The 576,716-nt window shown below is 38.9% G+C and overlaps 2 protein-coding genes and 1 long non-coding RNA gene across 4 annotated transcripts in view; 2 read left to right on the top strand and 1 right to left on the bottom strand.

The window, feature by feature from the left end:
* Positions 1–17,104, top strand: part of LBR (lamin B receptor) — a 25,358-nt gene extending 8,254 nt beyond the window's left edge. For both annotated transcript variants that reach the window (XM_023632705.2, XM_005607983.4), the window contains exons 4-14: positions 1,187–1,270; positions 1,516–1,708; positions 2,752–2,948; positions 4,557–4,611; positions 6,567–6,758; positions 7,678–7,781; positions 8,718–8,843; positions 12,226–12,394; positions 14,142–14,222; positions 14,316–14,438; positions 15,183–17,104. In XM_023632705.2, the coding sequence (XP_023488473.1) occupies positions 1,187–1,270; positions 1,516–1,708; positions 2,752–2,948; positions 4,557–4,611; positions 6,567–6,758; positions 7,678–7,781; positions 8,718–8,843; positions 12,226–12,394; positions 14,142–14,222; positions 14,316–14,438; positions 15,183–15,343 (1,485 nt within the window). In that variant the 3' untranslated portion in view covers positions 15,344–17,104. The remainder of the gene's footprint in view (positions 1–1,186; positions 1,271–1,515; positions 1,709–2,751; positions 2,949–4,556; positions 4,612–6,566; positions 6,759–7,677; positions 7,782–8,717; positions 8,844–12,225; positions 12,395–14,141; positions 14,223–14,315; positions 14,439–15,182) is intronic.
* A 1,856-nt stretch (positions 17,105–18,960) lies between these two features.
* Positions 18,961–435,961, bottom strand: DNAH14 (dynein axonemal heavy chain 14). Its single transcript, XM_023632738.2, has 87 exons — positions 435,708–435,961; positions 413,342–413,453; positions 408,272–408,435; positions 390,853–391,002; positions 379,304–379,434; positions 376,647–376,799; positions 375,387–375,499; positions 372,310–372,372; positions 367,347–367,491; positions 363,909–364,040; positions 353,191–353,441; positions 348,661–348,790; positions 333,718–334,003; positions 333,092–333,137; positions 332,897–332,994; positions 320,033–320,199; positions 318,949–319,293; positions 298,155–298,496; positions 293,232–293,601; positions 291,493–291,683; positions 287,896–288,141; positions 281,632–281,753; positions 272,599–272,770; positions 269,111–269,215; positions 268,904–269,022; positions 268,015–268,089; positions 261,569–261,656; positions 258,048–258,301; positions 235,211–235,442; positions 234,218–234,271; positions 232,283–232,428; positions 230,883–230,951; positions 230,073–230,259; positions 228,980–229,056; positions 223,630–223,801; positions 216,888–216,977; positions 209,961–210,095; positions 199,471–199,628; positions 197,619–197,655; positions 195,577–195,664; positions 193,974–194,182; positions 192,968–193,220; positions 179,202–179,286; positions 176,341–176,570; positions 170,188–170,304; positions 151,679–151,837; positions 150,507–150,639; positions 148,954–149,015; positions 147,780–147,964; positions 145,594–145,722; positions 144,016–144,153; positions 142,878–143,045; positions 141,765–141,935; positions 137,442–137,609; positions 136,297–136,389; positions 122,566–122,763; positions 119,989–120,150; positions 117,687–117,878; positions 116,304–116,485; positions 111,505–111,613; positions 110,841–110,966; positions 107,527–107,621; positions 103,889–104,048; positions 99,455–99,586; positions 98,981–99,076; positions 93,239–93,379; positions 91,657–91,872; positions 86,700–86,930; positions 86,307–86,428; positions 84,201–84,445; positions 77,377–77,798; positions 77,099–77,297; positions 68,215–68,430; positions 66,000–66,085; positions 61,694–61,850; positions 60,063–60,273; positions 57,832–57,934; positions 53,258–53,485; positions 44,015–44,212; positions 42,793–42,992; positions 39,698–39,858; positions 38,481–38,677; positions 33,642–33,754; positions 32,567–32,706; positions 29,475–29,638; positions 19,680–19,826; positions 18,961–19,287 (listed from the first exon to the last, which is right to left on the bottom strand). Exons 2-87 carry the CDS (start codon positions 413,416–413,418, stop codon positions 19,072–19,074), a joined length of 13,845 nt encoding a protein of 4,614 aa, XP_023488506.2. The 5' UTR covers positions 413,419–413,453; positions 435,708–435,961; the 3' UTR covers positions 18,961–19,071.
* LOC111771349 (uncharacterized) lies at positions 232,779–301,248 on the top strand. The gene is made up of 3 exons (XR_002805150.2): positions 232,779–233,417; positions 263,829–263,920; positions 295,748–301,248. It is a non-coding gene; the product is annotated as an uncharacterized lncRNA (long non-coding RNA).
* Positions 435,962–576,716: the final 140,755 nt, after the last annotated feature.

Below are 576,716 nucleotides of genomic sequence, written 5' to 3' on the forward strand. Positions count from 1 at the left end.
ACTGCTATTCACAGAGTTTTCATGGCCAGTTTTTTCAAAGTGAGTGGCCAGGTCCTTCTTCCTAGTTTGTCTTAGTCTAGAAGCTCCGCTGAAACCTGTCCAGCGTGGGTCATCCTGCTGGTGTTTGAAATCTTGGTGGCATAGCTTTCAGCATCACAACAACACAGCTGCCACAGTATGACAACCGACAGATGGGTGCGGTGGTTCCCTACAGGAAATGAACTCAGGCCACGGCGGTGAGAGCGCTGAATCTTAACCACTGGACCACCAGGGCTGGCAGTAATACTCCATACGTACCCAGGATTTCTTAATTTCCCATTATTGGCTATTTTCAGGTGGTGAATGTCATTTCCTCTCTCTCTTTTTTTCTTATGCTGAGGAAGTTTTGCCATGGGCTAACATCTGTTGCCAATCTTCCTCTTTTTTTGCTTGAGGAAGACATGCCCTGAGCTAACTCTGTGCCGGTGTTCCTCTGTTTTGTATGTGGGTCACTGCCACAGCATGGCTGATGAGTAGTATAGGTCTGCACCCAGGATCTGAACCCTTGAACCCAGGCTGCTGAAGCAGAATGTGCCAAACTTAAGCACGAGGCCACAGGGCGGGGAGGAGGCCCTTTTCCTCTTTTTTTTTTTGTATGAGGAAGATTGGCCCTGAGCTAACTCTGTGCCAGTGTTCCTCTGTTTTGTATGTGGGATGCTGCCACAGCTTGGCTGATGAGTGGTGTGTAGGTTGTCGCCTGGGATCCAAACCTGCAGACCCCGGGCTGCTGGAGTGGAGCACGCAAACTTCACCACCACACCACTGGGCCGGCCCCTTTTCCTCTCTTTTTTTAACCAATTAATGAACTAGTTTACCAATTTTTACTTATCTACCTCTCATAGCAAATATTATTAGAACATCTGTTATTGAACGATGAAGTGATAACAGTCTAATTTTGTTTAAAAGATGAAAGATCTTATGTAGAAATATGTACCATAAGATCCTATCTTTTGAGGATTTGGACACTTTACTCAATTTTATCCTGTTTCATTTTTAACAAAAGTAGGCTGAAATTCTTCAAAATTAAGGCTGTGAACATCTTTGGTTTGTTTTATTGCTTGATTTCACGATAGTAAATTTTACCATCATCTCCCTTTTTAATAAATTACGATTCTTATAGTTCAGTGTTTTATGTTCTTCAATTTAGAAGCCATTTGGAAACAGCATCAGCAGATACAATGGGGAGCCGGAGCATCTGGAGAGGAACGACATCCCGCTCAAGAGCACGCAGGTGTGAAGGGTGCATTGTCACCTCGGGGATTTCTTCCTTTGTTAAAGCGACTTTCTCTAGAGAAGCACCTGGAAAACCATACTGACTTCTTGCAATCTTTTCTAAAGTTCTGTCCTTAAATTAAGACTGAGTGTAATTGAACAAATTTATTCTTATTAGTGTACAGCTGTATTAAGATGCTAATGTGATAGCGTTAATGGTAGTTATTGACTACACATATTTAATACTTTTTCTTGTTTAATTAGGAAAAATTTCATTTGCCACAAGAAAGTAGCTATGTATCTACACAGTATAGCCTTCGTCCCAGAAGAGAAGAGATCAAATTAACAGAAATCGATTCTAAGGAAGAAAAAATAGTTACAAAAGCCCCTCCATTGGCGAGAACTGGTGAGGTGACAGGCACACGGACGAAGGACTGGGAGTTCGGAGGAGCACCTGGTAGGCGGCAGACCGCGGCTGGGGCGGCGGGGCGAGTGCTGTCGCTGTGGGGTGACCAGGAAGGGCTTTTCCCTGCGGAAACCTGCAGCGGGCCCCGTGGGGGCCTGAGGAGGAGCCTTCCACAGAAGGAACAGCAGGTGTGAAGGCCTGAGCGGGGAGTGTTTTGAGGATTTTCATAGAGTAGAAAGGGTGCTCTCATGGCTATGTTTAAGACTTTTAGCAATCTGTTAGTCGGTTTTGAGCAAAGAAGTGTGAAGAAGCGAGAAAGGAAGGTTGGTGTGAAGTTGCATTTGGGAGGACGGTGAAGGGTTAGGGACAGGGCGCTCTGCTGACGCTCAGACCTGAGGGGCAGGGCCTGGCTCGGCAGTAGCCGTGGGAAGAAGCCGCATGCACGTGGTGGGGTCCTGGTGTGACCCTGCCTTCTGGGCAGCTGATGATCAGGGTCAGGGACCTGAAGTGCTCAGAGGCTCCGAGTTATTAAGTGAGTGGGACTGTTGAAATCTTATGTGGTAGTAAAAGAAAACACTTCTTGGCCAAATGGTTAAAAGTCCTGCATGGCTTCCTTGCCTTGTGTTTTGTAAATTATAACCATTGGCTAGCTGGTGTCCAGCATCACTTAAAATCTGTGCCCAAGTTACACGACTGTGATGTTATTTTAATTGTTAGAAACTGAGGGATATAAAGATTTTTGTTTTCTAAGATCAGGCTGAGATGTTTGAGATGTTCTGATCTTCAGTTTGCTGGAGTTTCCACATGTCTGCTCCCACAGTCGTGGGATGTTAAACGTTTCAGAGCTTGGTTTCCGAGGTGGAGTGTAGCTGCTCAGTGCTGGACATCAGCTGTGTCACTACTGTCATGCCTGTGGTTGCTTGGCCACTGGACGTGACAGGTGGAGATTAGGACTTTTTGTTGGGATGTCAGACAGTGGTTTCAAACAGCTAGCCAGACTGCAGCACTGACCTTAAAAAAGCCCAGATGATTCTTGAAAAAGATAAATAGACTGGATTGGATCTTGAGCCTCGAATGTCCACTCGTTGTCGCAGGTGCATTTCTCATCATGCTCGGCCTGCCTCCCTTCCTCTTCCTGTTGCTGTTGATGTGTCAACAGAGGGAGCCCAGTCTTCTGAACTTCCCGCCTCCTCTGCCAGCCTTGCGTGACTTGTGGGAAACCAGAGTGTTCGGGGTCTACCTCCTCTGGTTTCTTCTGCAGACTCTGTTCCACTTGCTGCCAGTTGGGAAGGTACGTTTTTGTTGGTAGGGCAGAGTATTATGGGATTTCCTCCCCTCTCTCGCATGTTTATGTAAAGAGGTTTACAGGAGTTTTGAGGTTGAAAGCCGTCTTTGCTCATAACTGCTCAACTCACTTTGTTAAGCCTCTCCTTTTGGATCCGGTAACGCTTGTTGATTAAGAAGAACTTTGAAAACCTGTTTGAGGTTCCTTGTGTAACTTTCCAAACCAAATAGAAAAGAATAAGCTGTTTTGCAAAATAGCTTGACCAATGGTAGAGGCTGCTGAAAAAAATTCCCCTCAGTAGATGTTATTTCAGATGCCCGATTTTAAATGATCAATTAATTGATAAGCTACTGAGCTCAATGGACTTTAGTTTGTATCTTTTACTTTTTTTATTATGGTGAGTTTCTAAATTTCATCTCTTTCAGAAATTTGTTGTCGGAGGCATTTATGCTCTTTTCCAACTCATGCAATGTCTTTAAAATTTGTCCTCGTTGCTAAGTGTAGTTTTTTCTTCTTTTAGTAGAATGCTTTACTTGGATAGGTTTAAAGGAACACGAGATTCCCTAAGCAATAAATGATGCATTTAAAGATCTTATTCTTAGGGCTTTGCAAGTTCACCATCTGTCTGTAAACTGAAGGATCAGTTTTCCTAGGAGTGGCGAATGCCAGTGACCGGCGGATAGGGCCACAGACTTTCAACACTGTGGAGTCTCGCCACGACATTATTGCCCTAGTGAGGTGCACCCTCAGGCGTTAGTATGATGTGGCTGTGCAGTAAAAATCACAGACACACATTAACTGAGGTAGAGCTGGTGCAAACTAGGTAAGATTTATTAAGAAAAGCAGTTCTGATGGTTAAAATTTTCATATACATATGTACACACATATATATAGTCACAAACTAAAACCCAACACAGAGTTTGTTAGATACTTTTAGTAGATAAGGATCTTTTGAAATTAGCTTGTGGGGTTTTGCTAATCCTGTGATCTCAAATGAGTATTACATTTCTCCTGGGTTTCCTTTCGTAGCTAATGAAGGGTAGTTTATAGTTTAGCCCAAGGCAAATGACACCATATTAATATTTTACAGTTTAAAGTGAATAGCAACATTTCTGAATAGTTATTTTGGGGAGGAAGATGTGGCTGCCGTTGGGCAGGAGGACTTTTTACCTTAACTCGTCCGGTCCGGGCGTGTGTTTCCGGAACCCCTCTCTGTGGGGTGTGTGTGAGTGGTCCAGATGGTTGGATTTTGTAAGGTAGGAAGTCACTGCAGGTTTTTGAGCTAGTGGTCAGCTGGATGCAGAGGTTTGTAAAGCACACTGAGTCTTGCGGTGGCACGTGGGGTGGTGGGGGCAGGGTGGCTATGGCAGTAGTCACGCTACCCTGAGAAATGGTGACTAGATTTACGTTTAAGATGAATTCCTGAAGGTGGAGTTGCTTCATCAAAGGGTTTGCCATGAAGGGTTTTGAAACTTGTTACTAAATTTCTCTACTAAAAGGTGATCTTCCTCCTTGGGCATGTTGAAGTTTGCGTGATCTTAGAAGACATTGATAGGATGGTAAAGTGTTATACTTTTTAAAATTTTAAATTAAAAAAATCTTTTTTCTTTTAAGGTTGTAGAAGGAATGCCTCTTGCTGATGGAAGAAGACTCAAGTATAGATTAAATGGTGATTTTTATTTTTTAAGACTCAAATTGATGACTTGATGACTTAAGCGTTTGAGTGTTGTACTTTTTAAACTGTCCAAGCCGTAGAATAGTAAATTCTCTCTCAGTAGTCCGAAGGGCATGCAGATAAGCTGCTCACACGTGCGTCCAGCCTGTAAAAATGGTGCATGTAAAGTCACAGAGCCCTCAGTCCCTCTTCGTCCAGTTGTGTTTTCTCAGTAGCATTTATCATTAATGGAAATAACTTTCTTTGTCTGTGTGGACTGTTTTCCTTTGCTTGGGAATTACATTATAAATTTTCATTCTTGACCTTTTATCCTATCACTTCTTACCTCTCTGACTTTGGATACTTTTTTTTGGTGACTTATCAGCATCCACTCTCTCTGAAGTCACTGCTGAGTTCTAAAAGGGAAGCCAGCAGTATCTTAGGTGCCCTCTGCCTTTTGTGCTGGGCTTCAGGGCCTGACCTATGCGGGGTGCGTCACACTCGTTTGTTGTACTGTCAGATACTTTGTTCCCTTTTACCAGATCCCTTGCCACTGGAACCAGATTTAGAATCAGTCTCTCTCTCTTTCTCTGTCTGTCTCGTCTCTACTCCAGCGAGGCTGAGTCTGGGTTTTCTCTGTGTCTTCTGGGCTGTTGACATCCGTGTTTGGTGGCCTTCCCTAGGGGCCGATGTCCTTCTTTGCTCAGTGGTCTTGATTTCTGTCTCCGCTTCCCTCTGAGGGGCTGGCACACCCAGAGGCTGAGCACGGTGCCGAGACTCGAAGCTGTCGGAGCAAGTGGGCGAGGCTGGACTGGTCGCTTGATCCTTCTTTCTGAAATTTGCTCCTCTGAGTACTCGGTTCTAGTATTATGAGATTTTACCATTATAAACCAAGGACATTCCTGAGACAACTTGAATGGTGATTTTTAATTCACAAAGGTAGAGAGCAAGAAACTGCTTTATCTGCCCTTCTTTTTCTTTAATATCCATAAATTTTATGAGAGTTAAATGAATGTTAAAAAGATAAGTTGAAAGTTACTCTTTGGAGTAAACCTGATATGTGGAAGATGTGTAATAAAGTAGAGATGACCATTTTACTTAACAGAAGTTTTGACTTTAGAATTCTTGTGTAAATAACAGCCATCTCTTTTCTGTGTTTGACTGTTTACCTGAAGATCATTTCACGTCTTAGTCAGAACACGGCTCCTGTAGGCACTCACCACCTGAGAACAGAACTGTCTCTCTAGCTGAAAGGAAGAGCAGAGTCCTTGCGGCCTCTCTCTGCTGGGTCGACCTCAGCGGGCCTGGCTCCGAGCGCGGGTCCCTCTTGTAGCGCGTCCCAGGGTGCTTTTAAATGTGGAATTTCCTGTGACCATCCCTGGGCCCAGCAGCCCCCACCTGACATCCCCTCACCTGGATGCCTGCAGTCCCTGCCCGGCCTCGGGGGCATTCACATGGTGGCCTCTCCTTTGAGGGTCTTGAGATCTGTATTCTGGGTGGTAGAATCTGACCAGGATCTTTTGAAACCATTATTGATAAGTTATTTCAAGTAAAAATATTTATAATTTTTTAACTACCAAGATTGCCCTAAAGACTTGGAAGTGTGTGTTTGGTCCAGCTCTGCTAACAATTAGCCATTTGACTTTGGGCCTGAGGGTGTGGATTATGTGAATTGTGGGGTTCTGTTTAGCTTTTGAATAGTGAATTTCTGTGCACTGCTTTTTAGCTTTCTCTTAATTAAAAGCAGGCAATAACTGTTCACCATGAAGATGGAACATTTGAAAAACTGTTTGAGAGAGATGGTATCTTTATTGAAGATTACCCCTCATGGGCATTGCTGGTTGTTGTTTTTGTGTGTATTTAGCCTGAAATAGAAATTAAGATTTAAAAAAATAACACTGTGTTATTTCCTAATGGTGTAAGTCTCATGTGAACCCTGGTCAACACTAACTTTTTGCCTCTTTCTTAAGGATTCTGCGCCTTCATCCTGACGTCGGCCGTCGTCGGAGCGTCTGTCTTCTGGGGTGTAGAGCTGTATTACGTGTACAGGCACTTCCTGCAGTTCGCACTGGCCGCCACTGTTTTCTCTGTGGCCCTGAGTGTTTATCTCTCTGTGCGGGCCCGGAAGGCGCCCCGGGAGGAGCTGTCCCCTGCCAGCTCTGGTGAGCCGAGTGAAGTGCGCTGTCGTGGCTGCCAGCTCCAGCACATTGCTTTCTCCCAGCTTTAGTTTATGAGAGATGAGAAGAAATAAGGAAAAATAAAAAGATGAAGAAAAAATGTAAAGGAAGATTTAAAGGAAGAAAATTGATTTGATTTTTTCTTCCTACCTTCCATTTCTCTTCCTTTTTCAGTCACTGGATGACAGTAAGACATTTTAGTAACTTAAGTAACATTTTAGTAATGTTGGTAGCATTACAATTTATGACAAATATTTTTTTTCTAAAGATTGGCCCTCAGCTAACATCTGTTGCCAATCTTTTTATTTTTCTTCTTCTCCCCAAAGCCCGCCAGTACTTAGTTGTATATTCTAGTTGTAGGTTCCTCTGGTTGTGGCATGTGGGATGCCGCTTCATTGTGGCCTAATGAGTGCTGCCATGTCCGTGCCCGGCATCTGAAGTGGAGCGCATGGACTTAACCACTTGGCCACGGGGCTGACCCCTATGACAAATATTTTTTGTCCCAAATAGTAAACTCCTTTAACAAAAACACAATAGCAAAGTAACAGAGATTGCAAATTAGTTGATTCTGACCTAAAGTATTTAAACATTTAACAAAATTAAGCTGCTTATTTTAAAAAATTGTGAGTCTACATTATAAACCTCTAAGTTCCCTTAAAGTCAGGGCGTCTGGCCCCGTGAGCCCCATATCTGGTAGCATCATGGATGCTTCCAGATGGCTGGCGTCCCCAGCACCTCTGTCCTCATTGGTCCCTCTTACTTTCACTGCCACGCCTCCCCTCACTGGCTGTCTGCCTGGCTCCTGGAGGCAACTGAATTGTGACCAGGTGGTAGACAACAGTGCATGTTAAAGCCTTATAATTGGGTTGGAATCCTGTTGGGATAAGAACTTTTCCCTCCTCAGGAAACGCCATCTATGATTTCTTCATTGGCCGCGAATTAAATCCTCGGATTGGGACTTTTGATCTCAAATACTTTTGTGAATTGCGCCCTGGATTGATTGGATGGGTATGTCTTTTTTTCCCTTTAATTTCAGTTCAGTAGTACAAATGCGATTTGCATTGAGAAAGAATTGTCGACAATTTTAAAGTAAGCTGTGGGTGGTATAGTTTTAGGAATGGTTACAGCTTTCCACAAATCTGTGTACTTAAAATATTTTCTTACTGTAAGTATCGTCCAGAAGGTTAAGATTTCCTGTTACAGGTTATTAAACACTAAAAGCATTTGTTTTATTTTAATTATGTCAGTTTATATTTATGTAGGAAAGTGACAGGGTAGATGAATTCATGTGAGAAAAAATGTATTTGTCTCCCCTTTAAAAAAAAGTATTGGACCTAATTTTAGACTTGTAGTAGGGTTGCAAAAATAGAGGAAAGAGTTCCGTTATGTCCCTCATCCCACTTCCCCCAGTGTTCACGTCTGGCATAACCATAGTATCATTATCCAGAACAGCAAATTAACATTGCTACAGTAGTAACGAAATCCACACACCTTGTTGGAGTTTCACCCGTTTTTCTACTGTGGCCTTTTTCTATTCCAGCATCCTCCACAGGCTTCCACATGCATTTGGTTGTTGTTTTGCTTTAGTCCCCTCTAGTCTGTAATAGCTGCTTAGTCTTTCCTTGTCTCTCATGACCTTGACGCTTGAGGAGTACGGTCAGTTACTGTGTAAGAGGGTCCTTTAATCTGGCTTAGTCCAGTCTTTTCTCATGACTGGAGTGATGATGCATTTTTGGCAAGAATATCAGAGAAATGATGTGATGTCCTTCTCAGGCGTCATATCAACGGATCCATGATGTTGAAATGTCTTATTACTGATCTTACCGATTGCTGATGGAAGGTGGTGTCTGCAACCTTCTCAGCTGTGAAGGTACCGTCCTCCCCTGGGTAGTTGCTCTGTACCTGGGGAGGTTACTCAGACTGTTCTTGCCCCCTTTATTGCAGGTGGTTGTTAACTTGGTGATGCTTTTGGCTGAGATGAAGTTACAGAATCGTGCCACTCCATCCTTAGCAATGATTTTGGTTAACAGTTTCCAGCTCTTATATGTGGTGGACGCTCTCTGGAATGAGGTAAATAATTTTAGGAGCAGAGGCCGTGGAGGCAGATGGCTTTGAGGGTGGGTGAGTGACCCTACCTCTCACAGCCTCGGCTTCTTACACAGAGTGAGGGGAGTACAATGGCCTCCGGGGCTCGTGAGGACTAGATGAGGGGTCAGTCCGTGGGGTGCTGGAGCTGACATGCAGGGAGCGCTAACAGACGGTGAGTGTCAGTGAATTTGGTGATACTTCCGTCTATATCAGCTGCTCTTTTAGATACTAGATAGTTAACGTCTGTAGATCTTAGCTTTGTGGGTGGACTGATTCATATAAATAAAATTTCTTTATTATATCACATGAAAATGGATGGACAGATTGTCATTGAAATAGGATAGTGATTTTTAGATTGTCAAGCAGCTGGTTCTTAAATAATGGGAGAGATGTTTTATTGTTGATATTTCAAAATATGAAGAATAGCTCTAATCAGGTGGATATAAAATCAGAAATCATGACACACTGAGGAAACCAGTTTCGATGAAGCTGAGTCCCTGACAGGTGGCTTTTCTCACACGTTGGTGAGTCAGCAGAGTGTCCTGCTCCTGGAACACTGGTGAACGTTTTGCTAATTGTCTGGCTCAATTAAACATATTCTTTTTAAAAACAATTTCTTCCTCAGGCCTATTTTGTAACTATTGTATCATATTTACTGCTATCTTTGAAATCATCTCCTCCAAATTCCACGTTGAGTCTTTCAATTTTAACAACAAAATTGGCAACCCTACCTTGTAATGCTCCAGAACAAAGTTTCCTGACAGTCTGGTGACGTTTTGAGAGAAGGTCCCTCTCCTTTGAGTCTGAGCTGGGTTTTTTGTTGTTGTTTTTATTGAGGTAACATTGGTTTATAACGTTATATAAATTTCAGGTGTATATCATTATATTTCGGTTTCTGCATAGACTATATATAATGTTTACACCCAAAGTCTAATTACCATCCCTTGTTGTACACGTGTGCTGGGCGTTTTTGAAAACTGCATTATTTGGTCATCAATACCTTACCCTCCCCACCTCTCACTGAGACTGGTCCTAATTTGGGCCTTGCGTGTAGGGCCATAGAGGGTATTCTGTTAAAAGGACTTTGAAATCTTGGTGTCAATATTTTGGTAGTATTCCTTTTTGGGAGGATTAGGACCTTTTGAGGTAAACAGACCTCAGAGTCAACTGGAGTAGAGAGTCTGGGTGAGGGTTGATTAGAGGAGTTTAGTTGACAATGGGGTGGGGAACTTGAATCCCAGGGGGCAGTGCAGCTGAGTGTCTGAGGAGCTGCTCCAGCCCCGTGGATCTGATGCCGTTTGTAGACCTTTAATGAAGCGGTGTCCGCTCACACATCTGAGCGTCATCTTCCTCGAGGACAGCAGGAGAAATGGAGTACCCTTCGTGTAAGGGAGGCAGGGACCGGGGTGGAGTCATGTCTACTCAGAATTAAACATGTTTTTGAAATTTTAAAAAACCCAATTCTTGTAAATGCACTTAGTATTGGCAGTGTAGGTCTTTCTGCTGTGATGCAATAATCTCCTAAGTAGCAGGTGGGTTACGTTGTGCAAGCCAAAGGGTCTTTCACTGTTGCTTCATCACCCCAGAGATTTCTTTTTTGGTGAGGAAGATTCCCTCTGAGCTAATATCTGTGCCAGTCTTTCTCTATTTTGTGTGTGGGTCCCCACCACAACACAGCTTGAGGAGTGGTGTAGGTCCGTGTCCAAGATCTGAACCCGCCAACCCAGGCCGCCGAAGTGGAGTGTGCTGACTTCACTCACTGCGCCACGGGCTGGCCCCTCAGATTTTTTTTAACTTCCTTTCTGGTAGCTTTTTGAGTATTAGTAATTCTTCCTTCTAGTTTTTTCCTTCCAACTTTCTGTCATGTAGTGATAGTCACTTTTTAAGTAGCTTAGAAATTCATATTTTCTAGAGATTTGGCCAAACATTGACTTCTGTTAAAGAACTGAAAATGTTTCCTTCTTAAGGCAATTTTAAGAAAATCCCAAGGGGAGCGGATTGGAGTCTGGAAGTTATTTTCTCTGTGTGTTATCAGCATCTCAGCCAGATCATAGTAAGCTACTCGAGAAACAGACTTTGTTTTATGATTTTCTTCAGCATCTGGCACCTGCTGGGCACTTAGCAGATGCTTGATACCTTTCCTGTTAGGTTGGTTGATAGAAATGCCTCCTTGGGGAATGTGCCACACCTAAGAAACAGAGACTAGGAATTTCGATATAAATGCCCCTTCCTCTGAGCCTCTGCTGGGGCGTCCCGTGGAGCCGTCCTATGGAGCCGTGCGGGTCCGCAGAGCCCGCATGCCTAAGAACAGGCGCTCTTGGCTGGAGAGGGAGCTGAGGGCCCAAAGTTGGTGACACCCATTTTTGTGTTCCATAGTCTTTTTGCGTGCTTTCTAGAAAAAACTGCTCTTTGGAGGTATCACCCTTTTCCTTTGACCTAGAGCGCCAATTCTAGGCGCAGAGCCGGGACTGGCTAGTTTCACGGCCGGGTGGGAGGAGGCAGTGTGGACGTACCTGCCGGCCAGGCCTGCAGGGGCTTGGCCGCGGCAGCCTTTCCACGGTCCAGAGTCTGGTGTGCAGGCGTCCGGGTTGGAGGGGGTCTGGCTCCTTGCTCTTGCTCACCACACCCCCGAGAGCGCTCTCATTTTATTAACTCTGTGTGAAGTGAAGCTGGCAGTGTCCCGTGTTGCCGGGAGCTTATTTTCTTGTGTGGACAATCTGTGAAAAGCCAGATTTGGATCCGAAATTAGAGCGGTGCACGAAGAATTGGAACAGGTGGCTGGTGCTCTTATGACCCCTTCACCAGAAGCACTCTGAGTACCCACCCCGTGGCAGGGTGGTGTGATGGGCAGTGTGATGAGCAGTGTGCTAGGCGCCGGGGTGGCATGTGGAGCAGTGGCCCCCGCTTTTCTCTCCTAGTCTGGTGGGGACAGGGTGACTTTGACAGCTATGGCACAGTCGCACATTGGCTTCAGCCTATAGGCAGGTGGTCGAGTCTGAGAGGTCCCTCGTCTGATGGGAGGGGTCAGGAAGGCAGCTCCGGGGAGGCATAAGCTGAGGGTGGAGAAGGGCATCCGGGCACAGGGAGCAGCCTGGGCAGAGGCACGGAGGTGGGGAGGCACTCAGAGATCTGCTGTCTGGGGGTCACAGAGTGACTGGAGCTGAAGTCAGTCGAATGACTTAGTGTCAGCCACACGCCCAGGGGACCAGAATACCCTCCCCTGCTTTAAAAAAATTTTGGTTGGTGTACCCTCCCCTGGCCTTTATGAATCTGACTGTAAACTGGTGCTTCACTTGAATACTTTAAACATAGAAGCCTTTCTCCTCCAAACGTCTTCTTCGGTCTTCCCCCCGTACCCTTACAGGAAGCGGTGTTGACGACCATGGACATCATCCACGACGGATTCGGGTTCATGCTGGCCTTTGGAGACTTAGTGTGGGTTCCCTTTGTCTACAGCTTGCAAGCCTTTTATCTAGTCGGGCATCCAAATGAAGTGTCGTGGCCGGTGGCTTCTCTGATTATTGCTCTGAAACGTGAGTCTCTGTGTTACACGTTATGACTGGGTCTGCTGTGCTCGGTGGCGCCTTCCAGATTGCCATCATTAGCTCAAGTTTGGAGTAATTTGTGATGGATGAGAGATAAAGAGATTCTTGCATCTTACAAAGGCAAGGGATGCTTCATATCTAGGTTCTTTAGTAGTTTTCTAGGTTCTTTAGTAGTTTTATAAAAGGTAATTTTAAACATCATTCTGTTTTTAAATTTAATAAACTTAATTTAAATTAAGAAATTAATTTTAAGCTTAATTGTTTTAGTAATGATTAATTTTTTTCTGTTGAGGGCCTGCTTTTCCTGGGAGGCACCTTAAAAAGTAGGAAGATTGGTCTTGCCTTCACAGGGCTTACGTTCTAACAGGAGAAACAAGACGCTCAGACACGGGTGGGAGGCGTGAGAGGGAGCCCGTGAGAGGGACGTACAGAGCAAACGGGGGGAGCTTCCACTTCTCTGGGGAATGTTACTGTAAATTTAGTGGAGCATACAGTGTTCGACCTGAATTCCAGTGAGTAAACATGGGACGGGGGTAGAGAGGCCAGGCAGAGGGAGTGGCTCAGGTGGAGTGGGGGGCGTGGGAGCTGCGTTCGGGAAGGAGCGAGGAGGACCGTGTCGGGGAGCCAGGCCCATTGGGGGCCCTCACAGCTTAGCTCAGGACGGCTTTGCTTCGTCGCACCAGTCATTACACCTCCGCCAGAGGGAGGGCAGGGGGATTGGCAGTGAACTTCAAATGCAGCTAGTTTTGCTACACTAATTAGTATCCGTGAGAGAAGAAGTTCCAGCTGTTGGTTACAATTAAGATTTCATTTCATCGATGGTTTGGTTATCTGTGCAACCATGCCCGTGTGTCATTCAAGACAGTGTATGTATATTTTACAGTTCAGCTAAAAAAGAATTCTTACTACTTTATTGAAGACTGACAATGTAATAGTTAACAGTAATATGTCTGGGCCTATTAACTATGACATTTTGAATTTGAAATAAAGCTGCCAACTTGTAGGTTTGTAGTGGGATTCAGCTTATATTTGTGTGTAAGAGGTTCCAGTCCTGATGCTAAGCTGCACTGTTATTAATAAAGCCTTCGTGCTGCGCCAGTAGGTATCATCAGTAGCAGAGGAGACATCCCGTATTCTTGATTATACTGAGCTCTAGTGTGGATTGTGTTGCACTGTGGGCTGTGTTAGATTTCACTCACCGATGTAGCTCTGTTTGTTAGCTGTGCCTTCAAGGTCTTCATTCCCCAAGTGGCTGGGGAAGACACTGTGAGAGTGAGATCTCAGGATAGCTATCATCTTTTGACATTCCAAGATGGAGAGATTTTAAATTGCTCTTAAGAAATCAAACTATTCTCTGCTTTGTTTTTTTTTAAAATTTTATTTATCTGTCTTTTGAGGAAGATTAGTCCTGAGCTAACATCTGCTGGCAATCCTCCTCTTTTTGCTTGAGGAAGATTGGCCCTGAGCTAACATCTGTGCCAATCTTTCTCTACTTTATGTGGGACGCCGCCTTAGCATGGCCTGATGAGTGGTGCCATTTCCGTGCCCAGAATCCGAACTGGTGAACCCCGGGCCGCCAAAGTGGAGTGTGCAAACCTAACTGCTGTGCTACCGGGCTGGCCCCTACTTTGGACATTTCTTCAGAGCACAGAAATAATTTCTAAGTGAAATTACAAGTGCTTTTAAACGTTAGATTATATCTAAATTAACATTTGAAATTTTTAAAAAATTACAGTTTGTGGCTATGTAATCTTCCGATGTGCAAATTCTCAGAAAAATGCGTTCCGGAAAAATCCCACTGATCCAAAGCTTGCACGTAAGTATTGGTTCATATTTATATTATTTACATTACATGAAGATTTTCTGTCTGTCTAGAGGTCATTAAAAATGTGTTTTTATTTTTACCTAGATTTGAAAACCATTCATACTTCCACGGGTAAGAGTCTGCTCGTCTCGGGATGGTGGGGCTTTGTCCGCCACCCCAATTACCTGGGCGATCTTGTCATGGCGCTGGCCTGGTCCCTGCCGTGCGGTAAGCATTTAAGGGGAGTGCTAGTTTGGCTCTGTCTCTGGCCCCCAGGCTGTATGCATCCTTTGCGGGGACAGCGTGGCTGAGTCAGTGTGGGCCCGGGACTTACCCGTTAAGAGGCCGGCCTGCCCGCGGCAGGAGCTGCCCCCGCTCTGGACGCCGCTCTCGCACAGGCAGCGTCCATCATCCAGCTTCGCAGGGGAGCTAGGAACTCATAGAGCCTCAACTTGTACTCGAAACTTCTAAAAGCAAAGTTTTAGTTTTAAACTGTGCCTGATAGCTTTTCTTCTAAGCACTGCAGATGGAAATTAATTTACCTTTTGATTCGGGACTCAGAGTACATAAATTCTGAAACACTTCGATTGTTAGGAAGAAGACCAGATGGTTCTATTTTGTGTGGAAGGAGCGTGGTGTGGCCCAGCTGGCAGTGGCAATGGTGGTGGTTCTTCACTGATGGCCTAAGGGGGGAAAGGGAGAGATTTGCCTTAAATATGAGGGCAGATGTTCTGATGATGATGAATTGTCAGAATGGATTAACTGCTCTTCTCTGAGTAGCTTTTAATTCAAATACTACCTTCTGCTACATACAGATAGGATTTTATGAAGCAGTTTAGTTGATTTCTCCATTATTGGGAAAAATGAAGTAATCTTATGGGTCATTTTTGGAGGATTTGGGGAAAGGCAGGGAAAACTTAATATTGTATAGTGGTAAAAGTGCCTAATGGAATTTACTCTTGTGGTCCCCAGGCTTTAATCACATTCTGCCCTATTTCTATGTGATCTACTTCACCTTGCTGCTGATCCACCGAGAGGCCCGAGACGAGCACCAGTGCAGGAAGAAGTACGGGCTGGCCTGGGAGAAGTACTGCCGGCGCGTGCCCTACCGCATCTTTCCGCACATTTACTAGCTCCGCCCCAGCCCGGCGTCCAACTGCTCCTGCACTTCTGGCTTCCATTTGCAAAAACAAGAAAAAAAAATCCCAAACGAGCCTTCTGTTGTTGCACTGACAGGATCTTTAAGTTTCCTTTTCTTTTTGAATTAGGACTGTAGAACCACATAGTCAGTCTTTTAGTAAAGCCATGTTTATTTTTATTAAATCATAGCAATTAACATGAAAAATATAAAGAAGTTAGAATTTGTGTTCTAATAGGAAGTTTTCAGTCCTTTAAAATCTGCAAACAGAAAACAGTCTTATAAATGCACTGAAAAGAATACTATTGTTGTTTATGGTTTTTGATTACTTTTCCAATTTTGATTTTTTTGTTTTCTCAGTTGGCTTTTACATTTAAAGTACATTTGTTTTATTGCAGTAAGAGAATAGAATTTTCATTTGTTTCCCCTTAAATTACTTACTAGTGATGTGATTTGAAAGTAAAAACTGGTCCTGCATTAAATGCTCTGTGTGAAGGGGAGGATGAAGGATTCTTAGCAGACACTGTTGAGGGGAGACCACTAGCAGTCGTTTGTTTAACTTCAGCTTCTAAATCTATGTTTGAAACTGTAAATACGTAGCTTTTATGTAATATATGGTGACTTCAGATTTTTCTGTACAGTATTTTGAATGTGAAATAATTGTCAGGACTAAGTATCTTTTTAACAAAAACATTTGCAGTATTTTAAATTAAGTTTTGTAAAGTAATACATGTGAATTAAAAATTTTGAAACAATTAGAATTCACTTAATATTGTATAAAAGATGCTTTTAAAACATAGGAAGGGTGTTTTTTTAATCCAAAGTGTGTGAATTTGGCTTTGCTACCTCAATTGCAGGTGTTTGTTTGCCTTTTATAAACTGTTGCAAATAGAAAAAATAGAATAAATATATATTTTTGGAGTAACATCTTTATTTAAACATTTTTACACAGACTGATGTTTGAAAATTTGCCATTTCAGGCTAATATTTTTGTATGTTTTTGACTTTTTTAATTAACCTGTGTTTTTGCTACTGTTTAGCTCATGCAGTTTATACTGTGTTTTGTATATGCTTTATATTTGCAAAACTCTCTTCCCTTTGAACGAGTGTGTTGTTCATCTTTAGAAGTCTGTTCATCCAAAAACAATTTAAGGGAATAGCTTAAAATCATTTTTCTCTTTTAGTTTAGTTGATGTGCATAAGGTAGCTGTAGCTGTTAAATTCTACTTAGGTTGATAGAGAGTCTCATTATTACTTGTCCTATGATGGAACAGTGGCAAATTCACTTTGTATTCAAAGTTGAATTGTGTGTGGGTTTTCAATGACACATTTTGTGCATGAGCCATGGAGATGCGCAGTGTTCATTCGCTGTGCTGCAGTTTGAAGTGTCTGTAGCGTCACGTGTGTTCTCTGATCATGAACTTGGTTTACTGTAGCATTCTGTATCTGGAACCTTGGAATGTGGTTTTGGTGAAACTGTGTTTTATCAGTTCTGATGTACAGAAGCAGTGTTTTTATGATGCTTTTCTCCTGCCATATCCTGTACTAGATTCAGCAAGGAAGCTTTGGGGAGGAAGAAGGACACTGAATTCTTTCCTAGTAATGCAAAAAGAGCCTGTTAGCAGCACAGGTCTGCAATTTCTGGATATCAACTGTCATTTGTTTTTAATTTTGTTTTTGTCATGTTTATGTGACAAGTTTTATAATGAAGTTTTGGGTTGGAAATAAAGTTGAAAATAAAAAGATGGTGCCTGGATCACTTTGGAGCCTCATTCTTTTTTTCGCCTGTAACTCTGGGATAACTGGGGCCAAAACAGGAGGCCTTAGATGACCACCCTCACCCAACACTTGGTTTTCTCTTAGGATCATTTGTTTGGGATCCTCCTGGACACAGGGAATCCGAGGGCGAACCCGGAGCCTGCCAACCGCTGCTTGAGTCAAGGCTCTCGGTAGTCAGAGCTGGAATGGGTGAGTTGAGGGTCCAAATCACAGATAATGGCTGTGTATTTAACATTTGATGTTTGAGAAAATAGAGAAATGATCAGAACTATCGTAGATTCAGTAAGACTTTCAGATGGATTTGTATTAATCACAAAAGCATCTGTACATTTGACAGTATGTGTGACAGCACTTGTGTGTCAGCGAGATGAGGTCGGACACTCATGTCTGCATCGCTTCCCAGAGTGACCGGCAGCGCAGGGTGGGTGTGTCAGAATATGCCCCGACACAAGCAGGTTAAAATATCACATCGTGTGATTCTTAGCTGGATCTTTACTTTTGTACTGTTGGGAGGAAAGGCTTGGTGTGCTGGCATTCTCCATAATCAGGGACTGTTGTAGTAAGTCATGGGGAAACCTAAAACTGTTAGCAAATGAATTGGAACAAATAGGATCCCACCTTGTGTCTTTTGTTAAAATCCTGTACTTTATCATGTTCTTACTGATTCCTCAATGACAGGGACCAGGTCTTTATAATTCTTTTCTATAGTGCAGTGTGCAATTAGGCTCTTAGTGTATGTGGTTTTTTTTATGTTACTTTTAGACAGTACAATTTCTTAGACATAAAATTAAGTAGATGTGGGGGCCTGCCTGGGGGCATTGTGGTTAAGTTCGCACACTCTGCTTCAGCAGCCCAGGGTTTGCAGGTTCAGATCCCTGGTGTGGACCTGCACACCACTCAAGCCATGCTGTGGTGGTGTCCCATATATAAAATAGAGGAGGACTGGCACAGATGTTAGCTCAGGGCCAGTCTTCCTCAGCAAAAAGAGGAAGATTGGCAACGGATGTTAGCTCAGGGCCAGTCTTCCTCACACACACACACAAAAGTCCGTGTTAATATTTTGTTCATGGCTGTTATACGATCTAGTTCTGGGTATGAGCCCCCCCCCCACCCCCCAGAGAGAATGGAGTGTTGATTTTCATTGGTGGACACATGGGATGTGTTTTCTGCCATTGGGCCCATTGCCAAGATAAAGTGACAATGACTGTGGCTTTGAATCCTAGTTCTGTTCCCTCTCAGCGATGTGACCTTGGGCAGGTAACTTGGTCTCTCGGAGCACCAGTTTCCTCCTGTATAACGTCTGGCTTATAGACCACATAGTACATAGATGGTCTGAGGATGTTACGGGAGTTCTTAGTGCTCAACATAGTGCTCAGTAGTGAAAATCCTCCCTACAGAAACATTTTGATATTAATCCAGTTTGCTGAGTTCTCAGGATTGGTTGTTAGGTGGGAAGAGAAGTTCTTGTGAAGTCAGCAAGACTGCATTTCTCTAAGGGGAGAGGACCCTCAGCTGTCTCAGAAGTCTCCAGTCAGGCCAGCTGTGTCATGTTCTCTGTTTGCTCAGAGCAGCTGGAGAAAGTTCCGAAGACCTGCTCTTCACGTGTGTATTTGATGGGTGTGACTGCAGAAGTCAGTGATTGGGGTCAGAAAGTTCATAAAAACATGGCCTGCACCTGGCCAGGCGCAGTGGTTTCACTGCTGTGTGTGTCCCAGGACAGCGGTCACCTGAGCTGGGGCCCAGCGCCAGACAGTGCTTAGAATAAAAAGCAGCCGGAAGGTTCTGTGCGCGTGGCAGTGTGCACGGACAGGTGGAAGAAGGAGACTGCACCTGTCAGATCTGGCTGGACACACACATGTTTTTATGAAGGGTGTGGACTACACGTGAATGTCTTGAAAGGTAAATCTGATTAGAGTCAAAAATTAAATGGTTTGGGCTGGAAGTTTATTTTTCGTTCTCCTCACACAGCAGTGCGACCTGCATTGTGATCCAGTGACTAGGAGGTTTCCTTGTGGATAAGTACACTGATGTGAAAAAGTTTGAGGGTGAGCCAGTAGTTGTCAAAATTCTTGACCTCTCAGGTGTCTGATAAACTGGACATTCAAAAGTATAGAGTTCTGAGTCAGTCTGGTCAGAAGCATCTGGTCGTTCAGTAGAAATCTTAAAAAGAAAAATCCAATAGTCAAATTGCATAGTTCAAACCAGTACCTCACATTTTCTATATGCTAGATTTGGGGGATTTGTTACGAATTAAATACATTTAAGGTTAGGTGGTTATGTAACTGCATATGGAAATTATGCCTGGAGAATTTTAATGAGTAATTATCAAGGCTTTATAGTACATACTCTTGAGAAACAACATTGGATGCAGGTATAGCATATTTTTAGACTTTAGCAACATTTTGGGCTATTTTCACTGTTGTTTGCTGTCTGAAGTATATGAGCAAATTTCCCTGGTGAAATCACAGGGAATGGGGACTAGAAGAATGGTTCATATCACCGAGGGAAAGCTTGGAGGTGTAAGATGTCGTGATAAACATTTGGGTGGTTACCTTTGTTGGCAAGAAGTATATTTCAGGAAAATCACAGCACATCTCATGGGGCAGCGATTCTTCTAGTATTTTTTCTTCATGATTCCACCTCGCCCCCTCAATGAATAAACCAAAAACACGAACTCCAGTGTCGGGGGGGTCTGTGCCCTAAAGTCAAGGAAAGGCAGTGTCAGTGGGTTCCTGGGCAGGATGCTCCATCTGGAGCTCAGGCCCGGAGGGGGTGGCTTCCCAAGGTCTAAGGCGAGAACTTCGTCCTGCAGCTTGTAGGCTTTGGTCTATAGATGATGAGCCTGAAATGGAAGTACTTCCAACACCTCAAAACTCCAAATTTCTAGCAGTATATTCCTTAGCCCAGAAGAGAGCAAGAATAATCACAAAAGGAGTCAAAATACACTGCGCTCAGATTTTGTCACCTGCTTCTACCATTGTGGCTACAACTATACATGTAGGCTCTGGAAATTTAAAAAGTCTAAGAAGGGTTCCATATCATGTCTTTGAATGATACGAAAAAGGCTAAGTGAATTTCTGATAAGTTTTGTGAAGTAGAAAATGTAGTTGCCAGCAGTTCCCACTCCGGTGACTCCAGCTGTGCCTGGGGTGGGCCTGGAAAGCAGTGTGCAGCCCCGCACGTATGTGGAGGGCTGGGTGGCCCTGCACGAGGCCCCCAGGAGGGCTGTGGCTTCTCTGACTGGGCAGGTCCCTGGGAGAAGGATGGGCACAGCTGTCTGAGCCCACCCTCCAGGCAGCCTGGTCCTTGGGGCCCTGGGCTAGCGCGTTTGCCCGTGAGCTGCAACGTGGAACGGCTGAGCTGCAGTGTGGAGCAGCAGAGCTGTGCTCACCAACACTTGCTGAGCTCTGCACTCTGGGAACTCGTCTGTACCTGGAGGTGCAACCTGAACTCATATAAAGCACCTGGTATTTTGACTTATTCTTATAAGAATAAATGAGACTGACTCAGTCTTATAAAAGACTGACTGGGATTGCTTTGTATAATAACTCTTGCTTCTCTTTGACTTTTATGTAAATCCAAAGTTCCATATGCTGCATTTGCTCTGGGATTGTCCTTTCATGTAAGTCTTGGAAGAAGTCAATCTAAGGCATTTGACAATGTGGCTTCCATTTATACTTGACTACGGTGTACAGCAGTCTTTCCTCCCAAAACTCACATTTTAGGTAATTCGTAAACAGCTCATCTTGGAGACATTTAACTCTCCAAAGAGTCACTCAGAATAAATGTAAGGACTCTTACTTCACTTAACCTGAAGCAGATCCTTGGTATACAGCAGAATAACCGAGAACATCTGATGGGAGGTTGAAGACAAAAGTCAAAGCTGGGAGGTCAGCACATACCCCCTTCTCTTCCCCTGTGCAGCCTGGGAAAAGGCCCCAGCGAACACCTGCTTCTCTGTAGCCTCTGCCGGGCCAACAGGCCGTGTCGGAAGAGGTTACAATGGGCCGTAGAGTCAACTTCACTTGGGTCAAAGCTTATGATCTGAGCTCTGTGATCTGGAGAAGGCCCTTCCCCCTCTTTGAACTTTAGTTTCCTGATCTATAAAATGAGGGTAATTTTTGAGGATTAAATCATGCAGATAAAGAGCTTAGCATAGTGTCTGGCACACAGTAGGTGCTCAGAAATGTTGACCAATAAGCATCAGGGCCGTGATTACTGAGAGACTGATTTTCTGGAGGGCAAGAGCCTGATTCTGTTTGTCTCTGAACTTCCAACACCCAGCACGGTTCTGGACACACATAGATTTTTTCTGGTGTACAAGACAATGACTGAATATATGTATATATTGTAAAATCATCCCCACAACAAGTATAGCTAACATTCGTCACCATACATAGTTACAATTTCTTTTCTTATGATGAGAACTTTTAAGATCTACTCTCTTAGCAACTTTCAACTATAGAACACAGTATTATTAACAATAGTCACCATGCTGTACATTACATCCCCAGGGCTTTTATAACTGAAAGTTGGGGCCTTTTGACCCCCTTCACCCATTTTGCTCACCCTCTACCTCCTGCCTCTGGCGACCACCAATCTGGGCTCTGTATCTATGAGGTTTTGTTTTGTTTTGTTTTTTAGATTCCACTTATAAGTGAGATCATGCAGTATTTGTCTTTCTCTGACTTATTTCACTTAGCATAATGCCCTCAAGTTCCATCCTTGTTGTCACAAATGGCAGCATTTTCTCCTTTTTTATGGCTGGATAATATTCCATTATATATTAGAAAGTAGATACTAAGAGTTCCCATCACAAGGCAAAAAACTTTTTTTTTCTTTATTTCTATATGAGATGATGGATATTAACCAAAATTATTGTGGTAATCATTTCACAATATATGTGAGCCAAATTATTATGCTGTACACCTTAAACTTATACAGTGCTTTATGTCAGTTATATCTCAATAAAACTGGAAACAATATTCCATTGTGTGTGTGTATATAAATATATAAATATATATTCCCCCCCCCCCCCCCCACATCTTCATCCATTCATCCATCGATGGGCACTTGGGTTGCTTCCATGTCTTGGCTACTGTGAATAATGCTGCAGTGAACACGAGGGTGCAGGTACCTTTTTGGGTTACTGTTTTCTTCAGATAAATACCCAGAAGTGGGATTCCTGGATCATACAGTAGTTCTATTTTTAATTTTTTGAGGAACCTTTATATTGTTTTCCATAGTGGCTGCACCAACTTACACTCCCACCAACAGTGTGTACAAAGGTTCCCTTTCTCAACATCCTCCCCAACACTTATTTCATGTCTTTTTGATAATAGCCATTCTAACCGTGATATCTCACTGTGGTTTTGATTTGCATTTCCCTAATAATTAGTGATGTGGAGCATCTTTTCATGTACCTGTTGGCCATCTGTATGTATTCTTTCAAAAAATGTCTATTTAGATCCTCTGCCTTTGTGTGTGTGTGTGTGTGTGTGTGTGTGTGTGTGTGTGTGTGTGTGTATGTGTGTGAGGAAGATTGGCCCTGAGCTAACATCTGTTGTCAATCTTCCTCTTTTTGCTTGAGGAAGATTGTCACTGAGCTAACATCTGTGCCAGTCTTCCTCTATTTTGTGTGTAGGATGCCGCTGTAGGGTGGCTTGATGAGCAGTGTGTAGGTCCACACCCAGGATCTGACCCTGTGAACCCTGGGCTGCGGAAGCACAGTGTGTGAACTTAACCGCTGCACCACTGGGCCAGCCTCCTCTGCCCATTTTTCAATCAGATTGTTTGTTTTTTTTTGCTATTGAGTTGTATGAGTCAAACACATATTTTTAAGTGAATAAATTAATAAACAATTGAATAAATTTCAAGTTTAAAACACACCTGAAATTTAAGTTTCTTCCACTTCAGCATCCTTGCCAAATCATCACTTAATTTCTCCTAAACACCCAGTGACAGGGAATTCCCCATCCACAAAAGGACATTCCATCATCACTGGTGATTTAGCCCAAGTGAGTGCCCTCTCTGCTGAATGAGTCTTTCCCTTGGAGCTCCCACTCCTTGGAGTTGTACTACTAGTAGAGTTAGAGTCTGGTTCTTCATGTGCCCCGTCTTGAAATATTTCTTTTCTCCTCAGAGTCATCAATAGAATAAATTTCCCCAGTTCCATCCTTCTCCCAATATGGTTTCCGACCCTCAGTGATCTGGATGTTCTCTGAGTCATCTCCAAGTGCAGTCTGATGAGTGCTGAGCAGAGGACCAGCACGGACCGAGAGGCCAGACCATGCATGAGTGCTGGCCTCCTCCCCCAGATCCCAGGAGACAGAATGGGCATTTTAAAAAGAATAATTCATAACAGCACTGGAAAACAGGAAGTATTCCCCAGGGATCAGAAATTATGAGACTCCCTAAAAGATGGAAGACAGATTGATTAAGGAAACCACAGTCAATAATATGCACGGTAAAAAGCAAAACAACAACAAACTGCACACACAACAACAAAAAGTCCACAGGCTAATCTCATGTACGTATATTGATGGAAAAATCTAAAATACATTTACATTTAAGAAATATTAATAAAGTAAGAATATACCTTATAACAAAATAAACTCCAGACAGATCTATCTGTTCAATCCACCATATTAAGATGACAAAGGATAAAAACTATCTCATTATAGCAATAGGTGCAGAAAAAGCATTTAATATACTCAATACCTATTTATGATAAAAAAAAAAAACCTCAGCAAACTTGAAATAGGAGGAAATTTTCTTCATCTACAAAAAACCTATAACTGCCAGAACATGATGAAATAGTAAACACTGTTCTCTGAGTTTTAGGAAGAAGACAAAGATTACTATTATCAACTCTTCCACTGAACATTGTACCAGAAATAAATTAATGTTCTAAATAATAAAACTAAATAAATGTTGAGTTAAATTTATGCTATAGAAATTTTAAAAGATCTAAATAAATATTCATGATTGAAAGTCTCAATATTGTTAAGAAGTCAATTTTCCAAAAATTAAGACAACTTTAAAGAAAAACAGCAAAGTTGAAGGACTTTATACTACCAGATAATGATTATTATATGCTACAGTAATTAAAAGAGTGTGGTGCTGGCACAAAGATAGACAAATAAATCAATGAAACAAAACTGAGACTCTAGAAACAGGCCCAGCATGTACAATTACTTGATTGATGACAGAGATGAAGTAGGATGAGGATGGCCATTCAATAAAAAAGAAATGGTGCTAAGTCAGTTGGATACTCATACGGAAAAAAACAACCTTTGACCCAACCTCACTGCACTCAAACTCAATTCTATGTGGATCATAGACCTAAATGTGAAAGGCAAAGCAATATAGCTTCTGGAAGATAACGTAAGAGAATATTTTCATGACCTTGGGATAGGCAAAGATTTCTTTAAAAGAACACAAAAAATCACTAACACCAGAAGAAAAGATGGATTCACTGAATTTCATTAAAACAAAGAAAAGAGTCACCATTAAGAAAGTAAAAAGGAAAGCCATATACTGGGAGAAGATACCTCCAGTATACATATCAATATCTGACAAAGGACTTATATCCAGAATATATAAAGAACTCCTATAAATCAATAAGAAAAAAACAGCCCAATGAAAAAAGTGGGCAAAAGACTCAAACAGGAATTTCACAACAGAGGATGTTCAGATGTCAATAAGCATATTAAATGGTGCTCGACTTCATTAGTCATCAAAGAAATGCAAATTAAAACCATAAAGAGATACCAATATATACCCATCAGAATGACTAAAATTAAAAAACTAATGATACCAAAGTGCTGGCAGGATGTGGAACAATCATACATGACTGGTGGGTCTGTAGATTGGTATGACCACTTTGGAAAACTATCTGGCAGTATTTACGCCAAAGCTAATCATAGAACTCTCCATTAAATTCCCCCCATTAAACTCCCAGGTATATAGCCAAGAGAAATGAGTATTTATGTCCATCAAAAGACATATACAATAATATTAAAGTAGTTGTAATAATAACAGTGCCAAATAGAAAACAACCCAAATGTCCATCTGTTGGAGTATAGATAAGATAAACTATGGTATATTAACACAACAGAGTACTACAGAGCAACCAAAAAGCACAATTACTATATACAAAATAGGGATGACTCTCACAGATTTAGTGTTAAGCAAAAAAAGCCAGATCCAAAATAGTATATCCTGAATAATCCCTTCATAGGAAGTTCAAGATAGGAAAAGCAGTCGAGGATGATAAAAGCCAGAATAGTGGTTACCCTTGAGGGGGCGTTAACTAGGAGGGCACGTGAGGGAGCCTTCTGGGGTGCTGACGACAGTTGTTTAGGGCTTGATCTGAGTGGTTGAGTGGAGTACTTAAGATTTGTGTCCTTTATTCCATGTGTGTTATACCTCAGTGGAAGTAAACAAAAAGAAGCTAGTAAGAGAGTAATAAAATAAACCCAAAGAAAGCAGAAGGAAGGAACTAAAAAGGTAAACAGAAAGTAAAGAAAGGACAGCAAGCAGACAGAAAACACCATTAGTGTTAATTAATAAAGGCAAAATTTGGTGTATTTGAAAAAGTAAATGTAATAGACAAACTTAGCCAGTTTAAATTAGAAAAAAAATTAGAAATGAATAAAAGGATGTGTAATAAAGACTTTGGCTGGCCTTTGTCCCTGGTTCCTGGGAAGTGACCTCTAAACCCTTGGAATTTGTTATTGGTGGTGGGCTCTTGGGACCACCCCTGAAGGTTTATGCTAATGAGGTGACTCATAGTGGTGTCCAGATAGTTTATGCTAATGAGACGACTCAGGATAGGGGCTGCCTATGCCGGAAAGAGCAAGCATTAGATCAGAGGGTTGGGACAGTGAGCCAAGTGATATCAGCCTAAGCTCTGGGGATGGGAGAAGACTGGAGATTGTTCACCCATGTGGGCGATGATTCAATCAAAAACTCTGAACACTGAAGCTTGGGTGAGCTTCCTGGGTTGGTAATACGTCATACACACATTGCTACACATCCTCGCCAGCAGGGTAACACAGCCCTGAGGACACAGATGCTTTGTGCTTGGAGCCCTCCCAGTGCTAGACTCTGCGCTGTGTATCTCTTCCTTTGGCTGGTTCTGATTTGTATCCTTTTGCTATAATAAAACTCTGATTGTAACTACAGTGCTTTCCTGAAGTTCTCTGAGTCTTTCTAGCAAATTATTAAACCTGAGGGAGGTTTTGGGAGACCCCCAAACTTGCAGGTAGTGTCAGAACTGTGCCCTTAGCCTCAAGTTTGGCTAACCCCAGGTAGAGGGCTAACTACAAAGAGTAAGCTGTAGGGCTTTAAAAGTCCTATTCACAATAGTAACATTTATAAAACACTTAGAAAAACAATCTAACAATGATTTTCTAAGACCACCGTGAAGAAAACAAAACTTACTAAAGGACATACATGACCTGAATAAATGGAAAGATGAACCATGTTTCTATACGGAAAAACTCAATATTAAAAAGATAGCAACTCTTCCCCCACATTTATATGTAAATGTACTGCAAACTGATCAAAATCCCAACAGTTGTTTAAAAAAATGAAATGTGATAGGCATATTCTCAAATTCATCTAGAAGAGAAAGTGTGCAAAAGTCAAGATAGTTTTTAAAAGGAACAATGAGTTTATGGATTGGAAGACAACACTGATATCAATACTGCCTAAAGATCTACAGATTCAATGCAATACCTATCAAAATCCCAATGACATGTTTTGTAGAAATCTATCCTAAAATTTATATGGAATCTCAAGGACAACTGAATAAACAAAACAATCTCGAAGAACAAAGTTTGAGGTCTTACACTTCCTGATTTCAAAGCTTATTACAAATTTGTTTTGTTAATCAAAACAGTGTGTATTTGGCATAAAGACAGACATATAGAATAATGGAACAGAACAGAGAGCCCAGAAATAAACAAACATATATGCTTAAATGATTTACAAGGGTGCCAAGATATTCAATGGGGAAAGAACAGTCTCTTCAACGAATGGTGTTGGAGAAATTGGATATCAACCATTACTTTACACTGTACACAAAAATTAACCCCAAATGGATCAAAGACCTAAACTTAAGAGCTAAAACTATAAAACTCAGAAGAAAACACAGGGGAAAAGCTTTATGACATTGGATGTGTTAATGATTTCCCGGATATGACACCAAATGCACAGACAACGAAAGAAAAAATAGGTAAATTGGGATACATCAAAAACTTTTGGACATCAAAGGATACTATCAACAGAATGAAGAGGCAACACACCAGTTGGGAGAAACTATTTGCAAATAATACATCTGATAAGGGATTAACATCCAGAATACATAAGGAACTCCTGCAATTCAACAACAACAAAATCCTGTTTAGGAAATGCGTAAAGGACTTGAACAGACATTGATCCAAAGTAGATATACAAATGGCCAATAAGCACATGAAAAGGTGTTCAATATCAATAGCCATTAGAGAAATGTAAATCAAAACCACAAGATACCACTTCACATCCATTGAGATGGCTACTATCAAAAACCAGAAAAATAAACAAGTATTGGTGAGGATGTGGAGAAATCAGAACCCTTGTGCACTGTTGATGGGAATTAAAATGGTGCAGGCACTATGGAAAATAGAATGCCATTTCTTTAACAAATTTAACAGAATTGCCATATGATCCAAGAATTTCACTCCTAGATATATAACCAAAAGAAGTGAAAGCAGGGACTCAAACAGATATTTGTATAGCCATGTTCATAGCAGCACTGTTCACAATTGCCAAAAGATGGAAACAGCACAAGTGTCCACTGACATGAATGGATGAACACAATGTGGTGTTACAGACTGAATGTTTGTGTCACCAGCCAAAGTCGTATGTTGAAGTCCTATCACCAAGTGTGGCTGTATACAGAGATGGGGCCTCTAACGAACTAATTAAGGTTAAGTGAAGTCATATGGGTGGGGTCCTGATCTGATAGGACAGCGTCCTCACAAGAGGAGGCCTGAGAGCTCTCTCTCTCCATGCACACCGAGGAAAGGCCAGTGAGGAGAGAGCAGAAGGTGGCTGCCTGGAAGCAGGAAGAGTGCTCTCAGCTGGCGCCCTCATCTCAGATTTCCATCCTCCAGAATTATTAGAAAATAAATTTCTGCCGTTTAGGCCATCCCGTTGGTGGTGTTTTGTTATGGCAGCCTGAGCTAAGACGTGGTATATACAGACAATGAAATATTATTCAGTCTTAAAAACGAAGGAAATCCTGTCGCATGCTACCCCATAGAAGAACCCTGGAGAAATCATGCTATGTTAAATAAGCCAGTCACAAAAGGACAAATACTATGATTCCATTCACGTCAGGTTCCTATAGTAGTGAGGTTCATAGAGATGAATAGTAGAGCGCTGGTTGGGATGGCTGGAATGGGGAGTAAGTGTTTAATGGGGACAGAGTTTCAGTTTGGGAAGATGCAAGAGTTCTGGAGACGGATGATGGTGATGGTTGCACAACACTGTGAATGTGCTTAATGTCACTGAACTATACACTTAAAAATAGTTCAAATGGTAAATGTTATGTTATGTATATTTTGCCATAATAAAAAATGGAAAAAAGTAATAAAACAAAAAGTTGATTTAAAAAAAAGGAAAAATGAGGACTGACTTGCTCTACCAAGTGTCCACACATAACTTTAAAACCTCTTGAGCTGTGGGGCGCTGGTCCTGGAGTAGAAACATAGATTCCTAGAACAGATTGGAATGCAGTGAACAACAGCGGCCCTTCAAATCAGGGGGCAATGGGGGGAGAGTGACAGCCCTGGGGTGTGCCCCCACCGCAGCTGCCTCCTCAGGTCATTCTCCGCGCCTTTGCTGAGGGCCCCGAGGGTCACTGCAGTCTTGTGGCGGGGTGGGTTCTGCTGGGAACCTGGCTGAGCTCTGGAATGAGCGCGTCCCTGGTGGCAGGCAGCCGAGCTGTGAGCAGCCATGAGGAGGTGTGCCCCACTGATTTGAAATATCACCTTTAATCCTGATCTCAGCAGCATTCAGTCTTCATTTATAACGGGGGATAGTTATAAAGTTCATTTATTGTATTTATTTAAATCTTTTATTCCTTGAATTTATTTATAATTCTATCTGCTACAGAAAGAGTGGGAGAGATGAAGTTTGGTGGCATTTGGACTTGAAGGGGGACTGTGCCTTGTCTATGCTGCCTGTCTGGTCCCTGGCACGTGGCAAGTGCTGAACAAGTTTGTTGAAGGAATGACTGACTGACAGAGGGAAAGAATGAATGATGGCTCTTTCCAAGCTTGTAAGTGCTCCAGTACCTTAAAGGCTCTCCTGACTATGCTGAGCTTCTTCTGGACGCTGGTGGAGAACTCCTCATCTTCCACGTCAGTGGCGTCAGAGCTCACATGGTGGGTAAAGCTGAGGGCGTCTATCGAGATTCCTTGGGACCTTCCATGGTCTTGAAGCACAGCAGCGAGGAAGGCTTTGGAGAAAACACACACCGACAAGTTCCTAGTGATCTCAGGGATTCAGGGCTGTGCACTTCCCAAAGTTTCTTGGGGTTAGGAACACGGATGTCTCACGGGGAGGGAAGAGTGGAGAAGAAAGGGAGTCAGGAAACGCAAGAGCTGGGCGGTAGGAGAGCGGAGATCCAGCCGCCTCACTGGGGCCTTGGTGATGTTGCTCTGGCCAGCCGGGTGAGCCTCCTGGGGAATGTGGGCTGCTTTTGGAGGTCCATTGCCCCTCCTGTACTCATTCTGGGTGTAGAGGGGCTATAAACTCTGGCACTGTATCTACTTCTGACCCAGTTTTGGCTGATCAGAGTACCTCAGACTCCTGGCAACAAAATGGGTCCCAGGGGCAGTACAAGGCTCAAGTGTGTCAGAGTCTTTCTCAGGAAATGACATGGACATTCGGGAAAGGAAGTCTCTTTTCTCCTCTGGAGTTGTTAAGCTGTTTGTGGCCATTTTTTCCCTTGCTTGCATGGAGAAAGGCCATGTGTAGCAGGAAAAAAAATGAGACCAAGATAGAGTGAAAACAGCTAAGATATGAGGAGGCAGGCTGAGAGTGACACAGAAGACAGTGGACTACCTGGATTCAGCCATGCCTGAACCCGGAACCCCTTGACTTCCTTTCCATTTATATGAGCCTAGAACTTGCCCTATTTTGCTTAAGCAAGTTTGGATTGTGTTCTGTATCTTGATACCAAGATACCTAACACAAATCTTAATTGCTCTTCTTGCCACCAGCTCCTCTTTCCCTTGTGGAATCCATTCTGCATAAATTGTCAGTTTAGTAGCTTCGTCCCACTTCTTGATCATGTAATGCCCCTGCCCAGAATCTACCACACCAGTGCTCACAGACTGAATTTTAGTCTCCTTTCCTGGGCAGTTAAAACCCTGCCCTATTGGCATGTCATGCCTACTCTGCTGCTATATGAAATATCCAGAGGACAATGCACCTGACTTGAGGTCTTTGCTCATGCCATCTGCCTTGGATGGTCTTTCCTAGATTTCCCTATAATTCTTCAAAGCCCGAGGAGCCGGCTCTACAGGCCCACCCAGGCAGAAGTGACCCTGCCCTCCTCTGTGCACCTGTCAGACAGTTGCAGGCTCCAGGAGACAAGACCTGGGTTTGACCACCTTTGTGCCTGTGGTGGCAGCCGTCACACTGTGGCTTTGTCTGAAGTGCCCAGTGACTGCTGACCATGGTCTCTGTCTAGCCCAGACATCTCTCCTGAGCTCCAGCCCCGTATAACCAACTGCTTGCCAGACGTGGTGTTTGTATTCTCCGAACAGCTCAAACTTGACAAGACTATCATTTTATTCCTCATCAGCGTGCTCCTCTCCCTGTGTTCCCTGTTTCAGTAATGACAGCAGCATCCACCCATCTGTCCAAGCCACGAAGCTGTGAGTCATGTTTACCCCTTCCTCCCTCCCAGCCCATCCTCTCAAACATGGAGTCCAGTTGGTTCTGCTTCCTAAACATCCTTCTAGTCTTCTACCCCACTACCATTGTCCTACTCCAGGTCACACCAGCTCTTGCCTAGAGAACAAAGCAGACTCCAGCCTTGTGCTTTTCCAATCTGCCCCTGCCCTTCTTCTGTGTTGCAGCCATCAGATCATGACGTCCCTTGCCTGAAACATGCCAGTGGTCCCCACTGCCGCTGGATGGAGTAGACTCCCTTAGTGCGTTTATCCAGCCCCTGGGAGCCTGCCCATGCCTATCTTCCCAGCTTTACCCTATGCCATCCTCTCTTTGTGAGTCTTTCACTCCGACCATAATGAACATTTGGTTTCTGTAATGTGCTTTTTTCTCTCTCACCTCTGGGCCTTTGAATGGTATTCTCTCTAATAAGGATGCTATTTCCAGGTTAGTGCAGAGGTCAGTTGTAAATTTTCAAGTCAGACAGGCTAAGTTCAAATCTTGGTTCAGTCACTTACTAGCTGTGTGACTTTGGGCAGATTACTTAACTTTTCTGTGCCAAGGATTTCCTATTTGAAAATAGGGATAGTAATAGTAAGAAGTCTAAGAGATTGTAGTCCTTAGAACACAGCCTGGCACCCAGTAAGGTCTATGTAAGGGTGTGAATTGTTCTCTTTTTCTGCCCCCTCTGGATAACACTTACCTGGTAGCATGCTTCAAGACTCATCTTAGAAGTTATTTCCTTGGTGCCCTTCCCTGACCCTTAGTTTAGGTCCCTCTGTTTTATGCTCCAAAAGTATTCATTCATTCATTCTTCAAATATTTATCCAGAGCTTTTGAGGTGCTGAGGGCTCTCAGGTGCTGGACACAACAGGGCGTGGAACCAGCCTGCTCCTGCCCGCACGGAGCTCACAGCCTCGGGCCGCCCTTTACGATTCCTGTGACACCCCCAACTGCACATCGTTGTAACACCTTCTGGTTGGATGTCTGTCTTTCCTGATGGGCATTTGTGCTGAGCAGGTGGGGCCCAGGACCCAGCTAACACTCATTCATTAATTCGTGTTAAATCAATAGATGAATGGAAATGGCTGAAGCGCAGAATAACGCCTTTGGGTAGGTGCCCATCTCCAGGAGTCCCCTCAAAATGTAGTGGCCTTTGGGAGGGAGCTGGTGTTGGCCTTTGACATCACAGAATCAATGGCCTAGAGATGAGCAAGTGAGACACTCGCCACGGTGCAGGCGAGGTCTGACAAGGATGGTCTATTTTGGTGTGTGAGGAGCTAGGGGGAGGGAGGGAGGTGGGGTGGGGAGGGAGAAGAGAGACCGTTCTGGTGCATGTGAGAGCCCTGGTACCTGTAGGGGTGCAGGGGCTGTCTTTTGGGCCTCTCATCCTAAAGGGGAGGGAGAAAGGGAGAGTGGTGGTGGAGGGACTGGGTCCAAACTTGCCTGGGCCAGGTGTGGGGCTGGTCCTGCTTCTCATGCTCACCTTGTGGAAAGAAGAAAGCTGGGAGCCAGTATCTTGCAGGAAATCCTTCAAGGAGATCACTCTTCTGATCAGCAGAGTCTTTGCGTTTTTGGCTAGATGATGGAACATGCTGCTTCCAAGTTGAGATAAATTTCATATACCTATTGGGAGGCAGACCACAGGTCAGGGTGGTTAAGGGCATAATAACTGCACGCTCTCCCAAGATCAGAGCAACTTCCTCCAGCCCCTTCTAGGTCCCTCCTTTCCTTTTCATCGCAAGCTCTCCCCACTCAGGACCCTTGTCCTGTGCCTTAATGGAAGCCAGCTATGGCTTTAAACCTCATGAGACCACACAGCGCTGGAAGGCCATGGATTTGGGTAACAAGGGATGTTGTTACTATGGCGGGAGTCCTGGCTGGGCCTTGCGGAGTCTTGTGGTTTGTTTTTGAGTTACTGACCTCTCTAAAGGTATATAGTAACACTCGCTTATAGTGAAATGGTACAAAGGCAGTTGGCACAGACTTTGGAACCAGATTTTCTGGGTTCAAATCTCAATGCTTCCACCTTCTAGTTGTGCAAGCTTGGGCAAGTTACTTCCTATCTTTGTGCCTCAGTTTCTCCGTCTCTAGAATGAGGCTGATGATGAGTGATAGCAGGTACTTCCCATCACAGGTTACTATAGCGTTAAGTGAGTGACAGAAACACACTGGGGCACTCAGCAAGTGGCAGCCACCCTCGAGCTTTTCAAATTATTTTGTATTATGTTTTAAACACATTTAAAAATTGCATGTAGCTAATTCTTATTTCTTTTCATATTTCCCCCTGCTAGTTTCATGAGACACAGCGTAGAATAATGGAAAGAGAAATGTACTAGGTTCTGGTTCTGTCTGTCTTTCAGAGTCAAGTGAGCTTGGACGAGATTCTCAGCTTCTAGCTCTCCCTTTCCTCATCCTAAACGGAAGCTAAGAATCCTTCTCTAGCTTAATTCACATGTTGTTGTGAGAACCCAAAGAGGCCAAGCATGTGAGACTACGTTGTAAGTGGTTAGGCTCTAAGAAAAAGTCAGGGAGAAAGGTGAAGCGGCTTTCATCCATACCGATGATGCAGTGCAGTGTAAGCCATTTTGGCCCAGGTGTTGAAGAAATTCAGTCGCTGGATGAGATCATTGACCCAGGAACTCAGGGGCTTGCATGACTTGTAGGCGTGTCTCTGTGGGGATTAGAGACAGGCACATCGCTGTCATTAGATTTGTCTTTAAAGTGTACATTCAATGGTTTTTAGCATATTCATTGAGTTGTACAACTGTCACCACAATCAAGTTTAGAACATTCTCATCACTTCAAAACAAAACTCGCCACTCCCTTTAGCGTTCACTTCCCAAATCCCTGTCATACTCAGCCCTAGGCAAACTCGAATCTGCTTTCTGTCTTTATGGATTTGCCTATTCTGGATGTTTCATGTAAATGGAATGATATAATATGTGGTCTTTTGTGCCTTCTTTCACTTAGCATAATGTTTTCAAGGTTCATCCATGTTGTTGCACACACCAGTACTTCACTGTTTTTGATGGCCCAATAACATTCCATTGTATAATGTGTTTGTGTATCTATATATTTATATATCTACCACATTTTGTTTGTCCATTCATCAGAAATATTTTAGTTGTTTTCATTTTTTGGCTATTATGAATAATGCAGCTATGAACATTCATGACAAGTTTTTTTGTGGACATATGCTTTAATTTCTCTTGGGTATATACTTGGGAGTGAAACTGCTGGGTCAAACGGTAACTCTATGTTATTTTTTTGAGGAACTTACAGACTGTTCTCCAAAGTGGCTACAGCATGCTGCATTCCTATAAGTAACATATGAGGGTTCCAATTTCTCCATATCCTTGCAATGTTTGTTATTATCTGTCTTTTTGATTCTATCCATCCTAGTGGGTGTGAAATTGTATCTCATTGTGGTTTTGATTAGCATATCCCTGGTGACGAATGATGTTGAGCACCTTTTCACATGTCTATATAAGTTTTTAATTTGGTATAGTATTCAGGGTTTTGGGAAGAGCTGGCGCAGACTATAAAGGGAGAATTTAACTTCTGGAGCAAAGGTTTTTGTGTCCAATCTCATGCTTATCTTTTAAACAATCCTTGTTAATTTCCTACTCTGTACTTCCAGAACTTCATGGCTGATTTTATTCATGTTCTAAGAAATTTTGTTTTTACAAATTGATTTTCTGCTTAAGGCCATGATCCAGCAATCATTTCATCTTTTTGTTTTGTTTTTATTTTTTAATTTAAAAATGTCATTCAATTTTGTTCTGTTTATAAAAGCAATATATTCTCATTGTGGAAATATGAAAATATAGAAAAGTATAAGGCAGAAATAGAAGTCACTCATAATTCTATCACTCAGAGGAAATCTGTTATTTTTGTATATTTTCCTCCAGTTCTCTCTCTCTCTATATATATACACACACACACACATACACACAGAGTTGGTTCTCCTTATTTGCGGTAGTTATGTTCTGTAAAGTTGTCATGAACACTGCATCAGTGAATACTGAACCATTGTTCCTGCTCATATTTTTGTCAACCAATCAACACATTATCTTGCGTAGTGTGTGTTTGTGTTTAAAGACATCTTATCTGTTTATTGTTGATTCATTAACATTGAACTCATGGCCAACAGCTCTATAGTTCATGAGTGAACAAAGCTTATCCATTTTCTCCATAAGGCACTTCACAGAATTCTTGTGCATAGGAATACTAGACAACATTTCAGCATTATGTTTGGGAGCCATTTTAAACAGTGAAATGACCAAGAAAAAGCAGAAAAATGTAAAAAAGCTGGCACTAAATAGACAGTGAAAAGAACACTTGTCTACACTAGGAGGGCTGGAACAAGAGGGCGGAGTGTCACCTGCTTTGATCTCAGCTAGGAATGTGCACAGAGGGGGACTCAAATTTTTCACCACTTGCACACGTGTGCGAATGGCCACAAAAGCACTGTGACTGTAGATTTGGGGTTACAAAAAAATTTTTCTGGTAGGCAAATTCACAAAAATGTAATCCACAAATAATGAGGATTGACTCTGTGTGTGTGTGTGTGTGTGTGTGTGTGTGTGTGTGTAGCTTCATTGTTATTTATGAGCATCATCCTCATGATGCTTGTAGCTGTAGCTCATTAACTTTCTCTACTGTATAGTCTATTGGATGAATATACCATATATTTATCCATTCTATTGTGAATGACACAACTGAGTTGTTTTCAGTACTGTACCATTTTAAACAATGATCTGAATATTTTTATACATGTCTCTTGATACCCATGTGCAAGGGTTTACATACTTATTATATAGCTGAGATCATACTGTATATGCAATTTGAATGTTTAAAAAGTTCTTTATTCACAAAACAATATAATGAGCATTTCTCCCTCCTCTACTACTGTGGAAGGTATTCGATTTATTTCAGTTGTTTTAGTGGTTACTCTAAAAATTATAGCATGCATACTTAATTTGTCAAAGACTAAAGGTCAATATTAATTTTAACCTCCTCCTTGATAATACAAGACCCAAAGTTTCCATATACTCCCCGACCCTGGCTTAGATGTTATTGTTGATTGTTTTTATTCTCAGTCTTTCCATTTCAAATTGTTAAACATTCTATCCTTCTTTATCGTGGACATTAGTATTGATGTATTTTTGTCAGAATTTATTCACTACCTCATTTACCACTTTTTCCCTCTTCATTCCTTCTCTCATTTCAGAGCTTCCATTTCTTATCTTTCCTTCTGCCTGAAGTACATCATTTAGAGTTTCCATTAGCATTTGCTAAGCCTGAATTCTCTGTTTTTTCTCTTTTTGGTCTGTTTTATTTCATCCTCATTTTTGAAACGAAAGTTTTATATACACAGTTTTGGTTTAACAGTTCATTTCTTTAAACATAGTGAAGATACCATTTCCACTCCCTTGAAAGTTACCTTTTTTCCCCCAGCTGCCCTTAAGGTTTTTCTTAGATTTTCTGCAGTTTTATTAAGATGTGTCTATGAGTAAGTTAAAAATTTTTTTTTATCTTGCTTGGGATTTACTGAATTTCTGACATCTATCAGTTCTGGAAAATTCTCAGATCTTATCCCTTTAATTATTACCTCTGCTTTATCCTCTCCTCTCCCTCTGAACTTCAATTAAACTTATGTTGGACCTTCTGACTTTTCCCTCCGTGAATCTTAACAGCTCTTTCTTGAGTTTCCATTCTTTTGTCTCTTTGGGCTACCTTCTGAATACATTCTTCTGATCTATTCTCTGGTTTACTAATTCTCTTTTCAGCTACGTCCAATCTCTTGCCAAAGCTGTCCACGGAGTTTTAAAATTTATTTAATGTATTTCTCATTTCTGGATTCTTATTCAAATCTGCTCTGTCATTTTTAATAATTTCTTGTTCCCTGAAAAATATGTGGCTTGTTTAAATCTCTTTATTCCTTTAAACATAGTAAGTATTTTGTTGTAATCTATGTCTGATAATTCACATATCTGACATTTTTGGGTCAGTTTGTACTATTGTTATTTCTGATGCAGTTCTCACTCATGGTGCCTTGTTTTTGTGTATGCTTGGCTATTTTTAACTGATTGCTCATTCTCCTTGCAAAATATTTGTGAGATTCCCTGAGGCTCAGAAGGAAAGTTTCTTCTCCCAGAGAGACTTTGTCATCGCTTTTCCAAGCGTACTTTACACTAAATCTGGGCTGCAAATCCTTTAAAGGGGGACTTTGTAGTTTACCATGGCTCAGGAACAGGTTTTCTTTTCTCCCCTCTTCCCCCTACCTCACGTTCTTTTTTGTGCAAAGGCAACTCTCTCTTGCAGACCCCTGGGGGGGTGGTTGAGGCTTACTTCTGGCTCACCTTTCATATGAGCGTGTGTATGTGTGTTATTTCTCAGACACCTCTTGGGGTGGGCCTTGGGATTGGCTTTTTCCCCTCCCCCACAAAAAACCCCAAAACTGAACCGCCCTTTTGTTAGGATTAGCAAATACTCTCAGGGAAAAACAATTGGTGTGCTCCCTTTATATTTTCTTGCTTTGAGTTTTGGCCTGTTAATTCTTCACTACATTTCAGCTCTTTGATGCATTTGGTACTATTAAAAGTTTTCAATCAGGCAGTTCTAGTTGCTTTCATGGAGAAGTTGGTCCTATTAAGCTACCTTGCCATTACTGGAAAAAGAAGCTCATACTTTCTTTGGAAACATTTGAAATTTTATACTATTTAAAAATCATGAATATGACAAAAAAATCAAAATAGTACAATCAGATACAATGACACATAAAATGTAACATCAAAGCCTGTTTCCCCACAAAGACCCTCAAGTCTCCCTCATAAGGTAACTATTGTTAACAGTTGTTGGTGCGTTTTCTTCCAAAAGTTTAATTTGGATTTCTTGAATCTAAAGAATACAGGTGTTTTTATAAGCACATATATGCATGACAACCACATATGTTTTATATAAGTGTATATATATATATGTATATGTATATGTTTTTATGATCTTTAAAAATGATGTATTTTTCTAAAACTTTAAAAAAAATTTAACATCTTAGAGATCTTTCCATGTCAGCACATACCTCACTATTTAGATATATCATAATTTTCCAACCAGATTCCTATCAATACATATTCAAGCTGTTTTCAGCTTTGTGCAATTATAAACAGTTGTGTGATAAACACCTCTTAGATAAATTTATTTAAGAGGCATTCCCAAATTGCCCCCTAGAGGTTTTATTAATATATTCTCACACCAAAAGTATGTCAGCAAATTTCAATGCTTAGCTAATGTTTCATTGTGTGCACACACCATGGTAAACTTATCCTGTCCCAGGAACTGGTACATTTATTTCAATCAAGCAAGTAAATAATAAATAGGAAAGAATAATTGCTTACCTGCCACAATGTAGGCACTCTGGTATTAAGAAAAGAATCATAGATTTCCTCCAATTCTTGGGTGAGGATGATCTCTCCTTTTATAGCAAGCTGAAGATCTTTCAAGGATTTATGTATAACAAACAATAACTTATCAAATCGTTCAATTTCTAGGCTCAAAAAAGTTAGCATGGCACTATGGACAAGGGGATCATAGCCTAGGTTAAAAAAAGAGACAAAATTATTATATCCTTCAGATAAAATGAGGCTTTACATGGAGAAATATAGGCTTTGGAAATTAAAGGAATTTCATGTGTCTAGACCAGGGATCAAAGCGCATTTTCTGCAAAAGGCCAGTTAGTAAATATTTTAGGCTTTGTGGGCCATACTGTCTCTGTCACACCTACCCAGCTCTCCCACTGCAGTGTGAATGCAGCCATAGATAATATGGAAATAAATAAGCATGGCTGTATTCCAATACAGCTTTATTTGTGGGCACTCAAATTTGAATTTCATATAATATTTATGTGTCACAAACTACTATTCTTATTTTGATTTTTTCAACCATTAAAAGAGTAAAAACATTTTAGTTTGCAGGCTGTCCCAAAACAGACAATGGGCTGGATTTGGCCCGCAAGTCCGAGTTTGCCAACTGTTGATCTAAACTCAACAATAGTACTGTTTTGATAGACTACTGCCCAACATTTGGTTCCAAAATAAATCTTTTTTAAAGGGTTAAAATATGAGTGTTGAAAATTTAACTGGACAATTTACCACAGTCCAATACTTCAGCCCCTCAGAGCTGGGCCTGGAACCAACTCCGGACAACCAGGTTTGCTTGTCTCCTCTGGGCCTGCCCTCCCTCCCCTTAGTTCCTCAGGTCAAGACGTCTCCCATCAGAGGGCCCATCTAAACCTCATTGCCCAAAATGCTGTTCCAGAAGGCAGAGAGGCAAAAAGAAAAGAGAACTAGAAGCTCTTTAGAGTCTCTTCTCCTTTCTGGTTTGCTACAATTATTATTTCTGCACATTTAGTCTTGGGGCCATGTGCCCACTCCCCCAAGCCCTACTGTATCACTTTCTTCTCTGATCCCCATCTCCCAACTTGGAGACAGAAAGGAGTAGTAGAGATTTAGCTTTTGTCTCATCTCAGCCTTTCACCTCTGTGGATCCTCTGTGTGCCAGAGTCCATTCCTGAGGAGGCGGAGGTGAGGGAAAGAAGCTGAGGTCCCATGCTTACCTTTGAGACCTTTATAAAGTGACTCCCATGTGGGGCTTGACATGATGCTCTTCAAGGTGCTTGGAGTTCCAGCACATTTTTCTTTCTCCACAGACAGTGGCAGCCGCTTTAGCATGTCAGATAAAATTTTCATCACCAGTTCGTCATTACTCTGCTCACGACTGCAAAAGAAATCAAGAGAAGAATGAGATACAGATCTGTCTAATCTAGGGGGTCCTCTGTTTAGGGCCATCTGGAGGTAAACACAGCTTCACAGAGTCACAAAACCATGATACAGAGACCGTGGAGACTTATAGAGACCAACAAGTTCATTTCATCTTACAGATAAGAAAACTGACCAACTCACTTTAGACATTTGCAAGGAAACAAGTATTTTTAAAGTTTTCTTCATAAAATATTCATCATCAGAAAGCATCTGCACTAAAGCTGGTGCTCCAGCACTCAAGCTGGAGGAGCTCTTTGTGATCCTTTTAAAGTCGAGGACAGCAGGGCTCAGAGTGGTGACAGGTGCTCCCTAAACAGTCAGTGGACAGTAGGGAGTGCCACACTCCTCTTCTGAGTTCCCTCTCTGTTACTCTACATACTGGTGGGGACTGGTTTTTCAATAAATGTTCCAGGTTGCACACAGCCAAATGGATGTCATCCTTCAAAGTAAGTGATAATCTGGAAGCTACAGCTATGGATTTAGTTCAGAGCCAGTTTACAACTCACATGAAGTCATATGTTTCCTTGCTTTGTTGTCACACTTTGTTTTCAGTGGAATTCATCCAAGGTGGCTTCAACTGATTCAAAAGATTGAAGGATTCCAAAAGTCAAACATCTTCAAAGGGCAAAGATTTGCTACCACTGAGGACAGTAGTTGAATGTGATAGATCTCTCAAGTCAAGTCTCACAGACAAGTTTCTAATACGTTTTGAGCAAAGCCAGCATAACTGCAATAATCATAGCCCCCCAAAATGACCAAAGGGACATTAATAAAGATATTTGGTAGGCTTATTAAAAGCATTCCCTTATAATAATCTCATCTCTTACTGGTGTATTTGTTGAATGCTGAAAGTACAGAATTAATCTTTAGAATTGTAGGGCCTGCAAGAAATTCAACCTGATATTCTGGGGACATACTGGAGAATTTCCGATTAAGTACTCTTCTCTCTCTATGTGTACAGCTTTCTTTCTCTGTCACAGATAGGATATATTCATTCTGTCAGTGAAGTGAGAGTTCAGTTCTCTTTATTTTGTGTCAGTGGAATGACTGTAGAAGATATGACTAAATAGTCACCCAAAGCTATAGCGAGAATCCAATCAGATGCCATTTTAACATGAGTTGCATGGTCCAAAGAGACAGGAAGACTATGAGAGAACACAGGATTCCAGTGGGTTCAGAGGTTTTAGAGGTAGATGGAAAAAAGTATACATATATCCTAAGAGCCAAAGAAATGTAAAATCCTATCTATGAGTACACAGAACTATTAAATAACATATAATTGGAATCCAGGGATGTGGGCAATGTGACCATTACCTCACAGAGTTATGGATTTATTATTATCTTAATGACAACTACAAACAGGGTTCAAGGCATCCTCTGAGTGTTGCCAACAAGAATCAATTCATTTTTTGGTTAAAATCTCTGTTTTGTTTAGTTTATTTGCTTGTTTTTTTTCAACCTTAAGCAAACTGAGAAGGCAAACTAAAAAATCAAGCAAAGTGATAAAATTGGTAACTGGTAAGCATCTTTCAACTCTGGGAAGATTTAGAATTAGGTATAGAGAGAATTGATAGAACCCAAATCATAGTAAAAATATTTTTGTGTTGAGGAATCTATTTATGTTGGCATTTTAAATATTTGTAATTTTAAGACAAGTGAAGTTCTTAAAACCTTAGAGGTCAGCCTTGTGACTCCAATTTAAAAGAGATAATTGAGAAAGTGGTTTAAATTTATGGCTTTAAGTTGAAATCCAGCTAAACTGATATAACACTGGAAACTATAAGAGAATTTAAGATTCATCATATTTATTTGTTTAATTATTAGATTTCTAAGAATTATTGAAAGAATTGAGGTTTGGCAGTCAGAAAATTGAAGTATATTACATTTATAATAATATTAATATACTTGAAAGTGTTTAATTAAGTTTTTAAATGGAACCAAACACTATTCAAAGACCTTTTAAAGTGATTGTTAAAATTTGTTAGACTTACAAATTGAAAAATTAGATTTCTAAACTGAACTTAAATGCATGAGGAACTTGTATTCTTAGAACAGCCCTGTTAGATAGGTACTATTATTATCTCTGATCTGAAGGTGGTGAACCTGAGACAGAAAGACTTAATTGACTCCCCCAAGTTCACAAAGTCAAGTGATGGAGCTGGGATTTGAACCCAGGCATAGCAAGGAAGGCAGAGATGCAGAGAGGCCTGTGTGTCATCAATTTCCTGAGCAGAGAGGAATGAGCACCCTTGGAGATGTTTAGAAATAGCAGGAACACAGTTTCTAGGCAGGGCGGGGGCGGGGGAGAGTAGGATTATCCTTTTGGCAATCAAGCCATTGAGGGCTTAAGCCATGTAGTTCTGGCCTTAACAAACATGATTTCATTTTATGGTCACAGGCTGAGGAGGCCTGAGATTTTGGGTTCCATGTGTTACACCATTTAAACCTCACAATATCCCTGACTTGTCCCTAATCTCATTGATGGACAAGTAGGATAAGGCTATTGAGGCAGTGCGACCTTGGATACAGAGCTAATAAGAGAGATAATCAACACAGACCTCTAAGAGCAGGGCTAGCTCCTCTTGACCACACTGTCCTCTTGCTTATTATGATGGTCATTGTTTCCTGTCCTATAGAAGTAAACATGACATTTCACATCTAAACAAATTTGGTTTAAAAATACTACTCACCAGGTACAATTCAAGCACTTACTCAACAAAGATTTAATGAGTACCTACTATATGTTTGGTAATTATGTATGTGTGTGTATGCTTGTTTCTGTGTCATTTGGAGAATTTAGTTTAGTATTTTTCTATAAGTTGTATACTATATCTCTTCAAATGAATAGTGAATAATTTTCAGCCAGTAACTTTCCCTAGTGAGCTCCTACCTGATCATGAGGTCGGTAGTGGTAATTCTCGGTTGCATGGCAATGAGACTGTCAATGAACTTCTGGCCCTGGACCTCCCTGCAGGCCCTCGTGGCCTCAGGGTGCAATCCTAAGAGCTCAGGAGGGTCTTCGTCAGGTAAGGACTGGATAATGTGTATGTAATCCTTTATGCTGGCAGATTCTGGCACTGGATGACATATCTGAAAATTCAAAAACGGTCAGTTTTTGCCTAGTGAGATATCTACTTTTGGTAGTGCATGAAGACAATATTTCCCCATGAAACTTTATACAGAAGGCTCTTCTTATTCGTAGGTGGCATACTCTAGACAATTCCAACGAAAGCTACATCTGAGACCCTTGTATTATAAAGTGCAGTCGCACGATACCCTCGTATAACTTTCTCGTTGGGAAAAGAGAGAAAGAGAGGAAAAAAACCCACACAACTGCTGGTGTCTAAACCTCCACAAAGGTGGAGGCTTGGATAGAGGCTAGACACTAAGCAGAGACAGGACGAGAGAAGAGGCAGAGTTTCATCTTCTTGAGTGCTTGGGGCAGGGGTAAAATTCTTGAATCCCAGCTCTCCTTCCTAGCTGTATGTGCTTGCAGGCTGAGAACCTCAGTTTCCTCATCTGTAAAGTGGGAATAACGTCTGTTTCACAAGGTTGTTTTGAGCATTAAATGAGAAAGATAGATAAATTCACTAGCATGGGATAGTCCATCAATAAATGTTAACTTGCTTCTGCTTCCTTGTGCTTTCTATTTTGTACTCTAGTTTCCCAGAGGGCATGAACCATTTTTTTATCATTCTTTTTACTTACTGTCCAACATAAGGCTGTATTTAATAGAGTAGACTACAGGTTAGAGTGTGGAGGTAGGACTTGGCAGTTTTGATGGGTGGGAATTTCTCACCATAGGAGATATGAATGGAAGATGAGAAGGAAGACAATGCCATCTGGGTGATGTTTATAAGTTGGGTAGGGGCCTGGTATAATGGAGAGAACAGAGGTCATCTCCAGGTTGTCTGTGGAGGGCCTTGAGAGGATGGATGGATAAATGAAATGGTAACGAACAGAGTAATAGTAACTTACTTTTGTAACACTGAAAGTTAATAAAAGCCATTGAAAGTGAACATTAGAATTTATTTAAATATAGATTTTAAATAATGCAGCAATATTTAGTTAAAAATAATCAAGTAATGGAAGAAAATAAATTCCTTCCTTACCTCATCATTAGAGAAACTGAAGTCCTCTCTCAGCACTTCAGGATTACAAAAGTTGTGGAGAAGGGTGTTTAAACATCGCCTGTCCCAGTGATCAGTCACGTGGCCACCGTAAACCACTTCCCCAATCAGGTAGTGCAATGCCGGCCACGGGACATCGGACTGTGCGTTCAGGACATCTTTCAACACCTTTATGGCAACCTTTAGAAAATCCACTAGTTATTATTTCAGTTTGTGTTTTCAGCTTATGTGGATATTTTAACATAAAATCAACAACTCTCAAACAGCTACATATATTTCCTCTTTAAAAATATATGGAAATAGCAAGAGGAATAAAAATATTAGGATATACATTTTTGTCCATTAATTCTTTTTTTAAAAAGTATTTCTTTTACTTTTTGAGAAGGAGTCTTTTTTCTGGTGAGGACGATTGGCCCTGAGCTAACATCTGTTGCCAATCTTCCTCTTTTTTTTCTTTCTCTCCCCAAAGCCCCAGTACATAGTTGTATATGCTAGTTCTAAGTCCTTCTAGTTCTTCTATGTGGGATGCCATCACAGCATGGCTTGATGACCAGTGTGCAGGTCTGCGCCCAGGATCTGAACCGGGGAACCCAAGGCCGCTGAAGCAGAGCACCCGGATTTAACTGCTATGCTACTGGGCTGGCCCCTGTCCATTAATTCTTTTTTGTTGTTGTTGAACAAACATTGAACTACTTAATTATTATTATTATTTTTGAATAGCCAAAAGAACCACACGGTACTGAATTAAGAAGGTACAAAAGGATAAACAAAGGCAAATAAGTTTTCTCATACCCTCCACTCTAGCCATCAGATCCCCTCCCTCAGGCCACCACTGTTAGCAATTTCATGGGTACCCTCACACAGATATTCTATGTAACTATACGCACATAAATTGATTTCATTTGTCCTTTTCTCCTTCTACATCTTCCTTCTTCTCTTCCTCTCTCCCTCTCTTCCTTTCTATTCTCCTTCTGTCCTTTGACTATTTCTCATGTCCCTCTGCCTCCCTCTCTTCCATCTTTTTTTCTCTGTTTTCCTGTCTTCCTTTCTTCTAAAAATGCTAGATTAGCATACGCACTGTCCTGCAATGGCTCTCATTGTTCAATGGCTGTAACAATTCATATTTCTGCTAAGAGTGTGTGAAAGGATTCTTTGTCACCGTTCTCTCATCCTTGCCATAGAAAGAGGTGCTGGTTTATTTAACTTTTGCCAGTCTGATAGGTAGTACTTTGTTGTTAGTTTAATTTGTATTTCACCCGGTACTGGTTATTTTGAGCATCTTTTTTTATGTCTATTGGTCAAGATTTAATCTTCTGTACATTATCTATTTTTCCTTTGGATTATTGGTCTTTTCCTTGTTAATACGTAAGAGCTTTTTGTGTATTATAGATAGTAACTTTTGTCAGTCATTTGCATTGCAAATATTATCCTAAATCTGTGATTTGTCTATTGACTATTTTGTCACCATCTGCCATACAAAAGTTTTTATAATCAAATATGCCTATCTTTTCTTCTGTGGTTCTGGGTTTCCAATTTTGGTGAAGTTGTCTCCAACTCTAGGATGTATATGTAATCTCCTAGATTTAGTTTTAAAGGTTTCTATTGTTTTATAATACCTTTAAATTTTACTCCATTCTGGAATTTATTTTTGCATATAGTATAAGATAAAGAGCCAAAGTAATTTTCTTCCAGCTGGATGGCCAGTTGTGCAAGAATCATTGACTTTTTAAAAAAATACCTCTTTACTGAGTTAAAATACTTTCTATGTCAAATATTAAAATTTCATATAAACTCAGATCAATTTCTGCATTCTCCATTATGTCCCACTGATTCATTGTCTACTTCTGCCAAATAATACTGATTATAGCACAGTGATTTTTAGTATGTTTTGATACCTGGTGAAGGAAGATTCCTGCAGTATTTTTATTTTTTGAACGTTTCTAGCTTATTCTTCAGCATCTCTTCTTCCACATGCATTTTATCAATTTCAAAATCTCCCTAACAGGATTCTAATTGGAATTGCATTAAATTTGATTAGTAATTTTGGAAGAATTGGTAGTTTATGAGATGGGAAGTCTTCCCATCTAAGAACACAGAATGTATTTATTTAGAGAAGGCAGGATTAAAAAAAGGAATCAGACTGCCACTTATCAGTGTAACTTGGGCAAGTTTCTTAAGTGTCCTGTGCCTTTATTTCCCTATATATAAAATGAGGATAATTAGTGAATTTATCTCATAAGATTGTTGTGAGAATTAAATAATTCACATAAAGCAATCAGAACATTTTAAGATCTCAACAAATGTCATTCTTCTTTTTTCCTCCTAATTTATAATGTTCTTTATCTAAGATACATACATTTCTTGTTAAATTTGTTCCTGAATATTTAAAATGTTTTTATCATGATTGTGAACATACTATGTTTTCCTCCTTTCATTTCTAGGTGTTTATTGCTGGGAAGAGTTTTTGGGTTTTACATATTTATAGTTTTATCCAGCTACTTTACCAAATTCTCTGTTTCTAGTAGGTTTTTTAAAAACTAGTCTTTTAGGTTTTTTAGATATACAATTATATCTTATAGTTTTTTTCTCTCTTTCACAGCATTAATACAGATTACATAATTTTCTTATCTGATTGCATTTAGCAGAACTTTGAAGGCAATGTTGAATGATGATAGGCATCCCTGTCTGATTCTTGCTTTTATTTGAAACCATTTCAGTGTTTGGCTATTTAGAATGATATACACTGTCGTTTTTTGGTAGTCTTTTTCATATTTAAGTACCTCCTTTTAATCCTAGATTTTAGAGTTCTTATCAGGAATGGCGCCTGAAGTCATAAGAAAAGCCTTTTCTACATCTATTGATATGATCATATAAATTAAGATTATAGATTTCCAGATATTGAGCCATTCTTGCATTCTTGGAATAAACCCTACTTCATCAGTGTATTATTCTTTTGATTCATTGCTGAAACATATTAACAGTTTATACAGAATTTTTACATCAAATCCTAAGTGAAATTAGCCTATAGTTCTTATGTATATTTTCTTTATAGGTATTCATATTAAAATTATGTTGTTTTCATAAAATGAATCAGGGAGATTGCTATCTTTTTCTAAGGTCTAGAATAGTTTAAATAACATTAATACGTTTGTTTTTTAAAGGTCAGAGTGAACTAAGCTATGAAACTATTTCATTCTGCTATTATTTGCAATATCTCTTATGACAATTGGTCTACTCAAAATTTCCATTTCTTTCTGAGTTGATTTTGATAATTCTTATTTTCTGGGAAATCATCAGCTTCATCTAGATTTTCAAACTTTGTCTTATCAAAACCCAATTTTTGGATTTATTTTTCTTTTCTATTACTTTTTTGTATATTATTTCATTCAAATTACAAATTATATTTATTCTTTCTTTTAGTTCCTTTTGTTTTTTTCTAATATCTTAAGATGAATATTAATTTCCTCCATTTCTTCTTCAATAATGAAGGTATTTAAGGCCATAGAGTTTTAAAAAATTTTTCTGAGCATAGTTTTGTACTGTCACATCATTTTTGGTATGAAGTAGTCTCATGTCCATTGTGCTTGAGATATTTTGTGATTTCCCTTTTAACATCCTCTTTGATAAAAGGCTTATCTAAAGGCATGTTTCTTAATTTCCAATTTAATACATTTTTTGGGGTCAAATTTATTAGATTATGATCAGAAAATGTGACCCATAAAATCATTAAAGATTTTTCTTTGTGGCCACGTTCATGAGTTTTGGAACAGTTCCTTAGATATATGAAAAGGTATGTGCTGTCTGCTGGAGGGATGTTAGCTCTATATACATCTGTTAATCAAGTTTGTTGATTATATTATTGTATTCTGTCTTATTTTTGCTTATTAAAGCTATCTAATTCTGAAAGAGGTTTTTAAAAATTGTCCACAATAATTACATATGAATATACATGTATGTAACGTATATGTTCATGTATATGAATGTGTCTCTCTATACATACATATATGTATTTTTTGCTACAGTAAGCTATTGTTTGATAACACAGAGACCATACAGCGTCATGGCTGAAAGCACAGCTTCTAGAAACTCTGAGCTAGACTGCCTGTGTTTGAATCGTGTCTGTTCTGCTTACTAATTAGGCAAATACTTAACTTTCTGTATTTGAACTGTAAAATGAGGATAATACTCCCTTCTTTATTGGTTGTTGTGAGCCTTAAGTTAATTAATCCATAAAACATTTAAAACCATGCCTGAGAGGAAGTACTCTATAAAAGTTAACTATTTTCATGACTGTTATATCTTCATAAAGTGTTTCTATTTCTACTATTTGGTGCTTTTTGAGGTTAACTTCCATCTTGTCTGCTATTAATATTTCCATTTCTGCTTTTTTTTGCTGTTCCTATTTTCTTGGCAGTTGGAAGCTTCCTTCACGAGTTTGTCTTTTTCTTATAACTTGCATATGTCTCAGTGAGAGACTGCAGTCCATTTATATTGCATATGATGCCTGATAATATTGCTTTCGTACGACTTTATGTTATTTCTTTTACTTTGTTGTTTCTCTCCCTCCCTCTTATTTTTGATCAAATTGTCATTTCTTTTTTCTTTTTATTCCTTGTTAATTTAAACATTATAGGGTTCCCATTACAGGTTTCCCTTCCTTTCCTTGAATTCATATTGAAATAACATTTCTTTTTTCAAGTGAAAAGAAGACATCAAATATTTCCTCACCGAAGTGTTCCAGTTTCCGCATTTCCTTCTCTGTCCTCCCTAACTTTGGGACCAGCAATAAGGTGGCAGGTTCAGAAAACCTCTGCTTCCTGACCTTCCTCACACGAAAACTCAGACGGCTTTTCCTCTCCGCCCCTCACCTACACGTCCCCTCCACTCCAACTCCCAGGTTTTGTTGAAATACGTTAGCATTTTTAGCTTAAGACCATTCTGGGAATTTTTCTTGTAGTGAGACTCTCCCTTTAGATAATCTATATTCAGCAGTTAGACTACTCACCTCGACAGTTTATTATCCTCCATTTAGATTTAACAGTTCACTGCAACGCTTAACAATAAACTGCTCACCGCAGTTTCCATTTCTTTTCATTTTTCTTTCCTTTGGGTCTCTGTTCTGATATATTTATGCATAGTTACAGATATTACTGAAGCATTTTCCACAGATAGACAACATGAATTATACATGATTAAATCCTTGCTGATATGCAAATATCCCTCTTTGACTCTCACGGGGTGAATGACATCTTGGCTGGGAACAAGATCCCTAGACTAGTCTTCTCTCAGCTTCTCTGGATGTTATTCCACTATCTCCCAGCCAGTGATGTAGAAGACAAGTCTAATGTCATTATTTTCTCTTATAACTTGTCCCAGAAGCTTGGATTTCAGGAATTTTCTAGCTTATGTCCAAATTATGTCTTTACAATCACTGAGTTAGTCAGCCTGAATCAGTGAGATTTTCAATTTGCAAACTCAAATCTGTCATCAGTTCAGGGAAAATAAACTAGCTTTCCTCTTAGTTTGTTTTTCTCCATCTATTCCAGTTTCTCCTTAGGAATTCATATCATTTTTATTCCAGTTTCTCCTTAGGAATTCATATCATTTGAATATTAGGTTACCCTTCAAATATCTGCTTAATTTTTGCCTCATGATTTCCATCTTTTTGTAATTTTCTTCCTATGCTTGGGTTACTCCTTCTATTTGATTTTTCCAGCCCTTAACTCAAGTTTCAACCACGACCATTCTTTCCTTCAGTTCATCTATCTCATTTTTTTTTAGTTCAAAAATCATGGTGTGTGTTTACAGCTCCATTTTGCTGACTACAGAGCATGGAGCCTACGCACTAGTTAACTCCTCTGGCCACACACGTGGAATGAACCAGGCCAGAGCACAACGATACCTGCCCTTTTTCTTTTGTGACAATGAATAATCTTTGGAGATTATATAAAAAATGGAGCTGTTAAGAAAAAAAGTAAAACTCCAAACTTTGGAAATAGGCAAAAGGAGGACCACATATCTTCTTGATGTCATATTGGAACATCAGCTGATATGCTCATTCAAGGATTATGGACCCCTCCAGGAACATCTACTTTTGTTTTGACCTACTGTTCCTATTGATTACAGCACTTTAAAACTCTGTCAGAGTGGATGCTAACTTATAGAAAACTGATAGCCCTGTATATGGTTCTTTCTGATGACAATGCAAATGAATTTTGTCATGTAGAAATACAAATGGTTCTGGCTCATAAAGAAAATTGCAACTCAAAGGTTACAATGTTATTGCCTGTGGGGCATTTACCAGTTTTGTGTGTAACTTAGCAGTCATATTTCATGACTATTTCTTTCAGTTACTATAAATGCTTCTGCTGTCTTATACTTTTAAAAATCAGTTTTACCAATCTGTTGGTTCTTCCATCAGTGAGCTAAAACAATCTTTGATATGTGCTCACTTAAAAAAATCCAGTGTGTGAATGGTGTATGTGAATGAGCTTTTAGGTCCTGACAGGCTCTTATCATTTGCTGTTCTATTTCTTGTGTTCTTTCTCTCTTTGGCCACTGGATTTCGTTAGATAAGTTATTTTTCTTGGTCTTGTCTCTGGGGCTCAGGTCCAGGTTTGGGGGAGCTTTCAGTGGCGCTCGCCCTGCATCTGGTGGAAGATAATTGATGTTTAGTCCTATGGACTAGCAGATAGCACGGGTCAGATGCCAGGCCCCAGAGGAAACTCTCTCCAGTCGCATGACAAGGAGCTAGCTGGGACTGGAACTCCCCCTAGTGGGAGGAGCTGTGTCCAAACTCAACTTCCCACTGAGCGGGAAGTTTCCATTTCCTTAATGAGAGGGGCTGAGCATAAATCCAATTTCCCACAAAGTTCCAAGGGGTTAGCAGTTGGAATTTCTAGACAGCTTCCTGAACACCAGGCACCCAAACTCAGACAGTTCAGCGCCGAGGTGGTCCGTTTCTCTCCCATTGGCAAGGCTGCTCTCACAATTGCCACATAAAAAGGGACAATAAGTGGGGGAACCTCTCCTAGAGAACAGTGCCATGATGTACCCACCGCTTCTGGCTTAAGCAGCCCTCTCTGCAAAAGGCCAAAAGGGCAGCAGCATCCATGGATTCCAGCCTGCACCAGGTGACGCTGCTGGTATTCACCCAAGCTCTGTGCACGACCAGGTACCTTCTAACTCCTGACCTTCCATAATCCCACCATTCGTTTCCCTTGCAGACAGTTTAGTGTACATTTAAATATATAGTATAAACATGTCTGCAGAAATGGGATCATTCGATGCATACTCTGCCATATCCCAGCTTTATCAATCAATCCTATAACGGTGATTATCTCTTTCTACATCAATAACAATAGGAATTTTTTAAAGGCTTTTGATATATATTACCAAGTTGCCTTCCGGAAAGTTAATAACAATTTGATTCCCACAGCAGTATAAGATAGTGCCTGCTTCTCTGCATTTTTGTTTCTTTGTTTATTTCAGCCACTGTGGTAGTGAACGCCGGCATCTCACTGAGGTTTTAATGAGCATTTCCTTGATTGCTATGTTAGTCGGGGCTTTCCAGAAAAACAGAACCAATAGGATGTATATACATATAGGAAGAGATTTATTATAAGAACTTGGTTCATGCAATTATGGAGGCTGACAAATCCCAAGATCTGTAGTTGGCGGGGGGGGGGGGGGGCTCGGGGGAGCTGATGGTGTAGCTCCCATCTGAAGGCCAGCAGGCTCGAGACCCAGGAAGAGCAGATGTTTCAGTTCAGGTCTGAAGGCAGGAAAAAACCAATGTCCCAGCTCCAAGGCAGTCAGGCAGGAGGGTTTCCCTTTTTGTTCTATTCAGTCCTTCAACTGACTGGCTGAGGCCCACACACATTTAGGGAGAACAATCTGCTTTACTCAGTCTACTGATTTAAATATGAATCTCCTGCCACAACTAAAAGGACCCACAACTATAGTATACAACCATGTACCGGGTGGATTTGGGGAGAAAGAAAAAAAATATGAATCTCATCCAGAAACACCCCCTTAGACACACTCAGAATAATGTTTGCCCATATGTCCGAGGACCTTGTGGCCCAGCAAGTTGAAATAGAAAATTAACCATCACAATTACTGATGAAGTTGAACAAATTTTCATACTCTTATTGCCTTTTTGTATGTATATTGTGAACTGCCAATCCATGTCCTTTGCCTATTGGGGTGTTTTTTTCTTTCCCTTATTAATTTATAAGAAATCTTCACATAATGAGCATATTAACCGTTTGTCTAATATAGGGTGCAGACATTTCCCCCCAATATATGGTTTGCCTTTTGACTAAGCTTTGGGTAAGGTTTGGACAGAAGTGTGCTTGAGCTCGTGGTCCTGGACAGGGACCCCGAGTGCAGTGCTTTAGGTGACCATCTGGTTAGGCGCAGAAGCAGATTCTCTGACAGTCGAGCTGGCAGTGAGTGTGACAGCCTCCTGTGAAAACTGAAGAGACCGATGAAGCCATGGAAGACAGGGAGGGGCCCATCTCGGGTGGGTCTAGGCGACAGACACCCGGAGGCAGAACCAAGATTTTCCTCAGAAAGGTTTTTGGTATCTGCTCTAAGGGTGACCAAGGCAGTGTCCTGTGCTGGAAGCACAAGTGCAAGGAGGCTAACCAGGGAAAGATTTAAGGAAGAGCTCCTACACAGCTACTGTGCGATAACGAAAACACACTGCAATGGTAAGCACAAACAGAAGGTTCTGTATAGAGAATGGTAAAGAAAGACTATTAAGCTAAACTCCACCCGCCCCCACCTTGGGTCTCTTGCTTTAAATGAACAAGTGAAAACAACAAACACTTTGCAGTGGCTCATGGGTGTCAGGCACTGTCCTCCGGCTTTACCTGCAACGGCCTGGCTTTTATAGAGCCCTTCCGAGCAAGTGCCGGCATTTGCCCTCCCTGCCCCTACCCTGCTTTTTTTGGCCAAGGAAACTAAGACCCAGAGAGGTTAATGAGTTTACCCAGCAGATTAAAAACTTGTACAGCTATCAGTGGTGGAGCCGTAATTTGGAAAAACTGGCTTCAGGGTCCATGCTTTGAAACATCAGCTGTTACTGCCTAGTTACAGAGTTCATTTTCTTACCACCGTGAAAAACACTTCGTATTTGTGCAGAAACATAGTAGGCTCTCGGTTTGTACCTAATTGTTATTTGTCTATTGCTATTGTTTATTTTAAGACTTCACTTACCTCCAAGTCTGAAGAACTAAATTTATAAGCAATATTCCAGCCGAATATTCCACAGTTGTTTCTTTCGTTGATCAGAGTATTGAAAAAACATAAGCTGAATAGAAGTTTTTTCCACCATGGTCCACAGTCAGGCGTTTCAAATATTTCTTCCGTTACCTCTCCAATCCCACCATATCCAAATGTCTGGAGTAAGTTACTCTTCAATCCCTGGGGATTTTCCATGGAAATCTTTAAAACAGATTTGAGTCAGAACAGCACGTGAGAACAGATGCAGGACTAGGACTGGGGCTCTTCCTTGCAGAGCGTGGGGAAGAGAACCAGCTCAGAATGTAGTTGTTTTCAAGATTTGGCGGCAATCGAAACTCTTGTGTGATTCTTTTCCCTTTTGAAAGCTTCTGTAGCAGGACTGTACCCGATTTCCTGTTGCTCCAGTTCACTGCTCATCGAGAGCACTCCTGCTTGCTCTAGTGTAGAGTGCTGGGAGCACAGCATTTTAGAAAGTTGACCACGAAGGGTGACCGTGGTCCAGGTGCTGAGGGGCAGCTGAGTGGCTAACAGACTCAGGGCTGCATGGCCTCAGCCGCAGAGGCGGGGCGGGGCGGGGGGGCCAAACCATAGAAACGGAGAACAAACGGAACCAAGAAAACTATCAGGCATCTTTGATATTAGAAAGGAGAACAATTAATTTGGTGTTTTACTAAATTGTTTTGCTTGCATTAAAAATCCCTTTGGTTGACTTCTTAACCAGGATAATTGAAGTGAGGAGGGACAGGAGGTGAAGTGGGGACAGAATCTATTAGAGAGTTTTTTATGCTGAGGAAGATTTGCCCTGAGCTAACATCCATGCCAATTTTCCTCTATTTTTTAGGATGTGGGCTGCCAGCACAGCATGGCCACCAGCAGAGGAGTGCAGGTCCGCGCCACTGACACGGAGCAGGCTGAACTTAACCACTAACCCACTGGGGCTGGGCTTGGAGGGCTTTTTTGAGAGTGTGGCTTTTAAGTCTGAAACTGTGAAGGATCTGAAACGTTCTCTGATTAGCACAGTTTACATATACATACATACATGTGCATATGTATGTATATGTTCGTGTATATCATACATAAGAATTGTGTGGATATGTATATATGATATGCGTAGATATGCATATATGATACGTGTGTGTGTGTATGTGAACATGAGATTTCTGGATCAAAGATCAGACTATTTATCCAGAGCAGTTTATGGTGGTTCTCCATGCTCTGATTCCCCAAAGGGCAACATAGTGGGAGCCAGACATATCCTGTGTGTGTATAGTGGGGTGTGTACCATAGGAGGGGACTCAGATGGTGAAACATGGAGCTTATATAGAATGGCTGGCCTAAGCCCTGTGGCCAAGTGGTTAAGTTCTTGCGCTCCACTTCGGTGGCCCAGGGTTTCACAGGTTCGGATCCTGGGCGCGGACATGGCACCGCTCATCAAGCCATGCTGAGGTGGCATCCCACATGCCACAACTAGAAGGACCCACAACTAAAAATAGACAACTATGTACCGGGGGGCTTTGGGGAGAAAAAGGAAAAAATAAAATCTTTAAAAAAGAAAAAAGAATGGCTAGCCTAGTAGCCCCGCCAGAATGTAAACAAATCCTCTCTGGGGAGAGAGAAGGAGGTCTCCACAGGTTTTTCCACTCCTGGAGTGTAAGCAAATGGCTCTGAGTTTTACTGCCCTCAGGATGAAAGCAAGTGGCTCCAGGGGATTGAAGAGAAGCTTCCCTGGGTCTCTCGCTCTTAGAATGTGAGCCAGTGGCTCTGAGAAGTGCTCGAGAGGAGATATCCTCTATCTTGCAAGGTCTGTTTACCTTTCAAATGTCCTGTAATGCAGGTTCCCCACAATCTGTGCTCAGAGACCCCTGGCTGTGCAGAAATGAGAAAACATCACAGAGCATTGTTCCTGACTGTTACGACTGACTTCTCTGAGAACTCCTGCTCATGTCTCTAGAAGCAGACATGTGTCTGCCCCCGGAAGGAACTCTCTCTGAAGGGGACGAGAGACAGAAAGGGAGACAGAGCGTGAGGGAGAGAGATAGGGAGAGAGAAAATGTGTGTGTATAATCAGTATTGCCTTGGGAAGAAAGTTGCTAACATCTAGAATGAAACTTTATTTTTTTAATTTCAAAAGCAAGTTCATGCCATGTTTGTGGTTTTCCTTTCCCTTCTCTTTCTGTCCATTTTTTTTTTTAATGTGGGATGATAATGTTTGGGTCATATTTGTAAGGAAGTGATTTACTCACTCTGGCAATTGATTCTGTTAAAAATCTGAACCGATTTTTTTGCAGGGGAGTGGTTTGCCTTTTATTCAAAAAATGTTTTCTAATATACTCCAAAGCAAAGAGAGTCATAATTAACTCCATGTACCCACCACTCACCTTCAACAATGGTCAATATTTTGACAATATTGCAAAATCCTGTTTTTAATATTAACTTGTGCTTAGTTGAGCATAAAAAATGCTGTAGCCAACCTATGAGAGCTCTGTGATACCCTTGAGTGCATTATTTTGTCTATTTCCCTGTCATCTTTCAAGTCTGTGCAAATGTCCCCTCCTTGATGAAGACTCTCCTGCCTGTCTCCCTCTGTCATCCTACTGACCACATGGTATCGTGTAAAGGAAACTCTTGTTTACAGTTCTCATTCCTCCACTAGTCTGTGAGCTCCTTGAAGTAAGAACTTGGACATATACTGTTAAAATATCTTTCTTATTATATAATTAATACATACTTCTTGTAAGAATTTTAGAAAAACAAAAATAAAAAATATGAAACAAAAATATTAACAAATATATTATAAAATATTTTTGAAATCTTTAAAAATAAATAATAACATGTCACCTAGACATAACTACACATAATATTTGGTTATATTTCATTCTATATAATGTTTTTCTTCTTTTTGTTTTCTTTTATAAAATTTATCACATTATTCGTTCTGCTTTGCATTCTGCTTTTTACCGTAGTCATTTCATGTTCTCAAATCATTAAATATTCCTTTAGAATTTGATTTATAGTAGCAGCATCCTATTTCATTATATAAATATACCATAATTTCTTTGGCTTTTTCCTAGAAGTGGGTCACTTAATTAAATTGTATGAAACTTTAAAAGAATCTCTCTATATTGCAAAATTACCTTCCTTTCTGCATTAATATCTTTCTAATATTACTTTATCAGCAATATGTGAGAGTAGTTATTTCACTGTACCCTTAACATCACTAATTATAACATAATATTTAATCTTCACCAATTTGATGGACTATCAAAGGTATCTCATTGTTTTGATTTGCATTTTTCTGATATCTAGAGGCTGAATTTTTATTTTTTCATATGTTTATTGACCTTTTGTGTCCTTAGCCCATTTTTCTTATGGGGTGTTAGTGCTTTTCTTAATTATTTGTAGTTGCTCTTATTTACATATTAAGAAAATTATCATCTCTATCTGTGTAGATAATGATATATGAAAAATCTCATAAAGTTTTATGTATGTACTAATTAGAACGACGTTAAAAAATGCTTACACTGATGGAGACTTAGAGCAATGGACCTACTTAAGATGAAATGTTCCTTGAAGCTCTGTCTCTGTCCCTCCCTGTCACCCTTCACTCCCCTGCCCCCAGCACCTCCCCCTCCCAAGTCCCCACTCCTGCCAAAGATAAAAGGCTGTTTGAGATCATAATCTGCTCCAGGAGGTAAGTGGAGTATTTTGAGCCTCAGGCTAAGAGCTGTGGATTTCTCCAATCCACGTTCTGTTTTCTCCAGGAGCAGGATTGTTGGGAAGTGATTCAGAACTGTCAGCTTGGTAAATCTGCACAGAAGACTGGGAAGAGCTGGGGAGCTGTGTGACAGGGAGAAGTTTGTTCCCAGGAGTCAATCGGGTTTATTCTCAAACTGGATTGGGACTCCATCCAATCAGGAACGTGCCCCATCCACCTGATTTGCTCTGTCGTCACCCTGATTCTGTGGAAGTTGGATGGGCATGTGCTTTCACGTCTGGGCACGGCATTCTGCCTGTGCCAGTGGTTAGTTTTCTTTGCTATTAGGACTCCATCTTTTGGTCAGCTGGACACTTGTTTAACAGGATTGACCAAGTCTTAGTATTTGTTCAGACCCAATGGTGAAGATGAGAAGTCACAGGTAATCCTTAATTAGGACATTTTAGTCAATAGTTTCCACCTGCTTTCTGCCAGACCGTTTCCAGAGAATTAATAATGAACTGTGAAATGGGTAGGGGGAGCAGAGACAGAAAAAGCTACAGAAGCAAAGGGCAAGGAAAGGACACAAATTCTACATTCTGTTTTATAACAGTTGGGAGCCTAAGCATCCTTGTTTGAGAAAACAAATGTCTAAACTGTGAACCATTTGAAAGCAGTGATCTTGTCTACTCCTTTAGCATCCTTCCTGGTCCACAGGATAGGGCTGAGCACAGAGCAGAAATTTAACATACTAAAATTAGCAATCTCCAATTAATTCAGAGCTATGAATGCAAGATGATTTACATTCAGTGTTCCTCAGTCAATATTAAAATCTGTTATTCTTTGTTCTTACCTTGAAACTCTTTTGAACAATAGGAACTGGGAAAGAACTGTCTGATTTTGAGCTTAACCAGAGCCTAAACTCAGGGTCTATTTTCACATCTGGACTACTAAATCTGAAAAATACAAAATTTATAAGTATTTTAATGTGAAAAGTTTAAACCAAACCAACATGTTCTAAGAATCATAGTATTTCAATGTTTAAAGTGACCTTAGAAATCATTTTAATAATCAAAAGTCTTATTAGACTACTGTAAGAACTTTCATGTTGCACAAGAATTTGCACAAGACCCATTAATTCCCATTTAAAAAAAGTAGTTTTCCCTCCCTTAAGTATAAAAGTGATATATACTCATTGTAAAAAATCTGGAAGCAAATTATAAATTAAGAATAAAACGAAGAGTTCCACTGGTCAAATCTGGGACAGTTGAACATCAAAATAAATGATGATAGAACATATTATAATCCATTCACTAAAATAGGAATCTATGAGTCCATAGTGATATAAATAAACAAATGGATAAATAAATAGAGAAGGAAAGGCTCTTCCTTATAGTAGAACATCATTTAATTAATTTAGAAGGAATTATGATAGGGTGACAGTCAAGCTTTAAAGGCTTGATTTGATAAAGAAGTATGAATTTCTCTTAATCATACACTGATTATATAGAATGTATTTTATATACCATTAATTACTCTTACTGAGATTTTGAAATTCTGTTCTGAAGAACATTTCTCTAATTTCCTTTTTAAAATGATACATTGTTATCTACCATTCTACTGTTTCTATCTTAATACACTTTCTTTTTTTTTGGTGAGGAAGATTTGCCCTGAGCTAACATCTGTGCCAATCTTCTATTTTGCAGGTGGGACACCACCAAAGCACGGCTTGATGAGAGGTGTGTAGGTCCATGCCTGGGATCCGAATCCATGAATCCTGGGTCACTGAAGTGGAATGTGCGAACTTAACCACTACACCACCCAGCCAGCCCCCTTAATACACTTTTTGAAGGCTGATACAATGTATGTCTAGTCCGGGCTGTGTCCTTGTCTCTAGAATGATTTCTGGCAAATAATAGGTGCCCTATAAATATTTTTTAGGTGAATCATGAATGAAAGACCTGGTAGATAATATTGTGTCATCTTCAAAAGTTTACATCTATTGAAAGCATATAACTTAGTAATTTTCTTTTTCTGACTCTCTTAAGTGATGAATGTGAAAAAGAGAAATTAGCAAATAGGTTTTAAACTGCTAGAAGAAAAACAGTCTGAGAACAGAATAACTGATATTAGCGAAGTTTTCAGTAATTTAATCAGGCAGTTGCATTTTGGTGTTATAGTCTCCTTGCAGATGCTCACAACATAAAAGCAGGAAGAAGAGAGACCCTCATCTAAGCACACTTTATAGTATAATATCGGCCATACACAGTAAAACAGACAGAAATGCAAGGCTGGAGAAAAAATTATGGTGCAATTGGTTAAAACATTGCGAATTCTTCACTCAAAGTTATAGCAACTTCCAAATACCTCCAATGAAAACAAGAAGGTTAAACCTCTGGAAACTTCTGCCTGAGTGAGCAAGCATTTTGGGAGATACAGCCGAGAAAAGTGGGTTGAGCTAGAGAAAGTTCAATCATCACTGAAAGTCTGGGTGTGAGGTATTATATTCAGCTGTTTGGAATCATAGAGAATACAGTCACATGTCACATAATGACGTTTCTGTCAACGATGGACCGCATATACGACCACGGCCCCATAAGATTAGTACTATATAGCCTAGGTGTGTGGTAGGCTCTACCACCTAGGTTTGTGTAAGTACACTCTATGATGATCACATGACAAGGAAATTGCCGAACAGTGCATTTCTCAGAACATATCCCCGTTGTTAAGGGATGTGTGACTGTGTTAAAAACTAGGTCACAGACCTATCCATCTGTATGTGTGTGTAGTTTGCATGTGTATCTACTGAGAGTGAGAGTTTGAGGAGGAGAGAGAAAGTGGTAAACAAGATGGAAAGTAAAAACTAAAGAGGCCTTTTTGTCTAATAAGAACTCATACATTCTTTTCATAGTCTTCAAGTTCTTAGAGAAAAGAGAATCCAAATAAGATAGCTTAAGTTTCCTCTAAAAGGCCTGACACATTATTTTATCATTATTTAAGTACAGTATACATTGCTATTTCCAGTTCTACTTCATTGTTTGGATAATTAATCTGACCCCTTACAAATAAGTGTAAAATTCTTACGATTCTACAATAGTGCAGAGCCTTGGCATAAACGATGCTGCCAGATGGCAGTTCTGGAGGAAGACCCATCGTTCTGTTTTGGTTAGGGCCTTAACAATGAGGTCCTCTGCTTTAGCTGCCTGGCCATGACCCAAAGAAATCATGGCCACATGACGTGTTGTTCCTTTTAGCTCCTGTGCAAATTTCAGGAGGGTATTGGTGAGGTCAATCCCTGTATGGCAATGTGGAGAGAGACATACAATTGTAAACTCATTTAATTCCTTCTTAAAAAATACAATCTAGCATTTATTGAGTGGTGGTGGGAGAAGGTGTAGACACAGTGGAAAAACTACAGTCTTCCAAATTAGAACCCAGAGTTCAAATTTTGGCTCTGCCACCTCCCTACCAGGTGACCTAGGTTTTTTAACATATGGGGATGATAATATCTACCTGTAGCAGCAACTGCTGATTATCTACCCCAATGTCTACTTGTCCTTTCCTCCTGTGTAGCTGAACCCCAGTGTTACTTGAGATGGCCATGTACCCAGCTAAAATACTTCATTTTTAGCCTTTCCTGCAGCCAGGTATGGGCATTGAAGTCTTGTGAATAGGCTTGGGCAGCAAAGTTGGTTAACTTGTGTAATCGTTCCTTTCTTCCATTGCGTTGTTTAGAACACAGATGTGATGCATAGAGCCCTAGCTGCCATCCTGGCTGAGTCTTCGAGAGATGGACAGTACCTATTGTGAGTGTGTCAGGCATATAGCCAGCTGCGTTACAAGCAAAAGTTCCCATGAGAAAGTCTCCACGTGGAGGCATTTTGAACAAGGATTTTGCCTAATAGAATCAAAGTTTGAAAATGGTAAATTCTAAAGACATATTTGATTTGGAGACGATGAAGAACAGAAGATAAATGAAGAAAATATTTTGCCTTGGAGAAAATATTTTACTTAGGGTCTGTAAAGCAAAGATAAGAAAAAGGAAAAGAAAAATTTGGAGTTTTGAGGAATACAAGGCCTGGATCAGCAGGACCAAGTTTTGATAGTTTATTTTATTATATATATATATATATATATATATATATATATATATATATATATATATATTCAGGAATCAATGTTAATTAAAACAGTTAATAAACACAAGGGCTATCCCAACTTTCAGATCAATAATACATGTTTGAGAGGTATTTTCTGCGCAGAAAACTAGCACGGATAAATTTTTGCATATTTGTGAATCTGGGAAACATTTTTCCTCTTTGTTCTTTTATAGTTTTAGAAAGTTTCATTCTTAATATAGTTTAAACTTTTCTCTTTTTGAGGAGGATTGGCCCTGAGCTAACATCTGTGCCCATCTTCCTCTACTTTATACGGGGGATGCCTGCCACAGCATGGCGTGCCAAGTGGTGCACAGGTCTGTGCCCAGGATCTGAAACGGCGAACCCTGGGCCACAGAAGCTGAGTGCGCAAATTTAACTGCTGCGCCACGGGGCCTGCTCCAATATACTTTAAACTTTTAATCACTCCCCTTCTCAAAATATTTAAATAAGACTAGGGAAACATTTCAAACATAGAAACACCTGACACAGAACCCACTTCTCTACATCTTTTGACAAATATCGTACTGTCATCTTAACTGTTGACGAGTAGCTCACCATTGGCATGCACAAGCATCAGTGGAGTTCTGGCACAGGATTCTTTATACGATTCTCTCAAATTAACTCCGGTTCTGCAAATATATTCACTTCCCATTTTTTCAGCTGTAAACTTTCTCACTGAATTCTTTAAACATTCTGGCCTGAGAATTTTTATCTAAAAAAAAAATATGACAGTTAAGGTAACTTTAAAAACCAATCAAGGGACTATTCCCTATGGGAAAATGAAGCAAAACTGAGAAATATTCCTTATTTAGGGTGTCAGAGTTGGAGGGCGTTCCTTGTGTTTGGAGAGTTTAATGGGAGACGGCCTACGTGTGGCGGGGAAACTGCCGCCACTGCTCTTGACCCTAATATGGCCCTTCCTGGATGCGAGGGCCGCTTGTGCCTCCATCTCTTTCACATTCTGGGATCTCGCTTTGGATGTAAAAATCCAAATGGTCCCCGATTCTGCAGAAAGAGATCTTTCCCCTGGATTTCTTCCTGTTGTGTTGTACATGTCTAGAGCAAGAAAACCCCATGGTGTTTGGGAGATGAAAACTTAGGATAGCACAACTGGATGAGTACTAACTCCTCCATTAATAAAATGAAAATGAATAGCACGATACTTGTGGGTTTAAGCAAACTGAGTACATATCTGAAAAGAACTCTAGAGGTACTAAAAGATACTGGAAAACAGTATAAACAAAGTAAGTAGAGGTTCAGGACCTACTGGAAATCATTGCAAATTTCAGAAGAAAGACCTTTTACTTGACAACTGTTTTATACAAATCACTTATGTGCTATTTCTTTATAGAGTGATCATGAATTCTGTCCTGAGCATTTCAGCATCAGAGACTCCATCATTAAGGCAAAGCCAAAACTGTATGTGTCTGTGGATCTGTGCAGATGTACTAGGTTGAACCATGGGAAATTGCCATTTTTACAGGTTAAGAACTGTCAAATATTGGTTATTTTACATGTTTAACATAATATGTTAAATCATTATGTCAAATTCTGCTTTTTTGTTTTACTTTTTGGAAAAATTAATCTTAAATTTTTGTTTTAATTACATGCATCATTTATTTTTAAAAAATGAAAATTGGCAGCACACAAAGACTCTGGGGTCTAGCACCAGAGTTCACCCAGTATATCCAATTAATGAAAGTGTTAGAACCAGCCAAGTGAAACGAGAGATTAGGTGTGGTCCCCTGACACCGTCACTGCTGAGAATCTGTGCTCCCAAACGTGATCATGATCCTTTGTCACCATCATGCTGCTAGGTCCTCCTTTACTTTATTGTTCAATCAAGCATTTATTAAATGTCTCCACTGCTGTAATTTTTAATCCAAGGACTTTTTCTCTTTTTATTTTGAGGGGTGGGAGAGAAAGGGAAGATCAAAGAAATGGAGATCTATTGAATTCAATTTTACTAGCTCTTTTCTGAGCAGCTACAAATAGTTGTGAAATTTTTCTCATGTCCATATCCCCTCCTCATCATCTTTCTTTCCTTCTTTTCTGTCCAACAAGTTACAGCAATGGAGAGAGGTGAATAAACTAGGCAAAGTCCTTGCCCTCATGCAGCTCCATGATGTTATCCTTCTCCAGGGTGAATCTTCTAATATATTCTAAATCTCTTATGCGGCAATCTCAATTTCTGACTCTTATAGGTCAGACCCAGTTTCAAATATTCTAACGTGGTTTCCTTAAATGTACACTCAACACTTCATCAGATCATGTCTCCTGACTGTGGCTTTGGAAAATACAATCACTATACTCATGGAGTTTCTAGTTCATAAACTAAAATCACCTGGAGCTTAGTGGAGGAAGGTAATGTAGCATGGGCTTTAAAATCCAGTTAATTTTGTTTTTGAGATAATACATGCTTGCTACATAAAATTCAAACAATACAAAAAGGTATAAATTGAAAAATGAAGGTCCTACTTCCTAGACAACCACTGTTTTTTCTTGTGGCTCCTTATAGATATTTTTACGCACATGCAAGCATCTCTCTATCTACCTCCTTTTTTTCCACAAATGGAGCCGTGCAATACAGATTGTTCAGGATTTTGCATTTGTCAGTTACTATAGCTTAAATATAGTTTTGTCATGACTATGTCAATAATCGACACGTAGAGTAGGCTGTCAATCTGTCTATAGTTGCCAGGTGGAGAACATAAATTAGAGAAGTATGTTGGATAGAAGAAAAATAATTCTCCTGTGTAAGAAAAACAAAGAGACAACTATGATGCTAACGGCAACTAATTTCAACTTCAGTGTCAGGACGTAATAGGGAGCAGCGAAGACTGCAGTGCTCTGGTCCAAAGGGGCAGATGCTCCTCTGCTCTAGCTACTGCTCCTGAGGATTGTGGGCTCAGTATTGCCCGATCTTCTAATTTCATTTTTTGGATAAAAGCTGGAAATCTGGATTTTTATGTGAAATCTCTCAATTTGCAAATTTTGGCTCAAAAGAAAAAAAAACCTAAACAAAACAAAAAACAAACTTGTACACCAATGTTCATAGCAGCATTATTCACAATAGCCAAAAGGTGAAAGCAACCCATGGGTCCTGGAACAGATGAATGGATAAGCAAAATGTGGTGTACACACACACACACACACACACACACACACACACACATATACACACAATGGAATATTATACAGCCTTAAAAAGGAAGGAAATTCTGACACATGGTACAACATGGATGAACTTTGAAACCATTATGCTAAGTGAAATAAGCCAGACACAAAAAGATAAATATTGCAACTTTCACTCATATAAGGTACCTAGAGGAGTCAAATTCATAGAGACAGAAAATGGGATGGTGGTTGCCAGGGTCTAGTGTGAGGAGGGAACGGGGAGTTACTGTTTAGTAGGTACACAGTTACCGTTTGGAATGATGCGAAATTTCTGGAAATGGATAGTGGTGATTGCACAGCACTGTGAATGTACTTAATGCCACTGAATTTTTACACCTAAATAGGGTTGAAAGGGATTAATATGAGGATAAAATGAAATAATTCATGTATATTTTGCCACAACAGAAAAAACAGAAAGGAAATCAACTCACTTTAAGATATAAGTGTACACAGAATGCTATTTTACAGTACATAGGATGATATTTTAGTTATCTTATTTGAAGACTTCGGAGTTTGTAAGAAAGATCGCCTTGGTTCAAACCCATTTGTTTAGTGATAAATTGCACTTGAAATGTTGGGGGAAAAAAACAAAACTGCAGGTCAAATAAAACATGCCTATAAGCCAGATGCAGGTTTTTTTTTTTTGTAATTTCTAACCATTTTATTTTTAAATAAACTTTAAGGCAGAATCAGAAGACGGGCTCCTGGCTGTCCTGGCCGGTGTCCGCAGAAGTTAGCGTGGGGAGGAGAGCGAGAGCAGGGATTTCCCCTCACAAAACTAGAGGGCACGTGTGAAAATAAGGAGATTTTTCGAGGTGAGAAGGATGAATTTAGGATGATCTACTTTGGGAAAGGATGATGCAGTGTTGCTGCAAGGAGCACAGATTTTAGAGTCCAGCTGTCTGAGTCTCAGTCCTGGCTCTATCACGCAGTTTCTAAGCCTTGGCTCCCTATTCGGTAAAAGGGAAAACCATCGTGCCTACTTCCTAAGATCACCATGAGGATTAAATGAAATGATGTATGTAAAATGCTAAGCTTCTGATGTTCTAAGGGTGTCATAAATGACACTCATTCACATCCCTAACCCACCGACCCCTGCAGCCAGATTCTGAAGCAACCGAGAAACAGGAGTCAGGCGTAATAGCACCTTTATTAACCAGAAAGCCCACAGTGGCAGACGTGGTTTAGGGGTGTGTGCTTCTGATACTGGGCCCTAGAATTTGAGAGACTTACTCGTCCGTCATGAGCAGCGCTGAACAGCTGCTGGCTTCTCCCTAAAGAGCCAGGGTCTGCTCCTGCACAGTTTAAGGCATTGAGAAGCAGAGCAGAAACTATGCCTTTTGCAGGTAGGCAGATCCCAAAAGGGCCAGAGGAGAAGGGGCTGAGCCATGCACTCTGAATTAGTCTCTCAGATTTACCCATCTCACACATCCTCCCTCCTCTCTAGGGAGGAGCGAATAAAGGGCAGAGAGATGCCAGGAATCTTACTCTAATTGGACTCCCTCCACATAAAAGAAACATTGAGATGGAGTGTACGTGCTTCCCTCTAGCATTACTGTTTACTAAATGTTAGCTTGTAAAATCCATATATTTTGCCATAAAAATGTAAATTTGAAGGGTTTAAGTTACTGATAAAGTTCTCAAAACATTTAGAATATCAATATTTTCTCATAGCACTTCTTACCAAAATAAGTCTTTGAAATGGAGTGAGTTTCTCCCAGGGAAAATTTATAGGACTGCTAATTTCTTCATTTTCATTCAAAAGTTCAGCTAGATACAATTTAGAGAAAGAAACTGAGATTAACAATCAAATACTTTGGATCACTAAAAGATACCACAATGAGAATTTTTGTTATAAAATTGTGAAGTTTTTTTTAAACATAGCTGACTTCCTTTAAAGAGAGCTTTATTTCTGTAGGATTTGCGGCATCACTAATGATCCTTAATATTGCAAAAGAGGCAGACGCTCAGGTAGATTTACGGTTCCTCTTGGCTGTAGCGAAGTGGTCAATGAACAGTGCCATCACAAGACGATGGACTGCTGAAGGGAAAAAGAGAAGCCAGGGCCACAGCCAACACTTTATAACCTGCCCCTGCTTACGTGATGTTTTGTGATGAATATAAACTAATAATTCTAGAGGCTAGAGATTTCTAGTCATAATCTACCTGTGACAGATAAAGGAAATGAGAATCAAGTGGAAATGCAACAAGATTCTCAAATTTTTGAAAAACTGAATATTATGCCCTTATATGTTTTAATACCATCTCTCTTACTACTGCAACAGCATCCTACCGGATCACACTCTCTTGCAAGGTGGGAGCCTTCTAGTTTTTGTTTCCAGCTCTCTCAGATACGGCTATCATTTCTAAAAACCTTATATTTCTATGTATTTCCCCAGTGTCTAACTTCAAATACAACTTAGATTATAGAAACTGCTTTTTTGAACATAGCTAAGATAGGTTTGTTGATCTCAAAAAAAACTCATGATACATGAAAATCGTTACAATTTACGGTTGTAAATTTGGGGTTATTTGCAAAATAAAAAGATCTTCACTTTACCAAAAGGGTTAGTAAAGAGTTTCTTTAAATAAAACATATGGATTTTTATCTTATAATATAATAAACGATGAATCCAAGATAGATTCGTGACAAACACAACAAAATAAAACATTAATGACCCAGAGAGAAAATGGTAGGGGAGGAGAACTTCTTAACCAGAACTGAAAATCCAGAAGTTAGAAAAGAAAAAAAAATAGACCTAATTGACTATATAAACATTTAAACAGTGTACGGTACAGGTACTATAAACAAATTCAACAAACAATGTCAGATTTCGAAAAATATTTGAATGAATAGGTTACTATCTTTAATAAAACAAAAAGTTAATTATCTATGACACTAGGAAGATTCTTACAGATGGACAAAAAAGAGATAAACAATCTAGTAGAAAAATGGGCAAAGGACATGAATAGGCAAATCTGAATGGTCAACAAACATCTGAGAAGGAACTTAAACCTGGCAGTAGTTGGGGAAATTCAAATTAAAGTACTTTAAACTTCTCAGATTGGCAAAAGCTAAAAAAAAATCAATACCCCTCTTGGAAAAGGGACACTTACATATTGCTGGTGGAAATATAAATTATCAAGGACTTTTAAGAAAAGTAACCTGGCAGCAACTACTAACACAAAAACAATATACTTTTGATTAGCAATTCCACTTCTGGCTATAATCTCATAGAAATAGAAGTAAAGAAAACATGTTTAAGGATGTTTGTGTTATTGTATAACATAATTGTATAGTGTGGCAAAAATCTGGAAGCAAAATGGAGAAAAATGTGGAAGGAAACAAATTAGGTCGTATCCTGAATGGGGTGATGTGGGTGGAAATGGCAGGGAAAATTGAGGGGGGGAGTTCAAAGTGGAAAAACGAAAAGGAAAAGATGTACTAAAACTAGCTGGGTGTTTAAAGTAAGTTATATTTCCTACGTAATTTTTAAAACACATATCTGTTATATGAAACAATATATAAAATGCATTGTCTGTTATATAAAATATATGCATCTGTTGGATGTGTAGCCTTCTTCAGATTCAAGGTTCAAAACTAGTGTGGTGTAATGAAACTAGTTTGGTATATTTCTTCTCTCTGAATTTTTGACTTTTCATCAGAATTTCTCACCAGCAACAATAATGTTCATAATAATCATTTCACAAGATTGTCGTGAGCATTACATTAAATAACACGAGATGTGCTTACAACATAGTTATGTTCCTCCCTTCACTCTTTCACAATATAAGATATTGAAGTACATTTATAAGTTGATAATCTACATACACATATATGTAATTAAACTAGATTAAAATATTGAATGCTTTCTTACTTTCCTCTGGTGATGTCTTACCTTCTTCCAATGAAGCATTTTCTGAAGAGAAAGCTATGCTCATTAGAAAATATACATCCTCACTATTATTAAAAGCATTCCATTGTGATACATTTGATAAAAGGGATTTGCATAGAAGAGAAAATGGTTCTAGTTCACTGCTGACATATTGGCACTCTTTCCACCTGGAATCTGACAACCACTGAAGATGTCGATTTCTATAGATTTCATATATGTCTAACAGAAAAGAAAAAATGACCACATTAGAAGACATATATCCTGGGGGCTGGCCTGGTGGCATGGTGGTTAAGTTTGCACACTCTGCTTCGGCAGCCCAGGGTTCACCAGTTTGGATCCTGGGCATGGACCTACCCAGCGCTCATCAAGCCATGCTGAAGTGGCATCCCACATAGAAGGACTAGAAAGACCTACAACTAGGATATACAACTATGTACTGGGGTTTTGGGGAGGAAAAAAAAAAAAGGAAGATTGGCAACAGATGTTAGCTCAGGGCCAATCTTCCTCACTAAAAAACAAAAAAAAGCAGGATACTACTGTAGACAAGAGAGGCTCAATTCTGCTGAGGAGCTTGGAGAAAAAAAAGAAGTGCTATATCTTTTACCTTTTAGTTACTCATTAATAGTAGATGCTTAACAAATTTGTTGTTGGGAAAAGCCATTTTATATAAAAATTAATTACATAAAAGGTAATTTTTTATTGTGGTAAAAGCACATATAAAATTTACTATCTTAACCATTTTAAGAGTGCTGTTCAGTAGTGTTAAGTATATTCATATTGTTGTGAAACAGATCTCCAGAACTTTCTCTGCAAATCTAAAACTTTGTACCTATTAAACAACCCTTCCCTCCCACCTCCCCAGCCCCTGGTAATCACCATTCTACTTTCTGTTTCTATGAAGTTGACTTCTTTAGATACCTTATGTAAGTGGAATCATACAGTATTTGTCTTTCTGTGACTGGCTTATTTCACTTAGCATAATGTCCTCAGGGTTCATCCACGTTGTAGCATGTGACAGAATTTCCTTCCTTTTGGAGGTTGAATAATATTCCATTGTATGTACATACTACATTTTATTTATCCATTCATCCATCCATCAATGGACATTTGAGTTGCTTCTACCTGTGGCTATTGTGAATAGTGCTGATATGAACATAAGTGTGAAAATATCTTTCTGAGACCCTGCTTTCAATTCTTTTGGATATATAGTAAGATGTGGGATTGTTTTTAGCTTTTTGAGGAGCCTCCATACCGTTGCACCATTTTACAATCCCACCAACAGTGCACAAGGGTTCCAATATCTCCACATCCTTGACAGCACTTGTTATTTTTTTTTTTTTTGATAGTAGCCATCCTAATGGGTGTGAGATGATATCTCACCATGGTTTTGATTTGCATTTCCTAGCGATTAGTGATGCTGAACATCTTTTCATATGCTTGTTGGCGATTTGTACAACATCTTTGAAGAAATATCTATTCAAGTCGTTGCCTATTTTTAAGTTGGGTTATTTGATTTTTTGTTGTTGAGTTGTAGGAGTTCTTTATATATTCCATATGTTAACTCCTTATAAGATATATGATTTGAAATATTTTCTTCCTTTCCATAGATTGCCTTTTTACTCTGTTGACTGTGTCCTTTGATGCACAAAAGTTTTTAAGTGTGATGTAGTCCCATTTGTCTATTTTTGCTTTTGTTGCCTATGCACTGGTGTCCAAGAAATCATTGTCAAATCCAATGTTACAAAGTTCTTTTGTTATGTTTACTTCTAGGAGTTTTATAGTTTTAGGTCTTATGTTTAGGTCTTGAATCCATTTTGAGTTGATTTTTGTATTTGGTATAAGATAAGCGTCCAATTTCATTTTTTTTGCATGTGGATACCCAGTTTTCCCAGCACCATTTGTTGAAGAGACTGTCCTTTCCCCAGTGAGTAGTCTTCAAATCCTTGTCCAAGATCTTTTGACCATATACATGTGGGTTAATTTCTGGGCTCTATATTCTGTTCCATGGGTCTGTCAGTCATTATGCAAGTACCAAACTGCTTTGATCACTGTAGATTTATAATATAGCTTGAAACCAGGAAGTGAGATGCCTGTATCTTTGTTCTTTTTCAAAATTGTTTTGGCTATTTGAAGTCTCTTGAGAGTCCATGTGAATTTTAGAAAGAATTTTTTTATTTCTGAAAAAAATGTGATTTTGACAGGGATTGCATTGAATTGTAGATTGCTTTGGGTTAGTATGGACATACTAACAATATTAAGTCTGCCAATCCATGAACATAAGATGTTTTCCATTTATTTGTGTCTTCTTTAATTTCTTTCAGCAATGTTTTGTAGTTTTCAGTGTACAAGTCTTTCACCTCCTTGGTTAGGTTTATTCCTAAGTATTTTATTCTTTTTGATGCTATTGTAAATGGGATTGTTTTCTTAATTTCCTTTTCATACTATTTGTTGTTAGTGTATGAAAATGCAAGTGACTTTCGTATGTTGGTTTTGTATTTTGCAACTTTGCTGAATTTGTTTACTAGTTCTAACAGTGTTTTTGTGGACTTTTTAGGGTTTTCTACATATAAGATCATGTCATCTGTGAACAGAGATAATTTAACTTCTTCCTTTCCAATTTGGATGCCTTTTCTTTCTTTTTATTGTCTAATGCTCTGACTAGAATTTCCATGTTAAACAGAAGTGGTGAGAGCAGGAGGCATCTTTGCCTTGTTCCTGGTCTTAGAGAAAAGCTTTCAGTTTTTCACCACTGAGTATGATGTTAGCTGTGGGCTTTTCATAAAAGACTTTTATTATGTTGAGATGGTTTCCTTCTCTTCCCAACTTTTTGAGTGTTTCTGTCATGTAAGAATGTTGAATCTTATCAAATGCTTTTTCTGCATCAGTTAAGATGATCATGTGGTTTTGTCCTTCATTCTGTTAATGTGGTTATTACACTGATTGATTTTTTTATGTTGAATAAGTCTTGCACCCCAGAAATAAATTGCACTTGGTCATGGTGTATAAATTTTTTAATGTGCTCTTGAATTTGGTTTGCTGTATTTTGTTGAGGATTTTTGCATCTATAGCCATCAAGGATATTGGTCTCTAGTTTTCTTATAGTATCTTTGTCTGGCTTTGGTATCAGGGTAATGCTGGTCTCATAGAATGAGCTTGGAAGTGTTCCCTCCTCTTCAAAGTTTTTGAAGAGTTTCAGGAGAAATTGTGTTTATTCTTCTTTAATGTTTGGTAGAATTTTTCAGTGCAGGCATCTGGTCCAGGACGTTTCTTTGCTGGCAGATTTTTGATTACCGACTCAATCTCCTTACTTGTTATAAGTCTGTTCAAATTTTCTATTTCTTCATGATTCAGTCTTGGTGGATTGTATGTTTCTATTTATTCTAGGTAATTCAACTTGTTGATATATAATTGTAGTAGTCTCCCATGATCCTCTGTATTTCTGTGGCATCAGTTTTAATGTCCCTCTTTCATTTCTGATTTTAGTTATTTGAGTCTTCTCTCTCAATCTAGCTAAGAGTTTATCAATTTGTTGATCTTTTCAAAAAGCCAACTCCTAGTTTTGCTGAGTTTTTAAAATTTTTTATTCTCTATTTTGTTTATTTCTCCTCTAATCTTTATTATTTGCTTCCTTCTGCTAGCTTTATGTTTAGTTTGTTCTTCTTTCTCTAGTTCTTTGAGCTATGGAGTTGTTTATTTGATATCTGCTTTTTAATGCACGTATTTATAGCTATAAACTTCTTAGTATTGCTTTTGCTGTATTCTGTAAGTTTTGTTATGCTGTGTTTTCACTTTTACATGTCTCAACATATTTTATAATTTCCCTTATGATGTCTCCTTTGACCAACTGATTGTTTAAGAGTATGTTGTTTAATTTCCACATATTTTTGGATTTTTCATGTGTTACTGGTGTCTAATTTCATTCCATTGTGGTTAGAAAAGATGCTTTATATGATTTCAATCTTCTTGAATTTGTTAAGACTTGTTTTGTGGCCTAACATGTGGTCTATACCAGAGAATGTTCCATGTTCACTTGAGCAGAATGTATCAGGAGTGTTGCTGTTGTTGGGTGGAGTGTTCTGTGTATGTGAGTTAGGTCCAGTTGCTCTATAGTGTTGTTCAAGTCCTCTATTTCCTTACTGATCTTGTGTCTGGTTGTTCTATCCATTATTGAAAGTGGGGTATTGCAGTCTCTCAGTATTACTGTGTGGCTGTCTATTTCTCCCTTCAATTCTGTCAAAGTTTGCTTCATATAATTAGGAGCTCTGAGGTTTGGTGCATAAAAATTTATAATTGTTATATCTTCTTGATGAATTGACCCTTTTATCATTATATAATGTCCATCTTTGTCTCTTGTAAGTTTTTCACTTAAACTTATTTTTCCTGATATCAGCATAGCCACTTCGACTCTCTTTTGGTTACCATTTTCTTGGAATATCTTTTCCATCCTTTCACTTTCAGCCCACATGTGTCCTTAAGTCTAAAGTGAGTCTCTTGTAGAGATTACATAGTTGGGTCTTGTTTTTTTATCCATTAAGCCAACCTATGTCTTTTGATCATGGAATTTAATCCATTTACATTTAATTATTGATAGGGAAGAACTCACTATTTCCATTTTTAAATTGTTTCCTGTATGTCTTGTAGCTTTTATGTCCCTCCTTTTGTATCTTACTGCCTTCCTTTGTATTTCATTGATTTTTTGTAGTGATATTCATTGATTCTCTTCTTGTTTCCTTTTGTGTATATTTGATAGATTTTATTTTATTAGTCAGGGTTCTCCAGAAAAACAGAACTAGTAGGATATATATACATATATACAAGGAGATTTATTATAGGAATTTGCTCACATGATTATGGGGGCTGAGAAATCCCATGATCTGCCATCTGCAAGCTGGAGAACCAGGAATGCTAGTGGTGTCAATCAGTCTAAGTCCAAAGGCCTGAGAATGAGGGGAGACAATGGTGTGAGTCCTGGATTGAGTCCAGAGATCTGCAAACTAGGAGTGCTGATGTCTGAGGGCAGGAGAGATGAAGCTCAAACAAAGAAAAAATTTCATCCTTCTTCAGCCATTTTGTTCTAGTTAGGCTCTGAATGGGTTGGATGATGTCCATCTGCATTGGTGAGAGCGATTTCCAATTCAAATGCTAATCTCTTCTGAACACACGCTGACAGACACACTCAGAAACAATGTTTTACCAGCTATCTAGGTATCCCTTATCCCAGTCAAATTGACACACAAAATTAACCATGACAGCTACCATTGCAATTACAGAAAATATCTTAAAATTATAGCATTCTATTTTAAAGTGATAAGAATTTAACTTTAATCATATCCCAAAACTCTATTCCTTTACAGTTCCCCCCAACACTTTGTTATTGATGTCACAAACTACATCTTTATATATGGTATACCTACTAACATAGCTTTATAGTTTTTAAAAAATGTTTTGTCACTTAAATTCTATGCACCAAAATTACAATAGTATAGGTTGCTATATTTTAAAATTTATTTACTTTTACCATAGAAGCATCTATTTTCATATGGCTTTACGTTGCTGTCTATTATCTTTCTGTTTCAACTTGAAGGACTTCCTTTAGCTACTGTTGAGCAGGTCTAGTGGTAATGAACTCCGTCAAGTTCTGTTTATCTGGGAAAGTCTTAACTTCCCCTTCATTTTTGAAGGATAGTTTTGCTGGATATAGCGTTCTTGGTTGACAGTTCTTTTTCTTTCAGCACTTTGAATACGTTATCCCACTCCCTTCTGGCTTGAAAAGTTTCTGCCAAGAAATTCGCTTATAATCTTATGGTAGCTCTGTTGTATGTGATAAATCAATTTTCTTTTGCTGCTTTCAAGATTCTCTCTGTCTTTGACTCTACACAGTTCAATTACCATGTATCTCAGTGTGGTTCTCTTTGGACTTATCTTTGTTGGAGTTCTTTGAGCTTCTTGAATCTGCATGTCCATTTCTTTCCTCAGATTTGGGAAGTTTTCAGCCATTATTTTTTCAAATCAGCTCTTGCCCCTTCTCTCTCTCTTCTCTTTCTAAGATTCCCTAATGCATACATTGGTTTGTTTAGTAGTGTTCCATAAATCCCTAAGGCTCTCTTTGCTTTTCCTCATTTTTTTTTTTTGCTCCTCTGAGCCAATGATTTCAAATGACTTGTCTTCAAGTTCACTGATTCTTTCTTCTGCCTGATCAAGTCTGATGTTAAATCCCTCTAATGAATTTTTCAGTTCAATTATTGTATTTTTCAACTCCAGAATTTGTTTCATTCTTTTAAAATAGTTTTTTGTTGATATTTTATTTTGTTCATGTGTTGTTTTCCTGATTTCATTTAGTTGTCTATCTGTGCTCTTTTTTCAGTTTATTGAGCATCTTTACAACAGTTATTTTAAGTTCTTTATCAGGGAGATTATAGAGCTGCAGTTCTTTAAGGTTGGTTTCTGAAGTTTTATTTTGTTCCTTTTATTGGGCTATATTTCTCTGTTTCTTTGCATGCCTTGTAATTTTTTGCGGGGATTGGGCATTTGAAAAAACAAACACCTGTCCCAGTCTTTGCATACTGGCTTTGTTCAGGGGAGAACCTTCACCAATTAGCCTGGATGTAGGTCTAGAACCTGTCAAGCCTTTTCTTATCTCTTGCTTCCCCTGTGTCTGTCTGTGGAACTGTAGCTCTCATATGCTGCTTGCCTGTTTTCAGTGGTTTCCAAACTATGGTGTCAGTCCTGTTGGTGTTCCCAGTCAGAACAGCCCCTAGAGAAGCCAGAATGTTGGATACATGGTCCATAATTTTGTGCCATCCTGAGGGAGATGCCCTATTATGAGGGGTCTACTTTTGGTTGCTCTGTGCTATGACACCAACAGGCATGTCAAATAACATAAAATTTCCTATCCCTTTTGCAGGAATCTCTTCTTGGTTTTACAATGGCCTTGGTGCTGCAGCTTCTCAACAGCCCTCTAGAGTTCTCAAAGAGATATTGTGGTCTGTATATTGTTGTTAACTTGGTGTCTCTGTGAGGGCAGGAGATTATGTAACTTTCTAGCCTGCCATCTTGCTGATGTCACTCTTCTCCTCGCTAAAAGTAAAAGGTAACTTTTAAAGGAGATTAAGTTTTGAAAATTGTAATATTTTATTAAAAATAGAATCCTGGTAAAGGTTAAGACTCTTTTTTATTCATCATAGTGTTTACTGTTCAGTGTAAGAAAAAACTGGGAACCACTTAAGTCTCTAAGTTAAGACAGTGACTAAATAAATTTTGATAAGTTCAAAAATTGTAATGTGCAGATATTAAAGAGTCTAAGTACAATTATTGACATAGAAAGCTATTTTTGACATATCAATTTGAAAAAAGCAAGCATAAGCACAGCAAATCACCTTTTCTTTTAAAGAATATACATATAAATATTCATATATGAATATGACTATATGTTCAGAAGATATATATAGAGAGAGTAACAACAGTTGGAAGAAGAAACAAAAATATTAATAGTGGTTATCTCTGGATGGTGGAATTACAGAAGATTTATTTTCTTCTTTTTGCTTATCTGTAGGTTCTACTGGCTTTTATAGTAAACATATTGCTTGTATAATAAAAAAATGGAAGCTGTTAAATTTTGTTCTTGTTTCTTAAAGTACACTGGGGATTTTCTAGTGATTCCAAATGCAGCAGACATTTCTTGGGTTGGCTGCCTCTTTTGCTGCATGACTTTGTTTCTTGGTCATAGGTGAGTGGTTCAGGAATAGACTCCTGACTGGGGCTGTGACACTCAGATTCTCCCTCCTGGAAATATGGAGTCTAGACCTGTGAAGCAGAGTCTGAGAACTGTGAGAAGCTGAGTTATGTTAATAGTAGTCACTAGTTCTTCTCACATTAGTGCTTGGTTGTTCACATTTTCCTTGGGTTTTTCTGAGATACCTCAGAATCCTTCTAAGAATTTTGATAGTTTTTGGTTTAAGCTATTGAGTGATTGTTTGGGTTTTTTTGCAAGCAAAAGAACCTTAATAAATTTATAAAACCATTCATCGATTCAACGGTCATTTACCAAACATCTATTGTATACCAGGCTTTGGTACAAGTGAAAGCAAACAAAAAACAAAATAAGACAAAACTATCCAAAAGTCTGGTATCCTCCATAGCAACTTTTTTCATGTATTCATTCTGACTTCTAGTCTTTGCTAATAGTCTCAGAACATCTGACAAAGGCTACTCCAAATCACCACTTTTTCCTCCTCAGTGAGAAGTCAGACCTTTAACTTTATATTTTTTGTGACTTAAAATTACAACACAGCACAACAACGTGAATGTACTTAATGCCACTGAACTGTACACTTAAAAATGGTTAAGATGGTAAATTCTATGTTATGTGTATTTTACCACAATTTAAAAAATAAATATATTAAAAAATTTACAGCACAGGAGCATTTGAAAAGATCCAATACTTAAATGATTTTGCCAATTCTTTTTGGATAAGAATGGTTTTTGTGGTTCAAATTTTCCAGGAATTTTCATAAGAAACTGAGGGTGACTGTAGTTAGTTAGGAGGGGCAAAGTTTAACTCATGATGGTATTTAATTAACGTGTGTGTGTTTGTGTGGCATCCCTAATAACTAGTATTAGGTATTCTGCTTTGTAGTTTAGTATTATAATAACCATGGCAATTGTCATTTATTTATTCATTCATTCAAAAATTATTGCATACCAGTTATATGCTCAACAGTGTAGGGGATACAATGATGAATGAGACATCACACTTGACCTCAAGCTGCTTTTAGTTTAATCAGTATAGAAGCATTGACTTGGAGCATCTTAGAAATCTTTAAGTATTTTTCAGGGAAACACGTTTTTAATGGGTTTTACTAAATCCAGAGCAATCACTTTTACTTACTATTAAGTCTAGGCTGAGGCACTACACCCTTAGTATTTATCAGCATGCCAGAATATAAGAAGATGTTCCATTCTTCATCTGGTAGGGACCCAATGTCATCCTGCATCAGATTTCCATTAGCATTATTTTGCATGATTGTAGTACAAAGCCAAAAGGAGAAGCAAAGTTTATGTTGATTAAGTAGGGCTGAAGAGACCACCTATGGGGAAAATATAACTGTTACACTAACCTGTCTAGATTAAATAAGTATGCAAAATTCATATTAAAGAATGTCTCACCTTAAAAATATTTCTTGTCAACACATCTACTGAATTTTTAAGATGCCTCTCTAAGGGACTTTTCTCACTGTCTAACTCGGATTCTTCTGAGGGATTTATAATTTCATGAACGTTTTTGAGAGACATTTTTTCCCTTTTTAAACTGTGTTCTTCTTGTGCTTTGCTTTTGGAAACTACCGATGAAACAAAAACTTGACGAAACCAGTCTAGGGAGAACTGGTACGTGTAATTGATTTCTGTAAGACTGGCCACTAGAAAGTAGAGAAGCGCACCTCGAGTAGCAATGGGAAGATAGTTTGTACGTGTTGCTTGAATTTCACTTTCTGTTGCTTCTCTTGCTTTGATGCGTTTTGAAATTTCATTTGAAGTCATTTTGGATCTTCTTAAGATGTCTACAATTTCCTCATCATCTAATACACATTCTAAAGACAAAGAAAAAATTAATTTAAATAGAAAGCATTGGAATATTAAATGGCAGTTTCCTCACTCTGTACTTTTCATGTAAAGAGTTTCTACTTTTGGTCTTTTGTTGGTTTTATTTTGGAGATGGGCTCTTAAATCAAGACAGGTCAAATTTCTACTAAGTTTGATTAACAGCATGCATGCTCCCTTTCCCACTCCCTCATCTCTTCTTTATATTACTTTAGTGTTTGTGGATTCTACTTTTATTATAGGCACAGAATAAGTAGCTGCTCCATTGCAAGGAATACATTTCCACTGTGACCCACTATACATATAGAAAATGAAAATAAAATTTCCAGAAAAGAACAAGTAAACCATTATTTCATGTGATGCACTTTGATATTTTCTATTGTATTCTATTTTATTAAGCAAATAAAGTTGATAATGACCAATGAAATTGATTTCTCATTCCACTAATAGGTTGAAACTTATCTTTTGAAAAAGCACTGTTCTAGAAACACAGATAATAATTCTATCCCGTTCAAATATTTGTGACACCTCTCATATTTCCATTATAAACTCTATTTTATAGACTAAACATTCCCATTTTCCTCAAGTGCTTTTTAAAAAAAATGATATGATTTATAGATTGCTCACTACCCTTGATGCTTATCTCTGGACACACTTTAGTTTGAAAAGAGCCCTCTTAAAATGTGGTATCCAGAACTAAACACAGCTTGATATGGCCATTGCAAAGAATTATGGGATTATTACATTCTATGATCTGGATACCATATTCTTATTGATGTAGGTGAAGCTTTCTAAGTAATGTCTGAACTTAAGCTGTGGGCCATCTCTCATAATCCCCCCCACTACCAGACCATTTCCTACAGTGGGTGGGGAGTCACATCAAAGATGAAATATTTACAAAGAAGTAGTAAGGATGACCTAGTTTATTAAAACTTGGAAAGAAGGGGGGAAAGTATGTACAGAATCAAGGAGTCTTTATTTAGCTTTTTTCAAGAACAGCTTTTTTTTTTGAGGACGATTAGCCCCGAGCTAACATCTGCTGCCAATCCTCCTCTTTTTTGCTGAGGAAAACTGGCCCTGAGCTAACACTTGTGCTCATCTCCCTCTACTTTATATGTGGGACACCTACCACAGCATGGCTTGACAAGCTGTGCATAGGTCTGCACCGATTAACCCTTGGCGGCTGAAGCAGAATGTGCGAACTTAACCGCTGTGCCACTGGGCTGCCCCCAGGGACAATTTTTATTAAAACTACTGTGAGTAAAAGGTTACAGTCTTTTAAAAATATTCCTGACTCTAATGTGAGGAACAAGTGGTAGGGAATAAACATCAAAGGCACAAGAACTGCATATAGTGCACTGATGTGTGTATTGCAAATAACTTTTCTTTTGTCTCATTAAATCTATCTTTTGTCCAATTTAGGCAAAGGTTTTAGCAAAATATGACACTTGGCATATACTGGTTCATAAAATGGGGGAGGCTGTGCTTCTGAATCTTGTTAGATCAATTGTGTCACCTTCTATGTACATTACATAATACCTAAATGTCCTGGTTTTGCTCCTTAAGAAGTTACCAACTGATGATCCCAATCTCACAAGAGAAACAGATAAGGGAACCCTGTCGGTGTAACTAGTCTTGTCATTAATGGAAGCAGAGCTTAGTCATGTGTTACAAAGAAACCACTCATTAGGTGTAACTAAAATAGAAAAGGAATAGTCAGATCCTTTCAGGCATAAACATGTGTTTAAAATTTCATAGTAAAAAAATATCTAAGTGAGGATTTGCCCATATTTCTAACATAAGATATAATAAACTTTCAAATTTGAGTTCTTTTTTTTTAATAAATATAGTTGCAAAAATTGAGTTACAGACTTTCCTTTAAAAAAAAATTCTCCTCTTAATACACATCTCTTTCTGGAGGTCAAGACAACGGTATACTGAGAGAGCAACACTCAGGAAGATGTCTGAGAAGAAAGGCACGCCCTCCTCACTACTTTACCCACTTCAAAATTTATTTTAGTTTGAGGTTTTAATCACAAAATGTAAAGTCTTGTAAGATCTTAAAATAATCGTTTCACAAAACCAAGGCAGCTTCATGCTAAAAAACACTAGTTTCTTGTCAAAGGTTAGGAACCTGCTGAACTAGTGTTTTCTGCCTGTCTGCACAGGTCTTAGAGAGGCGACAATTGAACTCCTCATCACAGCCATTCTTCCTTTGGCCACAGGTCTCAGAGCAAAGTGTGTTAGTTGCAGCGCTGTCGGGAAAGGAATGTCAGTGTAAAGGTGGACACCAAGCGGTGGGAGCCACATTCTTTTGGCGGGAGGGTTCGCAGCCATAATGTGGGCAAAGCTTAGATTCATCACTGCACTTTAATAACTGGCAGTCCTGTCCTTGCTCCCAGGAGGTCCAAGGCAGCACTGTCAACACAGTTCTGGTTCCGGATGGCCTTCAGGAATTGCCCTCCACTAGGTGGTCAGGCCTCTTGGTGGCGCCTATAGGTGGCGGCCAGAAGAAGAGGGTGAGCGTGGACCGAGGCTGTGGAGGCACTGCCAACTGCATAGCACTGGGCCTCACGCGCCCCTTCCCTGAGAAAGGACCAGGGTCGACACACGGTAAACATCATTTCGAGTATCTTTCTACACATACGTGCAGACAGAAGGGTGGGTAGATGGACTGGTAAATGGATAGAACTTTTTATGAGAAATGCATCCTACTACAAAGGCTATGTTTTAATGACGTAAATTTATCATTACTGGAATTAATAAAAAGAAAAACAATCTATAGGATTGCTGAATCTCAGATAAATGTTTCTTGATGTTAACAGATAATAATTCCTAAAACATCATTCTAAGGATATGAGAAAAGATTATGAAAGCAATTAAAGAATTAAATCTTTATTTTTTTAAATGAAGGTACACATTTTAATTTTGAGTAGCATGGATTAACTTCTCTGCATGAAATATTAGGTGATTGCACTCAGACTTCTACTTTTCGAATGATTGCTTATTTGGTGAGATTTCGTTATCAAGTAGTTTTTAAAAAAAATTAATTCCCTGGGTTCTTTCATGTTTGAATATGATTGCCTTTGCCTTCACACTTGAAAATAATTAGTTGTGTGTAATATGGTTGGCTCACTTTTGTTTGTCTGGATTTTATTTAAACTTCTCATAGCCAATCTCATGTTCTGTCAAATGCCTGAAGAATTTTGTTATTCTAGAAGTTCAACAACATAACTGTGATAAACCTTAGTGTTGATTGATCTGTATCTGTCCTGTTACATACCTTGTCAATCTGCAAATCCAGATCTTCCTTCAGTTCAAGAAACTTTTCTTTTATCTTTTAATACACTTTCCGTTTCATTTTTTGGGTCTCTTTCAGGGATGTAAATTTCCTTTATATCACTATTTCTTTTTTAAAAATTTATTCAATATATAAAACAGGAATGATTTATTTATTGAATAAAGAGTTATTCCAAATAAAAAGAAAAGTCTAATAAAAAATGGACAAAGGATATATACAAACAGCACTCTTACAAATGACTCATAAGTATAAATGATTGCACTCATTTAAAAAATGCAAGTTAAAACAACTGGTTACCGTTTTCAACTATCAAATTGGCAAAGACAAAAAATTAAATGATGTACAGCCTCTTTAGAAGGCAGTTTGTGCAGTAGCTATGAAAATTTAATAATGCTAATACTCGCTGACCTGTCAATTCCACAGCTAGAAATTTCTCCTATAGATAGACTCATTTGTAAAGAATAGATATTTCAGGCATGTTCATTTTAGCTTTTTTTTATTGTGGTAAAAAAAATCATAACATGAGATCTACATTCTTAAATTTTTTAGTGTGTAATAGAGCATAGCTAACTCTAAGCACAATGTTGTAGGGCAGATCTCTAGAAGTTTTTCATCTTGCATGACTGAGATCTTATTCAATAACAACTCCCCATTTCCTGCTCCTGTCAGCCCCAGGCAACAACCATTCTACTTTTTATTTCAATGATTCTGAGTACTTTAGATACCTCATACATGCGGAATTACACAGTATTTGTCCTTCTGAGACAGGCTTATTTCACTTAGCATAATGTCCTCAAGGTTCATCCACGTTATATATATATGACAGGATTTCTTTCTTTTTTATGGCTGAATATTATTCCATTGTATGTACATAGCATATTTTGTCAATTCACCCACTGATAAATGTTTAGGCTGTTTCTACCTCTTGGCTATTGTGAATAATGCTGCAATGAATATGGCAGTGCAAATACCTCTTTGAATCCTGACTTGAATTATTTTATTTATTCTTTTACCAGAGTTACTAAGATATAACTGGGTGGCTTAAACAACAAAAATTTATTTTCTCACAACTCTGAAGACTGGCTGTCCAAGATCAAGGCGTCAGCAGGACTGCTTTCTGGTGATACCTTTCTCCTTAGCTTGCAGCTGGCCAGCTCCTCCCTGTGTGTCCTCATATAGCCTTCTCTGTGTGCAGGCATCCCTGGTGTCTCTTCTCCTTCTTAAAAGGACGCTAACCTTTTGGATTATGGCCCACCACCCTTGCAACCTCATATAACCTTGATTACTTCTTTAAAATGCCCTCTCTCCAAATAGAGTCACGCTGGGGGCCAAGGCTTCAACATTTTGAGGGGACACAATTTGGTTCACAACAGCTTCTCTCCAAATTGTAGGGTATTAATAAGAATGCTCAAGATTAAAAAGATTTTTTTTTTAGTCACTATTACTCCTGGGAAGTGGCTACTTCATACTCTTTCAAAACTTTCTCTCTCTTTCCTTAAAAATATTATATTCTCGGGGCCAGCCCTGAGGACTAGTGGTTAAGTGCAGTGCTCTCCGCTTTGGTGGCTGTGGTTCGGTTCCTGGGTACGGACCTACACCACTCATCAGTGGCCATGCTCTGGCGGCGACCCACATACAAAATAGAGGAGACTGGCACAGATGTTAACTCAGGGCTAATCTTCCTCAGCAAAAACAAAAAACATCTATTCCATCTGTGTGTTCCTGAATTATATCCTTGTACAATAAGATGGTAATCTAGTGAGTAGATGGATTTCCTGAGTTCTGTGAGCCGTTCTAGCAGATTAATCAAACTCAAGGAGAGGGTTGCTGGAACTGCCAATCTGTAGCCTATCTGTCAGAAGCACTGGTAACAACCTGTGCTTTGGATTGGTGGTTGAAGTAGGGGGAGAGAGCAGTCTTGTAGGACTGAAGTCTTAACCTGTGGAATCTGATGTTATCTCGGGGTGGATAGTGTCCGAATTGAGCTGGTCTTGCATTACTGTCAGCCTGGAGGCAACACCCTCCTCCTCTGTTGAAACTGGGTATTCAGAACCCCTTTTAGGAGCAGATTTATCAGTGTGCCCCAGGAATTTATCACGCTTTATATTTAGTTGTTTGAAATTATATTGTTTAAATTTAAAGATTATAGGATTATAGGATTATACAGGATATATATGTCACTGGATTGTGTCTTTTTATACTTTAGTTATTAATACTTGGGGAAAACTGAATCTTTGGTCTCTATACTCTAACTTGATACATATAACAGATGTCAGATACCTGAAGTATAGAGTGAAGAGGGAACTAACCAGTCTTCTATAAAATTTTTCTTACAACTTATACTGATTATATGGTGGCAAGTATCCTACGACTTAAAGAGCTAAAGCAGAGATAGGAACTGAGGAACATCAAAATTCACAATGTTTTCATTATAGAAATGGGGTGGGTGATCAGTTATCTGGTGGAAATGAAGATCTAGTATTTTTGGTAACAATTCAGAATATGGTCCTGATGGGAGTAAATAAAAAGCAATAAAACTAATAAGAAAAGTTAATATACTGAAGTATATGAGGAAGCCTTTTTGGTTTAAAACTGATTTGGCCTCAACTTGTTTTTCCAGAATGGCCTGACTTGCGGCCTGTCAAGCATGCACTGTATACCTGCTTTAAACATTAAACAGTATGCCAAAGCAAAGAATGTTGCCTTTAAAGATAGGGATGTCACCTCTCTCCATATCGACATTTCTTTGACGATAAGCATTCTTTCCCAGAATCCAGGGTCAGATTGACCTGCTGTGGATGCAGCAAAACATCTTGTGACTGTAGTAAAAGAGGAGTATTCCTGTCATGTTTGATGTATGTTCTGAAATGGCATATACCCATGCTCTACCCTTCGCTTCTCCAGACGGCTTTCTCCCCTGGATAGTGCTTCCAAGCTATAGTCCTCAGACTGGCTCACATACTAAATTCGCCCCATTTTTAATCTTTTGATTGATTATTGGTTACTTGAGTCAACAGTCCTTCTAACTTCTATTCTGTCCTTCACAAAAGTATGCAAAGGTCTCCTAATATCACGAAGTATTTTAACTTACCTTGTGCGTTCTGCAGTAAATTTAATGTTTTTTCCTCCAGTTCTCCAAGAGTCATAGCATCAAGGGAAATACTCTCCAATAATTGGAAACGTTGATTTTCTAAATGAGGAATTTCATGAGTTAATACAGTAGATAAGAGTTGATCTTGCAAACTTTGGAAAGTTACCGTGAAGTTGATCATAGTAACAAAGTTATAAACTGACGGAAGAAAATGAGGGTTGTCTATTTCTGTAGATACGTATAACCTAAAACATGAGAAAGGCACCAGTTATTCAAAGGATGTACAGAGGGAAAAAATGAAGCTAATTTATTTAATAATGCAAAAAATAGTTCTCCTGGAAGTAAAGTTAATTTTTAGTATTATTCAGCCTTGTACACAAAGTAGGCTCTCAATTTACACTATGTGAATACATTTGCTGTTTATGACTTTAAAAAGCACAACCATAAATTATGTCTATACTATATATCATCTAAGCATAAGGTCAGACTAAAGAAAAATGCTAAATAGTAGGAGTTTTGACCTGTCATTAGATCATTGTAAAGACTATGGTTTTATCCTGAGTAAGACACCAATGGAGGAATTTGAGTGGAGGAGAGCCATGATCTTCTTTAAAACAGGACCACTCTAGCTGCTATTCTGAGAATAGCCTGTGCAGGAGGAGGAGGTGGAAAGAAGGAAGCTGAGAGACTGGTTAAAATGTGAGAGATGATGGTGGTGTGGAGCAGGTTATTACCAGAGGGAGTGGTCGGGGGGGTCAGATTCTGAATCTTGTTTCAGTCTTCACAGCAACCCAATAAAGCAGGGACAAGTCCTCGTTCTACTTCATAGAGGGTGAAATTGAGGCTTAGCGAGGTTAGATAAGTTGCCTATATCATATGGCCAAAAAATGACAGGGTGGGGCTCTGTCGCCAGTCTGCCCTCCAAAACCCTTTCCTCCACCACCTCCCCAAACACACAGTTCAAACATGGTCACCAGGTTGTCAATTCGGAAAAATGTTACTTCATTAATTTCTCTAGAGTTGTTGCTTAATTCCATGAGAAAGAAAGAATGGGTTAACAGGGTGTTTTCCAAAGTGTATTCTGTACAACGCTATTTTCTGGAGAGGGTTTGTTAAATAAAGGAGTTTTAAGTCCTGGTAGCAAAGAGTCCTGTTTAACTTTGTTTAACTCAGTGCTTTAAAAACATACAGGATCCCTTTTTTGAGTGACACCTATTAAATCCCTAGACATGTTGTTCTGAGGAACATACTTTTGAAAATGTTTTATTAACAGAAGGAAGGAGACTGGAAGAGAGAATTGTAAGGAGTAAAAATTTGGCAGCCGTGCCCAGGGAAAAGGACTCACTGACCGACAGATTTATGTGTGAGGACCACTCGCTAAGGAGTCAGTCTGTCAGTCCCTGTAAAGAAGTTAAACGCACCAGGCTACAGACCATTAAAATCATCTTCGAATTCCCCTTGCTGATTACCCGCTCAGCTAGCAATCTCCTGATTGTGAACCGAAGGAGAGAGTGCACATGACCGACAATGCAAATGTCTCATTCTCTTGGGAATTATATTTTTGAGGTCATTAAATTTGACTGTGTCACGGTGCCCTGTGAAGTTGGCTGGTGGGAATCGGATTCCCGGAGGCCCATTACTGCTTGGAACACGGATACAATGTTTTTATCTACCTAGGTAAAAGCTCTATCTTTGCACTCTAGATATCAAATACAGATTTTGTTTCTTAAAGAAGCAGAAGCTTTTTCTGCTCAAGTAAAATGTTAGGCAAACAGATCAAATGGAGCTCCTCTGGATCAAGTAGGGCCAGGCTTCCTGCTTGTTGCCCCTCCTCGCAGCTTCTGAAGACTCCTCCTGGAGCCCACAGGTTTTATCGGGCACAGTCGGAAAAGGACTGGTTTGGAATGACTTGATAAATAAGATTCTGTTCTCTACTCCCTACACTGATGAGTACGACTGGAAACACAAAAACGAAGAGAACATTCGAAATGCAGTCTCACTTTTTTCTCCAGGAGAAGCTTATCAGGACTGAAATACAGGGCCTTAAATATTATTTGTTTTGAAAAATATAAACAGTTGACTCAATTTAACTTTGAGAGACATTACCTAAATTTGGAATTGTACTCAATCTCAGAATCATCAACCCTGATGAAATATTGTCCTCTTTTCTGATAGATGTCCTTCTTCAAAATTGCCTTTAAACTTGGAGCTAATGTTTCAGGGAGATTCTGAAAAATCCAATAGACATTAATAAAAAATTCATTTTATAAAAAATAAATCCATTGAAAAGACACAGCATTTAAAAAATATAAATCTTGGTAATATCTGGACACCAGTAAAAGATGGAGCTGAGAGAACTGAACATGGAAAACTGTATTTATTTATTTATTCCCCTGACAAAGTTACCTGTGATTTAAAGCTCTTAGTCTTTATGCTCAGTGAATACAATACATGTGTCAGTGGCATGGAATTAGGAATTAAGACATTTTGTCCAAATACCTGCAAGAGAACACTCCCTCCTGTTTTCATAGCATTTTCAATTTTTTTGATGTAATTGCTATCCTCAGTGGAGAGCTCCTGCAGCCTAGATCCTTCCATCTGACGGATCCAGTGGTGCGTTTGCTTATGTGGGTCAATCAGCAGTGGCCACTGAAGGCTGTTCTTGATCAAGATGGCATTCTCTGTTGAGTACTGATCGGGAGGCAGCCCCTGAGAACGCCATTGGCGGATCTGGAATGAAATCATTAGTGCTTTCACTGTTTCATAAACTTCTTCACATCTTTAATATACTGCAGGATACTAAAGAATCCTGCAGGATCACTGCCTTTAGAAGATCAAATAATCTTTAAAAGAACGAAGGAAATGAACAATTTTAAACAACTGGGATACAAAATTTTGGGTAAAGTGAGTAATTATTCACTAAATTCCACTTTTCTGTTCATCAGTAAGAATGAATGCCCATCACAACAAAGATGCTATAGGAGACAGATAAGGAATATAAGATAGAATTACTGTTGCTAAGGATCTTACACTCCAATGCATATGTGAAACATGCAATAATAAAAAATTACATCGATATAAGAGGAGCTACTTTATTGCACACCTACCACCTGCCAAGCACATAATGCATTATCTCGTTAAATTACTATCACAACCCTCATTTCTCAGAAGGAGAAATTGAGGTTAAAAGAGGTTAGGAATTTGCCTATGGTCACAGTGTCAGAATGAGAGGAGACCTAGGGTTGAACTGAGAAGCTGACTCCAAGACTGACACACTTTTGATCCATACGTGGCCTCTGCCTGTTGCTCTGATTTCATGCCAGTCTCAGCACGTTGGAAGAAAAAAGCCAAGAAGGCCCCCGCAGATCAGACAAAGTCTAGGATGCCAGGGAACCTTCCACTGAAAGACAGCAGGAGCCTCCCCGGGAGAAGCCAAGGATACTTTTTAGTTTTGAAAGGGAAGAAAAAGTTTCTTGTTTAGGCCTTTGAAGAATTGCATGCTTTTGAATTCTACATAAAAGGAAATATGAAAGATTATGAGGAATCCTGAAAACTACAAGTATTTCCATCGCTTGGAGTATAGACTGCATTTGAATACAGGCAAAGAAGGAAAGAGTAAAGGTTGGTGTGGTGAGAGAGAAACTTCCAATAGCAAATCAGAGTTTCTATTTTAAGAAATGAACCATTCTCCTGACTTTCATGCTTTTCTTTATCGTTTTGTTGAAGTATGTATTCCTAAACACTGAAGTTTAGTTTTGATAATTTTTGAACTTTAGATAAGTGAAATCTTATAGCATATCCTCTTTTCTGTGTAGCTTCATCCATGTTGTTTGACAGCTGTATTTATTCATTTTCATTGCTGTAGAGGATTCCACTTTATGAATATACCTAGATTTATTTACCCATTTTACTATTGAGGGCACTTGAATTGTTTCAAGTTTTTGGCTATTATGAATAATGCTACAATGGACATTTTTTAATATTCTATTGATCAACTTATGTATGCATCTCCTTTGGGTAAAAACCTAGGAGTGGAATGTTGGGTCATAAGGTAAGTGTATTTTTAATACTTGTAGCTAAAATCAGTTTCCTAAAATGATTATAGCATTTTATATCCTCACCAGCAATTTATGAGAGTTTCTGTTACCCTAGATCCTTACTAACTCTTGATATTGTCAGTCTTTTAAATTTTGGTCATTTTGGCAGATGAGTTCTCTTATTTTAGATTTAATTTTCATTCCCCTAATGAATGAAGTTAGGCATCTTTCATATGTTTATTGGCTATTTAGATAGTCTCTTTTGTGAACTGCCTATTCAAGGCTCTTGCCCATTTATTTACTGGGTTGTATGTCTTTTTTTTTTTTTTTTTAAAGATTTTTTATTTTTCCCTTTTTCTCCCCAAAGCCCCCCAGTACATAGTTGTATATTCTTCGTTGTGGGTCCTTCTAGTTGTGGTATGTGGGACGCTGCCTCAGTGTGATTTGATGAGCAGTGCCATGTCCGCACCCAGGATTCGAACCAACGAAACACTGGGCCACCTGCAGCGGAGCGCGCGAACTTAACCACTCGGCCACGGGGCCAGCCCCTTTTTTTTCTTTTAAGATTTTATGTATGTCTTTTGCTTATTGATTTGTAGTAGTTCTTTTCATATTCTGGATAGGGCCTTTTGTTGAATATATGTATTACAAATATCCTCTCCTATTCTTTGACTTATCTTTATATCCTCTCTATGGTATCTTGATGAACAGAAGGTCTAAATTTTAATGAAATTCAATTGATCAACTTTTTCCTTTATGGTTAGTTCCACTTAAGAAATCTTTTCTTAACCTAGGGTCATGAACATATTCTTCTAAATTATGCTTTATTAATTTGCCTTTCACATTTGGGTTCACTATTCAACTGTAATTGAATTTTTATGTATGGTGTGAAGTAATAGTCAAATTTCTTCTTTTTCTTTACAATGGATATGCAACTACCCAGCACTATTATTGAAAAGACTGTCTATTCCTCAGTGCACTGCAGTATCCCCTTTGTCATAAATCAATTGTCCATGTATGTGTGGGTCTGTTTCTGGTTCTCACTTCTGCTCCATTGGTGTAGTTGTTCAGCCTTGCATTGGTACACACATGAATAAACAATACCATTGTACTAATTATTGTGGCTTTAAAGTCAATCTTGATATTTGATATAGCAAGTCCTTCTACCTAGTTCTTCATCAACAATGTCTTGGACATTTTGGCTCTTTGCCTTTTCTTATAACCTTTAGAATCAGCTTGTCAAGTTAGACATATGCACAAGTTAGTCACACATGCACACACACATACACACCCCTACCTGTTGGAATGTTGACTGGGATTACAATGGATCTACAGAGCAATTTGGAAAGAACTGGCAACTCCAGAATATTGAGTCTTCCAATTCATGAACATGGCATAACTCTTCATTTATTTAGGTTTCTTAAAATTTATCTCAATAATATTTTATAGTTTTATTTCTATAAGTTTTACACAAGCTTTTGATAGATTCATTTTGATGCTATCATAAATGGTATCTAAAAACATTGTGGACCGTGTTTGTTACTGGTGTAGAGAAATACAATTGGTTTTTGTATATTGACTTTAATCCAAGAAACTTTGCTAAACTTTTATTAATTCTTATATCTACAGATTCTCTTGTATTTTTTAGGTATATAATATATAACCTGCAAAAACTTATATTGTTTGTTTCGTCTTTTCCAATCCCAATATCTTTTATTTCTTTGTCTTGCCTTACTGCACCGTCTAGGATCTCCACTACACTGTTAAATACAAGTGGAGATAGTGGATATCCTTTTGTCATGTTCCCAATCTCCAAGGAAAAATTTTCACCAACGCTTCATTTTTTTCAATTCTGACTTTTTATTTGACCTGTGGTTAGGTTAGGACTCTATTTCCTAATTTCCAGAAATATGAGCATTTTCAAAAAAACTTTTAATACTGACTTCTAGCATAATTGCATTTTGGTCAGATACATACTATGTGATTTAAGTCCTTTGACATTTGTTGAAACTTTATTTGTGGTCCATTACATGACCAATTTTGGCAATGTTCTATATGTGCTTGCACAGAATGTGTAAGCTGCAGATGTAGACTGCAGTGTCCTATATATGCCCATTAAATTCATTTGTTGATCACACTAGTCAAATCTTCTTTATTCTTACTGATTTTTGTGTTCTTTTTCTATGAGTTACAGAAAGAAGTGTGTTAAAATCTCTCACTAAGATTATAGATTTGTCCATTCTTTCTGTAGTTCCTTTAATGTTTGCTTTTATATTATTTGAGATCATGTTATTAGGTACAAACAAATTTAGAACTGTTAACGTATTCTTGGAGAATTAAACCAATTCTTATTATAACGTAAGCTGATTTAATTCTAGTAATCCTTTTTTGCCTTAATGTCTATTTTGTCCTCTTTTTGGTAATCTATGGTAAATTTCCTCCCAATTTTTAACTGTCAGTCTTTCTTTATATTTTAGATGTGTTCTTTCTAAATAACATATGGTTTCTGTTTTGTGCTTTGATTTATATTTTTACATAGTCTTACAATCTTAATGTTTTCTTTTATATATATATATTTTGCTGAGGAAGATTAGCCCTGAGCTAACATCTGTGCCAATCTTCCTCTATTTTGTATGTGGGTCACTGCCACAGCATGGCTCATGAGTGGTGTAGGTCTGCACCTGGGATCCAAACCTGTGAACCTGGGCCACCGAAGCAGAGCACGCCGAACTTAACCACTGTGCCACGGGGCTGGCCCCACAGTCTTAACCTTTTAACTGGACCATTTAGTCCATTTACATAGAATGTCGTCACTGATATATTTATGTTTAAATTGGTTATTAGCATTATGAGAATGAAAAGCCAGTATTTGCTCCTGAGACTTGGTAGGTTTGATGGTCAGTTTGAGTTGAGTTATCAGCAGGGGAACTAATCTAAAATTACTCTCTGGGAATGAAAAAAAAAAAGGTTTTTTTTTTTTTTTTTTATCCTCTCAACATCAGCATAGAACTTACATAGATAGATAACAAATATTTATTGATAAATTGATAAATGTGAGGTCTATATTTTTGGCTGTTTCTAAGAATACTACCTGTGGTTTAATAAGTTCACCAACTTTATTAATGAGAGGGGTTTTGGAGAGAGAAAGTGGCTAGATTTATTAGGACAGGGTAGTAGGATTGCAACGAGAAAAAAGAATATTTTGTGACTTTTGCCCAGAGGATGAGAAACAGGAGATGTAACTAATTGAGTCATTAGAACCGTAATTTAAAAAAATTGTAAGGCCTAGAACAAACTTCAGTATTTTCATTTATCAAAATAATTTTGGGAAAAGATCCAAGCCAAAAACATGCGCACACATCCAAAATCCAAATCAACAATAACAGTCACTTAACTGGATAACAGAAATATGTTACTACCTCATGTTTTTGTGCCATGACTTCAATTAAAGAAAAGTTAGAAGACAAAGAAATATTGTTTTCAGTGCAAAGATTCTCCCATTTATTCACAATCAACTGGCGAAATTCTGCTGTGAACACTCCACTGTAGGCAATGCATGCTGCTGAAATAAGTATGTCACCCCAAATTCCTTCCAACTTGCTGTCTATTTGATTGATTGCTTCTTGCCATCGAGTCTAAATGTTAAAATAAAAATGAGTTATTGATATTGGATATAAAATATACTATTATGAGACATTTTAGATATTAATGTTCTCCAAGTTGGAGCTATCATTGCTATTACTTTTATTCTTTTCCTGCTGTAGTTGTATCAAAATTAATAATGGATAATATTAAAAAACTTACTGATTTCTGAGGGTAACATGAGTCCTATTCTTGGATTTGTCAATAGTGTCATATTTGCTAAGACTGATAGATAGCCATTTCAAATCCTTTGTGTAATAAAGAAGGATAATTTAAAAAATATCAATTCATTATAGTATATTATTAATGGCATTCAATAATAACAATGACCAATACTTATTGAATCCTTAGATATCTAACAGACACTTTACTTTGAAAATCTCATTTGATGCTTTCAATATCCTGTTAAGTAAAAGCCATTGACTTCATTTTAAAAAGAGGAAGTTGAACTTTAGAGAATTTAAGCAACTTGCTCAAATTTGCAAAGTTTTTGAGGGGTGTAGCTGAGATCTGAACCCATATTCCTTGGCTGTATGGCCTCCTTCTACAATTATGTATGTGCTTGATTGGTCAATAAATAAAGCATATTGACTGAGCACGAACCCTCTCTTCTGGAAGCTTCAAATCTGGGATAGTGCTGATGTCTATTGCCTCTCAACATATACTTGGCTCTCAAAGACATCAATCATATTTTGAAGGCTGTCATCTTTCTCTAATTGGTCTGATTTCATAACTTCTTTCTCTTTGTCCTATTGGAGTCTTCATGATATGTATTTATTTAGACAATTAAACTAAATTAAAATTATCTTGAGAATTTCGTAACATCCTTTGAGCTAGCTAAGGTATGACTAAACCAAGATTCTAGTCAGCCCTCTAGGGATTCAAGTATAGAGAAGGCAGATGAATTAGAAGACAGAGAAAAAGATGAGATAGAAGAGGTCAGAAGATTCACAGAACAAAATAAAATTTTCTTTTTCCTTCTTAATGACATCTCCTCTCTTCCAGCTCCACCTATGTTTTATACATTCAGTTTGGGTTGTTCCTGTGCTGGAAAAGGAAAACTCACAACACCCTGACAGGTTTACTTTGGGCCTCATTAGACAAAAGTGTGCTGATGTCTTAGGAACAAGAGAAAATAATTTCTGACCTTTGTGGTCTCTTACCTCTGTTTTAAGACTATTTGACCATTACTCCTTTGTTTTTATCTGAACAGGACTGTCTACAGATCTCAGCAAGAAATTGGATAGTAAGATAGTTTTAGAAAGTATATAATATAGCCTTCAGTGAAAATAACCTCTTGGGGTGTGTCAAGCCCAGTAGAAATTAAGGAAGGAGATACAAAACCAAAGAAAGTCATGCCTTCTCATCTTCCAGGGCAGTGAGTAAAATAGATGCACACTGCAAGCGCCTGGTGGCCAGCTTTCTTCGATTTGCTAATAGTTCTTTTTCAGCAACAATATCTTTGTAGGCTGCCTGCAAATACAGCAGATGTTCTTCAATCTGAAAGACAGTGAATTTGTTATGGAGACAAAATCTTACTCTTATTTTTCCTCAAGAGTTTTTCTGTCATTTATATAAATATAGTATGTAACCATTTCACTTTCCCAACCTGGAAAATCTTCCTGGAAAGATGGATTATATTACCAACAAAAATGTACACTGTAGTAATAAAATGAATGATTCCTTAGAGACTGAAGTTTTCTGAGGAAGATTAGCCCTGAGCTAACATCTCCTTTCAAGCCTCCTCTTTTTGCTGAGGAAGGCTGGCCCTGAGCTAACATCTGTGCCCATCTTCATCTACTTTATATGTGGGATGCCTGCCACAGCATGGCTCGCCAAGCAGTGCCATGTCTGCACCAGGGATCTGAGCCGGCGAACCCTGGGCCGCCAAAGTGGAACGTGCACACTTAACCACTGTACCACCGGGCTGTCCCCTGAAGTTTGTTTTCTAAAATGCTAGCTTCCTCTATAGGCTTTCTTACAATCTTAGCATTTGAAGATTCATCATTTTCTGGTTTATTTTTCACACAGAAAATTTTATATCATATCCAGGTTCTTTCTCTAAGAGAAATTTTCCATCCCAGATACGCTGACCAGCCCAGAGGAACTAAGGAGTTTTTGAAGGTAGGCTCCTGAACAACCCTCCTCCTGTGGACAAGTCTACAGCTACGCACTGAGCAATTTCCTCTGAAAGAAATTCAGAAACTAGCTGAGCGGCTCCTTCACATTGGGTGAAGGAGAAAATATTCATGTCAAAATGGGTAGGAAAGGCTGAGACACACTCTCACCAAAAACCCAACCCTCAGCACAGCGAGATCCAAACAGGAGGGAACTACCATCTCTCAGCTTCTTCCCCAGGAGCACAGGGTTTGGACCTTACATCTAGAGTCCCAACTTTTAAGACTTCCACCTGAGGGATGGGCCTCCAAAACACCTGGCTCTGCAAGCTGACAGTCACCAGACTAGAGCAAACACAGTTTTTAATTGGCTATCCCCCCAGGGCTCAGTGCAGCGAGAGGAGATAGAAATGCCCATCTCCCTGTGTTTGCCTGAAAGAGGCCTATTTGAAAGAGGCTCCTTGGAGAATGGGGAGCCTGCAGATATCATCTTGGCATTCTCCCTGTCGCCCACTCCAGATCATCAATCCCCCTGGAAGAAGCTTGTGCACACAGTTGGTACTCCGGCTTTGTGGCTGCTACCCAGGGGAAGCATCTCTTGATTACCTGGCTCTGGTGGCCAGCCAGGCTTGTGTTCTTCAGTTCCACAGGAATGTAGCAAACAAAGAAATAGTTCTTAATGGGCTATCCTTTCAGGGCTCAGTGCAGAGGCAGCAGACAGAAACATCCATCTCCAGTTGTTCCCTGAGAGAGGTCTTTTTGCATACTTTAAAAGTTGTTGCCTGTGGGTCCAGCTTCCAGTCACCCTGCATCTGGGTGCTGACTGGTCTTTGGGACACTGACAGGTCTTGGCACACCCTCAACCTCTGGGAGCCACTAAGTACAAAGAAGGCTGCTCGGACAATCACAACAGTCTGAGAGACAACTAGGAGCTCAGGTTGAGCTGAAAGATAAGGTGCATCTCCTACATAAAACCACTCTGTCAAGACAGGGGGAAACAGGTTTCTATCAAACGTGTAGAAACCAACACAGAGAGTCAAGGAAAATGAAGAAACAGAAGATTATGTTTCAAACAACAATTACGATAAATAATTTCAATTTCAATCTATAACTGACCTGAAAAGTAAAACTATAGTCTACTATCCCTGACGAATATAGATGCAAAAATTCTCAACAAAATATTAGCAAATGAATTCAAGAACACATTAAAAGGATTATATACCATAACCAAGTGGGGTTTATCCCTGGGATGCAAGGATGGTTCAACTTACACAAATCAATAAATGTATTATATACATTAACAGAATGAATGATAAAAATCACATGATCATCACAATAGATCCAGAAAAAGCTTTTGACAGAATGTAACATCCTTTCATGACAAAACCCCTCAACAGACTGGGTCTAGAAGGAACAAACCTCAACATAATAAGGGCCATATACTACAGACCCACAGCTAACATAGTCAACAGTGAAAAATGGCAAGCTTGCCCTCTAAGATCAGGAACAAGATAAGGGTGCACACTTTCACCACTCTTATTCAATATATTACTGCAAGTCCTAGCTAGAGCAGTTAGGCAAGGCAAAGAAATAAAAGGCAATCAAAATGGAAAGCAATAAGTACAACTGTTGGTATTTGCAGATGGTATGACTTTGTATACAGAAAATTCCAAAGATTCAACCAAAAAACTGTTGGAACTAATCAACGATTTCAGTAAAGTTACAGGATATAAAATCAATACACAGAAATCAGTTACATTTCTATACACTAATAAAAACGGTATGGTACTGGCATAAAATAGACATACAGACCAAAGTAACAGAATAGAGAGCCCATAATTAAACCCCCTTCTATACAGTCACTAATATTTGACAAGGGAGTCAAGAGCACCCCATGGGGAAAGGATAGTCTCTTCAACAAACGGTGTTGACGTCCAAAATATATAAAGAACTCATACAACTTAGCAACAAAAACCAAACTATCTGATTAAAAAATGGGCAGAGGAACGAAATAGATATTTTTCCAAATAAGACATACAAAGGACCAACAGGTATATGAAAAGATGCTCAACATCACTAATGACCAGGGAAATGCAAATCAAAGAAAACCACAATGAGCTATCACCTCACACCTGTTAGAACAGCTATCATCAAGAAGACAAGAGATAACAAATTTTTTGGTTCCATACAAATTTTGGGATTGTTTGTTCTATTTCTGTGAAAAATGCTATCGGAATTTTGATAGGTATTGCATTCAATCTGTAGATTGCTTCGGGCAGTATGGACATTTTAACAATATTGATTCTCCCAATCCATGAGCACGAATACCTTTCCATTTATTTGTGTCTTCTTCCGTTTCTTTAATCAATGTCTTATATTTTTCAGAGTACAAGTCTTTCATCTCCTTGGTTAAATTTATTCCTAGGTATTTTATTCTTTTTGATTTAACTGTAAATGAGATTGTTTCCTTTTTCTGATAGTTTGTTGTTGGTGTATAGAAAGGCAACTGATTTTCACATATTGATTTGGATCCTGCAACTTTACAGGATTTGTTTATTAGTTCTAACAGTGTTTTGGAGGAATCTTTAGGAATCTAGGCTAAACGTTCACTAATTTTGATGATGTTTTCAAAGAACCAACTTCTGGTTTCACAGATTTTTCTCTATTGTTTTTTGATTCTCCATTTTGTTTATCTCCACAGTAATCTTTATTATTTCTTTCCTTCTGCTAGTTTTAGGCTTAGATTGCTCTTATTTTTCTAGTTCCTTAAAGTTTAAAGTTAGGTTATTGATTTGAGACCTTTCTTCCTTTTAAATGTAGGCATTTATCTATACATTTCCCTCTGACCACTGGTTTTGCTACATGCCATAAGTTTTGGTATGTTATGTTTTTGTTTTCGTTTGTCTCTAAGTATTTTCTAATTCACTTTGTGATTTCTTCTTTGGCCCATTGATTGTTTAAGCATTTGTTGTTTAATTTCCGCTTTCCTCTGTTATTGATTTCAAACTTCATTCTGTGTGGTCAGATTGGATACTTTACAATGACATCCATCTTTAAAATCTATTTAGACTTGTTTTGTGGTCTAATACATGATCTATGCTGGAGCATGTCCCATGTGCACTTGAGAAGAAGGTGTATTCTGCTGCTGGTGGAGTATTCTCTATGTGTCTGTTAGGTCTAGTTGGTTTATTGTGTTGTTCAGTTCTTTATTTCCTCATCTTCTGTCTGGTTGTTCTATCTGTGATATCTTCTTAAATCCATGATTTTTCGCTTGTTTAGGCTTTCAAGGTTTTTTTTTTTTTAAGTTGACTTTTAGTGACTAAGAACTTTCTGGAAAACCAGGCACATCATTCAGGTTTTCAAATTTATTTACATAGAGTTTCTAGTAATTACTGCAAGAAAGAATGAATGCTTTCATTAAAAATTATTTGTTCTTGAACTCCTGTTTACTAAGTTGTATAATGTCTATTTTTTTTCTCTAAGTTCTGAGGCAAACTTTCTCCTTTCCTGGGCCAATTCCATTCATTAACTTGTGTGGGGGACAGAAATAGGGCTGATAGTCCATGATATACACTGATGCAGATACAGCAGTTGTTAAAATATTGAAATATTTTGTAGTGGTTGCTAAATGATCCTGCCCCATGCCCAGGAGAGCACTTCCACCCTACACCCCCCACCCTGGCCCTATACCCTTTCTTTAATCTAAGCTGTTGGCCTCCAGGAGCTCCTACTCCATGACAAGTGTCCATTCTGATTCATTGGTGCCTCTGCCACACTGGTTGCTAGGTATTTTCAATACTACTCTTGGGTAGAAAGATGTTATAGTGTAGTAGTTAAGCACATAGGTTAGAGTTACAGTTAAATAGACCTGGGTTAGAATGTGGGCACCACCACTTAGAGGTTCAAGATCTTGAGCAAATTTACCAAATCATTCAAATTTAGTTTTCTCATTTGTAAACATCTACTTCTGAAAGTTGATTTGAGGAGTAAATGAGAAAATGTATATAAAACTTAGCATAGTACCTGGAACATAGTACATGCTCAATAAATGTTAGCTATTATCTGCACATATATAAATAAAACTATATAGATACATCATAAGCTGCAATAAAACATTAGCAATAAGATGACATATCAACCTCAAATATATTCAGTTCAAATTTGTTGTTAATTTCCTTCAAAAATGTTCAATCCTTTTTATATATCTGAGTTTGCAAGAAATGCCTGTAGGGTCAGGCAGGTAACATAAATGCTTGAAGTGAGTTGAGGGCTTACTATAACCAGGTGAGAGTGCTAGCCCAGGGTTACCAGATCTTCTGAATTTTCAAGAGAAGATAGAAATTCAGATTTTAAATAAAATCTCAAGATTTTAAAATGTGATAACTACATCAAAATGTAAGGAGTAGGGAGAAAGATTTTCTAGGCCAAACAAAAGATGTCAATGGGCTGAACTTGCCTGCTAGATTGCTGTCACTGAAGTAAATCACTTTACCCATTCTCAAAAGCAATGTGAGCTACATAGCTGACAGGGATCGATGATTTCAATTCTAGTTCTAGTTCTCAAAATGATACTCTATTTTAATTTGAAACCAAGATCTTTAAGGAATAACCATGTCTTTACAAAGCAACAGAGAGTAATTGATATAAACAGGTTAAGCACAGTTTTTTAAGAACACAAATTGATACTAAGTCTTTGGCAGATTGAAGTTACAAAGAGCTCCTGGGAGAAATTTGGTGAAATGATAAACTAGTATATTATTGACATAATAATTAACATTATTGAGTGTTTTATTATGTGGCAGGCACTAAGATCTTTACATATAATATCTATATTATTTACTTAATCACAATTAATCTCTTCACTACCTTTGTTATTATCCCCATTTTATCTTAAACTGATAAACTCTACTGAAATAACTTTTTCCTGATATTTTTGTCTAAACATAAAGATGTTGAGAGTTTAACAAGTAAAAACATTTCTTACCAGCTGTAAACCTCTTTGTTTCTCGGCCAACCTTTGTCGTGCGATTTTTAGGATGTTTTGAGCTTCAGTTACTCGGATTTGTTTAGGGCCCACCACCTTAACAAGAATGGCACAACTGTGAAGTGTTGGAAAAGTCACGTTCACTGTTAAAAATGTCACTTAAGTTTGAAAGACATTTATAGGTGCCAATTCTTAAACTTTCCTAGAATTATATGTACAAAAGGGATATAAAGTAGTTTAATATGTTGAAACAGATTAAAACAAACAAAACAACAGCATATTTGCCATAAATAAAAGAATTTGACAGGAGCACCTGTTATCTGTGTGAAGTAACATAATATATTTGATTAAAGTGTTTTTCATTACGTATTCTTTCCACAGAAGTTCATTTGAGCAATGTTAAATACAAATTATTTCTGGGACTAAGATGTGTCACTTCCAAATTGTTACAATATTTACAAGGAAAAAGCATACCTTCTGTACTTCATGGTAGTTATTCAAAGCTATAATCCACTGGCACATAGAGCAACAAGCAACAGAAACTAGAGCAATCTTGTTTGGGTTGAAATCAGGTAAGATTAAAATTTTTTTCAGCTTCATGAAAACCTAGAGAGAATACAGTTCATGCATTATATGAGAAAGAAATGTTCTTGATCTGAAGTTTTCCCCAATCTACAGCACAATGAAATTTTACTTCATATAAGAAATACTCAACTACTTTTCAACAGTAGAATCAAAGACACATACCTGGGTAAAAAAGGGCTCTAGTATCAGTAATTTTTTTAAAAGGAAAAGAAAAACCTCTATTATAAACATCTTGTTATTGCTATTGTTGTTACAGTAGCTTTGCTATAGTTTTTTAAAAGGAACTCCATTTGAAAACAAAAATAAAATAGGTTAGCTTTCTCCAGCTTTGCGGAATTTGGTGTACAAGGAGGTCTGAAGTCTCCTTCTTGAGCATCTTAAGTGTGAGGTGACTAGAAATACCATCCTCCACCTTCTCCCCTCAAGAGGCATACCAGCAGGGCACAGTCGCTATGCAAAAGCCTGTCTAGGCAATGATGGTGGTATAGCCTGGGGCACACTGGGGCTCACTGAGGACGTTCTCTAGCTTAGTTGTGTCACACGCCCATAGGTCGGTCTCATTTAAATGGTACAACCTAATTTAGGGTTAAATATGTAGTATTTCCCATCTATTTTTGGGAGTTATAATCAGAATGAAATCCTCAGACTAAGATTCCTTTTCCCTTCCTTTCCAACCAGGCATTTTCTCTCTTGCCTGGAAGGACAGACCCCTTTTGCTGAATAACTTAGATGGCAGGTGATCTAGTCTCAATTTATTATTGATGTTCTTATTATCATTTAAAATACTGTTAGGCTTTTAGTCATTTCTTTAGATGAGCTATTAATTATTTTAAGCTTGAAACATCTATTTAAACAAAATCACAGGGAATCATTTTTGCTAAGAATGCTTCAGAGAGTGAGTAATTATTGCATTAATTCATGAATAATATGAATATCAACAATAACATACTGCTAAAAAAATTCACCTTGTTCATATATTACCCTATACTTCCTAATAGCACAGATCATCATTGTAACTAATTAACTAACTGTGTCCTAGCTATTTAACGTCTGTCTCCCCTATTATAGTGTAAGTTTCATAACATAAAGGAACGAGTTGGTCTTGTAAACTATCACAATGTCTCTTACAAGGAAGATACTCCATAAGTATTTATTGAATGAATTAATGGGTATTCACCCCTTCAGCCATTTATATGCCTTTAAATCTGTCTGCCCCTGAACTTAGCTCTTAGCTCAGCAACTATGTAATATCCCCATCAGGATAGTCTTCTAGCCTGTACACATTATCTATTTACAGAGCCACTCCTCCATTTTTAGGCATTTGTTATGGCAGCAACCATTTCCTGGTACCAAAACCTGTATTAGTCTGCTGTGGCCGTTGTAACAAGTTACCACAAACTGGATGACTTAAACAACAGCAACTTATTCCCTCACAGCTCTGGAGGCCAAAAATCTGAAATCAAGGTATAGGTAGGGCAGTGCTCCTTTTGGGGGCTCCAGGGGAAAATCTGTCCCTTGCCTCTTCCAGCTTCTGGTGGCTACAGGCATTACTTGGCTTGTGGCAACATCAGTGGCATTTGGCCTTTCCATCTACTTCTGTCTACACTGTCTTGGTAGAGGCCTTTGTAACCTCTTGCCTATCCTGCTATACCCCTTTCGTCTTCCTACAAGACTCACCTGTCCAGCATGGCCTGCCCCACTCTACCGGTGCCCTGAACTCCACTGCTTGCTCAAGACTTTGGCCCTGCCCTCACCCTCCTTGAAGTCCTACAGCGAAACTACATTCCGAATTAAATCTGCTTCAGTGAAACCCTTCACTAGGTATCCAGGCTACCTTATTTTCTTTAATTTTTTTCTGTGTTCCAAACTGTACTCATCTCCTCCCACATAAATTAATATCTGTAAAGTGCTCAGAACTGTGTCTGGGACATATTGTTATATGAATATTTGTTATACAGATAAAAATAAATATCAAAGATTTGGTTTAAGATGGTGACATAGGAGGATCCTGAACTTACCTCCTCCCATGGACACACTGAATCTACAGCTACATATGGAACAATTATCTCTGAAAGAAACTCCAAACCACCTTAGTGACCCCTATACATTGGGCAAACAAGAAAAAACTTACATCGAATTGGGTAGGAGAGGCTGAGATACAGTCTCACCATAAACCCCACTCCCAGTGTGGTGACCCACAATTAGGAGGGAACTCACAAGCCAGAGGTTCGCCCTGAGGAGTGAAGGGTTTGAACCCTATATCCGGCACCCCAACTTTTAAGACCTGCACCTGAGAAAAGAGCCCCCAAAACACCTAGCTTTGAAAGCCAACAGAGCTTGCATTCATGAGACCCACAAGGTTATGGCAATCTGGAAAACATTCCTTAAAGGGCTCATGCAGACACCCGCCCCAGGGCCCAGCGCAGCCGCAGCTCAATGAAAAGTGCCTTGTCTTTTGGTGAGAGAGGCCTATTTGCTTGTCTTAAAGCTTCAGCCTGAGGTGCAGGCTTCTAATTTAACATACCTCAAGGAACAAAAAAGAAAAGAACAAATGGAGGCTAAAGTCAGTAGAAGGAAGGAAATAACGAAGATCAGAGCATAAATAAGTGAAATAGAAACTAAAAAGACCAATACAAAAGATCAATGAAACTAGGAGCTGGATTTTTGAATAGATAAACAAAATTGAAAAACCTGTAGCTAGCCTCACCAAGAAAAAGAGAGAGGACTCACATATAAAATCAGAAACAAAAAAGGAGACGTTACAACTGATACCACAGGAATACAAAGGGTCATAAGAGACTATTAGGAACAATTACATGCCAACAAATTGGACAACCTAAAAGAAATGGATACATTCCTAGAAACATACAAACCTACCAAGACTGAATCATGAAGAAACAGAAGATCTGAACGACTGATTACTAGTAAGGAGATAATCAGTAACCAAAATCCTCCCAACAAAGAGAAGTCCAGGCTTCACTGGTGGATTCTACCAAACATATAAAGAAGAACTAATGCCAATTTTCCCCAAACTCTTAATTTTTTCAAAATTATAGATGGATAGAAGAAGAATAACACTTCCAAAGAATAGAAGAAGAAAGAACACTTCCAAACTTGTTTTATGAGGCCAGCATTACCCTGATATCAAAACCACACAAGGATACCACAAGAAAACAAAATTACAGGCAAATATCCTTCATGAACATAGATGCAAAAATCCTCAACAAAATAGTAGCAAACTAAATTTAACAATACATTAAAAGGATTATACACCATAATCAAGTGGGACTTATTCCCAGGATGCAAGGATGGTTTAACACTCACAAATTAATCAGTGTCATACACCACATTAACAAAATGAAAAATAAAAAAAAGTGATCATCTTAATAGATGCAGAAGCAGCATTTGACAAAATTCAACATCCATTATCATAAAAACTCTCAACAAACTGGGTATAGAGGGAATATATCTCAATATAACAAAGGCCATATATGACAAGCCTACAGCTAACATCATACTCAATGGTGAGAAGCTGAAAGCTTTCCTCTAACATCAGGAACAAGACAAGGATGCCCACCCTCATCACTTTTATTCAACATAGTATTAGAAGTCATATCCAAAACAATTAGAAAAAGAAATTAAAGGCATGCAAATTGGGAAGGAAGAAGTCAAACTGTCACTATTTGCAGATGCAGGTGGTCAAAAGGTACAAAATTCCAGTTATAAAACAAATAAGTCATGGGGATGTAATGTACAGCATGGTGACTATAGTTAATAATGCATGTATTTTATATTTGAAAGTCATTAAGAGAGTAGATCTTAAAAGTTATCACCACAAGAAAAAAATTGTAACTATGTGTGGGATGGATGTTAACTAGACTTATTGTGGTGATCATTTCACAATATATACAAATATTGAATCATTATGTTGTACACCTAAAATTAATATATGTCGTATGTCATATGTCAATTATATTTCAATAAAAAAAATCTCAGACAACTTTATCCACTCATCACACTTCCATAACATAATATAATCCATCCAGAAAGACTTTTTCCCATGATTGGCCTTCTCTCCATTTTCAGTATTTAAAGAGATTCTGAGGCATGACATTTTCTGATTTCAGTGGTATGTTGTTTTCCCTTGACACTTTCAGGAAATTTATTATGTTGGGATACGCAGCTTGCTCTCTTATCTTTTAACTTTCAGCATTGTCTTCCAATTCTAATAGAGAATTCCAATTTCAATATTTCTATTTGACTTCTACAGATTATAAATACAGAATTAATCAATTATGCATTAATTAGGGATCAACTTTTTACCTTCTCAGGTATGCTGTCCTTGTCAAGGTTAATCAATTTTTTTAGGAAACCAGTTTCTGAAAGAAGTAACTTTGCTGTAGCCCAGTTAGGTTTCTTTTGCAGAATAATACAAACTGCATTCATGACAGTCAGTACAAGGAAGGGAGGCCGTGCATATACTCTGTAATAGATGGTGGAAACTGAATCAACTTCGCAATTGAAATCAAAAGCACCCTGTAAACTATCTCAAAAAACAATATACCCAGATTTTTAACAAGCATTTTGATAAGGAGAACTATTTGCCAACATACAGCTATTTCATTTTTTGGGTATCTTTAAAAATTTGGCTGTCATTAATATATGGGTATTTCTGCTTTAGGAAGATGAAACGCATAAAACTTCAATATGTAGAACATCTGAGTTAGAGTTTAATTCTTTTTATTATAAAAGTATTTGCTGCAGAGTTCTTTAAAGTAGGAACTCTCCTATTTCATCCTAGTGTTGATGTACTGATGACTACTTGACAGAGACACTGTATGTATGTGGGAGGGGGTAGGTGGGGTCAGCCCTATTCTTGTGACTTAAGGGGTGCTGCAAGATGCAACTCCCTTAAACACATCCTCTGACTTTTCTTAATCCTGATACAAAATTTCTATCCTAAAGATCACTGATACACCACAGGAGGGGTGGGAGGGTAGATGGGAAGTTCTCTCTCAAGTTATTAACAATGGATTACTGGAACATTGGAAGCTGCCTCTTAGCTGTATCCTAATCAGCTGAGATGCCACTGCACCACCAATGAGAAGTTGACATTTTGGAAAGCCAGAGGTCAGAATAACATTCACAAGAAGTAAGTTTCAATGAAAAGCCACAAGGGTGGTGGTTGCTGTGAAACAGCATTTGGGACTTGGAGCAAAAGGGACAGATCCATCGAGGGTAATGAGTCTCTCCCAAATGAAACTCATATAGACTTCCCGAAAGAAGGAAGGCAACAAAGCCAACTTTACATGCACAACATTATCTACAAGGGTCACCAAGAAGGTCCTCATGCCTTAAATTTCATCATTATGGTTCATTCATTTGGATTAATCTTTGTTTCTTTAATAGTCTACTCTTGAAATGCAGATTTTTTTAGGAGGACTAAATAATTAAACCATTAACACCTTACTTAGAATTAATTTATTAGGTTGCTTTTCTGAGATTATCAATCTGGCTTTTTTGAAATAATGAGAAAGACAATAATGAACCAAGATGGGTGATAGGCTCCATAGAGGAGAAATGAGAGCTCCAAAAACTAACTTTTCCTCAATTTTGCCCAGGTTTGACTCTTTTTAAAGCAAACTTGATGGGAATATAGCTAAATTAAGTTGAAATGTATTATCTATGAAATTTTAAATGTAAATTAAAGGGAAAATAGATTTTAATTGACTATAGTTAAATCTATGAGCCACTTTCCAGAAACAAATATTTGATTCAAAGTGAGACCTAGCTACACTGGAAGTCTGCTTTGAAGCCCTCCATTACTACACAGAAGTACTCTGTCTTGGACTCTTACTGGTTTAATTCAATCTGCATTTTCTACTGCCTTCTTCCTTCTTCTAGTGGCTAATGTTGCAAATTGGCAAAGGCTTGTACTGTCATGGGGCAATCATTTGCATTTTGATGATGGAAATAGCATCCAGGAAAGAGAATGGACTAAACTGTAACTGCTAGATGTCTCTGCTGCATGTCCCAAGAATAGCAACAAAGATCATATTACAGGGCATCTCATTTTTTTGGCATTTTAACGTGAAGTGAAATGCACAGTAGTAATCACAAGGGAGAATCTTTTAAAATAACCAACAACAAGGCATATGCAAGGAACTCAAGGCCAAGGCTAGTTTTCTTTTGCTGTTGTAGTACTAGGACAGGAGGAAGGGCCTGTTTGATCAGAGGAAACTTAGCACTAAATTAACTTTTATTGAGAACTTGCCTTATGCCCGACTCTAGTCTAAGCACCTTACATGCTTTAGCTCATCCAATGCCCTCAACATCTGTTATCCCTGCTGCACAAAAGGGAAGCTGAGGTACAGAGAGGCTGTACAACTAGAAAGTGGCAGTTTCAGGATTCCAACCCAGGAAGTTTGGTATCAGAGCCCAAGTGCTTAACCACTGTAATACACTGCTCGTCAGAAATTCGGCTTGCAGGAACTTGAGCTGTTCTCTCTCTCTCAGGAATATCTGCAGAGAAAAGCTAAGACAATACAACTTCTGGAACAGAGTCATGAGGTATGGGAGGGGGTCTATATTGGGAAGCGCTGGGCCTGCTGTTTCTCCGATGTCATCTCCTGCACTCCCTCTTGCTCACTGAGCTCCCACCCATGCTGGTCTTTTGCAGTTCCTGGAACTCATCAAGTACATTTCTGCCTCATGACTTTCGTGTTTTCCATGCTTCTGCTTAGAAAACTCTTCCTCTAGATACTTTCCTAGCTTACATCCAAACTTCATTCAGTTCTCTGCCTCACTGTCAGCTCATTAGAGAGGCCTTCCCCAACAGTTGACTACTGTAGTGACCTCAGCACCTAGAGTGGGGCCTGGAATTTAGTGTGCACTCAATATATCTGCTGAATGAATGAATAAATGAAAGCATAAGAATGAATACACATGAATGAGGTAAAAAGGAAAAAGAAGTCAAGAATTAGTTCTCTTCCTCTTGCTTGTCTCTCTCTGTGCATTTATTTTTCAACTTCAGGTGGAGTAACTTCAGCATTGTGATATGCTCTGCTCTTCTCCATAAAAATACATCGAGTTTTAAAAAAAGCACTTTTGTCACTTTCTATTCTTATCCCCAGAGTTAATAATCTGTTATAAATATTACAGTAAATTTGTTTCATATTTCTGCACCATTCATTGAAATACTACTTTCCATAAATAATGGAAAACAACACATTCCAAGATGTGACAGGCAAATTCCCATTGTTTGCTGAGTTGGAGAGCTTGAGTTAAGTATTATCTCACCCAAAGATTCCAATTAGAACTACCAGATTAAGATCTTTGTACCTTAAAGTATTTCATTTCTTCTCCTATTTTCTTAGGAATTTCTCTTCCGTCGCTTTTCCTCACACTGGGACGGCTGGCTTTGGGAAAGGGCACAAGGGAAGTGCTGCCCCTAGTGACACCTTGTGGCAGTGGCCAACACTGCAGTATCAGCTGTGTGTGCGTTCAAACAGATCTGAAACGCACTACAGCTAAACTGCCGTTAGCAGCAGTGCTGTCAATATTGTCCTCTTACTTTTGGAACCACAGGTCAGGGGTTTATATAATCACCGTGGTTTTTCTTTCTAGTCTAGGTAATACAGTATTTTATCAATTCTAAGATTCACATTTTTACACCTCCAAGATTGGGATTCAGTTTAAAACCAACGGCACTTCATACAGTTTACTTGGCAGTATTTTTTCTTTCTTGAGGGTACATGAAATACTGATATGCCCTACAGTTGATGGCATCATAACATCAATAAGATATAGTATTTAACACACAATGAAAATTTTAAAGTAACCAAGATGGGTAAAAATGACAATCTAAAAATGTATGAATATTGACTTAGTAACTTTTATCATGTATTTATGTTTAGTTTTGAGCTTTTCCAACTTAAAAGGAACTTAGGTAAATCACTCACCTTAACTCAGAGACATCAGCTTTATCCAGGGCATTCAGAGCCATGATTGCCTTCTTTAAAGCTGGCAGTACACTTTCTAGTTCATTGGCAGTTTTCTGAAATAAAGTTATAAGCCCCCAAATACATATGAATGAATACAGTTGCATATTTTAAAATCTTATATTTTGAACCGGAAAGTATAATTTGACATTTTTACAATGTCCATAAGTTATGCAACGTGCATGACGTAGGTGTATACACACATGTTTATACTGTAGGAAATGTGTGTTATAGTCCTAAATATCATGTATTAGGCAATCTCTGATGAGAAGATATTTGTGAGAAGCAAAAACACTGTGTGGTTTCTGCCTTCTCTATCAGACGCAGTGTAGTAGTAACAATGCCGCTTTGAGGAGTGGTCCAGTAAAAGGTGGAATTGCTGTGAAGCGAATGAAGCTTAGGCTTAGCACCCTCCCTTGCACAGGCCCATTCCAAGGTCCTGGAAGGGGCTCTACCAATCGGTTTGTAGGGTTATATGTTTTTGTTAGACTTGCAGAAGTCAGACATTTCACCTGCGATCATCAGTTCAGACCAATTTCTCTTTACATTTTGACTCACTCTGTCAGGGTTCCTATCACGTCAGGTGGTGCTGGAATGGCTGTGCAGACTTTTGGGATATGGCTAAGGGGCTGAGTTGGGAATTACATTTATATTGCTCACAGCCACTTCTCTGTATAGTTAAGTGATTGCAAACTATCTCAAATAGGCATCACTTCTAAAAAGACGTCTGTTGTCCACTGTTCCAACTTTCCTGGTGATACGACATTCAGGTGCAGGGTGCAACATTATTTTCGTATTGTAATAGGAACTTGTACTATCGTGCCTGGCAAGCACCAGAAGTACGTGGGTAAAGGAGGGGAAACAGCATTTGCAAAGTATGGATGCAGAATCTGGTCTGTTTATTAGATATACAAAATTGTAAGTAGTGGGTTAGAGTCTCTTTGACACCTACTCAAAATGGAAGCTCACTCCTTCGTGAGTACACTTAGTAACGTGGCATATACTATTCTAAACCTACCATACATTTTTCCTTTTTTTGATAGGAGTTACGCAAAAAGAATTCATCAGAATTCCTGGGTTTTTAGGTAATAATTACTGTATTTGGAAAGATGAAATAATTGAGAAATTACAGATTCCTTATATAGATATATGTGAAAGAGACCTTATTTATAATTTTTAATTTTTATATACAAATAAATAATTAAGACAAAAATTTGGGGAATGTTAAACAGTGATTGAGTGTTGAAATCAATAAAGATTATTTTGATATTGAGAAGCAAAGTGTAATGAAAAGTTTCAGATCATACCAAAGCAATAATTTATTAAGAGAAAAAAATAAATTTAGGATAGAAGTAATGATCTGGCTTTTGGTCTGTTTAATAATCCAATTAATGAAGAAGAATGCATCATATGATCACATTGGAAAAATTCAAAATTCTGGTTAAGTTTGTAAGAAATATTGACGTTAGTAAAAGTTTAAATATCAGAAAACACCTCTATAATGAAGATATTGGCAGAAAACTGGCTAGTGAATGTTCTCAATTCAAATAGTATTTAAAATTAATCACTGCACATGGAATCTTGAAATGCCATTGCTGCTTATACCAAATTTGACAGCAATACTAAAAATGTCCATGACATTATCACTGATGAGTTATGAACTTGAAACTTTTCTAAACTATCAAAATGAAGAACATTGTGATTAACTATGCTAAAGATTCCATAGGTAATGATATTACAAAATGATTATCATAGGACAACTAATTGCAGAGTATACAGTGAAAAAAATGTAGAAAAAATATTACAGGGTGTGTAAGGCAGTTAATTACTAAACATTATTGTGCTATTTTTCTAGATTCTGTGATGTCTGTAATAATTGTCAGCTTTTAAAAATTTATATTTTATTTGGTTTCTTTACTTATTCTAAATAAATATTCACCTTCATGTCTAACGGTGAACTAATAATTTTGCATTCTTTTGAAAAAAATATGGCCTCAAAATTTTATAAGCTTCATTCAGGTCCTATAAAACCTGGATGTGCCTCTGAAGCCAGATTACCCCTTGTGGTATAGCAAAAAAACCCTCATTAATTCCTCTATATCCATTTTCTTTTGGCCTAAAAAGTTGAAGACTGAAATTAAGCTGTACTCATATTTAACATATTTGTTAACAGCCTTCATGCGGTTGGCCCACAGAGGTCATGGGTTGCTCACACTGACACTCATGTGGCACCCTGAGGGAAGGGGGAAGCTCCACAAGTTAGAAGGGTTGGCAGTGGTGGCTTCCCCATTTCCTAAACACCCAGCACATTAGAAGCCCTGCAGCTTACTTGTGTGCAAGTGAGGGGATTTACCTATTAGCTTATCTAGTTTGAAGTAAATTAGACACCGCAGATAACAGAAGTCCAAGTGAACGATGGGAAGAAGGCAGGCTGACCCTTCTCCTATCCCTGGTGTGAACTCTTCTTCAGCCACATTAAAACGTGAAACAACAATGATCTGATCTCACGTGACAAAAAGCCAGCCAAAAAATTCTGAAATTACCAAAAGGACTGTTGAAATATGTTTTCACATTCACTATTGTTCATGATAAACCTTCCCCTGGGCATTTCTTGTCCTTTGGGATACTAGCTAATGATAGTCACTCACGTATATAATTTATAAATAAATAATTACACATTTATTGGGGGTTTAGGCTTATACACATATTTTTAATTGGTGGAGATGCTTGATTAAACGTTCGTACATGGAAGATAGATGAAACTCCACTCTCCATCTCTGAGCAGGAGTGGCTGCTGATCAGACTAGGGTTGAGTATTTGTTAATTTGCTACGCCAGGCTGATTCCTGTTGGCAGGGGAATTGGCCAGTTTAAAAAGAGGATTATTTAGTCAATGAGAGAAATGACACACACCAAAGACAGTCTCAAGAGCTGCTTCATTTCCCGCAGGTGTTCCTCTTGGAGGCCACGTGCACTTTTGATATGGCGTAAATGAGCTTCTGTTCACTGTAACCAGAAGAACCAGCCTGTCTCTTCCTAGGATTGTGGGTTTCTCACGAACAGGAACCCTGTTGTCTTTGTACTCCTTGTTTTCATTTAATAGTGTCCTACATGTCATAGGCACTTAATAAATGTTTGTTTAAATAAAAATTAAAAGTATCCAAAGTTGGAAAACTATATATTTAAGAGCAGTCAGCCTGACCTTTACATTTTGGAGTCAGGGAATAATTTTATAAATCTCAAAATTATTTTTATTGATTATATTTTTAATTTTACCTGAGCATAATCTTCCACAATTCTTACTTCTTCTGCCATAATTTCTTCATCCTGTTTAACAAGCACCTGAACTTTCTCAACCACTTGTGAAACTTTCTGTAGTTTTTCTACTAGGATTTCTTTTTCCTAATGAACCAAAGAATTCTTCTTAGCACGAAATTTAAGGGATATGATATCTCTTTTTATTAAAGAGAAATTCAAATAGCTTATTTCTTATTACAAAATTTATCAAAATCAAGTTGAAATATATATTTTTAATAGACTAATAAGGATGACTACATTAAATATCACTTCACACAATACACATAAAGAATGATAAGTATGAGTTTTGGAATACTCGGCAGACAGCAAGTTACCACAGCACATTTCAGATGGATTTAACTAATAACTATGGAATTTTTCTATGTGAGCTTTTACAATTAGCTATATACCTATTATCACATTTAATTATAAGATATAATGATGTTTCTAAATTGCTATTATTGTTGTTATTACTTTCCTCATTTTACCAATAAGAAAACTGAGACTAAGAGAGGTTACACAGCTGCATGGTAACAAAGCGGGGATTCTAATCCATATTTGTCAAGAATCAGAGCCTTTGCTTTCAAACACTGTTCTATATTAAACTATAAAATCTTTAAAAGAGATTTCAAAGCAAACACACCTTTGTTATTTGTTCTATTTGAGGGCCAAGAATCAAGAGCTCCTCCTGCATATCTGTAACTAGAGTAGTTGCTTCCAGGATCTTGGATAGACCCATAGAAAAACGATTCCTGAAGGCAAAAAAGTATTAAGAAGGTAGAAGATATGACAAAATATTAGCAAAGCAGGACATACTGTGAACATTAGTTGGAAGACAACATGGTGAAGATATCAATTCTCCCCAAATTGATATTTAGTTTTAATGCAGTTCCTATCGAAAATGCAGTACGACTTTTTTGTAGATATGGACAAGCTTACTGTAAAATTTATATGGAAAGGTAAATGAACTAAGATAATTAAAATAACTTTGAAAAAGAAGAATAGAGTGGGTAGAATCACTCTACCTGATTGTACAGTGACAGTAATCAAGATTATGTGGTATTGGCAGAGGGACAGACATGTAGATCAATGGAACAGAACAGGGAACCCAGAAATTAACCCACACAAGTACAGTTAACTGATAACCCACACAAGTACAGTTAACTGATTTTTGACAAAGGTGCAAAAGCAACAGAGGAAGGAAAATTTTTTCCACAAATGGTGTTGGGGCAGTTGGTTATACAAAATGAACCCTGACCTACATCTCACGCCTTAGGCAAAAAATAACTCAAAATGGACCACAGAATTAAACGTAAAAGGTAAAACTATAATACTTTTAGGAGAAAACATAAGAGTAAGTCTTTGGGATCCAGGGCTTGGTGAAGAGTTCTTAGACATGACAAGGGAAGCACAATCCATAAAGGAAAAAAATGGATAAATTGGACTTCATAAAAATTAAAGCCACTTTCTCTCTGAAAGACCCTGTTAAGAGGTTGAAAAGAAAAGCCACCAACTAGAACAAAATATTTGTAATCCACATATCTGACAGGACTCATGTTTAGAATATATAAAGAACTCTCAAAACTCAACAATAAAAAAGTTGAACTCATTTAGAAAATGTGCAAAGGATACGAAGAGATAAAAAGGATATATGGATGGCAAATAAGCACATGAAAAGATGTTCAACATAATTAGCCATTAGAAAAGTGCAAATTAAGATCACAATGCTATATAATTATGCACTTATTAGAATAGTTAAGATAAAAAATAGTGACAATACCAAACACTTGCAAGGATGCAGAAAAGCTGGATCTTTCATACACTGGTGAGAATGTAAAATGGTACAGCTACTTTGAATAACAATTTGGTATTTTCTTAAAAAACTGAACATATACTTATGATTTGACCTAACAATCACACCCCTGGCATTCACCCTAGAGAAATGAAAATTTACATGTACACAAAAACCTGTACACAAATGTTTATAGCAGCTCCATTTATAATCACTCCAAATTGGAAACAGCCCAAATTCCTTCAATGGATGAACAGACAAACTATGGTACATCCATACCATGGAATACTATAGAGCAATAAAAAGGAAGAAACTGTTGATACATGCAACAGCTTGGATAAATTTCAAAGGCATTATGCTGAGTAGTAAAGCAATTGCACTTCCTCTATGTAAGGGTTAAAATTGTAGAGATGGAGAACAGATTAGTGGTGGCAAGATTTGAAATGGGAGGAGGAAAGGAGTGGGAGGAGGAAAGGAGTGGGAGGAGGAAAGGAGTGGGCGTGACTATGAAGGGGTAGCACGAGGGACATCTTTGAGGTGATGGAAAAGTTCTGTATCTTGATTGACATTGTGATTACACAAATCTATACATAGGATAAAATAGAGTAGAACTATATACACACATTGTACCAATGCCGATTTCCTGGTTTTCATATTGTACTATAGTTATGTAAAATGTAACCACTGGGAGAAATTGAGTAAAAGGTACACTGGATCTCTCTGTACTATTTTTGTAACTTCCTGTGAATCTAACTATTCCAAAATAAAAAGATTTATTTTTTAAAAAGCTATAAGATAAAGTTGAAAAATTTCCATTTACCTATTTGCTAGAATAAAAAATTTAAAATATACAGTTTCTATGGAATAAAATAAAGTAAATATTTTAAAATCAGAAGACTACTGATATTAGTCAACAAAATTTTAGTCCTAACTCTACCAAGAGAGGTAACAAGCATTATGGAGCATTTTTTGAAAAATGGAGGGGCCACCCCCATGGCCTGGTGGTTGAGTTTGGCATGTTCTGCTTCAGCAGATCACAGGTTCAGATCCCAGGTGTGGCCTACCCTATTCATCAGCCATGCTGTGGTGGCGACCCACATACAAAATAGAGAAAGACCGGCATAGATGTTAGCTCAGGGCTAATCTTCCTCAAGCAAAAAAAGAGGAAGATTGGCAATGGATGTTAGCTTAGGGCGAATCTTCCTTAGGAAAACAAAAAAGGGAAGATATGGTCTCTACTTCTTGGGCTTTCATAATCTAAAAGAACATTCTCACCCATGCCTTTTAAATCGTCAATTACATAGATACTCTCAGTATTTGATTTTTTGATCTAACTAGGACAGGTCCTCAAAAACTTCTCATCTGGATTACTATAATAGCTTTTATTCTTGTATCTCTCCAATTTGTACCCCATTCTAATACTTGAGTAAACTTCCTAAAATACAAGTCTATTTATATTACTCACCTATTTAAACAGTTATTATTTGTTGCATATAGGTTAGACACTGTGCTTAGCATTTAATCTGTAAATATATCATCCCCAAGAAGGGGGTGCAATTAAAACTAAAATGGACTTGTAAAGGAAAAACTGAAAAAGATAACTGGACAAGTGAAGCTCAGCTCCCAGTGGAGCACACACTCAACACAGGCTATTTGGGCTTTAAAGGTGATAATTCCTCAGAAGGGTATCTCCCATTTAAACAACATTTAATTATAAGTTTTGGGGTGGGGAGAGGTGTGGATTGGCTGTAAGAGACCCAAATCACATAATTAACCCTTCCCACTTTTTTTTCTCCCATGTCTACCTGTGGGAAACTGGGCTACTGGAATTTGTGAGCAGCAAAGAAGGGCTGGGGAGTGGGGACCTATAGCCCAGTGCTTCTTTTACCACCTAGCTATACTTGACAGATATGAGCAGTTATGAACACTGATGATAACGCTCATGCATATAGTCACAACTCTTAAGGTGGTCCTGGTATGACCCACACATCAGGGGCTGGGAGATGTTCTAGGATAGTATAATGTATACAAGGAAGAAACTACCTAGGAATGTGTGTGGGTATATGGTGTGGGTAAGACATGGGGAACACTGGAAAAAGGGTGAAGTGATTGTGACAGGCACTGATCACACTAATCACATGGCTGTGAATGCAAAGCAGCAATCCTGGGTGGTGGGAAGGGGACACTTTAGAAACCCGGGGGTGGGAGGTGGGAGGAGAATCCACTAATCTCTCCTGACTCTTGCCTACAGGGCATCTGGCCACTTTACCCAGACTGCTGCCACCACCCTCAATTTAACCACTCACCAACAAAAATCTTAACCTAAGGACTCTCAGAAACCTTCCAGTGCTGCTAACTCCAGGAGTGATCAGCCTTTACTTAAAACAACAGAATGGGATTAACTCCCTGAACTAATATGATTCCTTTTAGACTTACTGTATTCACAGATTACACCAACTGATATAAATTTAACTGATGTGGAATCTGCCATGTCCCACCTGACCTGTTAACAAAAATTTAATAAAATTAGACCCTGACCCTACATTAGCAAAATGCTGCTGTTGGGGTTGCTACTACTATTTATGTAAATGTCAGGCCTATACTTGTCAGCCACACACAAAGTAGTCTAAACTTTCTAGCATGAGTGGTGAAGAAGAATTTCATTGCCTTGGGCTTCCTGCTAGCCATTTGAGGCAGAGTATGTTTGACTGCCAACGCCTCTTGATGCACCTGTATTAATAACGTTTTTAACTGGCTTGGCTCCAGATAGGGAGCCTGGCTGTGGTCTATCCTCCAAGGGAAGTCATAGTATGGCTACTCTCATCCAATGTTGCCTAAGGTAAATAGAAAGGATTTGATCCAAGCCCCTATTAGTACAATTAATTAGGGTATTGGATAGGTTGGCCTATTATTTCTAGCTGGAGACTTGGCAGGTCTGAGGATGGAGTTGTAGAGAATGGCTCTCCCATGGCACCCTGGCAACATTTCATGTCTCCACATAGATCATGTAGGCAAAGTTCACTACAACTGATTTTAGTCCTGGCAAAACACCTTGTGATCCTCCTAGAACATGAGAGCGTGGGATGCTTCTGAGCAGACGCCACAAGGCCACTTGTCATTCACTTCCCTATCTTCCTGGGAGACTCATGAGACTGTCTCCTGGGTTTTGATTAGGTATGAGACTTTCTGCCTCCTGGTTTCTCCCCTGTCTTCCTAGGTGCAGCTGGAGGCTGTAAAACTGCTTAGCTGCAGCATGACATGAGCTCCTCAGCAACACGGTGTCCCACCATCTGTGTTGCAGTCATCCGGCTCCTTTTATTTGGGTGTAGTCTCATGGGATCAGGGGCATGGGGAGTAGTGTACCTGTGGCCACTCCTGCTTTCATTGCTGTGTAATTCACAGACTGCCTGACTCTAACCATCACTGCCTTTTCAGTGGCTGAGTCTGTTGGCCTTGCAGGGACAGAGGCAGCCTTTGAATGCCCACAGGGGAGACAGCCAACTTACCTCTTTTAAGGTAGTCTGCAGCTTTTACCTTTTTCCTCCACTGAAAAGGCAGATCTGGGCTCACTCTTTTGCATTTGTGTCTCTTTTTACAAACAGAAGAACCGACGTAAAATATATGTTTCTGATTTGGTCTCAAAGCCTTACCTCTGTGTTTGCATTTCCTTCTCTCGTGACCTTAAAATGTGAGCAAATGTATCCATGAATCGCAAGAAGCTACTGGGAGTGATATAAAAATGCCTTCTGGTGTTTCCAAAGTATTTTATGCTCAAGTCTTTTACACTTTTGTGGATTTGCACACATGTTGGGGCAAGTTTTTCTTTTAAGTTCTGAAAAATAATAATTTTTAAGAATTAAGAGAAAGCAATCCAAATATAGATCAAAAAAAGAGAAAACTGAACATTGTGAATAACTTGAAATAGTTTATCATTTCTGAGATGTGGAGATAGAAAAAGGCCCTGGATGGATGAGACCAAGAATATATGAGTCTTAATGGTTGGGATGGTATTAGGGTGGAAAGGCAACAATATGGACAATGACTAATATCATGCCAGACTCATTCTACTAGGCTTTATCCTTATTTCTGTTACAGACATCCAAGGATTTAGGGCACCGTTGTCAGTGGCCAAGGTTTATGGTGCTTCCTTTGTCTCTCATCTTCCTTTCTTAAAGTAGGCTATCAATAGCAAGACCCTCAACTTCCCTGAGTAAAACAAAGCTGCAAAAATGTAAGAACTCAAAGGATATATAGATACACAGGTGGGCAAAACTGGAGTAGAAAGAGTATCCCCTTTGCTTAGATTTGGAGAGAATTCTGACTTAGACATAACCCAGTCCTGGTTACCCCTCTCCAGTCCACCAAGCCTAGCCAATCACCCGGTTACTTTTAACCTAGCTGCATTTTCTTCCTGGTTCCACTCTGTCTCTACTGTTTTTGGCCATTGCTTTCCTCGAACACGTGGACAAGTAAGATCACAAGGCTCCTTCTAGGTCCCACATTAAGTTTCAGGCCTCTATGCATTTACAACTTCTTTTGTCAGCACCCCACAGGATCTTCAGTTGAATCAGTCTAGGAAAGATTCTTACTTACTTGTGACTCATAAATTCTAAACTAATTTTGTATGTGACTTGTGCTCTCATTTCTCTGTAGTTTTGCTGTTGCAGCCAAGCCAGAGAAATTTACAAAAAATACGCAGAAGGTTGCAGCATCCTTACCATAGGCTCTGGTATGCAAAATGGAGGTTGTTTTCCTTCATGGAAATCTGCTGTTCACCATGGGATCAGAATAGTGAAGAGACCCAGGCACTGAGGAATTTGGGCATCTTTGAAATAGGGTTAATCAGGGGTAAAAAAGATGGGGAATTGATAAAAGAGTCAAAACAAACACTTGACTTATTTCATAATTTTGCCTAGAGCTGCCTATTTTTGCCCACCTAGGGTTCGTTGCTATTCAGAGACAGGATACTGTCAGATTCTGTTAATAAATTGAAACCTTCCCTTTTATTAGTTTCTTAAAGAGGTTATATTTACCTCTCTGTTTTCTAAATCCACCTTTTCTTTTAAGAAAGAGTTGGCTACAATAAAGAGAGCTTCTTCTGGCCAATTCTCATACCAGTCGATTGTGCAGGCACTAATCATAGAAGGATATACTCTACAATTTTGGCGGAGGTTAGGTCCTGCAGGACTCATGGTCATAAAAATATGAAGATTTTTATATATTCTCTGAAAATTAATGAAAATACAAGTTGTTAAAAGGTAATCCACTGCTTTGAAAAAATATTATATTGAAAATTATATTTAAAACTTGTTTCAGTTCTTTCCTTAATGGGTGGAATAGAGGCTCATCAACTGGACATTGAGTGCCCGCCATAAGCAGAGCCCTTCCAAGGGAAACTACCAGTCCCACAGTGCTCTTCTGAGCAAAGCAGCCAGGTTCTGTTCTATGTGCCCCCACTGTCTTGGCTTCAGCTGAATGGACTGTGAAGGGGAGGCAGTGAACTCCAGAACATCTCTTGTTTAAAACAACTCTTTTGAGGGGGTCTGGTGCTAGAGTTCTGTTCAGTAGGGGACCTCATATCAGATGGTGATGGGTCTGACAATTTAACTGTTTCCTCTGGGGTGGTGTGCATTTAAGACCCACAGAAGCTCAAAGTGAGAAACAGTCAGATGAATTAAAGCTTTCTGAAAGACACAGAGAGAAACAAAGATCAATGTTATGGCTAGAGCATCAGGGAGATATTAATAAACTCTTACAGTTGAAGCATTACAGCTAAGCAACATTAGATCCTGTACAATTTTGCAGGTCCTAGGCAAAGTGCTAGTTTCTATGAAGTGTGCCTGCATCCTTTCCTCCCATAACACCTGGCTGTGCTGCTGCTGTTCTGGCTTCATGGAAGGACTGGGCATGGGGCACAGATTGCTTCCCTATCTCCATGTGACATTTTACAATAAAACCACATTACTGAAAGCAGCTAATGTTCCTTTTAACTCAAAAAGTTCCATTTGTACAAAGTGATAATATCTTTGAGTATCAAGTAACCTATTTTGCCAAGTAAGTGTGGTAAAGCTGAAAGAAGACGAAAGTGTAAGATTTCCCCTGCTTTTTGTCTTTAAAAAAATTTCCAAGAGCAAATTAAACTGCTCAGTGCAAAATTCATAAGATACAGAAATGTTTAAATTAAAAATGAAATCAACTTTCTTTGCTTTACCCATCACCAAATTCCTACTTGAAGATATCCAATGTTAACAGTTGAAAGTGTGCCTTCACTATTTATTATTATTGTCAAACATTTTTGGGAGTATGGTGTATATACATATACATATATGTATATATACATATATATATTCCTGGTGTTCCTGGTTTATTTTTTATTTCTAGAGTGCACTGTTCTCCACATTCCAAATAAGAATTTCATTGTTCTTCCTTACCACTCACAATCTATTGGTTAAACCAACAACAAGGCACTAGAGTGCCACAAGTTATCAGGATAACTTCTATCCTTCTTTCTACCATGGCATTTTAAAATATAACTCAATCCAAGTATCCTTTCATATGATATTGTTCTCTCTCAATTGTGGATTCCATTTCTGGAATCTTTTACATCTTCTTCTTGTGCCAGATCACTAAGTATCTCTTGAGGAATGGAGCTTGGCCCAGTTCAATTTTCAAATAACTCCATGATAAGCAGAAAGTGGCACCAGAAATAAGCTGACCTGTGGTACTTTCCCAGCGAACATTTTGGTTTGGGGAATCATTTCTATCTGTTCACTAAGCCGTTGGTCAGTCATCATGCCTTAAAGACCCAGAAAGTCTAGTTCACTGGTCTAGTCTATATGTCTCACCAAACTGGTCCTTTCATAGCTACTCAACTGCTGAGTTCATTCTGAATATCACCTGCTCTATCTGGCTGATTTCTTTCTGTACCCACACTTCCTGGCCAATTCTAGGGCTATTCAAAGGGATGAAAGAAATCTTGTTTCTTGCCTTTCCAGACTCGTTATCAACATGACTGAAATGAAAACCACATTGGCCAGGAAGGGATCTCAGTGCAAGAAATAATATTGGGATCTTATTTCTCTCGTCTTTGCCTCTAGCTGCTATTGTTTTTTTAAGCCCTTGATAGCCAGTCAGGCCCCTATCTTTTTCAATCTTTGGCCTGCCTAAGAGAATGGTGTGTCTGTGCATAGGGATGACAGCCATTATTGAAGCTTGACAAACTCATTTAAAGAACTAAAGAAATTATCCAATTTGAAAATCATATACAGAATTATAAACATAGTCTACTTTTAATTTAACATGACAATTTTATAGAGCCAATTCACAAATAAGTACCTTTTGGAAGAATGAAAGTAAAGATTGCCTATTATCAATATAACCAGACTGTTCAGCCAGAGATCTAATCCTTAGTGCAATAGAATCCAGTTCCTCATTTTCAAACAAGTCAGGCATTTTTCCCAAATTGAGGATGCCGTTCAAATCTTCTAAAAACGACTCCTTCAGTGAAACATATATTTAATTAGGAATGAGTAAATTATTTATATATTCTATCCTAAACACATAAAATTGAGAAAGCAATAGTGTTTAAGGAGCATTAAGGTTAATTTTTTTAAATACTAAACTTCTCTCAATTCAAATCCATTAAAGATATTTTTTTTCTGACTTAAAATAAGCTTTATTGATCTGTTCATTCAATGAAATATTAGAGAACATATATTTGGTACTGACAGTATGCCAAACACCTGTGTCATGCACTGGGGCAAGAGGTATGGAGGGGTGGACACAGTGATGAGTTGAGCGGGGTCTCTGCTTCAAGGACTTTATAGAAGACTTCAGTCCATCTACTTTTGTGTTTGAATACTACACAAACTAGGAATAACATGGGTGAAAAATTATTTTAATTTAACCAAGTTCATCTCTATCGAAGGTTCCGAATCAAATGGGAAAGGTAACAGAGGAGAAAGAAGAGTGAAAGAAACTCTACCAGAGGAGTTATTATAAAAAAGCATGAACATTTTGGTTTTGAGAATAAATCCAAGCTTTCTTTAAAAAAAAAGAAAGAAGCATTATTAACATTATGTGCGCCTCAGGATACTCCTCAGATGCTCACAGGTTTCTGGTATTTCAGCCCAGGTGGCGAAGGGCAGGGAGCTAGTGGGCAGTCTCCAGTAGAGGCCAACAGAGGTGACATGGGGCTAACTGCTTTCCTGTCACCCAGACATGATGGAGAACCACCAAACACACTTAATAAACACACTGACTGTTACTCACTTGTCGAGAGTTCAGCTAAGGTACTCCACAGCATTGCTCCCTCAGCATCCATTTTGTTTGGCCAAGCGACCTGTGGGGGTCCTTAAACCGACACCAGCCCCTCACGCAAGCGCATGCCCCAGATAACAGCCCACAGAGTCACAGCCAATCTAAGTTGCTGGTATGACTTCCCCAACAGCCCTTGTGATCACAGTCTCCCTGCCTCCCAGGGCCTGTATGCTTTATGTGTCCTTTAGATGAGACCCCGTGGGGCTTACCCAAACCCCGCTCTTAGGGTTTGAATTCACCAACCCAGCTCTAGCCTGGGAAACCCAAAGCACTCCAGCCACGTGCCCTAATAAAGGCATGTGCCCCAGGTCCTGCCTTTCTCTGTGTGTACCCTGCCTTGACTGTCCTCATGTGGCCCCTGGAAGCGTGCTGTGTACTTCCTCCAGGGGGACCTATGAGTAATAAACTTCTCTATTTCAAATTCACTTGTAGTCTTTTGTGGAAACATATTTCACCATCTGGGACCCTGTGCTCCACTTAACAAATGTTAATTTAACAAAATCATAACACTATTTTTTTGATTCACATGGAAAGCAATAATGTAGCCAGAAGAAACCTGGAAAGTGTGGAAGGGAGTCCAATGAGCTTGAAGTCCTTAACAACATGGGAATAGAGGAGCCATGTTCATATCAGCTCTGACTTGACAGTCTTTTCTAAAAAATGATTTATTAAATTAGAGCACTAGGCTCCTGGCATGGGAGAAACTACATATTCTGAAGTCCAGAAAGAAAGCATCTGGTAGAAACCTCAACCAGATCAATAGAGCACGATATTTAAATTTTGGCAGGGGAGAATATATAGCAGAAAAACTGGATATTATGGAGTCCTGCAGACATGACATGGCACTTGGATTTACTCTTAAAATATGACATGAAAGAAAAACACAACTCTAGAGAGAGGGGTCCAGTTTTAGGAGAAAAAACAAGATGAGAGTCTGAAACAATACTAATAACTATACATTTCTGAATCATAGATAACAAACAATGTTCCCTTGACACTTTGCCACAAAGAAGTAAATCCCATCTGAAATAGTACTCCTAATTATGTTTTGGCTGTAGAAGTGTATAACTTATGCAAAACAATAGATTTTTTAAAAGGTGGGTGATTAATATTTTTTGTTTGTATATAAATGAAGTATATCCTGTAAGGAAAGTCATAAACTACATGGGAAATTCGAGGGATAGAGGAGAGAACCAGAAGCCTCAGCGCTGTGAGAGCACACTGGATTACATGGTCAGAGAGGGGATACAGATGGTAGCGTTTTTTTAAAAACACAGATTACAAAACTAGTTCAGATAGAAGATGGATGACTTCAGTTACATAGATAAATTGCTTTCAATTTGTCAATTAAAATGAAAATTATAAAGATATAGAGAATGCTTTTGTTGTAATGCTTGTGCAAAATTATCTACAGCATGATTACAAACATATAAACTCTATGGGTTATGACTGGATAAGGACAGAGAATAATGAAAAGAATTGATAGGATAGGTTAATAGGACTATAGATAAATATTTTCTTTTCAAATGTTAAATTTTGGGGGGCTACTTAAATATCAAACATTAGCAAATAATAAAGACAAAAAGCACTTACCTGATCTGGGTTTAAATTCATAACTATCAAAACAGTGGGGATCCCTTCTAATCCTGCTTGAATAAACACCTTTTTAAAGTCTTCTTTGAATTCTGTGTAGGCATAATTGTGAGACGTAGGCACTCGGTATAGTCTGTTTTCTGTCAAGTAACAGGCCAAGGTTGTACAAGTTTCTTTTCCACATCCATCTGTTCCAATCTTTGGAAGAAAAAAATCCAACAGGTAATTCCTATATATGTTCTGGAAATCTATCAATATATAGTTTTTTATTTATATGTGCTAGAAATTTACAGCAAAAATATCTTAGACTATTTTTATAATCTTTTTGTAAGATATATTAAACATAATTAAAGTATTTTATCAAAGCGTTATAAGGCACTCATACACATTCAAAATTTTCATCTTTTCTCTTTACATCCTCTTGAAATATATAAGTTCACTGGAAAGATAACATAATCTGGCAGAACAGCAAAGGTAGGCTTATAAATCATCATTACGCCACTGTCAATATTTCATTCTTCATTTATAAGAATTTAGATAGGTCTTTTCCTATTTATTTTGAGCAATAAACACTTAATAAGAGCTCTTTGGTAGTGATGACAGAGCTTTACCTTTTTTAACAGCCTTATTGAGGTATACTTTGAAGACTATACCTGTTTTAAGTGTACAAGTCAATAATTTTTAGTAAATTTACTAAGTCATGCAACCATCACTACAATCCATTTTTAGAAGATTTCCAGCACCCAAGATGCCTCAAGCCCGTTTGCAGTTAATCCTCATTCCAACCTGCAGTCCCAGGCAACTATTAATATGCTTTCTGTCTCTATATATTTGCCTTTTTTGGACATTTCCTATAAAAGGAATTACACAATACCAAGTCTTTTGTGTATGACTTTCCACTTACCATGATGGTGTTGAGGTGCTTTCACGTTGTGTGTATCATTCCCTTTATCGCTGAGCAGTATTCTATTGTATGGATATACCACATTTTGTTTATTCAACTCCTGATGGACATTTGGATTGTTTCCACCTCCTGGCTATTATACTAATGCTGCTATGAACATTTGCGTACAAGTCTTTGAGTGGCCATTTGTTTTACTTTCTTTTGTGTAGATACATAAGAATGGAATTGCTCAGTTATAGAGTAAATATATGTTAAACTTTATAAAGAATGGGCAAATTGTTTTCCAAAGTAGTTGTACTATTTTACATTCACATCAGTAATGTGTGAAAATTCCAGTTTATCTACATCCTTGTCAACACTTGTTATTGAGCACCTTTTTGATGACAGTCATTTAAGTGGGTGTGTAGTGGTATCGCAGTGTGGTTTTAATTTTCATTTCCCCAGTGATTAATGATGCTGAGTATCTTTTCATGGGTTTATTAGCCATTCATGTATCTTCTTTGGTGAAATATCTATCTAAATCTTTTGCCCATTTAAAAAAATAAACATTTTATTTTAGAAGAGTTTTTGATTTACAATAAAATTGCCAAGATAGTAAAAGACGATTTTTATATACCCCACATCCAGATTCCTCTATTTAGTATGATACATTTATTACCATTAATGAAACAATGTTGGTATGTTATTAAGTAAAGTCCATACTTCATTCAGATTTCCTTAGTTTTTATCTAATGTGCTTTTTCTGTTCCAGGATTCCATCCAAGATACCACATTACACTTAGTTGTCACTTTGGCTCCTCTTGACTGTGACAGTTTCAGATTCTCTTTGTTTTTGATGACCTTGACAGTTGCAAAGAGTACTGGTCAGGCAGTTTGTAAAATGTTCCTCAGTTGGGATTTTCTTAGTGACTAGGGTTATGTGTTTTTGGGAGAAAGGCCACAGTGATAAAGTGCTATTTTCATGATGCTGACCTTGCTCACCCAGAGGAGACAGTGTTCGTCAGTTTCTCTATTGTAAAGTTGCTCTTTTTATCCCCCTTTCCATACTGTACTTGGGAGAAAGTCGCTAATAGTAGCTCACAGTTAAGGAGTTATGCTCCAACTCCTTGAGGGCAAAGTATCTACATAACATTATTTGGAATTCTTCTTTATGGGAAATTTGTCTATTTTTCTCCATTTATTTATTTATTCAATAATTTATTAATATTTATGGACTCATGGATATTTACTATATACTTTGGGTTATAATCCCATACTACTTTATTTATTTGGTTGTTTCGGGTATGGCCATGGGGAGCTCTTTTAGTTGGCTCCTGTGTCCCTTTGACCTACTCTCATCATTTTGATTTTTTTTTTTTAACACTTCCTTTCTGGTGCTACAAGATAATCCATGTTCACACAGTAGGTTTTTTGTGCCAGCCTTATAATAAGCCATTTTTTCCAAGGAGCCCTGGTTCCTTTTATTGAAGAATGGTATTAGAAACCAAGATATGGGTGCTAGGTGTGCTCATTACTACTGGGGTATCACTGTTTCTAGGCCCTCTCAGCAGACACAGCAAGGAAATTTGTTTGCATGCTAACCCTGCATATACACATTTCTATAAATATTTCTATATGTAACCATCTATATTAAACTAAACATAAGTTCAACTGATGTCTTCAACTCTAATCTATTACTATACAGGTCATTCTAGCCTCTTCCCCTTGTTTATCTATAACATCCCACTCCAACAGTGAGAAAACTGGCTCTCATCATCTGCCATCCTTTACTTAATGATCCAGTTGCAGTACATATGTATAGCGGTATCAGAATGGTTGACCTGACTCCCATAGGAACTACTTTATTAACTAGAGTACAGTGCTTACGTACACTTTCTTTTGCCTTTAAGCTTAGAGACTCCACTCATTTCCAAAGTTCCTTAGGTGAGTGCCTTTTCCTCCCACTCTCTTCAGTGAGGTTGTGTCATACATTGGCAACACAATTTGATTTTTTTCACATTCTGTATTCCATCCTGGGATCCCTGGACCTCCTAAATGATTTTTAAAAATCTGCATACATTAAGGTTCACTCTTTGTGCTGTAAAGTTCTGTGGGTTTTGACAAATGTATAGTGCCACATATTCATCATACAGAACCATACAGAATAGTTTTGTCACCCTAAAAATCTTTTGTGTTTCACCTTCGTTTCTCCCTCCAAACGCTTGGCAACTACTAATCTTTTTACCATCTCCATAGTTTTGCCTTTTCCAGAATGTCATATAGTTGGAATCATACAGTATGTAGTCTTTCCAGGCTGTCTTTTTTCACTTAACAATATGCCTTAAAGACTTGTCTATGTCTTTTTATGACTTCATATCTCATTTCTTTTTATCTCTGCATAATATCCCAGTGTACCACAGTTTGTTTATCTATTCACATATTGAAGGACATTTTGGTTGCTTCCAGTTTTTGGCAATTATGAATAAAGTTGCTATAATCATTTATGTGCAGATTTTTGTGAGGACATAAGTTTTCAAATACGTTAGGTAAATATGTAAGAGCACAATTGCTAGGCTTAAGACTATGTTTAGCTTTTGTAAGAAGCTGCCAAACTGTCTTCCACCGTGACTGTGCTATTTTGCATTCCCACCAAAAATGAATGAGAGTTCCTGTTGCTCTGTATACCTGTAGCAATTCTCATTGTCAGTTTTTTGGATTTTGGTCACTTTAATTGGTGTGCAGTGGTATCTCATTGTTGTTTTCGCTAATGTCAAATTATATAGAGCATTGTTTCATATGCTTTTGTGAGGTGTCTATTTTTAATTGGGCGGTTTGTCCTTAGGATTTCCTATAAAAAGAATCATGTGAAATATGAATAAAGACAGTTTTACTTATTCTTTTTCCAACCTGGATGCCTTTTTTTCTTTTTCTTGATTAATTGCACTGGCTAGAACCTCCAGAATAGTGTTAAATAGATATTGTGAGAGAACGTTCTTACTTTGTTCCCATTCTTAGGGAAAAAACATGTAGGTTTTCACCATTAAGCATGAGGTTAACTACAAGTTTTTCATAGATTCCCTTTTTTAGGTTGATGAAGTTCTCTTCTACTCCTTTTTGCTGAGTTTTTTTAAAATCATAAACAGTGTTCAATTTTATCAAACACTTTTTCTGCATCTATCAAGATGATCATGCATTTTTTGCCTTTTACTCTATTAATATAGTGTATTATATTAATGGATTTTGGATGTTAAACCAAACATGTATTACTGGGATAAATCTCACTGGTTATGGTGTATAATGCCTATATGTTGTTGCATTTGATTTGCTAACATTGGGTTCAAAATTTTTATAACTATGTTCACAAGGGATATTGGTCTGTAGTTTTCTTTTATCATGATGTCTTTGTCTAGTTTCAGTATGAAGAGTGATACTGGCCGCACTGGGAAATATTCCCTCTTCTATTTTCTGGAAGAGTTTGTTAACGATTGCTTTAATTCATCATTGTTATCATTATAACATGTCTTTTCCCCCTCAGAATACTTTTTTTAACTGAGAGTATATTTTGTCTGATATTAGTATACCCACTCCAATTCTCTTATGGTAACTGTTTGCATGAATTATCTTTCTCCATCTTTTTATTTTCAACCACTTTGTGTCTTTGAATCTAAAATGTGACTCTTCTTGACAGCATATAGTTGGATTTTGTTCCTTTTAAAATCCAGTCCTACAATTTCTGCCTTTTTATTGGAACATTTAGAGCATTTATATTTAATGTGGTGATTGATTTATGTCTGCCATATTGCTTTTTTCTACTTGTCTCATTTCTTTTTTCTTTTTGTTTCTCCTTTACTATATTCTTTTGTGTTAAATCAATGTTTTCTAGAACTCTAGTTTAATTCCTTTGTTGTTTCTATTATGGATTTTTGAGTTATTTTTTTGATGGTTCCTTTAGGAATTACAGTGTAACTTTAATTTATCAATCTACTCCAGATTAATATTAACTTAATTCCAGTAAAATATAAAAAGTTTGCTCCGATACTGCTCCATTTCCTCCCTCCTTTTTTGCACTATTTATTACTATATATACTAAATCTTTATGTTATCAGGCTAACAATAGTTTTATTATTATTGTTTTATGCAACTGTCTTTTAAAGCAGTTAAGAGAAAAAAAGAAAAATATACTTATACTGTCTGTGGTAGGCAGAATAATATCCTTGACACTCCACCCCTAAATATGTCCATGTTGTGGGCCCTGGAACCTGTGAATATATTACCTTATATGGCAAAAGAGACATTACCAATGTGATTAAGGATCTTGAAATGGGGAGATTATTTTGGATTATCTGGTTGGATCCAATCTAATCATATAAGTCCTTAAAAAGCAGGGAATCTTTCCTGGCTGTGATCAGAGAGACAGAGAGGGAGAGAGAGAGAGATGTGTGATGACTGATGAAGAATTAGTGAGATGCCATGTTGCCGGATTTGAAGATGGAGAAAGGGGGTCATGAGCCAAGGGCTGGAGGCAGCCTCTAGAATCTGGAAAATGCATGGAAACAGATCCTCCCTTAGAGCCTCCAGAAAGGACGGCCCACACCTTCAGTTTTAGCCCAGTGACATCCATGTCATACTTTGGACATGCAAAAGGATAAAATAAATTTGTGTTGTTTAAGTTGCCATACTTGTGGTAAGTTGTTTCACAGGCAGTGGAAAATTAATACACTGTCTTTTTAAAACTTCAATTGCTTTTTATTAGAGAAACAGAGAGATTCACTGTAGAAAAAGTAGGAAAATAAAGAGACATTAAAAGGAAAAAATGTAAATAATATCTCCACCTAGAGATAGCATTATCTGTGATTTTTTCGAGCATACGAACAGAAGAATTTTAAACAAAAAAAGAAATCATTGTGTGCATAATGTTTTGCCACTTGCTTTTTTTTTGAGGAAGATTAGCCCTGAGCTAACATCTGCCGCCAATCCTCCTCTTTTTTCTGAGGAAGTTTGGCCCTGAGCTAACATCTGTGTCCATCTTCCTCTATTTTGTATGTGGGACACCTGCCACAGCATGGCTTGATGAATGGTGTGTAGGTCTGTGCCCAGGATCTGAACTGGCAAACCCTGGGCAGCCAAAGTGGAGTACGTGAACTTAACCGCTGTGCCACCAGGCAGGCCCTGCCACTTGCTTTTTCACTTAAGAATATGTCTATTGCTGCATAACAAATTACTTAGAGCAACAAATACCTATCTTCTCACACGGTCTGAGGGTCAGGAACCCCCAGGAATGGTGTAGCTGGTGGTTCTGGCTCAGGGTACCTCATGAGATTACAGTCACTACACCAGCCAGGGCTGCAGTCATCTGAAGGCTTGACTGGTATGGAAGGATCTGCTTTCAAGACGATGTACTCCAGTCAACATGGTTGTTGACTGGAAATCTCAGTTCCTCACCACATGGACTTTTTTCCAACATGGCAGCTGGCTTTCTCCAGAGTAAGTGATCCAGAAGACAGGAGGAGCAAGTCAGAAGCCACATTGTCTTTTTCTTTTTTTAGACAGCTTTTTGAGATTTACCATACAATTCACCCATGTAAAGTATACAATTCAATGTTTTATAGTATATTCATAGGGTTGTGCGAGCATCACCACTGTCTAGTTCCAGAACTTTTTCAGCACTCCAAACAGAAAGCAATCACTCCCCATTCCCTCCTCCTCCCACCCCCTGGCAATCACTAACCTACCTTCTGTCTTTATAAATTTACTCATTCTGCACATTTCATATAAACGGAATCATAAAATACGTGGCATTTGTGTCTGGCCTCTTTCACTTAGCATTAAGTTTTCAACGGTCATCCATGCTGTAGCATGTTGAATAATATTCCACTGTATGGATAACGTTTTGTTTATCCATTCATCAGTTGATGAATGTTGGGTTGTTTCCATTTTTAGCTAATATGAATAATTCTGGTATGAACATGTACAAGTTTTTGTGTGGACATTTGTTCTCTTGGGTATATACTTAGGAGAGGAATTTCTGGGTTATATGGTAACTCTATGTTTAACATTTTGAGAAACTGCCTGACTGTTTTCCAAAGAGGCTGCACCATTTTAGCATCAGCAGTGTATGAGGGTTCCAGTTTTTCCACATCCTTCCAACGCTTGTTAACTGTCTTTTTTATTATCGCCATCCTCGTGGGTGTGAAGCAGTAACTCACTGCATGTTTCTTTTTTATTTTTTTTTTAAAATTTTATTTTTTCCCTTTTTCTCCCCAAAGCCCCCCGGTACATAGTTGTATATTCTTCTTGGTGGGTCCTTCTAGTTGTGGCATGTGGGACGCCGCCCCAGCGTGGTCCGACGAGCAGTGCCATGTCCGCGCCCAGGATCCGAACCAACGGAACACTGGGCCGCCTGCAGCAGAGCGCGCGAACTTAACCACTCGGCCACGGGGCCAGCCCCTGCATGTTTCTTTTTATCCCACAAAGATCCAGGCTTGAACTCCCTCTATTCTTTTTTTTTTGAGTTAAACTATATGTATTTTTTAAAAAAGATGGATACCTGAGGTAACACCTGTTGCCAATCTTCTTTTTTTCCTTCTTCTTCTTCTCTCCAAAGCCCTTGGGTACATAGTTGTATATTCTAGTTGTGAGTGCTTCTAGTTATGTTATGTGGGCTGCCGCCTCAGCATGACCTGATGAACCATGCCATGTCCGCACCCAGGATCCGAACTGGTGAAACCCTGGGCCACCAAGGCAGAGTGCGCAAACATAACTACTCGGCCACGGGGCCAGCTCTACATGTATTTTTATTTTTTTGAGATGTACAACAGTGATTTGACATCTATTTACATTACAAAATGATCGTCCTGATAAGACTAGCAACCATCTGTCATTATACAAAGTTATGACAATATTGTTGACTATATTCCCTATGCTGTATATCACATCCCCATGGCTTATTTATTTATGACCGGAAGTTTGTACCTCTTATCCATTTCACCTATTTCACCTTTCCCCACAGCCCCAACACCTGTAGCAACCACCAATTTGTTTTCTGTATCTATGAGTCTGTTTCTGTTTTGTTTCATTTGTTTGTTTTTTTAGATTCCACATACAAGTGAAATCATCTTCTTTCTCTGGCTTATTTCACTTAGCATAATACCCTCTATGTCCATCCAAGTTGCTGCAAATGTGAGGATTTTGTTCTTTTTTTAGGCTTGAGTAATATTCCACCATATATATATATATATATATATATATATATACACCACATCTTCTTTATCCATTCATCACCAATGGACACTTAGATTGCTTTTATATCTTGTCTATTGTAAATAACGCTGCAAAGAACATAGGGGTGCACATATCTTTTTGAATTACTGTCTTGCTTTTCTTCAGATAAATACCCAGAAGTGGTATTGCTGGATTATATGGTAGTTCTATTTTTAATTTTTTGAGGAACTGTTATACTGTTTTCCATAGTGATTGCCCAATTTACATTCCCACCAACAGTGCACAAAGGTTCCATTTTCTCCACATTCTTACCAACACTTGGTATTTGTCATCTTTTTGATAATAGTCATTCTGACAAGTGTGAGGTGATGTCTCATGGTGGTTCTGGTTTGCACTTCCCTGATGATTAGTGATGCTGAACACCTTTTCATATACTTGTTGGCCATCCATGTGTCTTCTTTGGAAAAATGTCTATTCAGGTCCTCTGCCCATTTTTTAATCATATTATTATTTTTTTTAAATATTGAGTTGTAAGAGTTCTTTTATATACTTTAGGTATTAACATCTTATTGAATATATAATTTGCAAATATATTCTCCCATTCAATAGGTTGCCTTTTTGTTTTGTTGATAGTTTCCTTCATTGTGCAAAAGCTTTTTAGTTTGACATAGTCCCATTTATTGTCTTTGCCTGAGCAGACATATCTAAAAAATATTGCTAAGACCGATGTCAAAGAGTTTACTGCCTACGTCTTCTTCTAGGAGTTTTATGGTTTCAGATCTTACATTTAATTCTTTAATCCATTTTGAGGTTATTTTTTTATATGGTGTAAGAAAGTGGTCCGGTTTCATTCTTTTGCATGTATCTGTCCAGTTTTCCCAACACCATTTATTGAAGAGACTATCTTTTCCCCATTGTGTATTTTTGTCTCCTTTGTCATAGGTTAACTGACCATTTAGGCATAGGTTTATTTCTGGGCTCTCTATTCTGTTCCATTGATCTGTGTGTCTGTTTTCATGCCAGTACCATACTGTTTGGATTACATATAGCGTTGTAGCATAGTTTGAAATCAGGGAGCATGATACCTCTAGCTTTGTTCTTTTTTCTCAAGATTGCTTTCACTATTCAGGGTCTTTTGTGGTTCCATACAAATTTTAGGATTATTTGTTCTAGTTCTGTGAAAAATGCCATTGGTATTTTAATAGGGATTACATTAAATCTATAGATTGCTTTGGGTAGTATGGATTCTTTAACAATATTAATTATTCCAATCCATTAGCATGGTATGCCTTTCCATTTATTTGTGTCGTTTTTAATTTCTTTCATCAATGTCTTATAGTGTTCAGTGTATAGGTCTTTCACCTCCTTGGTTAAATTTATTCCTAGGTATTTCATTCTTTTTGCTGTAATTGTAAACGGGATTGTTTTCTTATTTTCTCTTTCTGATAGTTCATTGTTAGTGTGTAGAAATGAAATTGATTTTTTTTTTTAAAGATTGGCCCTGAGTTAACATCTGTTGCCAATCTCTTTTTGTTTTCTTCTTCTCCCCAAAGCCCCCCAGTACATAGTTGTATATTCTAGTTGTAGGTCCTTCTAGTTGTGCTATGTGGGATGCTACTTCAGCATGGCCTGGTGAGCAGTGTTAGGTGTGTGCCCAGGAGCCAAACCAGCAAAATCCCAGGCCACCAAACTTAACCACTGGGCCATGGGGCCAGCCCCTGATTTCTGTACATTTATTTTGTATCCTGCAACTTTACTGAATTCATTTATTAGCTTTAACAGTTTTTTGGTGGAATCTTTAGGGTTTTCTATATATAGCATGTCATCTGCAAATAGTGACAGTTTTACTTCTTCCTTCCCAATTTGTATGCTTTTATTTCTTTTTCTTGTCTGATTGCTGTAGCTAGGACTTCCAATGCTATGTTGAATAAGAGTGGTGAGAGTGGGCATCCTTGTCTTGTTCCTGACCTTAGAGGAAAAGCTTTTAGTATTTCACTATTAAATATAATGTTAGCTGTTAATATATTGTTTTTTATATTTAATTATGTAATTAGTCTTACTGGTACTCTTTATTCTACATGTGGATTCAAGTTACCATCTGATGTCAGTCTCTCTTAGCCTGAAATATTTCCTTTAGTATTTCTTATAAGGTAGCAACACATGCTTTGTCTTTGTTTACCTGAGAATGTCTTTATTTTACCTTCATTTTTTGAGGGATAGTTTTACTAAATATAGAAATATTGACAGGGGCCGGTCCAGTGGCTGAGTGGTTAAGTTTGTGTGCTTTGCTTCAGTGGCCCGGGGTTTTGCTGGTTCGGATCTTGGGTGTGGACATGCTGTTGCTCATTAGGCCACGGTGAGGTGGCGTTCCACATGCCACAGCTGGAAGGACCCACAACTAAAATATACAACCATGTACTTGGGGGATTTGGGAAGAAAAAGCAGGAAAAAAAAAAAAAAAGAAGATTGGCAACAGTTGTAAGCTCAGGTGCCAATCTTTAAAAAAAAAAAAGAGAGAGAGAGAGAAATATTGACTTTTTTTTCTTTCATCACTTTGAATACATCAGCCCACTGCTTTCTTATCTCCATTTTGTCTGATGATGTCAGCTGTTAATTTTATTGAGATTTCCCAATACATGATAAGTTGTTTTTCTCTTGCTGCCTTTATGGTTTTCTCTTTGTCTTTGAATAGTTTGCCTATGATGTGACTAGGTGTGGATCTACCTGTGTTTATCAATTTGAAATTTCTTGAACTATCATTGAACTTCTTAGATGTAAAGACGAATGTCTTGGACATTATTTCTGCAAAATTTTTTCTGCACTTTTCTATTTCTCCTTTCTTTCTGAGATTCCCATTATGCATATTTTGGTACATTTTGTACACTTGATGGTGTCGCACAGATCTTTAAGGTTTTGGTTTTTCCTGTCATTCATTTTTGTTTCCCTTCTTCAGACTGGATAATTTTTCTCGATCTATCTTCAAGTGCATGAATTCTTTCTTCTGCCAGTTTTAATTTGATGTTCATCCCCTCTAGTGAATTTTTCACCTCATTTATTATACTTTTCAACTCCAGAAATTAAATTTTGTAAAATAATTTCTCTTTTTATCTCTATTTAATGAGTCAGAGAGTCACATACTTTCTTTAATTCTTTAAATATGGCTTCCTTTAGTTCTTTGAATATATTATAAAAGTTGCTTTGAAGTCTTTGTCTGTCATGCACAACATCTGAATTCCCTTCATGATAGTTTGTATTGACTGCTTTTTTCCCATGTGTAGAGTTCACACTTTCCTATCTCTTTTCATGTTCTGTGATTTTTTTGTGTGTGTGTGGAAACTGAACATCTACCTAATGGATTTACCTGCAACCATCTTTTAAACCAGTGCCTTAAACTGACATACTAGTTTGCTTATTCTCTTGCTCTGGTAGTTCAACACTACAATCCAGTGGAACTAAGTAATATTTACTTTTAAAAAGTCATGTATAAATTCCTTTTTATTTCCTTATCTATTCAACTAATAATCTCATTTGAACTGACTGATCTAGATTATGATCATTTGCTTCATTTTAAAGATTTGTTTTAAATGTTCTTTAGCAAGCCACTCTTCTCCCTCCAGCTGCTTCTCCCTGCCCAAGCTCCATACTCCAGGTCAGCTTCCAGTCATACTATTGTTTTCCAAAGTCGAACTCCAGTTTTAGCTTGACCCAGGGTAAAGATCTATCTATGATGTTTATTTGGGCAAAACAGTCATAGGATCAGAGATGAAGCAGGGACTTTCCATGTTTTACTTTGTATTTTTAATAGGGGCTCTGAAAGGACAGATATGTTCATGAGAAAACATCTGTAGAGAAATTATTAAGGCAAGTTTCTAGTTGAATGTTAAGCTTTAATAAAATTGCTCTGAGGGGCCGGCCCCATGGCTGAGTGGTTAAGTTTGTGCGCTCTGCTTTGGCGGCCCAGGGTTTTGCCAGTTCACACATGTCACAACTAGAAGAACCCACAACTAAAAGATACAATTATGTACTGGGGGATTTGGGGAGAAAAAAAGCAGAAAAAAAAAGAAGATTGGCAACAGTTGTTAGCTCAGGTGGCAATCTCTAAAAAAAAATTGCTCTGAACGCATTCTCAGAAATTTTAGAATTGAGAACTTGTTGTAAACTTACTTGTTATTAGAAAAGAAAGACTCACTTTGTGGTGAGTTTATACCCTTTGGGAATAGAAAAATAATGTTACTAATTGAAATAAGACAAAGAAAAATCATAGCTCTGATAGAGTTTATGTTCTAAATGTGGAGACAGATAATAAATAAATGAAAAATTAATAGGTAAGATCAGATACTGCTAAGGACTAGGAAGAAAAATAAGGCAAAGTAAAGAGATAAAGTGACAGGGACTGAGAGGAGGGAAAGGGGCATGCTATTTTAGCAAGGAGAGCAGAGAAGGCTTCTGCAGTAGTCCAGGTAGAGATGATAGTGGCTTGAATAGGGCAGTGGCAGTTGAGATGTAGAGAAGTGGGCAGATTTGAAATACATTTTGGAAATTGTATTTCCAGGACTTACTGGTGGATGGAATGCGGGGCGTGACAGAAAAGTGTCAAGAGTGAGGGGCTCCCAGACCTCTGGTTAGAGCAGAATATGTGGTGGTGCCGTTCTGGGCTAGGAAAGGTTAGATAAGGAATAGTTTTGGCGGTGGCAAGACTTGCTTTTGTATTTTTTCCCCTTAATTCTTTTTTTTTCTGCTTTATCTCCCTAAATCCCCCTGGTACATAGTTGTATACATTAGTTGCACATCCTTCTAGTTGTGTCATGTGGGACACCGCCTCAACGTGGCCTGACGAACAGTGCCACGTCTGTCCCCAGGATCTGAACCGGCGAAACCCCGGCCCAGCGCAGCAGAGTGTGCGGACTTAACTGCTCGGCCACGGGGCTGGCCCCTCCCTTTAATTCTACTTTCCAATTTTTAATTCCTTTTAATTAGTCTTGTACATGTCTGTTTAAATAAAATACTGTTTAAATAATGCTCTACTTATTTTGAATGCAAAAAAAGCACTTTCTGGAAAAAAGTGGTGTGAACTAAGTAAATAGTTATAAAGTATACAATAACTAAATAATAGTCATTAAATAATAACAAAATAGTCATAAATAATGTGATTCACATAATTGGCTAAATATGTTGGATTTTATTTAGCCTTCTGAAAGCTTTTCTCTATTCAAGATATTTGGGGATTTTCCAAAGATTTAATTGCCATTTGTTTTCATGAGAAGTAAAACTTTGTGCAAAGACTCACATTTCTAAATCAACATTCAACTAAGTGTACTATTTTCAAAGTCCAGATCCACCTGCACAGATACTGCATTAATGCTGAGGATATGCTAGAGATGGTGCCAGACCCATCACTTTTATTCACATCAAATGCCTTCTGAAAACAAATACCATTTTTTTGTGTTGATGAATTTCTTATGCAAATTCTAGAAAGGCCAAGGATCTTGTCCTGTGACTCAATGACTGCAAGCATTCATAAATGAAAAGCTGGATAAATAAAACTTTTGTCAGCAAAGTAGATTTCATTGGATTTCCTTAATTTTTATTTCACAAACTTAAAAACATTTGAAAAATTTAAATCTTACCAGTAACATGTGACTCCCTGGTTGTCGAAGGACCCTCGTAGCTCTTGTGATGTGTTCTATGGCTTCCTTAAAGAACACCATGGAATGAGAAGTCTAGCAAAGGAGATGGGACAAATAAACTGATTACAGGCACAGAAAAATCTAATGTTTATTGTGGTTTTACATACAAGGATACAGGAGTGAGAATTATTATTCTAGTAATCCAGTAATCTAGACCCAGTAAACTGGTTTACATTTATGGAAAATAAATCTGCACAATGAGGATTGTTCCTATGCCAATATTCTGGTGAGCAGGGTTAAGGGGGTCATAGGCTTGAGAGAAGAGAATGAAGAGGAGAGCAACGGCATCTAGGGTGCTTTTCTATTGCTCTGTCTTGGGGTAGAACAAGTGGTGGGAGGAAGAGTCTTAGGAAATTGTTTTATGGCATCCGTGATTTTGTGGGTGTCTCTGTTCCAACACACCTCTGCCCACAACATCAATGGGAAAGATATAAAAGAGTCACATCCATTTTGTCGCTCCTTGTTGCTACTCTGGATCCTGTTGCCACACTCTCTCTTGCAATTCTTTATTTTTTTTAAAGATTGGCACCTGAGCTAACAACTGTTGCCAATCTTCTTTTTTTTTCCTGATTATTCTCCGTAAATCCCCTCAGTACATAGTTGCATATTTTAGTTGTGGGTCCTTCTAGTTGTGGCATGTGGGATGCTGCCTCAGCATGGCCTGATGAGCAGTGCCATGTCGGCGCCCAGGATCCAAACTGGTGAAACCCTGGGCCACTGAAGTGGAGCACGCAAACTCAACCACTTGGCCATGGGGTCAGCCCCTCTCTTGCAATTCTTAATTCCACTAACTCTAATCATTCAACTCCCTACAGCCTCAGCTGTGCTGCTTGTTTTTAAAATTATACGTTGTTAAATGAGACAAAATAAGATGAAACAATAAAAAATTGTATTTCTAATGGTTTGTTTTAAAATCTGAGGGCACGCTTTTTTCCTGATCTCTCTCTCAAACACATACACACCTTAAAATATTTGATTTGATATACATGTATATGTATATACATATATATGTGTGCATGTATAAATATATATATATATACATATACAGTACTCCTTATATTTTTATATATAGTATACATCTTTACCTCCAAAGATGTTGAATTCAACTTCATTTGGAATTCATTAAGTACACTGGCAAGTTTACTATAGTCATCAGTATTCTGATAGATCTTTTTTCTATGAGATTTGTTTATATCCAAGAAATCCACAAATACAGTTGCATCATTCATCAGTTTTTCTTTGGTCCATTGAATCTATTGTAAGATGATAATTTAATAGTATCTGTTAATAGCACATTTCTACTTGTTATCAAAACTAATGCAATATATCCGTATCAGAGAAGCTCTTGGGATAATAGATCTAGGCCTCAGGGGTTCTTAACCTTTTTTATGCCATGGGCCCCTTTTGGCAGTGAAACCTGTGGACCCCTTCTCAGAATACTATTTTAAAATGCATATAATAAAATACAAGAATTACAAAGGAAACCAAACATTGAAATACAGTTCTATCTAAAGACTCTTTGAGGGTCTATGGGCCCCAGGTTAAAAACCTCTGCTGTGGGAATAATATCTTGAGGTCTCACCAACAATCTGAAACAAAGAATCTTCCCTTAATCAATTGTTAATTACCACCATAGATCCGCAAGCTTCTTCACCTGCTTTCCTGGTTCACTTGGCAAACCCTTGCCTAGCTTTTACACAAGGTCATGGACTATCTCCTCTTTGAAGTCTGACCATTTCCCTCTCCCCTAAAACCAGGTACAGAAAATTACTCTTTCTTCCTTTGTTCCACCAATGTGGCATGTACACAGGTATGTCACAGCACTTACAGAAATGTATTGCACCTGTCAGGTTGTAAGGTACGTGGAGGCAGGGCCCACACTAGTTCCATGTAGGCCCTAGCACTTAGCTCACTTGGTGTCGGGTACTGGAAATTCCTAACAGGCACTCAGAAGGTGTTTAGCAACTGGCTAAAGGAAGGTTGAGGGTCAGTATAACATGATGGTTAAGAGAATATCTGGAGTCAGATATCCTGGCTTTGAATAATGACTCCACCATTTAACTAGCTATGTAACATTGGGCAAGTTCCTAGCCTCTCTCTGCCTCAGTTTCTTCATCTATAAAGTGAGGCTAATAACGGGCTAACGACATCCCTACCTGGAACGGATGTTATGGAGATTAAAATAAGTAATGATATGTAAAGCTTTTAAAAACAGTGCCTGGAATATTCTAAGTGGTAACTATTATTAGAGTTATCAGATTATTTTTTTAAAAGCTAACCAGCCAACCAATTGATTAAATGGTATTGTATAAACCAACATTCTTAAAGGAGTAATTTACATCCTTATATCCTTAAGGAAGGCTTGGTTAATATGTCTCTAGTTTGGGTTTTGTAGCTGTTCTTGTTGCCATAGGCTGACTTCTGCCAGAGCAAGACCTGTTTCCGTAAGTATTTGCCTGCTCATTTTCTATGCCTCTACATCTATTCCTTCATCTAGCAAAGTCTTAAGACCAAATTGCAGGTGGCATTTATAGGAAGGGAGTTTAGGGATTTCTCCTGGGACAGGAATTAGCTTTCCTTACACAGTTATTTTAGCAAAGTCTCTGCATTCCTTCCTTCCTTCATTCACCTCAGATAGATTGATCCAGCACTAATTGGGAGAAAAGGAGAATGTTAAATTCTGGAGATTTAGGTAGGGATTTAAAAAAAAAGACTTTGTGTGGAACTGATAGGTTAGGGAGAGAGATAGGCAATTACATTATAATTCTATGACAGGAAAAGCCCTTAGTCCTATAAGAATATAAAGAAAGAACAATTAACCTGAAAACGTGTGGTGTTGATCAGAAAACGCCACCAAGAGAGAAGAGGCATGAGCTGAATCCTGAAGGAGGCCAGGAGTGAGCTGGGAAGTGACCCATAGGTGAAAAGGAGAGGCAATAGAGACTGTGCTGCGTTCTGGCTAGAACCTGGGGGTGAGATGCTCAGATTCCTAACACAGATGGAGGCGTGGGTGGTAATGCCAGTCACTGAGGTAGGGAACACCAGGGCATGGCGTCTGGGGGACAGAGAAAGTGCAGTGGACACAGACTTGGAACGGTTTTGCAAGTCGAGTAAGAAGTGCCCAGAGTAACAAAAGACTGATTTAGAAGTCAAACCCAGGTCTAACTCTAGATTTCAGGCCTTTTCTGCCAAACCACTGCTGTATTTGAAATGTAGATATAAGGTCTAGTTCTTTTCAATATTATGATAGCTTTCATTTATTGAGCACTTCCTATATGTCAGAAACTATTCTGAACACTACACAAATTAGTGCCATTAATTCTGACCACAAGTCCTATGAGGTAGATACAATTAATACTCTTTCTTTAGAGGTGAGGAAACTGAGACAGAGGAGTCACTTGCCCAAGGTTCCACAGCTCAAAAATGGAGGGGCTGGGCTTTGAATGTGGGCAGAGCCTGTGTCTGTAACCTCTATAATCAACTGCTTCTCAGGCTGTTAGGGAAGAACAGCAAGAACAATAGAAGAGTGGAGGAGAGAGTCTAGCGTCTGTGTGAAAGGAACTAGGTACAAGAGGGGTCTGAAGCATCACCAAAGAGTAGCCCTAAGGAGGGAAATGAAGAAGGGCACATAGAGACCTGAGAGATGCTAGACAAGTGAGTGGAGGGGGTGGCGGGTGTGGAGATGGAAAAAGAATTGCTCCTGTGCACTTAATGGAAAGATTATTTTACCAGATGTCAAAAAAAAAATTGGAGGATAGAAGTGATATGGATAAACATGAATAATTATATCAAGAAGAGTCTGGGCTGAAAAGCAGAAAACTTGAATTAAAAGAAAGTAATGATGGGCGTGTCCAGAAAAAACTTAAAAGCCTGCCTGAATTTGTGACTTATCTAAAAAACATATATGTATACATATACAAATACATATATATTATATATACAGACATAGATTTACACATATGTATATACATTGTATTCTGAGTTTATATGTGTGTATCTCTATGTATAAAGTTTGTATTCCCAAATTCTCTCTCACTGTTGTAAATATAGTTTTACCTTTGAATTTATTTTACTTCCTGGACTGCTATGAATAGGGTGAGAGAAAGTGGCACCACCAAAGGCGAGAGAAAAGAAAAGAAGAGTCACCTTTGAAATTCCAGAGGAATTCTCTTGAGAAGAGTTAGCAAAGATGTATAGTAATGGAATGCAGCTTACTGCTCCATTTAATTACAACCCTTTTAGTGTGAATCAGTATACTGAAGCGCTTTCCTTTGTGACCTGGACTAAAGAGGCACCATGAAAACTAAATTTCAAAGGGCTTGTGGGGTAGCAGAATTTGCCAACCCAAAATTTATCTCTTTGGCTTGATTTTTTTTTAATCTTTCTTTTTCTTTTTTTAAAGACTTTATTTTTCCTTTTTCTCCCCAAAGCCCCCAACTACATAGTTGCATATTTTTAGCTGTGGGTCCTTCTAGTTGTGGCATGTGGGATGCTGCCTCAGCATGGCTTGATGAGCGGTGCCATGTCCGCGTCCAAGATCCAAACTGGAGAAACCCTGGGCTGCCAAAGCAGAGTGCACAAACTTAACCACTTGGCCACAGGGCTGGCCATGGCTTGATTATTTTTAAGAACAAGACTCAGGAAGAAACTTTGACCTTCCCCCTAACTGCCTAAAAGAACTTAAGACAGAAGGCCTGTTTCAGGAAGGAACTATAGATAACTATAGTATCATATGAATGAAGTGTGGTAGACAGGGAGGAACCTAGCAAGGCCCATTTGATCAAAATCCTCCCCATGTCCCATTGTCTTTGCAAGGCATGGCAAACACTTGTCTACCAAACAGTTGCTTTCTGTCTCCATGTGAATTGCCTTCCTCCCCTTTGAAGTCCCAAACCACTACCCCCAACATCTTCCTCTGTCTTTTAGCTGAAGATGGTATTTAAGGTGGTAGCTTTGGCGACTTTGGTGAGTTACTCAGTTTTCCTGGGTTTCTCCCATGTATACATTATTAAACTTGTTTTATTTTCTCCTGTTATTCTGTTTCATGTCAATTTAATTCTTAGACCAGCCAGAAGAACCTAGAAGGGTAAAGGAATATTTCTTCCTCCTCTACAGACTAGAGAGGAATGAAAGATCTTGTTGAGGTATCAAGAGAGTATACACTTCTGCTAGTCTTGGAGAAAAATTAGCAGTTTTGAGGCTCCTAAGAGGGCAAACGCATGAGCAAAGGCATCAAGACCTTACCATTTCCAACATATCAAATCCATACTTATTCATTTTTCATATATATTCATGGAATTGTTAATGAAGTTTTTTTCATTAATATTATAGAAACGTTTGAGGACTTTTATAAAACAACACTTTTGTCCAAGACACCATTTAAAATAGTTTTTAAAATCTAAGTTTACCTGAAAATAATTCTCAATTTCCTTTGAAAGAAACTGATAGAAAAGCCCTTTTTCAGTCTGTTCAATTAAGCGATCATGAAACACTCGGGTGGCTTCATGAACAAAGAAGAGAGCAGCCATCTCTTTGGAGTTAATAACAGCCTTGTCAGCTTGCAGCAATCCGAGGAGAAGCTATTATGGATTTAAAAATAACATTTTTTTTAAACATTAGTAGGGTAGTATGTGAAGTAAAAGCTCATTTTGGCAGGTTTATGTTTCCATAAAACTGGAAGCAATTATCCAAGGTATTGTCAATTTCTCCAAGTGATAATCTGGATTTTTGATGAGATGGGCAAATTATAAGTCAGGGAAAACTGGCATAACATCACCCTTAGAGGCAGAGGGTTTAAGGATTCCTCAGCCATGTCTAGTGAAGGCCGTGTTGGATGGGAAGCCATGAGTCCTGACTATGGTGCTGACATGGAGGCAATGGGGTGGTGGTGATACAGAGATGCTTCTTAAAGTTAATATGTTCTAAGATTCTTAATTTGGATTAAAAAAACCTTATAACCTATTTCAAACATTGTATATGCTATTTTGGGATAAAGTCCTGATAGCAAGGAAAGACCAAATTCAAAAATTGGTTTTTTTTAGCATTTTGATTCTGAAAATTATTTGACCAAGGGTGTGACTAAATCAGCACTGTTGGTAACATTCTTGGGTGTAAAAAGCAAGACTCGTGAAAATTCAAGCATGCTTGTGAAATGCATACATGCTGTCATTTTCTGAGAGCCATAATAAAATCACAGAAATAAAGCAAAACCAAAGTCTATGTTAAAACTTTGTCATTTCTTTCCCTGCTGAGGATCTTAGCCAATATTCTAACAGTCTTAGTGGTTTCATCATTGAATTCCCTGCATGGAATTTTTTAAACTGGCTCATGGGATAAGCTATTAAAAAATAGCAACCTAAATTTCTCTTTTTTTTCTCTGTTAACAATTTAATGTTGACAGTGTCAATGAGTAGGGAAATGAAGAGACACAGAGGGAGAGAAAGAGGAAGTCAATTTAGTAAAATTACATTTCTTCAACTTAAATTTTAAAACCAACCTGGAGAATGAATTGTAAAACAAACCTTAAAGACATCTCGAAGATTAAACATATAGTGACATTTCGTTGGAGTTGGTAACATGCTCTGACATACTTGATAGTATATAGCGAGAGAGCAAGATATTATTTGATCCTTACTTTTCTGAACATCAGATGTGAAGTTATTAATGGAGAAATACATTCCCAAATGAGCCTTTAAAAAGAAATTTTATGATTTAGTTTGCCAAAAATTTTAGGCACAGACTATTTCTAGTTTATTCCTACTGAAAAGGAGATGTGTGTACTATAATGGAGGATTAATTTTGTTCAAAATGCTAATAAAAGAATACATTAATCAGATGGCAGACTAGTACCAAGACACTCTGGGTGTTGCAAACTGGGGAAAATTCTAATTGCTCCTAGTTTGTTGAATGATGTAGAAGTATGTGTTACATGTTCTCTGGGGACAATTTATGCCCCACCTGTGTGTATACCAGGTGTGCTGAGAATTCTTCCATGTCCTCACTCCCCAGTAGATGTTACAAGAAGAAATATAAAGTGATAGAACTATTAGCTCAGTTTGGATTGGTATATGTATATATATTCTTCTACGTCAGGTTTTCTTTGAGGTGTGGATTATTGATCACCTGTAGAATTACCAAGTGCTTTTTGAAAAATGGATTTTAGAAATTTATCTTTAAATTTTATGTTATAAAGAAGAAAAACACAATTAATTTTAAAGAATTTAATAATCTTGCATAAGATTTTTCTAATTAGATTTCAAGTTGAGCCATTTTCCTAATAAGATATTTCAGAATTTTTTTCTCTCAATATTTTTTATTCTGTCAGGAAAAGAAAAGAACAAATTAATACTAGCAAAAATCTGGTGTGCTTGTTAATAATGTAGATTCCTGGGCTCCATCCCAGATATTCTGGATCAGCATCTCTGAGAACAAAGTCTTGGGATCTGCATTTTAAACATGTATTAAACATGCCCCACTAATTATGTTTTTGTTATTTAGAGACAAGTTATAACAATAGGTCAGAAATTATGGGGGGAGGGCTTAAATCCATCCCCTTAGGAGAATTTTCCTTCAATATTAGTGGTTTTAAGTTCTAACATTTTCCCTCATACTATGGAATTAAATTTTTTTTTTTGGTAGAAAATGAGCTCGATGCATTACCTGGAAAATAGTACGTAAGGCACTTTGTGGAGGATGAGGCAATACCAGAATGGAAAAATGTTTGAGGAGACGTGGGCTAATATTCCTCCCACCAACTGGAGGAACACAAGCTGCAACTAGAGAGAGATCTTGAATATTCTGTGGGAAGAGCAAAAAGGAAGAGTAACTAAATATATCTGTAGAAAGAGAAATATATACCCATTTCCCAGCTCCAAATGGATGTAGGATTTTAAAATGTTTATGAAAAAGATTAAGATTATTATTTACTGCAAAATAAAAATTATGAGGGTAATAGAATCTATTTTCTTAGAAGTAACCCATCCTAAAATGTAATTTCAAGACATGTTACTTCCGAGAGACTTTCTAAATGTCATCAGGAAATAGCCTACTTAAAAAAAAAAGCAATCATCGGAAAATAAGCAATATGTTATTGAGGCTAGCAATGAGGATTCTGGTGATAAGTGAGAAATCAGGAGAAGAGCCTGGTGAATGTCTTTCCAGAAAAACCAGGATTGGCTTGGGGTGAGAAGATGCTTGACTGTTTACATAATAATGGCCATTTGCCATATTACAACTGCACAGAATTGTATAGGTAGGTGGAGGAATCATATGATAACCTAGTCTACTCACAATTGGGCTGCTTTTAACAACTTTGTTCCTGCCTATGCCCACGTCCACGAAAACCGACATCCCTTAAAAGGCCTGTCTTAGTATTTTCTTGACAGTTCGAGGAACTTCTTCAGGTTGTGCATTCCAGACCCATTTCTTGCTTTCTCTTTTTGCCTAGTCTCCTGGATTCTCCCTGGGTAGGCTGCATCTGGATTCTTCTCTCTGCCTTGGGTTGATGGTTGGTTCCACTCACCAGCCAGTGTGTGTTATCTAGGATCCTGGGCCCAAATTTGTCTGAGACTTGAAACTGTCTGTAATGCAACCACCTAATTTTACAGATGAGGATCCAAGGCCCAGAAAGTTTAAGTGATAAAGTCAGTTCTGAATACTGGACTTGTGATTTTCAGAGAAGAAATCAACCAGGAGAAAAATGCATTTATTTTTCAAAAAGCTTAAGCCATTCTGATTTGGTTCAATGTAACAAAAATAATTGCAGAGAAATACCTCTCTGGGAATTTTTTTGACTTTGCAATGCTCCTGAAAATCCTTGCTTTATGTTCTTGAAAATAACGATGCAGAGCAGTCTTACATAGAGATTAAAGATGTATTTGTTAGGCCACATTTCACTAGCTTTTCCTATATGCATTAACTGTTCATGCATTGAAAAATTTGATTAACTATTGATGTGTTAACAATAGTGAGCATTATTTGACTCAGAAACTAAACCTATGACACACTTGAAATTTTTACTAAGATCTAATCCTACTAAAAGTAGAATTTCTGTGAATCCAGGGACCTGTGCTAAATTGCAAAGATGTAATTGACATGGTCAAATTAGGGTCTCAACTTTGCTCTACATGTCCATCTGAATAGATTTTAAATTTCTCACTTAATTCATTCAACATTGTTTAAATATTTATCATTAAGTAACAATATTTAATGTGAACAAAATCTTAGTATATACTGTACCTTCCATGCAATTTTTTGAGGATCATAAACTCCTCCCAAATCTAATAATTGTCTGATTAATTCCAGGGGTGGCTGTGCTCCATACATATCTGATTCTGGCATATTCAGATCATCAATGAATATTACAATCTTAAGGAAGACAAAAAATATTAAAATATATTGATTAGTACTGCCTTTCTTTAAATTACAAATTAGGAATATTAATTATGCTATGGCATAAGAACAAAATTATATGTAATGATATGTCTGTTTTTTTCTTAAAAAGTAGCAGACCAAATTCTATTTTGAAGATACTATTTTAGAAAACAGTAAGTTTTCAAAATAGTAGAAACTCTACTTACTATAGACCCACAATAATTACATCTAATAATAGTTAGAATGTACTTGATGCTGCATAAAGTAATCTAATTGTGGCTATTACAAAGGAACGTGGTTATTATTTATTCAAAATTTACATATTGAGTGCCTACTATTGCAAGGCACTGTTTTAGGTATTTATTTTATATGTACCCTGGATAAGGAATAAGATTGTCATCTGGAACTAGACTTTTAAAATTCTGTTGCAAATGCTGTTGACATGAACAATTAGCAGAAAATTCAGACATTTACAATTTTTAAAATTGTATTGCTTTCCACCTCAGAAAATATTATGCATTGAAGTGCACTGATTGTAATCTCTGTGTGTATTAGCCCTTTTAGATTGTATTTATTTTTGTAAAACAAGTAAAAATTTTTTTAAAAACCCCAGGGGGCTGGACCCGTGGCCGAGTGGTTAAGTTCGAGCACTCCGCTACGGCGGCTCAGGGTTTCTCTGGTTTGGATCCTGGGCACGGACATGATACCACTTGTCAGGCCACGTTGAGGTGGTGGCCCATGTGCCACAACTAGAAGGACCCACAACTAGAATATACAACTATGTACTGGGGGGATTTGGGGAGAAAAAGCAGAAAGAAAAAAAAAAAGAAGATTGGCAACAGTTGTTAGCTCAGGTGCCAATCTTTAAAAAAAAACCCAAATAGCCATTTATTTTGAATTACCTAACTACCTAATTTTTAACTGTCAATATCATTTTTTTTTAGTAAGACACTCAATTGCCCCTCTTTTGCATCATAAACTGATGATTATAGACAGACTGGTTTGACTGAAATTTCTCTTTCTTGCATTTTTCATTCGTGTAATTAGATTGACCAATTATTATTCTTTTCAAAATCCCTAAAATGTACCCAATTAGGCAAAGACCCACCAAGTTTATCCAAATCTTCAGTTAAAATCAAGGAAATGTGAAGCAAACCACTAAAAGCTCTTGAAATTGACACCCCAGGGGTTAAACCCAGAGGCACCTAAGGAACCCATGTAATTTTCTTATTAATGAATCCTGCAACTCTCTTGACCCTGAGCTTATTTTTCATTTTTTTTGAGGAAGATTAGCCTTGAGCTAACATTCACTGCCAATCCTCCTCTTTTTGCTGAGGAAGATTGGCTCTGAGTTAACATCTGTGCCCATCTCCCTCTACTTTATACGTGTGACACCTGCTACAGCATGGCTTGATAAGTGGTGTGTAGGTCTGCGCCCAGGGCTGCTGAAGCAGAACGTGCGAACTTAACCACTACGCCACAGGGCAGGACCCTACCCTCAGCTTATTTCATGTTACTGATTTGGACTCACTGGTTATAAATTTCAATTGTGACCAAGTGTCTAGTTCAACAAACGGACAGTTAATGTGCCAGGCAGACACAGGGTAAGAATAAGGAACGTGCATCACCAGTTCAAGAAAGCAGTTCTTGGAGTTATAACAAGGCTATTCTCTTGATACCTTTCCCTGAGGCTGTGGATACCACAAGTTTCTCTTCCTCTTATAGTCCCAAGCCATGGTCACAGGAAGAAAATGTGGTAAAATATACAGTAACAAAACAATTGGCATCTAACTCATTTTCCAGTGTTCTGATTTGCTGATGTTTAATCCAGATACCAGTAGATTCTTTTGGTTTTAGTAATTCTGAATCAGTATAATTCATCATGTTGGAAACTGAATTATATTGATTTGAAAGCCAAAGTTTCCATTATAAACTATATTTTCTAGTAATGTTCAGGAGTTTATGTTACACATCTTTTTTATTAGTATTAATTAAAATAAATCACTTTATCACTTAAGCAGATCAGTCAACAAGTCCTGGAGGTGTTTCACCTTGTTGTTTTTTGGTGCTCCAAGAGTGTCTTTACTTCTCCTTACTAACTTTTTAAGGATCATCTCCTTGGCTTTGGCAGCTGTCATACTGACGCTAAAATTTATTGTAGAGACTGTAACTCCTTTATAACCATTTTTAAAAGAACTTTCTTCAGTTCTAACTTCTGGCTTTTTAGTAGTCTTATCTAGGATGCCAAATATGGAAAGAAAAGTTTAGAACACTTTAAGAATATTTTTGCTTTAAAGTATTAAGAAATGTGAAAATTACATCGTTTTACTATATTGTTGTCATTTTCAAGAACTTACTCTGAGGACAATTCAGTGAGAGAAAGAATACCAACTTTGAAATGTTTACAAATATTTCCTTACTTTACATGGTGAACAGTGTCTCTGCAACCATAGCCAACGCAACAGTATGAAAACTCAGTGAACCATCCATTCATTTATGCACAATAGACACATATAACGTTTTATGCTTTAAAATATTTAGATTTGCAATATGCTATATTTATAATGAAATTACACATGAAAGATCTAAAAGCAGCATGCAGGTGTGGCCACCAAAGGTATCGGAATTAGGATGCATGCCTTGGGTGAGGATCATCCAGAACGGTTATTTGGGATGGTGCTGTAGCAAACGTAAAAGTAAAAACAAAAACAAAACCCCTTCTGGCAGGAATCTTGTGGTCAGGCTCCCTTTCCCTTTCTACAGCTATCTCTGGGCCACCCAATCTCTTCTTCAGAAGTGGAGTTACTGCTCCCAAGACTACGAAGTCAGAATTTTCAAGGATGAGGCTCCTGAAACTCCACGTGTGTTTCTGTCGTAGAGACTGATTTGAGAAGGTCTACAGAAGCATAACTTTTGTATTACAGTATTTCTAAAAGCATTAAAGAATAATACAGACAGACATCGCCTTCAGTTACTTCTAGACTTAGTCTAAGGTTCTGCTGATAAGCCAGAGTATGTGCTTCCTGGTAAGCAGATCTCACACTCCTCCACTATCACCATTCCAGCTTTGGAGTGGGGCAGAACAGGCTGAGAGGGTAGAGAATATTTTTCAGGGCATGTTATTTTAAACTATCAATTGAAATTTTCATTCTGAGATTTCTGACAGTATGAAATGACTTGCATATGGCTGAGATAGGAAGGTCTGGAAACTACTGTAATACCTACCTTGACTTCCAGTTGCTGTCTTATGAGTTTCAGAAAGCAAGATGCTGATATTTTGCTTCAGGCTGTTGGAATAAAATGTTTGAAGGGTTCAAAAGTAGCCGTATGAAGAAAATATAATGAAAGTATCAATGTGTGGTTGATTTTACTTCTATCTCCTACAAGGAAGCAAAGTTTTTTTTCCTGTTCACATTTTTACAGATAAAACTAATGTCACCGTTAGGCCTGATACCCAAATTTAACAAAATATGAACTTACTCTAAAAAACAAACTGGGCAAATTCCTAGGATATCAGCCTATTGGGTATCTTCAGGGAAAGTAAGCCATTAACTCACTTGTCCCTTTATAAAATGCATTCTGCCTTATGGATCACTCAACAAAAACCCTATTTACCTTTATTTTGGTCTTGTCTTCAGGTGTTTCTTTCTCTAACATTATCTTCCTTTATTGTTAAAATCCACTTCAGTTTAAACATTGAACATACAGTAAAATATATTTTTTCAGACTCCATTATTCATGATTATAATAATTTAGATAAGAAATGACTCATTGTATTAAATACTTCAAAAATTATTTCTCTAACTCTTAAGGCCTTATTTAAGTGTAGTAGGATTCTACTCCAAAATCATTAGTGTAAGATGTAGACGATGGTGGCTTAGACTAAAAGTGGCATTGAAAAAAGCAAGGTAGAGGAATTCAAGATGTATTGTGAAGACAGAGCAGACTTGACTAGTACAAGACTGGTTGTGGGGCAGGGGAAAATGAGGACCCAGTTGGGAGGAGTCAGATGGGCCATTAGAGGTGGGCCGGTCAACACAAAGTGGGCCATTCAAGGATGACTCCTAGATTTCAGGCTTGAATGACTGAGTCTCATTTATTGCAATGAAAACCACTGGAAGAAGAATAGGTTTGGAACAGAAATTAAGAGTTATGTTTTGACTATGTTAATGTTGAGATGTTCACAAGATATCCAAGTATATACATGACATAGGCAGTTGGCTATGAGTCTAATGATTAGAGCAAAGGGCCTGATATGGGCCTCTCCACAGTACTATCTTCCTACTCGATTCAGACAGCAGCAAGCTTCTCTAATCTTTTAATTAGAATTAGAATTAACTTTAAAAACTTGCACTTTTTATTTGCACAATTTAGATTTCTTTTTAATTTTTTTTTCCTTCAGGAAAAGACAGAATGACAAAGTTCTTTACAAAGAATGTTTTTACATCTGATAAGAAGAAAATATTTCTAGTGCAAGAGAACCAATTATACGCAACACTTTACTTGTATGTTTTAGGTGCATTTTTCCAGGAAGGAAAATAGTTTATAGCTGTACTTCGTTATGTTAAACAAAAATTAAGATTTTAAATTTAGTTATATTTAAAATAAATGTAAGAATTTCTCATTTAAAGGCATTAATCTAGTTGTTACTACTTTGGAAAAGTAAAGACTTTCTTCTTAACTCCTCATTCTCATTTTTACATAACAAGTTTGCATTTATATTTTAAAGCAAACATTTCTTTTATCAGACAAATCAAATTGAGTTTAATATATACAACCTTGATTTTTTAATTTCATGATATAATAGGACTTCTCCTAAAATCGACCCATGTTTCACATTAAATGCTCCTGCGCCCTCTAACTTCTCAAGTATTTGATTCATGGCAGTGGTTTTCCCAACACCAGAGTCTCCTAAGGGAAAAAAAAAATACATTGTTAGAATTATATGCAAGAAAATGAACAGATGCTAACGTATTAAAATGAACCAATAACATTTTCTTTCACTTGAAAATTTCATTGAAAGTATGTTTTTACTATTCCCTTTTTCACAAATGTGGTTAAGGGTGGGTAAACTAGGGAGTTAACATGAAAACCTCTCAAATTATTTGAATTATTTACATCTCTTACAAAAGGATAGATTAGGAGTTAACTGTTATTTTTATTTAATGTTCACTTAAGCCCATCACAAATCTTTTTGTTTTATAGCACATCAGAACTACTACATGAAGTTAATTTCCCTGAACAATTTTGCCATTTCTCTGGGGGAGAAATTTGATGATAAACTCCTTATTGCAGCTGAACAGGAAGTCATGAATTTGCAATTCATCAACTATTAAGTAAAAATAAGAATTTTCTTAGACCAAACCGGAGGCAAGTTATGGGTTATCTGAGAGTTCCAACTTCATTTTGCCTGAATACTTTGAGTATGGAACTTGGAGGGATACTATTGCCTCCAGTTAGAGGAAACACAACTTAGAGAGCGGGAAAAGGTAAGTGAAGGGGTTGCAATAAAAGTCAGCAGAGGGCAGGAGCTATATCAAATTAGTCCTTTGATAATGGTAAAAGACTGAAAAATTTTAACATTGGGTTGAGGAATTATGTGTGTAAATTTTTTCTAACCAGGCAATTTCTTTTAATTTTTTCCTTGCATGCGGTTATGTAAGTCAGTCTACAGGCTACAGAGGCCATACATATATTAATCCAACAGTTCTACTCCTGGAATTTGTTTTAAAGGTAAGGAAAAGATGAAAAAGATTTATAATGCCCAGTATTGGCAAACACTGGGGAAATGGGCATTCATATACTGTTGGTAAGAATATATATTGATATAGTCACTAAAGCTTTTCAGGGCATATTTTTTTTCCCACTTATAAAGTAAAATGGTTAGACTAAATAATTACTAAACCTCTTCCTAATTCTGAAATTCTCCTTCTTTAAATATTTTTAATACCTGTGAGAAGTACAGGGCAGGAACTCTTTAAAAGGAGGCTGATGAGAAACGAAAGGGACATTGTGTCTCTGGTAGCAGTAGGATTAATGTTCTCTCCATATTCTGTTATCTTCAAGAGGTTTTCACCTGATCCTTGAGGATCAGCCAGTATTGAAGTTCCTAAGTTAAAATTTAAAAAAAAGTTTCAGATGACCTATAAATAAAATATTAACCTAATCTTTTAGGTACTAAATACTTTTTGGGAAAGTCTGTACATCATAAAGCAATTTAAACATATATAGATAAGCCAAAATTGTTGCAAGTGCCTGGGGGGTCTCTGCTGATCTTAGAAACTGTCTCTTTCACACTCTCACCTGGTGAACTCACCACACATTCCTAAATCCACTCTATGCAAACTCTGACTTTCCTTCTGCCAAACCTACTATCTGCCCTCATACCAACGCAAGCGTCTCCTCCACTTTCCCTCCAGCAAAAATGAAGACAGGCGCTCTCTGCCAAAGCCTCCTACAGTCCTTTCTCAAGAACTTCACTTCTTTGGTAATCTTTCTCCCCACCACTATCTGTCTCTTCCTTTCTCTTGAAATTTTCCATTGTACAAACATATATGTGCTAGTATCTCTTTTTATTGGTTAAACCATGTGAAACTGACATTTTTATTAAGTAAAAACCAGTCAAATTTTATATGACATAAAACACACTCACACACAACCCCCAAAACTAAATAAATTTCCCTTAATCCCACAGCTTCCAATAAATACTACCCCAATTTTTTCCCTTATTACACAGCCAAAACTCTCAAAAGGGTTAAATACAACATAATATCACTTCTTCACCTTTTATTCACTCTTTTTTTAAATTAAAAATTACCTGAATAGCTAATACGTTCACATAGTACACAATTCAAAAATACATAAAGGTATGCAATGAACAGTTAGTTTCTTTCTCATACCTATATCCTAGTCACCAGGTTCCAATACCGTGCATACTGTTCTGCAATTATTTTAAACTCACTGCGTTTTAGAGATCCTTATATACCAGTAAAGACTTTATTCTGCTTAATATTATTCCATTTAATGAATGTACCATAAATTTTTTACCAATGCTCCAGTGATGGATATTTGTGGTGTTTCCACCCTTTCGCTACTATAAATAAAGCTGAGTTTCTGTAATATACATATGTCATTTTGCACATATGTGGAATAATTTCTTCTAAGTAGAGTTGCTGGGTCTCTTTAAACTGGCATATGATTTATAATTTTGATAAATATTGACAAATTGTCCTCTAATCTTTGAAAGTCTTTGACTCCTCACACCCTTACCAAAGGTATCAAACTTTTTGATCCTTGTCAGTGTTATAGGTGAAAAATTGTATCTAATTCTAGTTTAGTTTGCAGTTCTCATATTATGAGTCAATTCTTCTCATATTTCAGAGCCATTTCTTTTTATGTGAACTATTTATTCATAGTCTTTATTTTTTCATAGAATAGGCAACTGGTCTTTTACTTTGATTTGTCGAAGCTAGTTCTATATTAAAGAAAGTAGCTTTTTGTGATATGACTTTACTTATTACCGGTTTTATGTTTCAATTATGTTCTCCTCTTGGCTTGTAGGATTTGTGTCATATTTAGAATGTCTTCCCCATTCCAATATTATTTCAAAATTCTCAATTTTTAAAAATACTTTTATGTTTTTTTAAAAAGCATTTTATTTTTTTGATTCTCTTGTTAGCTGGTTGAACTAATACCATTTGTTGACTAATCTACTCCCCAAGTGATCTGAAATGCCACCTTTGTTATTTGCCAAGTTCCTGGATGTGTTTGTCTTTACTGTCTGACATACTCTTTTTCATTGATCTTTCTGTTTTTTATGTCTCAGTACTACCGTTATTACATTTGGTTAAGCTAGTCTGTCCTAATTATTTCCTGGCTATTCTCACCTGTTTAACTTTTCTATATGGAATTTAGAATCAGGTTCTCTAGTCCCCACCCACCTATTTTTATTTTATTTATATATATTTTGTTTATACATTTTGTTTATATATTTTGTTTATATTTTATATTTATTTTTATATTATATTTATATTTTGTTTATATATGTTTATTGGGATCATCTTTATGGATTAATTTAGGAAGAATGAATATCTTTATGACGTTGGATCTTATAAGAAAACATAGCAGGCTTTTTTATTAGTATATCATAAGAGTGTTTTCTTCATATTGGTTTTGCATATTTCTTGTTAAGCTTAGTCTTAAGTATTTCATCTTTTATTCTTTGTTTCTTTTCCACTATTATAAATGAGATCTTTTCTTTCATTTTTATCTTGTAACTGGTTATTGTTTGTATGTACTGATAAATAAATGACAAGCAGTAGGATATTGGAATATACGAAGAAGCCATTTGGTGTAAAACTAATTTGTCCTGAACTTGTTTTTTCCAAAAGGGCCTTGTGTGGCCATCGAGCATGCATTGCACATCTGCTTTAAGTATTTACTATGTCCCAAAGACAAGAACAATGCTCTTAAAGATAAAGATGTAACTTCCCCCACATTTGCATTTCCTTAAGGATAAGTATCTCTCCCTAAACTAAGGATTGATTGCTGATCTGCTGCGCTCACCTTGTGACCACCCACCTTGAGACTGCCGACCTGCTGTGTTCACTGAATTGCTGTGCTGGCAAAGCAGTCTTGTGACTGTTATAAAAGGTCCATTCCAATCATACGTGATACATGCTCTTTGACAGTGTGCAGTAACCACTCTGTACATCCCCATGTCTTTGGAGTGTTCTCTTCCTTTGTGAAAGGACTCTCCTGGGCTATACAGTCTTCAGGGTTGGCTCATAATAAACTCACACCAATTTTGATTTATAGATTGTTTATGGATTATTTGTGTTGACGATATGAAGAATATTGATTTCCATATGTTATTCTGTATTTAGAGATATAACTAAATTCTCTAATTGTTCATAATAGTTTTTAAGTTGATCTTTGAGTTTTCCAGATATTTTATTATAACATCTGCAAATAATGAAAATTTAACCACCTCTTTTCAAAATTTTGTATCTCTAATTTTTTCTCCTTTCTAATTACATTGACTAGTATCTATAGAACATTAAATTAAAATGCTGAATTTTAATGGTAATGCTTCAAATATTTCCCCATTAAGTAAGATTCTGTTGTTGTTGTTGAGTTCTTAACTTCTAATAATATTTTCATTTCTAGAAAGTATATTTGGTTCATTTTCAAATGGGCTATATCACTTTTTTATAGTTTCCCATTCTTTTTAGGTATTTTCAAGCTTACTTTTTATTTCTTTAAGCATAGTGAGCGTGTCTATTTTAGAATATACACCTAATAATTCCAATCATTCAAGTTTTGTTAATTTGTGGCTGTAATCTTGCTTCTGCTAATTATCTTTAGCTGATTAACAAATTTGAAAATTTTTTTAGAGATAATATAAGGTTTAAGATACCAGTCTCATTCTATAGAAAGTATATCTGTTGATTTCTTACTGGATGCTTGGAGACTAATCAGGGATTACCTTAACTCCAATTTAAGACTTGAGCTCCCCTAAATCACTCAGGATAGTGTACCTTGGCTCAGATTATATGTACCTAGACATGTAAAGCTGGCTTAATCTAGTCCATCTTTACACAGAGGGTGTAGATCTTCATTATCCCAGATTGCATTATATGTATATGTGCATGTGAGAAAGAGTGGAGGGAAGAGAGCTTTGACTTTTGTCCTCCTTGGCCCTTGAATAGCCAAATTAAATGATTCAATGACTTGACTTATTTTATCAAATTTACATGTAATTTGCGTTCCAGTTCAAGATGGTGACATAAGAGGCTCCTGAACTCAACTATCCTATAGACACACCAAATTTACAGCTACATATGGAATAATCCTTGTGAAAGAAATCCAGAAACTAGTTGGGTGACTCATATACATTGGGCGAATGAGAAAAAACCCACATCAAAACAGGTTGCTGATATCTCCCTGGAAGGAGATTGTGCACACGTCTGGTGCCTGGCTTCTGCAGCTGCTGCCCAGAGGACACATCCCTTGACAGCCTGACTCTGGTGGCCAGAGGGGCTTGTGTTCACAGGTTCAATGGGTCTGTAGCAAATAAGGAAACAGTTTTTAACCTGCCATCCCCCCAGGGCTCAATGCAGAGGCAGCAGACAAGAAAGAGACAACAAAGAGCTAGGGTCAGCCAATGTTTCCTCTCCTATGTGAGACCACTCCTTCAAGACTAAGAGAAGTGTCTCTTTTATCTAATGCATAGAAACCAACGCAGAGAGTAAAGGAAAAATGAGCATCAGGGGAACATGTTCCCAATGAAAGAACAAGATAAAACAGCAGAAACATACCTTAATGAAAGGGAGATAAGTGATTTACCTGATAAAGAGTTCAAAATAACGGTCATAAAGATGCTCACCAAGGTCAGAAGAACAATGTGAGAATTTCAACAGAGATAGAAAATACCAAACAGAAATCACAGAGCTGAAGAATGCAATAATTGAACTGAAAAATTCAATAGAGGGATTCAACAGAAGACTAGATGAAGTGAAAGGAAGGATCAGCAAACTCAAAGATAGGGTAGAGGACTTCATCTGATCAGAGCAGTAAAAAGAAAAAAGAATGAAAAAGAGTAAAGATAGCTTAAGACTTAAGGGACACCATCAAGTAAAACAATATTCACATCATAGGGGTACCAGGAGAGGAAGATAGAGAAAAAGGGGACAGAAAGCTATTTCAAAGAAACAGTAGTTAAAACTTTCCTAACCTGGAGAAGTAAGCATATGTCCAGATCTAAGAATCCCAGAAGGATTCAAATGAGATGAATCCAAAGAACCCACATGAAGACACATTATAATTAAATTGTCAATAATTAAAGACAAGGAAAGAATCTTAAAAGCAGCAAGAGAAAAACAACTTGTTATGTACAAGGGAATCCTCATAAGATCATCACAGGTTTTTCAGCAGAAACTTTGCAGGCCAGAAGAGAGTGGCACAAAATATTCAAAGTGCTGAAAGAAAAAACTGCCAACCAAGTATACTCTACCTAGCAATACTGCAGAATTGAAGGAGAGGCAAAGAATTCTCCAGAAAAGCAAAAGCCAAAGGAATTCATCACCACTAGACCAGCCTTACAAGAAATGTTAAAGAGACTTCTTCAAGTTGAAGAGAAAGGGTGCTAATTAGTAACAGGAAAATACATGAAAGAATAAATCTTACCAGTAAAGGTAAATAAAGAGTTAAATTCAGAATACTCTGATGTTGTAATAGTGGTGGGTAAATCATTTATAAATCTAGTATGAAGGTTAAAAGACAAAAGTAGGAGGGAACATGTCAGCAGCATGGCAGAGTGAGTTGTTCCCTTTGTCTTTCCCCTCTAAGTTCAACTAAATGGACATCCATTAACCAAGAGAGGATTCGCTACACAGCACAACAGGACACCTGAGGGATCCATGTAGCTGAAGGTGGGTGGACTGGACCCCTGGTAAGCGGTGGAACTAGTGGAGTGGCCAATTTCTGGTGGCAGTAATCCAGGGTGCAGATCCTCATTGCAGCCAGCATGACTGTGAGTGGAGGTGAGGGCAGCTGGCTCATGCACATATGCTTGTGGAGTGGTAGTAGCCTGGCCTGCAGGAGAGCCCACTGTGCCATGGTGGCCCCACTTGTGCAAACGCTTCCTGCCAAGTGGTGGCACTCAGACCACATGAAGGTGGTCTGGCCTGAGTGGCAGCTCCACCTATGTGAGCATGACCTGCCTGCTGAGCACAGGGGTCCAGCCTGCACAAAAGTGCCCTGCTGAGTGGCTGTGGCCCAATCTGCACAAATGCAGAGCAGCCTACCAGCACAACTACAAACAGATGGGGCAGGAACAGAAAAAACAGCCCCTGTCCCCCACCAACGATGGCACAGGAAATCTGTGATCAGAAGCAACAGGAACCACAGCAAAACTGGTGACCTAGCCCTCAGGGTGGCAACCTTGACACCAGCTTCACCAACCTTGACACCAGCTCCACCAGCAGCAGGGGTTGTTACATGTCCCTGGGTTCCCAGGCCCCTGCCAGCAATAGTAACTCCTGTGAACCCAGTGCCCTTGGCAGTGGTGCAACCAGCACCCCAAGACAACCTGGGAATAGCAGCACAGGTCATGCACTGGACAGGAGCATCTGAACCCATGGAGAGCCAGTGGAGGAACACAAGACCCAGGTGACCAGAACCAAAGTAAACCAAAGACCAGAACCAAACCTGTACTCAGATAAGAAAAGGTGATTACTACCACAGATGCGTTGGCAGAGGATCAACTCATTAAACACCATGAAAAACTACAGTAACATTGCAGAACAGAAGGAAAATGACAATTCTCCAGAAACCAAACCTGAAGTCACAGAAGACTACAATATAACTGACAGAGAATTCAAAATAGCTATCATAGAGGAACTTAACAAGTTACAAGACAATTCAGAAAGTTCAATGAGCTCAGGAATAAAATTAATGAATAGAAGGAATACTTCACTACAGAGACTGAAGCTTTAAATAAAATCAAACAGAAATTCTGGATATGAAGAACACAATTAATGAGATAAAAAATAATGGAGAAAGCATAACAAATAGAGTAGACCCTACAGAACGGAGAATTAGTGACCTCAAAGATAGAAAGCCAGAAATGCTACAGGTGGAGGAGGAGAGAGAAATAAGATTTTTTAAAAATGAAGAAATTCTTTGAGAAATATCAGACTCAACAGGGAAAAGTAACATACAGATTGTAGGTATCCCAGACAGAGAACAGAGGGAGAAAGGAGCAGAGAATTTGTTCAAAGAAATAAGAGTTGAGAACTTAGCAAACCTGGGGAAGAAACTGTCCTTACAAGTACATTAAGTCAGTAGAACTCCTAATTACATAAATGCAAAAAGACCTTCTCCAAGGCATATCATATTAAAACTGTCAAAAGTCAATGACAATAAAAAATATTAAAGGCAGCAAAAGAGAAGAAAATAACCTACAAAAGAACCCCTATCAGGCTTTCAGTGGATTTCTCAACAGAAACTTTCAGATATGATGGTGAAAGAAAAGCTTTCCCAAATAAACAAAAGCTGAGGGAGTTCATTGTCACTAGACCTCCCATACAAGAAATGATGAAAGAAGCCCTCCTACCTGAGGCAAAAAGGCAAAGGTTTACAAAGCTTTGAGCAAGCAGATAAAAGATAGACAAAATCAGAAAATTGTAGCTCTCTATCAGAACAGATTAGCAAATAATTATAATATAAAAGATAAAGGAAACAAAAGCATCAAAAATAACTAAACACTAAACAATTTAGTAACAAACTCATAACACAAAAAAGAATAATTTGTGACAACAAAAACATAGAAGGAGAAGAGGAGAGGGATGGAATCTGCTTAGACTAATGGAGATAAAACACAATAAGAAAATGGACCATCTCATCTATGAGATCTTTTAAACAAACCTCATGGTAACCAGAAAACCAAAAATTAGAGCAGAGTCAAAAATCATAAATAAAGAGAAAATTGAGAAAACCATCACAGAAAACCACCAAACTGAAATGGCAGTCAGAAATACAAGGGAAAAGAAACAATGGGAATATAGAACAACCGGAAAACAAGAGACAAAATGGCAGTATTAAGCTCTCATATATCAATAATCACTCTAAATGTAAATGGACTGAGTTCACCAATCAAAAGACACAGAGTGGCTGGATGGACTTAAAAAGACCCAACACTATGCTGCCTCCAGTAAACACATCTCAACTCTAAAGACAAACATAGGCTCAAAGTGAAGGTATCGAAGATGATACTCCAAGCAAAAGGCAAGAAAAAGAAAGTAGGTGTAGCCATACTTATATCAAACAAAGCAGACTTGAAGAGAAAAAAGATAAAAAAGGGGCAGGCCCCATGGCCAAGTGGTTATGTTCATGTGCTCCACTTTGGTGGCCCAGGGTTTCACCGGTTTGGATCTTGGGTGCAGACATGGCACTGCTCATCAGGCCATGTTGAGGTGGCATCCACATGCCACAACTAGAAGGACTGACAACCAAAAAAATATACTATATACTATATTTTGTATATATATTGGGGGGGTTTTGGGAGAAAAAGCATGAAAAAAAATATTGGCAACAGTTGTTACTCAGGTGCCAATCTTAAAAAAAAGATAAGAGACAAATAGGGGCAGTATATAATGATAAAAAGGACATTCCACCAAAAAGACATGACACTTATTAGTATATATGCACTTAACATATTAACAAACCTAAAGGGAGAAATTGACAGCAACACAATAATAGATGACCCCAATACCTTACTTATGTCAATGGATAGATCATCCAGACAAAAAGTCAATAAGGAAACAGTGGTCTTAAATGAAACACTAGACCAGTGGGACTTAATAGATATACATAGAACATTCCATCTAAAAATGGCAGAATACACATTCTTCTCAAGTGCACATGTAACATTCTTAAAGACCATATGTTGGGAAACAAGGCAAGACTCAATAAGTTTAAGAAGACTGAAATCATATCAAGCATCTTTTCTGACCACATGCTATGAAACCAGAAATCAACCACAAGAAAATAGCTAGGAAGGTCACAAATATGTGGAGACTAAACAACATGCTACTGAACAACCATTGGATCAATGAAGAAATCAAAGGAAAAATTAAAAAAAAAAAAGGACAAATTAAAATGAAAATACAACATACCAACTCTTACAGGATGCAGCGAAAGCAGTACTAAGAGGGAAATTCATAGAAATACAGGCCTACCTGAAGAAACAAGAAAAATCTCAAATAAACAAGCTTACCCTATACCTGAAAGAGCTATAAAAATAAGAACAAAGCCCAAAGTCAGTATAAGGAGGAAATAATAAAAATCAGAGCAGAAATAAATGAAATAGAGCCCTTAAAAAACAGTAGGAAGGATTAATGTAACTAAGAGCTGGTTCTTTGAGAAGATAAACAAAACTGACAACCCTTAGTCAGACTCATTACGAAAAAGAGAGAGAAGACTCAAATAAATAAAATTAGAAACGAAAGAGGAGAAATTACAAGGGATAGCACAGAAAGACAAAGGATTATAAAAGAATACTATGAGAAGCTGTATGCCAACAAATTGGACAACCTAGAAGAAATGGATAAATTCTTAGAATCATACAACCTCCCAAAACTGAATTAAGAAGAGACAGAGAATCTGAATAGATCAATCACAAGTAAAGAGAATGAAATGGTAACCAAAAGCCTCCCAAAAAATGAAAGTCCAGGACCAGATGGCTTTTCTGGTGAATTCTATCAAACATTAAAAGAAGATTGAATACCTATCCTTCTCAAACTATTCTGAAAAATTGAAGAAGTCAATTTTGCTTCCTAACTCATTCTATGAGGCCAACATTACCCTGATAACAAAACCAGACAAGGAAAACACAGAAAAGAAAATTACAGGCCAATATTGTTGATGAACATAGATGCAAAAATTCTTAACAAAATATTAGCAAATTGAATACAGCAACACATGAAAAGGATCATACACAATGATCAAGTGGGATTTATTACAGGGATGCAGGATGGTTCAACATCTGCAAATCAATGTGATACACCACATTAACAAAATGAGGAATAAAATCACATGACCATCTCAATAGATGCAGAAAAAGCATTTGACAAGATCCAACATCCACTTATGATAAAAACTCTCAATAAAATGGGTATAGAAGGAAAGTACCTCAACATAATAAAGGCCATATATGACAAACCCACAGCCAACATCATAATCAATGGGGAAAAACTGAAAGCCATCCCTCTGGGAATAGGAACAAGATAAGGGTGCCTACTCTTATTCAACATAGTAGTGGAGGGTATTCCCAGAGCAATTGGGCAAGAAAAAGAAATAAAAGGGATCCAAATTGGAAATGAAGAAGTAACTCTCACTGTTTGCAGATGACATGATTCTATATGTAGAAAACCCAAAGAGTCCACCAGAAAACTATAATCAACAACTACAGCAAAGTTGCAGGGTACAAAATCAACATACCAAAAATCAATTGTATTTCTATACACTAATAACAAGCCAGCAGAAAGAGAAGTCAAGAATACAATCCCATCTATAGTGACAACACAAAGAATAAAATATATAGGAATAAATTTAACCAAGGAGGTAAAAGACCTATACAATGAAAACTGTAAGACATTATTGAAAGAAATCGAGGAAGACATAAAGAAATGGAAAGATACTGCATGCTCATGGATTGGAGGAATGAACAGTTAAAATGTCCATACTACCTAAAGCAATCTACAGATTCAATGCAATCCAAATCAGAATCCCAATGACATTCTTCATGGAAATAGAACAAAGAATCCTAAAATTTATATGGAACAACAAAAGACCCCAGATAGCCAATGCAATCCTGAGAAAAAAGAACAAAGCTGGAGGTATCACAATACCTGACTTCAAAATATACTACCAAGATATAAAATCAAAACAGCATAGTAGTAGCACAAAAACAGACACAGAGATAATGGAACAGAATTGAAAGCACAGAAATAAAACCATACAACTATGAACAGCTAATCTTTGACAAAGGAGTCAAGAACATACCATGGAGAAAGGAAAGTGACTTCAATAAATTGTGTTGGGAAAGTGGACAGCCACATGCAAAAGAATGAAAGTAGACCATTATCTTTCACCATACACAAAAATTAACTCAGAATGGATCAAAGACTTCAATGTAAGACCTGAAACCATAAAACTTCTAGAAAAAAATATAGGCAGTACACTCTTTGACATTGGTCTTAGCAGTATCTTTTTGAATACCATGTCCATTCAGGCAAGGGAAACAAAATAAAAAATAAACAAATGGGATACATCAGGTTAAAAAGCTTCTGCGAGGCAAAGGAAAGCATGAACAAAACGAAAAGACAACCCACCAACTGGGAGAAAATATTTGCAAGTCATATATCTGACAAGTGGTTAATCTCAAAAATATATAAATAACTCATACAACTCAACAACAAACAAACAACCTGATCAAAAAATGGGCAGAGGATATGAACAGACATTTTTCCAAAGAAGATATACAGATGCCCAATAAACAGATGAAAAGATGTTCAACATCACTAATCATCATGAAAATGCAAATCAAAACTACAATGAGATTTCACCTTACACCCATCATCCACAATTAATAATACAAGAAATAACAAATGTTTGAGAGGATATGGACAAAAGGCAACCCTCATACACTGCTGCTGGGAATGCAAACTGGTACAGCCACTATGGAAAACACTATGGAGATTTCTCAAAAAATTAAAAAGAGAAATACCATATAATCCAGCTATCCCACTACTGGGTATCCAAGAACATGAAATCAACAATTCAAAGAGATTTATGCATCCCTATGCTATCTCAGTATTATTCACAATAGCCAAGACATGGAAGAAACTCAAGTGCCCATCAACAAATGAATGGATAAAGATGTGGTATAGATATACAATGGAATACTACTCAGCCATAAGAAAGACAAAATCATGCCACTTGTGACAACATGGATGGACCTTGAGGGTATTATGCTAACCAAAATAAGCTAGACAGAGAAAGACAAATACCATATGATTTCACTCATGTGTGGAAGGTAAACAAACAAATGGATAAGGAGAAGAGATTAGTTATTACCAGAGGGGAAGAGGTTGGGGGAGGATGAAAAGGGTAAAAGGGCACACAGTATGGTGATTGATAAAAACTAAGTGGTGAACACGATGCAGTCTATACAGAAACTGATATATAACAATGCACACCTGAAATTTCTACAATATTATAAGTCAATATGACCTCAACAAAGTAATTTTTAAAAAGTAGTAAAAATATTATAACTACAATACTTTATTAATGGATATACAGATAAAAAAGATGTATATTGTGATATCAAAAACATAAAACATGGAAGAGAGAGTAAAAATGTAGAGCTTTAGTATGCATTTGAATTTAAATTGTTATTAGCTTAAAATAGACTCTTACAAATATAAGACGTTTTATATAAGCCTTACGGTAACAATAAAGCAAAAACCTATAATAGATACACAAAAGAGAAAGAGAAAGGAATCTAAGCATACCACTACAGAAAAGCACCAAGTGACAAAGGAAGAGAGCAAGAGAAGAAGGAATGAAGGAATGAAAAAACAGCCAGAAAATAATTAACAAAATGGCAATAAGTACATACCTACCAATAATCACTTTAAATGTAAATGGAATATATTCTTTAGTCAAAAGACACAGTGTAGTTGAATGGCTGAAAAAACAAGACCCAACTATATACTGCCTACGAGAGACTCTCTTCAGCTTCAAGGACATAAACAGACTGAAAGTGAAGGAATGGAAAAAGATATCCCATGTGAATGGAAACCAAAATAAATCAGGGGTAGTTATATCAGACAAAACAGACTTTAAGCCAAAGGCTGTAATAAGAGACAAAGATTTCATTACATAATGATAAAGAAGTCAATCCAACAAGAGGATATAATATTTGTAAATATTTATGCACTCAACACAGGACCACCTAAATGTAAAGCAAACATTAACAGACCTGAAAGGAGAAGTAGATAGCAATGCAATAACAGTAAGGGACTGCAAAACCCCACTTTCAACAACGTATAGATCACCTAGACAGAGAATCAACAAGGAAACAGGGTACTTAAACTACTAATTGCACCAGATGGACCTAACAGACATTCAGAGAACATTCCACTCAAAAGCATAAGAATACACATTGTTCTCAAGCACAGATAGAACATTCTCCAAGACAGATCATATGTTAGGTCACAATAAAAGTTAATAAATTTAAGGAGATTGAAATCATATCAACTACAATGGTATGAAACCAGAAATCAATTATAGGAAGAAAACTGGAAAATTCACAAATATGTGGAGATTAAACAACATGCTACTGAACAATCAATGGGTCAAAGAAGAAATCAAAACATAAATCAAAAAATGTCTTGTGAAAACAGGACTATAAAATACCAAAACCTATGGGATGGAGTAAAAGCAGTCCTAAGAGGCCAGTTCATAGCAATGAAAGCCAACATTAAAAAATAAGATCTTTAAAGTTCTCATCACAAGAAAAAAAATTGTAACTACGTGTGGCAATGAATGTTAACTAGACTTGTTATAGTGATCATTTCACAATATATACAAATATCAAATAATTATGTTGTACACCTGAAACTAATATAATGTAATGTGAATTACATCTCAACTGAAAAAAGGGAAAGAAAGAAGAAAGATCTCAAATAAACAACCTAAATTTACACCTCAAGGAACTATAATAAGAACAAATTGAGCCCAAAGTCAGGAGAAGGAAGGAAATAACAAAGATCAGAAAAGAAAAAATGAAATAGCGACTAAAAACACAGTAGAAAAGAACGATGAACCTAAGAGCTGGTTCTTTGAAAAAATAAACAAAATAGAAAGATTCTAGATTTATCAAGAAAAAGAGAGAGAGGACTCAAATAAAATTAGAAATGGAAAAGGGACATTACAACTGATACCAAAAAAATATAACAGATCATAAGAGACTACTCTGAACAATTATATGCCAACAAATTGGACAATCTAGAAGAAATGGATAAATTCGTAGAAACATACAACCTAACAACACTGAATCATGAAGTAATAGAAAATTTGAACTGACCAATAATGAATAAGGAGATTAAATCAGTAATCAAAAACTTCCTAACAAACAGAAGTATAGACCAGATGGCCTCACCAGTGAATTCTAACAAACATTTAAAGAAGAATTAATGCCAATCCTCCCTAAACTCTTCCAAAACACAGAAGAGGAAGGACCACTTCCAAACTCGTTTCATGAGGCCAGCACTACCCTAATACCAAATCCAGGCAAGGATACTACAAAAAAAGAAAATTCAAGCCAATATCCCTGGTGAATATAATGCAAAATCTCCAACAAAATATTAGCAAACCAAATTCAATGGTATATTAAAAGGATCATACACCACAATCAAGTGGGATTTATTCCAGGGAGGTAAGGCTGTTTCACACCTGCCAATCAATCAGTGTGACACATCACATTAATGATGTGAAGGATAAAAGTCATACAGTCATCTCAATAGAAGCAGAAAAAGCATTTGACAAAATTCAACACACTTTCCTGACAAAAACTTTCACAAACTGGGTATAGCGGGAATGTACCTAACTATAATCAAAGCCATATAACAAGCTTACAGCTAACACCATACTCAATGGTAAAAAGCTAAAAGTTTTTCTTCTAAGATCAGGAACAAAACAAGGATGACCGAACTCACTACTTTTATTCAACACAGACTTGGAAGTCCTAGTCAGAGCAATTAGGCAAAAAAAAAAAAATTAAAAGGCATCCAAATTGGAAAAGAAGTGAAACTGTCACTATTGCAGATAATATGATATTAAATATAGACAACCCTAAAGATACCACCAAAAAACTATTAGAAGTAATTAACAAATTCAGTAAAGTTGCAGGATACAAAATCAATATACAAAAATTAGTTGCATTTCTATATACTAACAATGAACTATCTGAAAATAAATTAAGAAAATCCCCATTTACAATTGTATCAAAAAGAATAAAATACCTAGGAACAAATTTTACCATGGAGGTGAAAGATCTATACACTAAACATCATAAGACAATAAATGGAAAGATATTCCAACTCATAGATTGGGAGAATTAATATTGTTAAAATGTCCACACTGCCATCTACAGACTCAGTGCAATCCTTCTCAAAACTCCAATGGCATTTTTTACAGAAATAGAACAAACAATCCCCAAATTTGTATGGAACAACAAAAGACTCCAAACAGCCAAAGCAATCTTCAGAAAGAAAAACAAAGCCAGAGGCATCACATTTCCTGATTTCAAACTGCATTGTAAGTTATATTAATGAAAACAATACATTACTGGCATAAAAACAGACACATAGGTCAATGGAACAGAATCAAAAGCCCAGAAATAATCCCACACATATATGGCCAATTAATTTATGACAAAAGAGCCAAGAATATACAATGAGGAAAGGATATTCTCTTCAATAAATGGCGTTGGAAAAACTAGACAGTAACATGGAAAAGCATGAAACTTGGCTTCCATCTTAACGCTTACACAGAAATTAACTAAAAATTGGTTTAAAGACTTGACTATCTGACCTTAAACCACAAAACTCCTAGAAGAAAATATAAGGGGTAAGCTCCTTAACATCACTCTTAGCACTGAGTTTTTTGGATTTGACACCAAAAGCAAAGGCAACAAAAGCAACACCTCAATCTTGATCTTTGCCGTTGAGCTGGCTTCTGTCCAGCAGAGAGTGTTGCCTTGCCACCAATCCAATCGTTTTAGATGGCCTCAGAGTAGCCTCCATTAAATTGGGATAATGGTGGAAAATGGACTGAGTATAGAAAAAGAACAGAGCAGTCAGAACTATGCCTAGACAAATGCCTTTGGATGTCAATATTTGCATACATAATTGATTGGTGAGTGATGTGTAGGTTCATGCCCAGAATCTGAACCTGCGAACCCCTGGCCACTGAAGCAGAGTGCGTGATTTAACCACTCCGCTACCAGCCAGCTCCCCTAGATGAATCTTCCATCAATAGACAGGAAAGAATGGATAATCGATTGACAAGAAGCAGTGTGTGACACACAGGGTATTAACATAAGAGGTATATGGAAAGAAAAGGGAGGGTTAACTTGCTACAATATCGCAAAATTAAGTCATATTATTATTAACTAACTTTCCCATCATTTTCCTTTATATTGATCAAGGTCCTATTTTTCCATCTTGTTACTGAAGAAGGAAACATTTACTGTATGTTTCCATATATCCCCATACAAGGAACAGGAGATTCATTAGAACATTGCTTTAGTAATTTGTCTCAAATAAATATTTATTGAATATTAATAAATGTTTCATGAACTTCAAAATACATCCCCTGATGACAATAGATTGAGTACTTTTTTTAAACAAAAAAATGTTTTTGAGGAAAAATATCTTAATCATAAAACATAATTTTGTTTTTGGTGAGGAAGATTGGCCCTAAGCTAACATCCAGGCCAATCTTCCTCTACTTCCTATGTGAGATGCTGCCATAGCATGGCTTGATGAGCGGTGTGTGGGTCCTCACTTGAGATCCTAACTCCCTAGGCCTGAAGCAAAGTCGGTGAGCTTAACCACTAGACACCAGGCTGACCTGATAAAAGGTGATTTTTGAAGCATGTCTAGGATGCCCAAAAAAATCTATCATAATGTAGTTTACCATGGAAAAAAATCATATTGATATCCTAAATGTTATAAATTTATGATGTTATATTTCATAATTTGATTATATTATAATTCATACACAATAAAATTTAATTTACATATAAGAAATTAATTCCTTATATTTTAATACATAATTGTACATCTAATGCCATGTATATAATATTACGCACAATAAATGTATACATGCTCTGCTGGGGTCAAGATACAGACTTGCCCCCGCCAAGTTGGCACCAGCTGGCACAGAACTGGGGCGCGCTCTGCTTGCACGGAGCAAGGCGCGGGATGCCCTGGTGTACAACCCCAACCTCCTGGATGACCTGCAGTGGTCCTGTGGCAAGCACGAGCGGGTGGGTCCTCATCTTTGCGTTGGCCAACGACCACGGTGATGGAGGATGTGAGGCCCTCTGACCTCAAGGACACAAATGAGACCTTCCAGAAGAAGTTCCCACACATCAAACTGACACTGAGCAAAATTAAAAGTGTACAACAGGAGATGGAGAACCTCTCTGAAGAGCGCAGCCCGGAGCTTGTGACCGCCTGCACGGCCCACGTGTACTTTGAGAAGCTCATCCCGCAGGGCAAGCTCAACCAGCAGAACTGAAGCTGCGCGCCTGCGCGTGTGCGCTGCCCCCGCCATCAGCAATGACCTCCGCAAGGACTAAGGCAAGCAACTCATCACCGAGTGAGAAGTTTTTGATTTCACAGATGGGATCTAATTGGGTTTACTTGCTGTCTTCTCAAGAACCAGGCATAATCTCGTTAGAGACGCCTCCCGCGGCGGTTCTAGCCAGGCTGGCCCCTGCTCAGCCCCTGGCGCTCTAAATCGACGGCCGCACTTCCGTGGGCCCACGGGGGTGTTTCCAGGCGCTGAAGCACGTCCCCCGCTGGCCTCTGCTGTTGCACCCACCCGGCAGAGCTGTGCCTGCCCTTCTTTTCTTTACATCCTTGCTTCTTACAGGGACATTGTTTTCATTCCAAAGCGCCTCACATTGCCAATGGTATTTCTGAGAATCTTCTTGGATTCTCATATGAACAAAATGTTGGCTTTTGTTATTGATTCATTCTTTTTTTTTTTTTTTCCCATGTGCCTAAGACTGGTCTGGCACCAGGAGCTTTGATTTGCATTGCGTAGTGGTGAATCAAAAATGATATTGTGATATTTAGATTCCTGTTCTAGGTTTGAAAGGTTTGAAAGCTCGGGAGGGTTTTGGTTTCTTCTAAGCCCTTTGCCTACAATTAGGGTAAGTTGGGACGTAATATCTTAGATTTGGAGAAAATACCTCCCATTTCCCTTAGGAGTGGGACACTAAGATACTGAGTTATGTGCACTGATATTCAGTTATGCTTTTTCTATATAGTAATAAAAGCTAAAAAAGAATGACCCAGTGTTAGCACTGACATATGATACACAATTCAGAGGTTTTAAATAAGTATGATCAGCCAATAATATTTACTGTGAACAATATTATACAGTAGAACCTTGGTATTTCCAACTGAAATTAGAACTTTCTGGATGTTTCATGATTCTGATATCTCTGGTTATTTTCTGTCAAAAACTCTTCTAACCAAACTTCGATATTCTTTGATGAGAGAAACTGACCTCAAAGCAGTTCAATTCAATTTGCATTTATTGAATTTCTTATATTTGCAAGAAATCTACATGAGGTTTGATCATTAAGTTACTGCCTTAAACTTCAACCAAGCTCTCAAAGTACAATTTTCTGTATATTTTTTTCCTACAACTAGAAGCAGAAGATTGAGAATACAAACAATTTAGCATATATGGATATTTATCAAACTATGATTATTCTTTTTTAATTAGCAGTTTCCTTTACAATCAAGTGTAGTTCCTATATATGTTTTTCCTGTCTTAGAAGAGGCCCTCTCCCTTTTCTCCTTTCATTAATCACAGCTAATTAAAATAAAAAGTATTTGTTAGTAAGACTGTCAATGAATTAGTTTTACAATGTACAATTGACTCCATCAAATACATTCCAACTTTCTCAGAAAGCAATATTCAAAGGTTATTTTGTTAAAGGCATGTTTTGTAAACAGAGATCTAAACTGGTCCCTGCACAAACTTGGACTACATCAGTCTTCAAAGTTGCTGACATAACTCCTTTATATATAAAGTGTTCCCAATATTTTAGAAAAGTTAGAATATGAGTCTTATAATTAGTCTCACCTCTTTGAATTAGTGTTTGAATGCCAGGAAGTAATTCTGACCACGGCATGAATTCACATTGCTGTACATCCACAAAATACCCAAAGATAGAGCGCTCGCCAGTTGGTAGGGCGATGCCTGCATTTGGAAACGATAAATAAATCAATCCAAGTAAGAAAGGGATTCATTTACGGAATGTTTCAGTAATGATATGATATCTGAAAGATCTGATTGTTGAACCAGAAGTAGTAACTATTCACCAAAGGTATATACAAATATATAAAACAGGCCTATTTTTTTTCTTCTTCTAATCTTTAATTATATAAAAGCAAAGTTTTATTAACTTTTTGTCTTTTTTATATCCAGAAAGTAAGGTGAATCATGATCTGATATCCTTTGGAATCTTACCCAGAAGTTCTGCTTATTACCATGTGTTGGATATTATTAAATGCCAGTAATATTCTGGTTGTGGTCAAACCAATACATTAGAGAACTCTGATACTTATTTGCAAATCATATTTACTTTTCCATCATAAAAGTAATAAATTTTGCTAATAGATTCTGGAAAATACAGAATCATAAAAGAATTTAGCCATGGTTTCACCATACAAAGATACCAGGGTTAATATTTAATATATTTCTTTGAATCATTTATAAAACTTTTACATACAGTAAAATTTACTTTTTTGGGTTATACGGTTCTGTAAGTTTTATATCATATGCATGTATTCTTGTGACCACTGTGACAGGGGACAGAACACTTTTAAAACCCAAAGAATTCCCTAGTGCTGCCCCTTTCGTATTGAGACTATTCTGCCAATCTTAACCCCTCCCAATCACTGATCTGTTCTCTATTTTTATATTTTGCTTATTCCAGAATGCCACATAAATGGAATCATACAGTATGTAACTTTTTGAAACTGAGTTCTTTCACTTAGCATAGTATCTTTAAGATTCATCCATATTACTCATCATCATTCATCAATAATTCATTTCTTTTTATTGCCAAATAGTATTCCATTCGTGTACCACAGTTTATTTATCCAGAGATCATACAGTAGTTGTCTTTCTCAGTCTGACTTATTTCACTTAACATAATGCCCTCAAGGTCCATCCTGTTGTCACAAATGGCAGGATTTCCTTCCTTTTTATGGCTGAATAATATTCCATTGCATATATATACACCACATTTTCTTTATCCATTTATCTGTTGATGAACACTTAGGTTGCTTCCATGTCTTGGCTATTGTGAATAATCCTGCAATGAACGTGGGGATGCAGGTGTCTCTTTGAGATAACATTTTCATTTCCTTTGGATATATACCCAGAAGTGGGATTGCTGGATGACATGGTAGTTCTAGTTCTAGTTTTTTGAGGAACCTCCATACTGCTTTCCATTATGGCTGTAATAATTTATATTCCCACCAACAGTGTAGCAGGGTTCTTTTTTCTCCACATCCTTGTTAACATTTATCTCTTGTCATTCTGATAAAAGCCATAATGAGATATAACTTCACACTCACTAGAATGGCTGTAATAAATAAGACAGACAATGACAAATGCTGGTGAGGATTTGGAGAAACAAAACCCTCATATATTGTTGATGGGAATGTAAAATGGTGCAGCCACTTTGGAAAATAGCTTGGCAGATCTTCAAAAATTAAACATAAACTACCAGATGACCCAGCAATTCCAGTCCTAGATATCCACCCAAGAGAAATGGAAATATATGTCCACAGAAAGACTTGCACATGAATGTTCATAATAACATTACTCATAATAGCCCCAAACTGGAAACAACCTAAATGTCTGTCAACTGATAAATGGATAGACAAAAATGGTATATCCATAGAATGAAATACTATTAAGCAATAAAAAGGAATTAACTACTAATAGAAGGTATATTATGGATAAGTCTCAAAAATATTATGCTAAGTGAAAGAAGCCAGACACAGTGGACCATATACTGCATGAGTCCATTTACTAAAATGCCTATTACAGCTAAATTTATAAACAGAGAAAGTAGATTAGTAGTTGCCTGGGAATGGAAGGGGGAATGGGGATTAACTGGAAATGGCAGGGATCATATTGAGAAAGATGAAAATGTTCTAAAATTGATGTGTGGTAAAGGTTGTACCGCTCAGTAAAGCTATAAAAATCACTGAGTTATAGGGGCTGGCCCTGTGGCCGAGTGGTTAAGTTCACGTGCTCCGCTGCAGGTGGCCCAGTGTTTCGTTGGTTCGAATCCTGGGCGCGGACATGGCACTGCTCATCAAACCACTCTGAGGCAGCATCCCACATGCCACAACTAGAAGGACCCACAACGAAGAATATACAACTATGCACCCGGGGGCTTTGGGGAGAAAAAGGAAAAAAATAAATCTTAAAAAAAAAAAATCACTGAGTTATACACTTGAAATGGGTGACTTTTATGATATGTAAAATATACCTTAATAAAGCCCTGTCTTCTCAGTTTAGCAAGACCAGTAACCTCTGTTTAGGTCCTCCCTCCCCACCCCCCCGGGGCCATGGTCTGGAAAGTTCCTCCAGGTAGATAGTTGGGGCAATCATATGGTTCATCTCATTTGCTACCCCTTGGGCAAGGCCATGGTTTATTATTGTCCTTTCCAAGTAAATGAGAATGCTTCTGATTCTCCTTCTTGATAGGAATTGAAAAGAATGCATTCACCAGATTAATGACACATACTTAGTGTCAGTGATTGAGCTGACCTGCTCTAGTAAAATACTAGCTGATGTAATTGAGACTACTACTTGTATAAGTTTATTATAATCCACGGTCACCCCTTGATTCATCTTTTTTATCTAAAAGAACTAAGTTGGTGAATTAAACAGGGACATGATGGGTAAATCACACCTGCATTCTTGAAGTCTTCGAGGGTGTCACTGATATCTACCATTCCACCCAGGATATAGCATTGGTTTTGATTTACTATCTTGGCTGCCGGTGGGGATAGTTTCAGGGGCTTCCACTTGGCTTCCCCTTCCACATGGATCTTAGTCCACAGGTCAGGAAATTAAGGTGAAAGCTTTTGCCGGCTGCTAAGTATATCCATCCTGATTATGCATTTAGGTGCTGGGGAAATGAACACTGGGTGGAGTTGAACTGTGACATGGAGCTGTACCAGGATTTTACTCACCTTTCCTCCATAAGCCTTTACTCTAACAAGGGGCCATGATGGTCTTTTGGTTCTACTGGTATAACCATTAGCTCAAATACTGTATCCAATTATCCTTGAAAGATCTGGAATCCCCTCTTTCCCAGTTATAGTCATTCTGATAAATAACTGTAGTTCCCTCGTTGCTCTGTCATTGCAGGTCCTTCCTCAAGTGGAAGTGCCTTTGTCTCACTGAGATCTGAGTTCCAGGGGCACTCATTGCTACTTGGGGGTCACTGCTTCTAGGATCTCTCAGCAGAGAGCTAAGAAATATATCTACATATACTGACCCATATATACACACATCTATATTTATTTCTGTGTCTATCTGTGTATAAAGAAAAGAAAGCATGAGTTCAGCTTAATACCTTTGTATAAGTTTCCTGTCGCTGCTGTGACAAATTACCATAAACCTAGGGGGCTTAGAAGAACACAATTTATTCTCTTATAGTTCTGGAAGTCAGAAGTCCAAAATGTTTTCAGTGGACTAAAATCAAAGTGTTGGCAGGATTGCATTCCTTCTGAATGCTCTCAAAGAGAATTCTTTTCGTTGCCTTTTCCAGCTTTTTCCAGTGTTGAGTGGTCACATGTATTCCTTGGCCCCTTCCATCTTCAAAACCAGCAACTGCACAATTGCAGTACTTCAACCTCTGCTTCCATCGTCTCATCTCCTTCTTTGACTCTTCTGCCTCCCTCTTCTATCATTAAGGACTCATGTGATTAGGTCAGACCCACCCAGATAATCCAGGATAATCTCCCCATCTCAAGATCCTTAATCACATCTTTAAAATCCCTTTTGCTATGAGATAACATATTCACAGATTCCAAAGATTAAGATGGGGGAATCTCTGGGGAGCCATTATTCTGCTTATCACAATACAGCAAAAGAGGGTTCATTGTAATATATGTCCTTTGCTTTCCTTCTCTGTTGTTTTTCTCTTGCAATTAAGAACTAGTTCGTGAGGAAACAGTTTCAGACTATGGAACTAACCTGCTCCTCATCAAAATTTTGCCCTAAATTTAGCATCCATTGATATTCTTGCCTGATCTAATCTTTAACTATGATGGCTGCAATGGATATCCTTTCTGTAGAATGGAACTGTTATCCTAAACTTTATATTATTCTTACAGATAATTTTTTCAAATTTAATAATCAGTTAAAGGTAACTAGCAGGAACAAGATAACAGCCACAAATTAACAAGACTTGAATGATTGGAATTATCAAGTGCATATTCTAAGACAGCCATACTTACTATGTTTAAAGAAATAAAAGTTAGCTTGAAAATACCTAAAAGGAACGAGAAACTAAAAAAGTGACACAACCAATTTGAAAAGGAACTAAACAGACCTTCTAGAAATACAATAGAAGTTAAGAGCCCAACAACCACAAAACCAGGATCATACTTAATGGGGAAACTCTTGAAGCATTAGCATTTATAATGTCAAAAACAAAACTAAAGAAAAAAAGATGATATACTTAAGACCAAACTTTATAAATATGCAAAATCAATATGAATAAAACTTGAAAACTTTTTTTTTCCTAGGTTTAATTCCTTCTTTCATGGTGCCCAGAGTAGAGTTGATCTAGACTATTGAAGTTTTCATTTAAATGACTACATTTTTCATTTCCAGAATTCCAATTGGTTTTTTTTTATAGCCATATGTTCTTTTTTCATTTCTACTTGTTTTTGCTTCATAATTGCTTATTTATTTTAAAATGGATGCCATTTCTTCATTTATCTTTTTGAGAACCCTAAACATATTTCTATTAGAATCTGTTAGGCTACAATAATTTCATCTGGAATGAGTTAACATTATGATGGGTGATTGTTGGTCTACTTTCTTAGTATTAGTTTCTTTCTGCATTTTAAAGTTTTTGTTCACAAGATGATTATGAGTGGAAGGTTTTTTTCCCTTTTTTCCCTTTTTTTCTCTTTCTTGTTTCTAGTCTGATGGTTTTATAGTTTTATGACTACTACCACCAGTCTCTTGTTTTCTTCCTACATCTCTGTCCTAAGCTAGTTTTTATATTGGTATTTCAGATGACAGAACAAAATTTCATATTCATTGTTTTAAAATAATCTAACCTAATGAGTAATTTATTAGTTTTTCTTTAGGTTTACAGGGAGAAGATAGAATAAAGTTGGAGGTATTTCTGCCTGACAAATAAATCGAGGCAGCTTATTTATCTTTAGGAGTTAACAACATCAAATTGAATTACTAAGTTCAAAGAGAAATTACCATGCAATACTTTGATATTAAAAATTAATTTCCATAGGAAAAACTTTGTGATCCAGATGTCTTAAGTGGAACTTTTACAAATAACCTCGAAAAGATACTTTAAGAGTTACATCAGACAAACTAGTAGGATTTGTATTTTTGTTAATATTTTTAGCTCTCATCTTTATTTAACAAAGTTCTTATAAATACATTCATGTTCAATATTTTGTTTCTTTTTGGTACCTGCGTCAATGATCTCTTAATCTCTTCAAAGTTCCTTTAACAGTAACAGCTAATTGGGAAAGTTTACTGTTTCAAAGTAATAGGACAGTTTCCGCTTCTAAGAACTGATTCAAAAACACAAACACTAAATAAATCTAAGGCTTTATAAAATAATTTGGAAAATATTATTTTTTCAAAAACAAAATGTGGGACTGTAATATGCTTCTTCTACAGAAGTTCCTGCTACATGATAATATAATACAAATCCAGCTATATAGCCGATGGGCTGAGCTCACGGTTTCACAGCTTTATCTTTGTTCTTCTGCTTTACTTGAGTTACAGCTTCTTGTAGCAATAAGAATCAGTCAGGAATCTGATTTTCCTCAGCCTCTTTTCATTGGAGCAAGGGTGTTGGAGTGTACCTATTAACCCACTTTTACCTTTAATCTTAACATTTTAAAAGATGGACCTAATCAATATAAGCCCAATTATAAAGAGTTTCTAATTAGTATTCTAAAGTAAGCATAATTATGATGTTTTCCCTCCAGAACTTACCTACTTGTGAGTTGCTTTCAAATAATTCATGAACAAGGTTGTCAAAATCATAGGTTACTCTTGCAGGAGAATCAGGCTCAAGACCTGAATACAACAGTATGTCATCTTCATGTTCATCTTCACGTTTTAAACCTCCTCCAAATGCCCACGTAAATGCAAATATGAAAAGCTTCTGAATCATTATTTTTAATTTATCAGGATTTTTCTCCAGATACCATGTATTTTCAGCCCTGGGATAGATATGTGTGGAAAGGTGAAGGTTAAAATTTTTAGAAAGCAGTTCAGTAATTTATTTCAATATCATGTCAAAGTTTCTTTACTAAAAATTATAAAACGGTTAAGTGTGGACATAAAAGTTTTAGAGTTAATGTATAATTTTCTTTTGATAACTCATGTAAATTATAACTGCTACTATTTTTATTTTTAAAGCACCATATGTATAAGAGATTTGTAGTCAACCTTTATTTCATTTATTTAGTACATATGATTCAATTTTATTTTAGGTCAATTTATTAGTGAGTTTACCTATCTTTTGGGAGAGGATCTGATAATTCTCCATTTTATGTAGAAAGACACAAGTGAATAGTCATTCACTCTGTACTCCTCTCAACCAAGTTCTAGAGGTCGATTGAGTTCACCCTGGCTAAAGCCAGGCAGTGTGAATTTGGGGAGAATCTTCTGCAGTGTGGGTCAACCCAAGTCATCCTGGGCTGTGGGACCCTGAAATTCTATAGTGGTAGGGCTGATGGTGATGAAGCTGAACAAAATTTTGGGACTGCTTTCAAGACATTTTGAAGAGTTCAGGATTTAGCATCATCATAAAATTATTTTTAAATTATGAAAATCCTAAAAATATATCACTGAACTGAAATTTATCATCAATCATTAATGTACAGTGCACGTGGACAATTCTATTTGAAATTTCCAGTCATGTGTAATAGTTCATTCAGCAATATTTATTGAATTCACACTATATATCAGTTACTCTGAACAAAATAAACATGATCTTTTATTTCCAGGACAAGAAAATGAATACTGAACCATGATAAGTGTAAAAAATAAGGAGTCAAGCACACCATGATGAATAGTAGTAGAAATAACTAATTTAGACTGTGGGATTCAAGGCACATCTCTCTGAAGAACCAACAGCTAAAGTGAGACCTGAAGAATGAGTGAGATTTGGCAAAATGCAGGAGGAAGAGCATTTGAGCAGAAAGAATACATGTGCCAAGACCATAAGGTCAAAGGATCAGGGCTAGTTTGAGGAACTGAAAAAGAAAACCCACTGTCATTGAAGCACATATACTGAGTGGAAGTGATCAGGAGTTGAGTCTGGAGAGGTGGGCAGGGTTTTTTTAAGTTGTATCAAGCTGTTTTTTCCTTCCACTCTGAGTGTGATGGGAAGTCATTAAATGGCTATAAAAAGAAACACGCTAATTTATGTTTAAAAAAATCAAACTCTTGCATATAAATACCAGGAGACATGTACAAGCATATTAATCAAAGTAGTATTTGTAATACCACAATTTGAAAACAACCTATATGTTTATCAATGGATAAATAAATTGTGACATATTTATATAATGGACTCTTAGTAGTGAACATGAATGAAGAACCCCTACATGCACAGTGGATTAATCATAGGGACATAACCTTGAACAAAAAATTCAAGTCACAGAAGAACACAGAGAGTGACTCCATTTAAGCGTGAAAACATAAAAAGTTGAAAAATACAGTCGTGCATTGCTTCACGTAGGGGACGTTCTGAGAAATGTGTCGTTAGACAATTTTGCTGTTGTGTGAACAGGATAAAGTGTAATTATACAAACCTAGATGGTATACCCTACTACACACCTAGGCTATATGGTACTATTCTTGTGGGACCACTGTCATATATGCAATTAGTAATTTACCAAAAAATTGTTATGCAGCACATAAACTGTATATTGTTTGGGAATATATTAATAAACACAAAAGTTATCTCAGATGATAGGGTGGCATAAGATCTAGATAGGTATACAGGGGACTTCAAAGATAAATTAATGTTTTTTCTATAACTGATTGGTGTGTATATGGATGTTTGTGTATTGTTATTTATATCTTACACATATTTTATAAGTATTCTTTTATGGATACTTTCTATTTAATAAAAATTAAAAATAATATATAGTTGTCATGTTAAGAATGGATTGGAAGAACTGGGGAAACCAATCAGTAGGCTATTGCAACAGTACAGGCAAGAAATAACAAAGGTTTGGGCTAAGATGCTGACAATCAAGATGCAGATAAGTGAGTGAATTTGATGGCAGAGTAGACAGGTTGAGTAAAAACCATATTTAGAATGTTCTATCATTTAAAAGAATGTTAAATGGGACTCATAATGAGTAACTTTCCTGTCTTACAAAATGGGAGTGGAATTGTAGAGCTAGTGATTTCTATAGCTATAATTTATTGAACACTTAATATGCACCAAGCACTATTCTAGATGCTTAGCAATCACATTATTATTCCAGTTTTATAAATGAGAAAATCAAAGCTCAAAAATATTTAGTTACTGGTTAAACATTTCTTAGCTCTTCAATGGCAGATTCATGAAATAAATTCATGTCAATTTTATTCCTTTCTCAAATATGTACAGAGTCTGGACAAATAAATTCATGATATTCATGTAACTTAGCATCAAAATCTGGTGATCTTGTGTTAGACATACAAGGGCTCTATCTAGGCTGAAATAAATTTAAGTGGATTTTGATATTATGAGGTCATAAAAGTATTTGTTTATTGACAGGTAATCCTGTGCCTATTTGAGTGTTTGGCACCTTGTGTGTACTAAAACACGTCTGTTGAATGAATGTAGTTACCTCTTTTCCACATTCTTGAATTTGACAGAAACTTTTGACTGTGGAGAATTTGTCTCCTCAACTGATATATCTTTCAAATCTTCACCTTAAAAAGGAAAGAGTATTTTTCCACAATTAACAACAGACCTAAAATTTAGCTGGTTAACTAGTGAAGTTTAACCATTAACATTGTTTAGTTCATGTACTGTCATAGGAAAACATCTTTGTTTCACATACAGTATCTTAGAGTTATCTTATCAGATCAAAGTGGGAGTTACTTTTTTAAGAAAATAGGGATGAAGAATGTACCTGCAATTGTCTGAATCGATTCTTATTTATTTGAGGTGTAAATATGCATACTTTTGTTCTTCATTCTATTCTGGCAACTTTTTTGTAGGTTTGCTTGTTCCAAAATGAAAACATTCAAGTAACTACCTCTAAATATGGTGTATATTACAAACTAAACAATAAGTGGGTCCTAATAAAGTGAAGCATTAAAAAAGAAAGCTGAGGGCCGCCTCGTGGCCAAGTGGTTAAGTTCGTGCTCTCCTTCGGCAGCCCAGGGTTTCGCAGGTTTGGATCCTGGGCGCGAACATGGCACTGCTTGTTAGGCCATGCTGAAGCAGCGTCCCACACAGTACAACCAGAGGCACTCACAACTAGAATAAACAACTAGGTACGGGGGGCTTTGGGGAAAAGGAGAAGGGAAAAGGAAAAAAAGAAGAAGACTGACAACAGATGTTACCTCAGATGCCAATCTTTAAAAAGAAAGCTGTATGCTTTGCTACACAAAATTCATCAAAATAAATATCAAACAGGTACACTTGAGGCAGATGGTAGCTGTCTCCCTCCTACCCCGTCACCTGCCTTTTTGTCCAAGTCATCCATTCCACAGAGGAACACAAAAAGTGAATGACTGATTATTCATTCTTCCTTTTAGCTTATTTTTTTTCTTTTACATTGTTTGTTTTCTCTATATTAAAATAACAGAGGCTTCTTGTAGAATATTTAGAAATATAGAAAAGTATACAGAAGAAAATAGCAATCATCCATAATTCCACTACCCATAGATAACAACTATTAAATGTTGATGCATTTCATGATGGTCTTTTCCATAAATATATAATATTTAAATATTAAATATGTAATATTTAAAAATTCTAATTCTTAAAAATTTAAAAATTCTTTAAGAGTTATTTCAGACAAACTAGTAGGATTTGTATTTTTGTTAATATTTTTAGCTCTCATCTTTATTTAACAAAGTTCTTCTAAATACATTCATGTTCAATATTTTGTTTCTTTTTGGTACCTGCATCAATGATCTCTTAATCTCTTCAAAGTTCCTTTAACAGTAACAGCTAATTGGGAAAGTTTACTGTTTCAAAGTATTACGACAGTTTCTACTTCTTAGAACTGATTCAAAAACACAAATACAAAATAAATCTAAGGCTTTATAAAATAATTTGGAAAATATTATTTTTTCAAAAACAAAATGTGGGACTGTAATATGCTTCTTCTACAGAAGTTCCTGCTACGTGATATATATAATACAAATCCAGCTATATAGCCGATGGGCTGAGCTCACAGTTTCACAGCTTTATCTTTGTTCTTCTGCTTTACTTGAGTTACAGCTTCTTGTAGCAATAAGAATCAATCAGGCTAGAAAATGCAGATAAAACTCAAGGACACAGAGCTTAATTAAGTTTTAAGAGAAATCTTTTAAAAAATAAGAAAAACTGTCGATACAAGTGCCTTCAAGACACTCAGCCAACCATTATATCTTGTTAGCTAAAGAGATTAGTAAGTATATACACATTACTATAAAAGTTATGTTTATTCTTACTCTGTTTATCATAAAAAGTTGAGTTTTTAGATAATTCTGTCTGCTTAGATGGGCAAAGTGATTTCCTATAATAGCAGAAATTTTTGTTTTAAACTTTCCAAGGACTGTAGACTCTATTTGTTTTAGGAACCTACAGTTGTTGAAATGCTGTAGAAAATTGTATCTGTTACTTAAAGATCTACACTAAATTTGACACAGGAGATTCTTTGACCAACAATATTATGATAATTAATCCACTATTTGTGATTTCATCTTTATTTTATAACTTCATTAGTATGTAAGTTGCCTGACTTCACTGGAAAATGAGAGGGTACTGGCTTTCTCCTTTTGGGCCTGTTTATATCAAACCTGTTTCTCTGATGGTTTTACTTCCAAAAAGCAACAGAAATGTGACTTTTTCTCTATCAGTCTATTTTATTCCCTGCCATATCCATAGTGCCTAGAATGGTGCCTGGCACATAGAAAGTGATCAATATTTATTGAATGAAGTAATTCAGTCCTAAACATTTAAAGAACTTGTAACATGATCTCCTCTTTGACCCAAGGATTACTTACGATGACGTTGTTAATGTCTAATCTTTATGGTTTTTTCCCCTTTTAGGTATATTCTTATTGTTGATTTACTATTAATGGACTGGAGTCAGAAAACATGGCCTGTATAATATTGTTGAAATATTCTGAAGCATCTCTTGAGGCCTAAAATGTGGTTAATGTTTGTAATTGCCCTATGTATCTTTAAAAGACTATTATTCATAGATTCAGTAAAATTTCTATCTTTATCTATTAAAGTTCATCGAACATATTTTAACTATACATGTCTTTAAAAACTTTTCTGGACTATTACTTTCTGTAAGAGAAGTGCCCTCTGGTTCTGCTTATGTTTGACCCTGAATGTTCCATTGGCAGGTCTAACAGAACCCAGATTGTGATAGGCTTCTGGGTGCCCTGTCACTTAGTGTTCCATGACTAATCACTCCATCTCTATTAGGGCCTAGTAGCATGGGATTTTTTTTTTTGTTTTACTGTGATAAACTACAAGAAACAGAAAATTTACAATTTCAACCTGTTATGAAAGCTCTCATCCCACAGGCCAAGGATCAAATGTGGTGGAAGTACTAAGTATGTCAAACTCAATTATATATTTGGGGATCAGGAAAATAACAACTGGGTGGGGGTGGATCCCAGTGGACTCCAGTAAACTGAACCTTGGTCAGGATTCTACATTCTATTTATTAAGGAGCCCTCATACACCTGCACTCTAATGGAAGGGGAGCATGAAGATGGTTAGGTTTCTGGATATCAATATCAATCAGACCCTGTGTCCAACAGTTCTGAAAACGTTTGAGTATTCCCCTCTTCCTAGTGTAAGTTACCCAAGTAAATGGCTGCAGTTTCCTTTGTAGAAGGAACAGTGTAATTATTCCTGTAAATGCTTTCCATGATGTTGCAGAGGGCCCCAGCTTCCTGTTTATTCAGTGAGCTCTGGGCCTGAAAGCTGGCTCAGGTCTGGAAATGGACAAGGGATCATGAGGCAACTTTTTATTGAGGCAACTACTTTCAATCTCCTAGTCATTCATCCTTGACTTCTCTCATGACCCAAGCTGATGGTACGTAATTGGATGCCCAGATATTTTGCCTCCAGGGATGCTATATTCTATTAACCATCTTAATAACTCTCCGAGAATCATCCCTGCCCCCCATCCCCCTACTAGGCAACATTCTGCTGGTTTCTAGAGGTTAAGGGCCATCATTGGATGTTTGTTGTTTCAGGGTCCCACATCTCCATCACTATCAGCAAGCCTGGTTCAGTAATGGTCTCCCCTACTGTCAGCTCTGGTCTACAGAGAGCCACCATTGAACTTATTAGTAATGTGTGTATTGGAGTGTTGAGAGGAGTCTGAGGGTTCAATACTTGGGGTATTATTTGCTCAGATGCCTCTACCCTAAGTGTACGGTTGGTCATTTAAACTTTCTGGAGCTTGGCCCCTCTAATTACCAAGTCCTGGTCTTGATCTTTCACTGACCTCCAGCTGCAGTACTTCCTGCAGAATTTCTTTGTATGCTACCCAGGAGGCCTTCTGGGAGGAGCTGCTAAAATATCTATGATCCTTGATTTGCTTATTTAACACTGTAGTTCTTCTGTCTGTTTCTTTATATATTTCTCTCTCTCTCTTAATCTAGAATATATATCTCCAATATATTCTTAATCCATCATAATCTCTTTTTATTGCTTAAAATGATTGTCAAGCTAAAATAAAATTTTGGCTGATATTTAAGTTGACAACTTGGCTTTCTTTTGGTTCATGTTTTACATTGTGCATCTTTTTTCTACCCCCTTATTTCAGCCATTCCATGTCCATTTTATTAAATAACAACTTTATTGAGATATAAGTCATGTATTATAGAACTCATCTTTTTAAAGTGCACAACTCAGTAGTTTTTATTATATTCATAGTTGTGCAGACACCACCACTATCTAATTTTAGAACATTTTCATCACTGCAAGAAGAAATTCCATAACCATTAGCAGTAATTCCCATTTCCTTCTTCCCCCAACCCCTAGCAAGCAAAAATCTTTCTATTTCTATAGATTTGCTTCTTCTGGACATTTCATGTAAATGGAGTCATACAATATGTAATCTTTTGTGACTGGCTTCTTTCACTTAGCATAATGTTTTGAAGATTCATCCATGTTGTGCATGAACCAGCACTTCATTCATTTTTATGGCCCAATAATATACCATTATATGGATATACCATATTTTGTTTATCCATTTATCAGTTAACAGACATTTAGGTTGTTTCTCCATCTTTCGGCTATTACAAATAATGGTGCTATAATCATTTGTGTCCAACATTTTGCATGCACATGTTTTCATTTCTCTTGGGTATATCTTTTAGGAGTGGAATTGCTGGGTCACATGGTAACTATATTTAACATTACAGGAACTGCCAAACTATTTACCAAAGTGGCTACTCCATTTGTTTCCCTTTGCTTTGATGATGATGCTTGTAGAGAAAAAAATCAAATCAGTTTCTATCTTTTAAATGGAGGTGTTTAACTCATTTATATTTATTGTAATTATTGTTGAAATTGAATTGATTTTCTGGTCTTTTGGTTGTTGTTCAAATTCTACCTTTTATTGTAAAGATCAAATACTCATTTGCATGTTAGAAAGCTATGCATGCTATTATCATTCTGAGACTTACCTCCAATATATTCAGATCCATACTTATGTTTATTTTTAACCCATCACTTTTTAAACTTATTTTTCCTCAAACAATGCAAGTAATAATTCTCACTCAGCTTTCTTTGAACTATGACCTCCTTTCTTCCCTCCATCTCCATTTTATGTTGGAATTGTCAAAAATTTTGTCCAAAATTTTGTTCTGGATTTTTTTTTTTTAAAGATTTTATTTTTTTTTCCTTTTTCTCCCCAAAGCCCCCCAGTAGATAGCTGTATATTCTTTGTTGTGGGTCCTTCTAGTTGTGGCATGTGGGACACTGCCTCAGCATGGTTTGATGAGCAGTGCCATGTCCGCACCCAGGATTCGAGCCAGTGAAACACTGGGCCGCCTGCAGTGGAGCGTGCAAACCCAACCACTCGGCCACGGGGCCAGCCCCTGTTCTGGATTTTTATGCATATACTTTTGAGAAGTGTTCTTTGCTTACTTTGATGGTTTTAAGTTTTACTAAATTATTTAATCACACTTAACTTCCATATCTCACATAATCCTCCTTGATTTATTTTTTGCAGTACTGAAATGCTTCCTCCAAAAGTATCTTTTGTGTAAACATTTTCAGGCTTCATATATGTGAGAATATGTTTCATTTACCTCCCCCATTTATGTGATATGTTAGCCACATATAAAACACTTTGAAGACACTACTTCATTTTCTTTTTTTATTTTAATTGATTTCACAACAGTTTACATCAATGTGAGATATCAGTTGTATATTATTTCTTGACCATCACCACATAAGTGCTCCCCTTCACCCCCTGTGCCCACCCCCCACCCCTCTGTCCCTGGTAACCACTGAACTGTTTTCTTTGTCCATGTGTTTGTTTATATTCCGCATATCAGTGAAATCATCTAGTGTTTGTCTTTCTCAGTCTGGCTTATTTTGCTTAGTGTAATTCCCTCCAGGTGCTTCTATGTTGTCACAAATGGGATGAATTTGTCTATTTTTACGGCTGAGTAGTATTCCATTGTGTATATATACCACATCTTCTTTATCCAATCATCAGTCAATGGGCACTTGGATTGTTACCATGTCTTGGCTATTGTGAATAGTGCTGCAACGAACATAAAGGTAGATGTGTTACTTACGATTGTTGATTTCATATTGTTTAGGTAGATACCAAGTAGTGAGATACCTGGGTCAGATGGTAGTTCTATTTTTAGTTTTTTGAGGAATCTCCATACTGTTTTCCATAGAGGCTGCACCAGTTTGCATTCCTACCAGCAGTGTATGAGGGTTCCCTTCTCTCCATACCCTCTCCAACATTTGTTTAGTTTCAGTGATTACAGCCATTTTAACAGGCGTAAGGTGGGATCTTAGTGTAGTTTTGATTTGCATTTCCCTGATGATTAGTGATGTTGAACATCTTTTCATGTGTTTATTGGCCATCCGTATACCTTCTTTGGAAAAATGTCTGCTCATATCCTCTGCCCATCTTTTGATCAGGCTGTTTGTTTTTTTATTGTTCAGTTGTGTGAGCTCCTTATATAATATGGAGATTAACCCCTTGTCAGATATATTATTTGCAAATATTTTCTCCCAATTGGTGGGTTGTCTCTTTGTTTTGATTCTAGTTTCTTTTGCTTTGCAGAAGCTCCTTAGTCTGATGAGCTCCCACTTGTTTATTTTTTTCTTTTGTTTCCCTTGTCTGAGAAGACATGGTATTTGAAAAGATCCTTTTTAGTTCGATGGCAAAGAGTGTACTACCAATATTATCTTCCAGGAGTTTTATGGTTTCAGGACTTATCTTCAAGTCTTTGATCCATCTTGAGTTTATTTTTGTGTGTGGTGTGAGATAATGGTCACATTCTTGTGCATGTGGCTGTCCAGTTTTCCCAACACCATTTATTGAAGAGAGTATCTTTTCTCCATTGTATGTTATTGGCATCTTTCTCAAAGATTAGCTGTCTGTAGATGTGTGGTTTTATTTCTGGGCTTTCAGTTGTGTTCCATTGATCTGTGTGCCTGTTTTTATACCAGTACCATGCCATTTTGATCACTATGGCTTTGTAGTACATTTTGAAGTCAGGGATTGTGATACTTCCAGCTTTGTTCTTTTTTCTCAGGATTGCCTTAGCAATTCGGGGCCTTCGGTTGCCCCAGATGAATTTTAGGATTCTTTGCTCTTTTTCCATAAAGAATGTCATTGGGATTCTGACTGGGATTGCACTGAGTCTGTAGATTGCTTTGGGTAGTATGGACATTTTAACTATGTTTATTCTTCCAATCCATGTGCATAGAATCTCTTTCCATATGTCATTATAAATTTCTTTCAGTAATGTCTTATAGTTTTCATTGTATAAGTCCTTCACCTCCTTGGTTGAATTTATTCCTAGGTACTTTATTCTTTTAGTTGTGAATGTAAATGGAATTTTATTCTTGAGTTCTCTTTCTGTAAGTTCTTTATTGTAATATAGAAAAGCAACTTATTTTTGTAAGTTGATTTTGTACCCTGCAACTTTACTGTAGTTGTTAATTATTTCTATTAGTTTCCTGATGGATTCTTTGGGGTTTTCTATATATAAGATCATGTCATTTGCCAACAGAGAGTGTTTCTCTTTGTCACTCCCTATTTGGATTCCTTTTATTCCCTTCTCTGGCCTAATTGCTCTGGCCAAACCCTCCAGTACTATGCTGAAAAAGAGTGGTCATAGTGGGCATCCTTGTCTTGTTCCTGTTCTCAGGCAGACGGTGTTCAGTTTTTGCCCACTGAGTATGATGTTGGCTGTGAGTTTGTCATATATGGCCTTTATTATGTTGAAGTAATTTACTTCTATCCCAATTATGTTAAGAGTTTTTATCATGAATGGCTGTTGGATCTTGTCAAATGCTTCCTCTGCATCTATTGAGATGATCATGTGGTTTTTATTCCTCAATTTGTTGATGTGGGGTATCACGTTGATTGATTTGCGGATGTTGAACCATCCCTATGTCCCTGGTATGAATCCCACTTGATCATAACATATGATCCTTTTGATGTATTGCTGAATTCAGGTCGCCAAAATTTTGTTGAGGATTTTTGCATCTATGTTCATCAGCGATATTGGCCTGTAGTTTTCCTTTTTTGTGTTGTCCTTGACAGGCTTTGATCAGAGTGATGTCAGCCTCATAGAATGTGTTAGGAAGTGTTCCATCTTCCCTAATTTTTTGGAACAGCTTGAGCAGGATAGGTATTAAATCCCCCCTGAAAGTTTGGTAGAATTCCCCAGGGAAGCCATCTGGTCCTGAGGTTTCATTCTTTGGGATGATTTTGATTACTGTTTCAATCTCTTTCCTTGTGATTGGTCTACTCATATTGTCTGTTTCTTCTTGATTCAGTGCTGGAGGTTGTAAGAGTCTAAGAATTTATCCATTTCTTCTAGATTATCCATTTTATTGGCATATAGTTTTTCATAGTATTCTCTTATAATCCATTGTATTTCTGTGGAGTCTGTTGTTATTTCTCCTCTTTCATTTCTGATTTTGTTTATTTGAGCTTTCTCCCTTTTTTGCTTTGCAAATCTGGCTAGGGGTTTGTCAATTTCATTTATCTTCTCAAAGAACCAGCTCTTTGTTTCACTGATCCTTTCTACTGCCTTTTTTGTTTCAATAGCATTTATTTCTGCTCTGACTTTTACTATTTCTCTCCTTCTCCTGAGTTAGGGCTTTGTTTGTTCTTTTTTAAATTCAGTTAGGTGTAATTTGAGTTTGCTTATTTGGAATTTTTCTTCTTTCTTAAGGTGTGCCTGTATCGCGATGAATTTCCCTCTTAATATGGCTTATGCTGCATCCCATACGAGTTGGTATGGTATGTTATCATTTTCATTTGTCTCCAGATATTTTTTGATTTCTCCTTTAATTTCTTCAATGATCCATTGCTTGTTCAATAGCATGTTGTTTAGTCTCCACATCTTTGTCCCTTTCTCAGCTTTTTTCCTTGTAATTAATTTCTAGCTTTATAGCATTGTGATCCGAAAAGATGCTTGTTATTATTTCAATTTTCTTAAATTTGTTGAGGCTTGCCCAACATATGGTCTATCCTTGAGAATGTTCCATGTGCACTTGAAAAGAATGTGTATTCTGCTGCTTTTGGCTGGAGTGTTCTATATATGTCTATTAAGTCCAGCTGGTTTAACTTTTCATTTAATTCCACTGTTTCCTTGTTGATTTTCTGTCTGTATGATCTATCCATTGACGTGAGTGGAGTGTTGATGTCCCCTACTATTATTGTGTTATTATTAATATCTTCTTTTAGGTTTTTTAATAGTTGCTTTATGAACTTTGGTGTGCCTGTGTTGGTTGCATAGATATTTATGAGTGTTTTTTCTTCTTGATGGAGTGTCCCTTTGATTATTATATACTGCCCCTCTTTGTCTCTCTTTACTTGTCTCATCTTAAAGTCTACTTGAAGCGTTGCAATACCTGCTTTCTTTTGTTTGCATTAGCTTGGAGTATCGTCTTCCACCCCTTCACTCTGAGCCTGTGTTTGTCACTGGACCTGAGGTGTGTTTCCCGGAGGCAGCATATTGTTGGGTCTTGTTCCATCTTGTCACTCTGTGTCTTTTTATTGGAGAATTCAATCTATTTACATCTAGGGTGATTATTGATGTATGAGGGCTTAATGCTGTCATTTTATCACTCATTTTCCAGTTTTCCTGCATTTCCTTTGTTTCTTGTCCTGTGTGTTTTGATCTACCCATTGAATTATGTAGTTTTTTTATGATGTGTTTCTTTGTTTTCTCCTTATTTATTCTTTGTGTCTCTGTTCTGCTTTTTTGTTTAGTGGTTATTCTGAGGTTTGTATTCAGAATCCCATGTATAAGATAGTCCATTTTCTGACGGCATCTTATTTCCTTAGTCTAAACCAATTCAGTCCCTTTCCTCCTCCCCTTTTAAGTTGTTTTTCTCATATCTTATTACATCTTGTGTTGTGAGTGTGTGGTTAAAATGACAGGATTATCTTTGTTTTTGGAGTTTTCCTTCCCTTTAGCTTAATGCTATACTTAAGTATTTGCTATCCTATTCTGATTCTGTTTACCTATTTATCTCCTTACTCTGTGTGTTGTGACATATTTCTCCCTTTTTTCCAGGTATGAGAGCCTTCTTGAGGATTTCGTGTGTGTGTGTGGGAAGCAGGGGGGGGGGGGGAGAGGGGGGGTTTCGTGGCTATGAAGTCCCTTAGCTTTTGTTTGTCTGGGAAAGTTTTTATTTCTCCCTCATATCTGAAGGACATTTTTGCTGGATAGGGTATTCTTGGCTGAAGATTTTTTATCTTTTAAAGATTTCAATAAGTCATTCCATTCTCTCCTCGCTTGTAAGGTTTCTGCAGAGAAATCCGGGGAAAGCCTGATAGGGGTTACTTTGCAGGTTATTTTCTCCTGCCTTGCTGCCCTTAGTATTCTTTCTTTGTCATTCATTCTTGCCAGTTTTACTACTATATGCCTTGCAGTAGGTCTTTTTACATTGACAAATCTAGGAGATCTGGAAACCTCTTCCACACAGATTTCCCTCTCTTTCCCTAGGTTTGGGAAGTTCTCTGCCATTATTTCTTTGAACACACTTTCTGCTCCATTCTCCTTCTCTGTTCCTTCTTGAATATCTATAATTCTTATGTTGCAATTCCTCATTGAGTCGGATATTTCTCAGAGACTTTCTTCATTTCTTTTTGGCCTTAGTTCTCTCTCCTCCTCTGTCTGGAGTATTTCAACATGTCTATCTTCGATTATGCTGATAAGCTCCTCTATGATGTCCACTTGAGTGTTCAGGGAATCCGTATTTTGTTTTATCTCTTCCATTGTGTCTCTCATCTCTAATATTTCTGATTGATTTTTCTTTATAGTTTCAATCTCTTTTGTGAATTAGCTCATGAACTTGTTGAATTGTTTCTCTACAATCTCTTTTACCTCTTTGAGTTTTTTGATGATAGCTATTTTGAATTCATTGTCATTTAGATTCAGGACTGAATTCTGAGTGCCTGTCATTTTCTCACTGGTCTGGAGATTTGATGTATTGTCTGACATTGTTAGAGGAGGTAGGTCAGGTTTTATGCCTTCTGATATTATTTGGTTGCAGTTACCACCTATCGGACACTGGGTGTGGGTTGGGAGCCACATATTCTGAGCCCTCCACCTTCAGCCGTGATCCCAGGCAGTGGAGCCACACTGGGAAGGTGGCAGGAGGGTCAGTCTCTCCTGGGTGCTCTCCAGGCTTACCTGCTCTGCTCTTGCTATCTGCTCTCCTGGGGTGTTGGCTTGATGAGGTCACCCCCTGTGAAAGCTTTTGCCTTGTTACAAGACTTCCCTCTAGGCTGCAAGGGCCCTAGGGAGTCCTTGGTGATCCCGCAAATGAGCATCCCCTCCCCCCGTTCCTTCCCTCATGGAGCCTCTCACGGCTGCAGATTGCAGTCTTTAGGGGAGGGAGCAAAGCTCTCTCTTACCCAATTCCAGATCCTCTGAGGAGGGGCTCCAGCCTCTCCACCCTTTGTCATGTGGCTGTGTGTCTCTCTGACGTTTTTTGTGTTGTAGGATGTCCTCTGTTGGAGTGTGGATGCCCCTTTTTGTTGTATGTTGTAGGGGAGAGAGTCCTGGGCAAGTTCACTCTGCCATGATGCTGACGTCACTCCACTACTTCATTTTCTTGTTGAATTGGTATTGCTATTGAGAAATCTTGTGTTAATCTGTTATTATTCTGTTGGCTTTTTCTCTCTGGAATTTCTTAGAATCTTCTTTTAATCTTAGATATTCTTAAATCACAATAAATTGTTTCTTTGCTGAGAAACCCCATGCCTGAGGCTCAGATGCACAAAGCCTGCTTTAGAATGAGGCTGAAGCAGGAGAATCTGGAAATCTTCCCTGCTCCTACCATGAGTGTTGCACCAAGTAACAACAGTGATCTATTGCCAGGGAAAATACAGGAGCACAGAGAATTTGAAGTCCGGTGCACTGAGGTAAATATGATAACAATAAAAGCTAAATCTTGGTCAATACTGACTCAACCCTCACCATCATTAACTCAACAATCTGCCAGAAGAGAAGGTGTGCCTATTTCCAGGTATAAATATGATATATCTGTCTCTACTGTTCCCTTACACACAATATCTGACATTCAATCAAAAATTATGAGACACACAAATAAACAAAAAAATAAGAGTCCTGTTTGCCAAGAGATAAATCAGTCAATAGAACAGATGCAGAGATGGCCGAGATGTTGGAAATTTAAAATAGCTATGATCACACATTAAAGGATCTAATGAAAAAGGCAGAAATTATTAATGAAGAGAGAGAATTTCAGCAGAGAAAGGAAAACTATAAAAAAGGAGTCAAATGGAAATGCTAGAAATAAAAACCACAATAATAGAAATGAGAATTCTTTCAAAGGGCTTATACAGTAGACTACATGCAGCAGAGGAAAGAATCAGTGAACTGGAATTTAAATCAACAAAAATTATCTAAACTTAAACACAAAGAGACAAAGAATTTTAAAAAAGAGAAAGAAAAACTCACAAACCAAAAAGAACAAAGCATCTAAGAGCTGTGGGACAATATATCAATACAATATTTCTAGGTGTGGGTTTTTACTTTTCTATCCTGTTTAATATTCAGGAATCCTTTTCAATCTTAGGTCTTATGTTTTCTCTAATTCTATGAACTCCTTGGTAATTATTCTTGAAATATTTCTTTTTTTGTTTATTTTTAAAATTTCTGGCAATTCTGTTACACGGATGCTAACCTTTCAACTTTTATTCATCTTTCAACTATATACATACACTCATGTATATATGTATATATTATATAAATATATTTAAATATACGTAATATTTAATCTCTTTAGCACTTCCCGATGTATTCTTAGAGAGTTCTTTGACTATTCTGGCTCTCATTGATTTGCTATTCAGCTAACCAAGCCAGCATTCAACCCATTTATTATGTTCTTTATTTTAACCATTAATTTTTTTGAGTCCTAACCTCCATTTCTATCTTTTAACTACTTCTTGCTTTGTTTCCAGTACTCCTATTTCCCTGGCTTGCACTTCTGCTGAATTTAGAAATGTGCATCTTGGGAGAGAGTGGACAGTCTTGAAGGGAGAAGTTGTGTTCAACAATCTGTATCTACTCTGTCACTGCTTATTTTCAAGTATGGGCTCTCTCTCTTAATCATTCAGCCTCTGTGATGTAAAGGGAGCTGTCAGTAGGAGGAAATACATTTTTACCTGCTTCCTAACCTAGTCAGGCTTCACTGCCAACATGTTTTGTTGCTGCCTCTGCTGTGCTGTGATGTGCTAATTGGCAAAGCGAAGGACAATGGCTCATTCAGAGCCATGAGAAGAAGGGGAAACGGCAAAAGTAAATATTCTCCCCTTCTTTATCTCTGATTCATGGTATCCAGCTTTCTTCTGCTCAGGGTTTCTGTTTCCCCCAACTGGGACCTTAACCATCTTGTCACACCAGGTATTTCTCACAATTTCTACTAGTCTGATGGATCCAAAACTGAGTTTTGGAGAGAGACTTGGGAGTCTATGTTAAGTTGCTATGTCCTCAGGAACCAGATAGTACCAGAGTCTAAATACAGGCATTTTGACTCCAGAGGCCATGCTTTCAGCTATTATGCTATACTGTTTTCTGAACATTTTGATCTCTCTAAAATCCAATAGAAAATAAATAATTGGCATTGACTAGCTAAGATATAGCATCATTAATATAACATGGGGGGGGGGGAACTCACGTTGTTCAAGGTCTATCTTTTTATCCATGAATTCAAAGAAAGCATCAAGAATTCTACAGAGAGTTACGATGATTGTTATGTCCTGTACAGGAAATGGCTGAAATTTCTGATGCTTCTTTATAAACTGTAGTCCATTTGTGACACTATTTTTAATCATGAATTCAAGACAATCCACTCCTGATTGACCAATAATTTTTGAAGTTTTCAAAAGCCACGACTTAACATAAGGTTCCCATCCCAGATCAACAGGATCCTGCCAATAAAAAACATAAGATAATTTTATGTAAATAAATAAAAATACAATGTTCACCTAATTTCTTACTATTTCTTTACTTTACCACTGACCCTGCCAAATACAATTTAGAATTGTCACTCATTAAAGGGCAAGCAATCAAAACCCTTCTCTGAAATGATTTGTGATTTTTAACCATGGTCTTATAAGACAACAAGCACTTGGAGGATTATGTGTAGGGAGGTGTGTGAGGCTATGTGTATGTGGTGAGGGGAACTGCTTACCCAGAAAGTCAGCACTATACTTAGCTTTATTTATTACATTGAGTTAAGTATATTAGAACACAGGGCTAATCATGACTAATAATTAATTTCATGTACAGAAAAAATTTATTCTTTGTTGTGTCTTCTACTTCCTTACCACTGTCTTGGTCAGGTGTTTCACACGTCCTAAGAGTTATAGAGCAGGTGTGAAAAGGCTTCAGGGCAATCTTCCCTCTTTTGGAAAAATAATTCATACCAGCAGCCTAAGTTGTCACAGTTGTGGAAAACCCTGACATTCCAACTACTGAGTAGTATTAATACCAGTAGTAATTACGTTCATGTTCACTTCTGGGTCAGGAGGCTTTAGGGGACATAAAACTTCTTAACTACTGGGATTACCCTGCTGGATCCAGAAGTAACAATAAAACAAATGTAAAAAACGCTGTAGCTAATGACTAGTTATTATCCTAAATAATACTTTTTTTTAAGAAATTTGTTTTTGGAAACTTACCATATAGACCATTGCACATCGGCTGACAGTAGCAGGACTGGCGTGAGAGAGACTGTCAACTTCAAAAATCACTCTTATGTTATCAGTTAAAGGTATTCTCTCACTGTTTGCTAGGCACAACGTTCTAGTGTCATCTAGCATAGAGTTTAGATTTTCTACCCAAAATGTATCCACTGGACCATCCAAAATAATCCACTGCCAATCAAAGTCTGGAGAGAAAAATATTTTTAATGTAACAGAGAATAATCTCAGTCTTCTTTCATTGTAATCTTGCAAATTTTCTATTTTATTTAGAAAATAATTTCTAATTAAGATAAAAATTATATCCTAGAAAACACTAGAGTCAATGTGTTTATATGCATTCTCTAATATCTATTAAATACGAATAAATATTCAGACCATATACTTAATATGCTTGAAACGTTGCTTTGATATTTTTAAATTGCTAAGTTATATAATTAGCCCTTAAAATTTGGATAAAAGATCCATGAATTTATTTTTTCAAGAATAATATTGTTTGTGAATTTCCCCCTTCTACCTAGGAATAGTTTTTGGATATGCTGATTCCAGGAAATAGGAAAGGAAAATAGATGCCCTTTGAAGAAGGAATCAAATAGACAGCTTTTACAGTATTCCACACTATGAACTCATTTGCTTCTTTTTCCACACTCTACACACCACCACCTGGCTCCACAGTTTTAGAAAATCTATTGGTCAGGATCGGGGGGAGGGTATGAATGGGTCCCTGTGGAGATAGAAAATAGTCAACCACCTGAAGGACATTAAGATATCTCAGAAAAACAGGTGAGTAGAGCTAGGATCCAGATAGCCACTACTGCTAAGATGAGCTCTGATGGGCTGAAATACCTCCCCTGGGGATTATCTTAAAACTCTATTATTAAGGAAACTTGTTATGCCCAATAACTGTACTCTCCCAAACTGAATACCAAAAAGTGACACACAAAAATTCAGGAATTCTAAGAAAGTAGAAGTAACTGCAGAAGTCTCTTTCAAAGTCTGTAACATAAATGTACTACTGGTGCATGTGCTGATATGAGGTTGAATCTGGAATAGTGGAAGCAATGGTCGGGGCTCCTGAAGTAGACTGCCAGCTCTTTTGGAGCAGGGACCTCGTTATATACACTCGCTGTCCCCCTGGCACATAGTAAAGTGGCATATAATGGGTGTGCAGTTCGTTACAGATGAATATGCTTGGGTTGTATGATCTGGCCTGGAAATGCATGGATTGTCTGGAGTCCCACTTCAGAGGCAATACCATTGTAGGTTGCCACTGCTGCTTCTCACACAATATTATTCCTACCTTTGACATCTACTTGGTTCTTCTGAGATATTAATGGTCATTTATAAACTAAAAGGGCTATGTAAGCCCTCATATTTATATAACATAATTACATTTGTATATACCGTAATAGAACATGTGGTAATACTATATAAATTTTACATAAACATGTGAGGAAAAAATAGTACAAGAACAAAATATCACTAATTAAAAATGTTTTAAAGATAGAAATGAAGCTCATATTGACTCAGTTTGTCTTCTATGTTAATTAACATCTTTATTGAATTTAATAATAATACTTACTCTGAATTTCTGGATTTTTAATATCTTTTTCCATCTCCTCAAAATTATCATCAATATCGGCTGTATCAGAGGAGTCAAATTTGAAAACCTAAAATATGTAATCAGTAATGTTTAAATTTTTATTTGATCACACTTTCCAACTCAAATGGAGCAAATGTCAATATGCTTTCTTGAGTGATAAAAGCATGAAAGGCAGAAGGTTCCATAGATGAAAACATCAACACACAACCAGCACAGTATAACGTAACTGAGTTGTGAAACAAGTCATTTTCTTTTACAAAATCCTTCTATTTTAGTTTTTTCCCCATAAAGATAGCACATACTTGTTGTATAATATTCAAATAATACAGCAGAGCACAAGAAGAAAGCGAAAGGTCTCTGAATTTCCACCATCTACAAAAAACCAGTGTTGACATTGTGGTGCATAGTTTTTCCTGGACCTTCCTTCATGATACAGTTTTAAAATTTGAGGGTACACAAGAATTACCTGCAGGGTTTGTTAAATTGCAGATTCTAACACCTCATCCGTGGAGATTCTGATTGAATAGGTTTAGGGATGGAGCCAGGAATTTCCATTTTTAATAGGCTCCCCAGGTGATTCTAATCCAGGTTGTTGTCACATGAATCTCATAAATTCTGATCTATGCATATAGTTAACTCGTTATTATCTGGGGGCCTTAATTATTTATCTCCCTGACAGGGCTGCATAATATATCATCAGCTGACTGGCACTGGTTTCCTTTACCAGCAGGAATGGGGGGAAGGAGAGCAAACACTAGGGCTGTGCTGGGGGCACAGTGCGGGCTCTGAAGAGAGAGACCACACATGGGTCTGAGCACCACGTTTCAATCAGGCCCAGCAAGGCAACGAACAGCAATCAGCCTCCCATCAGGAAGACAGAAAAGTCCAAGGCTATTTCCAATTATTCTTCTTATTACAAAAGTCTACAATTTCCATCCCTGTACATAAATCATTATGCTCTACTGCATTTCTTTGTTTTTATTATTTTATTTTAATTTTTTTTCTCTCCAAAGACCCCTGGTACATAGTTGTATATTCTTCGTTGTGGGTCCTTCTAGTTGTGGCATGTGGGATGCTGCCTCAGAGTGGTTTCATGAGCAGTCCCATTCCGTGCCCAGGATTCAAACCAACGAAACACCGGGCCACCTGCAGCGGAGTGTGTGAACTTAACCACTTGGCCACGGGGCCAGCCCCATGCTCTACTGCATTTCTTTCTCTAGATAGATTTTTTAAAACTACGGGATTGTGGGTCAAACATTATTTGCATTTTAATCTTTAATGAATTCTACTGGATTTCTTTCTGAAAGTTTGTGGCAGTAATCCTTCCACAACAAAATGTAAAAATGTCTCTTTCTCCATATCTTTCTTAACACTGAACGTTTTAGCTATTGACATTCTTAAGTTTTGAAATAATTTTTATTTTTTTGACTAATACTTAGGCTGAGCATCTTTTCATACGTCTACTGGCAACTTTTTTCTGTCAATTTTCTTTTCGTAGCCTTTCCTCATTTCCTTATTTAGCTGTTTAGTCATTTCTTATTCATGTTTGAAGCTCTTTTTTTATATTAGGGATATTAACTCATTGCCTATAATACATGTTGTAAATACTTTATTCCAGACTGGTTTGCTTTAATGTTTGTTGCAATTATTTAAAAAATATTTTCTTATTTATATTTATAGTCAAATCTTTTTATCTTTTTATTTATGATTTTGGGGTTCCCCATCTTAGTTAAGGACTCCCTAACTCTGAAGATATGTCCCTAAATATTATTATATTTTTATAATTTTATTTTTACATTTAGATTGTTAATTCATCTGGAATTTTATTTCTCTGTAGGAAGTGAGATAAGCGTCTTTCTGTTCACACATAGGAAAATAGCAAATTATATAAACAGTGGATTTAATAAAGAAAGCTTTTCCTGTTGATTAGAAATATCACTTTAGTTGTATATTAAATTCCTAGAAATGTTTGAATATGTTTCTGGACTCTATTTGGTTCCACTTCTGTGTTAGTAACTTACAGTGGTTTTTTTTCCAGGTTTTGAGTGCTTTTTTTTCCTGAAATATAATTGACATGTAACATTAGTTCCAGATATACAAAATAATGATTCAATTTTTTATACATTGTGAAATGATCACCTCAATAAGTCTAGTTAACATCATCACTACACATAGTTACAAATTTTTTTCTTGTGATGAGAACTTTTAAGATCTACTCTCTTAGAAACTTTAAAATATACAGTACAGTATTATTAACTATAGTCACCATGTTGTATTGTACCTTACTACTTTGATTATATATGGATTTGTTCTAAAATTAATTTAGAACCTTCTAGAACTCTAAAGTATTATGGTTTTCTGCCAAGATTTTCTTTGAACTCTTGGAACATTTATACTTCTGAATTAACTTTAAAATAATTTCACCCAATGGAAAAAAATTGGATTTTGTTCAGAAAGACATTGTATACAAACATTAATTTGGTAGGGATTGGCATTTTTAGGATGGAAGTCTTTCCATACAGGAATACAGAGTATCTTCCATTTATTCAAGTTTTGTCAATTGTGTAAGTTTTCTTGCCTCTCTCCCCTACCCCTCATAGGACAAGTTCTTTTTTTTTTTTTTTTTCACATTTATTTCAATGTATTTTTATAGGTTTTTGCCACTGTTAGCAGAATTTTTCCTATTTCCATTTCTAACTGGTGGTCATTAGTAGAAAGAATTTCATCACAGCCACTTTACCACATTCCTTCTCTATCAGTTGCTAAGAAAGATGTAATAAAATTTCTCACTAGATATGGATTTGTCAATTTCTCTTTGAAATTCTGTCAACTTTTTCTCTATACACTTGCACATTATGTCATAGGCACATAGTAGTTTAGAACTGCCATCATTTTTGACACCAATACCACACTGTCTTACTCTACTTTTACAATAACTTACATTTGGTAGGCTTCACCACCCAAATTCTTCCCCTTTTTTTAAATTCAGGAATGTCATGGACCTTGATTCTTCCATACGAATTTTAGAATCAGTTTGTTAAGGTCTTAAAAAACACCTCACTTTCTCTATTTAAAAACTTATTACAAAGCTCCAGTGATCAAGTGAGGTATCTGCATAAGCATAGACGACTGAACTGAGAGTCTAGAAATGAATTCTTACATTTATGATTAGTTGATTTTTGACAAGAGTGACAAGACAATTCAATGGGGGAAGGAACAGTCTTTTCAACAAATAGTGCTGAACAATTGGATATCCACATGAAAAAGAATAAAATGGGATTCCTTCCTTACACCATACACAAAAATTAACTCAAAATAGACCAAAAACCTAAATATAAAAGCAGAAACTATAAAACTCTTAAAATAAAACACAGGAGAAAGCCTTTGTGACCTTGAGTTATACAAAGCTCTCTTAAGAGAGAATACTAAAAGAACAAGTGACACAAGAAAAATTAGATTAGACTTCATCAAAGTTAAAAACTTTTGTGTTTCAAAGGATACCATCAAGAAAGTGAAAAGACAAACTAAAGAATGGGAGAAAATATTTGCAAATCATATATTTGATATGAGACTTTTGTCCAGAATATATTTAAAAACCCTTAAAACTCAATAATTATAAGATAAATAACTCAATTAAAAAAAGAGTAAAGGATCTGAATAGACATTTCTCCAAAGAAGATATATGAATGACCAATAACCACAAGAAAAGATGCTCAAAATCATTAGCCATTAGGAAAATGCAAATAATAATAGGTGTTTGTGAGGATGTGGAGAAAATGGAATGGTACAACCCTCTTTAACCATATTAAACTTACATTAGATAAACCTGAGATTCTTGACTTTAGTCCAACAACACTATCTTTCTTTGAGTACCTTGCAGTGTCAAAGCATACATAATTTCGAATTGTTGCTGATAATAATCCATCAGTCCATTCCATAGTATTAGGATCCAGTTGTCCATATAGTTCACTAGGAGTGATGCACTTTGGATTTAAAACACAAATATCTACTTTTCCTTTTCTTCCTGGAATCTAAGAAAAATCCAGTGTGGTTTTTAAAGACATTAACTATGGTACAATTATTTATTTATTTTTGCATTTTTATTACCAAATAATTTTTGGAGAGGTCTTTCATTTCAAAGAAAGATTCTCTATACAGGTAGCAATTTGCAAGAAACAGTAAAAATGGACTTATAAAAATCATTATTTTAAAAAGTTCTATTACAAATGATAGCCCTGGGGAAAAAATTCCACTGTGCTTCATCCAGGAACACAATGTATGAGCTGGGATGTGGCGTGTCTGGTGCCAGGGTTGGATATAGAGGTGAAGGGGAGTAGGATATAGTTTTAAGCTTCAGGTCAGAATTAGCACTCAGGCAGACCTATTTGCAACATTCTTGTCTGGGGGCTGCCTAAAGAACTGGTGTCTGTTCCACTCAACTTGGATCTCAGGCAAGAAAAGTGGCAGGCACTTCTGGTGAAAGCTGTGGGACCCACAGAAACCTAAGTCAAGAGATCATGGATGGAGACATACAACAGACAATATATGGCCTAGGGAGAAGCTAGGGTAGGAAACTTTGGGAAATTAAGACATTCAAATGCAGCTGTGTATTGTGAAAGTCACACACAGGCCCAGTCAAGATACATGCACAGAAAAGACCTGAGAAGACCTTAAACTTTCATCTCAGGCTGATCCTTAGGCTCAGAGAAGTCCCAGATAATCAGTGAAGAACTACTTCACACAGCACAGGTCTGTGTGCACTACTACAGCACAGAGCAGGTCTGTAAAGACTAAGAAGGGTGGCTGTTTTTAAAAATGCCCAATTTTCAACAAAAAAACAAGGCACACAAAGAGACATGAAAACAAAGTCCATTCAAAGGAACAAAATAAACTGACAGAAGCCATCTCTGAGGAAACATTGGACATAATAGATAAAATTCTTTAAACTAACTGTCTTAAATATGCTCAAAGAGGTGAAGGAAATCATGGCCAAAGAACTAAAGGAAATGAGGAAAATGATATGAGAACAAGAAGAGAATATAAATAAAGAGATAGAAATTATGAAAAGGAACCAAATAGAAGCTGAAAATACAATAGCTGAAATGAAAAATTCAACAGTAAATTTGAGAAGACCCAAAAAATAATCAGCAAATTTGAAGACAGGACTATTGAAATCACCCAGCGTGAGGAGCATCCATAAAACAACTCTTAATAAATTTTAAAATACTGAAATCATACAAAGTACCTTCTCAACCACAAGAAAATGAAACTAGAAATCAGTAACAGAAGAAAAATTGGAAAATTTGCAAATACATAAAAATTAAACAGTACACTCTTAAACAACCAATAGGTCACAGGAGAAAAAGCTTGAGAACTGAGATGAATGAAAATGAAAGCACAACATATCAAAGCTTATGGGATGCAGTGAAAGTAGTGCAAAAAGCAAAAATTACGGCTATAAACATCCACGTTAAAAAAGAAGAAAAATCTAAAATCAATAATCTAATTTTATGTCATCAGGAACTAGAAAAAGAAGAGCAAACCGAACCCGTAGCCAGAAAAAGGAAAGAAATAATAATGATTAGAGAAGAGACAAACAAAATAGAGGGTAGAAAAACAAAAGACAGAACCATTAAGACCAAAGGTTGGTTGTTGGAAAAGATCAACAAAATTGACAAACTTTTAGCCAGATTGACTAAGAAAAAAATTAAAAAGATACAAATAAATAATATCAGAAACAAAAGTATGGACATTACTATTGCCTTACAGAAATTAAAAATATTATAAGAAAACACTCCGAACAATTGTATGCCAACAAATTATATAACCTAGATGAAACAGACAAATTCCTAGAAACACCAAAATTACCAAAACTGACTCAAGAAAAATGGAAAATCTCAAAAGATCTATAACAAGAGGTTGAATCAGTAATCGAAAACCTCCAACAAAGAAAAGTCCAAACCCAGATGGTAGATGAATTCTACCAAACATTTAAAGAAGAATTAACACCAATATTACTTAAATTCTTAATCAAAAATGGAAAAGGAAGGAATACTTCCTAATACATTCTATGAGGCCAGCATTATCCTGATACCAAACCCAAAGATACAACAAGAAAAGTAAACTACAGACCAATATCCCTTATGACTATAGATGCAAAATCCTCGAAAAAGTGCTAGGAAACTGAATCCAACAGCACATTTAAAGGACTATAAACCATGACCAAGTGAGATTTATCCCAGGAATGCAAGAGTGGTAAGCATAACAAAATCAATCAATGTAATACATCACATGAAAAGAACAAAGGAAATAAGCCACATGATCATATCAAGAGAGGGAGAAAAAGTATCTGATAAAATTTCACACTATTTCATGATAAAAACACTAGGCAAACTAGCAATAGAAGGAAACTTCCTTAACATGTTAAGTGGTATTTATGAAAAACTGACAGATAAGATCATATTCAATGGTGAAAGACTGAAAGTTTTCCCCCTAAAATCAGGAACAAAGCAATGATTCTTGCTTTCATCATTGCTAGTAAACACTGTACTGAAAGTCCAAGCCTGGCTATTAGGTGAGAAAAGAAATAATAAGCATCCAAATTTTAAAGGAAGAAGTAAAATTATCTCTGTTTAAATATGACATGATTCCATATATAGAAAATCCCAAACAATCCAGAAAACAACTACTTGAACTAATAAGTGAATCAGCACATTTGCCGGGTACAAGATCAACACACAAAAATCAGTTGTGTTTTGATATAGCAGCAACGAACAATCCAAAAATGAAATTAAGAAAGCAATTCCATTTATAATGGCATCCAAAAAACAAAATGCTTTGGAATAAATTTAACCAAGTAAGAGAAAGACTTGTATACTAAAAACTATAAAAAAGAAAAAAAATTCTTGCTTGATGAAAGAAATTAAAGATCTAAAAATGGAAAGACACCCCATATTCATGGATTGCAAAACTTAGTATTCTTAAGATGGTAATATTCCCTAAAGTGATCTACATATTCAGTGTACCCCTATCAATATTCCAATGGCCTTTTTTGCAGAAATGGCAAAGCCAACGCTCAAATTCATATGGAATGCAAGGGGCCTCAAATAACCAAAACAATACTCAAAAAGAAAAACAAAGTTGGAGGACTCACATTTCCTAATTTCAAAACTTACTATAAAACTATAATAATCAAATTACATATATCCTGGCATAAGGATACACATATAGAACAATGGAATACAACTGAGAGTCCAGAAATAAACATAAACATCTATGGCCAATTGATTTTCAACAAAAACATCAAGACCATTCAGTGAGGAAAAGAATAATAGTCTCTTTAACAAATGTTGCCAGGACAACTGGATATCCACATGCAAGAGCATGAAGCTGGACCCCTACTTCACTCCATGGAAAAAAAAAAAACTAGCTCAAAATGGACGAACGACTTAAATATAAGAACTAAAGCTATACAACTATAAGAAGAAAGCATAGGAGTAAATCTCCATGACCTTGAATTTGTCAATGGATTCTTAGATTTGACACCAAAAGCACAAGGAACAAACGAAAAAATAGTAAATTGGACTTTATAAAAATTAATGACTTTGGCACATCAAAGTACATTATCAAGAAAGTGAAAAGGCAACTCAGAATAGGAAAAAATATTTTCAAGTCATATATTTGACAAGGATTCTGTATCCAGAATATATAAAGAACTCTTCCAATGCAACAACAAAAAGACGAACAATCCAATTTAAAAAAGAACAAAATATATAAATAGACATTTCTCCAAAGAAGATATACATATGGCCAATAAGCACATGAAAAGGTATTCAACATTCATTAGTCATTAAGAAAACGCAGATAAAAACCACTGTGAGATACCACTTCACTAGAATGGAAAAAAAAATAACAAGTACATGAAGAAATAAAAAGCCTCATACACTGCTCTTGGTAATTTAAAATGGTGCAGATTCCTTGGAGAACAGTTTGGTGCTAACTCAAAAAGTTAAACACAGAATTACCATATGACCCAGCAACTGTACACCTAGGTATATATCCAAAAGAAATAAAAACATAAGTCCACATAAAAACTTATAAACAAATATTTATAGTGGCATTATTCATAAGGGCTAAAAGAGGGAAACAACCCAAATATCCATCAAGGGATGAATGAAAAGATAAATAAATTGTGATGATGGATAAACAAATATTCCCTATAATGGAATATTATTCAGCTATAAAATGATACATACTACAACTTTGATGAACCTCATAAACATATGCTAAATGAAAGGAGCCAGACACAAGAGGTTACATGTTCTGATTCCCTTTATATGAAACATCCTGAATAGGCAAACCTATAGAGACAGAAAGCCAATCAGTGGTTTCCAGGGAATGAAGAGAGAAGGTAATGGGGAATGATTTCTTAATTGGTGGGGAGGTGTTCTCCTGGGGTGATGAAAAAGTTGTGAAACTAGAAAAAGGTAGTGATTGCACAATATTATGAATGCACTAAATGCCACTGAATTGTACACCTTTAAATGGTTAATTATATGATATGTGAATTTCACCTTGCGGTACATGGTTAAATTATACCCTACCACAGACCAATCCCATTCCTGGGTAGACATTTTCAAAGGAGACAAATGTGAATAAGGGCACATAGAAAAACATTAGAGAGCATTCCTATGAAGAAGAAAGAAAAGAAGTGAAGATTAGGAAATAAACTAAGTTGAAATAACTAAAATAAAATAAAGGGAAGGTCTTGAAGAGACCAACTAGGACAAAGTCATGAACTAAGGAGGAAGATCAAAACAATTCCATTACCTAAGGTTCTGCCACCAGCCTAAACATATTTATTATAATTATATTTAAAAAACTAAAAATTTAAAAATATTAAATATGAGTCATTAAATAAATTATAGTATAGTCATATACATAGAATACAATCATTGAAATGATATTATGAGAAGTCTTTACTGATATGGGATTAATTCTCAGCATATACAATTAGGGGAAAATGTGAACATTAGAAAAATTGAGATTATTTATACACTGTACTATCTCAATTATTTCAAAATATATTTAGTGTAGAAAAAATAATCAAAGTACATATGGCACAATGTTCAGACAGAGAAAAGGATAGAGAACTGCCACATGAATGATTTTGAAGTAGGATATTGCACACTAACTGACAAAAATCCAAATAACTGAGAGCCTGACTTTCTAAGCTTTTTGGAATACATTACCAACAATGAATCTAAATAAGATAGTTGAAATACACACTGTTTATTGGAGTCTACCTTTATATTGAATAAATATATATCATATAGATTGCTTTATATACGTAGGTCATTATATATGAACCTCATGGTAATCACAAACCAGAAACCTATAATACATACACAAAAAATTGAGAGAAAGGAATCCAAACATAATACGAAAGAAAGCCATCAAACCAAAAGGGAAGAGAGCAAGAGAAGAAAAAAGGAACAGAGAAGAACTACTAAAACACCCAGAAAAAAACAGTAACAAAATGGCAATAAGTACATTCTTATTAATAGCTACTTTAAATGTCAATGAACTAAATGCTACAATCAAAAGGCATAGGGTGGCCGACTGGATAAAAAACTAGACCCACATATATGCTGCATACAAGAGACACACTTCAGATCTAAAGACACAAACTTTTCTGAAAGTGAAGGGATGGCAAAAGATACTCTACGCAAATGGCAATGAAAAGAAAGCTGAGGTAGCAATACTTAGACAAAATAGACTTTAAAACAAAAACAGTAACAGGAGACAAAGAAGGGCACTACATAATGATAAAGGGAACAACCCAACAAAGAGAATATAACACTTGTAAATATCTATGCTCCCAACATAGGAACACCTAAATATATAAAGCAACTGTTAACAGACCTAAAGGGAGAAATTGACAGCAACACAATAATATCAGGGGACTTTAACACTCCACTTACACCAATGGATAGATCGTGCCAATAGAAGATCAATAAAGAAACATTGGCCTTAAATGACACATTAGACCAGACGGACTTAGGAGACATATACAGAACATTCCATCCAAAAACCACAGAATACATATTCTTTTCAAATGCACATGGAACATTCTCCAGAACTGATCACATATTAGGCCAAAAAACAAGTCTCAATAAATTTAACAAGACTGAAATAATACCAAGTCTCTTTTCTGACCACAAAGGTATAAAACTAGAAATCAACTACAGGAAGAAAATCAGAAAAGCCACAAAAACGTGGAGATTAAACAAAATGCTACTGAAAAAGGATAAGGTCATTGAAGAAAGCAAAGGAGAAATAAAAAAAATACCTGAAGACAAATGAAAATGAAAACACAACATGCCAAAATTTATGGGATACAGCAAAAGCAGTTCTAAGAGGGGAGTTTATAGCATTACAGGCCTACCTCAACAAACAAGGAAAATCTCAAACAATCTAACAGTGCATCTAAAGGAACTGGAAAAAGAAGAACAAACAAAGCCCAAAATCAGTAGAAGGAAGGAAATCATTAAAAATCAGAGGAGAAAGAAATGAAATAGAGACTAAAAAAAAAAAATAGGAAAAATTAATGAAACCAAGAGCTGGTTCTTTGAAAAGATAAGCAAAATTGACAAACGTTTAGCTAGATTCACCAAGAAAGAAAGAGAGAAGGCTCAAATAAATAAAATCAGAAATGAAAGAGGAGAAATTATAACAGACACCTCAGAAATACAAAAGATTATAAGAGAATACTATGAAAAGCTATATGTCAACAAATTGGATAATCTAGATGAAATGGATAAATTCTTAGAATCATACAACCTTCCAAAACTGAATCAAGAAGAAATAGAGAATTTGAATAGGCCAATCACCAGTAAGATCAAAACAGTAATCAAAAACCTCCCAAAAAATAAGAGTCCAGGACCAGACAGCTTCCCTGGGGAATTCTACCAAACATTCAAAGAAGACTTAATATCTACACTTCTCAAACTCTTCCAAAAATTGAAGAGTAGGGGAAGCTTCTTAACTCATTCTATGAAGCCAAAGTTACCTTAATACCAAAACCAGAGAAGGTTAACACACAAAAAAGGAAAATCACAGGCCAACATTACTGACGAACATCGAGGCAAAAATTCCTAAACAAAATACTAGCAAATCAAATACAACAATACATTAAAAAGATCATACACCATGACCAAGTGGGATTTATCCCAGGGATGCAGAGATGGTTCAACATCTGCAAATCAATCAACATGATACACCACATTAACAAAATGAAGAATAAAAATCACATGATCATCTCAATAGATGCAGAGAAAGCATTTGACAAGATACAGCATCTGTTTATGATAAAAACTCTGAAAAAATGGGTATAGAAGGAAAGTGCCTCAACATAATAAAGGTCATATATGACAAACTCACAGCTAATATCATTCTCAATGGAGAAAACCTGAAAGCTATCCCTCTAAGAACAGGAACCAGAAAAGGATGCCCACTTTCACCACTCTTATTTAACGTAGTATTGGAAGTCCTAGCCAGAACAATCAGGCAAGAAAAAGAAATAAAAGGATTGAAATTGGAAAGGAAGAAGTGAAACCTGTCACTATTTGCAGATGACATGATTTTGTATACAGAAAACCCTAAAGAATCTACCAAAAAACTTTTAGAAATAATAAATGCATATAGTCAAGTTGCAGGATACAAAATCAACATACAAAAATCAATTGTGTTTCTATACACTAAAAAAAAAGTAGCAGAAAGAGAAATTAAGAATACAATCTCATTTACATTTGCAACAAAAAGAATAAAATACCTAGGAATAAACTTAATCATAGAGGTGAAAGATCTGTACAGTGAAAACTATAAAACACTGTTGCAAGAAATTGAAGAAGACACAAAGAAATGGAAAGATATTCTGTGCTCTTGGATTGGAATACTTAACATTGTTAAAATGTCCACACTTCCTAAAGCAATCTACAGATTTAATGCAATCGCTATCAAAATTCCAATGACATTTTTCACAGAAATAGAACAAAGAACCCTAAAATTAATATGGAACAACAAAAGACCCCAAATAGCCAAAGGAATCCTGAGAAAAAAGAAGAAAGCTGGAGGTAACACACTTCCTGACTGCAAATATACTATAAAGCTAGAGTAACCAAAACAGCATGGTACTGGCACAAAAACAGACACACAGATCAATAGAACAGAATCGAGAGCCCAGAAATAAACCTACATCTATGGACAGCTAATTTTTGACCAAGGAGTCAAGAACATACACCGGGAAAAGGAAAGTCTCTTCAATAAATGGTGTTGGGAAAACTGGACAGCCACATGCAAAACAATGAAAGTAGACCATTATCTTACACCATGCACAAAAATTAACTCAAAATAGATTAAAGACTTGACTGTAAGACCTGAAACCATGAAACTTCTAGAAGAAAACATAGGCAGTGCACTCTTTGACATCAGTCTTAGTATCATATTTTCAAGCACCATGTCTGATTGGGCAAAGGAAACAATAGAAAAAATAAACAAATCGGACTACATCATGCTAAAAGCCTTCACAACAAAGGAAACCATCAACAAAATGAAAAGGCAACCTAACAAGTGGGAGAAAATATTTGCAAACCATATATCTATAAGGGGTTAATCTCCAAAATATATAAAGAACACACACATCTCAACAACAAAAAAACTAACAACCCAATTAAAAAATGGGCAAAAGATATGAATAGACATTTCTCCAAAGAAGATATGCAGATGGCCAACAGGCACATGAAAGGATGTTCAACATCATTAACTATCAGGGAAATGCAAATCAAAACTACAATGAGATATCTCCTCATGCCTGTCAGAATGACTATAATTAACAAGACAGGCAACAACAAGTGTTGGAGAGGCTGTGGAGAGAAGGAAATTCTCACACAGTGCTAGTGGGAGCACAAACTGGTGCCACAGCTATAGAAAACAGTATGGACATTCCTTAAAAAATTAAGAATAGAACAACCATAGCATCCAGCTACTCCACTGCTGTGTATTTATCCAAAGAACACGAAAACACGAATGCATAAAGATACATGCACCCCTATGTTCACTGCAGGAGTATTCACAATAGCTAAGAGTTGGAAGCAACCTAGATGTCCATCAAGGGACGAATGGATAAAGAAGATGCGGTATATATAAACAATGGAATACTACTCGGCCATAAGAAAACGATGAAATCCAGCCATTTGTGACAACATGGATGGACTTTGAGGGTATTATGCTAAGTGAAATAAGTCAGAGAGAGAAAGTCAAATACCGTATGATCTCACTCATAAGTAGAACATACAAACAACAACAAACAATCACACAGAGACAGAGATTGGCTTGGTGGTTACCAGAGGGGAAGGGAGGAGAGAGGAGGATGGAAGGGGTGATTAGGTACATGTGTGTGGTGATGGATGGTACTTAGTCTTTGTGTGGTGAACATGATGTAATCTACACAGAAATAGAAATATAATGATGTATACTTGAAATTTATATAATGTTATAAACCAATCTTACTGAAATAAAAAAATACATATTATAAAAAAAGGTATTCTAGGATTTCAAGGACAATTTAACATTATTCAATCTATCAACATAGTTTATCACATTAACCAATTAAAATATAAAAAATAAATCTACACATAATTCAAAATATACTACAATGTATGTCTGAAAATTATACAATGTTATAATCCAATGTTATTGAAATAAAAACTAAAATACAAAAATAAATAAAAAATAAATATATATTTCTTATCTGAAAAAATATATAAAAAATAGATGCTGAAAAATCATTTCACAAATTCTAGGAGTCAAAAACCAAAGAATAATGAGAACAGAAGAAAAATTCTAGAGTATGATGAATATTTATCATGGACCATGAGAAAACATCATATTAAATGCAGAAATATTAACTACATCCCAGATAAAGTAAGGAAAAAGATATTATAGTTAACATTGCCTTGGAGGGTTAATCAGTGCAATAAAATAAGCATACAAATATTAGAAAAGAGAGAAAATTATAGTCATTTAAATATGATTCAAATACCTAAAAAAACCTTCCTGGTCCATTAAGTAAGGTGACTAAATACAAGATAAATATAAAGTTCAATAGTTTTATTTTACACTAAAATTACCAATTTGAGATTCAAACAAAAACAAATCCCACTCAATACAATGATTTCTAACTATAAAATTCCTAGCAATAACTTTAACAAGAACATGTTTTGTAAAGAGAATATAAAATGTTACTGAGGTATAAAATAAGATCTGAACAAATAGAGAAACATTTTATTTAGTAGAACATTTACCTGTGAAATAGATTCCCTTTGTTCAATTGATACAACATCTTCAACAGGTAATAGTACTAATGTTCTTTCTAAAATTCTTCTAACTGTCGTCTTTCCTCCACCTGTTGGGCCCACTAACATCACACCAACACGAGCCTAAAACAAATTTGCAGATTTATCGTTTATTTCTGGTTTACTGATGGTTCAGTTAAGTTGAAACTTGAAGGTTCTTATTTACAAATACATCTATCTATATCCATTGACCATTCCTTCAAATTACTGTTCAATCTGTTGTAATCTCGTTTCTGTTTTTATTGACTAGGCTAATGTTAAAATCACCAGAAATCTCCTAATTTTAATGTCAAAGAAGAAGTTTCAATTCTTGATATTTAACAGTTTATCTCACTTCCCAATTCTCCTTTATTCCTGCACCTTTCTCTACAATTGGCTTTTGTAACACAATTTATCTGGGCTTTCCTCTCTTCTTTCTCTTTCTTGTGTTCTGATTGTCCTTTCCATGTTAGTCTTCCCTAATTCATCCTTGTCTCTGTCTCTGTCTCTCTCCTACTTTATCCCTATCCAATGTCATCAATCTGAATATCTTTAACTACGACCTAAATCCTAATGACTCCCTAATGTATACATTTTTCCCAGTCTTTGGTTCTAAGTGCCGGAATGAATTTCAATAGTCTACTAAATATTTCCATCTGGATGTCTCATGTGATTTTCAAAGTCAACATAATCTAATCTATACCTTCTCCTTGAACTTGTTGCTTCTCTTATTTCTCTAATCTGGTTAATAAAACCACTATGTACCAATTGTCCAAATTAGAATACTTGCCTTTTTCATCCCTCCTCACTTACAAAACTTTTGCTTGATTACATCTTCTCTCCATCCTAACTATAATGGACTTAAAGTTTGCACTCCCCTAACATTCAAATGTTGAAGCCCTAACACCTAATGTGATGGTATTGCAGGTGGGGCCTTTGGTAAGTAATTAGGTTTAGATGAGGGTAAGCCCCCATGATGGGATTAGTGTCCCTATAAGAAGAGGAAGAGAGACTAGAACTTGCTTTCTCTCCATTATGTGAGGACACAGTGAGAAGGTCACTGTCTGCAAGCCAGGAAGAGTGCTCTCCCCAGGAACCAAATCTGCCAGCACTTTGATGTTGGATTTTCCAGCATCCAGAACTGTGAGAATTAATGTCTGTTGCTTAAGCCACTCAGTCTATGGTATTTTGTTATAGCGGCCCAAATGGACTAAGACAAGCGGGTAAAGTGTCAGATGATAAAGCTCTTAAAAAGTGTCAGAATGGGCCCTCAACATCTCTTCTGGACTATTGTAATAGCATTAAAGAAATTATTATTTTTAGTTTGTATCATGTAAGTACCTTAAAATTCAAATACAGATAAAGCTAAAATATCTTCTCACTTCCATTCCAATCTGTGTACCTTGGTGGAAGCCTTGCGATTCTCTGCTCTGATAGTCCCATTCTATAACCGGCAGGGTAGAGGGTCCAAAAAGCCTTGCTTGTCAAATGAAAAGTGTATATTTAAGAAGGCAGCTAACCTGGCCCCAGTGGCATCATAGCTTTACCTGAAAGAGTGGCAGCTATCCCTCTTGGAGCAACTTTATCTCCCACGTCACCTCCCAAAGCAAAGCTGCTGGCTCAATGGAGCTCTTAATTCACAACGATTCCCATAAATGCCTTGGTCTGGTCTACTGATGATTCAGCTAAGCTAAAATCTGAAGGCTCTTGCTGTTGAGCCTCAGAGCCAGCTATGCAGAACCAAGAGCAGACTTGTTGATTCTGCTCACTGGAAAGAACTTTGATTCTTGGGCTTTGGCAGTGGCCTAGCTATTTGGCCTGCCACTTCGAAAACTAGAGACTAGAAGATTAAAGATAATCCTCTTTGGGGCTGTGAACTATAGAAACAAGTGGTGGCTGCTGATCAAACTATCTGAGTCACTCACGGGCCCATGGTAAGGACCCATTCTTTGATGAGATTACCCAGAATCAAGCTGCTGATTGAGCCTGTCCTTCCCAGATTGCCATGATTGCTGTCTGCATACAAGATTGTACTGGATATGGCAACATGTTCACCATCATAGACCGCACAAAGAAAAGGATTGTGTGTTTCTGATGCAGGGGCTACTACTGCATTCCAGACTTATGACTCCTGCCAAAAGTTGAGAGAGTTGTCTCACAGTAGGGGAAGCCACATTGCCCAGGGCATGAATGACCCACATATACTCTTGGCAAGGTGCTATATCAGATCTTTGATCTCCTTTTTCGGAGCTATCAGTGTTGCTGCACTGAAATTGACACTTTCAAGTTATGGCGTTGCTCTTCCAGTACAACCAGCTAACTCCAGCCACACCATTATGTCTCTTGAAACTAATTTGTGTCATGTGTTTGGATTTCTGGACCATTTGCAGTCTGACAATCGTGTATCTTTTACTGATTTTTGCACTAAAAGTTGTTGAGCCCACTCAACAATGGGCTGATGGTCAAGGTGTTTTATGGACCTTCCACACTCCCTACCATCCATAGGCATCTGGTATTATTGAGCATTCAAACAGCCTTCTCAAAAGTTGACTCAAAAAGATTTCTCATTCCATCTCCCATATCTTTTCTTTGTCCACATACCTTACCAAGGAAGTTTGGTCATTGAATGTGGGTGTCCCCAGAAAGGGATCATTTCCTTTCATCTGCTTCCTGGGTAATTATCAGCATGAAAGAGATAAGGGATTACATAGGCCTATTTTGAAAATTTAGGATTTAGTCCTGACCATTCCAGGGCATGGTGTTTCTTTCTTTCCCCTAATCACAACCCCAGGCCACCTTGATTGGTACACATTGCAAAATGGGGCCTATGGGATTCAAATTTAATTCTGGTTCAGTTACCTGGATTCTCTGGGATTGACACAGTCTTAGATCATAAGGATAATGACTGCTTGATTGAGTACACTGCCTGCTGAGTCCTTCTACAGTGGCCCATGCAGGCCAAAGTAGGAGACATAACAGTTCTAAATTTTATAAAAATGCCCTTGTCCCTCTTGCATCTAGGTCTTCAGGATGAAAGGTATAGGTGCAAATAGGGGATGTTCGGAAAATAATTATGATTGAAATGACAGAAAGAGGATATACCAATTTTGTGGCAGTGCAAATACAGCAAAAACCTAGACACCTGGGGAGGAAACATCTTAGACCATGGAATATGGGGGAAGGGAGGGGTATGGAAGATCTTTCATCTTTCAGAACTCTCTCTTTAACCTTTAAAGGAAAATGCCCTGACATAGCTATCCCAAACAACTGCAGGAGCCTTTAATAGAACTGACTGCTGGGACTGCCATCCCCTACCAAATGGGACTGACCACGATTTAATTGTTACTCCCCTTAACCTTACTAAGAAGTCTATCAGAAACAGAAGGGGGTGACTTCAGCCACCGCACATCCTAGGCAAAACACCTGTCAACACTTCAAGAAGTCTTGGATATCTTCCCCGCACCTACTGCCATTGCTCAGTCACTCCATGAGGCAGACAAATATCATCTGGTTGATGGTATGGCAAATAGGTAAGATCAGACTGACTGTCCTCAAGTGGTCACTCCAAAATAAAGAACTAGACTTAACTATTAGAACTGAACTGAGAGCCCATATTAGAGGCACTGTCAACCTGTGTCTTCCTGCCCCCTCGAACTGATGTAGGTCCCATTTAGTGAACCCAACAACTATAAAAAACACTTTCTTTCCAAGGGTACCATGTGCACCCTTAGGATTGTACTTCCTATGTAGAAGCCACACATTAAGTTGCCTCCCTCACTAAAACAATGTGCTTTGCACCTTAGAGGTGGTTATAAAAGTGTTAAAAATCCAGTGTTTAAGGAAACATCACTTTGACCCTGGAAGGCTTTCAAATCAGTCTCAACTCACTGGCCAGGGTTGTTATGGATGACAGAACTACACTAGACACTTCCTCCTTGTGGGCCAAGACAAAGTCTATGCAATTGAGAATTAACCTTGCTGTATTTGGATTAATGCTTTAGACCAAGAGGAACAGACAATACAGAAGCTTAAGAAGAAATACACCTGGCTTTCTAAGGTAGATTCTGTTGGCTTACGGAATTTGCTTAGCTGTTTGGGTCCGGGACCTTGGACGGGCATGGTTGAGATCAACATTTTAGGTCTGTCCCATCCTACTGTTTATAGTCCTTTTGATAGAAGCCTTTATTAAATGCTTTATGAGATAATCTGGATGGATTTGGTACCAGCTCCTGTTAGTCACTTTGTAATCAAAGTGATCAACAGAGTGGCATACTCATGGGAAAATTCACATAAGCCAAGACAGTGTATAAATGAGGCATGAATATTGTTGGGAGACAATTCTTTATAGGTCTCTGACATTTCTACATGCCTCTGAGCAGAGGCATTGAAAGCTTTATTTAGAACTATCTTTTCAGAAATGTTTGTACAGCACACAGTTTTAGAAGACAGAGACAGTATCTCCTATTAGGATGGAGGATAGATTTATTTGCTGTCCAGAATAAAAGAGAGATAATGTCTCCATAAGCAAAGCCTAGGAATACTTCCTGGTAATCTCTTTCTAAGGCTGGAGGGTCCCTAAGCTTGGTGTTCTTCTCCTGTGAAACAATTTACCAAGTGTGCAGGTGTCACCTGACCCTGTATTGCCCTGTGAGAATTAAGTCTTGGGGAAACTGCTGTGAGTAGTAAACTTTCTGACCCAGGAGTCTAGTGTTTTCTGCCACTGTGAAAGTGTGGCAGGCTAACCTGTTAGCTTACAAGCAGAGTGAAATCTTGACAAATATATGCATAGAGGAAAAGATATAATATCATAAAATGAAAATTCTCACCATAATTAGTAATTCAATTCTATCTCAATCAAAATCCAAACAGTATTTTTTTAGTAGAAGTCAACAGGCTAATTATCCAAGAATTTTGAAAATAACAAAGACGGAAGATTATGATGGAGTTCAGGACACACTATCCCAAAATATGGCACCTTGGCATACTTAATACATTAAACTGAAGGAGGTTTTTTTTAATGGCAGAAGCAAGAAGGTCACTGTGACCTCCTCATCTCACTACTCTTCCCTTAAACAGGTCATAAAACTCCCATGTGAAAGGTACCCTCCCAGTACTAGAAGGAAACACATTCTTACCACCAGAGACCAGGAATGTGGGGCTGAGAAGGCTGTATAAACAAAACTTGTTAAACTAACCCTTCTCTTTCTAGTTACTTCCTTACCATTTAGAAACCCCTAGCCCAAACCCCTCTGTTTTATCAATTCTTCACAAATTTATTGTTTCGTTGTCTAAAAGATTTAAAAGCTCCTTGTCCTGGTCACTTCTTTGGGTCATTGTTCTCTTGTGAAAGCTCCTAGGTACATGTTAAAATTCAATACAATGTGTATGCTTTTCTCCTGTTAATCTGTCTTCGTCAGTGAAATTTTCAGACCCAGCCAGGTACCCTAAGAGGGTCAAGGATAACTTCTTCCTGCCTTACAACTGGCATCATCAGATATAAAGACCCATTATAAAGCTATGGTAATTAAGACTGTGTGTCGTTGTCATAAAGAGAGAGAAAGAGACCAAAAGAATAAAATATAGAAGAAATTAATAAAGAAACTCCCCCATTAGATATGAAAATGTGGTATATGACAAAAATAGCAAATCAGTGAGGAAAATTCTTGGAAAAATTGGTTATCCATATAGAGAAAAACAGATCCCTGCTTGATACTTTGAAGAAAAATAAATTCCAGACAACTTAAAAACTGGAAACACAAACATCTAAAACTTTTAGAAAGAAATTATAGAAAATATCTATAGGATAGAAAAGATTTCTAAAAACAGGACACAAAAAAATAAACCATAAAAAAAAGATCGATAGAATTTACTTCATTAACAATGTCTCCTCCACAACTGAACACCATCAATATTTCTAAAAACCTAAGACTTAGAGAATTTATTTGCAATGCATGTAAGCAATAAAGAAATTACGATAGAAAAATACATAATGAAAAGTCATATTATGTTTACTAAGAAAAAGACAAACAACCCAATTGGAAAAAATGAGTACATTACATAATCTGGCAATTCATAGAGAATTCAAACGGATAATAAACATAAATGGATGTACAATTTTACTAGTAATCAGAGAAATGCACAGTCTGATGCTTTTCCAAATGGTTTATTCACGGAGAAGGGAAATTCAAAGAAGGCATAGCAATGGAACGCAGAACGTTTTGCACTACATTTGTAGGATTTTTTACAATTATGTATTAAGGAGATGAAGGTGAAAAAAATTACAGACAGTCCCTGACTTAACGATTTTTCGACTATGATGGTGCAAAAGCAATATGCATTCAGTAGAAACTGTGCTTCGAACTCTGAATTTTGATCTTTTCCTAGGCTAGTGATATATGGTACACTACTCTCTCATGATGCTGCCGCAGCTCCAGTAAACCACGCGATCAAGAGGGTAAACAACCAATACACTGACAATCATTCTGTTTTCACTTTCAGTATAGGATTGAATAAATTACATGAGATATACAACACTTCATTATAAAACAGGCTTTGTGTAAGATGACTTTGCCCACCTGTAGGCTAATGTAAGTGTTCTGAGTACGATTAAGGTAGGCTGGGCTAAGCTATGATGTTTGGTAGGTTAGGTGCATTCAATGTATTTCCAACTTAAGACTGGTTTATCAGGACATAACCCCATCGTAAGGAAGACGTGAATTAGTTGAGAGTTAAAGTGAGGGGTCAAATAACAAATTTAGGTAAATGATTAATCAATAAGCCACTTTACTTAGAAAAACATTATAATAGCTCTCTTTTATTATTATTGTGTTTTTCTCTTTGATCATACCTATTAAAACACAGGAGCAAAGAATTGCTAATATGCCGTTCTACATTTACCTGAAGTTGATTGTAAAACTGTATGATTTTCTCTTTCTGGGTTGGCCATTGTTGTAAGCCCAATTGTCCTGTTGCAATAAATATTGCTTTCTGAAAAAAAAACACTAATTTAAAATATATTGCAAATTAAACCTTTAATATGTAATCCTACAAAATCTAAGAATGAAAACTACTACTTACCCCTCAAAATACAATACACACAAAATTTTATGTTCACAGACCTCCAGTAGCAAATTCATAGACCGTCCTCCAATTTAAGAACTCATGCTTTTAGATGTATTTAAGAACTAGCTGTTCCCATAGCACAATTGTCTAATTATCTTACACTGAAAGAATAAAAGATTCTATATCAATGTGTAACTAATCACCATCAAGGTAGGTTTTCAATTTTATAATGATTATTCTAACGTTTCAATGTTAAGCATATTCTAAGATAGTAAGTGAAATTTACAAAATTGAAGACTTGATGTGGTTATACATTAGAACATCTCAGGAAGTAGCTACAGCTTGGAAAGACACAATATTTTAACACAGGAATTATAAGGGCAGCCATACTTCCTTCTAAAGTGGGGTTTATTTCAGTGTGGATACAACTGATAACTATGCCTACAGAAAACGTGGGATTTGTCCTTTTTCTCACCATCCTCTCCCATTCCATTTCTCACTTCTTACATTCCTATAATGAAACAAAGAAACAGCTGAAAGAGACTAAAAACTCAGCAGGACTGTACAAATGGAGAAAAAGTAGCTCCCAAACCATGGCTAACTGGAGGTAGGAAATTAGCTGAGAGGACTTTTCGAAAAGCAAGCTCTTTTAAATGGAGTTGATGAGACTGCCCACTTAATGCCTGCACTTCGAGCAGTTTTAGATATACAGGCTAGGAATTCTTTGCTGTTAATAATACAAGCCTAGATATCTTCCTGAATACAAGCAAGAAGTCCACAGGTGTGGAATAAGGACAGACAGCATGGGAGACACAGAAGGTCAGCAGAACTGAGATAATCAAAGAAGAGAGATTCAGATAGGTTGTCCCACCTGGCTAAGGATTTTCACAAGCTCCTTACCTTGCAAGGTTTTGAAATAAAATCATAATCCTAATGTAAAGTATTGTAAGGTATGACTGTATATAACGTTCCTTGGATTCAATTGGATGATAAACTATCTGTAGCTCTTATTCTGTGATATGGTTTCAATACTTCTCAGCTAATCCTTTGGTTTCTCTGAGTTAATGACCCTCACACACATTGGACATTGTTAGAGACAGAAATGTAAATAAGTTGGATAGATTCCAACTGCCTATTTCACGCAATTCAGATGCTTGCATCTCAAATGAACAAGCAGCATAAACAGCACATCTACAGAATATTTCTTTAATAACATATATTCCTACAGGAGTATGTTATACATGACTGGTCATTGTGTAAGCCATCAAAGATACACCATTAAATAAAAGACTGGATTATTCCAAATTTAATATTAAAATCATAACTTTAAGTTATGATCTTCGGATCATTTCTATGAGCCACATATTACAATTTGGTAAGATTTTTTAAAACAGTTGACAGCTTGCATAGTTACCAATGGGAAAATTATACAAAGGGGGAAGTAGCTGAATAAACTGATATGCTTATGAAGAAAACTCTTCTATAAGCTCAGACTGCTATAAACTGACTTGTAAAACTGATGAAAAGATAAATATATAATGAAGTTCAAAAGTAAAACCATTAATGTGCATGTAGAAATGTTATTAGAACGGCAATGCCATTTGTTTCAGCTGTGACTTGAAAAATGTTAAAGGTAACACTGGAAGCAGTTAAAACATATAATTGGAGAAAGGAGAGCAGGGGATTTGTAGACACTGCCTGGGAGGGATAGAAGGATGCTTACATAAGACAGAGAAAGCAAAACTTGTCAAATGACAATTTATTTCTTTTCTTTCTGGCAAAGGGAAAATCCTCAAAATGTAAATGTAAATCTTCAAAATGTATGCAATAGCTTTGACATAAATATCCACTGTATTTCTCCTGGAAATCACACAGAGCAAAAAGGAAAAAAAAATCAAATTGCATTTTCATTAAAATAAGGAAACAAAGAAAATATACAAAACCTAAAACACACGTAAGTGATTTGAAAATAGCCACGCTTAATATTTAGCTTCAAGTTTGGACTTGCAAATTGTTGGTCTAGAAAAATCCCACTCATTTAATCATGTGAAACAAAGACTCTGACAGTATAAGTCTTTCTTGTCAGTTTAGAGAACCAAAAATAAAAGATTACACATTAAAAGGGCTAACAGAATACCAAAAGTCATAACAAAAGAATTTATAGTGAGACTAAGACTATCGAAGACAAAGTGAAAATTTTAAAAGCTTCTGGAGAGAAACAGCAGATATACTACAAAGGAACAAATATTACTGACCTTCTCAAGAGTGACCCTGGAGCAAGAGGAAAATGGAATAATATTTTTAATGTATTAAATATTTTAATGTATTAAATGAAAAGAACTTTAAACTTAGAATTTTATATCCAGCCAAACTGTCATTCAAATATGAGAACATACCAGAAATGGTCTCATGTATTAAAGTTCTCAAAAGTTTTGCCATGCAAAAACGTATTCTGAAAACACTGTTGGGGGAAGTACTCGGAAAGAGGAATAAACTGAAGTCTTCAAGAGGTAGGGAGAGAAAGTTTGATAAAATATTTTATTAATTTACAGTGTTCTAAAGTCACATGTGTGTGCATGCACCTGTGTCTATGTGTGTCTAAAAAAGCTAGGAAAAGAAAAAGGAAAAAATATTCCCATAACAACCAGGAACTAAAATTCTACACACCACCAACATAATAGGAGTGAGAGTATGGGGAAGACCAAAGAGTATCAAAGGGTATGCTACAGTACATGTCTTGAAAGGGAAAAGACGCAGACATTGAAAAATTTCATAAATAAATAGGAACTAGTAATGATGAATGTCAGTCTTCAGGTAACAGAAGCACCATATAGAACAAACACAAAATAAACAATGAAGAAAACTCACTCTACCCAACACAGAGTAGGAAAAGAGAGAAAACAATGAAGCAAAAAGAAATTAAGTAGATAATATAACAAATGCATTTTAAGATAACAGAATCTATAATGCATATAAAAAGCTAAAATCAAGAAATACTGGGTAAAAATAGATTGTATTACAAGAAAACAAAGTCTACCAATATATCTCCTACAAGACTTATAGTTCAAACAGAGAGACACAGAAAGTCTGAAAAACAAAAGAATGGAAAAAGAAATTCTGAGGATATGAATCTCACACCAAAAAGTTGGACAACAATCTTAATATGTGACTAAATAGATCCTAAGGCAAGACAGAACATATGGGCCAAAGAGGGATATAGTATAGCGGTAAAAGAATAAGAGATATAAACATATATATACAACTTATAACTTCAACTTACATACAGCAACAATTGACAGTAGCGCAGGGAAAATAGATATATCAACAGCTGTAGTTAAGATCTTAATAACACCCCTTTCAGAAACTGATGGAACAATGGAAAACAAGCAGAGCTATCAAAATTCTGAAAAATTAATAGACTGTGTATATTACTTTATATCCAAGCAGCACAGAATACACATTATTTTACAGCACACATGAAGCACTTACAAAAAACCCACTCATTAGGTGACAGGAAACTTCAATAAAAGTTATCTCAAAAGGATAAATATATAAATTACAGCATATAGTCTTCAATCAAAACCAACTATAAATGAAGATTAATAATAAAAAGGATAATTTAAAATCTCATATTTGGTAACAAAATAACTTTGCTATAAAAAGAAATCATAAATTAAGAAATATTTATAACTGAACGTCAAAACACTACATGTCAAAATTTATGCTTTATGATTTAACCTATAGTGCCCTCATTTTTCTTGTCTACTGTTTTTTGACTTGAATTTCACTTTGTTTGTTAAGACTGTTACTCTATATTGTGTTTGTCTTGCAAACTTTTAGACATTCTTTTATTTTCAAATTTTACGAATTCTGCAAAGTGGAATTCAAGCCAAAAAAGAGTACACAAGAAAAACAAGGACACCATATGTTAAAGGGTAGAATTCATAATGATGACTTATTATTAAGATTTATGTACCAAACAACATAATAACAACTATTAGAAAGCAGAAATTATAAGAGTAGACATAAATGTACTTATAGGAGACATCACTTCACTTCTCTCAGTCCAAGGTAAATCAAGTAAACTAGAATAAAGTATGGCTATAGGAGACCTACGTAACTTAATCAGTAAGATAAACAAAATGGTGTTCGGAGTTTAGCTAAGCCACTCGATGGCTTTGCTGCCTGGGCATCCATTACGTTCGGCCAAATGGCCTCCAGGGGGCCTTAAACTGACACTAGGCCCGCACGCAAGTGCACGCCCCAGATAACAGCCCACAGAGTAAAAAGCACATGTACGTTCCTGATGTGACTTCCCCAAGAGCCCTTGTGATCAATAGTCTCCCCTGCCTCCCAGGGCCTTCCCCTTGTGTGCCCCTTAGATAAGACCCCTTTGGAACTTACCAAAACTCTGCTCTTTTTGGTTTGAATTGACCAATTCAGGCTTACCCTGGGAATCCCAAATCACTCCATCTATGTGCTCCAATAAAGGCATGTGACCCTGGTGCTGCCTGTCTCTCTGCCTGCACCCTGCCTTGACCTCCCATGTGGCTCCTGGAGGCAGGTGCAGTGTACTTGCTCCAGGACCTGTGAGTAACAACCTCCTCTAGTTTAATTTCTCTTGTAGTCTTTCGTTGAACTGTGGTTCACCATCTGGCACCCTGTGCTTCACTTAACAAATGTTAATTTAACAAAGTCATAACAAATGCAGATAAATGGAACTCCATGTCTTGTATTTTCAGTTGATAAGAGTTATACCCTCTTTTCATGTGTATATGGAAGATTCATAAAAATTACCTATATCTTAAGCCATAAAAATGTAAATTAAATTCCTAAGGATAAATAATAAAGACAACAGTCTCTGATCATAATGCAATAAGACTACAAATTAATAACAAAAACAGAAAATAAAAAGGTCTCTTACCTGGAAATTAAAAACGTGAAAAACCTCTGTCTTAAAAGAACACTTAGGAAAAAAAGGAAGTACTAACTACTGAATTTCTGGAAAACAATGATTACAAAAAACCTACACATCTGAACTTACAGCATATGCAACTAAAGCAGTGCTTAGAGAAAGTTTTATAACTTATAATTCTCATACACTTATATGAGTAAGTAAAAGGAAATAAACTAAATGAACTAGACATCTTATTCAAGAAGCTGGACAAAGAATAACAATATAAAACCCAGAGGAATAAGGAAAGATATTAAAAAATATTAATATGGATATTAAAGAGTTGGAAATAGAAAAAGATGTATTAAATAAATAAAAGGCTTGTTCTTTGAGAAAAAATAACAGATAAACTTCTAGGTAAAACGAAGAAAACTCAAATTAAGAACATAAAGAAAGACTGGAAAAATAACCTCAGAAACAGGAAATTGAAAGAATTATAAGGTAGTGGCTTGTTCAAATCCATACTAATACATTTTAAAACTTGAATGAAATGAGAATATTGCCTAATTTAACAAAATTGACCCTGGAAGAGATACAAACTCTAAATAAACTAGAACTGTGAAAGAGCTGCCCTGTCATAAAATTCCTGGTCCAGATGGTTTTCAAGGGAAATTCTTCCAAATCTTCCTACATCACCTAATGAATGTCTTTTTTTGGTAACTGCTTCATGTGTGCTCAAAAATAATATGTATTCTGTGCTTGTTGGGTATAAACTTACATACATAGCCTATTAATTGTATTTAAAGAACAGATAATTATGAAGCTGTTTAAACTATACTTTCTAAAGTAAATATAAAACAGTGTTTTAAAAATTGGGTAGGGTCCTAGGGAAAGGAATCAATAGGTTTAATGGCCTGACACCTGATAAAGGCCTAGGAAGAGCCAGAAAACAGGGAGAAATTCAGAATGCAAACAAGATGGAGGAGAGGAATGGATGGAGGAAGGAAAAAGGATAGGATATATTGGAAAGATAACCTAGTCTGGCTAGATTGTAAAAGGCATTACATGCCAAGATAATTAATTTGGGTCTTGTACTATGGGCAACACTGATCCAATAGTGGCTTTGTTGATGTGTTCAAACATATGTCTTAGAAAAGCAACACTGGTGGCCATATGGCAACATACTAGAATGCAGAGTGACAGGAGGCTATAAATAGTAACAAGAGATCTCACTAGACTAAGGCAACGACTGTAAAGTTGTACATATAAGATAAAAAGTAAAGGGCTCTACAATTATGTAATTTTAATATCACAAAATATTTACATTTTAAAGTCTTTTTTCAAATTCTGATCTAATTGGATTCTCAAAGCACTTGTTTAAAATAGGAAGAGTAGACATTATCATTCCCATTTGAAAGATGAGAAAATTGAGGAACAAAATATGTAACAGCCTTCCCTGCCTAAAGGCACACAGTTCATTCTTCTTTCCATCAGGCCATGATGCAATGAAAGCTCTTTTTGTTCCCCCAAGGGAAAAATCTATCTCCAAGTATTGTAATCCCCTCAATTATAAATAGAGTATTTCAGGGAGAAACGTAACACTTTAAATCCACATCTAGTTTCTTACGTTAATTGATATTCTACATCTAAATCATTTGTGATGATTTTTAAAGGTCTTATTACCTCCAATGCAATTTGATTTACTTTTGAAACTGTTGCTCCAGGAAAAACATCTCCTATAATCTTTTCAAAAAGTGGCACATCTTCAGGAAGAAATTTTGATAAACTAGCTTCTCTCACAGTTTCAATAATGATCAGAGTTTCATCTGTTTCAGAAAGATTGTCACTGGTGTTACTTTAATGGTAGAAGAAAACAAACATAAAGAACAAGTTAGCAAGTATGCTTTGCTGACATTAAAGACAATTAATATTCTTTTTCAGTTGTGGCCATCTCAATATCCTTTCCTCCTCTCCCTCACTGCAAAGCAGCTATGTGGTTAGGGTGAGGTTAATCTGGCCCCCAGCTCCAGGGATGGGCCCTGACTGGTCTAGAACAATCAGGGTGATGCCATTCCCCAGTCACTAACTCAGGGATGGGTACTGGATCAGTAAGGTTTTTTAGTTCCAAACAACAGAAACGAAGTCAGGCTAATACAAAATGAAAAATTGCATAATGATTTATTATAAATCTCTAGGAGAGAAGAAGCCTTGCAGGCCATGCAGCTGGGAACCATGGCCAAAATTGCGCTACAGAACTAGTCCTGTGAAGACATGACTGCCACCATCAATAGGTCCACAGAGCAGGGCCTGTTGCACCAATACCACTGATGCTGGCACTAGAACTCCAGCTGCCCCTGCTATTTCTGGTCACTGGCTACTGCTACTGCCACTGCTCTCACTCTTGCCAGAATGGACTCTGTGTATATCCTATTTCCTTTTTCACTAGCTTCAGGTTCAGACTCTAGGGGACTTATCTCTGATTTGCCAAGGTCGTACACCCAAGCCATAGTTACAAGGGAGTTTGAGAAAGCAAGTATGTGGCATAACAAATAGTTATTAAAGGAATACAACTCTAGTCAATCAGTGTGTGGCAGTCACTTGGACACAGGGGTTCAGTGGTAGACAAACGACATGTCCATTTAGAGTGCTTTGGGATTTCAGGTCAATGGTATGGATAGCTCCAGTTATTATTAGAAGGCATCTGCCACCAAAAAGGAAGCCAGCCCAAAGATGATAAGCCAGTACACGGAGGGCTGCAGTGCTGAGAATACCTCAGAAAAATAAAACTGAAACCCTAATCAAAGTAGTCATACCCTGATCACCTCCAGATATTCTGATTGGGTGAAACAGCAAATTCTCCCTACTGTTTAGCAAACTTCAGTTTTCTGTTAATTGTAACAAAAGCCTCCTGATATAACGTTATCATACAGTATACTTATTGCCCCATAGTAACAATCCTTCATATATTAAACACTTCAGCATACATTTTTATATAGTAAACGTAATCAAAAGGGTGAAACAGTAGCTACATGTGGTACGATAGGATTTTAGCGATGGAAAGAAAGGAAAGTTTTCCCTGCAAAAGTGTCCCTCCCGTCCTCTTGTCTCCTGATGTCTGAAATTCTTCATTAGGATAGTGATGCTTTTTAAGTCTTTGGTTTATAAGAAAAACAGCTAACAGCTAACATTTATTGAGTACTTTTTTAGGCACTTTGCTTAATTCTTTAAGTTATTTCATTAATCTTTTCAACAATCTAAGAAGTAGGAAGAGTGATACTCAGAAAAATTAAATAACATGCCCAATGTCATATAGCCGGTAAGTGTCTGAACTAGGACTCAATGAGGTCTCTCTGACTTTCAGGCCATTCTTATAATCACTCCACTATTACGATAGGAGCCCCATACTGGGATGGTATTGATATCAGTCATTTACGTTTCCCTGTGAATACGTCTTTGAGTCTTTCTGCTGAGGATGTTTTGGTAGAGAGAGGGCAAGAGTCCACTTGAAGTCAAAGTGAGGGGGCCACCCAGAGAGAGAAAGGGTCCCAGATTTCACTGCTGGGATTCTAGGGAATATCCTTGACTTTTTCACATTTTTTCCCCAACATAGATCTTGCTTTACATTACGGGAAGATGAAAAAGAAAAAAATAGGGATGACAAGTATGTCTGGTTGGGGATTAAGTATTAGATATAGATAGAGATAATAGCTTATATAAAATAATATAATATTGTTAACATACCTTGTTATCAGATATAAAGATAACACTTCACTAAAATTCTACAAAAGAAAAATTTGGGGGATGGCATCTGAGATCACCATGGGGTCTACCTTTTACAATTTAAGGAAAAAAAAGAAAGTTCTAATGTCAACTAAAATTCAAGAAAAGGATAGCTAAATGTAACCTTTTTTTACCCATTATGATTGCCATCATGATACCAGTTCTTTGAAATTACTAGTTAAGATTTACTTTGTGAACCAGTACTGTGGTAAGTTTTATAAATGTTTCAAGTGTATACTTGAAGAGATGTTAATTCTTGAGTTGCTGACAAAGCAAATCTTTCCTACCAAGGGGATCCTAAGACTCCAGATGTTGGATAGTTTATTTTCTAAACAAAAGGGAAGATTTGGAAAATTCCTTTAAGGGAAAGACAGAAGGCTGCCTGTGGTAGGCAGAAAAAAATGCCCCTACAAGATATATTCACTTCCTAATCCCAGGAAGCTGTGAATATTATCTGATACGGCAAAAGACATAATTGAGTTAAAAATCTTGAGAGTAGTTTATCCTTGAGCATCCAGATCTAAATGCAGTCACATGTTCCTAACAAGTGAGAGGCGGAGAGACACAGACATGCAGAGGACAAGGTGGTGTGAAGATGAAGGCAGAGATCAGAGTGATGTGACCTTAAGCCAAGGAATGGTGGCAACCACCAGAAGCTGGAAGGGGAAAGGAATGGAATCTCTCTAAGCGCCTCTGGAGGGAGAGTGGCTCTACCCACAACCTTGATTTCAGACTCCTGGCTTGAGGTACCATGAGCAAATACATTTCTGTTGTTTTAAGACATCAAGTTTGTAGTAAATTGTTATGGCAGCCCTACAGAACTGTCTTTTACTATTTTTTAAATGTAAACATCTTGAAATTCCACTTGTGGGTTAGAGTTAGGCTCCATCAACATGATCTAGAAAGAGAAGGCAGAAAAAAGGGAAGGTTGAATTACATGCATAAAGAAATGAAAGACATTTGTAGTATTCTTACGTGCCTCAGAGACAGTCAGAAGCCTTAAGAAGAATGGGGTAGAGTAGAAGGAGAGGAAGGGACAGAGAAGGAATGAGGAAAGAGGCAAAAAGAATTAAAATTTTGGGTGGCAGGAAGGGCTAACGGACTTTGTAAAAGCAGAATTGTCTAATACTAATTTTTAAATGGTTTGCTGTGCTTCATCTGATAAAAGAATCCCCCAAATTACTTCACAATATAGTCAACTCCACACAAGCACAGCGTTTACGTGGTGCTTTGGGGGAATCAAAGAAGTGGGGCTGTCACACGTGTGCAAGCACAGAGACAGGAGATGGACTGAGTACACCGGGAACACGAACTCCGATCCAGGGCGCCTGTGAGAACTTTCAGTTTTCTGTGATTTGAAGAAAACTAACCAGGGACTTCGGAAGGAGAACAGTACCACTTTCACTGAAATATTTATTCATACAAAGAACTAGGTGACTATAAGAAAGACTGGAGGACCCAAGGACATCAGGGAGCTGATGTTTGGTACTATTTATTTTTAATTTCTTAAAATTATAAAACTGAAAAAAAGACACCTATTTACATGGTATCAATATTAGGTCATTTTGCAATATATGCCTCACTTCTTTTATTTTTATTTTTGGGAAATAAAATACTAATTACACTAGAGCTAAAGCCCTTTCTCTTACTCTTTTCCCCTCTTATGCAACATTTTGTACTTTTTACAACATATAGATATAATATTTACTGTTTAAAAAATTCACATAAATGGCATATTGACATACCCTTTTGCAACATATCCACCATGTTTCCTCATTTAAATTTTAACAGGTAATACATGAATACAGCCCAAATCAAACCAATAGAAATAGGCATACCCCTTACCAATAACGAAAAAGAATGCCTGCTTCTCTATAGCCTCACCAACAAAGCTGCACCCAACTTTGATATTTTTGCCCACAAAGTAAGTGAAAAACAGTATTTCAGTTTAATTTTAAGGTGTATTTCTCTCATTTTTGAGGAGGGTTGAGTGTATTTTCATAACCTTAAAGGACTTTTATGTTTCTTCTTTTTTTTTTTAATATTTTTTTTCCTATGTTTCTTTTTCTGAGAACCATCTGTTGATGTCCTTTGCCCATTTTCTATATGATATTTTTTCCCCCCAATTTTCTAGGAAATCTTTATACATCATGAGGGTGAGCTATTCACATGAGTCACAACTATCTTTTTTCCTAGTTTGTCATTTGTCTTTTGGCTTCGTGATAAGTATTTTTCGACCATTATGTATCTTTCTTTTATGGCTTCTGGATTTTGAGCCTTCGTTTTAAATGTGTTCTGTAGTCCAAGGATATAAAGGGCATTTTGTTTCTTCAAATACTTTCATGTTTTAAATTTCTTATATTTAAAATCTTTGATACTTTTTGATCCTTTCAGGGTTTATCCCAGCAAATAATGTTGAATCCAGATGGCTGTTTAGTTTTCCCAACACCATTCATTAAAAAGTCTGTTCTTGCCTCCTGATTTATGATATACTAAATGCCCAATGCATATAGTCTTATTTCTGGACTTTCTATTCTGTTCCAACTGCTCATCTTTCTATGCATGAGCCAGTACCACAATGTTTTAATTATTGAAACTTTATAATATGTCTTAATACCTAAAGGGATATTTCTCCTTAATTGCTCTTGTTTTCAATATCCTTCTAGCTAGTCTTAATCATTAGCTAGTCTTAAATGTGAACTTTAGGATCAGCTTGCCTGAAAAACAAACAATATCTTTTGGTATTTTTACTGGGATGCATTTCCATTCATAGATTAACATTTAGAGTATTTAAATATTCATGGTGTTAAGTCCCTTAAGATGTTATGAAACTAAGTATGTGGTGTATTATCTCATTTACTCATGTTTTCACTTGTCTTCCAGTTGTGTGTTAATGTTTTCTTCATATGGGTTTTACACATTTCTCATATAGGTATATTCATATGGGTTTCATATTTCTCATTAAGTTATTGCTCTTCTACATGGAGTCTTTTATTCCAGTATATCTTTTATTATGTAAAGGTAAGGCACATTTTTTTAAAGACTAGGCCGTTTTGGGGAAAGGTATCCAGAGATTTTGTGCATTTTTTTCTTCGTCTTCTTTCATATTTGTAATAACCTCTACCATATTACACTGCACCACTCTGGGAGCTTCCTATTTTATCTCGTCATGATTACTTAAAATTTTACAAATTATTTTCCCGGTGTTGTATAACTCCCTTTGACCTAACATTCAATTCAAAATTCAACTGACCATTTAAACTCCAGTCTCTTCTTTCCAGCCATTATTAAAATTGTCTTCATAGACCTCAGGCCAAAATCATAATGATCCTATCAAACATTAAAATATTTGAGTTATTGTTTCTGAGTAAAACAATGGAAAAATTTGCAGATAAATGCATATAGTTAAATCACTAATCATCTATGCTACAAAGAGAAACAGTGATACGAATTCAAGAAACCCTCAACTCTGTTTCTAATGCTCTCCCTTCTCTGCCAAACTGGTTTTCCTAACAGTCTCCTTCTTAAAAGGAAGATTAACAAGTACAGTCACAGGTTACTTAACGAGAGGGATGCATTCTGAGTAATGTGTCATTGGGTGATTTCATCATTTTGAAACATGACAGAATGAGTGCACTTTCACAAACCCAGATGGTACAGCCTACTACACACCTAGGCTATATGGTACTAACCTTATGGGACTACCGTCATATATGTGGTCCGTCATTGACTGAACGTTATGGGGCGCATGACTGTATTAAAGGTGTTAAAAACTATCAGTATCTGAATTAAATTTTCACTGAGGAGAGATTGAAAAATATTGTTAAGAGGAATACTTTGGAGATAATGCAGTTAGCTATCCAAACCATTTTGGGTTATAAACAAATACTCATTAAGCTGGCATATCCTTGAACAATAATTTTCAAAGTGTGGTACTCAGATCAGCAACATTAGGAAAACTTCAGAACTTATTAAAAATGAAAATTCTTGAGCACCACCCCAGATACTTAGAAAGTTGGCATAAGGTCGAGCAATCTGTGTTTTAACAAGTCCTCCAAATTATTTTGATGCACAATAAAGTTTGAGAACCACTGCTCTAGATGTTAACTTCCTTGTATGGAGAAAGTAGTCTGCAATTAAAATAAGACACTTGACTACTCTCTCCAGATCTCAGAGAAAAGGCATGGAACCTTGACTGACTTTACACAGGGCCTTACACCCAAATCGGTGCATGGACTTGATGTGCTGATAGGAATTCTAACTTCATTATTTTCCTAGTCATTCCTGGAACAATACCAGAAAAGTTTTATATAATCACGTTTATTTTGAGAAAAACAGTTCATTACCTGTTGTGAGAGCTGTTTGCTAGCTAATTCTAAAAGGCTAACTAGCTTTCCAGAGAGTGATTTTGCAGATTTGAAACCAACCGAAAACAGCATTATTTCAGCAATCATCTGATAATGGGGAGCCATCATTGCCACTGGTCGAAATAGAGATTTTAAGTTATCTGGGAGTTCTACTCGATCCTTGTATCTTGAGAAGACAAGAAAAACAAAAACAAAAAAAACCACTTTTCAGTTTTTCAAATGAGGAAGCACATAGTATAACTTTCTCCCAAATAATTCTATTGGCTTTCTATGTGACCCTTATCTGAAAATGAGTTTACAAAACGGTTTCTGTTGTACTTTTCATCTCACAGTGCTTCCTAGTTTATGATCTTTTCTTCCTGTGCCTCCTCCCACAATTCACCTCACATCAGTTCCCTCCAATTCCCTGGACCATCACAACATTCCATCACGAGATATTTATTGAACTGCCCAGCCTCCACTCCCTGTAACCACCATTCTTATTATTTCTGCTATTCTCATCAGCTTTTCTGTCTGTATCTGATTTGTGACAATCTGTCGACCTTTGCTTTTCTCTCTGGCTATTTATGAAGTGAAAATGTCCCTTGGTCAGAGCTTAATGTGAGATCATCCATATGGATAAGTGCAGAGTTGTAGCTGTTGAGAGATGGTGTGGGTAGTTAAGGAGTTAGGAGCGGGTGGTGGAGGGTGAATGATAGAGATACACGTCAGACAACTCCGTCTATGGATACAATTTAAGAAAAAGATTTTGGCCTGTCTCTACTTCTACCCAGATTAACTGATACTTACCCAGGATTCATGGTGGCAAATATTGCACAGGACATATTAATACGAACTTCTTTTCCTTCCAGTACAAACCTACAAGACATTACAGTATTCATCATTAAGAGAACTATTTTCTCTAGGGCCACAGTGTGTTAAAACTACAAATGAGTTTGGAAATTTTCCTAATGTTGTGTTACATTTCAATCCAAACAGAGCATGCTGGAAAAAAGACAACGGTAACAGGGGAAAAAGAGGCTCATCTTGAGCCAAAGTTGTGCGCCCTGCTGGAATCCAGATTTATCTGATCACGTCTGAAGGCGTCTGGAAAGTTTTGTGGGGCCTGAGGGTGGAAAGTACCCTCTGAATGAACTGACTCACACGGGGAGAACGTCCTGAGGGGACCTGGGGGCTTGGAGCTCCACCTGGATGACACGGTGGCGTGCAGGACAGCCACAGCACAGAGTTCCTGCTTTAGCATGGAAACAGCCTGCCCTTCACCCCCAATTAAATAATCTGGGCAACACTGTGAAATGGACCCCTTGGCAGGACATCAGCATCCTGTCATCAGCACCGGTGGTAGACAATGCAGGGAAATCCTCCAGTGACTTCATGACGACTGAGACCAAGAGGCTGGTCAAACAGGAAAGGAAGAACAACTGGGACACGACTGAGGAAAACTGAGACCCGGTGAACAACTGGTGAAATGGGGCTTATGTGACCCCCACTTACATCCACAAACTTGTGGGGCCTCAAAACAGTGGCTCGAGCAGTTTGAACAAAACCCTGAGAGGAAGGCCAGGAGTGAGCGTCCATTAGCTTGAGTTAGAAATAGTAGATTGCAATAGGAATTTTAAATCCACAAATCCAATTATGCTCATAAAGTAAATCATGTAAGTACCTGACTTTATCTGAGGAGAAAAAATTTTTGCTTGAATTAGTAAATATTAGTAATCCTAACATACAAATACTGTTATTACAGGACTTTTCAGCAAAAGTATATCAATTCAGAGAAACGGAAGAAGAGCGGGCTTCAGGTGTGTGGCCGGTATAATTTTGCTTTTTTAAAGATGTAGAATTACAGAAAGAAACTTGGTTTCTTCAAATATCATAAGATGAAAAGGGACTAAGGGAATTTAAACTCAAAAGGAAAAGTCATTAGGACAGAGGTGCATTATTGTCGTGGGAGCTCAGCAGCGCGTCCCAAGTCCCAAGCTGGGGCGGGTTTGGAGGCCGCCAGGGTGGCATCAAAGGTCGTTATATATTTTCTCCTTATTCGCCAAGCAAAGGAAACATTCAAGACAAGTGCCATTCCTTTCGGTTTCTGCTTAAAAACTAAACCCCAAACCCAAACACCTACTGTAGGGAAAACCCGTAACGATACAGCAGCAAACGCAAGCGCCGACGGGCTCCGCGGCCGCAGCTACCTGACGGAATAGCTGTCCTTCGCGGCCTTAATCGCCAGGATCTGCGAGGCCACCACGGAGAGAACTCCCGCCTCAGGCCGACTGAAGTCTGTGAAACAACACCACGCTCCCGACTGAACTATTCCAAAGAAGAATTTTCCCATTATCTTAAAAAAAAGAAAAGTGATTACTGAAGTTATTACATAGGTGAAAAATTTTACTGGGAGATTAATGTCTGCACGTTCTTCCCATTTTACCCAAACCAAGCCACACAGTTCGCACGGGCCGCCCCCACGCAGCTCGTGGAGCCCAAGCCAGCTGCCGCTCAGCCTCCCAGAGTCGCCGCCCACGCTGCACGCGCCCTGTAAAAACCCTGACACGCAGCAGCGAACTCGGAGCTGCCCAGCGGCCTCTGCGTCCGCACGGCCAGCACGCCCTGGCCTCGTCCCTCAGAGCCGCGGGGGCCTGGACTCTTCACGACAGTTTTCCGGCACATGGTCGTAAAGTGTCTGAGGGCAGGGCTCCTTGGCGTGGGTCAGGCGCAGACTTGCGGGTGTGTGGGGGGCTGGGAGTAAGAGCCCAGTTTCATCCGAGAGGGGCGTTCGGGCCCGGACTGGAGCGGGCCCGCTAGAGTACGCGGCTGCTGCCCAGCTCCTGCTGTTTGCGATGGTGCAGGCCCAGCATGGCCTGTCGTGTGAGGCTGAAAGTCTGGGTTGAAATCTGTTGATTTATAAATGTTAGCAGCTAAAACAGAACAAAACAGACGCACTGTCCGATCAAACAGCGCCGTGCACTGAGCACGGGTGGAGGCTGCCTGAGCTCCTGAGGCCTCCGCTCGGCGTGGCCGCGGACCCGGAGGGGATGAGAGGTCTTCAGGCCCGGGAGGATTCGGGAGGTGGTTCCTCCCACTGGCTGCAGGAACCCGATCTTGTCTTTATTTAAAAGTTTGATATTTTGTTTATCATGGGTTTCTTGGCATTAATTTTGATTCAAAAAGATGTTGCATTAAAGTATTATTTATCTGATTACTAGGTTTTTTGGCCCCTCCTTTAAGTTTTGCTCAGCAGGCAAGGGTCTCACTCAGCTCAGCCTCGTCCCGGCCCCGCTGCCCCCACTGGGAGGTAGTTTCCAGGGAGGGGACAAGAGACTCGGTTCGGTAAGTGTGGTGAGAACTATAATTCACTCAGCTTATTTATGTTTATTGATATTTTTAATGTGTTACGTGAGCACAGATTGGAAATGCAGGAAGTCAGAGGTAATGTGCTTTGAACTGCAAGTAAAGTGATGCCAATAAAATGTAAAAGACTCGGACTCAATGTGCAAAACCTTATCAATTGAAATGTTCTGAAACTTCAAGTAAATTTGTGACGGGCACAGAGGTACATGAAGTTTTCATAAATATATTTCAAAATGTTATGACATATGTTTTAGTGTGTCAGCAAGACAAAATAAGGCTAACACAAATTATAATCATCCACATAAACTGACTCAAATTTTTGTGTTCATTCTAATAGCCTCATTATTCTTAATGATTACCTTTTCAGTAAATAAAAGTATAGAGTTAGAACTTATGAAATAAATGTATATTAATAATGCAGTACTCTTATTTTTTTTAATATATTCATACTCCGCATCAGATTTTGTGCAGAAAGAGCCCTTTGTCAAAAAGTTTGAAAACCACTGTCTTAAGAAATAGATTAGTAATAAAAGCAAACTGTATGATGTCTTAAATTTCTATTACATTCTAAGTTTCTATTCAATTAGTTTAAAAGAATTAATAGCATTTATAATTCTATTAATATCTTATATAGTTATATAACTATATTTAATATAGATCTTATAGTTCTATTAATGCTTAATATCTAAGATAAATTTTTTCTAGTTCTTTCAATCTTCAATGAATTATTTCTTTTATGTGTATAGTATTTTTCCTGGGTATATATGAATAAGCTTTACCTTACAATCCAAGTCGTGAAAACATTTGAAGACCACACAATGTTTGCCTAAGGACTGGAAAAAAATATTATTTTAATATATATCTTGAAATATGACACAAAATACTAATGTTAAATCTTCCAGAGTAATAGAAAAAAAGTCTTTATTTTATGTTTTGAAGATTAGCCCTGAGCTAAACTTCTGCTGCCAATCATCCTCTTTTTGCTGAGGAAGACTGGCACTGAGCTAACATCCGTACCCATCTTCCTCTGCTTTATATGTGGGATGCCTACCACAGCATGGCTTAGCAAGTAGTGCCACGTCTGCACCCAAATCCAAACCAGCGAACCCCAGGCCGCCGAAGTGGAACATGTGAACTTAACCACTGCACCACCAGGCCGGCTTCAAATGTCTTTATTCTTTTGAGAAAACTTATGCAATATAAAGATGAATTACATACCAAGTTTAGAAATTCAGGAAACTCTATGTAGTATAAAGGCACATATATTGTTATAGTTTAGATGGGGGTATGTAGCGCATTAAGGTCATGTTTTTAAACACATCAGCAAATAAAAAACTAAGAAAAAAGCATTCCAGTGATGTTTTCATCAGTTACTTCTCTCTCTGTGTGTGTCTCTCTCTTACACACACACACTGCTGTTAATCACAAAGACTAGGCAAAAGTCTGTGTATGGCACTCAAAATAAATGAATCACCCCTACAAGAAGGGGACGAGGGACAGAACTACCATTCACATGTCAGTCAGCTATTACAGTGGTACTCCAAATAAATGGAAAGCATATGTTGGCTTATGTTGTGTGCTGAGATCCCAAGTCCCAGCACACAATCGACATTCAAAACTTAGTTGATGAATTGTATGAATTAATGAATGTGCTAATATGTTTATTAAATGTTATGAACATCTTAACAGCAAGAATGATATAAATTTAAGGTACTGTTAAAGTTTGTGTGACTAAAAAAAAAGTTTTTATTCTGGATATAGAAACCACTTACTTTTGCTAGGTCTTTGACACTCTCCGTTTTTCCCGTACCAGTTGGACCAGTAGGGCAGCCTCCTAGATTCAGCTTCAGTGCTCCAGTGAGAGTCAGCCAGCATCTGTCAGTGAGAGGTGTAACAGCCAATCTTGGAGTACAGCCCAAGTACTCGTAGCCATAGGTAAAGCTGGCATCTCCTTGAGATACATAGCACAACTTTTGTTTTTCATCCCATTTATATTGCAAATGCCTGAAAACAATGATTTAAAGTTCATATTATTTGGGAAAAATTAGTTTTAGTTTTTTTTCACATGGAGAAACATAAAAAGGGAATGTTGATTTAAAAATATAGAAATAAAAAACGAAAATCAAATGAAAAGAGTGATGGATAATTCATCAATGACTATATTAGACATGAAATACTAGAACTCAGAAGACTACAAACATGAGCATTCTTCCTTCTGAGGAAAATGGCCCTGCTGAATCTTGCTGCTTTTGTGAGATGTTAGCATAAATGGAGGATTTATATAAGAATCATCCTTATGAAGTTTATTATGGTTTCCAATAAAAATGTGGTTTAAGACATTGCTTATTATAACCAGGATCCTTACTATGTGGGTAGTTGAGAGAAATGCTATTTGTTCTAAGTATCAAAAAAAATTGTACTTTGGGGGAATAGATTGCATTTATCTTATGAACACTGTGAGTTGTGTAGCTAAGCATAAATTTTCTCCTCTATAAGGCTGTGAGTTAAATTTCTGATCTGTTTATAACCTTTACAGGATGCAGTCTCTTTTCCCCCAGTTGTATTGAGATATTGACATAGCATTGTATTAGTTTGAGGTGCACAACATGATAATTTGATATGTGTATGTTTTGCAAAATGATCACCACAGTAAGTTAACATCCATGATCTTACATAGTAACAAATTTTTTTTCTTTAGATGAGATCTTTTAACATCTACTCTCTTAGCGGCGTTCAAATATACAATAGAGTATTGTTAACTGTAGTCACCATGCTGTAAATTATATCCCCAGAACTTATTTTTCTTGTAACTGGAAATTTGTACCTTTGACCACCTTCACTCATTACCTGCACCCTCCACCCCCCACCTCTGGCAACCCCCAATCTGTTCTCTGTTTCTATGAGTTTGTTTTTTTAGATTTCACATATAAGTGAGATTATACAGTATTTGCCTTTCTTTGTCTGACTTATTTCACTTAGCATAATTCCATCAAGGTCCATCCATGTAACAAATGGCAGGATTTCTTTCTTTTTTAATGGCTGAATGATATTCCATTCTACACATGTACTACATTTTCTTTATCCATTCATCAGTTGATGGATGTCTTGGCTATTATAGATAATGCTGCGATGAACGTGGGGGTACAAATATCTTTTTGAGATAGTGATTTCGTTTCTTTAGGATACATACCCAGAAGTGGAATTGCTGCATCATATGGTAGTTCTGTTTTTAATTTTATGAGAAACTGCCATACATTTTCCACAGTGGCTGCACCAAATTATGTTTCCACTAAAAGTGCACCAGGGTTCCCTTTTCTCCATATCCTTGCCAGAACTTATCTCTTGTCTTTTTGATGACGACCATTCTAACAGTGTGAAGTGACACCTCATTGTGCTTTTGGTTTGCATTTCCCTGATGATTAGTGATGTTAAACACCTTTTCATGTACCTAGTGGCCATTTGTATGTCTTTTTGGAAAAATGTCTATTCAATTCCTTTGCCCATCTTTTAATCAGATTGTTTGTATTTTGCTATTGAGTTGTATGAGTTCTTCATATATTTTGGATATTAACCCCTTATTAGATATATGATTTGCAAATATTTTCTCCCATTCAGTAGATTGCCTTTTCATTTTGTTGATGGTTTTCTTTTCTGTGCAGCAGCTTTTTAGTTTGATGTAGTCCCTCTTGTTTTTTTTTTTTTGTTCCCTTTACTTTTGGTTCAAATCCAAAAGATCATTGCCAAGACTGATGTCAAAGAGTTTACTGCCTATGTTTTCCTCTATGAGTTTTATGATTTTAAGTCTTATGTTCACATCTTTAATCCATTTTGAGTTAATTTTTGTGGTTATTTTTTATTTTTTTGCTGAGGAAGATTTGCCCTGAGCTAACATCTATTGCCAATCTTCCTCTTTTTGCTGAAGGAAGATTTGCCCTGAGCTAACATCTGTGCCAGTCGTCCTCTATTTTTTATGTGGGTCACCACCAAAGCATGGCTGCCGACAGGTGGTGTAGGTCTGGGCCCAGGAACTGAACCTGGGCTGCTTAAGTGGGGCATGCTGAACTTAACCACTAGGCCACAGGGCCAGCCCTAATCCATTTTGATTTAATTTTTGCATATGGTGTAAGATAGTGGTACAGTTTCATTCTTTACATATTGCTGCCTAGTTTTCCCAGCACCATTTATTGAAGAGACTATCCTTTCCCCATTGCATATTCTTGGCTGTTTTTTTTTATACATTGATTAACCATATATGTATGGCTTTATTTCTGGGCTGTCTGTTCTGTTACGTTGATTTATGTGTCTGTTTTTATCATACCGTTTTGATTACTATAACTTTGTAATATAGTTTGAAAGCAGGAAGTGTGATGCCTCCAGCTTTTTTCTTCTCTCTCAAGACTTTTTTGGTTATTCAAGGTCTTTTGTGGTTCCATACAAATTTTAGGATTTTTTTTCTATTTCTGTGAAAAATGTCATTGGAATTTTGATAGAGATTGCATTGAATCTATAGATTGCTTTGGGTAGTATGGACATTTTAACAATAGAAATTCTTCTAATCCTTGAGCATGGAATATCTTTCCATTTATTTGTCTTCTTCAATTTCTTTAATCAGTGTGTCATAGTTTTCATTGTACAGATCTTTCACTATCTTGGTTAAATTTATTCCTATGAATTGTATTCTTTTTGATGCAATTGTAAATGGGATTGTTTTCTTAATTTCTCTTTCTGATACTTTGTTGTAAGTGTACAGAAATGCAACTGATTTTTGTATATTGTTTTGGATTCTACAACTTTACTGAATTCCTTTATTAGTACTAAGAGTTTTTTGGTGGAGTTTTTATGGTTTTCTATATATAGTAGCATGTTATCTGCAAATAGGGACAGTTTTACTTCTTCCTTTCCGATTTGGATGCCTTTTATTTCTTTTCCTTACTTAACTGCAGTAACTAGGATTTTATGTTGAGTAAAAGTGGTGAGAGTGGGAATCCTTGTCTTGTTCCTGATTTTAGAGAAAAAGCTTCTGCTTTTCACCATTGAGTATGATGTTAGCTGTGGGCTTGTCATATATCACCTTTTTTATGTTGCGGTACCTTCCCTCTCCACCCAGTTTGTTGAGCATTTTTATCATGGATGGATGTTGAGTTCTGTCAAATTTGTTTCTGTATCTATTGAGATGATCACATGGTTTTTATACTTCAATTTGTTAATGTGGTCTATCACATTGATTTATTTGTGAATGTTCCTCCATCCTTGCATTCCTGGCATAAAGTCCACTTGATCACGGTGTATGATCCTTTTAATGTACTGTTGAATTTGGTTCACTAATATTTTGTTGAAGATTTTTGCATTTATATTCATTAGGGATGTTGGCCTGTAATTTTTTTTCTTGTAGTGTCCTTGTCTAGTTTTGCTATCAGGGTAACGCTGGCCTCATAATTTAAGTTTGGAAGTGTTCCCTACTCTTCTATTTTTTGGAAGAGTTTGAGGAGGATTTGTATTAATTCTTTAAATGTTTGGTAGAATTCACCAGTTAAGCCATGTGGTCCTGGACTTTTATTTGTTGGGAGGTTTTGATTATAGATTCACTCTCCTTACTAATAATTGGTCTGTTCAGATTTTCTCTCTCTTTATGGTTCAGTTGTGGTAGGTTATATGTTTCTAGGAATTTATTTCTTTTAGGTTGTCCAATTAGTTGGCATCTAATTGTTCATAGTCTCTTGTGATTCTTTGTATTTCTGTGATAACAGTTGTTATGTCTCCTCTTTTTTTGTCTGATTTTATCTGAGTTCTCTCTTCTTTTCTTTGTAAGTCTAGTTAAAGGTTTATTTTATTTTTTCAAAATATCTGTTCTTAGTTTCCTTGATCTTTCCTATCATCTTTTTAGTCTTTATTTCATTGATTTCTGCACTGATCATCATTTTCTTCCTTCTACTAACTTTTGGCTTTTTTCTTTTTAGCTTTAAGTTTATTCTTCATTTAACTTTTAAAATACAACTATAGTTGAGTATTCTTCTTGTTTTAGTTCCTCGAGGTGTAAACTTTGATTGTTTATTTGAGCTTTCCTTTTTTTTTTTTTTTTTTGAGCCTATCATTTCCTTGCTATTTTTCTTTTTTAAAGATTGGCACCTGAGCTAACAACTGTTGCCAATCTTTTTTTTTTTTTTTTCTGCTTTATCTCCCCAAATACCCCCGGTACATAGTTGTATATCTTAGTTGCAGGTCCTTCTACTTGTGGCATGTGGGATGCTGTCTCAGTGTGGCCTGATGAGCGGTGCCATGTCCATGCCCAGGATCCAAACTGGTGAAACCCTGGGCTGCTGCAGCGGAGTGCATGAACTTAACTAGTCAGCCACGGGGCTGACCCCCTCTTTTTTCTTAAGATTGGTGTTTATTGCTACGAACTTCCCTCTTAGAACTGCTTTTGCTGCATCCCATAGGTTTTATTTCCATTTTCCTCTGTCTCAAGATATTTTTTGATTTCTCTTTTGATTTCTTCTTTCACCCTTTGGTTGTTCAGTAGGCATGTTGTTTGATCTCTGCATATTTGTGAATTTATTAGTTTTTCTTCTTGTAATTGATTTCTAGTTTCATACCATTGTGGTCATAAAAGATGCTTGATATGATTTCAGTCATCTTAAATTAACATTTGTTTTGTGATTTAACATAAGATCGATTCTAGAGGATGTTCCATTTGTGCTTGAGAAGAATGTTGGATAGAATATTATTTAATGTCTAAGTCCACCTTGTCTAACATGTAGTTTAAGTCTACTGTTTCCTTATTGATATTCTGTCTGGACAGTCTATTCGTTGTTGAATATGGGGTATTATTGTATTGATATCTATTTCTTCCTGCAGGTTTGTTAATATTTACTTTATATATTTAGTTGCTCCTTTGTTGGGTGCATAAATATTTATAAGTATTATATCCTCTTGTTGGAATGACTCCTTTATCATTATATAATGACCTTCTTTGTCTCTTGTTAGAGTCTTTTTCTTAAAGTCTTGTTTTGTCTGATATAAATATAGCTAGCCCGGCTTTCTTTTGGTTTCCATTTGTATGGAATATCTTTTTTCTATTCTTTTACTTTTAGTCTGTATTTGTCCTTAAAGCTGAACTGAGTCTCTGGTAGGCAGCATATAGTTAGGTCTCATTTTTTTATTCATTCAGCTACTCTATATCTTTAGATTGGAGAATTTAGTCCATTTACATTTAAAGTAATTCTTGATAGATATAGACTTATTATTGAATTTTGTTAATTGTTTTTTTTTTTTGTCTGTTTTGTAATTCTTTGCTCCTTTCTTCTTCTTGCTCTCTCTTCCTTTGTGGTTTGATGAATGTCTGTTGCTTTTTACAGGTTAGGTAAGTTTTCAGCTATTATTTCTTTGAATAAGCTTTCTGCCCCTCTCTCCCTCTCTTCATCTTCTCAGACTCCTATAGTGTGACTGTTTGTCCACATGATGGTGTCCCATAAGTCCCTTATGCTGTCTTCACTCTTTTTCATTCTTTTTTATCTTTGCTTCTCTAATTGAATTCACTGTCCTGTCTTCAAGTTTGCTGCTTGTTTATTCTACTTTATATAGTCTGCTGTTGAACCCCTCTATTGAGTTTTTCAGTTCAGTCATTGTATTTTTCAGCTCTGTGATTCCTGTTTGGTACTTTCTTATAGTTTCTGTCTCTTTGTTGAAATTCTCACTTTGTTCATCCATTGTTCTCCTGACATCAGTGAGCATCTTTATGACCATTATTTTGAACTCTTTATCAGGTAACTCACTTATCTCATTTCATTAAGGTCTGTTTCTTGAGTTTTACCTTCTTCTTTCATTTGCAACATATTCCTCTGTTTCTTCATTTTCCTTGACTCTATCTGTGGATTCTGCACATTATGTAAAGTAGCCACCTCTCCCAGGCTTGACAGAATGATCTAGTGTAGGAGATGAAACTTATCATTCAGCCAGGCTTAGCTCTTGGTTGTCTCTCAAACCTTTGTAATTATCTAAACTACTTTCTTTGTTTTTAGTGGCTCCAAGTAGTTGAGAGTGTGCCAAGATATGTCACTGTCCCAAAGGGGAGCAGGCTGATTGGAAGCTGGACCCTCAGGCAGCAGCTATTAAAGTATGCAAGTAAACCTCTTTCAGGGAAAGACTGGGAGATGGGCATTTCTGTCTGCTGCCTCTGCACTGAGCCCTGTGCGGGGGATAGCCAGTCAAGAACTGTTTAATTTCTGCTATAGTCTGTTGAACCCATGAAGCCAGGCTCTGCTGGCTACTAGAGCCAGGCTGTCAAGGGGTGAGTCCTCTGGGTAGCAGCTGAAATATTGAGGCACCAGATATGTGTGCATAGTCTTTTCAGGGAGACACTGGCAACCTAGAACAGGGTAAAGGAAGAGTGCAGAGATGATGCCTGCTGGAAAAGACTGCAGTCGGACCCTATATGTGTGTTAAATTAGAAACCTAACCCTCAGGGTGCAGCTTTTAAGGTATGCAAATAGGCTTCTTTCAGGGAAAGACTGGGAGATGAGCTAATTTCTGACTGCTGCCTGTGTATTCAACCATGGAGAGAGAGCCATTTAAGAACTGTTTCTTTGCTATACTCCTATGGGACACATGAAGGCAAGCCCTGCTGGCCATCAGATCCAGGCAATCAAGAAGTGCATCCCCTGGATGGCAGCTACAAAAGCCGGGGCTCAAAACGTGTACAAACTCCTTTTGATGAGAGATTGGTGACCTGGAGCAGGCCAGAGGGAGAACATACAGATGGCTCCCACCTACCTCCCTGATATCCCAGAGGATCACAGTCAGCTCTTAGATGTGTGTTAAATTAGAAGCCTGACGCTCAGGCTGCATCTTTTAAGATAGGCAAATAGGCCTCTTTCAGAGAAAGACTGGGAGATGGGCATTTCTTTCCATTCCCTCAGCACTGAGCCCTGGGAGAAGAGCCACTGCTAGTCCTTTTAGCGTGTTAAGAACTGTTTCATTTGCTTTAGTCTGGTGGGTCTCATTGATGCATGCCCAGTTGGCTTTCAGAGCTGGGTGTTTTGGAGGCCCATCCCTTAGGTATAAGTCTTAAAAGTTGGGGCATTAGATGTTGGGTCCAAACTCTTCACTCCTTAGGGAGAAGCTGGGAGTTGTGAGTTTCCTCCTGACCGTATGTTGCTGTACTGGGGGTCGGGTTTGTGGCAAGAGTGTGTCTCAGTCTCTCCTACCCATTTTGATGTGGGTTTTATCCATTCTCCCAATGTGTATAAGTCACCCAACTAGTTTTTGGATTTCTTTCAGAGGGAATTGTTCAGTGTGTAGCTGTAGATTTGGTGTGTCTGTGGGAATAGGTAAGTTCAGGAGCCTTTTATATCGCAATCATAGACCAGAACCATGGTATGCATTCTTGACTCTATTTGATGTCCCTACTAGAGCTGACTTAATTCAAAGGTGAAATATCAAAGAACGTTTTTGGAAAGAATTTTACATTTGATATTTTAGTAAAGCATCAAAGCATTATCATGGGAAAAATCATCCCTATACCTGTTTAGTAGTTTAGTGCTGTTTTGATTTTGAATCACAAGTGGAGGCAGGCACAATATCATTCAAAATTTAGTTACCAAAGGTCTTTTTGTCTTTTTTTTTTAACTCTTATAACAATCTTTATTATATGTGTTTTTATTTTAATTTAATATTTTAATTGAGATATAATTGACATATAATGTTGTGTAAGTTTGTGTGCAATGTGTCAACACGTTTATATATTGCGACTGACACCTTTATCACGGCACTCTTTTTCACCTTTGTTTGCCTTTCTTCTCTCATTCCATTTTCAATTTATGCTATCATGTAGTATTATGTTCTTATAAACCCTACTAAATCCTTCCTAGAACAACAAGATACTTTATAAAGAAATCTAAAACGTTAGTAAACTTTTAAAATTTAGATTAAAAATTTAAAAAAAATTATAAACTGCCACCTTGTAAAGTCCCAGATGAGAGAGCATATAACCATAAGAGAGAGAGAAGTAACTGTTGAAGGAAATGAATTTTTTTTAAAAAAAAGGAATTTGCTATCCTAAGAGCCACCATTTGTTTTATGATTCAAGTTCTAAATCATTATTTAAGTGGAATATCAATATCCAAAGCTTTAGTCATTCTATTATTCTTCCCCTAGAACAGAAGTTCCCAAAGTTTCTTGGTTCACTGCACCTGTAGTGTATTAGTAATTTTTTCATGATCACCCTAGGCAAAAGGAAATATCTCATAGTTCCTTTAATTAATTTTTAGATCCAAAGCAGCTTAATAATTTTATCTTTATGACTTAGTAGCTTTTAAAAAATATACAAATACTTAAAATCATTTTTATTTCATTCTTAAATAACCATAGTTATTTAGTAATGGGATGTGTGTGCCTGGTGTGTACTGTACAGCTTCCCAGACATTGGACTCAGATTGGATATTGCCAATCTTGTTTCCTGTACCATGTCAGTTTTCATTTAACACTTGCTTTTTATCAGAGCGACTGCCAGAAACCTAGCTTTGCAAGTATAAGAAGTCACTTACAAGTTGTAGTATGATCTAATATTAAAATTGTCAGCTACTTCTAGCTGCTAATTTGCTTGGTGTCTGACAGATGCTGTGTATCCGAGTCCCTCAAAAGTTTAAAAATCGTTGCAGCACCCTGTGAGCTCCCTATGGTGGCTTAGGGCACCTTGGTACATAGTTTGGGAACTGTAGCCCTAGAATCATAGACATACGGTCTTATTAAAATCTTCTCAATCCAGTGTCAAGATGGTGGCATAGGAAGACTGAACTCACCTCCTCCCATGGACACAAATTTACAACTACTCTTGAAATAATTACCCCTGAGAGAGAACTGAAAACTGGATAAAACGAATTCCCGTAACAAGGGACACTGCTGAGGTAGAAGAGGCAGAAATTACTTTCTGGAGAGGAAAAAGCCACATTCTACTCTTGGTGCTTCACAGCTGGCCAGAAGCAATCTTAAGTTTTGCAGCCTTCCCTGGAGGAGTGGGGGATCTGAACAGGAGAGCATTACCACAATAAGCAGCTTTTGGACCCAGCACAGCTGAGATGAGTGTCATAATATCTGGCTTTGCTGGTTATTAACAACAACAGGGAATACCCCCAGAAAAGCCGTCAGACATAAGGGAAAGAAAAGCCTGTTCTTAAAGGGCCCATGCACAAATTCACCCATTTTGGAAAGCAACCTAAAATCACCAGAAAGAAAGCTGCACCGTCCTTTGGTGAAAAGTGACTCACTTGATAGGCTCTGGGTGCATCTCAGTGAAAGGCAAGACCTGCCCAGGCTGGGACCACTTCCCCAGGGACTGAGAGATTGACAGCAGCCATTATTGTGACCTACTACAGGCATGCTGACACAGATGCTGGCAGACACCCCTGGCCAGTTAGTGCAGGGGTCTGCCCCACCCACTACAGCACTGATTTAGTCCAGCTCAGGTCAGGCAGCCCACCCTAGGGACTGCCCCACCCCACAGCAAGCGCTTGTGGGCCAGCATAGGTGGGGTGTGTGGAAGCTCTGCAGGGGTGGGGGTGAGTGAATCCTCCTCTGCAGGGCAGGGCATGAGGCAGAGTGTGTGGTGCCTCTGCAGTGGGGCAAGTGGGTCCACTTTAGTGGGTTGGGGCATGTGCACAGGGCAGGACTGTGTTGACAGGGTGTGTGGGTCTGAAGGCAGTGGGGCTTGTCAGATACAGGAGACTTACGCTTCTCAAACAGCCACATAGGGGATTGGCCCTGCCTTCCAACACCTGAAACAATTCGGTGCGCCCATGCTTGGGGCCAGCCCCACCCAGCTCCACTCCTGAGGGCTGACAACAGCCTTGCAGGTGTGAGGCCCACAGCAATTGTAAGCCTCTGAGCCTAGCAACCAGCCATGCTAAGAGTATACTTAACAGAAAACCTGCAACAGGAATGTGCTGTTAGACCTTGCAGCCAACTGTGCTGGAGCTCCCCATGCCCAATAAAGTGACTGAAGGGACCACATGCATAGCAGCCATATGCAGCTGAGCATTACAACCAGCTGGCCAGGGGGACAGCCTAGCCTCCCCATGCACCTGCAGCAAGAGCAGCCTTGCCGCAACAGAAGGACACATGAAGCCCACACAGGGAACACTCCTAGAACCTTTAGAACTGGTGACAAGAGGGAGGCACACTGTAGGGTCTCGTAAGGCATCTCTTACATAAATCCACCTCTCCAAGATCGGCAGACATACCTGATCTACCTAACACATAGATATAAGCACAGAGATAGAGGCAAAATGAGGAGACAAAGGAATACATTCCAAATAAGCTAACAGAACTCCTCAGAAAAATAAGTAAACAAAACAGAGATAAACAATCTACCTGATAAAGAATACAAACTAATAGTCATAAGGATGGTCACTGATATTGGGAGAAGAATGGATGAACTCAGTGAGAACGTCAACAAAGAATTGGAAAATAGAAAAAAAGAACCAATCAGGAGGCAGAGCAAAATGGCGGGGTGAGCTGACCTGGGACTCTCTCCCCTCCAAAGTACAACAAAGGACTGAAAAAAAAAACCCTGAATTTCAGCTAGTGAACCTAACACCAGGACTCAGAGACCTACAGAATCAAAAGACAGAAGACGGAGCCCCTACTGCCCGCCTCAGTGGAGCTGGAATGGAGTAAGAGAGAACATCGCTCCATCCTGTAGAAACTGGGATTGCCGCGTGGGTCCGGGAAGGAGCGGGGGAGGGGCTGCATGACCAGGGGATGCTCTAGGACTCCCGCCACCAGTACAGTGGAAACCCGCTGACAGGGGAAAGCTTCTGTGCACGGGGACCCCATAAATGCAGGGCCCTGGGAGACCAGAGAACACAACTGATCGAATCCAGATCGGTGCGTGAGAGAAACCGCCCCCGCCCCCGCCGTGGCAAAGTGCACTGGGCGCCGACATCTTGCCCGAAGCCAGAGAGCTCAGAACACGTGGCTCTCAACCCCCATCTAGTGGCAACAGGTGGTAACTGCAACCGAATTCTACCACCATGTGAAAAAACCTCTCCTCTACCATCCAGCAATTTATAAAAGCCCCAGACCAGAAGGAAAACAATACAAACATAGAATTAAGTCCTGAGGACTTGGAATTAGGTAAACTAAATGAAAATGAGTTCAGAGCAGCTATAATAAGAAAACTCAATGAGGTAGAGAGAAAGAGAAACAAGCCAAGTTCTGGAGTTACTTCACAAAAGAGATTGAAATTCTAAAGAAGAATGAAACAGAATTACTGAAGATGAAAAACACAATGGACCAGATAAAACAGAATACGGATTTCCTGAATGCCCAGGTAGACTCCATAGAAGAGCAAATTAGCATAATTGAAGATAGACAGGCTGAATGGCTCCAGACAGGGGAAGAAAGAGAACGAAAGAGTAAAAGGAATGAGGAAAGTATTAGAGAGATAGCAGATTCAATGAGGAGAAAGAATTTAAGGATCATAGGAATTCCCGAGAACGTGGAAAAGGAAAATGGAGCAGAAAGTGTCCTTAATGAAATTACAGAAGAGAACTTCCCAAATCTAGGATTGAGGGAGAAATGTGTGTAGAGGAAGGTTTCAGATCTCCTACATTTGTCAATGTAAAAAGACCTACTACAAGGCATATAGTAGTACAAATGGCAAAAAGGAATGACAGAGAGAATACTCAGGGCTGCACGACAAAAGACAATTACCTACAAAGGAGCCCCTATCAGATTTTCAGCAGATTTCTCTGCCAAAACCTTACAAGCTAGGAGAGAATGGAGTGACATATTCAAAGCTTTAAAAGATAAAAATCTTCAGCCAAAAATACTCTATTGAGCAAGAATATCCTTCAGATATGAGGGAGAAATTAAATCTTTTCCAGACAAACAAAAGTTAAAGGAATTTGTAACCAAAAGTCCTCCACTACAAGAAATCCTTAAGAAGGCTCTCATACCTGAAAAAAGAAAAAAGGGAGAACGGGGTCACAAACCACAGAGTAGGGAGACAGATGGATAGAACCAGAATAGGATAGCAAATATTCAACTATAGCATTAGGATAAAGGGAAGGATACTACCAAAGCAAAGATGATCTTATCACTCTAACTACAAACTCATAACAGTAGTTGGAATAAGAAGTGAAAATAATAATTTAGGAGGGCAAGAGCAAAGGGACTAAATTGGTCTAGGCCAAGTAAGTAAGAGACCACCAGAGAAGACTATATTATACACGAGATTCTAAATACAAACTTCAGGTTAGAGACTAAACTAAACAACAGAACAAAGACACAAAACATAAATAAGCAAAAATCTAAGAAACCCAGCATAGGAAATTGCAGTATCAAATGGGTAGGAGAAAGCACACAGGAAGAGAAAGCAGGAAAGCCAGATAATAAGCAACAGATTGACAGCTTTAAGTCCACATGACTCAATAATCACTTCAATGTCAACGGATTGAACTCTCCAATAAAAAGACATGGAGTGGCAAAATGGACTAAAGAACAAGATCCAACAATTTGTTGCCTCCAGGAAACACACCTCAGCCCCAAGGACAAACACAGGCTCAGAGTGAAGGGGTGGAGGACAATACTTCAAGCTAATAGCAAGGAAAAAAAAGCAGGTGTTGCAATTCTTATATCACACAAAGTGGATTTCAAAATAAGACAGGTAAAGAGAGACACAGAGGGACAATATATAATGATCAAAGGGACACTTCATCAAGAAGAAATAACACTTATAAATATCTATGCACCCAACATAGGAGCACCAATGTTCATAAAGCAACTATTAACAGACCTAAAGGAAGATGTTAAAAACAACACAATAATAGTAGGGGACCTCAACACCCCACTCACATCAATGGACAGATCATCCAGAAAGAAAATCAACAAACAAATAGTCGAGCTAAACGAAAAACTAAAACAATTGGACTTAATAGACATATATAGATCACTTCACCCTAAAAAAGCAGAGTACACATTCTTCTCAAGTGCACATGGAACATTCTCAAGGATAGACCATATGTTGGGAAAAAAGGCAAGCCTCTACAAATTTAAAAAAATTGAAATAACAAGCATCTTCTCTGATCATAATGCTATAAGGCTAGAAATTAATTACAAGAAAAAAGCTGAGAAAGGCACAAAGATGTGGAGACTAAACAATACACTACTGAATAAGCAATGGATCATTGCAGAAATTAAAGAAGAAATCAAAAGATATCTGGAAACTAATGAAAATGATAGCATGCCATACCAACTCATATGGGATACAGCAAAAGATGGATTAAGAGGAAAATTCATCGCAATACAGGCACATCTTAACAAACAAGAAGAATCCCAAATAAGCAATCTTAAACTACACCTAACTGAACTAGAGAAAGAAGAACAAATAAACCCCAAAGTCAGCAGAAGGAGAGAAATAATAAAAATCAGAGCAGAAATAAATACTATTGAAACGAAAAAGGCGGTAGAAAGGATCAATGAAACAAAGAGCTGGTTCTTTGAGAAGATAAATAAAATTGACAAACCCCTAGCCAGACTTACAAAGAAAAAAAGGGAGAAAGCTCAAATAAACAAAATCAGAAATGAAAGAGGAGAAATAACAACAGACTGCAGAAATACAACGGATTATAAGAGAATACTACGAAAAACTCTATGCTAACAGAATGGACAACCTAGAGGAAATGGATAAATTCTTGGACTCCTACAATCTCCCAAAGCTCACTCAAGAACAAGCAGACAATCTGAACAGACCAATCACAAGGAAATAGATTGAAACAGCAATCAGAAACATCCCAAAGAATAAAACCCCAGGACCAGATGGCTTCCCTGGGGAATTCTACCAAACTTTCAGAGAGGATTTAAGACCTATCCTTTTCAAGCTATTCCAAAAAATTAGGGAGGATGGAACACTTCCTAACACATTCTATGAGGCCAACATCATGCAGATACGAAAGCCAGACAAGGATGCCACGAAAAAAGAGAACTACAGGCCAATATCACTGATGAACATAGATGCAAACATTCTAAACAAAATTTTGGCCACCAGAATTCAGCAATTCATCAAAAGGATCATACATCATGATCAAGTGGGATTCATACCAGGGACACAGGGATGGTTCAACATCCACAAATCAATCAATGTGATATACCACATCAACAAACTGAGGAATAAAAACCACATGATCATCTCAATAGATGCAGAGAAAACATGTGACAAGATCCAACAGCATTTATGATAAAAACTCTGAACAAAATGGGCATAGAAGGGAACTACCTCAACATAATAAAGGCCATATATGACAAGCCCACAGCCAACATCATACTCAATGGGCAAAAACTGAGTGCCATCCCCCTGAAAACAGGGATGAGACAAGGATGCCCTCTATCACCACTCTTATTTAACATAGTACTGGAGGTCCTGGCCAGAGCAATCAGGCAAGATAAAGGAATAAAAGGAATCCAAATAGGGAGGGAAGAAGTGAAACTCTCGCTGTTTGCAGACGACATGATCTTATATATAGAAAACCCCAAAGAATCCATTGGAAAACTCTTAGAAGTATTCAACAACTACAGCAAAGTTGCAGGGTATGAAATCAATTTGCATAAATCAGTAGCATTTCTATATTCTAACAACGAACTAACAGGAAAAGAACTCAAGAACATAATACCATTCACAATCGCAACAAAAACAGTAAAATACCTCAGGGTAAATTTAACTAAGGAAGTGAAGGACCTATATAATGAAGATTACAAGGCCTTTCTGAGAGAATTGGATGATGACATAAGGAGATGGAAAGACATTCCATGTACATGGATTGGAAGAATAAACATAGTTAAAATGTCCGTTCTACCTAAAGCAAACTACAGATTCAACGCTATTCCAATCAGAATCCCAATGACATTCTTTGCAGAATTAGAACAAAGAATCCTAAAATTTATATGGGGCAACAAAAGACCCAGAATTGCTAAAGCAATCCTGAGAAAAAAGAACAAAACGGGAGGCATCACAATCCCTGACTTCAAAACATACTACAAAGCTACAGTAATCAAAACAGCATGGTAGTGGTACAAAACAGGTGCACAGATCAATGGAACAGAATTGAAAGCCAAGAAATAAAACCACACATCTATGGACAGCTTGCCTTCGACAAAGGAGATGGGTGCCTACAATGGAGAAAAGAAAGTCTTTTCAACAAATGGTGCTGGGAAAACTGGAAAGCCATATGTAAAAGAATGAAAATTGACCATTCTTTTTCACCACTCACCAAAATAAACTCAAAATGGATCAAAGACCTAAAGATTAGGCCTGAAACCATAAGGCTTCTAGAAGAAAACGTAGGCAGTATACTCTTTGACATCAGTATTAAAAGGACCTTTTCAGACACCATGTCTTCTCAGAGAAGGGAAACAATAGAAAGAATAAACAAATGGGACTTCATCAGACTAAAGAGCTTCTTCAAGGCAAATAAAAACAGGATTGAAACAAAAAAACAACCCACTAACTGGGAAAAAGTATTTGCAAGTCATATATCTGACAAAGGCTTAATATCCATAATATATAAAGAACTCTCACAAGAAAACAACAAAAAATCAAACAACCCAATCAAAAAATGGGGTGGAGACATCAATAGACATTTCTCCAAAGAAGATATACGGATGGCCAATAGGCACATGAAAAGATGCTCATCATCGCTGATCACCAGGGAAATGCAAATGAAAACTACACTAAGATATCACCTTACACCCATTAGAATGACAAAAATATCTAAATGTAATAGTAACAAATGTTGGAGAGGTTGTGGAGAGAATGGAACCCTCATACACTGCTAGTGGGAATGCAAACTGGTGCAGCCACTATGGAAAACAGTATGGAGATTCCTCAAAAAATTAAAAACAGAACTACCATATGATCCAGCCATTCCACTACTGGGTATCTATCCAAAGAGCTTGAAGTCAGCAATTCCAAAAGTCCTATGCAGCCCAATGTTCATTGCAGCATTATTTACAATAGCCAAGACATGGAAGCAACCTAAGTGCCCATCAACAGATGAATGGATAAAGAAGTTGTCGTATATACATACAATGGAATACTACTCAGCTGCAAAACAGAACAAAATCATTCCATTAGCAACAACATGGATGGACCTTGAGGGAATTATGTTAAGTGAAATAAGCCAGTTAGAGAAAGATAATCTCTGTATGACTCCACTCATATGAGGAATTTGAAAATGTGGACAAAGAGAACAGATTAGTGGCTACCAGGGGAAAGGTGGGGTGGGGGGTGGGCACAAAGGGTGAAATGGTGCACCTACAACACGAATGACAAACATTAATGTACAACTGAAATCACAAAAGATTGTAACTTGTGATTAACTCAATAAAATAAAATAAAATAAAAAAAGAACCAATGAAATGAAGAATACAGTAATGGAAATGAACAATTATACAATTATACTAGAGGGACTCAGTTGCAGAAGAGATGATACAGAAGAACAGATGAGTGAACTGAACAAAAGACTAGAGGAAATCACCCACGCTGAACAGATAAAAGAAAAAAGAATTTAAAAAAATGAGGACAGTCTAAGGGACCTCTGGAACAACATCAAGTGAACTAACATCCATATTAGTAGGTGTCTCAGAGAGAAAAGAGAGTGACAAAGGGGCAGAGAATCTATTTGAAGAAATAATAGCTGAAAACTTTACTAACCTAAGGAAGGAAACACACACCCAGGTATAGGAAACACAGAGAGCACCAAACAAGATGAACCCAACGAGTCCCACACCAAGATACATTATAAATAAAATGTCAAGAATTAAAGAGAGAATCCTAAAAGCTGCAAGAGAAAGGCAACAAGTTACATACAAAAGAAACCCGATAAGACTATAAGGTGACTTCTCAGCATAAACCTTACAGGCTAGAAGGGAGTGGCATGATATAGTTAAAGTGCTGAAAGGAAAAAGTCTACAGCCAAGAATACTCTGCCCAGCAAGGTTATCATTCAGAATGGAAGGAGAGATAAAGAATTTGCTAGACAAGCAAAAACTAAAGGATTTTATCACCCAGAAACCAGTCTTACAAGAAATGCTAAAGGGACTTATTTAAGTGGAAAAGAAAAGACCACAAATAGGAATAAGAAAATTATCCAAAAACCCCCTAAAAACAATAAAATTACTGGTAAAGGCAAATATACAGTAAAAGTAGAAGATCAACCACCTATGAAGGTCAAAAGACAAAAGTACTAAAATTATCTATTTCCATGATGAGAGGCTAATGTATACACACACACACATAACAGGTTAGATATGATACGAAAATCATAAAATGTGGGAGGAGAGTAAAAGAGTAGAGCTTTCAGCAAGAGGTCAAACTTAAGGGACCATAAGCTTAATATAGATTGTTATATGTGTAGGTTATTATATGTGAACCTCATGGTAATCACAAACCGGAAACCTATAATAAATACACAAAAAATTAAGAGGAAGGAACCTAAACATAATACTAAAGAAAGCCATCAAACCACAAGGGAAGACAGCAAGAGAAGAAGAAAGGAACAAAGAAGAAATACTAAAAAAAAAAAAACAGAAAAAAGTAACAAAATGGCAATAAGTACATTCTTATCAATAGCTACTTTAAATGTTGATGCACTAAATGCTCTAATCAAAAGGTATATGGTGGCTGATTGGATAAAAAAACAAGACCCATATATATGCTGCATGCAAGAGACACACTTCAGACCTAAAGACACTCACAAACTGAAAGTGAAGGGATGGAAAAAGATACTCTACACAAATGGCAAAGAAAAGAAAGCTGGGGTAGTGATACATATATCAGACAAAATAGACTTTAAAACAAAAACTAACAAGAGACAAATAAGGGCACTACATAATGATAAGGGAAAAATCCAACAAGAGGATGTAACACTTGTAAATATCTATGCACCCAACATAGGAGCACCTAAATATATAAAGCAACTGTTAACAGACCTAAAGGGAGAAATTCACAGCAACACAATAATAGTAGAGAACCTTAACACCCCACTTATGTCAATGGATAGATCACCCAGACAGAAAGTCAACAAGAAAACAGTGACTTTAAATGAAACACTAGACCAGATGGACTTAACAGATATATATAGAACATTCCATCCAAAAGCAGCAGAATATACATTCCTCTCAAGTGCACATGGAACATTCTCAAAGATAGACCATATGCTGGGAAACAAGGCAAGCTTCAATAAATTTAAGAAGGTTGAAATCATATCAAGCATCTTTTCTGACCGCAGTACTACGAAACTAGAAATCAACTACAAGGATAAAGCTGGGAAAGTCACAAACATGTGGAGACTAAACAACATGCTACTGAACAACTATTTAATCAATGAAAAAATCAAAGGAGAAATAAAAAAATAGAGGCAAACGAAAATGAAGATACAATATACCAACTCTTATAGGATGCAGCAAAAGCACTACTAACAGGGAAATTTATAGTAATACAGGCCTACTTGAAGAAACAAGAAAAATCTCAAATAAACAAGCTTACCCTATACCTAAAAGAAGTAGAAAAAGAAGAACAAACAAAACCCAAAGTCAGTATAGGAAGGAAATAATAAAAATCAGAGCAGCAATAAATGAAATAGAGACTAAAACAACAATAGAAAGGATCAATAAAACTAAGAGCTAGTTCTTTGAGAACATAAACAAAAATTGAGAAACTTTTAGCTAGATTCACTAAGAAAAAAAGAGAGAAGTCTCAAATCAGTAAAATCAGAAATGAAAGAGGAGAAATTAGAATGGACACCACAGAAATACAAAGGATTAAAAGAGAATACTATGAAAAACTGTATGCCAACAAACTGCATAACTTAGAAGTGGATAATTCTTAGAATCATACAACTTCTCAAAAGTGAATCAAGAGGAAATAGAGAATTTGAATAAAATAATCATAAGCAAAGAGATTGAAACAGTAACCAAAAACCTCCCCTAAAAGTCCAGGGCCAGACAACTTCTCTGGTGAATTCTAGCAAACATTCAAAGAAGATTTAATTCCAATCCTTTTCAAACTATTTCAAAAAATCGAAGAGGATGGGACACTTCCCAACTCACTTTACAAGGCCAGGATTACCCTGGTACCAAAACTAGACATGGACAACAACAAAAAAGGAAAATTACATGCCAGTATCACTGAGGAACATAGTTTCAAAAATCCTCAACAAAATATTAGCAAATCAAATACAACAACATCACCATACATCACAATCAAGTGGGTTTTATTCCAGAGATGCATGGATGGTTCAACATCTGCAAATCAATCAATGTGATACATCACGTTAACAAAATGAAGAATGAAAATCACATGATAACTAAATAGATGCAGAGAAAACATCTGATAAGACCCAAATCCATTTATGATAAAAACTCTGAATAAAATGGGTATAGCGGGAAAGTATCTCAACATAATAAAGGCCATATATCACAAACCCACAGCTGACACCATACTCAATGGAGAAAAACTGAAAGCCTTTCCTCTGAGAACAGTAACAAGACAAGGATACCTACTCTCACCACTCTTATTCAACATAGTACTGGAAGTTTTAGCCAGAGCAATTAGACAAGAAAAAGAAATAAAAGGGATGCAAATTGGAAAGGAAGAAGTGAAACTCTATTTGTGGATGTTATGATTCTATATATAAGAATCCTCCAAAAAACTACTAGAAATAATCAACAAATACAGTAAAGTTGCAGTATACAAAATTAACATACAAAAATCAGTTACATTTCTATACACTAATAACGAACTAGCAGAAAGAGAAGTCTAGAATACAATCCCATTTACAATCACAACAAAAAGAATAAAATACCTAAAATAAATTTAACCGAGGAGATGAAAGATCTATACACTGAAAACTATAAGACATTATTGAAAGAAATTGAAGTTATAAAGAAATGGAAAGATATTCCATGCACATGAATTGGAAGAATAAACAGAGTCACAATGTCCATATTACTACCTAAAGCAATCTACACTTTCAGTGCAATCCCAATCAGAATCCCAATGACATTCTTCATGGGACAGAACAAAGAATCCTAACATTTATATGGAACAACAAACGTCCATGAATAGCCAAAACAATCCTGAGAAAAAAGAACAAAGTTGGAGGTATCACATTGCCTGAATTCAAATTATACTACACAGCTGACATAATCAAAACAGCATGGTACTGCCAGAAAAACAGACACACAGATCAATGGAACAGAACTGAAAGCCCAGAAATAAACCCACACATCTATGGACAGCTAATCTTTGACAACAGAGCCAAGAGCATACAATGGAGAAAGGAAAGTCTCTTCAATAAATGGTGTTGGGAAAACTGGACAGCCACATGCAAAAGAACGAAAGTATACCATTGTCTTACACCATACACAAAAATTAACTCAAAATGGATTAAAGGCTTGAAGGTAGACCTGAAATTATAAAACTCTTAGAAGAAAATATAGGCAGTACACTCTTTGATATCAGTCTTAGCAGCATCTTTTGAATACCATCTCTTCTCAGGCAAGGGAAACAAAAGAAAAAATAAACAAATGGGACTACATCAGACTAAAAAGCTTCTGCAAAGCAGAGGAAACCACAAACAAGATGAAAAGACAACCCACCCCTGGGAGAAACTATTTGCAAATCATATATCTGATAAGGGGTTAATTTCCAAAATATATAAAAAACTCATATAATTCAACAAAAAACCAACCTGATCAAAAAGTGGGCACAGGATATGAACAGGCATTTTTCCAGAGAAGACATACAGATTCCCTACAGACACATGAAAAGCTGTTCAACATCACTAATTATTAAGGAAATGCAAATCAAAACTATGGTGAGGAAAGCACCTCACACCCATCAGAGTGGCTATAATTAACAAGACAAGAAACAACAAGTGTTGGAGAGGATGTGGAGAAAAGGAAACTCTCATACACTGCTGGTGGGAGTGCAAACTGGTGCATCCAATATGGAAAACAGTATATTATACCATCTGCCTATTACACTGCTGGGTATTTATCCAAAGAACATGAAAACACGAATGTGTAAAGATACATGCACCCCTATGTTCATCACAGCATTATTCACAATAGCCAAGACCTGGAAGCAACCCAGGTGCCCATCAGGGGATGAATGGATAAAGAAGATGTGGTATGTATACATAATGGAATACTACTCAGCCATAAAAAACTTGAAATCTTGCCATTTGCAACAACATGGATGGACCTCGAGGGTATTACGCTAAGCAAAATAAGTCAGAGGGAGAAAGTCAAATACTGTATGAGCTCAGTCATAAACAGAAGGTAAAAACAAACACCTAGAGAGAGAGATTGGATTGGTGGTTCCCAGAGGGGAAAGGGGGAGGGAAGAGGGTGAAGGGGTGATTAAGCACATGTTTGTGGTGATGGATGGTACTTAGTCTTTGGGTGGTGAAAATGATGTAATCTACACAGAAATCAAAATATAATGATGTACACCCGAAATTTATTTGTTATAAACCAATGTTATCTCAATAAAAAAATTATTTTTGAAGTAAAATACTGTTCTAATTTCCAAGTAGTTAAGAAGGAAAAAAAAAGAATCCTCTCTTTCCTAGTTTACTTGTCTATATATGCTCTTCCACTTTCATTTTCACTTTAAAAAAAAGTTAATAGGAAATAATAATAACATACTAAACTCTTCCCAGGTTCATAAACAGGGCATATTTTTTGGCAGTTAGGAATGTATATACTTATACTTTTGTAGTAAAATGAACATGTGAATATAAGTCAAATATAAAGCATTCGGGTAAAATATACTTGAGTGGTATCAGTGAAATACATCAGCCTCTTTCTGCTCCATTTTCTCTAGCGTTTAAAGGAAAGTGTTGTACCTAAAATAAGGAAATTTATGCTAATGAAGAATTTCTTAAAAATTAACCTTTCTTGAGAACCAAAGACCATAATTATGCAGGCAAGACAGTTGTTTTTCTATGAACAAAGGAAACTTTAGCAAAAACTTAATTCATAAGTTTGAAACTTCACATTTATTAGAGGAATCCTGTTTGATTTCTTCTCACCAATGTCAGGGCTCTATTTTTCTATCGTTTTGTATTTGTATATGAATACTACATATGTATGAATATATACTGATTGACTCTGGGTAGGAGGAAGTTAGTTCTGAATTAGAGAATTGGCTGGAAATGTTCTATGACTGGTTTCCCAGCTTAGTCTGTTCCAGAGCTGACTGCACGCAGCGGGAGGAAGAGGCTTGAGGCAGAGCTTCTCTCACTCTGTCCGCACTGATAACTGCCCTCTGGCTGAATAATGGCAAAAGGCAAGAGGAACTATGAGGAGAGTGGAGTCAGTTCAGAAAGATGAAGCAGAAAGAAGTTAAAATGAAGGGGAAGGACAGTGGAAAAGAGAAACAAGAAAGCACAGGAATATGGTACTTGAATTGGTGTAACTTGCTTGGAATTTCTGTAAATCTCAGAAAATTAAAACTTAGGTTTGACAGAGTTGGAGGTAGAGAATTAATTGACCTAGAGCTAGGTGTGTGATTAGTTGTTTTATGTAGAGTTATCATTTAGATCTACCTACCTTGTCCACTCAAAATCCTCTGCACTAAAGATATTTTTAAGTAGTAAATCTCTCACTCTGTCTCTGCAGTGAGCATAAAGGGTAAGCAAGGCCCCAAGTGCAGCTCTTGTCCGGGAGTTACTAGTATCCAGCACTACCAGCTCTGCGATCTCTTCTAGACGACAGATCAGACCAGCATGGACTTTCTCCAACTCTTTTCTTGAATGAGAACTCATAAAACTTGTGATACAGTCAGTATCAAACATGATCTGGCTCTGAAAAAGCAAGATATAAATATGATAGTTGCAGCATAAATTTTATAATTTAAAACATGCTTTCAGGAAGTATATGTGGTGTCTGAGTGCATTTGTATGTGTGTAAAAGAGCTGACACATTTGTACATATTTTGATCAAATTTTGATGAACGCTGTAGGGGCCTTATTTTTTAATAAATGGAAATATATTTATCACCATATTTATACTTTCTCAATCTGGTATTCTTAATCCATCGTCACTAGGCTAAGAGTAACCTAGGGAACAGTAATAATGGTAGAAAACTCCAAGATGAAATTAGTACTGTTTCCTCAGTTGAACTCAGAAGTACTATATGTAGAATATGTAAAGTCTGTAATCGTAGTTTTCAGAAACTTTCTATAACTTCTGTTATTTGATCCATTTTTTGACTCTCACTCTTCCCATACATACCAGAGCTGTTTTAAGAAGGCTACTGGATTAATGTCAGATTGTCTGGGAACTTAATGGAGGGCGATACGTCAGGAGGCCTGTAATTGGGTGAACTATGATTCCAGTCACTAAGATAGTACCTACTGAAGGAGAAGCATGTTGTAGGTGAAGGGGCATAATGAATTCATTTTGACATATACTGAATTTGAAGTGCCTAAGGAACATGTAAGTAGAGCTGTAAAGAAAGAAATATGAGAGTAAGCAGCAGTGAGGTAATATATTCAGTGGTGAGACTGTTTCCAGAGCAAGATAAGAGGGTACAGGATGGAGAACCTGATGCATCAGTCAGTGTTCTTGGCTGCATCCAACAGAAACTGACCGATTTCCTTAAAGGATGGTGTAGACCTAGATCAGCAGGAGCAAGAGACGGAGACTTGAATGGGCAGGAGCAAGATTCTGGGCCAGGCAGCAGGAAGTATAGTCAAGGTCACACCACAGAAGGGTCCAGTCAAAAGCCACTGTACTGCTGTCCTGGAGACATTTATTCAAGATTCACAGCCTCTGGAGAGAGTATCCATTGGGCTGAGTCCCCTCCTAGGCTGCATCAGTATATGCTGAAGGAGGATTTGGTTCTGATAAGGTAGACTGTGAACCAGACATTTATTTGTTGATTGATTGACTGATTGATGGGAATTCTCAATTACTATAGCTTGGATAAATCCATATTGAAATTCTCTCAGTGGCCAATGCATGTAGACATCTCATCATCGCCACTCCCCCATAGGTGTCCACTCAGAGACAGCTCCTAGCCATGTTACATATGCAGAAGTGCAAGACAAAGGGAAGTTGTAAATTGCGTACATGGGAAATTATCAATAGGTAGGGCAGACATAAAAGTCTGTTCAATGGTTGAAGTTGAAGTATATCATAGTTATTTCTAGAAACAGAATACAGACTGCTTCTTATTGTTAAGCATGTTCAGAAGACCAGGGATCTGGGGAGGATCTCTTTTTTTTTTTTGGTGAGGAAGATTTGCCCTGAGCTAACATCTATGCCAATCTTCCTCTATTTTGTATGTGGGATATCTCCAGAGCATGGCTGACGATTGAAGTAGGTCTGCGCCCAGGATCTGAACCTGCAAACCCTGGGCTGCTGAAGCAGAGCATGCAGAACTTTAACCACTTGGCTTTGGGGCTGGCCCCAGGAAGATCTTTTCTTAATACAGCAGATTTGATTATTTGAATGCCTGGTAAACCACAGAAATGTGCAAAGTGACTCATTATAATTTTGTTGCCTTTGTAAACAACAGCTTAAACAAGTGCTCAGCTTAAGATCTGAGAGTATTTTATCAGTATTCACTCAAGTGGATGACAGAGGGGACCAAGGAGATTTGATAATCATAGTCTGTGTCTACAGTCCCAGGTTATCTTAACAAAGACTTGAAAATTATGGTGGGTCAAGGCAAAGTAAAATGACGTCATGTTATTTTTACATTTAATAGAGAACTATAAGGTCAAGTATGTTTTAAAAATACTTGATAATGGCAACTCATGGTAATATGGCTTCTGCCTTCATCACTCTAGGAAAACTGTTGTCTCCAAGGTTCTCGTTGACCCTCATAACTGACAGACATAATAGAGTTTTCAAACCTCTCTAAAGCTTTTAAAATGATGACCACTCCCTGTTTCTACAGAAAAATCAAACAAATGAATTCCTTCTTTCTTCCTTTAGCTTCCATGACAACTCTCATAATTTTCCTTCTTTCTTCAGTCCTCTTCATGGGTCCCCTTCCTTTGCCTGTTCCCTAAATGTTGATGTTCCCTGAGGTCTTCCCTTGCCCTTCTTCTTTCATTCTACACACTCTACAGGGGAAATCTGACTACTCCCCTGGCTTCATCCACGACTTCTAGTGTTTCAACCATTACTTCACTAGTTCTTCTCAAAAGAACTGTGTATTTTGGGTTTCTTGTTATCACACATACCTAGTTTTTCTTCTCTTTCTCTTTTGAGCCCCAGAAAAGCAGTAATTAGGTTTAACAAACATGAATGTGGTATGCAGAATAATGGCTCCCTGCAAAGATATTCATGTGCTAATCCCCAGAATTTGTGAATATGTTACCTTACATGGCAAAAGGGACTTTGCAGATCTGATTAAATTAAGACCTTGAGATGGAGAGATTATTCTGGATTATCTAAGTGGGCACAATGTAGTCACATGTATCCTTAAAATTTGAGAACTTCTTCTGCCTGTGAGCAGAAGGAGATACGACCACAGAAGAATGGTCAGAGAGATGCAACGTTGCTAGCTTTGAAGATGAAGGAAGGGGCCACCAGCCGAAGCATGCAGGTGGCCTCAGAAGCTGGAAAAGGCAAGGCAACAGGCTCCCCTAGAGCCTCCAGAAGGAAGGCAGCTCTGCTGACATTTGGATTGTAGCCTGTGAGACCTGTTTGCCCTTCTAACCTACGCAACTGTGAGATAATGCATTTGTGTTGTTTTAAGCAAGTAAATTTGTAGTAACTTTTCAATGACAGCAGTGGAAAATGAATATAATGCAATATAGTGATATTCCTAGGAAAATAATTTATTTTCATTCAACATTTTATTATGAAAATTTTTAAAACCATGGGAAAGTTGAAGGAATTATAAAATGAATACCCACCACGTATATTCTGCAATTAACTTTTTGCCTTATTTACTTTCTCACTTATCTATGCATCTATCCATCATATTTTTTGATGCATTTCAAAGTAAGCTACACATATCAGTGCCTTTCATCATGGTTTATTTCAAAATCTTTGTTTTCTTAGCAGTGTAGCCACAAACTAAATACTTGTCTATCAAAGCAGCAGTAACTTACCACAATGAGTACCACTTGTCCTGGATGAGATACCACCCACACGGAAAAAGTTTGGTAGTGCCAGTCTTCAACCCCTTGACTTACAAACCTATAAACAAACAATTTTATTTATATTATTTATGTCTAATCATTGATTGTGGCCATTTAATGATCAAGCATGACAAGATCACAGGGGAATATTCCTTTAGTATCTCCGATTTTTTTGTTTTAATTTAGGTCTATGTATGGGACCAAATAGAGTTAGTAGAACCTTAATTTGTACATAATGCATATTCCTTAAATTCCTCTTTAACATCATCTGCACTTTTCCTATGAGGCCATCGAGTTTCTGAGATGGTAAAACTGTGTTAAACTAGGAGATGACCCATGCAGTATTTGAACACTATTCGAATTTCTAATACTATCAATGACAAAATCAGTATTTAAAATAATTTTTACAAGATTGAGTACTGGGGTGAAACCACCAGATGAATTTTAACACTAAAGTCTTCATTTAGCTTTAAAAATTAATTATAAGGGAGAAAATAGGATTTATGAAAAATATCCAGATATTTTTATTTAAAACCAAAGATAATATGTGACAACAGTATATGTTTTAATATGGTTACGGTGGGTTTTTTCCCTCATACAGAAGTTTTAAGTTTCTGTATAGTCAATTTGATCAATCATTTGCTTTATATTTTATTACTGATATTATGTTTTAGAAATTCTCAGTGCTAAATTTCATTTATTTTCTTCTAACACCTAAATGACTTGTTTTTTACTTATCAATATTAAATTTATTTACATCTTATTTGAATATTTAAAATGAATGCTGATTCTTTTAATTTTTGCTGCAATTGCAGATGGTATCTCTTTTTATTTTCTTATTTATCAAATGATATTATCATTTATCTGAGAAGAAATATGTTTATAGCAACTTTTTATATATTTCAAAGAAGTATCAGTGGGAAACGTATCTTTCATCAGTTAAAATGACCTTTTATTTTATTTAATGCCCTTGTTTTCTTATGGTTTGCTGTTCCATGAAATATCTTTACTACTTTTATTCATAACTTTTGGGTTGCATTGCTATATCTCTCAAGCAGCATATAGTTACTTTTCTGTTTTGATAAAATCTTCTTTTAATTAAGATCTTATTTCTATTTAATACTTATTTTTTCTGTGTTTATATTTATATACATACACACATACACACACGCACACTATATTTTCTTTATTTCCTCCAGAGTTTTGGAAACACTTATTCTGATTTTTCATAGTCTAGCAGGAGAGAGTGTATCAAGATTTCTGACTTAACAATCCTGTCTTCATCTTGAACCATATTCCTTCAAATGATAGAAAATTTACGAAAAATATATATACATATATAAGGAACTGGAAAACAAGAAAGTGTGTTACAGAGCATCAGAAACTTGAAAAATTTCTACCAGATGGAAAGCAAATTTGGATTGAATTATAGAAAGAAGAGTGGAGAAACCAAAGAGCACTACTGCCAACTTTAACAAATGCAGGAGGGAGCCTGGGGAGGAGGGAGCCCAGGTGGGTCTTTAGGATAATTAATTAAGAGAGAGCTTTCTAAATCGGGAGACCAGTGCACCTCTGCCTCTCCCAACACCCCCTGGCCCCATCCTGAGCTGCCGGTAGAATGCAGAGAAGTACTCGGTGGACGTCTCCTAGGGTGAATGTTTGGGGCTGGAGAGAGAAGCAGAGTAGAGCCTGAAATTACTCCACATATCCTAAAACACGACTGAAGAGAAAGGAGGGAGGGACGGAAGGAAGGGAGGGAGGGAGGAAGGGAGTAAAGGAGGGAGGGAGGGAGAGGGGAAGAAAGGAAACAGAGGAAGTTGACCCTGGCATTTTTCCATAAGAAGTGGAATATTTGAAACAGTGCTGGAACTAGAGTATCAGTGAAGTGTCACAGGTGGTTTGGGACCTCCAGGAGAAATGCAGAGGAACCTCTATGCACTACAAGATAAGCTACTTATAGACGAGGTCCTGCACATCCTGTTGTCAGCTGCAATCACTGCAGGCAGGCTGTTGCAGTTAGAAACTAATATTTGCTTATAGGAGAAGAGGACCTTGCCAGCACAAATATGAACAGACAACCAGAATAACTAAATGTTTTAGGAAAACTAATACAATGAAAAAGAGCACAAATGGTTACCAATCGAAAAACTAAAATGGGGAAGCAGTGCTAACAAAAGTAACAAATAGTGACTTCACCAATTCTAAGACATTTTAATTTCTCTTAAACCAGGGTGCATCTTATAATTGATGGTGTCTGACAATCACTCAACCAGATGAGAGTCATGACTTAGGAGTATGAAAATCATCTGTTGACATTTTCTGGTAAGATAATTCTACCAAGGTTCTGTTACATTTGATGAAATAAAAATATCTCCAAAGAGAATAGTGCAAGTATGTACTCAGAAGCCAAGAAAAGGTTTCTAGGTAAAAGAAACTATTTTTGGAAACTAAGTGTGTTATTAAGACAATAACCTCACCATTTTGGCTGAATTGCAGAATGATCATGTGTGAAAATAAAAATAATGATTTTTCCCAAAACCCAGCATAAAGAGGTAAATCTTGCTTTGCTGTGTTCACCAATCTCAAACTATTATATCCTGATCTTTACCCAATCCTAATCAAATTCCCACATTGAAAGACCTGCCTTAAAGCAGACTTCAAAATCTCAGTAAATATTCCAGTTTTATCCTTCCTGCTGCGAGGCACTCTCAGCTGTCCAAGGAGTATTCTCCTTCACTCAGTGAAGTCAGCTCTGTCTCATCAACAGACTGTTTCGGTCATATTTTGGGGAGCTAGCATTCAACAAATTGAATGTGAACTTAGAATTAACTCTATTCTCACCTAAAATAGCATGCAAATATGAGGGTAAAATAAGAATATTTGCCACCCTCAGATGCTTTCTGAAAAAATGACTTGGAGATATATACAGCAAAATGAAAATAAATTTTAAAGTGTGAGACCTGTGAAACAGTAATGAACAAAAACGAAACAAGCCAAAAAATTTATTCAGCCTAGATAATTAGTGACCCATAAATAGAGAACTAACAGCAATTTGAAATAAAATCCTAAAGGATTACAATATGGAGGAGGTGATATAAGAGAATTATGAAGTAACACATGGTCTTTGAGGACAAATTAAAGATATGTATTATAGGCTATGATAAAGTGTATTACCATTTTAAGAGAAAAAAGAAAATGTTTATGATTTTGATACAGCTACACCAAAAGAGAGAAACTCAATCTAACAATAGTAAGTGAAAAAAAATCCCAAACCAAAAGCCCAGTCATTAGAAAATATACAGTACAATGGCAGGCGTGAGTCCAGATGTGATGGGAATCAAAATAAATGTTGAAAGGCAGTATGTACGTCAGCAGGAAACAGCACATTCAAAGGGCTACTTGAAGAGAGTGTAATGAAGGGACTCTGCAGAGATGAGGGCAGGGTTGAGGGACCCAATGGGGATGATGAAGCACCTGGGTCTAGCAGTGGGGCAGCTGTTACCACCTCTAGGCCCGAAGGGGTAAGGGGAGCAATGTTTCTGGAACCTGGTGAGGGCTGGAGCCTTTGGAGAGGGGCCACCTGTCAAAGCTGTGGCTTTAGGTAAAGGAACACAGATTCTGCCAAAACCATAGTGAGGCAGAGAGGGAGCCTCACATCTGCCCTACCTGAATGGAAGCTGGGGGGCAAAGGAAGCCAGGGTATACATCTGTGACCATGAGCACCCCAAGTACACACAACAAGACAGGAAAGGGCAGAGGGCAAACAGACGCACCAGCACTGACGACAAACACTTTGATATTGGCAAAAGTAAAACAAAATAAAAGCAAAAATTAAAATAAACTCCACTTTTATACTTGATTCAAGAAATATTAACATGGCACAGAAATGTTAAAAATACATTGTGATGCAAATGTTTGAGATCATGGAAACAGGTATGACAAGTTATTAATATTAAAATAGCATTTAAGTAAAAAATACTAACTGGTATAAATGCTGATATGTTGATCAAAAGTACACCCTACTAAAAAGGTTTATGTATAACAACATAGCATCAAAATATATGATAGGGGCTGGCCCCGTGGCCGAGTGGTTAAGTTCGCGCGCTCCACTGCAAGCGGCCCAGTGTTTCGTTGGTTCGAATCCTGGGCGCGGACATGGCACTGCTCATCAAACCACGCTGAGGCAGCGTCCCACATGCCACAACTAGAAGGACCCACAACGAAGAATATACAACTATGTACTGGGGGGCTTTGGGGAGAAAAAGGAAAAAATAAAATCTTTAAAAATATATATATATATGATACATGTGGGGCTGGCCCAGTGGCACAGTGGTTAAGTTCGTACACTCTGCTTCAGCACCCCAGGGTTCACAGGTTCAGATCCCAGGCACAGACCTACACACCACTCATCAAGCCATGCTATGGTGGTGTCTCACATATAAAACAGAGGAAGATTGGCACAGATGTTACCTCAAGGACAATCTTCCTCAAGCAAAAAGAGGAAAATTGGCAACAGATGTTAGCTCAGGGCCATCTTCCTCACCAAAAAAAAAAATATATATATATATATATAAAATAAATGTTAGAAATAAAAAAAGAAATTGATAAATCCACAAAAAAGTAGGAAATGTTTAATATAGTTTTCTAGGAAATAATGTAAGTAGACCAAAAACTGAAGACGAAAATCAAGGAAAGTTCAACGTAAGGAAAGTTACAAATGTAATTCATGATGCCCACAAATTAAGGCAAAAGTGTAATTGAGTTTCTTAATAGACTGATTAAAACCATTTGATGTAATTAAACATCCTCTAATTATTAAAAAGTTTGCAAATTAGGACTAGAATATAACTCTTTACTTTGATAAGGGGTATATTCCAGAAACCTAAGCATCATAACAAATGGTGAGACATTAGAAGCTTTCCCAGTGAAATTGGGAACAAAAGAAAGATGCTCACTGTCATCTGTACTGGACAACATGTGTTATGCAGAACAACATGAAAATGACATTTTAAAAAGAATTGTAAAGAAAGAGGCAGGACTATCATCGTTAGCAATGATGAGACTGTCTAACCAGAAACATCCCCGAGCAACAGTTGAAAATGTGCTTGTCTATCCAATACCCAACTGCATTTTTCCAGTGTTTCTTGCCTGGAAATGTAGCTTCCTCACATGTAAGATGACAGCTGGTTCTTTTTACATCACCCCCTGGGTAAGAATTGGGGCAAAGGAAAGCCACTGTGGTTATTTATGTAAGTAAATAATAATCTGCTTTGCTCTAGAAACCTTGTGTTGGCATTCAGGATTATATTTATAAATATCGATATTAAAACTTGAAGACAAACAGCCTATCTATAATCAATAATAATTAGAAATGTAAAAGACTGTTCTAGTCAAATTAGTTTTTGGATTGTTTTGTTTTATAAACCATACTTGTTCTTTTTGTTTTTCTTCTTCTTCTTCTCCCCAAAGCCCCCCCAGTACACAGTTGTATATTCTAGTTGTAGGTCCTTCTGGTTGTGCTATGAGGGATGCCGCCTCAGCATGGCTTGATGAGCGGTGCTGAGTCTGCACCCAGAATCTGAACAGACGAAACCCCAGGCTGCTGAAGCAGAGCGCGCAAACTTAATCACTCAGCCATGGGGCTGGCCCCTGTTTTTTTTTTTGAAAGGTATGCTTTTTTTGTGGTGAGGAAGATTGGCCCTAAGCTAACATCTGTTGCCAGCCTTCCTTTTTTTTTCTCTCCCAAAAGCCCCAGTACATAGTTGTATATGCTAGGTGTAAGTCACTTTAGTTCTTCTATGTGGGATGCTGCCACAGAATGGCCTGATGAGCTGTGCTAGGTCTGCACCCAGGATCCCAACTGACGAACCCTGGGCCACCGAAACGGAGTGTGTGAACTTAACCATTCGATCACAGGGCTGGCCCCCTTAAATTAGTTTTAAAAGTTTACACTCTGATCTTCTTTCTTCACTCTAAACATAATGCAATGATAGATTAAAATATAAAAAGGAGAACATTAAAAAGACTAAACCAAGTAAACGATTCCAGGAAGCAAAAGTGAGACAAAGTGCAGAGTGGTGAAGTGGGCTGCAACTGGAGGTCTACTGAGCACTGGCGTTTTGAAGGCAAGCAGAGATGAGTTCAGATCCTGCCCAGTTTTCAGATACTCAGGAATCTCAAACTACACAAAAACTGCCTGAATGTTATCCATGATTACACTCTCAAACTGACATCTACACTGTATAAATGGTTATTCTCCATTTAATCATGTGCCATCACGTTATATCAAAACCCATTTCATAAAGGACTTTACTCCATCTATTTCTCTAGATACTTTTCACTTAGATTAGTGGATAATCAACCAAGTTTAAATATACATATATAACATAATTTTAGGATTTGAAAATTGTACTTACTTTTTTAGCACATCAAACATGCTTTTCTCTACATTTACCAGCCAGTGTTCTACAGCACTTCTTACACGAATTTTCCTGTAATTTTTTCAAAAATAATATTATGAAGAATTATTTTTATTCATGTTTCATTCCTTTGATAAGCCTGTAGGCTAAGCTTTCTACACTTATAATATTCACGAGCCAAAGGACTATAATTCTATGATATCTTTGGGTTTTCCTAGATCTTAATTTGGAAAACTATGCAGAAAATATATCAACTAGCTTTAGGAAATTCTAACATCAAAACTATGAATTTACAAAATTATTTACAATATCATAAGAGGTTCCAGTAAAATATGAATTTACAAAATAGCTATATTACAAAGCATTTTTGGATTCCTCATTGGATCTTTTATTAAACAGCAAGCCTAGGTCAGGGTCAGGTTAGGGGTTTTGGGGTATGGGAAGGTTTTGGGGTACGGGAAGGCTTAGGGGGCAGCATTTTTTAATCAACTTATATCAGGAACCTCACGCCAAAGGTTAGTGAGCCCTTGCCATGGCTGGCAAATTGGACCAGGGTAATGGAAGGACCTAGCTTATTACAATTGCCTGAGAGCCATTCATGACAAAATGAGAGGTCAGTAGAAGCAGCCGTGGGAGCAGCATCAACAGCCCCAAGCAAATAGCAAATTTCCTTCCTATCTGTGGTCGTATAATAAGACCTTGTGTTGGCATTCAGGATATTATTAACTAAAGATACAGAAAAGTAAAATTCTGCGTAAGTACATTATCATTGAAGAAATAGTTGCTTAGCAAACATCTATGGAATACTAGAAATTTACAAGCGGAGGTTGTAAGTAATGAAGTTTTTTGGAGTCTAAACACTTAGTTTGTAACATATACATCATACTTTGGCAGCACAAGAGCTTCTCCTTCAGCAGATATGAGCATTATCACAGCGGGAGGGCCAATTTCTTGTTTCCATATCAATAATTGTTTTATATTTTCAAAACATTTCATAAGATGAGGCTGTGGACCAGAAACAAATGTCAATAACATTATAAAATTCTCACCTGGTTGGGAAATAATACTGCTGAGCAGAGAATAATGATATTACCTGTACAGACCCAGTATTTCTGCTATTAGCTAGCATATCAAGAAGTTCAGCATTGCTAAGAAAGTAAAATCTTGGAAAAATCATTCTTTTAATTTCAAGGTAGTCCTGTCCAGAACCAAAAGAAATGCAATTCAGAATATATATTTAATCATGATATGAATCACATCCTCATTTGGGCCTACATTTACATACAAAAGCCACAATATTAAGGTTACAGTATACATAGTAGTATCAGTCAAAATAACATTCCATGCTCAATGAAAGCTATATTTAAACTGCTAAAAAATTTTAATAAAGCAAAACTAAAACAAATGAAAACCAAAACAAAAATAAAAACAAACCAACAGATCTCCCCTTACACACACAGGCACACACACAGAGCCACACATACAATTGTATTATTGATCATTAATAAAGCACTGTATTTTGATATTATCAGCATTACTTTCCCATGCTGTCAACTTTCTGCTCTTATTTCCCTATCCTCTTAGAGAATAAGCTGTCATTTCAGCAGTTCACCTCATATTCTACTGTACAGAGAATTCCTGTATTTCCATCCCTCCCCACAACTTAGCTGCATTCACACCAGTCTTAACTCTTTTCCTTCTTTTCAGAGGAAGAGACACCCATTCACTTATGCCAGGCTAAGCTATCCTTGTTTTATTTATTACTCTCCTATATCTTCAAACTCTCCTTTGCAACAGGCTTCTCTCTTAAATTTCTCTCATTAAAAAAATATATAAGAGGGGCCAGCCCCTCGGCTGAGTGGTTAAAAGTTCCATGCGCTCCGCTATGGAGGCCCAGGTTCATGAGTTCGCATTCTGGGCACAAACCTGCTCCACTTGTCAGCCATGCCGTGAAGTCATCCCACATACAAAATAGAGGAAGATTGGCACGGATGTTAGCTCAGGGCTAATCTTTCTCAAGCAGAGAAAAAAAAGAGGATTGGCAGCAGATGTTAGCTCAGGGAAAATCTTCCTCACCACAAAAAAAATGTGTGTGTGTGTGTGTGTGTATATATATATATATATATATGAAATGCTCTCTCTCCTTTTGTTCTCCTCTAGCTACTGTCTACTTGCCCAGCTTCTCTCCACAGTCAAAGTTCTTGAAAAGATAGTCTATAAACTCAAAATCTTTAATTATTCATCTCTCAGTAAATAAATGGCTCTGCTATCCAGCCCCCACTGTTACCAAATTTACTGGAGCTTTTCAGTCTTCTTGTTACATGATATTTCCATAGCATTTGTCTCTGTTGACTCTGTCCCTCATTTTGACTTTTGGGATTTCATTCTGCTGTTTTTCTTCATCCCTCAGCCACTTTTCTTATCATTTGCCTTCAACATCACCCTTTGTCCCCTACACTTTAATGTTGACACCTGTTGAGTTCCATCCTCATCACTCTTTCTACCCATTATGTCCTTCCTGAGCTATTTGATACATATCCACTTGTTCTTTGGCTCAGGTCACTTCCCTCTGCGCTAGATCTATATACCCAATTGCTGATTGAAGATGTTCATTTGATTATCCTGCAAGTATTAGATTTTCAATATGTACAAACTTACATGTTTCCACACAGGCCCCCTCCTCTAGTTCCTATCTCTGTAGTGTGATCATTTTCTACTTTGTTGGTCAAGCCAGAAATCCAGGCACAATCTTGGACCTCTGTCTTTTATCTTCTACTTACCTATCAGAAGCTCCTGGCTCCACCGTCTTTCATCCTTACCATGATCTTACTTTAGTTCCCCCAATATTTGTAGTCTTTCGACTAGTTTCTTTGTATCTATCCTCACTGCCCCCACTCTATATGTACTCTATGCCTCCTTCCAGGGAGATATTTCTAAATTAAATCATTTCACTCTCCTGTTTCCTTCAGTGGCTACTCAATAAAGTCAAAATTCATTGTGATATGCAAGGCCCTTCATCATCTTCCCGTGTCCCTGGAGAATCTCATCTTTAACCACTTTCCCATCTGCAATCAATGTTCCATCTGTACCATCTTGTTTACAACTCCAGAATGTGCCATACTTGCTTGGCTCCATATCTGTACTTTTCCCCCTTGCCTAGGATGCTCTTCCCACACACCCACCTACCCTCTGACTCCTTTACCTGGCTAACTCATACACTTTCAATTATCACTTCGCCCAGACTGGGTTAATTTCTCGTCTTCGATATGGTCATACTATCCAACCTATCATAGCATACATCACATTGTAATATCTCTTTATTCTTTTTGTTTCCTGTAATAGATTTGGGGTTTGGTAATAATAGAGAATATGTCTTTTATCTCTGTAGTCCAAGCATCTGCAGCAGTGCCTGGTATAAAGTAGGTGCTCAATACATGAGTAAATGGAAAATTACTGGTCGGTAATGATGTTTAGTCCAAAGATATGCTAGAAATAATTACAAGGCTTATCTCAGTGAGCTCCCAGTAAACTGGCTATTATTAACCAGATCACTCTGGGTGCAGCCCCTCATGACTTCCCCAGCTCATGGATTTATATAGCAGAGGGTCTTCCTGGGCAGAGAACTTTCTACAGGCTGTAACTGCCATATGTGGGTATTCTGGAGGGGTCATCTCAGTGGTCATCACAACCACTGAGACTTGTGTTCAACAGGGAAAAGAGATGAATGGCTGGAAAAAAAATCATGGCTTATGAAGTGAAGTGAATATGTTCACCATGAATCTCAAATTTTAAAACCCAGTATTAAAAGATGTGTATGTCTAGCTCACAATTTAATGTTCTGACAATGTATAAATATATGGAATCAATAATTTAATTTATAAAATCATCAAAATATTCAATTTCAACTTTTGCAGATTTTATCAACTTAATAGTAGTGCTAATATAAATAACATTCATTAACTACTTTGTGACAGCTCATGTGCTTTAAACACTTTAAATGCATTATTTCCTTTGGCACAAAGCCCCTCAAGGTTGGCACTGTTCCAATTTAAATTTAATTTATTCCCAATTTAAAGATAAAGAAACTTATGCACTTAAAAATTTGGTACCTGGGCGAGCTCGGTGGCGTAGTGGTTAAGTTTGCGTGCTCTGCTTCGGCAGCCCAGGGTTCACAGGTTCGGATCCCAGGTGCAGACCTAGCACTAGTCATTAAGCCACACTGTGGTGGCATCCCACATAAAATAGGGGAAGGTTGGCACAGATGTTAACTTAGCAACAGTCTTCCTCAAGCCAAACAAAGAGGAAGATTGGCAACAGATGTTAGCTCAGGGCCAATCTTCCTCACACACATATGCACACAAATTTGGTACTTTGCCTAAGGTCATTTAGATTGGTACATTTACTTTTTACTTTTTTCTCCTTTTGATAGCATTTTCATTAACCCTATAGATGGTGAGAGTTTGAAATACTGTTGGCAGCTAGAGTAAAGAAGAAAATCGCATTGGAATTAGTGTCTGTAGTGCATTACACAACATTTTGTAGATTAAATGATTCTCCATTTTAGGATTGCTGTAGTTTTACCTCAAGACTTTTCTTTATATAGTCAATATATTTATTGCAATTTTGCAGAATTTCAAGGACTCCTGCAGAGGTGGTTATTCGCAAAACATCCAGTTTGTTTTGTACTTTTAACATTATTTCTTTCCACGTGGAAATCACTTGAGAGAAGAGTTTTGCTTCTTCTGGTAGCTGCCTTTAGAAAGAATGTTAGAGATAATTTTATTTTTTGAAGGTACTGTAATTAAAATTTATAACCTAAATGCATTTGCCACAGAATACTGTTCAATTTAAAAATGTTTTGATATGCTTTTTTTGATGATCATTCATTAGATTTTTCACGAGTGTGTTATGTACAAGTGATGTACGTGGTAGGAAATACTAGGATACATTAGACATACATCCATCATTTAACAACATTATACTTAGTGAGAGGAATAAATAGATGTATACAAGTTTGACATAAAGTGAGTAGAAGTGATTTGTGTCCTAGGAAATGTAATAAAACAAAGGGCTACTGAAATTCTAGAGAGGAAATGGGATCTGGGGAGAGCTTCTTGAAGAAGCTATTTGATCTGCATTTCAAAGGAGGAATAGTGCTTTCACATGAAGAGAATTGCAGAGGGGGCATTCGGCTGAGGAGCAAGGGTATAGAAGTGTGTATAAAAAAAATCCAAGTTCTATTAATAACTATCTAATCTTAAAGGATAAGGAAATGTAAAGTAGGTTCAGCATAGGTATAGAAATTTTCCTTTATAGAATATTATCATCATTTTCTCCCCTTGGAAAAGGGAAGCAAAAAACCCACACATGGCATGATAATCCACTGATATATTAATTTGAGTCTTGTTGCTGCTACTGTTGGAGTTGAATGAGGGAAGGATTTTCAAAAGTTGTATGCTCTAGTTCTTTCACTTTCTCTGCTCACCTACATTTCCCACTCCCATCTCACCCCAGCCTCAACCTGATTCAAGTTCCTCAAGGCTTGGAGGATGAGGTAGAGAAGAAATTAGAGAAAAAGGCTTTTTTAAAAAAAAAACCTCACCTGGTGTTATTTTTTTCTCTTTTACCTCTTAAATGCCCTCTGTCAGAGCAGTTATCCACAGGGTATATCACTGGGGTCTTTAGAGTCCCAGTAGCAGGAGCTTCTACATTGCAGGATTCCCTGGCTCTCTCCAGCTGACCTCTTACAACCATTCTTCACTATTGCTTTAAGTAGTATACTTCTGGGATTCCCTTGTTCTGGCCAGCAAGCATTTTGAGTGGAGATCTTTCAAGATGGAAACTTCTACTGTATCTCCTTGGTCTGAGTCAGGATTCTCAACATGAACACTACTGACATTTTTGGCCAGGTAATTCTTTGCTGGGGGGTGGAGTGCTTTCCTGTGCATTGTAGGATGTTTAATATCCTCTATTCACTAGATGCTAGTAGTATCCCCCAAAGTTGTGACAATCAAAAATGTCTTCAGACATTGCCAAATGTCCCTAGGAGGGCAAAATCACCTCTTGTTGAGAACAAGTGGTCCAAGATAACCATGTATTCTTGCACTTCTTTGCTCTACTATTAAAGGCTGATTCAAAATTCTCCAGAGAAGAGGCAACACATGTCAAGCTTTTCCAAGAGCCCTCCCACCATTATCGCATTCCCCACCTTGGTGAGGAAATTTCTACAGCTTACAAATTTTACCTACAAATTTCTACAGCTTAGCAAAAATCCTATTATGGGAAGAGACTTCAATCTCCCCTTCTGTTAAGCACCCTCCCATTGTCTCTGGGAGTTTCTAATGCAATTCATAGTTAGTTTAGATTAAGGGTAAATGACATAGCATCCTCTATTCTCACAAATTCCCTTTAAAGAATTCTTTCCTTTTGGGGCTGGCCCCATGGCCTAGTAGTTAAGTCCGCATGCTCTGCTGTGGCGGCCCAGGATTTCGCTGGTTCAGATCCTGGGCGTGGACATGGCACCACTCATCAGGCCACATTGAGACAGTGTCCCATGTGCCACAACTAAAATATACAAATATGTACTGGGGGGATTTGGGGAGAAAAAGCAGAAAGAAAAAAAAATAGATTGGCAACAGTTGTTAGCGCAGGTGCCAATTTTAAAAAAAGAAAGAATTCTTTCCTTTAATGAATCTCTCTTCCCTTTCCTCTTTTTCACATTTTCACCCTTGTATTAGGGCCCATTGTCCTTCGTTAGCCACTATATGGAGGCAGGTCCAATAGACACCTATTATTTCTTGTCTTTACAACTATATACAGAAGCCTTCTGTATCCCGTAATTAAAAGCCCCCTTTTCAACTTCATAACAAATCCTGTAAAAGAACACCTGGTGACATTTTGAACCCCCTACCTAGGAGTCTTGCCTCTCCATAAATTAAGAAATATTTAGTAAAAAAGTAGTATTAAAATTTGAATTTAAGGCTATATTTCTTAGGTATGTGCTTTGACCTTTGAGGACTATCAGAATAACCATAGACTAATAGAAGAATCTAAAACATTCACAGGACAAGAAATAGATGTGTATAACAAAAATGGATGTTGTTCCCTACAAAGCAATACTCCTATCTAAACACCTACTCATTCTATTTTGTAAACCTCAAATAACTCGCCTTTGCCCCTAAAATAAAGTTCAAAATATTTAACCTAATATTCAAGGTCTTCTATTGTCTGCGTAATATGCCTAACAATTACACACTCCATGACTTCCTACCTTATTTCAGAATGGCTCCTACACTAGCTTGTGTGATTTACTGTCAGTAGGTTAAATTCTCTTAAATACGTATGTCTCAACTTAAGCACTCTTAAGACCAATCACTTTAAAAAGAGACCAATTAATTTGAATGCTATGAATAGAAAGAAAAGGCAAAAATTTCAGCAATTGTCTAGGACCTCTATTCTTTCACATGATCCAAAGTAAGAAACTATCATTAATGTATGAATGCTATTAAAAACATGTTTATGAGTAACGTCAACTTCATGGCACAGTGAGCTCTTCCCTTAGACTCTCCCCTCTAAGATACGATGAAAAGGACATTCATCAACCAACAGAGGACATTCACACAATACAAAAGGTGTCTGAAGAACCCATGCAGCCATACATCTGAAGATGGAGATGCTGGACTCCCAGAGGAAGTGGAAGGAGGTAAGAGGACCTCCTCTCCTTCTCTAATGGCAGTGACTGAGGGTGCCGGACCATGAGCTACTCTGAGAAAAGAGGGGAAGGGGTGGATCTCTGCAGGAACACCTTCACTCTCCAAGTTCCCTCACAGCCCATGGGAAAGCCCCACACAGAGGTGGCTAAGCTATTGTGGGGGTGTCTTCATCAAGCCAGTACCACAGGAGAGCAGACAGCAAGGGCAGAGTGAGAATGCCCCGGAAATGTGCAGGCAAAAGAAAACACCCCTCCCCCTACCCAGTGCTCCAGCTCAGCCAGTTGACCAGAGCACATGGTGTAGGTTAGAAAAGCAGTAGCTGTGAGCAAGTGAGTAGGAAATCGCAGACAGACCTGTCAGCATAGATTCTAAGGACAGGCACAAATGCCAAAGGTCACGGTGGGCTCAGAAGACACAGCTCTGGACCCCGCCCCCAGTGGTGGCAGGTGGAAGCTGTGACCATACCCTATCACCATGCAAAGACACAAATTCACTCCATCAAATAGTATGAAGAGGTATATTAATACTCCAGACCAGAAGGAAAATGACAAGCACCCAGAAATCAATCCTGAAGGCACTGAAATTTACAATCTAAATGACAGAGAATTCAAAATAGTTGTCATAACAAAACTCAACCAGTTAAGAAAATACAGAAATAGAGTTCAATGAAATCACAAATATAATTAATGAACAGAGGGAATTCTTCACAAAAGAGATTGAAACTATAAAGAAAAACCAATAAGAAATGTTGGAGATGAAAAACACAATGGATGAGATGAAAGATCTGGACTCCCTCAATAACAGAGTTGATATTATGGAGGACAGAATCAGCAGTCTGGAGGGCAGAAATATAGAAATGCTTCAGTTGGAGGAGAGAGAACTAAGACTAAAAAGAAATGAAGAAATTCTCCAAGAAATATCTGAATTAGGAAATACAACATAAGGATGACAGGTATTCCTGAGGGAGAAGAGAAGGAGAATGGAGCAGAAAGCTTGTTCAAAGAAATAATAGCTGAGAACTTCCCAAATCTGGGGAAGGAGCTAGAAATACAAGTAAAAGAAGCCAATAGAACTCCTAATTATATCAATGCAAAAAGATCTTCTCCAATGCATACAGTAATAAAACTGGCAAAAGTCAATGACAAATAAAAAATATTAAGGGCAGCAAGCCAGAAGAAAATAACCTACAAAGGAACTCCTATCAGGCTTTCAGTGGATTTCTCAACAGAAACCTTACAGGCTAGGAGAGAGTGGAATGATATATTCAAAATTCTGAAAGACAAAAACTTCCAGCCAAGAATACTCTATCCAGCAAAAATATCCTTCAGATATGATGGAGAAATAAAAACTTTCCCATATAAACAAGAGCTAAGGGAGTTCATTGTTGCAAGATCCCCCCAACAAGAAATGCTCATGAAGGCCCTCATTCCTGAAAAAAAGAGAAGGAGTTTACAAAGCCTTGAGCAGGGAGATAAACAGGCAGACAAAATCAGAAAATAAAAGCTCTCTATCAGAACAGGTTAGCAAACACTTAATTACAACATTTAAGATACAGGGAAAGAAAATATCAAAAATAAATATAGAAGCCGGCCTGTTGGTGTAGTGGTTAAGTTCACACACTCTGCTTCAGCAGCCAGTTTGGATCCCAGACACAGACCTATGCACCGCTTATCAAGCCCTGCTGTGGCAGGCATCCCATGTATAAAGTAGAGGAAGATGGGCACGGATGTTAGCTCAGGGCCGATCTTTCTCAGCAAAATAGAGGCGGATTGATGGCAAATGTTAGCCCAGGGCTAATCTTCCTCAAAATAAATAAATAAATGCACTTCATTTTAACCACAAACTCACAACACAAGATGGAATAAGTTGTGACAACAATAACTTAGACAGGGAAGAGGAAAGGGAAAGAACTGGCTTAGTCTAGGGAAATAAGAGGCTATCAGAAAATGGAACATCTCATCTATGAGATTTTTATACAAACCTCATGGTAACCACTAAACAAATAACCAGAACAGAGACACAAATGATAAATAAAGAGAAAACCATCATAGAGAACTACCAAACTGAACTGGTAGTCCAAAATATACAGGATGAGAAACAAGGGAAATACAGAACAACCAGAAAATGAATGCTAATATGCCAGCATTAAGCCCTCATGTATCAATAATCACTCTAAATGTAAATAGATTGAATTCTCCAATCAAAAGACTTAGAGTTGTGGGATGGATTAAAAAACGAGACCCAACAATATGCTGCCTCCAGGAAACACATCTCAGCTATAGAGACAAACATAGGCCCAACTTAACAAACAAGAAAAATCTGAAATAAGCAATCTTAAGCTACACCTAACAGAATTCAAAGAAGAAGAACAAAGAAAGCCCTAAGTCAGCTTAAGGAGGGAAATAATAAAAATTAAAGCAGAAATAAATGAAAATGAAACTAGTAAAATAGTATAAAGGATCAATGAAACTAAGAGCTGGTTCTTTGACAGGATAAACAAAATTGACAAACTGTTAGCCAGACTAAGGAAGAAAGAAAGAAGGCTCAAGTAAATAAAAGAGGAAAAATTACAATGGAAACCACAGAAATACAAATAGAATAGTATGAAAAACTATATGCCAACAAATTGGACAATCTAGAAGAAATGGATAAATTCTCAGACTCATACAACATACCAAAACTGAATCAAGCAGAAATAGACAATCTGGGGCTGGCCTGGTGGCGCAGCAGTTGGGTTCATGCATTCCACTTTGGTGACATGGGGTTCCTGCTTCAGATTCTGGGCATGGACCTATGCACTGCTTATCAAGCCATACTGTGGCAGGCATCCCATGTATAAAATGGAGGAAGATGGGCACAGATGTTAGCTCAGGGCCAATCTTCCTCAAAAGCAAAAGAAGAAGAAGAAATAGATAATCTGAATAGACAAATCACAAGTCAAGAGACTGAAACAGTAATCAAAAGCCTCCCAAAAAATAAAATTCCAGGACCAGATGGCTTCTCTGGAGAATTCTACCAAACATTCAATGAAGATTTAATACCTATCCTTCTAGAACCATTCCAAAAAGTTGAAGAAAATGGAACACTTCCTAACACACTTTATGAGGCCAACATCACCCTGATCCCAAAGCCAGACAAGGACAACACAAAGAAGGAGAATTACAGGCAAAAATCATCAATGAACATAGATGCAAAAATCTTCAACAAAACATTGGCAAATCAAATACAGCAATACATTAAAAGGATCATGTACCATGATCAAGTGGAATTTATACCAGGGACACAGGGATGGTTCAACATCCACAAATCAATCAATGTGATACACCACATTAACAAAACGAGGAATAAAAACCAATGATCATCTCAATAGATGCTGAGAAAGCATTTGACAAGATCCACCATCCATTTATGATAAAGACTCTCATTAAAATGGGTATAAAAGGAAAGTACCTCAATATAATAAAGGCCACATATGAAAAACCCACAGCCAACATCATACTCAATGGGGAAAAACTGAAAGCCATCCCTTTGAGAACAGGAACAAGACAAGGGTGCCCACTCTAACCACTCTTATTCAACACAGTCCTGGAGATTTTGGCCAGAGCAATTAGGCAAGAAAAAGAAATAAAAGGTATCCAAATAGGGAATGAAGAAGTGAAACTCTCGCTGTTTGGAGATGACATTATTTTATATATAGAAAACTCTAAAGAATCCATCAGAAAACTATTAGAAATAACAACCACTGCAAAGTTGCAGGGTACAAAATTAACTTACAAAAATCAGTTGCATTTCTATACTCTAATAAAAACAACAGAAAAAGAACTCAAGAATAGAATCCCATTTACAATCACAACAAAAAGAATAAAATATATAGGAATAAATTCAACCAAGGAGGTGAAAGACCTATACACTAAAAACTGTTAAGACATTATTGAAAGAAATCGATGATGACATAAAGAAATGGAAAGACTTTCCATGCACATGGATTGGAAGAATAAACATAGTTATAATGTCCATACCTAAAGGAATCTACAGATTCAATGCAAATCCAATCAGAATCCCAATAACATTCTTCATGGAAATAGAACAAAGAATGCTAAAATTCATATGGGGCAACAAAAGACCCCAAATAGCTAAAGCAATCCTGAGAAAAAAGAACAAAGCTGGAGGCATCACAATCCCTGATTTCAAAGTATACTACAAAGCTATAGTAATCAAAACAGTATGGTACTGGCACAGAAAGAGACAGACAGATCAATGGAACAGAACTGGAAGCCCAGAAATAAAACCACTCCTCTATAGATAGCTAATCTTTGACAAAGGAGCCAAGAACATACAATGGAGAAAGGAAAGTCTCCTCAATAAATGGTTGGGAAAACTGGACAGCCACATTCAAAAGAATGAAAGTAGACCATTATCTTTTGCCATACAGAAAAATGAACTCAAAATAGACCAAAGACTTGGAGGTAAGATGTGAAACCATAAACTCCTAGAAGATAAAATAGGCAGTACACTCTTTGACATCAGTCTTAGAAGAATCTTTTCGAATACCATGTCTACCTGGGCAAGGGAAACAAAAGAAAAAATTAACAAGTGGGACTTCATCAAACTAAAGAGCAGACTAAACTTCCTACAAGGCAAAGGAAACCATGAACAAAACGAAAAGACAACCCACAACTCGCACAATTCAACAACAATAAAACAATCAACTCGATCAAAAAATGGTCAGAGGATATAAGCAGACATTTTTCCAAAGAAGACATACAGATGGCCAATTGGCACATGAAGAGATGTTCAACATCACTAATCATCATGGAAATGCAAATCAAAACTATACTAAGATATCACCTTACACCTGTTAGAATGGCTATATTCACCAAGACAAAAAATAACAAATGTTGGAGAGGATGTGGAGAAAAGGGAACCCTCATACACTGCTGGTGGGAATGCCAACTGGTGCAGCCACTATAGAAAACAGTATGGAGATTCCCCCCCCCAAAAAAAATAGAAATATCATATAACCCAGCTATCCCACTACTTCGTATTTATCCAAAGAACTTGAAATCAACAATTCAAAGAGACTTATGCACCCCTATGTTCATTGCAGCATTATTTACGATAGCCAAGAAGTGGAAGTAACCCAAGTGCCCATCAACTGATGATTGTATAGAGAAGAGGTGATATATGTATATATATATATATACACACACACACACACACACACAAAGGACTACTACTCAGCCATAAAAAAAGACACAATTGTGCCATTTGCCACAACATGGATGGACCTTGAGGGTATTATGTTAAGTAAAATAAGCCAGAGAGAGAAAGATAAATACTGTAGGATTCTACTCATCTGTGGAAGATAAACTAACACATGGACAAAGAGAACAGATTAGTTGTTACCAGACGGTTGGATATAAGGGGTGAAGGGGCACATTTATTTGGTGACTGACAAATATTGTGCAACTGAAATCTCACAATGTTATAAGCTATTATGACCTCAATAAAATAAAATAAATTCATATCCAGGGTAAAAAAAAACCCCAAGAAACATGTTTATTGTTCATACCAAAACCACACTAATATTCCAGAACTAAATAGACATGTAGTATTGTGGCTTAGGGACTATAATGACATATCTGACACTTCTTTCCCAGTCCTTAATAGCTTTATATCAATAATTCAGAAATAAGGCTTTAAAAAAAAAAAAAAGATAATGCTTGCAATCTTTTATGAAATAAAAACACCACAATAATGATTCAGTAGACTATCCTCCTATTCCTATAGGTAGGATTGTTTTAGAGTGTGCATTAAAGAAATGCTCTCTCAAGGATTACAAGAAATAAATTAGCTGGTGTGCAGTTTTTTGCCTGCATATGGCCTATTTTAATTTTTTTACCTTTGTATTTCTAAAGAGTGAAAAATTGGTTCAAGATAAAGCCAATTTCTTTGACAGTTCATCCATTCCTCAATAGTGTAAGAGAAGAGAGTCAAGTTTTTATCCCATGTATCCACAAGATCCTACAATGATGAAATCACACATATATACAAATCCAAATATATAAAATACTCTAGAAGAGTCATATAATAGAAACTGAGATCAAACGTCATTATCAGTCACCGACATACAGCAAGTAATTAATAGAGGGTCACATAAATAAATATAAATCTAATTATATTTAGTTTGGGGAAAGATTTGAGATTCTTGTTCATCCAATTTTGTCTTATTTATTATACAATATACAAATTTTTTGGTATGTATATTCTTTCATTCCTTTCTTTAAACATTTTTGCACATATGTACATGTACATGTAATATCTTTAATAATTCACATATATACAACCATATTACATATTGTTCTGTAACTTGCTTTTTTTTTAAACCCAATAATGTCTTTTAGAGAGGGTTTATGTTAGTAATTATAGGTTTTCTTCATTCTTCTAGTTTCTGAAAATTTCATTTTGTGGATATAACATCTTTTTCTGACTAGTATATTTATTAAAGTAATAGGAAAAATAGTTAAAAACCAATTAATACTAAAATGCTTATTTGAAAACCAGCAGACTGGTGTATCCTCTAACTCTGGCTCCTCAGAAGGAACCACTTGTAACTCGTTTACATTTCTCTTCTGTTATTTACCTCCATATTTCTTCCTTTTAAAATCTACTTTATATTTCAATAGCTTTATTCAGGTGTAATTGACATAAGTAAACTGCACATATTTAAAGTGTAAATTTGATGTCTTGACATACGCTTATACCTGTGAAACAATCACCATCATCAAGGTAATGAACACATCCATTACCCTCTTGTAATCTCTTCCTCCTACACCTACCTCTCTCATCCCTAGCAACCACTGATCTACTTTCTGAAACTATGGACTAATTTGCATTTTATAGAATTTTATATAAATGGAATTATACAATACGTATTCTTTTTGGTCTGAATTCTTTCACTCAGCATAATTATTTTGAGATCCCTTCATCTTGTTGCATATATCAATAGTCCATTTCTTTTCACTGCTGAGTAGTATTCCACTGGATAGATTTACCATATATTTATCATTCACCAGGTACACACCAGGGTTGCTTCCTATTTTTCACTGTTACAAATAAAGCTTCTATGAATATTCAAGTGCAAGTGTTTGTATGGACATAAGCTTTCCTTTCTCTTGGGTAAATACATAGGAGTGGAATAGCTGGATCATGTGGTAGGTGTATTTTAAACCTTTTAAGAAACTTTGTAAGTGATTGTAACATTTTTACAGCAGTGTATGAGAGTTTTAGTTGCTCTACATCCTCACCAAAACACAGGATGATCTTTTTTTCTTTTTTAAGATTTTCTTTTTTCTTTTTCTTCCCAAAGCCCCCCAGTACATAGTTGTATATTTTTAGTTGTGGGTCCTTCCAGTTGTGGCATGTGGGGTGCCGCCTCAGCATGGCCTGATGAGTGGTGCCATGTCTGCGCCCAGGATCCGAACTGGCAAAACCCTGGGCCACTGAAGCAGAAAGGGTGAACTCAACTGCTCGGCCACGGGGCGGCCCCTGGGATGATCTTTTTAATTCTACTCATTCTATACAGTGGTATCTCATTGGGACTTTAGCATTTCCCTGATGAGTAATGAAATTAAGCATCTTTGCATGTGTTTTTTTTCCTATCCATATATCTTCCTTAGTGAAGTGTCTGTTTAAATCTTTTGCCCATTTCTTTACTGCTTTGTATTTTGAGAGTTCTTTATATATTCTGGATACAAGCCCTTTATCAAATATATGCTTTGCAAATATTTTCTCCAAGTCTGTGGCTCATATTTTTTTTCCTTAACAATGTCTTTTGAAGAGCACAAATTTTAAATTTTGATGAAATCCAATTGATAGATTTTTCCTTCTACTGATTATTCTTTTGGTGTCACACTGAAGAAACCTGCTTAGCCCAAGGTCACAAAAATTTTCTCTGATGTTTTCTTCTAGAAGTTTCATAGTTTTACATTTTGCATCTATGATACGTTTTTGAGTTAGATTTTGTATATGCTACAAGATATGGCTTGAAGGTTTTTAAAATCTATTTGTTTTGTGTATGACTGTCCAATCATGCTAGCACCATTTCTGAAAAGACTACTGTTTCTTCTCAGAATTGTTTTTACACCTTTGTGGAAAATCAGTTGTCCATATATATGTGGCTCTATTTCTGTACTCTCTGTTCTGTTCCATTTATTTGTCTATCTTTAAACAAATCTAAAACGGTTTTGATAACTGTAGCTTTATATTAAGTCTTAAAATCAGGTAGTGTTGATCTTCCAATTTTGTTCCTCTTTTTCAAAATTGTTTAAGCTATTCTAGTTCCTTTACATTTTCATAAGAATTTTAGAATCAGCTTGTTAATTTCTATCACTAGTTGGCTAGGATTTTGATTGGTATTGCATCACATCTAGATCCTTTTGGGGATATTGAACATTTTAATTATATTGAATCTTCAGATGCATGAACACAGTATATCTTCCATTTATTCGGGTCTTTCATTTCTCTCCACAGGGTTTTGTAGTTTTTAGTGTATAGGTCCTACATATCTTTTGTCAGACTTATCCCTAAATATCTCATATTCTTTATTATGCTATTGTCATTGACATTTTTTAATTTCAATTTCCAGTTGTTCATTGCTAATTATATAGAGTGCAGTTGATTTTTGTATACTAATCTTGTATTCTGAAAACTTGCTAAAGTGAGTTTTATTTACATTTTTTGTAATTTTATTGGACTTTTTGCATAGGCAATTATGTCATCTGAGTAAAAAGAATATTTTACCTCTTCTTTTACAATATAGATGCTTTTTGTTTCTTTTTGTTGCCTTAATACATTGGCTAGAGCCTCCAGTACAACGTAGAATAGAAGTGGTGAGAGAAGACATCCTTGTTCCCGATCTTAGTGGAAAGCGTTCAGTCTTTCACCAGTAAGTATGATGTTAGACACAGGTTTTCATAGATGTTCCTTATCAGGTTGAGGATGTTCTCTTCTAGTCCTAGTTTGTTGAGAGGTTTTTTTTAAGAAAATAATCAGAAATGGACATTGGATTTTGTAAAATGCTTTTTCAGCATGTACTGAGAAGATCATATGGCTTTTCTTTTTTAGTTTAATGTGGTGAATTACATTGATTGATTTTTGAATGTTAAACCAACCTTGTACTTCTTAGATTACTCCATCTTGGTTATAATACATCATCCTCTTTATATATATTGATGGATTTTGTTTGGAAATTTTTGTTTAGAATTTTTGCATCTGTATTCAAGAAGGCTATTGGTCTCTAGTTTTCTTACAATGTCTTTGTCTGGTTTTGGTCTCAGAGTAATTCAGGCCTCACAGAATGAGTTAGGAAGGATTCCTTCCTCTAGAGTATTCTCGAAGAGTCTGTGTATAATTTCTTCCTTAAATATTTTGTATAAGCCACCTGGACCTGGACTTTTTCTTGTCCGAAGATTTTAAACCATCATTTCAATATCTTTAGTACATACAGGTCTATTCCAGTTATCAATTTCTTCTTGAGCGAGCTTCAGTAATTTGTGTTTTTCAAGGAACTTGTCCATTTCATCTTTGTTGAATTTATTGATTTAATGTTGTTCATAATATTCACTTGTTATCCATCTAATATTTGTAGAATCTGTAGTGATGTCACCCCTTTTATTCCTGATGTTGGTAATTTGTGTGTTCTTTTTTCTACTGGTTTTGAGTAACTGATTATGATGTTTCTTGAGCTTGGAGTCTATTGAGCTTCTTAAATCTGTGGCTTTATTGTTTTCAATACATTTAGAACAGATTGGCCGTTATTTCTTCAAATTGTTTTCCTCCTGTTTTTCCCTCTCACTCTTCATCTTGGAAAATTCCAATTACATGTCTATGATATTGCCCAAAGTTTTCCCACAGGTCACTGATGTTCTTTTCATTTTTAAAAATTATCTTTTCTCCCTGTATTTCACTTTGTATAGTTTCTAATGTTACGTTTTTAAACTCACTAATCTTTTCTCTTGCAATATCTGATCTGCTGTTAATCCCATCCAGTGTATATTTCATATTAGATATTATAGTTTACATCCCTAGAAGTTTGATTTTGGTATTTTAAAAAATATTTTTCACATATCTACTTAACTTTCAAACATACGGAATGTAGTTATAATAATTGTTTTAATGTTCTTGTCTCTAACATCTGTGTCAGTTCCACATCAATTTCCACTGGTTAATTTTTCTTTTCATTATGAGTTACATTTTCTTGCTTCTTTGAATGTCTGATAATCTTTAATTAGATTCCAGATGTTGTGAATTTTACCCTACTGGGTACTGGATATTTTTGTTTTCCTATAAATATTCTTGAGCTTTGTTTTGAGTGCAATTAAATTACTTAGACACAGCGACATCATTTTGGGTTTTGCTTTTAAGATTTTTTAGGGAGAATAAGAGCAGCATTTAGTCTAGGCTAATTATTTTATATTACTGTGGCAAAATCCTTTTAAGTGCTCTATCTCATGCTCATGAATTATAAGGTTTTCTGTTGTGGCTGATTCCACAACACTATTGGGCACTATTCCCAGCCCTGTGTGAATGGTTCCCTCTCATCTTCTCAAGCAGTCATTTCCCTGGTCTCGAGTAGTTTCCTTACATTCACATGCCAGTGATTGGGTCTGCTGAATACTTGAGTAGGGACCTTCCACAGATCCTTGAAGTTCTCATTCCATGCAGATCTGTCCTTCCTGTTACTTTATCCTACAAATTCTAGCCTCCTTTGGCTCCTCAGTCTTTCAACAGCATCTCTTAACATCAGGGAGTCTATCAGGCTCTGGTTTGATTCCTCTCTTTTACCCCCAGTCAAGGCCTAGAAACTCAAGGCAGTAAGTTGGGGCAATCATAGGGCTTGCCTAGTTTGTTTTCCATCTCTCAAGGATCCTTGTCCCTCAAGGCCTGATGTCCAGTGTACTAAAAACCATTTTTCCATATATTTTTTCTGTTCTGCTTTGGGTATTTCGGGCAGGATGGAATATCTCGTCCGTATACTCCATCTTGCCTGGAAGTGGAAGTCTTTCTGTGTGTGTGCTGTAATTTTTCAGCTTGAGTGTGCCTAACTTATCCTTTATTAAATTTTACATTTTAATAAAGGCATTTAATTCTCTAAATATTCCTTTTTACAGGGCTCTAGCCAATTGTGACAAGGTTTGATTTATAACTCTCTCCTTTCTGCTTATTTCTACTTTAAAAAAAATTTGATTATATTTACTGTATATTCTTATGGTTGTTTTTAAATTTCCATTTTTTTGTGAATGATTTTGTTGTCTTTTTTTTTTTTTTTGCTATTTTTCTGTTCTTCATTTTTTATTTTACCTCATGTTTAGAGCATGTGGTCTAAGGTTTATCCCTTTTTGTAACTTATTGAGTTCTTTTCTCTAAGGTCCAATTAATTGACATTTTCTCTAAATATCTGTTTGCAAATAATGTGAATTCCATTTGTTGAGTACATATTTCTCTCTCTCATTCTATCTGTAATCAGTTATGTTAATTTTACTATTAAATATCTCTATATTATTACATATCTTGTTGAATTTCCTTAAGTTTTAGTGATTCTTAGCTATGTTATTGGATGTTGGGCTCCCCAGAGAGAGACTAACAGGGAACAACGACTGCAAGCTGACCCTGTGGTTTAATTCCTAATTATACTTGAGTAGATGTGGAGGCTGCTGTTTGTTCTAGATAAAATAGTAGGGACACACAGGTATGGAGGTAGGATTAACCTTTAAGAACAATAGTTCAGGAAATGAAAATGAAGCATTCATCTTCAGCAAGCAGAATCGCAAGGCAGTGGTTTGGCATGGGCACTGCCAGAACTATGGATATTTCCAGCAGCAGTGGCACTGCCGGTAAAAGTCATGATTTATAGGGCCATATTTTTATATGATCTAAATTTATCTTGTCTGCCCAAATTGAACTTTCTGACATTTCCTCATGAACAATTAATAATGTTCCCATAAAAAGTTATTTTTGGCATTCAAACTACCAAATATTCAATCTCATTTCTATATAAGTATATGAATGATTTATACAATTCAAAAGCTTGCAGAATGCAAAAAAATTAAAGTGATAAATAAAACTATAGACAATTAAAATATTCCCCCTTTGCCATGATATTTACCTTAATGGGCCCAAGATAGGAAGATCCTTTAATTGTTGCAAATATGATTTGAGACTCTTCTAACTGAGCTAATACGTCATCTACAGATGAAATTATTAGGATCGAGTTGCCCTCTGTTTGATGAAGAACTAAATGTAAAGGAGTAGTGTTCCAAAGATCAATAATCTTAAATAGCATTTTTTCAAGAGCAGCTTCATTAGTTGCTGAGGTTGATATTTCGTTTATTTTATCTTCATACTGAAACATCTAAAATGAAAAAATTACTTTTTAATATCCAGTGGAGCAAATAATTCCTGACACATTTAAAATGGAAGATTTAAATTAACATGTTGAAGTTACATCAGAAGTACTGAAGCTCCAATTCCAGTTAGGTTTACATCCTAAGCAGAGACTTCATGACATAGCCCTTTTCAGTTTTTAATCATTCTATTTCACATTCCTCATGCTCAGTGAAAATTTCTAACCACAATGCTTGTTTCTCTGATTCTAGTCAGTGTAAAGAATAGTTAACAGCACCTTCTGTATATGTGCAGATGGTATTATTTCTTTCACCTTTCTTTTCTCTGCACTAATGCCAACTGCTTAATTACTTTGTGACATGCTTTTACTTTCTGTAGTAATTCTTGGGATATAATCATCTGACAGAATGTAACTCTAATTGACACAGCTTTCCATGGCTTCCCTTTTTTTGCCACAGCTCCATGAGGATAAGTGTCTCTCAGAATACACTAGTAGAGTATATATAGGCCTTCTTTCCATGTGCACTGATTGCCAATTCCCATAGGACAAGATCCTGATATAAGATCTCCAGATTCACTCACTGTAATACAGATACACAGAGAGCTTCTCATCTCCACATCTTAGAATTAATGAGCTGGGCTGATTGTTTTTATTCTTGAAAGAAGAATCTAACACTGCTCCCATGTGTCACCTACGTGGGGTTAAAAAGTGATGCCTAATCCCTGTTTTGGTAATGCAATTCAGTGGGAACTATGAAAAAATATGACTAGTCTTCATCATCTCTCTTATGGGTCTGCCAAAGATGGGTATAGGAATGGTGGAATCAGCTGACTGCCTATGGCCTTAAGTAACATCTTTGGGAAAGAGGTCTGCCTTTTGATTATTCAGCCAAAGGCAGATAAGAAACCATAGGGCCATCAAATTTATAAGCTGAATAAAGCACTTTGTGCCTAATGATGACATTCTGAAATGGTTAAAAACCTAAATCCAGACAGTGGTATTGTGTAAAGCAAAATTTCAACCAAGTGAATCCAGCCCTTTCAAATCTTTATGGTCAAGGTTTGGGACCTGACTGACAAATGATCAGATTTTCCGATTGACTTAGCAATATCTGAGAGGTTTCAGATGAATCTTAATGCCCATATTTAATTATCTGCCTCTATTATAAAACACATGGCTTTCTAAAAAAGTAAAAATGGTCAACCATAAAGTAATTGTGTTCATCGGATGCATACTGTTGACCTCTTCCTCTTAACTTACTTTGTGACATGCTTTTCATGTCACAGGCTTTTCAGAGCCTGCATAACATCTTGGACAGAATGATTGTCACATGACATCATAATTTATTCATTTGATTGATTGCAAATGAACGTCCATCATAGCCTGTTCTGGACAGTCTTGCAGCATGACCACTATCTCTGAGTCAACCCTAAGATATGCATCCTTTAGTAAACGAAGGCTGAGTTTCCCGGCCAAATCCTGTCCATCTAGGCACTTACACTACACTGAATAAGTTGTTGAATTTCTACAGGATGATCAAAGTCATCCAGGAAGTCTTAGAGTTCACTTAAGATTACAGGCTGATTACCTGCTTATCCCCTCTGACTACTATAATAATTAACCTCAAGAAGAAGGAGTTCCTCTGACTCCTGGCTACAGCATTTTAGAGGCTGAAGACCTTGTTCATTTTTGTTCAGATGTTGAATTATCTTAATTTGGGTCCCCCAAAAACTGTGTGGGACCTCCTTTTTAAACAACCTATTCATGTTAGAAATGTAAGGATAGCTCACTGGAATCCTCTGAGGTATTGTAGGTCACCAATCCCATGTATGCCACCAGCTGATCCCTCTATGCATGTCTTCTCTAACTTTTATTGCTTGCTGCTATGCTTAGTCAGCCAAATTTCACCCATTACTTGACTTGCCCAGGCATGAGTCCAATAACCCAAGACTTTGAAAATGAAAATATCATTGAAATTGTGCTAGATTTTTGGAATGTTGGTGTGAATAAACCTAGCCATTGGCGTTGACCTATATGTTCAGAAATTATCTAGATATTTTGCTGAATTCACTCTTGGCACATAAATCAATTAGGAGGCTCTCATCCAGGAGAGGCTGAGAGCTACAGATGGGATGAGAAGTGAGAGAGCAAGAGAAGATTCAAAGATTATTTCATGATTTTTAGCCTAAGCAATTGGAAAAAATAGAGGTGCCATTAAGTGAGATAGGGAAGAGAGAAGAAGAGTAGAATTTGGGAGATGGAGAATGAGAAGTTCATTTTTGGACATAATTTTGAGACATCTCTTAGACATGCAAGCAGAGATATTGAATAGGAAACTGGATATGTGAGTTCAGGAGGGAGGCTGAGGTTAGGGCTGGAGATATAACGTAATCTAATTTTAAGAATCAATTGGAGGGCAGCCCCATGGCCAAGTGGTTAAGTTCACATGCTCTGCTTTGGTGGCCTCGGGTTTCACCAGTTTGGATCCTGGGTGAAGTCACAGCACCACTCATCAGGCCATACTGAGGCGGCACCCCCCATAGCACAACCAGAGGCACTCACAACTAGAATATGCAACTATGTACTGGGGGGCTTTGGGGAGAAGAAGAAGGAGAAGAAGGAGAAGGAAAAGAAGAAGAAGAAAGAAAGAAGACTGACAACAGATATTAGCTCAGGCACCAATCTTTAAAAAAAATCAATTGAAGTTATCTTTTAAAAATTCTTCTTTTTAGATTCTTTTAAATTTTTTCCCATTTCCTCATTACAACAGATCATTTAGTAAAAAATTATAAGTATAAAATACTATTTTTGATTACATTAGACACTGTCAACTATGAAACATGGAACATAAATGAAGCTTATTATAAGCTAAGCATGAAAATAGAAACATTTTAACTTGGAAAATCATGGGGAAATTCTATTTTTATAGCAAAACCTGCATGCCAAATCAAATAGCTGCTAATTCTGTAGTTTAAATATAATATCAAGTTATTGGTAGGGTTATCCTAATATGCTTTTAATATATACAGTAGTCTTTATTTTTCTATTCCTATAAAATGGATTCTCTATAAGAAGTAGCACTGTTAAATAATAAGACACTAATTTCATTTGTCACATATGAAAACCAGTACTACTGTTTTCTAATCATCTAGATAATAATGGCATAATGAATGGCTTACCCAATATCTCCAATTAAACATAATTCCTATTGTCTATCAGCTACTAATTTACTCCTATTTTCCAGACATTTGACAAACTTCTTCCTTTTCTAATTCCTATTCCTTGTAGATTTACTTGCCTACTTAAAATTGACACCTCTGGTATTTCAACCTGTTTTTTTCCACTATTTTAATTTACCTTGAGCGCCAGAAGATCCTCTACTGTACAGTTTTTATCAAGAGAAATTGACTTTCCAATCATCTCCTGGAGAGCTTCCCAATGCCTTGGCTTGAGACAGGGGTTTCCTAGAGCTGTGATGATAGGCAGCTCTTGTTTAAAATCTTTCACTGATTCCTTAAGACGTGTTACCATGTCGTTTCTAGGTAAACCTATAAAGCAGCAGTGGGTCAGTAGGCTTATGATATCTTCATCATATTTTTAAAACCAGAAAATAAATTTGCGGTTTAATGTAATATTACTTTATCAGTTATTAGCCTGCACTAAATTAATGAGTTTTATTAATATCACCCTCCCCTAAGAATCAACTACAAAATAAAGAGGAATAGTTATCAGGACTGGTGGTTAAAACTCAAGACCATCAGAGTCAAGTTATCTTGGAAAGTTTGATACTAGGGATAGCAAGCTCCCACATGGTTTCCCAGATTTTCACTGAGAAGACTGATATACAGACAGATGGGTACACACATACACATTCAAAAGACTAGGCTTTTAAATTCTGCTCAGTAAGGAAGAACATCAAAGGAAAAAATGTCACCATCATTTCACAAAGAAAATATTTTAATACTGAAATGTAGTAAAGGTAGGTAAAAACTTTGCCATAGACCAGCACTAGTCTGTCCTCTGGCACTGACAAACCATTGAGGAAGAGGACTCAAAATCTATGCAGTTGAAGCTTCAACTCTTACCACCTTTTTATTCAACTTATAAAAGAAAGCGGGAGGGGCAGAGGAATAGCCAAAGTTGGGAACTCAGGAGAACTGAAAACTATCCCATATTCTTGAATACCCAGTTTGTATAGATGGGGCTTCTATTATAAAACCATGTCAAATAACAAAATGTTTTTGAAGATCTGGTTAAATAAAAAGACAAGAAAATAACTGGTTTCTGCAAGTCTACGCTTTGGCAAATAGCAAGATTTTATATGGGAAATGATGATTAAACGAAGGTATTGTCTACTTGTTTCTTCATACACTGTTCTCCAAAACAGACATAGGACAAAATATTGAGAGAAAATGCACAAACGAGTGTTATGTTAAAGCACTGAGACTGTGGGTAATTTGTCCCTAATTTTTCTCTTTTCTAAACTTTTCTAAGAGGAAACTTTTTTTGGAGAGGAAATTGTAGCTTGAAGGAGAGCTGAGAGAAAAGGGAGGTGTTTAAAAAGGAAAAACATTCTCTGCCAGGAGGAAGCAAACCTTGCTTTTGGAAAGGATATGATCTTAGAGAACTGCTCACACAGGACAGCATCTCTGCGTTGGCAAGATTTCAAATTTGATGATCAGCAGAAGGGAAACTTCTCAAAATGACTTCTTAGCTGTTTCCCCCCTGCCCAAAGGATACTATAAGCATACCCAGTGAGGATTTGGGAAAAGATTCTGCACGTAGGCCCTTATCATCTAAACATCTCTGGCCCTTAGAAGAGGCAGAATCATCGTGAAGTGTCTAGGGTTCTACCTAGGGAACCAACTTTTAAAGGATACAAAAACTGTTATTAATTACTTAAAAAATTTTTTTGCAAATCTCTCTCTTGCCTCAGGAAATGATTCTTACCTATACTCCAATACGGTCTCTCCAGGTATTAATGGTCAACCCTTGGGAACAGGTAAAGAAACAAGGCCAAGGACAGTGAACTTGCTGGCCCAGAGGACAATTTGTGTGTAATCCTAGGTGGGGAAACTTGAGAAAGACACTTTTACCTTTTTCTAGTATAAAGATTATGTGCATCCATTTTGAAACACTTCTCTGTACTGATTCTATGTCAATCCTATGAAGAGTACTACTCCTCCATTCCCAAAAGAGTGTTCCCCATTCCTCTTGTGCATCCCATAATAGTTTCCTCAAGGTTAAGTCATATTCAATGTCAGAGACGTCAGAAAGCACAATCTGTGTAATCTCTTCCATATTAAGAGAACACATTTGAGATTGGGCATCATGGAAAGAATCCTGGTAGTTTGAATATGTTCTAGCTTTGTTAGCTAAACTTGTGGCTTCCTCTGAGAGAGTGTGGATCATTTCCATTGCTGTTGACACTTGTGTACCAGCACATAACAGAACAGGAGTTCTTATCTACAAAATAACAGTAAGACAGTCTAAGAGATCATAACATTCAGAACTTAAACATGTTTATTGAGCATTTCAGTATGTAATCTAAGCCTTAAGAAACATTATTGCCATCATCATCTGAAAAGATTGTCCTAATTTATTTGTGTTTATGATTAATTTAAATTATTTGATGATTATTGCCACCATATCTATAATTTATTGTGTACTTTCTCTATGTCAGACACTGTGGTAACATATTACCTAATTTACTAAATCCATACAACAATCTTGAAAGATAGTTAATATTTTTCCCAATTTTTCAAGGAAGTTCTGAGGTTATAAATCATTTTCCCATCATCATATGCTTACCATGGAGGTTCCAAAGTATGGCTCTATGGCAGCCTAACTCCAAAACTCACTGCCTTTTTCTGATTCTGTTAAACTTGGTATTATTTTTATGATGCTTGTCACATGCTGCCTTGTATTTGAGTTTTACTGTTACATGAAATTGTGGACATTTGCAACAATGATCTACAAAGAGGGTTATAAGTAAAATTTTGCCCTGACTTCTCTCCTACTAAATGTTTATAATTTATCCTTCTCAAGATTAAGAATAGTTTCATTAATTTATTTTTGTACATCTCTTAGAACCCAGTACACCAAAATGTACAAAGGAGTTGTTTATTAAAAAGTTGTTGAGGTGCTGGCCCCGTGGCCGAGGGGTTAAGTTCACGCGCTCTGCTGCAGGTGGCCCAGTGTTTTGTTGGTTTGAATCCTGGGTGCAGACATGGCACTGCTCATCAAGTCACACTGAGGCAGCATCCCACACGCCACAACTAGAAGGACTCACAACGAAGAATATACAACTATGTACTGGGGGGCTTTGGGGAGAAAAAGGAAAAAAAAAGTTGTTGAAAGAATAAATGAATTTGGATTCTATTACCTTATTTTTCAAAAAATCCAACCCATGGAATTATGTAACATTGTGTTACATGTAGTGTGGTCATCCAATAACCACTGATTACAATCATAACACGATAAGCTGTATAAAATTGATAAACAGTATCTGTGATAACGGATAGGGCTTAATGTATAATCTGTAATAGTGATGCCTATATAATGGACATATAATACAATTTTCCTTATGCTTCTCCCATAATATCCCATGCATTAATATTTATTTATGTTTGTAAATGAGCCATCTTAAGAGAGAGGGGATACAATTGGAGAAATACTCTTACTAGCTTAGATGGTGTCAAGGTAAAGTTAAGCCAATCCTATCAGCAGTCTTCAAACTGAGATCTTCACAGAATGATCTCAGCCATCAAGTATATAAATGAAATAGTTTGAAAGGTTATACAATTGAAGTCAGAAGATGAAATAAATATGCCCCACTCTGTCTCTCCCAATGAATACAGCTATAAACCCTTGACAGAATACATGAAGGAATCTGAAAGTAAATCGTAGAAGGCACATTGGGGAAAAGATGGTAATTTGAAGTGCCACCACATTAGCAGTGAACTTACCATTTTTTCTTTCCACATTCCCTGAGCTAAGCTCATTGTACAGAACCCGAGAAGAAGTTTCAGCAGGCACAAACCGTGAGAACTCCAGGAGAACCTACTAGTCCTGACTTGAGAGCAAGAAAGGTTCTGACAAAGATTCTTTGCTTAACCAAAGCACGTTGGCTTCTGAACCTTCTCCTAGGTTTATCTGTGAACTTTCTTTTAAAATTTGTTTTAGTAAGAACCCTGCTAAATTAGTTTAATCAGAACCCCCACCCTCAGTGTCTGATCAGCTTCCTCATCTTCCACCATCCCCAGGTGATGTCTGGTTGCCCTGGCCTGTCTTTAGCAAGAAACCTGTTGGGTAGGTTTAGCCAGAACCCTTCTTACCTGTGATGTTTCCTCTTAGTAATTTGCCATCCACTGACTACCTCCCTACTCCTTGGCTATAAATTTCCACTTGTCCTTACTGTATTTGGAATTGAGCCTAGTTTTATCCTGAGATCTCTCTTCCCCTATGCAACAGTCCTGAATAAAAATCTGTTCTTACTGCTTTGACTACTGTACAACTCTGGTTTTTCTTTGACAGTTCCTAAATGCTCAAGGTGTAGAAGACCCCCCTTCACTCTCTCTCTCTCTCTTTATTCTGTTCTCTCACACTCCAGCCCTCAAGCAACTCCAAGGTGGTGGTAGGAGCTGGTGGCAATGAAAGCCTCAGGAGCTGAAACTCAAGAGAGAAGAACTCTACCCTCTGTTCTGGTGAGCTGTGGTTCCAAGGAGGGTCAACCCTGTTGATTTTTTTCTCTCTGTGTTCTGCTGCTTTGCCCCAGATGTGGGTGCAGTTACGGAAGTGGACAGCACAGCACAGTAACAAGCCCTAGCCTTCTAACCAGAGGACTGAAAAGAAGAGTGCCAGGAATCTAAAATACTGGGAAGACTGTAGAGAGAACGATGCTCTGGAAAGCAGCCAGTCTGGAAAGCGACAGCATAAGGGTGTTTATGAACTCCTGGGCTCACCTGAGCTGCACACACATGAATCTGATCCTATTCAGTATATCAAAGACTTTGAGACTAAACTAACAGACCACTACGAGACTGACCACTGGACGGCACACACTTGGTATAAATCTGAATAGCACTGCAAAGGCTTTGACAACTGAAATGATGATGGAACCACAGCCCAAATAAAGTGGGCTGGAACTTCGGACCTGAACCTAACTAGGTAAACTGCCTTCTAAAACAAAAATATCAACATTCTTTGGGATTTAAATAAGACATAGAGTCTTATAACACAACATTTAATCCAAAATATGTAATACAAAATTACTCAGTACACAAAAATATCAGGAAAACTTCAACTTGCATAGGAAAAGATAATCAACAGATACCAATACCTGATGATACAGTTGTTAGAATTATATGACAAAGAATTTAAAGTAGGTATTATAAAAATGCTACACCAAAAATGGTGAATACTCTTGAAACCAGTGGGAAAATAGAAAGTCTTAGCAAAGAAAAATAAAAAGACATAAAGAAGAACCAAATGGAAATTTTAGAACTGAAAAACATAAACAAAAATAAAAGCTCACCAGATTTGGCTCAGTTGCAGGGTGGAAATGATAGAGGAAAGAATCAGTGAACTTGAAGATGGATGCTTAACTTGCATAGCTGAGTCCCACCCCAGCAATTGCCCTTGGCTGAAAAGAGCTAAGTCATCCAAGATTACACCCCCTCTGCAGGTCCATGGTGGAGGTATAAAGGCCCAGCCCTCTTGCCTGCATTCAGGATAACTCTGCAGAGTCATCCCAGTTCTACAGATTTCCATAGGATCCTTTGAATCCTTTGTGGCAATCACACTACAGTTCCACTTCTCCCTCTGTCCAGTCTTGATTCCCTCAGTCTCTCACATTGTTGCCACAAGCACTCGCCAATAAACAATGCAACACAGATCTCCATTTCAGTCAGTGTCCAACCTAATACACTTAACAAATATCAATAGGGTGAACTAGAAACATTCATGTGTGTGTGTCTGTAAATTTCTAGTAGTATGTTAAAGACTGTAATCGGATATGTGCATCAAGTACTTTGATATGACTATTTTTCATCTTCATTCTGTGTGAAACAGTGTAGATCAACTGTATAGACAGGGAAATTGAAAAAACGATTAATTGCAACAAATAACACAGTGCCTAATGCATATTAGATACCCAAAATATATTGAATGAATATGATAACTTGTAATGGTGATGAGGACAGAGGGATGGTGAGAAGCAAGGTTTCTGGAGCACTGGGTCTCACTTGCTGTGTGATCTTAAGCAAGTTACTGAACCTCTTTAAATCTCAGGGGGTTTCTGTCTTTCTGTTTTCAGGTAGATGCAAGGCATCTGGCATAGTTACGACACGTGGTACAGGCTCAGTCAATGTTAGGCGCTTATTGTAGAGTTTGCTCCTCATGATAGGTGAGTGAGGTTGGAACCATCACTACCACCTGGCCTAGCCTAAGGCCCAGAAAGGTTTCAGGGTTCTCAGCCCTTTTTATGCTCTGGACCCCCTTTGGCAGACTTTTGAAGTCTGGAAAAAGTCACCAGCTTTGCTGTTGTTTGTTGTCTACATTCATTCATATTTGAAGAAAATGCTAAATTTCAGCTACGTTAGTGAAAACACACATGTAAATTTACTTCCCATTCAAATTCCAAATCACTCAAATTCTGTCTGTGGATTCCAGGTTAAGAATACTTGGGTTAAATGATTTACCTTGAGTTCACAGAAAGAAAATACCTACAGGCTTAGACTTATAAGAGACTAAGATCAAGCTGATTTTTTTTTAATTTTTTTTTTTCCTTTTTCTCCCCAAAGCCCCCCGGTACACAGTTGTATATTCTTAGTTGTGGGTCCTTCTAGTTGTGGCATGTGGGACGCCACCTCAACGTGGCTTGATGAGCGGTACCATGTCCGCACCCAGGATTCGAACCCACAAAACACTGGGCTACCTGTAGCGGAGCACGCGAACATCACCACTCGGCCGCAGGGCCGGCCCCTTAAACTGATTTTTAATGGAAAATGCAAACTTACTTTGGCTTTTAAATCCGCAAGGTCCCCCCGCAGACCCATGATGCACGCCTCCAGATTGTCTCTGAATTTAGTAATGGCAGCGTCTCGGTTTGTTTTACTCAACTTCATAGAAGTTTTTAGTTGACCAAACTTCATAAGAAGGATTTTATATATGGCAACTTGCTCTTCTGAAATATAGATCTGGTAATACCTCACAACAGAATACAGCTGAGCAATCGTGGTGTACTCTTTTTCTAATTTACATATGTCTGAGGAAATCGCATCCAAAAAATTAAAATATTCTACAAATTCTTCTATTTCGGTGGGGTCACATTCCAGCTTTTGCAATGATGATTCTACAACCTGAAATTATTAACATGTCAATTATAATTATATACTGATTTTTCACTATCTTAGAAGACTAATTATTCTTTTTAATATCTGACTATCTTACATAATTATAATTTCAGAAAACAATGAAGACATCATCTAGACTATTGTTTAAATACTAGGGCATTAACATGATCCAATCCTTTTTACTGTTAACAGAACGAACTTGAATGTTCTTTACACATAAAATAAATGCTACTAAGGCATAAAAGAAGTACTGTTATGAATAATTTTGTTTATAAGAAATAAATGTAATAGCAATAGCAAGGGTATGACTGAAATGTGAACAGTGCATAATAAGTGCAACCACTTTTTGAGCATTTCTCTGCTGGGTTCTTTATATACATGATCTCACCTTGTTTTGAAAGCATGTTTGCTAATTATATGATTTTCTCTAGTTTGCACAGGAGGAAACTGAGTTTCAGAAGGATTAATCTGCCTAAGATCAGAAATTTAGTGGCTTACAGAGCTATGATTCAAACCCAAACTGGATTCCAAATCCTGTTTGTATCCATTATAAGTATATGTATTCAATATAAGTATGTGTATAACATCCATACTTTTTATAAGCATATGTATATAAGTCCACAAAATTTTCAAAATAATTGCATTTCTATACTCAAATTTCACTTTTATCATATTGTTTCCTCATGTTTCAAGGGCTCTTAATGATACTGATGCATAATTTTGGAATCAGTGTCACCTCAATTTTCAATTTCACAGTCTTAAATTAATTGCCTGTATATGTCTCTACGTTTTCAAACACTTTATTCTATTTGATTATAAAAGTAATAGATATTCATGCAAAAACTGTAATACAAAAAATGTTTAAAAAACCTATTATTCCATCACCCAGTGATAACTACTGTTAACCCATCAGAAATTTCACTATGGGAGGTGTGGGGTTGTGTGTGTATGCATGAACACACTCTTACAGACACACTTTTGTCACAGAATTCATATGACCAGGCTTTAAAATCAGAGAGGCTAGTGTTTGAATCTCAGCTCCGCTATTTACTAACTGTGTGAACCTAAGCGGTTTGGTTTACTTTCTTCTTTCTTCTTCTTCTTCTTTTTTTGAGGAAGATTAGCCCTGACCTTAGTGCTGCCAGTCTTCCTTCCCTGGCCCTGAGCTAACATCCACACCCATCTTCCTCCACTTTATATGTGGGACGCCTACCACAGCATAGCTTGCCAAGTGGTGCCATGTCCTCACCCCGGATTTGAACTGGTGACCCCCGGGCTGCCAAAGCGGGAACGTGCACATTTAACCGCTGTGCCACCGGGCTGGCCCCTGCTTTACTTTATAAACTTGGTGTCCTCGTCTGTAGTTTTGAGGATCAAATAAAATAATGGTGCCTGCCACATGTGATAGAAAATGATCAAAACAGACGACTGAGTAAACACAACTATCTTAACCCCAACTACAAATCCCAATTAAATTCTGGAAAAAAATATTTTAAAATATGGATCCATATCACAAAGAAAACTGGTAATTCCAATTTTGCGAAATAGAGAGAGTAGAAAAAGTTGAAATATACTCAAACTTCCTTTGTCACTAGTACTACATTGATACCAAATACAGATAAAGGATGGTAAAAGAGAGAAAATCACAGGCCGATTTCACTTGCAAGCGTAAGTGCAAAAATCTTAAAAATAACATATACGTATGCGCATGCGGGAAGCTAAATCTCTCAATCTGGATGTGAGATAACCTTAGACAGTCAATTAATGTAACTACTCACATGAAAAGGTTAAATGAAAACAACTGCATGATTATCTCATTAAATGCAGAATAAGCATTTGATAAAATTCATTTGGGATTTAAAAAACTATCAAATTAGGAACTCATCAAAATAAGAGAATTTCCTTAACCACATAAAAGGAAGTTACCAAAAGCCTCAGGAGATACAAACACACCTGGGGACATGCAGCAGCCAGAGAGAGGACGAATAAAGGGAACTTTCACAACAGGTCCCTAAAAACTTAGAGCTCAGAAACAGCTTTCTGGAACTAAAAACCATGGTTCTTCTGACTGTAGAAATTTGGCTCATAGGAACTCACACATACATAGTGTTCACTACGTGCCAGAAAGTGTTTAAGAGCTGTACAATCATTGACTCATTTAATTCCCACATCCACCCTAGGTTAGTTACTAATATTATCCCCAATTTACAGATAAAGAAACTGAGGTACAGAGAGGATAAGGATTAACTAAGTTTTTCAAATAGCAAATGGAAGAGCCAGGATTAATAAAAAAAGTCAATTGCATCGAAGCATAATTTACATTAAAAATGTTAATTGTACATTATGGTGATATGGTGAGTTTTAACACATTTATACACCTGTGTAATTACCTCCATAATCAAAATACAGAAAACTTGCATTGCCCTGGAAAGATCCCTTGTGCCCCATCCCAAAGTCTCCTCCCATCCCTGCCTCAGAAGGCCACCTGTCTGTCGTTGCTGCTGCAGATTAAATCTGTATTTGCCAAGTTTGATATATATGGAATCATATAGTAGGACTCCTTTGGCTACTTTTGCTCAACATGGTTTCGAGATTCAAGTTGTTGTGTGTAGCAGGATCCCATTCCTTTTTATTGCTGAATAATATTCCAATGCATTAATATTCCAATATTTTATCTATTCACCTTTTGATAGACATTTGGATTGTTTCCAGGTTTTGGGACTTGTGAAGTAAAGCTTCTTTGACTATTTGAGTACAAGTCTTTGTGTGGCTTTGTTTTAATTTCTTGTACGTAAATGATGTGGAGTGGGACTGCTGTGTTGAATAGTAAGTGAAAATTTAACTTATAAGAAATGGCCAGTTTTCCAAAGTGGCTGTACCATTCTGCTTTCTCACCAGCAATGTATGAAAGTTCTTGTTCCTCCACATCTTAGTCAGCACTTGCTTTGTCAGTCTTTTTAATTTTAGCCACTTTCAATGGATGTGTAGTGGGATCTCATTGCAGTTTTGATGTGCATTTCCCTGATGACTGATATTTAGCATATTTTGTACTTATTGGCCATCTTCTTTTGTGAAGTGTCTGTTCAGACGTTTTGCCCATTTTTTGTTGAGTGGTTTATTATTTTTACTGAGTGTTTTGACTTTTATAAGTTTATCTATTCTGGATACCAATCCCGTGTTAGATGTACATACAGTAACGTGTCACTTAATGACAGGGATACATTCTGAGAAACATGTCATCAGGCAATTTTTGTCATTGTGTGAACATCATAGAGTACATTGAAGGGGAACAAAATTTGCCACCCCAAAATGTGTCTCTTGAACTTGAGGATTATTTTAGACTGATTTTTTTTAAGAAACAAAAGACTCAGAAAGTTTTTCTTGTTACCTCTCCCTTAACTGCCTAAAAGAATTCAGATAAATAAACCTGTCTCAGGAAGCAAGCATAACCTTAGCATCACATTAACTAGGTGGCAGACAGGGAGGAGCCTGGAAAAGCCTGTTGTTGTGCTCCCCTCTGTGTTCTGTTTCTCTGTGCAGCCAAACACTTGTTTCCCAAACATTCGCTCCTTTTCACCTACATGTGAATTGCTTTCCTTCCCTTTGAAGTCCCTGACTCTGCCACCTCCAACATCTTTTGTCTTTCTCTGAGGACGGTATTTAAAGTGAGGGTTTCAGCCATTTTAGTGAGTCACTTGGTTTTCCTGAATTTCTCCCATGTAATTAAACTTTTGTTTGTTTTTCCCGTTAATCTGTCTCACATCAATTTAATTCTTAGACCAGGCAGAAGAGTCTACAAGGGTAGAAGAAAATTTCTTCCTCCCTCACAGCACTTACACAAACCTAGGTGGCACAGCCTACTACACACCTAGGCTATTTGGCACTAATCTTATGGGACCACCATTGTATATGCAGTCCATCATTGACCAAAAGGTTGTTTTGTAGCACACGACTGTATTCCAAAGGTTTTTCTCTTTTTAAAGATGTTATTGCATTGTCTTTTGTGTGCATAATTTCTCAAAAGTCTGTGATATTTTTTTCTGTTTCTTATCCTTTACCTATCTTTTTTTCTTAATGCTTTTAAGATTTTCTATTTATCACTGGCTTTCAGTAACTTGATTATGCTCTTGCTGTTTTCTATGTTTTGATTTCATTGAGTTTCTCAAATCTTTTGGTTTATACTTTTCATAAAATTTGGAAATTATTTCATTTTTCTTCAGATATTTTTTCTGTCCCTCCCTCTCTCTTTTCCTTGTGAAACTACAATTACACATATGATAGACCTCTTGGTATTATTCCACCGGCCACTGAGGCTATGTTTCTGTTTTGTTTCTTAGTCTTTTTCCCTCTCTGTGCTCCTTTTGTGATAGATTGTATTGCTATTTCTTCAAGTTCAGATTTTTCTCCTGTAGTGTCTAATCTGCTATTAATCTCATGAAGTAAAATTTCCATTAAAGATATTGTATTTTCATCTTTTTAAGTTCCATTTGGTTCTTTAATGTCTTTGTCTGGTATTTCAGTTTTCTTATTTCTAGGTCTGTTTCTAGTGATGTCTTCTTTCTCCTAGTTCTGGGTCACTCCTTCTTGGAATATTTAGTGATTTCTTATTAAAGCCAGGCATTATTAATTCTATGTGTTATACGTCTGATTTTTGTTGTCTTTCTTTAAAGAGTACTGTCCTTCATTTTGTGAGGTAGTTATCTGAAGATCAGCTTGATCCTTTTTAGGCCAATTTTTCTGTTGTTTAAATGTTTCCTTATCAACTATGAAGTTCTGACTAAGCAACTTTTTTATTGAGGTCATAATAGTTTGTAACATTGTGAAATTTCAGTTGTATATTATTATTTGTCCATCACTACATATATGTGCTCATTTACCCCTTATGCCCATTCCCCAATTCCCTTCCCTTCTGGTAACTACTAATCTGTTCTCCTCGTCCGTGTGTGTGTTTTTCTTCCATATGTGAGTGAAATCATATGCTTGTCTTTCTCTATCTGGCTTATTTCACTTAACACAATACCCTCAAGGGCCATCTATGTTGTTGCAAATGGGGTGATTTTGTCTTTCTTTATGGCTAGTAGTAGTCCATGGGGTGTGTGTGTGTGTGTGTGTGTGTGTTCTTTATCCATTCATCAGTCAAAGGGCACTTGGGCGCTTCCACACCTTGGCTATTGTGAATAATGCTGCAGTGAACACAGGGGTGCGTAAGTCTCTTTGAATTGTTGATTTCAAGTTCTTTGGATAAATACCAAGTAGTGGGATAGCTGGGTCATATGGTATTCTATTTTTAATTTTTTTGAGAAATCTCCATACTGTTTTCCATACTGGCTGCACTAGTTGGCATTCCCACCAGCAGTGTATGATGGTTCCCTTTTCTCCACATCCTCTCAAACACTTGTTATTTTTCGTCTTGGTGATTATAGCCATTCTAACAGGTGTAAGGTGATATCTCAGTGTAGTTTTGATTTGCATTTCTCTGATGATTAGTGATGCTGAACATCTTTTCATGTGCCAATTGGCCATCTGTATATCTTCTTTGGAAAAATGTCTGTTCATAACTTCTGCCCATTTTTTGATCCAGTTGTTTGTTTTTTTGTTGTTGAGTTGTGTGTGTTCTTTATGTATTTTGGAGATTAACCACTTATCAGATATATGATTTCCAAATATATTTTCCCAGTTAGTGGGTTGTCTCTTCATTTTGTTCATGGTTTCCTTTGCCTTGAAGAAGCTCTTTAATCTGATGAAGTCCCATTTGTTTTTTTTTTTTCTTTTGTTTCCCTTGCCCAAGTAGACAGTATTTGAAAAGATCTTTCTAAAACCAACATCAACGAGTATACTGCCTATATTTTCTTCTAGGAGTTTTATGGTTTCACATCTTACCTTCAAATCTTTAATCTACATTGAGTTAATTTTTGTGTATGGTGAAAACTAATGGTCTACTTTCATTCTTTTGAATGTGGCTGTCCAGTTTTCCAAACACCACTTACTGAAGAGACTTTCCTTTCTCCATTGTATGTTCTTAGCCCCTACGTTGAAGATTAGCTGTCCACAGATGTGTGATTTTATTTCTAGGCTTTGAATTCTGTTCCATTGATCTGTGTATCTGTTTTTGTACCAGTACCATGCTGTTTTGATTACTATAGCTTTGTAGTATACTTTAAAGTTAGGGATTGTGATGCCTCCAGCTTTGTTCTTTTTCCTCAGGGTTGCTTTAGTTATTTGGGGTTTTTTGTTGCCCTATGTCAATTTTAGGATTCTTTCTTCTATTTCCATAAAGAATATCAGTGGGATTCTGATTGGGATTGCACTGAATCTGTAGATTGCTTTAGGTAGTACAGACATTTCAACTATGTTTATTCTTCAAATCCATGTGCATGGAATATCTTTCCATTTCTTTACATCATCATCGATTTCTTTCAGTAATGTCTTACAGTTTTCATTGTACAGGTCTTTCACCTGCTTGGTTAAATGTATTCCTAGATATTTTATTCTTTTTGTTGTCATTGTAAATGGGATTGTATTGTTGAGCTATTAGTTCGTTATTGGAGCATAGAAATGCAACTGAATTTTGTAAGTTGATTTTGTACCCTGCAACTTTGCTGCAGTTGTTGATTATTTCTAAGAGTTTTCTGATGAATTCTTTAGGGTTTTCTATATATAAAATAATGTCATCTGCAAACAACCAGAGTTTCACTTCTTCACTGCCTATTTGGATCCCTTCTTATTTCTTTTTCTTGCCTAATTGATCTGGCCAAAACCTCCAGGACTATATGAAATAAGAGTGGCGAGAGTGGGCACCCTTGTCTTGTTCCTGTTCTCAGAGGGATGGCTTTCAGTTATTCCCCATTAAGTATGATGTTGGCTGTGGGTTTGTCATATATGGACTTTATTATGCTGACGTACTTTCTTTTGATACCCTTTTTATTGAGAGTTTTTATCACAAATGGCTGTTGGATCTTGTCAAATGCTTTCTCTGCCCCTACTGAGATTATCATGTAGTTTTTGATCTTCATTTCGTTAATGTGGTGTTTCACACTGATTGACTTGTGGAGGTCGAACCATCCCTGCATCCCTGGTATAAATCCCACTTGATCATGGTGTAGGATCCTTTCAATGTATTGCTGTATTTGCTTTGCCAATAGTTTTTGAGGATTTTTGCATCTATGTTCATCAATGATATTGGCCTGTAATTTTCTTTCTTTGTGTTGTCCTTGTCTGGCTTTAGGATCAGGGTGATGTTGGCCTCAGAAAATGTGTTAGGAAATGTTCTATCTTCTTCAACTTTTTGTAATAGTTTTAGAAGGGGAGGTATTAAATCTTCATTGAATGTTTGGTAGAATTCTCCAGAGAAGGCATCTGGTCCTGGACCTCTGTTTTTTTCAGAGGTTTCTGATTACTGTTTCAATTTCTTTACTTGTGATTGGTCTGTTCAGATTCTCTATTTCTTCCTGATTCAGTTGGGAGGTTGTATGAGTCTAATAATTTATCCATTTGTTCTACATTGTCCAATTTGTTGGCATATAGTTTTTCATATTATTCTCTTATAATCCTTTGTATTTCTGTGGTATCCATTGTAATTTCTCCTCTTTAATTTCTAATTTTATTTATTTGAGGCTTCTCTCTTTTTCCTTAGCAAGTCTGACTAAAGGTTTGTCAATTTTGTTTATCTTCTCAAAGAACCAGCTCATTGTTTCACTGATCCTTTCTACTGTTTTTTAAATTTCATTTATTGCTGCTCTAATTTAATTATTTCTCTCCTTCTGTTGACTTTGGGCTTTCTTTGTTCTTCTTTTTCTACTTCTGATACTTGTAGTTTAAGATTGCTTATTTGAGATTTTTCTTGTTTGTTAAAGTGGGCCTGTATTGCTATGAATTTCGCTCTTAGTACCACTTGTAGTGCATCCCATATGAGTTGGTATGGTGTACTTTCATTTTCATTTGTCTCCAGATATTTTATGATTTCTATTTTAATTTCTTCTATGATCCATTGGTTGTTCAGTAGCATGTTGTTTAATCTCACCATATTTGTCTTTTCACAGCTTTTTTCTTGTAGCTGATTTCTAGTTTCATAGCATTATGGTCAAAATAGATGCTTCATATGATTTCAATCTTCTTAAATTTATTGAGGGTTGCCTTGTTTCCAAACATATGGTCTATCTCTGAGAATGTTCCATATGTACTTGAGAAGAATGTGTATTCGGCCTTTTTTTTTTTTATTAATGTTATGATAAATTACAACCTTGTGAGATTTCAGTTGTACATTTTTGTTAGTCATGTTGTGGGTACACCACTTCCCCCTTTGTGCCCTCCCCCCACCCCCCCTTTTCCCTGGTAACCACCGATCAGATCTCCTTATCAATATACTAACTTCCACCTATGAGTGGAGTCATATAGAGTTCGTCTTTCTCTGACTGGCTTATTTCACTTAACATAATACCCTCGAGGTCCATCCATGTTGTTGTGAATGGGCCAATTTTGTCTTTTTTTATGGCTGAGTAGTATTCTATTGTGTGTATATACCACATCTTCTTTATCCAATCATCAGTTTCTGGGCATGTAGGTTGGTTCCACGTCTTGGCTATTGTAAATAATGCTGCGATGAACATAGGGGTGCAACGGACTCTTGAGATTTCTGATTTCAGGTTCTTAGGATAGATACCCAGTAATGGGATGGCTGGGTCATAGGGTATTTCTATTTTTAACTTTTTGAGAAGTCTCCATACTGTTTTCCATAGTGGCTATACCAGTTTGCATTCCCACCAACAGTGTATGAGGGTTCCTTTTTCTCGACAACCTCTCCAACATTTGTCGCTCTTGGTTTTGGATGTTTTTGCCAATCTAACGGGTGTAAGGTGATCTCTTAGTGTAGTTTTGATTTCCATTTCCCTGATGATTAGCGATGATGAACATCTTTTCATGTGTCTATTGGCCATATTCATATCTTCTTTTGAGAAATGTCTGTTCATGTCCTCTGCCCATTTTTTGATCGGGTTGTTTGTTTTTTTGTTGTTAGGCAGTGTGAGTTCTTTGTATATGATGGAGATTAACCCTTTGTCGGATAAGTGGCTTGTAAATATTTTTTCCCAATTAGTGAGCTGTTTTTTGTTTCAATCCTGTTTTCCCTTGCCTTGAAGAAGCTCTTTAGTCTGATGAAGTCCCATTTGTTTATTCTTTCTATTGTTTCCCTCAACTGAGGAGTTATAGTGTCCAAAAACATTCTTTTGAAACTGATGTCAAAGAGTGTACTGCCTATATTCTCTTCCAAAAGACTTATTGTCTCAGGCCTAATCTTTAGGTCTTTGATCCATTTTGAGTTTATTTTGGTGTGTGTTGAAAAAGAGTGGTCAATTTTCAATCTTTTGCATGTGGCTGTCCAGTTTTCCCAGCACCATTTGTTGAAGAGACTTTCTTTTCTCTATTGTAGGCCCTCTGCTCCTTTGTCGAAAATTAGCTGTCCATAGATGTGTGGTTTTATCTCTGGGCTTTCAATTCTGTTCCATTGATCTGTGGACCTGTTTTTGTACCAGTACCATGCTGTTTTGATCACTGTAGCTTTGTAGTATGTTTTGAAATTGGGGATTGTGATTCCGCCGGCTTTGTTTTTCTTGCTCAGGATTGCTTTAGCAATTTGCGGTCTTTTGTTGCCCCATATGAATTTCAGGATTCTTTGTTCAATTTCTGTAAAGAATGTCATTGGGATTCTGATTGGGATAGCACTGAATCTGTATATTGCTTTAGGTAGTATGGACATTTTAACTATGTTTATTCTTCCAATCCATGTGCATGGAATGTCTTTCCATCTCTTTATGTCATCGTCAATTTCTTTCAAGAAAGTCTTGTAGTTTTCATTGTATAGATCCTTCACTTCCTTGGTTAAGTTTATCCCAAGGTATTTTATTCTTTTCGTTGCGATTGTGAATGGGATTGAGTTCTTGAGTTCTTTTTCTGTTAGTTCATTGTTAGTGTATAGAAATGCTACTGATTTATGCACGTTAATTTTATACCCTGCTACTTTGCTGTAGTTGTTGATTATTTGTAATAGTTTTTCTATGGATTATTTGGGGTTTTCTAGATATAAGATCATGTCGTCTGCAAACAGCAAGAGTTTTACTTCTTCGTTACCTATTAGGATTCCTTTTATTTCTTTTTCCTGCCGAATTGCTCTGGCCAGCACCTCCAGTACTATGTTGAATAGGAGTGGTGAAAGTGGGCACCCTTGTCTTGTTCCTGTCCTCAGAGGGATGGCTTTCACTTTTTGTCCATTGAGTATGATGTTGGCTGTGGAGCTGTCATATATGGTCTTTATTATGTTGAGGTACTTTCCTTCTATACCCATTTTATTGAGAGTTTTTATCATAAATGGGTGTTGGATCTTGTCGAATGCTTTCTCTGCATCTATTGAGATGATCATGTGGTTTTCGTTTTTCATTTTGTTGATGTAGTGTATCACGTTGATTGACTTGCGGATGTTGAACCATCCCTGTGTCCCTGGTATAAATCCCACTTGATCATGGTGTATAATCTTTTTGATGTATCGCTGTATTCGGTTTGCCAAAATTTTGTTGAGGATTTTTGCATCTATGTTCATCAGTGATATCGGCCTGTAGTTCTCCTTCTTTGTGTTGTCCTTGTCAGGTTTGGGGATCACAGTGATGTTGGCGTCATAGAATGTGTTAGGGCGTACTCCATCTTTCTCAATTTTCTGGAACAGTTTGAGAAGAATAGGTATTAAGTCTTCTTTGAATGTTTGGTAGAATTCTCCAGAGAAGCTGTCTGGTCCTGGACTCTTATTTTTGGGGAGGTTTTTGATTACTGTTTCTATTTCCTTACTTGTGACTGGCCTATTCAGATTCTCCATTTCCTCCTGATTCAGTTTGGGGAGATTGTAGGAGTCTAGGAATTTGTCCATTTCTTCCAGGTTGTTCAATTTGTTGGCATATAGCTTTTCATAGTATTGTCTTATGATCTCTTGTATTTCATTGGTATCTGTTGTGATTTCTCCTCTCTCATTCCTAATTTTATTTATTTGCGATTTCTCTCTTTTCTTGGTGAGTCTGGCTAAGGGTTTGCCAATTTTGTTAATTCTTTTGAAGAACCAACTCTTTGTTTCATTGATCCTTTCTATTGTCTTTTTTTTGTTTCAATATCGTTTATTTCTGCTCTAGTTTTTATTGTTTCCCTCCTTCTACTGACTCTTGGCTTTGTTTGTTCTTCTTTTTCTAGTTCTGTTAGGTGTCATTTGAGGTTGCTTATGTGAGCTTTTTCTTGTTTATTGAGGTGAGCCTGTATTGCGATGAATTTCCCTCTTAGGACTGCTTTTGCTGCATCCCAAATGATTTGGTATGTCGTGTTCTCATTTTCATTTGTCTCCAGATAATATTTGATTTCTTCTTTAATTTCTTCAATGATCCATTGTTTGTTCAGAAGCGTGTTGTTTAGTCTCCACATTTTTGCACCTTTCTCTGCTTTTTTCTTGTAGCTGATTTCTAGTTTAATAGCATTATGATCAGAAAACATGCTTGATATTATTTCAACTCTCTTGTATTTATTGATGTTTGCTTTGTTTCCCAAAATATGGTCAATCCTTTAGAAGAATGTGTAACCTGCTGTTTTTGGATGAAGTGTTCTATATATATTAAGTCCATCTGATCTAATTTTTCATTTAATTCTATTATTTCCTTGTTGATTTTCTGTCTGGATGTTCTGTCCATTGGTGTTAATGGTGTGTTGAGGTCCCCTACTATTATTGTATTGTTGTTGATGTCTTCTTTTAGTTCTATTAAGAGTTGCTTTACAAATTTTGGTGCTCCTGTGTTGGGTGCGTATATATTTATAAGTGTTATGTCTTCTTGGTGGACAGTCCCTTTTATCAGTATATACTGTCCCTCTTTGTCTTTCTTTATCTGTTTTGCTTTGAAATCTACCTTGTCTGATATTAGTATAGCGACACCTGCTTTCTTTTGTTCATTATTAGCTTGGAGTATTTTTCTCCATCCCTTCACTCTGAGTTGGTGTTTGTCTTTGGGGCTGAGGTGTGTTTCCTGGAGGCAGCATATTGTTGGGTCTTGTTCTTTGATCCATCCTGCCACTCTGTGTCTTTTGATTGGGGAGTTCAATCCATTTACATTTAGAGTGATTATTGAGATGTGGGGGCCTACCACTACCATTTTGTGTCTTGTTTTCCGGTTTTCTTCAATTTCCTTTATTTCTCGTCCCATGGTTTAATCTGTTCTGATGAAGAGCTGCTACTCTCTGTTGTTGTCCTTCTACTTATCTCCTCTGCTCTTGGTTTTGTAGCCCCTTTCCTTTTTTGGATTTTTCAGGAATGAGGCTTTTCCTGAGGATTTCCTGAAGAGGAGGTTTTGTGGCAATGAACTCCCTTAATTTTTGTTTATCTGGGAAAGTTTTTATTTCTCCATCGTATTTGAAGGATATTTTCGCTGGGTAGAGAATTATCGGCTGTAGATTTTTGTCCTTCAGATTTTTGAATGTATCATTCCACTCTCTTCTAGCCTGTAAAGTTTCTGCTGAGAAATCTGCTGATAGCCTGATGGGGGTTCCTTTGTAGGTTAGTTTCTTTTGCCTGGCTGTCCTTAGTATTTTCTCCTTGTCGTTGACTTTTGCCAGCTTCACTACTATATGCCGTGGAGTTGGTCTTCTTGCATTGATAAAGTTTGGAGATCTATTGGCTTCTGTCACCTGAAGATCCATCTCTCTCACCAGATTTGGCAAGTTCTCAGCCATTATTTCTTTGAATAGGCTTTCTGCCCCTTTCTCCTTCTCTTCTTCCTCTGGTATACCTATAATCCTTACGTTGCATCTCCTAATTGTGTCTGATAATTCTCAGAGAGTTTCTTCATTTCTTTTTAGTCTTGCTTCTCTCTCCTCCTCTGCCTGCAGCAATTCTATATTGCCATCTTCCAAACTGCTAATTCTTTCCTCCATATTATCGGCCCTACTGTTCAGAGCATCTAGATTTTTCTTAATCTCCTCTATTGTGTTCTTCATTTCCAATATTTCTCTTTGGTTCTTCTTTATCGTATCAAACTCTTTTGTGACATAGCTCCTGAACTCGTTGAGTTGTCGGTCAGAATTCTCTCTTAACTCATTGAGTATTTTAATGATGGCTGTTTTGAAGTCATCATCATTTAGGTTATATATCTCATTTTCTTTGGGATTGTTTTCTGTGTATTTGTTATTTTCTTTCTGTTCTGGAGATTTAATGTATTTTTTCATATTGCTTGATGTTGTTGATTTGTGCCTCCGCATAGAGATAGAGTTTAGTTGCTCCTTTCACTTGTTTCAGCTGCTGCGGTGGGGGAGCAGCTGTTTATACTGCACCAACCAGGAACCCTGTCCGCAGTTGCTAACTGGGCCTGGGCCCCTCCTCGTAGTCCCAGTGGTCCTTTGGATTCCCTCCTCTGCCGTGGGGGCTGTCACAGGGGGGCTTCAGGCTGGTGGTGCCTACTGTTGCAGCCCACCTAGACGTGCTCCCTCCTTGGGGTCTGCAACAGTGTTATGGGCTTTTCCAGCGGCCAGGAGTGGGATCACTTATATTTGTCGCTCTGCCGCTGTCGGCACCCACAAAATCTCGCTTGTCCACTATGGGTCGCAGGAGAGCTATTGGCATCTTCTACAGTCTGTGGTTAGTTCACCTAGCTATGCTACTTTTGTCCCGGGGTCTTCCAGCCTTGTGGCTGCCAGATGGGTGCTTTCTACTAGTGCTGTGCAGAGGCTTTCCCTGAGGCTGCTGTGAGCCTGTAGGGTTTCCCCCTAGGCTACGGAGCTGGGTTGCTGGAACTCCCCCCAGCCCCAGTCCTGTTCCCCAGGAACTCGGGGAGCCCTTTGCCCTGTCTTGGGGGATAGCCGGAGATCCTGACTTCAGAGGTAGCTGGTCAGCTGCTGCCCTGCCTGATATTCTCCTCTCCGGGACCCTCCCGGTATTGTGGATCCTGGGCATGGCCCCTCCGCTAACAGCAGACAGAGAGTTTTGTTTGCTGCCCGGGAAGAACTCTGGAGCTTCCCCTCTGGGCCGCGGAGCCAGCCTCTGGAGCTTCACCCAGCCCCAGTCCTCTCTGAGATCTCCGAGATCTCCAGCAATCCCCAGCCCCCACGGGCTGGGCAACGGCAGCCTGGGGTCACCTCGCCCTCTGGGATTCCCTCCGGGACCTTCCTGGAGTTGTGAATGCTGGGCATGGCCCCTCCACTAATGGCAGACAGAGAGTTTTTTCTGCTGCCCGGGCAGAACTCTGGAGCTTCCCCTCCAAGGCGCAGAGCCGGCCTCTGGAGCTTCCCCCAGCCCCAGTCCTCTCCAAGATCTCCGGCAATCCCTAGCCCCATGGGGTGGGCAACGGCAGCTGGAGGTCACCCCGCCCTCTGGGATTCTCTCCGGGACTTTCCCGGAGTTGAATGCTGGGCGTGGCCCCTCCACTAAAGGCAGGCAGAGAGTTTTGTCTGCTGCCCGGGCAGAACTCTGGAGCTTCCCCTCCAGGGCGCAGAGCCGGCCTCTGGAGCTTCCCCCAGCCCCAGTCCTCTCCGAGATCTCCGGCAATCCCTAGCCCCACGGGGCGGGCAACGGCAGCTGGGGGTCGCCCCGCCCTCTGGGATTCTCTCCAGGACTTTCCCGGAGCCGTGAATGCTGGGCGTGGCCCCTCCGCTAATGGCAGACAGAGAGTTTTGTCTGCTGCCCGGGCGGAACTCTGGAGCTTCCCCTCCGGGGCGCGGATTCGGCCTCTGGAGCTTCACCCAGCCCCAGTCTGTTCGGAGATCTCCGGCAATCCCTAGCCCCACCGTGCAGGCAGTGGCAGCCGGGGGACCTCCGTACCCTCAGCGACTCTCTCTGGGACCCTCCAGGTGCCGCGAACACCAGGCGGGATCTCCCCGCGGGCCCAGGTGTGCAACTCCAAAGTTTCCCTCTGCGTTTAGGAGTAATTGCAGGGGGTTTAGGTAGGGTTCTGGTCACCTGTTTCCACCGTCGCTCCTCTGTTGTGTGCTCGCTCCTGCCCTAGATGTGTGTTGATCTTCTGGGGGCATCCGTTGGAAGAAAGCCACTTGCGGGTACTAGGCTGTTCGGTCGGGGTCGGAGATTTTTCACCTATTTCCACATCCTCCCGGAGGAAAGTCCGTCCGCCTTCTGATGTATAGTCGCGTGGGTCTCTCAGACGTCCTGAGATGCTGTCTGGATATCCTTTGTTAAGCGATGTGTCCAAATCATTGTAGACTCGAAGGGGGAGAGACAAAGAGGATTACTCATGGCGCCATCTTCGATCTCCTCCTCTGTATTCGGCCTTTTTTGCATGGAGTGCTCTCTATGTATCTATTAAGTCCATCTGGTCTAGTTTTTCATTTAATCTCACTTTTTCCTTGTTGACTTTCTGTCTGGTTGATCTATCCATTGATGTAAGTGTAGTGTTGAGATCCCTTACTATTATTGTATTGCTATTAATAGCTCCTTTTAAGCCTATTAATAGTTGTTTTACGTCCTTTGGTGCTCCTGTGTTAGGTGCATATATATTTATAAGTCTTATGTTCCCTTGGTGGAGTGTCCCTTTTATCAGTATCTATTTATATAAATACTGCCCCTCTTTGTCTCTCATTGACTTTTTTATCTTGAAGTCTACTTTGTTTGATATAAGTATGGCAACACCTGCTTTCTTTTTTTGTGTGTGAGGAAGATTCACCTTGAGCTAACATCTATTGCCAATCTTCCTTTTTTTTTTTTGCTTGAGGAAGGTTAGCCCTGAGCTAACATCTGTGCCAGTCTTACTCTACTTTGTATGTGGGATGCCTCCACAGTATGGCTGATGAGTGGAGTAGGTCCACAGCTGGGATGCAAACCTGTAAACCCAGGGCACTGAAGTGGAGAGAGTGGCACTTTAACCACTTAGCCACTAGGCCAGCCCCATCACTTTCTTTCATTTGCCATTCGCTTGGAGTATCATCTTCCAGCCTTTCATTTTGAGCCTGTGTTTGTCTTTAGAGCTGAGAGGTATTTCCTGGAGGCAGCATATTGTTGGGTCTTGTTTAATCCATCCAGCCCCTCTGTGTCTTTTGATTGGAGAATTCAATCCATTTACATTTAGAGTCACTACTGATATATGAGGGCTTAATGCTGCCATTTTATCATTGTCTTCCAGTTGTTCTCTATTTCCCTTGTTTCTCATCCCCTGTATTTCAGACTACCAATTCAGTTTGGTGGTTCTCTATGATGGTCTTCTCAGTTTTCTCTTTGTTTATCATTTGTGTCTCTGTTCTGATTTTTTGTTCTCTGGTTAACATGAGGTTTGTATAAATGATCTTGTAGATGAGATAGTCTATTTTCTGACAGTCTCTTATTTCCTTAGTCTAAGCAGGTTCCATCTCTTTCCTCCTCCCTGTCTGTTATTGTTGTCACAATTTATTCCATTTTGTGTTGTGAGTTTGTGGTTAAAATTCAGTGATTATAGTTATTTTTGAAGTTTTCCTTCCCTTTATCTTTAATGTTATAATTGTTTGCTAACCTGTTCTGATAGAGAGCTACAATTTTCTGATTTTGCTTATTTATCTTCTTGCTCAAGGCTTTGTAAACCCCTTCTTTTTTTCAGGTATGAGGGCATTCTCGAGCATTTCTTATGGGGGGTGGTCTTGTGGTGATGAACTCCCTCAGCTTTTGTTTATCTGTGAAAGTTTTATTTTTCCATCATATCTGAAGGATGTTTTTGCTGGATCGAGTATTCTTCGCTGAAAGTTTCTGTCTTTCAGAATTTTGAATATATCATTCCATTCTCTCATAGCCTGTCAGGTTTCTGCTGAGAAATTGCTGAAAGCTTGATAGGGGTTCCTTTATAAGTTATTTTCTTCTGCCTTGCTGCCCTTAATATTTTTTGTCATTGGCTTTTGCCAGTTTTACTAATATATGCCCTGGAGAAGGTCTTTTTACATTGATATAATTAAGATTTCTATTAGCTTCTTTTACTTGTAATCCCAGCTGCTTTCCCAGGTTTGGAAAGTTCTCAGCTATTATTTCTTGAACAAGCTTTCTGCTCCATTCTCCTTCTTTTCTCCATCTTGAATACCTATAATCCTTATGTTGCATTCCTGAGTAGGATATTTTCTGGAGTCCTTCTGGTCTGGAGTATTAATATACCTCTTCATGCTATTTGATGGGGTGTATTTGTGCCTGCGCATAGTGGAAGTATTTAGTTGCAGATTCCACCTACTGCCACTGTGGGGCAGAGGGCCAGAGCTGTGCATTCTGAGCCCACTGTGATCCCTGGCAGTTGTGCCTTTCTTTTGGAAGTTATGCTTACAGAGCCCATCTGCGTTTGCCTGCTGGCTTTTGTTGGTTTACACACCACATGTGCCAGTGCTCTGGGAGGGGTCCCTTGCTCTGGCCAACTGGCAGAGCTGGTGTGCCGGGGGGTGAGGGGCACTTTCTTTCATGTGTGATCCCAGGGGCACTCCCACTTTGCCCTCACTATCTGCCCTCCTGGGCTGCTCAGCTTTGTGAATACACCCCTGTGGTTGCTTAGCATCCTTGGTGTGGAGCTTTCCCACCTTCAAGTGGGAAAGGGAGGGAACTAGGAGAATGAAGGTGTTCCCAGAGAGGACTGTTTCCTCCCCCTCTCCTCTTAGAGCCACACACAGTCCCACACCCTATGTCACTGCAGTTGGGGTAGGGAAAGGATATACCCTTACTTCCTTCCACTGCCTCCTGGAGGGTCCAGCACCTCCACCTTCAAACATATGGCTGTGAGGGTCTCAGACGTCTATTGTGTTGTGTGAATGTCCTCTGTTGGTTTATGAATGTCCTTTCCATTGTACCTTGGGAGGGACAGTCTAAGAGAAGAGCTCACTCCACCATGATGCTGCATCACTCTACTTTTGACACCTATTTTTAATCTTTGGTAGAGTAGACTTAGAACGGCCTTCCCTTTAGAGATAGATCAGCTCCATTACTTAGGTGAAACTCTCTGGGATCTCCATGAATACCCTGTACAAGCCCTGAGATCCTTCACTCTGGTTGGTTGGAACTTGACTTCTGTGAGTTCTGAAATCATTCTGCTTACAACTCCTGGCTGGTTTAGGCCCATATTTGTGGACTTTCACTCTATGTTCATAGTTGGTCACTCTACTTGGTAAAAAGTCATGGGACCCTTTATCCAGATTTCTGAGGGTTTTTTTCTTTTTTTTTTTTTTTTTTCCTTTTGCAGAGCTCTCTTCTTTATAGAACTCTGACCTGAAAATTTTAGCCATGTCAACTCAGTGAGGCCACTGGGCTCTATTCTGGATCCCCTTCACTTTAGATATTTGTTTCCCCATTTTCTTTTTCATAGGATGGGAGTTTTAGTTATCCTTATTCTGTTCTTTCTACAACAGTTTATATTGGATGAGTGGGGGCTTATACCTTGTCTTTTACTTATAGTTCACCAGAACACGAAGCACCACACTTGCACTTGATAAAGAGAACCGTACATACCCCAGAGATGATAAATTTCGAGCTGTACAGAGAAACTGATTTGTCTTCTTTGGGGAGGAGGTGAAGGCCTTCTATTTTTTTTAAAAAAAGGTCTGTATAGTATGAGGGAGCAACACTTATTCTCCACTTTTGATGTCTCTATCCGTGAAGAGGGAGCTCCACTGGTCTAACTCTCCTAGTGTCTCTTCTACCCCACATTCACTGTTTCCCTGGGAAGATGAAGTGACTTCTGTGATTGATGAATTTGGAAGGAGGAACTGAGCAGACACAGCCTAGGCCCTTCCTCTCAAAAGCCAGCTTGTCCACGAAGAGTACGTGTTCCTCTCTGCTTGCTGTTGTACAGTGAGAGGGACTCACTGTAGCCAGGAGGTTGGTAATTTTTCAGGGTAGCCAGTGTTGAGTGGGTTAAGGCTCTCTCTAATTCTGGCCTTCAGTTTTGAGGTTAATTTCAAGCAAATATAAGTGATATACTCCAGGGTCCACTTTATTAGTAATAAAGGAAATATTTTAAATCTGTTTCTGCCTTAATCTGTTTTCTTATTTCTCAGTTGGTTCAAAACTCAGCCAGGTAAGAGTGGTAATATTTATTATGTCCCCTAAAAGTCAACATATGGGAAGAAGGGTGTGAGTAGCCAATGAGATGGACTGTGGCAGATACTATAAGTTGGCTAAACCCAACTCGTCCAATCTTTTGCTTGCCCTCCTCTTCTAAAGAGGATGAGGAGCTTAAAATGTATCATCTCAGTCATGTCCTTTTGCAGCTGGAGGTGGCATTTTGACTCAGTTCTGGCAAGGAGAGGTAAAGTGAAATTTACCACCCTGCTTCTTCTGCTTCCCCCTTGTTTGTGTCTAAAGTATAAGCACAGTGCCTATGGGGCAGCAGTCATCATCAAAGGGAGCAGAGCAGAAAGAAGGAAGAAGCCTGGTTCCCTGTTTGCATCATAGCTATTGTACCAGCCCTGGGTTACCAACGCCCAGACTTCTTTTTGCATGAGAGAAATAAACACTTTCTTTAATAAACATTGTTTTTTGGGTTTTCTAATACTTGTTGGAGAATGCAATCTTAAATGAAATAGGGAGTAACTTTTTGTATGGTCTTGTTGTGGGTCTAGAGATAATATTTCATTATATACAGCACACAGTACCTTTCATCTGAGACACTTTTCAATCCTTTCTTAAACTCTCTGTAGCACTGAAAATTTTGCAGGCTCCTCTTCCTCTAGCAATACCCCCTAAGTGTTGATATTCTTCAGGGTCCTCTTGTAGGTTCTTTTCTATTCTAACCATACACACTAACAAGGCCACTCTCATTCACTCTGATGATTTCAATAACCACTTGTATGTTGATCATTTAGATACATATTTCCAGTCTAGACTCTCTTCTGATATCCAGACATGTATATCTGGGTATCTCTACTTGAATATTACATAACTTAACAAGCCCTATGTTCCCTCTCCCAGTGAACTGCATCACTGCCCACCCTGCTGCCTAACCAAAAATCTAAAAGCATTATTACTTCCTTCCTCTTTTCCCTTACATTCTATCAATAACTAAATCTTATTTATTCTATCTTTTAAATATATCTCAAATCCACATACTTTTCAGATTCCACATTGTTACTTCCCTGGTTCAAGTTATCATCAACTCTCCCCTAGATTACAGACATAGCTTTCCTCTTGGCTTATTCCACTTTAATCCATTCTTCACACTGCAGCCAGAGCGTCCTTACAAAAATGCAGATTGCCTCATGTCATTTCCCTGCTTAAAGCTTCGCAATGATTCAGGGGAAGAAGGCGGAAATTGATATGGGGTGCAATTTTGGATATGGTGGTCAGAGAAGTTTTCTTTGAGGAAGTAACATTTGATCAAAGACCCAAACAAATGCAATACATGCTGGAATTTTCTTAGGATAATATTTATCATGTATGTTTTCTAAGTTCATATTTTAAAATTATAATCTATAAAGATTCTCATGCAATAGAAATTTTGAAAATACTTACTTCCAATAGATTTGCATTCTTTTTCTCAATTACAGATTGCAAGAGGCTGTGGCTCATATGTATGATATTCTCAACATAGGGTAAGCATTCTGACTGGTAATCAAGACTTAGAACATTGAAAATACCAATGCGCTTCTCAATGACCATATTAACAATATGTCTAAGATAGTTTCTGAATTTAGTTAGCATGGTTTTAAACTGTGTTGAAGTTAATTCTTCCATAGACGATATTTTCATACTCATGATTTTGGCCTTCTCTACCATGGTAAAATATTTTGTGAAGTTCGAGGTATAAACATTAACTAGGCCCACTGAATTACCAATAATAGTCAGGAGACTCACAATCTGTAAGTAAAAATGATAAAAAGTTAGTCAGAATTTTAAGAGTGAAAAAAGCATGGTCTAATATGCTAACAGTTCTGTTAAAATATTTAAAAGAACACTTTTATGTGGAGTTCATTTTGTGAAGAACCTCTACTAAATAACTAAATATGTTGGAAATGTAAGAATTTTAAAAACGTAGATAGCTTTTTTTATATATGGTTTTATGTAAAGGCTTACTGGCTATTTAACTTTATAATCAGCATATTATTTTGAGCCATGTCCTAGAGACAACCACTAATTTATTCCTCTGCTTGTCACTCTGTTTTAGTGTATATGCTCTATGCACAGCCCTAGAAAAGGCTAGTTCTATACACTATGTGACCTCACCCAGGTCCCAAGACAGCTACTTTGGATAGGGTAGACTCCTGACCCAAGCCAAGACAATTAGATTCTCTTGTAAATTTGAACAAAAATATCCAGTTAGATTGTAATGGCAAAAGTCGGGGCCATGGCAAGTCAATATTATGAGGGAACCATAAAAGAGCTCATTTTCATAGTGGAAGCTGGAAAAAAGTACACAGAGATGAACAGAGATGAAAGATCATGAGGAAGACAAATGGGGAGATAAGCTGGGAATAATTTTCCAGTTGCCATAAATTATGACTCTAGTTTTTCAATAAATCCCTTTCATCTAAGAATTTCAATGGGTTTCTGCTCCTTAAACCAAATATTCCCTAAGACAAACTATTTTTAAACTTACTTTATTTTGGTAGACAGGATCCATTTCAAAGAGGGTCTGACAATCTGGCCATCTGGTTTGCTTCTTATAGTCTCTTACATTTTCCATCTTATTAGGTAAATTCATAATTAAAATCAAATCAGTAAATATAGTCAGTCGGGGATCTTGGCAAAGAGGAGTAATTTTAGCTAAAATATATAATTCAAAAATTAGTATTTTCAGAAGTCCCATCGAAAGCAACATCTTAAAATTATCCATGAGATCTAGAACTACTGAAAACTGAGGCTGGTTTATTATGAGGGTTAGATAGTATTCTATACTAATAAATGGAATTTAAAGACAAGCGTAAAAGTTTGAATTTAATATTCTAAAAACAAAAGAATCACTCACAGGTGTCTGGGTGGGGGTGGGGGCAAGGCATGAGTATAAGAGAAACTGAGAATAAATCATTAAGATAATAATTTGAAGTGTATATGCTATGTGAAGAGCATTATACCATTGTAAGAATACAAAGATTAGAAGACATGGCCTCTACAGTCAATGAGTTCAAAATCTAGCTGAACAACTGGATGTCCATAGACAAAAAAACAAAACAACTTTAACCTACACTTCATATATTATACAAAAATCAACTCAAAATTAATCACATACCTAAATATAAAACACATCTAGGAGAAAATATAGATAAAATGTGTGGCCTTGAGTTAGACAGTTTTTAGATCCAAAACCAAAAGCATAATCCATAAAAGAAAAAAATTGATAAGGGGTACTTTATCAAAATTAAGAAGTTTAGCTCTGTGGAAAAAAATGGAAAAGATAAAGCCCAGACTGGGAGAAAATGTTTGCAGATTTATATTTGATAAAGGACTTGTATCCAGAGTACATATAAAGACCTCTTACAACTCAACAATCAGTAAACAAATACCCCAGTAAAAAAAAAATAAGCAAAAGATCTAAAGAGATATTTGACCAAAAAAGATACACATAAGCATATGTATGTAAGAAACATATGAAAAGACAGACAATATCATTAGTCATTAGTGAAATGCAAACTAAAACCACAATGAGCTATCTCCACACACTGTTTAGAATGGCTAAAATATCTTTTTTAATTTGACAACACCAAGTGTTGACAACCATACAGAGCAACAGGAACTCTTATACATTGTTGGTAGGAATGCAAATTGATGCAGCCACTTTGCAATTCTCATAAAATTAAACATACACCTACAATACGAATTGGCAATCCCACCTTTGGATATTTACCCAAGAAAAAAGAAAACTCTGTTCATCCAAAAACCTGTATGTGAATGTTTATAGCAATTTTATTTATAATTTCCCCAAACTGGAAACAACCCAGATGAGAATGGATAAACAAACTGTAGTACATCCAGACAACAGAATATAATTCAGCAACTAAAAGGAACAGACTATTGATTCATGCAACAATATGGATGAACTTTAAATGCATTTTTCTAAGTGGAAGACGCCAGACCCAAAAGGCTCCACATGCATTTATATGACATTCTGGAAAAAGCAGAAATATGAAGACAGAAAACAGATCAGTGGTTGCCAGGAATAAGGGAATGTGGAAGGTTTAACCACAAAGGGCCAGCACAAGGGAATTTGGGGATGATGGAACTGTTGATACTAGATATGTGATTGTCAAAACCGATAAAATTGTTCGCCACAAAGAGTGACTTTTACCATATGTAAATTTTAAAAAAATAAACCAGGATGTTGGGAGAACTGAAGAGGGAATGCAAGTTAACATAACTATATTACAAATGAACTATGCAACCTCTCTGAAGAAAGTGGGAAAGAGTTGACCTAAGTAACTTTGGAAAACAGTGTTTTGACTGGAAACTGTAAGGACAGATACAAAAAGAACTGTACACAAACACTGTACTTTAGTTGATACATTTGTTTCTCAAAGAGGTATGGAGTAGCAATTATGAAATTACTTTACATGAATAACCAATAAGTAACTATGTTGTTGATTATGTGAGCCAGACTTCTCAAACCACAAAAAAAATTACACGTAAGGAAAGAGATTAGGCTAGAATGAACTCTAAGGTGCTGGATTGGGGTCTGAGATATCAGTAAGAACTCATAGTTTCAAACAAAACAAAAAAAGTGATAGCTATAGAAATAAAAATAGATGTGTGTGTTATGCATGAGCTAGTATATACACATATGTTTTCTAGATCTTTTCACTGACACGCCTAGAAGCAGTGACACTTGTGTAGTAACGAGCACATCTAGAGTCTAGATCTTGGTTCCTAAATTTCATTGTCCAATGAAAGGAACCAGGGTTCCTTGGAGAAATCGTGGATTCCAGGGCAGAGAAAATACAAGATGAGCCCGAAGCATCCTGTGGTGACAAACTAAAAAAGTGGTCACAACAAAAGGATGGGGGTATGCTGAAAGGGCACAGGAACCATTTGGAAAGAATTGATCTTCAAAAACAAAGCCAGAGCAATGTGAGCAACAAAATAAGTAAAAGTAATATTGCATTATAGTCCAAAGACTAAAACAAGTATCAGCGAACCTAGGAAATTTCTGGGGAAAAAAGAAGTTAAAAGAAGAGTCTGCTAATAATAGATGCTAAAAATATTACAAAGTTACCCAATAATTAAAACATATAGTACTGGTACATAAGTTACAGACAGACCACCTGTATAGTCCAGAAATGAAATAAAAAACATGCTGAAATACAATAAATGATAAAAGTGGCATTTTGAATCAGTGGGGATGAGGAATGGATTATTCAATAATTGATACTGGCACAGACAGATCATTAGTCATCTGGGAAAAAAAATTAAAAGAAATCCTACTTTACCACATATGCCAAATAAATTTTAGAGCAGTCAAATATTTAAATATAAAAGTGAAATCATAATAGAAAACAAGTGAGAGAATGTTTTTTATAATATAGTCATTAGGCAGGCATCTCTAACTATGATACAATACCCTGAAGCCTTTTTTAAAGGGCTCTAGAAATGTTATTCTTTAAAAATAATTTTCTGCATGGGAAAAAATATCACCATAAAATCAAGCCAAACAACCTACTAGGAACATTTTTTAAAATTTATATTAAAGATTAACGATTAATTTTCTCAATACAAAAGAACTACAAATCAATGAGAGAAAGACTTTTGACCCAACAGTTTCACTCTTATGGAATTATTCTAAGAGAAGATTCGAAAGAAGCCATAAGATATGTGCCAGAAGATGTTAACTGCAACATTGTCTATAGGAATGAACATGTTTAGCGGTACATTCATGGTTAAGATATTATGGAACACTAATGTAATATAGTATTATACAGTGACCTAAATGATGATTAAGAGAATATATGAATATGCAGCAATGTGGAAAACGTCTATGATATAATGATAAGTGATAACAAAACATTTTAAACATAAATTTCACTAGGGGCTGGCTCCGTGGCTGAGTGGTTAAGTTCGCGTGCTCCACTTCAGCAGCCTGCAGTTTCACCCGTTCAGATCCTGGGCGCAGACCTAGCACCTCTCATCAAGCCAGGCTGAGGCAGTGTCCCACATAGCAGAACTAGAAGGACCTACAACTAGAATATACAACTGTGTACTGGGGGACTTTGGGGAGAAGAAGAAAAAGAAAAGAAGATTGGCAACAGATGTTAGCTCAGGGCCAATCTTTAAAAAAAAAAAATTCACTAATGTATGCATATGAAAGCAAAAATACAAAACAAAAATAGTTGTTATATGAGGGTAGTTGAAATAATAGGTGATTTAAATGTTTCATTATGTCTAAGGTAAATATATTTACACACACATATATGTATGTATACATATGTATACATATATCAGTGAGTCCATATTTACATAAGTAAATAACTGAATAAATAAAGAAATGGAAAGGAAGGGACAACTATTCCTTACAGAAGAATTCAAATTAATAAATGCACAGAAAATGACGGAAAAGGAAAATCACTTTTGGAACAACACAATAATAGGCAAGATCTACTGGTGAATGCTAACATTAGTGGGCAAATTTTCAGGAGAAACAAGATATTTGCATAATCCCAAAATATCCCTCCCCAAATTTATTAAACAGAAGAGGAAATATAGTAACTTCACAGTGGAGAAATCAGTCAGACACCACCTTAACCAAGTGATCACAGTTACCATCACCAGTAAAAAGACGTAGGAACATCACGTGCTACCTGATAAGATGTGCCAGAAAGGGCAGACAACCATTATGTGTGCTTCCCCAAAATGATTAACCTCAAACTCATCATGAGACCAACATCTGACAATCCAAAACTGATGGACAATCTATAGAGTATGAAAGACACAGAAAGACTGAGGAACTGTCATAGACTGGAAAAAACTTAGGAGACAAGACAAGTAAATGCAGTGTGAGATCCTGAACTGGATCCTGGAACAGAAAATGGACATCAGTGAAACAACTGGGAAAATCCATATAAAGTCTGTCACTATATTAATACTATTGTACTAATGATAATTTCTTAGTTTTGATAATTGCACCACAGTTAGACAAAGCATGTGAAGAGTGTGTAGGAACTCTGTACTATGTTTGCAACTCTTTATGAGTCTCCAATTATCTTACAATAAAAACTTACACAAAATCAAATGGCAGGGGCTGGCCCCGTGGCCGAGTGGTTAAGTTCGCGCGCTCCACTGCAAGCGGCCCAGTGTTTCGTTGGTTCGAATCCTGGGCGTGGACATGGCACTGCTCATCAAGCCACGCTGAGGCAGCGTCCCACATGCCACAACTAGAAGGACCCACAATGAAGAATATACAACTATGTACTGGGGGGCTTTGGGGAGAAAAAGGAAAAAATAAAATCTTTAAAAAAAAAATCAAATGGCAGAAACATTTCGTAACAGAGAAAAATGAAATGGAAATGATCTTCAGATCCACACAATCCAAAGATGAAAGCCAAACAATCCAGAGGGAAGAAAAGAATATATGGGAGGACTGATGAAAAATTCTTCAGACCGAGAAGCCTCACTGCATTTTAAGATGATTAGTATAGAATGCTACATATCTAACTTTGTTGTAGTAAAGTTTCTAACTCCAAATGATAAATTACTAGACAGAAATAAGTTTACAAAGGAATGCAAATCACAGGACCATCAGATTTCTCATCTGCAATACTGAAAGCTAGAAGGCAGTGGAACGAATCTATGGACTACTGAGAAAAACGGGGGTGGGAGAGTCATCCCAACAAGAGACCATAGGTGTTTATAAGACTATGATATTGCAAGATATAAATATCTCTGGATTTTAATCACCAAGAAACTCCTACCTAGCTGCTTCAAAAGGAACTAGGGGCATATAAAAACTTCAAGAAATTTCTTGATTTTCTAAAACAAACCCATGTTTTTATGCATGTTTCATCTTAATAATACAATGCAAACTTAAAAATAAATTTGAGATTTCAAGGGACATGCTGATTACATTTCAGCCAGTTTTGGGGAAAGAAGAAACTTAGCAGGTGTTGGTAGTTACAAAGTATAGTAAGTAAGTATAATAAGTATTGCAAAAAGAAATCAAATAAGGGACGTCACCAAGATGGTGGAGTGAGTACTCTTCTTTGCCTCTGCCCCTTCGAATCTACAACTAACTGGACATTCATTGCTTAACAAAGGATATCCATATAGCATCTCAGGATGCCTGAGTGACCCATGCTGCTATACATCGGAAGGCAGACGGACTTCCCCTGAGGAGGAGGGGGAGACAGGTGAAAACTCTCCAACCCCCGAGCCCCGAACAGCCTAGTACCTGCAAGTGGCTTTCTTCCAGCAGACTCCCCCATAGCACTGCCACACATCAAGGGCAGGAGTGTGCGCACACTGGAGGAGCGACGGTGGAAACAGGTGACTACAGCCCTACCTAAGCCCCCCTCAATTACACCTAAGCCCAGGGGGAAACTCCAGGGTCCTGCACCAGTGGCAGGGAAAGCCATTAGTGGAGAGGCCCCGCCCAGCATTCATAACGCCGGGAGGGTCCCAAAGAGGAGAATCCCGGGCAAGGCAGCAGCCAGCCAGCCGCCACTGGACTAACGGACTCCGGCTGTCCCCCAGACAGGGAAAGGGGCTCCCGGAGATCCCCTGGGAGAGGACTGGGGCTGAGTGGAGTTCCAGTGGCCTGGCTCCGCAGCCCAGGGGAAAACTCCAGGGTCCTGCACTGGCGGCAGGGAAAGCCTCTACTCGCCGTTAGCAGAGAGGCCCCAACCAGCATTCAGAACTCCGGATGGGTCCCGAAGAGCAGAATCCCAGACAGGGCAGCAGCCAGCCAGCCGCCACCAGACTCGTGGACTCTGGCTGTCCCAAAGACGGGGCAAGGGGCTCCTGGAGATCCCGTGGGAGTAGTCTGGGGCTGGGTGGAGTTCCAGAGGCCTGGCTCTGTGGCCCAGAGGGAAACTCTAAGTCTCACAGCAGCCTCAGCGAAAGCCTCTGCATAGCACTAGTAGACAGGCCCTGCTCAGCAATCACAAGGCTGGAAGACCCTGGCAAAAGTAGCATAGCTAGGTGAGCTAACCACAGACTGCAGAACATACCCATAGCTCTGCTGTGACCTACAGTGGACAAGCGAGGTTTTTGTGGGCTTCGACAGGGACAGAGGTGCAAATATAGGTGATCCTGCCTCCGGCCACTGGGAAAGCCCGTAACACTGCCGCAGACCCTAAGGATGGAGCACGTCTAGGTAGTCTGCAATGGTAGGCACCAGCAGCCTGAAGCCCCCTTGCAACTGCCCCCACAGCTGAAGAGGGACCACACAGGACCACTGTGACTACAAGGAGGGGCCCAAGCCCAGTTAGCAACAGCTGACAGGGTTCCTGGTTGGTGCAGTCTAAACAGCCGCTCCACCCACACACCAGTAGAAACAAGTGGAAGCAGTAACTAAACTCTATCTCTATGTGGAGGCACAAATCTACACCATCAAGCAGTATGAAAAAATATATTAAATCTCCAGAACGAAGAAAAATGACAAATACCCAGAAAACAATCCCAAAGACAATGAAATCTATGACCTAAATGACGATGACTTCAAAACAGCCATTATTAAAAAAACTCAATGAGTTAAAAGAGAATACAGATAGACAACTCAACAAGTTCAGGAGCTATGTCACAAAAGAGCTTGATACTATAAAGAAGAACCAAACAGAAATACTGGAAATGAAGAACACAATGGAGGAGATTAAGAAAAATCTGGACTCTCTAAACAGTAGGGCCGATAATATGGAGGAAAGAATTAGCAATTTGGAGGATAGGAATATAGAAATGCTGCAGGCAGAGGAGGAGAGAGAACTAAGACTAAAAAGAAATGAAGAAACTCTCTGAGAGTTATCAGACTCAATTAGGAGATGCAGCATAAGGATTATAGGTATACCAGAGGGAGAAGAGAAGGAGAAGGGGGCAGAAAGCCTGTTCAAAGAAATAATGGCTGAGAACTTCCCAAACCTGGGGAGAGAGATGGAACTTCATGTGACAGAAGCCAATAGATCTCCAAACTTTATCAATGTAAGAAGACCAACCCCAAGGCATGTAGTAGTGAAGCTAGCAAAAGTCAACGACAAAAAGAAAATACTAAAGGCAGCCAGGCAGAAGAAAATAACCTACAAAGGAACCCCCACAAGGCTATCAGCAGATTTCTCAGCAGAAACTTTAAAGGCTAGAAGAGAGTGGAATGACATATTCAAAATTCTGAAGGACAAAAACCTGCAGCCAAGAATACTCCACCCAGTGAAAATATCCTTCAAATACAATGAAGAAGTAAAAACTTTTCCAGATAACCAAAAGTTAAGGGAGTTCATTGCCACAAAACCCCCTCTTCAAGAAATGCTCAGGAAAAGCCTCATACCTGAAAAATCAAAAAAAGGAAAGGGGTTACAAAACCAAGAGCAAAGGAGATAAGTAGAAGGACAATAACAGAAAGTAGCAGCTCTCCATCAGAAGAGGTTAGCAAAAGTTAAATAAAACATTAAAGATAAAAGGAAGGGAAACACCAAGAATAAATATAACCATGTCATTTTAACCACAAACTCACAAGAAAGAAGAGGAAAAAAAAATTTGACAATAACAACCTAGAAGGGGAAGAGAAAAGGGATGGAACGTTTTAATTAAAGGAAATAAGAGGCTATCAGAAAATGGACTATCTCATCTATGAGATGTTTTATACAAACCACCTGGTAACCACTAAACAAATAACAAGAATAAAGACACAAATTACAAATAAGAAATGCAATATAGAAATTTACATACCTGAATTAGTAATCCAAAAATCATGGGACGAGAAACAAGGGAAATGCAAGAAAACTGGAAAACAAGAGATAAAATGGCAGCGGTAGGCCCCCACATCTCAATAATCACTCTAAATGTAAATGGATTGAACTCTCCAATCAAAAGACACAGAGTGGAAGGATGGATCAAAGAACAAGACCCAACAATATGCTGCCTCCAGGAAACACACCTCAGCCCCAAAGACAAACACCAACTCAGAGTGAAGGGATGGAAGACAATACTCCAAGCTAATAATGAACAAAAGAAAGCAGGTGTCGCTATACTAATATCAGACAAAGTAGACTTCAAAGCAAAACAGATAAAGAAAGACAAGGAGGGGCAGTGTATAATGATAAAAGGGACACTCCACCAAGATGACATAACACTTATAAATATATACGCACCCAACACAGGAGCACCAAAATTTGTAAAGCAACTCTTAACAGAACTAAAAGAAGACATGAACAACAATACAATAATACAAGGGGACCTCAACACCCCATTAACACCAATCGATAGGTCATCCAGACAGAAAGTCAACAAGGAAATTATAGAATTAAATGAAAAATTAGACCAGATGGACTTAATAGATATATATAGAACACTTCATCCAAAAACAGCAGGTTACACATTCTTCTAAAGTGCACATGGAACATTCTCAAGGATAGACCATATCTTGGGAAACAAAGCAAGCAACAATAAATTCAAGAGGGTTGAAATAATATCAAGCATCTTTTCTGATCATAATGCTATGAAACTAGAAATCAACTACAAGAATAAAGCTGGGAAAGGGGCAAAAAGGGGGAGACTAAACAACATGCTACTGAACAATGGATTATTGAAGAAATTAAAGAAGAAATCAAATATTATCTGGAGACAAATCAAAATGAAAACACACCATACCAAATCATTTGGGACTCAGCAAAAGCAGTCCTAAGAGGGAAATTCATTGCAATACAGGCTCACCTCAATAAACAAGAAAAATCTCACATAAGCAACCTCAAATGACACCTAACAGAATTAGAAAAAGAAGAACAAACAAAGCCCAGAGTCAGTAGAAGGAGGGAAATAATAAAAACTAGAGCAGAAATAAACGATATTGAAACAAAAAAAGACAGTAGAAAGGATCAATGAAACAAAGAGTTGGTTCTTCAAAAAAGTTAACAAAATCAACAAACCCTTAGCCAGACTGACTAAGAAAAAAAGAGAGAAGTCTCAAATAAATAAAATTAGGAATGAGAGAGGAGAAATCACAACAGATACCAAAGAAATACAAGGGATCATAAGAGAATACTATGAAAAACTATATGCCAACAAATTGAACAACCTAGAAGAAATGGATAAATTCCTAGACTCTTACAACCTCCCCAAACTGAATCAGGAAGAAACAGAGAATCTGAATAGACCAATAACAAGTAAAGAAATAGAAACAGTAATCAAAAACCTCCCCAAAGATAAGAGTCCAGGACCAGACAGCTTATCTGGAGAATTCTACCACACATTCAAAGAAGATTTAATACCTATCCTTCTCAAACTATTCCAGAAAATTGAGAAAGATGGGGCACTCCCTAACACATTCTATGAAGCCAACATCACTCTGATCCCCAAACATGACAAGGACAACACAAAGAAGGAGAACTACAGGCCAATATCACTGATGAACATAGATGCAAAAATCCTCAACAAAATTCTGGCAAACAGAATACAGCGATACATCAAAAAGATTATACACCATGATCAAGTGGGATTTATACCAGGGACACAGGGATGGTTCAACATCTGCAAGCCAATCAACGTGATACACTACATTAACAAAATGAGAAACAAAAACCACATGATCATCTCAATAGATGCAGAGAAAGCATTCAACAAGGTCCAACATCCATTTATGATAAAAACTCTCAATAAAATGGGTATAGAAGAAAAGTACCTCAACATAATAAAGGCCATATATGACAGACCCACAGCCAACATCATACTCAAAACCCATCCCTCTCAGAACAGGAACAAGACAAGGGTGCCCACTTTCACCACTCCTATTCAACATAGTACTGGAGGTGTTGGCCAGAGCAATTAGGCAAGAAAAAGAAATAAAAGGAATCCAAATAGGCAATGAAGAAGTAAAACTCTCGCTGTTTGCAGACAACATGATCTTATATATAGAAAACCCCAAAGAATCCATAGGAAAACTTTTAGAAACAATCAACAGCTATAGCAAAGTTGCAGGGTATAAAATCAACATACATAAATCAGTAGCATTTCTATACGCTAACAATGAACTAACAGAAAAAGAACTCAAGAACTCAATCCCATTCACAATCGCAACAAAAAGAATAAAATACCTTGGGATAAATTTAACCAAGGAAGTGAAAGATCTATACAACAAAAACTACAAGACTTTCTTGAAAGAAATTGATGATGACATAAAGAGATGGAAAAACATTCCATGCAGATGGACTGGAAGAATAAACATAGTTAAAATGTCCATTCTACCTAAAGCAATGTACAGATTCAACGCCATCCCAATCAGAATCCCAATGACATTCTTTACAGAAATTGAACAAAGAATCCTAAAATTCATATGGGGCAACAAAAGACCGCGAATTGCTAAAGCAATCCTGAGTAAGAAGAACAAAGCCGGAGGCATCACAATCCCTCACTTCAAAACTTACTACAAAGCTACAGTAATCAAAACAGCATGATACTGGTACAAAAACAGGTGCACAGATCAATGGAAGAGAATTGAAAGCCAAGAAATAAAACCACACATCTATGGACAGCTAATCTTTGACAAAAGACCTGAGGGTCTACAATGGAGAAAAGAAAGTCTCTTCAACAAATGGTGCTGGGAAAACTGGACAGCCACATGTAAAAGAATGGAAATTGACCATTCTTTTTCACCATTGACCAAAATAAACTCAAAATGAATCAAGGACCTAAAGATTAGGCCTGAAACAATAAGTCTTCTAGAAGAGAATATAGGCAGTACACTCTTTGACATCAGTTTCAAAAGAATCTTTTTGGACACCATAACTTCTCAGACGAGGGAAACAATAGAAAGAATAAACAAATGGGACTTCATCAGAATAAAGAGCTTCTTCAAGGCAAGGGAAAACAGGATTGAAACAAAAAAAAAAGCCCACTAATTGGGAAAAAATATTTATAAGTTACTTATCCGACAAAGGGTTAATCTCCATAATATACAAAGAACTCACACAGCTCAACAACAAAAAAATCAAACAACCTGATCAAAAAATGGGCAGGGGACATGAACAGACACTTCTCCAAAGAAGATATAAGGATGGCCAATAGACACATGAAAAGCTGCTCATCATCACTAATCATCAGGGAAACGCAAATCAAAACGACACTAAGATATCACCTTACACCTGTTAGAATGGCAAAAATATCCAAAACCAAGAGTGACAAATGTTGGAGAGGTTGTGGAGAAAAAGGAACCCTCACACACCGTTGGTTGGAATGCAAACTCGTGCAGCCACTATGGAAAACAGTATGGAGATTTCTCAAAAAGTTGAAAATAGAAATACCTTATGACCCAGCCATCCCACTACTGAGTATCTATCCTAAGAACCTGAAATCAGCAATTCCAAGAGTCCCATGCACCCCTATGTTCATCGCAGCATTATTTACAACAGCCAAGATGTGGAACCAATCTAAGTGCCCAGGAACTGATGATTGGATAAAGAAGATATGGTATATATATATACAATGGAATACTACTCAGCCATAAAAAAGGACAAAGTCGTCCCATTCACATCAACATGGATGGACCTTGAGGGTATTATGTTAAGTGAAATGAGAAAGACGAACTCTGTATGACTCCACTCATAGGTGGAAGTTAACATATAGGCAAGGAGAACTGATCAGTGGTTACCAGGGGAAAGGGGGGGTAGTGGGGGGAGGGCACAACGGGTAAAGTGGTGCACCCACAACATGACTAACAATGACGTACAACTGAAATTTCACAAGGTTGTAAATTATCATAATCTTAACAAAAAAAGAAATCAAATAATGCACTGGATACCAGCTTAGGCTGCAAAGAGGGTCCTCTGAACTCAGCAACCTATCATGATGTGACTGGAGAATGATGCAAGATTTAAGAAGCTGCCAAGTGTTCTGCTGTTCTAAGATATTTGTAAGACTTAGACTGTAGTCAAGGGATAAATTCATTGGTCAGGCTAATAACTGCGATATAATTTTAGATTGTGTACAGGCAGCTGGAAAAGAATTAATAAAAATCTATTTAATGTGAAAACAATATCTTTGTTATGCTGTGATGTAAGGTACTTGCTTATTTAAGTCTTATAAAATTCTATAGTACATTACTGAAAAAATCCAAGCCTTGGGCTATTTTCCTAATTTCCATCTTCTATGCACTCTATGGCTAGATGTATAACTCACACATCCTCAAATAACTCCAAATTCACATTGATTCATCCCAAAGAGTGTGAATTTATGATCTCCTAATATACTGTAATGTCTGCCACATCCCCAGGTAAAAGCATCAGATGCTTAAATTTATGAAAATATTGCCAAAGAAGACAATATATCTAAACTTTAAAATACTTACTTATACATGTTTCAATATCAGTCACCATTTTTTGAATTTTTATTGAAAATTCCAATCTGTTGGGAGTTATAAAGAGATTTGTAGGGAATTCTAAAAATCTAAGAGAGAATACAATAAAAGCATACTTTAGAAGAATGCACTAACTAACATATAAAATACAATTACTTGTAATTTCAAAAATGTTCTACTACTTACTCATCATACATGTATTTATTCTCAAACTCAGTCGTGAGTTCTACATCTATTAAAATCCATGGAAAGAAAGAGAGAACAAAAAATTAATTGATATTTATATCAGCTAACTGAGAAGTTGATATGTGTCAGTGCTTTCCAAACACCCTAAGAATAAACTGGAAGAATAAACTTGAAAGTTAAGTATTCAACCAGTACCCCCACCCCCAGATTCTGATTGATAACTGGAGGTCTGAGATGGAGTCCAGAGTCTGCATTTTTTTTCTTTTTGAGGAAGATTAGCCCCGAGCTAACTACTGCCAATCCTCCTCTTTTTGCCGAGGAAGACTGGCCCTGAGCCAACATCATTTTTAACAAGCATCCCAGGTGTTGTTCATCCTGATGAAAGAGACCCTCAGGCCCCCCTCACATGGTCTGTGAATTTAGATTAAAATGAATAATGGTGTTATTACTTACATGCACTACAAATGATCTCTAAGTTTATGCTCACTTTGAGCATTCATATTTTAACATTTATAAAGATCATACCTATCAATTGATAATACATAAACTACTAAAATTTTCTCTCACTTGTTATTTTCCAGCTGTTAGGATATTTCCCTTCATTCCTATAGTCTCATTTGTCTTACCTGAAAGAATCTCTTCAAGGTTGTAACTAAATGTTTTTTGCTTCTTCCTTACTGGGAGCAGTTCTTCACTTGAGTGTTTTATGACAGGGTTGACTTCATTTTCTGACATTTCCTCTTCTTCTTCACACATCACAGATTTTTCAGAGAACTTGTCAGACTCATGAAAGTTCTCTTTAGAATTTTCTGAAGAATCACTCTCAGCGGGAATTCTCAAGTGTAGATTTACTTCAAATATTGGTGCATATATTTTTCTCAAATCCTTATCCACTTTAATACCATTCAAAATCTAATTTAACAGATATGTTAAAGTGCCAGTGACAATATATAAGTAAAAGAACATATCTTTTAACTTAGGATAATACAGACCTAAATTTTAAATGATAAATAATAACTTCAGTATAACTGAGTAACACTGTATTATCATATAACTGATATTTGCATGTTAAAATAAATTAATGTGAAATAAATGATATATTATAATGCAGTAATTCCCCCCAAAAGACTGTATAAATTGATGCCAGTGTATCTACATATTAGTCATTTGAGAGCTTATTAAAAATACAAAGTCTTAGGCCCTGTCTCCAGAGAATTTGAGTTAAAAAGACAGGGGCAGGGCCCAGGATTCCGAATCATTTAAAATCCGAGCAGATGACTCTACTGTATACTCAGGTTTAATGAAAAATCAGGAATATACTTCAAAACCATTACTATAGGTCCCAATTCTTCCTTTTAACATACACACACTAGTATAGTATCCTTACTGAAAAATAACAGGAGTATTCTAGGTATAAATATCTTATTTTTACACAATGTTAGTTGCTCTGAGGCTCTGTCTAGACATGGGCTCTCAGTTAATCTATTGATCCGTCATATTCCATAAATAATCGGTTGTGCCTGAGGCATCTAGCAAGCATTTCTCAGTGTGGTCATCCGAATCACCTGCAAGAATCTCAGCCTTTAGTCCCAGTCACTAACAAATAAAGACAGTTAAGAGTATAAATAAATGCTATTAACACTCTATTAAGCTGCTAGGCAAAGAGCTTGAGTAGATGCTGAAGATGATTTGCAAGCCTTAAAAGTTCTACACAAATGGGTATGGAGTTTCTGTTTGGGATGATGAAAAACTTCTGGAAATGGATAGTGGTGACAGTTACACAACACTGTGAAGGTACTAATAGCATTGAATCACACGCTTACAAATGACTAAAATGGTAAGTTTTACGTTATGTGTTTTATCACAATAAAAAAGTTCACACAGACGATTCCAAACAAATATATAATGTGTTGCATAGCTCATTCTGGAAAATAACCTCTAACTCTGGGAATGACTGGACCTCAAGCCCTACCTACCTTCTAATATTATAGTATCTAAAATTTTGCATAGAATCATTCTTGAATTACCACTTAACATAGTATAGTTACCATTTGACTTATCATGCCCTAGGCACTGTAGTAAACAAGTTACCTTCACCTCATCCTCATAACAATCTGAAGACAAAAATTATTACTCCTATTGCACATAAAAGGAAATTGAGACCCAGGAAGCTTGTATTAATTTGTCAAAGGCTGTATTGCTAGCATGTGGTAAGACTGAAGTCTAGTCATGGGTCTGTGACGCCAAAGCCCATAGTTAAAATATGAACTGGGGCTTGAAAATCATTTTGTAATAAAGAAAGTTTTTGGCTGTTAAATGCTTTTTGTGCCAACAAGAATTAACCAGTAAACAGTTTGACTTCCTTTAGGTTGTAAACTTTAAGAGAGAAATAGCCACATCTAAAAGAAACTATAAATTCTACAGCATGCAGTGGGGAAAAGGGGGAGGACTTTAGCTCTGAGCTCTCTCTCGAGTCAGATCTATATTTCCAACATCCTAAGAGAAATTTTCATCTGGCTGCGCACAGGTACCTCTGACTCAATATGCCCCAAAATAAACTAATTATCTGTCTTATCTTGGACTGGATATTAGAAGGAGCTCAAAAAGCAGTCTATGCCAAACGTGTTTAGCACTGGCAAAAACAGGGGCGAACCAACATCAGAAATTAGAGGGAAAAGTATGAGCAAGATGCTAAAACCTTGATGATGGGGCAAAAATGGAATCAGGGACAACAGGAGTCATACCAGGTTCACAAGGCCAGATACATGAAATCTAATCACAAGGAAACTGGAAAATTAGAGTCAGTGTTGAATTTTAAAATATCAAAATTAAGAATTTTTGTTACCAAAGATCTACAGCTGAAGTTAACAGGTAGTGACAGGTTGAGAGGTAATATTCACAAAGTCTAAAATTAACAGAGAATCAATATCTAGAATATACAAGAAAGTCCTAAAAATCAGTAAGAAACCAACAGAAAAAAATGTTAAAAAGATATCAATAAGCAATTCAAAGAAGGAAAATTAAAATAGTTCATATAGATTTGAAGCCTCACTAGTAAAGAGAGAAATAGAAATAAAACAGCAAGACACCACTTATTCCACATCAGACCAGCAAAAGTTAAAAAGTCATCAAATAGGGAGAAAGAACATGGAGAAATGCACTGGTAACGGGAATGTAACTTCTACTCTTGCTGGAGAGCAAGATGGCAGTATTTTTAAATGACGTGCATATATCCAATGACCCAGCAATCTACTTTCAAATATACATAACAAGGATAAAATTTCACCTAGTCCACAAGAAAACCTGTTAAGAGGCTCTTTATCACAGCTGTGTTAGTGATAGTAAAGACTTAGAAGTAACTTAAGTGTCTGCAGGATAACAGACATATAAAAGTTGATGCATGCAAATATTACGTAACAATCAGAAACAATAAATTATATGTGTGTGTGTTTGTGTGTGTGTGTATACTGTCATAGACTGTGTTCCCTGGGAAGCAGACTCTGAGACAGGCAGGATGTGTATTAAGAAGTGTGTTTGGGGGTAAACACCTATGGAAAGAAAGAAAGAAAGTAGAGTGGGTAGAGGGGAAAGTGAGCTGTGATACAGGCCAACCAACAGTCTCAGTCAACCCTGTGGGGAGCTCTGGAGCTGGAACGGCCCTTCAGAATTGTTCCAAGCTGGACCAAGAGGCCATGCCTTTATAGCCCTGCAACAATTATTCATTGTACATGGACCATCCCAGAAAGGGCACAATCTTGGACAAGTGGGCTGCAGTAGAAGCAACCTCTGAAAAGGCTGACAGCTAAAGGCTATCTGCTGACAGCACTCCCAGCAGCTGTGTAACAAGTCTTTCACTGATGGGGGATTTAGTGGTACAACGTCATGAGATCTAGATCTAGATCCACCTATATATGACATGAACCTTAACAACATAATGTTAAATGAAAAAATGTAAAAGCAGGGGCTGGCCCAGTGGCATAGTGGTTGAGTTCAGCATGCTCCACTTTGACGGCCCGGGTTCATGGGTTCCAATCCTGGCACAGACCTACACCACTCATCAAGCCATGCTGTGGCGACAATCCACATAAAAAATAGAGGAAGCTGGGCGCAGATGTTAGCTCAGGGTCACTCTTCCTCAAGCAAAAAGAGGAAGATTGGCAAGAGGTGTTAGCTCAGGGCCAATCTTCCTCACCCCCCTCCAAAAGAATTAGATTCTATCTTTAAAAAAATGTAAAAACAGAACCGCAGCACAATGACATTTATGTAGTTTTTAACATGTATATATCAAAAAAAATCAATATTTTTTTAAACTTTATTGTAAACTTATGGAAGGTAGATTGAAGAAATATACAAAAACTATATCCCACTGAGTTCTCATAAGGGGAGGAAGATTGGTTAAAGATGGGGAAAAAGGAGAAAAATAAAATAAAATAAAACAAACAAGAGATCTTGAATGAACTGATGGAAATAGTGTGCCATGAATTAAGAATGATCAATTCAACTCTCCATATATGATCTCCTCAAAAATAAATTTTAAAAAATTATAATAAAAGAACAGGCAAAAGAGTACATAAAAAGTTAGCACACGGTAAAGATACATTCTAATCAGTCGGAAAAGGATAGAGTATTCAATAAAATGTGTTAGTACATTTGGGGAAAATTAATTTATCTATCTCACAATACATATACCAAAATAAATATTAGATTAAATAATTATTTAAATGTAGAGAATAAAACCATAAAGTTATGGAAAAACTAATTGAATATTTGTATTATTTTAGTATGGGAAATTCTTTTCCAAATATGATACCAAAGGCAGAGACTATAAAGGAAACAGCTGATAGTTTTTTTTTTAAGACACTATTTTTTTAGAGCAGTTTTAGGTTCACATCAAAGCTGAGTAGAAGGTGGGGTGGAGCAAAATGGGAGGGTGAGCTGACCCGGGACTCTCTCCCCTCCAAACTACAACAAAGGATTGGAAAAACTGAATTTCAGCAAATAAACCTAATGCCAAGACGTCAGAGACCTACAGCACCAAAAAGACGGAGGATGGAGACCTTGCAGCAGGCCTCAGAGGAGCTGGAACAGGGTAGGAGAGAACTTCGCTCCCTCCCCTAGAGACCGGGATCGCTGTCGGGGGTGCGGGAAGGAGCAGGAGAGGGGCCGTGCTACCGGGGGATCATCCAGGACTCCCACTGCCAGTACAGTAGAAACCCACTGACGGGGGAAAGCTTCCGTGAGGGGGAATCCCATAAACCCAGGGTCCCGGGAGACCAGAGGACAGAACTGATCCGAATCCAGATAGGCGCACGAGAAAAACCACCCCTCCCCCCAGAAAACCACGCTGGGTGTGGCCATCTTGCCCAAAGGCCGAGAGCTCAGAACACACAGCTCTCGACCCTCATCTAGTGGCGACAGGCTCTAACTGCAACTGAATTCTACCACCATGCGAAAAAACCACTCCTCTACCGTCAAGCAATTTATAGAAGCTCCAGACCAGAAGGAAAACAATAAAAACAGAGAATTAAGTCCTGAGGACTTGGAAATAGGTAAACTAAGTGAAAATGAGTTCAGAGCAGCTACAATCAAAAAAGTCAATGGGGTAGAGAGAAAGATACAGAAACAAGCCAACGAGTTCTGGAGTTACTTCACAAAAGAGATTGAAATTATAAAGAAGAATCAAACAGAAATACTAGAGATGAAAAACACAATGGACCAGATAAAACAGAAGACGGATACCCTGCATGCCCGTGTAGACACCATAGAAGAGAAAATTAGCATAATCGAAGTTAGACAGGCTGAATGGCTCCAGACAGAGGAAGAAAGAGAACTAAGAATTTAAAAAATTGAGGAAAATCTCTGAGAGATAGCGCATTCAATGAGGAGGAAGAATTTAAGGATCATAGGAATTCCTGAGAACGTGGAAAAGGAAAATGGAGTAGAAAGTGTGCTTAATGAAATTATAGAAGAGCACTTCCCAAATCTAGGGATTGGGGGAGAAATGTGTGTAGAGGAAGATTTCGGATCTCCTAGATTTGTCAATGTAAAAAGACCTACTGCAGGGCATATAGTAGTAAAAATGGCAAAAATGAATGACAAAGAAAGAATACTCAGGGCAGCAAGACAGCAGAAAATAACCTACAAAGGAACTCCTATCAGACTTTCAGCGGATCTCTCTACAGAAACCTTACAACCTAGGAGAGAATGGAGTGACATATTCAAAACTTTAAAAGATAAAAATCTTCATCCAAGAATATTCCATCCAGCAAAAATATCCTTCAGATATGAGGGAGAAATTAAATCTTTTCCAGACAAACAAAAGTTAAGGGAATTTGTAACTAAAAGTCCTCCACTACAAGAAATCCTCAGGAAGGCTCTCATAACTGAAAAAAGAAAAAAGGGAGAAAGGGGTCACAAACCACAGAGTAGGGAGACAGACGGATAGAACCAGAATAGGATAGCAAATATTCAACTATAGCATTAGGATAAAGGGAAGGATACTACCAAAGCAAAGACGATCTTATCACTCTAACTACAAACTCATAACAAAAGTTGGAATAAGAAGTGAAAATAATAATTTAGGAGGGGAAGAGCAAAGGGACTAAATTAGTCTAGGCCAAGTAAGTAAGAGACCACCAGAGAACAGACTATATTATACACGAGATTCTAAATACAAACTTCAGGTTAGAGACTAAACTAAACAACAGAACAAAGATACAAAACATAAATAAGCAAAAATCTAAGAAACCCAGCATAGGAAATTGCAGTATCAAATGGGTAGGATGAAGCACACAGGAAGAGAAAGCAGGAAAGCCAGATAATGAGCAACAGATTGACAGCTTTAAGTCCACATGACTCAATAATCACTTCAATGTAAACGGATTGAAATCTCCAATAAAAAGACACGGAGTGGCAAAATGGACTAAAGAACAAGATCCAACAATTTGTTGCCTCCAGGAAACACACCTCAGCCCCAAGGACAAACACAGGCTCAGAGTGAAGGGGTGTAGGACAATACTTCAAGCTAATAGCAAGCAAGAAAAGCAGGTGTTGCAATTCTTATATCACACAAAGTGGATTTCAAAATAAGACAGGTAAAGAGAGACACAGAGGGACAATATATAATGATCAAAGGGACACTTCATCAAGAAGAAATAATGCTTATAAATATCTATGCAGCCAACACAGGAGCACCAAGCTTCATAAAGCAGCTATTAACAGACCTAAAGGAAGATATTAAAAACAACACAATAATAGTAGGGGACCTCAACACCCCACTCACATCAATGGACAGATCATCCAGACAGAAAATCAACAAGGAAATAGTGGAGCTAAAGGAAAAACTAAAACAATTGGACTTAATAGACACATATAGATCACTTCATCCTAAAAAAGCAGAATACACATTCTTCTCAAGTGCACATGGAACATTCTCGAAGATAGACCATATGTTGGGGAACAAGGCAAGCCTCTACAAATTTAAAACATTGAAATAATAACAAGCATCTTCCCCGATCATAGTGCTGTAAGGCTAGAAATTAATTACAAGAAAAAGCTGAGAAAGGCACAAAGATGTGGAGACTAAACAATACCCTATTGAACAAGCAATGGATCATTGAAGAAATTAAAGAAGAAATCAAAAAATACCTGGAAACAAATGAAAATGATAGCATGCCATACCACCTCATATGGGACACAGCAAAAGCTGTATTAAGAGAAAAATTCATCGCAATACAGGCACATCTTAACAAACAAGAAAAATCCCAAATAAGCAATCTTAAACTACACCTAAATGAACTAGAGAAAAAAGAAAAAATAAAGCCCAAAGTCAGCAGAAGGAGAGAAATAATAAAAATCAGAGCAGAAATAAATACTATTGAAACGAAAAAGGCAGTAGAAAGGATCAATGAAACAAAGGCTGTTTTTTTTAGAAGATAAATAAAATTGATAAACCCCTAGCCAGATTTACAAAGAAAAGAAGGGAGAAAGCTCAAATAAACAAAATCAGAAATGAAAGAGGAGAAATAACAACAGACTCTGCAGAAATACAACAGATTATAAGAGGATACTACGAAAAACTATATGCCGACAGAATGGATAACCTAGAGGAAATGGATAAATTCTTGGACACCTACAATCTCCCAAAGCTCACTCAAGAACAAGCAGACAATTTGAACAGACCAATCACAAGGAAAGAGATTGAAACAGCAATCAAAAACATCCCAAAGAATAAAACCCCAGGACCAGATAGTTTTCCTGGGGAATTCTACCAAACTTTCAGAGAGGATTTAAGACCTATCCTTTTCAAGCTATTCCAAAAAATTAGGGAGGATGGAACACTTCCTAACACATTGTATGAGGCCAACATCACGCTGATACCAAAGCCAGACAAGGACGCCACGAAAAAAGAGAACTACAGGCCAATATCACTGATGAACATAGATGCAAAAATTCTAAACAAAATTTTGGCCACCAGAATTCAGCAATTCATCAAAAGGATCATACATCATGATCAGGTGGGATTCATACCAGGGACACAGGGATGGTTCAACATCCGCAAATCAATTAACGTGATACACCACATCAACAAACTGAGGAATAAAAACCACATGATCATCTCAATAGATGCAGAGAAAGCATTTGACAAGATCCAACAGCCGTTTATGATAAAAACTCTGAACAAAATGGGCATAGAAGGGAACTACCTCAACATAATAAAGACCATATATGACAAACCCACAGCCAACATCATACTCAATGGGCAAAACCTGAGCGCCATCCCCCTGAAAACAGGAATGAGACAAGGATGCCCTCTATCACCACTCTTATTTAACATAGTACTGGAGGTCCTGGCCAGAGCAATCAGGCAAGAAAAAGGAATAAAAGGAATCCAAATAGGGAGGGAAGAAGTGAAACTCTCGCTGTTTGCAGACGACACCCCAAAGAATCCATTGGAAAACTCTTAGAAGTAATCAACAACTACAGCAAAGTTGCAGGGTATAAAATCAATTTGCATAAATCAGTAGCATTTCTATATTCTAATAATGAACTAACAGAAAAAGAACTCAAGGACACAATACCATTCACAATTGCAACAAAAAGAATAAAATACCTTGGGATAAATTTAACTAAGGAAGTGAAGGACCTATATAATGAAAATTACAAGGCCTTTCTGAGAGAATTGGATGACGACATAAGGAGATGGAAAGACATTCCATGTACATGGATTGGGAGAATAAACATAGTTAAAATGTCCATTCTACCTAAAGCAATCTACAGATTCAATGCCATCCCAATCAGAATCCCAATGACATTCTTTACAGAATTAGAACAAAGAATCCTAAAATTCATATGGGGCAACAAAAGACCCCGAATTTCTAAAGCAATCCTGAGAAAAAAGAACAAAACGGGAGGCATCACAATCCCTGACTTCAAAACATACTACAAAGCTACAGTAATCAAAACAGCGTGGTACTGGTACAAAAACACGTGCACAGATCAATGGAACAGAATTGAAAGCCCAGAAATAAAACCACACATCTTTGGACAGCTTATCTTCAACAAAGGGGCTGAGGGCATACAATGGAGAAAAGAAAGCCTTTTCAACAAATGGTGCTGGGAAAACTGGAAAGCCACATGTAAAAGAATGAAAATTGACCATTCTTTTTCACCATTCACCAAAATAAACTCAAAATGGATTAAAGACCTAAAGGTGAGACCTGAAACCATAAGGCTTCTGGAAGAAAACGGAGGCAGTACACTCTTTGACATCAGTATTAAAAGGACCTTTTCGGACACCATGTCTTCTCAGAGAAGGGAAACAATAGAAAGAATAAACAAATGGGACTTCATCAGAATAAAGAGCTTCTTCAAGGCAAATGAAAACAGGATTGAAACAAAAAAACAACCCACTAACTGGGAAAAAATATTTGCAAGTCATATATCTGACAAAGGCTTAATATCCATAATATATAAAGAACTCTCACAACTCAATCACAAAACATCAAACAACCCAATCAAAAAATGGGCTGGAGACATGAACAGACATTTCTCCAAAGAAGATATACGGATGGCCAATAGGCACATGAAAAGATGCTCATCATCGCTGATCATCAGGGAAATGCAAATCAAAACTACACTAAGATATCACCTTACACCCGTTAGAATGACAAAAATATCTAAAACTAATAGCAACAAATGTTGGAGAGGTTGTGGAGAAAAAGGAGCCCTCATACACTGCTGGTGGGAATGCAAACTGGTGCAGCCACTATGGAAAACAGTATGGAGATTTCTCAAAAAATTAAAAATAGAACTACCATATGATCCAGCCATTCCAGTACTGGGTATCTATCCAAAGAGCTTGAAGTCAGCAATTCCAAAAGTCCTATGCACCCCAATGTTCATTGCAGCATTATTTACAACAGCCAAGACATGGGAGCAACCTAAGTGCCCATCAACAGATGAATGAATAAAGAAGATGTGGTATATATATATACAATGGAATACTACTCAGCTGCAAAACAGAACAAAATCATTCCATTTGCAATAACATGGACGGACCTTGAGGGAATTATGTTAAGTGAAATAAGCCAGTTAGAGAAGGATAATCTCTGTATGACTCCACTCATATAAGGAATTTAAAAATGTGGACAAAGAGAACAGATTAGTGGCTACCAGGGGAAAGGTGGGGTGGGGGATGGGCATAAAGGGTGAAGTGGTGCACCTACAACACGAATGACAAACATTAATGAACAACTGAAATTTCACAAGATTGTAACCTATCATTAACTCAATAAAAAAATAAACTGAGTAGAAGGTATAGAGATTTCCCATATATTTCCTGCCCTGGCACCTCCCCATTATCAACATCCGCCATCAGAGTGATATATTCGTTAAAACTGATGAACCTACAATGACACATCATAATCATCCAAAGCCCATATATTTTACATTAGGGTTCACTTTGATGTTGTACGTTCTATGGGTTGGACAAATGTATAATGACATGTATCCACCATTATAGTATCGTATGTATTTTCACTGTCCTAAAAATCCTCTGTCCTTCACCTATTCACCCTTTCCTCTCTCCCAACCCCAGGCAACCACTGATCTTTATACTGTCTCCATAGTTTTGCCTTTTCCAGAAAATTGGAATCATAAGAGTACGTAGTATGGATACGCATATAATTGGAATCATACTATATAGCCTTTTTATTGGCTTCTTCCATTTAGGAACATTCATTTAAGATCCTCCATGTCTCATCATGGCTTGATAGTTCATTTCTTTTTAGCACTGAATAATATTCCATTGTCTGCAGGTACTACAGTTTATTTATCCATTCACCCACATCTTGGTTGCTTCCAGGTTTCAGCAATTATGGATAAAGCTGTTATGGACTTCCATGTGTAGGTTTTTCTGTGGACATAAGTTTGCAATTCCTTTGGGTAAATACCAAGAAGCACAATTGCTGGATCTTACGGTAAGAGTATGTTTATTTTTGTAAGAAGCCACCAAACTGTCTTCCAAAGTGGCTGTACAATTTGCATTCCCATCAGCAATGAATGAGAGTTCTTGTTGCTCCACATCCTCGTCAGCGTATGGTGTTGTCAGTGTTCTAGATTTTGGCTGTTCTAACACATGTGTAGTGGTATCTCATTGTTGTTTTAATTTGCATTTCCCTTATGACGTATGATGTGGATCATATTTTCAGATGCATATTTTCCACCTGTATATTTTCTTTGGTGAGTTATCTGTTAAGATCTTTGGCTCATTTTTAAATTGGTTTGTTTGTTATCTTATTGTTGATTTTTAAGAGTTCTTTGTAGATTTTAAATAAGAGTCCTTTATCAGATGTGTCTTTTGCAAATATTTTCTGCCAGGCCGTGGCTTGTCTTCTCATTCTCTTGACAATGCCTTTTGCAGAGAAGAGGTTTTTAATTTTAATGAAGTAATCAATTCTTTCATAGCTCAGGCCTTTGGCTATTTTATCTAAAAAGTCATTGCCATACCTGAGGTCATTTAGGTTTTCTTCTATGTTACCTTCTAGTAATTTTTATAATTTTACATTTTACATTTAGGTCTATGATCCATTTTGAGTTAAATTTTGTGAAGGGTGTAAGGTCTGTGTCTAGATTCATTTTTTTGCATGTGGATGTCCCGTTATCCCACCACCATTTGTTGAAAAGACTATCTTTGCTCCATTGTATTGCCTTTGTTCCTTTCTCAAACATCAGTTGACTATATTTATGGGGATCTATTTCCAGGTTCTCTATTTTGTTATATTGATGTATTTGCCTATTCTTTTGCTAACACCACACTGTCTTGATTACTGTAGCTTTATATTAAGTCTTAAATTCAGGTGATGTCAGTCCTCCATCTTTGTTCTTCTCCTTTAATATTGTGTTGGCTATTCTGAGTTTTTTGCCTCTCCATATAAACTTTGGAATCAGTTTGTCAATATCAACAAAATAACTTGCTGAGTTTTGATTGGAATTGCATTGAATCTACAGATTAAGTTGGGAAGAACTGACATCTTGACAATATTGAGTCTTCTCATCCATGAACATGGAATATCTCTCCATTTATTTAGTTCTTTGCTATCTTTCATCAGAGTTTTGTAGTTTTTCTCATATAGATCCCATACATATTTTGTTAGATTTATACCTAAGTATTTCATTTTGAGGGTGCTAATGTAATTACGTTTTTAATTTCAAAATCAACTTGCCCATTGATGGTATATAGGAAAGTGACTGAGGTATTAATATTAACTTTGTATCCTACAACTCTCCTTTAATCACTTATTAGTTCCAGGGGATTTCTTGTCAATTCTTTCAGATTTTCTACATAGACAATCATATCATCTGCAAACAAAGACAGTTTTAATTCTTCCTTCTCAAACTGTGTACTTTTTCTTGTCTTGTCTTGTCTTATTGTAATATCTAGTAATTCCAGTACAATGTTAAAAAGCAGTAGTGAGAAAGGACATTCTTAATTTCTTCCTGATCTTAGTGAGAAAGCTTCAAGCTTGTTATCATTAAGCAGGATGTTCACTATAGGGTTTTTTGTAAATATTCTCTATCAAGTTGAGGAAGTTCCCCTCTATTCCTAGTTTACTGAGAGTTTTATCATGAATGGGTGTTACATTTTGTCAGATGATTTTCCTATATCTATTGATATGATCATATGATTTTTCTTCTTTAGCCTGTTGATGTAATGGATTACATTAATTGATTTTCAAATGTTGAACTAGCCTTGCATACCTGGGATAAATCCCACTTAGTACATAATTCTTTCTATACATTGTTGGATTTGATTTGCTAATATTTCATTGAAGATTTTTATATCTATGTTCATGAGAGATATTGATCTGTAGTTTTCTTTTCTTGTAATGTCTTTGTCTGGTTTTGGTATAAGGGGAATGTTGGCCTTGTAGAATAAGTTAGGAAGTATTCCATCTGTTTCTATCCTCTGAAAGAGACTGTAGAGAATTTGCATAATTTCTTCCTTAAATGTTTGGTAGAATTTACCAGTGAACCCATCTGGGCCTGGTGCTGATAGGTTTTAACTACATTAAAAAAATCTTCCTCATACTAGAAATACTATTAACAAAATGAAAAACAACACATTAGGATTTATATTTTCAATGTATGACAAATGGTTATGGTCTATATTTTATAAACAGTTTTTGTAATTTGATAAGAAAAAAGAAAACTCCATTAGAAAAATGGGAAAGGACATCAAAAAGTCATAAAAATGAGAAATACAACTGGCTATTAAGCATAAGAAAAATATTCAATAGTATGAGTAATAATATAAGAAAAAATTAAGTCTAGTTAATTCCAGGTTTCGCTATCAATAGGCAACAGCCAGTATAAAAGAGGATACACTTAAAAGGCAGTCTTTAAGAGAACAGAAAGTAGTATAACTTTGTCTGGAGAGACATTCTGTAATGAATATCGATAGCCTTAAAAAGGTCCACAGTGCTAATTTAACATTAATCTTAAGAAAAAATTAAAATAGTACATGTTTTTTTATTTTGAAATATTTCTATTCCAATGTGTTCATAAAAGAACTATAGAAGCAACTAAAATAATTCCCTTAGAGTACGTGTTGGGGATATAAAGCACTTAGCTAAATCTAACCAAAAAATGTACAAGATTTTCAAGGAAAAAATTATAAAAAACATCAAAAGATATAAAAGAAGACTTAAATGAGTAACACAATCATGGTAGGGAGATTCAATAGCATAAAATATTAACTCTCCCGCTACAATTGCCTATATGTTCTAGACAATTTCAATCAAAATCCAAATAGGGTTTGATCCTAAAAGGTACATGGAAGCGAAAATGGCTGAGAATAGCAAAGACAGTCTTAGAGAAGGAGAAGAGTTATTTCAAAGATAAAGCATTAATCCAGTATGGGACTGGCACAGTAATAGGCAAATAGACCAAAAGAACAGAATAAGAGTCTGGAAACAGAAGACACATATATATGGAAACGTAAGACAAATGATAAAGAGCTGCCACTGCAGATCAACAAGGAAAGGACATAAATAAATTGCTTGGGCAAGGTTAATCATATAAACGAAAATGGATCATTACCATACACCACGCACAAAAAACATTTCCAGATATATTAAAGATAAAGGTGAAGAAAAAATTAAAACTTTTATAAGAAAATACAGGAGAGCGTAACCATTGGCACTCACAGCTAGAATATACAACTATATACTGGGGGGCTTTGGGGAGAAGAAGGAAAAAAAAAGAGCTTGGCCACAAATGTTGGCGCAGGTGTCAATCTTTAAAAACAAAAAAAAAAAAAAAGAAGAAAATACAGGAGAACATCTTTATGACCTCAGGATGGCAAATACTTTCAAATACTAACAAATGAAAGGACTGATAAATTCTATTACATTGAAATTAAAAATTCATAAACAAAATATATTAAAAAGGGCATAAAAATAACACGTCATTCTAGTAGGAGAATAAAATAATGCCAGAGGGTGGGGGTGGGGTGGACAATTCTTCACAGCAAGAAAAGATTTCCTAATGAAAGTTTCTCTAGGATTCTTTCAAAATTTTTCACAATGGCTTGTGTCATTTTTAAGTTAATAACACAATCAAAAACAGTACTCTGAAGAAATGGCTGCTACTTTAGATAGAGTGGCCTTCCCTAACCATTCTCATGTAAAGTAGCATACAGCATCACTCTGTATGCCCCTATCTTCCTTTGTTTTTCTTCATAGTACTCATCACTTCCTTATCTGTCTACCTTGGGAGAATACAAGCTACAAGAAGTCAGAAAATTTGTTCTGCTCACTGATGTATTTCAGTGCCAGTTTAGTGCCTGATACATAGTCAGTGCTCAATAATACATGAACAAAGAAATCAAGTGAGATAAGTGTAATTACAGCTTTCTACAGAGGAAGCAGAGGTGTGTGTGCATGTGTGTGTGTGCATGCATGTGTGCAGTGGGCAAGAAACTGTATTAGTCATAAATCACATTTTCAACTCCAAACATTCATTTTACATTAAAAATCTATATTTATATTTTTCAAAGACAATTTTACCTCATTAATATCAGATTCCGTCTTTACTTCTGACTTTCGAACAGCAGTAGCAGTTAAGTTTGAATCATTAACAAGTTTGTCACAATCATTTGTTATCTTTCCAGTGAAGGCAAATATGTCCTTGTGTATTCTAGATTAAGAAATGGAAAGAAAACAACACGGTCTTTTTAAACTCTTATATCTCATTAATATCCAGAATACACAAATAATTAGACATTCCTCCAAAGAAGCATACAGATGGCTATTAAGTACATAAAAAGATGCTTAGCATCACTCCTCACTAGGGAAATACAAATCAAGACTACAATGAAATATCACTTCCTACCAATTAGGATGGCCATTATTTTTTTTAAAGAAAAATAATAAATGTTGGTGAGGATTAGAACCTTTGTGCTTTGCTGGTAAGAATTAAAATGGTGCAGCTACTGTAGAAAACACTAGGGAAGTTCCACAAAAAGTTAAAAGTAGAATTACCATATGATCCAGCAATTCCACCTCTATGTATATCAACAAAAGAATTGGAAGCAGGGACTCAAACAGATATTTGCACATTAATCTTCATAGCACTATTATTTATAATAGCAAAAAGGTGAAAACAACCCAAATGTCCATCAGTAGACGAATGGATAAACAAAACGTACATACACACAATGGAATATTAGTGAGCCTTAAAAAGGAAGAAATTCTGATACATGCTGCAACATGGATGAACCTTGAAAACTTTATGCTAAGTGAAATAAGCCAGATACAAAGGACAAATATTGTACAATTTTATTTATATGAGGTACCTAGAATAGGTAAATTCATAGAGACAGAAAGTATAATAGACATTACAAGGGCTTGGGAGTGCACGGGGAATGAGGAGTCATTGTTAAAGGAGTAGTTTCCATTTGGGATGATGAAAAAGTTCTCGAAATGGATATGATGATGGTTGCACAATATTGTGAATATGCTTACTGCCAATGAATTCCACATTTAAAAATTATTTAAATGGTAAATTTTAGGTTATTTATATTTTACTACAATAAAAAAGTCTCATTTCAGTAGGACAGAGAAGTAAAAACATTTCTACAGGGGGCTGGCCCAGTGGCACAGCAGTTAAGTTCGCACATTCTGCTTCTCTGCGGCCCTGGGTTCACTTGTTTGGATCCCAGGTGCGGACACGGCACCGTTTGGTACACCATGCTGTGGTAGATGTCGCACTTATAAAGTAGAGGAAGATGGGCACGGATGTGAGCTCAGGGCCAGGCTTGCTCAGAAAAAAGAGGAGGACTGGCAGTAGTTGGCTCAGGGCTAATCTTCCTCAAAAAAAAAAAAAAATTTCTACAAGTCTCAATGGGGGGAATAGAAAAATGAAGCATTTTTATGGAAAAGTAAAGATTTACAAATACATACTAATAGGTAAATATAATTTTAATCATAATTATTAGGAAGATACAGAATTCATAAACATAGTGAAAAGCATAAAGAACCCTAAAACATGGAGGTGAAGGGAAGCATTGGGAATTAAGAGACATTTGACTGAATCAGCAAAAATAGGGAAATTGGGAAAGGTAAAGAGAAAAAACAACAAAGAAAAATAAATTATAGGGGCCAGCCAGGTGGCACAGTAGTTAAGTGTGCATGTTCCGCTTCAGTGGCCCTGGGTTCACTGGTTCAGATCCCGGGTGCGGACATGGCACCACTTGGCAAGCCACACTGTGGTAGGCGTCCCACATATAAAGTAGAGGAAGATGGGCATGGATGCGCGCTCAGGGCCAGTCTTCCTCAGAAAAAAGAGAAGGATGGGCAGCAATCAGCCCAGGGCTAATCTTCCAAATATATATATATATAAGCATAAATAAAATGGAAGGAATAAAATGAAAGCATACCAGTTATTACTAAATGTGAATAGGGTCAATTTCCCCATCAAAAGACAAAAACTGTCAGAGTGGGTTAAAAAGCAAAATCAAACCACAGTAAGATAAGACAGATATCTGAATATAAGGTGAAAAATTAAGGTTGAAAATAAAGCTATTAGGAGTTTCTGGCAGCAAGAAAATGGCACAGAAGCATTGTTTTCTAAAAATTTTTCCAAGTCCCCTCATAAAAATCAGAGAAGTAGACAATCTGAATAGGACTTCTGAGATAAGAAATTGAATCAACACTTAGTAAGCTTCCAAAACAGAAAGCTCCAGACCCAGATAAGTTTACTGGTGAATTCTACCAAACATTTAAGGAATAAATTATAGAAATTCATTCTATAAGGCCAGTATAATCCTGGAACCAAAACCAGACAAAGATACCAGAAGAAAAGGAAACCACAGACCAATATCCTTTATGAATACAGATACAGAAATCCTCAACAAAATAATAGCAAACTGAATCCAGCTGCATATACAAAGGATTACATATACCATAATCAAGTAGGATTTATTCCAAGAATGCAAGGTTGGTTCAACAGACAAAAATGTATGTATGCAACATAATACAGTACACCATACTAGTAGAATAAAGTAAAAAACACATGATCATCTCAGGGACACAGAAAAAAAGCATTTAATAAAATCCAATGCCATTTCATTCAACAAACTGAAGATAGGAGGGAACTTTCTCAACCTGATAAAAAAGCATCTGCAAAAAACCCAAGGCTAACATCATACTTGATGAAAGACTGAAAGTTTTCCCCCTGAAATCAGGAATAAAATAGGGATGTTCACTCTTGCTGCTTCTAATAACAGTGTACTGAAGACTGCAGCCAGGGCAATTAAGGAACAAAAAGGAATAAAACACATTACATTGAAAAGGAAGATGTAAAACTCTATTTGCAGATGACATGATCTTGTATGTAGAAAATCCCAAGAAATTTAAAAAAAACTATTAGAGCTAATAAACAAGTTCAGCAAGGTTGCAGGATATAAGATCAATATACAAAAGTCAGTTGTATTTTAATGCACTAGCAACAAACAATCCAAAAATTAAATTTAAAAAATAATTATACTTATAATATCACCAAAAAGAATAAAATACTTAAGAATAAATTTAACAAAAGAAGTGTAAGACATATACACTGAAAACTACAAAATGCTGTTGAAAGAAATTAAAGAAGACCTATTTAAATGGAAAGATACTCCATGTTCATGGATTGGAAAACTTTACACTGTTAAGATGAAAATACTCCCCATATTTATCTTCAGATTCAATGCAATCACTATCTTAATTCCAGCTGCTTTTTTTTTTTTTTGAAGAAATTGGCAAGCTTATTCTACAATCGTATAGAAATATAAGGGACCCAGAATATCCAAAACAATGTTGAAAAAGAACAACATTAGAAGATTCACATTTTCCAATTTCAAAACTTACTACAAACCTACAATAATCAAAACAGTGTGGTACTGGCATAAGGACAGACATATAGATAAATGGAATGAAAGTGAGATTCTAGAAATAAACTCATACATCTATGGTTAACTGATTGTCAACTAGGGTGCCAAGGAAATTCAATGGAGAAAGAATAGTCTTTTCAACAAAGACTGCTAGGATAACTGGATATCTGTATTCTATATGTACGTATGGATGGATGTATGTATGGATGTATGTGTCTACCTAACTACCTACCTATCTAGCTAGCTAATCTATTTCTATACCATATCTATATCATATCTATCTATTTCTATACCATATGCAAAAGAATGAATTTGGACCCCTATCTCACACTACATACAAAAATTAACACAAAATGCATCAAAGACCTACATGCAAAAGCTAAAATCGTAAAATCTTAGAAGAAAACATAGGTATAAATCTTTATGATCTTGGATTAGACAATGATTTCTTAGATACGACACCTAAAGCACAATGAAAGAAAAAAAATAAACTGGCCTTCTTCAAAATTAAAAACTTCTGTGCTCCAAAGGATATTATCAAGAAAGTGAAAAGATGACCAACACAATGGGAGAAAACTTTTGCAAATAATCTATTATTTGGCAATAGTTAGGTCTAGTATCCAAAATATTTTTTTTTAAACTCTTAAAATTCACCAATAAAGAGACAACAATTTAAAAATAGACAAAAGATTTCAATAGACATTTTCCCAGAGAGGACATATAAATAGCCAATAAGCACATGAATACCTACGCATAGAACTGCCAGACTTAGCAAATAAAAATACAGAACACCCAGTTAAATTTGAATTTCAGATTAATAATAATTTTTAGTATAGGTAATATTTGAGACATACTTATATTAAAAAGTTATTTGTTGAATATCTGAATTTCAAATTTGACTGGTCTTCCTGTATTTTATAGGCCAACCTGACCTATGCAGAATTTTGGGAAAAAAATGAGAAATTTTCCTAAATGTTATGGACAGTATTAAGTAAAGTATTACCAGATAATAAGTTCAGATAATTGCAAAAATTGAGTACATATAACTTGCTACAAGGAGAATTTTCAAATTCTAGCTTAAATTATTGGATATTTCTTCTGTGAGTGGCAATATATTACATTATGATTACAAATTCCTTTTGTAAGTCAAAAAAGTGTGATTTACTTGATGAGGTTTTCATTCTTTTTTTCCACTGAAAACGGCATTCTAGCAGAACTATTAAATAATTCCAGAAGTAGTGTGACTGCAGTGTTCATTAGTTGACGGATGAGTTCCTGAAATATGTAGTCAACCAGCATCAGAAATCTCAAAATTGTTTCTAGTAAACATCGATATATAGGCAGCTTGAAATGTAGTGTGTCATCTTCAGAGAGGTTTGACTCAAAATATTCTTTAACGTCTTTCTTTTCTGCCACCTACAATTCAATAAACAATTAAGAGATAAGTGATGATTTCCTATGTTAATACAGCATTTCTAATTTACAGTATTTTTATTAGTCTGAATAACATATTGGAACTAAATATTATCAACAATTTTCATTAAAACTTTACTTCATGCTTACACTGTATTTAAACATCAGACAAAAGAAAACAACTCATGTTCTGAAGCTTGTGAAGTTTGGTGTCTCACTTATAAGCAGGTAAGTTTATGGTACTCAAACATTTATAAGCAGGTAAGTTTATGGAACTCAAACAGGAAGTACACCTAATGGATAGCTACGTGTTCCTACATAGAGGGACCCTCCTCAGATACATGGAGAGTTACCAATGGGGGAGAGTCAAGTCTAAATATAAGGTTTCCTAAAACCCAGTCCAGCACTGTCTCCCTTATGCCAAGGATAGCAATTAGACTTATTTTTTAACACATATATGCTACATAATACAGAATTAAGAAAAAATTTAAGTTCATTAAATCTGATGTTAGAGTTTTATTTTTTAAATAATATATCTCTTAAGATAACTGACTTAGTAGGTTACTGAAGAATGGCATATTTTGATCAAAAGAGGATGGCATCAGTACTACTAGTACCACCAAATACTTCTAAATTGTGTTCCTAAAAATAATCCTGAAATTACTCAAAATGGTTCTTTCTAGACACATAAACATTTTTTTATTACTGATGGACCTTTAAAATTCTAAAAACATTTCCAATTTTTGTTCTTTTATTGGTTGTTCATGCTTTTTATTTTTTGCCCTACTGATACTTAACTACTTGGTAGGTAGTCATCCTTTTCAACTTGTATTCTAATTTTTAAAAACATAATTGCATTAGTTTTTTATGTTACCTCTCTTTATGTTTTATTTTATTCATTTGTATTTTCTTTTCTTAAAATTAATTAGGTCAGCTGTTTACCAGTTTGACAAGTTTTTTTCCAATACTGGCTGACCCTCTGGAGGAATGGTTTATCAACATGATGTAGTTCCTGAATGATACAACAGTTGCTTAAAGAAACTGGGCTAAAAAAGGGTAATTTCTACCTTCTTGTGGGAGTGGGTACAACCACACTGGGCCTGACAAATGGAATACTAACTTTATTAAGAGGTTATGTTTTTTTTGAAAGGTTATGTTTTCCTAGGAGTGGCCACATGATTTGAAAATGTTATGTGCATAACCCATGGATTTTTTAAAAATAATTTTTATTCCATAATTTGTAACTGGTTTTTTTTTTTTTTTTTTTGAGGAAGATTAGCCCTGAGCTAACATCTGCTGCCAATCCTCTTCTTTTTGCTGAGGAAGAATGGCCCTGAGCTAACATCCGTGCCCATCTTCCTCCACTTTATATGTGGGACGCCTGCCACAGCATGGCTTGCCAAGCAGTGCCATGTTCTGAACATGTGCCAGGATCTGAACCGGTGAACCCTGGGCCCCCAAAGCAGAATGTGCGAACTTAACCACTGCACCACTGGGCTGGCCCCAACCCATGGATTTTTAATTGGTAAAATTGTAAAGTAGAGCCTATTATCCATTCAAAATAAAAATTTTTAGCACTGGTACCAAAACCATTTTATATAGCTTAAGAACTGTATCAGTACAAAAGTATATAGTGATAGGCCTGGTAATGCTGGTCTTTTTATTGAACATTGCTGAGGCTGAGGGAGATGCTGGCTTTTGATAGGCTAACTATTCCCTGTCATCACAGGGTACATTACGGGTGAGGCCCATCTCAATTCTGACTCTAGGTTTACATCACTGATGGTGGCTCTTGGTTTCCATTCCATCAGTTCTATACCTGTGCTACATTTTTCCAGAGCAAGGCAGTAATATTGCCCAGAATGGTTTTCAACCTAGCTGTTCTCTAGATTCAGCTGAGGAGCTTTTATAGTGCTGCCTGGACTCAATCATCAGAAATTCTGATTAAATTGGTCTAGGGTAGTCCCAGATATCAATATTTATGAAAAGCTCTCCAGTGTGCAGCCTGTTTGAGAACCACTAGCTTAGACTTTAGCCAGAGTAGTCAGACATTTCAGGACAGTTTAAAAAATTCATCCAAGGTGGTAGAGCAGGAGACCCCAGCCTCTGTCCCCCGACAAAGACCAACAATTAAATAGCTATCCATGAACAAAAGCAGCTCTAAGAGAGCTTGAGAGTCCACTTAAGAAACTTCAGCAACACAGTGGAACAAAAAACCTGAGAAGAGCCACACAAAAAGAGAAGGAAGACAGTTTCAATTTGTCTGCATCATTCCATCCCCAGCTGGCACTGCTCAGCACCAAGAGGGAAGTCCCCAACTAAAAAGAGCTCCCCTTGCCAGGAAAGAAAGAGTGGAGGAAGCAAACAGCTTCCCTAGACTTTGGGGCACTGCACAAAGGTCCCACTTGGATTTCAACCCACCCCTCAGACTAGCAAAGCAGAGATGTACAGAGATGGCTAGAACAAGAAAAAGAAACAGGGACTGTAATAGAAGCCACACAGCGGGAATGATCATGGTTCACAGTGTCCTGCTCAACAGACAAACACAGCAGCTTTTGCCAGTGAAGAAGGAACCAATGGCCAGCACAGCTGCTGCAGATCACCAGCAGATTTCACCAGCATTTGCCTCACAGGTATTCATATTCACTGATGCCAGCTGCCCAAGTCCCTCCCTGTTCCCTCTCCCCAATCCACTGCCCCTGCCAGAGCCTGGGAACCACTTTGGTAGCCAGCTCAGGCCTCTGTGGCTGTACGAATGCAAGACACCAGCCTAGACCTCCCTGGTTGACCCCCACCATCATGTATGTGCCCAGGGCTAGCCCCTTCAGCTGTGCACTTGCATGCCACTGGCCTGACACCTATCACCAAGCTCCACTGCATGTGCATGCTCAGGGGGAGACTCTGCAGTCATGGGAGAGCACACATGACAGCCAGGGCCCCCACAGATGCTTGCCGGCCTGGATCAGATCCTGTCTTTGGTCACTGGCCTGCACCACTGTGCTCACCTGTAGCTAGCCCCACCAGTTGAACACCTTTATGCCCCCAGCCTGACCCCCATCATGGGCCTCCACCACCATGCACCTGTGTTGAGACCCAGCAGCCAGTAGTACATGCTGACAGGCAGGTTCCAGCAGATTCCAGTGCACCCTCAGTCATCCTGGTCTTTGCTGCCTGCCCTGGTCCTCACCACTATGTGTGTATCTCCAGCTGGCCCTTGCCAGTACGTAGGCACCTGCAGATAGCCCCAACAGACAAGTATGTGCACACCACCAGTTCTGGCCACCACCACTGCCCACCTTGGTCCCTAGCCACTGGATCTGGAGCCACCACTAAGGACCCCCAACAGCTCTTGCATTTGGCACCCTGCACCACTAGACCTAGGGTCACAGCATGCCCCAACCACAGATGTAAGCATTCCCTTACCATAGTCAGTCCATGAAGTCTACAAGAGGAGACTGCTTCTTCAAATGCACAGACACCTGTGTAAGGCTACAGGTATCATGAAAATCAGGGAAACATGACTCCACCAAAGAAATATAGTAAACCTCCAGTCACTGGCCCCAAAGAAATCGATATCCAGGTATTATCCAACAAAGGATTCAAAATAATTATTCTAAAGATGCTCAGAGAGCTACAAGAGAACACAAACAACTTAAGAATATCAAGAAAAAATTCAAACAAAATGAGATGCTCAGCAAAGAGACAGAAAACATAAAAAAGAACCAAACAGAAATTTTGGAGCTAAAGAATACAATGACTGAAAAAAGAATCAATAGAGAGCTTGAGCTTCACCAACAGACTCCACCAAGCAGAAGAAAGAATAAGTGAGCTACAAGACAGATCAATTGTAATTATCCAATCAGAAGAGAAATAAGAAAAGGAATAGAAAAGAGGGAAGAAAACCTATGTAATCTATGGGATACCATCAAAAGAATCAATTTGCAAATTATTGGAGTTCCAAAGGGAAAAAAGAGAGAGAAAGGGACAGAAAGCTTATTTAAAGAAAATGGCAGAGAGGGGCTGGCCCCGTGGCCGAGTGGTTAAGTTCGTGTGCTCCGCTGCAGGCGGCCCAGTGTTTCGTTGGTTCGAATCCTGGGTGCAGACATGGCACTGCTCATCAGACCACGCTGAGGCAGCGTCCCACATGCCACAACTAGAAGAACCCACAACGAAGAATATACAACTATGTACCGGGGGGCTTTGGGGAGAAAAAGGAAATAATAAAAATCTTTAAAAAAAAAAAAAAAGAAAATGGCAGAGAACTTCCCAAATCTCGGGAGAGATTTGCATATTCACGTTCATGAAGCTCATAGATCACTAAACAAAATCAACTTACAGAGATCCTCTCCAAGACACATAATAAAACTCAAAACTCAAAACAAGACAAGGAGAAAATCTTGGCAGCAAGAGAAAAAAAGCTTGTAACTTACAAGGGAACTCCCATAAGTCTATCAGTGGATTTCTAAGCAGAAACTTTACAGGCCAGGAGAAAGTGAGATGATATATTCAAAGAGCTGAAAAAACATTCCCAACCAAAAATACTTTACATGGCAAAGCTGTCTTTCAGAAATGAAAGAGTGATGAAAACTTTCCCAGACAAACAAAAGCTGAGGGAATTCATCACCACTAGACCTGCCTTACATAAATGCTGAAAGGTGTTCTTCAGGCTGAAACAGAAACATACTAGTTAGTAAAATAAAAACATATGAAAATATACATTACTGATAAAGGTAAGCATATAGTCAGATTCAGAATACTCTAAAAATGTAATATGGTGGGGTGTTAATCACATAACTCTAGCATAAAGGTTAAAGGACAAGAGTATTAAAAAGAACTATAGCTACAATAATTTGTTAATGGACATACAATACATAGAGAAGTAAATTATGACATTAAAAACATAAAAGGGGAGAGAGAGTAAAATGGTAGAGTTTTTTGCATGTGATCAAAGTTATCAGTGTAAAACAGACTGTGATATCTAGAAGATGCTTTATGTAAGCTTCATTGTAACCACAAAGCAAAAAGCTAGATTTCACAAAATACAAAGAGAAGGGAATCAAAGCATACCACTAGGGAAAATCATCAGTTCACAAAGGAAGGCAGAAAGAAAGGGACAGGGAACTACAAAACAGCCAGAAAACAATAAGAGGGTATTAGTAAGTCCTTACCTATCAATAATTACTTTAAATGTAAATGGACTGAATTCTCCAATCAAAAGAGACTCCTATGAACAATTATACACCAACAAATAACCTTGAAATAAACAGATAAATTACTAGAAACATACCACCTACCAAATCTGAATCAGGAAGAACCAAAACCAAGTAATAAGATTCAATCAAAACCCTCCCAACAAAGAAAATCCCAGGACCAGATGGTTTCCCTGGTGAATTCCACCAAAGATTTAAAGAATTAACACCAATCCTTCTCAAACTCTTCCAAAGACTTGAAGAGGCAGGCACATCCTAAACTCATTTTACAAGGTCAGCCTTACTTTGATACCAAAGCTAGATAAGGACATTACAAGGAAAGAAAACTACAGACCAGTATCACTGATGAATATAGATGCAAAAATTCTCAAAAAAATAGTAACAAGCCAAATTCAATAGCACGTTAAAAAGATCATACACCATGATCAAGTGGGATATATCCCTGGGATGCAAGGGTGGTTCAAGATACATAAATCAATAAATGTTATACACCCCATTAAATGAATGAAAGATAAAAATCATACAATCATCTCAGTAGATGCAAAAAAAACCATATGATAAAATACAACATCCTTTGAAGATAAAAATGCTCAACAAATTGGGTAGAGAAGGAACACACCTCAACATAATAAAAGGCCATATGTAACAAGCCCACAGCTAACATTATACTCAATGGTGAAAGGTTGAAAGCTTTTCCTCGAAGATGGAGAACAAGACAAGGGTGCCCACTCTCATCATCACTCCTATTCAACATAGTACTGGGAGCCCAGCCAAAGCAATTAGGCAAGAAAAGCAAATAAAAGGCATCCAAATCAGATGAGAAGAAGTAAAATTGTCTCAGTTTGCAGATGATATGATCTTATATAGAGAAAATCCTAAATACTCCATCAAATATGTTAGAACTAATAAACAAATTTGGTAAAGTTGCAGATTCAAAATCAACACACAGAAATCAGTTGTGTTTCTATACACTAATAATGAAATATCTGAAAAAGAAATAAAGAAAACAATCCCATTCACAATAGCATCAAAAACAATAAAATACTTAGGAATATATCTAACCAAGGAGGTGAAAGATCTATAAACTAAACATTGCAACTTTGATGAAAGAAATTGAAGAAGACACAGAAAAGAGGAAAGCTATCCCATGTTCATGAATAAGAAGAACTAATATTGTTAAAATGTCCATACTACCCAAAGCCATCTATAGAGTCAACACAATCCCTATCAAAGTTCCAACGGCATTTTTTACAGAAGAGAAAAAACAATACTAAAATTTGTATGGAATCACAAAAGATCCTGAACGGCCAAAGCAATCCTAAGAAAGAAGAATAAAGCAGGAAGCATCATACTTTCTGATTTCAAACTATACTACAAAGCTATATTAATCAAAACAGTATGGTACTGGTATAAAAATAGATGCATATACCAGCGGAGCAGAATGGAAAGCCTCAAAATAAACCCTTGTATATACTCATCGACTAATATTTGACAAGACAGCAAAGAATACTCAATGGCCAAAGGATGGTTTCTTCAATAAATGGTGTTGGGAAAACTGGATAACCATATGCAGAAGGAAATTAGACCTCTATCTTACACCACTTATAAAAATTAACTCATATTGGATTAAAGATTTGAATGTAAGACACGAAATTATAAAACTTCTAGAAGAAAGTTAGGGGAAAAGTTCCTTTACATTGGTCTTGGCAGTGATTTTTTGGATGACATCAAAAGCGCAAGCAACAAAATCAAAAATTAATAATTGGGACTACATCAAACTAAAAAGCTTCTACACAGCTAAGTAAACCACCAACAAAATGAAAAGGAAACCTACTGAATGGGAAAAAAATTTGTAAATCATTTATCTGATAAAGGGTTAATATCCAAAACATATGAAGAATTCATACAACTCTAGCAAAAAACTAAACAATCCAATTAAAAAATGACAGAGGAACTGAATAGACATTTTTCTAAAGAAGACAAACAAATGGCCAACAGATATATGAAAAGGTGCTCAACATCACTAATCAACAGGGAAATGAAAACAAAAATGAGTATCACCTCACACCTGTTAGAATGGTTATCATCAAAACAAGAAGAGAGAAGTGTTGGCGAGGATGTGGAGCAAAGGGAACACTTATGCACTGTTGGTGGGAATGTAAATTGGTGCAGCCACTATTAAAAAAAGTATGGAGATTCCTCAAAAAATTAAAAATAGGACTACCATATGATCCAGCAATTCCACTTCTGGGTATAAATACAAAGGAAATGAAAACAGGCTCTCAAAGAGATATCTGCACCCCAGTGTTCATGCAGCATTATTCACAATGGCCAAAGTATGGAAACAACCCATGTGTCAATGGATAAATGAATAAAGAAGATGTGGCGTATATACATACATACATATATATATATACACACACACAATGGAATATTATTCAGCCTTAAGAAAGAAGGAAATTCTTATATTTGCAACAACATGATTGGACCTTGAAAGTATTCTGCTAAGTGAAATAAGTCAGACAGAGAAAGACAAATATAATATCACTTATATGTGGAATCTAAAAAAGCCAAACTCTAGAAACAGAGTAGAAGGGTGGTTACCAGGGGCTGGGGGCTGAAGGAAACGGGGAGAAGTTGGTAAGGGTACAAACTTCCAGTTATAAGTGAATAAGTTTGGGGATCTAACATACAGGCTGTTGATTATAGTTAATAATACTGTATTATATATTTGAAAGTTTCCAAGAGAGATTTTACATGTTCTCATCACAAAAAAGAAATGGTAATTATGTGATGTGATAGAGGTATTAGCTACACTATGGTGGTAATCATTTTGTAATATCTAAGTGTATCAAATCAACACATTGTACACCTTAAACTGACACAATGATATATGTCAATTTTATCTCAATAAGGCTGGGAAAAAATTCATGTATTCATTTCCAAAATTCTATGAATGCTGAGTCTTCCTGGCAAGTCAAATTGATAGAACAGATGATTAAAAATTCAAATTCTTCCTAAAGGATATAGCCATTAAACTTGAAATATGATTCATATTTATTAAAACAGGCATATCTCTTCTGAAATTGTGAGTCTACTTCCAACAAGTAGATCTAAAGTTCTCTGAAATCTATGACTCCACTGAGCTCAGGGAAATTCGCAGTGAGAAATAAATATAGTCTTATATACTACGTTAAAGTCACATATCAAGTTTGAGTCTGGACACTTAAACTGCCGATACTCTCCTGTGGAATTCTGGAGTTGTGGTTCCAGGACTGGCAGCATCAAGCTTCACCTGGGAACTTGTTAGAAATGTAAATTCCTAGGTCATGCCTACTAAAACAGAAATCTCTTGTTTTACCAAGACTTCTAGGTGATTCTTTTGCCCACTAAAGCTTGAGAACCACTGTCCTTAGTATATAAATACCAAATGTCATAACAAAATAGTAGAGGTAACATCAGTGCTTTGTAATGACACTCACTCTGGAAACAGGGAAAGGGGGAACATTCCCTGAGTGATGTAGCTGCATGGGACCCAGCAACTCAGTGGTCTGTAGGCTAAAGAGCCATGTCAAAATAGGGCATGAGCCTCTATTTGAGAGATAACATTTACAGAAAAAAAAAAAAAGAACACAATGCTTTATTGGTACTTCCATTCCCAATGTTAAGTTACATCATTTTTGTCTGGACACATTCTCAATTTTATGATCTTGTCATCTTTATTAAATCTACATACTTTCATGGAGTGAATAATTTTGGTGCATTTCAACAACAGGATTGGCAGTGGGTCTAATAGGTTCTTATCTGAAATTGATTTAAATGGAAATCTCTTAAATATTTATGACCATATCCTAGTGATGTAGAATGGGATAAAGTGGAATGACTATGAACAACATTTTACTACTATCTCAGTGGCCTAAGTTACATTTTGTTAATCCCTTGTTGATTTATACTATCCTTGGGCAAACTATCCCAGAGTCTGTCTACATATGATTGGGCTTAGGGAGGTTAAGACGATGAGGAATAAGATAAGGGAATGAGAAGCTTTATTTTGTTAACATAAAAATAGCTGCACTTCATCTTCTTGTCAAGAAATAAAGCGTTGAGGTCATTGCTACCCGGTATTTTATCAAAAGTTCAATTTAGAGAAACAATACTTGAAAATGGTTTGAGGAATACCCAGTCCATCCATTCCTCCAGAGAGCCGCCAGTAGCCACCTGGATCCAGCCAAACCAGCAGAGGGAGGCAGCAAGTCCATCACTAGGGGATACTGCATCAGCCCCTTATCAAACTGCATGTGTGAGTTATGCTTTCACGCACTGTCATTCCCCACACAGGGAAGCTACGGGAAAGAGTTCTGTGAAGTGAGTCATAGCACATCGCGTGAAAATGTTTTGAGGAAACTGTTCATTGCATTATTTTTAAAAAAGGACTCACTGAACTTTGTAACAAATCATGTTTCCCTTTATATGTCAGCTCAAGTTTGATTTTAAGCATCTTGAAGGTATATATGTAAATATATATACATATGCATTTATATATATATACACACACACACATATACTCATATACAGATGGTCCCCGACTTATGATGGTTTGACTCACAATTTTTCAACTTTATGATGGTTCGAAAGCAATATGCACTCAGTAGAAACCATACTTCGCATTTTGAATCTTTTCCCAGGCTAGCGATATGCGGTACAATAGTTTCTTGTGATGCTGGGCAGCCACAGCGCCTGGTCAGCCACATGATCGCGAGAGTGAACAACCCATACGCTTACGACCATTCTGTACCCAGACAATCATTCTGTTTTTCACTTTCAGTACAGTATTCAATAAATTACATGAGATTTTCAACACCTTATTCTAAAATAGGCTTTGTGTTAGATGATTTTGCCCAACTGTAGGCTAATGTAAGTGTTCTGAGCCCTTTAAGGTATACTAGGCTAAGCTAGGATGTTTGGTACATGAGGCGCATTAAAAGCATTTTTGACTTAACAATGTTTTCAACTTGATGGGTTTACTAGGACTTAACCCCATCGTAAGTTGAGGAAGATCTGAACATATATATTTGCATTCTACACAGCACCTGGAAAACCTCTTGTACCTAGTAAATGCATAGCACTAGTTGGTTGGCTAATAAATTACATTTGTCCCTCTACCTGCCCATTTCCAACACTTTTTCCAGGGATGCAATTTGGAGAAATTGCTCGAGTTAGTACATAAAAACTAATAGAGAAGATATAATTAAAGAATTACCTTTAAAATTGTACTTTGCACTTCTGAAATAGCTTTATCCCTGATATTCTCAAGTTGTTTCAAGGCCTGCGTAGCTTGCTGTAACTGTTCTTCACAAAATTCATCTAGAGAATATGTTCGAGACCTATCCAACTAATTAAATGACAGTAAATGTTGAGTGTTGGAAAGTCAAAGTTCATTTACAAAATAAAAGATATAAAATATTTTCATCATCTTTTCATGTCATAAAGAGGGTCATACTTTATACTTCCTTTGGTATACATTATGCTTTATATGTTATATGCCACACACATTCTTCAAATTCAAACACCCATATTAAATCAACCAAATCTTGATAAAAGACAGAAAAATAATTATTATTTTAATTATAACAAAGATTAAGCCAAAGCAGAAAAATTCAAGAGTTGATGTATTTTTGAATATCTATGAACCCAGGGGAACCACCAATTCCAGGAATTGCTTTTGCCTTTGAAGTCTCAATTGTTTGTAAAACTTAAAAACATGAACACTAAATGCAGGATGAAGAGGCTAAAATTAAATAACCAATATAAAGCAAATTTTATTCTGAATTTATCTGGAATCCAGCATGGAGAAACTTCCATCATCTATGCTATTGAACTTCCATCTGGTAATACAGAAACAAAATGTTTCATCCATTCATGTATATCCCGTCATTCTTCCTCCTTTCAGTATTTTCTTATTTTTCCTACATGATGTTAATTCTCTTGCCAAAATATATTTTTATCAATAAACATGCAGACATCTATATCCCTAGTTATACTATAATACTTTACAAATGTACGCTTCCAAAAATTAAAAAAAAAGATTGAAAAGTTCTGCTTTAGCCTTAAAATTTTGGATTAATTCTTTGTGTTCTCCCTTTCCTGGTCCCATATCTGTTTACTAGGTCCTGATTTTTACAATAAAATTATGTCTCAAAATCTCCCTTCCTTTCTGATCTCACTGCCAACATCCTAATTGAAGTCCTTATTACTCCAGTACTATACTAAGTATGCGTCTCCTCACTTTCAATTTTTCCCACAACCAACAACACATTAATTTTCCTAAGATATGTTCAGAAACTTTCAGTAGTTGTTCTTTAAGAATAGTTCTCAAAGTTTACTCTGCATAAGAATCACCTGAGGGACCCGTTAAAAATGTAGATTACTAGCACCACTCAATGCCCCCTTCCCGAAAAGGGATGAAACACAAAAATTTATGTTTTTATTAAGCACTCAAAATACTGCCCTCAAAAACACAATCATTCTTGAATGGGAAATATAATCAAAAATCCAAACTTTTGAGCTTATTCTGTGGCTTTGCATAAGTTACAATCTCTCGAGGACTTAGTTTGTCATTTGAAAGTGAAGGTTTGGATAAAATGATCCACATATGTTCTTTCCCTTCTAGTTCTACACATTCCAGCCCTTTGAAGGTGTGCTTTCATCCCAGCAGAGTACACTGGCACACTCATGAACTCCCTTCATGGCATTAACTTCTGAACAATCCCATCATATGCATTCATAACCTTGCTCCATTCTCCTTATCTCCTCATCATCAATCCTCATTGGCGTCTGCATCCCCAGCTACGCATAGGCCCCCAGCCCTAATGCAGTTGGCCACCTTCTGATTTCTGACCCCAGGCTCAGTCCTCCTTGCTACGTATCTCTTTTCTCCCTCCATTTGACCCTGGCTTCACCACAGTCTTGGAACCTCCTATTCCTGCAAACTGTCCTCACAACAACCCCCACTAGGAGTGCCCCTGCCCTAAGGGCAGGTTCAGCTCCCACTTTTCCCTTACTCTTATTCTCGGCCCAACATCAAGACCCAAGCTAACTTTCAAATCAAACACATACTGAATGTTTACTCACATTCATGTTCCTTACTTAACTGCCCTATCCCCTCCTCCCTGCTATTCAAATCCAGCATGGCCTAGCTTATAATGTCCTTCTTTCATCAAACATGCCCGAATTTTAACTCCAAAGAAGACTCATCTCTGTGTCCTCTGAATTTCTGTGGCACAGCTGTTTTACAAGTATTATATGCCAGTAAACATCCCTTGCCTTATATTCTGCTAATTGGTTAGCTAGAATGATTAGCAAAACTGAGGGACTACCTCTAGAATTAGTTATTATTTTTATATGTAAAGAATAATCTCTTCCAATAAATTGTAAGTAGATTGAAAATAGCAATGCTTCATTTTTTACTTTGTACCCATCTCCTTTGCACAGCACTTTGCATATAACAGGTAATTAAGAAATATTTACATATTGTCTGGAAAGGTTTGTTCCCTTCCTCTTGGTTCTGGGGGAAAGCTGATATGGCCTAAGGTCTCCAGGAAAGAGTCCTAACACCCCTTCTCTGCCACTCTTAGCATTACCATCCATTAGCATTTTAGGCATAGACTTCAGAGAGATTCTAAAGTCTCCTTTGCGTTATGGCCCATCATTAAGTTAAGTGATAAATTCTGTCACTCAGCCACCCATAAAACAATCTAATATAGATTTCCTTCTACATTAAAACCATATCAAAAATACTCTCCTACTTAACTTGAATTTAATCCTTTTGAATCATTAATATTCTCAGTATAACTATACAAAATATACTTCATCTATAGTGGTTAATTCATCTTTCTTCACTTATTAGTTCTTTTATTTATTCACGCCATCAAAGACTATTTATTGAGCACCTAGTATGTATCAGTCACTACACATAATTCTAAAAATAAGCTGTTGATTTACAAGTATTAATCTTATTACATGTGTACAGTCAAAACAACTAATTTTTGAGCTGATTGTCAAATTTGTAACTTGTCCAAACCTTTTATTCCTTCTCTAAATCTAGACGACTATCAACTTTACTTTCCAGTATCTCCAGCACACGGTGGGTAAGTGAAGTAAAAGCTGCTGGAATCCTGTTCAATTGTGTATTAGACACTTAAAATTTATAGTTCTACATACTTAGCTTCTTTAAAAGAACTATTCTATATAAATTAAATTATTCATTAAGAAAGTCATCGTTTCTTAATTGTGGAACAGAAGAATTCATAAATTTAACCAAAACCTCTGAGTTGCAACTTATGACAATTTCTTGACATGCAATACTGAGGGAAGAATAGCTGGTAACTATCAACCATGTATTAGAAATAATTGATTATTTATAAATAATATTGCATATTTAGAGTTTTGAAAATAAAGAAACGGCCTCCTAACTTAGGGTAAGTGTAAGAAAGAAATTATTTATAAGGAATGTTGCTAACTATTAAAATTGACTACCCAAGGGAATAACGTTCTTTGCAGGTATTATAGAATATTAGTCGTCCATAGGGATGGTTTACTTATAGATCTGGAAATCTGTATTCCTTTGATTCAAAACTCCATTTGTTCTTCCTAGTTTCTATATACCAATATCAGCTTATAGTAGTAAATGTCTCCCTACCTTTACAAGGCATATAGCAGATGGATTATCTTCGTGGTCATCACCTTTTTTGAGGTTAACTGCATCTTCACAAAGTCCCTTTATATAAAGCAAACAGCCTTGAAATAATTCATCAGCCCAAAAAAGATGGCGGTACAAAAATGACCTGAAAGTTAAAAAATTTCCACAAACTTACCTCTCATTCAAAATGAATAAATCTAGAGATAACTAGTATAATTTGTTTCATATGCCTATAGTTAATATGCATTATATGTACCACATTTTAAATGACATCGACAAAGATTAGTAAGCATTTGTTTGACTGACTATGTTGAAAGCAACGTTTTGGTACTGGGTGTGTTGGGTAAGGACAAAACAGGAGGGAAAAAGAAGTGATGATGTTATTCTGTTATGCCACTGAGTTCTAATAATTTTGAAATAATAGGCAGTGATATACAAAAGGAATTATATTTCCCCTATTTCTTAAATTTAAATCAATTTTCTCAATTTACTTTTCTCCAATTACAGGAAAAAACATTAACTAGGTTAGGAACCATTTGGAAAATGTTTTTTAAATTCTCCAATCACCTATATCCTAAAATAGAGAAGACGGGCCTTTTTCTTCTCTCTCCCCTTTCTGCTGGTCTGATCATGGTCACAAAGGTGAGACAAATCACTGCTGACAACACTGGAAAGAACAGAAGGACAGAACTGGAGGAGAAAAGAGGAAGAGATAAGGCTCCTTGAAAACTGTATCAGAAACAGCAAACTTCCCTGTGCAACAGCGTGCAAAGAGAAAAGGGGGCTTCCGCCCTTCCTTAAGCCCTGGTGCAGCAGCTGATTTTTACAGGTTGTCAAACTCACAACATACAAAAAAATATGATGATCAGAAATTAGCTTTTTCTGTCTTCCATTTTACAGGGGGAAAGCTTTCTATACTACAAAGCTAGTGAAGCTTCATTGGCCCTTTATTTTCACTGCCTCTTTCAAAGCTTTGTGTTATTTATCTTAAAGAAGGTTTCAAATTACTAGGCTTCACATAACATGGAACTACTCCTGAGGTAGAATTTGTTCATCGACATTACTCTAAGTATCTAGCACAGGGAGGAAGTGAGATCATACTAAAGACAGGTGGCACATCTCAGAAAGTAAAACGTCACAAAAACAAACCCAATCTTTGTATTTACTAATAAGAGAATGACCAAATTCAGGTAGTGATGAATGCACATTACTCAACATTGCTTAAAGCTTTCTTTTTTCCTTTTAAAAAAATGTATTCCATTTTTTTGCATATTTTAACACAGATATGAAGAAACTAGGGAGAATGCATTATAAAAATAATTATAGGCTTGAAAGCATGAAAAAATTTGGAGCCGTAATGGCAAGATCTGACAAGAAAAAAATAATGCATCAGTTGATGACTGAGTATAGGTGTTATGAGGAACTCACCAACAAATTTCCATTCTATCCTTAATAGAGAAATTTTAAATACATTCTCCAAACATTTACTCACACAGAAGATAGAACTGGTTGGTATTAGAAAACATATCACAGATGTCTATTAAAACTCAGGTCCTGCCTTCTAGGAAAATGGAGTAAACGTACTTTTCACTATTCTTCCCACTAAGTAGACCTAAAAACTCTGGATATTATATAAACAAAGCAAACATAAGAGGACACTGAAAGGTAGAGAAGAGAAGTCGAACTGGCTAGGAATGACATGGTGGTAAGTTCCCTAGGTTTTCTTTTGCCTTACATATCCCAGACTTGGAGATGAAGAAACCAGCAACCTGAAAATGTCAACAAGTGCAGACAAAAAACCCTGCTGTCTAGATAAAGGACCAGGAAAGAGGCAACCTAGTGAGACAAAAAACTTTTAAATAATAACCATTCTACTCCAGCCAAATATCATAGGGGGAAAAAAGGCCATGTGGAGAGCCTAGAGTTCCACCCTTGGCAAGACCTAACGAGGCACACCGAGTGCCCCCTGGAGGGTTTTCAGAGAAAGCTGCGTAGGGAGCTGGGACTTTCATCTTCACTGGGTGGTAATAAGCAAAGAAACAGAAAGTAAAACAAGGAAATAGAAGACATAAAGAAGAACTAAATGGAAATTTTAGAGCTGAAAAATATAATAACTGAAATAAAAAACTCAATGGATGGGCTCAACAGCAGAATGGCAGAAACAGAGACACAAACCAGTGAACTGGAAGACAGAACAATAGAAATGGTCCAATCTGAACAACAGAGAAAAAATAGACTAAGAAAAATGAACAGAACCTCAGGGACCAGTGGGAATCTAAAAAAGGTCTTGCACTTGTGTCTACAGTCCTAGAAGGAGAGGAGAAAGAGGGAAGGACTGAAAAAACACTTAAATAAATATGGATGAAAATTTACCAAATTTGTCAGAAGATACGCAAACAGAGAGATTCAAGAAGCCAGGGTAACCTAAAACAGAAAAGACAAAGAAATTCACACCAGGACACATCAAAGTCAAACTTCTGAACACTAAAGACTAAAGAAAAATTCTTGAAAGCTGCAAGAGAAAAACGTCTATAGGAGAAAAACAACTGGAATGACCATGGAGGCCAGAAGAAAGTGGTGCACATTTTTCAAACACTTCAATGAAGGTGAAATCAAGACATTTCCAAATAGAACTTGTTGCCAGCAGACTTACCCTAAAAGAATGGCTAAAGGAAGTTCTCTAAAAGAAATTAAACAACAAAACAATAAAAGAAGGAACCCTGGGACATCAAAAAGGAAGAAAGAACATGATAAACCAAATTGAATACATTTTTAAAAATGTATTCTTCGCTTGAGTTTTATAAATTATGTTTGATGATGGAAGTGAAAAACACTGTCTGATATAGTGCCAAATGTATGTTGAGGAAACATTTAAGGTAATTATACTATAAATGGAGAAGGGGAAAGGGACATAAAGGCAAGGTTTCTACAATTCACTCAAACTGATAAAATGACAACACCCATAGACTGCATAAGTTGTGTATATATTATGTTAGACCAACAGCAACCACTAAAAAGCTACACAAGAGATACAGTCAAAAATACTATACATAAATCCAAATGGAATTCTAAAAAATGTTTAAGTACCCACAGGATGGCAGGAAGAAGAAGAAAGACAAAAAGCAGAGAGAACAAACAGAAACCAAAAAATAAAATGACTAACTTAAGCTCCGGTGTAAATGGTATAAATAGACCAATTACAAGACAGAGATCAGCAGGTGGATTTTAAAACATGACCTAGCTACATGCTGTCTACAAGAAACTAATGGCCAGCAGTAGTCCCCCTTTCTTCCAACCCCTCGTCCCCATCGCTTGCTCCAGCCTCCCTTGCAGCAAAGGGCATAACTTTAATAAGTGGGGGAGTCGAGTGAAAGCCCAGGTCTCCACATTAGAGCCTACCCAGGTCAGGAAAGCAGTGAGCCCAAAAGTTACTTTTTAGTTTCAAGGAGCAATTAACTAATGCTAATGCCTAATGCCTAGCATGTAGTAGATGCTAAACAGATATTCTTGAATTAAAAAGAGAAAAGCCAAAGACTGGGAGAAAATATTTATAAACCATGTACCTGACAAAGGACTCACATCTAGAATATAAAAAGAACTCCTAAAATTCAGAAGTACAAAGACAAACAATCCAATTAGAAAATGTACAGGAGACATGAAGAGACACTTCAGCAAAGAATTTTTACAGATGGCAAACAAGCACATGAAAAGATATTCAACGTTATTAGTCATAAGGGAAATGCAAATTAAAGCCACAATGAGATATTACTACACACCTACCAGAATGTCTAAAACCAAAAATCGTGACAACTCCAAATGGCGGCATGTATGTGGAGAAACTGAATCACTCATACATTGCAGGTGGGAATGAAAAATGTCACAATCATTCTGGAATACTTTGGTAGTTTCTTAAAAATTACTAAACAAGCAATTATCATAATGACCCAGCAACTGCACTCCTGGGCATTTAGCCCAGAGAAATGAAAACTTATGTGCACACAAAAACCTCTATGTGAATGTTTATAGCAGCTTTATCTGTAATAAACAAAAATAGAAAACACTCAGGTGTACTTCAACAGGTAAATGGTTAAACAAACTGTAGGACATTCACATCATGGACTGCTACTCAGCAAAAAAAAATGGAACTACTGATATATGTGACAACTTGGAGGAATCTCCAGAGAGTAATGCTAAGTAAAAAGAGTCAATCCCAAAGGTTATACACTGTATGATTCCATTTATATAACATTCTTGAAAAGACAAAATTATAGATATGGACAACAGATTAGTGCTTGCCACAAGTTACGGAGAGAGTGGGAGTGGGAAGGAAGTGAGTCTGGATACAAAAGGGTAACGTGAGGGGTCCTGTGGTGAAAAAACGTTCTGTATGTTGATTACAGCAATGTCACTGTCCCAGTTACCATATTGTACTATAGGTTTGCAAGATGCTACCAGTGGGGGAAACTGGGTAAAGGGTATATGGAATCTCTCTGTACCATTTCTTACAAATGCATTTCAATCACAATTATCTCAAAGTAAAAAGTTCACTAACAACAACAAAACTTGACTGCTGGAGATCCTACAAAATAGAATTAACTGTCATCTAACTTGTATGACTTAATCACTGCTCTTTTTGGAAGCCAAAAGTTAGATCAAGTGACCAAGGGAACTTATCATTGGTCCTTCATAGCACTATGATTTCTTCACACCACAGAATGGTACACTGGGAAATATAATGTATTTATTATATTTGTATATATAATAATATATAACATTATATTTAACACATATAATATTAATAGTCTTTAAAAAAATAAGATGGGTTAAATTTAATTATAAAGCCTATGAAATGTGACTTTCTAATTGCTGAGTGAAAACTAATTTATACCTACTTCCATATTACATATATAAAATAGGGCTTCCTCTTGAAATTTTTATAAATATATTGCATATCAAGACTTACCTGCTCTTCTCTGTCTTGATTCTTTTAACATTCAATTTCCAAGTAACAAATGATTTATTAATTCTGAAAGGAAAAACAGTTCTTACATTCTATATTCATAAACATGTATTTACATGGAATAAATTTAGTAAACACTTAGTAATACTAGAAAATTCTCTAGAATATGTTTCATTCATCTTGAGTTACCTAAAGCAAATAATAAACCATATCACTTTTCTCCCAAACTATCAACAGAATATAGAGCAAAAAGCAAACGTAAATAAAAGTCACTACAATTCTCACAGAGATATAATTTAGTTGCAACATTCCAATAAAGATTAAAACTATAAAAATATATTCTTTTCCATTATACATTTATTGGCTTACTATTTTTAAAAGAAATTCATATTTCAAGAAGAGTCAAGATTCAATTTTCAGTGATAATGAAAACATATGTCAATAAGAAATCATTGCATAGTTGTAAGTAAAATATTAAGATAACATATGTCATTTTGATATTATTTAATACCTATGTTTTCTAAAAAGATGCATTTGTAATTTTAAAAACTCAAAGGACCTATGTGAGAAGAAATTGAAAAGCTTCCCTGATGACTACCCATCGTCCTTAACTTCCACGCATGAAGTTTGTTTCTGGAAATCTCCCTCGACTCTCTAAGTGAGTATCGCCACCTACTTTACGCACTTGTGGGACTAGTCTAGTGCTGTATCATAATCTCTCCCTCAGTGTCTTTCCCATCTTGACAAAAACAATCACTCTTAAATAAATACTGACATGTGATACTTGTTTGCCAAAGTGAGATTCCTTATGTAGCCGGTAAGAGCTGGCTGGGAAGGGAAAATGGTGGGGAAAAGACTGCCCAGTAAACCAACCAAGCAGTCAGTCTTAGTGATGTCACTGGCTGATTTTGAATCAAAGAAGACCAAAGGAGGCCTGGAGCCATCCAAGCAGTTCAAACAGAAACCCATGATGTTACTCAAACAGGCATTCTTGCGGCCTTAGAAATCAGAAATGCCTCAGACAAATCTAGTAACTTCATCCTAAATCAGGTTCCACAGGGGCATTCCAAATAAATGCCTATCTCATTTTAGTCCAAAGTCATAGAGTCATGGTACCTCAGGACTCTAGAAGACCCCGAGAAACCCAGATGAATCACAGGGGAACCCAGTGATGGAGTAATGAGTGCACCAGGCCACAGAAACTAATACTCCAAAAAGTCTCATGAGGTAAAAGCTAATAATGATGCTCAAGTCATCCCTGCACTATATATGTGGCATTGCCAGCTTAAGACACTAAAACTTCATATTTATCTTATTTTCCTACTTGAAATGTTACTTGTTACAATAGTAGTGATTTAAAAAACTTCATAAACTATATTAAAAATAAAATTTAAAAATAAAAAAATCTACAAGTTTTAACCTGACTAAAATTTAACATATTTTTTAACATGAATAAAGAAAATGAATCATTTTGACTGTGGACTTACTGATGCCAAATGTCATATAAAAAGATAATTCTTGTCCCAGTTAGGTTTCAAAATTTTAATCAATGCAAATTATTTAGAGCAGAAGCAACCCTGAGGATTTATTACAAGGCAAGGATAACAGTGAAAGTCCAACATTGACAGAGTTTAAATAAATATAGAAAATAATATTTTGGATAATATCATAAGCTGATGATCCCAAATCAAAAACATCTAGTGTCACTGCTACAGCCTAATTTATAGAGATGCAAATATATGTATTCTTGATCTACAGTGCATGTGACTTGGGTTCCAGACAATAACAGAACCAGCTTTATTTCCTACCAACCTCCTCAATTCTTCAGTCACACCATTTCTACCTTAATAGACACAAAACTTGTTCCTGCCTCAAAAATTTTTGAACTTGCTATATTCTCTATCTAGAAGTATTTTCTCTCAAAAAAAATTTTTTGAACTTGCTATATTCTCTATCTAGAAGACTCTACATGGATGTGTCCTTTTCATCATTTAGGTCTCTGCTTAAATACCACATCTCTGGCATCCTAACTAAAGTGGCAACACATATACACATCTCTGTTTTATTATCTTTCTGGCCCTTTCACTATCTGAAATTATCTTATTTACTTCTTATCTATCTCTCTCCATTAGAATATAAGTTCTACAGGAACAGAGACCCTGTATATTTTTTACACAGTTGTATTTCCAGTGCCCATAACAGTGGAACAGAAGAGGTACACAGTAACGATTTGTTCAGTAAGTGAATAACTTCTCTGCCAAAAGATCCATTCACTTCTCTTATAGAAAAGTTCCCTAGGTTCGTAGTCATTTCAACTGTTTACCATAATAAATGTAATAATTTAAAATATTATTTATCTCTTTTCCTGGTCCCCAGAAGATAGTAGCAGACCACAAGAAAAGACAGACATTAGAGAGGAAACAAAATTTATGGAACTAGATACAAACAGTAAAAAAACAACAGTCTTGGACTACTTTGTGAAGAACCAAAGAGTCTCAGGAATCCTGATCTGATGTAATGTAATGTAACTTAGAACCAGATAACTTTAAATGATGAACTTGAATCAACGAGCTGCCCCAGCTCGCTAATTCTCTGTTTCATTTTCCTTCATAACATTTCATCTCTACCTGACATTTCACATATTTATGTATTTTGTTATCGTCTCTCACCCACTATAATCTAAGTTCTTTAAGAGCAGGACACTTGTGTGGTTTGTTCAGTACAGTATCCCCAGCATCTAGAATAATGCCTGGTTCTTAGCATACTTCAATAAATATTAATTTAATGAATAAATGCATGAAAAACAAAAGGTAAATTAAAGTCATTATAGTCAATTTAAGTTTGCTTGACTATAAAATATCTTTTTCTTACAATATTTATCCAAAAAGATTAAAATTAAGATTTTTAATACTAAATGGGTAAACTTCTTTTATCTAAAAAATTTTTATGGAATACCCCTTTTCCTCTATATTTCCCCATAAATATGGCATTACTGTAGTGGAACTCAGATGTCATCCAGGCAATTACTATTTCAACAGGATCATATTACAAATAATTGGTTTTATTTTCATTCATCTCACCGAAAATTAGAAAATATCTTGAATTGCTGTAATAAATAGTAATATCTTCTTTCTAATAGCCATTCCAAAGTAGGTACAAGTTCTATTTCTTCTTCACCATCTATGTTAATAACCTGCAAATATGAAGCACAAAAACATGACTTTATTTCTTTAAAAAAATATGTGCTATTTTCAAGAAATTAAGAAAGCCTGTATTTGGCTCATAACTACTTGCCTTTATAATTAAGCTTTTTCCCTATCTGACCTCCACCACTTCACCTACACCCAAACTTGATTTCCCTTCACACACTGCTTCTATACTTGCCATTTTTGAACGCTCTTTCTTGTGCTCTAATAGAAAGTGGATAAGAGAAACTTCTTCCTCACCCTGAGATACTTTTCACAAATAGCTATTCATTTTATGAGCCTCATAATTTTCACGTTTTCCATAAAAGTAATATTTAGGAACTGAAATTTAACTATAGCAGTGTAGTAGTTCCAAAGCGGCTAATAATCCCACTACCCCAGACACCCCATTTTGACATTCAAAACCCACAGGCCCTTCACCATGAATTCTCTCTTCTCAAAGGTCCCTCTCCCCCATCCAAATATTAAGATTTTCTTAAATTTATTCCATAAATAAAAGTATGCCTATATCAGCACATATGTATTTATGTGCATATTTTTGTTTATACAGAAGTTGTTCCTTCCATTTTCAGTTGCTAATGCATATTAGAAATATTTCCATATCTGCACATACTTCATTCAGATGAGGTCCTGCCCACGCATACTTAGAGTTTAGCTGGGAGGCTGGGAGGGCAGAGGAAGGTAGACAGACATTAAACAAATGATCAAAACACGTAACTATGTAATTATAACTTGCGATAAGTGTCAAATTGCTATTAAGAGTATAAAAGGGCGTTTTCTACATCTGCCAATGAAGTTTCTGATAAATCTGAGAAAACTCTTATTATTACAGTTTCTACTATGCTAGCAAATGCCTGTTTTCCATTTCTTTCTCAAAAAAATTACACTAAATATTAATAAAGTATTTGAGAGGTAAAAAAATTCTTAAAATTGAATCCTTAAACCTAAATCTCTACAGAAAAAAAAAGTCACATTAAATAACTTTCTCCCAAGAAAGCTCTTAAACATAAACTGTTCCTCAAGTGACCAGGTTTGTCTAAAACACACAAAGATAAATTTACTCAGTTAAATTCTAAATTGGGTAATATTTTTCCACGATGACTCTGAAAGCTGAAAACATCCATTGTATATTACCTTTGAGACAAATGAAGCAGTAATAATCCAAAACTCTTTGCAGTGTCGTGCTCTGTGGGCAGAGACCACCTGAAGATCATATGGATTATAAAGGACTTCAGGATTTTTCTGAGGAAGGCAATATACAAATTCTCCATCATCTTCCACAGGTTCCTGAGGTTCAAAAACGTTTTTAATTAATTTGACCAAATTTAGTAGTAAAATGGCTGAATAGATTACTCAGTAAATTGAAACAATTTTAATATTAGTTAAAAATAATACCACTGAACAAAGCTAACATCAAATTGTGTCTAGTCAAAGTTCAACAAGATCAATCTTATGAAAATTTATTTAATTTTCATTCTTATATATAATGTGATAAAACATAAATTGATCTATATGCTTCCTAATGCCTGATTATTAATCCAAAGAACTTGATGACGTGCCTTTTACATACATGCTGTACTTCTAGTAAATCTGTCTGCCAACACCAGAAGCCTTTCGAGCATATTAAATTTACCGTTTATTTTGATAATGATGGTGGTTTAGTACTATAATAACAATAGCTAATATTTGTTAAGTAATAAATATTTATAAGTAATAAGTGTTTCACAAACATTGTCTTTACAACCGTAAGAGTTTAAATTTTGATCCTTTTAATCCCATTAAAAAGATGCAGAAATCAATATCTTGAGAAATGAGGTAATTTGAGAAAAGTCAGGAAGAGGCACAGTAGGGATCTGAACACAAGTCCAACTTTAAACTCATGCTCTGAGCTACTGCAATATACTATAATGCCTCTTCCTTATTTACCGGGCATTACTAAGAAATCAGCCATTTCACATGAAGAAAATTTTTTAAGTGAAATTTATTTCTTTTAGCTTTGAAACTTTTAACTTTTATTGATGAAAACTCTATAAGAAAGTTTAATTTAGTCTCTTCTGGATAATGAAATTTTATTATAAAAAAGCATTTAGTATTATTTATTATAATTCAGTGACACTTCCAGAAGCTATTGAACTGAGTAACTAAACAGTTCCTAATCACTGTAATTTTAAATTTTGGATCCAGTTTTACTCTTCTTTAAATTTTTGTCTTCCCTGAAGACTGTTATTGTTTCCTCCCAATTGTCTCAGCCGTTTCACTTTCCTATTTTGACTCCTGATATAATGTGTACCTAGAAACTTTAAAAAACAAGTTTAAAAGCTGCAAATAAAATGGAATAAATAAGCTCTGAGTGATAACTTCTTTAGTACATGGGCATGTTATAGTTATTTGGCCACATGAGGTATTTTTGTTTTAAATTATGCTTCCAAAAAGTTGAGATAAATAGAAACTTAATGTAGACACAGTTACTCTAAATGGATCATATATGTAATTAAATAATCCAATTATAGAAGCATAGGAATATGTTCCAATTAAATTATTCTTTTTCAATTAAAAACAAGTGTTTTTTCATATTATCAATCCTTTCCTCACATACAAATGTGAGACATACCTTATTAGAGAGTCCAAGTATACTAAGTTCATGTACAGCTATGGTTGTTTTTTTTAACTACCATGCCCAGTATCTGCCAGGGTCAATTCTATATGTGCATTATCTCATTTAATTTCACAGCTCTCTAAGGTAAGTACTATTATCTCCATTTCAAGGTCAAAGAAACTAAACCTCAGAGAGGTTAAGAACTTGTCCAAAATAAAACAGTGAGCGTATAAATAGAGATTGAAAGCTAAGCGAATCTGATACCGTCATGTATATACTCTCCTTCACATTAGTGCTGCCTCTGAACAATGATCAAGAGACCGTTTATCCTCATGGTGACCGTCTAGAGCACAGGTCTTCACACTGTGGCCAAGAGCAGGGGCCCATTTTTGTAAAGCTTTATTGGATCACAGTCACATCCACTTGTTAATGTATTTTCTATTGCTGCTTTTGCACTACAATGACAGAACTGAGTAACTGCAACAAAGATCACATAGCCTGCAAAGCCTAAAATATTTATTATCTGGTCCTTTTCAGAAAAAGTTTGTTGACCTGTGGTCTAGAGCAATGGTTCTCAATTATTCATCAGAATCACCTGGAGAGCTCAATAAAATACAGGTTGCTGGGCTCCACCCAGAGGCTCTGACTCAGAAGGTCTGGGGTGGAGATGAGAATATGTATTTCTAGTAAGTTCCAAGGTGATGCTGACACTGCTTGCCTGGGGACGAGGTCACACCTCACAGCTCGTACCCTCTGGTCATGTGACCAGGAACAAGATAAAATTTCTCTGAAGAGGCTAATGAGTAAGGAGAAAATGGAAAGGATATGGAAATATAGAGATGATGAGACAGAAAATTAGGCACCAAGGAGCAAGAGAGTGAGAAGGATAGAATGTTACAAAAGTACATTAGGATTTCTTTTAAAAATCACAAAGAACTGATAAACAGGAGCGTAAGAGCAGATTCAAAGTCCAGACAAATGTCTTATCTGTTCTCTATTCTTTAAATAAGCGAAATGAAATGATGTCAAACACTTTTTATAAGCATTTGCCATGAAACAATGAATTTGATATCAATATAATAATAATGTGATAAGGGCTAATTTTCATGTGATATCTGAAATGAATGAAATAAAGATTGCTACAGTTTCAAATATTAATTTTTATATTATAAAACTGAATAAAATAGAATACTACCTTTAGAATAATCTTCTTAACTGCAGTTTGGGGACTTCCGTATTCCCAATTGTTCTGTGGTAATATCGTTTGCCAACCCAACTTTTCTCTTAGCCTAATAATATGTCTTATCACATCACCATCCTTTGGTTCTGGTTTAGAACATTAAGAAAAAAATGATCCAATAAAGGTGTGAATATAGGCATTACTTAAGGATAATGTATAATATTTCAAATATTTATACATAAAAAAACATTTAAATGGTAACTTATTCTTAAAGTTTACACAAAGACTATAATTGGAGGAGAAAATATAGTTTAAATTCAATTTTAACAGAAGCTGGAAAGAAGGAATAATATTTTTCCATTTAAGAAAGCTATCACAAAAGACCTAATTCTGCAATAACACAGGTAGTTAGCAAGAGAAGACACTGGAACAGGAGCCAGTTAGAAGGCTTTTCTAAATAAAGGTCTAAGCTGGAGCAGAGCCAGTAGGATCAGAACAGAAGGGACTACTGTGTCAGATGGAAGTAGCTTCCTAAGGATACCCATCCAACAGACACCTTTCAGACCTTATCTTTCTTAGCAGCTGATGATTCTCTCCTTGAAACATTCTCTTTTCTTGGTGTTTATTCACCATGCTTTACAGGTTGTCCTCTTAGCCCTAAAACTTCTTTTCTTGATAAAATAAATCATGGGAGGAGAAGCATGCCAAAAACGATGCTGGCAAAACCAACAATGCTACAAAGTTGTTCAAGATTTCTGGTTCTCCAGAAATCACAAACACCAGCTGATGAACACAACTTCTTTGCTAAGGATTAAATGAGACGAGCTATTGTATAAAACAGTGTCAGGACTAGGATAAGGCACTGCATGACCTTAAGAATAAGTTCCTCTTTAAATTTCATATCCTAGGCACTTCACTTCTCCTACCCTAGTCTGGGCCATGTCAGTTGCTTAAACATGGAAATAAATTAAAAATACTCAATTGAAAAGAAAGCTAGTTAACATTAGGTATAAAAGAGAGAAAGGGAGGTACTGAAAACATTAATACTAGGGGATGGCACAAACTGTGTATGTCTAGACAAGAGGATAAACATTACAGACTCAGAGAGAAAAACATATACCTATGGAAATCAAAGTAGCACAGAGTTGGCATAGGAAAAGAAAAACAGATCAGTAAAACAGATTGGAGTCTAGAGATAGACCATTTTAAAAGACAATCTAATGAGTGAAAAAGCTGGTATTTCAAATCAACAGAGCAATGATCAACTGTTCATTAAATCATAATGGGAAAGTGGTTAGCCATTTAGAAAAATATGCAGTGATATGAAGCATAAATTATAGATAGATTAGAGAAGTAAAGTGGAAAAGAAAATTATGGAAGTATTAGAAGAAAATATGGGAGAATATGTTTATAAACCTGAGGGAGCAAAAGGCCTCCGAAAAACAATCAAAGCATGTTAAAAAGAAAACAATAATAAATTTGACTTCTTCAAACTTAGCAATTTATACAGAAGAAAAGCCACCATAAACAAAGTTAAAATAGAATTAACAAACTGGGAGAAAATGTTTATAACCTATATGAGAGTCTAGGGATTAATATACCAAATATTTAAAGAATTCTTCCCAATCAATAAGAAATAAACATTTTGATAGAAAGATGAGCAAACAATTTATGGAAAAGGAAAACAGCCAGTAAAGATGTTCAACCTCACTAGTAATCAGGGAATCGCAAATTAAAATGACAATGAAAAAGCCATTCTCACCCATCAGACTGGCAAAAAATTAAAAGTTGGAGAATATAAATATTGTGTGTGAGCTTCTGCATACACAAAATAATGCCATTTATTTTATGGATGTATTAATTATCTATCTATGTGTAACTAATTGTCCTCAAACAATAAATATTTACTATTTCACAGTTTCTATGGGTCAGGAATTCAGATGGAGCTTAGCTCGGCGGTTCTGGTTCAGAGTTTCCCATGAGGTTGCAGTCAAAATGCTGGCCAGGGTGGCAGTCATCTGAAGACGTGGACTGGGGCTGAAGGATCACTTTCCGAGATAGCTCACTCGCATGGTTATCAAAAGGAGGCTTCAGTTTTTCAATACATAGACCTCTCTATAGGGCTGCTTAGGTGTCTCACATGACAGCTGGCTTCCCCCAGAGAGTGAGTCAAAAGAGACAGCAGGAGCTTACACACAATATTATTAATATTGCTAGAGTGGGTCACTAAGTCTGTCCTTCGCTTAAAGGGAGAAGAATAAGACTCCACCTTTTGAAGAAGGAGTGTCAAAGAAGAAGCGGACAAATTTTTAAACAACCACAATGAATACATACAAATGTAGAAAACATATAAAATCATCAATGGAAAAGATAGTCACCAATTTCAATATAGTTGTAGCTGACTCTAATTGTAACTGGGACAAGAGAACTGGGAAAGGAAAAGGTGGGAGTGGCTTTAGCTGGATCTGTATCATTTTACTTTGGCATTAGTTTTCTATCGCTATGTAACAAATTACCAAAAACCTGGTGTAAGACAACACAAATTTATTATCTCACAACTTCCATGAGTCAGGAGTCTAGCAAGTTTTAGCTGAGTCCTCTACTCAAGGTCTCACAGGGCTGAAATCAAGATGTTGGCTGACTAGGCCCTCACTGAAGCTTGTTTGGACAAAGAACTGCCTCCAAGTTCCCCTAGGTTGTTGGCAGAATTCATTTCCTTGTGGCTACATGACTGAGGTTCCCATTTTCTTGCTAATTGTTGGCCAGGTGATCTTCTCGGCTACTAAAGTCTACTTTCATGTCCTTGCCATGTGGTCCTCTCCACACCATGGCAGTTTGCCCCTCCAAAGTCAGCAGGACGGCACCTGCTACTGTTTCTGGTTTCTCTTAAAGGCTCATCTAATTAAGGCAGGCTTGCCCAGGATAATCTCCCTTTTGATTAACTCAAAGTCAACTTAGTTACTTCTCAACAATGTCAAATAAAATGACATAGTCATAGGAAAGATTTTCCATCATATTCACAGGTTCTGCCTGCACTCAAGGGGAGGGGATTATACAAGGTGTGTACAACAGGGGGTGGGACTATTGGAGAATATTTTAGAATTTTGCCTACTACAACTTCCTATAAAAAAATAATAAAATATTAATTTCTGTTAAATCCAGGTAGTGAGTACACTGATATCTGTTAAATGACTTCTTTACTTTTTATATTTTAAATTTTCATAATTTTTTAAAAAATCTTTTTAAAAAGCCTAAATACTTAAGTGGTTACCGGTCTACGTCTGCGTGGGTTTATAGAAGCTAAATGAGGGAAACAAATTGAAGAAATTTAACCATTAAAGGATTAGATTGTTTTTATTTATCTAGCAGCCATTAAGCCTAAATTGTTACTCTTTCTTACACTGATATCAGTTTCAAAACACTAAAGAACAATGTGCCAAATTACTAAGAATTCTTAATGCACAGCCACAGTGATTGTATTTGTGCAATGAGATCCATTGTATTAGTTTTCTGAATTCATCACAAACTTAGTAGTTAAAACAACACACATTTCTGTGGGCGGGGGTCTGTATATGGCTTAACTGGGCCCTCTGTTAGAGTCACAAAGGCTGCAATCAAGACGTTGGCCAGGGTTAGATTCTCATTTGGAAGCTCAACTGGGAAAGGCTCTACTTCAGCTTGTTGACTGTAGAAGTCGTAGTAGCTTGCTTCTTCAAAGCCGGCAGACGAGAGAGTCTAGAATGAGTTTGCTAGCAAGATGGAGTCTTATATAATGTAATAGAATCACAGAAGTGACAGTCCATCACCTTCACCATGTTCTGTTGTTTAGCAGCAGTCACAGGTCCTGCCCAAGTCCAGGGGAGGGAATTAGATAAGAGGGTGAACACCATCCCATCCATGCAGGTTTTGTGCCAACTGAGGCATTTATAATTTTGAGGATCTTTGTTTTTAAAAAATGAAGCCCCAGTAAGTGAGAGGTCCTGAAGTTTAAGCTTCAATAGCTTTATGATATATCTGCCCTGGACCATGTCATTTCAGTGAAAAATGGAAAAGCTTCCTTTTTCCTATAAAACTTAAAATAGTAATACAATTAAGAATTTCAGGTACAGAGAAAGTACAGGTATAGAGAAAGTACAAACTGGAAAACGCTAGTGGAGGAAAATCTGGTTAAATGAATTATTTATATGGGGATTTAAACTCTATGGTATAATGATACCACAAAGTTTTACTAAAAGGACAAAGAAAAAACCATACAACCTTATATTTTTTATACTTCTATAACCATAACATTCAGAGATTTTTTTTTAAAGATTTTATTTTTCCTTTTTCTCCCAAAGCCCCCTGGTACATAGTTGTGTATTTTTAGTTGTGGGTCCTTCTAGTTGTGGCATGTGGGATGCCACCTTAGCATGGGTTGACAAACGGTGCCATGTCTGCTGTCTGCACCCAGGATCTGAACCAGCGAAACCCTGGGCCACCGAAGCACAGCGTGTGAACTTAAGCACTCGGCCACGGAGCCGGCCCCAGAAATTGTTCTTAATTGAATAGTCTCTGTCAATTTTTTCTTTTTTTTCTATTTTATTGAGGTCATATTGGCTTTTAACATTGTATAAAATTCAGGTGTACATTATTATATTCCAGTTTCTGCATAGAGTGCATTGAGTTCACCAGCAGTAGTCTACTTTTTATCTGTGACCATACACATGTGCCCCTTTACCCCTATCGCCCTCCTCCCACCCCCTTTACCTCTGGGAACCACTAATCTGTTCTCCCTGTTTATGTATTTATCTTCCACATGAGCGAAATCATATGGTATTTGTCTTTCTCCATATGACTTATTTCCCTTAGCATAATACCCTCAAGCTCCATCCATGTTGTTCCAAATGGCACAATCTTGTCTTTTTTATGATTTAGTATATATATACCATGGTATATATATACCACATCTTCTTTATTCATTCATCCGTTGATGGGCACACGGGTTGATCCCATATGTTGGCTATTGTGAGTAATGCTGCATTGAACATAGGGGTGCATAAATCTTTTTGAATTGTTGATTTCACATTCTTTGAATAAATACCCAGTAGTGGAATAGCCTGATCATATGGTATTCCTATTTTTAGTTTTTTGAGAAATCTCCATACTGTTTTCCATACTGGCTGCTCCAGTTTGCATTCCCACCAGCAACGTATAAGGGTTCCCTTTTCTCCACATCCTCTCCAACGCTCATTATTTCTTGTCTTATTAATTACAGCCATCCTGAAGGGTGTGAGGTGATATCTCATTGTACTTGTGGTTTGCATTTCCCTAATAATTAGTGATGTTGAACATCTTTTCATGTGTCTGTAGGACATGTGTATATCTTCTTTGGAAAAATTCCTGTTCATATCCTCTGCCCATTTTTTGATCAGGTTGGTCTTTTGTCGTTGACTTGTATGAGTTCTTTACATATTTTGGAAATTAACCCCTTGTCAGATATATGATTTACAAATATTTTCTTCCAGGGGTAGGTTGTCTTTTCATTTTGTTCATGGTTTCCTTTGCTTTGCAGAAGCTTTTTAATCTGATGTAGTGTCATTTATTTTTTCTTTTGTTTCCCTTGCCTGAGAAGAGATGGTATTCAAAAGATGCTGCTAAGACTGATATCAAAGAGTGTACTGCCTATATTTTCTTCTAAGAGTTTTATAGCTTCAGGTCTTACCTTCAAGTCTTTAATCTATTTTGCGTTAAGTTTTGTGTATTGTGTAAGACAATGGTCCACTTTTCCCAACATCCTTTATTGAAGAGACTTTCCTTTCTCCATTGTATGTTCTTGGCTCCGTTGTCAAAGATTAGCTGTCCATAGATGTGTGGGTTTGTTCCTGGGCTTTCAGTTCTGTTCCATTGATCTGTGTGTCTGTTTTTCTGACAGTACCATGCTGTTTTGACTACATCAGCTGTGTAGTATAATTTTAATTCAGGCAACGTGATACCCCCAACTTTATTCATTTTTCTCAGGATTGTTTTGGCTATTTAGGGTCTTTTGTTGTTCCATATAAATTTTGGGATTCTTTGTTCTATTTCCATGAAGAATATCATTGGGATTCTGATTGGGATTGCACTGAATCTGTTGATTGCCTTAGGTAGCAATATGGACATTTTAACTATGTTTATTCTTCCAATTCATGAGCATGGAATATCTTTCAATTTCTTTATGTCTTCTTCAATTTCCTTCAACAATGTCTTATAGTATTCAGTGTATGGGTCTTTCAGCTCCTTGGTTAAATTTATTCCTAGGTATTTTATTCTTTTTGTTGTGATTGTAAATGGGATTGTATTCTTGACTTCTCTTTCTGCTACTTTGTTATTAGTGTATAGAAATGCAACTGATCTTTGTATGTTGATTTTGTATACTGCAACATTACTGTATTTGTTGATTATTTCTAACAGTTTTTCGGTGTGCTCTTCAGGGTTTTCTATTTATAGAATCATGTCATCTACAAATAGTGAGAGTTTCACTTCTTCCTTTCCAATTTGGATCCCTTTTTTTCTTTTCTTTTCTTTTTTTTTTTTTTTGAGAGAAAGATTAGCCCTGAACTAACATCTGCCACCAATCCTTCTCATTTTTTGCTGAGGAAGATTGGCCCTGAGCTAACATCCATGCCCATCTTCCTCTACTTTGTATGTGGGATGCCTGCCACAGGATGGCTTGACAAGCTGCACGTAGGTCTGCACCCAAGATCTGAACTGGGGAACCCCAGGCTGCTGGTGAAGTGGAATGTGTGAACTTACCCACTGCACCACCAGTCTGGTCCCTCAGATCCCATTCATTTCTTTTTCTTTCCTAACTGCTCTGGCCAAAACCTCCAGTACTATGTTGAATAAGAGTTGTGAGAGTGGGCATCCTTGTCTTGTTCCTGTTCTCAGAGGAATGGCTTCAGTTTCTCTCCATTGAGTATGGTGTTGTCTGTGGGTTTGTCATATATGGCCTTTATTATGTTGAGGTTTTTATTATGTTGGGTTTCCTTCTAAACCCATTTTATTCAGAATTTTAATCATAAATGGATGTTGGCTCTTATCAAATGCTTTCTCTGCATTTGGTGATAACATGATTTTTATTCTTCATTTTGTTAATGTGGTGTATCACAGTGATTGATTTACAGATGTTGAACCATCCTCACATCCTTGGAATAAAACCCACTTGATTGTGGGGTACTTTCTTTTAATATATTGTTGTATTGGATTTGCTAATATTTTATCGAGGATTTTTGAAACTATGTTCACCAGTGATACTGGCCTGTAATTTTCCTTTTTTGTGTTGTCCATGTCTGGTTTTGGTACCAGGGTAATGTTGGCCTCATAAAATGAGTTAGGAAGCATCCCATCCTCTGACTTTTTGGAATAGTTTGAGGAGGATAGGAATTAAATCTTCTTTGAATGTATGGTAGAATTCACCAGAGAAGCTGTCTGGTCCTGGACTTTTATTTTTTTCAGAGGTTTTTGATTACTTTATCAATCTCTCTGCTTGTGATTGTTCTATTCAAATTTTCTATTTCCTCTTGATTCAGTTTTGAGAAGTTGTATGATTCTAAGAATTTATCCATTTCTTCTAGGTTATCCAGTTTGTTGGTGTATAGCTTTTCATGGTACTCTCTTATAATCCTTTGTATTTCTGTGGTATCCATTGTAATTTCTCCTCTTTCATTTCTTATTTCATGCATTTGAGTCTTCTCTCTCTTTTTTCTTAGTGAATCTGGCTAAGGAATTGTCAATTTTGTTTATCTTCTCAAAGAACCAGCTCTTAGTTTCATTGATCCTTTCTATTGTTTTTTTAGTCTCTATTTTGTTCCTTTCTGCTCTGATTTTTATTATTTCCTTCCTTCTACTGACTTTGGGCTTTGTCTGTTCTTCTTTTGCTACTTCTTTAGATATAGGGTAAGCCTGTTTATTTGAGATTTTTCTTGTTTCTTCAAGTAGGCCTGTATTGCTATAAATTTGCCTCTTAATACTGCTTTTGCTGCATCCCATAAGAGTTGGTAAGTTGTATTTTCATTTTCACTTGCCTCTAGGTATTCTTTTAGTTCTCCTTTGATTTCTTCATTGATTCAATAGTTGTTCAGTAGCATGTTGTTTAGTCTCCACATGTGTGTGACTTTCCCAGCTTTCTTCTTGCAGCTGATTTCTAGTTTCATAGTAGTGTGGTCAGAAAAGATGCTTGATATGATTTCAGTTTTCTCAAATTTACTGAGGTTTGTCGTGTCTCCCAACATATGGTCTATCTTTGAGAATGTTGCATGTGCACTTAAGAAGAATGTATATTCTGCTGCTTTTGGATGGAAAGTTCTATATGTATCTGTTAAGTCCATCTAGTCTAGTGTTTCATTTAAAGTCACTGTTTTCTTGTTGACTTTCTCTCTGGATGATCTATCCATTGACATAGTGGGGTGTAAAGGCCCCCTACTATTATTGTGTTGCTATCGATTTCTCCCTTTAAGTCTGTTAATAGCTGCTTTATATACTTTGGTACTCCTGTGTTAAGTGCATATATATTAATAAGTGTTACATCTTTTTGGTGGCATACCCTTTTATCATGTAATGGCCACCTTTGTCTCTCATTGACTTTTTTATCTTGAAGTCTGCTTCATTTGATGTAAGTGTGGCCACACCTGCTCTCTCTTGCTTGCTATTTTTGCCTGGAGTATCATCTTCCATCCCTTCACTCTGAGTCTATGTTTGTCTTCAGAGCTGAGATGTGTTTCCTGGAGGCAGCACAGTGTTGGGGCTTGTTTTTTAATCCATCCAGCCAGTCCATGTCTTTTGATTGAAGAATTCAATCCATTTACATTTAGAGTGACTATTGATACATGAGGACTTAATGATGCCATTTTATCGCTTGTTTTCCAGTTGTTCTATATTTCCAAGGTTTCTTTTCCCTTGTATTTCTGTGTGCCATTTCGGCTTGGTGGTTTTCTGTGATGGTTTTCTCAATTTTCTCTTTATTTATGATTTGTGACTGCTCTGATTTTTTTATTTTTGGAGGTTACCATGAGGTTTGTATAAAAGATCTTATAGATGAGATAGTCCATTTTCTGATAGCCTGTTATCTCCATTATTCTATGCAGGTTCCATCCCTTTTCTTTCCCCCTCTATGGTTTTATTGTCACAAAGTATTCTTTTTTGTGTTTTGAGTTTGTGATCAAATCAAAGCATTTATAGTTATTTTTGATGCTTTCTTTCCCTTCAGCCTTTATTTTATAATTGTTTGATAACTTATTCTTATAGAGAGCTGCAATTTTCTGATTTTGTCTATTTATCTCCTTGCTCAAAGCTCTGTAAACCTTTGCCTTTTTGTTTCAGGTAGGAGGGCTCCCTTCATTATGTTTTGTAAGGCAGGTCCAGTGGTGACAAACCTCCTCAGCTTTTGTCTGTCTGGGAAAGCTTTTATTTCTCCATCATATCTGAAGGATAATTTCACCAGATAGAGTATTCTTGTATAATAGTTTTTATCTTTCAGTATTTTGAATATATCATTCCACCCTCTTCTATCCTGTAAGGTTTCTGCTGAGAAATCTGCTAGAAGCCTGATAGAAGTTTCTTCGTAGCTTATTTTCTTCTCTCTTGCTGCCCTTGATATTTTTCCTCTGTCATTGAATTTTGACAGTTTTAAAATTATATGCCTTAGAGAAGGTCTTTTTGCAGTGGTGTAATTAGGAGTTCTATTAGCTTCATGTACTTGCATGTCCAGTACCCTCCCCAGGTTTGGGAAGTTCTCAGCTATTACTTCTTTGAATAATCTCTCTGCTCCTTCCTCCATCTCTTCTCCCTCTGGAATATCTATAATCTTTATGTTACTTTTCCTAATTAAGTCAGACATTTCTCAAAGAATTTCTTCATCTTTTAAAAATCTTAGTTCTCTCCTTCTCCACCTGAAGCATTTCTAGGTTTCTACGTTCAAGCTCACTGATTCTCTCCTCCACAAGTTCTGCTCTATTTTTTATGCTTTCTACATTATTTTTTATCTCATTAATTTTTTTCTTCATATCTAGAATTTTTTTTGTTAAGAGCTTCAGCCTCTTTGGTGAAGTATTCCTTCTGTTAGTTAACTTCATTCCTGAGCTCACTGAACTGTCTTTCTGAGTTTTCTCGTAACTCATTGAGTTTCTTTATGGTAAATATTTTGAATTCTCTGTTAGTCAGACTGTAATCTTCTGTGACTTCAAGTTTGGTTTCTAGAGATCTGTCATTCACTTTCTGTTCTGCTGTGTTACTGAACTTGTTTGTGGAGTTTGATGAATTGATCCTCTGCCAGTGTATTTGTTGTAGTAACCACCTTTCTTATTTGGGAAAGGCTTTGGTTACTTTGGTTCTGAGCTGCTTCTGCTTGTATTTGAGAGCCTGCACTTTCCACTCTCCACTGCCTCTGCTAGTGTTTACAGTGCCCTTCTTGTGCCACTTGTGCCTCTGATATTGCTGATGCCTTGCTCCTTTTGATCTTGCTGCAGTTTCAGGTGTTGCCACTGAGGTCATGAGGCTGTGAGCATTTCTACTGCTTCCAGGGTCACACGGGTCTCATGGTCCCCTCCGTACTTGCTCTCCACAGGCTCACATGCTGCTGCCCCATGCACCGTCTGTGCTGCTGCTCTAGGGTTATCTGGGGATGCTGGCAGCACGACTGCCAGGGGTGCTAGGTTCACAGTTGTCACTGTTGCTGTCAGGGGCCTGGGTTCTTGTATGCAGCCCCCACTGCTGGTGGAGCTGGTGTCCGGGGTGCTACTAGGTGGGGCTAGATCTCAGCTTCTGCTGAGGTTCCTTAAAGCCTCAGGTTGCAGGTGCCACCTGCCACTGCTGGAGAAGGAGTAGGGGCTAAGCTACAAGTGTTGGTGCTGGCCATGCTGTCTCAGGTCACTGGTGTCCCCTGGTGTACTTTATGAAACCTCATGTCAGGGCATCCTGGTCCTGCTGTTTTGGTTGCTGTCCCTACTGCTGGAGAGACCAAGACCACTGCAAGGGGAGAAAGAGGGGGCTGGGTCTCTGGCACCTTTCTGTGTTCTGAAGCCTCAGGATGTGTGTGTCACCCATCACTGCTGAGGCTGGGGGTAGAGGCCAAGTCAAGAGTGCTGTATTTGCCCTTGCAGCCTGTGGTCACTGCCTTGTACACTGGTGTGAGGATCCGTGTTTTGTCTGCCACCCACAGGAGAAAGGGAAGGAGCTGATCCCCTAGTTCTACTGCCTCCCGGAGGTCCATTCCACCCACCTTCAGATGTATAGATGCATGGATCACTCAGGCATTCTAGTGCTGTGCAAGAAATCACTGGATGTCAGACTGGTTGTAACATAGAGGAGAGACAAAGGGAATGATTCACTCCACCTTGATGCTGACATCACTGTCAATTTTTTAATCTATTAATATTTTAGATTTTCAAAAAGATAGAAAAACATTTTAACACCTTTTTAAGCAACCAAACACAAAATTCAGTAAGACTATTTCTTCTAAAATCAGCATCCATTATAAGCACACAAAACCACAGAATAATTTGAAAAAATGTAGTATCTTCTAAATAAGTGGGGTTAGTGATACCACATACCTGTTCTATCAAATGACGTAAGGCTTTTTTTCCTAACTTTTGGACAAGCGTAAGTTTGATCCTTTTTTTCCTTTGGTTTCTCTTTTTTCTTATGGGGAACTGGTTCTGGAGGAAGTTCATCTTGTTGAGTTCTGCTTTCTTGAAGGTAATCTGAAAATAAAACCATTATTAGATGAATAATCAGCATGAGCTATAAATAACACTATGATAATTCCACATACCAAGCAATATAGTTGATCATTATATCATTATACTATTTATGAGCACAGCCTCTGAATCAAACCGTCTTGGTTCCAAGCTCAGTTATAAGCTTTACCATTCACAGTTCTGTCATTTGCTTTGTAAGTTAGCTGTCTACCTTACTTTACTCACCTTTGAAATGAAGATTGTTACAGTAAGAGCCTCATAGCATGTTATAAGAATTAAATTAGTTAATATGTTTAAATCTCATATGTTAGTACCAATTTCATTGTTACAATAAATCTTTAAAATGTGAATCCTCATGTGAAATAAACACATAACAAAACTCTTTTTATTAACTGTAATTTGGTAACTGAGCCCCGAAGATGCTTAGATCCAAATGCAGAAAAGTAACACAGAACCTATTTCTCATATTCCTTCTACGACTTACCTGACTGGTGGATTTTCAACAAGAAGAAGAATGGGGAAATTATTGAAAATAGAGTTTTTTAAAAGCAAATAGGTTTTATTTTTCTCCTCATTGATTTAACAAATATTTATGGAGTGTAAGGCATTTAGCTACAATCAAATAGGAAAGAAGACACAATAAGTACAAACAAAACAAAATGAGAACAAATGAAATAGCCAGTAAGTTCTATTTCAGCCAACAGTCCTAATTCAGAGGAGAGAGAGAGAGAATTTCCCATTTATATAATCAGAGGAGATCACATACCTGTCCTGTTCCAAAGAATCAAATGTTGAACGATGGTAAGGTTTTTAATTTAGGGAGTAGGGGAGAGGGCTGGAGATGAGATAAAGATAAGAAAACAGAAGGACAGTTCAGGAGATCACAACGAGAAAATGTGAGCTTCAGTGGAAAGTTTATGTGAAATAACTGTGAAAACCATCCTTTATCTTTAACATCTATTCTAAGAGTATCTCCCATCTCCTTGCCTTATTGAAACCTAGTTATTTCCTAAAGACACCACTAACATGCAACTCTCTCAAGTAGTGGTTGTTTATACTCCGACACCCCACATACCTCAGGATTAGAAAGTAGGCTTGTTTTCCTCCTTGCTCCCCATTTACCACTTCCAAATCATTACAACTTGCCCTCTTAAAAAAAAGTCCTGCTCCTCTGAAGCTCATGCCTTTCCACTACATCATACTCTTCCACTCTTCACTGACATCCATCAATTGCCTGGTCTCAATTAATCTGGAACCCTGGCTCCAGGAAGGACCTTTCTCCATATTAAATCTGCCATCGTTCTGGAAGACTTCAGTGTTCACGAATTACGACCTGTCTAATACCATGTCCCCTTCTCCACTTTCTAGACATCTCTAGTCCACTTCGACCACCCACTCCCAAGATTACATCCTAGTGCTTGTCATCATTGGCCTCTATTCTTCTAGCTTGCTTAATATTCCCAACATCACCATTTTTTGACCATTGGTATCTCCAGTTCATTGCCCCATTACTTTCTTACAATCCATCATCCCTCTATTTTTTTCATCTTTCTCTTCATCCAGTTGAGATTATACTGTCATTAAACACCACTCTTGCCCATATCCTAAACCCTCTTCTTTTGGTGTCACCTATATGGCAAAACATCAGCCCTGGAGGAACCCAACTTTATGTACTGTCTATGCCTATATCCACACAGTCCCGTGATACTAGAGAAAGGCCCACAAATGGGTGGACTGGTAACCCCCTAAATTCACTTTAATTAACCACAAATGGACCCTGAACACAAACCTGAAATCCTACTGTTTGTCTTGTTAACTTGCTCTTCTGGCTTGTCGATGGCTGTTTCAGATTTTCCCCACGCTCCTCAATTCTCCAAATCTTTACCTTCCTATCTGTGTACTTCAACTGATCTCAATGCCTGCTTACCAGAGAACATGAAAGGCATCAGATGGGAATTACTTCAGTTTGCCATTGCCAAATAAGCCAAGCAAGCCACATCAGCATCCATCGCTTCCTACTGCCCTCCTGAGTTAATAAAGGTGTCTGTTCCTCCCCCCATCCAAAACCAATCCTTTCCACCTTTTGTTGAGACCTACCCTCTCATGCTTACATTATTAATGATTCCTTTCTTTTCCATATCAAAGCAGCTCCCATCTTAAATAAAACCTATTCATAGACCACATCTCCCTCTAGTTAGCAATCTATATCTTGCCTTTCTTCATAGTCAAACTTCTCAAGAGAGTTGATAAAATCACTATTTTATTTCTTCATCTACTTAATCCATTCCAGTCATGTTTCAGAATTCCACTAAAACAGCACTCAAGGGACATATCCTTCAGATCCATAAATTCAATGGACATTTTGAGTCTTCATTTTAGTTGACTTATCAGTGTTAGTTGATGCTTTAGACTACTCCTCCCTTTTTAAATTGAGATATAATTGACAAGTTACATTATATTAGTTTCAGGTGTACAACTTAATGATTAGATTTTTGTATATATTGCTAAATGATTGGCACAATAAGTCTAGTTAACATCTATCACCACATATAGTTATAAATCGTTTTTCTTTTGTGAGAACTTTTAAGATTTACTCCTTAGGAACTTTTGAATTTACAGTGCAGTATTATTACTAGGTCACCACGCTGTACATTACATCTCCATGACTTACTTATTTTATAACTGGAAGTCTGTACTTTTGACTACCTTCACCCATTTTGCCTACTATCTCTGGCAACCAATAATCTGTTCTCTGTATCTATGAGTTTGTTTGGTTTGGTTTTTTTTAGATTCCACATATAAGTAGCATTATACACTATTTCTCTTTCTGTGTCTGACTTATTTCACTTAACATAGTGCCCTCAAGGTCCATTCTTGTTGTCACAAATGGCAAGATGTCTTTCTTATGGCTGAAAAATATTACACAATACATATATTATACACACATTACATAATATATACATACACACACATTTTTGTCCATTGATGGACACAGGTTGTTTTCATGTCTTGTGAATAATGCTGCAATGAACATGGATGTGCAATATATCTTTCTGAGTTAGAGTTTTCATTTCTTTCAGAGAGATATTAAGAAGTGGAATTGCTGATCAAATAGTAGCTATAGTTTTAATTTTATGAGGAACCGCCATACTATTTTCCATAGTGACTACACCTACTTACATTCTCACTGAAAGTTCACCAACGCTTGTTATTTCTTGTCTTTTTGATAATAGCCATTCTAAGAGATAGGAGGCAATATCTCATTGTGGTTTTGATTTGCATTTCCCTAATGATTAGTGATGTTGAGCATCTTTTCATGTATCTGTTGGACATCTGTACGTCTTCTTTAGAAAACTGTCTTCTTTAGAAAAATGATCCTCTGCTCATCTTTTAATCAAATTATTTTTTGGTATTGAATTGTATGAGTTCTTTATACATTTTGGATATTAATCCTTATTAGATATGTGACTTTCGAATCATATTTACACAGACAATTCATTTTTTGGTAGGCTGCCTTTTCACTTTGTTGATTTGCTGTGCTAAAGCTTTTCAGAGTGACGTAGTCCCACTTGTTCATTTTTGCTTTTGTTGCCTTTGCTTTTGGTGTCAAACCCAAAAAACCAATGCCAAGACTGATGTCAAAGAGATTTCCACTTATGTTTTCTTCTAGGAGTTTTACGGTTTCAGGTCTTTTGTCAAGTCTTTCATCTATTAGTTAATTTTTGTGTATGGTTTAAGATAGTGGCCCAGTTTCATTCTTTCGCATATGGCTGTCCATTTTTCCTAGCACCATTTATTGAAGAGATTGTCCTGTCACCATTGTATATTCTTGGCTCCTTTATCATAAATTAATTGACCACGTATGCGTGGGTTTAAATCTGGGCCCTCTATTCTGTTCTACTGATCTATGTGTCTGTTTTTATGCCAATACTGTACCATTTTGATTACTATAGCTTTGTAATACAGTTTAATCAGGAAGCATAACACCTCCAGCTTTGTTCTTCTTCTCAAAGTTGCTTTGGCTATTTGGGGCCTATTATGGTTCCATACAAATTTCAGGATTGTCTGTTCTAGTTCTGTGAAAAATGATACTGAAATTTTGATAAGGATTGCATGGAATCTGTAGATTGCTTTGGGTAGTATGGCCATTTTAATAATAGTAATTATTCCAATTCATCAACATCGAATTTCTTTCCATTTATTTGTATCTTCTTCAATTTCTTTCATTAATGTCTAGTAGTTTTCATTGTACAAGTATTTAACCCTCTTGGTTAAATTTATGTCTAGGTATTTTATTCTTTTTGATGAATTTATGAATGGGATTATTTTCTTAATTTCTCTTTCTGATAGTTCATTATTAATGATTAGAAGTGCAACACATTATTGTATATTGGTTTTGTATCCTGCAACTTTACTGAATACGTTTATTAGTTCTAATAGTTTTGGGGGGAGTTTCTAGGGTTTTCCATATTTAATATCATATCATCTGCAAACATTGACAATTTTACTTCTTCCTTTCCAATTTGGATGCCTTTTCTTTCTTTTTCTTGCCTAACTGCTCTCGCTAAGACTTCCAATATTATGTTGAATAAAAGTGGCAAGAGCAGGCATCTTTATCTTTTTCCTGAGGAGTATGATGTTAGCTGTTGGCTTTCCATATATGGCCTTTATTAAGTTGACATACGTTCCCTCTATATTAATTTTGTTGAGTGTTTCATCATGAATGGATGTTGAATTTCATCAAATGTTTTTTCTGCATCTATTGATATGATCATATGATTTTTATCCTTCATTTTGTTAATGGGTGTATGACATTGATTGATGTGTGGATGCTGAACCACCCCTGTATCCCTGGCATAAAGCCCACTTGATCATAGTTTATGATCCTTTTAATGTAATGTTGAATTTGGTTTGCAAATACTTTGTTGAGAATTGAATCTTTGCTCACCAGGGATTTTGATGTGTAATTTTCTTTTCTTGTGACATCCTTGTCTGGTTTTGGTATCAGGGTAATGCTGGCCTTGTAAAATGAGTTTAGAAATGTTCCTTCCTCCTATATTTTTTGGAAGAATTTGAGAACGACTGCTATTAATTCTTCTTTGAATGTTTGGTAGAATTCACAATGAAGCTGTCTTGTCTTGGACTTCAGTTTGTTGGGAGGCTTTTGATTACTAATTCAAATCTTTTCTACTAATTGGTCTGTTTAGATTTTCTATTTCTTCATGAGTCAGTCTTGGTAGCTCATATGTTTCGAGGAATTTAGTCCTTTCTTCTAGGTTCTCCAATTTGCTGGCATATAATTGTTCATAGTAATCACTTATGATCCTTTGTACTTCTGTGGTATCAGTTGTAATGTCTCCTCTTGTATTTCTGATTTTATTTGAGTCCTCTCTTTTTCTTAGTGAGTCTAGCTTAAGGTTTGTCAATCTTGTTTACTTTTTCAAAGAATCAGCTCTTAGTTTCACTGATATTTTCTATTGTCTTGTTAGTCTCTATTTCATTTATTTCTGCTTTGATCTCTGCTATTTCCTTCCTTAAGCTAACATTGGGCTTCGTTTGTTCTCTTTTTTCCAGTTCCTTGAGATTTAAAGTTAGGTTGTTTATTTTAGATCTTTCCTTTTTCTTTAAGTAGCATTTATTGCTACGAACTTCCCTCTTAGAACTGCTTTTGCTGCATCCCGTAAGTTTTATGTTGTATTTCCATTTTCATTTGTCTCAAGGGATTTTTTGATTTCCCTCTTGATATGTTCTTTGACCCTTGGTTGTACAGTAGCATGTTGTTTAATCTCCATACATTTGTGAATTTTTCAGTTTTCTTCTTGTAATTGATTTCTAGTTTCATACCATTGTGGTCAGAAACGATGCTTGATGTGATGTAATTCATCTTAAATTTATTAAGATTTGTTTTGTGGCCTAACATATGATCTATCCTGGAGAATGTCCTATGTGCACTTGAGAAAAATGCATATTCTGTTGCTTTTGGATGGAATGTTCTGCATATGTCTGTTAAGTAAATCTGGTCTAATGTACCACTTAAGGCCAATGTTTCCTTATTGATTTTTCTGTCTGGATGATCTATCCATTGATGAAAGTAGGGTATTAAAGTAGGGTATTAGATATGTTAATATTTGCTTTACATATTTAGGTGCTCCTGTTTGGGGTACATAAATATTTACAAATTTTATATCCTCTTGGTGGATTGACCCCTTTATCATTATATAATGACCTTCTTTGTCTCTTATTACAGTCTTTGTCTTAAAGGTCATTTGCCGGATATAAGTGTAGCTACCCCAGCTTTATTTTGGTTTCCATTTGCATGAAATATCTTTTTCCATCCCTTCATTTCAGTCTATGTGTGCTTTTACATCTGAAGTGAGTCTCCTGTAGGCATACAGAGCATATACATGGCATATAGAGCATACAGAGGGCTCTTGTTTTTTTATTTGGCTACTCTATGTCTTTTGATTGGAAAATTTAATGCATTTATATTTAAATTATTGATAGGTATGTAGGTATAGCTATTGATAGGTATATAGGTATATATTGAGAAGCATGGTGTTACTGCCATTTTGTTAATTGGTTTCTGGCTGTTTGTAATTGCTCTGTTCCTTTCTTCTTCTCTTGCTCTCTTCCTTTGTGATTTGATGATTTTCTGCAGTACTATGCTTTGAGTGTTTCTCATCATCTCTTGTGTATCTACTACAGGTTTTTGCTTTGCAGTTACCATGAGGCTTACATAAAATAACTTACATTTATAACAATCTATTTAAGTTGATAGCAACTTATGTTTGAATGCATTCTTAAGGTCTACGTTCTTACTCCTCTCCCTCAATGTTTTATGTTTTTGATGTCACGATTTACATCTTTTTATCCTGTGCATCCATTAACAAATTATTACAGCTAAGGTTCTCTTTACTACTTTGGTCTTTTAACCTTCATACTAGCTTATAAGTGATTAACCCACCTCCTTTACAACATTGGATTATTCTGAAAGACTGAGGGTGCATTTTAGTCTGTTGTCTCTGCTCTGTGCCCTGGCGGAGGGGTAGCCCATTAAGAACTGTTTCTCCATTGTAACAGTCCCACAGGACCCACAAGTGCAAGCTCCACTGGTCACAGAGCCAGATGATCAAGGGGGAATCTTAGGTGACAGCTGTAAAAATCAGGGTACCCAACCAGTGCACAAGCTCCTACCCAGGAGATTCCAATGACCCAGAACAAGGCAGGGTTAGAGTGTGAATATGGCACCCAATGATTTCTGTCCACAAAGAGCACCTCAATAAGCCTCTAGATGCGTACCAAACAAGAAGTCTGCCTCTTAGGTCAAAGCACCAAGACAAGCAAATAAGCCTCTTTCATAGAAAGACTGGGGTTGTGTTTCAGTCTGCTGCCTCTGCACTGTGCCCTGGGGGCTATGAAACAACAAGTGTCTCTCCATATGTTACAGTCCCATGGCCAAACAAGGCCTCACTGGCCACCAGAGGCAGGCAATCAAGGGCATCCCCTGGATGGCAGCCACACAAACCAGGAGACCAGACATAAAAACTGAGGTACCAGATGCATGTACAAGCTCCCCTCCAGGAGAATTCCATGTTCTGGAGCACAGCAAAGGAAGAGCATGAAGATAGCACCTGCCCTCCGAGGTCTCTGGAGAGGATTACAGTCAGCCCTTAGATGTATGTTTAACTAGAAACCTGCCCCTCAGGCTGAAGCTATGAAGACAAGCTAATAGGCTTCTTTCACAGAAAGACTGGGTACCTCAGTCTGCTGCCTCCACGCTGTGTCCAGGTGGTAGCCAATGAAGAACTCTCCCCATTTGTTACAGTCCTGTGGGACCTGCAACCATAAGCCTCTCTGGCTACCAGAGCCAGGCTATCTAGAGCTGTTCCCTGGGCTTCAGACACAAAAACTGGGGTGCCAGATGAGTGTCCAAGCTCCTTTCTGGGAGACACTAGTAACCTGAAGCAAGGCAGAGGGAGAGCACCAAGAGGGCACCCATCAGCCTCTGTCTTTAGAGTATTTCAGTAGAACCCTAGACGTGTGTTAAATTAGATGCCAGCCCCTCAGGCCAATGCTTTAGGACAAGCAAATATGCCTCTTTCACAGAAAGTCTGGGCACTTTTCAGTTAACTGCCTCTGTGCTGGGCCCTGGGTTGGGTGAGTCCACGTGTGTGAGCCCTTTAGCAACTGCTTCTCAGTTCTCTATAGCCTTTTGGGTCTTGTAGACACAAGTCCCATTGGCTTTCAAAGCTGGATGTTTTGGGGGTTCGTCTCCCAGGTGCAAATCTTAAAAGCTGGGGTACTAGATGTGGGGTTCAAACTCTTCACCCCTCAGAGAGGACCTCAGGGTTCCTACTTCCTTCCTGATTGCGGGTAGCCACGCTGGGGGTGGGGGCAAGATTTATGGCAAGATTGTATCTTAGCCTCTCCTACTATTTTGATGTTTTTTCTCCCTCACCCAAAGTGTAGGAGCTGCTCAGCCAGTTTTCAGGTTATTTTCAGCAAAACAGTTCCAAATTTAGCTGTAGATTTGGTGTGTCTGTGGGATGAGGTGAGTTCAGGATCCTCCTAGGTTGCCATCTTGAACTGGAACCCACTCCTTCCTTTTTTATACAATCTCTTCCTTTGGCTTCTACGATACCACACACTCATTCTCTTCCTCATCATCCTACTTAGCCTAACTCTGACCAATCCCATGTTTCCATTGCAGCCATCCCCCTTTATCTGGTTCATAATTGCTATAGTTCCTCGGCCCTATACTCTCACTTTATACACTCTCCTTAGGCAATTTCATCTATGGCATGGGTTAAATTTCCACCCACATGATTACTCCCAAATATATCATCTCAGCCCTGGCTTCTCTGAGCTCCAGATACACATATTCAACTGCCTCCTTGACATCTCCATGGAACGCACCAGAAGTACTCCAAATTCAACATGTCCAAAATTGAACTCATGATCCCTCCCCCAGACCCCACAAATCCTGATCCTTCTTCAAGGGTTCCTAACTTAGTGAATGGCATGAGTATTCATTATATTATACCAACCAGAAAGCTAGGTACCATCTTTGACACCTCCCTCTGTCTCACCAATCCAGCAGCATAACTGATAATTCTATCTTCAGAATATCTAAAGCCTCTTAACTGGTCTCCCTGTATCAATTCTTGTTCCTCTCCAATCTATTCTTCAATTTGCAGCCAGAGTTACCTTTTCAAAACAGAAATCTGACCAGGTTAATTCCTTGCTTAAAATCTTTCCATGGTTCTTATCTTCCTAGTATAATGCCAAAATCCTTAACATGGCCAACAAGCCCTTGCTTTTCCTGGCCCTTGTATTCCTATCCAGCCCTCTATTTCTGTTCTCTCTTTACTGAGAAATGTAACAAAGAGATCAGAGTACTCCTTTGTCTTTGCTGGAAGGGAAGCTGTGTTGGGCCTACAAACACTTAGCTATAAGGCCCAGGCACTTCCTTTGTTTTAATCTGTTAGATAAAAACATTCTTGTCCAATGAAGGCCAGAAGTTCTGGAGTCCAGGCCCCTTCAGGAAATCAAATGGACCCATGTTCAGACAGAGGCTGAAGGCAATTGCAGGTATCACCTAAATGTTTGGGGTGTGTATTTAATAAGGAATATAGAGGAAATATATTGCTATTAAAAATAATCAAACTATGGTCTAATCCAGAAAGGAGAGGAAACATTAATTTCAGCAGAACCTAAAACACCTGAGAAACAACATTTAGAGGGTAGACAGAGGAATCAAAATCCATGAAAGAGATTGACAAAGAGCAGCTAAAAAAGTAGAAAGAAAGCCAGGAGAGTGGGCGGAGCAAAATGGCAGCGTGAGCTGACCCGGGATTCTCTCCCCTCCAAAATACAACAAAAGATTGGAAGAACTGAATTTCAGAGAATAAACATAATGCCAGCTCGTTAGAGACCTACAATACCAAGAAGGTGGAGATCATAAACCTAGCTTTACACCTTCAGAGGCGCTGGAACGGTAGGAGAGAACATCACACCCTCCCCTAGAGTCTGCGATCGCTGCGGCACGGGTTGGGAAGGAGCGGGGGAGGGGCCGCGCGACCAGGGTATCATCCAGGACTCCTGCCGCTGATTCAGTGGAGACCCGCTGATGGGTGAAAGCTTCCGTCCACGGGGACCCTAAAAATCAAGGGCCTTGGGAGACCAGAGAACAGAACTGATGTGAACCCAGACCGGAGCGTGTGAGTAACAGCCCCTCCCCCCAACAAAGCCAGTGGGCGCAGCCATCTTGCCCCAAGGCGGAGAGCTAACACGCCACTCTCAACCCCCATCTAGTGGCGACAGGCTGTAACTGCAACTGAATTCTACCACCACAAGAAAAAACCGCTCCTCTACCATCCAGCAATTTATAAAAGCCCCAGACCAGAAGGAAAACAATAAAAACACAGAATTAAGTCCTGAGGACTTGGAATTAGGTAAACTAAGTGATAATGAATTCAGAGCAGCTATAATAAAAAAACTCAATGAGGTAGAGAGAAAGATAGAGAAACAAGCCGAGTTCTGGAGTTACTTCACAAAAGAGATTGAAATCATAAAGAAGAATCAAACAGAATTACTTGAGATGAAAAACACAATGGACCAGATAAAACAGAATACGGATTCCCTGAATGCCCGTGTAGACAACATAGAGGAGCAAATGAGCATAATCGAGGACAGACAGGCTGAATGGCACCAGACAGAGGAAGAAAGAGAACTAAGAATTTAAAAAAATGAGGAAAATCTCCGAGAGATAATGGATTCAATGAGGAGTAAGAACATAAGGATCATAGGAATTCCCGAGAATATGGAAAAGGAAAATGGAGCAGAAAGTGTGCTTAACGAAATTATTGAAGAGAACTTCCCAAATCTAGGGATCAACGGAGAAATGTGTGTAGAGGAGGGTTTTAGATCTCCTAGATTTGTCAATGTAAAAAGACCCACCGCAAGGCACGTAATAGTAAAGTTGGCAAATAGGAATGATAAGGAGAGAATACTCAGGGAAGTAAGGAAAAAAAAGAGAATAACCTATAAAGGAGCCCCTATCAGACTGTCAGCAGGTTTCTCTACAGAAACCCTACAAGCTAGGAGAGAATGGAGTGATATATTCAAAGCTTTAAAGGATAAAAACCTTCAGCCAAGAATACTCTATCCAGCAAGAATTTCCTTCAGATATGAGGGAGAAATTAAATCTTCCAGACAAACAAAAGTTAAGGGAATTTGTAACTAAAAGCCCTCCATTACAAGAAATCCTCAAGAAGGCTCTCATACTTGAAAAAAGAAAGAAGGGAGAAAGGGGACACAATCCACAGACTAGGGAGACCAATGGATAGAACCAGAACAGGATAGCAAATATTCAACTATAGCATTAGGGTAAAAGTAAGGAAACTACCAAAACAAGGACGATCTTAGCACTCTAACTACAAATTAATAAGACGAGTTGGAAAAAAAAATGAAAATAATTATTTAGGAGGGGAAGAACAAAGGGTCTAAATCAGTATTAGTCAAGTAAGTAAGAGACCACCAGAGAATAGACTATATTATACACGAGATTCTAAATACAAACTTCAAGGTAGACACTAAAATAAAGTACAGAACAGAGTCACAAATCATAGATAAGGAAAATCTAAGAAACCCAGCATAAGAAATTGCAGTATTAAATGGGTAGTCTAAAGTACACAGGAAAAGAAACACAGGAAAACAAGATAATGAGCGACAGATTGACAGCATTAAGTCCACATGCATCAATAATCACTCTCAATGTGAACGGATTGAACTCTCCAATAAAAAGACACAGAGTGGCAAAATGGATTAAAGAACAAGATCCAACAATTTGTTGCCTCCAGGAAACACACCTCAGCCCCAAGGACAAACACAGACTCAGGGTGAGGGGGTGGAGGACAATACTTCAAGCAAATAGCAAGGAAAAAAAGGCAGGTGTTGCAATTCTCACATCAGACCAAGTGGATTTCAAAATAAGACAGGTAAAGAGAGACACAGAGGGACAATATATAATGATCAAAGGGACACTTCATCAAGAAGAAATAACACTTATAAATATCTATGCACCCAACACAGGAGCACCAAGCTTCATAAAGCAACTATTAACAGACCTAAAGGAAGATGTTAAAAACAACACAATAATAGTAGGGGACCTCAACACCCCACTCACATCAATGGACAGATCATCCAGACAGAAAATCAACAAGGAAATAGTGGAGCTGAATGAAAAACTAAAACAATTGGACGTAATAGACATATATAGATCACTCCACCCTGAAGGAGCTGAATACACATTCTTCTCAAGTGCACAGGGAACATTCTCTAGGATAGACCATATGTTGGGAAACAAGGCAAGCCTCTACAAATTTTAAAAAATTGAAACAATAACAAGCATCTTCTCAGATCATAGTGCTATAAGGCTAGAAATTAATTACAAGAAAAAAGCTGAGAAAGGCACAAAGATGTGGAGACTAAACAACACACTACTGAACAAGCAATGGATCATTGAAGAAATTAAAGAAGAAATAAAAAAATACCTGGAAACAAATGAAAATGATAGCATGCCATACCAACTCATATGGGATACAGCAAAAGCTGTATTAAGAGGGAAATTCATCGCAGTACAGGCACATCTTAACAAACAAGAAAAATCCCAAATAAGCAACCTTAAAGCACACCTAACTGAACTAGAGAAAAAAGAACAAATGAAGCCCAAAGTCAGCAGAAGGCGAGAAATAATAAAAATCAGAGCAGAAATAAATACTATTGAAACGAAAACAGCAGTAGAAAGGATCAATGAGACAAAGAGCTGGTTTTTTGAGAAGATAAATAAAATTGACAAACCCCTAGCCAGACTTACAAAGAAAAAAATGGAGAAAGCTCAAATAAACAAAATCAGAAATGAGCAAGGAGAATTAACAACAGACTCTGCAGAAATACAACAGATTATAAGAGAATACTACAAAAAACTATATGCCAACAGAATGGATAACCTAGAGTAAATGGATAAATTCTTGGACTCCTACAATCTCCCAAAGCTCACTCAAGAAGAGGCAGACAATTTGAACAGACCAATCACAAGGAAAGAGATTGAAACAGCAATCAAAAACATCCCAATGAATAAAACCCCAGGACCAGATGGCTTTCCTGGGGAATTCTACCATACTTTCAGAGAGGATTTAATACCTATCCTTTTCAAGCTATTCCAAAAAATTAGGGAAGATGGAACACTTCCTAACACATTCTATGAGGCCAACATCACGCTGATACCAAAACCTGACAAGGACACCACGAAAAAAGAGAACTACAGGCCAATATCACTGATGAACATAGATGCAAAAATTCTAAACAAAATTTTGGCAACCAGAATTCAGCAATTCATCAAAAGAATCATACATCAGGATCAGGTGGGATTCGTACCAGGGACACAGGGATGGTTCAACATCCGCAAATCAATCAACATGATACACCACATCAACAAACTGAGGAATAAAAACCACATGATCATCTCAATAGATGCAGAGAAGGCATTTGACAAGATCCAACAGCCATTTATGATAAAAACTATGAACAAATTGGGGATAGGAGGAAACTACCTCAACATAATAAAGGCCATATACAACAAACCCATAGCCAACATCATACTCAATGGGCAAAAACTGAACCCATCCCCCTGAAAACAGGAACGAGACAAGGATGCCCTCTATCACCACTCTTATTTAACATAGTACTGGAGGTCCTGGCCAGAGCAATCAGGCAAGAAAAAGGAATAAAAGGAATCCAAATAGGGAGGGAAGAAGTGAAACTCTCGCTGTTTGCAGACGACATGATCTTATATATAGAAAACCCCAAAGAATCCACTGGAAAACTCTTAGAAGTAATCAACAACTACAGCAAAGTTGCAGGGTATAAAATCAATTTGCATAAATCAGTAGCATTTCTATACTCCAGTAATGAACCAACAGAAAAAGAACTCAAGAATATAATACCATTCACAATCGCAACAAAAATAATAAAATACCTTGGGGTAAATTTAACTAAGGAAGTGAAGGACCTATATAATGAAAATTACAAGGCCTTTCTGAGAGAATTGGATGACGACATAAGGAGATGGAAAGACATTCCATGTACATGGATTGGAAGAATAAACATAGTTAAAATGTCCATTCTACCTAAAGCAATCTACAGATTCAACGCCATCCCAATCAGAATCCCAATGACATTCTTTACAGAATTAGAACAAAGAATCCTAAAATTCATACGGGGCAACAAAAGACCCCGAATTTCTAAAGCAATCCTGAGAAAAAAGAACAAAACGGGAGGCATCACAATCCCTGACTTCAAAACATACTACAAAGCTACAGTAATCAAAACAGCATGGTACTGGTACAAAAACAGGTGCACAGATCAATGGAACAGAATTGAAAGCCAAGAAATAAAACCACACATCTATGGACAGCTTATCTTTGACAAAGGAGCTGAGGGCATACAATGGAGAAAACAAAGTCTTTTCAACAAATGGTGCTGGGAAAACTGGAAAGCCACATGTAAAAGAATGAAAATTGACCATTCTTTTTCACCATTCACCAAAATAAACTCAAAATGGATTAAAGACCTAAAGGTGAGACCTGAAACCATAAGGCTTCTGGAAGAAAACGTAGGCAGTACACTCTTTGACATCAGTATTAAAAGGATCTTTTTGGACACCATGCCTTCTCAGAGAAGGGAAACAATAGAAAGAATAAACAAATGGGACTTCATCAGAATAAAGAGCTTCTTCAAGGCAAATGAAAACAGGATTGAAACAAAAAACAACCCACTAACTGGGAAAAAATATTTGCAAGTCATATATCTGACAAAGGCTTAATATCCATAATATATAAAGAACTCTCACAACTCAACCACAAAACATCAAACAACCCAATCAAAAAATGGGCTGGAGACATGAACAGACATTTCTCCAAAGACGATATACTGATGGCCAATAGGCACATGAAAAGATGCTCATCATCGCTGATCATCAGGGAAATGCAAATCAAAACTACACTAAGATATCACCTTACACCCGTTAGAATGACAAAAATATCTAAAACTAATAGCAACAAATGTTGGAGCGGTTGCGGAGAAAAAGGAACCCTCATACACTGCTGGTGGGAATGCAAACTGGTGCAGCCACTATGGAAAACAGTATGGAGATTCCCCAAAAAACTAAAAATAGAACTACCATACAATCCAGCCATCCCACTACTGGGTATTTATCCAAAGAGCCTGAAGTCAGCAATCCCAAAAGTCCTGTGCACCCCAATGTTTATTGCAGCACTGTTTACAATAGCCAAGACGTGGAAGCAACCTAAGTGTCCAGCAACAGACGAATGGATAAAGAAGATGTGGTACATATATACAATGGAATACTACTCAGCTGCAAAACAGAACAAAATCATTCCATTTGCAATAACATGGATGGACCTTGAGAGAATTATGTTAAGTGAAATAAGCCAGCGAGAGAAAGATAATCTGTGTATGACTCCACTCATATGAGCAATTTGAAACTATGGACCAAGAACAGTTTAGTGGATACCAGGGGAAAGGTGGGGTGGGGGTGGGCACAAAGGGTGAAGTGGTGCACCTACAACATGACTGACAAACATTAATGTACAATTGAAATTTCACAAGATTGTAACCTATCAATAACTCAATAAAAAAAAAGAAAAAAAGTAGAAAGAAAGCCAGGAGAGTAGTTTTCTTCAAAAGTCAAGGGAAAAGAAAGGAAATAAGTTGTCAAATAATAAAATGTTACAGAACAGTCCAGTAAAAGAAAGATTATTTTATTTATAAACGAATTCTTTTTATAAGGAATTAGCAATGTAGTGGTACTTGGTGACCTGGGAAAGAGTCTTATCAGCAGAACGAAGGAGACAGAATCTAGGCAGAGGAGTGAACTAGAAGTAAGGAAGTGAAGGCAGGAAGCCGAGGCAACTTTTTCAAGCCTGATCCTATAGCAGTAATTGCAAGAAAGGAACACACGACTAAAGATGTTTCTGGGCTGTTTTGTTTTGCTTAAGATGCGTAAGCCTTAAGCCTGTAGCATGTTTATGTGTTGACAGAAAAGAGCCAGTAGAAAAGCAGATGGGAGAGAAGATAACCGACGGACTCTAAGTTCCTGAGGATGTGGCAGAAGAGGAGCTCCAGAACTGAGGTGGTGGGATTGACACTAAAGGAGAGGAGGCACAGTTACTCCCTGGGACAAGTACTGTAGATAGGGCTGGGGAGCGAGAAGTTAGATGTTTCCGTTTGACTACCTCTGTTTCTAGTATTCATTTTTTATAGGGTAGGAGGCATAATCAAGTAAGAGAGGCTTACAGTTAAATTGTGACAGTTTAAGCAGATATTATGAATGATGGAAGGGAAAGCTAAAAGGAGACATCAAATGAAACCATGTAGCACAGAGCACCTCACTGATGCTGGAGACCACAAATTAGGAAAAAGAACCAATCGATGTGATTGTGTAAGTTTTCTGCAGAAAAGCTTACCAACCCGAGGGTTAAAGTAGAGAAAATTGACAATTACATTGATTAGGGTTGAAGTTTTGCCAATCTGGGTACAGAGGAAAGAAATGGGAAAATGGAGTTGAAGATATCAATAACAAGAATGGCTGATCCAGGAAGAAGTGAAGACAAGAATGGAGACCAAAGAGTAACCTTTATAAAGGTGAGGATATAGAAGAGTTGGACAAAAAAAGGAAGCTGTGGTTAAAAAAATTTTTAAATACTGCAAATGGTAGAATTTGGGATAGGGAGAAGGAAGGAAGACTTAAAACATGGAGGTATGTGGAAGAATAATCAGGACACTGGTAAACAAGAGCAACAAAGGAAGCCACCACGCAGCCAGGGGGCAGTGGGGACTTCAGAGAAGGTTGACCCCTCTTTAGGGCCTTTATTTCACAAAAAATGAGATGATACGTGTGAAAGAGTGATGTGAACTGTAAATTGCTGTAGAAATGTCAAATTTTCTGGGTGGTGGCAGTGATATCACTGTTGTTACCATTATGATCAGTATTTAGATTATGTTCCCTTTAAAAGGCCAGCTTTGTATCTGAAGATACTGCTAACTGCTATGACTAATGAAATTAGCGAAGCACCAAACCTTGTACTGTGAAAGTAAACGCTGGTATTTCAATATATTTCACTTGTTTTCTTGATTTAATGCTATGAAAACTTTTTTCCATTTTCATAAAAGAAAACATAAATCAACATGCCTGGGTAGTAATCTTCATCAATTTCTTCTGTTTTTTCTGACTTCAAGGGTATAGACAATGCTCTAAATGTTTTATATTTCAGTGTTTCCTTTTCTGCTATTTTAGCTTGTTGATTCTCTGATGTTGTGACATCTTCGCCTTTTTGCTCTTCATATTTTAAAAGTCTAATATGACAAAGAAAATAAGATGCTATGGTTAACATTCTCTGTATCTTGAAGTTTGTCTTTATTCTGTACTTGACAATACAATATAATATCTATCCTTTCAAGCAATTTTTGATAGGCACTTTGAAAAGCAGATCTGAAACAGAGAGAGTCTAGTTAAACGCTAAGTAGGTCTAACTGATATTACCATTGAAATTTTAAAGCTAGAAGGGACTTAAGAATCCTCATCTAATTTTAAAAGACGAAGAAATGTTATCCAATTAAGTTAGTGGTGGAGTGAGCCTGGAACACAGTTTTCTGAAATTCAATACTCATATATTACCCTCCTTTATAAAACCGCCATCAGCAATCCACATCAGGATTAAACCCAAAATCTTTCCGCAATACATTAGCCAACTGCCTACTTTGTAAATGTTGTAAAAACCTTTTCATAAGAACAGAATCCAAAATCACTGCCTACGATTTACTTGTGCCATAGACCACGTTTTTATAAGGCAGAAGAAACACAGAGTTCTGTAAATCCTTACACGTACTTCTCAGTGTAAAAATACCCACTGGTACATAAAACAAAGACACTTAATCACATGAGTAAGGAAGTAACTTCTATTCAAAGACATATAAAGTACAATTTCTCTGAACTTGTTTACAGATAGCTTTATTAGGTATTCTTAATACCTAATATTAGCACTTTGAGCTAATTTGTGAGCACTTTGTGAGTTCCATTTGGTTCATAAACACCTTGAACAATTTCCTCTTCACTGAAATGTTTATCCATGCCCTTTGTTTTGTTTTGTTTTTTGTACTGAATTGCTTACCATTTTCTTAACAATATTTAGGAGTTCTTTCCATATTTTGGATAGTAATCTTTTGTCATTTTTTTATGTGTTGAAAATAGCTTCTGTTTTGGACCTATCTTTTCACTTTTTTGAAGTCTTGATTAACAGAACTTCGCAACTTTAATCTAACTTATCTACCTTTACCTGTATGGTTTGTGTTGTTTTAAGAAATCTTTTCTTACTCCAAAGTGATGACAAAATTCTCTTATACTTTTTCCTAACAGTTTTAAAGTTTTGCCTTTCACAAGTCTTATAATTCATATGTAAATTATTAAACGCTTGAGTTTTGGGTATGGTTTGAAGGGCAGGTTCAATTTCTCCCCGTCCCCATAAAGATATGCAATTATCGCAGCACCCATATTGAATACCCCCATCCTTTCCCTCACTAACCTGTAACACTAAGTCTGTCATCACTCAAAATGTAGACAATTCTCTCTCCCTGGTTCTTTATTTTTATTTGTCTATCCTTGTTTCTATATCACTCTGCTTTAATTACTATAGTTTTGATAGCTGTAGATTAAGACGCTCAAATTGTCTTTTTCTTAATGAGTGCTTACATATTCTTGGCCCTTTGCTTTTCTATATAAATTTGCTGTGCTCTCAATTAAATTTTATAATTTTCTCCATAAAGATCAAACATATTTTAAAAATAATTTTTTCTAGATACCTTATTTTTCATTACTATTACAAATGGTAGCTATGATTTAATTACATTTTCAATCTATTGCTGGACTAGAGAAATGCAATTCACTTACATATACTAATTTTAATCTAGCAGCCTTGCTGAATTCACTTATTAATTAGAAAACTTTGTAATTTCTTTTGTACTTTCTTTATAGATAATCACATCATCTATGAATGATTACAGTTTCTTTCTCCTTTTTCAAAGCTTAGAGCTTTCACTTCTTTTTGTCCTTTTTTTCCTTCCTTTTTGTGTTATTACCCTAGGATCTATTATAGGATGTCAAAGAGAAGTGGCAATAGCAAGCATCTTGTCATTTTTCTGACTTTGAAAGAAACACTTTAACACTTGACCATTAAATATGATATTTGCTTTAGCTTTTTGGTAAATGCCCTTAATCAAGTAGTCTGCTAAGAGTTTTTATCATTAAGAGATATTGAATTCTATCAAATGCTTTTCTTCCTTTAATCTAGTAACAGTAATTGATATTGATAGATTTTCTAAAGTTGAACTAATCTTGCATTTCTGAGATAAACTACTGCATTTGATCTTGATGTATCATCTATTTTTATACACTGCTGTAATCTGTAGGTTAATATTTTATTTGGAAGTTTTTGTTTCTAGGTCATGAATGAAACTGACGTGGAAAGTTGTATAAACGAGTCTCATAAATTAACTTAGGGACTATTTTCTCTTTTTCTATTCTGTAGAAGAAGTTGTACAAGATTGGAATTATCTGTTGCTTGAATTTTTGCTGGAATTTGTAAATCTGTTAAAAACTCAGTAAACCTGTCTGGGCCTGATATGTGTGGTCTGTGTGGGGGGAAGAGGATCAGTTGGGGGGTAGTAGTGATTCATAGTTACTAATTCAACAACTTTAGCGGTTAAAAGACAGCTCATCTTGTCTACTTCTTGACTCTATTTTGTTTATATTTTTCTTAAAATTTTCATGTTTCTAGCTCATTTCCATGAAACAGTTAATTTTCTCTTATCTTTTTAATTGCAGATCTATCTGTACTGGTCTTCCTTTTCTGATCTAATATTGGTCACAGGGCCTTTGGCTGGCACCACTCCACGGTGCACCACTCACACTGTGGTTCCCCTGGGTTCATGTTTCAGGAAGCAACATGTAAAGAGAACACATTGTGAATGGTGCTTCTTAGAGTTGTACGATGCCACAACACTGTGTGTCTATTTGTGCCTTCTTCCTTTTCTTGATCGACTTTGTCAAAGGTTTGTCAATTTTATTGACAATGATTGCTTTTGCTATTTTCTCTATTTTATCTTTGATTTCTATTTTGTTAATTTCTGATAATCTTTATCTCCTTCCTTAAACTTTCTTTGGGTTTATCCTGTTCAGTTTTTTCCTCCTTACTTCTTAAAGTGATTGTTAGATCACTAATTTTTCAGCCTTTCTTGTTTTTTCATATGTTTTTATGACGACAAATTTTTCTCTAAACACTGAGTTACCTATATCACATAATTTTTATCTGTTGACATAAACGTAGTTAATGCAGTAGTTTAAGCCCCTTCCTTCCTTCCTCTTTTTCTTTCTTTCACTATATTCAGTTCTCAGTTTCAAAAATTTGTTAAAACGAGTTTTATGGTCTTACACAAAGTGGTGTAACTGTTCTGTATGACCTAGAGGAGAATGTGTAACCATCCTTTTACTTTTCATCTATTGGTATCCTTTTGCCTTTCAGGTTGTTTCCACACATGTATTTTATTCTTTTTATCCAGTTTGACACCAAAAAAAAAAGTTTAGTCCATTTGCATTTATTGTGATTGCAGACATTTTGGGGATTTATTTCTATCATCTTATTTCATTTTCTACGTATCCCTTATCTTTTCTCTCCTACTTTCTATCTCTATCTTTTCATTTTTCTTTCTGGAAAATTTCCTCAACTTTATCTTTCAACTCCTCTCTCAATCTTCATTTCTGCTATTATGTATTTAACTCCCAAAAGCTATTTTTTCCTTCAAATGTTCCATATGTTTTGTTCTCTAAATGTTAGCTGTTTCTTCTGTCACCTCTCCAATCATCTCATGACAGGTGCGTGGTGGTTGTTGTTGAACTTTCCTTCTCCCTGAACTGTATTTTCTCCAAGTTTCTTCAATTCTTTTGAGTTTCTATTATGCTATAAAATTTCCCCAAATAATCATGGGTTGTCTGCTCATATTTAAGAATCGCCACTACCACAGCAGTGAGACAGCTCTTCATGCACTAGTGGAGTTTGTCAACTGGTAGATTTCATCATAAGATAATCTGGGGCTTTGCTGAGGTGTTCCCAACTGTCATCTGTAAATCTTTTCTTGTGGCTGGTCAGTTTCCCAGGGAATAATTTTCTTAGCTTTTGGATGTGAGCTTTCTCAAAGTCAAGCAGAGGAAGAAGACCAAGGGTCCCTTTGATTTGAGTACAGTAATCGACTCTCAGCTGTGCTTGGTATCCCCACATCCTAGAATAGAACTCGTCCACTGGAATGAAGGAAGAAACAGTCTCTTGGCTGTGAGGGGTGAGAAAGGAGATCTGGGTTCTAATTGCTACTTACACAAACTTTCAACTTACTGATTTCAGTCTCAGCTGTACTGCCACTTTCAGAGGTATCTAGTATCCTGAATTCCTGAATTTTGGCGGGTGAGGGGAGTAAGTGTGGGAGGGGGAAACTAGGGGGATAAATCAGTCTGCTTCTGGGCTCTACCCACTGCCATCTTAGGCTGACAGTTTCTGCTCTACAAAGTAATCACTTATCCATCTGTTTTCAAGCTTCCAAAATTTTACTGGTATCTACCACTTGCTTTTGTCTCAACTCTCATTCTCTTGTGAGTTTATTCCTTTTTGATCTCTTTTGTCATTTTATCTTTATCATGACTATCATTTTCGCAGGAATTTAGGAAGAAGAGCAGTAAACATATAGGTTCAATCCATCATGTTTAAATAGAAGTCAATAATATTTTCAAGTACTTTCTCACCTCCATTATTTTTTTCTGATGGGATACTGATCCACACAGAGGAACATGATAAAGAAAAACAGCACATAAATCTCTTCTCTCCAATCTGCTCTGAGCTGCCATTTTCTACCCATAATCCATACCTAGAACTAACCACCTTTTGCCTTCCTGTGATTTCTCAGTTGTTGGTTAATTTCTCATAGGCATCAACCTCTTTCTCACTTTTTTGGAATATCCAAGGTTGATCTGGGGGAAGGAGCCAGCAGCCAGTGTTAATTTGTCTATCTTGTTGGGAACCACTTCCTAAAAAACTAAGGTTTTCTAAACTCCAGAACTCTCATCCAGTCCTCATATGACACTTTATGTTTTTCACTGTGAGAATGGCTTACCACTAGGCATATATTGTTGGAATTTTAATTTTATTATATCTTATTTTACCTTTGCTTTGTGTTGCTTTTATCTTTCTTCATGTCTTGATTTCCTGTTGTCAGATCAATGGGTACATACGTCTCCATATTATTTTTTCTGAACAAAACTATGAAGTAACGGGCTGTAAAAAATACATTCACATTGTTTTTTAAATATAAAAGATGATTTCACAGCTATGACTATTGGTACTCAAAACTGCATATATATTTCCCAACTTCTCACTAAGCTTAATTTATCCTCATTACCTTCAAGTGTTTCTTATACATAGATCATTCACTATGTTAGTTACCCTTCCCAGGACAGTATCTATATTGTCTAACTTTCTCTCTAAGGCCAGTTTTTTACTTCTTACACTGATGGGTTTATGTACATACAATTTTAACTTACTTTAAATTCCATACTAAAGATAACGATACATTTTAAGATCATCTCCTCAGGGAAAATCATCCGAAAGAACTTAGGCAAGTCAAGAGAACTGGCAGCCTGAGCTGCTGAACTCCTTTCACCATTCACTAAGTACTAAAAGGCCACATCTACATACTCCCAGCGTCCTCAGATAGAACAGAACAGAAGGCAGTGGGTTTTGAAAAACGAAAAAGAGAGTCTCTTTCTGATTACTGAGGGAAATCTAACAAGATACAGAAAGCCTCCAAATAAAGACAATGCACTGCATGGAAGTATCCTCTAACTAAAGAATTTAAGCCAAGATGCTGGCCTAGAATCAATGTAGGACAGAAAAAGCTCTAACTGGCAAGTGAATAAGCTTCAGACAAATCAAATAATACAGACCGAAATAGGCAGAGGCAAGAGTAGTTCTTAGTGGAATAGAAATGATAGAAATCTCTATACCAGATATGAAGCTGACAACTACAATATCAATGTAGGATAGTTTACCTAGTGATGAGACTCAGGATGCAGAACCAATCAGGACCCAATACCAAGAATGGCCACAGAAGGGTCATTTAATGCAGCCAAAAACTGAAGGATATCAGGGCTGGCACAGTGGCACAGTGATTAAGTGCACACTTCCGCTTCTCAGTGGCCCGGGGTTCGCCGGTTGGGATCCTAGGTGTGGACATGGCACCGCTTGGCACACCATGCTGTGGTAGGCATCCCACATATAAAGCAGAGGAAGATGGGCATGGATGTTAGCTCAGGGCCAGTCTTCCTCAGCAAAAAGGGGAGCACTGGCAGCAGTTAGCTCAGAGCTAATCTTCCTCAAAGAAAAAAAAAACAAAACTGAAGGATACAACTTTGGGGCCCATGCTTAAGATTAGATGAAGAAAAAGATCACAAGGGAGATTTCCACTAGATTCAAAAGTATCCCTGAATCAAATCCATTTTGGATTTGCAATAGAGTAGAGATCAGTAGAATTTTTCTGACAAAAGGCCAAAGAGTAAATATTTTAGGCTTGTGGGCCAAGAAGGCAAAATCAAAGATATTACATAGGTATTCATATAACAAAAGAAAACACAAATTTCCACAAATGTTTTAATGATGAAATTCAAAATATGATAATAATAATTGAGTGTAATTTTTTAAAATACATGACTATTAATGAGAAAAACAGAATTCTTTTAAGGGGGATAACGTTACTTCAATTCAAATTTAGTATTCAAAGTTAGTATTACCATCATCAAATTGGCTGTTATTGTTCCTTTGTAAAAAACATTCTTAGCTTGTGGACCATACAAAAACAGGTGGCATGCCAGATTTGACCAAGGGCCCATCATGTGCCAGCTCCTACAACAGAGTATATGTTAATGCCAACATCTGCTTTAACTTTGGAGTGGTTATATTTTCACAGTATCATCATTAGCATCAAACATCTAATAGACATAAGAAAAGCTGTTCAATATCACTATTAATCAAATAGTGTAAAAAAATCAAATGAGTTATTCTTTTTTCCTATCAGACAAGTGAAAAATACCAAGTTAATCTCACACTTCTCCACAGCAACATTCAAATGCCAGAACATTTCCTCACAGAAGAAAAAGTGGCTTAAGAATTTTACATAGAGCCAAGTTTTCATGTTAAGTAGGAAGATAACAAACATTTTCAAACATGCAAAGTTCAGGAAAGATCACACATGAGCCCTTCTTGTAAAAAGTACACAATAATAAATCCCATTAATGCGAAAGACAAGAAGAAGACAAAAAACATGGTAATAAAGAAAACAGCAAGAGCATTAATCTGATTTAAATACAGAAGTAAGTCAGAACAACTATGGGACTTATGATTACAGAACAGAACGTTGATAGTATAGAAACAACAGCATGAGTATTAAAAAAATCAAGACGGGGAGAAGAGGAGGTAAATGGAATATAGGGAGCTTAAGTGCTATGATTGCCTCATCTTTCAGATACAGAGGTCAATAAACATTACTTAAAGCTGATAAATAAAATGACAGAAGTTTAACTATACTATTAAAAGTATAAAGGTATCCATAAAAAGAACTATAATTATAAATTAAACAATGGAAATTAGGGAGTATGAGGTATCAGATAAAATGTAAATGTATGGGTTATGTTATAATTCATTTCATAATGTGGAGTCAATAGATGTTATCTAAAATGCATAGATTGCAAAATAAAGGTTGAAATATAATGTGTTGTTTTAAGTTTTAAGCCTAGAACAACTAAAATAATGCATGAACCTTTCAAAGCATCAGAAGCAAAACATAACTATGTGTTTACACTACAGAGGAATTTAAAATATCAAAAAAAGTTGAAATCAAGTGCAGTTGTGGTTGACTTTAGTAGGTTGCCTATGCAATACTCATTCCCTCCTTCCCTTTCCCAAACATTACCCTGATTTTTATTCAGGTAAATCTGAACACATTATCAAGGAAAAAGGAACAGAGAAGGAAAAAATGAAAGACAAGTTAAATAGTGTAGAAAAAAGAATGATAAATCGGACAAACAAACCAGGAGTCTGGAAGAAGAGAGAAGATGGGGAATATAACAACTGAGAGATTTCCAGTTTCTATATGAATCTATAGTTTCATAGGTTCCAACAAATTCTAAGCAGGATGAACATATACATTTAAGTGTACACACGCATGTGTACACACATATACACACACCCCTCCAACACAGTCAAACTGAATAATGACAAAAATAAAGAGGAGTTCATAACAGTAACTAGAGATACATTACTTAAAGTGGAAAATAATTAGGCTAAGAATGGACTTCTTGACAGCAAGAAAAAAAATCTAAATTGAAAACAGTTGTATAATATTGCCAATGTGCTATGGAAACATAACCGTCAATCTAGAATTCTATACTTGGCAAAAATATGTTTCAAAAATGAAGGCAAAATAAAGATGTTTTCAGGCAAATAAAAATCAACAGACCCTCATAAAAAGTATTCTAGGGTCCTGCCCAGTAGCGTAGCACTTAAGTTCACACAGTTGGCTTTGGCTGCCCAGGATTCACTGGTTCGGATCCCAGGAGTGGACCTAGGCATTGCTTATCAAGCCATGCTGTGGCAAGCATCCCACATATAAAGTAGACAAAGATGGGCACAATTCAAGGCCAATCTTCCTCAGTGAAAAAGAGGAGGATTGGCAGTGGATGTTAGCTCAGTGCTAATCTTCCTCAAAAAAAAAAAAGTATTCTAAAGGACTTCAAAAAGAAGGAATATGATCCCAAGATAAGAAGTCTAAGATGCAAGAAATAATTATCAGCAAAAGAAGTAATGAATTATGTGGATAAATATAAACAAACACTGACTGTATAAAATAGTAATTATTTCTTAGGGGATTAAAAGTGAGATGGAACTAAAATACACAACAGTAATAGCACAGAGGTCAGGAATGGATGGTCAAAATTAAATTGTTTTAAGATCTTTGTATTTTCTGGAGGAAAACTAAAACTGATACACTTTGGTATGTTAAGTGTACATCTTAAAATTTCTACTGTAACCACAAAATAAAGTGACAGAAATAAATAGGAACATATTAATAATTACAATCAATATAAATGGACCAAATTCTCTAAAAAGACAAAGACAAAAACTGGGGGAAAAATCCAGTTATATCCTATTTAAAAGACAAATCTCTAAAACATAAGGATACAACAAGGATGCAAGTAAGGGACAGGAAAAGGATATAGCAAGCAACTATTAAGTAAAATAAAGATATGATAGCTACCTTTATATGAGAAAGAAATAGACATTAAGGCAGAAAGAGTCACTAGATACAAAGAGGGTCACTATATAATGATCAAAGTTTCATTCCACCAGGAAAATAAAACAGAACTGTTCTGAACTTCCACCTAACAACATAGCTTCAAAATGTACAATGAGAATATGTAATGCAAAATTCATAATTAAAACACTAACACAACCATAAGGAGAAACAAGTAAATATAATATGATAATGGAACATTTTAACAAATTTATTTCAGTTAACCAAGCCAAGCCCCTTCACCACACATGCACACAAAAACCCCAGTAAGGATATAGATTTCAACAATCTAATTTAAAAGTTTGACTTAGAAAATATGTAGTCTATGCAACTCAAGAACGAGAGAATGCATGTATTTTGAAGCATGTATGCCACAGTTTCAAAATTAACCAACTACTGGGTCATAATTAAGTCTCATCAAACTGCAAATGATTTATCATCATACAATCCAAATTCTATGATGACAATGCAATTAGATTAGAAATAAAGAGACAAAAAAAGTAAAATCCCATAATTCTGGAAATTAAAAACACCTTTCTAAATAACTCATGGTTTAAAGAAAGAATCATAATGAAAATTTCAAAATATTAAGAACTAAATCCTAAGATGCTAAATATTAAGTCTTGTGAGATGCATCTAAAGAGGTACATAGAGGTAAACGTAAAGCCTTAAATGTTTATTCTAGAAAGGAAGAAAGACTAATTATCTAAATTAAACATCTAATTTAAGAAGTTAGAAAACACAAAATTTTATAAATCCAAAGTAGAAAGAAGGAAATAGTAAAGATTAGAGCAGGCCTCTGGACATCAGCAAAATGGCCGAGGAGGAAATACCAGCCTTTGCCTCCCACAAAAAACAACAGACAGCTATCCATGAATGAAAATAGACCTGGAAGGGCTCAAGAGTCCAGTTAAGAACCTACAGCAACACAGTAGAGGAAAAAAAATAGAGATTAACTTCGTATACACAAAAAAAAATCCCTGGAGAGACTGGCTTAGCTGAGACGTCTAGAGAAGGCTAAGAATGAAACATAAGAGGGCAGGCTATGAGTTTCAGTCATGCAGCAGATGCTATCACAGTCCCCAGTGGCCTGTTCTGCAGAGGACACTGACAACATTTGCCACAGGGAATCTCAGCTGTGGACTCCCCACAGCTCTCACAGTGAAGAACCAGTAGTGTTTGTTGGTATGGACCCCAGCAGCCTGCTCTGCAGATGACATCAGCAGCATTAGCCATCGACAGCCAACACTGGCAAAGAACCCCCAGAAAGGGAGACACTGCTGCACCCTTCCTCCCAGAAGGAACTGCTGTTGCACTGCCCCAGGACCAGTGCTGCGACTCTCCTAGCTTTCCACATGCCCTGGATGCCAGAGCCCTAGCTGCTCCAAATGTGCCCACACTTCAGACCCCGTCTCTGCAGCTGCTCGCATGTGACCACACTCCTAAGCCCAGCCCCATGGAGGCTTTGCAAGCATCCGCATCTCAGGCACTGGAGCCACCACTGCTGTGTGCTAACCAGCTACTCAGACCCCACTGCTTCTGTTCCTCCAAAAGTGCCCATGCATCAGACACCAATGCCACCACCACTATGAGAGCACTGAGGAGCCAGAGCCTGTGCCAAGAGGAATACCCTTAGCCATAACATCCCCCATGGCAGAAAAAACGATGAGGAGGTCTCCAGCAGACTTCACTACCAAAGACCCCAATGGTCCTTACCACCACTGCAAACACTTGCTGCCTTGGCTGCTGAGAACCCCTGGAATCTATGCCATCACTGACCTCAGTGATGGAACTACATGGAGACTATGGTGTGGGTCCTTCCTTGGAGCCAGAACTGCCACACCCACCCACCCAGCACCCTCACACCCACCCACAGGTGGTCTTTCCTTACCAAAACCAGTCCATAACATCTGGAAGAGGTGACTGCTCCATCAAATGCACAGACATCAACACAAGGCTACTACAAGAAACACGAAAAATCAAGGAAACACAGCACAACAAAAGGAACACAATACTTTTCCAATAATAGACTCCAAATAAACAAAGATCTATGAATTATTGGACAAAGAACTCAAAACAATTGTTTTAAGGAAGCTGAGTGAGCAATAAAAGAACACAGATAGACAACTAAGTGAAATCAGGAAAACGAAATGTGAACAAAATGAGAAGGTCGAGAGAGATATAGAAATCATAAAAAAAGAACCAAAGAGAAACTCTAGAGCTGAAGAATACAATGAATGGAAAGAAAACGCAATAGACAGATCAACAACAGACTTGATCAGGCTGAAGAAAGAACCTGTGAACTACAAGACAGATCATTTGAAATTATCCAATCAGAGGAGGAAAAAAGATAAAGAATGAAAAAGAGTAAAGAAAGCTTATGTGAATTATGAGATACCATCAAGCAAAACAACATTAGCACATGGGAGTCTCAGAAGGAGAAGAGAGAAAGAAGCAGAAAGATTACTTAAAGAAAAACATGGCTAAAAATTTCCCATATCTGGGAAGAGATATGGACATCCAGGTTCATGAAGCTCACAGTCTCCATATAGATTCAACACAAAGAGGACTTCAGTGAAACACACTGTATTAAAACCATCAAAAATCAAAGACAAAGGTAGAATTTTGAAAGCAGCAGGAAAAGAAACTCATCTCAGACAAGGGAACTCCCATAAGGCTGTCAGGAGGTTTCTCAGCAGAAATCCTGTGGTTCAGGAGAGAGTGGGATGATATATTCAAAGTAGTGAAAGGAAAAAGTTGCTAACAAAGAATACTTTACCCAGAAAAGCTGTCCTTTATAAATGAAAGAGAGATAAAGACTTTCCCGACAAACAAAAGTTGAAGTTCATCTCCACTAGACCTGCCCTACAAGAAATGCTAAAAGGAACTCAGCTGAAATGAAAGGATGCTAATTAATGACATGAAAACATACGAAAGTATAAAACTCACTTGTAAAGATAAGAATATAGACAAATTCAGAATAATCTAATACTGTCATGGTGATGTATAAATCATTTAACTCCAGTGTAATGGTTAAGACAAAAGTATTACAAATAACTATAGCTACAATAATTTTTTAATGGAGACATATAACAAGATGCAAACTGTAATATAAAAAACATAAAATATGGGAGGGGGAAATGAAAGGATAGAGTTTTTTTACGCAATTGAAGTTAAGTTGTTTTCAGCTTAAAACAGACTATTATAACTATAAGATGTTTTATGTAAGCCCCTTGGTAACCACAAAGCAAAACCCTATAAGTAGACATATAAAAAATGAAAGAAAGAAATCAAAGCATACCACTGAGGAAAATCATCAAATGACGAAGACAGCAAAGGGAGTAGAAAGAAACAAAGGAACTACAAAACAGCCAGAAAACAGTGAACAAGATGGCAACAGTAAGTACTTACCTATAAATAATTACTTTAAATGTAAATGCACTAAATTCTCCAATCAAAAGACAGAGAGTGGCTGACTGGATTCAAAAAAAACCCAAAACATGACTTAACTATACGCTACCTACAAGAGACTCATTTCAGCTTTACAGACACACATAGGCTTAAAGAAAACAGATGGAAGAAAACATTCCACGCAAACAGTAACCAAAAAAGACCAGGAGTAATTATACTTACATCAGACAAAATAGACTTTAAATCAAAAACTGCAACAAGAGACAAAGAAGGTCATTATACAATGAAATAGGGGTCAATTTATCAAGAGGATCTAACTATGGTAAATATATATACACCCAACATCAAAACACCTAAATATATTAAGCAAATATTAACAGATCTGAAGGCAAAAATATACAGCAAAGCAATAATAGAGACCTTCAATATCCCACGTTTAACATAGATAGATCATACAGACAGAAAATTAACAAAGAAATATTTGACTTGAACTACACTTTAGACCAAAGGGACAAAACAGATGTATGCAAAAATGCCATCAAACAGCAGCAGAATATACATTCTTCTAATGCACGTGCAGAACATTCTCTAAGATAGAGCATATGTTAGGTCACAAAACAACTATTGGGAAATTTAAGAAGACTGAAATCATATCAAGTACCTTTTCCAAACAGAATGGTGTGAAAGTAGAAATCAAAAACAGAGGAAAACTGAAAAGTTTACAAATATGTAGAAATGAAACAACACAGCCCTGAACAACCAATGGGTCAAGGTGGAAGAAATCAATAGGAAAATAAAAAATATCTTGGAACAAACAAAAAAATGGAAACACAACATACTAAACTTTATGAGATGCCACAAAAGCATTTCTAAGAGCAAAGTTTATAGCAATAAATGCCAACATTAAGAAAAAGAGAAAGACCTTAAATAAACAACCTAACTTTATACCTCAAGGAATGAGAAAAAGAACAAACTAAGCCCAAAGTTGTCAGAAGGAAAGAAATAAGAAAGAGCAGAAGTAAATGAAAAATAAACTAGAAAAACAATAGAAAAGATCACAACCTAAGAGCCAGATCTTGAAAAGATAAAGAAAATTGACAAATCTTTAGGTAAACTAGCTAAGAAAAAGAGAGAAGAGGAGTCAAACAAATAAAACAAAAAATGAAAGGTCGGGGGGTGGCAGCCCCATGGCCTAATGGTTAAGTTCAGCATGTTCTGCTTTGGCGGCCCAGGTTTGGCTCCTGGATGTGGACATACACCACTGACTGGTGGCCATGCTGTGGCAGTGACCCACATCAAAATAGAGGAAGAATGGCACAGATATTAACTCAGAGTGTGAATTTTTCTTAAGCAAAAAAAGAGGGAGACTGGTAGTGGATGTTAGCTCAGGGTTAATCTTCCTCAGCAACAAAAAAAAAAAAAAAGGAAAGAAAGACAGAAACAGGATATATTAGAACTGATATCACAGAAATACAAAGGATCATATGAGACTATTAAGAACAATTATATGCCAAAAAATTGGGATAATCCAACAAAGCGGAAATGGATGAGTTCTTAGAAACATACCACCTACCAAGACTGAATCAGGAAGAAACAGAAAATCTGAACAGACTGCTAACAAGCAAGGAGATTGAAGCAGGAATCTAAAACCTCTCAACAAATAAAGCCCAGTAGCAGATGGCTTCCCTGGTAAATTCTATCAAACATTTAAAGAAGAGCTAGTGCCAATCCTTCTCAAAATCCTCCAAAAAATAACAGAGGAGGGAAGACTTCCAGGGTCATTTTATGAGGTCATAAAATCCTAATAAAATATCTCAAAGCTAGACAAGGACACTACAAGAAAATAAAATTACAGGTCATATCCCTGAGGAATACAGCAGCAAAAGTCCTCAACCAAAAAAACTAGAAAACCAAATTAACAGCACAAGAACAGCATCATACACCATGACCAAGCAGGATTAACCCTTGGATGCAAGGATGTTTTAACATTCACAAATCAATACATGTGATAGAACATATTAACAAAATGAAGGACAAAACTTATATGATCATCTCAATACATACAGAAAAAGCATTTGACAAAACTCAACATCCTTTTCTGATAAAAACTTTCACCAATTTAGAGATAGAAGCAATGTACCGCAACATAACAAAGGCCATATATGACAAGCCCACAGATAACTACATACTCAATGGTGAAAAGGTAAAAGCTTTTCCTCTCAGGTCAAGAAGAAGAAAAGGATGCCCATTCTTACCATGTCTATTCAACACAGTACTGAAAGTCCTAGCCAGACCAATTAGGCAAGAAAAAGTAATAAAAGGCACTCAAATTTAAAAAAAGAAGAGGTAAAATTAACTCTGTTTGAAGATGACATGATCTAATATACAGAAAATCCTAAAGACTCCACGAAAAAAACTGTTAGAGCTAACAAAAGAATTCAGTAAAGTTGCAGGATACAAAACCAATATACAAAAATCAGCTGCATTTCTATACACTAATAATGAATTATCAGAAAGAGAAATTAAGAAGCAGGGGCCAGCCCAGTGGCGCAGCAGTTAAGTGTGCAGGTTCCACTTCGGCGGCCTGGGGTTCGCCGGTTCAGATCCAGGGTGCAGACATGGCACTGCTTGGCACACCATGCTGTGGTAGGCGTCCCACATATAAAGTAGAGGAAGATGGGCATGGATGTTAGCTCAGGCCAAGTCTTCCTCAGCGAAAAGAGGAGGAGTGGCAGTAGTTAGCTCAAGGCTAATCTTCCTCAGAAAAAAAAAAAAAAAGAAAGAAATTAAGAAGCAATCCCATTTACAAATGCCTCAAAAAGGATAAAACACATAGGAATAAATTTAACCGAGGTGAAAGATCTGTACACTGAAAACTGTAAGACACTGATGAAAGAAACCAAAGAAGACACAAATAAATGAAATGATATCCTGCATTCATGGATGGAAGAATTAACATCATTAAAATGTCCATACTACTCAAAATGATCTACAGATTCAATGCCATGCTCATCAAAATTCCAGTGGCATTTTTCACAGACTTGCAAAAAAAATCCTAAAATTTGTATAGAACCACAAAAGACCTTGAATAATCAAAGCAATCTTGAGAAAGACAAATAAAGTTAGAGGCACTACACTTTCTGACTTCAAGCTATGTTACAAAAGTATAGTAGTCAAAACAGTATGGTCCTGAGCAAGCCCTGATTGCCTAGCTATTAAAGTGTGGTACACTCTGCTTCGGCAGCCCAGGTTCAGTTCTCAGTGCCAGAACCACACCACTTGTCTGTCAGTAGCCATGCTGTGGTGGTGGCTCATACAGCAGAACCAGAAGAACTCAGAACTATACACAACTATGTCCTGGGGCTTTAGGGGGTGGAAAAAGGCAGAAAAGGGGAGGAAGATCGGCAACAGATTTAGCTTAGAGCAAAACTTCCCCAGCAAAAACAAATAATAAAATAGAAGAAAGAAAGAAAAGAAAAAGAAAACGTCTAAAAACAAAACACAAAAACAAAACAGTGTGGTACTCATATAAAAACAGACACATAGACCAATGGAACAGAATAGAGAGCCTAGAAATAACCTACACACATACAGTCAAATAACCTTTGACAAAGGTGCCAAGAACACACAATGGGGAAAGGATAGTCTCTTCAATAAATAGTGTTGGGAAAACTGGATATCCAAATGCCGAAGAATAAATTTGCAACCCTATCTTACAACATTCACAAAATTTAACTTGAAATGGATTAAAGACTTAAATTTACAACCTGAAATGGTAAAACTCCTAGAAGAAAACAGAGGAAAAGCTCATTGACATTGGTTTTGGCAATGATTTTTTGGATATGACACCAAAAGCACAGGCATAAAAGCAAAAATAAACAAGTGGGACTATATCAAACTGAAAAACTTCTTAACAGCAAAGGAAACCATCAACAAAATGAAAAGGCAAACTATAGAATGGGAGAAAAGATTTGCAAACCATATATGAGATAAGGGATTAATATCCAAAATATATAAGAAGCTTACACAAACAACTCAATAGCAAAAATAATAACAATAATAATCTGATTAAAAAATGGGCAGAGGAACTGAACTTTTTTCCAAAGAACACACACAAATGGCCAACCAGTGCTCAACATCACTAATCATCAGGGAACTGCAAACCCAAACCACCATGAGACATCACCTCACACCTGTTAGGATGGCTTTTATCAAAAACATAAGCGATCACAAGTATTTTCAAGGATATGGAGAGAAGGGAACCCTTTGAAGAGGAGAGAATACTGACGGTGGGAACGTAAATTCGTGCAGTCACTATGGAAAACAGTATGGTGTTTCTCAAAACATTAAAAATAGAACTACCAAATGATCAAGCAATCCCACTTCTGGATATATATTTGAAGAAAATGAAATCAGTATCTCAAAGAGATATTTGCACTCCTATGATCATTGCAGCATTATTCACAACAGCCAAGAAGTGGAGACAACATAAGTGTCTGTCAACAGATAAAGGGACAAAGAAAATGTGGTATACACATATACAATGAAATATTATTCAGGCACAAAGAAGGAAATCCTGCCACTTGAGACAACATGGACAAACCTGGAGGGCAGGGCATTATGCTAAGTGAAATAGAAAGACAAATACTGTTATGGTATCATTCGTGTGCAGAATCTAAAAAAAAAGTTAAACTTATAGAAATAAAGAAGAATGATGGCTTCTAGGGGTGGGGGGGAGGGGTAGGGACAGGAATGGAGAGAGGTTGATCAAAGTATACAAACTTTCAGTTATAAGATGATTAAGTTCAGTTATAAGATGATTAAGTTCTGAGGATCTAATGTACAGGACGGTGACTATAGTTAATAATGCTATATTGTATACCTGAAATTTGCGAAGGAGTGTAAGTGTTCTCACCACACACACAAAAAAAGGTAACTATGTAAGGTAATAGATGTGTTAATTAACTTGTGGTACACGCTTCACAATGTATACATATTTCAAATCATCACATTGTACACCTTAAATATACACAACATTTTTGTCAATTATACCTCAATAAAGCTGGGAACAAAAGTTTCTTCAGAAAAAAAGTTAGAACAAATTTTAAAAATAGAAAACAAACATGTAATTGGATCAAAAAGCTAAATATTAATTAACAGACATTAAAATGTCAGTTCGCCTTTGATTGGTCTTTACATTCAATATAACTCCAATCAAAATCTCAATAGTTTTTTTTTAAGTTTTGCTAAAATTTGGCAAGATGATTAAAAAATGTATAGGGTGTGAGAGTGATGTGGAGTGAGAAGGATTTGACAATGAACTGGAAAACCTCAGTCTTCCTCCTATGTATCCTTTTACTCTCACACTACCACCACACTCACAACACTTCTGGTTACCAAATGCGTGGTAGTTTTTCCAACACCAAGCAATTCTGCAACTCCAGCTGGTGTCCTACAATTTAACGTAATTCTGACATTATCTACCTGGAGGTAGCATCAGATCCCACAGGTTAAGGGCTCAGTCCCAGGAGAGTGCCCCCCACCTTAGATGCCAATTGCAAGTAGTAGGTCCCCAGGTTACCCACAGCTATTGTCCCACTTGGCTACACACCAGAGGTTTCCATGATCTCCTCCCCAATGGATTTGATTATTTACTAGAACAGCTCACAGAACCCAGGGAAACAGTTATATTTATTAGTTTATTAAAGGATATGATAAAGGACGAACAGCCAGATGGAGAGATACATAGGGTGATGTCTGGGAGGGTCCTGAGTGCAGGAGATTCTGTCCCTGTGGAGTCGAGGTGGGTCACCCTCCTGGTATGTGGAGCTGTTCACCAACCTGAAAGTTCTCCAAACCCCACACTATTGAGATTTCTATGGAAGCTTCCTCACATAGGCATGATCAACTATTAACTCCATTTCCTGGCCCTCTTCCCTCTCTAGAGAATGGGGAGTGGGGCTGAAAATTCCAAGCTTGGTCTCTCTAGGGTCCAGCTATCCAGGAGCTATCCAGGAGTCCACCCAGAGTCCCCTCATTAGAACAAAAGAAACTCCTATCACCTAGGAAATTTCAAGGGATTTAGGAGCCCTGTACCAGGAACCAGGGTCAGACCAAATATCAGAAAAAAAGATGCCCCTAGAGCTTTTATCACTCAGGAATTCACAAGGGTTTCAAGAGCCCTGTCTCAGAAACCAGGAGCAGAGACATATATATATATATATATAAAAATATATATATATATATTATTTTACAAGAGTTGCTTGCTGGCTGCCTATAAAGATGGAAAAATTAGTTTTGTTTGGAACTAATAAACAAATTCAATAAGGCTGCAGGATACAAACTCAATATACAAAAATCAGTTGCATTTCTATACACTAATAATGAATTATCAGAAAGAGAAATTAAGAAGCAACTCCAGAGGAAGATGGGCATGGATGTTAGCTCAGGGCCAGTCTTCCTCAGCAAAAAGAGGAGGATTGGCAGCAGTTAGCTCAGGGCTAATCTTCCTCAAAAAAAAAAAAAAAAAAAAAGAAGCAACTCCATTTACAAATGCATCAAAAAGAATAAAATACTCAGGAATAAATTTAACCAAAGAGGTGAATGATCTGTACACTGAAAACTATAACACACTAATGAAAGAAACTGAAGACGACACAAATAAATGGAAATATATCTTGTGTTCATGGATTGGAAGAATTAATATTGTTAAAATGTCCATACTACCTAAAACAATCTACAGATTCAATGCTATCCCTATCAAAATTCCAATAGCATTTTTCACAGAAATAGAACAATCCTAAAATTCGTACAGAACCACAAAAGATCTCAAAGAATGAAAGCAAACAAGAAAAAAGAATAAAACTGTAAGCGTCACACTTCCTGATTTCACACTATATTACAAAGCTGTAGTAATCAAAACAGTATGGTATTGACATAAAAACAGATGTACAGACCAACAGAACAAAGATCCCAGAAATAAGCCCATGCATATATGGTCAATTAATTTACAATAAAGGAGCCAAGAATATACAATGGTGAAAGGACAGTCTCTTCAGTAAATGGTGGTGGGAAGACTGGACAGCCATGTGGAAAAGCATGAAATGAGACCCCTTATACCACTGTGATACTGTGATTTATAATAAGAAATATATATTTGGTCTTCAACCCCATTTCTGGCACAAAGCTCCTAAAACTCTTGGAATTTCCTAAGTGAATAGAGTGATAAATGTCTTTTGCTATGCTAATGAGGTGACTTTTGGACCTCATCTAAGGATGGAGGCTGGTTGCCAGGAGAACCAACCATATGATTAGAGGGTTGAACTTTCAGCCCCACCCCCTTGACCTCCAGGGAGGGGAGAGGGGCTGGAGGTTGAATCAATCACCAAAGGCCATGCCTATGTAATGAACCCTCCATAAAAACTTAAAAGGATGGGATTCGGAGCACTTCAAGTTGGTGAACACTGGAGATTCGGAGAGAGTGGCATGCTCAGAGGGCATGGAAGCTCTGAACCCTTTCCCCACACCTTGTCCTATGCATCTCTTCCATCTGGCTGTTCATGAGTTATATCCTTTAATAATAAACCAGTTATCTAGTAAGTAAAATGCTTCTCTGAGTTCTCTGAGCCGTTCCACCAAATGGAACCGAAAGAGGGGGTCACTGGAGCCACCTGTCTACAGACAGTCAGTAAGAAACACAGGTGATAACCTGGGTTTTTGACTGGCATCTGAAGTGGGGGTGTGTCTCAGGGGGTGCAGTCTTGTAGGACTGAGCCCTTAACCTGTGAGATCTGCTTGCAAGCCCCAGACAGAGAGTATCAGAATTGAGTTGAACTGTATGCCACTCAGCTGATGTCTGAGCATTGCTTGGTATTGTGAGGGAAACTACCCCCATTGGAACTGGGTGCAGAATTATATTAACCACTCACAAATATTAACGCAAAATGGATTAAAAACTTAAATTTAAGACCTGAAACCATAAAACCATAAAACTCCTGGAAGAAAACACAGGGAGTAAGATTAACATTGGTCTTGGCAATGATTTTTTCGATTCGACATCAAAAGCAAAGGTAATAAAAGCAAAAATGAACAAGTGAGACTACTCAAATTAAAAAGCTTCTGCACAGCAAAGGAAACCATCAACAAAATGAAAAGCCAACCTACGGAATAGGAGAAAATATTTTCAAATCATCTATCTGATAAGAGGTTAATATCCAAAATATGTAAAGAACTCACACAACTCAATAGCAAGAAGCCAAACAATCCAATTTAAAAATGGGCAGAGGGGGCCAGCCCGGTGGCGCAGCAGTTAAGTTTGCACGTTCCGCTTCGGGGGCCCGGGCTTTGCCAGTTCAGATCCTGGGTGGGGACATGGCACTGCTTGACAAGCCATGCTGTGGTAGGTGTCCCACATATAAAGTAGAAGAAGACAGGCACAGATGTTAGCTCAGGGCCAGTCTTCATCAGCAAAAAGAGGAGGATTGGTGGCAGATGTTAGCTCAAGGCTAATCTTCCTAAAAAGAAAACAACAGACATTTTTCCAAAGAAAATTAAAAAATGGCTAACAGATACATGAAAAGGTGCTCAACATCACTAATCAACAGGGAAATGCAAATCAAAACCACAATGAGGGGGCCGGCCCTGTGGCTGAGTGGTTAAGTTCGCAAGTTTGAGCACTCTGCTTCAGCGGCCCAGGGTTTCGCCAGTTCAGATCCTGGGCGCAGACATGGCACCGCTCATCAGGCCACACTGAGGCGGCATCCCACATAGCACAACCAGAGGCACTCACAAGTAGAATATGCAACTATGTACTGAGGGGCTTTGGGGAGAATTAAAAAAAAAAAAAAAGACTGGCAACAGTTGTTAGCGCTGGCGCCAATGTTTAAAAAAAAACCCACAATGAAATATCACCTCACACCCGTTAGAATGGCTATCATCAAAAAGACAAGAAATAACAAGTGTTGGCAAGGATGCAAAGAAAAGGGAACCCCCGTGCACTGTTAGTGAGAATGTAAATTGGTGCGGCCACTTATGGAAAACAGTATGGAGGTTCCTCAAAAAATTAAAAATACAACTACCATATGATCCAGTAATCCCACTTCTAGATATATATCCAAAGGAATGAAAACAGGACCTCAAAGAGATATTTCCACTCCCACGTTCATTGCAACAGCCAAGATACAGAAACAACCTAAGTGTCCATTAACAGATGAAGGGATAAAGATGTGGGGTATATATATACAATGTAATACTACTCAGCCTTTAGAAACAAGGAAACCTTTCCCTCTGGACAAGATGGATGGACCTTGAAGGCATTATGCTAACTGAAATAAACCAGACAAAGACAAATACTGCATAGTACCACCTATATGAGGAATCGGAAAAAAACAAAACAAAAGTCAAACATACAGAAACAGAAAGCAGAAAAGTGCTTCCCCAGGGCTGGGGGTGGGAGAAACAGGGGGAGGTTGGTAAAGGGTACAAACTTTCAGCTATAAGACGAACAAGCTCTGAGGATCTACTGTATAACATGGTGACTATAGTTGATAACACTGTATGGTATAACTGAAATTTGCTAAGAGAGTAGAAATCAAACATTCTCACCCAAAAAAAATTATATGGAAGAATTGGCAAGAAACTTCTGAAAAAATGAATATTATGAAGGAGAGACTAATAGGAGAACTAACAGTAAAGCTTTAGTAATTAAGGCAGTATAGTATTGACACATGAACAGGCAAGTTTACAAATACCCTAACAGAAATCACAGAAATAGTGCCAAACATAGATAGAATTGTGATATATGACAGGTGACATGTCAAATCAGTGGGAAAAATAATTGATCTGGAATAAAAGGCAATACGGGAGAAAATGAAATTGAATTTATTTCCTGTCTCATACCAAATATACAAATAGAACAAAAAATTCTTTTTAACTCCAGAGTAAGTACTTAAATGTGAAAAGTAAAACTTTAAAATATATTTGAATACTTTTCTGATCTTGGGGTAAGGAAAGATTTATAAACAAGAGCATAATATAAAAGTCTAAAAACTGAACTGTATTAAAATTAAGAATTTGTTTATCAAACCCCACTTTAAAGAAAGTAAAGGACAAGCTACGTGCTGTGAGATGATATTCACAAAACATATATGATACACAATCTCTAAAGATGGCCACCATTAATTCCTTCCCTCCTAGTACATGCATGCCTCTCCACTCATCTCAAAATGCAGTCTATTTCTCCGCCTCTTGAATCTGAGGTCTTTGTGATTTCCATCCACCAAGAGACTGCTGTTAAAATAACTATGCCAGTTCCAGGCCCAGCCCCTAAGAGGTCTAACAGCTTTCACTTTCCCTCTTGAAATCAACAACTGTGTAAGAAGTCCAACCATGCTGAGAGAGCCATGCCCCAGGTTAGCCACCTGGAAAAGCTCTGAAGCACAAGATGGAAGTGAAGACTTTTTGCACCTTCCAGTCCAGCCCAGCTGTCAAATGAATGCAGTCAAATGAGTGACCCAGCGCAACAAGGAGAAACAAAAACACCCAGCTCAGCCCAGAATCAAGAGAAACAATAAATCATTCTTGATTTAAGCCACTAAAATTTAGAGTGGTTTGTTACACAGCAATAGAAAACTGAAATAACTTTAACATATACATCACAAGGGTTAGTCTCAAGAATATAAAAAGAATTCCACAGAGTAAATCCATAAGAAAAGGACAAAAACAACTACACAGATAGGTAAATGACACATACAGGCATTTCAGAGAAGAAAAAATAAACCTAAGAAGAGATGTTCAACATCATTAGTAATCAGGACCATGCAAATTAAGATCACAAATTAACCACCCTATACTTCAACCGGCAAAAAGTTAAGAAGTCTGACAATATCAAGCAAAGAGCATGTATATCAATAATATCCCTTATGCATTTCTGGTAGGAGGGTATAATCACTCCAGAAAACAGTATGGCATCATCTTGCAAAAGTAAACATTAGCATACCATACAACTCAACAATTCCATTCTCAGATACCTACATACACAAAAAAAGTTTCCACATGTGCAAAAGAAGACACACACAAGATCTTCCACAGTAGCACTGTGAATGATGTCTAAAAGCTGGACACATCACTAAAAGCTCAACACTAAGAGAATAAATAAATTATGATCTAGTCATACAATGGAATATTACACTGTGGTGAAAAAACAAGATTAACTTTAGTAAAATATCACTGAAGTATAAGAGGAATTATTGGAAAACTCATTCAGAATATTAACCTTTTCTGTAAACTTGAAAAACAAGCTAAAAATGTATTGTGTAGACATACATATGTGTGATAAAAACTGTTTTTAAATACGGCAAGATTAAACACAAAATTTAGGAGGAGGGATAGGAGGCAAAGAGATGAAATAGCAAGAGGTTCATAGACAAAAATTATTTCTCAACATTCTAACTCTTGCCTTATGTGGCAGATTTACAGGTGTTTATTTTATTATTTGAACATATAATTTATTAGTTTTAAAAGGTCGACCCAAGGATCAATGCTGACAGGGTGTAGGTAAAAAGGAGTATAATTAATACAATCTGGTGCCTCTGAGAGTCCTACCCACTCTGTCCGAAAGGTGGCCAAAAGTTTATTGATTTCCTGGTTTGTCAGACAATAGATGCCAGAAGACAAATGGATTAATATCTTCAAAATGGTGAGAAAAAAAATAACTGCCTGTCAAGAATTTTAGAGTAAGTTATAGTGTCATTCAATATGTAGGAAGACTGAGATTATCATCCATAGACCCTTACTTACAGAACAAATACGGATGTACTTTAGCACGAAGAAAAGTGACCCAGAGATGAGGTGTGAAGTAGTATACTACTACTAACAATCTAGGCTTATATAACGTGGTAGACTGAACAATGGCCTCCCCAAAGATGTCCACATACCAAACCCCAGAACTTGTAACCATGTCACCTTACATGGTAAAAGGGATGTTGAAACGCGCCTAGATTAAGGATCTCAAAATGAAGGGATTACCGTGGATTATCTGATCAGCCCAATGTAATCACGAGGATCCACATAAGAGGGAGACAGGAAAATCAGAGTCAGAGAGAGATGACATAAGGATGGAAGCAGAGATCAGGAGAGAAGATGAAACACTGCTGGCTTTGAAGATAGGACAAGGGGCCCCCAGCCAAGGAATGAAGGCAACCTCTGGGAGGTGGAACAGGTACGGAAATGGATTCTCCCTGGAGCCTCCAAAAGGAATGCAGTGCACACAGTTTAGACTTTTGACCTCCAGAACAGTAAGATGATAATTTTGTGTTGCTTTAAGCCACTATATTTGTGGTAATTCGAGATATTTTAACACACATCTCAATGATTTATAGATCAAATGAACAAAAAATGTAGGAAACACAGTAGTCACCCCTTATCCTCAGCTTCGCTTTCTGTGGTTTCAGTTAGCCACGGTGAACCATGGTCCAAAAATATTAAATGGAGAATTCCAGAAATAAACAATTCATAAGTTTTAAATTGCACACTGTTTGAGTAGTGTGATGAAATCTCATGCAGTCCCTCCTGGGACATGAGTCATCCCTTTACCCAGCGGATCCATGCCATATACACTACCTGCCCATGAGTCACTTAGTAGCCATCTCAGTTATGAGATGGACTGTCACGGTAATTGCTTAGCTTGTGTTCAAGTCACCCTATTTTACTTAATAATGGCCCCAAAGTGCTTGCAGTAGTGATGCTGGCAATTCAAATATGCCAAAGAAAAGCGATAAAGTGCTTCCTTTTAAGTGAAAAGGTGAAAGTTCCTGACTTAAGGGGAAAAAAAATCGTAGGCTGACGTTGCTAAAATCTACGGTAACTTTTTTTTTTAAGATTTTATTTTTCCTTTTTCTCCCCAAAGCCCCCCAGTATATAGTTGTATATTTTTTCTTAGTTGTGGGTCCTTCTAGTTGTGGCATGTGGGATGCCACCTCAGCATGGCCTGATGATGGGTGCCACATTCGCACCCAGGATCCAAACCAGCGAAACCCTGGGCTGCAGAAGCGGAGCGCAAGAACTTAACCACTCAGCCACGGGGCTGGTCTTTCGTTACAGTATATTGTTCTGTTCTATTTTACTGTTCTATTTTATTATTATCTACTATTATACTGTTCTTTTTTTTATTAGTTACTGTTGTTAGTCTCTTACTGTGCCTAATTTATACGTCAAACTGTATCACCGGTACGTATGTATAAGAAAGAACAGTAAATACAGAGTTTGGTACTACACCAGGCTTAAGGCATCCACTGGGAGTCTTGGAACATGTTGCCTGCAGATAAGGGGAACCACTGTATATACATTTGACCCTCACAATTACTGGCTTGACCTAATAGATACATATAGAACCCTGTACCTAATAAACAATTTACTTTCTTCTCAAATCACATAAGACATTTATAAAAATTTACCACACCCCAGGTAACAAAAGACTTAACAAATTCCAAAGAATCAATATTATGCAGACCACATTTTCCAACAGAGTGTAAAGAAATTATAAGTCAACCATAAAAATACACTTTTAAAAACTCTCTCTGTTTGGAGACTTGAAATAGCACACCTAAATACACGACTGATTAAAAAGAAAATAAAAATGGAAACTACTCTCTAGACAGAACCATTCAACGATTAAAACATCACATATTCAAACTTGGTGGATGTAGTTACAGAATACTTAGAAATTAAAATTTAGAAGTAAGAGTATTAAACGTGTTTAGTATTTTAAAGATTAAAAATAAATGTGTTATAAAGAAGCTAGAAAATGAACAACAAGTTCAAAGGAAGAAAAATTAACATAATAGAAAACAAACAAGAATCAGGATCAATAAAACTAAAAGCTGATGAAGGAAAACAAAAGAAACAGTATTCAAAAGGCTCTCCCTTACCCACAAGAAGTAAAAGACACAGCCCAAAAGAGTTCCACAGGTGAGCTTTACCAAACATGCAAAGAAGAGAAAATCCTTGAAATACGCCAACTCTTTCAGAAAGAAAAGGAAAGGTACTGAACTCAACTCATTTCCTGAAACTAAACTAGCAACGATTCCCAAACCAGACAAGAGCAAGTACATGCACCAAAAAAATTACAATTATGAACATAAATGCAAACATCCTAAATAAAACAGCAAATCAAATCCAACAACGTGTGTTTGATATACGTTATGTGAGACAGACAGATGACAGATTGATAGGGAGTCTCTTAGCGGACCTTGTCCTATGAACGCAAGTACAATACACATGAATGTTATGAATATAACTCAATACATTACTACAAAAGTTACATCTACGCTAAATCACATAAATACTTATCTATATTTGTGTTGTGCGCATACATATATCTGTACGCATACATTACACAATAAATGGTAGGAAAGTTTTTCAGAGTTCCTTACTCACTCATGATTGAAAAAACAATAAAACAAAAACCCCAAACTCTCCGTACTCTAGGGACAGAAGAGACCCTCGCCCGATGCGGAGCAGCGACCGCCCGCCGCCTGGGAAGGGAGCTCCCTGAGGGCGGGGACGTCCTTCTGACTCAGGCCTGGGGCTCGGCCAACACCTGCCGCGGGACCCCCGAAGGCGGGATTGGGGGCATTCCCAGGCAAGCTGGGGACCGACAGCGCCCTCCCCCTCCGCTCAGCCCCAAAGGCCGGCAGCGGACCCGCCCTCCCGGGCCGTCCCCGCCGGGCTCGCAGACGACGCGACGGCCGGGTGACGACGGTCCCCGCCGCCCTTACCCGCAGCGCTGAGGCCCGACGGCCGCCTCGTCCCTGGTTCGGGAGGAGCGGCGAAGGGCCGGCCCGCACACGCCGAGGAGCGCCAGCGAGGGCGACCCAGAGGGACGGGAGGGACAGCCCCGCCGCGCCGAGTCCAAGCCCTCCTGGCCGTAACCGCCCCACCAGCCGCGGTCTGCGCCTCACGAGCAACTCGCGACGGCCTTCGAGTCGCGAGGCCCGAGCAGCACCGGCTGGGGGCGGGGCCCAGGCCCGTGCAAGGCAGGCTGGGGGCGTGGGGCGGGGCAAGGCTTGAGCCCAGAGACGGCGAGGTGGCACGTGGTGCAGTCGAGATTCCTACCCCAGCGAGACTGCAAGCCCGAAGGGCGACGTGGCACTGACCGTGCCTGCACGGGGGTATGGGGATGCGGACACGATGCGGCCTGGAAATGTGCGCTAAATGCAAAGCAGAAATATCGCACACGTTGAAGGCCTCCGTCTCACCCATCTACCGCCTGCATGCCTATCTGGGTGTGGTCTGAAGGCGGGAGAAAAGAGGGACCTTGCAGAACAGGTGACTCTGGGGACCTTTGAGAGGAGTGACATACATTTAAGATTTTCACAATTTGTGGGCATAAACTTGTTTAAAAGCCTCAGTTATTAGTAAAAGATTATATATGGAAATGTAATCAAATGTGTCTAAGAGATATAGGAATCCTAAGAAATTATATATATGTATGTGTGTGTGTATGAAAATACCTCGTTTCTTTTTAAAGTCATAAAAAATTTAATAAGTGAATGTCCTGTATTTCATTCACTCAACTGTCTATTGAGTACTTGTGTGCCAGGCACTGATCTAGGCAGACAAGAGGCATGAGTCCTTTTTTTTAATATTTCTTGGTAAGGGCCACAGAAGAGAAACAATACAGAAATTTGTTGGGGTCTACTATGTCTAAGACTGTGTTTAATTTAAAAAGAATGAACTTCCCACTTATTAATATTAATAAGCTTGCATATATAATCATTCAGCATGTCAATAAAATCTGAGTATGAATTCAAGTCTTTGAGAAGCTGTTTGTGAGGAGAGTTTGAGTGTTGAGGGTGAGGAAACATATCACTTTAAAAAGGAAAATTGTTTTGGAAATAACGTTGCCTTATGTGCCAATAATCATCTCTTTTTGATAACATTGGCCAAAAAGTTGAGAGTCATATTCAATAAAATATTGTTACCTGGCCCACCAGCCCATAAGACGTTAACCACAACCCTACTCAGAACAAGCCCGACACGTTCTCTTTAGCTGACAGGAAACCGCAAAGTGGAGGGAGGAGATGGCTGCGACATACAGTGAAAACCAATTAAAACTGGCTGAAGGAAACATGGCTGTCTGACTTGACCTGACATAGACCTGGCAGCTCATTGTATGCTCGTTGTAATACATTACCACGCTACATAACACACTCACGGTCAGGACAGTTTACAACTGCCATGGCAATGGCTGGATATAACCAAATGAGAAAAGAAAAGAGGTGGCACCCTTGTTCCCAGGAAAAGCCTGCCCAATTCCCAGAAGAACTGTGAATGTTCCTCCCCTTCGCTACCTTGACCCCTTATAATAGCTGCTTAATCGCCCCAAGAGCTGAGAAGTTGATCTGAGAACATAGTTCCCGCTTCTCCATTCTTGGCCATTGAAAAAAAGCTTGCGCTGTTGAATGCTCAGCTTTGATTTCATTCCGAATTCACAACACTGAACAGAAGAGGGCCCCCTGAGGAAGAAAGGGCAGACTGTGGGTTTGAGACCCACCAGCCCTGGCTCTTCCTCAGGTCTCCTCTGATTGCAGGTTAAGTCCCACTGGGGGAAGCAAAATTGGTAACAATATCAGTCAACAAACTGTCTAAAAAGTAAGATAAACAAAAAAGAAGCTATGAGGCCATCGTTTACTCCAGTCTTCCTTGTCTCAAGAAATCACACCTCCACAGTGAAGTCTTCCTTGATGCTCCCCTCCCTTACTCTCTAGTCAAATTCAATTTATCACCAACTCCTTAGATTCTACCCACAAATTATGTTTAGGCTGTCACTTTGCTCCATCTCTACCATTTCAGCTGGAGACAAAGCAACGGTCTTCAAACCAGGGTACAGTAGTACCCCCTAGAGGAAGCACAGACTTTCAGAGGTGTGAAGGCAGTGATGGTTATAGAGGAATCCATTTGTAGATCCAGATCTTCAGATAGACCCTTGGCTAACATCATGAAGATTTGCCTTTCCTAGCCCCTCTTTCAAAATCTCCTTCCACCCATTCTACGAGTGTCAATCTAAATAAAGAGGTAAACTGAGACAAGCTCAAACAGATGAGTTTATTTAGGAAGAACAAAGGAACTGCAATCTGGGAAACGCAAACTGGAGCCAGCTACAGGCTAGTCCAAAGAGACAAAGGGAGGGTCAGCTCTTACTAAGTTTTAGGGGGAAATTGGAGACGGTTGTCTTGAACAAAAGTTCTTTGGGGAAGATCAGGAGTTCGAGGTTGTGGTGGTTTCTCGCTGGCTGCAGGCGGTGGTTAGAGCGCTGTTGCTGGGGCGGGGAGAGGGGAGGGGTCTGCCTCTTTTTCTTAAAAGTGGGAGATGAAATTCTCATGTGATTAATGCCCTCCCTTTTCAAAATAATTTTTATCTTCCTTCTTCCTGCTGGTTACGCAGGCTGCAATGAGTGGGACGTGAGTGAGAGCTTTCTCTTCAGGGCTTCCCGATTCCATTTTAAATAAGGTGTCCTTTATTTTCACACAAGAGAAAGATGAGCCCTCTCCCATCTGGAATTCCACCAGGGTGCGTCCCAGGGGTAAAACCCTGCGAGAAGACCAAAGAGCCAATGCAAAAAGAAATTGGATGGGCACCTCTTTTACTGATTATTTAAAGCGTCTGTAAACACATCGTAGGCCTCCCATTTTTCTGTCTTTATCCTTGTTAAGAGTGAGGAGTGGTGCTAGAAATGGCCGCTATTGAGATGTCTTGAAATCGGATTACTGTACGATGTAGGCAGTGGATTGATGAGGGCTTTCTTTTAATGGGCTCATCTCTTCCATACCCCTACCAGCGTCAATTCTTTGCTCTTATTGGAGAGTCCAATGAATGCAAAACAGAAAAGATCAGTAAAAACATTAATTACTAAATAGGGCTTTTTTCATGTATCAAAATGTAAGCAATATTTTTCAGCTGTTCATAATACTCATCTCTATCAGATTTCGTTAGCTAGAAATAAAAGCACCTTCAAACAGTGAAGCTGCACTGGTTAGTGACACTAATTCTTTTTTTTTCTTTTTTTCTGAGGAAGATTGGCCCTGAGCTAACATCTGTTGCCAATCTTCCTCTTTTTGCTTGGGGAAGATTGTCACTGAGCTAACATCTTGTGCCAGTTGTCCTGTATTTTATGTACGATGCCACTGCAGTGTGGCTTGACAAGCGATGCTAAGTCTGAGCCCAGGATCCAAACCTGCAAACCCCAGGTCGCTGAAGCAGAGCATTCAGACTTAACCACTATGCCACCAGGCCGGCCTCCTGACACTAACTCTTTAAAATGTAACTAGAATATTTTCTAGACCACCAGATTCTTCAAAACACACAGTGGATAAAACTTGAGAACTAAAATGTTAAGTGATCTCTGTTAAGTTCATTCTGTTTTACAATAAGTTAAAAATGTATTTTATCTAATTACATCATGAACTATATATTCCAATTACATCCAATCTTATTTTATTTCATAATTTGTGTAATATTCTTCATCTACTATCAAAAAAATTTCTTTCTAGATGCTGGACCAAATAGATTATTTATCTTCATATACTTTTCTCTCTCATTAAATACATAGAAATATTTTGATTATGCTGTATATGACATTAATAGTTATTTCTGAAGTAGTCTCTATGATTCTCACTTTATAGTAGAAAGCTGATGACTAGTTTTCAATAACAAAGAAATATCATGTTTTAATTACCCTCCTTCCTTCATAATTTCTATTTTAACTACATATTACATTGCATTATTACAGTTTAAGTAATGAGAAATGGTATGTAGGTTTATTCTTACTTATATAACTTATTAAAGTGGATAAATTATGTCTCCATTATTTAATTTTGACTTGATTGGATTTATTAATCCATTTTTAAAAATGCATTCATAATATCTTTTCCAGTGCTTTCTGTAATAGTTTTTGAAATGTTTATTAGTGAATTTATTTGAATTGAAAAGTGAAGTCAGATTTTATGATCGCAAGTCAGTCCGGTTTGGCTAATTGATTTGGCAATGCTAATTATACAGCAGACTTTCTTCGTAAATTCAATGCGGTAACTCCACAAATTCATGGTTTTGACAAAAAAATATTATTGAAAGATATGAAAATAGTGAGAGTCTTCAAAATTTTATTGGCAAAAGAGTATAAAAATTTTTTTAATTCTTCTATTTTGCTAACTCTGAGAACATTGGGTTAAATGAGACACCTGTTAGTGAAAAAGAATAACAGTATAATTAAGTTATTTGATAAAAATCTTGGTGATATTTGGGGGAAAATACTTCTCTAAAATTTAGAAAATGAATGATTCTAATGACTAGGTCATCAGCACCCCCCACCCCAGAACTCCATCCTTTGCTGCACTGCTCCCCAAGGAGCAGAGAGTCCTCGGGGCCAGCCTGTGCCCTGCTCTTCTAGACCGGCCGGGATAAGTGGACTCTTTTCCTGCCACACTCCTGCATAGAACTCCAAGGAGCCTGAGAATTTTCAATTTAAATCTAGCCTTCCATGTCTTTATGAAAGTACATATAGACATATATGGATAGATAATCAATAGAATATTTTATTTAACAATGTATTAACTTGATTTACAGTCAGTCCTCATTATTCATGGATTTCATATTTGCAAGTTTACCTACTCCCTAAAATTTATTTGTAGCCCCCAAATCCATACTTGTGGTGCTCTTGTGGTCATTCGTGGACATGCACAGAGTGGTGAAAAATTTGAGTCGCTCAACAAGCTCGTTCCCAGCTGAAACTGAACAAGGCAACTATCTGCTGTTGTTTCAGCTCTCATACTATAAACAAGTAGTCTTTCATGCTATGTTTAGTGCCATGTTTTTCCCATTTTTATGTTTCTGTTGGTGATTTTGCCATTTAAAATGGTCCCCAAAGGTAGTGCTGAAACGTTGTCTAGTGTTCTAACTGCAAGAGGCTGTGATATGCCTTTCATAGATAATCAGTGTCTTCAATAAGCTTCGTTCAAGGCATAGGTCATAGTGCTCTCGGCTGGGAGTTCAATGTTAATGAATCAAAACATGTATTAAATAAGGTATCTTTAGACAGAAACACATAAAACAATGTTATGTGTTGATCAGTTGATGAAAATGTTGTGATCAGAGGTTCGCAGGAACCTAACCCTGCATTTCCTTTAGGAGCAATGGTTCAGTATTTGCTAAATCAGTTCTCACAGCGGCTTTATAGAACATGACAACTGCAAATGGTGAGAACCAACTGTCTATTTTTGCACAGTGTTGGGCCTCCTTTGGTTCCCTTGCCCCAGCCCTGCAAATGTGAGGGCCTCTAGGGTTATACATCAATCTTTTCCAATTTGTTGCTTTCAAAAAATTGAAAGAAGACCTAATGGGATTGTTAGCTGACAGATTATAAAAAATAATTTTTATGATAAACTACTATTTGGATAAATTACTATTTTTGTAACTCAGGGGTTCAAAGAATTACTACAACAAAACTCTTTTCATTCTTACCTGCTATATTTCTATGAACATGGTGGTTACCTCTTCCATCTATAAAAATGAAAAATAGGACCAGAATTGTTGCTGAACCCTGTCTCATCCCATCAATAATTCCTATAAATTGTAATTAACCATGGAGACATGAAGTACTTGGGAAAAAAAGTACTCCATTTATCTCCTTAAAAGTTGGTTTCCAAAACAATTTTATTTTGTTTAATAATTATTTATAAACGTCTCTATTGGATTTGTGTTGTTTTCATCAATTGTATACTAGTAATAATTGTAATTACTCAATCTATATTGAATTTAGAGCTTTTTGGTAATTTGTATGCATATATTGGTTGCAGATATATATAATAGGTGAATCAGGAAAAGATTCTCAAGCATAAGAATATAATAAATTAGGGTAGAATTTTGTAAGGAATTTGTAATGGAATTGGAAGAGAAAGAGGAATGATATAAAATTCCTACTGTTAAAGAAGAGCTAGTTCCTGGAATTTTTAAATGGATAATGGTGGGTATCATACCATTACAGTTTTTAGATCCCCACTGAACACATTTATAATAGAGTGTAACAAATTTTATTTTTTTTCCTTTTTCTCCCCAAAGCCCCCCGGTACATAGTTGTATATTCTTCGTTGTGGGTCCTTCTAGTTGTGGCATGTGGGACGCTGCCTCAGCGTGGTCTGATGAGCAGTGCCATGTCCGCTCCCAGGATTCGAGCCAACGAAACACTGGGCCGCCTGCAGCGGAGCACGCGAACTTAACCACTCGGCCACGGGGCCAGCCCCAACCAATTTTATTTTAAACTGTCAATATTTAGAATATAGGTATATCTTTTGTAATTGTTAAACATGAAAAATGTAAATGTTATCTTCAAAATATATGAAGGGACATGTCATTTTTCCAATAATTTTGGGAATGCATGAGACAAAAAGTTGGAAGACCACTGGGCCGAGGTACCGCCATTCCTTGTCTTGGTCTGCTGAGACATCCTTATGACTTGTCTGTGTCCACCTTTGCCCTCCTCCTGTTCATTCTACCCGTAATTCCAGAGCGCTCTTTATGAAATGTAAATAAAGTCATGTCCCTCTGCTTACCAACCTTTGAGTGCTTTCCATTTTACTTAAGCTGTCTTAGGTGAGACCCACAATCCTGGGAGTGCCCTAAGCCCAGTATCGCCAGATCCCAGCCTGTCTCTCCGACATCGTCTCATTCCACTCTCCTGCTCTCAATTAACCACAGTGACTTTCTTTAGGCTTCTGACACGGGAAGCTCTTTGCTGCCTCAGCATCTGTGCGTATTGTTCCCTCTGCCTGAAATGCTCTTTCCCTTAGCCTTCCCCTCTTTAACTTCAACTCACCCTTCAGGAAACAACTAAAATGTCACTTCCTTAAAGAAGACTTCCTTGGTGCCCCAAGCTAAAATTAGGTCACTTGGCAAATTCTCTCATAACACCCTACAATTTTTGGTGCTCATCACAGTTATAATTACGTATTTATTGGTATAATTTTTATTTTAATGTTTGTCCCCCTCACTAGACTATGCTCTGTGAGAGCTTGTTCTCTGTTTTATTCAGCATTGTCTCATCAGCACAGTGCCTAACACATAGTGAGTTCTCAACAAATATTTATTAAAGAAACAAAATAAAACTGCTAAATAAATCAGTGTTTTTTCTTACAAAGATCTCAGGACCCATGTAGATCTCATATTTTTCTTCCACTTTCTAGCTCTAATTTTTTGGGACTGAAATACATCTATTTTTGAAAAGCTCACCCTAGTCTTCTTTGTCAATTCCCACTCCCCTGCACTCTGAAAACACACCTTACAGTTCACCTTTTTGGCCAAATCCACAGCAGTGACACAGCCTGAGTACGTTTGTGTGTACGCCCATTTGAATTGTTTTATAGATGTTAACTCTTTCACACATCGTTATTGAGGATCTTTTCAATAGAGTGCTTGTCAAATTACTTTGTAATTTATCAGATGGAATATGAGCACTTTCATGTGCTCAGGTAGAAAGGCCCTGGATTGAGACGCCATTCTCTGTAACTTGAGTTATTTGCTCCAACATTAAATCTGTGTTTTCAGAGCTGAAAGATGTCTTAAAGCTCATCTGGTTTTTCCTTTCCATTTTTCAAATGAGAGTGATTTTACATTGTTAGATTCCACAAATAATTTTCCTTTTACTTTCCTAAATGAAAATTAACTAATATTAAAATTATTTCCCCAGAAGAAATAATCTTCAAATCATGAGCTTAAAAGTTAAAAATATTGCTCTACTCCTTTACATACTTACTTCTGGCTCATTTGCCACTTAAAAAAATGTATTATGAACTAAAATTCAGTTATTTTAGGTTATCTAAATACCCACATTGCTAAAAAACCTAAGGGGCACCAAAAAGTCTGCTTTTAACTGACTAATCTATTCTTGGTTAATCCTTATTTGAATTTCAAACAAATGTGAGTGATGACTAATCTTTGATTTTTTTTTTCTAATCATAATTGCTTAAATCCAAATTTAGAATGAAGCTCACTGACAGGTTTCGTGTAAAATAGTCCGACTGGCTAAGTGGGGCCAGTGTTCCAGCAAAGACGGAGGTCTCATCCTGGACCTCTCAACTGTTCACCTTCATTATGCTCAGGAGATTGGTTTATTTTCTGGCTGAAGCTTCAGTGCCAACGGGGTCTTCCTTCTATAAATGCTACTGTAGCCCCTTAGAGGCAAAAATATCACTCAAAAACATTACTCTTTTTTTCTACTTCAAGAAAACTACTAGATACTTTAATTCAGTAACAAAAAGTGAACTTCTGGGAATTTATTCACTCATTTTCTTTTTTTGACAAGCAAGACTTCTGGATTCCTTGAATATATAGAAAAGAATTAAATTTTATACAGCAACTTAATATGTAAGCAAATTCAAATAGTACTTTTAAATGTAAATTGCATAAACAGGTAAAGAAAAACTCATTCACAAGATATTATTTGGATTTTTAGCAAGACATTTGGTAAAGTTTCTCATGATGCCCTGTGGACACAATGGTGATATCATGCTTAGAGGGGGTTGCAATTAGTAGGAAAAGGTTTCTAACATCGTGTTGCTAGGCTCTCCTTGACCCAATCTCATTCAAAGTTTTTTTAAAGACTTAGACATTGACATTTATGGCATGCTGATTTAGGTATATACAACATAAGACTGGAATGGGGTACATAACATGACTGAGCCAGGATCCAAGAGAACCTCAGTAAACTAGAACAACAGACCAAGTCTACCATGATCCAATTTCACCAGACTGTATAGAAAATATATTTGGGTCTAAAAAAGCTAACTTTGCCAAAACACCAGGGAGTAGATGTGTTTAACAATAGTAATCATAGGGCCAGCCCCGGTGGCCTCATAGTTAAGTTTGACAGGCTCTGGCGACCCAGGTTCAGTTCCCAGGCACAGACCTACACCACTCATCTGTCAGTGGCCATGCTGTGGTGACTCACATACAAAAAGAGGAAGATTGGCAATGGATGTTAGCTCAGGGCGAATCTTCCTCAGCAAAAATAAATAAATAGATAAATTTAAACAACAACAACAAAAAAAAAAGCTTTTAAGTTCTGTGTCAGTGAGCAATGTATCATCTCTCAGCTCTGAATCACCTTTTCAGTATATGTTCTGTGATAAACAATGGAATTCCTTTGAGTAGTTCTCTTTTAAAGTGAACACAGTGTTCACCTTTCTCAGTAGGGAGCACTAAAGAAACATGGTCAGAGCAAGAAGATCTCCTGCCCTTTCCTGCAGAAACTGTGGTGAGCAGTACAAGTGTGCGTTCATTAGGCTGAGCCCGCCCCCGCCACAGGTCCTGAACTGGTCCCTCTGTGACCTTGCAGCCTTGGCCTGGCAGTAGCCTTTCTACAGCCCTCTCAACACGGAAACCATGGACCCCCACAGCCCATGTGCTCTGAAGGGCTCCTATCCCTGCAGATGCCCACACTCCCACTGCATGCCCACGCCACTGGCTGCTGATTGCCAGCTCGCCTTCCAGAGCGTGGCCTTTTGCTTGCCCTGGAGCTCCAGTTTGGCCAAACCCGTGAATTTCTCTGCTCCTCAGTGGGCTGAACCACTTCTGCCCCAGTGGAAGTCTGTCCTTCCTGACTCCCTCAGCCCTAGGGAAGCATATAGTGTTTCCTTATATCATATGGTTACACTTTTATCATAGTTAATACATTTTGACATTAAACTTCCCCAGTTTAGCCTACTGTGTGGTTTCTGTCTCCTGTCTGGACCCAGACTTCTACAAAGTACTTTACATGAATTAACTCATTTCCTTCCCGTACCAACTCTACAAGGTGAATACAATTATTAACCTCATTGTTCAGATGAAAAAATTGTGTGAGATTAGGTAACTCACACAACAACTGAGTCTTTACTTTTAACATTTTTCAAATCTAAAAACTTGAATAGCATGCTCTAAGAAAATATTTTACATAGGATGTAGAGGAAAATTTTGGAAAATTTCTCATGGAATCAAGAAAATATAGCCTTTTCAAAATAGGAAGAATGAGTCATAAAAAGTGAGCCATTGGCACTAGAGGCAGTAAAGAGCAAAATTAATACTGCAGAAAATTGAGTAAGTGATGTGGCAGTCTAGCCAAAACAGCTCTCCAAGATTGCAGAGGAAAAAGAGGTGAAAATAATGAGAGAGAACATGATAGAAATTCAGGTCAAAGAAGTGAAGGAAAACCTACAAAATTTAGGTCTTCCCAGAGAAATAACTAGAACAATGGGGTGGCAAGTGCTCAGCAGAGATTCCAAGAAGAAATTGAAACTCATCTATCACTCATTGGGGAAAGTTTTAGAATTATTATTATATGATCTCCAAGCTTTCATAGCACTTTCTGTGCCCTGCACCATTTGCCATATTTTGTCTTGAATATGGTAAGAGTGCTAGAATTCCACTGAGAAAACTGTTTCAAATCCAGAGCCTTCCACTGACTATCTGTATAACATTAACAAGTCTCAACTCCTGGGTCTCAGTTTTGTATCTACCTTATAATATACCTTCTATCTACCTAAAGTAGTTTCTCTACCTTAAAAGGTTATTGGGAGATGCAAATAAGAACCTATGTGGGAATATTAAGAAAATGATCCCTGAACCTGAGTCTTTATATCCCTTTGTGAACCTAAATACTTAAGGACAAAAATCACATCTATTTCCTTTGAGTCTCCTGCAGTACCTAGCAAATATAGGCACTCTATAAATATTTATTGAGCATGTTTAATTTAAAACAAAGGCCAGGATAATGATATCTAAATCTATCCAATTGTCCCAAAAGGAACAATAGGTTCCATACAGGCCAGAAAAATATAGATGAATAGAATTGATTGTGTTTGTAAACAGAAACAAAATTCACTTATCATTGCTATTTGTTTTAAGTTCAGTGTTTACAAAAGACAATGAATGAATATTAAGCCATTTTAGTATGGATAGTAAATTGTGATAATTTTTTCCATTCTGTGTTACAGCTGAAACACTTTAGTTCAGTATACTGTAATTTACTACTAAACTGTAATGCAGAAAATGGTAATTTGTAACAGTTTGTTTTCACAAAGAAGAAATTGATTCAAAATGACAGAAGAAAATTACAGCAATCTACATAACCATCCAAAGCAGTACTTTCTAAGCATATAAGATGACTAGTATAGTCTGTAGAAATACACAATAATTTAGATTCACAAATATGTCAGCTTTAATCAAGAACCTTAAATTCCTAGATGTAAATCAAGTTATAAAAGTCAGTATCCATGTAGTGAGAAACCTAATGACTCCTCTAAGCCAGCTGTGGAAATAATCGGTTTGAACCATGTTAAAAACCAATATTGTCCAAACATTTTCTCAGACTCTTGTCTTGTTAGGTAGCAGAGATCATCCCCAGAGAATTCACCCAAGTCCAGAGTGTCCCCAAAGTTTGAGTTAGTAGTCACCTGTGTAGAGATGTTATGTCTCTCAAGTCACCAGACAGATTCTACTGTGAATTGAATTCATGGACAGTTCCCAGATTGACCTGCTCAACCACGAATGTTTCAGACTTGGAGATTAAGTCTGGTGAAAGCCTTTTCGCAAGCTAAACCCTGGGAGCCATCCCAAGGTTTGCATTTCTTACTACCCAATAGGGCTGATCTCTATTCTCCAGTTTTGTAACTCCTGCATTGTTTTTACACTGGATTCAATGTTTAGGGCTCATGTGATGCTCAAATCCATCTAGATTAGTGTTTCTTTGTCTGCTTCCGCACAATTCATTTACACAATTTAGTCCCATTAGGAGCATATATCTTTCTTGGCAGTAGACAAATAGGAGGTATATTCACATTTAAAAGAACCAAGAGAAAGAGTAGAATTGAAAAAGTCCCTTCTCCCAGACTCGTCGCACACACCTTGCCTTAGAGAATTTCTGATTTAGATGGTTTCTACTCTCTGATCTATGCTCTCTGTTTTAGCTAAAATAATCAGTTTGCCACCCCAGTAGAAAGAGGTAGGCAGGAATCTATGTGACTTGAGTTTGTGGAAAACCCTACAGTAGTCTATTTCCAATTAGAGATAATTTCCTCCCCACCTGATTCATTTATGTTGCTTAATTTTCTCTTCTTCGAACCAGTGTTGCCAATTTGCATCAAATTGCTTAAGATAGCAGATTAACCTTCTTGCTTTCCACAGCTTTCACAGCCTAGTCCCTGACTGTAACTTACTGAGAATTCTCACTTTGACTCTCTTTCCCTGTAAGGAGATCAGAAGTGAATTTTCAAAGGACATATATGATTAAACTTGAATTATGCATTACTTTATCTGATTACAATCCTCTCTGGCAGCTAAGTGATTTTGATTATGGGTGTGGGCGTGTGTGCATGGAGCAGGTTGTCAAAAATAAAGAGCCATAATCTTGGAGTTTGGGCCACTGCCTTGGGAAAGCAGCTGTGAGGACCTAGGATACCATGTGGCAGAATATAGAACAGGAAGGTGGGAGAATCTGGAAACCCAACTTCACTTAATCCAAAGGGTTTGGAGCCTGTCCTAGTCAATGGAGCCAGCTATTGCCTTGTATACATTTAGCATTCCAAGTACTACCACCCTCTCTGGCCAGGTTGGACTAATGGTTGCAGTAAATTCCACTGTGAACTGGTGCCAAATGTGTCTCCTGTACCAGGCCTCTGACCCTTCTCTTTGTGGTCCCGACAGGGCAGAAAACAAGTAGCTTTACTTTAAAATCAGAAGCCACTTTATTATGCTTTCCTTGTTAAGATCACTACAACAGAATAGCTACCATATTTGCTGCTGTGTTGTAAGGAGTTTGGCCTTATCCAAAGGAAGGACTTGCTTTTATCTTTGGCTCCTGGGAGTTAACCTCTAAACCCTTGGAATTTCCTGACAGGAGTGTCTTTCTTAATTCATGTTGGGCTCCTTGAACTACACCTGATGGTTTATGTTGTTAATGAGATGACCCAGGGTGAGGTGGGCCACGCCTAGTAATCTTAGGATGGGGGCTGACCAGGCCAGCAAGACCAACCATGTGATTTGAGATTTGGGGCCTCAGGCCACTGATATCAGCCTGACCTCCAAGGCGAGCAGCTGGAGATTGAGTTCCAACGTATGGGCAATCAATCAATCAATCATGCCTAGGTAATGAAGCCTCAAGAAAATCTCTGGATACCAAAATTTGGGTGGGCTTCTGGTATTGGTAATCCTCCCTATATATATATGGTCATACATCAATGCTGAGGGAGTAACGTACACCTAAGGACCATGGAATCTTCACATCTGTAAGCTTCCTAGACTCTGCCCTATGTGCATCTTCCTCTGGCTAGTTCTAATGTGTGTCCTTTCCCTGTAATAAACGTGACCATGAGTATAACAACTTTCAGTGAGTTCTCTGAGACTTCCTAGTGAATTCTTGAACTGAGGGAAGTTTTGGGAAACCTGTGAACTTGCACTTGGTGTCGTAAGTCTTGGACAATCTGCAGGACTTTGCCCCTAAGCTTGAGTTTGGCTAACTCCAGATAGTTGCCTTTTCTGGACTTGAAATTGGACATAGCCAGCCTTAGCATTGTTGCCTTTTTGAAGCTCTTGGGGATTTTTCTTTCCCTGTGAAAGGTCCCATTCATACTAAATGGTCTTGTCCTCCTAACCGTAGTTGGCTGGACATGGGGTCAACACTTGATCCAAACTGGCTGATCAGATTCTCCTCCCACGCCCTGTAAAATAGGGGTTGGGATTGAGAGATAGCCAACCTCTGTATGGGGTCACATGCTGCAACATAGACTCAACTGACAAGAAAGCCAGTCTACAGGTAAAGGGGAGTAAAACAGACACACAGAGAGGCAGAGATGAGAAACCGAGACTTCTCATGTCTCTCTAGTTCTTATTTTCCAGTTCCCTTCTTAAGTCCCAGGTGCTTCTTTTTTGTTTTGTTTTGTTTTGGTTTTTTGGGATTTTTTGCTGAGGAAGTTTAGCCCCGAGCTAACATCTGTTGCCAACCTTCCTCTTTTTTTTTTTTTTTTGCTTGAGGAAGATCAGCCCTGAGCTGACATCTGTACCAATCTTACTCTATTTTTCATCTGTGGGTCGCAGCCACAGCATGGGTGAAGAGTGGAGTAGGTCCATGCCCAGCATCAGAACCCATGAACCCTGGCCACAGAAGTGGAGTGCACGGAACATAACCACGAGGCCATGGGGCTAGCCCCCGGGTGCTTCTTAAAAGCTTGAATTGGTTCCTGTTACTTGTAATAAAATGTCCTAATACCAGATTGTTTCGCTTCAGTCTAGTCTAGTTCTTGGACCTAACTCCCTCTGTCCTGTTCTGTCCATGGTCCTCTCCATCTAGACATAACATCCACCATGGAAAGGACTTTCTGGAGCAGTCAATTTTTGATACAGAACAATTTTGATTATATAAAATAATTGCTCTAGAGATACAAGAATTTCTAAAGATAGGAGAACTTTAAAATGCAGGATATTCAATAGGATTAAAAAACTGTGAAGCAGCATGAAATAGAAAAAGAAAAGTTACTGAGAAACAGGAGACTGATCTGAAAGGGCAGAAAAATAAAAGGGTATGGAGCAGTTCATACACCTGGCACATAGTAATAAATATTTGCTAGATGAATTCGTAAGAAATAGAAAAGAACAGAAGGAGGGAGCATCATATTTACCCCCAACTGATTAGAGAATAAATCCCATATTTAATTTGAGATTCAGGTGGAGTAATGTATTGAATCTCCCATAGTCACATCTCCCATAAGCCTTTGCTTCTCTCTTCCATCCCCAGGATGATGTCTAAGACATTCCTAAGGTTAAGATAGTCATTAGTGTTTGAGTTTGGAAGTTTCAGACTGATTTAGCAATTCTGGGACTACACACAGAATTTCACTCACCTCTCCTCACTCCCTTCATTCTGTTTCCTGTATTACTTGTATACATGTTTAAGTTTTCTTGAATGTAAAAACCATGTTAGAGTCAACTTTATATCATCCATGAAGGACGTCTTATACATAGTTAATGTTCGTGTAGACTAAATATTTGACAAATATATAGTAAGAACCCACCTTTACTTTAAGCTGAAAGAAAATATATGAATGACCAGTGGCCCTTTTTGATCGATGGCCTTCCCTTAACTGCGCATCACCAAGCATCTTCGTTTTCCTTGGATGTAATTGTGCACGCATCCTGCACCCAAAGGCATTGTTTATAGAAAAACAGAGATCCTGATGTTTTAGAAATATGGCATGACAGGCCAAATAGCAGCCTCCCAATGATGTCCATGTCTTAATTCCCAGAATCTACAAATGTTACATTACATGGCAAAGGAAAATTAAGGGAGCAAATGGAATTAGGATTGCTAATCAGATGACCTTAAAATATGGAGATTATTCTGGATTATCTGGATAATCTGGGCCCAAGGTAATCACAAGAATCCTTAAAAGTAGAAGAGGGAGCCAGAAGAGCAGGTCAGAAAGATGCTGTGTGAAAAAGATTCCACCGGCCATTGCTAGCTTTGAAGATGGAAGGGGGCTAAGAGCCAAGAAATGAACTCAGCCTCTAGAAGGTGGAAAAGGCAAGAAAACTGTTCTCCCTTAGAGCCTCTAGAAAGGAATGTGACCCTGCCAAGACTTTGACTTCATTCCAGTGAGATCCATTTTGAATTTGGATCTCCGGAACTGTAGAATAGGGTAGAGAATGGGGTTCCAGAGCCCAGAACATAGGGTTTTCCAACAGGAGTTGGATCCCTGGCAGAGGCTGCCTGGCAGAAGCTGAAAGCAAAGAGGGAGGGGCTGTCCGATGGGAGCTGGCATCTCAGAGGAATGCAGCCACTGCTGGAACGGCCCCCAAAGCAGGGAGAGAAAGGGAGAAATGGTCTAACATTTCCCCTCCTCCTGCCTTCCATCTTCAACAACACCAAACCTATCCAGGAAGCCAGAGGGCACCAGAGCCTGGAAAATGTATTCCCTGTCATGCAGCACAGAAGAAAGGAAGGATCTGAGAGCAGATAGTTCAACAACTAGAATGCCTTCCAATAGCCAATAGCTCCTACCTTGAACTAAGTGAAACCTTTCATGGCTGTGTGAATGGAAATGTCTCTGTCCTGGTCCTCTCCTGTCTTCTATTTCCTGCTGACTGACCATGTCCCAAATCAGTCTGTACTGGCAGGATCATTTCTTCATGTCAGGGCCTTGGAGACTAAACCTAGGTAACATCCAGTTGGAAACGTTTCAAAATTCATGCTTTAAATATTGTCACAGATGTTGTAAGCCCCGCCCTATATTCCCTCAGTCCACTGGGAGTCGACCTGCAGTGATGGTGGGCAGTTTCTGTGCATACAGACAGCTTCCAGGCTCAAGGAGCCACACCTCTGCTTCTCTGTGGAGGCTCCCTCAGGCACTGGAGTGGTTTGCCTGGTCCAGGATAGGGCACCCCCCAAGGACTGGGGTTTGATGCTGCTGGCAGCAGGAGTGGCGGTGGGAGTATAGAGAGATATTTATACCCTAACAAGGCTCTGGAAAGGGAGGGACAGTTTGTAGCATGAGTCCAACTGGAAAAAGAAAATAAGCTACCTTATCCTTTCAGGGTCCTTGGATTTTGGAATATTGTTTTTGTATCATTTTTAATCTCCTCCTTTGGTGCGGTTGCTGCATAACTTGACTCACTGTTAATTGCACCACTGTTTTCCAATCCGGGCTTTCATCAAAGTACCTAGGAAGCTCTAAAAATACAAATTTCTGGGCCCTAACTTTGATTTAAAGAATTCATCTCTCTGTGAGTGGGATTGTGTGTGTGTGTGTGTGTGTATAAATCCTTCAGGTGATTCTGATGCACAGTTCAGTTTGGGAACTGTGCAGAAGTTTGGCATAATTTTTCCATCTCTTGCCTTTAACAGGGAACGAGATTACAAAAGACGGGGTGGAAAGACAGAAAGTGTGGGAGTGGAAGCTTGCAGTACGCAGTAATTGAGACATTAGAATTTTACAGCTACATAATGAAGATGATTTCATGACAGTGTCAAAAGCCTGTATCCAGAACGCTGAGATGTCTCTCAAATGAGTCCTTCTCTATTACAGCTTGTAATTTAAATGGTAAGGGCACAAGCCACTTTGATGATAAAGTGTTATCCTTTAATATCTTTTATGTAAATGTAACCTTTAGGTGAGGAAGGAGGAGAGACAATATAATTAGTGAATCAAATTCAGATAATCAGCACCTCACGGAGTATTGACATATAATTACAAGGCTGAGATTCTCGTAACTTGATATTTGGGCAACGAAAGAAGGAAAAACACCTGCGACTCATTCTGCAAGGTTAAAATGGGGTTCTCTTGAGTCTATTTTCAACACAATGCTAAATAGCAGATACTAAACAGACCAAAAAAATCTTGTGAAACTGTGAATCTAGAAAGCAGGTGCAAAAAAAAATCTCTTCTCACTTGGCATCTATCTCATGAAATCGTTAAAGATAAGATTTTACAACCCTTCATCAAAATTTAAAGAACATATGAAATTTTCTAATGCCATAAAACACCCTTGCAATTAAATCTGTCAGCCCGCCCAATTTCCATCAATCTCTCCACAGTCAACAATGTCTGGACAAAGTGGGGGGAAGTTTGTTTCTAGAAGTCTTACATCTCCCCCTTTGAGCAGTTTCTGTAAGCCATGTGACCCCATCAGAGCCATTGCACACTGCAGTGCCTGCGACATGATTAATAAACAAATAAATGAATGAATGAATGAATGCATGCAAGCTGCACAGAGCCCAAGCACCCTGGTATTCCAAATTGGCTTTGGCAGCGTATCTTCACATTCCACAGTAGAGCTGTCAAGTATTTATTGAACACAGCTTATGCTAGGGGCGTCAAAGACAAACGAAGCTGGACGTTGGTTAAAGTATGAAAACAGATTTTGTTCAGTAACTACTGACGGTAGAGGAGAAAGCTGAGCTCCATTCCAAAATGTGCAGAAGTCACTGGGGGTTTTAGAAGGAAAATGAGGGAGTAGGGAGACGGAGTGAGTAGGCGCTCAAGTAGAGTCAGAGAAATGAAACATTACAAAGGGTAGATCAGAGTAAATGTCATTAGGCCAGCTGTGTCTGCTAGCTGGCAATTATCAGAGTTAGGATTCTATCCTCCCACAGAGACAGAAGACAGAGGCCCTATCTTTCCCGATGGCTTTCAGGTCCCTGAGAAAGACAATACTGACTTGTAGGAGATACATATACATCTCAAAGGGTCAGAGAAAGGATTCACGATTATAAGCCTTTTTTAGCAAACACTCTAAGAAAGGGAGGTCAGGGGCCTCTTGTCAGGTGTCAACTAGAACAAACTAGATTCTTCTGACAGCCCTGAGCTTTTCCAGACAGGGACTCAAAAAGGGACTGGGTTGTCCCAGGGACACTGACCTCAGGCTGCTAGAAACCATGTTCAAGTCTGGTGGAGTCTCTTAATGTAGAGGTTTGGATGGAGTCGTTATGTACTGAGAGTTTTTTGCAGTTCTTAGGGACTGTGAAACAAAAGACAATGAGTAACACCATTACCTATCTTCAGTCTTTACAGCTGAGAAGAGATAGGTGGACCAAAAAATTAGTATAGGACAGAATATCATACATGTAAGAGGAACTCTTTTTTTTTTTTTTTTTTTAAAAAGTGCAGTGGAAAGGCCTCATGGGTGTTGTCATGGAATATAGAAAAATGTTACAGATTCGCAATTAGGGAATGCTAGGAAATCAACCAGAAATCAATCAGAGAATTTCCAAGTAGAGCTTGAGTGCATTGGAAATTAAGTGGCCTGAATTCTGGGCTGTTCTACAGCTCTGAAAGAGAAATGGAAAGTCGACAAGGATGGAGATTCTTACATAGAGGAGGAAAAAAATAGTTTACTCTTTACCCTTCTAAATTCTCAGCTGCGGCTGCTATAACAAAAGAGTTTAACAAGAGGAAAACAAACAGAAGTTTATTAACATGTATACTGGGGAAAATGAGTAACTCTAAGAGGTGGGTTAGAATTCAGGCTTAAATATCATCTTCAGCTAAACCAAAGAAAGAAAGGATTGGGGCAGGCCAGTTATGGGGAGGTGACCAGGAAAAGTACAGTAAACAAGAGTAAGGTTAGCTATGCAGATATAAGTCAGTGCCTTGTCCATTGAGAGGGTTTCTTGTGATTTAGTCACCCTTCTCTTCCTGGTACAGAGACACCCTTACAAGTGGAGATTTCCTTTATAATTGTAAATGTCCCTTACAAAAGAGTGACTTCGACTCAGTTTTCAGAGCTTCTCCTGTGTCTGCTGTTTCTCAAAATAATCGGCTCAAAATAATCCTTATGCCAAAAAGGCATAATTGAGGGTAGTGTAGTCTGCCACCCTTCATTCCCCACCTCTCAAAATCCCCAAAGAAGTTTCACAGTCCAGAAGCTGAGCTGGTAGATTACTCCATATCTCATTGAACCAGTCTCTTAATCCCGAGAATAAGTGAGTTCAATTAAGCAGTTGTGTTTCATTTCAGGAGGTGGTGTTGCAGGTGGGTTCCCACAAAAGATAAACCTCTGTGTGGTGTGAGCAATCAGGTATTTAATAAGAAGCATGTCTATGGAAACAAAAGAAAAACAAAAGTTAATGATTAAAGCAGACTATAGGGGGCGGCCCACAGTTGTTTGTGCACTCCACTTTGGCGGCCTGGGGTTCACTGGTTCAGATCCCAGGCGCAGACCTATACACCATTCATCAAACCATGCTGTGTTGGCATCCTGCATATAAAGTGGAGGAGGATTGGCACAGATGTTAGCTCAGAGACAAGAATCCTAGAGCAAAAAGAGGAAGATTGGCAACAGATGTTAGCTCAGGGCCAAATAAAAAAATTAAAATATTTGTTTTAAAAAAAGCAGACTATAAACTCAGTTTCTGAGTCCAGAGGGCACCTAGTTGAGAAGATTTCTAGATGTTGGACTCCTGCAGTTTGAATGTCTCTGGTGATACCATCAGGTTTTCCAGTGAACTTTCTGAGTGGCCCACAGAGTGACAGGCACAACGGGTGTCCATCTGTGAGCTGTTGTGATTTCCCTGAAGTTTATGTTAGGTCATCCAGTTTCAGCTTCCAGAGTTTTGGAAACAGGGCAGTTTTTGTTCTAAGTGATTCCTATTCAGAAGGGTGGGAGAAATTGGAAACATTAGTTTGGAGAGTCATGGCTAGATATTTGAGAAAACTAGAATAATTCAGGATCCAGTCTGGGTTACAGGTAGATAACAAAACCTCAAAGACAATAAACAGGACTGGAATCTGATATCCACAGGGTGCACTATAGTTTTGTACTGGAACATAATTTTTCTCTCTGTAGTCACCCCTATTTCACCAAAGATAATCACAGGAAGACTAATTTGTTTGAAAAATAAGCCTAGTCTCATTAAACTGGGCCTCATTATTTACATAAGTCCATCAAGAATAGTGATTGCCATATAGGCTCTTTTTAAGTCTGCTTTGCTGAAACTTTTAATGAATAATCTCATATGGGACTTTTAAAAGCCTCCCTAGGTTAAGAAGCCAAGCCAAGGACTTGCCATTGGACTTTGCCTGCAATACCTACATATTTGGGTGAATTCTTCTCTTCTTGAGGTCTCCAAAACATCCTGAGATACCTGGCCCTGCCAGGAAGTGACCTTCCTCACTCACCTGTAAGGACGGGAACCCTATGATCAAGGTCCCAGGTTGGTTTTTCAAAGGGAGCTTTACTGGTTCCGTAAAGTCAGCCTTAGCTCCTTAAAATCATCTGGGCACATTTGGTTCTGTGCACCTCATTCTCAAATGTGACCCTCCAGTCAAAGCTTTGGTAATGTAACCAATGTTTCTGATTGTGTCCTGTTACAAGGAGAACAGATTCTTATTGAACTTATGCAAATAGCAAATTTCCATGAAAATAAGAAAACTCCATAAGAGTTTCTGAATTCTGGAGGGGCCAGGAAGGGAGAAAAAGATAAAGGTTCCAATTCTGTACAGAGGTATAATTTACCAAATTGCTGTAAGTTATAGATAGCTTAAGAGAAAAGAGAAAAAAGAGTTTCTTAAACCTGGAAAAACAAAATATTAAATAGCCAGCAATGTTTCAAACTAAAAGTCAAAATTTGTAATCATCCTCATCAGTTTATTTACTCCCATGTAATTAACTCTTGTTTTGCTTGATCTTAGGCGTGCAGTTTTTAAAATTCTTTGGTTTCTCTATTAGAGTTCTAGAAATTTTTACCCAGCTCAGTGGTATAATTTTAAAGTTATCAGAAACCTGTGCTTGTCAGAGTCCTTTCTATGAATTTCTTTGAAGATGAAGCAATTTTGTCTGTAGTTGATTGCAAAGTCTTTCAGGGAAGCATCAGAGTGAAACAAAAACTGTCTGTGAATCACAAAAGACTTAAAAATAACCATGGTTAGGGGCCAGTCCCGTGGCCAAGTGGTTAAGTTCATGTGCTGTGCTTTGGCGGCCCAGGGTTTTGCTGGTTCAGATCCTGGGCATGGACCTAGCACTGCTCATCAAGCCATGCTGAGGTGGCATCCCACATAGCAGAGCCAGAAGTACCTACAACTAGAATATACAACTATGTACTGGGGGATTTTGAGGAGAAGAAGGAAAAAAAAGAAGAAGATTGGCAACAGATGTTAGCTCAGGTGCCAATCTTTAAGAAAAAACCATAGTTAAAGATTTGATGAGAGTTCATTATAATGCAATTGACAAGGAAATTTGGTTATTTCTGTAAATACAACATTTTAAGATAATAATTGGAATTAGATTACACAGACAGTAAGAGTATTGATAAATTTCTAGGAATTTCGTACAATTTCTGAAACACATATTAATAACATATATCCATACAAATATAACCTAAAGAAAGTTAAACATCACTTATTTGCCAATGTTTCTCATGTAATTATCATATCAAATAAACCTAATCAGTTTAACATCTCTCTTTTTATAAGGAGAGAGAACAAATTCTTCTGAGGTATTTACAGGAGTCCCCTGGAAAATCCCAAAGTTAGTTTGAGGTCAAAAGACTTTATTTAGAATTTGACTTTGTGAAGCTGTCACAAATATCAAAAGGTTTAAAACATTTGATTAAATAAGATCACAGTTCTCTGTGAAACAATGCTTAGTTATCCATTTAACTAAAGTGACAGTTAAAAGATTTCAAAGGAAGATACAGAAAGTCACATAGTTGTAAAAAAAAAAAAAAAACCTAACTCTTTTAATATTGAGAAGATTCAGTTTTAAGTAATCAAAGACCTGATAAAGACAACATGAAGCACAGGAAATTTTTTTGATAAAACAGAATCTTTGTTTCCTAGGCAACTATCCTACTTAATGGATAAAGAAAAATCTCGTATAATAATCCAAGAAAATTTTGTCCTTTAGCAGATGAAAGAAAATTAAATTTTACTTTTGCATAGGCATGCTATTGATATTAAAGCTTATTTTTAAACCCCTTAGGGGGCCAGCCCCATGGCTGAGTGGCTAAGTTCATGCACTGTTTCTGTGGCCCAGGGTTCACTCGTTCGGATCCTGTGCATGGACCTACCCACCACTCATCAAGCCATGCTCTGGTGGCATCCCACATAGAAGAAGAATGAGAATGACTTACAACTAGGATATACAACTATGTACTGGGGCTTTGGGGAGGAAGAAAAAAAGAGGAAGATTGGCAACAGACGTTAGCTCAGGGCCAATCTTCTTCACCAAAAAGCATTAAAAAAATAATTTTTTTAAAACCCTTATAATAAATTCATTCAATTTTAGCCAGTTTGACCATATAAGATAAGATTTTTCTCTCTCTCTCTCCCTCTCTCTTTCCTCCAACTTTCTCTATCTACTTTATTTTCATCTATTTCTCTTTTTCTCATTCTAGATCAACCAATGATTCTACTTTAGGACAAAATTACTCTCTTTTCCCTTAACAAAAACATGTCTTTCATACCTTATAGCTTTCCTTACCAAAACCACATCTTAGTTTCCTTGCATATTTTGTATAAAAAGTTGTTTCTCTTATTATTTCTACTAGTTTTAATTACATATATTAATTAAAATTTATAACCCTTAGTAACTTAATTTCTAGTGAAAACCAGAAAGTAAGCAATTGGGAACTTTCTGAAACTCCAGTGTTCTGTAGATAAGCAAATTTATGAAAATATCATACCACAATTTTTTATAGGTACATGCTTCCTTGTAGTGTAACTTTTTCAATATGGCAAAGATTATATTTACTAAGATGCAAAGATCTTAGTTCCTCTATAGTAAGAAGTCAAAAGCAGGTAAACATATGTTCAGCAATTAATGTTTCAGTATTTTGTCTTATTTGGAAATGATTTATATATTCAATAACTATCCGTCACTTAACTTAGCAAAACTCTAAGGGTGTAAGTTATCAAAGAGATTTGGGAAACTGTTTTTAAGTAGGCTTACTATAAGACATAAAAATTAATTTTTAAACTTTTATCCTACTTACATCTATTTAATGAATTCATCTGTACTTAATTCATATAAGTACTTATTTTTCATTAAGCCAGCTAAATAGAGCTCTTTTACAAATTAATTTTGGCAACACCATCTAGAAGCAGAAAAATATGATATGCATAACATACATACGTAGACATACATAAACCTGCAAATGGAGATCTTACAGCTTTCATTTTAAAATTTTAGCCATGTGTCAGGTACAATAATACAAAACTCACTAGTTTATAAAAGAATAGCTGAATCCAAATTGTGTTTCTGGCAGATGGAACAAGTTAAGATTACTTGTTCAGATGGCCAAAGCTTTTCACTAGTATTTGTGGAGACTTTTAAGATTTTTCATTTGCCCAGCTTGTTTCCAAATAGCTCCTTCTTTTCCCTCCTGGTGTGAGTCATCTTCCTGAAGTTTCCATTTCAAAGACATGGCTTTCATGTCTAGAAAAGAAGGGGTTGCAAATTTGCATCTCAAAAGCACAGAGAAAGAATGTAAGTTACCCCCAACAAGGAGTTTTGTAGTGTATTTGCCTATTATTAGGGGTCTAGGGTAATTACTATTTAACTTTTACTTTTTTTCTTAAGTGTAGGACAGTTCTGTTTCCAATATCCTGGTCTTTACAACATCTGCAAGTGTCTTGAAATGAATAAGAGAGATTTGGGGATTGGTAAAAAGGATGAGTGGGCTTTAGATTGTTTCTAGAGCCACACTTCTGTTGTAAAGACTCAATTTGTAAGACAAGTACAGTTGTTTTTGTTTCCTCAAAGAATTGGGTTGCAGCCTGAATGATCTCAAGGAGCTGAGTTGCCCATCCAACTATATTATCTTCAATTTACTTCTTTATATCAGGAAGATTTCCAACTAAGATGGAAATCAAAAGATTCCTATGTATTAGATTTAGAGCTGTATAACTTTGGAATTTTTTAATAAATCATTCTACAAATGCTTCAAAATGTTTTCTTTCCTGCTGAGCAAATAGTTCCATTTTAGTTTAGGAGAGAAGGTCTTCAAAATATAGTTCCTATTTTACTCTGAAAATCATCCTTCAAGAAGGCCAACTTCTGACCAATGAACTCCTTTAAAAAAAAAACTGTTTCAAATAACTTATTATCAGATTTCAGCCAGAACAAACAGTAAATATTCCTGGCAGCATTGAACTCTTCTTTTCCTTATTATTACTTTTTCCTTTTTCTTTTAAATTGACGTGCCTATTAAGTAGCTCAAAACCAGTACCAATAAGTATTTTTGTGACTTTAAACCAATAAGCTTTATAAGGCTTAACCACGGATGCAAAAGGTGTCCCCAAAGAGGGTGCAAAACATACAGCTCTCCCAAGATTCAGAGCCACTCACAAAGATAGCCAAAAGCAAGACCTACTGGAAAAGACGAAACTGTGGACACAGACAAAAGATCAGTTGTTGCTAGGAGTAGGGCAGGAGGAGAGACAAATAAGCAGAGCACAGAGGCTTTTTAGGGCAGTGAAAATATTCTGCATGATATTTTAATGATGGATATATATCGCTATACATTTGTCCAAACCCATAGAATGTACAAGACTAAGAGTGAGCCCTAATGTAAATTTACTTCCCTCTCCTGACCAGGTACTAGAGACACAGATACAGGATTGTTAACTTGGCTAAGAATTCTTACTCTTCACTGGCTTCTGCCAGTTTTCCCAAGATCCCATCTCTGGATTGATGGGAGTGTCCCAGTGGCCCAACTTTCATTGCCAAAAACTGTAAGGGAAATAAAAATAATTTCTCTCCTATCTTGTAAGTTCTTGGCTGGAGTTCCTGTAGCAAAAGACAGATTAACAAGAGAAAAACAAACAGAAGTTTATTAACATGTATACCAGGGGAAAATGAGTAACTCTAAGAGGTGGCTTAGAATTCAGGCTTAAATACCATCTTCAGCTAAACCAAAGAAAGAAAGGTATGGGGGGAGGCCAGTTATGGGGAAAGTACAGTAAACAAGAGTAAGGTTTGTTACACGGATGTAAGTCAGTGCCTTGTCCATTGATGAGAGTTTCTTCTGATTTAGTCATCCTTCTCTTCCTGGTACAGGGAGGGAGACACCCTTACAAATGAAGATTTCCCTTATACATGTAAATATCCCTTACAAAAGGGTAACTTCTACTCAGTTTTCAGAGGTTCTCTTGTGTCTGTTTCTGAAAATAATCTTCATGCCAAAGAGACATATTCTGTCACCCTTCATTCACTCGGGGCCTGGCTCAGCAGAAAAGTAAGCATGTGATACACTCTAGCAAGCACATTCAAGTTTTGTGCCAGCCCTGACAGACTGGTAGTGGTGACCCCCAGCACACGTGGAGAAGAATTCTTAGGCCAACTCTGAACTGTGGCTGCCAGGGCCTGGGAACGAAGAAAGAGCGACCACATAGAAGCCACACAGGAGATCACATCATGAAGTCCAGAGGCTGACGTCTGAGTCCAAGCTCAGCAAGGAGTAGAGCAAATGCACTGAGTAAATTGGGGGATGAGAAAGGGTCATAAATAAAGGGTTTGATGAAGCAAGATGACAGTATCAAACCTGCCAGCAGGGGCAACCGACCAACGTGTAAAGAAGTTTCGTGCTCAATATGCCTCATGGTAAGTTCTCGGGCTCTACGGAAGAAACTAATACGTTGTATTCTCCTTGACCAATCCATTAAGGCTGAAGTAAATAAAGCACATGTATAAAGAAAGGATCCATGTTTTTATATTCAGAAGCTGATTTTAATGTGTATTTCAGTTTCTCTCTTAGATTATGAGCATCTGAACTTTCCTTTGTTGAATCGAATTTCCACAGTTTCTGCAAAAGAAAGCTCCAGTGAGCACTTGATAAACCAGCTAACGATAAGGAAAGACAAACCCAGGAGTCTGGGGAGCTTAATCAACCTGTAAGTGATTAACAACTATTCGGTTAGTTTGTATCTCACTAAGTATTAATTCATAATAGAGATGCTCTAAAGGCAAAAAAGCCTCTACTCAAATGAAAATTTAGTTATTGTAATTTAAATGAGATGATTTACATATGCAATTCTACCACATATTTTTTTCTTTAGTAGACCAGTGTTAACATTTCTTAATGGGAAACTCAAGTATAGAGTACTCCATGTATGTTTTTTTAAAACAAAATATCAAGTCAGTAAAATTTTCTTCTGATTAGTTCTGTGGATAATTGACGAGCCAATACCTTAACAATTCTCTCATGTAAACTTGTAGATCCTCTAGTATTTTAAAAATCCATGAATTTTATAACTCAACTCCTTTCTGCTCATTTGAACTCACCAGCGAGGTAAGGCCTCTTGGTGATAATAGAATGAATTGGTTTAGAAAAAAATAAGATCCAAGAATTTATACACTATTACTTTAAGTAACTCTAAGCTCTTTAAACAAAGCAAATTAATCTTTAATGAGCCAATATGGTAAGGCCTCTATAGTCCTTACTAAATAACCATGACAGGGTAACTAAAATTTTTTTCTTTCGAAAACAACCTAAAAATAAAAAACCATAGCTACCATTTGAAGTGCAAACTGAATTAGCTTCATACTTCATTGAATCGCATCCTAAGGTAGCTCCCAAAAGCTAGCAGCCAACAGAGAGAAAGCTGGAGATGCTAACCTGTGGCTATTTTCACTATACTATTTTCTCTTCCACATTATTACCAAATAACTGGGAGGTTTTAGAGGCAGTCAACAAATGCTTACTGGCAGATAGCATTAATATGTAAACAGCCTGTTTCTTTCGCTAGAGTGTATTCATAAAGTTTAACACCACTGGATAGGTAGATGAAGTAAAGTAAAAGGGGCAGAGAGCTCCTTTGGGCTTATAGCTTTGTAATGAATTTTTGGGTGGTTTAATATTTGCTCAAAAGAAGGCTATCATTTCTGTATTTTTCCTCAGCTGTTAATCCTAGATTCTCAGGAGGTGACCTGAGATCATTCTAACCAGTAACTTTTCCAGTCTCAGAAGGAAGCATGAGTAAAAACCGCTGGATGCTCCTTTGCTGCGAAGCTTATGGGCATGAGACCTGGCGTTAGAACTTCTGGACCTAAATCCTGCCTCTGTTTCTTACAGTGTTACCTTGGGCCAGTTAGTTTTCCTTTTTCTGCTTCAGTTTTTCTTCTGTAAATTGGAGGTAATAATAGTATATATTTTATAGGGTTATTATGGTGATTAGATTCCCTAATTCATAGATCGTGTCTAGAACAGTGCCTGGTACATAAGGAGTGTTCAATAAATTTTAGTTACTATTTTATATATGTCAATCCAATGTTTATGATGTTGATTAAAATCTTATGAACAACTGAAACTAAAACTTTCAGCCTTCCATTGTGGTGACTTACATCAAGTCAAAAATATCCATGTCAATTTCACCGCTCCTCTCCTAGCTCTCCAAAAAATGGTTGCAGTGAGCTTTCCATCTGGTTTTCTCTGAAGAAATTGCTTTCTAACGAGGAGGTGAAGGCTGCTGGGCAAGTACATGAACATGGAAGTTGCTGAAGAATTCATGTGAAAGGATCAAAGAACTCTTCTGTATTGTCTCCCTTCAACATACCAACTTCTCTATACTAATTCTTCACGCATAGGAGCCTTGTACTTCATACTTTACGCTTCACACATGGGTGCTTGTTGCTATATTGGTAGGGCAGATACTGTTGGTCGCTTGCCCAACTCCTATTCCTCCTCTCATTTCTTGCTCACAGAGCTCAATTCTGTTCAAAGAATGAGGGGCCAGGTGCTTCTGGGGAAGTTAAAGCCCTCCCCAGATCCAAAAGATGAGTCTTAATTAGTCTGTTAATCATGGTAATTCCATTCTTTTACAGTGACTTATTTGGGTGTAGGTGTGTGACACAATCCAGCCCATGACATGTGAGGGGAGATCTGCTGAGAGGATACTGGGAAGACTTGTCTCTCACTTAAAAAGGAGCACCAAGAATGAATACCCTTTCCTCTAGTCTTAAGACACTGTTGTGTAAGGATGAGCATCCTAGAAAGGCTGCAGCCTTCTTAGGAGCCTGAGAGGAACTGGGCTAAGAAGACAGTGGAGCAGAAGATGACACTGGTGACACTGTTGAGCCTCTGAATCTACCAGCCCTGGAAGCACCTGTCTTGGGACTCGTTATATGAGATGATAAATCTCCCTTATTATTTAAGCCAGTTCTTAAAGTTTAATATGCATCCCAACCATTTGTAGGTCTTGTTAAGTACAGGTTCTGATTTAGTAGGTCCGCAGTGGTCTGAGATTCTGCTTTTCTAGGAAGCTGCTGAGTGACACCGATGATGCTAGTCCATAAATCCCACTGGCCGTAGCAATGACTCCTAGTTGAGTCTTCTGTTACTTGCACCTGAAAGAAACTTAGGGTACTTTGTTATGGAAGGAACTTGAAATTGAGGATGGGGAAAGAGAAAATAAGAAAATAGACTAATTGTTTCTGTGGCTGGACCTATAAACTCTGAGAAATCACACTTGTTCTGGTGGATAAGTTAGCAAAAGACCATAGAGAAAGAGAAGCAGCAGGTATAGAGGTACAGAAACAAGAGACAGGGAGAGAATACCACCTGGGGGCTGAAATTTTCCAGTTTCCAGTTCCTCCCTTCCTGAGGCCCAGCTGCAGAGTTTCTCTGCCCTTAGGAAAACCTCTTGGATTAAGGTATCTCGAGTTGATTTCTGTAACTTGCCACCAAATGATTCTACTAGTTAATCGATAGGGTCATATGACTATGATTTTGTTTCTTGAATTGGAAGCTTTCCTTGAGAGCAGGTACCGTTTCCTTTTACATGCCCCACAGAATTGATTCTACGCTCTAGGACTTTACACTTATATATACACACTTATATTTATTAATATTCATATATATAAACGTTATATTTATATATACATTATATAAATGTAAGGCCCTAGAGAGTATATATATATATATATATTCATTTATCTATTTATTCCCCAGCATTTGAAACAGTGTTTGATAGACAATAGAAGATCAAAAAATTCTGACAGTGAATAGAAAGATGGACACGTACACTAGAAACTTACAGGAAATATGCATGTAGTTCAACCAATTCTTATTCCATCCAAATCTCTCTCATAGAATTTGCTTTCGCCAAATCAGTTAACCCTCGGCTCCTTTGTGCATATGACTATGATAGTGAAGAAGTGAGATGTAGTTCCCCTTAAAGCCCTAAATCTTTATGTAATGTTTCTTTATCACAAGAGTTGTTCACCAGCCAAATGAAATGTTTCTACAATACGTGATCCTTTTTTTATAACTCTTTTATTCAGATATAATTTGCATACCATACAATTCACCCATTTAAAGCGTACAATTCAACTTTTTTCAGTATATTCACCGAGTTGTACAACCATCACCACAATCAACATTGGAAATTTTCATCACACCAAAAAGAAACTCCATACACCTTCGCAGTCACTCCCCATTTCTCCTCAGGCCTCCAGCCATAGACAACCAATAATATACTTTCTGTCTCTGTAGATTTGCCTATTGTGGATGTTTCATATCAATGGAATCATGCAATATATGGTCTTTAGTGAATGACTTCCTTCATTTAGCATCATGTTTTCAAGGTTCATCCATGTTGCATCAGTACTTCATTTCTTTTTATGCCTGAATTACATAACACTCTATGAATATATCATACTTTGTCTGTATTCATCTGTTGATGGGCATTTGGGTTGTGCTATTATGAATAATGTTTCTATGAACATTTTTATGCAAGTTATTGTGTATGTTTTCCTTTCTCTTGGATATATACCTGGGGTGGAATTTCTGGATTACATAATAACTCTATGTTTAACCTTTTGAGGAACTGTCACACTCTTTTCTAAAGCAGCTGCACCATTTTCTGTTCCCACCAGTAGTATATGAAGGTTCCAATTTCTCCACATTGTCTCCAACACTTGCTATTATTTCTCTTTTTTATTATAGCTACCCTAGTGAGTGTAAAGTGGAATCTCACAATGGTTTTGATTTGTGTTTCCCTGATGGCTAAGGAATGCATCACCTTTTGACTGATAAAGTCTAGAGGAGATGAGTTTTTTCTAGATAATTAGCTGTCTCTTGGTAGTAGAGGGTGTTTCTTTCAGATGGGCTTTTTTTTCAGTGAAACAATTTTTCATAATTTCAAATTTATTTAAAATTTGGGACAATCCACCCATCATCATATTTATCTAGGTGTTTCACATGCATGTGCCCACTGAAGGCCATGTATATTTATACCCCCATAGTGCTTTTTGCAATAATTTTTTATATGATGTAGCTATTTTAAAAATGCATAATAAATAAAATATAATAGTCCAGAGAAAAGCTGCATCTATCTTAGCAACTTTTCTCATGAGAAGAGCAAGCAGCCGTTCTCAGTGGCTGAACCTTCTCAGGACTGCTAGATGTTTGTGATTCAGTCTTTGCCTGCCCACTTATAATATACATTGCACTGTGAATAGCAAAAACACCACCTTTCTCCAACTTCCCAAACCACAAGTATATAAATCAGAAGTTGTAGTTCATGACAGAAAATTGGGGTGATGAGGGAATGGAGAAAGTACATAGATTGAAACAGGTGAAAGACTGAATATGCAAATAGACAATGGGCAGACTACAGATAAAAATAGAACTCTGACCCACAGTCTTCAGCAACCAGCCCAGGAAACCAACCCTCATCTACAGTAACCAGCCCAGGAAGCCAACCTACTATTCACAAGTCAGACTTGTAGGAAGTCAGACCACTATCTCCAAGAAACGGTCCAAGAAGCCAAACAATAACTCCTGTAACAATTGGCCCAAAATGGCCAGGACTAGATTAATAGCTGACAGTTCCTTAATTTGTATCTCCACCTCCAACTTAGGACCAGCCAGAGAAATCCAAATACGCATCCCTAAGCAATCACATAGGACGCCATGCTTCTTGTTAGCCCTCCCACAGCTTCTCCATGCCAACAGCCTCCCATCAGGGCACATGCAGACTTTCCTTTTTCCACTGTAAAGCTTTCTCACTCTTCTGTCTGCGTTTGAGTCTCTGCCAAAACACAAGCGGCAGTGGCTGACTCCCTTGCTGTGGCGAGCTCTGAATACGTAGGCCTTGCCTGTTCTCATTTGGGTGGTCTTCATCTATTTCCATATAGGCTATTTGGATTTAATATTCTAGCCCAATTTAGAATCTGCTTAACTATCTTCTGGGTCCAATTGAAAGAAGTTGGACTCCTGTGACAATGAGCTCACGCTGAGTCAGTCCTGTGGAGTGGAAAGAGCATGAGGCTTGGAGGTAAAAGACAATGACTACAGTTCAAGCCCCTGCTAACAGCTGTGTGACTCCAGGTATGCCACTGCTCAGGCCTCAGTTTCCCTTCCATGCCTATGAAATGGGAATGGCTGGCAGGGTGTGGGGAGTGGACTGTATCTCTAAAATAGCTTCTGTTTTTTAATCACAGATGTTTGAAGAGATTTCTAATATTCTGTAATTAATTGCCTCCCCTAACCTTCTAATCTCATTCCCATCTAACCAGAACAAATTTCTGACACATGGAAATATGGTGTTCCCTTATCCGGGAGGGCTCCTCTCATGCAAGGGTCTTATGACCTGCTTCAGGGGAGAAGGGTGGGGGGAGTCAGAGAGACCTTCCTGCTTCTGCTGTTTTCTCACACTCCTTCAGCTTAAAATATCAATATGCCCAGGTGCCTTATTTTGGGGTAGCGTGTCCTGAACCCCATCACTAGTAAGTGACAAACGAGCACGCACGCCCAGTAATCTGACTCAGACTCTGAGCTCCAGCCGTTAGTCTACAGTCATGCTGCCAGTTTATTGGATGACAAGAGGCCAAAGCAGGAGGTCACTTTGTGTCTCCCCGGCACGCTTCCACACAAGCTCTGAAGCTGCATTTCCTCCTGGAGGCAGCCCGAAGCATTTGGATTGGTTTTTTTGGTTACTCTCAGGTAATAATCTGTCTCTTTTTCCCAGTGTTGAAACATCTAGGCCAGTATAATACCAAGACTCCAGATTCTCATCCAGTTTAACCTTTTCCCTTTCGCAGTGTGACCCCACCTCAAGCTATGGAGTCTGAGGTAGCACAGGGGTGGACAGGTGAAGAGGTGGAGGGGCCAGAGGCAGCGCTTTCTTGATGGGTATTGTAATCTGGGGCTGGGACCTTCCATGTGACTGATACCCCATTACTGGTTCTTTGTCCCATGAGATTTGTGTCCTTCTCACCCCCCGCCCCCACCGACACCCACCCACACATACTAGGTACCTCCAACTGCAGTTTCCTGGTGCAAGTGAAGCCTGCTCCCACTGCCACTCAGTTGCCCCCTCCCGCTAGTTTCTATATTCTTTGGTGTAGCTCCAGCCTTTCTCCATTAAGCTGCCCTCAAGCCTGGCAGGCCACCCTCTTGGACCAGGTTCTTTATAAAGGGCTCATAGCCAGTTTCCTTCTGGTCCATGAGAATCATTCATCTTTGCCCCTCCACTAGGGAAAGTGCAGCTCACTCTGCACAGCTTTCTTTCCCCTAGCTATGGCCTCTCATCTTTATACTTTTTCTAGGTCTGAATCACATAATAATCCCTGCTGTTCCAGGGGATGTGACTGAGCTCTCCAAGTGATTCTCTTGAAGCTTCCATCACTTCTCTAAAGAAATTATCTTTCTCCAGACTCTTCAGCCTTCTCTTACACAGTTAGGCTGGGCTGATGGGCTAATACTGACAGAACTATTTTCACAATCATCTAGCCTGACCTGCATAAGGGGTCTAGAGCAGTGCTACCCAAAACTGCTACCCGTCTGGGAAGATACAAGGACAGAAGTTGAGAGTGTTAGAAACCTTTCTGGCAATCTGACATTGCTGCAACATCCAAGAGCATGATTTTGTATTTTACAAAAGTATCCTTCTACAATGGATTGAATGGTCCTTCATCATATGGATTGAGCAATTAGAACATATCTTAGGATATGGGATACTTTTAACCTCTTGTTTAGTTTCTTAACCTTGTGGCCTCTGCTGAAACTCTGAAAAAGTAGGAAAAAGTCTTATTTTAATATCCTGTTACAGTAAAGATTGAAATAATTGATCTATTCAGTTTGGATATAACTTATATGGCAAATTGATCTCCAGACTGTAAATACTTAATCTTCCCCATCAACCATATAAAAGAGGAAATCTAAAAGTCCAGGCTACCCAGACAAGGCTATCTCCAGCCCTTGTATTTGTCCGGGGCTGCCTAGTGCTTCCAAGTCATTAGTGCAGGCCAGTATGACTTGGTCTCGGCTGGATGTGTGCCTGCTGGGGAAGTATGTAGCTTCTATAAAAAAGCTGCCTTGCAAGTTGTGTGCTTGTGTATCCTAGCTCCGAAGTACACAAATGTGAACCTTCAACTTTGAGCTGTCTGTTTTCCCTCCTGAACACAGTCATGGAGGTTGCAGACATCCAGCTGTAGAGGCTGGCCGGGGCTGCTCAGTGCTGGGTAGGTGGGTGATGGTGCTCATGGCCAACTCAACAGTTGAGTCTCCCCAACCTGACATATGGGTTATGGAGAGGCAAGGTAATGCCCACTCCTGCAGAGCAGTGCCCAGGCTGGGTCCACTGCTCCACCAGCTACTTAGAAACAGTTCCTCCAGGAAAAGCCAATCCCTGCTGCTCCTTAGGCCCCACAGGCTGGTGTCCAGTGTGTCTGTCAAAGACTCTAACAATCAACTTGTCCAGTGCATACACACAACCACATCCCAGGGTATGAGCCAACCCTTCGTGCACAGAGTCAGGACTGGTACCAGCCTCTGACACCTCATGGCCCAGGACCACCATCATTGCCTCCCCGTCATCCACCCTTGTCCAGGACATTATCTGGAGCTGCCCTCAGAGATTCTCAGGGACTTTCGGAAACCCATCTGCATTGTGCTATCATTCCCTGTTCTCCAACTTGACTGCAAGTTGGAATCCTCTGGGGAGTTTTAGAAATCACTAATACCTGGTCCCACCTCCAGAGCTTCTGATTTAATTGGTTTTGGGTACAGCCTGGGCATCAGAAGCTTTCAAATCTCCCCAGGTTATTCCAATGTGGAGCAGAGTTTAAATGAAACTGCTATAGTTGGTAACTCCTCCCAACAAAGAAGAGAAGAAAATGACCCAAGTGTGGACTCTGGTGGGGCACTCCCTTTGGTAGGACTCCTAATGAACACACAATTCTTCCTGAGGTTTTTTCCTACCCGTAGTTTTGGAGCTTAGCTGGGATGAAGGCAGCATGGAGTCCCTCCTGGCAGCTTACATTGCTGTACTCCCAGCAATTCATGTTGATGAACAGAAGGCTGGATCATTGCATTCCCCTGCCGCAGCTAAGAAAGTAATAACACTACTAATTATAATTGTAATTGTTTTTAAAAGATAAAATGATGTTCTCCGGAGAGTATGCCAGCTCAGTAAAAATGCCAACAGCATAGACTACAAACGGTGAAGACTGTAAATCTAGGAATAGCCAGAAGTTTCATTCCAGAGTTCTTGAAAACTGCATAGTGCTTGCAAAATCTAAACTGATTCCCAAGAATCACATAAATTTAATTATTTGAAGTTAACTCCAGTTACTTTGCCAATTACTTTTAAGGGGAAAAAAAGTAGAAAGATCATGTATTAAGGAGAAACGTGTTATAATTCAGTAGCTAAAAGGGCCTTCTATCAGTGCACAGAATATTTGAAATGAAGGGCGGATACAAGTTTAAATTCTACGCTCACCCTTAAAAAACCTCAGGAAAAAACTCTACACTCAAAAAGTACTTATTTTGTGCCCCTCCAAGGTCTACCCCGCCATCTTTCTTTCCCCCCAAAACATACACATGGATATACCTATTACACATACACACACACGCATGGCAATGAAAGGTGATTTGGGTAATATTGACATTTATGCAAGGCAGGCTGGGGCTCTAGAAAGAGCATGAGGTCTTGGAGTCCTGCAGAACCACTTTGAATTCTGACTTTACTGCAATTTAAATGTGACCTTGGACAATTTATTTAAACTCTAAATCTCCACTCCCTGTAGAATAGGAATATTCTCACTTTTCTGTCAACACCATGCATGGCTGAGGGGAGTGGGGAGAGAACTAAAATTGAGGAACATCTGTGATACTAGACAAATCTCATTTCCTTCCCTTCCCTTCCTTCAATTCATTCAACTGCAAACCAAAATTCCCTCTCTGCCCCTGTCAGGGTACTGTCTACATTAATGAAACTTTACTATTCCAGGATACTTTTGCCCAAGCAAATAATCTGACTGTTTGTTACAGGAACTTCCCAAAGAATCATCAACTCTTCAACAGGAAGCATAAACAGACAGTTTATGGCCGAAAATGTCCTTGCTTCAAAATCTTTGCCTTCATGCTTCCACCAATTCTAAACCATGAGAGACTCACTATACAATGAACAATGGCCAGACCAAATATAAAAATAGAACTCTGACCCATAATCTGGAGCAGCCAGCCCAGGAAACTAACTCATTATCCTCAGTAACCAGCCTTGGAAGCCAACCCACTATGTACAAGTCAGACTTACAAGAAGTCAGACCATTATCTCTAGCAGTCTACGAAGCCAAACAATAAGTCCTGTAACAATTGGCCTCCAACAGCCAAGACTTGATTAATACCTGCCAGCTTCCCAATTTCTGTGCCCACTTCCAACTTAGAACCAACGGGAGGAGAAAGCCAAATATGTCCCCCTAACCAGTCACAGGATGCCCTGCATCTAGTCAGCCTGCCTGCGTCTTCCCCACGCCAATAGTCTCCAATCAGGGCACACATGAATTCCCATTTTTCCCCACTATATGCTTTCCCATTCCTCTGCCTTCCTTTGGGTCTGTGCCAAATGCAAGTGATGGTGGCAGACTCCTGTGCTCTGAATAAATAGCCTTTGCCTGTTCTCATTTGGATGGTCTTCGTTTATTTCCACAACTGTTATGTCATGACCTCTATCCAATCCTAATCAAGCCCCTGTCAGGAAGTGAACATTTTCTTATTTCTGCACAGTTAGGGCTTTCAGAGCAAGTTTTACTGGAATCTGGGTTAAAGGACAATTCTTGGAAGTTAAAGGGCAGTTAGATGCTAGAGAACTCCAGAAAGATTTACCTCTGTGGAGATAGGTGTCTACATTTCAAAGGAAAATAAAACCCAGACCTGGAGACCTCTCAGGGGTGTAAGCCCTGAGAGGCTTGTCTAATGTGTCCCCTGGAGACATTTATTTATATTCCGAAGGGATCTTCCTCTCCCCTCCCCAAGGAGACTTTGTTTATGGTAGGGAGATTAAGTTTCTCTCCCTCTCTCAGAAGGGGAGTCGGGCTGCTGTCCACGCTGATCTATGTAAACCGCCAGACTCCTTATTTCAAGACTCCTCTCCTGTGCTCCAAGAAGCCCTCTTTACACACACAGGCCCAAGTTTATTCCTTACTGTGGTGAGAGAGGACATCACCTTGACCGATGGGTCTCACAGAGGGAAGGGAAGATTGGAATTTACAGCTTGGTTTCAGGCAAGTCTTTCAATGGGGGGCAGGGGGGATGCAATAAACTCAGCTTTGTCTCATCAATGGGTAGTGTTGGTGATAGTTGGGGAGCTGGCGTTTGACACAACCAATATTTGTTGAGCACCTGCTATCTGCCAGGGACTGCTTTAGGCACTTGGGCTACCTCACTAAGCAAAATTAATAAAAAACCCAACCTTCACGAGCTTACATTTGTCGACGCAAAATAACCGATAACCATTCTATAGATAAGAGAGATAAGGGGAGTGTTACTTGAGCCAAACTGAGGATTATAACCCAGAAAGGCCTTTTCCAGAAAGGAAGAAAGTGTTCTGGAGAAGCATGGTTTTCAGTACAGTCTTATATCTTTTTAGAACAAAGAACATACATTAAACACACCCAGGATACATATTCATCAGTTTCAAAGAGGTATTCCATTGCAAATTAGCAGGTCAACATGATGTCAGAAAAGAGACTAATATGGGCATTAGCAATAAGGTGTAAGAGGGGCAGTAGGCATTCTTATCTTAAGAGAGTGCACTCTTTAATGGTGAAAACAGATGTGCAATGTATGTTTCATAAGCCATAAGTCAGGCTTCTTTAGTTCAAGCCAAATCAGTTTTGAACCAGAAGTTACCCCACATACCTCAATATGCGAAAATCTCTTGTCACATTCTAGTGGGATGAGATACACAATAAACATAAGAAGGTGAATTATATAGACTATTGAAGGTGATAAAGTGGTATGGTATGATAAAGGAGGGTCAGGAATGCCCAAGGAGGAGGTGGGTTGTAGGATGAAATAGTGTGAAATTTGAGCAAAAGCTTTGTAGGGGAGAAGAAATAATGTTCCCTCTACCCTCTAGGATCTTGGCTGAGTATCCCCTGTAATAAAAGACAGATTACCAGGAGAAAAAAAAACCCAGAAGTTTAATAACATGTCTACTTCTTGCATACATGGGAGGTGCCCAGGAAAACTGAGTAACTCTGAAATGGCCTAAGCCATCACCTTAAATACCATCTCTGGCTAAAGACAAAAGAAGGTGGCAGTGGGGAGGGAGCCAGTTATGGGAGGTTACAGGCAAAGCACAGTAAACAAGAATAAGGTTGTTATACAGAGTTAAGTCACGGCTCTCTTCCTTGATAAGCGTTCCTAGAGATTTAGTCATCCTCCCCTTCCTGGTAGAGAGAGGGAGACACCCTTACAAATGGAAATTTCCCTTATACATGTAAATGTGTCCTATAAAAGGGTAACTTCTGCGTTTTCAGTGCTTTTCCTGTGTCTGTTGTTTCTTAAAAATAACCAGCTCAAGATAGTCCTTATGCCAAAGAGGCATATTTGGGATGACATTCTGCTCTCCCTCAGCTTGAAGGCGGCAAGGGACTTAGCCAGGTGGACATCTGGGAGGAGAGCTTTCAGGCAGAGGAAACAGCTAAAGCCTCCGAGAGCTGAATTCATCCTGTGTATCAGACCTCACAAAGTTTCTCTAGAATTGCATTCCAAAATGCTTCCTTTATCTCTACCTTGAAAGAAATTCGTCTATTTCTATATCTCCATTGTATCTGCAATTTAGTTCCTGATCAGAAATGTAGTACTATAATCGTCACTGCTCAAGAGAAAGGAGTTAATAAATTATGCCTGACATTTCCAGGCTGAAGCTTCTTTACAAGGATTAAACTTCAAGGTGCTTAGGAAACTGAATATTTTATAGGATTTGTAGCAAGAAAATGCCACATGTAAGGCCAAAGTTTTAATAGCAAAAAACAAAGGTATTGAAATGTCCTTGCATTTGTAAGCCCCTTCCCCACACATGGAAAAAATAAAATTTCAGTCTTTAAAACACAATAAGAGATTGTTGCTGATTATTAAAAATGTCTTTGCTTTGGTAGTTTTTATTTTATTAAATTAATAAAAACTAAGTCATATTCATATTATAAATAGGCAGAGAGCATCTGTCTCTATGCCAGATAATCAATAAGACTGCTCCTGCCCTTAGGCAATTTGCAGCCTCAGGAGATAAGCATATAGATAAATCATTGCTGTATAAATGGTCGGAAATATCAGAGGGTCTATTCGTCAGGGTGCCGATGAAGTTCACAGAGGAAGAAGCATTGAAACCAGGATTTGAAAAATGACAATGGCAAACAGTGCTGGCTGTGTGCTTTACAACTAGTAGCTCACTTTATCTGAACCACACTGCCCTAAGTTAGAAATTGTTTTTGATCACCTTTGTAGATGAGAAAACTGATGCACAGAGAGGTTAAGGAACCCGCCCAAGGTTAACACCATGAGTAAGTGACCCAGTCAGGAATAGAACCCATGCAGTCTGGTACCCAAATGTGTGCCCTTAATGCCTATGCTTCTTTTCTACTGAATGGAAGTTTCTCTGCCCAGACAGAGAAAGTGAAAAGGACATTCCAGGGAGCTTGTATAAGTATGGAGTTGGGAAGGATGTGGCCACCAGGAGATGCAGTTCTGTCCATCCCCATCTATGGAGTTAGTCTCCTGCATCCTTGAGCTGGAGAGCACTGTGCAAAACACTAGGCAGTCGCCGGAGTAGTGGCCGAGTTATTCAAGTCCCAGTGTTGGAGCAGGACTCTTTGGCAAAACAGAACAGTTAATTGCAATCTGACAAAAGTGAGATCAAAGGTTCTCAAAATTTCTATCATCAGGATTTCTTTGGGTCATGGCCATGTCTCCAGACCCGCTCCCCACAAAGGGGCCCTGAAAGCAAGAGGCACAGATGATTATTTCCTTGGGAATAAGCAGGAAGAGGGAAAGGTCTAGAACAGAAGCTGCAGCTGGAGGAGGCCGGCCTAGGGGCAGTTGCTTGGGGATGCACTGGCCTTTGAAAGGAAGTGTCAATGAAAATAATCCATAACCAATCTGTAAATGAAAACTGGGGTGAGTTTATTATGAGCCAGATCTGAGGACTGCTTAGCCCAAGGCCTGCCTTCCCCAGGGAAGGAAGGGCACCAAAGAAGTAGGGTGTACAGAGTGGTTATATACCCTCAAAGAGCATGTATCACATATGATTGAAATGTCCCTTTTGCCATAATCACAAGACTGCTCTGTCGGCATAGCGAAGGATGGACACAGCAGGGAGCAGGTCTGTTGTCTCGAGCTGGGTGGTAACAGGTGGGCACAGCAATCAGTTCCTAGCCTAGGGAGAGATGCTTCTCCTTAAGGAAATGCCAATGTGGAGGAAGTTGCACCTTTCTCTTAAGGCCATTCATTCTTGTCTTTGGGACATAGCGAATGCTTAAAGCAGATGTACTGTGCATGGTCAATGGCCACATCAGACCCTTTCGGAAAAACAAGGTCAGGCTGAATTAGATTTACACCAAATGGCTTCCTCATATACTCCAATATATCCTATTACTTGCCATTTGTTTGTCAGAAGAATGTGCTCAGAGTCCTCTCTGTTCCATGGATCTTCCACTGAGGAAGGAGCAGGAGCACGGCTAACAGAACGAGCATCCCTCCTGCTCTTTCATAGACCGTATCATCGGGGTGACTGTAACAGGGCTCTCTGCCTTCAGTTTGCACCCCCTTTCTGGAGTCTGAACAATCTTCCTAACGTGAGAGAGGAGGAAAAAGTTTTCCCTGACCCACTTAGGCTCTCTGGCTGGGTCTGAAAGTTAAACCAACACAGACAGATTAACAGGAGAAAAGCGCACAAGCTTTATTGAATTTCTTCATGTCCATGGGAGCCTTCACAAGAGAATGAACAAGCGAAGTGACCAGAGCAAGAGGCTTTTATATCTTTTAGACAAAGAAACAATAAAGTTGTGAAGAGTTAACGAGACAGAGCAATTTGGACCAGGGGGAGTAAATGATGAAGTAACTGGAAAGGTAAGGGTTACTTTAACAAGATTTGTTTATACAGGCTTTCAGGCCCAAATTTCTGTCTCTGGTGATAAGAGTGTCTTCCCTCCTGTTGGTACAGGGAGGGGACCTTTCACGTGGGGCTTTATGACCTGTTTCAGGGAAGAAGGGCAAGTGGTGGGGGAGCTCAGAGTGACCTTTTGTTATGGAGCCCTAAGGAACCAGTCACCCACAAGTGGGTCCTTCTGCCCAGACCCGCTCAGGCCAATAGAAGAAGACAGGGTTTGGAATAGCAGAGCAGAAGCTTTATTTGTTGATCAATGAACCTTCCCCAAAGGGCAGGTGAGCAGGGCTCTTACGGGATGGGGAGGGGAAGGGCTCTCTGCATCATCGCTGGGGGCGGGGCACTTGGGGCATGCGCAGATCTCTTCTTGCGCTCGGCACCTTTCGCACACGTTTCCTTTTGTGCATGGCACCCCATCGACGTCTTGGACCTTTCTGGTTTGGGCTGGCTCTGCGGTTTGGCATGTGGCATTGTTCTGCCTTGGTTCCTGTAAGCAAGCACAACTTAAAAACAAAGCCTTAGACAAGGACACTGTTTTAGGGACTTCCCTGGGTGATACTTTCAGCTTCTGCCATTTTTAAAAATTCCTTCGGCTTAAAATATTTAATATGCCAAGGTGCCATATTTTGGGATAGTGTGTCCTGAACCCCATCAATATAAATATTAAAACCCCCAGGGACTCCCCATTGCCTTCATGACAGCGCAGCACTCCTGTTCCTGTCACTCATCTCCGCAGCCACAGCGAATGCATCCCGGGCTTTAGCCGCTCCGAACTTCAAGGCCAACCGCGCCTGGACTTTGTTCGTTGGGTTTCCTCTGCTGGCAAAGGCTGACTCGTCCTTCAAGATCTACCTCACATCTGCAAAGTCACTTGACTTCCATTTCCTTTGTGGTTTACCTCCCCTGGGACACTTCTGTCTACACTGGTAGTCCCTAGCCCTGAGCTCACCTGGGGATCTTGTGAAAGACATCCGTGCTTGGGCCCCACTCCCGGAAATTCGGAACCAGTTGGTCTAGGGTGAGCGCTGGACACAGGTGCTTTGAATCCTTAAAGAGCTGGGGCCCTGGTCTCCATCCTCAGCACCTTCCCCAGCGCCTGCCACAAGGAGGAGCACAATCACAAATCAAGTATTTGTTGAGTGAATAAGACAAGCAGCATTCGCGACCACTCTGAGAGTCAGGTACTCCTGCTGTCTCATTTTGCAGTTGAGAAAACTGAGGCTCAAGGACCTTAAATGATTTGCCCAAGATTCCAGGGAGTAAGAATTCTTCCGATTCCAAGTCCAGTGTGCTGCCTGCACCTGCAGAGGAAAGAGGCCTGTAGAGGAAGGCTAGCACCCAGCACTGTGCCTATAGCAGGTGGAACTGGGGGAACCTGCCCCCAGTGAAGGAGAATACCCCCTCTTGGTTATTTCAAAGCCATGTTGGGGGAGAGACTTGTGCTATTCTGGTCCTCTGTAACCTTTCTTGAATTTTGAAGGTTCTCCTTAAAACTCATGCTTCCTTAAAGCTTTTCCCATCCTCTTGTTTTTAATGAATTATGAGCCATCATTTATTTATAACCCATCTACAGCTGCCTTTATGGGGCAGAAAATGAACTACTTGCCAAAGTAATTACCCTTTTTATAGACTTAGAACAAATGCTCACAGCCCATCCTTTCTCCATGGCTGTTGTGCTAGTTTCCGCTGTCTTGTTTGACCCACCTGAGCCTCTATGCTCATTATGGATCTTATGTGGGATTATTTTTCTAGCTCACCCTAGAAGCCAGACCAACTGTTGCAGAGAGCTAGCTTCTTTCTGCAACAGATCGAGCATTTTTAGTAAGAGGCTGTTTTTTCCTAACAGGGAACAGGTGCCTTTAGACTAACAGAGCCTTTTCTGGGCACACAGGCTCATAACCTGCTTTTCACAGGTGGTATCACTTGGGTGTGTAGTTCAATCGCCAAGACAGGCGGCAAGAGGGGAAGCTTGCCACGTATGCAGCTTAGGGCTGGAAAAGTTAGGGCATTCATGCCAAAAGAAAAGTCTCTACAAAAGAAAACATAACTGCAAGTTACTAATTTGACTCAATATTCATATTCAATAGTTATATTTAATATTAATATTTATAAATGTGTACACACAGAACAACATCTTGTTCTTTCAGTAATCATTCATACAGTTTCTAAAATAAACTAAACACCGTGGAAATTTGTTACCACTTACTTCATTTACAAATCTCCTTTGTACTTCAATTTTTACAGAATATTATTATATTAGAAGTCTAAAATCCTCCAAACACTGAATGTAACTTATAAAGGTGATATTAAAAAAATATTTTAAAGAGTGAGGCTAAGAAATCCAATAGAATTGTTGGTTTATTACAGATAGAACTTGAATGGTCTTGATTGGTTAAGGAAAAGCATTTTACAATAAAAATGCATTAGGCCTACAATCAACATTATCCTAGTATTTTGGCCTCTGACGATAGCTCGGAAGTTTCCAGGTCTGCCTTCTCCTTTCTTCTTTCCATGGTTACAAGAAAGCCTTTGAACTCAGCTCCAGAGTTTGCCTAAAGATTAACCAGTAAACGGACTGTAGGAAGACGTAAGATGCCACTTAGCCGGGATGTGTTAAGCTTTATTCAGGGTTGGGGGTTATGCCATAAGCAGCTGTGAGGTTTTAGATGAGTCGCTGAGCCCCTTCTTGGCTCAGGTTTCCTTACTGTGAAATGAGGCATCTGTGAACCTATGACAAGAGACAGGAAGGATGGAGTAATCTGTAGGTGGGAAAAAGGAGTTACAGATCATATGAAAGAGTTAGCACCATATAGAAAAAGCAGGGTGCGTGTCCCACTAGGTCCAGTACACATCTGGGCATCTGATCTGGCCTGCCTCCACCGGAAAAGGGGAGGAGGGAGAGTCAGTCAAAGGAAAGGGAGAGAATGGGAGAGGAGAGAGAATAGGATGGAGAGGGAGAGAGAAAATGACTGAGTGAGTGAATACATGAATGAATGATTTGAGCAGGTCAGTGAGTGAAGGCAATGGGTTGCACTCCCCAAGCCTGACGATGGGTGTAAACCTGGGCAGAAGCCGTAGCTGGCCATGTCCCTAAAGCCTCTGGCCTTTTCTGGTCTTCTATCTGCTTCTCTGGAGAAGGAGAGTGGAGCCGCCCTGGCCTGGCTCTGCAGCCTCCCAGCTCCTTGGAGGCTGGAGAAAGTGCTCAGTCTGAAGAGGCCTGGTCAGGGTGTAACTTTCACAGTGGCTGCTTTTCTTGAGGACTTTTTAATGCTGGTTGTAATTCCAGAGAATGTGTGTTTGAATCACAGCACTTTAGACAGACGGGAAGTTAAAACTGATTCAAGTCCACCCTTCAACTTTGTGGACGAAGAAAACACACACCATGTTTTATTGCTTAAAGTGTCTGAGGACCTCGTAAACACGAACATCCAGTAATACCACCCACTTTGTAGAGTGACATGCAGGGGGCCTGTTGATGTCTGTGCTGTCTCGCTGCTGCATCTGTACTGAGCCTCCCCACCCGGACTGCAGGTGTATCAAGGACAGAAACTATGATGAGCTGCTCCTCACTCCTGCACCAAACACACGTTCATGCCCACTGCACATGCTCATAAAGATGTTCACTACACCCCAGCCATGCAATGCACACGTGTGCACACACGTAACAAGCACATGCATGCATATGTGCACAGTGTGTGCACACACTCAGCCATACATGTGCGCCCACATATACATACATAGGTGCACATGTGCTCACATATATACACCAGGCCTGTAACACATGTGCATCTGTACACACATGCACGTGTGCACATAGGCACACACCCAGGCATGCACATACACCTGTGCACACACCTTCTAAGTTCAGTTTTCTGCACCAGTGGGTGCTGGGCCAGTCCACAAGTGAGGCATGACTGACAAGGCCATGTATTACTTCACTGGGTCCTCATGTGTGGTAGGTCTCATAATTATTCCCATTTCACAGTTGAGAAACTGAAGTACAGAGAAGTTAGGCAGGTTAACCCAAATCCCACAGCTGGTAAGTGCCAGAGTCGGGTTGAATCCAGCCAGTCTGCCCATAGGTTTCACTGCTTTAGGACGTTGCTCTTCATTGCCCATTGGAATATGTCCTATTCGGTTCGCTTCAGGAAGGCGATAGCTTTCTTATCTGTACTCAGCATGTCTAACGTGAAAACACTGACTTTAAAGTATTTTGATATTCAGCTTACTTCTGCTTTTACTTCAAAAGAGTCATTATGCATTGTGAATATCAAAAAATAAAAATAAAAAAGACGTAGTTACTGACCTCCAGGAGCTCACAGCCTGTGGAAAAGATGCAAACACAAGTGAATCTGAACCAAAGCAGACTGAGAGCCAAGTACCATAATAAAGATCTAAATTTCAGGCATGTTATCGTAAACCTGCTTCTCCAGAGGGACGACACACCTGAGTCATACGAACGTAACATATCTGTTTTCCAGTATGTGTGTATGTGTACATACACACACATATACCCAAATACACACATACGCATATAAAATAAAAAGAACAATAGGTTGATAGCAAACGTAATTTAGTCTTTGATGATTCAAAAGGCACCAAGGAAATCTTTCAGTTCTTTGAGATTGCCACATTATCCTCAAAATGCAGAAGGGAGAAGAAGTTGACTTGAATTTGTGATGACCCCAAGACATGCCCTAGAAAACGTGTGTGCACGTGTGCATGCGTGCATTTGAATACTCACAAAACCGTCTCTATTTGTTTCCCCTGCAGAGTGAAGAAAGCAATTCCAATTATTTGAACTTTCAGAGGGCTCAGAATTTGGAAGATCACAAGTCTGCTCGGTAATGTACTTATGAGCACAGTACGTGGAATGTGAAAGACGGAGTAAATGTATGTTTTATTCATCTAGGCCTCTCTCCTCAGTATTTTTCCACGAGCGTCCTCTGTTTCGAAATCTGTACCAACAATCTGTTTAGATTATCATTCAACTGTCTTTTTTCAAATGGAGATTCTTGTAGTTGGATGTGAGGGGTCTTTTGAGTTAAATAGGATAAGAGGGTTCCTCCAGCAGCAGTACCACATGCTGGGCAACCGTGCATGAGGCAGGCCGCGGCGCCTTGGGGCAGTGCGGTACAGTGGACGGAGCAGGGGCTTTGTAATCACAAAGACACAGGTGAAAATGCTGTCACAACAGATGTTTACCTTTGAGCATGCTGTTTAACTTGAGCTTCTTTGCCTTTAATACAGAAATAATATTTATACAAAGGTGTCTAGTAAAAATGAAATGAGTGAATATATGCAAATACATCTGGCAAAATGCTTAGGACACGGTGCTACTAAGGAAAGAAAGAAGCAGCAGCAGAAGAAGAAGAAGAAGAGAAGGAGAAGCGGGGGAGGAAGAGGAGAAAATTTAGCTTATTTCTGTAAAATAAATTACCCCCAAACTTAGTGGCTTAAAACTATGAGCATTTGTTATCTTGTGCAGTTTCTGTGGGTCAGGATGTGAGAGCAGCTTAGTGGGGTGGTTGTGGCTCAGGGTCTCTCCTGAGTCTGCAGTCAAGTTGTCAGCTGGTGCTATGGTCATGCAAAGGCTCAACTGGGGCTGGAGCATCCACTTCCAAGCTCACTCGCATGGCTGTTGGCAGGCCTCAGAAGATTTGCTTCTAAGCTCACTCACATGGTAGCTAACAGGCATCTGTTCCTTGCCATGTGGCCCTCTCCATAGCTGCCTGAGTGTCCCCGTGACATGGCATGGTGATCCAAAAGAGAGAAAGCTAGACAGTGCCCAAGATGGAAACCATAGTCTTTTTTTTTTTTTTTTTGGTGAGGAAGATTGGGCCTGAGCTAACTATCTGTTGCCAATCTTCCTCTTTTTGCTTGAGGACGATATTGTTGCTGAGCTAACATCTGTGCCAATCTTCCTCTACTTTATGTAGGATGCCACCACAGCATGGCTCGACGAGTGGTGCTAGGTCCATGCCTGGAATCTGAACTCACTAAGCCTCTGCCAAAACAGAGCACACAAAGTTAACCACTATGCCACTGGGCTGGCCCTGAAACCGTAGTCTTTTTATAACCTGATTTTGGGCATGACGTCCAGTTATTTGTGCCTTGTTCTGTTTGTTGAAGCAAATTAGTAAATCCAGCCCACACTCAAGGGGACAAAATTGATTCCAGAAGGAAATGAATACCAGGAGATGGAACCACTGGGGACTATCGTACAGAGTGTGCACCACACTGTTCTTTTTCCTCCTTCAAATGAGCTCCCTAGAGAAACAGGAATAAAGTGCTCACTGTTGGCAGGTGTGGAGATATATAATTCTGCATCTGCAAGAGTGATTCTTAATTCTGGTTTCATGATATTCTGATGTATATGTCTTTTTTAATCTGGATTTTTTAATCAAGATTGAATGCAATTTTTTTCTATGACAAAAGTTAAATTAAATTACCTTTGGTTCCTTCCAACATTTTATTATGAAAGATTTCAAACATAAAGGAAAATTAAAAGGGTTTTATGGCAAACATCGGTGTACACACCACTTAAACGCTACCATTAATATTGACTATACCCGCTTTATCACATCTATCTAGCCATCTTTCTATTCAGCCATTAATCCATCTTATTGTTTGATGCATTTCAAAGTAAAGTGAAGACATCAGTACAATTCTGCTTAAATACTTCAGCACGCATGTCATTAACTAGAGTTTAATATTTATTTACAGTATTTTATGTAAAATTTACACACGTTAACTTTTTATACATCAGAAGAGTACATTCACTGAGTTGTGAACAATGCATACACCTTTGTAATCCAAACCCCTATCAAGATATAGAACATTAGCATCGCCCCAGAGAGTTGCCTCATGCCCCCTCCCAACCTCTCTTTCCACCCCTCAGAGACAATCGCTATTCTGACTTTTTCTACCGTAGGTCAGTTAGTTTAGCCTGTTCTAGAGTTGCATATAAAGGGGATCATAGACGATGTACTCTTTTCCATAACGCTCTTTCACTTAGCATGTTAAGATTCATCTATGTTGTGTGTATCAATAGCCCGTTCCTTTTATTGCTAAGTCGCATTCCATTGTAAGGTTATAGCACAATTTTTTAATCTGTTCTGTTGATGGTTGCCTGTGGCTGTTTCCAGTTATTGTAAACAAAGCTGCTGCAAGCCTTTATGTGCCAGTCTTTTTGTGAACGCGTGCTTTCATAACTCTTGGATAGATACACTTTTCACTTTCAAAAAGATACACCGTCTTGTCCTTTTACTCAAGGTGAAAAAGTGAAAGGAAATAAGATTGAGGTGTTTTAGTCCCTGAAGATTTGCAGGTTATTGCTGTAGGATAGCGAGATTGTGGACTAGGGGAATTGATTCAATAAAATGTAAAATCATACCTATGGCTGAGAAGAACCTTGGAGGTCAAATAGTTTACTCCCTCCTCTTTACAGAGGTCATTGACTTGCTGAGGCTCACAGCGTATCAGTGGGAACGTACACCTCAGCCAGTCTGGATCTGCCGTTGGCGTCTGTGCTGATTGAGTAATTTCTCTCGAACTGGCATGTACCCAGTCTGCAGCTTTTCCACGTACTCTCCTTAAACAGATATCTTACTTCCACTACTGACATTTCAGCAGCCATGTTGCCATTGTCCTTGATATTTTTGCTTCTGTTCCCAACTGCTATTGAAAAAAGCAGTGGTGTGCTGGCGCTGCAGGAGCTGTGAATTAAATTCCCTTATCCTCTGTGTTAGTGCAGTGGGAAAGGGTTTGAATTTTTCTGCAACCCTAGGTGAGATAATAAATATTCTCCCCAGTATTAAAATTCCTTTTCTCTTATGGCAACATTATAGTATAGCAGAAGAATGTGTTTAAAAGTAGGGAGAAAAAGATAGATTTAAGTTCTGGCTCAACTCTTCTAACAGTGTGACCATAAAAACATCATTAACCTCTCCGATCTTCCAGTTCATTAACCTAAAAATGGAGATGAAATGTTTCTCTCAGAGCTGTGAGTATTAAACTATTTAATACATCAAAGTATCTAGTGTCCAGCTGAAAGAAGGCAGGAAGTAATTCCTCCTTTCCTCCTCTCAGTAAAGCGGTCCTCACAGCAAAAGAACCCCACCTCCCACGGCAGCAGCCAATGGGCTGCCAACAGGGGACACTGCTGAGTTAATTCCTCTCTGCAGGTATAAGATACACCTGTAACCCTGCTGGCTGAAATGACAAAAAGAAACAAAACAAGACAAAACAAAACAAAACAAAAAGAAAAAGAAAACAGAAAACTTCATCCTAAATGTAACAGTACTTTAAATTTTTAAATTTATTTTTTACATAAAAATTGTATATATTTAAGGTGTGCAGTGTCATATTTTGATATATTCATACATTATGAAAATCATACCACAATCTAACTAATTCACATATCAATTCCCCCCATAGTTTCCTTTTTTTTTTTGGTGTGTGGTGAGAACTACTTCAGATCTGCTTTCCTAGCGAATTTCAAGGATATGATACATTATTAACTCTAGCCACCATACTGTACATTAGATCTCCAGAAGTTATACATCTTATAACCAAAAGTTTGTAACCTTTGATTAGTGGCTCTCTTTCTCCCCACCCCCCAGCCCCTGGCAACCACCATTCTACTCTCTGTTACTATGAATTTGACTTTTTTTTTTTAGATTCTGCATACAAGTGACATCACGTGATATTTGTCTTTCTGTGTCTAGCTTATTTCACCTAGCATAAATTCTTCTAGGTTCACCCATGTTGTCATATATGGCATGATTTTCTCTTTTTTAAGGCTAAATAATATTCCAGTGTGTGTGTGCATAGGTAGGTAGATAGATAGATAGGTAGATAGATAGACAGATAGATAGATAAAAAGGTGATAGGTATAAAATGTAATGTATATCACATTTTCTTTCTTTCTTTTTTTTTTCTTGAGGAAAATTTGCCCTCAACTAACATCTGTTGCCAGTCTTCCTCTATTTTGTATGTGGGTCACCACCACAGCATGGCCACTGATAGACAAGGGGTGTAGGTCTGTGCCCAGAAACTGAACCTGGGTCACCAAAGTGGAAAGCACTGACCTTAACCAATAGGCCACGGGGGCTGGCCCTATATCACATTTTCTTTATCCATTCTTCTGTTGACAGACACAAAGGTTGTTTCCATATCTTGGCTACTGTGAATAATGCTGCAGTGAACATGGGAATGCAGATATCTCTTTGAGATCCTGATTTTATTTTCTTTGGCTATATACCAAGAAGTGGGATTGATAGATCATACAGTAGTTCTATTTTTAATTTTGAGGGGAACTTTCATTCAGTTTTCTGTAATGGCTTTACCAATTTACCTTCCCACTAACAGTGTACAAGGGTTTCCTTTTCTCCAATTCCTCACCAACACTTGTTATCTCTTGTCTTTTTGATAAAAGCCGTTCTAACAAGTGTGAGGTGATATTTCCCTTTCTTCTCCTTCTAGGATTCCAATAATGCATAGTTTTTTTTCTTTGGTATCCTATAACTCACATAGGCTTTCTTCACTCTTTTTAATTTTTTTTCTTTTTTGCTCCTCTGACTGGATAATTTCAAATGAATGTCTTTAGGTTCACTGATTTTTTCTTCTGCTTACCCAAGTCTGCTACTAAAAGTTCTCTGTTAAATTCTTCAGTCCAGCCACTGTGTTTTTCAGCTCTAGGATTTCTGGGTTTTTGTAATGGTTTCTATTTCTTTGTCGAACTTCTCATTTTGTTTATGCGTTGTTTTCCTAATATAGTTTAGTTGTCTATCTGTGTTTTCTTGTAATTCACTGAATTTCTTTAAAGGGATTATCCTGAATTCTTTATCAGATAAAGTCCATAGATCTCTATTTCCTTAGGGTCAGTTATTGGATCATATTAGTTTCCTTTGGTGGTGTCATGTTTCCCTGATTCTCGTAGACTTGTGTGGTATCTGCTCAGCTGAGGAAGCAGTCTGCTCCTCCAGCCTTTCTCAGCAGTCAGGTGGGGCAGCTGACTTGCTTTCCTGCTGTGGTGAGCCATAGGAGCTGCCTGTTGAGCCTCGCCAGGCTTGCAGGTTTGGTGGGGCTACAGCCTATGCTCAGCAGTTGGGCAGGGCCAATGGCTTGCTTTCCTGTCTGAGGTGGGCTCTAGAATGGGTTCCATAGCCTAGATGGCCCACCCAGGGACCACACTGGGCAGAACTGCTGACAAAGCTTCCCAACCAGATGGGGCCGCAAACTTGGTTCTGCAGATGAGCAGATCCACTGCTTGGAATCTCCATTCAGGCATCACTGCCAGCAGGAGTACAGTCTACCAAGATTCACATATGTGTTGCTCTGAGCTCTGCCCCCTGTCTCTGTATCTAGCTGATTCCCCCAGAGATACCCATGAGGCAATACCTAAGTGGGCCTCCCAGGAAGTGTCCTGCAGCCTGGGGGAGCTGGATGTCCACCTTGGGTTCTTTGTTTTCCCATTGGAAAAATTGTAGGCCATGGGGGACCACCTGGCGTTGCACTGTGCTGCCTAGGGGAGGGGCAATGCAGTCTAAGTGAAACTGCTCCTCTTACCCTTCTAATGACATTTTTCTCAGTTTTTGTGGTCCAAAAGGATGTTTCAACCTCACACCTAGGTTCTGGGATCTTCACAAAGGTTTCTGGTCTATAGAGAGTTGCTAATTTCTCTTTTTGTAAAGGGGACCTAAGTTTCAAACTAAGTATTTGCCGTCTTGCTCACATGACTCTTTGGGTCAAGTAGTCTTGGTTGGCAGTCTTCCCACCCCCCCACAAAAAGGACTGAATTTTAATTATTTCCCTTGAAGGAAAATAAAATAACAATGACATTTAAATAGATGTCTCAAACAAGGCATCTTTCTTCAGAAAATAAGAAATAACAGAGCACCACCTGAAAATGCTTCCCAGCACCCAGCCAGGCAGCATTATAAACAACCACAATCAGAGTCTCTGCCTCAGACGTTGCAAGGACCAGGAACAGAGAGGACTTGTCAGAACAGGGTATCTAGATCTCATATACTGCTCCTGTCATTCTCTCCACGTGGCTGACAGACACAAGAAATTTGGATCTCATCAATAGGTCAGCTCTCAACAACATGCATTTTATCATAAACATTGCAGGGATCTCATTCTTGACAGCTAACTTTTCTGAACTAGTCTTGATCTAATGTTCAGAGAACTAAACTATTCTTTAAGCTTCACTTCTGCTCTGAGATTCAAGACTCTATTCATGACAATCCTTGATTTTTGCCAATACTACTTTTTATCATCCGTGTGAAAGGATGTCTTGTGGACAGCAATCTGCTATGCCCACGTCTTGAGGTACACACTGACAAATGAAGTTTAGTTCTCTGACTCTGACAGCAAACAGTCTAAAGTGTATTCAAGCTGGTATTAACTTATATTGTAGTCCTTTCTCATAAATACAACATAGAGTTATGGCCAGAGTTCATGCTGGAAAAACCCAAATTTATTCCCTAAGATTGATTATTTAATTTCCCACAGAAAAAGATAGCTAGAATAAGATCCACAGCAAAATTATTGAGGCTTGAAACTCCTGAGAATCCATATTCTGGGTACTGTGGCTCAAAGCATCCCAAGAAAGAACCTAGATAGGGTAGAGTTGAAGATCTCAGGCTCACACAAGCCTGGGTGTGAAGCCAGCTCTGAAGCTTGAATGCACTGCCTCAGGAGTCAGGCTGCCTAGGTAGATCCTGGCTCAGACAGTTACCAGCTCTATGTCCATGGGGAGGTTATTTTAAAGTTTCTATACCTTAGTTCTTCCAAATGTATGGATAAATGAGGATAATGATAGGGTTTTGAAGATTAAATGAGATTGCTCACACAAAGTCATTAGAGAAATGACTGAAACGGTGCAATGCTTATTCTTCCTAAAGCTTGATTGTCTGCTCACAACTTAAAAAAAAATGAAACAGAACAATAGATGTAAGTAGGCAGTTTTTTCCATTCAACACTTTGAATATATCATCCCACCCTCTTTCCTGGCCTGCAAGGTTTCTGCTGAGAAATCCTCTGACAGCCTTACGGGGGTTCCTTTGTGTGTGATGAACTTCTTTCCTCCTGCTGCTTTCAAGATTCTCTGTCTTTGATTGTTGACAGTTTTATTATAAAGTGTTTCAGGGAAGTCTTTTTTGGGTTCAACCTGATTGGGGAGCTTTGAGCTTCATGTACCTGGATGTCCATCTCTCTCTCCTCAAATTTAGGAAGTTCTCAGTCATTATTTCTTTAAATAAGCTTTCTACCCCTTTCTCTCTCTCTTCTCCTTTTGGCACTCCCATAACGCAAATATTATCTCATGTGAAGGTGTCCTATAAATCCCATAGCCTTTCTTTATTCCTTTTCGTTCTTCTTTTTTTTTTTCTCTTCTGGTTGGGTAATTTCAGATGGTATGTCTTGGAGTTTGTTGATTCTTTCTTCTGCTTGATCAGTTCTGATCTCTATTACATTTTTTTTAGCTCAGTTACTGTATTCTTTAGCTCCACAGTTTCTGTTTGGTTCTTTTTTATGTTTCCTATCTCTTTGTTGGACTTCTCATTTTGTTCTTGTATTGTTTCCCTGACTTGTTAAATCATTTGTGTTCTCTTGTAGTTCTCTGAGCTTCTTTAGAATAACTATTCTGAATTCTTTGTCAGGCAATTTGTGGACCTCCATTTCTTTGGGGTCAATTGCTGGTAGATTACTGTGTTCTTTTTGGTGGTGTCCTGTTTCCCTGATTCTTCATGACCCTTGTAGCCTTGCATAGGTATCTATGCAATTGAAGAAGCAGTCACCCCTGCCAGAGTTTATGGATGGACTTCAGTAAGGAAAGACCTTCACCTGCAAGTGGGGCATGCTGGAGTCTGCTGTGACACCAGATCTAGTGGGGAGATGTGGGGGCATGTGTTGGCTCCAGGTCCATGGCCGGGACATGGCATCTTGTCAGCACAGGCAGCTGTGGTCCATGACGTCGACAACTGTGTGGTCCTTTGCAGCAAGAGCTGGGAGTAGGGATGAGGGGGGTGACTACAGTGGCTGCAAGGGTTGGTGGAGTCCTCAGCAGCACCTCCAGGTCCAGTGGCAAAGGACGTAGGCAGGTAGCCATGGTGGCTGGAGTCAGCAGTGCACACATCCTGGGCTGTGGGGCTGGCTCTAGACACACATGCAGTGGTGAGAGCCGAGGCCTCAGTAATGCTTCTGCCTTCTGGTTCGATCAATTTGTCCCCATCTAGACCCCACCAAATTAATCATCACTGCGGGAAGTAATCACAACCCGAGAGGGAGTCCAGCACCAGCCCTGTCTCACAGGAGAGAGTTTATCTGATTGTCCATGTCCGTTATACACCCCCGTGCACATTTGCATAGCTACAGCCCTTTGGAAGAAAACAAGTGTCTTTTTCCACAGTTACTCATTTGTTATCTCCTGGCTACCTGGAAGGGTGTTAACATGGCTCTGCTCCTTATTCATCAAATCCAGAATAACTGTCATCTTTGTCTTCCAAGAAATACTTCATGGCATTAACTCCTGCTGTGCTGAAGGGCCTTCGTTTTCAATGCTCACTGTGGAAATAAACTTGCTCTTTTTTCGTTGGCTAGGGTCAGCATACAGAGGTGAGGAAGACAGTGAGGAGGGTGGAAGAGAAGACTCGGTGGGGTTGGAGAAGAGCTGCAGATAGTTCATGACTTACCTTGGCTCTCCCTCCGTCTCATCTTTCAAACTCAAACCATTTTAGGAAATACCTTCAAAAGCTTAAGCGTTTCTGGCAATGTTTACAGCCTGTCCTAGTTCCTTGACATCAGAAGGGCACTCTTCTGAACCACGAAGACAAATTCATAGCAGGAAGCATTTTTAGAAACATAGTCTCCACACCCACCAAAATAAAATGAGAATGCATACTTCTCGGTAGTGATTTTGACAACATAATTTATTACTCAACAGTTGAAGAAAAAGAAACATACGGTGCACAAACACCTTTCAGGTCTATGAAGGTGAATTCAAGAAGTTGTTTGTGAAAAACATCTCACTTCTCTACTTAAATGTCTGCAAAACAGCTGCTCCCACTGCACAATGTGCAATTCTTGGTGGCATTTGGTAGATTGACAACAAAAGCAATTGGGACTGGATGTACTACTGATGTCATAGGAATAATTATACTACCGAACAGTTGCTGGAATCTATTTTTAACATAAATCTCAATAATAGACATATAAAAATGAAAGATTTTGTAAACCTGTTATAGAGAGAAAAAAAGACTCAAGTTTAGAGAACTAAAGTAAGCTAGGAAGGTTCTTACTAAAATTGTTCTCTTGAAGGTCAAGAATGGCCATGCTCCAAATCCCGTGGCCTGTTGTCAGTCCTCATCTTCCTTGACTTCTCTTTGCCTCGCCTCTTTCTTACAATTCTCCTCCCCCTTCTCTTCTAAAATATTGCCCTCTCCTGGTTCTCTTCCTGTTTTTTTCCCTAAGTATCTTCCTGCCCTTCTCTTACCTCCTGCCCTTGAACAAGTTGGGATAAGCGGTTTAGTAAGTGAGTTTGGAGTCAGATACGCTTAGGGTTGAATCCTAATCGATCACTATTTGGGTAATCTTGGGAAATAATGTCTGTGAATCTCAATGTTCTCATCTATCTAATCAAGATTAAAAGTATAAGTACACTGTAAGCTCCCTTCAGGACTACCACTGTGTACAACTTCAGAAGGCCCCATTTTGCTCTATGTAAATGCTCCCTACCCCCAGAGTTTGTGTAACATAGCAACAACCCTGGCCCCCACACTGGTTTAAAATCTATGAGAGCATACACTATGTTTTACTCACCAGGTATCTAGAACGCTGCCTGGAGCATCGTAAACATCCAATAAATATGCACTGAACATCAGCTCTGTCATCATCAGTTACTTAGGTTCTTTTTACCTTTTGCTCCAACACCCTGGAGCGTAGCTTCTACACTCAAGGTCCTATCACAGTCTGCTGGGGTGCCAGCCATTGCATCCCTACTCTAGCAGCAGAAAGGAGAAAGGGCAAAAAAGTGTACTTCCCAGCTAATCAATTCTCCTTCACAAGCCTTTCCAGAAGCCTCACAAAACCCTTCCATTCAGAACTCTTGGTCTTGAACTTGGATGTGTGAACGCACCTCACTGGCAGGGCTTGGGAAATGTTGTTTTTGGCTCAACATATTGCTGCCTCATATAAAATCAGAGTTCTGTATTAAAAAAGAAAGGGAGAAGGGGCTGGCCCTGTGGCCGAGTGGTTAAGTTCGCGCGCTCCGCTGCAGGTGGCCCAGTGTTTCGTTGGTTCGAATCCTGGGCGCGGACATGGCACTGCTCATCAAACCACGCTGAGGCAGCGTCCCACATGCCATAACTAGAAGGACCCACAACAAAGAATATACAACTATGTACCGGGGGGCTTTGGGGAGAAAAAGGAAAAAAATAAAATCTTAAAAAAAAAAAAAAAGAGAAAGGGAGAAGGTACATTGGGTAGGCAACTAGCAGTCTCTGTCACAAAAGCCCTGGGCAGGGCTGTGAGACTTCCTCCCAGGACTCCCTTCCGTGAGGCCCAGCCCCCAGGCTCTGCTTTCCTGACCTCAGCATTGGGGAGGGCACGTCTCCGTGAAGCAGCTGGTCACATTTTTGCAAGAATAAATGTCAAAGAGTTTTTCTTTGTTTGTTTATTTGGCTCTTACAATGACTTTCCTGTGACTTTTGCCAATTTATACTAGTTCTGCTCATGAAACCATACTGAAAAAAATCTATTTTTTTCTTCAGTATGACAATGGATGTTTTATTGAGTGATTGGACAATAGCCCACTCCATTTTTTAAGAAAGCCATTCTGCAACAATGAAATCTTGCTTCCTCCACCTATATCTCTCCAGTTCTTTAAACCTTTCTTCCTAAGATCCTATTGTATTCTTCTTGCTCTTCATCACATTGTCACTGGTCTTTATATAACATGGCTCCCAGAACTGTGCAAAATGTTCCAGATCTGGGCCAGCCAGTGGGGAGCTTGGGGGAACTAACTCTGTCCCTGCTGTTCCCATCCTCTGAGGTTGAATTAGCATCTTCATCAACTGCATTATCCTTTTGGCTCACATGGAGCTTGGGGCAAGTAAACTGCCTGTGTTTTTCACATAAGCTTCTATTATGACAAGTTCACACATTTTTGTACTTTATAATGTTTTTAACCTGAATAAATCTATATTTGACCATGCCGTATTTTCTCTTTAGTGTCGGGGCCCAACATATCGACTTGGTGAGATCTTTTAGAATTTTGACTCTGCCATCCAGATGTTCCCTCTCTCTACACATCCCTCTCCTGGCTTCAGATCCCCTGAAGATCTGAGCAGCCTGTCTTCTAAATCTCTATCCAGGTCAAACCGCTTGGCAGAGTATCATTACAGTGGTAGATGGTAAGAAACTTCCTTTCTGGTTAAAACTAATCCATTGTCATATGAAGTAGTTTCTCTAAGTCACATACCAGGGCTTGGGTGAATTTCACAGCACGATATAGATTGGATAAGGCGTGGGCTTTGTTAGAAAAAGGGGCAAACTTACAAAATGAATAAGAAAAATGGAGGCATGGGTTTCCCTTCTCCCATTATCCCCATGCGAGGTGGGTGGGCCTGGGGCATTACAGCTGACCTCACTACGTGGCTTTGTGTTCCAAGGGAGGCACCTGGCCCCCAACTGCTTTCCCTTCTTTTAGGACTAGCCTGAGAACCACCTTATTTAGATTTGGGTGCCAGCTGTTCTCAGGAGCTTCCTGGGAAAGCAAGAGGCCAGCACCTGGAGATCCCAGGCCCGCAGGCTGTTGCAGTCCCATCTGCTCAAGGGAGCATGCCACAGGCACATCCCACATACCACTGGAGAAAAGGGTGCCCAGAATCCAAGCTGGCTGGTTGTCCAGACAACCTACAGGGAATTCCCAGGGTCATTTTTGCTCAGTTCTGCCACTTGCATTACCCCCATTAATTAAAGATGCTTTGCATTTTGTCTTTTATTCAGCTACAAATTCACGTGAGAATATTGACATCCAACCCAGTTATCCATCTTGTCTATAAAGAAATCAGTGAAAATCTTGGTAAACATACAGCCCTCATCAAAAACTCATGGGTGCGTGTATTACGTATGCACCCATTCAATCTACCGCCTTCCCTGAATACGAGCTCTTTGAACACAGAGACTGTGCACTACTCTGCCATCCTCCGCCCTGGACAGAGTAACAGCTGTCACACTCACTGATTGTACTAGGTTAGGCTCTGCACCAGCGTTAGACACCTTTCTAGGTCTTTCACATCCATTATTTCATCTAATCTTCAGAACTCTTCAAGGGTACCCATGGATAATACCCATTGTACAGTGAAGAAACCAAGGCTCAGAGAAGTTAGGTGTTATGCACATAGCGCACGGGTGGGAAGTAACGGGGCTGGATTTGAGCTGAGGTCTTTGTGCTCCAAGCCCTTCTTCTGCTGTGTTAACTGCCCCATTACAGTGCAGGCTCACAGTAAATATCAATGAATAACCAAGTCTATTCATCCTTGCATTTGCAGGCAGGATTGTACAATAACAATTCCTGACACATGAAGATCTATGTCGTTATATTAGTCCTGTCAACATAGTCTTCCCAGAATAAGAGCCAGTTCTAAACTTAGAGCAAAGCTAACCATGCTGGGCTAAATACATCTGTTACCAGTTAATAACGAGCTGGACTCTGAGGGGACAAGCTCCCTTTAAACCCCTCTCTAGGAATCCATTAGCCCCACCACCCCATCCACGCCTTGAATTACATCTTGGCCTGGGACCATAGCTTTGTCACTTACTCTCCAGTAACAATAGGTCCGCTGATTACTTTCAGGTAATAAAATGTCCAGTCCAGTCTAATATCAAAACTCCCACTCTAATTCAGTTTAAAGTTTCTTTGCTCCTCCCAGCCGCCCAGGACACTTCTGGAGTTGGGCTTCTCGTTTTCTCACTTGCTACCTCATTCATGAGCTGAAGTTTGGGGCCTCTCTGGGGTGGTTAAGGGGGTTGGAGGAGGGAGCAGGGACACAAAGCCCTCTGGGTGTGGCTGAAAACTTTATGGGTTCCTCCCAGGACCCTCTTCCCGGGGACCCCGGTCCCTGTTGCAGTTGGTCCTCCACTGACCGTTTACAAGCTTCTCTCCCCGACCCCCAACCCCGGTTCCACTTTCTGCAAAGTATCCTCAGCCCCTTCAGGATGTAGATACCTCACCCTGGCAGAATGTCTTCTTGGGAAAGCTCTTTTCAGGTGACTCACAGCCAGCTCTTCCAACTTCAGAGAGCCTGCGTCAAGCTCTCCAGGTCAGTTTCCTCTAGGTGGTTCCTTTCTCTTTGGCTTAGGGTGAAGGGAGAGCGCTCCTTCCTCAGCCCCCACACGCAGGGCAGGGGGTGGGCAAGGCCCAGTGGCAGCTCTCTACTGGCCTCTTGAACCACTCGAGGAAGTCTTGGCCTTTTCTTGTGCACCTGCTGGGTGGCTGTTGGCGAAGGGCCACAGCGTTTCACAGTCGCTGCATTTGTGATGTTGCACCTGTCGTTCTGGGCCTCCGGTGCTTCTGCTAAAACTTTAAAATCATAGGAGCAGTTGTGTTTAACATCCTCTTACACAAGGATGACACAAAAGAGAACCTAATAAAAATAAGCAACTCGAAGTACAGAAGAGAGGGCTATAATGTAATCATGGGGGGAAAGAAAGGCATTACTAATTATGTCATTTACTGGGCACCTACATCATGCCAGGCACTACCCTAGGGTCTCTGCACGGGCTCCATCATTTAATCCTCACATCAACCCTGGGAGGTAAGTATTATTGTCCCTGCCTGCACCGTGCCCCCTCCTGCAACTTTACAGATGAGCAAATTGAACTGAATACTTTTCTCAAAAACACAAAGTGACTTGTCTGATTCCAAACCCACACTTTTAACCCCCGTCCCACAGAGGCTTCAAAGAAGCTGGGAGGAGGATGACCACTCTATGAGAACCATCAGGGAGGGAGCTAACCAGCTGCCTCTAAGCCCATAGGGAAAGGTTCAGGTCCACACTGCTTTTGAGAATCTGATTGGAACCCCACTGACTTGTGATGCTAACTCAGGAACAGAGAGCATTGGCATCTCAGGAAACTATCCCATCAAAAGGAAACTCTTCTACCCACCATGCCAAGACCCTACCAGTTACGCCATTAGCCATCCCCAGCTGCCCAACACGGACCCTCCACTCCACCCAAACAATTGGTTTCTTGGCCCAAGAATGTCGAACTCCTTTTCTCAGTTCAGAGCTTTAGTGTGTGTAATATGCTTCCAACCTAAAACATTCATCCAATTCTTCAGAAATCTGTATTTGCCATCTTATTTCAAGACCCAGCTCAGAACTCAAATCATAAATTGGTTTTGCCACATTCATCTTATCCTCAGCATTCATTTACACTTCTCCCATTTTTCCTAAGGACCAAGAATGCAGGGGGGCTGGGGTGGGGGAGACTTAGAGACTTGCAATTGGCTTTTACTACCGCTAGATGGGGCTCTTAGGATGGTAAGATGAAACGCTGACTCAGTTTCCTAAGAGAAACCAGGAAACTGATAAATTAGAGGCTGAAGCTTATAAGCCAGTCAATTAAGGCAGTAAAAATATATATATATATATATATTTACATAAAACATTAAAAATATAAAAAATATATATATATTCGGGCAGAACTGAATAAGTGAATAGGTGAAATGCAAGTCTGCAAGAGGCTGGGACTGCCTACATGATCTTGTGTGTAGAATCATAGCGTGTTGGAGGAACCATGTACTCCATCATTTTCCTCATGAAGAAACTGAAACCCAAGAATGTGAAACAATTTATCAATGGGAAAAACTAAAATGTTTGTCATTTTCAAATTGCTTTGTTACATTTCATGATACCTATGATGTATTTATTTATTGACACTATAGGTAACAGTAGACCAGAATATAAGTTTTCTAACTCATTTGAATCTCCCACATGTCTACTAAGTACATAGGAATAACAATATTGCCAGCCATGGCAACCATTTTTGAGCACCTACTACGTGCTAAGGTGCTATCATGGTAGGTGATGCTTTGTATACCTAAACTCACATGTTCCTCAGAAAAGGTCTGTATTATCATCATTCCCATTTTTCCCAAGAGAAAACAGAGGCTTGGAGATCTTAACAACAGGATGGACAACACAGAGCTAGTAAGTGACAGCCAGGGATTCAAGCCCAGATCTGCCTGAGCAAGGTGTGCTGCCACTCACTATGCCCACTGTCTGTCTGTACAGGGCTGGGCATCAGGACCACTCCAGAAAGCCTTCTTAGTGGGGTTCTGCATTCCTAGTGGGATGAGCTGGCGCTCAGTTGTTTTCCAGCCCCTCAGCTGAACCAGGGCAGCCAGCTCTGCTCCTTTGCCCTCGATGCCCTGGGCTGGACCCTTTCCCGCTAAGGCCACAGAGAGCAGCAGGAGGAGCCCTGCTCTGAGGACCTGATCAAGCCTCGTATACTTCGTGGACTCAGGCATTTGCCACAGAATCAGAGTGGGATGGACCGGGCAATTAGCCCTTCCATCAAGTGTTTATTTGGCTTATCCCTGGCTGGAGAGATAAATAATCATGGTCCCTGCCCTCTGAGCTCCCCATCCAGTGAACGAGACAGAAGGACTTGGTGGCTGTGAGCCCAGAGGACTCAGGGGAGGAGCAGGAACTGAGGAGCCAGGGCTGAGGAAATGACCTGACCCTCTGGTCAGAAGCAGCCCCGTGCCCTTACTGCCCTCACCAGCAACTCGCTACAACTTTGCTTTGGTTTCCAGCCTATGGCCAGAGGTCACTTCTGGGGTTTTTTTTGTTTTTTTGTTTTTTTTAATTTAATTGAACACTATTTGGTGGCCTGAGAAGGAATCACAAAAGTGTCTTGACCTGCCCTTTCTCCAAGACACGCTGGGCAGGTATGCACACCACCAGCAGAGGGCGCTGCGCCCAAGCTGGCATTTGTCAAGAGAATCTGAGTAACGCATCATGAGAAAGTTCTCAAAGCTGGATCCTTGTGATTACGCTGACTATAACACACTGGGCTTTAAGGTTCCTGTCTGCATCTTGCTTTGGGACTTTTAAAATAAGCGTGTTTTACAGACTCAGGCTGACACATTGTTAGGATCCCAGAGTGGGATTAGGGAAACCTGCCTCTCCTTTCATTTGATGTCAGGCCTGTGGGACACCTCAGGTGGCCTGTCTTCTGGGACACAGTCCCCTCTCCCCTTGGTTAATGGCTGTCACTGACCAGCATAGGTCAGTACTAAGCACTCTGCGGTATCATCTCTTCCAACCCTCTCAGCCGCCATCTCAGTCATCCCGGAGGAGAGCTGGTCCTCTCAGAGCCACGTGCTCTGATGTGGACATCTCGTGATGACCCCTAGTCCAATCCTGGCTGGATGGGCGGTGCTTAAAGCCTTACTCCTGCGTTCCCTTTGGTCACCAACTTGTCATACAGTCAGGAGGAGAGATGCTACAACTGTCACAGGGGGTGGCCAAAAAGTCTGAGCTCTGACAGGAAATCCATATCTACTCAGCTGCTCCCCTCAGCTGACCACTTTGGGTGAGCACATCTTGTCAGGACCACCATAGCGATCACTTGCCATGGTGTGGGGATCCAAGAGCCTCTTTCACAAACATCAGACATCAGACAGCGCCGGAACGGTCCGTTCAGCAGACTTCTCAGCACCCACTCCTCCAGACACTGGGCTGGATGCTGGGGGTGCAGAGACGAAATAGGCCTGGTCCCCAACCCTGGATCTCGATCTGAGGTGGAAGGAGTAACAAATCAACGGACTAAACGTTGATTTGTCTGAAGATTTGTTCACAAGGCTAAAAGCCACAGACGCTGAGACTGTTTCTGTTTTACTCCCCACTGAATTTGCTCCCTGCCTGACACGGTGTCCACGCAGATACCGCTCCATGAATATTCCCTGAACAGATGAATATTGAAATAAGGTAAAGAAAGGAGGTAGCCCTCACTGCTTCTGTTCATTCCCCCGGTTTATAACCAAAGACAATTTGTCTTGCTACCTGGAAGTTTCTCTCAGGCATGCAGAGGCAGCATATAAGGACCATTTGTGCAGGCTGACTGTCTGATGGTAGTTAAGGCTCGTGGCTCGCTCACCTTCACACCAATGCGATGTCCATTGTTAGAGGGGTGTCATCCCCATTATTTTTTCCAGTTCACCTGAGAGCCCCAAATGTACAGACACTCCGTGAGTGAGTCTAAGCTTTCACAATACACTAGACAGTGGCTCCACCCCCGAACCCCGTCTTGGCTGTGTGTGTATGGGCAGAATAACATGGTGACCCCTCTGCGGTCACACATGGACTTGTGAAGGCAATGATTGGGTAAGCTCTGTAGATAAAGGCTTCAAAGGAGACCCCCTCAACCCAGCACTAGATCGCAACGGTAACGATGATGTCATTCACTTTGGAAAATGACCTTGCCAACAAGGGAAGTCTTGTGGATTGTGATCGACTCACTCACTCCCATTCTTTCTTCTTGAGACCCCATTTGTGAGAGAGTTAAGCAGATTCTGACAAAAGCCCACCTGTGCAAAGGTCTCACCCAAGGTCAAAGTCTCTGGTAGTGATAATTTTTCATAGCTGGCATGACTAAGGAGCACAGTGGCTGTCCCTCTGAAACACTCCTTAGACCTGGAACGGTGAGTGTAAGCCACGTCACCATAAGGTGACATCTGTGTGGGGCCTAAAGGGAGTTCTGCTCTCGTGGAGAATTAATTATTCCATCTAACCAGCAATTGGGCAAGGTTTAGGGGTCTCATATAACACTCAAATAAGATACTGGTTCAAGGAAGAACCAACTCATATTTCAAAATCTTTAGCCACATGGAAGCATGAACGAGCCTGAGTGAACACCTTCTTCAGCTCCTTGGCCACCAGGCCCTCAGCTGTCCACTCCACACAAAGAGGAGGCCCTTTGGCATCCTTCCAGGTGAGCATTCAAGGAGAAAACCTGATTCTGATTCCAACGTATGCTGAGACACACTAAGGGACCGTATGCATTGGAAGATACAATCATGGCTCCCATCTTTAAAAAACTTGGTGCCAATGTGGGTGACTACAAAAAAAGTTGTTTTGTAAAAATGTAAGTTGAGTTATCTAAATACTAATAATCAATTCATGGTTAGTTGGCAACTGAATGCTGTAGATGAAAGTCCTAAGACTTCGGAAGATAGAGACACTGTAAATCGGACCACCTGGTGAGGCCTCGCAGATGAGGTGGGCTGCAGACAGCCCTGAAGGTGGAACCGAGCAGCATTACTTCTCTTATCCTACATATTTAGCCACAGAGGCTGATTTTCTCTGGAAGGTCTGGCGCTGCCTGTGTTGTGCTCATGGCCAGTTTCCCGGGATAATAGGCAAGCTCCGTCTGACAATTATTTAAGTACTGGATTCGTTGGTGCTCCCATCAATTTCAGCAGGGCTGTCTGGAACTGAAGCGTCTCCCAGGACTGAGGCTAACTGACCCTCCATCCTGCCACCTGTCCCCTAGGGGCTCACGCTGGGCTTACCTCTCAGGCCCCTCCTGTGATGTCTCAGCCAGGGATCTCCTGCCAAACAGCACCCTGAGCTATCCCAACCTCTTCTCCATCATCAGTCCTGTACAGCAAGCGTGCGGGCTGACATGGGGCTACAGAGATGATTAAGACATGGCCTTTGTAGGCTGAGGGGCACACAGTCTTCACCTAAACTTCAGCTTAGTGTCATGGCTACAATGACAGTGGCAAACAAAGGGAACTAAGGGAGCATGGAGGTGGTTCAGGAAGGCTTCCTGGAAGAGGTGGTGCAGGAAATGAGCATTAAGAAAGTACCCAGGCCAAGGGAGAGCACTGATGGGAAGTGTATTACAAGATGAGAGAACATCGTAGACAAAGACAGGAAGGTGAGAAACCGTGTGGCAGTGCAGTGGTACGTGGCTGCTGGCTCCTCTGAATCCTAGACGTTCTGGAATTTCTGGTTGTCAAACCTTTGGTAGCTTGAAATTGGCCATAATGGGAGTATTTATGCCAGAGAAATTGGAAATTGCTGCAAATAAGGGCTTTTTTTGTTTATTGGAAACCCAGTTTACTAACACAGCATTGGACCATATGTGTGAGGAACCAGAAGCAATTTGTTAATTTTAGAAGTAATGAGACTCTTGGTTAAGAGGCACAGAAGTTTATGCTAAGGAGACTGGGCTGTCTTGTGGACTCCCAGGAGGCTGCAAGACTTTAGGAAAAGATGTGACCCAGAGGCTGAACCCTGTCAAGACCTTCTGGCTCTTAGCTCTGCTTTCTTCTGATATCTCTCTGTCTCTGTCTCTCCCTGCTTTTTCTTTCTCTCCTTCCTACTCTCTCATTCTCCTAGCGGTCTCTCTGTGTCTCCAGATGTCAGGACGTGGCTGATATGGCTGTTAACGTTTAAATACAACAGCTTCAACTCCTGAAAAAGATCTCTCTCCTTCCCTGTTCCACTTGTAAAATGTCCTAGAGATGGATTGTAATTCACTTGCTTTGGCCAGGCATTCATTTCTGGACCAATCAACTGTAGTAGGGGAGGGGTGATTCAGAGGAGAAACTGAAACTGGTCAAGTGCCCACCCCAGAACCAACCATCTGTGGCCAGAGGTTACATCAACACCACAAATTGCAAGGTCACCATGTAGATGTGTGGAGGTAGCAATTCCCAGAAGAAAGGAGGTGGCGGGCAGAAAGCAACAGGTGTCAAGATGGAGAAGGAAAGCAGCAGAAGGCAAGCCTGTAAAATAGGTAGACTTTCGTGTGGCAGGCCTGGGCTTTTCCCATGGATGACTCAGAGTATGGGGCGGGGGGGACACCTGGGAAAGAGTGTCGTGATCAGATTTCTGTTTTGAAGAGATTGCCATGGCCCCATTGAGAAGGGTGAGTACGGGACAGGTCAGACTTGTGGCAGAGAAAGGAATTAGAAGGTGATTGTTCTCGCCCAGGTGAGAATTCATTTAATTTAATTTATTTCATCATCTTACCTCATGCTTACAATGTTGTATTTTGTTTCCTTTTTTTATTTTTGCAGGCTTCATCATATTACCACTAATCTCTTTCTTGCTTTGTTAATGTTAATGTATAATTACTATACTAGTGGTTATCTTCCTTCACCCAAACGTCATAAACAAACTCATTTATTTCCTCTGATTTATATCAAACAAGATGCAAACTATTTCTGCACAGTAAGCTCTTTTAATCCCCCAATGTTGCCTCCCTTAATAATCTGAGACTTTTAAAAACCTTTACTTCCCAACTTTTTCCCATAGACTTTCAGAACACTCTCCTCCAAAGGTTTATTATAGCAGACAAGTATGCCTTATTTTACCTCATTTTAAATGAGTTGAAGTAGACAAGATTGGAAAATCAGGAGAGAGTCAGGGGAACAGCCATGAGGGCCTGGAACCCAAAGACAAGCAGGGAGGAAAGAAGAGATAACGCTTGAGGGAAGAGGAGGCCCCAGGACAGAGCAGAACGAGACGGGAAACAAGAGGACAAGGAAGGAAGGACCGAAATTGCATTGTAATTACTTTTGCTGGTTAGCCTCTAGCTCTCTGTTGGGCTTGTTTGTACCAAGACTGACCCAACCGGCTCTCAGATGTATCTAGGTTATAATTTCCTAAGTCTCTTTGTGAACGTTATTATTAAAAAATCCATCCAGTGAAGTTTTTGGATTTTTCATTGAAATAGGGATACAGAAAAGGACAGCTAAGTGAACAGCTCGATGAAGTTTCACATACTGAACAGACTATACCTGTGTGCCCAGCGCCCAAATCCAGAAATAAAATATTATGTGCATGCAGGGAGTCACCCGTGCTCCCTTTTGGTCACTGCTAAGGATAAGCACAACCCTGCTTCTAACAGGATAGGTTGGGTTTTGCCTGCTTTTGTAGTCCATGTCTATAAATAGACTCATATGGTATATTCTCTTTTGGGTCTGGCTTCTTTGGTTCCACATTGGGTGTGTGCTATTGATCCAAATTGTAGCAGGAAGTTGTAGGTCATCCATTCTCATGGATATGTAGAATTCCATTGGGTGAATATGCTATAATTGATCTATTCTTCTGTTGATGAGCATTTGGGTAGAGGCCAGGTTGGGGTTACTAAGAATAGTAGTGCTATGACCCATCCATTGGCTATTAATATGAAAACTAGTCGTAAATTCTTTAATCCTGAATTATTAATTTATTTGTCATCAAGGGGTAGATCAAAAGTTTTAACCAGGACTGGATTTAGCCCGTCTAATCTTGGTCACAGAGAACTGTGAAGGACTATGCAGCATGAGACAAAGAGAGAGAGAGAAAACAATATAATAAAACAATAAAATTTTGCCTCTGGCCAAACAGAACTCAGTAGCAAGGCAAGACCCCCAATCTATGGAGCGCCTTAATCTCCCTGGGATGCTCTGCTCCATAAGCAAGTCCTTCTCTTTTACACCCAGCTTCGCACAATAATAATAAAACAATGTGATGTTTCATTTAATCCATCATTAACACGCCGTGGTCACACTTCCCTCAGTGTCTGCCTATATTACCGTTTTTGTTGGACAACAAATCCAAAATTTAATTATTCGGTTTGCTGAAAGAGATACTGTTGTGTTTTAAATGCTTCCCCCCACCCTCTTTTTTAAAATATATCTCCATATGCATTTGCCTTTAAGATTGGAATTGAGCCTCTTCATTATGCAGGAAACAAAATAAAAATGATCTCTAAATAAGGCAAGGCACAGTGGGCCCTCAGAGTGCGTCAGAAACACACGCACACAGAATTTTCCACTGTAAGAATTTTCTACCTTATTAGAGTTGACATTTAGCCCCACATCTGAATTGTAGAAAATGACTCTTCTATAATAAACTGCCAGAGCACTGATGACCTTGCCATCTGCATGAGTTCTTTTAACTTTTGTGTTTAATGAAAGATGTGGTAACCAACGCTGCATTCCCAGCTGATGGCTTTACCCAATAGCCCTATTTCTTGTTTCCTCCTTGAAATGAAAGAAGAGAGAGGTGGGGAATGGAGTTGGGGGAGCCCGGATGGGAGCAGGCCTCACCTCGGTCATTGACTGAATCATGACGGCAGCATATAGATTTCACAGGTGCACTTAGGAAGCAGGTGGAAGTGTTTGTAACGTGCAGTCAACACTGCCAGCCTCGCAATTGACTCTCTATAAATACTGTGGTTAGGATGAGAGTTTGGGAGGAAAGTCCTGCCCACAAGCCTAAACAATTTTTCTACATCACTGATCACTTCTTCATTTGGAAAGAAAAATGTTTGATTTGAAAAGCTGTGCATTTTAAAGTGGCTTTCAGCCTAGGAAAGAGCCCAAAGACCCGGGTGCCAGTGCTGTCTCTGCCACGGATTAGCTGCTTGACCCTGGACAAGCCACAGTCCCTCTGGGCCTCTGTTTCTTCACTGGTGAGTCTCTAGAGAAGATCGTCAATGTGGAAGTGTTGTCTGCACAATGCTCAAGCCTGCTCCCCAATGAGATGAGCTCGTGACAAGACACTTCTCCAGGGAAAATGAATCTTACAGCAATAATGTACCAGTTAACAATATAAATATTTGTACTCTGTCCTGTTAATTTTTCTACTCTGCCTGTGGATTCTGGGCCATGTGGAAGGTCCACATGCACATGTCGGTGAGCCATCTTGCCACTATAAGCAGTGTTGGGTTTGTCTTCACTATGGCCAGGGTTTATTGCTCTATAAACTGAGGGTGTGAGTATGGGTGTGTGGGCTGGGAGTGGGGTACAGGAGGAGGAAGCAGGGACCCTGGGCTTCCAAATTATCAATAAACATTTGTTTATGGTAAAGATAAATTAGAAGAGAGAAAAAAAAAAAACCCTGAAATTAATCTCGTTTCTCACAGAAGGCTGTTGACCCTCTGGGACACACTTTCCTTGCAGTCTCAGGAGGGAAGGCCTCTGTGATGGGGTCTGAGGACTCTAGGCAGGCCTCCAAGCTCTAAAAGATCCTGCAATCACTAAGTACCAAAGTCCCACCCTCAAACCCTTTTGGTCAAATGGAACCCAGACGGGATGAACACTTTAAACATTTAGATGTGACAGGTACATAGGTATCAAATCATTTTTCCAGCATCATGGATGACCTTGGATAGCATCATGGGCCTGAGGGTTGGAAGGGGAGTGTGGTAAATGGAGAAAACAGAAAAGGTGTCAGCTTTGCAGCCAGCCAGCCCAGCACTGGGTTCTAGGGGTAAAAGACACGGACTCTGTCCTCAAGGGAGTTAATCTAGGGATGACTGAAAACACAAGCAGACAATAAGGCAAGATAGAAAATGCAAAGATATGGAAACCCATAAATCCCAAGTCTAATATTCTCATTTCATAGGAAAAAAAACTCAGGCCCAGAGGGAGAGTTAGTGAATTATCCAAGGCCACCCAGCTGTTGTCAGAGTCACACCAAGACTCCAGGCCTCCCACTTCAGAGACAATTGCTCCTTTCACCAACTCCCTTCCCCTCCCTCCTTGCTTCTTCCCTCTCTCCAGAAGGGCTGCTGCTTATGTAGCACTTTGAATGTACCAAGACTGTGCTAAGTTTTTACATGGATATTCTGCTTCTAATCCAAATAAATTTCATGGGTAACATATTGTTACTTGTAATTTTATAAAGGAGTAAATTGAGTATGGAAGAATTCAAATCCACTCCTTCTTCCATGGTTATAGGACTGTGGCCAGGTATGGAAAGCTAGACTACATTTCCCAGCATCCCTTGCAGCTAGGCACGGCCCAATGACTAAGTCTTCTCCTTCGGAATAGAGGTAATGATTGCCACTTCCTGTGCAGGGCTTTAAGAGGGTGAGGGTGCTTCCTTGACTCTCTGTTTCCTCTTCCACTGGCCAGAAGCAGATGATGTGGAAGCCCTTGGAGAGAGTAGAGTCCCAAGAAAGAAGGAACCAGTTCCCTGAGTCACTATGTGGAAGAGAGCCTCCAGCCCACCTGAACACTTGCACAGGACTGTTACCTGAGCAAAAAACACATTTCTATAGTGTTTCAACCATTATATAGTTGGGTCTATTTGTACAGCAGTCAGCCATCCAAATAATCACAATGAGATGTAACCCAGAATGGTTAGGTAACATACACAAGACCACAGAGCAATGCAGTGGTCTGGGTGTGATTTTTACTAAGATTTGTAAGTCTGAAGTCTAAACTCTAAACCATTGGTCTCCAAAGTGGAACACAAGATAATCCAGTATTCAAGAGGACAGCATTTAAATATGAGAAATTCTATTAATATTTTTATTTTGTGTATATTTTAAAATGTACATCCTATATCAGTACAGTTGTATAAGAATATAATTTATAAATAAAAATATACACATATATTGGTGCTTTGTGTTTGGAAGTCTTTACGGATGGGGTGAACGATCTAAAGGAGCCTGAGTGGTCCTGATGGTGAAGTGGAGGTAGGCACTCAGTGATGGTTTTGCCCCTGCAGTTTGCTGCCCATTGTATTCAGATTTCAAATCACAGGGACCTTTATAGATGGCACTTGGTTTTCACTGATGACTAATTAATCTTTACCTTCAAGCCTTCCTCTTTTACCGCTTAGGTGGAGAACAGAAAAACACTTCTTCTACTTTTCCTCCCTGGAATCTCTTGGCGATGCTCTTTTCAGGATCTGTGGCTGGGCTTCTTTACAAATGGATATTTGTCACCAGGTACTTCCACCCTCCCTGACAATGTGAGCCTTGCCGTCCTGCATTCACTTCTGTTCACACATGTGCTTCTACGTAAGAGGCTCCACTTGCAGTAGGAAAGCTGACTTTCCTGCCAGACTGCAGGTTCCTTGCGTCCTGGACTGCTACAAATCCTCTGTGACTCTTCTGAATTTCTTACACGCTGCCCGGCCTCTTCACAGTCAAGAATTTCAGCCCAACACCCTGCACTTACTGGCATCCTGTTAGCATGCTCTTCACTCCTCGGCTTTAGGGGACTTTTCCAGTTATTTTCGCTGCCTAACAATTTACCCCCAAATTCTTAAAACAGTATTTGCTTTGCTCATGAATCTGCAATTTGGGCAGGGGTGGGCGTGGCTAGCTTGCCTCTGCTCCTCTTGGCTTCAGCTGGGATGGCTGGAGGCTGGGAACTGGAGCCACCTGAAGATTAAATTACTCCAGTGTTTGGTGGTCAGCACTGACTGTCAGCTTGTCTAATGCTGTTTGCTAGGACAACCACACATGACCTCTCCATGTGGCTTGGGCTTCCTCACAACATGGTGGCTGGGTCCCAAAGCTGAGTGTCTTGGGAGACAGAGTGAGCCAGATGGAAATCATGTCACTTTTCATGACCCAGCCTTAGAAGTGTCTCTTCCACCACATTCTATTAATTGATGCAGTTGCGAAGTCCCTCTTGCCCCAGATTCAAGAGAAAGGAAAATCAACCATCTCTTGGTGGGAAAGTGGCAGTGTGCTGGGATCACATATGGAAGCAGAAATATTGCTGTGCCATTTTGGGAAAATACTTTCAGCCACGGGAATTCTTGTGACGGTGATGTTGAGGGTGCTCCTGGTCAGGAGATTTTCTTTCTCCTCATTTCTAATTATCATAGGAATACTTAGCACTACCTCAAATTGCAAACTTCAGATTTCTTGCTCCTTGACTCAAATGTTTAAAATTAAAACAAAAATTTTCAATAAGTTTACGGAGAAAACAGAGTGCACATTCATAGGCTTTCATAAAAAATATTGTTTCTGGGGAATAAAATCAGATTCTTATTGTTTATGCCAGCACAGAGTGTGATCTTACATGGATACTTACTCTGACACTGGTAGGAGACATGATTTTTCAAGAGCTTTCAAAATAAATTCTTCTCTTGCCGTCTGCACGCACATTTCCATCTGTTCATAGCTGACATGGGAGGCGGTCCAACTTCCTTCAAGGTCATTTGCAGCAAACTTTTGTGCATCGCAGTAAACATTCACTTGTTAAAATTACTGATAGAATTATTAGATGAATGCACTTTGGTGCCCTTCAACCAAAGCTCTCTTGGATCCATTTGAAGCTTCCACTGAGAATGAGGCAGCGTTTCAGCACAGTCCATGGCCATGTTTGTGAAAACTAAAGCTTCTGGAAGCAAGGAAACCTAAACTAATTAACCCATGAGATACGTTCAAGATTGGCCAGCCTCACTCAATTTGCCTCAAAACTAAAGCCAAAACTTTGCTCTGTGCCTCAAAAGTACACGATGAAATTAGGAGTGGGCTGTTTGCCTCCTGTGGACTTCCTCTGGCTTGCTCACTCATTTTATTGAACACTCTTCCTCATTAATCTTCCTGAAATAGGTTCTGTTCCCAATTTCTACGGTCTCCATCCTGGTAGAAGCCTCATTATCTCATGCCTCACGTAGTCACCTGACTGGCATCTCCCCCTCTAACCCATCCTCTGATGGCCCCCAGTTCAAAAGCCTTCAGTAGCTATGAATTAAAATTTATATGTCTTCATGCAGCGTGAAAGGGCCTTCATATCTGGCCCCAGACTGCGTTCCAATTTCATCTCCTCCAAAATGTGTATTCTCCTCCAAGATGAGCCACTGGGATCTCCCCAAAAAGAACCCCCACTTTTTTTGTCTTACACCTCTGCTCTGGCTTTCCCTCAGCTGGCAGCGTTCCTCTTTGGACCTGTTTGAATCCTACCTACTTTTTGGGATCTAAGATGCTGCTGTGCAGCCTCCCTGACCCCTGCAGCCAGAAGGGATTTCTCCCTCCTCTGAACTCCAGAGCACGTTACGATCCGCATCTCTCTCGTTACTCACACTTACTTTCTCTACCTTGTGTTATACCTATTTAAGAATATGTCTTAATTTTCTTATTAGCCCGGAGCTTCTTGGGGACAGAGTATAAACGTATGATTCCTCTTTGAAGTTGCCAAAGCATCTGGCCCAGCATTTGACACGAGGGACTCAAACGACGTTCATCACTCCAGACTCATCCTCTTCCCTCCACATCTGTCCCTTCTCCTGACTTCTCTGTTCTGTTAATGATGGCATCATTTTCCATACTCCCCCACCAAACCACCGCCTTTCCTGTTGATTTGTCTTTAGCCATCCTGTGTCTTCTCACTGCCTTTCCACTTCATTGCAACCTCCCTACTCCACTTTCTTGTGATCGGAGCTCTTGTAACAGCCTCCTAAGGCATTCTAACTTTCAGCATCTCTATCCCCAAATTCATCTGGTAAAGAAGCACCAGCTTAGTATTCCAACAGTACTGCTCGATGCAAGTACCCTGATAGAATGATTCCTGATTGCCCCCCACACAAGTCTGAATGCCTCCCTCTGGTATTTGAGAGGCTGCCGTAATTCCACCCTGACTTTTCTTTCAAGCTTTACCTCCAAGTTTTCCAACATTGCATCCTTTTCTCTAAACTGAAGGCTCAGTGGTTGGCCTCGCTTCCAGCACGTGCACTGTGTTGCAGCCTGGATTCCAGCCCTGCCTCTTAGAATCCTCATCATCCTTAATCCTGGGCGAACTTCCGTGTCCTTCAGGAGACCGCCTCAGCCCTCCAGCCGGAAGTTCTCTCCGGGTATACCCATTTGCCAAGTTCCGGATATTCTGACCACACTCTGACTCTCAAGGCTCACCTTCTCCTTCGTTCAGGCCATGTTGTCATCAGAGAAGTTTTCACAGAGACAACCCTGCCAGCCAGCCATTTACACATTTTTATCACCATCTGTGACTGACAGGTTAAACCTTTGCAACTACGATGATTAAAATATGTCATTTTAATATGCCATTTCTAAATATATATTGGGCCCTTGCTCATAAGTCTTAGTCATTCAACATAGTGCATTTTCTCCATTAGCCACCTTGTGTTTAGCAGACGCTGCTGCTGCCCTACCCATTTCTTCGGGGCCCTAACGCTTGGGGGGACTCCTACCAGCTTCCAAGGGCAAGTCTCTGCATCTCTTTCCCTGAGGGTTTTCTCTGTAGCTTGAGGGGACCCGGGCAGGAGTGGGGAATTGATATCCCCCTGGAGTAGCCCACAACCGATGACTGACAGGAGTTGGTGTATAAGTATCCCAGATCCCTCACTCCTCAGGTGGGCCAAATCTAAGGAGTATGTTTGACGTTATCATCCAGAGTTCCCCTCGAGATTAAGCTCCAGACACTCACAGAGGTAGCAGGCTCGATAACACAACCTCCTGTGTCTCATCACTCCCCCTTCCCTCCTGGGGCCTCCTGTTCCTCTCAAATAAGCCACCTGCCTTAAAGTCCTTATCTCCGTGTCTGCTTCTGAGGGAACCCAAACTAGGACACCCTGTGACAGAGCTAACACCTACCCCAGGAGAAAGCTATTCACCATCAGAGTTTCAGTTTAACATAAAGACACTTTTCTCTCCCTCCTCCACTCCACAGACAACTGGAGGGAGTTTTCACTTCAGACTGAGTGGTTTCCCTTCCCTGACCTCCTCCAGCCCTGTGATCTATAGCGTGCACGTAGGCATGTAACCCAGGCCAACAGGATTCATCAGGCCCACTTCTTAGATCTGTATTCCATTCTGCTGACTTCAATTGATCTTTGCAAAATTTCCTGCTTCTGATCTCTCACCTGCAGGGTACAGGCCAAGCTCCTTGGCATGGCATTCAAGGCCCCTTCATATCCACCCCCTCGTGCCTGCCTTTCTGGCCTCACCCTTGTCACCCTCTCACACACCCCTTGGCCTTGCTTGTGGCTAGCCGGGTGGGGAACACGATGCTTCCCCTCCCCTCTGCCCCTTTGTGCTGGTCTCTCCTCCTGCCCTTACCCCCCGGCAAACATCTGCTCTGCGGCTGGTGAGTTGTTGACGAGCTGAGCTGTCATCTGTTCCTGAAAGTTTTACTAGTTTGTCTAGGGTAGGGCCAGGACTTCCTCCTCTGTAGTGTAATTCTGTCACAGCACTGCTGTAACTATTGTGTTTCATTTCTCGTCTGCTATGCCACAGATCTTCGGAGTTTGCAATCACAGAACAACCATTTTCTCCCAGAGGAAGTATAATGAGATCCTGCGTGGCTTCTGGAGCCAGATTCGTTGCATTCAAATCCCAGCTCCAACACTTAGCAACTGTGTGACCTTGGACACGAGTCATTTAAGCTCTCTGTGCCCATTTCCTCTTCTGAAAGATTTGGCTAATAACAGCACCTAACCCAAAGGGCTGTTGTGAAGATCAAACGGGTGGAAAATGCAACACAATTGAATAATATCTGGCACACAGAAAACACTTAATAAACATTAACTACTATTAGAAATGTTATTAGAAATAGCATATTATTAGTATTAATGTTAGTTTTACTTATTTTTATATGCCAGAGCAGAGATTCCCTACACGGGGATGGCATTTGTAAAGCTTTTGAAAAAGAGATGTTCCTGGGACCCACTCCAAACCTACTAAATAAAAATTTCTTGGGCCAGCCGGGTGGTGTAATTGTTATGTTTGTGCACTCCACTTCGGTGACCTGGGGTTTGCGGGTTCGGATCCTGGGCATGGACCTACGTACCACTCATCAAACCGTGCTGTGGTGGTGTCCCACATACAAATTAGAGGAAGACTGGCACAGATATTAGCTCAGCAACAATCTTCCTCAAACAAAAAAAGAGGAAGATTGGCAAGAGATGTTAGCTCAGGGCCAATCTTCCTCACTAAAAAACAAAACTTCTTGAGATGCAGTTTGGAGGAAACTAAGGAGACAGAAGAATTAACTGTAGTTAGTTCTGATCCAATGTAGGATCTTGGACCAGAAAAAGGACATTCATGGGCCAATTTGCAAAATTTAGGTAAGATCTGTAGATGGATTAATAGCATTGTGTCAGTGTGAATTTCGTGGTCTAAAATTAATTCAAAACAAAAAGATTTTAAAATTTTCCTGGGATAAAACATGTATTATCAAAAGGCTGCATTGGTGGGTGATTCTGATATGCACCCTTGCTTATTGAGGGCCTAGGGCACAACGTGGTGCCTGCTCCAATGGGTGAACTGACTGATGCATTCCACGCACCTGGGATGACCGTTTAATGTTTTGCGGTTGCTTGGCAATCTCCCCAATAAATCTATCCGCTCCCAATAGACAGGGCCAATTTAATTCTTTCATTGCTCCCACGGGACCTCACATAGCTCACTGGAAATTCAATAATAATAATAGCATTTGTTTAATTGAATTTAATCAGCACTCCTTTTACGCATTGCCAGGAGAGTTTTTAGTATATTTCCTGAGAATACTGACCTATTTCCCAAGATACGATGAGTTTATTTGAAGTCAATACTGTACCTCGGAATACCAGTGAACACTTTCGGACTCATATCTCTTTCTAAACTTACATGTCGCACCTGGGGAGAGTTCTAGAAGAAAACTGAAAAGTAGAATGTTCAATTTAGCAGTTTCTTGTAAGTGCTGTAAATCATCATAACCTCAATGAAAAGAGAAAATATCACTCTAGAGAAACTCCTACTTAATGTTGTAGGAGGCAAGAAAGTCCTGCGATGAATACCACCAATCCGTCAGGGAGGCGAGTGCAAAGCCTTGGGTGAGAATGCGGGATGAAGGCAATCGGGCAAAGCATCCCTGAGAAGGTGTGTCCCCTAACGGACAGCCCTGCAGCGCCAAAGGAAAAATAAAGATTTCACCAACGTCATTCAGACTGTGTAAGATGGGAAGTAATGATACTTCCCATCCAAAAAATGCAGTAATGGCCTAACAGTATTATTTGGTTAGCAACTGTGGATGAGTCAAAACCAGAGGAGGCCATGCACCTCCCTTGCCATGTTCCGCCACACACCTGGCTCGCCTGTATCAGAGGAGCGCTCTCCGTGGGTCAAACAGGACACCTTTCACAGGCCTTTGCTGCTGACCAATATTTTATCCTCTTTACAGATTTCCAGCTGATGCTCTGCTCCTAGGCACTCTCAGGACTGGAGACAGTGTCTAACTTTGATCATACGTGTCCCGGGAATCCTCCTCATGTGGCCAAGGATTCATGTGGGATGGACCAGGGTCTATGGCTTCTGGCAAGAAGGAAGAGACAGGAGAATTCCTTGTCCGGATTTCTTTTAAAATCAGGATTCCTAGCAGGAAAGTAACCTGCCTCCATTTGCATACTCTTTGAACATTACTGACTCTCTCCCCTTTTTTCAGTTATTTTACTGAGGTTGTGATGGTTTATAACATTGTGTAATTTCAGGTGTACATTATTATTTATCAGTTTCTGTATGGACTGCATCGTGCTCACCACCAATGGTCTAATTTTTATCTGTCACCAAACATATATGCCCCTTTACTCTTTTGCCCACCCCCTACCCCCTTCCCTGCTGATAAACACTAATCTGTTCTCTTTATCCATGTGTTTATCTTCCACATATGAGTGAAATCATGCTACGTTTGTCTTTCTCTGTCAGGCTTATTTCATTTGACATAATACCCTCAAGCTCCATCCATGTTGTTGCAAATGGGACCATTTTGTCTTTCTTTATAGCTGAGTAGTATTCCATTGTATATATATGCCATATCTTCTTCATCCATTCTTCAGTTGAAGAGCACTTGGGCTGCTTCCACATCTTGGCTATTGTGAATAAAGCTGCAATGAACATAGGGGTGCATAAATCTCTTTGAATTGTTGATTTCCAGTTCTTTGAATAAATACTCAGTAGTGCGATAGCTGGATTGTATGGTATTTTTTAATTTTTTGAGAAATCTCCGTACTGTTTTCCATAGCGGCTGCACCAGTTTGCATTCCCACCAGCAGTGTAAGAGGGTTCCCTTTTCTCCACATCCTCTCCAACATTTGTTATTTTTTTTTTTTGTCTTGGTGAATATAGCCATTCTGACTGGTGTAAGGTGATATCTCATTGTAGTTTTGATTTGCATTTCCCTAATAATTAGTGATGTTGAACATCTCTATGTGCCTGTTGACCATCTATATATCTTCTTTGGAAAAATGTCTGTTTATATCCTCTGCCCGTTTCTTCAGTGGGTTGTTCATTTTTTTGTTGTTGAGTTGTGTGAGTTCTTTATATATTTTGGAGATTAACCCCTTGTTGGATATAAGATTTGCAAATATTTTCTCCCAGTTGTTGGGTTGTCTTTTCATTCTGTTCAGAGTTTCCTTTGCCTTATAGAAGCTTTTTAGTCTGACGTATCCCATTTGTTAACTTTTTCTTTTGTTTCCCTTGCCACAGTAGACATGGTATTCGAAAAGATGCTGCTAAGACCAATGTCAAAGAGTGTACTGCCTATATTTTCTTCTAGGAGTTTCATGGTTTCAAGTCTTTAATCCACTTTGAGTTAATTTTTGTGTATAGTATAAGATAATGGTCTGCTTTCATTCTTTTGCATGTGGCTGTCCAATTTTCCAAGCACCATTGGTTGAAGAGACTTTCCTTTCTCCATTGTATGTTCTTGGCTCCTTTGTCAAAGATTAACTGTCCATAGATGTGTGGTTTTATTTCTTGGCTTTCAATTCTGTTCCAACAATGCGTCTGTTTCTAAGCCAGTACCGTGCTATTTTGATTACTCTAGATTTGTAGAATATTTTGAAGTCAAGGATTGTGATGCCTCCAGCTTTGTTCTTTTTTCACAGAGTCTCTTCTTGTATAGAACCTCAGAGTTAGACTCTGAGAAGCCAGATAAGTAACATAATTCTAAAGCAGGCTAAGCCAAATTCCAGGAAGTCAGGCCACTAGAGACAATTAGCAGCAGACCACCACTTCTGATTTCACACTTGAAGCTGGCGAGCAACCCCACAACCCAGCAGGCATTCACCCTACTCTATAAGTTCACAAGTCCCTGCTGCAGCATCCCTGATAAAGGATGCCCAGTCCCAGCTTCGACACTCGCAGCACCAGGAGCTCCTTATCTCCCAATGTAGCCACTCTTTTCCTGGACAGTTTAATTATGGCATAGTTTCTGGCATAGTTTCTATGTGGCATCAATATCAACTTCTTACTACCACATGGTTCTGTCCTCTTAAGTTAAACAGAATTTTAAATATTTATTGGACACTTACTATGTTTTAAGATCTTGATGTGAATTGGATGTGTAAAGACATGTGGCACAGGTCTGAGATCTCCAAATACTACCATCATAGTCTGTCCAAACTATACATAAGAGATCAATGTGCCCCAAAGCTCCTCTCTGAAAATGGGTATTCGGTCTTACCCTTGGCCTTCTCTTCTCCAAGCTAAACACACCCGTGAATCTGACAGGTCTGACTTTTCAATACCTTCTCATTCCTCTTAGAATAAAATCTAGACTCCTTACAAAGCCCAGCTGGATCTCTGAGTCTCCAGCTTCACCTCCAGCCTCACCTCCAGCCTCTCCTCTTGCACAACATGCTCCACAGGCCTCCTTGCAGGTCCTCTTTCCCATCTCGGGGCCTCTGTGTTTGCTGTTCCCTCTGGCCAGAAGGTCCTTCCCGCCCTGGTCTTCACAGGCCAGCCTCCTGCTAATTCTTCAAGTCTCCGCTCAGAAGACTCCACCTCCAAGAGGCCTTCCTGGAAATACTTCCCTGCACCTTGCACTCCCTCCGTTACTCTCACAACAACATAACTTATCACTGTTTGAAATTATCTTGTTTATTGATAGATTTAGTTGTTTAGGATCTGTCTCCCCCAACTTCAGCGAAAGTTCCATGAGGGCAGGGTCACGCCTGTGTCGTTCCCACTGCATCCCCCTGCTCGCTTGGAAGGTGCTCAATAGTATTTTTAATGACCCAGATGCCCTTGATCCAGATCATTCCCTCAGGGCTATCTCAATGAGTAAAGACTCTACTCGCAACATCCAGCACACCGGCTAAGACTGCGTGTGACAGAGGGGAGTGGAAATGGTCTCCAACATAAGGGGTACACCAAAGGCTTCACCGTGTCCTCCGGTTAGACTGCAGCCTCCTGAGACATTTCAATGTGCCACACACACCAAGAGAAGCTCCCAGTTTTACTGTATTTGTTGCCTAATCTCAGAGAAAAAAGTGCTGCTGTCTCCTGGCAGTGCCTTCTTCATGTTCCCCACCACCTGCCAGCTTTCCGCTTCAGCACACCGGTAATGGTACCTCCATCCTCAGTTCTCTTCACACCGTTATAACCATACCCCTCACCCATGTTTCAAAGCTCTCTCCAGCCTTGTGTTTACCAGTGTACTTATTTGTGCAGTAGTTATGAATGCTTAGGGGGTACTCCTCCATTAAGGCAAAAAGCAACAAAAAAAAAACTCCATTTTATGTGCTGCAGCAGCCTCTCCCAGACGTGCAAGGTACTAAAAGGGAAGTTGTATTTCTTCCTTATGTCTCAGGAAATGGTTCCACTAAGGTCCAAGTCTTGACAGCGGGAGGCACCGCTATTCATTTTGAGTCAAATGAAGACTCTGAAACTGACTGGTAAGATTCATTCTCATGGCTAATGTATAAGGTTGTTAAAACTGTAAATTGACATTTTGGTGTTTAACCCAGAAACATAATTGGAATGCCAAAAACCCGTGAGTCCCATTATCAGGCTGTTATGTGTCCTGACACAAATGTGGTGGTTCTAAAACACGCCTGCAAGTTCTTCAACACTCCTGCCATTGAGAGGTGGGGTCTAGGGCCCCTTCCCATGAATCTGGGTGGAACTTTGTGACTGCCTGGACAAACAGAATGTGGCAGAGTGATGCTGTCACTTCTGACACTAGTTCAGAAAAGGCCCTGCAGATTCTGCTGATCTTTCTTGGGAATCTTCAGTGCAATGGACATGTAAGAAGGTTGTTACCCTGAGACCAATATGTGGGGAGACCACAGTGAGAGATCAGGGAGAGAGAATGAGAGAGGATTCCTGAGGCGCACCTGCTGTTCCAGCCCCTAGCTGACGGAGTTCCCAGCCCAAGCACCAGACACCTGGACAAAGATCCCTCTGTCTGACTGCAACCACATGAGAAACCCCCAAGCAAAACCTACAGAGCTGAGCCCAAAACCTACAGAGCCGTGCCCAGCCATATCCTAGATGCGTGAGCGAAATAAATGATGATTATTAACTGAAGCCATTGGTTAGTGGTAGTTTGTTGAGTAGATAACCAGAATACCAACTGTCTCTAAACGTGTTTGGTTGACGTAAAATACTGCAAGGACTGTGTCCTAATGCCTCCCCAATACCACGACAGCTTCCACCTTGCTAATAATTAGCATAATAATGTCTGCCATTTGTTGCCCTCTTTCTGTGGAGGCAGAGCCTGGTCTAAGCACTCTCTATACATTATTTACTTGAATCCTCACAACACTTCTATGTGGTAGATAATGAAACCAGGGGCCAACTTTCTTTAACCACACTCAGTTAGTTGTCTGTTTGCAAAAGTAGTTGGATTACGCGTTACTAAAACCCACCCTATAGATAATATCTCTGATGCTTGGGTCACCATGGTAACAGGTGCTTGAGTTTTCAGGAACTGAGAGTCAACTCTTTGCGCAGTTCAGGCTGATTAAGATCACTGACTTGTCAACTGGGCCTGCATGGATGATGGACAGGTGACCCTTTGACATCAAAGAGCCGAAAACTCCATCCTCAGATCATGATAATGCTGCGATTTTGTGAACGTGCATTCTGTGAAGAGCTATGAAGTTTGATATACTTGCATAGATCATCAAAATAGCTCACTTCTCCTTACCTTCAATCATCCATCCCCACCCTTCAGACCACCTTGCCCACTACCCCATAAATATCCCTAGTCCTCATTTTTAGGAAGGCGGATTTGAGATTTGTTCTCCTGTCTCCTCACTTGGCTGCCTTGTGAATGAACCGTTTCTCTGAAGCAACTTGTCATCTCGGTGATAGGCACAATCATGCGTCAGGCAAAACAAACCTGGTTCGGTAACAATAATATTATTACCCCCATCTTACAAGTAAGATAACTGATATTTTAAGACATTAAATAACTTCTCCAGTGTTGTCCATTTAGCAGACGCTTATTGAAGGCCTCCATGCTGTGTATCAGAACCTGAGGAAAATGAGACCAGGCAGACATGTCCTCGCCTCATGGAACTTACTGGATGGTGGGGCAGACAGACATTTAATTCAGTTTTACACTAATTAATGCTGTGATAAGAACAAGGAGAAGTACATGATACTGTAAGAGCATATAACAGAGGGATGGTCTGGGGAATCAAGAAACTCTTCCCCAGGAAGTAGTGGTGAGCTAAAGGTAAGGGCTCGTGGTGGGAGGGCCAGGCTGCACTTGAGAAGCCAAGGAAGGTCTAGGGTGGGGAGCCAGGGTGAGAAACCTCTGGAGAAAGGGGTAGAGGCCAGACACACAGGGCCTGGTAGGTCACATTAAGAGTTTGGGTCTTCATTTTAAGGCCTCTAGGAAGCTATTGAAGAGTTTTAAGCACAAGAAGGAAACAATCAGAATTATGTTTTTGGAACAATCTCTTTGGTGTCAGTGGGGAGGAGGGCAAACATGAATTCAGAGAATGTGCTGAAAAACCAACTTCCTACCACTCCTTCCACAGAAAGGCCTGCGACCCCACCCACTCTGACAAACCATGCTACTGTGGGGAAGCAATGGGCAATTTTCTCCTTTCTCACTAAACCCAACACCTTTCACAAGGTATAATAATCAAAGAACACAGCCTTGGTTAGGCATTTCAGTTTTTGGATGTTAAGCTCCATGTATTCCTAAATGGAGCGCAGTAGGAAATACTCTGGTGGTCCTGCCTTTTACTGATCACTCCTCATGTTAATGGGTTTCCATCAACCTAGTCAGAGCAGGCAGAGCTTCCCACATTTAACAATGGACCATTGGTGGTGAACAAAATGCAGTCTACACAGAAACTGAAATACGATGGTGTACACCTGAAATTTATACGATGTCATAAGCCAAAATGACCTCAATAAAAAACAAAAACAAGGGGCCCAGTGGCGCAGCGGTTAAGTGCGCACATTCCACTTTGGTGGCCTGGGGTTCACCGGTTTGGATCCCGGGTGCGGACATAGCATCGCTTGGCATGCCATGCTGTGGTAGGTGTCCCACATATAAAGTAGAGGAAGATGGGCACGGATGTTAGCTCAGGGCCAGTCTTCCTCAGCAAAAAGAGGAGGATTGGCAGCAGTTAGCTCAGGGCTAATCTTCCTCAAAAAGCAAAACAAAACAAAAACAAAAAAAATGAACTACTGCTAGCTCTGTGCTTGGTACCTACGAGAAACAAATACTTCACTGTGTGTACCAACTCCTCAGAAGGGCTAGAGGAGCGGAATTTGCTACCCCAAAATGTGTCTCTTTGGCTTGATTTTTTTTTTTGACAGCACCTTCTCCCGACACAGGTGTGCGCCTTGTGGGTGGGTCCTGCCTGGAGTGGTAGCTGTGAGACACAAGCCTCGTGGACTAACCAGGGGGGGCATGAGGTGACTTTTACAGGTTCTCATGAGAGACTCCCCAGAAGCTCCAGGAACAGAGTCCTAGATAGAGCTGAGGGTCTTTCCTTGTGCTGCTGGAACACAAATCAGGGAAATCTTGTTAGTGGGGAAATGAGGCTGGGGAAAGCCGGGCTATCAGGGAAGCCAAGAGCCTCACGGTGTTCCACTGATGAGACACACAAAAGAAAGAAAACACAAGGACTCTCCCGGTTCCCCAAGGTGGGAGGGGACTAAGCAGTAGGAAGACCCTCGTCCCTCTTCCCAAGGAGACCAGTCATCCATCGCCCCGTGATGTTCAGCTGACAAAGACTTACTTGATGGCACCTGAACACAGTGTCTGATGGACAGGAGGGAGCCGAGGAGAGGGCTGGACAGGGGACCAAGGGCTAATGGAATCCAACAGCAAATGTGACATGCAATGTAGGATTCGATAATGGGGGAAGTTTAAAGACACGCTGTTGGATCTGCATCTTCATACTGGTTCAAAGCAATGGAAATCACACGCATTGAGCAGAGGAACATTTGGTATAGGTTTTTGAATGAATTACCATGACTCAGTCCATTCTCCCAGGGAGGCACATCTAAATAAAAATCACGGATGTGGAAATGAAGGGGACCATTCCTAACATCCATTTCAGAGGTTGAAAGGAAATGCATTTTGCACCAGTTTCCAGAAACTCTGGATGGCTGCTGAGGTGACCCCAGTAATGAGGCCATTCTGTAGCAGGACCCTGGGAAAATGCAGAGCCCTGTCTCTGGGAGGAAAGCGAGTGTGTCACCCAAGGGAACAGCTGAGGTTGGAATGAGAGGGTGTTATGGGCTGAATACTTGTGTTCCTCCCAAATTCATATGTTGAAATCCTAACCCCCGCTGTGCTGGTGTTAGGAGGTGAGCCCTTTGGGAGGTAATTAGGTCATGAGGGTGGAGCCCCCATGATGGGATTAGTGTCTTTAAACTTCCCCCAATATTGAATCCTTACTTGGGATTGGTGTCCTTACAAGAGAAAGTGCTTTCTCTCTTTCTCCTTCTTTTTCTCTCCCTCTCTCTCTCCTTTTCTCTCTCTCTCCCTTTCTCCTTCTCTCTCTCTCCCTCTCTCTCTCCTTCTCTCTCTCTCTCTCCCTCTCTCTCTCTCAACCTGCCACCTGAGGATACAACCAAAAGATGGGCGTCTGCAGACAACGAAGAGGGCCGTCACTCGACACTGGATCTGCTGGCACCTTGGCCTTAGACTTCCTAGCCTCCAGAATGGTAAGAAATAAATTGTCGTTTAAGCCCCCTAGTTCATGCTAATTTGCTATAGCAGCTCAAATGGACTAAGACAGAGGGAAAGAGAAATGTCACTATGGACAGGATGCTTAGGAAGCCTGTCCTGACATCCCTTGAGATGTGGAAGACGGCCGTGTCCCAGGCACCGAGCCAGTCTGTCCTGTGGGAATAACAGCTCCTTGGGAGCAGAGGGCTGGGCCTACAGGTGGAGCTAGTCTTGGCTCTTCTAGTAGCTTTTCATGTGACTCGGGGCAGTTGTTGCACAAGATTCTCCAGGTGTCTGCTCCATGATTTTTAAAATAAGAGGACGGCAACTTGAGTGCTTGCATCCCCAAGCAGGGGCAGTAGAGTGTGGTGTCAGGGAACTGGGCACTGAGCACCCGGGTGCTGGTCTGAATGCCAGCCACCACTCAGCCTTCCACAGCTCACTTCCCTCGTCTGTATTAAGGAGTTAGTAACATGTATGAAGCCCAGAGAGCTGTTCCTGGCACAGACTAAGCAGCTCCATACGTGTGAGGTACAGGAACAGAAAGCTAAACTGGGAGAACCAGTGAAAAGTACAGATTTCCCAAGCCCCCCTCGCAGAGATGCCAAGTGGGCAGGCCCTGGAATCTGCATTTTAACAAGCCCTCTTGAAAGTAATTCTGAAGCAAATGATCCAGAGTTTGAGAAACAAATAGTATCTGTGGTTTGCAAACTTTTCTGAGGATGCTCTCAATAAGAAACCAATTTTATGGTCCAATATACAAGGCTTTCATACATATACAAACAAAACAGAAGTTTCACAAAGCAAACATTGCACGAGATGCTCTAATCTATTTTGTAGTTTTCATTCTTTTTATTTCTTTTTTTAAATTTTTTTGCAGGGAAAGACTCTCCCTGAATTAACATCTGTTGCCAATCTTCCTCTTTTTTTTCCTTCTCCCCAAAGCTCCAGTGCACGGTTGTATATCCTAGTTGTAAATCCTTCTATTTTTTCTGTGTGGGTTGCTGCCACAGCACGGCAACCGATGGATGGTGTGGTGTGGTTCCACAACCGGGAACCGACCCCGGGCTGCTGAAGAAGTTAGAGCACAGAACTTTAGCCACTAGACCATCAGAGCTGGCTCGATTTTATTTTTCAAAATGCTGTCTTTGACCCACTTTTGCAAACCACAGAGTGAAAAAAAAAAACACTGAAATAGATGATTTCTAAGTTTCCTCCCAAGTCTTTATAATAAAATCACCATTAGCTGTCCTGACACAAGACTATTACAAACTCTGTATTTGGATTTGAAATGCATAGTGATTCACTCCCTCAATTAGGTTTTGTTTCTGCCAGGTGATATTTGACTTGACCTTGAAGAACAAGTGGTCCCCCACATTGGACAAAGCCAAACAGGAGAGACGATGAAGCTCAAATTAGTTGCTCTCCGTAAAGAGAAAGAGAATCCACATGTGCTCAGGAACGGAAACCTCAATAAGCAGGCTCTGAGCAGGAGCGGAAGCCCTGAGCGCCAGTGATGGCAGCTGATGCCCGAATTCCAAGGAAGAGGAACGACCTGCAGGGGAGCAGTGAAGATCTTGTCTTCTCTGAGGGACACAGAGTGGGGAACAGACAGGAGGGAGACGCACCAGGTAGATGAGGGCCACGTGCGCTCCGTGACACCTCTTCCAGGGCCTTTGAATCTTTGTGAAACCGAATGAGCTCATCAGTGTTTTATGTAAGTGGCTTTTTTGTGCCGTGAAAGAAGCCAGTTTGCCTTTGTTTTGGAAGGAGGCAAAACAGACCTCAGGCAGAATCGCAGGAGCAGAGTTGGAGGGGCAGAGATGCTCCTGACCTACAGGTTATTTCTATTTCTCAGTTGACCTGACAAAACCCCCATTTTATAGGTGGAAAGATCGGGTTAGCCTGTAATTTAGAAGCTAAATTTGGACTGAAAACAAAGCTATCCAAACCCTCCTCCAGAGCTTTCCCAGCCCCCGCCCAGGACGCACCGCACAGAGTGGAAGATGAGCCGATGACCGGGGCCCACGAGGACTGAGAACCCAGCTTGGGCTCCTCGGCTTGCTTTTTTCTCTCCTTTCTCCCGGGCTGAGCTTCCCCAATGAGAAGAGCTGAGCGAGGCAGCAGAACTGACCTGCCTGCCTCGTGCAGGACTGGGTTTTTTGTCTCCTCTCCCAGAAGACATCACACTTCTATCAACGAGCACGTGTGATGACAGCCACTCACTCTTGCCTTTGTGTGTAGTCACAGAAAGTGATTCTCCCTCCTCCCATGAGTGTGAAACGCCACCACCCTGTCATTCAGGCTGACCTGGGGGAAAAACGGAGGATGGATTGCCCAAAGGAGTGCCCATTTAGGTCAGTCCCCAAGCCAGCCACCAAGTCCTACCTAGTCACGGAGGAGGACAGGTAGAGAGGCCGGCCCTCCAGGTTTGCCTCTCATTTCAGGGTCGCTTTGTCACACAAACACACCAAAATCAAAGAGCCAGCACTCGACCAAAGGACGCGGCGGGTGATGACATCAAGCCACAGTGATGTCACATTTATAATTAACACTCATTCTCCACCACCCAACAGAGCTGATTAAATGCTGACAAAAGGCCCCATGGTACCTACCTGACATAGTTATTTTGGTTCTTTGCAGCCAATAATTGCTTATTCTTCAGGCTATGTTTCCTGTCATCACGTCCCATTGTGTTTAGGACTGTGTGTTTCAGTAACAAACTACCGAGGTGAATACAAGAGACTTGGAGAAAAATTCAATGATTCTTCTATTTATAATCTGAAATGAATGCAGTGGAGTGTTCTCAAATTCCACTTGCCATGGGTATAACACAAAGCCATGAGAACGTCAGCACAGACAGCTTCAAGCAGCCGCCAAAGAAAGAGAGAAGCAGAGACCCGTGTGCACACAGGAGCGAGGATAAGAGCTAAATTGTACCTGCTGTATACGAAGATTGCCTAAAACCTTACCCACTGCACTTTGTCTAATCCTACAAACAGCTCTGTGAGGGAAATATTGTCACCTCTATTTAAAAGACTTCCAAAGGCTACACAGCCAGGGAGAGTAAGTAACTGAATGTGGATTTAAATATGTTTCAAACCCATGTTGGGTCTACACTGCCTCTTAGGTAACTGGTCCTCCCTTCCCACATGCCCTCTTGACTTGGATCCCTTGGACTCCTGGCAATACCAACTGGGATGGGGATTAAAAAGGAGCTGGGCTGAGCGAGGAGAAGACTCTTCTTCTCTTTGGTGCTCACGGTCCCCTTAAAGCAGTTTCATGTGTGGCTCCTACGCACAGCATCCTCGGATCCCTGCTTCAAAGCTCGAGATGTCTAGACTCACCTGCCTTGGGCTGAAAGAACACTGCAGGCGGCTGAGAAGTCCTCGCTCCAGCACTGCAGGGCCGCAGGACTTTCATGGGAGGCACTTTGGCCTTTGTGGGTCTCTTCTTCCTTCATTAAAAAACATTAAAACTTATATTTTGCAGCTATGTTGGTATAGAGACGAATGTAATCCAGGCTGGATTCATTAGTCCATATTCATCCATTATTGTTATATTCTTTTTTCCTTTCGATTTTAAAAGAAATTAAAATGAAAACATTTTCACGGACCTCTGAAAGGGGGCCTTATGCATTGTGCCTACTGCACCTAATGCATAGAAGTCCCCGGGTCACAAACCGGCTAGGTGACCTTGAGCAAGTCATGCGACCTTTAGGGGTTTCCACCTCCTTGTCTGCAAAGCCAGCCTGTCTGCTCCCCAGGGAGTGAGTACGGACAGTGGGAAAGAACCGTAGCGCTCAGAATTCAGCCAAGCAGAGCCCGTCGCTTATGGCCTGACCTGGGAAATGGCGAGGGGCTGCAGGGTGGAATTAGGCCAGCTCACTGGGGTGGGACAGAAGCCAGAAGGGCACTTGTCATCCCAGAAGGGGCTCAGGCTGGCCAAGCCGATACGCACAGACACACAGCACAGCCAGTCTCAGTCACCAGGAGCCAGCAGACCTCGGTGTCCCAACGGTTACACAGAGCACAGATCCGTTCAGCTCGTGTTCCCCCCAGCAAATCTCACAACACGAACAGAACTTCAGCACCCAGGCTCATTTCTGCCTGCCTCATCTCAGCTGCGACTTGTCTCTCTGACTTGTGATCCTTTTTGCTCTTCCAGTTCCGGCACCCTCTTTCCCGTCTCTCTCAACACTCAACTCCTGCTTCACATCTGTGTTTCCATTTTGCATCTACACTCTTGGCCAGGGGCGACCCCAGACCAGTGAACCCAGCAGCGGCCCCTCCTTGGCGCACGCAAAGTCAAGGTGTGCCCACAGGTAGCTCTGGCTGACATGGCCTGACACCTTGGCCTCTATTGAGGCCTTGGAGGGAGGCCTAGACCAGACAGTGAGGAATTCAGAGAAGGTGACACTCAAGTGTAGACAGCATGCAGGCCGGGTGCTCTGGCAGTGAGCAGCAGGCCAGCCCCAGACCAGAAACCGCCTCAATGTCCATATATCGGAGAACTGTTGAATAAATGATGGTACAATGGAAAGCACGCAGCTGCACAAAAGAATAAGGAAAAGTTCTGTAAACTGATCTGGAGCCTTTTCCAGGACTTGGTGCTAAGTGGAAAAAGCAAACCATGAAAGCATGCTATCTTTTGTGTAGGAAAGGAAGAGTTAGAAATATACATGTATCTGCTCATTTGTGCAAAAAAGAAACACAGGAAGGACAAGTAGAAAATACAAGGTTGGTTACCTATAGGGAGTGGGAAGACGGGAGCAGGGTAGAAAAGATGGTGGGGACAGGGGTTAACAGTTCTCAGAGCATTCTGTCTGTATACTTCTGACTTTTAGAATCGTGTTAATGTCTCACACTCAAAAAAATAAACAAAATCATCAAAGACTAGAGTGAGGGGGGATTCAAAATGGAATACAAACAGAACCAAATGACTGACTGTAATTCAAATGAATAAAATAACTACTCTTAAAGGGGCAACGGGACGGGGAGGGTAGAACTAACATCAGTAACTTCGAACAACGTATTTTGAAGAACTGTAAGTAAATATTGGACTCTAGTTAGCAGATTTGTTTTCACTATGGTACGGGTTACCAATTCCAAAAATACTTAGCCGTATTCTAGGATTCAGCAAATAGGTAAATACATTGTGGATAATGAGAGAAACAGATTTCTCTCACAGTTGGAGTAGAAACTTGTAAGTGAGTGGGGGAGGCTAGAATGAAACCTGTGTGGGGCTGGAGGGGAATCGGAGCTGTGAGTATGAACCTGGGCCCATGGCTATGTGCACACACACAGACACACGTAGAAATGGATATAAATGTGTACCTATAGATACATTTATACACTGGTTGATACATTAGATGTATTTCCCAGCTCTGTTCACTGAGGGAGCCTAGAAACAATGTCTCCAGGGAAAGGAAAACCAGTGGGCACACCTAGTGCCTACGTCTTCATTTCTAAATACCATTTTCCAGTAAGAAGAACCAGGGCTCCTTGGAGAAATGGTTAATGCCAGGGCTGGGGCATTGAAAATAGAAAACAAGCCTGGAACATCTTGTGATGTCAGAAACCAAGGATGTGCTCAAAAAGGGATGAAGTCATGCCCCAAGGGCACAGGAGTCAGCTTAAGGAGGCTCCCACTGACCAAATATGGGATAATTCCAGCCACCAAAAAATAGCAATGGATTATATCCAATAGAACAGAAGAATTCATGAATCCACATTGACATAAATCGATAGATGGAGAGGAGGAAAAGCTCTTCCAACTACTAAAACTGGCAGAGATGATGGAATTCGAAAATCATCCCTTGGAAACCACCACAGTAGTAATTATTTCCAGCCAGAATCATTAATAAATGATAAATGCATGGGAGAAAGCCTGAGAAACAGGATATTTACATAGTTTCAAAGTATTTACCCACAAAATACTTATTAATTAGAAAGGAAAAAAACATAACTTTACAATGGAGAAATCTTGCACATACCACCTTAATTATGCAATCAAAGCGAACATCATTTGTAATTTAAAAAATGGACATAAATGCAACGTGATCATGAACTAGGAACAGGACATTAGTGGGACAATTGGCAGACATTGAATAAGTTCTTCCATTAAAATTGTAACAATGTTAATTTCATGACTTTTATAATTGCATTGTGGTTACGTAAGAGAATGTCCACATTTTTGGGAAATACGTACTAAAACACATAAAGGTCAATGCTTACTCTAAAACACTTCAGAAAATAATTGCGTGTGTGTGTAGCTAGAGAACAAATGATTAAGCAAATGGGGTTAAACGTTAGCATTTGGGAATCTAAGTGAAGGGTATATGGAAATTCTCCGTACTATGTCTTTTCTAAGCCTGAAATTATTTTGAAATAAACAGTTAAAAAATATAGCACGAATATCAGTTGCTCATACTAACAACAAAGGCACCTTTTTAGAGCATTACAATTCAAACTGATTGGAACGTAACTTTTTAAACTGACAACCAGTACATAACATGGTTTTAAAACTGAGCTAGAATGTAGTTTCTCTGCCGCACCTGCCATTTTGATGGGGTATTTTTCGTTTGCTAATGATAAGTCACACAATGTTCCTGTCAAGAATCAAAGAATCGTAAACTCTTCTTGCTGAAAGGGACCCAGAAGAACAGTGAGCCCAACTTCTCATTTGAACAATGAGGAAACTGAGGCTCAAAAAAGCAAAGTGCTTTGCCCAAGGTCATAGCCGAGCTGAAAGGTCGCCATCATTATCCTAAGGTACCAGCTAAAGACGCAGACCCATAGAGGTTGACCCACGCCATGCAGAAGAAATGCACGATAGAGCTAAGGCCAACTGGACCGACCCAAGAACTCACCGCCAGCTGGATCCCTTAAGTAAAGATGGAGAACTACCTCAGTTGCTAAAAAGTACTCTGCCCTGGAGCCTGTGGCATGACCTATGTTCTACCATAATGATGTCAAATGAAGTCATTTCTAGAAACTTCTGCCCTGAAAGCTTGGGAGGCTCCAACTACTGACTGCTAGATGGCAGACCCTTGGGAGAGGCACTGATTGTGGGAAGCTGTGACAGACCCAGAGCTCCAATATAATTTCTGGCCTGGGGAAGATCCTACCACACGGGTGTCTGCTCAGACGTAGATATGCAGGGTGGTCTGGGTCCTCCTTGCTCAGCATATGCTGTAGGCAGAGCAATGACCTTGAAATCAGGAGGCCAGTGTTGGACTAGACCTCATCATCAGATGTCATCCATACAATATAACCAGTCTCTATGAAACCAAATTTGCTCTGCTTGAAACAGAGACGGTGTTTGCCCTGCTATAGGTGGTAAGGCCAGTGCTCCACTCAGGCTCCCTCAGAATCCTCTCCATCAGTTTTTTTGTGCATCACCCTCTCAAGCACAAGGCAAACCAAGGCCGACAGATTCAGGCAACAAAGAAACAACAAGGTCTTTTCATTTTCAGACAGTTTATTACTCCATGTTAACTCTCGAAAGTGAGGAACAGCCAGAGATGCCTGCTCCCGTGGTTGTGCAAGGCGACACCAAAACAAAAGGGACCAGATGACTGCCACACAGATGGTGGGAACCCCTGTTTCTGAGAAGCTGTATTATAAATATTTTTAATTTTCTGTATATTATTATGTTCTGACATCTTAAAAAACCTTTCTGGCTGGGGAGAGGCTGCCCCTCCTCCCAGGTGAGCCAAATCTTAGAGCAAAGGATATGCGCGCCTTAGATATGTGAGGAGCCCTCCCTCCTCTCCACGGCCCCAATGCCCCAGGAGGCAATATTCCTCAGCTTTAAGGTCCCAGGGCCTGGTGCCAGGCAACTGGAAACCACCTCTACAGCCCAAAGCTGCGATGTTATTCAAGCTAGACGGTCCCAAGCTGTTAACCCTCAGACCTCAGAACCTGGGAGGCGACGAGAACCGTCTCCTGACGGCCTCCCAGGACAGACAGCGAGGTGAGTAGCACATGGCCTCACAGCAGCGCCTCACAGGCCTCCGTGCTCCCACAGTCTGGGAGGATCACAGAGTATTCTTCAGCTGCAGCTCAAGCTTTGCCTTTGTGGCTTGTGTGGATAGGCTCATGGGCACCAGGGCACCGGGGCAGAGCTGTGCCCTACACGCCCGGTTTAGGTATGCTTTTTGCTTCCAACAGCCAGTACTTCCATCTCTTTTTCCAAGGACTGTCCCCCACAGCAAAGAAGCAAGAAATACCTGGGAATTTATTTTCCCTCTCCTGTGCACCACCCCCACCCGGGGAAGCCCGTAACCAATGACTGAGAGGGGCAGAATTATGCCCCAGGGAAGCATAATTTACACTCCAGCATCCTCCCGAGGTGTCAGGCTGAAGCTTCCCTGTGGGCCTGGGCCTGAGATCTCACACCCTTGGTCGGCTTACTCCTCTTCCCGGTCCTGCCTCCCACACTCCCTTAGTGGTTTCCCCTGGGAGCCGTTTCCAGACTTGATCACCTGTGCCTCATCTCCAGGGAGCCTGTATTAAGACATCCACTGACTTCACAAGAAAACTGTGAGAATTAATGGATATAATGTTTATGAAGGAGTTTTGTGAACCAGAAGGACCTACAAATATAATGCGGCCCTGTTGTCACCATGGACATTTCTGAGCATGGCCTCCCCCTCAACCTCCTGGGCTAGTTCCCAACTAGGACCCAATCTCAAATTTCTCTGCTAACATGCAAGCGTGCCTGTATCAGCTATCTATTGCCGCATAACAAACCAGCCCTAGATTTAGTGGCTTAAAGGAGTGATCATTTTCCCACAGTTCTGTGGACTGACTGGGTGGTTCGTCGGTCGATCTTGCCTGGACTCACTCAGGCCACTGCATCCGGCCAGTGGGATGGCTGGGGGCTGGGCTGAGCTGGGCAGCTGTGCCTGAGCTACACGGTCTTTCATCCCCGTCTTCACAGTTTGACAGTTTCAGAGCAATGTTCCAAGAGAGCAAGAACAGAAGCTGCAGAGCCTCCTGAGGCCAAGGCTTGGGAGTCTCACAAGGCCACATCGGACACACTGTCCTGGTCAAAACAAGTCACGAGGTTGGTCCAGATTCAGAGAGGTGGAAAAACAGATTCCACCTTGGATGGGAGTTGCTACAAAGAATGTGCGGCCGTATGGAATGCACACAGCACCTAATTAGCTTTGTGGGTTGTAACCAGCAGTGCTGATGAAACAGAAGTCATAGGTTTGGTTCCCATATCGTTCAGAAAGCACACTGCATCTCCTGAGGGTGGCCAGCAGCCCTCTCTCCAGGGCAGGTCATTGATCCAAGAAACGTCTGCCTGGGAGAGAGTGGCTGGGTCTGAAGAATCCCACCACTGCCTCCAGGTGGACATCTTAACGTGACTGTCAGTGGCCCGGCTCCTCAGCCCCACTTTACCTACACAGGATGGCAGCCTGTTTACTTGGCCAATGAGTGGCTCTCCTCGGAGGGCCCCTCCTCATCCACTTATCCTCCCACAAAGGAAACAGAGTGAAACTTTTTTGGGCATGGCAGTAGTTCAGTACCTGGAAATGAGCTTTAAATGTGTGGAGCTCCAACGTGTGTGGTGCTGGGTGGGATTTAAGGAGAGCAAGGATGAGGCTGATGCTCCAGGCTCGGGGGTGGTCCTCAACAAACACCTGGGGCAGGAAGGAGCATCTCCCAAGGGTGGGGCCGGTACCTACAGGGAGGGGATGGGAAGGTTAGGAGGAAGAATGAGGAGCAGAGCAGTGCAGGGCAGGACCACACAGGGAAGACAGGAGCAGATCTGTACGGGGTGGCATTCCATGGAGAGTATTATTCCAGGAAAAAGTATGGGCTGATTGTATCCACCTGTGTCACCAAAAATAAAGTTGTTCATTGCACGGTCCTCATATCACCCCTTATCTCAGTCATCCTCAGAGAGAGGCAGGATGGGGAACCTGGGCTTCAAAGAGGTTTCGGTGGCTTGCTCAGGATGGCAGAGTGCATAAAGTAGAGGAGTGGGAGCTTAAACCCAGGCCCCTTCGCTGTTTTGTTCTCTTTCAATGTGTTTCGTTTGTTTCCATCTTCTTTAAGGCTTGTGAAACCTCCAGCCTCTTTGTGCCAGATCTCCTCCTCTGTGAAAACAAACCCTGCCTCCTCCTGCCTTCTCCACCACAGAATGACTAAATAATGTCCATGAGGAGCTACAGAGCTTCTGGAAGAATCTACAACATCATGCATTTTGGAGGGAGACCACCACTCCGCTGTGGTGACTTTTCCTTTCTTTGACTTCCTACTGCTGACGGCCTTGGACCACAAAGAGTATCAGTGAACTTGCTTGAGCATTTGCTCTTTGCCAGAAGCTGTGCTAAGAGTGTCACATACCTTCATCCAGTTACTTTTCCCAAAGACACTGCGAGGCAGGTACACTTACTAGCCCCACCAGCCCCATTTTTCAAAGAGAGAAATTTCCAGGTTAAGTCATTTGCCAAAGGCCACAGAGCTAGTAATTGGCAGAGCTGGGACAAACCCCTGTCTCTCGACAACGCAATAAGGCCACGACATCTCTCTGACATCGTTAGGAGTCCTCACATCCATCGTCTGTGGAGTGGGTAAGAAATACAGACATGCGCTGTAGAGCATGAATAACATACAGATTCACTGAAAAAGCATTGAGAAGTTCCTTGGAGCTTTGTCATTATGTTCTCAATCAATTAGGAACTAAAATTGTATCTACTACAAAATGTTGGGCTCTCTGTCCCACAGCCTTTACTATGTATCTCGGGCATTCAGCACTGATTTGCTCGCCTTGTGCTTCTATTTACCTCTCAGTGTTATTGTGTTGTTTCTTCAATCAGATGGACTTCTAGTAAGTGGGACTCCAGAAAAACAGGGTGTTTCTTTTGAGTCCTGCTTGGTCTTATTCCAGGGTCTTACCCTTAGATACAGGTTTAGCTGATCGGTTGATTGCAACAGCCTCTGTAACATTTCTCCTCATAAAAGCCCAGAGAATGGTCAGTCTCAAGTTTCCTGCCCTATATCACCATCAGAGGGGCCCTGTTGTGGCTTGCGTGTTTCCAACGACCCCTGGGCAGGAGTGGGGAGGGAAAGAGTGAAAATAACTACCATGCATTTAGCACCTACAATGTACCCAGCACCGGGAATACAGTACTGAAAAGGAAAGGATGGAGCTCACCTGGTGAGTGTGTGTGGCATTTCATTAATACAACCATCTATGAGAGAGGCAGCATCGTCTCCTTTTTACTGATGGAGAAGTTGTAGGAGCAGACTTGAACTAAGGTTTATTTCAGAATGTTTCAAACTGAGAGCCATGACCTATTGTTGGGTTAGTGGGTAGTAAAAGGTATTGAGTGGGTCATAACTAACTTTTATTTTAATGGATTGGATTGGAATGGAATTATCAGAGTACATAGGAGTATATAGTATGTAGTAAAAGTATTATTTTCTGAAACTTTTGTTTCATTACACACACACACACATGATCACAATATATTTCTTACTGTGGATCATGTTAAAAAACATATGAAAGCCACTCATTTGTCCAAGCCCCAGCCTGTCCTCTTATTTTCTAAACTGCCTCTTTAGAGAAAGAAACTTCTCAAAGTACTCCAAGACTCTTTGGAAACTTCCTGGAATATTTTGGGCCCTGATTACACTTTGGAATATGCCACCAGGCTCAGGCAGTGTGGATGTGCCCCCATCCTCTCTCCTGTTGGAAAGCACCATTTGTTCTGCTTGCGGAAGAGCTCTGTCCCCCGTCAACATTCGCAGGCAGCTCCTTCTCACCCAACTGTTGTCTCAATTGGTTTTACCGTCCTAAAGAGACGCACAATTAAGCTCCATGGCAACCATCAAGATAGGATGGAAATCATCTAATATTTTCTATCACTTAAGAATAGAGTGGCAAATGATACAAGAACAGGATGTATAATACCACCTAATACTCTTGAGTGCCAGAACCATCGTAAAATATTAGCCACGGAGCACTCAAGCATTTTAGCATGTAGCCACCAAGACTTGAGACCAGGGGTACAGGATGACTGAAGTTTCCAAGGCATTATGTGTCCCTTACACCTGAAAACAGACTGCTCATCTTGCATTTGTGATCCACCTCTGAGGAGCATTAGGCGTTTGGCATTTCCTCCTACATCTGCAGGAAAGGTTGGGATGGAGAGAGGTAGTGGGTGATTCTCTGGAAACAGCACTGCACTATCAAGGGGGAGAAGACCAGATCTAGCCCCAGCTCTTTCTCTCGTTACACATGGACTTGAGCAAGTCATTTAGTCTGTGAGCACCAATTTCTTCCTCTCAAAATAGAAATTAAAAACAACTTGCACTATTTACAGAATTGTGAAGATGAGTTAAGATCATACAACCTAACTATATACTGTAAACTCACTTTAGATTTAAGGATACGCATAGGTTGAAAGAGAAGAGATGGAAAAATCTATTTCACACTAATGGTAACCAAAGAGAGCAGAGGTAGTTATAATTGTATCAGACGTAATAGACTTTAAGTCAAAAATTGTCATAAGAGACAAAGAAGGATGTTATACGTGATAAAAGGTCAATCCACCAGGAAGATATAACAGTTATAAATATGTATTCACCCAACATCAGAGCACCTAAATATAGGAAGCAAACATTGACAGAACTAGAGGGAGAAATATATAGCAATACAATAATAGTAGGAGATTTCAACACCCCTCTTTCAATAATGGCTAGAACATCGACAGAAGATCAATAAGGAAACGGAGGATTTGAATAACACTATAGACCAAATGGACTTAACAGGCATATACAGAACATTCCACCCAACAGCAGCAGAACACACACAGATCTTTATCCAGGATAGATCACATATTAGATCATAAAATAAATTTTAACATTTAAAACTACTGAAATCATACCAGCATCTTTTCTGACCAAAATGGAATAAAACTAGAAATCAACAGCAGAAGGAAAAATGGAAAATTCACAAATAGGAGGAAATTAAACAACACACTCCTCAACAACCATTAATTCAAAAAAGAAAGTCAAAAAGGAAATTAGAAAATACCTTGACACAAAAACACATCAAAACTTATGGGATGCAGCAAAAGCAGTACTAAGAGGGAAGTTTATTGGGATAAATGCCTATATTAAAAAAGAAGAAAGGTCTCAAATAAACAATCTAACTTTACACTTCAAGGAGCTAGAAAAAGAAGGACAAACTATGTCCAAAGTTAGCAGAAGAAAGGAATATCATTAGAAAGTTATTGATATTGCGATAAGTAAAAGTGTATTCATTAAATTTTACCAAAACATAATTAAAGTTTTCTCCTTCTTAGCTATGTGACTTGGCAAAGGTTTTTAATCCTCCTGAGACTGCATTTCCTCAGCTGCGACGTGGCAGGAACTCAGTGAGGATTAAACGAAACAATGTGTATGAAAACCCCCATTTGTTCCCCTTCCTCTTCCAGCAAAGACACTTCATTTTCATTCTTGTTTTATTTGAGACTCTTTTATTTGCAGATAACTGAAACCAACTGGAACCAGCTCAACCAAGTCAAAAAAGGGCAAATGTCCTGGAAAGACACAGGAGCATCTCACCGATGGCAAGGCAGAGGCAGAGCTGGGCTTCAAGGCATCACGTGGCACCTGAACCGAGAACCAGCAAGCTGTCATGACTCAGCTCTCACCGTCTGTCTCTGGGGCCACATGTCTTCATGCCTTCACTCTCTGTGACATTCATTCCACCTTCCTCCCCCTGCAGGCAGACCGTGTCTGCTTTCCCTCATTATGGCAGCCCCACAGCTCCTGAGTTTAGTCTCCTCAGTGCCAGCCTCTCTCAGAGACCGATAGGAAGTTGCTCACTGTCATCTCTTAATGCACAGGAAGAAGTAGCTGATTGGCCAATAGAGGTCAGGTGTCCACTGTGGATCCAATCAAGTCTCTTTTTTTCATCTACCCTTTGGAGAATTGGACCCTCTTCTCAGAAAAATGCACACAAAGATGATCTTTACATATAATGTCAAGGGGTTTGCAGGTCCTCTGAGGCATAACTGTGAGCCACGGACCTGAGGACGAGAATCCCCAGTGAGGAGAGTTTTATTGCTCCAACTCACCTCCTCGTGACCTCTTTCATATTTGAAAGAAGTGAGTCATTAATGTAATTTGCACAAGGGAAACGTTCACATTCCAGAGGCACGTCTTATAAACTGATCATAACAAAATGCTCCTTGGGTACAAATACAGCAACAGCAATTATATTTTACTTCTAATTTCTAATTGACTGTGGCAACCACCACATGTCTTTACAAACCATTCCTATACACCCGCTTTAGCTCAGCGCCCACCTGCAGTGCCAGCAGATACCTTTTCCATATGATCTTGGGCTGTATCTCTTGCTGCTGCCCCCGCACTTACACACACCCACACTGTCCTCTTAAGATGTGTGTGAACTCTAATCTCCTTTCCTTTCCTATTTTCCACCTGGATACTGTGAGATATGGAACGCTTGTCTCAGATGAATGACTTCCCAGCCAAGATTCTACATCTGTTTTTTGTGTCCTTCCTATCACATTACCCTAAGTCACATGCTTCTGTCAGGATTCTGAGTCATAAAATATAACAAAAACCAGAATTATAGCTCCAACTGATTTGAGAAGAAGAGAGAGAGGCAGAATTACTAGCTCATTTCACAGGCATTAAGTCATGTAACTGAAAAGTCCGAAGTAAGTAGAATTGACATTAGGTACAACTTGTATCCAGGGACTAAAGTCATCCACATCAAGCCCCTATCTCTTTTCTCATCAATCAGTTCTGCTTTCCTCTTTCTTGGTTTCATCTCAGACAGGACGTATCCAGGGTGAACCTCTGCCAGCTCCGGGTTTATGATCTCCTTTTAGCTAGCATCCTCAGTAGAACGAGAGCCTCTCCATTCCAACAGTTTCAGCAAAACTTCAAAACTGCACCTCTTCAGGGCAACTTGAATCACGCACGCATCCCTGAGCCAATCACTGTGGCTATGGAGATGGCAGACACTCGTTGGCACAGCTGAGGTCACATGGCTGTCCCTGGGACTGGTCCACCCAACTACCACTGGGTCTACCCCACCAAAAACTTATGAAGTAAGAGTGGTTCTTCAAAGGAAAATCAGAGCTATTGTCAGAAGAAGGAGGGATAAATAGGAGGCGGAAAAAATCATAAAGGTCTATCACCTTATTAAATTGCCATTTCCTTTTTCCTCCATCCTCTTCTTGGAATCTTAATTTTATAGCATCTTTTCATACTCCAGAACAAAGGCAGCTACACGAAAGCTCAGCAGCCACTCTGGGGATCTCTCCACTCCAAGAATGACTCAAGATGGTGGACATTGGAACTCCTGGGCGCCCAGAGGGATGAACGATGGGATGGGAGTATAACCTCATCCTCTCTATAGCTCACACCCTGAACAAGAACACAGATTTGTTTTCTAGTCTCAGGCCATCACTACTTGTTTTATAACCTCAAGAGTAATTCTATATATATGTGCCTGGGCTTCACAATTTATGACCAGGAAACAGGCCATCTGCTCATAACTAAAGATAATTAGAAGGGATATAGAGATGACCTAGGATTTTTCTTCTAGAATCCTACGAAAAGGATTCTGATCAAGCACACAATGTTTCCCAGTTTTTCCTCACTGTGCAATAACCAGTCTAACTTTCGTATATCATCTCTTTTCTAAAGCCTACAAGAAAGTGATTGAAATTGTTTCCTAAGCGCTATTTAATGCTAACACTAGCCCTGCCTACTTGACAGTAGGCTCCAAGAAGCAAATGAGATAATGTGTGCGAATGTACTTTGAAAATTATAAAGTACCATTCAAGAGCAAGCTATTGTTATTATTAAATAACAATTAAACAGTCATTTATTAAATCTTTCAACTACTACTTTCTAAATATTTACCGTTTTCAAGCATTGTGGCATTTTCTAGGGCTGTGAAAATGAATAAGATAGTCTCAGAAGTAATATACTTTCTAGCAGGGAGCAGACACGTGAACAAGTAATTACCACACAGTGGAATCAGAGGTTGGTACTGATGTAACAGGAGCACAGGGGCAGGAACACTCAAGTCACCTTGAGAGGATGCCCCAGAAGAGAGCGAATTGAAAGAGGTATCCAAGAATGGATGCCATTGGGCCAGCTGCAGGAGGCGAAGATGGATGTGTCTGACCCAAGACACTATGAGCAAAAACAGAGAGTGGACAAGCCCATGCTGATTCAGATGTGTCCAAATCTTCCAGGTGCTTTGCTGGCTCCTCTATCTGTACCGATGAACACCCATCGTTCTCAATTTCCTGGTCTTTATTGGATTTGCCACCATTTTTAAATAATACCATGGATCAATATTCTTTGTATCATCCTCCTTTCACTCTTTATCTCATTCCTTGTTTTGTTTTTAACTTTTCCCTCCTCTTTCCTTAGAAAGTATGTATGAACATTTTGTCTCATCTGCTTTAAAGGAAAGACCCCACTTTTTCAGCTGGCTGCAGAACTAAATAGTACTTTTGCCTACAATGGCTGCCTTTAAGTTTGGCACTTTATTATGAACAGTCACTGGCATCTAAAACTTTCCTAATTGTGCTTTTTTAATAAAAGAAACTAATTCCATACTTCAGATACTTTACTCTGAGCAGGACAGAGCAATATCCTACACAAGCAGATATATTAAAAATTTATTTTTCCCCTGAATAGACGGAAATTCACAGTGTTCGTAATAAGAGTTCATTGAATGTGGTTTCTGAGTTGCACAATCTGATCCATGAGCAGGGTTCCAGTCTTCATTACAACTATGTTGTTCCAGAGGAACTTCTCATGTTCCTTTTCAACCCAGATGTGAATTTTCTATCACAGTCTCCATCCACAAAATTGGCTAGCCCAGCCCTTGTTCCAGAATAAGTGAATGGTTTGGGTGCCTGTTCTCTTTTATGACCCACATGTCATCTCCAGGTAAGGAAGTCCCTTCCACCCTTTAAAAAATGAAAAATAGGGACTGGCCCAGTGGCATAGTGGTTAAGTTCATTCGCTCCACATTGGCAGCCTGGGGTTTGTAGGTTCAGATTCGGGTGCAGACCTACATACTCATCAAGCCATACTGTAGCTGGGTCCCATGTATAAAATAGAGGCAGATTGGCACAGATGTTAGCTCAGGGCCAATCTTCTTCACCAAACAAAACAAAACAACTAAAAATAGACTTTTGATCTATGTGGATAGCTTGGACCATAAAACACCTTCGTCCTGTCATGGAGCCAAGCCATGTTATTTTTATTAGCTAGACAAATGCAGCCAACACTTCTGGTCAGACCAGGTGACATCAGGGTCACATCTCCAGCATGTCAAAAGAGGGAAATACTTAAGATTTTATTCTGCACAATGTGTATTCTATCAGGTGAGAAAAAGCGAATGAAAGAGAAAAATGAGAGCATGAACCAGAAAACAGAAACATTCTCTGTCAAGCTACAATTTGGAAATAGGAAATGAATCTATCCCTTTTACAACCATCCATATCCAATTAGGAGAGAGATAAACCATTAAAACGCTGGGAATTTTATTTAATTAATCACTAGTGAAGAAGGAAAAAAACAGACAAATAAAGGCAGTGTCTTATTACCTCCATCACTCATCACTCTCAGCGTAGTTTCATAAATTTCGGCACCTATTGCCCGCTGCTCCTAATGACATTTTAATGGTTCTTCACTCAGACAGTTCTGTGTGGAACAGTGGGAGAGTCAAGATTTGGACATGCTGATTCAGTAATGAGGTGAGATTCCACTCAGGCTCAGGAGGAGGTGAGGGGCTGGATACCCCTCAGCAGCACCCAACCCAGCAGGACATTCAGGCATCCAGCCTGCAACCCAGGGGCCTCTCATCAATTAACTCAGCAGTGCCATTTGCCCTGACTTTTCACATGGAAAATGAAGATATCCTGACTTGATGCTCGCTTCTGGCCTCCCGGAAGGATGAGGGGGCTAGAGATGGGAGTAGAGAGGCAGGATCCAGAGTTTGTCTTAGGTACCACAACATGCTCAAAGCAAAGTGAAGGGCTCTGTGGCAGCCCCCAAAGGGGCCACAGTCTTCATCTCACACCATGGTTTTCACGAATTCATCCACTCTTCTTTCAACAAGTATTGAGGGTGTATTAGAAGAGGTAGTCCATCAAGATGAGGGAGTGACCCAAGAAAGAGGAGACACTGCCTCCAGGGAACAGATGACCTGGTACAAGAGGCTTTCCCCAATGGTGATAAAGGGAGATCCCAGGACGAAGCTGTGCAGGTGGCCAAGAGATCAACCAATTCCAATGGGACAAAGTTCGAAGGAGCAGGACTTCCTCGAGAAGATGAAGTTGACAGACTATTTAAGGTGCTTTGAATATATTGAAAGATTTACATAACTGGGAGAGAGCCTGGGGACAAGTTACTGATAAGTACCTTAAAAATTAAGCAAAGACAATTATTAACTCAAAAAAAAATCCCACAAGTTATGCCTCAAAGGAAATGTAAATGGCTCAGCTGTGAATAGGACTTACGTGGTGATAACCATGTAAACCCCGACTACAGATCCAATCAATGTTACCAAATACCTATACTGAGAGATTGCTGGGAAGGGAAGTAGCTTGAGGAGGGTGGTGAAAAAATCCTCCTCTTCCGGAGAAGTCAGTAGATAAGGTGAGACTGAGAAATCAAGATGCAGCAACGTAAGTGTGGCATTTAGAGAAACGGAGCCAAACTTTCCTCACTAGAAAAAATCAGTTAGCGATGCTGAAAATAGTTGTTTCTGGACCGTAGGAAATGAAGAGAGGGAATAATGAAAGAAACACGTTTTTGTAGCAAGCCACATGGAACTGTTTGACTTCCTGAACTTTATATAACATGGAGAGAGATATATATCTCTCCATAGAAAACATGGATATATATGGATATAACAAGGATAAAAATAAAATGTTGTGGGGCTGGCCCCGTGGCCGAGTGGTTAAGTTCGCATGCTTTTCTTTGGCGGTCTGGGGTCCACCGGTTCAGATCCTGGCTGCAGACCTATGCACAGCTCATCAAGCCATGCTGTGGCAGCATCCCACATAGAAAAACTAGAATGGCTTACAACTAGGATATACAATTATGTACTGGAGCTTTGGGAGAAAAAAAAAACAAAAGAGGAAGACTGGCAACGGATGTTAGCTCAGGGCCAATCTTCCTCACAAAAAAAATAAATAAAAAATGAAATGAAATGTTAGACAAACAAAATAAAAGCAGCCTTATGAGTCTCAAAATTGTATTTATCATAAGTCTGTTTGCTAGACAAAATATGGAAATCCCAGTTAAATTTGAATTTCAGATAAAGGTCAATTTTTTTTTCTTGTGAGGAAGATTGGCTTTGGGCTAACATCTGTTGCCAATCTTCCTGTTTTCTGCTTGAGGAAGATTGTCACTGAGCTCACATTCGTGCCAATCTTCCTCTGTTTTATGTGGGATGCCACCACAGCATGGCTTGACGAGCAGTGCTAGGTCCACGCCCAGGAGCCAAACCTGTGAACCACGTACCGCCAAAGTGGAGTGCACGAACTTAACCACCACACTACTGGGCCGGCCCACCAAATTTTTTTAAATTTAATCTAATTTATTTTTTGGCAATAAAAAGTGGATATATTTAAGGTGTACAATGTGATGTTTTGATATATGTATACACTGTGAAATGATTACCACAATCAAGCTAATTAACATATTCATCACCTCACATAGTCACCCAAACAGTTACCTTTTTTTTTTTGTGGTGAGAACACTTAGCAAATTTCAGGTATACGATATACTATTATTAACTGCAGTCCCCATACCATACATTAGGTCCCCAGAACTTGTTCATCGTGCATAACTGAAGCTGTGACCAGCATCTCCCCATCTCCCCACGCCCAGCCCCTGGGCTCCACCATTCTACTCTCTACTTTTATGAGTTCCAGTTTTTTAGATTCCACATATAAGTGAGATCATGTAGAATCAAACAATTTTTTAGAATAAGTTATGTCCCAAATATTTCATGAGACATACTTATACTGAAATATTATTCATTACTTATCTGAAATTCAAATTTAACTGAGGTTCCCTATCTTTATCTATGTAATTATGTATTTATTATGTATTAATTGATGTCCTGCATTTATGTCTCAGAGGCCACTTTATAAAGAACCATAGAAGACATTTCTTTAAGGTCTCAGTTCCAGAAAAAGTATATTATCTCCTGAGCACCTAATTCATTTCTTTTCTTCTGGACACTATAAAGTAAGCAGAAGAATTGATCTGGACTCGAGATTTGTTATCAAAAAGCTGCCATTCTGATGAAGTCTACCCACTGGTCTGAATCTGACAGAATCCCCACAAATTTGGTAGTCTTGACTGGCTATAGGCAATGAGGAAAACGGCTACATAAGAAACAAACTTTATTATTTAAAAAAACAACAAAATGAGCAAAAACTAACTAAACAACCACAACAAAAAAGCCCTCTGGTTTTCCAGTCCCTTTTTGGTGGTCTCAAAGAAGAATCCAGGGAGGCTGGGCCAGCGACATCTTCAATGCCGGCCACCTGGGCAGTTGGGTCTGTGCTCTTGGGGACCCCCAGGGCCAGCCTTTGGGCCTCATAAGCCAGCATCTTTCAGACAGCATAGAAATGCATCTGGGAATAAAGTCTTTCCCTTCCCTTCTCCCCACATGAGCATCAGGCGTGAAACCCCAGCTGGCCACTCATTAAGATGCCAAATTTTACTTTTTTCTCCTGTAAGAAGAGAGTGTCTGTCACTGGGGAGGTGATATCCTCAGCTGCTGGAGAAGGGGAATAAATTATCCTTCTCTTGACGTCCCCTGCCAGCTTGTTAGCATCACTAACAACCGCTCAAAGCGGCAGAGCAAGAGAGATGGCAATGAAGTAGAGTGGGGGGAAAGTTGCCACTTTCAAGCTTACATTGGGCAGGTTGTTATCTGGAGTAATTACCCAGCATCAGTTTCACTCAAAAGTTCTCCTCCCCCCTGCTTTCCTATAAGGAACACAAAAGGAAGCCTGCCACCCCATAGCAGTCACAGCCATGTACTTCTGCTCTGGCTATGTCTCATTGTGCACAGCATCAGGAAGGGAGGAACATTTCTGAGACACCCTTCCAAAGGCTAGAGGGCATAGTGTAGGGCTTATAGGGAACTCTCCGGGGGTCAGAAGGACCTGGGGCTTAAAATGTGACTGTATCACTTACTTATTAGCTGGGGTCACCTCAGCAAATAGCCTCCTTAAGCCTTTGTTTTCTCATCTGTAAAATGGGCATCATGAGTCCATCCTCTCCCCAAGTTTATTGTGAGGACTAAGTATAAAATGTTGAATGGTGCTGGCGTAGAGTAAAAGCTCATTGAAGGGTCTTATTCACCTGCAAACCCAACCCTGTGAGCTGTGCAGCCCTCCCTCTCCACCCACTTCATCGTTATTTCCTTCTCAGCCCCACTGAGGGCAGCTACATGATCAGTCTTTGCACTCCAGACCAGAGACGACAAGTGGGACAATGTCTGCCACAGAACAAGTGCTAGTGCCAGGTCTTGGGCCAGCTGGGTATGACAGGATGATTCTGTGTGAGAAGAGCCCAGCAGGGGAGTCCCCAGTGGGCAATGCGCCAGGGCAGCACCGACCTTCTGGAATGCACCTGGCAGTGCACAGGTGCGCCCTTCCTTTCTGCATCAGCGACTGGCTCACATGATACAGGTGAGACGGTAGCCTGAGCAGCCTCCCAGAGCTCGTGGCAAGAGTTTCTCTGGGCACCTGATAGAGGAATTGTTGGGGTGGAATGGCTGAGGAGGCCCAGGGAAGAGCATCGTATCTTTGAGGGCCCCCACTTCAGGTGAGGGGCGGGCAAGAAAGGAAAGGCTTATTCTCCATCTTGTTGGTCACCCAGCCCAGAGCTTACACAGGTTGTTTCCTTGTGGCTAGGACATTAGTTTTTGTGGCCAAAACTACATTTTGCCCACTCTACTATCCATTCTCCCCTTCTGCCTTAGCGATAGAATTCCTAATTTTTAGCTGTGCACATGTGTGCCCAAAGACCAGTTTCCCACTTTCTCTTGCACTTAAATGTGGCCACATGGCGAGGTACTAGCCAGTTAGATGGAATCAGAAGTGCGGTGTAGCAACTTCCAGGAAACTTCCTTAAAAGATAGTTAACATATGCCCTTTGCCACTTTCTCTCTCTTTTCTATCCTTGTGGACTAGAATGTGGACATGATAGCTGGAGTTTAAGCAGGCTTCTTAGGGTAGAAGCCAAATGCTGATGGAGGAACGACGGATAGATGCAGCCTGGGAGCCTGAGTCTCTGAGACTATGAACGGCCACAGTAGCTCTGGACTTCTTTTATGATGGAGAGAACTAAACCATCCTGTTGAAGCCACTTTTACTTATCTATTTTTGTCATATACATTTGGACCTAATTCTAACAGATAATTCAAACTCAGAAAGAATTATTATAGTCATCACACACCAATAGAGAAGACTATCTGGAGGGTGGTAGGACCAAACGTTTTTCATTTTAGACAATCAGAAAAAATTTTTTTCTGTTTTTAAATTACTTTGTTATTGCTTTTGGTTTTTGTTTTCTCTCTTTCTTTTCTTGTCCTTCTTTCTGATTTGTTTGTTTGTTTGTCTGTTTGCTGGAAAAGATTCTCCCTGAGCTAACATCTGTTGCCAATCTTTCCCCTCTATTTTTTTCCCCTCCTCAAAGCCCAGTCCATAGCTGTATATTCTAGCTGTAAGACCTTCCAGTTCTATGTGAGCTGCTGCCACAGCATGGCTACTGACAGCCGGGTAGTGTGGTTCCACGCCCAGGAACGGAACCCAGGCCGCTGAAGTGGGGCATGCAGAACTTTAACCACTAGGCCATCAGGGCTGGCTTATGATTTTTTTTGCTTGTTTTTTAAATGCCCATTCAGAACATTAAATGAAATCTCCCCGGGCCCCATACTCTTTCTTTTCTACTTTATTTCTGAAAGGTCTATTATCTGCCTGGAGATAAATGTTTTATGATTTTGTTTTAATCCTTGAATTGCCTCCACATGAAAGACTTCTCATAAGTTTGAATTTAAATTAAAGGTTTTGCTAAATCTTTTTCTCAGTCCTTTCTGTTGTTGTATGAGCATCCTCTAGAAGGTGTCTAGCTGCCCGGGAAGAAGGATACTCTGTGGGGAAGCCAACTTGCCACCTGCTCAGGCCCACGCCATGGCCGGTTAATGTCTGTGGCTCAGTGTCTTCTCTGTCGCTTCATCATCGCAACGATCTACGACTCTGAGCACAGGATGGTCTCACAGCCCGAGAAATCTACTTCTACGTTACTCTAAGGCCCTAACTAGTTTATTTGGGCTGTTTTTCACAGCTGGGATCTGCTAAAGCCAGTCTACAACAGCTAATTAAGCTAATTCAGCACAATTACCCCAGTCATGGTTACTAGTCCATGTCTTATATCTCAGATCCCCAAGAGATCCAGTGAGTGCCACAGGAAATGGCGCTGTTACCAAACTCGGGCTTTCTCATCTCCTTCCGTTCGGATTTTATAGGAACAGGTGTCCTGGGAAGCCTGTTGGCCTCATGTCTCACACACATATCTGCACTTAAGTCTCAAGACAAGAGTCAGTTTGGAGCTATGGGGGCCTGGGGGTGGGGGTATTGATGACTACCTATGTTTCCCAGACTCCATGATGACAAGAATCACCATTAAATCCCAAATTCCCCCAATCCAACCCAGACCCACTGGATCCGAATCTCCAGGGAGGGGCCTGGGCGGTTAGGGAGACGCTGACCCAGGTCTCAGTGAGCAGAGCTAAACACAGAGCTGGCTTTGGAGTTCGATGGACCTGACCACCCTTGTCTTGGGCAAGTGATTTAACTTCAGAGCACCTCAATTTCGTCATCTCTAAAATCGGGGTAACAAGTCCAACCTTTCAGGCTTGGGGTGAACACTGGGAACAAGATCTATGTGAAACACCTGGTGCTTAGCAAGAGCTCAGCCAATGGTGGCTGCCAGCATTATTCTGGTGACAAGGATTTTTATGAGCCTGAAGAAGTCTTAATTTGCATTCAAGAATGGGGAGGACTTTGAACTTCACTCAGGAGCCCGCATTTCCCCTAAGGTGGGGGGTACTTTGGGGTATTGCCTTGTTCAAGCAGGAATCCTACATCCACGCAAACCAGTTCCCACATCAGGTCTCTGGGATCTTAAACTCGGTCCACAAATCCGGAGGGAAAGTGTTTGTCCTAAATCGTCTTAAATACTCTTTCTGGGCTTTTCTGCTGTGGGGCCAACAGTGCCTCTACAGGCCTGGCCTAAAACCCTTCTTGGCCTTGGGCTCCTCCTCTGCATATGCACACAGACACCCGGACTAGGGAATTTGGGCTCAGAAGGTTGGAGAACTCCTAGGGAGCCAGGCAGGTCGGGATTTTCTTTCTCTCCTTAGAATCACATAGAGACACCAAGCGGACCTAAACATTATTCCCTCGGCCTGCCCTAATCTCCTGATCCAAACAACTGATAATTATGACTGTTTAGTAGCAAAAAGACGACCCTGGGGACCCTAGCTGAGTATGAAACCCTCCATCCTATGCCCAAATACAGCACAGAATTAGAGATAGTGGGGGAGGGGTGTGGGTAATGTCAGATGAGAATCTTCAAAATCCTAGGCACACTCTGAGCGTTATGCCATTTCGTTTTAATAACTGCCCTAGGAAATGGGCTCTATGCTACCCATTTTACAGATAGGAAAACAGGTATAATCTCCCAGTCAAGCAAATTGCTCAAGGTCACACAAGCAGTATAACGAAGAACCAGAATGCACATCTGTAACCAGTGACTCCCACACCCGTGCCCTTTGCCCTCCACCAGGCTGCCTCTAACAGTAGAAAACAGAAGAAGAATTGAGAAATCCGCTGACCAAAGTTTAAACAAAACATGAAGGCATTCCCGTATTTGCTTTAGATTTCACCCATTTTCTCCTGACGTGAACAATGTCACCTCACCTGAGGGTTACAGGCCAGTTATGTAGGACCTTGTTCCTTAAACCTTGAGCCAAAGGCTCACCTCTCCCTGCAAGGCTTTTGTTGGCCTCTAGAGCCGAAGGAGCAAAGGGTCGGAGAGTAGATGTTTTAGGCTTTGGGGTCCACGTGGTCTCTGCGGCAAATCAGCTCTGCCTGGAGGGTGCAAGCAGCCACAGAAAAGACGGACAGGAACGAGCAGGCTGTGTGGCAGTAACACTATTTACACCAACAGCTGTGGTTTGCCAACAGGGTTCTTTCCTGCTTGTCTTCCAACTTCCTCTCGGTACCAGCAAAATGCACCTGTACATTGTGAATACGTAGTCAGATCAACAACACGTGAGCTGAAGCCCTCTGCCCTCTGAGATTAAAATGAAATCACATGCAGGGGCCAGCCCCCGTGGCCTAGTGGATAAGTTTGACATGCTTCGCTTTGGCAGCCTGGGTTCAGTTCCTGGGTGCAGACCTACACCACTCTTTGGCAGCCATACTGTGGTGGCTCACATACGAAATAGAGGAAGATTGGCATTGGAAGGTGTTAGCTCAGGGCAAATCTTCCTCAGCAAAAAAAGAAAGAAAGAAAGAAAGAAACCACATGCAGAAGCAAGCCTGTCTGCCACCCAGTCTCTCCAGGGGGAATGAAATTTACCCTATTTCGCTAGGTAATCTAGTTTATGGATCGTCTTGCCTTCCTATATTTCCCATCCCTATTCTACACCACATCGTGCCAGACATAGATCCTAGCCTCTTTGCTTAACACACATGTGTGTGCATGCACGCACACACATACACATCCCATCATACAGAAATTTGTGTCTAGCCGAATTACCTCATGGGGAAATGGATGCTGGGTTTACACTGAAACGATTCGAACACTTAACATCAAATATATTATCCTTATTCTCAAAATTCCTTTGGCCACTTTCTTTTTAAGTTCTAGCCTCCTACCATCTTGCTTGGCTTACTGTCTTCCAGAAACTTCTCCCACTTTGTTAGGCAGAGCAATTCAGCCCTTGTCTCTGCCCATCTCTGTGCCTCCCTTGGCCGCGCTAGAAGACGTACCATGTTCTCTTCATTACTCTCCCACCAGCCTCTGCCAGAGGAAGGGGATAACTTAGACATATACTGCCATCATCCTGAAACTACCTCCCCCTTTAAAATCAAAAGCTGCTCTATAGTTTTAGTTTCAACTGACATTTTTTTGTCCCTTACATAAATTAAAAATCACTCTATCTGTTAAGACAGTTTTAAATTTAAGCAATAGAAATAAACTCTAACATAAACAGGAGAAGGGGGTTATTGGACGGACACAAATAAAAAGCTGAACAGTTGGTTTCAGAAAGGCAGACGGTGCAGCAGCGCGGCCCCGGCGGGCAGGAGCCCATGGTCTGTTTCTCTAATGCGCCACCACTGAAGGCAGCCCCAGAGCCTTGTCCCCACGCGTCTCTGCTCCAGACTGGATTCCAGAGAGAGACGCACTCTACTTGTTGGGGCCACATCCCAATTCCTGTGGTCGGGACCCTGAGTACTCAGGTTGGCAGCCCCATCAGAACCACATGGATTAAGGAATACTGTGCCCTCCCTTAAAAACCAACAAATAAACAGATAGCCACACCCGTCTGTTTCCAACCAAAGACTTCTCAGCCAAAAGAAGAGAATTACTCATCAGAATGCTGTAAATACGTGTAAGAGGCCATTATAAGGAGATCAGATACCGTTAGATGCCTCTCTCTTTCCTGGCTGAGGCAGTGAATGCTCTCTAAGGCCTAGGTATAGCTGGCTCCTAAGCCCCGCTCCCTCAAAAGGCTTGCTCTTTGACTGTAGACTCCTTTATTCATGATCGCCCTGCAAACTCCAGGTAAAGTTTTACTATCATGCCCATTTCACAGATGTGGACATTGTGACTCCACTTCTGTGACGTGTCACTGACACACCTTATTTGCGATGGAGGTGGGATGTGAAATCGGCCTTGACTGCTTCCAGCCTACACTCTTTGAGGAGTTATTGAAATCTCTTGATTGTATAGGTCACCTGAATATCCCAGACGTCATCTGACCCAAAGTACCATACCCTTCACCCACCTGCTTATGCAGAAACAACCCCTGGGAAGTGCCCCCGTCTCTCTGGACCTCCCTGGGACAGCGTCTGGCACATGCTCAGTAACAAGGTGCTTGTGCCCTCTGCTCTGGGCTCTTCACCTGGGCTCCTGACCCATCTGCAGTCAGCGCCCTCCAGGAGGGTACAAAGACACCCTTACAGAACTCAGGCCTCTTTCCTGCTGAACCCAGAGCTCTCAGGGTGCCAGACATGTGCCGGTGGCTGAGGGGGGACTGAGAGCAGAGTGGAAGGACAGCCCCGTCTCCAGCTGTGGATGACACTGTTTCTTGGTCCTCAAGAGATGATTCCCAGACATGGACACTAATCTTTCAGCTTCTGGCCCTAACCTCCTCCTGCTCCCTAGTTCCCCATTCACAGTCCTGCAGGGTTTGTCCGATTGCCCGGGCCTTGGTCGTACTCCGCACCCAGGCCGCAGGAAGGCTAAGACAATCACCTGGGCTTCTCCGCTCACATGGGGAACGTCCCAAATACACAAAAAGGGTTCAGAAATTGGGAGGTCCAAAAAATAAAAAATAACAATGGCAAATGCTGACCAGGCAGCCTCGTAGCACCTCCGTTATCACTCTCACCCCCAGCTCCTTCACTGCATCCACTCTCCTCCTTTGGCAAAAACAAGCAAACACATCAACATTAAAATCCCTTCATATTAAATCAGGCAATTCAATACTTGGGAGGAGGTGGAGTCCCACACAGCAGAGGACTCAATGTCCCAGCTTTAGTTTTGCTAAGGAAACCCTGCCATTCTAAGGACCACGGAGAGCTCAGTGATCATTCATTAAGAAGATTGCATCTGGAAGTCCAAAAGACGAAAAGGAAGGGGCGGGGAGATAGGGGCAGAGGCCTTGAGGCTCAGAGTCACCACTTTCTACAGATCGGTTCCTAAAACTTGTAAAGGAAAGAGTTATTGTTTTAAAGTTAAACAGACTCAGGGTTCAGATTTTTGTTCCACCACTGTGTGACCTTGAACAAGTTCCTTAACATCTCTGAGCCTAAGTTTCCTTATTTGCAAACTAATGAGAAGGAAAATTGCAGAAAGCTTTAAATAAGATAATGCATGTAAAGTGGCTGGCAGATGGCTGCTTAATAATCTTCCTCTTCCTTCTGGGGAATTAAGATAAATAAGATTCCTATTGTCCAATAAGCTAGTTTGTATATTTCTGTATAATCTTACCTAGGTGCAACTGTTTTATAAAAGTATTTTTAATATTTCTGTGCAAAAGCATCTATACTTACTTTTAATAAGAATTTCAAATAAAATTATTCCTATTTTAAAAGGAGCTTTTATTCTAAGTGGAAATCATAGACTAAAAGTTATCAAAGAGGGGCCAGCCTGGTGGTGCAGCGGTTAAGTTCGCACATTCCGCTTCTCGGCAGCCCGGGGTTCGCCGGTTCAGATCCCAGGTGTGGACATGGCACCGCTTGGCAAGCCATGCTGTGGCAGGCATCCCACATATAAAGTAGAGGAAGATAGGCATGGATGTTAGCTCAGGGCCAGTCTTTCCTCAGCAAAAAAGAGGAGGACTGGCAGTAGTTAGCTCAGGGCTAATCTTCCTCAAAAAAAAAAGTTATCAAAGAGTAGTCTACAGTGGCTAATGAAGTAAATTGTAATATATGATTTCTGGGCTTACAGAGAAGAAGGTCAATTAACTTTTGTAGCGTGCAATACTGCTGTGTGCCAAGCACTTGATATGTAATCTCTACAACAGCCTTATAGGAAAGTCATTTTACAGACATAGAACCTGAGGCTAAGAGACGTTAATTAATTTACCGAAGGTCATGCAGTAAAAGTTTGTCTGAATATGAAACACGTTGTCGAGAATTTAACTCAGCTACTCCACGGCATTGCTCCCTCAGCATCCATTTTGTTTGGCCATCAGCCTGGAGGGTCCTTAAACCAACACCAGCCCCTCATGCAAACGCATGCCCCAGATAACAGCCCGCAGAGTCACAGCCAATCTAAGTTGCTGGTATGACTTCCCCAACAGCCCTTGTGATCAGTCTCCCTGCCTCCCAGGGCCTGTATGCTTTATGTGTCCTTTAGATGAGACCCCCATGGAGCTCACCCAGACCCCACTCTTAGGGTTTGAATTCACCAATCTGACTCTAGTCTGGAAACCCCAAAGACTCCACCCACGTGCCCCAGTAAAGCCATGTGCCCCAGGTCCTGCGTTTCTCTGTCTGCACCCTGCCTTGACCTCCCCGTGTGGTCCCTCGAGGCATGCCATGGACCTCCTCCAGGACCTACGAGTAATAAACTGCTCTATTTCAGTTTTTCTTGTGGTCTGTTGTTGAACTGTGCTCCACTTAACCAGTGTTAATTTAGCAAAGTCATAGCACACATACTCAAGCTACTTCCTCTAAACCGCTCTTGCTCACTTGGATCATGGATACCAAGCGAAAACAGGATAGGCATGTCCAAAGTCATCGCTAGGCAGCAGCAGTGACATCTGATAAGTTGCTGATCGCGGCCCCGTATGTTCAGCCAGTGAGGAGCCCAGGAGCCTGAATAGATTTAGGCACTTTAGTACTCACAGCACAGCAGACAGTATAAGCTTCACATCTGCATCAGTTTCCTTGCTCCCCAGGTCCCACGGCGGGGTGGGGAGGATGCAGAGGTGGGCACAGGTGAGTATGGTGCACAGAGCAGGTGTCTGACAGCTGAGGAGCTCTGAGCTCGCTCACCCTCCCCTCCAGAGAGAGAAGTTCTCTTTACTACCCTGCAATGTGAACAAATCTTCCTTGAGAGGGGAGAGAGGTCTTTATCTTTACTGTCCTGGAATGTAAATAAATCTGAGTAAATTAGCTATCAGTGCCTAGATGTGAAAAAATGTGAGAGATTCATAGACGTAGTCTCCCATCCCAAAAAAGTAATGAGATGTTAATACACCACCCTTTTTACCCCTTCACTCATTAAACGAATATCTACTCATTTATGTACTCATTCAAAATTAATTCACATATTATCAAGTGATTCCTACACGTACAGCTAGGTGTGCTGGTTGCTGAACATAAAGCCGTAAGTTAGATGAACGCAGTCCTTCCCTTTCTGGGGCTAACATTTTATTTGGGCCCAGGATTTGTTTCTGCAGCCATCTTTCTCAGCCAATGTCCACCTGGGCTGACTCCAGATAATCGGGTTGTTTCTGGACGTCCCCTCTGAAAGCAGGGATGGCGACTTAGACCAATGGTTCACAAAATCTTTTCAGAGAAGGAGCCATTTAACTATTAAGTGAACCTATATATAGGCTTATTACCAAGGCAAGGAACTGAAAGTCGGGTGCTCAGGAGGGTCCAGTACACGTTCAGTAAGTCTTAGGAGGGAGTCGATGGTGGCGTTGACGATGCGGAGACAACCAGGCACAGAAAGGACTGAAAAGACAAGGAGATAAAACACGGATGGTGAGCTCCAGTCTTAGTGATATCTTTGTGGATCTGACTCCAAAGACAAGGGAAACAAAAGGAAAAATAAACAAATGGGACTACATCAAACTAAAAAGCTTCTGCACAGTGAAGGAAGCTATCGTCAATATGGAAAGGCAACCTACTGAACGGGAGAAGATATTTGCAAATCATATATCCAACAAGAGGTTAATATCCAGAATATATAAAGAACTCATACAACTCAACAACAAGAAAACCACCAACCAGATTAAAGAATGGGCAGAGGACCTGAATAGAAATTTCTCCAAAGAAGCATACAGATGGCCAACAGGCACATGAAAAGATGTTCAACATCACTCATCATGAGGGAAATGCAAATCAAAACCACAATGAGATATCACCTCATACCTGTTAGAATGACTATTATCAAAAAGACAAGAGGTAAGTGTTGAAGAGGACGTGGAGAAAAGGGAACCTTCATACACTGCTGGTAGGATTGTAAACTGGTGCAGTCACTGTGGAAAACAGTATGGAGATTCCTCAAAAAAATTAACAACAGAACTATCATATGATTCAGTTATTCCACTTCTGGGTATTTATCCAAAAAATACAAAAACACTAATTTAAGAAGATGTATGCACCCCCACGTTCATTGCAGCATTATTTACAATAGCCAAGATATGGAAACAAGCTAAGTGTCCATCGATGGATGAATGGATAAAGAAATTATTCTGTATATAGACAATGGAATACTACACAGTCATAAAAAAGATGAAATCTTGCCTTTTCTGACAACATGGATGGACCTGGAGGATATTAAGCTAAGTGAAATAAATCATATAGAGAAAGACAAATACCATATGATTTCACTCATATGTGGAATCTAAAAAAACAAAATAAATGAACAAACAAAACAAACTCACAGACATAGAGAACAGGCTAGTGGTTACCAGAGGGGAAGGAGGTTGTGGGATGGGTGAGATGGGTGAAAGGGGCCAACTGCGTGATGATGGATGACAGCTAGACCTTTGGTGCTGATCACTTTGCAGCGTAGACAGATGTGGAATTATAATGTCGCACACCTGAAACTTATATAATGTTATTTACCAATTTTACCTCCATAAAAAATAAAGACAAGGAGATGAGCAACAGCCTTCTCCTTACAACATAAACGATCCTAAAAACAAATACTGTTTATTTCCATGGTAATTACTAGTTTGTTTCTTAGAAAATATTTAGCTTTTTGTTGTATCTGAAAGTAATGTATGCTTAGGGTAATAAAAATTGAAAACGTAAAAAATGCAAAGGAATTAGTAACTCATCATGATGTCGTCCAGATAAAGGGATTTTAACTTTCCAGAGTATCCTTTCTGGTCAACCAATATTCACATACTCACACATCTATGGGGATTTGGTTTGTCTTTCTTTTGCTGAATGTGAGTCCTGTTGTATACGGAGTTTAGTTTATTGCTTTTTTCCCCTTAACATTTCTAATAATAGTCTTCCAAAACAATTTTAATGACTATGCATTGGTTCATAATACAGATAAATATTAATTTATTCAACCAGCCCCACACTATTGCACCATAACTTGTGTTTTGTTTTTTGCTGCAATAAATAGCTTAACGATCAGCATCTTTTTTTAGACATCTTTCCCCACATCGCTCTGTTTATTTCGTTGGGATTGATTGCCAACAGTGGGATATGAAACTAAAGGATGTGAACGTTATTGCTGAACTGCCCTCCGGAAACACTGGCCTATTTTACATTCTCCACTCGATTGTTTTGTCAAACTCTAAGCTTTTGGGGGGAGGATGATAGAGAGAGGGCTGGGGCGAGGGAAGAGGAAGCGGGGAAAAGAGAATCCGACGCGGGTAGCACTGGTGACTTACAGTTCATGAATCCTGGGAGCTTGTCCCCCTGCAAGCGCACCTTTGTGAACGTGCTCATCCATTTTCCTGAATTTGCTTCCCAGAAAAAGCTCTGATTAGTGCTTCTAGATTCTTCCTTCTGCAGTCCCCATTTGAATTCTCAAGGATGCTAATGTTAGATAAAGTCCCCTACACAGAAGGCTTCAGTTTTAGAACTTAAGAGGGTGTCTTTTCATTTTGAGAATTTTTCAAACGGTGAGAGGTGTCACAGCCTCAGTCTTATTACTCAAGACTGACTCTTCGAATAATACCCAGATTACAAAAGTAAATTTTTCAGAGTGTCTTTGTTTTTCCTTTCCTAAATGTGTAGGTTTTTATTTCAAACATATTCCATACTCACTTAAAAAAAATTAGAAATGCAGAAAATAACACTAGAAGATAAACCATCTGTAATCTTCACAACACAGTCATTGTTAACATTTTAGTGTTTTCCTTTCAGGCTTTTATGCATGTATATATGACTTTTTCTTTTAAAAAATTGTAAACATACTGGGGCTGGCCCCGTGGCCGAGTGGTTAAGTTCGCGCGCTCCGCTGCAGGTGGCCCAGTGTTTTGTCAGTTCGAATCCTGGGCGCGGACATGGCACTGCTCATCAAACCACGCTGAGGCAGCGTCCCACATGCCACGACTAGAAGGACCCACAACTAAGAATATGCAACTATGTACCTGGGGGCTTTGGGGAGAAAAAGGAAAAAAAATAAAATCTTTAAAAAAAAAAAATTGTAAACATACTATAAATACAGTTTCTTACTCAGCTTTTTCCCACTGAACAATGCCATGAGCAGCTCGCCACGATGTTACATAACCTTCGGAAATATTCATTTTAATGGCTGCCAGATAGTCCAGTGAGAAGATGAACCTTAATTTATGTTGTCATTCCCCTTAGGGGGACATTTAGGATATTTCTGACTATAAATAACCCATGTCAACATCTTTGTGCATAAAGCTAATTTCACAGTTATCTTTGATCTAAGATAGATTATTAGATACAAAATAGTAAGAATAGCTAATAATAACAATGATTACTTACTGAGCACTTACTATTATCCAAGAATTTTACTTGCGTTACTCCTATTCACAATGACTTTTTTGGGTAAATAAGCATGTCCCCGAAATGTAAGTAAAGAAACTGAGACTCCAACATTAACTCGCTTTAAGATGCAAAGCCAAGCCTAATCCTCGATCCTTATTGTTCCAAAACCCCTTCCCTTTCACCCAAACATACTCGAGCTTTATTATATCACAGGGTGTAAATATTTTTAAGAATCCCGACATGCATTATGTCCTATTACTTCTGCCTTCTTTTCTTCAATATAGAAAATTTTAATTTTCATAGATCTGTTTATGCTTGTTTGCGTGATTGTTGGACCTAGAATGGTTTTAAAAGTTTACATTGCCAAACGTCAGTCTTTCCCTCTATTCTAAGCTTAGAAGGTTGGGAACTATCCACTACTTTTTCTTTTCTCTTTTTGTCTATTTGATTTTTTATATTTAATTCCTTATTCCATGAAGAATTTAATTTAGTAGGTGGAATCAGCTGTGAAATTTAGTTCAGTATGGGAATGAAAATAAGTTAATTTTTCTCTCAAATTCCTAACCACTTAACCCAATTGCACATATTAAAGATATTTTCTTTGCTATTGAAAGATATTAGATTTTTTTAATACAATAGAATGTGTTCCTTTGCTTTCTCCTCTCATTTATCCATCTACTCATTTCACAACTATTTATCCAGCGCCTGTTCTGCCAGATCTTGGGGACACAGTGGCAGAAGACAGCAGATTACTAATCAAATAATTAAACCAACAATTACTTGATTATAATATGTCTAACAGCTGTGAAGAAAATACAGCGAGTACCATGATGGCTCATAGCAAGAATACCTAATTTATTCTTGCACAAATATCACGCTTTTAATTACTGACGTTTTCTGAATTTTAACATCTAATAATTTAATATTCCCTAACTCATTGCTACTCTTGATTGTTCTGTCAGGTGAAAGTAGAAATTTTTTTTTCAACTTATGAAAATATCAAATTGTACGATTGAATTAAATAACATTAAATAGAGTAATTAAACTGTAAAGAATTATCATTATGATATTCTGTAACTCTATCCAAGTTTTCTTTTATAATTCTCAACATTTTGTAGCTTTGTAGTTTTCTCCAGACACATTGTTCAATTTTCTTGTTAAGTTTGTAGGCATTTCATATTTTTTCGGCTATTGTGATTAGAATCCCAGTTTTTATTGTATTTTATAACTTGTTTTTAACGTTATAAAAGCAAGCTATTGGTTTTTATGTATTTATTATGTATTCAGCTACTCTGCTGAGCTCATTAATTCTCACTTTTTTTCAATTTTACTCCATTTGGTTTTCTATAGATGCATTCCTATCTGCAAATAATAGGCTTTTTCTCTTCCTTTGCAATATTTAGCCCTTTTCTCCTATTCTATTTGCATCAAATTGACCAGAACTCCAGAAAAATAAATAATAATGGTGATTATAGGCTTCCTTATATTGTGCCTGGTTTGATGAAAACTTCTTCATCATTTCACTGTTTCCTATGATGCTGTCTGACGGTTAAGCATGATACTTCCCAACTGGGTTAAGAAAGTATCCATCTATTCCTAATTTTAAAAAGAGCTTTTATCAGGAATAGGCATTGAATTTTATAATTTTTGCGATCTCTTACGTAAGATAATTATTTCTTTAACCTATTAGCTGCTGCATTGGTCACATTTGACTGCGCTGTCTGGTGAGTTTCTTCTAAAGAAGGCTGCAAAATTCTTGAGTACTTTGGTGGCTTTGGAAAGAAGCTCAGACCCAGAGTCACCCACCTTGGTAGAAACAGCTCTGTGAATTCAAGAGGAAGATGCTCCAGGCTCCTGAAGAAGAAACCCAAGACCCCACCAGGCATCTGAGTGAGGGCCACTGCAAAATGTTGTGTAATTTTTAAGAACATTTCATTTCTCTGGGGGAATAATGACTTGATTTGATGATGGAAGGGGCATTGCAGTTTTCCGTGTTATAGTGTCAGTAGATTTGGGGCTTGCCCTCCTCTTGGCATGCTGTATATTACCTGGACCTTGGCATAGTTTGGTCTGGTAAGCTTGGTTGGAGGACATAGCCAAATATAATCGAAGATGTGAAATAAACCTTGGCCATAGTTTTGGGGTCTGGCATTTATTCAACTTGGAGTAGACCTTATTGGAAATAATTTCCTGATCAGTCTCAGTCTTCTAACAGCTATATCCAAGAGCCTTGAGTTGCTGGGTTGCCAATTTCATTGGTCATTCATTCAACGAATATTTATTGCGCATCTCCTGTGTGTCCAGCACTGTGCTAGCGTGTTTTAAAATGTAGGTCTTATTATGATTCAGGTATGGTGAGGCCAGCAGATCAGGAGATGACTGCCTGAAAAGATAGTCTGTTTCTCATAGTTCCCAGGAGGAGGGAGCATGCATGCCACACAGGGCCACCAGGGAAGGGGAGGTCAATCAGCAGCCACAGAGAGGGGAAGGAAAACAGGGGCAGGAGCCTTTATTGCAGTTTTTACGGGAAGGGACAGGCAAGGCAGGGCGACAGGCTAGTTTGAATAATTTCAGCGTGCTCTGGGGTGTAGGAGCTGGATTCAGTTGTCTGGCACCTGGCCCCGGGGTGACTAGGGCAGGGGAACAGTGCCCTGGAGGGTAAGAGCCCAGTGAGAGCCCAGTGGCTGTGGGTATGGGCTTCAGAATGGTTGATTGGCATAGGAAAGGTGCACTTGTAGGTGAATCCTTTACTATCTCTAAAAATTAGTTGCCCTGGCAGGGGCAATCTCCCCAGGATCAACAAGGTCCCCAAATGTGAAAACATAAGAAAATACAGAAAATAAAGAGGGGATTAATGGACAGAGCTTCAATTGGAAAGAGACACAGCAAGCCATGAGAAGGGTCAGAGAAAGAACTTCATGGAGATGCTGGGAAGTCCTTTCCTGAGATTCCATAGTCTCTTAACTAGGACAGCAGCAGGCTCGGCTGTGGAGTGCTTGAATTATCAGAAGGATAAACAAAATAAGGCTGAGAGTTAACCACAGTCTCTACCCTCTGGTGGAGTGACAGGCATCCACTGTTCTGATTTTACTCTTCCCTGAAATGGGTCAAGAACAGAGAGGGTTCTGAGGACAGAGCTGAAGGGCCACATGCTGGAGGAGGAACCCCTGGTGAGATCTTGTCCACAGGGCTGGATGGGACAGACACTCTCCCGACAACTGGCCCTTCTTCAGATGACTTTGGGGTCCCTCCAGCATTCTCTCCGATGTGGCTCAGAGTGGGGTGGGGTGGGGTGGGAATCTACTACTCAGGATGATTTCTTCACCTCCCCTGGAGGGATGGAGACATCAGCTTAGGTCCGTTCTCTTTTAGGGCTGCCAGAACATTGTTCTTGCTGTGAGTTCATCAGTTGACCACATAGGCCAGTCCCTGCTCGGCATAAAACCCCAGAAGACAGAGTTCAGCAAACTAAAGAGTTTTGCAGTGAAGAAGGGGACCCAGATGCCCAAACTTCGTGTTCAAAAAAAGAAATCTAACCAAGTCTTCGGTTTTATTTATTTTTATATCCATTCACGTGGAAGAAGAAAAAGTGTCAGTGATCCTCTTCTGATTTATCAAAGAAAACTCACAAGCATCTACAACTTTCAGGAAACAGAGACATCAAAGGGAGCACTCTTCCATTACCAGGACAACTAATGATTCAGACAACCGGTAAGAATGGCAGAATTTTTTTCTTACAAGTCTGTTTACCATTTGCAAGGATTGTTTTACGATGCAGAATATTCTCAGGGAAATGGAGAACATTTTATCTTCACGAGACCATTTTCATCATCAGTGGAAAGTATGCACAGTTTCAAGGTTAAGCAACAGAATTTCACTTTTGAGGACCTAGGAAAAAAGAATAGGCTGAGGATCTAAGAACTTATGGAAAGGGGAAGGGTAGCAGAGGAGCAGTAACAAATGAATTACTCGGCGTGAGATGTTTTTCATCTCCGTACTTAAAAGCAATTCCAATTGTTACTGATGTTCTCAAAGAATATCACCAAGGATATAGTTCTAAACCACAGCGATGTGTCTTAAAATCCCCTTCTCTTTCTTCCTTCTCAATCTTGCTTACACACCTTGTCGATCAAAGCCTCTCTCTCCATTTCATCTCTACCTCGCTGCCAACACTCCCCAATAGCCCGTCCAAGTGACTTTCGGCTCCTTTGCCTCCCCTCCACCCTCACTCCTGGATCTATTTTTTTCTCTCTCACTAGATATTTGCTTCCTCTCTGATGGAAATGCTCTGGCCTCTCCTCCTAGGTGTTCCAGCCCAGGCGTTGGGTTGACAACTTCAAATTTCCTTTGGAAGGAGAGCAGGGAGGGAGGGAGATGCAAATGATGCTCCTTCTGTAACAGTCAGGGGGATGGGAAGGTGCTGTAAATCTCATCGTTTACTCTTTTTCCTTTACGATTCTCCTCATCAATGTGGCAATATCTTAAGGGCCCAGGTTAATGGCCCACAAAACCCATTTGGCATGTTTTTAGTCCAGACCACTGATCCTTGGGTATGATGGGTAGAGGTGCTGGGAAAGGGAGAAGAAAGGCTGCCAGTCTCCAGGGGGGCTTTTTCAAATTAGACATGCCTCTCCAAGGAAATCCTGAGCCCTTCCTCTCAACTGAGAATCCCCTTGACTTCTCCTGCTCTCAAATCCTGAATTTAATTTATCAGTAAATCCTGTTGGCTTTACTTCAGCATTTGTGCAAAACTCAACCACTTCTTGGCATCTTAATGTCACCGCTCCAGTCCAAGCCACCAGCAACTCCTACTCGGATTATTGCAGCAGCAAACCTGTATTAGTTTCCTATGGCTGCTGTAAAAAACTACCAGAAATTCAGCCGCTTAAAAACAACACAAATTTATTATCTTACCGTTCTGGAGGTCAGGGGTCCAAAATGAATCTCACCAGGTCAAAATCAAGGTGTCAGTAAGGCTGCGTTGGAGAATCTGTGTCCTTGCCTTTTCCAGCTCCTGTCAACTGACTACCTGCCTTGCTTGGCTCGTGGTCAAGTCTTCCTCACTCTGCGTCACTCTCTCACTTTCCTGCCTCCTCCTTCCACTTCTAAGGATCCTTGTGATTACCTTGTTCTGACTTGGATAATCTCCCCATCTCAAGGCCAGCTGATTAGCAACCGTAACTCCATCTGCAACCTTCATTCTCCCTTGCCGTGTAAAACAACATATTCACAGCTTCCAGGTCTAGGCCGTGGACATCTTTGGGAGGCTATTATTCCCCCTCCCACACCTCTAACCCATCTCTCAGCTTCCACTCTTGCCTCACATCAATCTCTTCACATGGCAGCCAGAGTGAGCCTGCTGAACCATTTATCACATCCCTTCCCTCCGCTCAAAGCCTTCTCTCGGCTCTTCATAGTCCCAACACCCCTCAACGCCACTAAGGTTCTTATCAGCTCTATTAACATATTTGCTGATATGAACAATCCTCTCACTCCCGGCATCGACCTTACTGCATTGCAGGGACAAGGACTCATTCCATTTGCTCCTGTTTTGTTTAGAATGTCTTCGTCTGTATTCGTAAGTGAGGTTGGTCTTTCGCTCTCCGTGTTGTCTTTGTTTGGTATTGCCTTTGACAAATAAAAATGGCAAGCAATAGGATATATTGGAGTATATGAGGAAGCCATTTGGTATAAACCTAATTCGGCCAGACTTTTTTTTTCAAAAGGGCCTGACTGTGGCTATTGAGCACGCATTGCATATCTGCTTAGACATTTCCTATGGCCAGAACAAAGGCCCTTGAGATAAAGGTGCAACTTCCCCCCACATCAGCATTTCCTTAGGGATAAGCATTTTTCCTTAGGCTAGGAACTGATTGCTGCACTCACCTCCCAGCTCACCTGTGACCACCCAGCTGGAGACAACAGACTGCCACCCTGCTGTGTTCACAGAGACAGAAGACCTACCTGCTATTTCCATCAATCGCTGTGCCAACAGAGCAGTCTAGCGACTATTGTAAAAGGGACATTTCAATCAAAGCATCCTCTTTGAGGGTATATAACCACCCTTATACCCCCACTTCTTTGGAGTGCTCTGTTCCTTTGTGGAAAGACTCTCCCGGGTTATAATCCTCAGGTTTAAGCTCAGAATAAACTCACCCGAATTTTCATTTATAGATTGGATATGGATTATTTTCGTCGACACCTTGTAGCATAGATTGGGGGCTTTGCATCTTCTACAGCGCAGAGACACTGAAATAGCATAGAAATTATTTCTTCCACAAAAATTTGAAAAGTGCCTCCAAGAATTTTTTTAACTTAGCTGAGCCTTAAATTGATTAAGCATAACAAACATTAAGCAGTAAGGCAAAGAAGTCTCATAGAGCAAGCTTTTCAAAAACACATATCATTTGTTGTCTTTCTCCGGGAGTTTTCCCATTCTGTTTACCCACTTATGTAACCCAAATAGAATACAAAAACTTCAATTAAGGTGCTCCTTCCTAAGCCACATCCAGTCCATTTTAGAGTGTAACTCTGAGGTGCTCTTACTGCCTGGATTTCAAGCTGGCTTGGTGGCCAAACGCCCCACGCTGTTCACCAGACGGCTGATTGAGTTCATAGGTAGCCTGCTCGCCTGGGCAGACTGAGGGAGCTAACGGAAGAGAAAGCCTGGGATGACTTTCTAGGACTCTGCAGTAGCTGGGGGACCCTTCAGCAGTCCTTTCCAGCCCAGGATTTCCCGACATGTAGCCTCTGACTGGCCACAATGAAAATGAAGATGGAATTAGTTTACACTCCTCCCCACACATGTTAAGCCGGTGTCGTAGTCAGCTTGGGCTGCTCTAACAAAACACCGCGCACTGAGTGGCTTAAACAACACTTATTCCTCACAATTCTAGAGGCTGGGAAGTCCAAGATCAAGTGCCAGCATGGCTGGTTTCTGATGAGCGCTCTCTTCCTGGCCCGTAGACCCTGCCTTCTTGCTGTGTCCTCACTTGGCAGAGGTAGAGAGAGGGAGAGAGAGCTCTCTAGTCTCTTCTTATAAGGAAACTAATCTCATTATGAGGACTCCACCCTCAGGACTTGATCTAAGCTAACTATCTCTCAAAGGCCCCACCTCCTAATACCATCCTATTGGGGGTTAGAGATGCAACATACAAATTTCGGGGACACAATTCAGTCCTTCATAGGCAGATATTTGCTAGTCAGAAGGAAGTCATTTCCCACTTTAGTCTAACAGAAGAATCAAATATTCGCACCCCCCCCCAACACACAGACCCCCTTTTATTTTAGTTAAAAGCTACTAACTTGGGATTTGCCTACTGTTAGTCTTCTCAACATCACCTCAGCCAACCTTTATAAACTATGTCTACAAGAAAGCCCTGCAGAAACTGCTCTCAGAAAAAGGCTGAATCAGTGACAAGAGGGACAAGATCCAAGACAAGAGTTCTGTGTCTAACATGAAACATGATTTTCGCATGGAGATTGGCAGCTCACTCTGTAGCTTAGAGTAAACCTTTGCTGCCCTGGGAGCAATTCTGGAAGCCTTGACTGCCCAATAATCTGAGGGTCTTTGCTGATCAGCTAAACCACATAATTGCAATCAGTACTGGGCTTCCTGGTGTCTCAGACGCCCCAAGATTAAGACAGAAGAGGTTAAAGCTGTTGCTTCCATGCATTCTCTCAGTGGGGCATCCCTCCTACAATGGGAAGGGCGGTCTTCCAGTTTGCCTTGCAAGCACCCCTGCGTTCAGCATCATGGCCTCAGTGGTGTGTCAACCACACCAAGGACAGGTGGTCAACACAACACTCCCAGCTGGTCAGAGCAGCATGGCCGTTCATAGCAACGGCCAGTGACACAAGACTGCCCTGTTATGTAGCTCAATATTTTTCCCCTCTCTTTTAATGTCTCAAATCACTCAGAGAAGTACTACATATTATAAAGAGATGGGGCTCACAAAAGCTGCAAGACCATCGGCTCCAGTCGATTTCAGTGGCAACCTGTATATGACCCCTGGCCCAGGAAACAGACAGTAGAGTTGAGGAAATGAGAAAAACTCAACAGGAGATTATCTGTATGAGTATTGAGCATACCATCTTCCTGGTCCATAGGGTCCATAGGATTCAGAGCTGTTAGTATTATTATGGTTGTTACTGTTAATATAAGGTTATCATTAGAAGCGTGAGAACAATGTTGAGAAACCCCATATCCTCACTCTTCCATTGTCACCATCCACCTTCCTCCTAGCCGTTGTAGGGGGCCAGGAGGCCTGACAATGAGCCAATTCTGGAGAGTGAGCTCCAGGGGCAGAAGCCGGGGATAGGCATCCACTCTGAGCTGTCCGGAGCATAAGGAGTCAGAAGTGGGAGACTGAGCCAAGACCTGAAGAAGTGCCAAGAGTCAGAGCCAGGGCAGCCAGAGCCAAAACCCAAATCCAAAAGCTGCTGGTAAAGGGAGAGAGACTGTGGGTCAGGAGCCAGGGAGAGCCCAGAGCAGACAAGAAGCCAGTGAGGAGCAAATCGAGGCGACGCTGGGAGGTTGTCCAAAATGGTGCTGGCATCGCCACAGTTCCCCTTTCCAGGCCACTGGGCATGGCCCTGTTTAACCATCAGAAAGCTAAGGGGTCAGGGCCCCATGAACAATACTGTAGGACAGCCATTCTCGCAGTGGGGGTCTTAGGTCCAGCAGCATTGGCATCACCTGGGAACTTGTTAGAAATGAAATTCTCAGGCCCCACGCCAGACCTGCAGAATACGAAACTAAGGGTGGGCCCTGGCATCGGCAATAAGGAACTGCAGGAAGGCAAAGTATAACTCAACATTTCTCTACTTTAGCTATACCAGGAAATCACCTGAGCACCCAGCCCAGGTCAGTTAAATCCAGATCTCCGAGGGATGGGGCTATGGGGCTTTTGGCCATTTTTTAAAAAGGCTCCTGGATGATTCCAATGGTGGGGAAAGCACTAGCTCCAAAAACCTTCATAAGAGAAATCCCTTTATAAATGAAGGGTATTAATATGTCATCATGGTTACCTAGGCTGGAAACAGTGGAGAGCCCCCAGTCCTGATTTTATCAGCCCTCTTCTCCAGTTTCATGTAGCCGTAAATGAGATGGCTTATCAGAAGGACCTTTAACGGCATTAACTGACTCTAGTTAGAGGCTTTCTCCTCTCCTGCCCCACAGATTACTTCTCGAGTGTCCGAGTAGAAACTATAAGCCTTTGAAGTGAGAAGGGCGAACTTTCCAGAAACCTGGATCAACAAAACCAAGAGGAAGGCACTCTGTGGGTCGTCTCATGATCACCCGGGAGAGACCAAGGGTTTTTCCCACAGAAATGAAAATGAACTCTAGAGTCAAGACAGGTTCATTGTGCTCACTGCAATGGAAGATCTACTCACTAATTTCATTTGGGGCTAAAATCTTTATTGTCTACTCAGCGTTTCAATCTGTTTTCAGTTTTTTTTGGTGCTTCTCTACTGAATTTCCGTAAGAAAATTCCTATGCGCTCTCTGGCTTTTCCTCTTTTCTCTCGAAGCCTTATTCCCCTCCCACCCTTCCCTTCCTCCTTCACCCGTCACACGGTCTGAGAAACGTCATGTAGATTTGATGTGAATAACACATCCTTGGGACTGTGCCTTGCTTGGGTTAAGACCACTCACAGCCACCGCCAGCCATGATTGCCATTATAGTCAAAGGCAATTTTTGCTAAGTGTGCTTACGAATTTACCAGAGAGGCTAGATTAACTGCCGTTCATAATATCTTAAAGCTTCCCATTGTGTTAAGGGGCCACTTAATTCCTTCCTTCTTCTAAACTAATTAATCCACAAGCAATATGCGTTTCATAGTCTCTGAGTAATTACCAAGCTGATACAGTCTTTGCTAAGCTCAGGCCAACTGGGGCAGTCACACAGGCCCCCGGGCAGCAGCACCCACCCAGATCCCTGTACATGGAGCTGCCTCACCTGGCATCTTCCTCTCGCTGCCTCCTTGCCGGCAGACGAACTAGTAACGTTTCTGAAAATTCACCTGCTCTTTTTTAAACAATAAGAGACATGGAAGCAGAAATAACCTCCCGCTCCTGCAAAGCCAGGCTTTTTATGCCTAACTCAACTTCTTGTGAGCCGCAGGGGGCGACTGAAGGAGGGTTGGTGGTAGGGAACTGTGCTGGCTGCGTTAACCCTCAAGCTGTATGCAATTAGGCAAGTGCAGTGAGGGTTCCGGGGAGCCACCTGCCCCTTCTTCCCACCCGCCTGCTTTAGCTCCACAGGTTGATCCACACCTGCTTCTTCTCTCCTCCCACCATTGCCCCAGCCCCTGCCTCAGGCCTTGCCCTTCACAGCCATTGCCAGCATCCCCACATTGTAAGAAAAGGTTGCATTTTGATTCACAAACAACTCCGCATCTCATTCTTACCTGGGAACAACTCAGTGACTTGACTCAGGAGTCATCTTCTCCGTTTTACAAATAGCTGCAATGAGGCTCCGGAAGTTTCAGTGACTTGCCCCGGGTGGAATTCAGACTCCACAGCTTTCTGACTGCAGCTGCTTGGGGGAACCACACTGCCTCTCTTGGGCACCTTACAAGACTTCTGGAGAAACCTTCTCCTGAGATCCCGGTGCACACCAACCCACCAGTTTCGATGTTGAAAATTCCAAATCAGAGATGGTTCATTTGGTTGGGGCGTTGGGTCTGAGTGAAAATTTACTGCCCTTGGAAAGGAGTAGCACGTTCAGCTTCCACGGAACACCAACACCACCTTGATTAGACTTCACGCTCAGAAGGCTCCTTACTAAGTGGAGACTGAGGGCCTAGCAAAGGAGGAGGCCGTTTTGTTGAGGAACAGGAAAGGAAATGTGGGGTGAAGCAGGCAGGCTCCAGAACCGGGGCACTGAGCACACCCTGGGATTGGGGTGGGGACGGGAAAGTGGACAGAGATCAGCGACAGGCGAGGTACGTGGATCAACTCTGTACCTCAGGACTTAGCTTCAGGGCAGCCGCATCCCCTAGAACCGACAAGTGCCACCCGACTTGAAATTTCTCCTCTGCTCAGGTCTGAAAGCCCAGAGACACAGCCCACCTTCAAAGAGGGTCAAGCCAGAGCCCCGAATTTGTCCTGCACTCAGATTCTGCCTACCCTCTGTCCAAGGCTGACGCCTTTCCCCCTGCATTGTCGTAACACGGCAGAAACGTTGCCTCTGCTGTGGGTTGAGACAAGGAGTTAAGCCACAAGCCACGTCATCATCATTAGGCTCCTTTGGAAAAACTTAGGATCTTAAACAAGTTGGCAGTCTTGTACCCCTCACCTCCTCTCCACTCATAGCTTCTGTGTGGCATCGTGTCTTATTCTCCCTATTCAAGCACGAACTCCATGGGGATGTCGATGCAAATAATCCATAATCAATCTATAAATCAAAATTGGGGTGAGTTTATTATGAGCCAGATCTGAGGACTAGCCTGGGGCCTTCCTTCCCCAAAGAAGGAAAGGCACCAAAGAAGTGGGGTGTACAGAGTGGTCATATAGCATCTTGGAACAAAGAGCATACATCACATATGACAGGAATGCCCCTTTTACTACTGTCACGAGATTGCTTTGCTGGCACAACAGATCTGTGGTCACAAGGTGAGCACAGCAGGTGGGTAATTAATCCTTAGTTCCCAGGAAGAGATGCTTACCCTTAAAGAAATGCCGATATGGGGGGAAGTGACATCCCTACCTCTAGGGGCATCATTCTTGGCTTTGGGACATTGTGAAACTTAAAGCAGATGTACAATGCATGCTCAGTGGCCATGTCAGGGCTTTCGGGAAAAAACAAGATCAGGCTGAATTAGTTTTAACCCAAATGGCTTCTTCATATACTCCAATATATCCTATTGCTTGTCATTTATTTATTAGGGGAAAGACTGTTTCTCTTTTCATCCATTTCTTACTACCTCTCTACCCAGCACAGATTTCCAAAGCTAATAAATTCTGCTTTAAGAAGAAAAAGAAAACCTTGGTAAAATATATCAAAGCGAAGAGTCACAGAATATGCCACCCCAAAATATGCCTCTTTGGCATAGGGACTATTTTACACCGAAGGCAATTGAGAAGCAGATACAAAAAAAACCCTCTACCCTCCCTATTCCTATTTGCAGGACATAAATTTACAAAATGCCCCTCCTCCCGTCTCCACCAGGAAAGACAAAGTTTAATCCACCCCCCCACACCCACCCCCAACACAACTTTAGACCCTTGTCATGGACTTAAATCTGCACACAAACCTACTCTTGTTTACCATGCTTCTCCTATTCACCTCCCTATAAGTGGCCTCCCCTTTCCTTCTTTCATCTTCAGTTGAAGATGCTATATAAGCCAGAGTTTTATGATGCCTCTGAGAGGTACTTGTTTTTCCCTGGGTGTCTCCTATGTATACATGAGTTAGACATGTTAATAAACTTCCGTTTGTTTTTCTCTTGTTAATCTGTCTTTTGTTATAGGGGCCCCAGCTGGAACTTAGAAGGGTAGAAGGAAAATTATTTTTCCTCTCCTACAAAAGAAATGAATAAGTTTAAGCTCTCTTGCAATGCTTTACACTTGGGTGGTGTCTGATGGAGAGTAGGGACTGGGTTTCATTCCCCTCTGCCTCTGAAGCGCTGGCAGGATGCCGACAGGTAATAAATGCTGGTAAACATCCATTTAATGTTGCTGATCTGCTGTCCCCGTCTAGTTCACAGTTCCCCAGGCTCTCTGTGGGTCGTTTCGAGTTTGCATGCATGTTTTTGGGGTCTGGAGGCTTGTTCCTTTCACCAGGAGGCAGCTGATATCCTCTGTGCTTGCTGCTGCCGCAATCTGATGCTCCCCTGCCGCAATCTGATGCTCCCCTGCCGCAATCTGATGCTCCCCTGCCGCAATCTGATGCTCCCCTGCCGCAATCTGATGCTCCCCTGCTTCCGCTGCTTCCCATATAACATCTCCTACAGCTCCCAACGTCTAGACTCCTTCCCTTAGATGCTTTCTCCAGGCAGCTCCTCACTCTGCCACCCCCAGAGCTGCCTCCTCTCCACCACCCCCATTTGTCTAAATCCTTCACTAACCACTCAGGCCAAACTGCCAGTGGAGGCTCCATTTTCTACATTCTTATTTCTTTTATAGTCTAAGCCCCACGGTTTAGCCCTTTAGTTGGTAGTGTGCTGTGTTATCTTTGCTTACCTATTGACAAATAAAAATGGCAAGCAATAGGATATATTGGAGTATATGAGGAAGCCATTTGGTATAAACCTAATTTGGCCTGACTTTGTTTTTCCAAAAGGGCCTGACTGTGGCCCTTGAGCATGCATTGTGTATCTGCTTAGACATTTTGAGATAAAGGTGCGACTTCCCTCCCCCTCCCAACGTTGGCAACTCCTTAAAGGTTAAGCATCTTTCTTTAGCCTGGGAACTGATTGCTTTGACCACCCAGCTCATCTGTGACCACCCAGCCAGAGGCAACGGACCTGCCACCCTGCAGGGTTCACTGAGACAGCAGGCCTATCTGCTGTTTCCATCAGTCGCTGTGCTGACAGAGCAGCCTCCGTGACTATTGTAAAAGGGACATTTCAAACATATGAGAAACACACTCTTTGAGGGTATATAACCACCCTGTATACCCCCACTTCTTTGGGGGTTCCTTTGTGGAAAGACTCTCCTGGGTTATAATCCTCAGGTTTAAGCTCAGAATAAACTCACCCGAATTTTCATTTATAGATTGGTTATGGATTATTTTCGTCGACTCTATGGTCCACAAAGGCAAGATGAACTTGCTTATCCTCCCATGGTGCAACTCCAACCCATCTGCCCCTTCCTTCTGGCAGGGGGAACAGAAAATATGCCCAAATAAGAGTAACACTTGTTCATTTCCGTGCACTGGGCTAACTAACGAGAAAGAAGTATAGCATCATGCAGAGTTTCTCAAAGGTTGGTACTAAATCACCTAGGCCACATGCTCCTGGCGGGGAGTGGATGGGAACTTGTTAAAAATTCATATCCCTGGGTCTTGCCTCAAGCCCATCAGAACCTTTGAGGGCAGGTCCAGAATCTGAGTTTTAACAAACTCTCCAGATGATTCTTACGTATACAAGTAAGTCTGAGAGGTACCGGAACAGTGGTTCCGTGCCTGGGGCTTGTGACTGATGGGGTTTGATTCTTGTGTATTTCTTTACTTCCTTGCACTTCACTTTATCATGAACAAACTGGAGGCAAAAACAGTCCCCACCTCAAGGGCTCGTTGTGAGGATAACTGAAGAAAAGCACTTAGCATGGGGTTTGGCATAGAGTAAGCGCTCAATAAACAATAGCTTTTGAAGAGGGCAGGCTCCTTCACGACTTTTGATGCTTCCTTCCCTGGGGAGGGAGCTCCATTAGCATTACGCTCCCAGCATATCTCCACCACGTCACTCAAGGTGGTGTGGAGTGGCACCTCCTTGATCAATTTGAGGAAAGCAAAATGGGCTCAGTTTCTTCCTTTTCTTCTTAGGAATGGAACTGGCCCCAAAGGGTACAAATCATGCCAGTTCCTCCAGGAACTGACTCTGTCCTTGTAGAATGGGAGTGGGGTGTCAGGGAAGGAGGCAGGGGTCAAGGGGAGGAGGAAGGAGGAAGCCTGTGCAACGCTGATCCAGCCTGATTCGCTCAGCCCAGGCCCAGCTGTGCCAAATCAGGGTCCCGTACTAGGAAGCTGTAATGGCGTGACGCCATTTATTGTCACTGCCGGTGACCCGTTGGAGATTTCGCGCCTCCCATCTCTTTCATTCCAGGTGTTTTACGTTTGGAGGTCCAGGTTCAGGAGGGGGAACATTCCCGCCAGAGGATTTAGCAAAAGAACCATTGAACTATTAGTAATGGCCTCTGCCGGGGCACTTGGGGTTTGTTGTTTCAAGAGACTTGGCAAGAAGTGGAGTCACCATCTTGGCGAGGGAAACTGACCTGACCAGCAGGAGGAGGCGGGGCAGCTGTGCACAATGAGACACACAGGAATCTGGTGCCCAGGTCATCTGCTTTTACCTCTTGGCGCTCCCCTGACCAATTTTGACAGTAAATGGACAAGTTCAGCAACCGTGGCCTGAGGAAGGCATGGTGTCCGGGGGCTGCATACCTAGAACAGCAGAAGTGTTTGCTGAGGATGAGGGAGACAATGATATTCATCGTCCCGCTCCCAGGATGGGGCCTGTAGTTTGTCCCACTAACCTTTTCCTTGTATCCCTCCGCCAGGAAAAGAGGCCTGCTGGTGTCCTGGAGAGCTGCTTCCAGAAACTGAATGAAAAAGTGGATCCACGAGCTGCCAGCATCCACTGAAGGACTTCTTCCCCCTCTGCTGGGAGTGCTGCTGTGACAGCCCTGGGCTAAGAGCCCCCTCTGGGAATTGCCCCGGACTGAATATTGCTGTCTCCCCAAGGTCACAGCCCTTGTCAGAGGCAGCCTGAACCCAACGACTGGCCCATATGGAAGTAAAAAGACCCAGCATGCTCCAAGGAGGCAGCTGAGGCCTTTGGTAAGACGGCATCACGGGCTCACCTTTCACTCTGCAAACCCTACTTGCACGCCATTCGCTCCCACGGATCTAGATCCCAGAAGAACTCCCTGCAACATCGTCTCCATCTCAGACTTTCTGCCGCCGTCCTGCAGCAGAAACCCATTCTGCTCTGACACAAAGCGACGTTCTCTAACATAGCCCTTATTTGCCCTACACTACCTTACTCTTTGCCTTATTTCGAACTCAGAATCTGCACAGGGAATGGAGGCACCATTTATTGGACTGCTTCAAAATCCCAACAGCCATTATTAGGATATTCAGGAAAGGCCTGTGCACAGAGACAGGCAGGGCACCAAGAGTGTCATTGCCATGTGGACCATGAGTGACAGTACAGAACCCGGCAAGAGCCCGAGGCCCAGGGAAGCCAGGAGTGGCCTCAACCACGGCGAGAGGGAATTTAATTTCAGGCTTTATCCATCATAAGCAGGCTCCCTGTGGAGCACCTTTCAGCCAAGGATCAAGCCAAGAATTTCCTGACAGTAATGGGAGCCGAGGTCTTACAGTGCACCTGATAACCTCGTCATCTGGCCAATGGTTAGCAGTGGGGTCTAGTGAAAATAACAAGGGCTTGGAACAAGAGTGACCAGTGTCAGATTCCTGGTTTCTCTCCCTCTATCTGCCTGACCCTGAACAAGCTACTTAATTTTGCTGGGCCTACCTTGCTCATCTGTAAAATAGAATAAGAAGAACCTTGCAGAGCTGGCAGGAGGATTAAAGAAGATAATGTATGTAAAGCCCCTAGCACCAAGCCGAGCCCTCAACAGCTGATAGGCATTCGTATTTTTCCACACAAAGAGTTTTTAAGCTTCTCAATGTGACGAGTTATGACTGGTCTCTTCTAGCCGATTCATTTACCTCCCACTGTGCCATTTCTAAATAGGGAGACTATTTACACTTGGGCAGAACAAGCCCTAAGTTTTTGGGCAGCTATGTAGGGCAGAGAGCCATCTAATGAGCATGGCGTATTTTTATCCACCACTTCTGCGTTTTAGGCATCACTATTTTGATACGGGTCAGCCCTTCCGATAAAGTGATATTGCTGCTCACCTGCACAGGGTCAGTTATATAATGCCACTTGGCCTCAAAGGACAGAGAGCGATGAGCTCCAGACAGAGAGAGGTGTTGTAATGCAACTTAAGGATGTATGAGATCGGGAGACCAGAAGGCCAGGGCTGGGAATGGACAGAGATGGTGACATGGCCAGGACCAGGATGTTTGCTGGGACAGTGCCTCCCAGAAATGACATCTCCTTGGTTCAGTTGCAATTCTTAAGTCAATTCCCCAGGTCCATTGCAAGAAGGAAATGTCAGTAATTCAGGGAATTGCTTTACCTGAGGAGGATGAAGTTCTGGAAGAAAATATCGAAGGGATTAGATAAATCAACATTGAAGACTGACACCTCTGCCCAGCCCTGTGGCATCCTTTCCTTCAGGCCTCTGTGGGCAACAGAATCTTTGGCCGGATAGCCCACTAGCTGACCCAGTATGTATGTCCCCACCTCCCTGGGCTCCAGCTCTGGAAAAACTAGAAAATGGGCCTAGCCGAGGGCTGGAGCAAGACAAGCAAGGGAGCCTCATAAGGGCCCGGACCCCCAAGTCCCACCTGAGCGGTTGCTTGGTGAGTCTAGGGGCCTTAGGACCAGACCTGACAGTGTCTGGAAGGACAAGCCCACCCACGCCACCCAGTGAGCTGCTCTGGCCTGTTCTCCTCTCCAGCGCGCTGCCCACCAAGCCTGCACGTGGACAAATCCAGGACGCAGGGGGATTTGGATTCTCTGTCCCCAACTTCCTTTCTCCTCATCCTTTCACCCTCTTTCCACCTTCCACCACAGAAACTGCTCTGAAGAAAGAAGCCTGAAGCGAATCTTCTTCTCTGAAGTCTCCTCTGGAATGGTTTACTGGTTAATGCTCATCTGATTGCCCAACAGAAGCCTTTGTCCTGTGTGGAAGGTACTCTCACATCGAGAGAATGGGGGAGGGGCACAGGTGCTCCAGAGGGCTCTGGTGACCTTGACCCTCCTGAAATCACAGCCCCGGCCACTCACACATGGGACTGCCCCCTCTGCTGCCCTTGCAGCCCTTTCCCTCCTGATGACATCAGTGCACACATCGGGTGGGGCCCTTGGACAAACTGCCTATGACAATAATAATAACGCCATCAGCTGAGCACTGTGACGCTAAGGGCTTCTTGTTCAGTATTTTACTTGATCCTCACAACACCTCTAGGAAAGTAGGTGTCATTGTTTCCCATGTCACAGATAAGGAAACCAAGACTTGGAGAGGACAAGCAACTTGCCTAAGTGACATAGCTGGTAAGTGGCAGAGCCAAGGTTCACCCTCAGCTCCAGCTGAATGCAGGACCTGAGCTCTCCACCTCCTTTAACTCCACGTAGCTCCAGATGCTCCTTATCTAAGGGGAGCCAAGTGCCTCCTTCAGCTCGGGCACCCCCTCCTCCAGAGAGCTCTCCTTGATCCCACCCCTCGCACCCCTAGCTCCCCAATTCCCAGGCCCCATCTTGCTCAAAGATGCATGTTTCATTTGATTATGGGTCTGCTTCCCTCCAAAGAGTGAGGATCTCGTACGGTTCTTGAGAGCAGGCACTATGTCTCACTCATTTTCATATTCTGTGCCCTGTGCAGAACCTGTCCCACAGTGGTGCTGAATCTAAAGACTTCTAGGCTTTCCTAGAGACTGGGGCCACCATGTTCAGTCTTGAGTGGTGCCCAACTGAGCGGGCAGGTGGGCGCTGAAATGGAACCTTGACCCAGAATGCCTGGAGCCTGGTCCACCCAGAGGGACGCCTCCTTCTGATGCTCACCAAGATGCCTGTGGGATAACTCAGCCATTCTGACCTGGGAATGAACAGTAAGACAGCTGGAGTCCACATCATACAGCCCAAATGCTTCCAATCTAGTTTCTTTTAGACAATCTAGTTGTTAAGTTTCATCAGTTGGGATGTGTTATGGACTGAATGTTTGTGTGTCCCCCCCTCAGATTCATATCTTGAAACCCTGTCCCCGAGTGTGATGGTGTAGGAGGTGAGGCCTTCGGGAGGGAATCGGGGTTAGATGAGGTCACAAGGGTGGGGCCCTCTTGAATGAGATTAATGCCCTTATAAGAGTTGCAGAAGAACTTCCTGCTCTCTGCTCTCCACCACGTGAGGACGCAGCAAGAAGTCAGCAGCCTGCAACCCCAAAAAAGGCCCTCACCACAAGCCACCCATGCTGGCGCCCTGATTCAGACTCCCACCCTCCAGAGCTGTGACAAATGAGTATTCATTGTTTCTGAGCCACCCAGTCTATGGAACTTTGTGAGAGCAGCCCAAACAAAGACAGGATATAGCCTAGGGCGCCTGCTTTGGCTCAAACCACTTAAAAATCTTCAAGATAAAAGTCCTGAACAGGTCACCCTCATTCTGCCCCATCCTGTGTGGGAACTCGAAGTATCAGCGAGGAACAAGTAACCACGAGTTTCCTGAAGCGAGCAGCTCAGGCCCGAATCACTCTCATCTCCTCTGACAGCCCAAGCTTCGTTCCTTCCAATTATATGCATGAAAAATAGCATTTAAACTAGTAAACCTCATCCCAGAGCAGTTTCACATTATTCAAAACCAGAGTAATGATCCTTTAAATAGCATCCCAGTCACTTCTCTTTGTCACCATGTCCTTACCTTTAAAAAAGAGAACCGACAGAGATGATTTTTAGGTATTTGGATAGTTTCTGATGAAATTAGCTAAATATAATTGGTATTGGTAATTCATCTGATTACTTATGCCAACTAGGAGTGGCGAGACTCTTGTGGACACCAAGATAAAGTCCAGAATCTCTAAAACTCACTTCAGCCGACTGTAGCCCAGGCACATGGTATATCCAGAACACAGACTCTGGAGCCAAGCTCCCTGGTTGGGTCCCCAGCTGACTGCTGTGTGGCCTCACTTCCTGACCTCAGTTTCCCCACCTGCTAATACAGCAAGTGTGAGCGCACCTCGCCTAGAGGATTCTCGTGAGGGTTTAGTAAAATGATCCACTGAAGTGCTTAGCATGGCGCCCATCACGCAGAAATGCTTAAGTGTAATTAAAACCGTTCCATTTTTTAAAAAATCCTTACTGTTTGAGATAAAATTAAATTTATTCCAGAGAGATTTGGCCCTTTTAAAAGCCCTGTCAACAGAAAGTGAGTCTTATTAACCGTCAGAAGTTGTGCCTGGCAAGTCTGGCCGAAGCCAGGAGGCCGTGAGGAAGCTCACCGTGTGAGCACAAGAAAGGCAGAGTCCGCGGTCCCACCCACTCTGTCGTGACTTGTTTTCCCAGACTGCGATAACTGGACAGAAGGACTGGTCCACTTGTTGCACTGTCACCTTGTGCCCAACACTCCCGGCTTCAGGTCTGGCTCGCTCTGTCGTTTCTGTTCCGTGGTGCCCTCCAGGCCTGGCACAGGGCCCAGTGGTTCCAGCTGTGACCAGGATTCTCTGACCAACCAGACCCTGTGGTCTTGGGTAAACTTCCCTCCCAACTCATCCGTGAACCTGAGGGTCATGGGGGTCATCTTGGGGGTCATGGCCCCGATAGGCAGTGTTGGAGGGGGCACACCTGAGCCTGGACCAGGCGAGCAGCAGAGTCCAAATGTAGCATCAAGAGGAGGTACTCTTGGTCCCTGGTCCACCCAGGACCATCCCAGTTTTAGCACTGAGAGTCCTGGGCAAGTGGGGATGACCAGAACCCGAGCAGAATCCTGGAGGTCCCCTCATAGAGGGTGCTTGTGCGGGGGCATCGGGTCATGTCAGGGTAGGCAGGAGCCCAACAGCACTGACCCCAAACCTTCCCACCGTGTAGTGACAGCCCTTTGGGTTTCTTCAAAAGCCTTCAGAGAAATCAGCACTGGTCACCAGCCTCTCACTGTGCAAGACCTGTGATGCACTGAAGTATCATTTTCATTTCATCCTCCAGTTTTCTCCAGACTGAATAATACTGGTCCCTTCGGGCTGTGTGCTCATGCCATAATCCCCTTGTCACTCTCCTCTGAGCTCTCTCCAAGATGGCCCTGGTCCTTCCATTTGGAACCAGAAGAGGACCGAAGGCTCCAGGAGCCGGCCCCTCCTCCTGGTGGAATTCTCATCTTTAGGATCCAGCAGGGGGCCTGGGCTGCAGGGTCAGGGCCCAGCAGGTCCTAACCTGGCTTTGTCGGAACCTGAGTGACCACAGCAGCCAGTTTAGCTCTGGATTTTCTCCGGGGCCTGGGAAGGTGAGATACAAGGCAGAAAAATGTCTGACTCTGGGGAGACCAAGTCAGAGTGGGGGAACTTTCCCCGGGGCACCCCCTTCTTACTTGTCACCCCACTCTCAGGGGCTCTTTGAAGCAGCCCCTGTGAACCAGTGCACCTGCACAGCTGCTGTTCACAGACCCCTGGCCCCCAACACCTCCTCCAAGAAGCCCTCCCAGCCACTCCCGCCCGCTCATCAGCCCCTTCTATAAACTTCTGGTGCTCCCAGAGAGTGTACCACAGAGAGCACACTTAATGACTGTCTCAAGACTACAATTCAGGGGAGCATTTCTACAGTTTTATTGAAGAAGATTTTCCTGAACGTGTAGAACACGGAAGAATCCACAGAAATAAAGCCCCATTATTCTGAAGAAAAAAGATGACTTTCTGATTTTGTTTCTTGATCGTTTCATGTTAATTTTATTTTCTCAACGATGTTTCAAGATCTTTTAGGAACAAGAAGCTTGTGTTACTTTTCTTAATCCATTTTTTCTTTTTAAAACTTCACAGCATCTATCAGGCTGTCAGGGAGCTAAAAAGCACTCAATAAATATAACCAGAGGATGATGAGTGCATTCTGATACACAGTCCCCCAGCGACACCTCACACAGCAGAGCTCAATGGGTGTTTGTTGAATGAATAAATGAACACTCCCCTGTCTGGGAAGTGGATCCTGCTTGCCCACAGTCTTCTATTCGCCAGAAACGATAAAAATATAAAAAGATGGAATGAGACAGAAATATAAGAGTGGGATGAAGTGCTTGGTATTTAAAGGATTTCTCTTTTTATGGGGAAATCCTGGCTCCTTAGCCTCTTATTTATTGGCAGAAGGAGCTGGATGTATATTTGAAATACACATCCACCAGAGGCCCTTCCTCTAGGATTTTTACTTATGTCCCTTTCAAAAAACCCCTGCTTCTTCAGTAGCTGTAGGCAAGCCAGAAGACAGCAAAATTTAATAGGAAAAAACAGTAGCACACATTTAAACTGCCGATATTCTGAGAGAAAATCTTTCAGAGTACTTTTAATGCTTTTCGCCGCTTGTCTGCACACTGCACAAGTGGATTTCTATTTACTAATGATGGCAATTAAGGCAAAGTCTTAGCTTAACAAAGCAGTTGCTTACTCTAGCAGATATGCTAATCCATTTTCCTGCCATGCTTAATTCTTCCATCTCGTTCAGTATGTTGTTCCCACAGCCTCCGAAGGAACAACCCCCGGTCTGTAACATCCATCTTCCTGGCCACATAGGAACACCTGACTGGAAGTGACCGGCAAGATTCTGCTGAAGAAAACGTGAAATAAACGGCTTAGAAGCTCTAGCCGAGTAACCTTCGACATCACTTGTTTTCGGTCTCCTCATTTGCAAAATAGGCGTACGATTTTGAAATTAAATGTCATCACTTATGCAATGCACTGAACATCGTGCACAGACTAGAAGTGCTCAAGAAATATTGGCCATCGCAATAATGATCACTGTAAAACAGATGATTATAAAACACACTGTTGTTAATGCTAAACTGAGAAGTGTGTGCAGTTGGAGCCTGAAGCCACTGTATTAGGCCGTGAACACCGTAGAAGGAAAGGAACTAGAAAAGGCAGGGATGAAAGAGACCACAAGTTCCTCTCTTCCCAGTGCTGCTGCCGCTGCTTTCTGCCCTCAGATGTCCATCGGCTTGAATCTAGTGGCCTTAAGTACACGCCCTGTGGCAGCCAGCCTTCAAGACGAAGTCCTCACCCTCAGCCCTTGAGTAGCCATGCCCACGTACAGTCCCATCCACCTCCGAGACTAGGTCAGAGAACACTCTGAGATGCCCCCTCTTCTCTCCATCACTCTGGTGGAAGCCGTGTACCACGTTGT

This window comes from Equus caballus, chromosome 30 (genome assembly GCF_041296265.1).
Source record: "Equus caballus isolate H_3958 breed thoroughbred chromosome 30, TB-T2T, whole genome shotgun sequence".
NCBI classification, from domain to species: domain Eukaryota; kingdom Metazoa; phylum Chordata; class Mammalia; order Perissodactyla; family Equidae; genus Equus; species Equus caballus.

Coding starts and splice junctions, on each gene's coding strand:
- DNAH14 (XM_023632738.2), bottom strand. CDS start 413,418: ATGGAGACGTATGTACCCATTGATCTGACAACAGGAAATCAAGACATG. Junction 110,967..111,504: donor AAATAGAACAAATAACAAAG/GTGTGTTTGCTT, acceptor TTGGTTCATTAG/GAAAAAGAAATCCTAGTAGA. Junction 44,213..53,257: donor TTAGTTCTTCAGACTTGGAG/GTAAGTGAAGTC, acceptor GATTTTCTAAAG/GTTGCCATAAAGGTGTTGAA.